The 506,692-nt window shown below is 42.5% G+C and overlaps 27 protein-coding genes and 1 pseudogene across 61 annotated transcripts; 14 read left to right on the forward strand and 14 right to left on the reverse strand.

Moving 5' to 3' along the window:
• Nucleotides 1–9,458: 9,458 nt before the first annotated feature.
• cntf (ciliary neurotrophic factor) lies at nucleotides 9,459–17,643 on the reverse strand. The gene is made up of 3 exons (XM_084566964.1): nucleotides 17,234–17,643; nucleotides 14,052–14,357; nucleotides 9,459–13,956 (listed from the first exon to the last, which is right to left on the reverse strand). The coding sequence occupies exons 1-3, from the start codon at nucleotides 17,351–17,353 to the stop codon at nucleotides 13,789–13,791; spliced, it is 594 nt and encodes a 197-aa protein (XP_084423090.1). The 5' UTR covers nucleotides 17,354–17,643; the 3' UTR covers nucleotides 9,459–13,788.
• Nucleotides 17,644–20,777: 3,134 nt separating this feature from the next.
• Nucleotides 20,778–22,048, forward strand: LOC311498242 (uncharacterized protein; the record flags this gene model as incomplete). The annotated part of the gene is made up of 2 exons (XM_084558756.1): nucleotides 20,778–21,249; nucleotides 21,379–22,048. The coding sequence occupies exons 1-2, from the start codon at nucleotides 21,176–21,178 to the stop codon at nucleotides 22,046–22,048; spliced, it is 744 nt and encodes a 247-aa protein (XP_084414882.1). The 5' UTR covers nucleotides 20,778–21,175.
• Nucleotides 21,404–29,128, reverse strand: zfp91 (ZFP91 zinc finger protein, atypical E3 ubiquitin ligase). The gene is made up of 12 exons (XM_084558689.1): nucleotides 28,025–29,128; nucleotides 27,688–27,725; nucleotides 26,903–27,019; nucleotides 26,602–26,638; nucleotides 26,327–26,437; nucleotides 26,143–26,235; nucleotides 25,840–26,031; nucleotides 25,706–25,756; nucleotides 25,428–25,506; nucleotides 24,550–24,664; nucleotides 24,330–24,429; nucleotides 21,404–24,238 (listed from the first exon to the last, which is right to left on the reverse strand). Exons 1-12 carry the CDS (start codon nucleotides 28,435–28,437, stop codon nucleotides 23,236–23,238), a joined length of 2,349 nt encoding a protein of 782 aa, XP_084414815.1. The 5' UTR covers nucleotides 28,438–29,128; the 3' UTR covers nucleotides 21,404–23,235.
• Nucleotides 29,129–32,231: 3,103 nt separating this feature from the next.
• Nucleotides 32,232–59,041, reverse strand: rbm47 (RNA binding motif protein 47). 6 transcript variants are annotated; one of them, XM_084558705.1, is made up of 8 exons: nucleotides 58,867–59,041; nucleotides 58,160–58,329; nucleotides 37,422–38,289; nucleotides 37,000–37,330; nucleotides 36,582–36,605; nucleotides 35,890–36,099; nucleotides 34,113–34,303; nucleotides 32,232–33,668 (listed from the first exon to the last, which is right to left on the reverse strand). In XM_084558705.1, exons 3-8 carry the CDS (start codon nucleotides 38,256–38,258, stop codon nucleotides 33,417–33,419), a joined length of 1,845 nt encoding a protein of 614 aa, XP_084414831.1. In that variant the 5' UTR covers nucleotides 38,259–38,289; nucleotides 58,160–58,329; nucleotides 58,867–59,041; the 3' UTR covers nucleotides 32,232–33,416. The 6 variants fall into 6 exon arrangements, with proteins under 6 accessions (XP_084414831.1, XP_084414833.1, XP_084414830.1 ...); XM_084558707.1 differs by having other exon boundaries at nucleotides 35,890–36,096; nucleotides 58,860–59,041; XM_084558704.1 differs by having other exon boundaries at nucleotides 58,860–59,041.
• Nucleotides 59,042–67,760: 8,719 nt separating this feature from the next.
• On the forward strand, nucleotides 67,761–85,558 carry LOC311494602 (putative methyltransferase NSUN7; annotated as a pseudogene). Its single transcript has 14 exons — nucleotides 67,761–67,893; nucleotides 68,948–69,076; nucleotides 69,735–69,917; nucleotides 71,649–71,707; nucleotides 74,181–74,317; nucleotides 74,458–74,610; nucleotides 75,033–75,216; nucleotides 75,816–76,029; nucleotides 77,327–77,470; nucleotides 77,789–77,890; nucleotides 78,051–78,168; nucleotides 81,742–81,862; nucleotides 84,714–84,994; nucleotides 85,114–85,558. The product of its transcript is annotated as a putative methyltransferase NSUN7 (transcript).
• A 947-nt stretch (nucleotides 85,559–86,505) lies between these two features.
• apbb2b (amyloid beta (A4) precursor protein-binding, family B, member 2b) lies at nucleotides 86,506–131,722 on the reverse strand. 4 transcript variants are annotated; one of them, XM_084557113.1, is made up of 18 exons: nucleotides 131,631–131,722; nucleotides 115,414–115,520; nucleotides 114,523–114,589; nucleotides 111,232–112,296; nucleotides 104,932–105,179; nucleotides 104,585–104,716; nucleotides 103,488–103,559; nucleotides 102,625–102,675; nucleotides 101,588–101,673; nucleotides 101,156–101,216; nucleotides 98,678–98,824; nucleotides 98,026–98,153; nucleotides 94,526–94,640; nucleotides 93,188–93,275; nucleotides 92,414–92,497; nucleotides 92,178–92,293; nucleotides 91,217–91,396; nucleotides 86,506–89,976 (listed from the first exon to the last, which is right to left on the reverse strand). In XM_084557113.1, exons 3-18 carry the CDS (start codon nucleotides 114,539–114,541, stop codon nucleotides 89,806–89,808), a joined length of 2,763 nt encoding a protein of 920 aa, XP_084413239.1. In that variant the 5' UTR covers nucleotides 114,542–114,589; nucleotides 115,414–115,520; nucleotides 131,631–131,722; the 3' UTR covers nucleotides 86,506–89,805. The 4 variants fall into 4 exon arrangements, with proteins under 4 accessions (XP_084413239.1, XP_084413240.1, XP_084413238.1 ...); XM_084557114.1 differs by having other exon boundaries at nucleotides 92,414–92,494; nucleotides 131,643–131,717; XM_084557112.1 differs by having other exon boundaries at nucleotides 131,643–131,717.
• A 2,617-nt stretch (nucleotides 131,723–134,339) lies between these two features.
• On the forward strand, nucleotides 134,340–146,324 carry haspin (histone H3 associated protein kinase). Its single transcript, XM_084560066.1, has 16 exons — nucleotides 134,340–134,878; nucleotides 136,138–136,266; nucleotides 136,453–136,605; nucleotides 136,918–137,055; nucleotides 137,528–139,208; nucleotides 139,706–139,838; nucleotides 139,975–140,114; nucleotides 140,233–140,421; nucleotides 141,294–141,379; nucleotides 141,555–141,617; nucleotides 141,705–141,796; nucleotides 141,950–142,029; nucleotides 142,410–142,498; nucleotides 143,728–143,870; nucleotides 143,975–144,077; nucleotides 145,505–146,324. Exons 1-16 carry the CDS (start codon nucleotides 134,721–134,723, stop codon nucleotides 145,704–145,706), a joined length of 3,579 nt encoding a protein of 1,192 aa, XP_084416192.1. The 5' UTR covers nucleotides 134,340–134,720; the 3' UTR covers nucleotides 145,707–146,324.
• A 2,472-nt stretch (nucleotides 146,325–148,796) lies between these two features.
• On the reverse strand, nucleotides 148,797–170,659 carry fam184b (family with sequence similarity 184 member B; the record flags this gene model as incomplete). The annotated part of the gene is made up of 18 exons (XM_084567870.1): nucleotides 148,797–148,869; nucleotides 150,622–151,019; nucleotides 151,415–151,522; nucleotides 154,305–154,419; nucleotides 154,525–154,881; nucleotides 156,249–156,364; nucleotides 156,601–156,731; nucleotides 156,963–157,095; nucleotides 157,277–157,396; nucleotides 158,849–158,999; nucleotides 159,592–159,890; nucleotides 159,987–160,094; nucleotides 161,815–162,360; nucleotides 162,479–162,630; nucleotides 162,979–163,114; nucleotides 163,735–164,409; nucleotides 165,117–165,305; nucleotides 170,510–170,659. 18 exons carry the CDS (start codon nucleotides 170,657–170,659, stop codon nucleotides 148,797–148,799), a joined length of 3,957 nt encoding a protein of 1,318 aa, XP_084423996.1.
• A 3,232-nt stretch (nucleotides 170,660–173,891) lies between these two features.
• On the forward strand, nucleotides 173,892–184,782 carry ncapg (non-SMC condensin I complex, subunit G). 2 transcript variants are annotated; one of them, XM_084559925.1, is made up of 22 exons: nucleotides 173,892–173,924; nucleotides 174,232–174,345; nucleotides 175,045–175,293; nucleotides 175,491–175,719; nucleotides 176,005–176,150; nucleotides 176,262–176,346; nucleotides 176,570–176,762; nucleotides 176,848–176,997; nucleotides 177,993–178,133; nucleotides 179,172–179,295; nucleotides 179,424–179,513; nucleotides 180,877–181,065; nucleotides 181,409–181,519; nucleotides 181,701–181,820; nucleotides 181,998–182,234; nucleotides 182,326–182,507; nucleotides 182,621–182,786; nucleotides 183,082–183,249; nucleotides 183,761–183,884; nucleotides 184,102–184,149; nucleotides 184,281–184,350; nucleotides 184,435–184,782. In XM_084559925.1, exons 2-22 carry the CDS (start codon nucleotides 174,238–174,240, stop codon nucleotides 184,565–184,567), a joined length of 3,063 nt encoding a protein of 1,020 aa, XP_084416051.1. In that variant the 5' UTR covers nucleotides 173,892–173,924; nucleotides 174,232–174,237; the 3' UTR covers nucleotides 184,568–184,782. The 2 variants fall into 2 exon arrangements, with proteins under 2 accessions (XP_084416051.1, XP_084416052.1); XM_084559926.1 differs by having other exon boundaries at nucleotides 184,441–184,782.
• A 539-nt stretch (nucleotides 184,783–185,321) lies between these two features.
• lcorl (ligand dependent nuclear receptor corepressor-like) lies at nucleotides 185,322–205,142 on the reverse strand. 2 transcript variants are annotated; one of them, XM_084571287.1, is made up of 8 exons: nucleotides 205,034–205,142; nucleotides 204,055–204,117; nucleotides 201,263–201,342; nucleotides 200,977–201,103; nucleotides 199,482–199,703; nucleotides 199,288–199,375; nucleotides 187,318–192,863; nucleotides 185,322–187,226 (listed from the first exon to the last, which is right to left on the reverse strand). In XM_084571287.1, the coding sequence occupies exons 1-8, from the start codon at nucleotides 205,125–205,127 to the stop codon at nucleotides 187,219–187,221; spliced, it is 6,228 nt and encodes a 2,075-aa protein (XP_084427413.1). In that variant the 5' UTR covers nucleotides 205,128–205,142; the 3' UTR covers nucleotides 185,322–187,218. The 2 variants fall into 2 exon arrangements, with proteins under 2 accessions (XP_084427413.1, XP_084427414.1); XM_084571288.1 differs by lacking the exons at nucleotides 185,322–187,226; nucleotides 187,318–192,863 and adding an exon at nucleotides 193,109–198,362.
• Nucleotides 205,143–207,120: 1,978 nt separating this feature from the next.
• On the forward strand, nucleotides 207,121–210,553 carry LOC311497826 (group XIIB secretory phospholipase A2-like protein). The gene is made up of 3 exons (XM_084558191.1): nucleotides 207,121–208,162; nucleotides 208,998–209,086; nucleotides 209,978–210,553. Exons 1-3 carry the CDS (start codon nucleotides 207,913–207,915, stop codon nucleotides 210,347–210,349), a joined length of 711 nt encoding a protein of 236 aa, XP_084414317.1. The 5' UTR covers nucleotides 207,121–207,912; the 3' UTR covers nucleotides 210,350–210,553.
• Nucleotides 210,554–211,970: 1,417 nt separating this feature from the next.
• Nucleotides 211,971–221,731, reverse strand: LOC311504677 (uncharacterized protein). 6 transcript variants are annotated; one of them, XM_084567909.1, is made up of 7 exons: nucleotides 220,282–220,423; nucleotides 220,085–220,192; nucleotides 215,763–216,207; nucleotides 215,542–215,685; nucleotides 213,276–214,754; nucleotides 213,081–213,177; nucleotides 211,971–212,294 (listed from the first exon to the last, which is right to left on the reverse strand). In XM_084567909.1, exons 2-6 carry the CDS (start codon nucleotides 220,099–220,101, stop codon nucleotides 213,082–213,084), a joined length of 2,181 nt encoding a protein of 726 aa, XP_084424035.1. In that variant the 5' UTR covers nucleotides 220,102–220,192; nucleotides 220,282–220,423; the 3' UTR covers nucleotides 211,971–212,294; nucleotide 213,081. The 6 variants fall into 6 exon arrangements, with proteins under 6 accessions (XP_084424035.1, XP_084424034.1, XP_084424033.1 ...); XM_084567908.1 differs by lacking the exons at nucleotides 220,085–220,192; nucleotides 220,282–220,423 and adding an exon at nucleotides 217,990–218,173 and having other exon boundaries at nucleotides 215,542–215,679; XM_084567907.1 differs by lacking the exons at nucleotides 220,085–220,192; nucleotides 220,282–220,423 and adding an exon at nucleotides 217,990–218,173.
• A 5,649-nt stretch (nucleotides 221,732–227,380) lies between these two features.
• Nucleotides 227,381–259,859, reverse strand: scrn2 (secernin 2). Its single transcript, XM_084569442.1, has 9 exons — nucleotides 258,959–259,859; nucleotides 236,893–237,055; nucleotides 235,063–235,244; nucleotides 234,459–234,658; nucleotides 231,156–231,371; nucleotides 230,827–230,992; nucleotides 230,209–230,389; nucleotides 228,895–229,051; nucleotides 227,381–227,766 (listed from the first exon to the last, which is right to left on the reverse strand). The coding sequence occupies exons 1-8, from the start codon at nucleotides 259,042–259,044 to the stop codon at nucleotides 228,899–228,901; spliced, it is 1,347 nt and encodes a 448-aa protein (XP_084425568.1). The 5' UTR covers nucleotides 259,045–259,859; the 3' UTR covers nucleotides 227,381–227,766; nucleotides 228,895–228,898.
• sp6 (Sp6 transcription factor) lies at nucleotides 247,216–255,332 on the forward strand. Its single transcript, XM_084572890.1, has 2 exons — nucleotides 247,216–247,699; nucleotides 251,877–255,332. The coding sequence occupies exon 2, from the start codon at nucleotides 251,991–251,993 to the stop codon at nucleotides 252,912–252,914; it is 924 nt and encodes a 307-aa protein (XP_084429016.1). The 5' UTR covers nucleotides 247,216–247,699; nucleotides 251,877–251,990; the 3' UTR covers nucleotides 252,915–255,332.
• Nucleotides 259,860–260,073: 214 nt separating the features above from the next.
• On the forward strand, nucleotides 260,074–262,676 carry psmb3 (proteasome 20S subunit beta 3). Its single transcript, XM_084569454.1, has 6 exons — nucleotides 260,074–260,204; nucleotides 260,996–261,180; nucleotides 261,407–261,514; nucleotides 261,630–261,807; nucleotides 262,279–262,373; nucleotides 262,498–262,676. Exons 1-6 carry the CDS (start codon nucleotides 260,202–260,204, stop codon nucleotides 262,544–262,546), a joined length of 618 nt encoding a protein of 205 aa, XP_084425580.1. The 5' UTR covers nucleotides 260,074–260,201; the 3' UTR covers nucleotides 262,547–262,676.
• A 1,508-nt stretch (nucleotides 262,677–264,184) lies between these two features.
• On the reverse strand, nucleotides 264,185–278,396 carry LOC311505694 (phosphatidylinositol 5-phosphate 4-kinase type-2 beta-like). The gene is made up of 10 exons (XM_084569395.1): nucleotides 277,147–278,396; nucleotides 274,673–274,770; nucleotides 272,541–272,637; nucleotides 272,294–272,446; nucleotides 271,277–271,423; nucleotides 270,577–270,615; nucleotides 270,172–270,285; nucleotides 266,464–266,725; nucleotides 266,169–266,272; nucleotides 264,185–265,335 (listed from the first exon to the last, which is right to left on the reverse strand). The coding sequence occupies exons 1-10, from the start codon at nucleotides 277,288–277,290 to the stop codon at nucleotides 265,255–265,257; spliced, it is 1,239 nt and encodes a 412-aa protein (XP_084425521.1). The 5' UTR covers nucleotides 277,291–278,396; the 3' UTR covers nucleotides 264,185–265,254.
• A 4,665-nt stretch (nucleotides 278,397–283,061) lies between these two features.
• On the forward strand, nucleotides 283,062–292,763 carry LOC311498980 (polycomb complex protein BMI-1-like). The gene is made up of 9 exons (XM_084559780.1): nucleotides 283,062–283,333; nucleotides 283,937–284,064; nucleotides 285,642–285,738; nucleotides 285,819–285,874; nucleotides 285,973–286,102; nucleotides 286,323–286,362; nucleotides 286,457–286,555; nucleotides 290,014–290,094; nucleotides 291,551–292,763. Exons 2-9 carry the CDS (start codon nucleotides 283,947–283,949, stop codon nucleotides 291,929–291,931), a joined length of 1,002 nt encoding a protein of 333 aa, XP_084415906.1. The 5' UTR covers nucleotides 283,062–283,333; nucleotides 283,937–283,946; the 3' UTR covers nucleotides 291,932–292,763.
• Nucleotides 292,764–292,912: 149 nt separating this feature from the next.
• On the reverse strand, nucleotides 292,913–297,248 carry LOC311498989 (uncharacterized protein). Of its 2 annotated transcripts, XM_084559793.1 has the most exons (4): nucleotides 295,831–295,871; nucleotides 295,697–295,721; nucleotides 294,844–294,960; nucleotides 292,913–293,837 (listed from the first exon to the last, which is right to left on the reverse strand). In XM_084559793.1, the coding sequence occupies exons 1-4, from the start codon at nucleotides 295,836–295,838 to the stop codon at nucleotides 293,652–293,654; spliced, it is 336 nt and encodes a 111-aa protein (XP_084415919.1). In that variant the 5' UTR covers nucleotides 295,839–295,871; the 3' UTR covers nucleotides 292,913–293,651. The 2 variants fall into 2 exon arrangements, with proteins under 2 accessions (XP_084415919.1, XP_084415918.1); XM_084559792.1 differs by lacking the exons at nucleotides 295,697–295,721; nucleotides 295,831–295,871 and adding an exon at nucleotides 296,868–297,248.
• A 424-nt stretch (nucleotides 297,249–297,672) lies between these two features.
• Nucleotides 297,673–302,062, reverse strand: LOC311501820 (uncharacterized protein). Its single transcript, XM_084563848.1, has 3 exons — nucleotides 301,859–302,062; nucleotides 299,674–299,790; nucleotides 297,673–298,006 (listed from the first exon to the last, which is right to left on the reverse strand). The coding sequence occupies exons 1-3, from the start codon at nucleotides 301,949–301,951 to the stop codon at nucleotides 297,818–297,820; spliced, it is 399 nt and encodes a 132-aa protein (XP_084419974.1). The 5' UTR covers nucleotides 301,952–302,062; the 3' UTR covers nucleotides 297,673–297,817.
• Nucleotides 302,063–304,406: 2,344 nt separating this feature from the next.
• Nucleotides 304,407–327,185, reverse strand: LOC311501806 (protein AF-17-like). Of its 2 annotated transcripts, XM_084563827.1 has the most exons (20): nucleotides 326,851–327,185; nucleotides 324,631–324,710; nucleotides 324,453–324,507; nucleotides 324,247–324,356; nucleotides 318,781–318,884; nucleotides 317,561–317,654; nucleotides 317,114–317,224; nucleotides 316,365–316,454; nucleotides 316,087–316,234; nucleotides 315,203–315,997; nucleotides 314,510–314,709; nucleotides 313,767–313,884; nucleotides 313,467–313,533; nucleotides 313,215–313,363; nucleotides 310,814–311,014; nucleotides 310,512–310,588; nucleotides 309,980–310,350; nucleotides 309,748–309,847; nucleotides 307,326–307,538; nucleotides 304,407–307,241 (listed from the first exon to the last, which is right to left on the reverse strand). In XM_084563827.1, exons 1-20 carry the CDS (start codon nucleotides 326,957–326,959, stop codon nucleotides 307,206–307,208), a joined length of 3,228 nt encoding a protein of 1,075 aa, XP_084419953.1. In that variant the 5' UTR covers nucleotides 326,960–327,185; the 3' UTR covers nucleotides 304,407–307,205. The 2 variants fall into 2 exon arrangements, with proteins under 2 accessions (XP_084419953.1, XP_084419954.1); XM_084563828.1 differs by lacking the exon at nucleotides 317,114–317,224.
• Nucleotides 327,186–329,423: 2,238 nt separating this feature from the next.
• On the reverse strand, nucleotides 329,424–363,558 carry LOC311505101 (zinc finger protein Aiolos-like). 2 transcript variants are annotated; one of them, XM_084568503.1, is made up of 10 exons: nucleotides 363,429–363,558; nucleotides 361,759–361,886; nucleotides 337,947–338,020; nucleotides 337,040–337,101; nucleotides 336,705–336,815; nucleotides 334,537–334,947; nucleotides 333,293–333,460; nucleotides 332,778–332,894; nucleotides 331,811–331,921; nucleotides 329,424–330,553 (listed from the first exon to the last, which is right to left on the reverse strand). In XM_084568503.1, the coding sequence occupies exons 4-10, from the start codon at nucleotides 337,089–337,091 to the stop codon at nucleotides 329,913–329,915; spliced, it is 1,611 nt and encodes a 536-aa protein (XP_084424629.1). In that variant the 5' UTR covers nucleotides 337,092–337,101; nucleotides 337,947–338,020; nucleotides 361,759–361,886; nucleotides 363,429–363,558; the 3' UTR covers nucleotides 329,424–329,912. The 2 variants fall into 2 exon arrangements, with proteins under 2 accessions (XP_084424629.1, XP_084424630.1); XM_084568504.1 differs by lacking the exons at nucleotides 361,759–361,886; nucleotides 363,429–363,558 and having other exon boundaries at nucleotides 337,947–338,792.
• Nucleotides 341,582–357,085, forward strand: LOC311497235 (insulin-like growth factor-binding protein 4). The gene is made up of 4 exons (XM_084557450.1): nucleotides 341,582–342,662; nucleotides 350,643–350,806; nucleotides 352,567–352,692; nucleotides 354,132–357,085. Exons 1-4 carry the CDS (start codon nucleotides 342,305–342,307, stop codon nucleotides 354,267–354,269), a joined length of 786 nt encoding a protein of 261 aa, XP_084413576.1. The 5' UTR covers nucleotides 341,582–342,304; the 3' UTR covers nucleotides 354,270–357,085.
• Nucleotides 362,708–371,419, forward strand: LOC311505119 (SWI/SNF-related matrix-associated actin-dependent regulator of chromatin subfamily E member 1-like; the record flags this gene model as incomplete). Of its 5 annotated transcripts, XM_084568525.1 has the most annotated exons (11): nucleotides 362,708–362,763; nucleotides 363,529–363,579; nucleotides 363,861–363,904; nucleotides 364,213–364,317; nucleotides 365,117–365,197; nucleotides 365,520–365,651; nucleotides 365,876–366,047; nucleotides 367,905–368,077; nucleotides 368,188–368,289; nucleotides 368,778–369,039; nucleotides 369,129–371,419. In XM_084568525.1, the coding sequence occupies 10 exons, from the start codon at nucleotides 363,573–363,575 to the stop codon at nucleotides 369,332–369,334; spliced, it is 1,284 nt and encodes a 427-aa protein (XP_084424651.1). In that variant the 3' UTR covers nucleotides 369,335–371,419. The 5 variants fall into 5 exon arrangements, with proteins under 5 accessions (XP_084424651.1, XP_084424648.1, XP_084424650.1 ...); XM_084568522.1 differs by lacking the exons at nucleotides 362,708–362,763; nucleotides 363,529–363,579 and having other exon boundaries at nucleotides 363,743–363,904; XM_084568524.1 differs by lacking the exons at nucleotides 362,708–362,763; nucleotides 363,529–363,579 and having other exon boundaries at nucleotides 363,743–363,904; nucleotides 365,876–366,005.
• Nucleotides 371,420–372,362: 943 nt separating this feature from the next.
• ccr7 (chemokine (C-C motif) receptor 7) lies at nucleotides 372,363–376,404 on the forward strand. Of its 2 annotated transcripts, none has more exons than XM_084569964.1 (3): nucleotides 372,363–372,435; nucleotides 373,393–373,442; nucleotides 374,395–376,404. In XM_084569964.1, exons 1-3 carry the CDS (start codon nucleotides 372,420–372,422, stop codon nucleotides 375,472–375,474), a joined length of 1,146 nt encoding a protein of 381 aa, XP_084426090.1. In that variant the 5' UTR covers nucleotides 372,363–372,419; the 3' UTR covers nucleotides 375,475–376,404. The 2 variants fall into 2 exon arrangements, with proteins under 2 accessions (XP_084426090.1, XP_084426091.1); XM_084569965.1 differs by lacking the exon at nucleotides 372,363–372,435 and adding an exon at nucleotides 372,649–372,656.
• A 1,066-nt stretch (nucleotides 376,405–377,470) lies between these two features.
• Nucleotides 377,471–387,219, forward strand: LOC311504538 (tensin-4-like). 2 transcript variants are annotated; one of them, XM_084567705.1, is made up of 12 exons: nucleotides 377,471–377,750; nucleotides 378,754–379,024; nucleotides 380,146–380,485; nucleotides 381,072–381,481; nucleotides 381,651–381,782; nucleotides 383,453–383,545; nucleotides 383,910–383,987; nucleotides 384,099–384,158; nucleotides 385,440–385,611; nucleotides 385,720–385,788; nucleotides 385,923–385,952; nucleotides 386,058–387,219. In XM_084567705.1, exons 2-12 carry the CDS (start codon nucleotides 378,772–378,774, stop codon nucleotides 386,188–386,190), a joined length of 1,770 nt encoding a protein of 589 aa, XP_084423831.1. In that variant the 5' UTR covers nucleotides 377,471–377,750; nucleotides 378,754–378,771; the 3' UTR covers nucleotides 386,191–387,219. The 2 variants fall into 2 exon arrangements, with proteins under 2 accessions (XP_084423831.1, XP_084423832.1); XM_084567706.1 differs by having other exon boundaries at nucleotides 377,472–377,750; nucleotides 378,785–379,024.
• Nucleotides 387,220–387,331: 112 nt separating this feature from the next.
• On the reverse strand, nucleotides 387,332–404,714 carry krt222 (keratin 222). Of its 2 annotated transcripts, XM_084567726.1 has the most exons (10): nucleotides 403,985–404,714; nucleotides 403,544–403,747; nucleotides 400,608–400,690; nucleotides 399,573–399,726; nucleotides 397,453–397,737; nucleotides 394,854–394,979; nucleotides 394,422–394,642; nucleotides 391,880–392,100; nucleotides 391,691–391,793; nucleotides 387,332–389,487 (listed from the first exon to the last, which is right to left on the reverse strand). In XM_084567726.1, exons 2-10 carry the CDS (start codon nucleotides 403,739–403,741, stop codon nucleotides 389,274–389,276), a joined length of 1,605 nt encoding a protein of 534 aa, XP_084423852.1. In that variant the 5' UTR covers nucleotides 403,742–403,747; nucleotides 403,985–404,714; the 3' UTR covers nucleotides 387,332–389,273. The 2 variants fall into 2 exon arrangements, with proteins under 2 accessions (XP_084423852.1, XP_084423851.1); XM_084567725.1 differs by lacking the exon at nucleotides 403,985–404,714 and having other exon boundaries at nucleotides 403,544–403,845.
• A 10,012-nt stretch (nucleotides 404,715–414,726) lies between these two features.
• LOC311505941 (keratin, type I cytoskeletal 19-like) lies at nucleotides 414,727–418,218 on the forward strand. Its single transcript, XM_084569770.1, has 8 exons — nucleotides 414,727–415,193; nucleotides 415,730–415,812; nucleotides 416,051–416,207; nucleotides 416,422–416,586; nucleotides 416,695–416,820; nucleotides 417,117–417,337; nucleotides 417,703–417,758; nucleotides 417,852–418,218. Exons 1-8 carry the CDS (start codon nucleotides 414,795–414,797, stop codon nucleotides 417,956–417,958), a joined length of 1,314 nt encoding a protein of 437 aa, XP_084425896.1. The 5' UTR covers nucleotides 414,727–414,794; the 3' UTR covers nucleotides 417,959–418,218.
• An 11,061-nt stretch (nucleotides 418,219–429,279) lies between these two features.
• On the forward strand, nucleotides 429,280–497,767 carry rims1b (regulating synaptic membrane exocytosis 1b; the record flags this gene model as incomplete). 9 transcript variants are annotated; one of them, XM_084567253.1, is made up of 35 exons in its annotated part: nucleotides 429,280–429,446; nucleotides 448,978–449,191; nucleotides 455,632–455,652; nucleotides 463,690–463,982; nucleotides 464,533–465,440; nucleotides 470,973–471,013; nucleotides 471,232–471,342; nucleotides 471,451–471,550; nucleotides 472,157–472,280; nucleotides 472,382–472,438; nucleotides 472,673–472,719; nucleotides 472,908–473,023; nucleotides 473,114–473,244; nucleotides 473,366–473,537; nucleotides 474,610–474,763; nucleotides 474,949–475,005; nucleotides 476,374–476,527; nucleotides 477,338–477,454; nucleotides 477,887–477,949; nucleotides 478,402–478,479; nucleotides 481,677–481,796; nucleotides 482,493–482,582; nucleotides 483,208–483,288; nucleotides 483,780–483,845; nucleotides 484,896–485,009; nucleotides 485,411–485,517; nucleotides 488,215–488,318; nucleotides 488,427–488,587; nucleotides 488,833–488,985; nucleotides 492,548–492,762; nucleotides 495,813–495,954; nucleotides 496,376–496,485; nucleotides 496,865–496,966; nucleotides 497,216–497,355; nucleotides 497,468–497,767. In XM_084567253.1, 35 exons carry the CDS (start codon nucleotides 429,280–429,282, stop codon nucleotides 497,684–497,686), a joined length of 5,049 nt encoding a protein of 1,682 aa, XP_084423379.1. In that variant the 3' UTR covers nucleotides 497,687–497,767. The 9 variants fall into 9 exon arrangements, with proteins under 9 accessions (XP_084423379.1, XP_084423380.1, XP_084423381.1 ...); XM_084567254.1 differs by lacking the exons at nucleotides 472,382–472,438; nucleotides 483,208–483,288; XM_084567255.1 differs by lacking the exons at nucleotides 472,382–472,438; nucleotides 481,677–481,796.
• Between the last annotated feature and the right edge of the window lie 8,925 nt (nucleotides 497,768–506,692).

Genomic DNA, 506,692 nt, shown 5'->3' on the forward strand with positions numbered 1-506,692 from the left:
TTTTATTTATTTTGTTTTTCACATTTTTTTGCAGAGAAAAACATTGCAATTAATGTGCCCTGAAATAGTTTATGGTAACATTACGTTGGGAGGGGGAGGTGGTGTGACACTTAGAAATATTTACCTGTCAAATGAAGACATGTATGTTCAAAAAAGATTTTATGATGACATGTGCATTTTGGCACTTCAAGGGCAAAAAGTGCTTCTCCCCAGTCTGCCACAGTCACTACCTACAGCATACAGTATATTTATTATAGAGTTATACTCTGTGCAATTTACCACACCCCTCATAACAATGCACAAAAAAAAAAAAAAATGCCAGCATTAATTTTAGTTATGCAAGACTATCTCCAGCAACCTGCTTGCTGGGGTTACATGGCATCATCATCACAGACTATGAGTCCTGAAAAGAGGGGTCAAATCATTTCTCCACTATGGCAATAGTTTACATCAACAGGTCATTAAAAATAAAATAACTTGGCATTAATATCTGCATTTGTCAATAATACAGTATGACATTTGGTTATTTTATATCTATTTTGTTTGTAGTGTACTTGTCAGTATCAATAAATAAAACTAACCATAGTTTAGAATTTAAATGCTGTTTGTGTCTAAATAATTTAAAAGATTTTGCTGGACTGACTTGAGCTTTCAGAATGCTGAGAGACCAAGGTGTGTGCAAGACACGGACAGCGCCATACATCGCATTGTGCTCCAGAGGTTTGCCAACAAAATGCTAATCAGTGGGGAAACAGGACTACAATAACACTGATTGGCCACTTCCTTTACATATAATTTACACGTACTTTCTGCTTCAAGGGCTTGATTTCTGGACCATGTTGTAAGGATGAAAAGATGATTATTTACGATGTAGTAGTGTAGCAATACTCTGCCCACAGTGCCAATGAAGAAGGCAGTTTTCTGTTGCACAATAATAGTCAATCATATGATTTGGCAACTGAAGGGAGAATCGTACATTTTAATGACAAAATAACTGAAAACTGAAATCAATTATGACACCATATATTACTTGCTCTGTATAAATAAATTACTATTTGGGGAAAATTAAACGTGGAATAAAAGTATATCTTTTTAAAATAACACTGCATATATGCTGTTCCATCATTCAAATGTTAAATCATAAAGTGACCAAAGGCTTCTAGGCAATATAGAAAATTACCAAGGAACAGCCCAGAGGGTGTATTAGTTAACAAGGTCTTGGCAATTAATTCAGCAGTAATTTTAAATTAAACATCTATATTCCTCTAAAAGCAATCTGTAAGAAACCTAACTAAAAAACTAGGAAATTATGTAACAAGCAATCTCTTATAGAGTAAAAATACTGTGGAAAACATTTCTTGTGTTCTGTTATTATTTTCTGTTAATATTTGTGGTCGGAGAGCACATTTGTTTTCCCACCATAGATTAATAGTGATGGCTCTTTTTGGGGATACAGCAGTAGTGACTTTATAGTGATCGTTCTACTAACGTGGTCTCAACAACAGAGGAAGAGCCACGATGTAGACAAAATAACCTGACGTTTTTACCTCAGTCCCAGCCAGATGCATGTACTTTGTAAACTGTGGCTGTTGATGAGTATAACAGTCAGACTCCTCCATCAATGCCCTGAAAAGCCCATTAATAATGTAAAGGAAAGTAAACTAGAAGGAAACGGAGGACACAACACATAAACATTTTACATATGGAAATCAATATCATAAATCCATGTAATGTCTCATCATTTTCATACACTGTGCATTTTGAGACACAATCATATGAGCTGCTGACTCCCCCCAGATTGGAAATAGGCAAGTTAGAGCTCAGAACTGTACTGGTCCATCAAAATGAGTCAAACAACTGCTATTTATATCTCAGAATTATCTCACAATGAAAAGTTTCCCTTGTCATCCCAGTTTTTTAAGCACTACTACTTCTAGCCTGGACAGTCACGCAGCTACGTTCTACATACAAGCCTGCATTTGGCTAATTTGGTAGTCTTCATTGAAGCTTTTTGTCAGTTTGATATGAAGTCACTATAGATCAAGTCAAGGATATAAGCCTTTGGACTATTTTTACTTGAGGTCACAAGGTCACCAACAATCACCTTGGAGCCATTGATTTGTTTTGACCAGACTGGTGGATGGGCAGAGAGCAAATGGAGAAAGTTACCTTGCAAGGCAGCCGAGGTCGTGTGAGATTGGAAGATCAAAAGATGACATGACAATCCTTCTGTCCAGGCTTCCAGCTTGTGGACAGTGTTTCAACCAATCCGTGCACTAAAAGAAACAACCATCAAATACAGGCGTATGGTAGGAGTAAAAGTTAATTGAATACCCTATTGGTGTGTGCTTTTTAGTGCCAAATTGTCCTTGCAAAGACAACTAGAATCATCCGCCATCATGCTGACTACATACTGACCGCTCACTGACTCACTGATGGCTAGTGAACAAGAAAACAGAATGCTATTAGCTGTTTCTTCAAACACCCAAATGCCATCAACCACTTTTAAAACTAATCACTGTGCACATAACATGTTACACGTGTCACCTGCATGCATTCAGAACTGATTTGAAGGACTGTCCTATTTTTACTGATTGCCAATGACAAATTCCTGGACCCATGTCAGTACAATAATAGGACAGGAGTTGTTTAAGTCTGGGGCATTTCTGGGCTACAGTAAGCAAGCAAAGAGGTTACGGCTGTGTTGTAAGGTTTAACAATATTGTGTATGCGGTCCATGTACTCCAATTGATGACCATTTAGTGCATTTAACTTTTTCTGTACATGGTTTTTGACTACAACCCACAAACGTTCACCATGTCTCCTATTACAAAAAATACATTCTGCATACATGGAATTGATATTTATTGATTTACACTTCACCTTTCAGTCAGCTTAATCATCCTCAGGCTGGTCTCTAAGCAGGTTGATCTGGGACCCACCGCTGTAGGTTTTCTTCCTCTTTCGTCAGGGAGTGCAAACACACTGTCCATGATATTGATTGCAGAGCTGCCGGCGATTCAGTCAAACATCTGGTTACCTGATTTGGTCAGGGGGTTATCCTGTGTTGCCTGGTTGAAGATTTATACCAGTGGACCTATTCTAAATTTATACCATTATGAAGCACAACAAGAATGATTCTGAATGCTTGGGTGTTTTGTAGTACAAAACAAGTTGGCGGTTGACAATTATACTGTTTATTTCACCTCTCCAGTGTTTCAGAAATTAAGCTCTGGCTCATTTTGTGCATAGCCAATGGTAAGTGCCTGGCCATTAGAGACGTTCCAAGTCTGGCTGGACATGAAAACCTTTTCTATAATCAGCACAAAAGATGAACAATTGTGTGAGAAAACACAATTTAAGTCAAAGCTATCAGAAAGAGCACACACAAACCCAAAGAAGCTATCATCAGTTATCATTAACTGGTGAAAACTTTTAGCTTTGTTTTTTTATTCAAAGAAATATAACTTTATAAGAATAATTAAAATCCATGCCCATAACGTAAACCTACGTTAATGTTAATTCATACAGGAACTGCTGATAAAGCACTACAAACTGCCAGAGAAAGAAAAGCAACAGTAAAATAGCAACCTGTTCAGGTTTATTGATGTGCCCCTGAGACAGAGCTAGAGCTGTTTTCACTGCAACAATAAAAAGAATTCTCGACCCAAATCCTAGAGCGGAGGCATGTGTCCTACAAGGGAAAAGCTGAAGTTACAACGTGTGCGCCACAATCAGCACTGTTTCCATGGCTCTAAATTTCAGAAACTGTCTCCAGCTCCACAAGAGCTCTACCCTACTAATCTGCACAAACGAACAAGAACCACATATAAACCTAACAGCTAGTTGAGAAACTCTCTCTGAGGAAATTTATCAGGCGACAATTTTATAATCAGTTGCTTATTTTAAGCTCCTTTCACTTCAGATGTTCGTGTTACTTCTCTTGGATGTCTGAGCATCACTGTGCAGAATGATGCATGTACTAGGGGGTTTACAGGCTAGTTGATTAGTCAGTTTGTCAACTGGTCACTGATCATGTGACAATAACAACATATACCCCAGTGGGTCGTTGCAGCAAAGTGTGGAAATACGACCGAAGTACTACTGCAATGCACACTCTTCTGAAAAGGCATCGGCTAACGGTAGCAGAACGGTCCAAATCCTCTCGACAGTAGTCAATTAATGACTTCAGCAGTTTTATTAGTGAATTTCATGGTCAAAGTTATTATACCTTTAGCTGCAGTTCACCAAGAAGGCTTCAAAGAAATGCCGCTTCTTTCAGCTACACATTCCACCTTACAACTATGAAGTACTATTAAATGCTGTTGACGGTTCTGAGTTGCATCCTGTTTTTGTACAGACTATACATATCTACAGCGCACAGTATGTGGAACACGATATGTCTGTTCTCAGCATATGTATTTAGGTCACAAACATGGATCTCATTGTTACAAAGCATTACTTTCTACTGTGTTTTTATTAGTGACGCCATCAGCGACTAGTCCGTGTCTTTCATCACATCGACTTTAAAAACTATTAAGTCATACAACACCTATTGCATACTGCACACACCCTTACACGTTTATATTACATATGTGGTGTATGTGGTTCACTGGACCCAAGGGTAATACAAGTGTGAGAACTGTAGGTGTAAAGACACAGTGTGTGTGTTCCTTTAGATTTGTAGCAGAGTTTATAGATTGAACAAAATCCCCTCCACCATTTTTGCAAGCAACGCTGTCAAATGTCTCAAGGTTATGGTGCATTCCACTGAACTGGAAATTGGGATTTCTGATTTCCCATCAGGAGATTTGAGCTGGGACACCCCTCATATGTTAGATTTGATTCATCAAACTTCAATGCAGACCTCAAAATAATATACTATATAATATAACATATGAATGCACGTGTTGCTGCCAAATCGTATTGCTATCAATGGCTAACCTAGCTTGTGGACAAAATGTGAACTGTGCTGTATCTGGCTAATCAAATCAGGTGGGATGTCATTATACCAATCACACACACACACGCGCGATTGTGCTACTGCCATCAACAGGAGCCTCCAAATGCCTTCCCTAGCCCCTCACTCTAACCATAACCATCACAACCCAATGCTCAAAGGAATGTTCAGGATTTTGGACGACTACAAACCGGCTGGCAGCAAATTTTCAATATGTCTCGAAACACCCCAGCTTAAAAGTGTACAATAAAGAAGGGGAAAGGTTCAGGACCCCACAAAGTAAGCGGACCACATGACTGGAAATACAAAAACCTGCATCACTGGAAAAACATACTGTATGCACATACAGGTTGCAACATGATTAGATTTCAAGCACTGAGGATGTAATGTAGAGTGTGTGTGGATCCAGGGAGGATAGAAGGAAACAGTGATTTATAATTCAAGAAAAGTACATATGCAATGCACATACAGTAAGCTTTTCATTTGCCATCCGGACTGCCATGAATCTGTGTTCAGTGGGGCTATCATTTCCACAAATGATGATTGGTGTTATCTCAGCATGAGGTTTTTGAACAATGAGCTTGCATCACAACTGGATATTTGGAGTTTGAGAGAAACTTTAGAGGTAGAGGCAAGATGAAGCTGGTATATGGAAATAGTAATCCAACATGATCAAAAACCGTATCTTGTTTCAGGCTAGTTGATTTAGATTTAGAACGTGGCATTTTAATTTGCAGGTAGATTAAACAGTATATTTATTTTTTAAGCTAAATGGAAATGGCCCTTTGCAGAAACCTGCTGCTTTAAATTTGTTAATTTATTGGGCATTTCAGAGGCAGTTGTAGCCTGATTAGCACCCTGGGCGTACTGCGCTAATGCCTTCTATTTCCACATATGTTTATACGTACAATAGCTTGTGTTGGCATAAGGTGGAATTTGTCTTGGTTTAGGTACAAGTACAGCATATAAATACAGATTTTTTTATATTTACAGTAGGAACAATATAACCTCATGGGCTAAAGGAAAATACTTGGACGCCCCCAAAAATGTTCAATATGTCACATAAGATAAAATATGTGTATAATGTTTACATCATAGCTTAATGAACTCAGGACATAATCGATAGCATGGAAAAGAAAATCATGGTGGTGTCACATAAACAATAAATCATAGCATCATACCTTTATCTCGTGCACGTTTTTGTATGGTGTTAATGTATCAGTGGAGAATCACTACATCAGTCAAGAGTCAGGACTAAACCAACTCACATTGATGGTGTCCACGCTGCTTTAGTACTAATTTCATAATTAAACACAAACCAGAAGATTCTATCTGTGAAATGATTATTAACAGTATAATGAATTCATTTGTTTGTTTATTAGACAGCTTTTTATAATGTCATTATATATACACAGTAGTTTACTGTAGGGGTCTGCTATTTGATAAATCCCCTGATAAATGCTGCCCCCGGGGCGGCCGCTAATGTCGTCCATACCTAAATCCGCCTCTGGGACATTTCAAAGACTCTTGAGCTTCTGTTTATCATTTTTCAGTTTGTAAATGTTGTAGTTGCTCTCACTTAATTTATTGCTAACCTTCATCGAGGCTTGCACTGTTTGAATTATTAAGACAACTATGACTTAACATGTCGCCAGTTAGCTCACACTGTTCACTTGTGGCTGTTTATTGAATCATTCCAATCATTCAGTCATTAAGATAAGATTATCCTTTAATTCATCCCTCGGTGTCAAGCTCTGTGACCAGTGAATAGGTGATCATCTCATATGCATTACAGTTTCAGTGTGCAGATTTAGATGGAGACATGTATGGAGTTTCACGCTTACATTTTCCCTTGATCTTCTCATAAATAACACTGATGCTTATATGAAATACTTGTGAGTTAAGCGTCGCAGTCTGGATTTTCATACACGCTAATATTAAAAATGTAATATCCAAAATGAATGCCCTTTGCCTTATTTTTAATTGTGTGTAAGGGTGGATATAAATCCTTCTTTTTGTTGTCCGTTGATGGGACACAAACACTTCTCTTTACGAGTAGAGCTAACTTCATGCAGTCTGCGATGGGCATTATCGCTGCCATGGCTGTCATTTCTCACTGGAACGTCGTGTGTCATGTTACAGTGGCTATCAGGTAAATGTCAGAGTGGGGCGTGTGGCTGAAACACAAGGATCGGTACTGCATAGGAATTCACAGGTCTGAAACAAGTTGCTGTAGTCCTCGATAATTAAAATGTTATTTTATAAACTATTACAAGCTCTTAGCTTCCATGTTTTTACTGTTGCAAGTAAAATCCCATCGCTTAGACAAACATTATTTCATGGGTAATAGTAGATCCTGGCTTCTATGGCACCACTTTGGCAGCCTCCCTAATCAATTGATAAAATCTGATCCCCCACATCCACTTAGAGTATAATACAGTAGATCCAAGCTGGGCGACTGCCTGACTGTGCCGAAGGTGACATCAGACAGACGGCTTTCTTATATATGAAGAAATTAAAAGGTATGCAGGTTCAAACAAACAGGAGAAGGTAAAACATACAGGCCAGCTGTGTCTCCCCTGCACCTGTTAACCTGCACCAAGCCGCCCCGGTCAACACTGCTGAAAAACTGGCCTTTGGCTGAACCTGACTGCAAACCCCTGCTGCAGGCTTGACAAACAGTAAAGAAGGAGAGCTGAGACACACAGGAGGATGCAACAGTCATGATGAAGGCTGAAAATGATGCACAGCCGAGATAAGACGGAAGAAGGATGTGAGGGAAAATGTATGGGGATCTGAGAGCTGCTGAATGAGTTCAGTTTAATTGTAATTCTGCTCTGTTTGTGTGTGCACACTATCATGAACACTTCATCACCCCCACCAATACCCCCAATAACAGTGTGTGTGTGTGTGTGTGTGTGTGTGTGTCTGTGTATCCACATACATACAAACATGCAAATGCACACACACACACACTCACACAGCTACACAATCCTTGCAGGAGACAAACATTCATACGCACATACGAGCTGTGCACATGTAAAGCAACACACAGTCGTACAGTCCTCACAAACTACACACACACACACACTCAGTTCCAATAAAGGACACACACACCCTCTTCCACACAAATACACACACGCTGCATTCATTTCCCTTTCATTCAGCACAGGCACATATTGTGCTGCTGTACCACACACACACACACACACACACACACACATGCGCGCACGCACACACACCACACACACATGCACACACACGTGAACACACACACACACACACACACACACCAGGCTTGCTCCTAGCTCTCCCCGCACACACCCCTCCCCCTCTATCTCTGTCATACACACACAGTCACACAAACACACACAAGTACACACATATTCCCTCCTACGCAGGCGCACTCACGCACACAGCCACATGAACACACACACACACACGCACACACACACATTCCCTCTTTCCTTTCACACAAACACACACATACACACACATCTCTCCTGTACACCCCTCCCCCACTGTCTCTGTCACACACACATACACACACACACGTACATGTCCTCTCACTCACTCACTCACTCACTCACTCACTCACTCACTCACTCACGTAAACACACACACTCCCTCTCTTGTTCTGCTTCTCACACACACACAGACACACAGCAGACACATTCACAGTCATGCACACACAAACACACACCCATACACACACACGTTCTGTCTCCTGCTTGCTCTCTCCCTCCCTCTCTCTGTCTCTCTGTCTGTCTCTCTCTGTCTGTCTGGGTGTCTCTCCCTCTCTCTCTCTCCCTCACATACACACAAGCAAAGACACACACACACACACACACACACATACACACACTCTCGCTCTCTCTCTCTCTTTCCTGCCCTCTCTCCCCTTCTCTTTTTTCATCTCTGCTGTCTCTCTCAGACACACATATACCCACATGCACACAAATGTGCTAGTACACACAGACACATGCGCACAAGCACAGCGACACACACCCATTTTCTCTCTTAGTCTCTTTCCCTCTCTCCCTGTAACACACACACACACACATTTTCTCTCTTACTTGCTGCACTCACACGCACACATTCATGTACACGCACACACATTCATGTCCACACACACACACACACACACACCTCCCCCTCTTCCACAGGCATCCTGGCTGCCACTCCTTCCCTAACAACCACACACACAAACGAAAAGATGCACACGCACACGTACAAAACCACACGCACTCACCCTTTTAAACACACACACTTTAAACGCACATCTTGTCCTTTCTTACAATTACACACACACACTCGCACACAATCTCACTAATAACATTCAAACTCCAACAGACGTTTCTTGTCACACAAATTTCTCTCACACCATAATAACAAATAAAAAAAAAAACATCCTCCAGTCTTCCACACACACTTGTCGTCACCGACATTTGTGATTCAATCTGTTTTTAAGTAACACAGTTACTAGAGACAACTCGAGTTATAGCCAAGATCAATTTATTTCAACCCACTCACACACTCTCAGAAATCCAATCACTGGGAGAAAAAGAAGAAGCTTTAAATCAAACCAAAGTGTCAGAAATTAAAAACATAAAAGACAATACATAGATTTTTTTTTATATATATATATGTTCACAATGCATCAACCAACGCTCTCTCCATCGTCTACAAAAATAACCATTATTGTAAAGAAGTCATTTGGTCCTTAACAAAAACAAAAACAGGTCATCAAATTAGAGTAAAACACACACATTAGAGGGGAGTGTAAAAATGTAAATCAGTTTTATTAGTTAAATACAAACAAACTCACACATGAGCACATTTGGACCAGTGAGCACAAGGCGCTCAGGGAGCCTTGCTAATGGGCAAGTCAGCAGTGGATGTAGAGGGGATCTGAACCAGTGACCCTACAGTCTCGAGTCCACTTATCTAAACAACTAGTCCTCAGCTCCTTGTGCTCTCGTGCTCATGTATGGTTAAGTACTTTTAAGGCCCTTTCAGACATTATGGGAGTTTACCTTGGCTCAAGCCTGAATCTCCTATGGCCACACTTCCACTAGAAAACAAACTCTAGATTACAGTTTTCTTGCATGTAATCATTCTGAGCGTACTTCGCAAACCGATCAGTAGTAGTTTGGAGTGCTTTGAGCAGATTGGACTCATTCGAGGAACATCTCCAAGCTTTTAAAGGTATTTTTGCGGAATCGGCAAGAAATTGGTCCAAAGATGGAATTAGAGAGTATGCCCTCCACACTGATCGCAAGCATCCTGCCAGTAAAGTGTGTCTCACCTCACACAATATCTGCAAACACTGCAGAGCTGAAACAGCTAGTTGAGTAACTATAACTCTCTCTGCAGAAAATTAACTGGCAGAAATTTTATGACAAGTTGCTTATTTAAAGTTCCTTTCACTTCAAATGGCTCTCTTACTTCTCTTGGGTGTCTGAGCATCACTGTGCAGATGTATGATGTATGTCGCTGAATTCTTACACATCTGCCCGAAGTGGAAAGTTCCTCTGAGCTCGGAACAAACTTAGGTTTAAAGTTTCGACCTGCGTGCAGGATATGTGGCATAGGACGTGTTCTTGGCCCAAAAAGAGCGTGACACAAGTGTGATGTGGAAACCTGAAATCTGTATTGTTTACACACTGAGAATGGACTTCAGCTGATGTATCATCTTGTATCCAGTAGCCTAGTTAAATGTTTTTGTCCCTATTCCGCTATTTCACCATTTTCTGAAATTAGACCGAGCCAGCTAAAAAGTTTTGCAATAATTTGTATTGAAAACAGTTGCTGATTAGTCTTCCCACGTTGCATTGCTTTATCCATAATGGATGTTGACAAGAGTTGACATTACATTTCTTCATAATGGAGGCTTGCTATTTGTTTGAAAGGCATCGATCAACACAGCAATGATGAGTTTCAGATTTCACTTACTGCACCATTGAGTGAAGGGCCACAGAGGTTGGGGTGACATAAATTGTGTAGTCTGTGCGAACATCTGTGAACTGTCTGTGTGGCCGTTACGCTACAAGGGCACCAACAGTGTATAAATTATCCAAGAGGACTAAAACAACAACTACCATGAAATATAAAGGCTAACTTATGGTTTCCGGGACTGGGACTGGGACTTTATGTCTCATGGATCCTTGTGGACAAACAGAAATCAAGAAATCAAGAGCTGGTCTTAATTGGGACCTCACATCCATAAGGAGCTTCACTGGAAAAGACGGTTGGATATTTTAAATTCCAAATGAACCTAAAACTCTCTTTTGTGTCCGGTTTCTCTTGTGTTGACATTTTGACCTTAACATGTTTAAATATTGCATAGGTACAGTAAGTAAAGACACACTTGTGGGACAGAGATTGACCATAAATCCAAAGAGAAATGCCAATGACACTGAAATAGTATATCAGTAACAAACAAAAAACAAAAAACACATTTGGTTGATCGTCAAGAATACCTTCGTTATGATAAGACTCTTGTGTTGTCTTCATGATATGACCATTAGAGTTGTTGTGACAACTCTAAAGGCAGTTTCCTGCACTATGATTGCTGCTTATAGTGATGGTAACCTAATCCTCCCTTTGTGCTTTGAGCCATTTGTGTACAGCGCACTGTCTCTACACCAGAGGTCAAAAAAAGACAGCACCTGGTGGTGTAGAAAACTACACTTGCATAGAAGAAAGAATGATATAAGTGTAAATACTCATTAAGGAAAATAAATCAGTCTGTAGCAGGTGTACAAAACATTTTGATTGCCAGGAATTTAACCTCAGTGCTTTCCTGGTTGTCTTTAGTAAAAGGACAGACTAACATAGGCTATATGAGTCCTGTTAATACACGACAGGCAGATGATATGTGCAGGACAAACACAAGAATGAGGTTTATAAAATGAAGCTACTAAAAGCTCAAACTAATACTTTGTGACATGTACTGCATAATGCTACTGTTTTTACTTTCAGTTATCAAGGCAGAGAATACAATAATTGCCACCATAACATCTTTCACAGTAAAAACGATTCCAAGCAGCATTTTAAATAATTCTATTAGTTTCAAACAGCATCTTGTTTTTGTGCATAAGTAGCCTTTAAATGCAAGGATGTGTTACTTAAACCGGACTTGTTCATATTTCATCTTCTTCTGTGGTGTCATAAATTTGTTACATTCAAGCCTTTTTTTAAAAAAAATAAGTTCATACTCATTAAGTTAATCAGCACCAACTAAATGTGTCTCTATTTTGGTAAGAGTTCTTGATTGTTCTTGCACTGGTGTAATCGTAGCAATGCGTTTTAAGTCAAACAGCATTCATCATTTGCCAGAGCTGAAGAGAAGGGCATCCATAGCCATAAATGGATGTAACAGCCTATGGAAGTTATGCATGTAACATGGGTTCTATGAATTCATCCGTCTCTGGTGATCAGGAAGAATTAAGTAGAAAATAGTAGTGACCAAGAAAATAGGTTTGATCCTTCTGATAAAAAATAAATGCTGCATTGAGAGGAAGGATTTATCTCTAAGAGAGAAGTGGACTATAGACAGTAGGTAATACTGTATGTCAACAGAGCTGGTGTAATAACTATCACTACCAAAAGATGGAGACAAAACCTCCACACTGTAGCCTGCAAGGAAAAGAAGTCAGATTGAAGAGCCAAGAGGTCCAGCAGTGCGAGGAAAGAAAATATGCCAGACAATACACAGAACAGCAAAGCCAATACATAATAGATACTGAATTTCCAGTGAACTGCGTTAAAAAGTATTGCAGTCCAGGAAATTACTAGGTGTAAAGAATGAATTTGTACTGTGTGACCTATTTTCATTCTTCACTTATTGGAAGCGTAACAGATGGAGTAAATAAATTTTGGACATGTACAGTAGCTCTTATTTTCTCTGGGGTCACATTACACCTTTGACAATAACGATGATGAATCAGACCATCTGAACAAATCTTCCAGGAACAACACTTCAGTTTTCTAAAGCCTGAAAGTAATTTAGAGCAACCTGCATAACTCAAATATCACACAGGCATGTTTATGCTCCCAGTGCACATACTAACAGTTTTCCAGCCAACAAATAATGAACACATGCTACAAACCATACAGTCACCATACAGTTTTTGATTGCAGACTTTGGCTTTTTGCAATGTACTTCCACTATAGTCCTTGTTTATGAGCCCAGTCGTATTCCCCTGTTGTTGGACAACTAATGCTGTTTGCTGCTACTTGTGACATGATTTTTTTCCCCAACTGCTGTGCTAATAAAGTGCTCTAAAAAAACATTAAAAAAAAAAAAACAATCATAAGAGCACATTCAATTTTGACATAATTACATTTCTGAGGGGAAAAAAAAGAAAGAAAAGAAAGAACGGAATCAAGGTAATAGCACTATGTAAACACTAGAGGGTGCTCTTACATTTTTTCCTTCATGCTTTCATCATCCCCAGGTACTAATCCATTTGGTATCAGTTACTGTGACAGTGATCAAAACTACAGACATGAATTGAAATGCATTTTCTTCAGAATGTGCCCCTTGAACAAGAAAGAAAGAAAGAAAGAAACTGCAATTTAATCTCAAAGCTGAATGTAGATGCTTCCTAGATTTCATCTTGCATAATAAACAATAAATATATACTTAAGATGCATTAGACTCTGTCACACTAAACGGTTTTATCATTCATCTGTTTCTTTCTCTCTCCATAACACCTTGCACCACTCTCATCTTTTCACCCCCTTCTCCCTCTACACCTTCCTTTCCTCTAACCTTCCTTCTCTCTTATTATGCCTCATCACACACATCTCACGTCTCCATCTCATCTCCGAGTGTTTCTCCTGACCCGAGTACTCCTCGCTCGCTCCTTGGCAATGACTGTGGGCAGGTCTCGCAAGGTGGTGATGGCCGTCTTGGTCCAGTAGTCGACCTCTCTGTAGATCTTGTACACCCAGAGTTTCAATTCGAACAGACTGGTCGGACCATTTAGCTGCCAATGACAAGAGCAGAGAATACAGTGCCCGGCCTCAATTTTTCTAAGCGCTAACCTTTGTCGGTAACAGCTCTGATGACATTGACACCTACCTCCAGGCCCTCCAAGCTAGGAGTCAAGACCGTGGTGCCATCAGCAGCTTTGAGGAGTTCTCCCGTGTTGATTAAGAGAAGCGACAGTCTGTTCTTCACTATGTTCCTCCAGTTCTCATACTCACCCTTCTCGCCACCCAGCTCCTCTTCTTCCTTGGTGATGGCTCTCTCCAGCAAGCTGCGGCACTGTAGCAAAGCAGAGTGGAGGCGCCAGAGCTTGTCTCTGGTGTCCAGCTGGGATGAAGGAGGAGGGACGGACACCAAACGACTGTCGGCCACATCTGCAGCGAAGCTCTCCCTCTTTTTCTTGAGGGGGGAAAGAAAGGAAAAAGGAAAACAGGAAAAGGAAATTTCAGAAGTGAGGTTTGAGATTGAAAGAATGAGGGAGGAGGGAAGAGGCAGAGAGAGAGAAATTGAAGTGTATAAGACTGAGGAATGCTTTAAATCACTTTTGACAGTATTTTGGACCAATACTGACGATCATTGTCAACGAGTCAACAGGGATTTTCTCTTAATGCGATAGGAATTTCCTCAGGCTCATTCACAGTACTGTCACAACAAGTTGACACATGAGCATGACGGAGGCAGCAACAAAAGTACTTTTATATGTGCAACACATACAATTACATATGCAATGGCGTATAGGAAAATAAAGCAATATGCTGATTTGCATATCAAAGAAACCAACATTTCCGGAAGTATGTTATACACCGATCAGCCACAACATTAAAATCACTGACAGGAGAAGTAAATAACATTGACCATCTTGTGACAATTCAATGTTCTGCTGGGAAACTTTTGGACCTGGCATTCATGTGTTAGACATGTACCTTGATGACAGCAGCCATCCCCAGCAGGATGCAGCCTGACACAGACACACACACAAAAATGCTGTAGGAACAACTCAGAAAACATGAAGAACAGCACAAGGTGTTGACCTGGCCTCAAAATTCACTAGATCCCAAACTGATCAAGTATCTGTGGGATGCACTGGTACAAGCCTGATCCACAGAGGACCCTCCCCTCAACCCGTAGGACCCAAGGGCTCAAATAAATGGCCCAACATTCTGTTACCGGACACCGCAGGACACCCTCGGGAGACCCATGTCCATTCTCTGATGAGTCACAACTGTTTTGGAGGCACAAGGGAGACCTACACAATATTAGGAAGGTGGTCATAATGTTATGTATGATCAGTGTACATGTTGCTAAGCGGTGTTTAATTTGATACCACCCTCATGTCTACAGAGAAAGTCAGAAAGCTATTAGCCCAGCTTAGCACAAAGAGTGGACACTGAGGAAAACAGCTAGCCTGGCTAACCCCAAACATTATGTTTGAGCATTTTATGTACGAGTTAAACAATGTGAAATGAAAGCAAATAATCCTGCTACACACAATGTCAAACCATTTCCGAAACATAAATATAACCTTAAAAAAATGTTACAACCACTGACTGTTTATAGTGATGGATGGATTTTCTAAAGGTCAGTGTTGGTCGCACCACTCCTTGCCACATTGCTGGTGCTTGGCTCCTTCTAACTCCTGGCTAATTCAAAAATTTGCAATTGTGTGAGTGGAGATAAGGCTGACAGGTGACGCTGGAGCAGACAGCTAGCACCCTGTGAAGACGCCCACCTGTGACTCAAAGCAACCACTCTCTAAATTATGCATAACTTCAGGCCTTGAAACAATTTGGACTGTAATCGGACATGTTTGTTTCTGCTGATAATTTGGTTGTTTTATCATCATGCACGTCTGTGGGGACTGACTCACTTTTGTGGGGTCAGCCTCAAGCGGCTATTCAAGGAATTTTTCAATACAAGGAGGTTTTGGCACTTTCAGAGCTTCCCACTTTGTTCCCCTGTGCTCTTAGAGCCATGACTTGCAAAAAAATCTGACATTGTGATGTGCTGATGCTGATGATGGTGTTGCATCACTTCTCAGGCACGATAGCTTACGTTAGTTTTTGGTACTTGAGTGACTTGTGAATCCCAGGGCCTCCTTGTTACACAATGCTGAGGCGTTAATGTTCAACCCTGTGTGCAAGGTGGTACCAGATTAATGGTGAAGCCAGATGTGACCTGTGTGGCCTGACAGTCAGGGTGTGGGGGGGGGGGAGTCATTGTTTACCACTCAGACTGCAGGGAGAATGTTATTCCGTCAGTTATGGAAACCCTGGGATGTGATTGCGCAGCCAGAAACAATATCTCATGGATCTCTGTGAGTTACGATAACGTGGTAGGCTTTAAAAATGATTTAGGAGGTATGAAAAAGAATGTCGCAAACGAGAAGGAATAGGCGAGGAACAGGCGGCCTGGAAGTGATAATACTTTGCACGAAATGTGCCAAAAACTAGACTAAGTTCTGTTTCTGAGACATCCAATAAGACAAAAACCAGGAATGGAAACAATATTTGTTATAAATGTCAGTATGGTAAGCTGAGGCACATCTAATGTTGAATCTGGAGCTACAACTTTTAGGGATACAGTGCAATTGTGCACACAAATCAAAGGGGAGGCGAAGCAAAGGTCAAAATCCTGAGGGTGAGGTGGATGTGAGGTTGCGTGCCAGGCCGCTCCCTTGCTCCAAGACACATGAAAGGAAGCATGAGGAAGTGAGCTGGCAGGAGATCAGGAACTTTTAATAACCAGTAGCTCTCGCACCTACAGGCAATCAGACACAGGCTGGTGGCGAGAAAACCAAAGGCTTGGTGCCCAGACACTGATGACAGTATGCCAGAAAAAACGCCCACCTCTGTCATTCCAGCCAGCCACCCCCCACTCTGCATTCTCAACCCCCTGCTGTCCTAGACACACGTGCAAACACACATGCACTCTCTTCCTCCTCCTTATCTTGCTTTTACACCCATTCCTTTCATCACTACTTTGTGCTCTCTCTCTCACGCACACACACACACTTTGCCTTCTTATTTCCAACACACACAGCTACACACACATGCACGCAAGTCAAAGCCATGCAGACCATATACTCATAACACACATACACACACAGAAAATCTATTAATTTTCCATTTAACCTTGGCCTATATTTCTCTCTGCTGCCTTTTCCCTTTCTCTCTACACACACACACACACCCACACACACACTCCTCTTCCCTGAATTCACGCTGTGACTTGCTGGCAAGTTGCAGCCAATGGAAAAAGTAAGCTCCTCTACTTACATAAAGTTCCAGTAAGATGGAGCATTCATGGTGGAGCTGCTCGGCTATACCGAGAGCTCGGGCCGCCGTGGTCCTGCTTGGGTCAGATCCGGTCATGCCTCTTGTCCGCCTCGCAGCCATTGGATCTTAAGCCGTCTTCTGCTGGGAAGTGATGATGATACTGCGCACACTAGGAGAAGCAGAGCAACAGGCCAGCCCCTAATATACCCCCGTGTGCGTCTGCCTCATCCCGACAACCCCGGATTCCAGGTCAGGGTTCATTCATTCACCTCCGGATCCTCTTTGCTTAAACCCCTGCGCTGCGTTAATTAGGGCCAGCCTCCTATCTAGGGATTCAGTAAAGCGAGTTTCCCGGTTTGTCCGACCTTGTCCGCTTACTGTTACTTGTGTTACAGAGTTTGTGGCCAACTCTCCGCCCTTTCCCCCGGGAACCTGATGCCAGGCGGCAGGAATTTAAAGGGACGAGCGGGGGCGGAGAGCCAAGGAGGAGGAGGGGAGGGAGGAGCTCATCAATTTATTCATGAGCAGATTATCTGATTTACTGGTACTGAGAAAAAAACAAAAAAAAAACAAAAAAATACAAAGACGGTCTAAATTTAAGTAGGATGCACCCTGAACTATTTCAAACTGCTTCCGTATATGCATGTCCCGCATGTGATAAAAAATGTCCAAATATCTCAGTGGAACCACAAAGTCCTATCACACAGGAACTGACTTGCCAGTAGGCCCTATGGCAACCAGTAATGCCAGTAATAATAATCCACTTATAGACTACCGTGACATCGACAGGGACCAATTTACTAAACTGGTGTCTTATATTACCGGTAAATAGACTGCAAGTACCAGAGAAGGTATTATTGGGATTTTATCTAATATATTCTCTTTAGTGAAAATGCCTCCCTGTGTTATGTGGGACTCTACACAGAATACAAAAATGATGGTTGACAGAAGGACAATACAACAAGGGATAGTGGGTTTAAAACGGAGCATACATAACTAAATATTAGGATCGTTGTTAGTGGTGACCATGTTTTATGAATGTACATAGTGTGGTTTTGTTTCATTTAGAATAAAACAGATTACAGGATTGCAGGTAAACATAAAGTAAAGAAAAAAATAATAAACTACCTACAACAACCGGAAAAGGAGAAGATAATTTACAGACAGCCTTACCAGTAAGGTTGTACCCCGTGTATTTATGGACTCCACATAATACACAAGGAAGGAGACCCACTCAGACCTATTGTCAGCAGCATGAACTCTGTCACAAATAACATCGCCAAGCAGCTGGTAACCATCCTGTCTCCTTTAGTTGGCAGTACTCCTCACCTCTCTGGACTTCATCAACAAGGCCAGGAACGTCAAACTGGGTCAAGCGGAAACCATCGTGTCCTTTGATTTTACCTCACTGTTCATTCCCACCACAGAAGTAAAGAAGGAAAGGATAGTAAAGGATGACACCTTGGCTGACAGAACCAGCCTCACCCTAGACTGCGTGTTACTCGACGTGTGCCTGACTACCACCTATTTCCAATTGAATGGAGGACTCTACAGGCAAAACACGGCTGTGTGATGTAGTCACCAGTGTCACTGATTGTGGCCGGTCTCTATATGGAGGAGGTAGAGATCAGAGCCCTGAACTCCTTCACAGGAACCACCCCCACCCGCTGGTTCAGGTGCGTGGACGATACCTGGGTTAATATTAAAATACAGGAGGTGGAATCTTTCACACAGCACATCAGTGCAGTGGACAGCAACGTCAAGTTCACTTGGGAGGGCATTAGTGGAGATAGTTTGGCCTTCTTGAACTGCTTGGACCTTGGAACACAAACTAGGGGTCATCAGAGCCTAAACTGTACCCACAAGGACGGATGGTAAGGAGAAGGGGTAAAAATACCACAAACAAACAGTCAGGACACGTGGATATCCCAACTGGGCCTTTGTCAAATGCTCAAGAAGGTTTCCCAGAAAGGATAGAGAGGAGGAGAACAACAAGAGGAAGAACATCCCCCATGTGGCTGGCGTATCGGAGAAACTCAGAAAACGTCGCATTTCTGTTTATTTCAATGGAATGTACAGACTTGTACAGTGGAGAAACCAAACAACCCATCCACAAACGCATGTACCAACACAGGAGAGCCAGCTCATCAGGAAATAATTCAGCTGTCCACCTACACCTGCAGGACAAAGGTCACTCCTTTGAAAACAACAAGGTCCAAATTTTAGCCAGAGAAGACAGATTTAAAAGGTTTAAAAGAGGTGTAAAGGAAGCCATCAATGTCAAATTGGAAAACTGATCTGTGAACTGATGAGGTGGCCTGAGATATAATGTGCCTTCAATTTACAATACAGTCTTCTGTGCCCAAGAAGTTTCACCCCCATTCATTCCTTGAGACTGGAGACCCTGATTGATAATAGGTCGTCAGAGCACCACTAATTAGAGTAAGAGGACCAGAACAAGCATCTTCAAAAAACTCCAGTTGATTTTTTTTTTATTTATTTATTTTTTAAACCTTTTTAAACCTTGTTGTTCAGTAAAACCAAGGAGATGGTGGTGACTTATTCCAAGAAGCAGAGGGACCTGACTACAGCAGCCACCACCATCATCCATGGGAAGCCAGTGGAGCTGGTCGAGGAGTTCAGGTATCTGGGCACCATCTTTGGACAACCTGCTGAAATTTTCCTCCAACACCGAAGAGACTCTCAGAAGGTACCAGCAAGTCTCTACCTCCTGAGGAAACTCAGCTCCTTTGGAGTCAGCAAAGACATTCTACGGACTTTTTATTACAGTTTTATTGAGAGCATCATCACCTTCTCAATAACCTGCTGGTTCCACTGCATCAGCCTCCACAACAGAAACCGATTGCAGAGCACTGTTTCGGTCTGCTCTAAGATCATTGGCCTGCCTGTAAGAACTCTTACTCACATTCATGACCAACAGACACTCAACTTGGCAGTAAAAATCACCAAAGACCCCTCACGCGTCCTCCACTCAGCATTCCAGTGGCTCCCCTCTGGACGTCGTCTCTGCTGCCCTGCCTGCAGGACTCAGAGGAGAAAAGCCACCTTCGTCCCCAAAGCCATCCTCCTCCTCAACTCCTCCCCACACACACTCTCTCTCTCTCTGACTCTTCTCCAGCTCACACACAACCATAGTACAGTCAACCTCCCCTTGCCCCACACCCCCACACTCACATACCAGAGGCTCTTGGTTGTTTTTGGTTGTTTTTAATTATTACCCATTCTACCTCGGCTATAACTTGTAAATACATATTCCCTGTAACTACTGTTTACTGTTTATACATTTGCACTTTAGTCACTTTACTTATACTTTGTATTTTGTATTTTGTTCTGTTCCTGTTTTTTTTTTTTTGCACCTTAAATGTCTGTACTTGCACGTTAAGCTGCTCACTGTGCCTTAAATTGCCCCCCAAGGACAAATAAAGTTTTCTGAACCTGAATCTGAATCTTTTTGAATATGGCTGACAGAGCACCTTCACAGACATACAGACTTATAATTTAGAAGTTTTTCAAACATGATAATAACAGCTTCTAATAACCAAAAAAGTATAGTGACAATGTTAATCCCTTATAGCCTAAACACAGAAGATATTCAGCAGTTTTGTCAAATAGAGTTGAGCCTGATATTTTTTTTGCGGATGTAATACCCCTCCTGTCCTGAAGGTGTCCCCGCAGCAACACAACAGGAGTGGTGGCTAATGTCAGGAGCTAACTCTTTGACTGTATATGCTAGAGCTAACATCAGAGAGAGGGGTTTGCTTAAAAGAGGAAGTGGTAATGATTCAATGGTGTTTTTGCATCGGTGCATTATTTTCACAAGTTAATCTCTTTATCGGAACAGTTATCCAGGAATACAGTTATCTTTATATCTGAGAACAAGCTGTTAAGCTAACTAAGCTAGTTAGCTTCGGTGTTAAAGGTATGAACTCTCTGGTTGGCTACGGAGTGTCCTCTGACTCTGACAGTGATGGAGATGTAAACAACGGCAGAGCTGGGTAAGTAGACGCTTTAGAGAACAACTGTTACTGACCACGAGTGGTTAAATGCCAGTAAATTACAATATACTCATTTACTTGGGATATTAACTTATCTTTCTTCTGTTACTCTGTTTGTTTTTATTCTAGCTCTGTTGAGAAGGTGTCTGATGAGACAGCAGCTGTCAGGAAGACACGCAACTTTCTGCTGGAGTCTGGTTCTGCTTCCAGTGATTCAGGCGGCGAATCAGAGCCAGAGGACGAGGATCCAGAGCCTGGAGTATCACCACCAACACACCCACACGCCCCAGCATCGTCTGCAGCCTCTCAGCCCGTCCTACCAGCTCCTACCCTGGGATCTAAGCTACCCTCTCCTCCTCTGAACGCCTCTTCTGACAGCAGTGTCTTTGCCAACCCTTTCAAGGCTCAGGCAGAGCAAAAACTCAGCGCTCTGCAGAAACACGTCCCCCTCACAATGCAGGCCAAACCCTCCCAGATAGGCGGCAAAAGGATGTGCGTGTCATACAGGAAAGACGGGAGGTGTAGGTTTGGGATTAAATGCAAATTTGCTCATGACAGTGACTTGCAGACCCCGGTTGTTCCCGGTTCCTGTCAGCCTCCAGGGAGCGAAGAAACACCGGCGCTAACTAAAGCTGGAGGAGGATCCCAGAACCTCCAGCAAGAGACAAAGGAAGAAGAGTCGGAAGGGCAGCAAATGAAGAAGAGGAGGGTTGGACTGAGTAACACCTTGATTCCTCCTAAAAGAGCTATGAAGCAGTATGCTGTTCAGAGGGACAGAGAGCGGCTCCATATGTCCTGAGGGATGTTTTTTATTAGCTATGATGCTACTACTACAGCTGTACTGTTTAGTAGTGAGGTGAAATATGTTCTCTGAGCATGTGTGTGTAGATTTTTGTACATTATAGAATCAACTATTGACTCACAACTAAATTACATTATATTTGTCAGATGTTGTGGTCCGAGACTACTCAGATTTTTATTTTCCAACCTATATACAGAGAGGACATTGTGGTTCAACATGTGGACAGAAGGAGCCGGGACGACTCTTTACTACTAAACTTGCTTCAAACAGTCAATGAATACACTTAAATGTTAAGACATTTATTTACATCTTATAAATGGACAGTTTGTGTTTCCTCTAGCACACGTGAGACATCAGTGAGTTGTCGACATGTTATTATAAGGTTTCTACATAGCTCTGCTTATCAAATTAAAATACACTTCAAAGATTATTGTAACATCAGTGACTGTGCTTGCTGTTATTTAAGGTGTTCATATGTGATTAGCAGGGTCCCAAGTCACACTTGGACCCGGGACTTTTGTGAGAGTGAAACTACACGAGTTATTATTCCTTCAACTAAAAAAAAAAAAAACCTTTTCCTCAAACTGCTGCACAAACATTATTGAAACAGGTTTAATGTCTCTAAAATACGCACGTTCTGAGACGTTTTATAGGCCAGTGAAACATTTTTTTCCCTCCAGATTTTGAAATATTTAATCATTGTGAGATTAGATCATTTTCTTTTAAACTCCCTCAAATAAAACCTTTTCACAGTACATCTCACCCCACACACACTAAGAAAGTTTAGAGCTTTCTAACGTGTGGTCTGTGTTTAAATCTAACATATAAATTAAACAGATTTATTTCAGTAGGAACTTTGTTTAAACCACACATCAAGTCATTCGATGTGCGGTATATTACTGAGAGGTATGTTATATTATTGCATAATAGCAACAGCTTTGCAACATAACCTCATAATCAATTTACACACTCAGAAACTAGTTACAGGACTGTTATGTACAAAGGCAACAACTTACACATACAAACACATACATATCTTTCCCTGATACACATATTCTAAAAAGCTACCAAATATGACAATGAATGAACAGTACGTAATATATTGGTGATCCTACATTTACCTCAAACAGGTCAAGACAGTACAAACTGCTGCTATTTTCTGTTTTGTGTGCATCGTCCTTGTTTTACAAGAGAGCCTGCTGCACATGTCTCTCAGTGCCATCAGCCAGAATTTCCCCTTGTTCTGTCTGCTCCCAGACCACACCGTCCTCCCCCACAACCTCGGTCTGCTGAAGGGAACCCTCAGGTGGAGAAGAAGAAGAAAGCGCCCGATTGTCCAGAATAAAGCTGCCGCCGTTGGTGGAGGCTGAATGCTGGGGTTGGGACAGGAGTGGAGGGCTTGGGGCTGCTGTCTGCAGGGCCTGAAGCTGCTGAGAGGTTGCGAGAATGGGGATCTGCTGAATGTGGGTCTGAGACTGGCTGACAGGCTGGAAGGTCATCTGAAGGATTTGTGTCTGTCCCTGGCTCTGCTGCTGGGAAGAATATGACTGAAGAGGCTGGAGCTGAGGTTGATGCTGGGTCACCACTGAGCCAGAGTGGAGGGTCAGTTGTTGGATTTGGGTTTGTTGGGGCTGCTGTGACTGCTGAGCAGTTTGCACAAACTGGACGGGCATCTGGAGCTGGAGGTGAGTCTGCTGTTGGTGGTCAGCCGGGGAAGGGGGGTCGATGGGGGACAAGGCAATTGTCACTGGCACCTGCATGGTATGGAGGTTCGGATCTTGTCCCAGTAAAACAACCTGGTGACTCACTTGCTGGGCAACCTGACCCATCTGGGACACCTGAGCCACATGCTGCCCAACCTGGCCATCCTGGCCCAGCTGATCCACCTGGCCATCCGGCCCAACTTGGCTCACATCCAGGCTGGTGACCTCTGCTTGCATGGGGTTTCCCGGCAGCTCCAGCAAAGAAGCAGGAGTGGTGATGAGGGCGCCAGCATTGGCTGCCAGCGCCTCAGCGATAAGCACCTCTGGGTGACTCTTGGCCTTATGTGCCACTACACAGTCCTTCTTCTCAAACTTCTTGCCACAGATGGAGCAGGAGAACTGATAGGTGGCATCAGCGTCATGCTTCTTCATGTGCCAGTTCAGAGATGCCTTCTGGCGACACGTGAAGCCGCAGATCTCACACCTTTTGACAGAGAAGAAAGGGTGAAAACATTTACTGAGAGGAAAGAAATCAGCATTGTGAGGAAACTGAACAAACACTGCTGAGCACTCACTGTAGGGGCTTCTCTCCCGTGTGTATCATGCGGTGCACTGCCAGGTTGTGGGAGCTCTTGAAGGCACGAGCACAGAACTCACAGATGTAGTCCCTCTGGTCTGGAATTACAAAACACTCAAATATACATGTCTTCACTGTTTACGTTCATTATTAATTACAGCTAGAATTGATTAAAGATCGAACCTAATGCATGTTTTATGTATGCACTCTTTGTGTACCTGTGTGGTGCTTTGCATGGCGCAGCAGCTGCTTCTGTAGGCGGAAAAGCCTTCCACAGGAGGGGTGAGGACAAACATACTTCTTCTTGAGTAAGTGCTGATACTTTATATGGTGCTGGTTGGCAAAACAGAGAACAGATTATCAGTGATGGTTGGATGGAACCGTTAAAAGACTGAAAACTGTGGGTTATCTACATGTTTAAGTGTATGTTTTATTCTATTTATGGGTTGACTGCAATAAACTTTGTGAAGATTGAAAAGGTGTTCACAAGTTACCAACCATGATAACATCACGCGTAGTCAAACTGAAGCAGGATTATCATTATTATTTCTTCATATTTCCTTTTTTGAAGAGAGCTTACATTAAGACCGCCCATAGCCTTGTGATTAATATGTGATTTTTGCACGGACAAAGGATCTATTCTGTCATTTGTGGTCTTTGGTTCTTTGTGAAATAACAATGCTCATAATATGACCCAACCCCTAACTGTTCTTGTTAGCAAACTAACTGAAATGTACAGAATGATTTATTAACCAAGTTGAATTCACAAGGATGAAAACAAAAACAAACCAAAGAAACAGTCAGCTAGTTGCCTATAGCCCAAATATTAGTCAGACTGTCTAACTCCTCTGTGGAGGTTGAACTGTTTCCTTATGAATTTAACATTTCATCATAATTTCTTGGTGGAAAAGAGCTTGGATCCATGTAAATTTGACCCAGAACATCAAAAACTAAACTTAAAACAGGAAAGTTAAAGAAGTCACCATGTGATGTTTTTTTTTTTTAAATCAACTGAATCAGGTTTCCACCAACTATGCTTGAAATGAACGGCTCACAGAAGCAAACGACATGCAGTGGGATTTGTGTCGAGACAAACCTGCAGGTAGCGAGGATGAGCCAGCACCGTCCCACATCCTTCCATTTCACAGCGCACATATTGCACTGGGGGCTTCTTCCTGTGCGAGCAAAGACAAATATTAAATATGTCTCCACATCCTTAGTGATATCTCACATGTACAAAATCCACAGTAATACTACAATAATCACTGAGGGCTAAAATATACGTAATTCCTGGAGAAAATGCTGACATAATCATTTATAACATTTTATTATTGACTTGAGATTATAATGACCCAACCAAGACATCTGCTTCACCTTCTCTTTGGTAGCCGTGGCGTTTTGTCATCTTTTTTCCGGCGGCCTCTCCTAACACATAGACGACAAAAAAAAGTTACATAACGACTCCTGCTTAGAACATTTCCTACGTGAAGCACTCGGACGCCACTTACTTCCTAGGTCCATCCGGATCCTCCACTACTTCCTCTTCCAGCTTTACCTCCTCTTGCACACTCTCCAAGCTGTCTGAACCTTCTACTTTTATCTCTGCAACCTCTGCAACCTTGTCTTTCCTGGGTGCCTTCTCTTTTTCCTTCTTCTCCTTCTGTCTAGGAGGAGCTCTTCGCTTTGGTTTAGGGACATCCCTGAGAAAAGAGAGACACACATTGTTCACAAAACTAAACATGAGCTAATGCAAACAGAAGAGCAATGACAATCCCGCTTACACACACACACACACACACACACAAACAAACCTTTCAGCCTTCGGGTCGTAGCTCGTGTCGTTCAAGTCGTCTCTAAAGGGAACGTCTTCATCACTGCTCATCGCTTCTTCCTCCTCTACGCCGCTGAAAGCAACAAATAAGTCAATAAAAATCACTCAAACTGCATTCTATACTTTCTGCACGGGGTCCAGTGATGCGCTCGAGATAATCGTACCTCTGACTCCGTGGCTGGTAGTTGAGGTCACTAGGGTCATCCTGAAGAGAAGGGTCTTCATCATCCAGGGCTGGTTCAGCCGCATCCTCACCATCCTCCTCTTTCTTTTCACTGAGGGATGAGTGTGAAACTCAGCAGTCATCAAAACACAGCACCAAACCCTCATTTAGTCTCACACTTTTACAACAAGTACGTTAAGAAGAAAAAGGCATATGCCTTTAAGATACGATATAATTATCAAAGCCGATTCTTTTTTGAGGAACAAATATACTTACATTTCATACTTCTCCTTATCATTTACCTCTCCTTCCACTGATAGACGAAGAACAGAGAAAAAACAAAACAAAAGCTCTGTTAGCACCTTCATACAACGGATAGGCTATGATTGTTTTATTTTTCCTACAAATAATCTATAATTAGTCACATGTAACCAGAAGTCATTGACAGTTTTCTACTGAATAAATAACAAACAAACTCAACAGCAGTGTTTCTCTTCTTTCGCGTCTGCGTGGTTGATTTGTGAATTACAGACCCACACACTAGACAAGACCAGCTCATTGTCAACAGGTTGCTCACCAGCTGGATTCTCCATTCCAGGTTCGGTCTTACACACCGGCTTGGCAGAGCCTCGGGCGGCCCTGCCAGACGGGGGCTTGGCGCGAGTCTGGGCTGGGGGACGTCTGGAGGGATGAGCTGGAGTGAGGGAGTAAAAGCATGCAATCAAACACACTGTGTGCCTTGAGGTGTGAAACAGGCGTAATGCAAGGACGCACAATATTTCTATTTGAACTACACACGTATATATACACCGATTAGGCATAACATTATGACCACCTTCCTAGTATTGTGTAGGTCTCCCTTGTGCCTCCAAAATAGTTGTGACTCATCAGAGAATGGACATGGGCCTTCTGAGGGTGTCCTGTGGTGTCTGGCAACAGAATGTTGTTAGTGGGGGCCTTTGGGTGCTATGGGTTGAGGGGAGGGGCCTCTGTGGACCAGGCTTCTTCAGTTTGGGTCAACACCTTGCGCTGTTTTTCATGTTTTTTTAGTTGTTCCTAAAGGATTTTGTGCGTGTGTGTCAGGCTGCATCCTGCTGGGGATGACTGCTGTCATCAAGGAGTGTCATTGCTATGGGGTGGGGGTGCCTGGTCCGGACTAGGTGGGTGGTACATGTCTAAGTAACATCCACAGGAATGCCAGGTTCAAAAGTTTCCCAGCAGAACATTGAATTGTCACAAGATGGTCAATGTTATTCAGTTCATCTGTCAGTGGTCATAATGTTATGCCTGATTGGTGTATACTGATTGAGATTTGTCCAAATGGCATACTAATAGTTTTTAATGCAGCATTTCACTCATTACCTTGCACATCAGTTGCAGGTTTCTTGGGATCTTCTGAACTGCAGAAAAAAAGTTTAAAAAAAAGATGTGACTTTTCCTCCAGCTACAGAGCAACACAGCATCATGGCTCATATCTCCACTAAGAACATTTATCAGTAGATGCATGGACAAAACATATGGAGGTATTTACAAGCCAGGTAAGTTTTACTCCACCCTTCCCAAGCAGACAGCAGAAAGGGGACGAGCCACGCTGAAGGCGTGCTTTTGACAGGAACTGACCCCACAGACACACGTTGAATGGCTCATTATAAACAAATGTGGCGGTCTATTAGCGAGGACTGTTCAATTAAAAACTTACTCTGTGCCTTGAAGGCTGTCTCCCGCGACACCTCCTCCGGCTTCAGCCGAACCCGCAGCTTCTGAATTCTTCTTCCGCCGGGAGTTGGAAACTTTCCTCCGCTTGGTCGCTCCGTTATCCGGGCTCGGTTCGTCTTCGTCGTCGTCGCTCTTGCTGTCCTTCAGCCAGGCCGGTACTGCCCTGGTTGACCTGTCTCTCAAAACCCGTCCTGAGGTCTGAGGGCTAGACGCAGCGCCGTTAACGTCCGGTAACGGAGCGGAGACGCCGGACCTAGGGCGGCCTGCTGCCCGCTCTCTGAGCGCCCTCCGCGGTGTACCGGCTGTACTAGCGGCCGGGGTCTGCTCCGCGGCCTTGTCCTCCGTCGCCTCTTCACCTTTATTTACATCCCCGGCTCGGTCGCCGGCCGGTTCCATCACCGTGAGGACACTTCAGCCGACCTCGGATTCCGCTTAAAGTCAAGCAGGTTTACTTGCAAATTGAAAAACTGACCACATCTGCATTAAAGCCGTTTTGATTACAAGCGGCCTTTAACCAACAGTGGTGCATTTTTCACTTGGCTTCGTCGCAAATTAAATGCATGAATTTATTGATTAGAAACTGAAAACTTTTCTTAATTATCTATTCAGCAATAAACCGATATAATTTTAAAGAAGCAGACACTATTTTCTCGTTCTTAAAGCTATAGTAAACCTACTTATTCGCCGGGGCCTTGAGCGCAACCATTTTGTGCGCTTTGTTGCGTCTCCTTTAAGCCAAATATAAACTGAGGCTACGTTCAGGAGCGGCAGCGCCTTTCAGCGGCTCCCACAATCATCTGGATGTACCCCTGTGCCTTGTACAGATGGAGTCTGCCGAGTTGTAGCGTTTATAGATCTGCGAAGGCAGCAGCCGCCGCGCAAAGGCAGCAAGCGCACGCATGACCGTGAGGAATCATGGGAAATGTAGTGAAAATCAGATCAACGCAGTTTGAAAGTAGTTTTGAGGATATTTCTGTTTTTTTTTTTTTTGTTTTTTTGTGGAAGTGCTTTTATACATTAAAAGCAGGAAATAGACACAACGTTTCAGTCAGCATTTTGATTTAATTTTCTGTTATTATTATTATTAATAAAATATAGTGGAATAGTAGAAACTATTCCCATGCATCCATCCTTTTTTTACCAGTAGAAATTACTTTTTTTAGTCTATTTTCTCAATATTACTCCAGTATTTGTGTATACCATGCTAATTATAGTAATAAATTAATGATGGCTCATAATAAATGGTGATATGCTCAATACACTATAGCACATATTCTTCTGCTATTTGCGGAATTAATTTTTCAGCTGAAATATTATACTAAATGTAATTTGCCTTTTGCAATTTTTTTTTTTTTTTTTTTTTTTAATGCAATCCGCGCCAATGACTGTGGAACAACATGGCTGCCACCAAGAACCTGCACTGACTGGTCTGGTCTGAACAGTCAGTGCTGCAGGCTGCCATGATGAGACGCATTGGCCACCAGATGGCAACGTTATAACGCACATAAAGTCCAACCTTCTCCTGTCACCCTTTGTAGATAAAGCAGGCGTTGGTTGTAAAAGAAGTATGTAGGAGATAATATTCCTGGCTGTAATAATAGCTGTAAAGTTTTTATCAGTCATCAAACTGTGATGCCATAGTTTGATTGGAGCATATCAGTCTGGTGATTTTGTGGTGAAACTCACCAGACTGATGCAACTAATGACATTAATCGTGCTCCATAAGCGACCTCTGAAATATCACTACATGATGGCTTAATAATAATCACACTTTTTTTTTCTGTCCTTAATTGTTTTATGAAATTAAAGTAAAATTTTTAACAATAAGTCTGGAGTTTATCACTGTGTACCTGAATGCAGAAGCAGCGAGTGCATTAAGAAATGTCTTTGTGTGGATGTGATCCCACTTTATATGGATACACTGCTAATGACTGAGTGTACCACAGACGGTCTATGCAGAATAATATTAATACATCAGGCATTATTCTACCCACGCCTAAAAGTTAAGATAATTGTTTGTTTTCATTCTAATCTTGGAACAGGTGACTATTTGGTTGAAACATAGCAGACTCTCTCCTCTATGTTGTTCCACATCATTGTACCATATCACTGTTACTAAAATCCACCCCGAACCGCTCGCTGCATGAGGTACAGCATGTTTCTGGAGTAAAGTTGACCTGCCACGGGGAAATTTATGAAACATTGTCCAAACGCCGTGCTCCTTCTCTTCTTTTCTCTCCACCACGACACATTGCTTAATAATAGCTCATGTATGAGGTCAAAGATGGGTTTCCATTGACAGAAGTCAAACTCCTCTGCCTCCGGAGCTGTCTGACCCTCTTAACACTTTCCAGTGTTAAGCAGTTTAATCTGAAACTAAGGCTGACATCTTCTTTCGTCTTTAGTGTGGGACATTGGGAACCATGCAGACAAAATGACTGACAACAGCATTGCGTCCTTTGAGAAAATGCTTTATTTATCTATCACTATAAATATGACAATGCAGGAAAGGGTTTTTTTAAACAAACCTTCAGATAGAAAACAGCCTGCATAGGTTTACAAAGGCATAGCAAAGGGCACATCTTGGCAATAAGGCACACACTAGAAATAGTATAAATGGTAACACCTATATAAAACTAGGCTTACGCTGCTCCACGCCACAGACACAAGGATTCCCTCCTACCGCTGCAGTGTGGAGGAAATGCAGGTGATAGAAAGTAAAGCAGGTGTTCTGAGTGGAAGGCAGAACCAATACGACACTGTTTTCTGCTATTTGGACGCATGCAGTTTGGATGGCACCTAAATCATTACTTTTAATGGCTTAGCCAACAACACTGAGGTGCGGAGTTGCAACACCTCCAGCTCAAAGTGCCACTGGGTTGTAACACCTTACTGGGCCGGTTTTATACTTTGAAACTGAGAAAATGTAGATGAACGTCAAGGTCTTTGTGTTCCCACTCAAAACACCCAAATCCAGTTCATAAAAGCAAATTAAAAGCAAGTAAAACAAATACATTATTAACCATGACTGTTTAAAAACTATTGGACACTTTGGCGAAAGAAAAAAGGAGAGAAAACACTTTTTTCTACTTTTTGTTACTCTGACTTGTGTCCCTAAACAAGATGTAAATACAGAAAAGAAACATGTTTTATAATATATTATACCTTTTCTTCTCACTTCATACACAACACATGTAATGCATATATTAAATATATCCTGACTCAACGTCATCATACAAGATAATTATAAAAGTTTGCCTTTTACGTTCAATCCAGTTCGAGAGGATAAGAAGTTTTAAATGCAGAAGATGGAGTGAGATCAGATTCATACGAACGAGGACCATCAGTCTTCTCATTTAGGGTTTGACTTACTTCAAAATGCAAGTCATCCCCACAGGCAAATGAATGTGTGTGTTATCAGAAATCCGAGAAGACATTAGCAAATAAAATGCCATCAAATTAGGTAAACTGGTTTTCAAATACAGTCCAACTTAAAAATGTTTGGCATGTTTCTGGTATGAGGTTGGCTCTTGTGGAGTGTTACTTCATGACCCGCAGCTGTGTGTTGTAGTGCATAGACTGAATAATAGATTGAACTTGCATATTTCAGTGTGAGGTATTGCTCCAGTTATTCCCAGCCCAAATATTACACTTGTTTTCGACACACTGCAGAGATTTAAAAAGTGCCAGCTGAGCATTCAGACGCGTTATTTTAACCTGCGAAGAAAACCCACACAAACACTGAAGAAGAAAAATAAAAAAAAAAGCCAAACTAGTCCAGTCCACACATGAATTAATGCTCAGCATTGAATATCTCTTCATCTGAAAGTGGCAATCTCTTGCCTTTTTATAAATACGTTTAAGTGCACCTCGGTCAAGCACGGTTTGGAGGACGAGAAATAAAGAGGAGACAGGCACATGGAGTGTTACTGAGAAAAGACTACAGGAGAGAGGTAGCCTTGTCACATCTGGCTGGAGAGGCTGAAACCTACTTGTTCCTCCAGGATACAATAATACCTCATATCTGGCTTAAGGGATATATTAATGTATAACAAAGTGGGCTATGTATTGATGGATTTGGCTATGTCATGAAAGGCACAATGAAAAGCACTGAGTTGCACATAAAATATGCAGATGTAAGGCACTCTAGAGAGTCTTTCTAAAGTTCCCACACTAATGTCTATGTAGTATTGTTTTTGTTTTTTTTGTTTTTTTTTTTGTTTTTTTTTGGTTAGCATTAGCATAATGTAGGAGCTGTTCCAGTGACAGTGCTCCAGTCCATATAGAAAAGATGTCTCTCATTTCTGTCCATATTTGTTCACCTTACAAGAGTCAAACAATTCAAACACAATAATAAAAACATACATAAATGAGAAAAAAAAACAACCTAATATCTATTCAGTCTTAGTCCCCTGTCAGCGCTGTTTCTTAGGATGGGAAACATCTCCATGCACATGATGTTTGCCAGGCTTGTTGGCCACCATTTAAAAAGTGTTCCAGGTTTACTTCTCAATCATTTCTTCCCCGGGGGATTCTGTCACAATTACAATATTTATCTGGCATCATGTCAGCTTAAAGTGGAGACAGGAAAAACACAAGCAAACTAAATACAGGCGAATAAACGCACCTCAGACACCTAAGACACCTAAGACCTTCATTTAAAACGACCAAAAAAACACAATAAAACTAGTTATACCAAAAAAAAGTACCAAACAGGCATGTTCAAAGCATACACTTCAACCAGCATGGACGGACAGCATCACCTACAGCATTTAGCACGGGCTAGAATACTATATTTTAATGAAAAAATAAAAATAAAAATACTAAAACAACATTAGTATATCCACACACACCTGTGCTCAGTGGTATTCTCATTTATCAGTAGTTCCTGTTGTACTTCCTTTCAAATGATTTTTTCTTTCTTTTCTGTTTTTTTACACTCTAGACATAGTGTAAAGGTCTATCTTTCCTGTGTCAGAGAAAATAAAAGGAGAGACCTACGCTGAACAGATCCTTAAATATATATCTTCTCTTCATGAATACTTGAACGTACCTTCGGTGGTCCCGTTGCCATAGCAACAAGGCAGTTGGGGTCAGAGAGTAAAAAAGTGAGAGACTGTGTTATTGTGCTATTGTGAGTCACGGTTATAGTTGTTACAATATTCAATAGAAAACCTAATTATGAACAGAGTGTGGTCACCTTGGCTCCAGATGAGATACGAGCTGGTATCACTTTATCACTGGCTGTGCACTTAATGTTTGCTACAAATTCCTCTAGAGCTTCAAGAGACGTTTCTATATCATGGGACAGACACTGCTGAGATGTCATTTTCAGCCACAGGCATGATAACGTCGCCAGTGTCTGAGCCTCTCAATCAGTATGTCTGGTAGACATCGTGGATGGGCAGCTGGAAGGCTGTGGCGGGGAAGGCCTGTGGCACAGCGTAGCCGGCGTAGCCTCCGTACGCCGCAGCCGCCACGGCCGCGTTTTTCTGCAGAGCCGCCAGAGCTGCCGTGTTGGCCGCGTAGTTTGGGATGGGGACGTACCCGGCTCCATACAGGCCACCGGCTGTTGGGATGCGCTGTACGTTATGAGCCATGGCATAGACGGGAGTGATTGGACGGCCCTGGGAGAAAGTGAAGTTAGACAAAACAGTTAATCTACTAAGTGTACACTGAGCACATTTGTTGAGTCAGAACACTCAGTTGGGATTTGGTTTTACGTCCTTTAAGTCCAACAGCTGTTCTTTCGTAATGTGTCTGGTGTCATATAGAAAGAGTAGACTATAAACTAAACGAAGCCAGACGAAGTAAACCAAATGTGCCAGTTTGAATTTTTGCTATTCAAGTGTAAACTTTCATAATCCCAGAAGGAACCGCTCTGAAAAAGCCCAAATCAGTGCAAAATCACTATTTGTTTAAACTCTACAGAAGGTTTAGTGTAACATTTATTCCACTAATTCTGCATAATACCAAAACCAAACATTATCTTACACACACACACACACACACAAAGAAATAACCATGTGTGGCGCTGGACTTCATTCAAAAAATATTTCTGTAAAACTCACCTGGAAGGGTGGAGGGGTAGAGACAGTAGGCAGGACGGTGCCAGCAGCCGTTGCGGAGGTGTGTTCGGCGTGTTGCATGGCCAGAGGGTTCATGAGATGTTCCACTGTGTGCACCTTCCCCTCCTCCATCAGCTTGGCTGTGGGAGCGGGGCTGAACACTGGGTACTGCCCGCCCAGAGTCGGCAATGCCACTGCACATGGAGAGACGCAAGTATGAAAGCTTGGATAACAGACAGGGCCACAGACGACAGACTACAGCTAGAGGTGAAAGAGTTGAAACGTTGAGCCTACACGGGAAGCGACAAGACGGGAAAACCATGCATTCACCCATGCTCAAACACACACCATTGTACTTAGAAGGTAATCTGTGGAAAGAGCACGCAAAGAGGTGGTAAAGGATTCAATTTAGGCAAGAAGGAAAAAAACAAGTTACACAAATTGGCATTGGGGTGTGATTCGGATTATGATGGTGCTCAACTGTGGATTAACCCCAGTGCTCCAACATGCGCACCCACACACACACACACACACACAGACACACACACACACACACACACACACACAACATCAGTCATTGTTTCAGATGGACAAAAGTCTTTTTAATCTGGTGGTGATCCTGTGATTGCACACAGACTGAGGCCGAGCTCCAGATTGGGGTCAAATTATTCCCGAAGAAATATCAGTAAGTCCACTTTACAAAAGGACTTGACTTTTGCGGCGATAGGTAGTTAAATAGTTGAAAGTTAATGATTACGTTGACAAAACAATTACGTTGAAAGTTAATGATTATGTTGACAAAACAATTACGTTTAGCAAATTTAGTTACAAAGTTCAAGACTGAAGAGTAATGCCAGTGTTTTTCATTTTTATATGCGGCTGTACTTTCCAAAATAGTTTCTGTTTTCTTTTTGCACTTGCATTTCCTTCTACTTACTGCCAAGAAAGACAGTAAAGAAATGGAATTTCTCACCAGGAAATGATCCTTTAAAACCACCCACCTTGTAAGTTTGCTGACACACCCTACTCAGCTCAACAGTCACTGTAGACAGCTACATTAACTCTTCATAACACTGGTATTATCCTTCAAGTGATCAGATTAAAATGAACACATTCATCTTCAGTTTGTGCTCTTGAGTTTGCATTTCATCTCCATTCTTGACTGACATTGCCAAACTATAGCCGCTGCTCCTGCATTGAATCTTGCATGCTGTGGATAGATTAAGTCAGTATTTTGTCAAATACCTATTTTTTTTTTCATTCATAATTTGTCAGCTCTGACTAAGATTAAAAGACGAGGTGCAATCAGCCATCTTTCCAAAGTCAAAGTTGGAGTTGAGCGCACTGTAAAATGCTGTTGTGTAAGTATCTGTAATCACGTTCGGATAGATAACAGCTCTGCATGGGAAAAACACAAGCTACATAATTAATTTTAGTAATTGTGAATAAAACAAGAGACAGAAACCAATGCAGGCCATTGTGTTAATTTTACACAGCACTGTTTTCACTCTGAGCACAATCAGAAAGACAAATTTTGGATGGGAAAGAAGAAGGAAAGTCTGAGGAATAAAATATAGCAGTTACTTTCTGGTCATGTTGGAAAGGGCAAATATTTATTCTTTGCTATAAGTCCTTTTGCACATGACCATCCAGCAACAACTATAACAACTCAGAGAAAGGTCCTCAAACCACACAGGAGAGAGAAATTTGTGGGCCAGAAGGTTTAGTAAAGGCTTTTTTGATGGGCGTGGACATGGATGGATATGTCTATCTCACTGACTTGTGCCAGGTTTGATGCCAACTGGGTTGACGGAAGCAGCAAGCTCCAGACTGTTCATCAGCTCATAGGGCTTTTCGGGCTGCTTGGTCTTGCCCTCGTGGTAGCGGCTGTAGATGCCACGACCGGCAGAGTAACCTCCGAGGTACGACCCCCGTGGTCCAGGGGTACGATTACCTGAAGCAGCACGACCACGACCTCGCACAGTACCTGCTTGAAATACAATATGACGACAGGGGTTGTGGTTTAGGACTTGGGCAGCAAGGGGCAGCTTTTGTAGGGCAACAAGATTTTATGACCTCTTTAAAAGTTCCTCTCAAGATACTTGAACTTGCGTAGAGGACTCATTTAGCTTTAATTTTCGTCAACGTTCTGGTGATAAAGAACAGTGGCTACTGGAAATCTACCCGAAATATTTGCTCAGGATTTTATTTTTAGTTCTTTGGGTCAAGTTTGTCTTCATTCCTGAGCACTGCTCTGACTCTAAGAGTAGAGGCAGTCATGTAAGTTCATTGGACTGTGGAATGGTATTCAGTTTGTAACGTTGTTGTGAGCTCTGTGATATCCCAGCATGAAATGGGAGGTGACAGCACAGCAGGAAAAGGATGGTGTTAGAAAACATATAGTTTGTCACATGACAAGAAAGCTCATTGTTCATTGAAGGAATAAGTAGAAATGAGGATGTGAGAGATTACCATTGTTCTGTATCATTGGGGATCCTTTGGAGAGAAAACCAAAACACAATGATTGAAAGTCAAATAGATTTTCCTGCTATCACCCAAGACCATATTTAATCAATCATTGAAGACAATGGGATTAGCATTCATTGGTCCATCAGCTTGGTTTTTCTTTGCCTTTTAACAATACATCTCTGATTTTAAGCCACAAACCATCATTAAGGCTTTTCAAAACTATTATCAAGTGAAATTCTTGTCATCAGAGATTACGTCATTATTTTCATCGTTGTCAGGAACATATGTAATCATAATTGGCATGACTGAGTGTGTACTGTCTGCTGCAACCAACATTTAACAAAAGTTGTTGGCTTTAAGAGAAACTCTGGCTTTTTAAGCTGATCATTACCAATACGAAAGAAAAAAAAATATTTCTAACCTTTAACGAAGTAGTCCCTGTTGGGTCCAACGAGGGTGCTGTAGGGATAACCATAGTAAGCCAATGTGTAGGGATCACACTGGTAAACGTAGTTCTGTGGAGTCGCCTCTGGAGTGGCGGTAGCTCCTCCCTTTGAGGCCTTCTGGCGTGAGTACTGCTCTTTGTCAACTGGCTTGGCAAGAGTCACCTCGATGCAGGACCCTTCTACCTCTGTGCCGTTGAGGTGGTCCATAGCCAGAACAGCGTCGTCCCGGGAGGTAAAATGGACAAATGCGTAATCACGGATTTTCTTCACACGCTCTACACATCCAGGGTTCCACTGACTGAAAACCTGGTTGACAGAGAAAAAATGTTTTTGTACTCAAACATCATGAATACTGAATCCTGTAAGTTAAACACTCAACCATGCAGTTTCGTCCTACCTGTCTTATTGTCTCCTCGCTGGTCTCCATCATTAGATTCCTGACATAGAGGATCTTCACCGTTTCCATCACATCTTCATCTACATCAATCTCTGGCTCAGCCCAGTCCACCGCGATCTGGTGGCCCCACAGCTGAATGCGTCCAGGCATCAGCTTCCTGCGAGCCATGGCGGCCGCACGATGTGACTCGTACTCTACGAAGGCAAAGCCGCGGTTCTTCATCTTATCTGCAGCACTGGCATAAACTATCACATCTAATACCCCTTCTGTCACCTTGGAGACCTCCTCCAGGATCTCCTCACGCTTCTTGGTCTTGGGAATACCACCAATGAAAAGGCGGCAGTTGTCCACGGAGGAGCATACCCCAAGCAGTCGCCCAGGCCGCACCTCATAATTATTGAGCTCCCGCACGGCCCTCTTGGCCTCGTGTTTCTCTGTGTACATCACAAATGCGTACCCTCGGTTTTTCCCATCAAAGTCCATCATCAGGCGCATCTCATAGATGCGTCCAACGGACTCAAACACTGGCACCAGCTCATCCTCATAAACGTCCCGTGGGATCTTGCCGACAAAGATTTCACAGCCTCGAGGAGGAGAAGCACCGTTCCAACCTGGAGGGGGGCCGTATTTACGCTGACCATTTTCCTGGACCATAGTGTAGCCAGTACGCTCCATCAGGGACACCAGTGCAGCCTCATTGGGAGCACCTGCAACACCCTCAGGCATGTTGATCTGTCCATGGAGAGAGTGGTGGGAGGCACCAGAAGGTTTGCAGGGTTTGGAGGGGGCTGCGTTATTGCTCATGGTCGAGGAGGAAGCAGGATCTTCGGCTGTCATTCTGACAAAACCATCCAATCAGATCTGGGGCCTGAAGATGTGAAAGAGACAAAGGTTTATTAAATTATGCTAAACTATATCAACATTAGCTGCTGTACGAAATAAATAAAGGAAGAAAACAGGATAATGATCGGGCGACACAGTTTAAACAACAGAAGGCCATGAAGTGCTTTTAAAGGGGAGCAAACTGAGTAGCAATGCAGTTACATGCATGCGATATTGTGACCTAACAAACCAACCAAGCCACATTATGTGACACGCACAGTGGAAACACAGCATCAATAAATCCCTAGGGCGTCTTCACCTATCAGTGATTTTACAACCTTGTTTTTTTGAGTCTCTCAGATCCCTTGCTGACCTCTGACCCCTATCAGAGAGAATGAATGGCTGTAAACACTGAATACTGCAGCTCAAAGTTCACTGAGTACAACTGGGTCACATGCTCCATGTGTGTGTGCCTGTGTTGTGCATATGTGTATATGTCAGAAATAAGTTGGAGTTAAGCTCTTTGAGGAATTCTGTATAAAATAAGACCCCATACTGTGACAAAAATCTGTGCGCATTTATTTTTCTTCCACACGAACTTGTTGCACAAACACACATTCAGCACAAGATGGTGTCGGACTTTAAACCTCCTTATCAATATGAATGTTATACAGTGTGTGGGTGCAGCTTTTAGTGTGTGTGTGTGTGTGTGCCTTCTCATTAAGGGGAGCAGGCCTAAAAGAGGAACAGAGAACAATCAGAAATCCGCTTCCCCGGCATAAACCTCTTACTCACTCGTGTTATTTTCGAACACAGCTAGCATTCAGAACGGAAAAATCCATGGCGCTTTAAATCCCCAAATCTCCACACTGCGCACAGCACTTCGGGTCAAACGAAATCTTGTGTGAACAAATAAAAAATAATCAACCTCTCACAAGTCGTTTGAGTGTGTGCTTGTGTTTTTTTGTGTTATGACGCGGCCTGGACTGCAACGGAGACAGGTAAGGCAGCCAACAAAGGTAAAACACTACAAAGCCATGAAACCATGGTAACGTGCACACTCCTTTGACCTGACCCAACATCCCACTCTCCCACACACATACACACAAACACACACCGGTTCACTTGCTAAATCGCCCAAGGCTGGAGGGCTTAGAATGACCGCAAATTAACTCACAGAGGAAGAAAAACTACACAAATATTAGTCGGCATGAGCAGAAAAACACACAAAGACGAATTTAAATGCTAAATCACTGGTTGATTAGCTTAAGGTCAAAACAGGGAGAAAAACAAATGTGAGGAAACACAGGACGCTGTTTCCTCTCCTATCTTTGGCAGGTGGGCCGCTGCATGTTGACACAGGTCAAGATGACATTATAAGGACACAGTTTTTTTTTTTTGTGTAAACATATTAAAAACAACTACTACGCATGCAGAGGCGCGTTCTGATTCAGCTCAGGGAGGATGCCGTTTCCTTGGCTCCACAAAAATACATTTCTCTCTCTGCTTCGGCAGCCTGACGTGCCCTCCCTCTGTTATTTGTGTCGTGTGAAGTGCTAACATGACTCCATCTCTTATCAGCCTTATCTCAGCAGACTGATGACAAAGGGAGGACAGTATACGCTTTGGGAGTTCTGCTGGGTGATAAAATGAAGCCATGCAACGGCGTGAGGTCGGCACTCTGCGTAACGCGCTGAAGTCAGGGTGACACAAAAAAAAGTCCTTTTTCAGGAGATGTTTTTTGTGTGTCTAACCTTCATGTGTAGTGTGGGGGAGCCTGCTTCCTGCTTTTGACCACTTGGAGATATTCCTAACTTCCTCAGTGCTGACGCTGTCAGAAGCGAAGCGAAACTCAGTTGGTCTACAATCTCTCTTCCTTTGCGTATTATCAAAAGTATTCAGTCAGCAAGTATGTGGGATCTTTAGAAAGCAAAATCCATGTCTAAAATATAAAGATAACGACAGGCGACGAAAGGAGCAGAAAGAGCAAACTGAGGAAATATGAAGTGACAAAAAAAACAAAACTTGTGATCTCCAGCTCTTAGAAAGCTCTAATTTCATACGTGCTTGCGATCATGTGTGAGTTAGAGAGAGAGAGAGAGAGAGAGAGGAGGAAACCTGCAGCAGAAACAGGTAGATAATTAACCGTGGTGAACACAAATCACAGCATTTATTCACAAAGAGCATAAAGATTTACAGATAATGTCTCAGCCCCTAAAACAAAAGGTTACAACCACAGAGGTGTGATTCTTATGTTCTTATTCTAACCTCTTTGCTGCAGCGTAGCAGGATCAGTTAACATTGTTCGGTTAAACATGATCTACACAGACAATAAGAGCTCAGGCATGAAGTTCACCTGGTCAAAGGTTACGAACCCAGAAGGAGGCGACCGCAGGTTAAGCAAGTGGAGGAAGAGCAAAGCGTTTGATTGGGTAACCGAGCCAACCTGCTGCGTCGAAGTTTTCCAGTTACTGCTGTCTAGATTGCCCATTACATTATGTTTATGATTGATAGAAGCACCTGATTCCCTGCGTATTAACAGCGTGTTACTGGGGACCGAATGGTTTTTATGAGCGGGGTGAAAAAGCTTTTATGGGCTTCCTCCGGATCAAATCGTAAACACGGATTGCTGCTGGAAAATTCCATGTTTTTGCATGAAAAAGCTAATGAGCCATGCCATTATTTAAGTCTAGTTCCTCACAGGTAGCAAGCGGAAGAACATTTTATCTGTCGTGTCACGCACCTGACATTAAATCAACACTGCTGCTGAGCTTTGTCTTCTCAGGAAAAATGCTCAGCGTTTGTAAGCCGACCAACCTCCCTTTGGCTCCCAATTTATTACAGATTATGGAGCAACAGTAAGGAACAATGCATCTCTCAGTTAGCTGTTCTATCCTGAGTGACAGTGATCCAGAGGACCGCCGAAAAGAGGCCTAAGGGAGCCGCCATCTTAGCTGTTTGCACACACATGGGCACGTGCAAGCAATTGATTCACAGTGTCCGCAGAGCAGCCCCTGACAACGGGGTCGCAAGGCAGAAGAAAAGGATCAGTGATATGCCAACGCTTGAATAAGAAGCTATGCTGCTCTTTTTACACATAACACACACCAACATAGATAACAGCAGGTGGGTCCTACATGAATCAGACATATAAAGACAGGTTTAAAGGAAGTTATACATACGTTTAAGCCTTGATTCAAATCTGACACAGATTCATAGACATGACTACTACAAACAGCAGTTGAAAGAAAGTTGTCATTCAAGGACACAGATTCCCCACATACCCAGAGAGAGCTAGAAAGAGAAGGAAGTGAGACTAACACAGAGGAGAGATCTTAAGAGCAGCTATCCCAGCAGAGGGACGGAAAAGAGAAGAGGAAGCAGAAGCAGAGAGTGGTCAGATAGCAGGATAGCTACCCCTGTTGCTTCACAGCGCTCCGCTGCTTGGCCGCCTGCTCTGGGAGTGTTAGTCCACCTCCATGAGAGACAGGTACAGCAGGGCACTGAGCGCAGAGTCCAGCCTCCTCCACGCACGCACACATACACACACACACACACACACACACACACGCATGCAAACACACACACACTCTGAGCCAATGCTGCAAGCATGAGAGCAGATGAGGGTGGAGCTAAAGCAGGTAGCTGTGTGAGTAGTGCGTGAGGGTGTCTACGTGGATCCCAGTCTTACTTTTTTCTACTAAAAAGTAACAAACATGTAAATTACAATTGTAATAAATGACATTTGTGTTTTTTGTGCTTTGCTTGAGTGTATAGTTTTTTGTAACTAGGCTAACATAGTAGGAGGTGCTGTACTTTAACTGCTTTAATCTGATGGCTGTCAGATTTTTACATATAAAACTGAGATTAGCCTACATATTTGGGGGTTTTCATTGAGTGAAACAAGGAAACACAGAGTCTAGTTTCAGGTGTGCCGTTTGCAGTTTTACTAATTTTAAATAAAATCATCACTGATGATTTAGCACGTGTAGCTTTTGAGGGGCCTGGTCCTTAGTTTGGCAACCATGACACCAAAATACCTTACATTATATATACTTTTTAAAATACCCTGCCTTGCTCTACCTCAGCTGTAAAATAATAATTATAATTTAATATACCTTTGCACAAATAAAAACAAGAAAATGTTTTGTTTATTTTTGAAAAAAATGATGATGTGTATTAATGACTAATTTTCCTTTTACATTAATCCACTGGTCTATTTACCGACATAAACCCCAACGATATACACACACACTATAAAAGTTACTGTTGCTTAAATGTACAAATCTGAACTTTTCACAAAAAAAGATAAGGAAGGTGATGTTTAAAGGCAGAGAGGTGTATGATGGGAAATGCAGTTTAATGATTTTCAAGCATTTTTCTGCTTAGAGTTGCAGAAACGGGGAAAAGGGCAGGAAACGCTCTAACTGGGTTTTGAAAACTTCCTCAGTGAAAAGACATTTGGAAATTCTGACTCGGGGGTTAACCACTAGGGTGATTTATGTCATGTCAGCACAAGACAATGTGTGTAAGTGTGAGTGTATTCGGGCATCCGTGTGTGTTTTTTGTACATAACAACGGCGAACATGTTCCTAGCACAGCTTAACTTGAGCAAACAACACACACCTCCCTGGGCAGTCAAGAGAGCAGATAGGGATACGAGAGAGAGAGAGAGAGAGAGAGAGAGAGTGAGAGAGCACGAGAGAGAAAAGCAGCAGATGCCACTTACTTTTAGAGCGTTTCTGTCTGAAAACCACCCTGTACAATCACAAAAGAGGGAGCGAGGGAAAGCAAGAGTGAGAGAGAAATGAAAGTGAGCACTGAGTTTCAGCTGCTATTGAAACCATCCCCACTCCTTAACGACTGAGTAAACATGCAAGAAGAAAGTCTACTTAGCATAAAGGTCAGAGAATGATGGATAGATGAAAAACAATAGATTAAAGAACAAATGATAGAGAGCCAAACATGGGCTGTGACCCCTTTGATTTGTTTGTAATTATAATGCCAAAGAATTCCCCCGACACTGGGAAGGTGACTGACTGCATCGATAGATTTCACACGTGAAACCGTGCGTGTGTGTGTTAAATCATTTAGCATGAAAGTGAGAAAGAGGGTCAGTGAAATTAAGGGGCTCCTTCTGAATCAAAGATTAACTGTCGGTCATTAGCAGGAGCCAATCAGAGGGCTCAGGTGTTCTGGTGACCGCACAGCAACACCGTCTGCCCACCAGGTCAACGGTTAACCGCTAAACCCTGCAAGAGAGACTCGAGAGATGGACCTGAAGGAAAACATTGACTGTCTCTTGTCCCTTTAATCATTGGACATGTTCACTAATTCATTGCTCAGGCATTGTTCATGTCAGATAAACCTATGCATACAGGTTAAATACATGTGAAAGAAAAAGGGCAGGCAGATCTTATATGTTTTCTGATTGTCAGCAAATCTCATGGAAAGACAAAAAACAAATGTGTTAGTCTTCCTGTTTGTGGCCCTTAACCTGAATTGCTTTTAAATCTTTTAAATCTTTTCCTTTTTAAAAATGCAAGGACATATTTCTAATTTTCATTTAACAATTAGAAAATGTTACTGAAACAGATTAAAAATGGGCTACAGTGCCCACGTTCATCGTAATGAAGTAACATATACACCACCCTACAACAACAGCACAGAGGACTGGAATGACCATTTATCCTTTAAAGCCGCTATAGACGGATAGTATCTGTTATTATGGGTAAATACACGCAATGAATCGGAGACAGGAGTCCTATACATGACACTGTGTCACTGCCGTTGACATTGTGTTCAAGCTGTAACGCAGTTAACTAGAAGAACTGAACCATAAATAATCACAGAGAGTGGAGGGAGTAGATAGCGCTTCTTAGACTTTGTTGGATATCTCTGATAAGCTTCTTGCTTATTAAGGCCAGGGACACACACACACATATATATATATACTGGAATCTGTTACAAAGGCAAAACAATTGATTAACAATGAATAAACTCAGCAATAAAGCAGCGCTGGTAATCAGTATCTCGGCCAGAGAGGCTGTATGACAGATTATTACAAGTTATCCATTTAAGTAAATGAGTAGCGCGTCACAAGACCAGAAGTCCTGCTGTTTATTTCTGCAGAGTGATACGACCTGTAGGAGTACACCACCACCACACTGCTCAGGCCACACTGTGTTTTCCTGGAAGCCGTACCTTCCAGTCAGACACAGAAACTGCTTCAGGAATGTAAGAAAGAAAGAGCTTCCTGTTGTGATTTCTCACATCTCCAGCAGCTTCAGATAACTCAGACAACTTTACTATCTTATGGGGGACTTGGTCACGTTATTTTGAGGATGAAGTAATTTGAGGTGGTGAAGAGACGCAAATGTGACGTCTACTTTGCGCTGGTTGCAGAAAAGAAAAACTTGACGAAAGGGAAGTGAGCCCTGCGGTTGACCTCTCGGGACACATGATGTCCTCGTGTAGCAGTTCATGCAGCTCAACTGTCAGCGTGCTGACAGAATGAAAAAAAAATAAAAATAATAATCTATTCAACACCTAATCTACACAACATTTTCCCAAATCAGTGCCCCCCTCATTTTTGCCCCTGCCTCTGTTCTCTGTTCCCTGCTTCCCTTCGCTTTTCTTCTCCTTTTTCCTCCTCCCATCCATGTACCTGTCACCCTCATTCCTCTGGTTCACCCAAGCTCAAAGACGAGCTGCAGGGAGGGGGAGGAAGGATGTTGAAGGAGAAACAAGCAGTGGGGGAAGAAATCACGAAAAGAGGAGGCAGTGAGTGTGTGAGTGTGTGTGTGCGGTGGTCGTGGTGAGTCTGAAGAGGAAAAGACCAGATGGAGAGGAGTGAGAGAGGCTAACGAAAAGACTGAGGAGGGGGACCAAATGTTCAGGCCTCCCTCAGTGCTAGAAAGCCCTTCAAAGTGAAAATGGCCTGAAGAATTTCAGGTCAGACGGAGTGCGTAAGTGACCTCCTCCAGCCCACACCAACCTCTCCACAGAGGGGTGATTCCAGTTCATTTACTCTAGAGAGCCCCCCTACCTACGGGACCTTCACATTTCTCTCAAATGCCACTCAAAACACCACAATTTGACCAAACACAAGAATATGAAACACCTGTGTCATAACAGTCTATTTTCAGTTCAGATTTTCTTTCAGTGACATTTAACCTTTGCTATTTAGCCTGACAGCAAAGCATGATAGTTCAGGAAGGTCAGCTGCAACCAGACGTTGTCGCTCAGGTCCCCTCATACAGCGACATACTAATCAGAAGAGCCGCTTTAGCTTTAGCGCTAGCTGAAAGGGGCTTTGCTTCCTTAGCTAAACACATTCCTCGGGCTAATCAGCTAGCCTGCTCAAGGCCACGGCAGACATTGTTTCAAACAATTACATCTGACGTTGACAGTGTCACACTCGTGATAAAGGCTTTAGTGGCCCTCCTTCAAAGCTTGTGAATCTGAGGACACATTGACAAGTTTTAAGTGACCTGGGGACGTTTGACAGAGTCTTTCACGTTCACATTTGCCACACAGACGTACAAACGAGACAACCTTCACACACACTTGGGCCCACCCTGTCGACAAACACAGCTAAGCTAAGTCAGACTCCAGCCACTTATGTCAATATGAACACATTTTGCTTAAATGATAACAAAAGGAGGACAGAGTCGTAAATAAACTGCTTATACTGTTACTTATTATTGTATTTGTGGCACCGAATGTGACGTCAATGATCAAATGTACACACAAAAACAAACACTGGGGTAAAAGTCCACGCATTATATGACGAAGAACCCGGAAGTCTTGAGGAAACAATACCAGCTTCTCGGTTTAGTCACTGAAGCATTTTTTTTTAATCCCCCACCCTAAACACACACACACACACACTCACACATACAGTGCCAAGCTACTCCACTGGTTCCTCTGGTTTCAGTGTAAGGACATCTTGATCTTCATTCCAATCACTGATTGGTTTAAGTGCCTTTGTTCTATTTTTTCCAATCAGATTATAAAGTGGTGAAACAGGCAGGTCTGGTAAACTGTAACTCTCACCACATACAGCAATGTGGTGAATTTCCTTAATCACAAGAGGAAAAAAAGATGTAAAGATGTTCACAGAGAGTGCTGAATTCATCTTTCACCTGACAGTTTGAAAAGTTTTGCTGGAAAATTAAACTTTGCTTGACTAACCAGTAGGGATTTATTTTTTTCTTAAATCAATGTGCTGCTGAACATAAAGACAACATATATATATTTTTCAGTAAAAAGATCTTTAGAAAGACAGAAAGCGTTGCCAGTAACACTTTACCTGTATCCCAAACTCAGGAGCGCAGATATCGATGATCGGGAGACGCAGGCGATGTGTTTTGCTTTAGCTGGCAACTTTTCTCACTCACACTTGTCTAAAACTCCCTCCGTCCATTCACACTCCCTCGCCGTTGACAGGCTGCCACAGTAAGACAGTCTCCTTGCCTGTCTGTGTCTGGTTGTTTGAGTGCAGTGGTAAGCAAAGGTGGTTTTAGTGTTTACTCATTCTCAATGGCCAGAAGAGAGAGGTGGGGCCTCTCAGTACAGGTAACCCCCCACCTTCTCCTTCAATCTCTCTCTCCTTCACCAGATAAGGAATCAAGACAAAAGGGAAAAGGTAAAAGGATAAAAGGGCAGAGGGTGTGACGTGCATTGATGATTGACAACAATCTGGGTAAAGCTTGCGTGGGAGCGCAGTTAAACTCATTACTAATTTAAATATAAAGAAAAATCAGTGTTGGCATTATATAAAAAAAACCCACAACAAATTATGATAGAAAAACTTTATTTTTTTCTCCAAATGCCAGCCTGTCTCTCTGAGAGCACAGCATGACCATAAACTATCCACCACATTATCGTCAAAGCGACCGACAAAAGTTTTTAACACAAACTGAGAGCCATGTTATGGCTTTGTGTGTTTACAGTCATCCTACTGAATGCTAATATCTGCATGGTAAGCTCACAATGTTAAAGTGCAGACGTTTAGCAGGTTAATGATTACCGTTTATCATTATTGTTTAACATGTGGTTTAAGTACTTGATGGTTATGGGGTTATGAAATGTTTAGGACTATTTCTTAACTAACGGACAGATTATGGTATATCTCGACAACAGCCATGTCTTTAGAACGGTTAAGAATATTTCCCGGACATTTATATACAAGAGGTTACACTTATTTATGAATGTACGGGAAAACATAGGTGTTAAACCATAAAAAAAAAGGTTATCAAATGTGTATCTGTGACACTGTAAATGAAAAGAGATTACTGACACACTAATCGGTCCTGGCCTAGATTTGGCAGATTTCTTTGATTGGCTGTTCACGATCACGACAAGAGAAGTGATAAAGATCACATCAAAACATTCAAATACACAAATATGTTCACAACTACAAGATCATCTAGAATGAATGAAGTCCAGACCAAGCAGTCAGCGTGATCTGGGAGATTAATGGAGGTGTAGCTCTTCCTAGCTTCCTAGCTATTCAGGTTTTCCCTTTTCAACCGGCTGGTGTGGAGAGTTACTTCCTCTCACGCAGATGCAAAACATACGCTCACTTACCAGTTCATTAGCTACACTAGTGAAAACAAATGTATTGAAATATAACAGTCCTGCACTAAATTCTGTCTTCATGGAGATTATGGTATTAAACATTGGTTTCAAGTAACTGATCAAGAGCTGTTGATTCAACCGCTTTAATTCTAGCGGCAGCGGTTTGTTGTGCTATTCAGTTGTAATGACGCACGTTTCTATTATATTTTTTGTCTGTGGACTATGCGAAATAACAGAAGCATATTTGTGTTTCATTCAATGCAGTTTAACTTTACCACAAACATCCTCCACAAGGACCACAGAGTTGAATGGCCACCTTTCTTTCTCTGTTTCAACATGAACTGAACGTCATTAAAGGGTGATTTAGTGCAGGATTGTTATATTGGGCTAAATTTGTTTCACTTGTGTACTTAATGAACTGGCAGGTGAAATAGCATGTGCTTGTCGGCCTACTGGCTGCAGTTTTTGATCAAGTGCAGTTCGTTGTTGGTAGTTTTCGATGTCACTATGTTGTGTTGGGCCTTAAGGCCTGAGGCATGTTTGAATAAAGTGGCTTTTTCAGTATAGGTTGGAAAGCCAAAGCCAAAAGGAAAGCCATAAATAGATAGATGCATACTCTATTTACCCCAAATTGGGAAATTTCACTGTTGCAGCGGCAATGTACAGACTCTCTCCATAGGACATTAATGGGCGTCTGACAATAAGTACCATGGATTAGTTGGAGCTTAATTTTTTTTCATTTTGTATTAAACTGAAAGTCACTTTGGTGGCGACACACCAAAATACATTAAAGATAAAGTGAATGCAAACCAGAATAAAGCCGACACATTCCAGAAATATATGCCAGAAACACACAGAGGGTCAGAGAGAATAGGAAGGACACCTCATTGAATACGTACCTGTAAAGAGAACGGGGCCTACACTTCAACTCAAGTGTGTGTGTGGGGGTGTGTGTGCTATTGCTATTGTACAAGTGACACATTAACCAATGACTCTGTTAATGAAGGACACGCAATCACTGATTCTCACCTTTTCGGCAGCACACAGTGCGTAACCGGTTCAAAGTTTACCTATCTATTCTTTCTACAGCGGGGTGTAAAAAGGTTGGAGTGAAGGCCACAGGGAGCCATAAACTTATTTTAAAGGATGGAGATAGCTGATGCAAACGCCAAGATGACTTTATGGCTGGCATACTGTATCACACACACACACACACACAAACGCGCCGAGACTAGTTTATTTGTACAGAGAAATCTCACGTACAATGTATGGCCTTCATGAGCTCAGATTATCAGTGCTACTGAACAACTACACACTAGATATAGCAGCTATAAGAGCAGTGGTTATTAATTATTAACAGTTGTGTTTATATGTGCTATAAGATGAGTTGTATTCAGTGATAAATATAACTAAATATGCTTATAACTACTTTATAGTGTGTTATAAACAATTTAATGATTATATAATTCTTGTAAATGCTAAATAAGGGAACTTGTATATTTTGATCAGAGATTTAAAGTAAGATTTCCCTTACTCCTCCCACAGGTGTAGCACAGAGAACCTGTCATCATGAAAAGTAAAGACAATAACGACAAAAAGAAGAATTTTTGAATACAGTATGCGTCCACTGGTCTGTTCTATGGATGTCATTTCTGTATTATTCCAATCATTTTGATCATAATTATAGTTAAAATCCCTGAACTTGCATATTTCCTGTTCAAATACAGGGATCAAGTGGCTCGTGGTTATCTCTGTGTCTGTCACCAATATAATGTTTGTACACATTTTTATCCTATATCCTGACCCTCCATAGGCTATGTATGTCATGTGTGTAGCACACAGTACTCAGTCTTGCTAATCTGACATAATACCGCACTGAAAAAGTGTCTCACGGAGGACAGAGTTCTGTTTTTCTCCGACTGACTCCCAAAAATGCAAGATTGAATATCTAAGGTTAAAAAAATTCTCAAAACTGGACTTTAAGTCGAAACAGGAAGTGGTAAATACAGTACTAGAAGACCTTTAGTTGAACAGTCTGTTGTTTCGACTCGGCTCGCAACATTAAGTGGAGACTCACGACAGAGTTACAGAAATCAGGGTTTATTTCATTAAAAAGAAAAGCAAAAAGGCGGCAGGCCCTTTATTCACGTCTTCTCAGGTGTGGCTGGTAATTAAGCAAGTGAGTATTAATGAGTATGATTTATGGATAATTCACGCTCTCACTCTCTTTCTCGGAGAATCTAGAATCTAAAAACTCAATCCAGCAAAAGAGATAACAATACAGTAAGAAATGGAGTCATGAGGTATGTTTCACGTCAGACGTTAAACGTCATGCAGTGAACACAGCAGAATGCGGGCTGACGATGGTTATCAGCTCAGTGAGGAAGAGACACGGAGGAACCAGCCCTGCAGGTCGGATGTGAACCGTAAGAAGTTGCACACAAACAGCTTTGCAACGGTCACTGTGGACAGACTGTGGGCAGTCTGCTGTGTCTACGTCTGCTGTCTTGTTGCCATTTATACTGGAAGTAACAGATGCACATACTCAACACATTCACTCACATACAGTATCTCAATAGACTGAAGGGCCAGTTGAAGGGAGGTTTACAGATTGTAGCTGCGCTGGCTGGAAGGCATTCAACGTGAGAATACAGAGCCGTAAATTACAGAAATAACTGTTTAATTGGGACCATGTTTTATTTTTATTTGTTTATTTACATTGTTCAGTAATATGATATTTTTTTAAATATCATATTACTAATTTATTAATTTTGAAGTTTTAGTTCACAATTGATGATCTAATGTATAATTCTTCTGTTTCTGTGAAACCTCTGCAGGTCTTTCACAATAGATCCAACCTTCAGTGCGATACCCATGATATATGTATGAGCACCAAGTTTTTAAACATGTGATATCCTACAAGAGTCATTTTTAGTCTCATTGCAGGATCATTGTTTGAAACGATGTCAGCAACAATGGTACTGACCGTACTGCATTTCTCGTAAACTCTAACCTCTGTGCTACCGTTGATGGAAACATAAGCACTACAGAACTGTCCTGACATGTGTGTCACCACCGTTCGCCAGGTGAGACAGCCGGAGGGCCTAAACAGAAATGTTTCTTATGAAAATACCACAAGCAGACAAAAGTCACAGCGTCAGCAGTGGTTCAGTTATGAGCATCTGCAGCAGCAGTCACATTACGTCTGGGACTTCTGGAGTTTAACCACTTTTGTCTCTGTCTATTTGTCAGTATGAGGAAGCCCTTTAATATCCCCAATTATCTCTTTGTCTCCTTCCACTGAACCCATCTAAAGTAGTAGCTCTAAAGATTATTGTCAGAAAACGTCTTTGTTCACTGAAACAAAAAAACAACAGCAAGAAAACGACGAGGAGAACGAGGAGAATCCAACGAAAACCTTTTTGCCTTCCGATGTAACGAAAGATCTTTGTTCAGATCAGCTTCACGTGTTCATGTGTTATCTTTCATGTCTCAGAACATGTCTCATACCCGCACCAAAACTAAAACTGTTACTAAAATGGAAACTAAACCAATCAACCTGAGCAAAACTGGATTTAACAGTTAGATTTAACTAACAAACAAGTTAAAACTAATTAAGAAACACAGACTATAAATGCCCGGCCCCTCAGATTTTGCTTTATTATGTAGATTTTTAGCAGCTACATTATAGGGCCAGTATAAAATAAAAAAATAAAAATTGTGGAGTGCAAGCATGGAAAGAAATGACTCAAAAATGGATCAGAACAGTTTGATTTTCAACCTCAACCTCAGTGTCCCAACCGAGAAGGCAAACCCCACTGAGCGTCACACACCCGTGTGCATGCAAAACCTGTGCAAAGCTGAAATCCTCAGACAGTAAAAATACACTGGAGCCAACAGGGAAATGTCTGGCTGTGTACTGTTGTAGCACTTCCTCATTCAAAGAGTCACCTCACATCCTGCTGCTCTCGTCAACCAATCCCAGCGTCCCTCCTATGATTTACAAAATGATTCAGCACTAAAAGAGAGCCTTTCTGCCCTCTTTGCCACACACACACACACACGCACACGCACACGTACACAGGATCCGAAAGCAAAGTCCTATTTTTTTCTTCCTTCCATTGTGATGAAAGAAGTTTCCCCTTTTGCCTAGAATGTAGTCAGCTGACACTCTAGTCATGTGTCTTGTCGCTAACCAGCGGCGGGGCAGCAGTAGCGTGTGTTTAGGTGCTACAGTCACTGCCAAGGTCAGCGAGGCAAGGGCGAGGAGCGCGAGGGGGAGAGAGTTATGAGGAAAAGATTTGCAGGACCTCAACCATTTGAGGACAGCACAGAGAAAGAAGCAGAGAGTCATGGCTATGACTGTTAACCACACTGCAGTCACTTATTACTTGGCCTATAACCAGTAACCGCTGTAACGTCAGCGTGGATGACTGTCCTCTCTCCCAACACTGAGAAACAACACTAACTATCATGTGATGGGGTGTAAGCAAAGATCTTGCCAAGATCTGAGCACATCTCTGGGCACAATTGTCCGGGCCTCATTTTTTATTTTTTTTTATCTGTTTTGCATTGTTGCATTATTTTTACATCTAATATGCCATCTTCACACACCACATATCCGGTATAGCAACGCTATGTAAGTCCCTTGGAAATGAAAGCAAAAGGGAACACTGATGTTTTACTGTCTTACAGCACAGTGGACGGTTGTAGCAGACCTTTCCGGTTTTATTTGCTCACTTGTCTGATCGTGTGTCCTCCTTTTCCTCCCCTACAGTGGATTTTGAAGTGGCAACTTTGATGATTTTAACATAACAGTGAGCTCGAGACAAATGCATTGCCGTGTTTATGAATTAACATTGTTGTGAATTGACAGTGGAAACATTCCTGGAAGAAACTTTGCATGAAGTCACTGCCGATGTAATCTAATAGATATCCAAATGTGAATGCAGAACGCTAAGTCATCATCAGATAATAGCTGGCAGTTTCTGAGACTGCTGCTAATGCAAATTGAGCATTTCCCACTGTTGCAGCTTCACACAAAAGAACGTGATTGGTGAAACATGAGTTAAGATTATTATTATGAAACAATCACAGCAAATGCAGCGTGGCCTACTGCCACAGTGAGCTGCTAGATGAGGAGCTGCAGGCTGCACACCCCTAACTGCTCACCATGGTAACTCCTTTCGCTACAGGTAACGTTTGAACCTCGTCACACAAGTGAAGAAAGTGTAACACAGTGACGACCATCTGTCCACCTCACTTTTGAGAAGGGCCTTTTCAATACACTTTGCTTTTTGATATTATATTGACTCTGGTCCGAAATCAGCAACAGTCACCGTCTAATTTTGCGACATTTTACAAGAAACCTAAAATCATTTCCTTTTCAGAGGCTGCATTTTATGAATTAACTATTGGAACAAATGGATGCAGTACAGTCACAGCTTTTGACTGATAACTGTCTCTGCTGCATGCTTAACGCAGGATTATTAGTTAGCGTGCAATGCATGTCTTGCTTAGTCACTGTGACAGTCGAAACACCTTCATCAACATCCAGGTATGTCCTCTGTGTATCTGCACGTTTTAGCATCAATTCCTGGAAAGACAAAATGTTCTCTGTTGCTCCTGCACACACACACACACACACACACCACAAATAGGTAAAGTGAGAAGGGAAAGTAAAACAGCCAGATAAGGGCTGAATGAAAAGCTGGTGAAATTCAGCGCTGGACAACTCAAGCTAACGCCCCTAAAGACAGATCCCTAAACACACAATAGCTAAACTGCTAAACAGTGTCACGCACACTGCACCGAAACAGGGGCTTAATGAAAAAAAAAAAAAAAGAATCGTAATGAGAAAATTAAACGGTGTGAAATCAACCTGTTCACCTGCTCCTGTACTGAAACTACTCACAAAACAAAGAAGAGGTAGTGTGGGAACGTAGCAGAGAGGGAAGATGTGGGGAGGACAGAGGAGAGAGAGAGGGATGAACCTGATTGTCCTCACAGGAACGTGTAAGTGTAGCTGCCTTGTGTCAGTTTTGTGAATGGGTTCACAGTCGGACCCGTGGAACATTCCATTCTGGCACAACGTGGGGGTCATTGTGTGTTTGTTTGTATTTTCTCATGTTATGGGGACATTAATCTGCTTACACAGTCCCACTGTGGTGACCCGTCTCCCTTCTGACGCCAAGTCACCAAAACATAAATGATTACAATTAGTACATAGATACGGTTTAAGACGGATAAGAAGCATGGTTTCCAGGACTTGTAAGTTACTATAACGTCCTCTGGAGCGATGGAAACACAACCATATGTGTGTGTGTGTTTCTAATTATGAGATCCAGTGAAGAACAGTGTGTAGTTTCTGTCCCCAAAAACCCACTCGCATACACACACACACACGTACATCTCAACACCATCCACATTTGCCTGCCTACACTGCAAGAATCAAATCAACCTCTACACACACACCGACACACACACACACACACAATCCTTGCCTTTTGGCCTGCCGTCCAGACAACTAGCCCATTGTGCGTGGCAGCAGGTATGCAGAGAAGAGTCTATTCGAGAACAGGCAACAGGATGCTCAGCGGCTACGTGTACGTGTGTGAAAAAGCAAAAGGATACGTTCACTCTTTTCAAGTCTGCAACTTAAAAGTTCAGTCTCTGCAGTTGTTTCGAACTGGCCTTGAAAAAACTGATGCAAAAATGTACGCAAATTAGATTTAATTTCCCACCGCTTATATCAAAATCACATTAGAAAGGAACTCTTCAATGCCAGCGTCCACAAGAGCCACAATTAAGGCGACTGGAGACTGTAATTGTTGTCCTGGGTGTCCTTTAACATGCCTCTGCCCTCCCTCATTTAACCTGAAAGGACGCGAGAGGTGGATTAAGAAACTAGCAGTGAAATGAAGCATGATAACAGCATTAGCGCAGGAGCAGGTTGGAGGACAGAGGAGGGAGGAGAGCTGGATAGGAGGAAGGGATGAAGGAGTTCAGCGGTGTCACCACACTGGGGGGTGAAGAGGTCAGAGGTCGAACAGCAGAAGGCAGGGGACTAAGGAAAATGGGGAGGGGGGGGAGTGTTGATCCAGCCTTCACAGTGAGTGGATGTCACCTGTTTACACACTCAACAGTCCTGCCACGTTCTGAGAAGAAAGACAGTTGCACAATGGCCTCATCTAACACTTTTTCTCAATGAAATCAATCTGCAGTTATGGTTTAATTAGTCCAGTCTCTGATATATCTCTACAATATAATAAACCAGAACGGTGTTTGTACGGTCAAAGGATCAAATGATGTAACAACTGTTTACAAGGAGGTTTGTACAGTCAGATTGTGCTAAATGTACTAACTACTTTCCTAGTATGTTATAACTGGAAACGTTCTGCCTTCTGTAAAGTTTCTCCACTTATGAGTGGGTGGTGGATGAACGCTTTGGAGGATCAGACATCAAAGCTGACATCCTGAGTCCTGCACGTGGTCAGGTTTAGGCAACAGTCGCGCTTCTTGGCAAGTTCCTGGTGTCAGTTAAATGTTGAGCAAACAGACGCATCATTACCCACGCTTCGAATCTCTGCAGACCTCCATCAGTCATGAAATGTCTAATCATGCCTTGGCTGCTGAAAGAGCACGATACTGTAGGTTCGCTAAAGATGCTGTCAGCAGCTAGCAGAAAAGTTTGTCACGCTTGATTCAATTAACTCAGACAGCGTGTTTTTACTGTTGCAGGCCTGTTGTACATAAACACGACCATTTAATGACGCTCTATAGAGGAGGTAAACTATAAACGGACAAATTATAAACTGTAAATCAACTTGGGTTTTACCGGTTGTGTGGTTGGTTAAAGGCAGAAGTGATGTGCTGGTGTGCTGAAGGAGGAGGTTGGGGTTGAGTTTTGGTCAACAAAGCATGCGACTTTGAAATGGCCGCTAAAGGAGATGTGTTCTTGTCTGTTACACAAGCAAAAGACAACTTAATGTGACAATGATAAAGTCACAGATGGACGAGGGCTGGATGGATGGGTCATCAAAACACTGGATTTTAATATGGGCGTTGTATTAAACCAGAAAACTGTGTGTCATCATCTGTAAGCATTGTGACAAAAAGGCCTTATTTTACCAAAATTAAAATAGTTAGCGGACCTGTCTCCCAGACTTAATTCGAAATCAACTTCCTTCTCCAGTGTTTCCACCTTGCTACCTATTTTCAACCCTTATTTTTCATTTTTCTTGAAGTGCTTCATCCAAAGTGTTGTAGGTGCAAACGAAGAATAAAAAAAAATAAAATAAAATCCCAAATATTTTACTGCAGTGTAACTCAACACCGGGCCCCTCCACTTCCACCTGTATGTGCTACCCTAATTTCCACCTGTTTCAACTTCCCTTCCCGTCTCACTGCGGCTCAGTGTTTGGCCCGGTCAGAGGGGAGTTAGAGAGGGAGGCGGGCGGGGGGCTGATAGTGGAAGAATGTGGCCATTGTGTTCTCCAGGTATGTGTGTGTTTGTGACAAACAGAGAGAAAGGGAGAGAGGAGAGTGAGGCTGATCAGATCTTGTTACAGGTGTTTCATAAACAACACAATAGCGCTAACAGGTTCCCCTCTCTCTCTCTCTCTCTCTCTCTCTCCCCTGCTTTGGATTTCTGCTTCACTGTTGGTAGATTAGTCTTATGGCTTTGTCACACACACACACACTAGACACAATCTGTGCTTCCCCATCATGAGCATGAGCTGTTCACGTGACAGTCATGTGACGCGACCACATACTACATGTGTACAGTTCATGCAGCTTACACCGTTTCTCTTCCTTATGTTTGAGGTTTGCTGAATAACAATTTAGCCTCCTGATTTTTTAAAGGCAAAGCAAAGCAAAGGCAAATTTTATTTTTCTTCCTGTTGCCTTTTGTAGTCCCGTCTTCCTGAAACTGGAGAGGGCCCAAACAAGGTCACGCTAGGAGAAAAGTCTAGATACAAGTTCGTGGCTTAGATGACTGTCTGCTCCTTTTTGCAAACATGGAATGTGATACAGAGAGTCGCGAGATAAGTATCGTTCTGAGAAACGGCTGAACTTACTTGCACAATCAGAAATGAAGCTACTGTTCCCGACATACGCACAGAATAACTGCCATACTTTCACTGTTGAACTGGTCTCTATTTTTGCTTTTGCTTTTGCACAAGGCAGGGCAAAGAAACGATGTGTCATCACTTCATCAGGTCCGACCAGCATGTCAACGCTCACACCTTTTACACACCTTTCTTGTGTGTACAGTACCGGCTAAAAAACCTGTCGTCCGCTTAGGTGGAGGACAACCTTAGTGGAACATTAACCGAAACCTAGCCGCAACATTTGATAGCTTACATTATGCACTACATTTGTCCGCAAAAAGGAAGGTAGATTACCACAATGTGTAAACTGATTCATGTCCTCACAACAGGAGTAATACAGGCACACACACTCACGGATGAATATCCTACAGGTGTCAGTGGATGCACCTCCCTGTCCTCCATCGTCACGAGTGGTTGTCAGGAAACAGAAAGTTAGTAAGTGAAACGTTTCGTTTTCACACAAACTGCAGCACAATTAGCTAAATTCAACTTAGCCCGCAGGAAGATTAATTATTATTTCATATCAAGTCATGTTTGTTATGTCCATATTGTCTCAAAACGTATTTTCTCCTTAATTTTAGTTTTTAGTTGAACGTTCCTTTAAACCAGCTATTACCATGAATAACCTGCAGTTTGAGGCCTCAATTAGAGCACACATCTTGTCACTCATAACCATCTAACTTGTAATTTGCAAAACACTGACAGTTGTATTCTAATAATCTCATAAATGGTTCAAGACAAAAAGTTGAGTTGGATGTGAACTCGTGCACATAAGGTGTAAGTGCACACACTCACACACGCTATACGCTCACTAAATCTGGTTTGTACAACAGGACACCCAAGGCTGACTGGCGCCCTGCTCGACCAGTTTCTGAAACACACACACACACACGCGAGACGAGTAGACTAGACACCGAGTGAACACACACACACAGACACACACGTCCCCACACAAATAAACATCCAGTCCTCGTCCCATAACCTTGCAGTGAAGGTTACAGCAGTCAGCTGGGTCAGTGTGAATGCCGGACCAGCTGAAGAAATGTCCTTCCAGATACCCACTGTGTTTGCCTGTGTGTGTGCGTGCTCTCCAAACTTCCAGGTGAGAAAACACGGCATCGTCTACCCACACAGCATAACTGTCACAGACTAACACCGAAGTGAGAAAAACGTACGGAAAGGAAAGAAAAAGAGACAAACGGTGAGATCTGAGCCAACCTGTGGGATGATGGGACGTGTAGTCGTGCTGTCGCTGTAGGTTCTTCTGCCACCATTCAAACGCAACGATCCGGCGTGTCACTTTCTCATCTTCCTTTGCTCTTCCTCTCCACCTTTGTGTTTCTCCTGTCAGTTTCTCTCCGACCTCTTGTTCGCTGTCAAGGCGCCACCTGTCTCCAATGACAGGTCCCCCCCAAAACACAATCAGAAGAGATCTCAGACACCTCTAACAACAACGCCGCACACACACACACACACACACCCACAGTGAGAGAGGACAAGTCAGAGTTTCTCTTCTCCTTTTGGTGTTTTTTGGATTCTGACTCAGATCCTCTCTGTTTGTCCTCTCCTCTGCTCCAGTCACGACAGCGATTGTAGACGTAACAGCAGGAGACAGGATAGGAGGGGGGGAGCGCACAAGGTCTCAAAGTGGAGGAGAGAGGAGAGAGCAGGAGGTGGCGGAGTTGAAGAAACGAGCTAGAGAGAGGGAGAGAGAGAGAGAGAAAGAGGGAGGGAGAGATGGAGGGAGGAAGGGCAGTGGTAATTAGTGAGTCTGTACCTGACTCTCACTGACATAAGCCCCACATTCCTCAGAACCGAGAAGGGGGAGAGAGACGAGGGAAGGAGGGGAGAAAAGTTCTGAGCACACACACCAACGCGCTAATCATCCCAACAGAGGCAAAAAATCTATCTTCCTTACAGCCCACCATAGCTGACGAGGCACTCGGGTCAAGGTAGCATGGTGTCAAGTGGAGGCGCTGCTGCCGATGCTGGATCTCCTCAGTCCGTCACCTAAAGGCTCCAAGCGCTTTTCTCGCAAGTTTTCAGTTTCCTCTAATTTCTCTTTTTATTTGACAGAACCTCCCTCTGTCTCCACCTCACTGTTCGTTTCGCTCTCTCTCTTTCTGTTTCTGTCTCGGTGTGTGTATGGTGTACACAGTGCCTGTGCCTGAAACTCACCAAACCTGAATCCGACTGCCCAAACCCCCAACACACCTCCTCCCTCCTCCCTCCCTCCCTCCCTCCCTCCTTTCTATCATTCCGGATGGGAAATGCTATCCTTCTGTTGCCCTGTCCAATCTGTGTGTGTGTGTGTTGCCCTTGCAAACAGCCAGACCTGAATCAAAGCAGCCAGAGCAACATTCCTCTAAAAGAGTTTCCTGCACACCTAGTCCAGAAAAAATAACAACAATAACCCCTCACACATTACACGATCAGTCGCATCTCCCCGCTTGCTTATTACCGATGATCACATGCACACACCGACCTGAGCTCATTCACAAATATATACAGCCCTGAGGTCACGATGACGTGCTGTCTTTATGCTACACGGTGCTGACTCCTTTGACGTACGAGCTGCAGATCCCTCTGTAATGACAGCTTTAAGTGATAACCACACTCTCAGATTTCCCGAGTTCAACTGTCAGCGTGAGCCTGACTCACTGACAGCTGGGAGGCGAAATCTATAAACAAGAAACTTTACTGCTGTAAAGCTGAACTGAAAGTGGAGATATTTTGAATGATACAGGTTGAACACAGTCCTTCTTTCCCTACCCACCTACACTCTTTATTCTCTTTCCTTTCCGACAATATAGTACTTGTTTGATCATGTAGCTCAGTTTCACCACCCCAGTCCTCCAGTGTTTCACCTCTCATTCAGCTTTGTGTGTGTGTGTGTGTGTGTGCGTGTGTCTGTGTGTGTGTGTGTTTGCTTACCTGAATTCCTTGGAGAGTTTGGCGAGTGGGCGGGACCGAGCACTTCCTGCTTCCTGATCTCAGGTGCGTGGTGAGCACAACGTCTTTGTGACAGCTCGTTGTCATGGAGACAGAGAGAGAGCGAGAGAGAGAGAGAGAGAGCTAGAGAGCGGTCGCCACTGCGATCAGCCAACTACCAGAATGAGGACAGAAGAGAGAAGAGAGGAAGCTGGATTTTCTGTTGAGAGTAACAACACACACACACAAGCATACATTCAGATGAAGTCCACACTCACACACACATGCACACAGTAGGGAACTTGCAAGTGTGTGTGTGTATAGGAAACTGAGATTGAGTCAGACGTGCTCACACAGAGAAATAACGTTTCAACACAGCGCCTGAACTCTGGCAGGGAGGAGGCCGGGCCGTTGGATGTGTTGCTCAATACATTTGACTTTAATGCTTACTTAACAGATCTCACAGGCCTTCAATAAATTGTGCAAACACAGGAGCATATACGACGTCGAGTTGGGTCTTACAGGTAGGCTGCAGAGATCACAGCTGACCTTTAGAAGTTCAAGTACACCACGGAAAAAGTTTCACCGATAAACTTTCCTGCTTTTATCACAAGTGGAAGCAGTAAAGTAGCGCTGGGATTTAATCATCGGTATTTGATATAGAGTAAGAGTAGATAAAGCCTGTCTGTAGTTCAGTGTTGGTTTTTATAGGAAAAAAACAACAGTGTAACAGTGACCAAAGTCTAGGGATTCAAACATAATTAGACAGACACACGTGAAGTTAAACAGAACATCAACATAAGATAATTTTGTGGAAAATTCTTTGCAGGCAGTGACTGTCTGAAGAGTGTGACGCATAGACATGAGCAGACATTATTATTCCCCCCAGGTATTCTTCACCGGCAACTGTAGCTGTCACTTGTTAAGCTCGATTTATGCTTCTCAATAGTCGATGTGCACCTCCCTTGAAATGTAAATACACATTGCAGCAACACAGATCACAACAGCTACAGTTGGTGGGAAAAGAGAGAGCATGTTATCCTCCCTCCTTCTTCTTCCTACACATCACCCACTGATTTCAGTAAAAGTAACTGTTGCTTATCATTTATTGGCTCCAACTCCGACATGAGCCACTCGGTTCTGATCCTTCAGAGCCTGCAGAGGAGCTCAACGCTAGCCGCCAGCTAGCATTTTAGCATTTTGTTTTAACACAACAATGCCGACACTCCAGCGCACAAACATAACAGTGGAGACAGTGTAATACTGTACTACACAATGAAAACAGAGATAAATCAACAGCTCTGTCAGTTATTTTAAACAAATGTTAAATACCATAACCTCCATGAAGCTAAGATTTATTGGCATCCAGCACAACATTATGACCACTGACTGGAGACGTAAATAACATTGAGAATCTTGTGACAATTCGGTGTCTGCTGGGAAACTTTTGGACCTGCCATTCGTGTGGATGTCACTTAGACATGTACCACCCACCTAGACCAGGCCAGACCAGACACCACCACCCCATAGCAATGACACTCCTTGATGGCAGCAGCCATCCCCAGCAGGATGCAGCCTGACGCAGGCACACACACAGAAATGGTTTAAGAACAACTATAAAAAAAATAGGAAAAACAGCCAAGGTGTTGACCTGGCCTCCAAATTCTCTAAATCCCAAACTGATCAAGTATCTGTGGGATGATCCACAGAGGCCCATCCCCTCAACCCATAGGACCCAAAGGCCCCCACTAACCACATTCTGTTTCCAGACACCACAGGACACCCTCAGAAGGTCCATGTCCATTCTGTTTTGGAGGCACAAGGGAGACCTACACAGTATTAGGGAGGTGGTCATAATGTTATGTGTGATTGGTGTATATTACAAAGCATTTGTCTCAATAGTGTACCTAGTGAACTGGCAAGTGAGTGTATTTTTTCAACAGGTCTACTGCCCCAGTAAAACTGTGTATTCATGCTGTTACTTCTATCAGAAGAGAAATGTGTGACTGGCAGCGATAACAAAGGCACTAGGTGAGGTGATAAGATCCAAAGTCCAAATTCTACAGGCTTCTTTTTGTGAACTGTTTCCAAGGTTTAGCAGGGGTTTGTATGTGGTGATGAATCTCTTGAGCTATTGGTCACAAAGCTTTCTCTAAATTGCTGACCAGGAAACATTTGCTTCCCTAAGAGTGTTGACTTGACACTCTGTGCGGTCATAAAGAGGGCTATGCTCATCATGCAAATGATTTTCTAGTCATCCACAAAACTTGTGCTCCTCGGCCCACCGGGTCGTTGGCCATTGTTTCTAGTTTTCCTGTACACGTCTGCGTTGTTCAAAAGTATCCAAGTGTTGATTTTGGCAAAAGAGCAACTGTTGAAACCTCTGTGATGCATTTTAACCTCATTATTATCTGATGGTCATGTGACGGACACTTAAGTTGGGCATGACATCTGTGCTGATAAATCAACACTGGCTATATAATGTTGTTGACCTAACATGAACTGATTGAATCTGCAAAAATGAAAGACATTTTTGTGTTCTGGTAAATATCAGTGATTCAGTTTACAACATTTGCCAGCTATTTAATGTGTTACTTGCATGTATTTCAGTTGGATATAGTAATAATATTGTTTAGTGAGTATGACGTGCCATCAAACGTTTGAGAAAACCTTCTTAAATAACATAAAGGTATTACCATTCAGTGGGACGACTGGAATCGTTCAAAACTTTATGACAGCGATATTTCGTTTGGTTGGCGGACACCAATAAAAAATTTGATAGTTCATCTGGATTTCATCCAGTGCGAATAATTTAAACTGAACATGAACAGTGTTTAAACTAGCTGTTTTACACTCAAGATTGCAATAATGAAGGATCAGGTAATATCTATTTTCTGTCCACTTTCTTGCAGTTGCAGATACACAACAAAACTAAACAGAAAACAGCAGAGCACAGAAAAGTTCAAAATTAGAGAACTTTAAGTTCATTCATTTCAGGAAACTGGAAAATGAGAACATCCAGTGTTGGTTATAAACTCTCATGACACACAGCTATGGTGAAAACAGGTCAAACTCGGTGGTCTATACTTCTGCGTTAAGTTGAGGTAGAGGTATAAACCGACAACGCAGACACCTACGCAGAGCCTTCGCAGAGCCTAGCGGCGTAGCTGGCGCTTACCTCCCCAGAAATGTAACTACACGCCGCGGCGACGCAGAGCACAAGAGCTGTGATTGGTCCGCTTGGTAGTAGCGTGTTTCTGCTTTAGTATTTCCAGCTGCTTCTCCATCTCTGCAATTTTCAAATTGATTGTTTTGGATCAATAAGGAATCGGTAAGGTTAACTGAGGAGGTTCAAAAATGAACCAGACTGGCAAAAAAGTCACTAGCGTCCGGGTGGCGTTGTTACAGAACGAGCCAGACTGACGAGCGCACAAGTATAAATGGCTTGAACCGGCGTAGGCTACATGCGTAGGCTACACGCGTAGGCTACGACGTCTGTGTCCCGCAGAGGTATAAACTCTACTTTACATTGTCCTGAGATCTTCACATGTTAAGATGTATATACTGCTATATATTAAATTGACTTGAGCCAAAATAGTTAAATTGAGTTGAAAAAAATGTACCTTTGGTCTTAATTTTTTCTCTGTTCATTTATTAAATGACAACTCACTAACACTACCACTTTTCAAATAAAATTGTCTTCCATTTGACTACACCGTGCAGTTATTTCCAAGGTCCCATGGAGTCCACCGGAAGGGGTGGAACTTCACATCTCTATATTTGCAGAAATAAAAGCCAAAGCTTACTAAAAACACTAATAAGTGTATTTCCCCTAATGTTGAACAAGTGATGTTCACAAATCGTTCAATCCTTTGATGAGAGCTTAACAAACTTTTGGTTTACACACACACACTGGCACTTTTCACATGGGGTAAACAAAAGCAAACACTCCCCACAATAAGCGGCTCAGACCCTGCCCTCGTTGCTACACAATAGAAAGAGAGACCTGAGACACACAGCGCAGAGATTCCCAGGGAAACACTCTTATAACGCCGACAATGCCGCACAAAGAGATGAGGCGGTGTCGCTATTCACCTGCAACAAGTGGGTCCGATCAAGCCGTCACACACACACACACACACCGCAAACCAAAGAGAAAAAAAGAGGAAATCTCAGATTGTGTTACTATTGTGGGTGACGGTGAACTGGATTTATGACGTGACCATGTGCATACTTAAATCATATGTAAATAATGAACTTACAGTCACATGGTGGACACCTGCCACCTTTTGGACGGTTAAGTTCTTCTAGATGTGATATCATGACTGAATTTAAGATCAGGTTAAAGTTGAAGGCATTAGAGAGAGTTAGTGATGGAAACGTGTGTGTGTTCTGGTTTATAATCATTGTTTGTGGCCTTGATTGAGATCTCCTTGTTTTTAATCCGCTAGACTGTGTCATTTCCCTCCCCTCTTCCTCTCTCTCTGTGTCGCCCTCTCTCACGTTACATAAATAACAAGATCACTTACAAATGTGGCTGTGATGTAGCAGGAGGGTTTCTTTTCAAGTTCTGACCTTGTACTTTACACAAAAGCTTCATTCTCCATGTCGCAAACAAAGTTAAAGCTCAGTGTTACTTAGAGGTGGACGTGCAGTATGTGTGTGTGTGCGTGTGTGTGTATGTGTGTGTCTAATAGTTTCTAATTGGGTCTTGATGAGTGAAAGAGATCAAACTCAACCTGATGAGCTCCACTAAATCTCATTCTCTCGCTCTCTCGCCGACAGCATACTAATGTGCTTGCCCAGTAGGTAGTGTACCTTAGCAGGAAGGGAAGCAGTTATACTGACTATACAGAGGAAATCCACTTGCAAGCATCTCTAAAAATCACAAATAAACACGTTATAGTTGGTGTTTTCGTTTAATTTGTACAAAGTTTTACTGTAAAAATAGTCTCACAGAAGGTTTAGTGTCAAACTATTCATTGGCAGTCATTTCTTGGAGTCTTCTGCTTCACTGCTTGTGAACTTGGACAAGAAATTGTCATGATGTTTAGTAGTGATGCTTTAAACTTTGTTTTTGTGTAGTTAAACGTGCTAATTATAAAATGGTAATTACAAGCTCAGGTGGATGAATATCTGAATTATGGACCAGAGCCAGGCTAATCATTTCCCTGTAGTTGCTAGTCTTAATGCTAGGCTAAGCTGTCTGCATGTGAGTCAGGCCTTATTGTTTTATTGTTTTATTTTGCCTTTATTTAACTAGGTTTGTCCCATTGAGATCAAAGCCCTATTTTATAAGGGAGACCTTGCCAAGAGTGGCAGCAACACAGTTTGAACAGAAATAACATTAAAGCATAACATAAAATCACACAGTTGCGTAACATAGAAAAGCTCAATTAAAACATTTGCACACAGACAAACTGGACTCAAGAGATTAAACCATCTTTTTAAAGTCATTCAGGGATACCACATTTCAATGTTCAAGATTGCACTGTAGGTTGTTCAATGCTGCAGGAGCAGAAAGCCTAAAAGCTGTCTTGCCCAATTTATTTTGTACGTTAGGAACCACAAACTGGAGTATGTCCTTAGGACAGAGACTGTATTTCCCACATGTTAAGCTTAAAACAGAAGATAAATACGCAGGAATCATGTCAAGAATGGATTTGTAAATAAAAACCACTGTATACCAGTTACTAAGGCAGTGTGTACTCAAAGCAGGCAAGTTCACTTTTTGAATATAAGACACAATGTGAGTAAGAGATCCACAGTTTGTGATGAATCTCAGAGCCCCATGATACACGCTATCCAGGCTGTGAAGACAGTAAGCAGAGGCATTCACGTACAACACATCCCCATAATCAACTGCAGGTAAAAAGGTCGACTCAACCAGTTTGTGGCCTTTTTGAGACATAAGATAATTGGTTGTCAATTACATTGCTGATCTTACTGCACTTGAAGTGCTAAAAATCCTAAGTTTTATTCTATCAGTATTTAGTACAAGTTGCAGTTGACAAACTCTGTCAAATGCATGATGAAGATGAGCAAAGCTAGATAGCAGGGGTTGGTGCAAAGCAATAAATAACAGTATCATCAACATAGAAATGGAAAGTTGTGCCTGGATTATTCTGTCTGAGGCAATTAATATATATAAATATCAGTGGAGCCAGAACCGAACCTTGTGGGACCCCTTGCGCATTTTCAGAAAATCCAGAAGTTATAAAATGTTCAATTAGCGTGTTGTGGTCAACCGTATCAAAGGCCTTAGAGGCCTTATCGCCTCGCTGATGGTAATATACAATATGCTGAGAAAACTCTTCTCAGAGGAGTGGTCAAAGTTATAGAAACATATTAGTGACAAAATGAGATGTTCTAAGATGAAGTGTAGGTACAACAATGAGATCTTTGGCCACACAGACACAAGGCTTGATTTTACAAAGTGTAAATCTGAATAAAGTTGAAAGTTGTTCAGGTAAACTGATTAAATGAAGAAGGAAAAACACCATAAAAGAAACTCCTTCTAGCAGTTTACAGCTTCCCGTAAAGATTAGACCTTTATTGAGAAAATTCCAGGTCAGCTTATGGCCGCACAACCCGCCGTCTCCAGCCGGGCCGATTATTGAATTGAGTACCCTCACAAACACACACACACACACACACTCAAAACATACAGAGCAACTGGAGCCCTGTGGTGAGGCGACATTGATGACGCGTGTTGGATGGGATTATCTCTCCAGCTGTACTCTCACCCACAGAGAAGTGGCCTCAGAAAGCTCACTGTGGTTTTTCCATGCACTAATAAACCCTCTCATACTTTTTTTCTGGCAAGTTTTGTGACTTACCAATTTACCGGTATACTACAAACATCCACTGATTCAGATATAAGTTTATTTCTTCTTGTGTGAGTGCTGAGTTTGCGTTCGCTTAGTTTTTTGCTGCAGCAGAAAGAATAATATGACTCTGGGTCATACATTCTTAATACGCAGAGGCCATAAAGTGACTTTGAAATAGGTCAGTCACTGCAGTGCTAACGCTGCACTGTATCTCTGTAACAACCTGGGGATATGTCTCCCTCTGTTGGTCAGAGGCAAATACTGCAGTCATGACAAAAATCACTGTTGGGACTTTTAGGAAGTCTTTTTCAAAAGCTGCTAATGGCTTGATGCTCTAACAATGTGCATCAACAAAGACAATAAAAGTCTCTGAAGGAGTGCTGTGCTGTCGTACGTGGCATCAAGAAGTTGGCAGCATATCTTTTAAGTCCTGGAAGTTGCAGGTTGGGGCCTCAGTGGAAAAGACTTTCATTTTCTTTCTTTCATTTTATGCTTCATGAAAGACGGAGTCCTTACATCTATCTATCTATCTATCTATCTATCTATCTATCTGTCTGTCTATCTATCCATCCATCTATCTAGCTGCACTCCACCACAGTGATCAGTAGGGGGCAGTCCCAATCAGATACCTCTGAGGCCTCCACGTTGTCTCATAAGGAGACAGTGCAGTAGGAATAAAGTCAATAACAGGTCCAACTGGTCAGACCAACATATTTCTAAGTACTGGCACGTATCTCATCCTGTCTCTTTCATTACTCTAACACATGCCGACATTACACTGGTTTACACTCACATAGTTTCTGTGGTGGTCAGTTTGATCTACTTTATATTTTTCTCTTTTTAATCGATCAGTCTGTAAAGGAGGCCTAACAGTGATGATACAACGTGTTGTGTATTTTTTTTTCTCTGCATATCTGTCTCAGATGGATCAGACATCCTTCATTATCATATTGTTGCCATGGCATTTCAAACTCAGGACAGGAACAAACTCCAGCGGGAAGCCATGCATGACAAAGAGGTGATGAGAGGTATGAAGAGCTCTCCGGTTGATTGGGACGATGTACGGCAGCCAGCGCAGAGTTCAGAAAGGACCAGAAAACAGTTTAGAGTCAAATTCTGGACACCAGCTCGGGCCGGACATGTTGGAGGCGATGAGCGAGGTTTCAGTGAGAGGGTTTCTGAATGACAATGGTAAGACCTGCCATGCAATTTTAAACAGCCCATCATTGTGTATGCAGATTACACTAAGCTGCTGTAGTCTGTTCTCCTGTCGCTGCTCCTCTTGAGTGGACTTTCCCTCTGCTTGGAGTGTAGGAAACTGCCTGACACTCATTAAATCACTGCTGTTTGATATTCACTAATTTATTCCATTTGCACTGACACGGCCTTATTGGACTACGCTGCGCATTTCTGGTCAATTCCAACTTTGTGCTTAAACATTGATGAGGGCTGTAAAAGCCGATTACACTCCGCCTGTGTTTCTCTCTATCAGTCCAGTTTAATTAGAGGCTTGTGGTCCCTGCACTTTTGGATGTTAAGCCTTGAGTCAAGTGATCACCGGTTCAGTCCAGGTCCTGCAAACTGGAAAGAATATATATTTATATGTGCGGCTTGTATTACTCTTGTCATGGGGACTTTTCCGTTTCATTCTGACACAAAAAGTTTCTATTATGTGAATCACTTTTAGAGTGAAGACTTGATTTGCTGTGTATAAAGATTAGGAGAATAATTTAAAGGATGTAAGTCAATGCACCTCAACTCTGCATTGACTTACTTTAACGACATGTGTGCATGTGTGTGAGCGAAGCAGCTCCACAGAGGTGAGTTGAGCAGGTCAGTCAGAGGTGGACCTTTGTCCGGGGTTGGACAGCGGCCCATTACTTATTCATGCTGATGTATCTGAACGGCCGCCTAATTGCACCAGGAGGAGCCCAATTACGTACAGCGGCCTGCAGCAGCACAGAAAGTGGACTGCGGATCATGTGTCAGCCGCGACTGATGCCGTGCGTCTTATTTACATTTGCAGAGCTCGGGTTCGGCTCTGTAAGCACACGATGTCTGTTTCTGTTTAGATGCTCTTTGGATGAACAGATGCTGGGATGAAGGGTAAAAGTTTACAGATGTTCTTCACAAGTGTTTGATTTTGTTGCGCTTATCATGGCGGACATAGGTGAGGTCTTTACGCTGGTGTTTTTCTGTATACACAGTATGCATTTGTAGTATCAGTGTCCCCGATCTCTTACAGTGGACTCCAGTCAGGATGACAATACGAGCTCTGCGGAGGAGAAGGTGGTCGTCTCTCATCAGGATCAAACCAAAAAGGAGCTCCTCTCTTCTCTACTCCCTCCTCTTCATTCATCTTCTCTTCCGCCAGGTGAGATGCAAACCCGAATCATTCAGCCCGTAGCCATTTCATCGTAAAGATCCTTCACATTCTGAAAGTTATCAAGCAGATTTAAAAGAACTTTGGCTGCACACTGATCAATCAATCGTGAGCCGCTGAAAGAGGCAGTTAAGCACTGAACAAAGGACAAGTGCTTTTATTGTGAAAAGAAAGGCACCGCTCTCAGATACACTTGTGTGTGTGGCTTCAGGTTGCAGTCAGATAGCTGAGCTGTATGCGTCAAATGAAGCAGAGAGGAAAAACAAAGCAAACTGCAACTTTATCCTGAAGTCAGACTTTCAGTTCTTCGGGGAAGAAAAAAAAACTTTTTTCACAGCCGATGTTTTGACATCCTGAAGTAAAACAGGTGTAAATAATAAATAAATAAATAAATAAATTCCATTCAGCTGCTCTCAGGGTCCTGGCATTGTGCAGGCTGACCTTCTATTGTTCAGGAGAGGGTCTAGTATCAGTGAACAGTATCACTTCTCATGGGATGCACTGAAACATATACAATTTCCTACTTGATTTTTTTCCCCCCATGTCCATCTGACACAGTTGATCGCATCCCCTCTCTCCAAATTGCTCCAAAGATCGACGCTCATTCCCACTGACTTTCATCTTTTCTTCCTTTTCCTTCTTCCCTCAGTCCATCCTCCATCAGATCAGGTCTTCTTGCAGGCTGCGTTTTTTTTCCAGCAGCTGCACAAGGAGAAGCCGGTCACACACCAGCGTCTGCTTTATGGAAAAAAGACGACCACGACGCTGCCCGAAAGTGGAGACAAACCAACGCAGGAACAGGCCTACCAGCTCGCCTTCAACACGCTGAAATGTGAGATGTGTGTGGATTTCCTGAAGCGAACAGTTTAGGATGGCATTAGAATCTGTTGACGAATTTTAGTTCCATAGTTTCAGCTGAACCACTTATCCAGACTGTAAGGAGCAGGGCTGATGGTTAAACATAAAGCCAGGGAGAAATTAATTTGATCTACTCTGCTGCTACCTCTGCAGACCTTATACACTCCTCCTATAAGCAGCCTTATCTGTATAATGAATAGCTGTGGAGCCCCAGAATATGTCAACTCCAATATTCTGAATACACCCTTCAACTGCAGACTGTAGATTAAACAGTATATGGTCATACATTTCATTTCTCCACGTGACTGCAAATTACTTGAGCTGGAAGTGCAGCAGACGTCTGTTTGGGAGGCGATAAGAGGTGCACGCCTCACACAGACATAAAGACACCTTAATGCCACATTTACTCTCTCCTATTGTAGCCAGACACATGGGTTTACATGCAGGATTTGACCTCACGTGCAGGGGTGGCGTTAGCTTTATGTCCAAAACGAAAATTTTGTCAGAAAGCTCAAATAATTTAGTCATGCATCCAGTTCTGATTTTATTTGCCACCACATCTATACGACTGAGTTGAGCTGAATTTATTCAAAGCAATGAAAATGTATTTTAAATTTTTTTGCACTGTTGTGTTATTTTATAAAAACAATTAGTCAAATGACTATTAAAAACTATAAATGAGGATTTATATCAACTCTCCAATTCCTGTCATTTCTCAGGCCAACAGGGGAAACACGAGGAGCGGAGCTGAGACTGGAAAAGTGGCTTATGACATGCTGCGGCATGTCGCGACATACTAGTGACAGGGCCGGGATTGTTGTGACATGCCACGGGGTACTGATGGCACGATATCGGTTGTGTTGTTTCTTGCTTGTTGAATATAGCCTTATAGAACATAACATAAACTGATATCATGCCGTCACTATGCCACGTCACGTCACTCGAATGCAGCGGCATGCCATAAGCCACGTTTTGATCTCAGTGGTGCGCAGTGGTAACGGGAGAAGTTTTCAATGACAGAATATGACTTCCATAAGGGGTCCCCACCAGATTCAACTCTTCGGATTCAATCCTGTTACATTTTATGTGGATGACTCTTTAAAGCATGATAGTCAAAGCAAATTTATAATGAATATAAATTAACCCTATGGAAGTAGAATGAGTCGAGCCTTAACTATGGTGGAGAGACATTTGAATAAAAATAGCTTCCAAGACCATCAAAGAATTTGTTCTTTCTTTGAGAGCTAACATTAGTTTAGTCAGTTAGCTAAGTAGTTTATCCCGTTGTCTATGACCAGGTTTAGTGTGCACGCCAGTTGACTTGTTAGCTTAGCTAGAAAGAAAGTTTTGCCTTGATTCTAGAGACGCCTCTGTTTTTGCCCAGCACCAAAAAGCAGATAGGCTCAGTTTTCAAAGATCTGGTGAAGAAAGCAGCATGTTTAGCAGCTAATGAGCCATTTCTAGACTTGGTGGAGACCAAAAATGGAGCTAAAAATAAGTTAGGTTTGGGCTGGCATATACTGGGTGACCAGAAACATGACTCCCACTGAATGCTAATGTCGCAGCTATAAAAAAAACTGAACCACGAACATCTCGTACCTTGAATACTAATGTGGCTGGATGAAACCCATTCTGATTTCTCATCATGTGCATCGGTGTCTTTGATGAAATTCAGCTGAGTTTGGTTGTTCTCTTCATCCCCTAGATCAAGATTTACTCGAGGACATCATTGCTGACAGCCGCTTCCACATTTCTCAGCAAATTGTGAGTCCCGCAAGACTTCATATCTGGGCGTGAAAACCCCAATCTGATTAAACAAGCTTCACGTCGACTGGGAAACTGCCTTCGACTGAACTTTTGTGTTGCCTCTGACCCGAATGAGCGCGCTCCATCAGAATACGGTGAAATGTTGGTGAGGGAGACGGGGGCGCTGTTAAAGGCCATTTGTATTCAGATCTGTGCGTAGTCTGGGTGGTTATAGATGGCAAGTGATGCATACAGGAGAGAAGCAGGCACACTCTCGACTGGGAGACTGTAAATTACACCATAAAACACTGTGCGCTGACACATACGTGAATACGAAGACACACTTTGCTCGCCCGTGCCAGCGTGTGTGTGTGTGAGTAAATGTTGATTTTATTGAGGGATGTCTGAAACATAGAGAATAGGAGGAGAGGTCGTTAGTCCGTAAGTGTGACTATAAAAGCCACCACACAGCTCTTTATAATTCAGCACACATCTTTACTGCAACACACACACACACACACACATACACACACACACACACACACGTACACGCACACACACCTTGAGAAGGGGAGTGTGTGCGCATGGCTATAAACAAAAGAAAGGGAAGTGTCTGGAAATAGCTTCTCTTGGTGGTGGTGGTGGTTACAATCAATATTATTTTATATTAAGAATGAAACACATGAACGGTGTCACTTGTAATAACGAACCGTATCGGTCAAGTCTGTTTCAGCTTTACGGAGCATTTTAGTTTCTTTCCACTCGTTGGTTTGGCTCTCCGCTTTGACACTTTGCACTATTAGTTCTGTCTCAAGCTCCCTCCAAAGGCAACAAAAGTTTGACTTTGAGGACGGAAGGAAAACGTTTGTATGCTGGAATGAATCAAATAAGAAAAATGTCCTTTTAAATGTTGTTTTAAATGTGTGTGCTCATCTCTTTCCTGGTTATTGAGTTTGATCCTATACTCTGTAACCATGTGTCCATTATTTATCCAGGTTCATACAGCAGGTGGTTATATGTGGATTTGGTGCTGGTTACAGGAGCACACCTGCCAGCAGTGTTGGGCACGTTACTTTTAAAAAGTAATTAGTTATAGTTATTAGTTTCTTCTCCCAAGAAGTAACTGAGTTAGTAACTGAATTACTCCACTGTAAAAGTAACTAGTTACCAGGGAAAGTAACTATTGCGTTACTTTTTTTAAGTTTATTCAGATTTTTTGCAGCTCTTGCTTGTGGCTGGCTGTAGTCTGAGAGCCAAGTCGGATGTCTTCAATAGAGTTTCGGGCATGGGTGCAGATCCCGGGGGGGACGGGGGGACATGTCCCCCCTAATTTCTGAAAAACATGAATTGCCCCCCCACAATAAAAATAACCTAAATTATTCAAAATTGAACAACTGTATTTTCAGACGTCACATTCTTCACATTTTAGATTCACAACTAAAAATAAACGTTTGTTATGGGGCATGGTATTACTTGCATAACGGCAAAAAAAAAAAAAAAACTTTTGTGCCCCCCCCCCATCCTGACATCGGATCTGCACACCTGGCTCCGGGCATCAAGTTACTTTTTTGTTGACACCGCCTTATTGGCAGGAAAACTGAGGAGGTTATGACAGTAACGTAACTACTATAACAAATAACTGTTTAATCTTAATTTCTTTCTCATTGTGAGTAGTTTTAGTGCTGAATGAGCAACACCCCTTGTAATCCACGTTATAAACATTAGCCATTTATGAAACGAATTCTCTTGGACATCCTGTTAAAAACATGCTAAATAAACAAAACATTACATTTGGATTGTGTAGGCCTACCTGATATGAAGTAATCGCTACACAAGGGACATCCGTTTCTTGAGGGATCCCACCGCTCCGTTTTCTCGTTCCTGCTTCTCTCCCGTGTTATTGCAGTAATCCACATCTGCGGTCTTGCAGGATCTTTGGGAATCCTATAAAACGATTTCCTCTTTGCTTGTCCCCGACTATTCTGGCATCCTGGGGCACAACAGCTGTCGGACATTTTTGGATGCAACTGGTACAAGGACAAGTTAGTTAGTTGCGCGCAGGTGTCAACCGAGTAGTAATTAGCAAAGAGCGCTTTCCTGCCAACATGGCGGTGTTGTGATTGGTGGTGCAGGGTGACGTCAGCTACCGGAGCTCTAGTTGCTTCACTTCATACTTTATAACGCACCACATTTAATTGTCGGTAACGGTAACGGCGTTGTAACTATGGAAATAGTAATCAGTTAGATTACCTGTTACTGAAAGGCAAACAACCATTCACATCTATCCATACAGAATGACTAATTAACCTAACAAGCATGTCTTTGCACTGTGGGAGGAAGCAAGTTAGTCATTTTGAAGTTAACCTACTACATAAAGTGTTCTGATTACCTCCAGAAATTATTGCATTGACGATTGCAAAAAAAACAACAAAAAAACCCCAAAACAAAACGATGACTTACCTACTCTGTTAATTATGAACATGTTTTGCAGTCCAGTGACCTGTTGCCGTTGGCGATGGTGATGCTGTTTGACTTCCAGGACAGAAAGTTTTCGTTGCGTGAACGCTCAACGAACGAAGGGCAGGAGGTCATCCAGGACATCAAGGACCTGGAGAAGAGTCTGCAGAGGTGCGTGCGAGTGCAGACGCCAAGCGTTAATGCAGCTCTGTAAAAAGACGCCAGCCACGTGTCAACTGTATTTCAAATCAATTTAGGCTAAAGCTGAAGTCGCGAGGATGGCTGTGACGTGGTGTACGTGTCTATTGCAGGCATAAGACCAAGCTGGCAGCGTCTCTAGCGCGCTGCAGAGTGAAACAGAGTCTGCAGAGTGTCTCCTGTTTTCTGTCCAAGTCTGTCAGGACCAAACAGCACAGAGCAAAGAGTCTGCCAGTTTACGCATGGATCAATACTCTCACAACCAGGTATCTTCTCTCTGCCTTCTGTTTCAGTAAAGGTGGTGCCGCCTCATGCTTCAAGTCAGGGCCTGAGGAAGATTTTTTGTGATCTTAATGCTATTAAAAGCCGGTATTTAAATACTCTTTTGTCCGCTTCATTACATGGTATTCGGGAGCACACAGTAAAAATGTAGCTCTTATTAAACTGAACCTTTCCCAGGGCGAGCTGCAGTGCTAGTTTAATGGTCAGAGAAGTATATGAGACAGAAACCTGCAGCATTCTCACAGCCTGAGGGTAAAATGTGCTCCCGTGGCTGTTGATGTAAAGCAGAAAAACTTTTAACCAGAAAACACTGATGTACTTGTACCACACTGTACTGCATTGGAGGACATGGGGGACCTAGTGATGCGTGTGTGTCCAAAATACGCTTTATCTCCCTTCTCTCTAGCCTCGAGGAGGTGTGTGAGGCGTTACAAAGCGCTGGCTTGCGTGAAGCGGCAAACATGACCGACCTCAAGGAGTCGGCGTTCTGCAGGGACCCTCTCTGCTCAGACACACTCGTCTTCTCCCAGCATCTTCACGCCCTGCTGCAGCACAGCGGCCTGCACAGCGCACACGTACTGAACATACAGGTAGGAATCTGTGTGCAGTCAAGTGTGAGCTAAGAATCGCCCATTAGGAACAAAATGTTCTACAGGAGAAGTACTTTCACATTACTCTTTATGCTTTTTTCTTTTTTATGCAGCGCAAAGAATTGATCTATAAATTTACTGGAGTCAAAGTAAAAGTTAAAGGAGTTAAAAAAGTAAACTTTACTCCATGAGTAGGTGACCGTTGGTGGATATGATGAAGTCTGAAGGGGACAGATTAAAGTACACCAACAATTTATCTCTGCAGGTCAAACGCAATAGTTGAATATATTTACAAAGCATCAACAACATCCTCTATCCTGCATTACCACTTTATTTGAACACATTAGCCAATTACTTTGTTGCTTAATATCTTCTGCATAAATAACACCGAACATCACTGCTGTGAGATAAAGAAAAGGCTTAGCCCTTTACTCCAGCGTGACTTCCTGTTGTGTGTGAAGTAATTTGAGTTCAATCTGATTAGCAGCACAGCAGTCTGTGACGCTGGAGGGAACAGTTTCTTCAAGGAAGCCACGTTTGTGTGAATAACCTGCGCTCGCCCGCGTGTGTGTCGGTGTGACACCGCCTCTCTTTTACAGGACAGGAGTGTGTGTGTCGCTGTGAGCGTGTCACGACCCCTGCTGTTCGACAAAGGCGACGTCCTGGTGGCGGGGTCCTTCTCGGCCTTGACCGTGGCGCACATAGCCGCCGCGGCAGCCGACCGCTCGGGCCGAGTGTTGGTGTGCAGCCCTGATCACACACCTTCACAAGTAGAAGAGATGCAAGAGCTACTCACACGAATGGACATCAAAAGTGAGTCAGAGGGAGATACAGTAAATATGTGTGTCTAATTAGAGTTAAAATTGCGAATCACTTCACTGGTTCTGTCAACACAACACCATTAAACGCACTTCAGAATAAGTCCACACCGTCCACACTGACAGCGTTTACATGCACCAAATATTCAGATTTTCTGCCCTTATTAAAAAAAGACAATATTCCTACAAAGCCTCATATAAATATTCCAGTCATATTCATGTTTATATGCAGCACTGCACACTCAGATTAACACATCCTTTAACTACCTGAGCTGGCATTGAGATTAAAATTAGATGTGCCTCGCTTTCTGACCTTATTGGAGAATGCATGCGACATGCAAGGGGCAGTTTGTCGCAAAACTGCAAAGAGATAAAAAATCAAAAAGTGCCGCTCATACCATAGGTCCAAAGAATGCTCCAGACATGCTCCAAAATGACCTGCTCCAAAAAAACCTAACTGAATACCCACTCAGACTAGACCGCTTTACGTGACTCCTCTTAGATCCGGGGAGCTGTCACATAACCAGAGTAATCAAAATGCTGGTGTACGAATGTCAGTGATAAACAACATGGTCAAGTTTGATACTTCTGTTGCTGATCTAAACAGTAACGTTCAAAAATGAACAAACCTTTTTTTCCTCCTGTTACTTTTAAGAGTTTGATTTTGGTATTGATTGTGCACTGGTGCTTACTACCTTCGGGAAATATCGATATGGTGACACTCCAGTGTGACAGAAGCTTTTGTCTGCCTGGGTTTTATAGTATATGTCATGGGAGTACATTAAATAACTTTAAATAAATTAGAAACTGACTTGTGGATGCAGGTTTTCTCCCAGAACTCCGTGCAGCTGTATGTGCTCTGCTGCTGCTGTTGGGTTGACTTGCTTGGTAGACTGCTTTTAAGTGCATGTTAGTGATTTTGATTTAAATGTCATGGTAAAACATAAATACACCATGAGTTGGTCAGCTCAAAATGAAAATAAGTGTGTTGGTTTCAAAGTTAACAGCTTCTTGTAGCCTACAGCTTAATGTATAACATAGGACGATGAAGCCTGTTGCTTTACTTGCACTTGATACCCGTATATCATGTTGCCATATCCCCCACTCTTGGTGTTGGTGCACAAAGCTCAGCAGTCTATTATTTATGACACAATATAACAGATTGTTAATTGCTTTGTCTTCCTTTTAAAGAAGAAGTGGTGTCATGTGACACTGCTGCTAAAAGCCGCTCGTTTATAGCCTGTATTATTATTTCAGAGGACTTTCTAATGCTCCTCCACATCCCACTGTAGATGTTCGAGTCCTGTCAGAAGCTTTCTGCAGCCTGCACGAGTGGGATGCCACCGTCCAGCGGTTAAAGGTCGTCATAGTCCTGCCCCGGTGTTCTTCCTCTGCCCTGAATGACCCTGTGCCCACCATCTACAGCGAACACGGAGGTATGGAAGTAAGAGATGCTCCCTCTACCAAACCCTACGGCCCTGGATGCCATGCCCGTTTAATAGAGTGTACACTGTACCTAATGTGTCACATTTTTATGCTTTGAATTGTGGGTAATCCCTCCAAAAAAGTGTGCAAAAGGAAAATTGACAAAGAACGCGTAGAGGTGGCAACAGGCCCCTCGAGCTCATTTCACAGATGCAGCTTTCACAGACGTAATGTGAACTAAAGTCTGTGAGAAATTAAAAGGCTGACACTGGAAAAAAAGATGATAAAAGGTGGTAAATGGTGGTAAATGGATTCTGCTCTGTTGACAGACTGGGATCTTCTGCCAGATTTGTCTCACGGTTTTGTTTCCAAGAGCAAAATGCACGATCTGACCACCCAGCAGGCTCGACTGCTAGCGCACGCTCTCACCTGTGAGTACGTATTAAAAAGTGGTCACACTCAGATGCAAAGACTTTTCCAAGAAACCTTTGAAGCCATGAAACGCGATTCACTCTGCATTCTGAGGGCGAGATACCCGCGCTGTAAGAACTCTTTGTACAACGCGCGCTCTCCTTTTCTTCATCTTTTTAGTCCCAAAGGTCCAGACCGTGGTCTACTGCACACGCTCAGCGCATCCCGAGGAAAATGAACAGCTGGTGAAGAGAGTGCTGGAGAAAACACACACTCATCCCAAACTGCTGCCCTTCAGGTACAGTAAACACACACACCTGCTGTGCAGGTGTTAGTCATGTGTCTATTAAGCATTTAATTATCCAGCCAGGCTTTGTGTTTCTTGTCCACAGGCTTAATGTAATGAGAAAACAGAAATTAGTCATGAACAGTTGAATCACTACAGGGCTTATCTAGGTACATTAGAAGGAAACAAGAGCCTGACTGCTTTTAGATCAGCGGCTTTCTGCCCAACTGGCACGTTAAAAATAATTTTAGTTGGATAATTTAGGCTACTTTTGTACCATTTATTGTTTTCTAGCGATAATAAATCTGCCCTTCTTCTCTAACGACTGACATGACTGATAACCGATGGCATCCAAAACTAAATGTCAGTGTTTATCCTGCCTTTTGTGTAATGACAGCTTGGGAAGATTTACCCCAACACCCATAAAGACAGGCAAAAACATTTAACATTTAATGCGACATAAGTCTTCTATTTTATAATACAAATACATAAATTAAGAAATGTTTCATCCATTATATTTATCTTTGCTTTGACCTAAATCTGCACTGTTATAAACAAATAGCTAATTGATGTATTGTATGTACTCTATACTGTACATACAAGTGTGTGTGTGTATGTGTGTGTGTGAGAGGGAGAGTGACAGTGAACCTAAAGTATATGTGCAAAAGAGACAGTGAGAGGTTACTTTCACCAGACTGATGACAGTATAAAGGATCAACTACGGTTGCCGCGGGGACTGAAGATAATCCTGCAGTCGGGGTGAACGGGGTGGAGAGGATTTCAGAGTCAGTTTCACGCCTCCTGCTTCAGGAAAGTCATTCACTACCCCCCATCCTCTTAAAGAAATCCAAATGCTATTTTATTTGGTCGCATAAGCTTTTTTGTTTTTTGTTTTTTTATCAACATGCAAAGACGAGCAGCGGTTTGGCCTCCGGGATTAACAGGATTTGCTCAATGAAAACACTGATGGGTTATTTTTACGAGAGATGGCGCTTACACACTACAGCAGCAACTGATACCAAACACCAAACATATTTATATATAATTATGTATCTGTCCCCCTCAGGAACACTGGGATGTTATTCAGTGCATATGAGCTTTAAACTGGCTGAGCTTTAATCTGTTTTACTGCCTGTATTATATCAGCAGCACCTGACCAGGGGCCACAAGGGCCCTTCTTAAAACCTCAATTCAGTGTATACATAAATAACAGTTGTACATGTAGAATTTAAGAAAATTGGAAAAGCCTTTATTGTCATTGTGTGCGTAATACAACAAAATTGCAAGATACCATCAGAGTGTTGCTTTTAAGAAGAACAACATACAAACATACATAAAAAAATACTCTACAACATGTAGTCATTCAGTCATCCATTCATAGACTGAGTAAGACCAAGAATTTTAAATATTCAGGTGAGTTTTAAGACCTATTGAGGGACTATGGAAACAGTTCAGTAGTCTGGTGGTGGGCCTGTATCGCCTCCCAGAGGGCAGGAGGTCAAACAGGTGGTGGTCGGGGTGAGAAGAGCCCTTCACAATGTGTGAGTGAGGGCAGAGTGCAGCCGATGATCCCCTGGGCTGTGTTGATGATTAGTTGTTGAGTTTTCCGATCAGCTGCTGAGCCTGCGTACCAAGCTGTGACACAGTATGTTAATACGATCTCTATAGCAGATTGGTAGGAGACCACCAGCAGCTTACTACTGCCTGAAGTGGCTAAAATATTTGTAATCTCTTTGTGTCATTTTACAGTAAACTTCCAATGTGCAGACAAAAGAAACTGTTTAAAGCCCCACTTAGCATTAAAGCTACAGTCTCCACATTTGTCTCCCCCTTCTGGCAGTGAGAGTAATTACAAAAAACATTGTGGACACGTGCACAAGACATATGCTAGTGATCTGCCTGAGAGACACGTCTGTTCTCTTTGATTATGCACCAGGTAAATTTTTCTTAATGAATGCAACTTTAAGAGTAAATAAGTATTAGGAGAAGCCAAAAACTTACCTTGTTCTGGGCTTTCCACAATGTTCGTTGTTTATTACTGACACACTTAACCTTGGGTCAGCACAGTGATGTGGTGGTTAGTACTGATGCCTCACAGCAAGAAGGTCCCGGGTTCAAATCCAGGCCGACTGGGGCCTTTCTGTGTGGAGTTAGCATGTTCTTCCTGTGTCTGCGTGGGTTCTCTCCGGGTACTCCAGCTTCCTCCCACCATCCAAAGACAGGCTCATTAGGTTCATTGATGATTCTAAACTGGCAGTAGGTGTGAATGTGAGTGTGAATGGTTGTCTGTCTCTCTGTGTTAGCCCTGTGATAGACTGGAGACCTGTCCAGGGTGTACCCCACCTCTCGCCCGATGACAGCTGGGATAGGCTCCAGCCCCCCCACGACCCTTCACAGGGCAAGCGGTTACAGAAGATGAATGAATGAATAACACTTAGCCCTACTAAACCAGTTGTACGGCAAAGGGAAAAACGTCCCTTCGTCCTATCCCAGTGCTGCGTTGAAGGTTTTGAGGAGTCACCCACTTTCTATCTCACTAAAGTGGATCACCTCTCCTCTTCAGATAGCACTGAAAGATGAGAGGGGTATACATCTATTACATTTACTCTACTTAGACAGCAGATTATTGAACTCTGTCTCTCTTTCTGTATTTTTGTTGCTGAGCAACAGTCTGGGACTTTCCAGACGTTATATATTGGCTGTCGATTGCTAACTTTTGTAGTTTCTTTTTTTGTCTTCAGCTTCACCATAGATATTTATAGTTGTAATCTGTTGCTAAGTGCATTATTATCAGCTCACTAGCCTGGGAATGTCACCACAGGCTCCAGACTTAAAATACACCGTCAAATACACTGACTTAACTTTATCATCACTATGCAAATAGCTTGAATGTAACATACCATCATTTATGTACATGTACAGCGATACAATATAGCTTTAAAGAGCTTTAAAGCTATATTGTATCGCTTGTGTGGTTTAGTTTCTCACCTTGTTGCAGTGGTGCAGAGGTGTGTCAGTACACTGTCACATCTCAGACAGGTGTGGTTACAGGTACAACAAAGCACACGTTTGGACAACCCCCGCTCATGGTGAACCGTGCCCCGTCTCCAAAAATAGCCCTGTGCCGAGACTTTTAATGTGAATGAAGGTCATTTCAGCACATCATTTCCATATTTTAACAATATTTAGACAGTTCCTGGTCTGCTGAGAATATTCATCATCCAACATTTACAGAAATGTCTCATGCTGAGGGCATTCAAGCCAGATGAATGCAGCAGTGGCAGCTGGCAGCGCAGGGGCTCATAAACAAGGTCGTCCCGCTGCTCTAAAACAGGACTGATAATAATGCTGTTAATAAAGTTGGGATAAAAACCTTCTTCTTCTTCTGTTATATCTGTTATATTTCCCATTGATTCAACAGTCTGCAGCTGTCAGAAACACTTTGTACATGTCACAAAAGTTGTAATAAGTAGTAACGTCGGTCAACTACCTGACAAGTCTTGTGTACTCTGATTCGTTCGCATTAACTTCTCCATGAGCTGTAGCTGCTGTGCGGTCTCACCTGCTGCTGCTCTCCTCTCTCAGGGTGAATGGTCCAATTTTCACCGACGACTCTTCGTCAGGTGACGCAGCGGACTCCAAGTTCTTCAGGCTCAGACCGTCTCAGTTCACCAACGGCTGCTTCGTCGCCAGACTGTCTCGGCAGGTGAGAGACGAGGGAAAAGAAAGTGTGAGATGTGGAGGCAGAGGACAAGGTTGCTTTTGGAGACTGAGAGGGAGCGGGGATTTTGTGTTTGTGGCGTGTGTTTGTGCTTCAGTATTTGGTTGTGTTTGTGTGTGTGTGTGTGTGATTGCTTTGCATCAAGACCTCCCAGCAGTGCTGAGGCTGCACTCTTTTACTGCCTGTCTGTGGAGAGGTCAGTCGGCTCTGCTTGTCTGCACACACACACACACAGACACACACAGAGTGACTAAAGCTCCGTGAAAAAAACTGCCGTCTTATTCCAACATACCATAAAAAAACAACAAGTTTAAAGATAAAAAAATGCCCGAGTTACTGAAACATTTTAGTTCTTCAGAGCAAATATGAATGGATATTTCAGTCGTTCTTTCAGACCTCCCTCCTGCTCCTCCAGTCTTGTTGCATCACCTCCATCCTTTCGGCCCCTCCCCTTCCTTTCCTTTCGCCCCACTCATAAAAAGAAGAGAAATACAACAGAAGGTAATGAGATGCTGCTTCTCTGATCCCTGCAGCTCAATAAAATGGTGCAAGGGGGGGGGGGGGGGGGGGGGGGGGGGCTCTGCCAGACTGTGTGTGTATATAATCAAAGTGATTCAACCCTGTAGTGTTTTTATAAATTACATTTGCATGAGCTGAGTAACACAATCAGATGGATAATTCACGCAATATGTGCCGATCCTGCTGTTTAATCGCAAATTGTTGCAAATCTTCTGGGGACGCCTAATGACGGTGACTTTGCTTCAGCTGGATGCAAGATGCTCCGGCTGATTAACTAAAAGACAGAGGTAAAATTATTTCAAAGTATCACTTCAAAATGCATTTGGTTTAAAATAAGATTTCATGTACACGTCGAGCTCCAGGAGACACGGTTGGCAGCGCCACATGCAAGTCTTGAGAACGACCAAAAGTTCCCCAAGAGGAATCCGATGTTCACAGGCGCGAAAAAAAAAAATTCCTTGTTAGTGGCAAGGCCTCGCAGGACGACCTTAAGAAGACAGAAACTAAATGGTCGGTGCAGGCTGTGACTAGAGCGCTGAACAAGCAAGGACTGCATGGCACTGTGCAGCTCTCCATTCATGAGCAAAAGGCACCAAAAAAAAAATAAGTCAAATAACTGTTTTTTCGACCGTCCTTGAGTGGGCATTGCAGCTTTGAATCCTATTGAAAATCTGTGATGTAAGTCAAAGGCATCCATGGCTGCACAGAAAGGCTGTTATTTGAGGAGTTTTGGGGCATGAGGACTAAAAAACTCAACGAGTGGCACGGGAGCTTGTTAGAAATCGAAAAAGCTTTCTGGAGGTTATAAAAGTGCATAATTCATTAAATCTTAAATATTATCTTTGGTGCTATTACTGAGCTCAGTTCCACCAATCTTATTATTTTTTTTTGACTGTTGAATAATGCTTTTGCAGATGTAGTTCATTAACTTATGCACCCATATCTAGAACGTCTTTTTTTTTTTCATTTTTAATTGCAGCTGTATCTTTCCAACAATTACGCTGATGTAGATCTCGCTGTTCTGTCCAGCTCGGTGCAGTGATTATACATCTAACGATAATGTCTAAATGGATCAACACATTCACTCTCGCAGTGACTCAAATCTCATCTGAGCTGTGGCTGTAGATTTTGTTCACAGCCTCCCAGGTACGTGACTGGTCAGGATTTTAAAAAGACATAATGGAGAGACACCGACAGAAGGATTCGATCTTTAAAGAAAGTCACAAGAAGGAATATTTTAGTTCATAGATGGGGCCAGAGAGTCCCAAAAGGTTTATGTTATCACATCTGAGAGGGGCTGCCACACTTTATTTCTCTCTCTCTTGTATCCTGAAGTCTCCCCCATTTCCTCAGACCATGTAGCTTAATTAAAATCATGGGGGTTTGACTTAAGGGGAAAAAAAATGTTATTAAAGTAAGAGAAATAAGAGAAATAAGATCCGTGACAAATCGGCCAGTGTCTGTGACCCCGCGCAAACTTTCATGACAATTAATCCAGCAAGGAGCTAAGTTTCAGTTTGGGCCAAATGACAAGGGGCTAAAAGTGACACTTTCATTATAAGATGATCCATCGGTCTGAAGCATCTGGTCAGTTAAACACGTCTGACAGGCTGCCATCATTCACGCCGCTCCCCGGTACACTGTAGTCTCCTGCATTTTACCTCAAACACTCATTCTGGCAGCAAAGATTAAAGCTCTGAGGCTCTCAAAGCACTTAATGCTGTCAGAGTTAAGAAAAATGTAACGGCAGATAAAACTCTCGAGAGTGAATTAAAAATGCGGTATTTTCGAGCAGCGTGCCGATCATCGTTTAACTTCGCTTTTAAGAGAAGAGGCCGTGTGTGAGGATGCAGACAGGCAGAGGGTGGAGGGTGGGGAGGGTTTAGGTGATTTAATGGGATTTCTTTGCCCTTAAAGACACTCCTTTGCTCCTGTGAATACAATCCACCACAGATTTCTACGCATAGAGAAAGATTAGTGTGGATGTGTGTTTCAGTGTCTTATCTCAGATATCAGGAGCCTGCTAAATGTAGCTACAGTATTATAATGAGTCAAGTTCAAGGCCGAGGCATGGCCTAGCAGACCTAGAACGTACAGTGGCTGTATGTTGCCTCCTAAGTTATATCACACATTTGTTGGGACGTTGGAAAGTAGAGGACATCAAGGGACTTCCCCCTCCCCTACCGTTCCACTTTCCGGCTGTGCTTTATTGTGCTTTCTTATGTGGACCTCGTTGGTGCTATGTTGCCCTGGAGACCTGTAGTTTTAATGTGTTGCATCTTCACATTAAATCTTAAAACTGCCCTTGCTTTTTCAGGCGGATCCCACCAAGGTAGAGACGGTCCAGGATGTGCTGGCAAGGGGCGGTGGCGAAGGGCCTCCTGGGTGGCATCATTTCTGAACAGTCAAAAACAGGCAAAAAGGGCAAAGGCAAGAAGAACCGAGCAGCTTCAGCGGCCAGCAAGCCTTCGTCTCCCTCCAGCGACGAGAGGCGAGAGCGAGATCCGGCAGACGAGGAAAATGGTGAGGGAGACTTCAAAGACAGTGAAGAAGAGGGCGATGATAAAGGAGTGAAGGGAAAAAAGAAGAAGAGAGGGCGTAAACGACATTCAAAACTAGCTAAGAAGACTAATACGGCCTCCAAGGATGAAGCTAAAAAGAAACCAACTAAGAGAAAAACCAACCAGCCACGTCACAAAAAGCATCCGTCAAGAAGTAAACAAGACGAATACCTCGTCTCACACTGACGTTAATGTCCTCTTCCAAACCCCCAGCCACTTGTCTCCAATCACGGCTCTCGCACACAAACTGAGCGTCAATCCAGCCGTTAAAGCGCAGCAGACCCCCCTCAGCTCCCCTCCTCCTCCTGCTGGGAAACATCCCTCACCTGCTCGCCCTGCTCCACCCGCGCCCAGGAGACAAGACTCACAGCATGAACGAGCGGAGAAGACATCGAAGGATGCAGCCAAACCAGGACGAAAGGTGGTCAGACCGGAAAATGCGGTGGCGACGCAGGAAGCCTTGAAGGCGTCAGATTTTGTCCTGCCACCAATTTCGTCCCCGTCTTCTAGTTCGCTACGCAGCAGGAGTGGCAGTTCCTCCAACTTTCACCTCGCCAACATGTCAGCGTCTTCTTCCTTAGTCTCCTTGCCTGGATTATAAAAAATGAAACAAAATGAACGGTGACGGCATTTAAATTGAGAAATTTAAATTTGAGAAATAAATAGATTTTAATTCGTTGAGGAACTGAACATTACTGTTATTTTGTGCATTAGTTACAGATGTTGATTAGGTCGAGAGTAGTAGAAAGCTTTAAATGTTCATTTGTCCCAGATTGATATTTCATTTTACAGTAGTATAACTGGAATGTGGATGTTACTTAGACATGTACCACCCACCTAGACCAGACCAGACACCCCCACCCCATAGCAATGACACTCCTTGATGGCAGCTGCCATCCCCAGCAGGATGCAGCCTGACACAGACGCACAACTCAAAAACGGTTTAGGAACAACTCAAAAAAACGCACTGGAACAAGCCTGATCCACAGAGGTCCCTCCCCTCAACCCATAGAACCCAAAGGCCCCCACTAACAACATTTTGTTCCCAGACACCACAGGACACCCTCAGAAGGCCCATGTCCATTCTCTGATGAGTCACAACTGTTTTGGAGGCACAAGGGAGACCTACACAATATTAGTTATGCCAGATCAGTGTATATTTAACTGGGGATGGGGTGTGAAGTTTTCCTCTGTGGTATACAGCCATTGGCAAAATAAAGGTGAAAAGCAAACAACAGAAATGCTGGACTGTGTTAAATAAAGTCTTAATAAATAAAGACGTCTCCGTAGTCTTTAGGAACATGTGGCTTTGGCATTTAATAGACTTAATCAGTGTTTTATAACTGGAGGCCGGGTCAAGACAGACCAGAGGTCAAAACCTCTGTGGCTGTAGAGAGTCTTAAAAGTCTCAAAACAAATATTCAAATGACATGATTTAACAGGTCAGTCTTGGGGCAAACAGTTTGCACCTGGTGGTTCTGAGTGGACACACACACAAACACAGACAGACACACACAGACACAGGTGGTGTATTTTATAATGCTGTTTATTCTCACAATTGGTTACATTGATAAAGTGTACAAATCAGTGAGCAGCAACGGAAGCCAACACATCCATCTGTGGGAAATGGAGTGTGTGTGTTTGTTGTTGTTGATGTGTGAGCTTAACAGAGACCGTGGGAGTCCACTGCTGTTATCCTCCTCCTCCTCCTCCTCCTCCTCCTCCTCCATCAGCAGTGGACTCCCAGCTATCAGTGTACAGGTACAAGGTGAAGATATATTCCTTTATTGCCTTTTTTTTCCTGCAAAGCGGAGCTTGTTGTAGCGTTGTGAGTCAACCAGGGACTGAGACAATGACACAGAGTCGAGAGACCTTACTAGCCTCAACTAAAAAAAAAAAAAAAAAAAAAAAAATCGGTATATAACTTTATAAAATAGAATAAATAAAATAAAAAATATTTCTGTTCAATACATACAGTCTTTCTTTCAACCGTCCAAGGGCATGCAAGACTTTTCATGACTTTCCATTCCTCCAGATCAACAGAATGCATAGATAATTGCTCAGTTAAATTCAGCATCAACTTAATTGACAACTGTGAAAGTTTCCAATCGCTTCTACTCTTTTCATTATTTGCTCTCGTATTTTTCTTATCTACAACAATGTATAGCATTATTATTTTACACTTTGGCCATTTGGTGAGTTTAAAAAAAAAAAAAAAAAGGCATTTCATTTCGAGAAAAAGACAGAAAACTAAAGACATTCAAAAATGAAAAGATAGCTTATAACAATGATTAATGCCAAATGTTACATTAGATGGGTGTTATGTACAGATTTTGTCTTCTCATTCACATTTCAACATCTTCGTGTCAAAAGAAGGTGACGTGGCTGAACAGAACTAGTTGATTTAATGTGTGTTGGTTCAATGTGGACTTCACAAACTGGGTGCAAGACAAGGAGCAACATGCACCCAGATGTGTGACAGTGTGACCGTTTGCTAAGCCCCAACCTTTGAAACAATGTCTCCGTCGTTTCATAGACACAAAAACAAAAGCAGCTTCTCAGGGTAAAACCAGCAACCGTCAGTTTCAACGGATAAGATCACAAATGTAACAAGCAGGGAGCACGAGTTGGTGGAATACAGTCTTTGGCAACTGATTTATAGCTAATGAACAAACTGTACGTATGAAATGAATAATATCTGATGGTCTTTGATCCGTTTCTTTTGCCCTTCCTTCTCTTGCAAATACTGAAAACAGCTATAAATGAAACGCATCTAGTTTGAAGCATCCGTGTCGTTTCCACATTCTGACTTGAAAACACACAAACACACTACAACACTGACAATGAGACCATGTATCAGTCTGTTTAGCTAACGTACAATTATGTTCCTCAGATTATCAAGACTTTAACTAATGACTGTTCAGTATACGGTATATGTTTTATTTTCAATGCTACAGAAAAGCCCAGAAAGTGTCTTCAACCAATGTTTGGTGACCCTGCTAATGTTACCCTTATCTCTGAAGTAGCAGCATAACACCACTTAGTGTCTTCTTTACAGTGGTAGGTTTCACACAGACAGTGTGCTGCTGAGTACACTGATGCAACGTGTGACAGACTGTGAACAGTCTGGTGGAGGGGTTTAGCAAACGGTCAGTTAGATTCAGGTTCAGTATTAATCTGCAGCCCTACATCCAACGGTAAAACCCAGGGCGGTACAAGTTTATGATTCAAGGCGAAATAAAGGACTTCATTAGTTATTACCATACATCCAATCTTGTCAGATATGTGATAATAAGCAGGGTGGAATAGAGGTGTGTGAAACACAACCGAAAAGCAAGTGACCTGGTGGCACTGATGAAAACAGAGAGGACTCGTTCAAGTGAGCAGAACCCTGGAGACAGAGGAATAGCAGCCCAGTAAAGTCCTGTTAGTTTGAGTCAGCGCGTCTCTCTGTCGGCTTTCCTCTCAGAAACCGCCGTGGCTGAAGATAAAATCACTCTCTTAAACCATCTCGATTCCTCACAGTTCAGTGAGCTGTGGACAGAAATCATTGCGAGCCAGGTATAAAAACACATTCCTCATGTCTTCTCTCTCTTCCTCCAGGCTTCTTTTTATGTCACCAATCCCCTTTTATTACTTGACATGATGACTGATACTGAGGGGGGGGATTTTCAAGGAATAATCAAATTTCCTCCAGCAGGTGTATCAAAGAGCAGCAGCGTGCTGATGTCTCCTGTGTTTGAAGCATGCGTCCAGTACTGGTTACAGAAAGCAGGGGAGCAGAGGAGAGAGGGTCAACACTGTCCACCCCGTCTCTCTTCCTGCGTTATGGCTATCGTCTGTCATTTCCGTGGGATAACAAAGAATTTAAAGAAGGCGCAAACAGGAAGTATGTTTCGGGTGAAAGGTCACCGCTCGTTCTGACCCTTCAGGCCTGATTCCAGCACACTTGACGAGAAACAAAGAACTAAGTAGACAGGCTAAACAACTGATGTGGCTTCTGATTTCTCACCCCTTCTCACGTCTCTGGAAGCAGCAGCAGCAGTGAAGTGATATTGTACAGAACGGTTCACATTTAGATAAAAGTTCATGCAGGATCAGTTGAAGGGAGTAGAGGGTGTAGACTGACAAACAAATCTACCTCTTCAGTCTGTAGCAGCTTCCTTCTTTCTTGTATTCACTACTAACCACAGGAAAACCAGACACACGGGCTTTTATGACTTCTTCCTTTGTTTGATATTACAGTCTACTGGGGGGAACCAGAAAGAGGGCCGGAGAGGGGAAAAGCCACTACAGACTAACAGGACAACCAGGTGAGTGACGGGAAGAGTGATCAGGTGTGGGAGGTCATGCTTGGCAGCACAGGCACAGACACAAATACACTAAGAGCATGGAGAGGTCCGCAGTTTGGCCAGCAGTTAGCTCGCTCATCACACGTGCTGTGCTTGAAGAGCACTTCCTACTTCTTCGTTTTTTTGCTCTCTTCTTCTCCCTCCACTGCGCTGAGGTGGGCGAGAGCTACTTCTATGTACACTTTAACCTTCACCACCATCGTTCAGGTGTTCCTCTTGCCGGTTCCTTCTTGATGTGGGATTAGATCGTCTATTCGTCTCAGTTGGTTTGAGTAAACAGACTTGGATTGCTGCTCGGGAGCTGATAAACTCTCGAGGTGAAATTCCAATTTGCTCCCAAAAGCGAAGGAATCGTGGCAGGTTTCCCAGACCCTGGGGTTTAGCTGTGTTTCCATGGTTACTGGGGTGTGTGGTGGCGATGGGTTTTGGCAGCTATGCGACGAGTTACCATGGTGACTGGGGGCTGTGGTAGAGAGTCGGCAGCGCTTCGCCATGGTTACTGCGGCAACTCCGTGACGGGTCTCTTTTGTTTGAGGGTGTCGATGAGGGACAGGACGCCTCGCTTCACGCTGGTCGAGACCCGGCGGGACACAGAGTCACCGGGGGGGGACGAGCCGCAGGCCTTCTGGGAGGGGGGCCGGGCCACCAAACACTTCTGATACCGCAGCTGAAACAGTGACAGAGGGAGAGAGGGAGAAAGAGAGAGAGAGAGAGAGAGAGAGAGAGAGAGAGAGGAGAGAGAGAGAGAGAGAGACATATTGTAAATAATAGAGAGTTACAGCTGCTGAGGACATGACAGTGGAGGTGTGTGTGTGTGTGAGGGAGACAGTGAGAGAGGGAAGCTGGACTGGTGCAGGCTGCTAGCTGTGATCAATAGTAATGACTGATGACTCCTGTCACCGTGAATCAGTTTTAGTGTGTGTGTGTGTGTGTGTGTGTGTGTGTGTGTGTGTGTGTGTGTGTGTGTGTGTGTGTGTCCATATATAGAAAGTTCTGATGTGTGGTCAATAGCCCAGCAAGCAGCCAACTAATCTTGTAACTCACATGGCGGAGAGAAGCAGAGGAAGGTGAGTAACCTCCACTAATGGGCTGCATTATAGCAGAAACTCCACAGATGGTATTATGGGCTGTTACTACAGACATCATACTAATAAAATATAAACTCTATAAAGGCATAATAGCTTGAAATTATAATAATTAAATGCACACATGAGAATTGGTCTGGAGCGAGTTAGTCATACATGTCGCTCTGATTGGTTGAAAGACTATGCGACAGCGTGCTACAGTATTTTTTTCCCCATAAACAAATCCCAGGCCGAGTACTGAGTCAAGGTCAACTTCCGGGTGACAACTGATGTTTAACACACAGTGTACGCTGCGTTTAGGTGTCTTCTCTTGATTTGAATGCATACTTTATACCAACAGAGCTTTGACAGAGAGTCCCACTGTAACCTGAACCGACCATATGGGTTGGACAGTAAAACACCCTCCTGTCAAGACCGAACAATCAAACCCAAACTAGACTACTGGCAAGGACAATAGAGGCTCTAGATATCTGAGCCTGTCTGTACTTTAAGTGGATGACCTTGGTTTCAGTGAAATTTGTAATATATAAGCATTTTTTTATATTTATACATTAAGTTAGTGATAAACAAACCTATTATTAAGTAATTTTCTATCTTGTGTTTTGACTGTTCTGTGGGGTTTCTGATGCCTGCGTGCTCAGTGAAGCCTTTCTTTTTTTTTTAAAGTTCAGCTGAATGAACGTACATAAAGATTAAACATTTTGCAGTGCTTTTTTTCATCATCCTGTATTATTTATTAACCAAATCGGAGCTGGCTCAGTGTATCTGAGCTGCGTTGTCAGCCGTGCACCAGACTGCTGCAGTGTCCCCTCAGTGACTCACCATACAAGCTGCCTGCACAGCCTCGGACACACTCCCAGCGTTGGGCTCGCACCAGAAGACGTGGCAGTCGAAACGATGGCCGCCAGCGTCCATGATGAAGGCGAACGTGTGTATGTCACGCCCAACGCCCATGAAAGACAGGAAACGAACACGACACTCCACCAGCACTTCTGCTTCATCCTGATCAGAAATATTGGGGTGTGAGATAAGTCAAAAGGTCGTGAACATGTAGAGCACAAGTACAATTCAATTACTTTTCTTAATCTGTTACAAACAGGGAATAAAATACATCAACACAAGACGTTATTGAGGGAGCTGTCCAGTAAAACTGCAGCCTTCTAATAAACAGGTCCAGTGGAGCAGCTGGACTTTAAGTGCCTTGCTCTTACAGCGGACATCACCTGCAAGGTTCATCACTGTTAAGACTTTACATGCAGAGTTAACACGTGTAGGGTTGCAGTCTGTAAGCTGCAGTTCAGTCTCATTACTCAGGTCAGCAGCTTGCTACCTTTATAGCAGTGTCAATTAAAATATGTTTAATGCAGTTTTTCGATTACAGTCCATCCATTATGCTTCCAACGTAATAAAGAAGCACCTATCTGAGGGAAACAAAGATGGAGACACCAATAATTCAGACAACCAAGTGTGTGCACTGACACATTTTGTTGTCCGGGATCTATTTTTCACTCTGTACATGTCTTCACAGTCTGAACAGGATGACAAGGCCTTTGAATTCTCAGTCATCATCAGTTATGTCCCGCTGCCACTGACTGCAAGAATGCAGAGAAATGCTTTAAGAAAAGGTTTGCTTTGACTATGAAGGACGTTGAGTCAACAGGCCACCACTTTTATCTTGTATAGTTTGTTTTCTGGTGTTTTTCATTTTCTACAGGAGTCTCAAAAGAACAGAGCAGACAACGCCAGTGGAAGTTGGAGATAATAGCTTGGATGTGTGTCTGACCTTGTCTTTGCTGATGGTGACTGTAGCATCTGCCACATTGAGGGCCACTGGGGTCCAGTCGTCTTTGTTGGAAGAACCAACTAGGCTGTCTATGGCTCCATTCAGTATATCCATACCTGGAATAATAAATAAATATAAAAATTAAATTATTATAAAGATCAACATTAACAGTGCTCATGTACTATACACCTCCGTACTCTGTGCATGAATGGTGTGTGTTTGTGCGTCATACCAACCTATTGGTCTGGCCACAGGCAGCATCCCAAGGTAGTACACTTGGAATTTCTGAACCAGCTCTGTCTTTGGTGTGGGGAACTCTGCTGAGGAGAATTCAACGCACATTTAACCGCTGCTCAAAGAATACATATTATACTACATTATATGAGGTTATGGCTGCTTCTTGCTTCTATTTAATTCAATAAAAATGTGTTCTAGATGTAGCGTGAAATGTTTTTGACAAAGCTGGTGATGAAACAACGAAAACTGTTAGACCTTATTCGGGTTTGGTTTAGTTTATAGTATTATTATTCAGCCTAAACTTTTAAAGGATCACAGATACCAAGGTGAACAAATCTCAACCAACTTATGACGCAAACGTTTATCGCAAGTAAACATCTTCCCTGACTTCGGTTCCTACCACCATATTCACTGTGTTGAACTTGGATAGACAGAGAGCAGTGGCAGCAGAAGAGCTAGCTGTACTCGTACACTAGTAAATGAAATGTGTTCTGCTTGTTTCACTAGGGCACATTTGAAGCAAGAAACCAGATCTCAGAATGACCAACTGTGAGGTACAAAGCGGTGGGCAAATCACTTAATACGGGGACAAATCTGATATTATGATGACACAGTTACTCCAGTCATGAGTGCTTGAAAGTATCCAGCCGTCCACAGAAGAGATAACTGCACTGCACCTAGTGTTGTGTGTCACGTGTCGCAGTCACTCTCTCAAACATACACTGAGTGGATTCTACAGATACTACTGTGTATGAACGCAGTATGAAGCCTACCTTGTAAAGGGAGATCAAGTCCTGCTTGCATCCTGTCCTGGAGAGAGCCTCCTGCCATGGCTTTGGCATTCTTTCGCTCTGTCATTATCTGGAGGAGTTAAAGAGAAAAGGAGGCACAGAAGTTTGAGGACATAGCGTGAGAAAACAAATCCAGATTGGTATGTTGTTGGCAGAGACGCAGAGGAGGAGAGTGAAGAGACAAAGGCAAAAATGTGTGAAAGTGCAAGAAGATGAGGGAGGGGGGGGGGGGGGGAAGAGATGAAAGCGTCAACACGAAAGAGCTTCAGAGAACCTGGAGAGGCTTCACCCACGATACTGTCATACTGCCTATCCATTTCACCCGGGGAACACAGACACACACTCGCACTCAAACACATACAAATTAACCAGGTCACACTCTTCCTTACGAAGCAGGATAAAAGCTTCTCCTGCAGTGCAGCTCACAGGGAGAAACACATAAGGGGCAAACAGAACCTGACGGACGACAACAGGCGGAATCATTCACCCGTAACTCACACATGCCTAGAAACACAACACTTTAATTATATATGCATGTCTTCAATCAGAGAGTTTGTCGCAACAAATCCGCATCTCAGCAACCCCTGCTGTGACCAGCTATCCTTTTTTATTTATACTTTTTTAGGTGGCAAGTCTGAATTAAACAGACTCTGCGCTCTGTAATGTAGGTTGGCTGTTAAAATGTGGGATGGTTGGTATTAGTGTGAAGGATGTGGACAAGGACAAATGGCTTCCCTCTTAATCTTTTCTCTCTCAAAAATATTTCAGGGACAAATGTGTGCACTTTTTAAAATTTGTATAAATGGAGAAACCACTTAGTCTTTTCAAACACTACGTCAACAATGAGTCCATTAATTCTGTTCACAAAGCAGAAACAATAAAAACAGTGGTTTGAATACTGTTCTTCCTGTTTGAATTCATTAGTATTCATCAAAGAGTGGAGTATAAAGTAAGCTCTCTGATAACTGTGTTTGGGGGACATCATTTTAATTTTATCACTGGACTTTGAGAGGACAGCAGAGACAATTATTAAAATGTGTGCATAGACTGTGAGATAGTAAACACAATAACGCAATCACTCTGAATCTGTGAATGTATTATTTTTCATGCACTACGACTACAGAATGAGAGCGTCGTCTTTGCGGGGTTTTTGAGGGAGTTTGCAAAATTAAACCGTGATAAAGCCCTTCATTTTGCTGCCTTTATCGTTGAGTGGGAGGGGACACATTCTTCCAACGAGCTGGAGCTTCATCTGAGTCTACTTGCCAAATCCAAACATGGCTTCAAGTCAGGAACCCTCCTCATGCCTAAACAACTCACCCGGGAGCAGATCTCATGCAGGCTGGTGGCGATGGCTTTGGCTGGCGTGTCACAGCGGAACACATGACATTTCAGGATCCTGGTGTTTTTATCCCTCGCCACATATGCAAAGTCCCTGAGAAGACAAAAAATAAAAAAAAATTTAAAGATAAGATAAAGACACACAACAGAAGAAAGGACTTGTTGGACTAGTTTTGGAGCAACTTGGAGACAAGAAAGATAAATGACGAAGCACTGATGTGTAGACATGGCGGGTGTATGTGGGTGTCCAGCTTTGACAGGTCTTGGAGACAGATGAGAGATGAGCCGACCTTTATAAGTGTGATGAAGACAGGACAAACACACACTCACTCACACACACACATAAGTCGATGGACCCCAGAGATCAATAGAGCAGCGTGATGCAAGAGGGAGTTGAATAGAGTGACAGCAGGCAACAACTTTCCCCTGGGCCCACTGGAGCTGAAAACAATTTAACCCCGCTGAATAGAAATGAAAAGGAGGAGGAAAGGAGACCGACTGGGAGAGAAATGAAGACAGAGAATACTTGGTGGAAGAAATACAGCTAGTCAAATTAAACCACCGCATTCATAAATTCCCGTAAACCAATATAAATAACTTCCCTCAAGCGGTGTGCTTCAATATGCCATGCAACAGGAAACACAGGCCTGAGGGTTAACAAGATTTTTGAGAACAGAGCCTCAGGGAAGCTCTCCACTACAGAGTCCTATTGGTGTATGTGTGCGTACTTAAAAAATGCTTGTAGACAGACAAGGACACAGGAGGTGAACGAGGTCACCTTCATTTCCTACATTTCGCGAGTGTGTGTGCAGTGTTACAGTACGTCAAGAGACACTTTGAAGACGAGAGAAATGAGACACAGGAAATTAAGCAATAAGATGTAATGATATTGTAGGAGGGTCGTAGAGGAAAGGAAGGAATGTGTTTACCTCTCTCTGAATCCAAGGTAGCAAGGGAGGAAAGGAAGAGAGTTAGTAGAAGAAAAGAATCCATCGTATTAGTCCCCTGCTGTCGGACATACGTCAGAATTTGCACAGCACAGGCACACATACACACAAAATTCAATTCATTTTTCATGCCGTCTCCTTCACTCAAACAGATCTTGTGGAAAAAAAAAAAAGCAACGCTCCTCATTTTTTATGCTTACTTAACCTTGAACTGCTATATGAGTGAAAAAGAAAGTGACAGAAATTCAATAAGTTATGGGAGGAACTGTGGGACGGACAGAGAGAGACTTGTAGTTGGGTGCAATTAGCTTTATTTGGCTGCTGATGGTTTTTGTTTCCTAAAAAAGGAAATAGCCAAGGAGATTCTAAAAGCAACATAAAAAAGAAGTTAGTGAGAAGGGAGTGAGGCGGGCGGGAATATAATGAGACATAAGTGAAATACTGGTAGAGGAAATTGGAAGTGAACTGCAACAGCGTAAAAGATAAGGATAAAAGCGTAGAGACGAGGGCAGGATAAAACACCCAGATGAGGAAGGAAGATAAAAGTCGGAGGAAAGAGAAGAATGGAGAGGGGGCGACAGGGAGTGATATCTCATTTCGAATATAATCTTATCGTCATGCCGACGCCCCTGAAAATGTCAAGGTTGCTGTGGGAATCTGTAATCTCTGTGGCGATAATGAGTTTTGTGGCACACGGAGAGCGGGGGACGCACTGGGGTACCATTCATGCGCTGACACAACCGCTCCGGCATTTTCACTAGGGTGTAAAAAAAAGTGTGTGAATGTGTGTGACAGAGGGAGAGAGCGATAGAGGGAAAATACCTGCTCCAGCCAGGTTTTCATGATACTCATGAATAAATTAATGAATAAAAAAAAAATAAAAAATGGAAAGGGCAAAGGCGTCCAGATAATTGCAGCATATGGCTACTGGTATTTTTGCGTTTCAATGTGACAAACAGTAATTATTTAAAATCTAAGCCGTGTAGGGAATTTTGATAGCACATTACAAACACAGAAGAAAAATGTTTTAATTTAAATTTTTAGCCCTGAACAGCTGCACATTTTATTCATTCATCTTATTTTTTTCGAAGACCAAAAATTCTGATTAACACAACTCCATCAGGTTATCTATTTGTAATTAGCACTACTGTCCTTAAATAACAACCCAGAGGAGGGCAAACAAGCACAAGCATTCATGTGTTTTTTTTTCACCGTCTTTAGTTCTTGATAAATTGTGACATGCACAAAAGAACCATCAACCCACAAACGCTGTGCTCAAAAAACGTCCCTACAGACTGCGGCCTCTAATCCAGGGTTTATCCTCCTTTTCTTGGCACTTTGTAATGAAACAAGAGTGCAGGAGTGAGGGCGCCAAAAGTAAGAAAAAGGTTTATAAATATACTCACAGTGGTTTGTTTTCCTATCTTGGCAGCTAATCCTGTGAGCGTGAGCGTCTTTAAAACACTCACACCATCAATTCCTGGAGATACTGCCTGCGTGCACACTCTCCTCAACCTGTCCGCTCCACACCCAGTGAGCACTAACCATACCTCCCCCTCTGGCAGCTTCATCGCCCTCTCCCTCTCTCCTGCCAAAACCCCCCCTTCTCCTCCCCTCCCTCTGCCCATCTCCTCCCTCCTCCCTTTGCTGCAGCTGAGGTATTCCCACTGTTCAGATTCCCTTGCTATATGTAGATGTGGATGGTAGAAATAAATGTCAGGAGCATGGAGAACATACGATTGTATGTGTGGAAAGGTGATGTACAGTTATTAATACACACTAGCACAAGCCTGAATGATTATGCGAGTGTGTGAATGAAATCCCAGAGGAATCAGAATTCTGCAGTTCTGCATATTCAAAGAGCTCTTGCCTCTTCACGATAGTGGTAGAATGTGTGTGCATGTATGTGCAGGCACGTGCCAGATGCAACTTGTACGGCAACTGCCACCCATCCGAGTCTACATCACCCAGCTGTGCCTCATAACCTACATTAGGCATCTTCTTGTGCATGTAGCAGAAGTGCACATTGCCCTCTACTGGCCTCCAAGCAGCAAGTCTTCAAGCATCCAGGGGGGATGTGTAGCTCATAGCTTTTCTTTCACTTTCTAACTACAGTGACAGTCTGCTGCTGTGTGTGAATAGAAAAGTCAGGAACAGATGTATGGGTCCTATAAGGGGGTTAACACAACTCTTTATCAACCTCTCTTTGGATGAATTACTCTTGCATTAGCATCCTTTCATCATCAATCTTGAAATCCTTTCTTCCTCCTGTCACTACAACACCTGTCAGCTTGCCCTCATTAGTTACCGTGACCTTTTACTATGCGTGTGTGCGAGATAAATCAAGTCATCCATCATTTTAAAAATAAACCTCAACAACAAAAGGATGTTGAGGGTCAGTTCTGACCCAGACGTTTTGTTAATAACGCTCGAATCCCTCAAAAAATGTTACACTTATACATGAATGATTCATTTTGAGGCATAAAGGAGTAAATCTTAGGAAAAAAAGGTTTGGTCACCAAGACGACTGACCTGCCATTGTCCCGGCCAACGCCCCAGACCCGGATACTTGCTATTGGCTGAGAGTGAAGCACACTGCGGTCCATGGGGTCGACCAGGTTCAACATGTTATTCTCCAGCACCAGGTACATGTCCTTCCCCTGGGCACACAGACACACAAACCTTTCAGACCTCATCACAAAACATGCAATCCTTATTTCCTGCAGCTTAAGATATAGTAAAACAAAAAGTCTTTAAAGGTCGCCAGCTTCCTTCACTTACCTACAAGCTACACTTGCATGTACAGTGTATGTGAGTGTGTGTGTGTGTGTGAGTGTGTGTCCATTTTTTTCTTTGGCTTTGAAAGCTTGTAAATAAATAATAAAACCCCATCAAGAGCGGATGGGAGAACTGTTATTGAAAGAAGGATGAAGCTCTCCCTCTCTGTTCTGTCAGTTCACATTAAATACAACCACAGTAGAGAGAGGGGAAAGACTTCATAACATTGCTCCACTTTGCTCTCATCGTTCCTTCCTGTATCTCTTGACATACTTTTCTGACTGTTAACCCTGTAACTTGTGTTGCTCTTCTGGACACTTGTGATTTAGTTCATCATGCTGTCTTTCAACAAGCACTCTTTACATTTAATATACACATAATGGTAACTCTGCACCATCTTCCTCACCTCTCCCCAGATGCCAACAGTGTCTCGAATGTCATTCTTGCAGTAGGACAGTTGTCGGATGCAGTTGTTAACGGCAACGCTGCTCTTTCCAGGAGCCAAGTCCTCCTCAGCCATCTCCACCCAACCCAGAGAGCGCACTGCAAAACACTGAAGACACACAGAACAGATCATGTCACTACTTTTTGCTCATTGATTACTAGATTTTTGATTAAAGTTCACTTTAAATAGCAACAGCATTGTGTTTAAAATGACACATTTAAGGTTTTGAACTGGTAACAGAAGACAGCAAATCATGTCGTTGTATAGAGGCAAAAACCGGAGGGAGACCCATCCATCTACCCTCATTAAGTATTCATTTCAGCAGTCCATTCAGAAAGTACTCAGATTATATAGGTCAGAGAGAGAAAGACAGAAACAAGTGACAGCTTAATTAATTCATTAACAAATGAATCTAAATTAACCAAATGCATTATAGTTTCAGTCACTTTTATAGTTTTTAACAGACATGAGTTAGATCTTAAATGTATTTCTCTCCTTTAATGGCTAGAAAAGAACTATTCCACTAGTGATACTGCGACTGGCTGCCATTAATCTGTGTCACAGTGTGCTACCACACAAGGTGCCATGACTGTAGGACTGAGTTTGTGTCTGGTTTTCATCACAATGTCATCGTTGCTAAGGACTGTGAATTTTCTCCAAGCAAACACGCAGAGGAACACGAGGACACCAGCCACATCAGTGCCATCTCACCAAGCTGAGTGCTGGGTAAAACCGTAATCTGCAATGCTTTAGATGTATTCATCTATTTGTGGAACCACCATCTTGCTGAAATCTGATGAAGGTTGTGACAATAAAATTGTAATGTCGTTACCCATTTTATTTATTACCCATTCTACCTCGGCTATAACTTGCATATATTCCCTGTAACTACTGTTTACTGTTTACATTTGCACTTTAGTCACTTTACTTATACAGTCTGTTTACATTCTCCATGGATATTTTGGACAGTCATAACATTTATGGCATGGTAACTTGTATATACTTTGTATTTTGTATCCTGTTCTGTTTCTGTCTTTTTTGCACCATAAAATGTCTGTACTTGCACGTTAAGCTGCTCATCTGTGCCTTAAATTGCCCCCCGGGGACAAATAAAGTTTTCTGAATCTGAATCTGAATGAAAATATATATTATATTTAAAAAATATAAATTTTAACTTGACAGAAAATCATCATGATATTCAAGGAGTGTCATGTTATACTAGGCCTGACTCATTATTATACATGTTACATGTCTCATTTGAATCTCAGGTTTAGATGTTAAAGGCCCTTTTCACACCTGGCATTAACATACATCTTGAGCGATCAGATCTCTACACCGTTATTAATGCACTGAAGACAAACAAAGATCCAAATACTGAGGCAACATTTAGGCGTGGTCTGGACCACATCTTTAAATGTGTCCTATGCCGTACTGAAAGAACACCTATTCAACTGACATACTCTGAGCAAGCAGAATATATATATTATGAGTGTGATACATTATGACTGTGTTAAACATACTGGGTTATTTAGTTTGTCTGCAACACACTTAAGAAATACACAACATATAACATACACACGAAGAAATGGGCCACACAAAACACAGACATAGAGACATAATTTGTAAATTACATGACGTCCCCAGATAAAACTGATCCCGTTCGAATAGGGTAATTTTTTTCCCACTTTTTTCTGCTTATTCTTCTTCTATAAATCTTCAGCAGACTAGGAACGGAAAGCACATCGCTGCCTTTCATCAGTTATAAACAACAACACAGAGGGTCTTACGAAATGGTTGTGCTTGTTTGCATACAGAGCACGGAAGTGAGATTCACATGAGACACACATGAAGACCCCTTCTAATGCCAGAAGGGGTGATATGCTGAGAGCTGTTAATTTGTGTTTGGAACACCCGCGTCAACACCAGATGTGAACGGGGCCAAAGAGATTACAGTAATTAATGCAGCAACGTGCATCCAGGATCTGTATTTCCCATTTGCATCACTGTGGGGCAGTATTGTTCACTCTTGTTATCTATTCTTTCATGATCAGAAAAAAATAGACACAGCGTCATCAAGACAAGGAGTCACGGGATCTGAGGGTGTTGATTACACTATATGTGTTTAAAGGTCAGATTAGATGAGACATTAATACGAGTGTGGAGTAAGTAACTGTAGATTAAATAACTGGCAGCCACACCAACATATGCACATATAAAGACATACTAGGCTGCAATACAAAAAGCCATTGGTTGAAACATAAAGAAATCTAAAATTAACTTGTAAGCCATGTAAAGGTTTAACTCTTTCTAAATTTTGTTTCAATATATACACTGTAGAAAACAACTTCATACGGCGATGTCTAAGACCACACATTATGAAGGTAAATGTGCATAACGCAGGGTCCTAACTGAAGCCAAGTTTACAAGAATGTCCTTTACCTTTGCTTCCGGGTCACTGTTGACACTGTTGGACTCCTCTTCTTCCACAGCTGGACGGTTCCTAAAAGATGATAAGAAATGTGGCATGTCGCATTAGCTTGTATGAATAACGGTGTGTCATTTTTACCAAAGCAACCAAATGAACTGCTTTGTTGACAGGGTACAGGGATACGGTCATTACACTAATAGAGATAATGGAGCCATTTCCTGAGTAGAAGAACTAACTTCCTGCTTTGTCTGACCTCAATCAACATTAAGTAAATACAAGATCAGAGAAACCAAACAATGATAGCAGAGACAGAGATTCAGATAAAAAGAAAAACGCGTTTGATTATTAACTGCAACTTTGACGGCTTTCAGACATTCATACATAAAGGAAGTTTGAATTTGTGTCAGTCTGTATGTATATCACACAGACAGACAGTATTTCACCTTAGCTTGAGTGATGCGTAGCGAAGCGTGGCACCTTCAAACTCCTTCAGACTAGGATCAGGGTTCACCGTGGCTGCCTGCAGGTCCTGATGTACACAGGTGATATTGTTAGATTGCAAAATGATCCCTAAACAAACCTTAAATCTTTGGTCAAAGAGGTTCCACCTTAAAGGCCCTCTCATACGCATAACCTGTCAGATTATCCTGGTCTGAAGTTTAAATATTGCACAAAACTAAAGGGGTAAAGTGATCAAGATGGATTTTGACACCTTTTATTAATGCAAAAGGAAGATAGGATATACAGCATTATCATATTGTTCATTCTTTAGGTTTAATTTTTCCAATGTTTCCAGATATTTGAATTTCTTCCTGATATTACATAAAAACTAATTTGTCTCTTACAGATTTGTTACTCAGTGCAAAAGAGAGCACCTAAGAACTCTAATGAGAAAGCACATTCTCTCGCCAGGAATGTCTCTCTGCTCCAACCAGAGATGTGCCAGCTGTCCAGAAATATCAACAAAACACTAATATGCAGAAATCATGGGTTACAGACAATGTGAGAGAAGGTCTAAATGAAAACAAAAGCAAAAAGTAAATATTCTGACCCTACACAGTGAAGGCCAGCATGCATCCAAGTGTGGGCAGGATGCCATTACTGGATGAAGAAATGGCATTGGTGTGTTATGTGTAATGGAGCATGCTGCGTCACAAAAAGAAAGTTAACACACAGTATGTTTACTTGAGCGTAAAAACATTCAGATCTGTGCCAATAGGACAGACGGGTGGAAATATTTTACCCATATAAGTGAAGAAAAAAACAACCTGTTAATTGTACTGTTGCAGCCAAATAACAGACATGTTCCTACATATTGTTATCAGGCATGATACGACGCTGTGGTCGGTGCAGTTACATTTATGTTGAAGCATCATGCTTTTGCCCAGGCAGTGATATTTAGCATAAATGCACAAATTCAAATAGAGGGTGAGGTTAGACCAAGAACAAGACTCGCTGAAGCTGAGCGCATTATACTTGCCTTCCACACTTCACTATCAATTTTTCCGCCAAAATCACTCCACACCTGTTTCTACATACAGCGTTACAAAACAAACACACATAGTGGTGGTTCAAGGATAGGGGTCAAAGGGTGGAAGGGGAGCAGGGGAAGAAAGACAGAACAGGGTTGTTAGCTAACTAGCTTACTCCACACTCTACGGTGCTTGTTGCAATAAGGAGCAAACAGCAAAACATTTGTTCAATTAAACCGAAAACCCCAAGAACAGCCAGTCGAGAGCTGAAATGTTTTCTCTGACTCTTTTGCTCCTATTGAACATTCACCTTGCTACTAAGAATCTAATGATTCATGATTAGTAGAACATACAGTACAATCAGAATACAATACAGTACAATCAGAGTCTAAGACAGTGACACTTTTTCTGGTGTTTTTGATCTTTATAGCATGATGGATATGCTGATGGTTAGCAAGTAAGCAAATATATAGATAGTAGAAACCAAATCTGTCTAAGACTATTTATAAAATAGACACTAGTAAGTAAAAATATATTAAATACAGAATGAACTTAAAATGTAACATTTTAAATGTGAAGGTACGGTAATTGTTGTGTTTCATCATAAGTTCCCTTACTGCACTCGTATGCAGGGCGTATAACAAAGCAATTAAACTTCAAAGTCACTTTCTAATGCAAATGTGGTAAAGTTCAGAGCCAAATCACTATCAAATACATACTGACTGCACTGTATGTGATACGAGTATGCATATACAGCAATATACATACACAGACATTTGTAGTAGGAGTTCATTTTCTTATCTTCCCTACACACAAATTTACATAAATTAAAGAGAGAAGAGAAAAGTATGCGAGACTTTAAGTATCCTACCTTGTCCTCATCTTCATGACGCTGAAAGCGACACTCTTGATCCGGCATCCCCTGAAGAGATGTGGAACGAGGCTAACACAGAAAGGGGGAGAGATACAGAGAGAGAGAGAAACATAAGGCATGATTATAACCTCGACAGTGAGAATTAGGAGGACATGTTCCTGCACCGTCTTTGTCTCTCTTCCATTTTGGCTTTTGTATCACTGGCTGACACAGAAGCAGCCTGGAAGTCAGTCGCTACAGATGGATGTGCCTGAATGAGATTCTGGCACATCCATCTGTCAACATCAGTCCATTCTCACTGGATCAATATTTTATCTACAGCATGCTGCTCTCTATCAATCTCTTTTCCTCCCTCCATCATTCTACATGATTGACTGATTTGATTGGCTCCGTATTCTCGTATTGTGCTTCTGGATCGGAGTATTGATGGCCCTCTGTCTCATTTGGTTTAAGGCCAATTTATGGTACATCGTTCACGTCCGTTTGCAGAGCTTTTTGTCTACACAGAGTGAAGGATTGCAGGAATTCAACCAATGTGACGTCTTGGAGAGGGGTTCGCACGCAGTCCTTCAACATGCCAACAGTGTGTCGCCCCTGGGTGATGACATTATGCATACGCTTAATGCAGACTAGTTGAAAAGTTGTCTTGAGCCAGAAAGAGAACGTCCACAGCACAGTTATTCAAACTACTACAAAGTCTTTTTTGTGGAAGTTGAAAAGCCAAGGGATCAGTGACAGCACAAACACAAACAGGAGGAGCCTATATTTTGTATTGTTCTCTATATTTCTGATACTGTCACCAAATAGATACAACAGGTCTGCTACACTATGTGTATCTACACTATGTGTAGCAGATCACCAATGCAGCACCATGCTGGAGCCTTAATCCAGCTGTCTTGTTACATATTTCTACCAAGCCTCCACTAATCTTGTGTCAGGATTAAGCATGTGTCAGGACTACGGAAAAACATAAAAACCCAGACAACTGCATTGTGCTGTCTAGAATTACAAAATACATTTTTAGAAAAGGTGCAAGATACCACAGACAGTGAAGTAAAATTAAAACTGGAAAAGCATTTTTGTGGGTTACTCACAAAGTAGCAGCTGTTAACAAATCCACATGTGGGCAGGATGGTCTCATGAGTGGAGAGAGGCTCTACCGAACTGTCAGAGGTGGTGCTGCCTGACCGAGTAGATGCCCTAAAGAAGACCTCTGCCTGGCATGACTACATGGACACGGACACACAAAAGCACAGTATTAGAAAAGCTGTATTTAATTTTTTTAATGGGTCTTAATGAGTCCCCAAGTTAAATTCCTTAAATGTATAACCTCATGTTTCTCATCCTCACTGAGAAGCATGAGGTTTCTCATTTAAACAAAATGCTAAATTTACATGAGACTTAAAAAATGTGGTTTGCAGTTTGTTGTTCTTTCTCTCACCTCATGGTCAGGAGTGGGTGAGGGGCTGAGTGAACCAAGGGAGTGTTTACGTGGTGTGGAGGCTGTTTGGTCACCCAGGGCCGGGGACTCCGTTGTCTGTCCAGAGGCCTCCGGATGGGCAGCAGGTCGCTCCCACTGGGTGGTGCCTGTAGGAATGTGCCAGTAGTAGATACCGGCCATATCTGTGATCTTCTTCCATCCTGGAGGCAGGTCAGGGTCTGTCTGGAAGGACTGCTCACTCCAGATATCTGATGGGAAAACAACACGTTCAAACGGTAAATTGACTGCAACAGAAATAACTGTGTGTTTGTAGGTTTTATGAATATATGTATACATGTATAGAAGTGACACAGTTGTAAAGGACTTAGAGCATAAGTCACATGGGTCAAAATGCATTCAGCAACAGTTCAGCCTAAATGTCGGTCCCCACGTTCCCTGCCTGTCTGTCACTACTGCACCTATTCAATAAAGGCCAAAACGCCTCAAAAATGAATGCACGTACAAACACATGTCTATGATTGCGCACAAACATAATATTGACTTGACTTGCGTACGATCAAAGGCTTCTGTCAAATTAAGCTAACCCACAGTGAGACATAACACCAACTGACTGGGATCATCTGATGCAGCTGTCTTTGTAACAGGCCGCGTCTCCATGTGCACAGACGGCAACTGAGCAAAACTTATTAAGCACTGTTGTTGCACTAGTGCAACACACCCACACACATTTTTAAATCAAATATATCACACGGGGAACTACTGGAAAACATAAGCACACGCTCTCACATTTCTCTCTCAATTAGGACCATTCTCAGATGCAGTGCCAATGACCACAAATTATTATTGTTGGCTGGCCCTCAGAACCATAGTTCAGACAAATCTGCTGATATATTTCCCTGGATGTATCTGTATCCATTGTGAAATCTTCAATTTATTGTATTTTTTCAAATTATACATGGATGGTTATGTTCCAACTACAAGATTTACGGTTACATAATGGTGTCACAAACAAGATTGTCTCTATTAGAGCCATTTTTGTATATTTGGTTTGATTATTATTATCATTTGAACTGGAGCATAACTGTTTAGATGAAGTTTACAATTTCATTTGACTGTTTTGATTATTCGTAGTTGTGATGCCGCCTCCCAGGAAATGAGGACAAAAGGGGAGAGTGGCACAGGTGTCTCAGATGAGACAGGGGAGAGCAATAATGTTTTTTTGACCGCTCTTCTTTTTGTTTTTGTTCTTGTTTTTTCTTCTTTTTTTATAATGATTGTGGACACTGAGAACCAGACGCAAATAAAACGCTATATATAATTCAAAAGAGGCAGTGATTGTTTTACTTGGAGCGCGTCATGACCACAGCGAACCCCTGAACAAAGAACGGCGTCTAGAAGCGGGTTGCCGGTTAAAACGCCGTCACAGATAAAAATTGTCGCGCTAAAACATAAGTTGTTAGGTCAAATTATAATTGTCTATGACATTACTAACTGAGAAATCAAGGCAAAAAATCAATTTGTTCCACCTCAATTAAACCATTAGGGTTGGAAACTCAATTGACACTGTGTGCTTTAACTTTAACTTTTAGCAGTGTGGGCTGTTCTCTCCTGGAATTTCCATTGACTGTAAACATCATGTGTTAAATATACAGAAGTAACATGATGTGAAATTGAAGAACGTCTACAGATCTATGCACAACCTGATTAAGTGGAAGGTCAAGATTTAATAATCTTAATCCTACGAGCATGTTCTGGTCCAAATGCCCTACAGCACAGAGCGTGAATGTACATATAAGTACATTGTCTGTACCACTTCTTGATGAGTATAGGTATGTGTAAACGTCCCCACCCTAGCAGAGCACCACACCAACATACAGAGCAGATGGCTGCTACTATAATTTATTTGACAGTGGTACATTTAGAGGAACTGCAGCTGTTACCTTGAAAACACACACACACACATGCACACACACACACACACAAGTGGACTCACTCTTGCATGGAAGTTTTGTAGCAGCAAGGCCACCTGAAGCTCACACGCTCACAAATACTCACAGCAAACTATTGATGGCTGAGGCAGTACAGATGATCCCAAACTGCAAAAAAGTGGGTTGTGGCATCTCATAAAGGTGATATAAGCTCAGAGGGAGTGGTCAGCGGGTGTGTATTTGTGCGTATGGTGTTTGTATGTATGTGTGGGGACTGTGAGTTCTTGAATTGCTGACCATGCTGATGAAAGACAGCCCACGGGCCTGTTGCCACGTCAGTAGGCCATATGTCATCATGACGACTGGGTCAGGACAGATTGAGATGGAATTCAATCACACGCACAAACGCAGACGTGCACGCAGACATGTACACACACACACACACACACACACACACACACACACACACACACACACACACACACATAGAGGGGCAAGTTATTAACGGTTTAGTTTATCCAAGATAACAGATATCATGGAAAACATGAGCAAAAACAAGATATCCTTGGGGCTTAAGACTGTGCTTTAGAGCAAGGAGCAGTGAAGCAATGCCTTCTGGGAGTCGGAGTCTTTTCCGAACAAAAATAAAATAGGTCAGAGCATATAGAACTACAACACAGTCTGCTGTGAGCGAGAGGAAAGATGGTGGCTAAATACGGGTGCCAGTATGAAAGGACAACTGGATGTGGACTAAAGCATGTGTGTGTGTGTGCAAGAAGAGACACTGACGGAGGAAGAGAGAGGAAAGCTCTGACTGTTGATGCTGCTGAAGGCATGATTTGAGTCGCTGTGTTATAAGTTATCAGTGTTGTGTGTGTGTGTGGCGAGTAAGGAACTGGTGTGAAAAACTTAACATGCTAGCACTGTTTATAATAAAGTGCTGAAGGAAATATGCCACACACCGTAGCTACGTAGCAGTTACCCTGTGATTGCCTCGGTTAGCATGCAGCTCTGTGCCAGAGTACAGTTGAACAGAGGGGGAGGGGATGACAGCTTCTGGAGCAAAACACACATGTTCTCTGTTGAAATGACACCGCACGTACACACTCCGCCATGGCCAGGACCAGTGCACATATTCACCCACACCTAACACGCAAACACAGCATGCACCGAGTCCTTTAGCAGCATTGCCTAAACTTCATCTCCATGTTGGAAGAGACACGCACACATGCACTTACACAAACATACTCAGGCGGCGTTCAAACTCTAAGCCCAGCGTGTAGTTTCCAGCCGACCGACAAATGCACCTACCCTCGTAATTGACAATCACAATGGCCAGCATGTAGTCTTTCCCCAGCATCATAGCTAGCTGCCTCACATACAGAAAACCCAGTGCTGTAACCAAAGAGACAACCCCAGACGGAGATAGAAAGAGAGAGAGGAAAAGAGAGGAAAGGGGGTGGGGGACACCGCAAGAGAGGGGGTGAGGAGAAAGAGAGAGGACAGAGATGGAAAGAGAGAGAGAGGGACGTGGAGGCACGCTGAGGCAGAGAAAACATGACGTGGAAAGAGAGGCAGAGAAGATGGGGAGAAAGAGAAAATGAAACGAGGAGTGCGAACTCGAAAAGAGAGAGGCACAGAAACAGACCAGACAAATATGAAAAGGGAGAGAGGTTATGTGTCCCCTGCAGTGGAGCTACGTTTGCTGTTGTTGTCTCACCCTCCTCTATCTGGACCATCAACAACATCAACAGCTAGAATGAGCCTGCCCTCCGTTTCCTGTACTAAAACAAACATGCACCGGGGCACATGGAAAGAAATTGGCACAGTCATTGCTTATCACTTTCTCCCTCTTTTCCACTGTCCCTTTAGTCTTTCCTGGTCGTCCTGGCAACGCCAAGTTCATCTTTCATTCAGTATCATATCCAGTGGAGGTGTATGGAGAGGGAGGAAGAGCAGGAGTGGGAGGAGGAAGAGGAGGAGGAGGAGGAGGAGGTGGAGGAGAGAGAGAGAGCGAGGCAGACATATGGTAGGGCTGTTACAGAGCTAAAACAGCAGAGGAGGATATACTGGGAGGTTTTCAGTACGTGAATGTGAAATAAAGAGAAAGATGATTCAACAAATGAACGTGTGGAAAATAATACAGATCACATGTTGCTGTTGTGCACACATCCATATTCAGCTAATGTTCCTTTGTAGTGTTGCAGTGCACATCGTATGTGAAAATGGGAGAGAATTCTTCCACTTTGCATACGTAGCTGTGCCTGCCAGTCTGTGTGTGTGTGTGTGTGTGTGTGTGTGTGTGCGTGTTTTGATTCCTCTGTGTGAAAGCAGTGTAATATTGACCCTCAAGCCCGCAACATCCTCAGAGGAATCTAGCACACACATGGGAAGACAACGCGGCTTTGCCAACGTGAGAGTGAGAGAAAGAGAGAGAAAGAGAAAAGCAGACATCGGCACGACAGTAGTGTATGACACCGTGTTAGAGATCCATAAAATCAACATGAATGATGTCCTTATCATGATTATCGACTCTTTAGCAAACTCTCAGAGGTTAATAAATCTTAAATAGAGGCTACACTGAAGCTAACGTCCATTTGGTGGCCCCTTCCTCAGCTCGTCAATACACAGAGATGGATGAAGTCAAACCGTAAGGCCATGAAACAGAGAGAATTATCACCTTGAAATGATAAAGTAGACAAGTCAGGTTGAGTTTCAACGATAGACAAGGAAGTCGTTGACCAAAAAGCACACGGAATCTAAATCCTGCAATTCAGACAGCACAACATGAAAACGTTCAAGAATGGAAGCTGCTAATCATCGTACTTGTTCAGAAATTACATACGCAGATGCCCAGAGCCTTCAGCTTTACAGGCACAGTGAGTCATCACAGACGAGGACAAGAGCTATGGAGATGTGTTCTGGGAGAAGCACTGAGGCAACAACTCAGAGCATTAAAACTCTCACCCACCGAGAGAGACGGGATGATTTACAGGTGAGATTACGCCAAAGGTCACAGCTGCGGCTCTACAGGAGATGGATGTATTTCATGTGTCTTAACACCCAAAGCACAAGGTAGAGCGTAGTAATGGGCCAATTAAACTCAGATTTTTACATAACACTGACAAAGAAGTACAGTGACCTGGACTGATGCTCTGCAGAAAGGCAACCAGCGAGTTTAAGAAAGCAGGCAAACACAAAAGAGGTGATGACTCACAGGATTTATATAATTTAATTTCCCAAATTCCCGCCGTAACCTACGCAAGTAGCCTACGCTGGTGCACATTTATACTTGCGCACTCATCAGTCTGACTCGCTCTGTAAAAACACTAGTCGGCACTGTGTGTTTTTTGCCAGTCGGATTATTTTTTGTTTCTACTTCCTGCTTACTAAATACTAAAGCAGAAACACGCTAATACCAAGCGGACCAATAACAGATCTGCGGTCTGCAGCACCGCAGCGCGTGGTTACATTTGTGGCACGTTAGCTCCGGCGCTAGGGTCTGTGTATGCTCTGCACTGTCGCTGTAGCTACGGCGTCGCACAAGCCCAAACCGTCTAGTTAGTACTCTGGGTACTGGAAAGTCAATTGGTAGAACAGATAAACTTTACATATAAGTACAAGTCTCATGTAATTGCAATAACAAGAGAAAAAAAAAAACACTGCAGCCTCTCATTAGTGAAGATTTGCTGCATTTCTTTGTTCTATGTGATAACCTACTTTAGACATTGGACTGTCAAACAAATCAAGTCACAACTGGGCTTTGTGAATTTGTGATGGGTATTCTTCCGCTTCAAGTGGATTAAATGTTTAATTAGTTAATTCCACTAATCATAAATACAATCCAATCTATACTAATAAAGGTCTCACGACATTTACAAGTGCATGTGCATACAGCTCAGCTGCAACTGGAGGTCCAGCATCCTCTAGAAGTTTGTATGAATCCAAAGCAGCTCCTCTCTCTCCAGGATCAGAAGGGAAGAGGTAATGTCAACAAGATTTTGTATTAACGCATGACAAGCCTGCAAGGCCTGTCCACAGTTAGAGACAGGACACTGCTAAACACCCACGAGGTTAAAAGGGCACTTCCTGTACCAATGGGATTCTGGGAGATTTACTAGAGTCTGGAGCGTTTGTTTTTCTGTTCCAGCAATGCCTGAGTTTTGTCTACCCGCAGATAGACGCTTGGTCACCCTAAATGGAAACATGTCATCAGTAGAGAGAATGGTAAAACCACTACATAGCACAGAGGAGAAAAAAAATAAACACACCAGAGTAGCTCACATACACTCACATAAAAGCTATGCCAAATGCCAAAAAAAGTAGCCATAAAGTTTGTGTCACTAAACTATTTTTATGTGTATGTGTGTACCTGTTTCCTCTGGGGAGTTGCTCTCCTGGGACAGCGTAGTCCAACTCAACTCTTCGTCACTGGGGTTCAGATTTTGGATACGGTTCAAAGCACAGTCCGTCTTTGCGCCAGTCCTTCTGTCCTTCTTCGTCTCAGGAGAGGAGGAGGAAGAGGAGGGGCAGGAGGCCACAGAGAGCAGGGGAGTGTCCTCTGGGCTGGCTTGGCGGGGTGGAGAAGGAGGAGGAGGGACAGGAGAGTTCTTGCCTGATTTGAGGAGCTTGAGGTTGGAGTGGATGTCAGAGATGATTTCCAGACCTGGAGAAACTTTGTTGTTCTTCACAGGAGGCTCGCTTTTTATCATCAGTAATGGCGTCTTCTCCTCATCTTCCTGCTCCTCCAACACCTCGTCTTCCTCAATCTTCATCTTCGACATGATCTCCTTCTCAGACAAAATGCTGATATCATCAGCCTCCTCTGCCTCTGTGTTTAAGTCAAAATCCAAATCTGATGTGTTGTTGTTCACTTTGAGCTCCACGGTTGTGTTAATGTTACAGTCTATGTCTGATTCTGTTTTCTGCTCGTCCTCTGCATCACTATCTGGGTGAAGTTCAGCATCTGGCTTAAAGACATCTTCCTCTCGGTCGTTGTTGGTGAGAGTGTGACTATCATGTTCCTCTGCTGTGTTAACATTAAGGTCATCTGCTATAGTTTCTGAATTACACTCCAGGTCCATTGGGTCGGGGCCGGTTGTGTTTTTGTTATGGTCCTGACCAGCTTTGCGAAGCTGGTTAACTCCGTTCTTGGCAAGTTTGGGATTGCTGGGGGTTGAGGACTGTGATGGGGACGATGAGGGTGATGATGATGATGATGGGGGCACTGCTTCTCCGAGGCCCATGGCTGCTTGGATACTGGTGAGTGCGTACTTTTTGCGACACTTGGGAGGCGTGGCGGAGCCCTGTTTGATGACATCGCTGCTGAGTAGCTGGTTATGTGAGGAGCGAAGGCTCAGTGAGTTGGGAGGCGTGGCGGCGGGGCCGTTACGATTGGTGACATCTACTGACATCATTGTGGCACAAGACAGATCACCTAAAACGGGTAAAGAACAGGAGGAGAATACATTTTAATCAATACATGTTAACATGAAAAATAATACACTGGTGAGTTACAGTGTCTACACAAACAGCAGAGCCTAAACAGCGAGGGCTCCATCCGTGTGTCTACACAGGAGATTATCTAAGCCCAATATACAATGAATGTAGTTACACATGTAAAAGATAGCAAAATAGATGAGAAGCCTACAGCCAGAGATATACTTGTATAGTTTAGAACATTGAATGTGCACAAGCTTAGAAAGTAAAGCCACACAAGATGCAATATGAACATGAATCATATGAGCGTTGTCAGGGCAGTATGCTGATGTGTACTGCAGAATCTTTTGAAGGCAAGCTTATACACCACACATCTGCGCACAATGTCATTGCTGCAGTACAGTGACAATACTGCTTGTCAAATTAACAAGAAAGATATCACCATATCCAAGAAAGGTTCAAAAAAAGGCAACTGGACTTGTAGAGTTTAAATCACCGCATTCCAGTTTATTTCAAACCTGGAAATACATTTAGGTAAAGACTGGTCCACCCTAAAGACAAAACAACCAGGAAAAAACAGAGTAATGTGGTGTACGCTGTTCAGTGCAGTGAGGAGTGTACAGACTTATACATTGTGGAAACCAAACAACCCATCCATAAACGCATGTACCAACACAGGAGAGCCAGCTCTTCAGGAAACGATTCAGCGGTACACCTACACTTGAAGGACAAAGGACACTCCTTTGAAAATAACAACGTTCAAATCTTAGCCAGAGAAGACCGATGGTTTGAAAGAGGAGTAAAAGAAGCCATCTATGTCAGACTGGAAAAACCTTCTCTGAACAGAGGAGGTGGACTGAGATTTAATCTGCCATCTATTTACAATACAGTTTTAACTTCTGTCCCCAAGAAGTTTCAACTCCATTCACACCTTGACACTGGAGCCTCTGACGGACAAGAGTCGTTAGAGCACCATTCACAGGGAAGAGGACAGGTCAAAAACAGTCCCCCCCTCAACGACAGGTAAGTACCCAGTCGTTAAGGGAAATTAGCTGCACCGGTTTCTGGTTGTTAACACAACAAGCAAGTTTCAGTAGGAGTTCCTATTTAAACCTTCTCACCAGTCCCCTAGAACTGAAGAAGCTACTCGGATGAGTGGTGAAACGTCTTCTCAATAAACTCTACAAGTCCAGTTGCCTTTTTTTGAACCTTTTTTGGATGTACCATGACGTGGATGACTGAGAACATTCACAGACAAAGATATCAGCACCACTTCAGAATTGAATGTGCCAACGTGACAATATGAATGGAAACATGTCTGCGATGTTCAACTTGTGCACGGTGGAAAATTTTGGAAAAATTAGTGTGGGGAAGGAGACGATGGTAGGTTTTTTCCCCCACCAGTCATCAGATACCGGGGCTGAGAATTACCCGTCTCTGGTCCACTGAGAACAGTTTCCAAGAGCATAATATTGTCAGTGTGTAACAGAAAATCTGTACAGTCTGAACTCTCTGGAGTTCCATATAGTGGAATCTTCCAGGTAATACATAAGAAACTATGTGATCAACTGCATCCATGAAGAGGCCGGTTGTTCACATAAATGCATAGCTTTCACCTAATCACATGCTGCAGATGACGGCTACATGCGCATGTGTGCATGTGAGCCGTGCAGACAGCTGTGTTGTTGTTGTATTGTTCTGTCAAATGGACAAAAAATGGTGCAGAACTGACAAAATGTGTTCCATAGCTATACACAACACACATTTTACGTCAGAAACATAATTAATGAAGAACTAGCATTTTTTATATAATCTGCACATGCATCTGCAAAAGCTCATTATTGGAACACCATAATAATAAAATATTTAATTTAATTAATATTTTTAATAATTAAGGAACAAATACACTTGAAGAGGAAAACCCTTCAATTTGAGAAATGTCCAATTTACAGACTGGACATATTTCCATCCAGTGTAAAATAGAACAACCATTGTATAATACTAGACAACAGTGCAATCCCAACGAAAACATTAATGCAGGGTTGGCTTTGCCCTCTTCATGGGATTTGTTGACAGTAACTTAAGTGTACAATGACTCTTGACAGTTATTGCTGTAGAGTTCAGACTTTAAACACTTCTAACAAGAAGAATGAGGTTTTCCTTCTGACTTAACACTGAAGGCAAACACAGCAAGTGAGGAAGTGTGTGTGTGTGTATTTTGTACCTGGCAGGAGGTCAGTCATGGACTGGAGCTGGTCACGGTTCAGAGTTCAGTAGACTCAGCTGTAGATCTGGGCACCACAGAGAGGAAAAAAAACAAACTGTAAAAGAATGATCAGATGAGGAATTCAAAGAATCCTGAGTGCTTCTTGGATGCCCCTTGGAGACCACATTCATCCATGTGGAACCCAACTACAGCTGGTTTCTACGGAGACGACATAACACTGTGAGGCAGTGAGGGTACTTCGAACACCATAGAAATGCAAACAATAGAACAGACAAACAAATGTGGTGGAAGAATCAAAGGAGACCTTAGTGTATTCGCTGCAAAATGTGCATTTTGTCCAACTCATGCACACTGATGTGAGCAGTTACCACATGAGCTATACAGGGATTAGGGACATGTTGCAGGAGACTAAAGTGAGCACCCCACAAACTGACGGTATAATCCCCAAGTCGAATTCCAGCATGCATCTTTTTCTGTACGTCATCCCCTCTTTCACCACATTTATAGGGAACAAGATTAGTTAGCGCACACACTAGTTATTTTAGATATTTTAATTTGAAGTGACGTAGCATGGTTAATCGCAATGAAGCAAAACTGAATCGTATTTACCGTGAAGCATTTACAGATTACTGAGTTATTTTTATGAGGGTTAGCTTAGTGTGTCTCAGCACAGCCAAAGTAAAAATACACTAAATGTTTCTTAACCCTATTCCTATTTTATGTCTGAAGTCGTGGATGACACCAACAGCAAGGCTTGTAAATAACCAAAGCTGAACTCGACCTTTATTTTCATTCATGACAGGAAAACAAATTCCAAAAGCGAGGAGAGTTTACAAGAGTCTATTTTTATGTTAAAAACATACAAGCCCTTTTAGTGTTGCTGCTTACCAGAGAACTAAGGATTGTGGGAAACTCCAGGATGGAGCAGGTCCATACTGGTAGTCAGTGGTTCTTTCTTCATGCAATCACGAGGTCGTCACTGAAGCAGCAGCGTCCTGAGGGAGAGACAAACACAAAACAGGATTAATGAGAGAGACTGAGCGGAGGAGAGAAAGAGTTCTGCAGCACCGGAGCGGCAAATAATAAAGATATCAATTATTCACGACCTCAATCAAACATTAATACACAAGGTGTGTGTGTGTGTGTGTTTGTATGTATATGTGTGTGAACATAAGGCTCATTTTGTGTAGAGCTCATATTGCTTTCATTGGTGCAGTGTTGCCAACCCTTCGCTGACTGGAACCGTCGTAAACTTAATGCCACAGGAGACTTGTAACCTTCCACTACTCTGCTTTCCGACAGCTAAAAAACACAAACACGCATACATTACTGCATAATGCAGTCAAGACTTGTGGACAGCTCTCGCCAACACACAACCTCCATGAGAGGCGGTGGGAAATATAATGAGCATAGTTAGATTGGAACATAAAATCCCACTTATCCCTGGCTGAGGAGCTGGAAACACACCTGGAAGGTTGAGCGGAATAAAACAGCTTAAAACAACTTAAAAAAGAAATATTGTTTTTCACATAAAGGATTCTTTTAACAACATGGTGACCTTAGCAAAGAAATAATCCCAAAACTGGAAATGAATCCATCTCGTTAAAAATAAACACAGTCTCAGTATAACAAACATCATGATAGTGATACTTTTTTAGCCTTAAACAACAATAAACAGAAGTTGCAGCATAATGAGAGACAAAGCAGATATTCAGAAGGCTCTTGTAATGGAATGGCCCATAATGGATGATGTGTAGATATTGAGGTTTGAGTTGCCAAGAACACTTTTTTTATCAATCTTAGCAATCTGACTGCACCATTGCTTTCCTGGCCGTCTGAAAGGGTTTTTTGCTGCTTTAAAAAAAAAATAAGGGAGCAATAATGTTGCTATGCAATTAGCCTACACTGTTTAGTGGAGAGCATTTACTAACAATCTGATCAATCTGTGGCACATTTTGTGATTAAAATGAGAAAATACATTTGCATCATGCCCCAAACTTAAGCATTACTGGAATTCCATCTTTAAAATCCTATCAGAAATTTTAGGAATCACTCTGGAACCATCCTCGCTTGTAGCCATATTTGGTGTTTCACCCACCCCACTTGTCCTCAGCAAGACCCAGGCTAATGTTGTGGCATTTGCCACCCTACTGGCTAGGCGTAGAATCCTACTTCATTGGAAATCACCACAGCCCCCTCTTGTATCTGTCTAGTTGAAAGATGTCATGTTTTTTTTTTAAATTAGAGAAAATCAAATTCACTCTACGTGGGGACACAAGTAGATTTTTTAAGCACTGGTGTCCTTTCATACAATATTTTACAGACTTACAAACACTACCATGATTTGATTTTCTATCCTCCTTCTACATGCTTAGTACTTAGGACATATCTATATCTCAATTATAAAGTAGTTGTGAACTCTTCCAAACCTTCACTTCAGGGCCTCTGACCCCCATGCCATAGCATTAGCACAAGCACACCATACTGTGGTTGTTATGCAACCAACCACCAATGATCTGTCCACCTTTTTTTATTTATTTTTATTATTATTATTATTTTATTTATTTTGTTTTTGTTTTTTGTGTGTGTTTTAGGCTCACGGGAGGGGACTGGGGGGTGGGCTTGGGATTCTGCTCTTTGATTTTCAAATGAATGTTTGTAATGTACAATTTTTGTATTCATGCTTTGAAAATGAATAAAAAAACTGTGACAAAAAAAAAAAAAAAAAAGAGAAAATACAGTAAAAAAGCCATTTTAAATTAAGAGTTGGTTACTGTGAATAATGTTATGGTATCATTGGAACTTTATCTCATATTAACCTTTCAGCATATTATATTTTAAGTGGTCTGGGAGGAAGCTAGATTTCTGTTGCCCTTTTGGCTCCGTTTCCAGGCTTAAGAAAATCCAGCCCAAGAAGGAGGACATTGGCCGGTCACAGGTTTTATTGGCCGATAATGGCTTTCTGAAGATGCACAAGCACGTCCCCTTCAGTGCAAAGTCTTTCAGGCTGTATTTTTTTTTGGCAGGCTTTTTCAAGATCTTTAATTGTCAGTTTTATCAAGCCTAAAGCTGGAAAACAACACATTCCAGCTCCAAGGAATACGGCAATGTCAAGCCTAGAGTTATGAGGTCAAGAAGTGGGCATTTAGAAATGAAATTCAAAGGAACCAAAGAAACACCAAGATCCATCATTTGTGGACACAAAAATGCACACAAGTAACAGTTTTATGCACACTGTTATGAATAACAGATTAATCTGTGAATGTTACTTGACTGAGTGTGAGCAGATCTATACAACATACTCAAGAACACCCACACCAAACTTATACTGAGTCACTGTTGTTTACTGACATAACAGCAGACACACATCTGGTTTATTTGGCAACCCGAGATACTTACACAAACTGTGATAAAAGGGCACACATCTGATTAACACCTGTAAAACTCTTCTGACCAGCTGCACATATACGTTTTTTTATTTCTAATGGCTTAAGGTCGGGCAGGTAAGAGCCAGCTTTATCAGTGGCCATACGAGATATAACATGTCCAGTGTGGGAGTTTGAAAACCTGTAGTCGCAATGAGTCTTTAAGACAGAGTGATGTGAAAAGACAACGTGTTGTGGGTGTAACTGGATGTACGCACATATCTGTCCACAAACAAAAAAGGGATGATGTATAAAAGTGAATCATAAAGTAGCCTAATAACGTTGCATTCAGGGATTAAAATTACAAGACGTGCTTGTATCCTTGAATCCTGCTGCAACAAGTCTGCATACCACAGAATATGTGTGTGAGAAAGTATTTGTATCAAAGGGTAACGACACTAAAAAAAAAATGAGTCAAATACTGGGAGGAGTGTCAGATGGAGAGTAGGCTACAGAGGTCTGGTAAGCACAGCACAAATCCTTTTTCATATTAAAAACAGCAGCCTTCAGCCCCCGGCCTCACTTGACAACATTTACGTCAATTTTTCAGACTTCACACAGCTCCCTCTGCAGTCACGACAGGATGTATACAACTTTTATCACACATGGTATAGTACTCCGTAAGACCTGTAAACACAGTTTCTCTTTAAAGCCACCACTTTAACCACACTGTTTTTTTTCCATTGCAAGCCCAGCGCGCTATAGCAGCAAACACGACAAAAAAGTGTTACTGCTCAAACACTAACTACAGACTTGCACTGAAGATGCCGTATCATTATCCGGTGTAAAACAAAAAAAAAATGTAAAGTTTCCACATTTGGGTGGAGCTACAGTTCAACAGCAACTTTCAATCCCAGCTACATCTGGATATGGGTAGAGAGTGGATGGGACGAGAGTGATTGTAGCGCCTCTCGGGCCTCAGCGCCCATGAAGGGCTCCCTGCAGTCCTCCGCTGTGGATGGGGGTCTAGGCATAATTAAAGGGCCCCACTGAGGGCAGGGCAGCACTGGCACTGACACGCAGAGAGAAAAAACACTCATTCATAAACACCCGCACACATGAATAGTAAACATGAGGGTAAGCCTTCCACATGGACTCACTTGTAAACAGTTAAAAAAATAAAACGAGACGCAGGCAGTATGTTGAAGACTCCCTACTTTAAGAAACACACAGACAAAAACACACATGCAGAAGTGGTAATAAGATCCAGGATGTGTCACAGTATGACACTGACCCTTAACTTCTGACCCACTGGCCAGCCCTCTGAGTGTGTACTGCTTTGTGTGTGTTACGTATGTTGGGGGGGGGGGGGGGGGGGGGGGTCTGGCTCCAACAAGAATGAAGGAAGCAGCTGCAAATCCTCCACCTCTCTCTATGCCTCCGTTTCTTTTTTACGTGCGTACGGTGTGTAACCACCGTCATTTACCAGACTCTGCCCTTAGCCAGGAAGAGGCAGATTGCTATTAAATTCATATGCCAAGTGGATGTCTGCCAACAGTTTGATAGGCCTCTCATCCCTCTTCCCTGCCCTTCCCTCTCAAAGTTCCTTGCCATCTAGTTCCTCTGCTAATCCCACCTGACTATTACCGTTTTCCTCTGTTCCGTCTTCTTGTGCCATTTCCTCTCCTCTCCCAGCCACCACCTCTGTTCTCTACCTCACATCCCCCTCCATCTTTTGTCTAGAGAACTGCTGTCTTTTCTCATTAAAAGTGAAGAAGGTCTGTAAACTCTCATAAAGCTACTCGCTTCTCTCTACAACCCTGATTTACAGCCACAGCTCTTCTCCACCTCTTCTCTTGTCTCCCTCTGCTCATGAGAAACGCCATCTGTTACCGAACGAGACTGACGAGAGAGAGCAAAACTGTCGCAGTTAGAGGTCAGGCCATCAAAAACAAAATGAATATATATATTCAAGTCAACATCAAGTCATGCAGAATAGAAAAAGCAACTGGCTGTTTTTCTAACTTTTGGATTAGGACGTGAAAGTGTAAGCCAGCTGCACAATAGCAGGCAATCTTCCCAGATCTTGCTTGGCTTTGTTTTCATTGGCTGCAGAGTAGGCCAGGCCCTCTACATTCAGCTGCAAACTACTTCCACTGCGAGTTAGCGACACTGCTAACCAGAAGACATACCGCCAGACACACAGCTAGACAGATCTTCACATGCTACTCGACTCCTGACCGAAGCTTAAAAAGGAGGGCGTGTTCAGCTGATATACCCTAGCTGGCTGTATTAATGAGAATTGATTTGAAGCCATTGTTGTCATTGTATATGAAGCTCTAAATGGCATAAATCTGCATTGCAGACTCCGTTGTTGTTTTATGAGCCGGCATGTTCATTCAGATCCAAACTGCAGATTTGTTAAGGAACCAAAACCACAGTGGGACGGAAATCCAGTGAAGCCTTTTTTTAATTATTTCCCCCACGCTATGAAATAAAATTTTAAAAAGAGGAAAGAGAGAAGAATGAAAAGCTCAGAGAGCATTTTACTTTTTTACAAACTTTTCTATTCTAGTTTGCTTGTTGTTTAGTAAGTTTTAAATAATTAACTTATTACATAGCAACTGTGTCTGTTTGTTTTGTCTCTCTAGCTAAATATTTTTAATAACGATAAGCAACCACTTGATGAATGAACTTGGCTGCAGTCAGTGGGGTAACACAAAAAAAAGACATCAATCAGCCCAACACAAAGCTGAAAGACGGATGATGACCATGTGGTGCGTGTGTGTGTGTGTGTGTGTGTGTTTGAGGGGGGGGAGAGAGGCCGAACCAAGGAAGACGCAGAGACGAAAACAAAAGCCATCTACAAAATATTGTTCCAGGGTAACAGCGGAAGTTGAGAGGCCCTGTATGTGTTTGTGTGTATTTGTGTGTATCCTCGTATTGTCAGCGGCGGGAAATAACAGAGACAATGCAACACTGTGGCTGAGACTGCAGCCTAAACAAACCATCTTGTGTACAGACAAACTAACATATACTGTACATGTATACACACTCAGGAATTTCTCGCACAGAGGAACTCTCTGGTCTGAGCGCGCTCCCTTCGCTGTCTGTCGTCCGTCCTTACAGCCGCAGCGTATAGAAGTGTGAAGGACAGACAGAAATAGCTCCACTATAATTTCACTTCTATAGTCGGGGTTTAAAGCACAGCAGCATATTCCTGTTTGTGTGTGTGTGTGTGCATGCGTTTCTGAATGTGTCAGTGTACTGTATACATACAGCTAAAGATATAATTTCCTCCTGGTGTGGTTTACATGGGTGGGACGGTGACAAAGAGTAAAAAAAAAATAAAAATGACCACAAAAGAAAGTAAAGGAGTGAGGAATTTTCAGGGTGTGCCAAAGAATCTCAGGCATGCCTGGGTGGGTGGGTGGGTGGGTGGCTCAGGGCGACTGGGGGCAAAAAGAAAAAACTCTAATGGGTCAACAAAAGGAGCAGACAGAACACACAGGTACACGCCTCAAGAATAAAAGGTTAAGTGATGGACCATTTTGCGACCACATGTGTGCACACGTTCCACTCGCCGACCCTGAGCAAACTCTGATCTGACACAATGAAGGTGTAAATAAAATACAAAGAGAGGTGAGAGTGTGTTGGCCTACACTGGCATAAATGGAAACGAGTCAGCTGTGACAGGAAACGCATATAGAGTTACTCATTCACCTACAGCACTTTCCAGGCTGAGACACACTGAGTATTCCCAGTGAATCAGCTACAACTAACTGAGGGTTAAAGGGTTACGCAACACACAGAATTCCTGTAATGTGGAAAAAAAAAAAAACTCTTTCGAAACAAAGCCAAGAGACGATTTCCTGGATTTGGGAAACTTGGGAACCGACACAGTAACCCCTCCCCCATTCCCTGGTACCCTTCTCCCCTCCTCCCGCTTCACCAAACCTCTCTTTCCTTGTGTGTGAGGAAGGTCGAGGGAAGGGAGAAAACGTACACCGCCGACGACACGACGCACTCAAAGAGGGAGGTCTGTTTCAGCCCTTAAAGCATATGATCTCTCTGTGGAGCACACGAGTCAGTTGTCACTTCATTTTGACGTAATGAGACCACAGCAACTTTTCCGTTAAAGGCAACAAACGGTGCCAGGAGTAGAGCCACGCAAACAAAAAGTAAAGAAACATCTTCAGTATATTTCAGTTTGGGGCTGTGACACCGTTTTTTCCTTTCTGTAAATCAGTGTCTTCACTGATTTGTTTACTTCAACATTTGTTCAATATCCTTCCGAACATTATGAGAAATACTGCATATTATTAAAGCTCCCTGTTCAGCTGCAGCTCAGTTCAGCCCTGCAGAGCAGCCTCTCCAATCTAAGCTCATATAACAGCCTGCATGAGTCTCATGTTTGTCTTAAAAGACTCATGGCCTGATGCTTTGGGCATTTCTCTGACTGTGACTTCCACTCAGAGGAATAACATGTGTGTGCAGCCATAAAATCCAAGCACGCCAGAGACGTTGCAGAGTCTTTCCTGCCACCGACAACACGATTAGCCAAAGACTTAATGACAGCGGGTGGCAGCAGAGGAGACGGCACCAGTGTCAGGTTCAGAACTGGAGCAGGATTTATGGTTGTGAGTCAAATCTAGACCGTAGCCTGGCGTGCACCTCCCTAAAAACATTTAACTACACGTCGCGGCGAAGCAAACCGCACAGTTGTTGATTAGTTCAAAAGGGATTTCCTCGTCAACTTCCTCCTTCTGCCTCCTACACACCGCCTATAGAAATCCTCTCTTTTGTGTGTTGCAGTGATTTCAGTTCAGAGAGAAACTCAATACAGCCGACTATCCACCAACTAGTGTTTTAATTACAAAACTACACAAACACACCAGCACACAGGTATGAATGCCAGGTGTATGCATTCATACGTAAGGTCTGCATAGATCGTTGCAGGAGGATAAACCAAGCATAAGTTTGGTCAACTCTGCAAACATTCAGAACTGGGTTGTCAACACATAGATTAAAAAGTAGCTATGCTGCTCTGCCCCGTGCAGTTTTGTAATAACTTTTCTATAGCGTCAGTAGCAACACAAAATGTCTCGGGACCCTTCACAGAACCCAGACTGAAACCCCCAGAGCAAGCCCTAAGGGGATGGTGGCATGAAATACCAGGTAGTGACAGAAAAAGAGAGGAGGACAAGACAGCAGCATGTCCATTACATTTCCACTAAGGTAGCATGCTAGTCAGGTCATTTTGATGCAGTTGTGCTGCTTATTGAGTTTATAGAACAGCTTTGTCGTATACATAGATACAGAAAGACAGACTTGTGTGATAATCTAAATGAACAAAATTTAAGAAGAACCCTTATTCTCTGGTAAACACTGAGTTTAACCCAATTATTATCACAAATGATGATGAAATAAAAAGATTATTATTATACATAATGACACACTGATTGATTGATTTACGGCTGATGATTCTTGACAATACTGCTGACTAGGGGTTGTACTGACTAGTCGACTGGTCGGTACTGCTGTGCCATGACGCTTTAAGCAGTAAGCCGCCGATCACGTGACAACAACAACAAGGACACCTCAGAGAAGACAAGTGAGGAGCCCAGTGGGTCATTGCTAGCCTGGTCGTCACCATCCTACGTTTCCGCCCGAAATTTGATTTCGGTCTGGCACGTTAGTCTGGCCCAATGTAATAGGAATCTGTCTCCGTAATGGGCGGATGCTTATTTTGAGGTTTAAAATCATTGGAGTTCCCTTAACCAATCAGCAACGTTTGGTAATGACGTATATTGTGCGCCGGAGTTCAGGCTCTTACGCTTACCACTTCCGCTTCCAGTTAAATAAATCAAACTTTTCCCAAAGCCAGTTGGAAGGAGAGCTACGACGTCCTTGCCATTTATAAAATTGACAAGACAAGCCTCTCGTTCTGGTTTTAATTCCGTGATGCTGTCGAGAGTTGAGACAACTTCGCGGATGGCTTCTAGCGTCTCTTCCTCCGTCGCCATGGTTGCTATTCTGTTGAACTACAAGCTTCGCTGGACTACAAGCAACTCGGCATGCGAGTTTCGCGTCATCACTCAACTGTTCGCTGATTGGCCCGGTTACACGCGAACCGTAGAAGGGCAGTTTGGCCAGACACACGTGCAGACCGAAATCAAATTTCGGGCGGAAACGTAGGATGGTGACGACCAGGCTAGGTCATTGCAGCAAACTAGCAGCAATTCATCAAGTGTGTGGAAAAAACTTCACTAAAGATGAAGCCCATACTACCATGACCTGCAGAATATGTAAGTCAGTGCAGAAACACAACAACAGTACTGCTGCGTCTGACAGAGAGAAGGAGGCTGCACATCAACAATTTGTGAAATTCATTGTCTAAAGTTATCAGACCTTTAGCTGCTATACACGGAAAAGGCTTCGGAGATATACAGCATTTTGTTTTGTTTTTTTAAACCTGGCTACATTATATTATCTCACAACGCGCTGTGAAGTATTGCGCTGTGTTTGCGGAAAAGCCTCCGTTGCTTCTTTGTGTGAAGCGCTACAATATGTATTCACCATGGTAAGGTTGAGCTGAGGATTTAAGAAAGTTAAATCAGTTATTGTGAAATAAGACTTGGTCCTCAGAGTTCGTCAAGACGTTGTTAACGAAGCAAAGGCCGTCTGAAAACTGTACTCATGGAAACTATTCATTTCACCACATCCAAATACGTACAGATCATTTCCTGCACAGTGATTCTGCAGGAACTCTGCTCTTTTGTCTTCTTCTTCTTTCAGTAAACATGGAGGCAAGCCATGTGTATTAAAAAGACATTCTCCCTCTTTCAGTGAAAAGACTCAAACGGGCAGAGAGGCACGCACAAAAGGCACGTCAGACCCGAGGCAAAGGCAGAAGGCAGCGGAGAGACTGTGCATCCTATATATAGCTGAGATGTGACAGGACATCCGAGATGACAGGGAAGTCTAGACACAAACGGCACAGCGCTTACTCAGAGAGCGCGTGTGTATGTGAGTGTTCAGCTACAAGATTGTTGTAATATCACGTGTGATCTGATTAGCCTGAGGTTCAGACTTAATTGCCAAACAGTAAAATATTGTAAGAAGACGCAATGGCAGGAAAATGAGAGAGAAGAGCACTAGTATAAGCACAAGAGATGTCAGGAGAGTTAGTGGATGAGAGAGAGAGAGAGTGACTCATCAGAAAAGGAATGTCCCTTCTCTGCCAAAAGAACCACAGACACTACGGCAATGATTGCTCCGTCTCCAATACTTTAAATCACCCCCCTTTCTTGCTCTTGTCATCCCTTCCTCCTACACAATGCCTGCCTCTGTTCTCCTCTCCTTTCCTATCAATGGACATTATCGTTGCTGCTTGCTAACATTAGCAGAGCATTCTTCCCCCGACTGAATGCTGGTTTTTGGACAAGGATGATACAGCTTGCGCTGCGTGGCCACAGTCTGCAGCAGAGACGCACACGAGCCAAGACCGCCTATCGCTTATTTTGCCAAGTCACTGCAAAGCCAAGCAGCAAATTCCAGGAGTGTGGTTCATCAAAGTTACACTGCTGAATTAATTTCGATTATAGCCTAGAGATCTCTAATAAAAGCTCTTTGTGCTATTGCGGTTTTATCAATCACAGTAAAAAAATATCAAGACAAGCCTCGCAGTACATCACGTCCTGACCAACTTATTTTTTCCTCCCACCGCAGGATGTGATGTAAAGAAACTAATCTGGTTAGGAAGCCACATCAACACAATGACTGGGATGATGATTCAACATTCATATGTGCTGACATCCTGTGAATTCACCAAACAGGAATGTGTTTTAAGCAGTTCGCAGACTCTGGCCTTATGCATGACGTTTAATTGCTAAACCAGAAGGAAGAGTGTCTGAATGGTAAGTCTGTAAAAGCTGTAGTGAGCTAGACACGCTTCCAGTGTTTCTAGAGGAGACGGGTCACAGCTTACCCTTACTAACGCAAACAAATGAATACAAGAAATAATGTTTACAGTCAGCTACTAATCAGTATCAATATCATCAATGATCTGATCAGAGATGGGATGCACCAGAATCTGGCTGTCACACTACCACATCCACAGTTATACCTTGTCAAGCAGGAAGTCACACCGATTTATCCAAATGTAATTTAAAGTAGAAATGTCAAAAGATACCAAGGTCGCGAGTAAAAAGTTAAATGCACCAGTGTCAAACATACATGAAGCATTCAGGTCAAGGTGAACAAAATGCACGTGCTCATCACAAAATCTCTCATATTTTTTTTTTCTTACTTGCAGCTTATCGTGGGTATTGAATGTCCTGTCATAAGAGACAAATAAAGCAAAATGAAGACACATTAAAAAGCATTGTGGCCATTTTTAAACTTCAAAGTAACACGAAAATCAGAAGCAAAAATAACGCAGCTTGAATACAAACAACGAGACCGAAGATAATTGTGAGAAAAGCTCATCCAAAGGGCAACGCAATGAGGGTTTATTATGTGTTGGTAGGAATTATAGTCCTTTATTGCTGGAATATAATGTAGAAATATATGCAAATAGCACAACCAGTGGTCTGCAGCAGTTGTTTATTATGAATTAATCAGCACATGAGAGGTCACTATGTCAGTTGCAGCAGTGCAGAATCCATACTGACATCTTAAAATGTCTTGTTTAGTGTGGCAACAAGTCCACAGATCAGTTTACCATAATACTGTAGCTATGCAGAAAACCCTGCCATCTGAGCAGCAGAAACCTGAGAATGAGCACAACTGTTTTACTTTTTGTCCTTGAAAAAATGTCTTCACCAACAACCTTTTAATTGACCTTTGGCTAAGCCCCGCCCCCCTTAGTTACTGTTGCTACGTCCGACATTCTCTTCTGGGCTCGGGTTTTCTGGTTATCTATAAGGCTCTGGTATCAATATCAAGGAGCAACACTGTTCATGCAAAGCTGGGTACGTCTCTATTCACTTCTATAATCGTTATTACGAAGCAAACGGACTAACGTTACACACGTATAACGTTGTATTTCTTCAGCGTGTGCTAGCGTATCAACAACTATGCGACTTAAGCTGTAACGGTGATGTTTTGGTTAGCTCCACGGGGTTTTGCGCGCACATCATTGGGCTTATCCATACCCTGGATGCTGGGTATATACCGACAGTATAGCCTGCTGAGACCGAAAATATGAGACGCCTGCGTTAAAGTCAATGGAGCGCTGTGGAAAAAGTGTCGGACCCCTGTGGGAGCTCTCTTGGCTGTGATTGGTCAATCTACATTCTAGGGCGGGGCTTAGCCAAAGGTCAATTGCGACAGTTCTACTTTCTAAGTATCGGCGTGCTGCAAATATTTAACTTAATACTCTTGTGCTTTAGTTACATGTGGAGAGATTGACACCCGTCAGTCCACTCGAGTGGTCCTTGCAGAGAAGGAAGAAGAGCAGTGAAGAACAGACTTGATTTGAGACAGCACAGCAGAAATCCTTGACTGACTTTGCGAGTCACCCGAGGCTCCGGCCTTTACAGTGTCTTTCATTATATTCTGGCTTTCATAGAATAGGACTATGTGCACTAAAGTCGGGGAGAGAGAGAGAGAGAGAGAGAAGGGGGTGGGGGCAGAAGCCCTTATGCAGCTGAACTGGGAGTGATAGGGGTGTACATGTGAGAATGCAGTGATGTGGAAAAGAAAACATCAGAAACAGAAACATATAAACACAAGAGTTGGTGGGAAAGGGCGCATCGAGGGCAAAGTACAAATCTCTGAGTGCGTCTGGACTTCCCTATAAAAGCACAACTCTTTTCCTAGCCTCGCCGCGTTCCAATGCGTGATTCGAAGGCAGAACAACATGCGTATCGACGACCCAATCACGAGGCGGACTTGACTTGACGGCGAGAAGACAGCGGATCGGTGACGGGCTGCCAGTAGCCGACACGTTACACCGCAGTGCTCGCACACAAAGAAAGAAAACTGGAGGCGCAAAGCAGAAAAGCAAAAAGAAGGCGATGAAGAACGAGAACGAGGTTGAAAAACTGCTAAAAAAAAAAAAAAAAAGGCGAGACAGAGGGAGACAAATAAACAGACCGAGGGACAGATGGAAAGAGAGAGAGAGAGAGAGAGAGAGAGAGAGAGAGAGAGAGAGAGAGAGAGAGAGAGAGAGAGAGAGAGAGAGAGAGAGAGAGAGAGAGAGAGGGGCCCAATCATTCAGTTTCACACCCTACAGGATGAACGGGGCCTCTGTGCTCCTTCCCTGTTCAAACACACCTCACGGCTGTCTGCTCCCTGCAACAACAATGCATACGCACACACACACACACACACACACATACCCTGCAGCCTGCCTGACAGGGGTCACAATAACCCCATTGAGAGGCATCGATGGGGGTGAAGAGAATGAGATGGACAAGAAGATTGACAACACTCACACGCCACCAGTCTCCCAAACCACCGCCGCACATAATTCCACACAAACTAATTGTAGTGCGGTTATCTTGCCAACTTGACAGCCTGGGACGTATCTACTCTGTGCTGCTCTTAATTCACCATTCATCTGTCCAATCTGGTCAGACCAGACTCTGCAAAAGAATAAATAAAAAATAAATGCCTACACACACTTGTTTGGTCAAGGGTGGACCAGCGGTATTGTTTCACAGGGAAAGAAGGGAGGTGATAACAGATCTCCAAGCTCTTTATCTGATTACTCACACACACACACAAGCGTGCACACACATGCTCCCTTTCACCATCCCTTCTCGTCAGCTGTTGTACATGACCTCGACCACACACACAGACTAACAGGTTGGCGCTGCGAGGCAAGAAAGTCCCAACGCCACACGTTTAACCATCTGGCCGGCATAATTATATCCAATCTCCCAAGATCTGTGAGGCAACAACGTATCGAGAGGTATTTTGGAGCGGTTGACGCGCTCACAATGCTTCACAATGTTTGAACTGCGATTGTGTTCCATGTTCATGCGCCTCGTGTGAATGCGTGTGTGTGGTTCTCAGTGATATCGCCCAGCAGAACGGGCGCAGAAACTACCCGTGCAGAGCGGGGGGATCATACTGAAACTGAGGCACTTTCACAATACGAAAACTAAACAAACACGCACGCAGAAACAGTCTGCAGCACTTGGCCCAAAACTAGGCCCATAAATGTCCAAGTCACTTTTTCCATGCTCAGCAACTCTTGATGTCGTATGGAAATGCTACAGAGGGAGGGAGGGAGAGTAAATGACGAGGGAAAGAAGGATGAAGTGAGCGGAGGGGGCAGGAAATAGGGAGAGGGGGAGAATATAAACCAACTTAACAGCACCAAGAGCCCTGAGCAATTAGCAATGACATCATGTCCCTACACACACACACAGACACAGACACACACATCTATATACACACACACACCACTGCAGACCAGGGCCAGGTCCGATGAAGAGCAAAGACAGGAGGCTAAAAGGAAAGAGAGGAGAGGCGAGGCAGAGGATGACAGTGCACCATTTCTACTACGGTGGTTCAGCCAGTGACACGTTCAATTTTGTGGCGTGTACTAATTAAGTCACCAAACCAACGCCGCATCATAAACCAGCGTAAAAAAAAACAACCCCACAACTACAGCCTAAACTGGTTGGTGCTAGCTGCTTACCAACAAAGTGTATCCTGGTTTCAATCATTAGGGTTTTTAGACATGTGTGTTATGATTACGTCTCCTACATGTACACACGAGGAAGTATACGCAATGGTGCAACTGCGATGCAAAAATGAATGCGTGAGAGTCGGTGTAGCCAGGAGAGAGAGGCAAGGAAACGGGGAGGGAAAGAAACCTCAGGAGACTCCAAAAGCAGAAGACAGGTCCTTTGGTAGTTCATGTTATTGTCAACAACTTCAGAGTCTCTTCTGCCGCCACAGAAATACAAATGGTGTGCAACTTGAACAGTCTGACCATGTTTTACCCTCTAGCCATACAACAATAAATCCAGACGTTAACCTGGAGTGAACGGTTTTGAGGCTCTTTTGCACCCAACAGTTCTGGGGTCTTTTTGAGGGTCCCCAAGAACTACAGACCTTCAGTGGCTGTTGGTTTGTTTGCATTCCCACGATAAATAGGAAGTAGCTGGCCGGTCGTCACTTAGCTCAGTGTGACATACACACACCCCGTGGAACTTCATACAAGTGCTGCATGGAAACTAGCCCCTGAAAGTTCCCCCCACCCACAAAACTTCAGCGGGGGAATTTCACCCTGGATCTGCTCCGTTTGAAATTCAATATGCCCCGCGAAGATCTGCCAGGCCAATCAAATCGTTTGGGGGGACCTCATGAGTAGGTCTGGGCCGATCACTGTGTCTCAAAGTTCCTCTTGTGCTAAGAAAGCGCCTATCAAGAAGTAGGAACTAAAAAAAGACTTGCAAGAACTATCATCATTATCAGTTCCTGCATTGCACACAAACATAAAAAGCAGATCATCCATAGTGATTGGACCTGCAGTCTAAAAAGCGCAGAAACCCTCTTCCATGTCTCCAGGTCCTAAAACATGAAAATCACTCCCATCATTCTCTGGATTCTTTAAATCACCAAACATAAACAAGCAAAAGCAAACAAACAGAGCCTGGCAGAATCCACCAGAGACCGGCTGGAAGTGATTAGCTAGCCGTGTCCAGCCGGCACCAAGCACCAATCCAAGCTGCTCGCTCTCAACCCTTAAGGGCCGGGATGGCCTATAGCCCCTAGAGTATATATTAGAGAATACCCTCCTTTATGCCTGTTTGTTTCACAGTAAGCCTTTTTATGACTAGTTAAATCGTAGCCTAACACTGACACGTACGTACATGGGACAAAAACCCAGGGTAAGGTCATGAGTGGGGAGATGGAGCATCTCTGGGTGAGAAGCAAAGGAACAGGAAACAAACGATTAGTCAGCTGATTAGTTAACTTGACAGGACATTAATAAGTGACAAAGCCAGCGGGCTAGCTTCTCATATTAGATGTTTGGGTGATGTTCAGGAGATTAACTGTGAAATCTGATTTGTTACCCACTAAGAGATGAGTGGATTAAAACACCAGTCGATTAGTCACAGGCTTGCACAATGGTAAACCTCAGAAGTCAGAAGTATTACTAGCGTTTAAACTTAAAGTGGACACAGTTTTAGCCAATAGCTTATAAAGCAATAACTGCATATGAATGCGTTTATAGGCGGTTGGTTTAGTTAAGACTAATGGTCGACTGGCGGTGTGTTTGCTAACCACTTACCTGCGCACAGGCCCTTCAGTATGAAGGCAGCACACGTTTAAAGAGTAGATATGTCTTAAATATGTTATGTTAGACGTCCACATTCAGAGCTTTCTCCGTTAAATGGTCGAGTTGAGAAGTAGGAGCTAACGTTAAGGCAAAGTGGCGACCAACGGCTACAACGCTCCGTTAACGGCCGTGGCTGGAACGTTGCAACGACAATAAACTCGGAGCCAGCAGCACACCCCGGCGGGTCCAGTCAACTGCCCCATCTGCCGCCGCCGTCGCCGTCACCGTCGCCGCCGCAGCAGCAGCAGCAGCAGCAGCCTCCCTAGTCTCTTCTCCCCCACCTTTTCCCCCCCGACTTGTTCGCAACACAACGGGGCCCACTCGGATGCCAAAGCAACGCAAGAAGAAGATGGAAAGTTACTCCCGTTTAAGGTGGAGGGCAAACCGTAACGACCACAACGCTCCGTGTTTTCAAGCGAAAATTCTCGACATACCACATCACTCACCTCTTCTCCTGCGGGTTCACGTCCTCCTCGCTGCGCTCCGGTCTGTTTTCTCCTCCCCTCAGTTTTCTCTTGGCTTGTTTCTTTTTTCTTTTTTTTATTCCCTCCTCCCTCCAGATGCAGCTGGTCTCCGGTAGGGGGAGAACCGAGAACCGAGGGACGCTGCTCCGGAAGCACACGCTCCTCCGTGATTTATTTTTTATTTATTACAGTTAACATTATTATTATTACCATTAAGAATATATGAAAATAATAACTAATTAGACATAGCAGTTTCAATAATAATAATAATAGTAGTAGTAGAAATAAAAATAAAAAACGAAATACTAAATAAATTAGCAAAAGAATCAATACTTAATGAATAATAATTGGTAGATACTGATTAATGACGCGTCATTTTTGTCATTTACTTAAAAGATAGGGGTAAATGAGACCATTTAACTTTGTGAATATGATCTTTTCCTAATAAATTAAGAGGTTAATAATAGTGCAGAAGTTCTAACATGTACAGTCAAGATAAGTAGCCAATTGCTTTTTTTTTTTCTTTAATAGTAATCATATAGGTTCTAGTCGTGTAGCTTGATGACAATACTTTAACATTGATGCCAGGTTCAGGGTGAATTAAAGTGAATTGAAATACTAATCTGCAAAGTTGTATCAATGCATAATGAAAATAATAATAATAATAATAATAAGAAGAAGAAGAAGTAATACATATATATATATATATATATGAACAAATTAAGATAAGAAATTCTGTAAATATATGACATATGAATATATATATGAATATATATGACAGAACAGAATGCAATACAAGTTGCAATAAAATCAGTATGGTAACAAACGAAGATGTCAACTAGAAAACTTGGAAACTGGAATAACGTTGCTGTATTTAGTTAGTTAAAATTTTAGCAGAATATGATGAAGGACATAGATTGAAATTATTCACAGGGTGTTCACGTCAACATTATAAAACCAATATTATGATATAAGTAGTACTCAGAATACTGTCATGTAAACTACTATATGTCATTCTTCCAACAAACACTATTATAATTGAGTGCCAGCACCTGGTACCAGTCTCACCAGTTCTTTTAATTGTTTGTTTCTTTACTATTCAGGACACACTCCCTGATGAAGGCCCCTAGCCGAAACGCGTAGGAGCATTTTTTACCTTTCCAAGCCATGTGATTTAATAAAGGCTTTTTAATATTATTTCTAGATGAGTGCCTTGGTATTTTTTCCTTTTGTTAAACACTATTATAATTTTGTAATTATTGTTTTGACCCAATTATCTAGTAATGATGATAATAATAATAAGCTTGTATGTCTGTGAAGGTTCTCAGTCATCCAGGTCATATCCAAAAAAAATAAAAAATTCAAAAAAGGCAACTGGACTTGTAGAGTTTTTTTTTTTCTCTCTCTCTCTACAAGTCCAGTTGCCTTTTTTTGAACCTTTTTTGGATGAATAATAAGCTTGGCTTTAAAAAATAAATAATACAAGATATTTAGCACAATAAACCAAAGAACTGACTGTTTAAAGATAAGAAATGTGAATGGAGCAGTCCACTCTGGGCTCAAAGCTATAAGGCCTGACTAGATGTACATGCAGGTTGGGAAGTTCAGGAAGATGCACACACCATGACCGGGTGCATAAATTATATGCATGTCTTTTTCCATATCTTAATTTTGGATGTAAAACAAATATAAAGTAACTGTGACAACACTGTTCTATGAGCTGCAGTGGCTTGATAAAATGATGACACCTGGTGGTTATACATATTTACTACATTGTGTGTGACTGTTTAGTCACACAGGACACAGGCATTCGCACCATTGTCCAAATAAACAGGTCCCATTTTTTGAAACAGCCTCTCTGCATAAGAGAAATTTAACCAATAATGTAAACATGTAAGAATAAATTTCTTACGCAAAACACTGGCAACTGGTGATGATGGACCACTGCATTTTTGTTATACTAATCAGGGGATCTTACAAATATGAAAGAGCTTTGAACTTGCACTTTAGTTTAAATGCAGATAAATAATAATAATAAAAAATGAATGATTAATCACAAGACATAGTTTTCAAATTAGTTCTATAAAGGGTCAACATATTTAGAGGCAGCCATCTCATCTGTTCTATGTTGTGAATGTTTTTTTTTGTTAGAGCATTTTATTTTAGCTTTGAGTTTTAGTTTTTGGATTACAATTGAAATTAAAGACACAATTTTCCAATGATAGCTGAACATATTTAACACGACATTCATTCATTCATTCATATTCTGAAACTGCTTGTCCTGTGAAGGGACAAGCAGGGGTGCTGGAGCCTATCCCAGCTGTCATGGGGCGAGAGGCGGGGTACACCCTGAACAGTCTATTGCAGGGCTAGCACAGAGAGACAGACAACCATTCCCACTCACACGCACACATTTAACACTATAATAGGTACATTATCAGATGTAATGAGGTCACATTTATTGGGACAAGACTTGGCTTTACTGTAGACCTTTTATTGTCAATCACCACCAGAGCACATTAAAATTAAATTTAGTTACACTGGCTCAGAACAACAACTATGCAGATGCAAAATACGTATGTAATGAAAATATTTAACACTATTTAATTATATTTCATGGATTGACTTGGTTTTAATTGGGGCATCACATATGAATTGTGTGGAAATCCTGTCTCCGAGCTGTAATGACTCCAATCCGCCAGGGGGCGCTGTCATGACATAATCACGGGCTGTTGACCAATCAGCGGAGTCCATCAGTTTGAACAAGAAGCGGGTCCAGAGGATACCGATTCATAGAAGGAAACACCGAGCAATACTCTAAAAGATACAACTAAAACAGTCGATTATGGATTAAAACCTTAATTTAGATCGAGTTTTTAACGAATATAGTAATTTACTGTTGCTAAAGGTTAATTATGCTGATATGGTTTTGTCTGCACGACGTGTAGTTAGCGACAATAGAACTAGCTAGCTAAACTTATCTGGGTTAGCAACGTCAAATGCATTTTTCTGTTTTCAAAAATTTGCTTCATTAGCGCGGTTTTACCTGACATTTCAATCATGGAGCCATTTAAACCGTTGTTTCTGAAGACGTACGGTAAACAGAGGCGAAAGCTGTCTGCCTGGATTTCACCTGGAGACCGTAAGCAGGTCTTTGATAGCACCGCGTCACCAGATGACAACTCCTTGTTTGAACCCCCAGAACCCAAGACCGTCAGGTATGTTCAAGACAAAAAAGAGACCCATTCATCTGACTGTTATCATTTTTATGAATGCGTTGTCTTCCTCACATGTATTTAATGGATGGGTTACAAAAGCAAAGCAAGTTTTTTAATATAGCACAATTTATACACGGGAAATTGAAATAAGCAGATAAAACAGCATGAGAAAGTATGCCTATATATATATATAGCACGCAAACCTTTCAAGTATTTTTGTCTCCCTTCTCTTGCACTATACAACAATTGGGCATAACATTATGACCACTGACAGGAGAAGTAAATATCATTGATCATCTTGTGACAATTCAATGTTCTGCTGGGAAACTTTTGGACCTGGCATTCGTGTGGATGTTACTTAGACATGTACCACCCACCTAGACCAGACCAGGCACCCCCACCCCATAGCAATGACACTCCTTGATGGCAGCAGCCATCCCCAGCAGGATGCAGCCTGACACAGACACACACACAAAAACTGTTTAGGAACAACTAAAAAAAACATGAAAAGCATCACAAGGTGTTGACCTGGCCTCCAAATTCACTAGATCCCAAACTGATCAAGTATCTGTGGGAAGCACTGGAACAAACCTGATCCACAGAGGCCCCTCCCCTCAAAACATAGGACCCAAAGTCCCCCACTAACAACATTTTGTTGCTAGACACCACAGCACACCCTCAGAAGGCCCATGTCCATTCTGTTTTACAGGTACAAGGGAGACCTACACAATATTAGGAAGGTGGTCATAATGTTACGCCTGATCTTTGTTTATCACCGAGCTCACCCAATTAAAACAAAATAGAATAGGTGTTTCTATGTATTACTAATGGTAATTTAGAGTTTGTAATTTAATGTAATATGATGCTGCTGAGGCATTGTGCTCCTGGGGGACTAATTTGATGTCCAATCAAACGCTTATTAGAACTTTTATGTCCCTTCCTCCTGCTCCTGATTAAAAAAATGCAACAAACAGCGCAAATCCTCCTCCCAAGTAGTACAGAGTCTACTGCCTTATCTGAAAACTGTAAAAATGCTTATGGGTCTTGTGTATACATGCACGAGCATAGTACCGCTAGGTAGCACCGACTGATAGGTATAGCTATATAGGTGTATAGATATAGCTACTCTCAGTTTGAACAGTCTAACCAGTCAGAGCATATGGTGGGTTTCTGGAAGGGTGCAACCTTCCTACTTCATTTTCCTCTCTGTCACTTCTTTGTTGAATACTTAAGGACTTCATCTGTTTTTCATTTCACAGGGAGAAGAAAGCTGGCGTTGGCAGTCGTAAATTTGTGCGTCCTGCCAAGACAAGTGCAAAGCAAGGTCTGAATGAGAAAGGTTATGATGAGGGGAATACCAGCAATGAGGAGAACGTCATCATGCCCAGGTCTCTGAATACAAACCTGCCGCTGCACATTGTGATGTTCATACACAATCGTTTCATCAGTAAACATCAGTATTCTTCATTCATCAGTAATAGGAGATAAACTATCTTTTATCTTCTTTGCATCATTTAATTATTTTCATGACCTTTTTCCTCATGCTCCATATCTTTTTCCTTGCTCCTCCTTAGAAGGAAGAGGACAAGTGTTGCCCTTGGTAAAACTGTCCGTTCTGCCAAGAGAAAGGCCATTGAGTGTCTGACAGAGACCAGCAGTGATGAGGAGAACATCGGGAGTCACTTTGTTTTCCCTGCTCGGCTCACTCATCAGAGCAAGAAAACCAGGTTTGTGAACAAACTGACATTAACACAGAGCATGTTGTGGACTTATGCATTCAGACCAAGAAGAAGAATCAGCTAAAAACTAAATGCTATGATGTCGTAGGCTCCTCCTCTGTTAAATAGAGGCACTATAAATAATATCCTGCGGCCTGAAAGCCTCTATATGTTTCTTCTTCCTTTAAACCCACGGAGCCCAGCCAGATTATTATGACTGCATTTATAACTCGTAACCACGAGCTTGTCTGTAATTGCTTGCTTGCTGAAGTCAGTTTGTGTCTTGTTTCTGAAATGATCTCCGTCTCTGTGCGTCATCAGGAAAGGCCGGCTTGTGAGTGTAGCTGGAACTTTGACGAGGCAGAAACGCAAGCAGGTTTCTGACACGAGCCAAAGCGAGGACAAAATGTCTGCACCAAGAAGCCTCAAAAATTCATTTAAAATGAAGACACAGTCTAAGTACGTACTCGGCCATTAAAAAGCTGAATAGTCTGCTGCATACAGTCCATTAAATGAATCAGGGAAACAAAGGATTGTCAATGAATTTCAGAGCAAAATGTGCTAACCAGAATAAGAAGACTAGATTTTGGTTGAAGATCATGGGTTTTAAACACAATTTAGACTCAAAGCACATAAGAATGTTTAAAAGAAAGATTATCCACTGTTTTAAACTGACCAACATTGAGTCCTGCTCTCAGGTCAATTGAAAGTTATGGAGATCTAAAATTTGCCTTTGGAGAAAGGAATTATGTAAATAAACAATGGACAGATGCCAGAAGCATATAGATAGCTGCATGAAAAACATTGTGGCTTCAGTTAATTTCTCTATATATACACAAAAAAAAATAATTTTGCTGACCAGAACTATAATGTTTTTATGAACAGCTGTAACAGTAAGTTTTCTTTTTCCTCCTCCTGTTCTCCTTCTCAGCGTTCATCCTCCATCTGTGGGCCGCTTTGTAACCCGCCGCAGACGTGCAACCGCCATCAAACCCAAACTCGCTAAAGCAAAAGCAATACTGAATAGCTCTTCAGATGAGTTTACTTCTGGAGCCATTCGCAGTAATCTTCAGCCTTCCAGAAAGAGAAGGAACGTCCGTCCAGTATTTGTGGTGTCAAGTGCAGAGAACTCGGTGAATGCCTCTGGGATCTCCAGCTTTGCCACCAACCCCACCAACCCCTTCCGAGAGATATCTCTCAACGAGTTGGCAGATCGCAGCCCCAGGAAACCCATTTTCTGCTCCACGCCTTCAGCAGGCTCCTTCAGCAAACGTGCCCACCACAAACCGTTCCCCATCAGTGATCAGTCCTCCATTCCTCCGTCCTTGTCGTTAATCTCTGTAAGCGCCTTGAGCGCATTTCACGATGGTCGGGATTCACCAGAGCAGCTCGTCTCCCCACCACATTTAGAGAAGCTTCCAGCCACGCATCACTACAAAGAACCTTCTTTTGATTTATATAGTAGCTGCAGTGAAGAAGCCAAAAGCCGTAGTGGAGGCACTACAAAGAATGGTGGAGGATTAGCAAGTATAAATCTGCTCTCTGCAGACAGTGGAAGCAGCAGTCATTTTGTGTCAGCAGCAGGAGAGTTAGTGTGGCTGGTGGAGGCTCTGAAGGAGCAATGTTTGACCCATCACTGCGCAGTGGAGCTGAAGAAGTTAGACTACTTCACTGTGACTCAGCTTTGCAGTCAGGCAGCCTCATCATCCTGTTTGAAACGTTCAAGTTCAGTCTACAGCCAGAAAACTAATCAACCACAGTTTGTAGACAGAGGTCAAACTATTGATTTTTCACAATCACTCAAGCTTTACTTATCTTCGACAAGCAATAAAACCAGTGATGATTTACAGTCTGTAAATAGTTTTGACCAAGCAACTTCAGCAACTGACAGTCACAGCGCTAATTCACCATTAGTCGACTGTAATGAGTCAGATGAACGCTCTAACTCATTCATGGAGCCGTCAGGATCTACCCACCACACAGACGGCAGCTTTGAGGTGATCATGGATACAGAATTACAGTCCAGCAGCGCTGTGCAAACACTGTTCACTGGAGAGGAGGCTTCAGCAGCAAAAAACAAGTCTCTTATAAAAAAATGCTCAGTTCCTGTTAAAAAACTAGCTTTGTCAGAGCTGGCAGTTCAGCGCCCCAAAGGTTTTACACAGGAGCAAGAGGCAGCTTTGGTTTGCAGTGAGAAGTCTGTCAATCGACGCATGTCAAAATGGGCCAGCGATGTCCAGACAGAGACCCACCACACGTCTGAAAGTGACTGCCGTGAAAACACTTCTTCCTTGAAAGTCGGCGTGAAAAATGTAGGCTCGAGTAGTTCGGAGGAAGTGATTTCCTCAGACAGAGAAGTCGCAAAGACCTCTTGCGGCGTTGCCCTCAAGAGAAAAAAAACATTTCCTAAAGAAAGGAGGAGGAGCGCATCCAAAGACCGAGCTGGGACGACACGGAAGGTGTGCGTGAGCGGCAGGAGTGTGAGTCGCTGGAAAAACAAAAGCAACACCAGCACGCACGTGTTCAAAAGCCGGACTGCACAGACGGGCGGTACCGAGGCTGTGGAGTGCAGCATCCACGAACTGATCTCCACACATCACCAGCAGCCAAGAGTGAGAACAGCATTCACAGAAACACAACACGTTGCTGAAACATTATGTCAATTTATGGCTTTCATTTGACAGATAATATATTTGATCACTGCTTTCTGCACCAATGAAACAGTTAATAGTTAAAGTCACAAGGTACAAGGAAGCTACTCCCTCCTCTAGTCTTCCACAAGCAAAACACAGAGGCTTGACCATGTCAGTGCCATTGGAAACTTATCCCACAACGTTTTGGGGGAGGCGGAGGCAATGCCACAGTCGACTTTCCTTGTCGCGAGTTCTTTGATGTTGGTTCACCAAATGCTCCTAGTGCTACAAAATAAATCATCTTTTTGGAAACAAATAATCCCTAAACATAAGGGGGGGAAATATTTTTGAACTTGAAGATTGAAGAAGTTGGTGCATATTTGTTGGAAGTGTGTACTGCTTTTATGTCTGTCAGTCACTGTCAGTGCACTGAAGACTAGTAGGGATTTAAAATGTGTTCTGCATCCTGTGTGCAGGACTTGTTCGGGACGGCCATGAATTTCTCCACCCCACTGAGAACGAGTCGGCTCTCGTCCTTGTTGGCTGACTTTACACCTAACACACACACCTGGAGCAGACTCAAAGCCGCCCTCTCGGTTCATCGCAAGGGTAATGACACACACACTAACTTCTTATCAGCTTATCTGTACTTGGTGACCATTCAGACTTTAGGTGTTCCCATGATGTACAAGTGTCTGCATGACTGAATCAACCTGTCTTCTTTTCCCTCGTTCCCTCTCATTAGTGATGCTCACTCCTCGGAGTGAGGCAGGTACGCTGGGAAGGACGGCGCTAGCGGATGTCAGCCAGGATCTCTTTGCCTCGTCGTTACGGACACCACTCCCCAAGCGTTCCCAGTCGCAGCTGCTGAGAGACTACTCCCTGGTACTGCAACGCACACACCCCTGCAACTGAGAAGTGTTAAAAATACATTACTGACAGGTATATTGTCCGTGAAGGGGTCCAATCTGTGGATGTAACTTCCTCTCTTCTTTTGTTGCAGGTTGTGTGTGACGATGCAGATCTGTCGGATGCAGAGAAGGTGTATGCAGAGTGTGGCCAGCAGCAGCCTCTGCCCTGGGAGGAATGTATTCTCCCCCAGTACATGAAACAGTGTGTGAAGGTGGGAGAAGGGACCTTTGGTGAGGTCTTCTCCATCACCAACGCCTCAGGAGACACCGTTGCACTCAAAGTATGTGTGCAAACATCTGTATTAGTGTTGACTAGAGCTATTGTATTGCCTAAGATCTAACTGATCGTTTGATACTAACCATATTGTACTGTGCACCGATCAGCCACAACATTAAAACCATTGACTAGAGAAGTGAATAACATTGACCATCTTGTTAGAATACAATCTGCTGGCATTTATGTGGATGTTACTTAGACATGTACCACCCACCTAGACCAGACCAGGCACCTCCACCCCATAGCAATGACACTCCTTGATGGCAGCAGTGTGTGTGTCAGACACACACACAAAAACACTTTAGGAACAACTTAAAAAAAAAACATGAAAAACAGCACAAGTTGTTGACCTGGCCTCCAAATTCACTAGATCCCAAACTGATCAAGTATCTGTGGGATGCACTGGAACAAGCCTGATCCACAGAGGCCCCTCCCCTCAACCCATAGGACCCAAAGTGTACTGTTATTGAAAATAAAATTATGTTTAAAGAGGATAAAATCCGTAATGGTCAGAAATGTTTGTGGTAGAATATTCAAAGCTTATGGCTCACTTACTTTATGAGTATTTTTACTTTATTAGATGACATTCTTCAGTGAAAGAAACTTTCTGAACCACTTACCGCCATGCGTCAACAAGATATAGTTGTAGCAAACATGATTATTGGTAGAAGATGACTGTGGATTGTGGTGAAAGAGGCCCACTAATATCTCGCCTGGTTGAGTAGGCGTCTGTGTGTTGTCACCTCTCTTTCTTACCCCATTACATCCAGCAACCAAATACAGGCATTAAAAAGTTAGGAATTTTGACTGAAAATGACACTACAAGAAAACCCACAGATGTTCTACAGTAACCATTTGTTGTTGTTTTGTCTTCAGGTCATTCCAGTGGAGGGCAGTGAGAAGGTGAACGGAGAGGACCAGAAGACCTTTGGAGAGATTCTGCATGAGATTATTATCTCAAAGTAAGTAGTGTGCTGGATTTAAACTAACACTGCATGCCACACTACTTCCCTGTACCAGGATACCACTGCCATAAGGTTGCAATTTAGTGATTTCTAATGATAAATCTTGGAAACCACATCAAAGTAGTCCAGCTGTGCGCTGCTAATGAACAGTGCTGCTGTGTTTCTCTCACAGGGAGCTGAGCAGCCTAAAAGAGAAGCAGCACAACCAGACTCACAGTTTTATTGGACTCAATGAGTAAGTATTCAGTTTGGTCTGTATTTCTACTGTCGGTGTCTAATTAGTTGTGAGTGTTGATGTGAAGTGTCTGTTGTCCCCTCACAGTCTCCACTGCGTCCAAGGCCGCTACCCCCCAGATTTCATGAAGGCTTGGGACAAATTTGACCAACGCAAAGGCTCTGAGAATGACAGACCAGGTCAGGTCACGTGAGACGGTGGACCCATTTACACTACATGTCTCTGAGGTTGCACTAGTGAAGCCCAAAGTTTGATGCTACCAGCAGGACCTCCTAAAACTTTGTGAAAGCGAGGCTGTGTGTTTATTTCTTTCTTTTTATGTCTTCGTCCAGATTTCTTTGAACAGGATCAGTTATTCATCATCCTGGAGTTTGAGTTTGGAGGCGCTGACTTGGAGAACAGCAATGGAACGGTAAGGACATCACATCAGAATGGCACCTGTGCTGCTACATCTCTTTAAAGCATGTGAAACTGTGAAGCTGGTATCCTAACGTAACACTATCTCGAATGGCTTGAAAATAAAAAGCAGAAAAATCTTTAAGCAGTACTATAATAATAATAATCATTTCTGTGTGGTAGTTTGAGCTCTTTAAATATACTCTTTTCTTATTTGACTTTATCTTGTTACATTTTCATACTAACTGCTCAAACAAAATGCGTAAAGTAGTTGAGTAACATCTAAAAGAAATTATTAGCATTAATTCACCAACTAATTATATTTATAGCTTCTTAACTAACAAAGTTTGACAGGTTCAGTACAAACGCTGTAATTCAAGGCTTTTTTGTTTTTAGTTGGCGTCTTTGATGGTGGCGAAGAGCATCCTTCATCAGGTTACTGCTGCCTTAGCCGTCGCAGAGCAGGAGCTACACTTTGAACACAGGTAGGGTACACATACACACATGTTTGTATAGCTATCTTTGTGAGGACATTCATTGACATAATGCATTCCCTAGCCCATTACCCTAACCATGACCTAATTATAACCTTTATCCTAAATCCTAAGTTTTAACCCTCAAACAGCCGGACCAGCCAGAATGTCCTCACTCTGATGGTTTAAAATTGAACCTTGTCCTCAGAAAAGTAGCTGTACAAGAACACAGACACACACACTCACTGGTGAATTACAGTACTTATCAGTTGAGTGCATCACCACCGGTGCACGTTGTGTAGGCAGAAATATGTGTCACTATAAGTTTGAAGTGTTCGGCTTGAATATATCTGCTTTAAATACCTGACTTTAAAATGTTATGTTGTAACTTGAATAATATTTCAATATATTTACTCAGTTTAAAGAGCATGGTGTTGTCTGACCTAAATAACAAGTTGGAGTTTGGGGTTTTTCCCCAACTTTCTTTTCTTACACTTTGTGTTCTTCTGCTCTTTCTGTTATCCCAAGAAACATTGTTAACCCAACAGCAACTAATATTAAAGCTGCGTGGATCCGTAACAACACTCTCTCACACACGTTGGTCTGTGAACCCGTTTTTTCTGGTGAGAAGAAGGAAAACAGAAGTAACGGCATTAAACAAAGCAACGTACTTCAGAGGGAATCTTTATGTAATCTGAACCTTCAAGTACACAAATATTTTCACGACGCAATCATCTGGACTGTTGCTCTTCCTAGCCTCCCGGCTAATGGCAGGTCTTCCAGTTTCCCGAAAGAGTTGTTTCCTTTCACACGGGCACAGAAAGTATGCACTATAGTTTTTGTGGAGTGTTCATGTGCAACTTTTTGGCTCAGATACAGGTGACATGAAACAATAGCATAGTCAGTCTCTTTATGTCTCTTGAAGCCTTCCTCCCTCTTGCTGGTGGGTGCAGGCGAACGTCTGTTTGTAAGACTAAATATCATCTACACAAGACATTAACGGATACCAGTACTAAATGATTCTCTAATAACAAGCACAGCAAAATCTACGCTCTGACTTTCCTTTAAGAGATCAACTTTAACTGCCATAGCAGGTGGGAAACGTGGCGTTCAGTCAAGTGTTAGGCTTGGTGCTGTAAGCCAACACAATGATGCACTTGGTGTTTATGTGTTGTCAGCGTGATGGATGATTTGTTGGTGTCTGGTAACAGCAACTTTGTCTCTTGTGCTGTTGACTGCAGGGACCTCCACTGGGGCAATCTGCTGGTCAAAACAACCAAGCACAAGACTGGGAGCTTCCTTCTGAATGGAACGGCCCACTCTCTAGAAACCAAAGGGGTGCTCGTCCGCATCATTGACTATTCCCTCTCCAGGCTAGAAATCGGTGAGATATTTTCCTACTATTTTTTTTCCTACCTGTTTTTTTATGCAGGAAACACATGGTTGTGTTAAAAACAGTGTGATGAGCAGCTGCTTTGTTCTCTCCAGATGATTTGACGGTGTCCTGTGATATTTCAAATGACGAGGAGCTCTTCATGGGACAGGGAGACTACCAGTTTGATATCTACAGACTGATGAGACAGGAGAATGGGTCAGTCCTTATATATGCACCAGCTTAACTGGAGATTCTCTGCTGTCTTTACCCTTTTCAAATTTCCCTTCTCTTTGGGTCAGGTGGTACCTAGCCACCACATCGTACATTACACTCATGAAACATACATGCTGGCACTGCTCAACCTCAGTGCAGTGGTTTACATCCTATCTCAGAAACAGAACCTTCTCTGTAAAAATGGACAGCAGCTCTTCACCTCCTGCTCCCATCAAATGTGGTATCCCTCAAGGGTTAATTTTAGGGCCTCTTCTTTTTTTCCTTGTATACGTTTCTCCTTGGCTCTGTCTTTAACAAATACTTAATCCAATATCACTGCTATGAGGACGACACACAATTTTACTTTCCGTTTACACCAGACTGCACCAGTAATTACATTTGGCCTTCCCAGCCTCTGTCAGTAATTTAAACATTTTACTGGGGTCTCTGTCTCCTAACCTGCACACAGAAGTTAAAAATCTTGGTATTTTCTTGGATTCCTCTCTGAGTTTTATCAGGCAAGTCAATTGTGTGGTGAAAGGAAGTTTTTCTCAGCTTATAATCATCTCCAAAGTAAAGCCGTTTTTACCTCTGAAGGACCTGGAAGCAGTTATCTATGCTCTTATAACCTCCCGGCTTGACTACTGCAACTCCTTGTATACAGGACTAACCCATTCCACCCTTTCACGGCTGCAGTTAGTTAAAAAAAGCAGTTGTGAGACTGTTAACTGGTACAAAGAAACATAACCACATCACTCCTGTTCTGGCCCAATTGCATTGACTCCCTGTGAAGTACAGAGTCGATTTAAAAAAATCTTACTATTTGTTTTTAAAGCCCTGAATGGTTTAGCTCCACAGTATACCTCCAACATGCTAATTCCGTATTCAGCCCCCAGGTCACTAAGGTCACAACAACTCAACTCAACGACTCTTCTCAGTCCTTAACACTCGTCTTAAATCTAAAGGTGACCGAGATATTTTTCAGCTGCTGCTCCAAAGCTCTGAAATAGTCTTCTGTCCCACATTAAGCCCTGCTCCACTATCGACTGTCTAAAGTGCTTCATTAAATCTTCATTAAAGTGCTGCCTCTTCTCTCTTGCTTTTAGTTTGGTCTGAGGTTGCCCTATGGCTAGTTTTGTCTGGTCCACTCTAAACAGATTTTTATTGTTCTCCTATTACCCACTCGCTTATTGTATTTTTATTATTTTAGTTTTGGTTTGGTGTTTTATTGTTTTGTATTATACTGTGCATTACTGTTCTTTTGTATTATGGAGGCAGATGTTTTATCTGCTCTGACTGGAAAGCCCTTTGGGTTAACTTCTGTTGTTTTTAAATGTGCTGTATAAATAAAGTGACTTGACTTAATCACAGTTAAAGGTGAACATCTACATCTTGCTTCATCCTCTGCTCCCGTGTTCGGCCTCTTTCAGAAACAACTGGAGTGACTACTGTCCCCATACCAACGTGCTGTGGCTCCACTACCTGTGCTCCAAGCTGCTTTCCATGAAGTACCGCGGCACAGGAGGGAGAGGTGCCAAGGACGTGAAAGAGGAGCTCACACGTTTCTATGACAACGTCCTCCAGTACAAATCTGCCACAGAGGCGCTGCAGAACTGCCCCATGTTTCAGTAGCACGTGAGCGCTGAATGATTTTTTTAGTAAGATGAAGGTGCGGTGAATCCGCGTCCTGCAGCAGTCATCCTCGTTGACCTCTCACACGTGCGGACGGTTATCGATCACTTGTAACATACTGGAGACAGAATCAAGGTTAGCTGGCGTGCTGTGTATGTAAAACTGTCAGATGACCAAGGTTATTAAAGTGACCAAGTGAAAATAATGCATTCATGTGTTAGTGGATCTCATTTATCCCAGTTACTGCTGAGACTGCACATTCTTTCATTCATTTCTGTAAGCACAAAAAAAAATAATATTGTTAATAAATTTTGGTTTGAATTAAATGGTAGATATTTGTAGTAGTGGTAGCGTGCTGACTGATCTGTGTTAGTGTTTTAGTCTGTTAGCTGGTTGTCAGAAATGGATCTCAGTTTAACTCATCAAGCAGAAATGTTGAATGTTCTACTTGAAATCAGCTATTTTTTTTTATTTACATAACCTTGTCATCAGTTAATCAAGATCCACATATGTAAGGAGGTTACTTACTTAAAACATACTGTAAAAGTACATTAAGTAACTATAGTCAAATATACAAACAGGATGTTCACTAGTTAATAAATTCTTTTTTCAATTCCATTCAGTTCAAGCACTTTATTTATCCCTTTATCTTTATTTAAAAAGGCACAGAGAGCAACAAAATACACATGACAGACGACAAAAAAAAGTACCAGACAAACAAGATTAAAATGCAAATGAGCATGAGTAGTGTCCACATTAACAACAGCCATTACATCTGCCCTTCGAGAGACAGAGCATCAGTTCGATGTTGAAGCAAGGAGGGGTCAGAGTTCAGGAGCTGGACTGCTGTGGGGACGAAAGTGTCCCTCCTCCTTTGAGTCCTGCAGAGCAGACAGCGCAGTCTGTGGAAGCCACTCGAACACAGGATGTAATATGTGTGAGGGGTCTTGTAGGATCCTGTGAGTGGTTCTGATTGTTTGCTGATCACAAAAAGTGGACAGAACTCTAAACAGGACGTCCAGTGATTTTAGCACAGGCTTTTGTGATGTTATGTAGCTGTGCACTTTCAATAAAAGAATGATAATAGCTCATAAGAATATGTGTGCTCACTTCAAAGGATCTCAGCTTCCTGAGCAGATATTGCGTCTGTTGACATTTTCTAAGGATCTCCTCGATGTTGGGGGAGAACCTCAGACAGCTATCGAAAATGGTTCCCAGATACCTGTATTCTTCTGGTGAGGAGTCTGCCCCTTCTTCCACAGAGTTTCCTTTCAATGAATGTACTGCTTTGTTAAAAGAAAACAAAACTGTAAAGTAAGAAGTCAGCGACAAGATCATTAATTATATCATTAAACTCAAATAGAGTTGGGTCCAGACATGTTTGGACACTGACAGATTTTTTACTAAAACAAGTATTGTTATATAATGAATATGTATTAAAGTGCTGTTCCTTTTGAATTCTTAGACTGCCCACAGCCATCAAGGAATACCGTGTCCTTGGAAAGGTGTGCACGGTCTGAAACGATGCCTCCGTGGATGGTACGTGTCAAAGTAACATCCACGTGGATGGCAGGACGCAAGGTCTCCAAGCAGAACATCGGCCCAAACCATTACACTGCCTCCAAGGCCTCGGCTTGCCTTCTGTTGCCATATGTTTCCGAGCAATACACATGCCATCTACATGATTTAAAAGAAAAAGTGATTCATCAGACCAGGCCGCCTTCTTCTATTGCTCTGTGGTTCAGTTCTGATTCTCATGTGACCATTGTAGGCTCTTCTGGCAGTGGCATGGGTAGAGACTGGTGCCATGACCGGTCTGTGGCCGCCCCATAAAATACAAACTGTGATGCGCTGTGTGTTTAGACACTTCTTTCTATCAGAACCAGCATCAGTGATCTTTTGCTGCCCATAACCCTGTCACCGGTTCACAGGTGTTCCCTCCTTGGACCACTTTAAATATGAACTGAAACGACAACAAAAGAAAAATAACACCCCATAAAGACGGCATATTTTTATCTTGCTCTGGCTCAAAATTTGTCAAAGTTGCCCAAATCCTAACACATCAACTTTGAGGACAAAGCGTTAACTTGCTGCCTAAAATGTCCCACCCACTCATGAGGTAATGATAAGGAAATAATCTGTGTCATCCACTTCGCCTGTCATAAAGTTATGGCTGGTCAATGGCAGTAGTACACAGACTACAAACTAACACCAGCTAATGAGCCTTAGAAACCGCATCAAAGTCGTCAGCGTTGGTGTGTTTTTCTACCAGGCAGCTGAGAAAGAAGCGGCACAGCCAGACTCCCAGCTTTAATGGACTCAGTAGGTCTTCTCCTTCATCTTCTTGTGAGTTTTTGTCTCTGTAGTTTTGTGATTTCTTGTGTCCGTTGTCCGCTCACAGTCCCCGCTGCGTTTAAGGCTGCTGCTGCCTCTGGATTTCCTGGATGCATTTAACAGAAACGTAGCTTTTTTTTCTTCTTTTTTTGCTTTAGATACACAAGTATACGACGACGACGACAACAAAGAAGTGCTTACAAAATCAAAATATTTTATTCAATTTGTTCATTAAGATTATCATACATTTTTGCATTGAAACAAGCTTCATTTTGGTATGGTGAGTCGTAGTGTGTGTCCGTTTTGATGTGGATCTTGATTGGATATGTTGAATGCTCCCATACTCGAAGAGACACTTGGTTGTCGTTGTTTTTCAGAAATATACATTTGCCTGGAACAAGTTGTGTGATGAAATCGGAGCGGAACAGGTGGCGTTAAAAAAAGGAAGACTGCCTTCTTTAAAAAAAACAGATATGGAGACATTCCAGACAATGCAAACAAGATCCGGCAGGCCTATGTTCTGAGAAGAGGTCAGGCATGTGTTTGAGAAGCACTTTTTGGTTGAGCTTTGAGGCAATGTCTGAGATGGCCTTGCTGGTGATGAGCCTGTATGTCTGTCGTCGTCGTTATGTTTGTCTATGTATGTGTTTGTGTGTGTCTGTGTGTGTGAGAAGCTAACTGATGTGTATAAGAAGCGATGAACTGTATATGAGATGTACTTGCAGCTGCTGTGTGTGTGTTAATGTGTATTTGTGCTCAGAAGGAGAAGTATTTGGTGAACCACTCCTGCTTCAGCCCTTCTGTCCCCCTCTGCTCCAGGTACGGGCCCCTGCCAAACACAACAAACAAGAAAACACACAATGACTTGTTTATTCATAACGCATGTCATTTAAAGAACACATAAATTCTAATTTCATTTTCAAATGTTTTTATATCACATATACGCCGCCTCGGCACCAGAATCTGCCCCAGCAATGAGAAATACATAGTTTTAAAGGTTTGGCTATTTTAGAGGGTGTCACTTCCTGGAAAATTGGAAAATTTCTATTAGTCATCCTGCACTTGGGGGCATCTATTACTTTTACATCCAAAACCTTTTCTCAACTCTTCATATCCCTGCTACTCCAGCAGCATTGCTAGCTTCAGCTCCCGACTCTAACATGTATGGATGCTAGGGATGTCCTGACCAGTACCAGGAGATCGGTATCAGGGCAGATCCAGACCTTTTTAAAATAATCAGACAGGTATCGGGCTTATTTAGCTCTGCCATAAACCAAAACCATGTCCCTGCAGCATGAAAACAACTTCTTCTGTTTTAGTGCTGGTTGGTTAGCAGCAAAGCTGTCAAAAACTGAAGACGAGGAACCAGAATCACATCAGTCAACATGTCTGCTGTGTGGAAGTAGTTTACTCTGGAAAATTTAGTCGATCTGAAAGAAATTTGTAAACTGTGTGGATGTTTGGTGGTAGTAGGAGATCAATATTCAATACTACCAACACGATTCAACATGAAAAAACAACAACTATATGCCGAGTCCACTCAGGCAAAGGCCATACTGTGCTGTGTTAAAAATAAGAGAAAAGTTTCCTGGAACCAGTGTCAAGGAGAAAATTATTACGGAGAGAGAGTTACAGAGTTTATGGCGTTGGATGACTATAACATGTCTGGAGTAGAGAACACAGGTTTTCTGGAGCCATGGTACAAGCTACCCTCTCCTAGCTACATTAACTTTGACAGCCCTGTTTACTGGACTTCATAAAGTCGTAGAGTGCACACGTGGCCCAGGAGAATACAAGTAAGATAAGCCTGAAAAAGCCTTAACTGATCTACAAGGGATGAAATTTTGTTTATTTTGTATCGGATCGAGGCTCGTTTCGGCCGATACTGAATATCAAAAAAAAGTTATCGGATCGCGGGGTAAATAAACTTGATAGGGACATCCCTAATGGAGGGTGCTGACAAATTAGAAAAAATCCACCCCTTCTCTAGCTCTGTTTTATTCATTCATTCATCTTCTGTAAACACTTGTCCTCTAGGGTCGCGGCTGGAGCATATCCCAACTGTCATTGGGCGTACACCCTGGACAGGTCTCCAGTCTATCGCAGGGCTAACACAGAGAGACAGACAACTATTCACACTCACACTCACACCTACGGCCAATTTAGAATCACCAATTAACCTAACGAGCATGTCTTTGGACGGTGGGACGAAGCTGGAGTACCCGGAGAGACCCACGCAGACACAGGGAGAACATGCTCCACACAGAAAGGCCCAGTCAGCTTGGATTCGAACAGCTCTGAATTATTCTGTACTTATGCAGAAGCAAATAACTGTTACATCTGAACTTCAATGCAAGTAAAAAACTGAGGACAAGCACATCGATTACACGCAGACAAAATTAAAGAAAGCTGAAAACTACTGATGCATTTATTTCTTCTTAAAGACTGACAATATCACCTGATTGGTAGTATGCTAAGACTGGTGTAATCAACTGGGTGTTAATTCAAGGAAAAGCCTGGAACCACATTCCCGTCCTTTTAAGGCTGTGGCATCTCAGCCAAGATATTCAAATGTTCATACCTGATTGAGTGGGCCTGCAGGTGTGCATGTGGCTCCTGGCAGGAGGGGGACACGTATCGGATGCCCGTCTGAGGTGATGGGCAGACGGGGAGAGGAGCAGTCGGCGCGGGGGTGGGAGGGATGCAGGAGGTCCGGGATCTGGTGGAGCGGGGGATCGAGGGGGAGGAATGTTGGCCGAGGGAGAGGGAGGTGTGCTTGTGCGGAAGAGAGGAGGTGGAGTAGTGCGGGGAGGTCTGAGGGTGGGAGGTGGACTGGTGAGGGAGGGTTGAGGAGGAGTGCTGATGGACGGAGGAGGAGGAGGAAGACGAGGAGGAAGAGTTGGGCAAGAAGATGCTCCTGTCGTAGGTACTGGCGCTGGGGATGCTGGTGACGCGAGGAGGCGACTCCACACGCTTCCTCTGTCACAAGAAATAATTCACATCCACAGATTAGAATCGTTCAAGTGCCCTCGAAGCAATTCAACAAAACAGTTTATATCTTATTACATTTTTTTTTTTTGTTGCAGGAACCACTGTTTTTTATTGTCTGCACACTTCAGCCGTGAGAAAAACCTTCACCCCCGGCTGTTTCTTCACTGGCCAAATGTAAATAGAAGCAGTGTGATGGAGTCATTACACCGAGAGGGCCCGTCGCTATGACAGACCGCTGAGCTGTCGAGTGGGCGAGCTCGTGCATTTTGCTGCCTCGCGTCACAGTAACAGGAGCTGGCTTCGGCCCAGCGAGCCCTTCTGGCTGGATGGAGGCTCGTTTTGATGAGTGCATGACGCGCAACGAGTCGAACGGGCAAACTCACCCTCATGGTTGGCGTGACGCTCCCGGGGCGGGACTTGCTGTCACGGGGCCTGAGGGCACTGTTGTCCCCAGCAACAGGAGGGTGGAGCTGCAGCTGATGCCTCTCTTCCTGGAGGGAAGGAGGACAGGGAAGGACTTTCAGTGGCCTTATTCACAATTGGCGCTCTTGTTGTTGTGTTTGCGTTGTGTCTGGAGGGTGTACGTGTTTGCCAAGTCTGCGTCATGCCGCACAGATGGTAGACACAGCACTTTAAAAAATAAATAAATAAATAAATAAAAAGTGATTTGCTCGTACACATACGACCACTGATGATTAATGAGGACACCGTTCCAGTTGCATTTAGGCTGCATGGTTAAAGTAATAACATTTTGTAAAGAAGATGCCCTTTTATACACAGCTTTTCTGAACTGTTAAACTGTAATATAAACAGTGTACTATGTTTTTATTTATGTAAAAGAAAGATAATCTGGCTTTACTGGATAATGAAACGTTGAGATGCAGACAGGAAATATGAAGGAGAGAGTAGTCCAACCAGGGACGATGCATTTAGATGGTATTTGAACTAACCACTAGGATACTGCAGGACAATAAGGAAGTTTAAATTGCTCTCGTTCCATGGCTGCAAAGCAAACTAAATGCACTAATGAGAACCGTGTGTCATGGTTAAGAGCAGCACTGTGACTCAGTTGACCTTGAGAAGTCAACAATGACCAATCAAACTCAAATAGGACTGAAAGAACCTTTTGAAGTAAATCTTTGTTTCTTAAATATCCTAAGAGTGTTGCCAGAGACGCAGCTGTCTGGACATTCAAAGCATGAATAGAGAGAAACATGGTGTATTTAATGCACTTTGTGAATCTTATGCAGCCTATTAAGAGCAATAATAGATGAGTTATTGATACGTTACCATGTCATGTACCATTTTTTTTTAATATTATGATATTATCAATCAGTCCAGTAACGCCCACCCAAACCAACCATAACCAGGTAACCAAATTACTTCTGATTTCAATCCTCAGTTTAAAAACAAGGTTTTTTCAGAATATTCTTGGAAGCTACTGGGAACCTAACTCGTAAATGGTTACAGATCGACCCGCCTACGGTCACTGATTGGCTAGAAATCATAAAAGAGATTAATGAGATGGAAAGACAGAGAAAAGATTTGTATTGTGCAAGATGGACAAAATGGACAATGTTTCTGTTGAATAAGGAAGATTGCAGGTGATTTATGAGATTTTTCTTACTTAAAATACATTTGAAAGGGTAGTGAAATGTCATTTGTTTCTCCATTACATTTCCATGTGATACAAATTGTACAAACTAAATAGTACTATGCAAAACGCCTATTCTTTGTTGAGGTGGAAAATGACGAGTGCCTGGTCAGGATGCATTACTTGTACTGTGCTGTTGTTGTTCTGTCATAAACATTCAAGTATCAAAAAAAAAAAGTAAACTACTGGGAACCACAGATTTTAGGTAATATTATTTAAACTGGAAAATACTGTATAATATATTTTTATTGGGACTATTTTCAGTCTCGTATTTATGCGTATTTGTAGCAGCAGTGCAGTGTGGGAGATTGACTCAGTTTACACCGATCAGCCGTGACATTCAAACCACTGACAGGTGAATGTCATGGTATTGACTTTTGAACCTTTTCTGCTCCTTCAGGATATTGAACGTTGGACCTTCTCTGTTATCAGGTTTAGCTAGGTGATCTGGGCCGTGCGTGTCCACATTCCTTTGGAAGTGTGAACTACCAAAGCTCGCTCGTTCTTCTGGGGCGGTGGTAGGGACCCATCAGGTCCATCAGTTGTTAAAATATTCTACTGCGCCCCAGGTGATGTCAGGGTTTATTTGCATACAGAGCACAAAACTGAGATCGGATCTGGAGACAGATTTCCTAAAGCTGGTCGCATGCAATCGGATAGCCCAGATCAGATCTTAATGCAAGGTCTGAACAGGCCTTCATTTGGTTCTCATTGTATTTATAGTCCAGCCTCTCCATTTGTCATTTTGTCTGTGTCCTTCCCTGGAAGTTTTCCTTGCCTGTTCCTCTCGTTCTCTGTGTTTTAACTTCTTTTTGTTTTGTGGATTATTTGGATTATTATTACCCTAGTTTGCTCTCTTGTGCTTTTTGTTACCGTTATCCTAAGTGTCATTGAACTGAACTTTATTATTTCATCCAGCTTTGCTTCCTTGCGTGTGTGTCCCTTTCCCTGCCATATCTACGACAGCGAGGTGAATCAATTTGATCATCTTGTTACAATATGATGTAAACTTTGGTCCCGGCATTCATGTGGATGTTACTTAGACATCTACCGCACAACTAAACGTTGTTGCTAACCAGATACTCTCACACCATAGCAATGGTACATACCCAGCACGACGATGCAGCTAGTCACACCATAAAACTGCTCAAGGTGTTGACCCAGCCTACACCCCAGACGCCAAACGGATTAAGTATCTGCAGAATGCAAGCTTGCTCCACAGAGACCCCTCGCCTCAACCCATAGGACCCAAAAGCACCAACTACCAACCCTCAGAAGGTCTGTGTCCATCCCCCAATGAGTCAGTACTGTTTTGGAGGCACAAAGGAGACCTATGTGATCAGGTGAGGCAGGTGGTTTTAATGTTGTGGCTGATTGGTGTAAACTTCAATGCCCTAGTTTATCATAATGAAGGAATATTATCACCCAGGGCAACAGTAGAGCTCTATGCCACAGATAACAATAATCCATATTAGAGCACAAACAAACCTGTTCTGGTCATGACCGGCTTTTCTAGACGTTAAGAATAATGATCTTTAAATGAGCACCTCGTTGTCTAAGCAGAGTTATCACAGCAGCAGTTTGACATGTTTATGTGGTGAGTGTGTGTGTTCTCTCACCACTAATCGTTTAATGAGCTGGTCTCTCTCCGTCAGTCTCTCCTGGAGTCTCCCCAGCTGCAGGTCATCACATCGAGGCTCCCTCCTCCGGCATCGCTCCTCCCGCTCACGCAGCCTGCAGTTAAATCATATACAGAAACACACAACCTTTCTCACATACCTGCTCTGTTCCCCCCCCCCACAAACTCTTTCTGTATTCCCACGTGTGTCCTCTACTCACTCGTTCTCCAAGGCCACGATTCGAGCCTGCAGGTGATTCTGAGCGCTGCTGTACTCCGACACCAAGCTCTGCATCTCCCTCTTGTGCTCCCTCCTGATCTCCTCCACCTCCTCTCTCCTCTTCTCCTCCTCCCGCTCCTTCTTCTTCTCTTCGTCCACCTCCTCTTCTTTCACGTCCTCCTCTTTCTTCTCCTCCCAGTGTTTCTGTGACTCCTCCAGCTTCTCCATCTCCACCCTCAGTTTCTCCACTTCCTCCTTCAGACGTTGTGCTTCTTCTTCCAGCTGGGCGTCTCTCTTCTTCGTCGTGTCTACGCTTTCCTCTTCTTTTACTTCAGTTTCAGAATTCTTGTGCGTCGGCCTGGGAAGGAGTAATATATGAAATAACAGTCATGGCATCTATAATATGATAAGATGCAGTGGACGTTTGGGATCCATCAAAACATTACTTATTAGTGAACTAGACACTTTCTGTGTTGCATCTATTGTAGAGGCCCTAGTTTCTATATAAACCGTAAATAATAATGCTAAAAACATTACAAATATTCACAAAATCAGTGTATACCTGTTGTTACACATTGTGTCACATTCTGTTGTAAATGTAAATTTTAACCTAAATATCTACAACCTCTTTTTTCTAGCGGACCAATTGTCCTCTTCTAAAATAAATGTATGTGCCATTATATGCACCACAAAATTATATAAATATTATGTTGGTCACATTTTTATAAATTATAATTTTCCTTCAAAATGATATAACTACCTCAGCAGGTAATCTTTCTACACTCACCCCCCTTTATTCTTCATAACTGCCTCATGATCCGAGGCATCGATTCAACCAGGTGCTGGAAACATTCCTTCGAGAGTTTGGTCCACAACGACGTGATAGCGTGTGCACTTCAAAGGTCACGAATACCACCAGAGTGTAACATTCATGTGAACCTTAGCAGCAACACTTCTTTTCTTATGCTGTTCTCAAGTATATTGTTGTTTTTTTTGTCTGCTCAGTATCAGGCTATCTACTTCTTTAATCTGTGATAAGCTAACTGGTAATCTGATCATTTAAATGTTCAGCGTGTAAGATTTTGTGGGGTCTATCGACTGAAATGGAATATAATTTGCATTGTCATGTGTTCATTTGTGTGTAATCACCTGAAATAAGAGTTTTTGTGTTGTGTTGCGAGCCCTTCATATCTACAGAGGTAGTGGGTCTTCCATGGAGCCCGCCGTGTTGTCACATTTCTACAGAAGCCCAGAATGGACAAAGCATCTTTTTGAATTCATTCACTCATTTTTTTTTTTTTAGGCTCATCATGGCGCTTGGAAGGGAAAATGAAGGAGGGATATTTAGTTGGTTGCATTCTACAACCTCACCACTAGATGTCACTGAACCGTATAACACTGGAGCTTTAAGTTACTGCTTCCAGTTTTCCAATTTACTATATTTTTGCATATGGTTATTAGTTATTCTTTTGACCTCATAGTTATTCAACACATTTTTAATTAACAGGACATTAAATAGAAAGTTGATGATCACCTGAGATACCTTTCAAAGCAAAAACATTGACCATTTACAAGGATGTATGGACCAGATAGTACCGTACATATCTATTCAGAAAATGTTCCCCGAGACAAAATGAGGGGAGATGAATCATTAACGGTAATGACTGATGGCTGCAGACCTGAACGGTGTCATTAATGATGAAATGTCAGGTTAACTATCCTTACCGTTCCTTTAATTGCTTCTTCAGCGTAGCATTTTCTCTCTGCAGCTCCATCATGGCACAGCGACTCTCGTCCAGCTGTCGCTCAAACACCTGATACTGGTTCTGCTGCTTCAGGTCCTTCACAAACGCACAACAGGAGCACACAATGTCTCCGTCAAGGTCAGAGTTCAGCCTTGTAAATGGTAATAGCTGTTGTACACAGTAACACGCTCTGTGTTGGCTTAATAGGCGAGTTGGAGGCCATAATAAACGGGTAAAGAGACTGAGACCGTATGTGTGAACGCGTACATCTGTTTGTACACAAAGTGGGATTAATATTCGACAGTGTGGTTGGCGCAGTGCGTGGTGGTCACCTGTTGCAGCGCCATCATCTGTGTGTGAGCCTGTAGTTGGGCCTGTAGGTCCTCTATCTGCTGCATGTGTCTCTGGGTCATCTGTCTGCTCCACTCCGTGTGCTGCTGGGTCAACTCTGCACGCTGCTTATCTGATATCACACACACACAAAAACCACATACAGAAAACAAAAATCAATTCGGCCCCCTGTTACAGGTACCCTTCTGCTGTTGCCATGGTGAACTGTATCCATGGCAATAGCAACTTGAATTTATAATCTCAATGTGTATATCGCTGCGTGCGCTCATTTTGTTCATGCAGCTGTGTTGCACACACCGCTACTGCCTGCTAGCACTCGTGTGCGTGTTTATGTGTGTGTTACCTAGCTCCAGGTGGTGCATCGTCTGAAGTCTGTTTCTCTCAGACAGCAGATCTTCTTTAGCCTGTCTCTCTAACGTCTGCAGCGCGATGGTGTGACTCTGCCTCTCCTCAGCTAAAGACTGGGTCTGGGGCTCCTCCAAGACATCAACACACATAGTGCTTAAATGTGTAAATGCATGCACTCATAGAATAACATCATGGTGCCTCTTCTCTGCAGCGCTTTCATCAAGGCTACTAAATTATTCATCACAGGGAAAATCTATAAAATGTGAGTTTAAAAAACGTGTGTGTGCGTGTGTGTGTGTGTGTGTATACCTGCAGCAGTTCCCTCAGTTTCTTGTTTATCTCCTTGGTGTCTTGAACCTCCTTTCTTAACCTCTCAATTTCGGGGTTGCCGTGGCAATCATCTCCCTGGCCCGCCTTCTTTTTGTCCGCCTGCATTGGTGAGGAATCGTGAGGGAAGGGGTTTTAAGACTCCGCGTGCTGTCAGCGTAATCCGCAGATGATGAATTTGCAGCAAGAACTAAATGGAGATGCTGCTTTTGTTTTAGAATCTGCAGACTCAGACGGCTTTTCTTAAAATAAATAAATAAAACGCAGACTTCAGTGTGCTTTCAGCACAGGCTTATGGAACTAATTAAAAGTGTACTCCAGTGATTTAGAATTGCACTACCATGAAGTGATTCTTCTTTTTTAAAGAAATATCCTGACTTTTAGTTTCTTATAAGGATACAGAAATGCTGGCTGCTCCAGTCAGACACAGACTACACTCCTTTTGCCTTCTTGAATCTTTCAAGCACCCCATCCCAGTGCACTCTCCATTATACAATAAACTCAAAGTCAAAGCTGAGACATCTGCAGGGTCACTTTTGCTTGACTTGACAAAGCTCCTCCAGAGATTAGACATAACAAAACTACTTAACATCCTGATGTGTAACATCAGTCTCTGACAATCAGTTCTGCCGTGTTTGATTTAGCCTCATGTCCCAAATGAAATATGACTTGGCTAGCAGCTGAGGTTAGAGAGTCCTCTCTGATCCTCAACATGTCATTTGGAGGACGGATTATAATCAACAATTTGAACGATCAGTTGTTACCAAGGCCCTCTTTCCATTTCTGCCGATCATTTATAATAGCGGTCGTGTTTTTTTTTCTGAATGAATGATTCAAAACTTGCTGACTGTTGAGCAAGCGGCCTTTACTGTGCCTCAGGACGCATTGTGTGGTCACACCACCAAAGGAATGTGGACTAATGTGGACAGTTACGACCCAGACCACCTACAAATATGTCCTCAATCCGTTCACACCTGGCCACTTGTGATGGGATTCCCCAGGACGGATGTTACAGCAAGGTCAGTAGCCTGCAAATTCAATTCTTATCAGAATATAAGTCTGGCAACATGCTATTGGGATTTCATTTATTATGGGATGTGTTTTGATTGGCCCGTCGGATCTTTACAGGGGCATAATCAGTTCTCAATGGAGCAACTCTAGGCCAACAAAAAAAATTGTGGGTGGCGAATGCTGGGCGGACTTCCAGGCTAGTTGTTGCTGTCACAAAAAAACAAAACTAGATATTTGCTACTTTCAGATTCCTCAATGTAGATACATGTTTATTTTCTCCATCATATACAATGGAAATACGTGTGTCTTTCAGTTTGGGGCTGTTAGCTAAAACAATATACTTACTGGCATCATTTATCATTTATTTACAAATTTTGATGTTCAGGGATAAAACAACAACCACTGCAATAGTATGAAGTTACCATAACTGTGCAATAATCTGAAGTGAAAACGATTACATTTCTACAGATGAAGTCAGGATAAATGTAAGCACTGAGACCAAGCATCTCACATGTTTTTTGTTTTTTTTACGACTGGACTCACCTGTGACTGCAGCTCGGTCAGTTGACCCTGCAGCTCGGATATCTCCGCCTGCAGCTCCTGCTCTCGACTCTGCCACCTCTGTTCGCTCTCAGCAACGGCTGCGTTCATCTCTATCCTGAACTCGGCTCTGAGACGATCCTCACACTCTGCCCTGGAGGCACGCATCAGAAACAAGCAGTGGGAGCGGGAGTTAACCTACATTTAAAATCCTTCTCATTTCTTCTTGCTACACTCTACTGTCTGATCGCTGTATGGTGTTATGCTCTTTTTTTTGTGCCTTCACCACACTGACGAGGACTATTTTTAAGTTTCGGATCAGATTATTCTTTATTCCATGAATGTCAGAATCTATTTTTTGTTTAGAGATTAAGAATTCCCTGGTTGCATTTGTGGAGCAGAAACATGAATATAGTTAGCTACGACGTATTGTACGTGTGTTTATGAATGAAAAATACTATTGTTGGATGAATATGTTAACTCTAACCCGAACCCATTTAAAACAAGACATTGGCTACTTAACAGAAAAACACAATCTTGTGTGTACACTGTTTCTCAGTGTAAATAAGCTGGTAAAAACTTTGCTCTGGTAAAAACACACACTGAGATGCTAGAGATTTGATTTGTTTACTCCCAAGCTTCTTCCCCCGGTGATCATTTAAGGGCAGTGAGAGATTACAAGCAGAGTCGAGATCTTGTAACGTAAGCCTAAGCAGACCTGGCAGGTTTGTGTTTTATGCCGCTACCTGATCCGGTCCTCGGTGTGCCGCTGGCCCTGCTCTAGAAGACTCCTCTCCGTGTTCAGTCGGCTCTGTTCCAGGACCTTCTCCTCCAGCCGATGCTTGTCAGCTCTGAGGGAGGTTATCTCTCTCTGCTGTCTGTCGCGCTGCCTGTCTGCCTCCTCTTGAATCCGAGCCAGTCGACTCCGGGCCTGATGAAGCTCTTCCTCCAGGCGAGAGCACTGTGGTCCACACGAGGACGCAGCTTCGGGGCCTGCCTTTTCTTTCTTGTCTTTCTGTTGCATCACTGACTCCAGCCTGCAGATCTGAGGCCACAGATAAGAAGAGTTACAGCTGATATTATAAGTCCTTTTTTTATCTGACAAAAACAAACGTTCAGGTAGTGTAATCTGACTCCTGACCTCATCTGTGGCATCTTTCAGTTTAGTCTTCAGCTCTTCTCTTTCTGTTTCCAGCACGCAGCGTAGCTCCTCACCAATCCTCCTTTCCTCTTCCAAACGCGCACACACCTTCGGAAAACATTAACCCTCATCAAAACCATTATTACATTAGCAATTTATCTTTACAGCACTCGACACCACCATACTGTCATCTTCTTACTCTGAGCCTAATTAATAATTAGTCGTAATGAAGTGCACATTATAAGAAGGCTCAAAGGGCAGGCAATTATGTGATAAAATCCCTTTATATTTCTACACTTACGCTGCGAGCAAAAAAAAAAAAAAAAACCTGATTAATCATTACTTTTGATCTCTTTTAACCCGATCTGAAGGCGAAGACCACCCGAGGGGTCACCAGAGTATTAAGTAGATCAGAGTGAATGCAAGAAGTGATTTTCTTCCCACTGATTTTGTGTAATGTTTGCTTTAACTTCTTACAAATGACGCCAACATCATCTCTTCTTGTCTCCAAAAACACTCAAATGAAATGAGGGAAAATCTTTGCCATAAGTCTGAAAGGGCCAGTGTGAAGGACTTAGTGTCATTTAGCAGTCAGACTGCAATCAGATCAATACCCCTCATCTCAACTTCCTCTTCCAGGCATTCAGGAAAAGCTATGGTCAGTGATAAAAATGTGGAAAATCTCTGCCTAGATGGTTAGATTTGTCCATTCGGGGCTACTGTAGAACACACAGCAGCATGGCGACCTCCTCGTGAGAGGGCCCACTACCTATGTAGAAATGAGAGTCTCATTCGCAATGTTGTAGCTGAGTCAAGCTTTGCCAATTGATCCCTCTAATTCCTACACGATCATCCTTTAAACAATTGTAGCTGCTAGCAAGTGATAAATAATGCTTTGTTTAAAGCATTCACAAGCTCAAAATGTTTTGAATCACAGTGTTAGATTAAGGACATTTCCTTTACTGAACGCTTCACGGTACTACACATGGTTTCTTTAATTAGGTTTGTAGATTAGACAAACCTGATTTTGGACTGAAAAGCCTGATGCCTGTGAATAATTCACTGATGTTTAACGGCTTTTACATTGCGTTCATCACACAGACTCAGAAACGAAGTAGGGGTGTTACTGTCGCAGCTGTGTGAGAGGACGATTTGTTACATTTTGTCCCCGAGTCCTGAATAATTACATCCAAAGTCCTGTCTAAAATAGTAATTAAGTCTGCATTATCCTGCATGCACAGCTAATGAGGAGGTTGTTTTTTAAGTTCTGACACGAGCGTGCATTATGTAGGTGTCCTCCTTTACAACAGAGCTTTCTTCAGATCTCTTTGGGTTTCAGTGTAACATCACCAGTGCTAATACCTGTGTACGGTACACAGTCTGGACTAACAAATGTGGACTAGCTAAACATCCCAGATCACTAAACAACCGTATAAAAAGATATTACAATGAACAGGTTATTGAATGAACGTTAATGCTAATCTGTTTCTAGTCTGGTGTTACTAGAGTCAGTTCTTACCAGAACATGATTCAACACGTAACACGTCATCTGGATTATGAGATTATGGGATGTGTTTCAACCGATACAGAAGACTATGTCACTGTTACTCTTCTGTTACTCTTATACTCTTCTTGAATTTCCCTCGGGATTAATAAAGTACCTATCTATCTATCTATCTATCTATCTATCTATCTATCTATAAAGCTCGTCCAAACTCTCTGACTGGTCTGACAGATTGTCAGTTTCTCCAGATTTTGTGGGCTGGGGACACTTCTGGTCTGTGCCTTAATATTTCTAGCAGTGGGTTCTAGTTAAATGTGCCGTTACCTCTTGGTTGGTCTTCTTCTCTGAGTTCAGAGCTTCTTGGACGCTGTTCAGTTCGGCCGCATGTCTCCTCATCACCTCCTCTATCGCCTTCCGCACCTGCTCCTTCAGCCGCTTCCTGTCCTCCTCGGCCTTCTCCCCCAGTCTCTTCTTCTCCTCCTCCAGCTTCAGCTGCACATTGGCTCTCTCCGCCTCGACCTGTTCAATGTTCTTGTCCAGCTGGGAGCGAACGCGAACCCTCTCGACTTCCAGTTCTTTGCGCAGCCTGTCCACCTCTTCCTCCTTTTCTCTCCTCAGACGCTCCTTGACCTCTTCCGCCTCTTTGTGCAGCACCTCCTTCTCCTCGTCTCTTTCTCTGCGCATTCTGTTCCTGTCCTTCTCGAACTTATCCTTTTCCTGCTCCCTCTCCCTCTGCAGATTTTCTCTTTCTTTCTCTATCTCCTTCTGCAGTTTGTCCCTTTCATCATCTGCATGCTTTTGGATGCGACGCAGCTCCTCTGTCTGGGCTCTCACCATCTCTGAACGCAAGCTAGACAGGGCCTCAGCATGCTGTAAACACACACAACACATTAATTCAGCTGGTGGCGACCGCATCCACGGCATGTCTGCATGTGTGATGCACTTGCATTTTCCTGGGCACTGCGTTTAATCGTCCCGTGTGTGTTACCTGGCGTATCTGCCGGGCGTGGTCACTGTTCCGGCCGCTGCTCTGCAGCTCCAGCTCTCTGTTCCTGCTCTGCAGACGACTCACCTGGCTCCTCAGCTCCTCGATTTCAGCACACACACAAACCTCACAGCCTCCGCGATTCAGCAGCTCCGCTAACACACACACACACACACACAGAAAACAAACAATGTAAGAACCAAAGCACACACATTCAAACATGAACACGCTCATTGGCTGATTATGTATAACAAGAGCTGATACTGATACTAAAAGAGGATGGGCTGAAAACAAAAGTCATTCCTATGCAGTAAATAAATTCAGAGCTTATTTGCTGACTGTGTATGACACTTTGATGAAAGTGTTTGCCTTCGTGGAGGATGAATAAAGTGCGTTTGTTGCATTCTCTGTATAACAGCGTGAGGTGAATGACTAATGAGTGCACTTTTTTTTTTTTTGTGAGCCCACTCCCTCAGACAGGTAAGAAGACAAGAGAAGACCACCTGCTCTGCTCTGCAGCTCGTCTTCCTGCAGCAGCAACCTCTCCTTGGCGACGGCGAGCTCCTCCTCCGCTCGCTTGGCCACGCCCTCAGCCTCCGACACGCGCCTCCGATCCAGCTCCAGCTCCTCCTCCAGGTCCTACAGGGCGGCGTAAACCCCCAGGAGGGCGTTTGAGCAAGAGAGCAAGCACGGACGGCGAAGAGTGCAAGGACATAGGAAAAGGAACAAAGATGGATGAGGAAGAAGAAAAGGCCGTCAGCCAATGTGACGCGGATAAGGAGGAAGGAGAGTCAAACTAACAGGGAGTGAGGTAGAAAAAAAAAAAAAGGTGAGGGATGAAATGTGGTGAGTCAGGGAGCTATCTTGCCCAGCTGTGAGCCTTTAATGGTCTGCTGTGAGCGCTTATGTCAGCTCTGTGCCAGCTCTCGTAGTTCTTCTTAATGCTCATGCGTGAGGTGGTAATGGTGGTGGTGCAGCGAATCTATCCTGCTCAAACTACTCATTAGCAGAGAGTTGGCAGTGGGAATAGCACTCACGGAGGGCAGCCTGTGGTTAGACAAGCAAGATCCCCCTTCTCTCTCTCTCTTTCTCTCTCTCTCTCTCTCTGCTTCTACCTCCCTCCTTTCCCATCAATGCAATCATTAGCTGGGTGCATCGGAGACAGGAAGCTGCAACATTTCAATCTCCTTTCACCTCCTTTTTCCACAACATTCTACTCTGAGGACGAGTGAGACGATTAAATGCCGGCGTGTGCGTACCTGTATTCGCTCTTGCAGCTTGACCGTGCTTCTCTTGCTCTCAGCCAGCCTCTCCAGGTGACCTTCCACCTCTGCTTCAGCCCTCTTCACTCTTTCTCGCAGAGCGCTGTGCATTCCTTTCTTCTCCTCCTCTTCCCTCTCTTCCCACCTCTGTCGCTCCTCCCTCCACTCTGCCTCTATCTTCCTCCTCATTTCCTCTTTCTCCTCATTGAGATCATTCACCTTTCGCTCCCACTGCTCCCGCTCGTCTTTCACAGCCCGCTTCTTCTCCTCCTCTGCTCGGCCCCTCTCCTCCTTCAGCACCTTCAGCTCCTCTAAGAGGGCTTTTACTCTTTCCAGGTCCTCGCGCTGCTCTGTTTGTCTCTCCTCCTCTTCTTTCTTCTTCTCCTCGTCTTCTCTTTGCCGCTCCTCCTCTTTCTCCTTCGTCGCCTCATCCGCGGCTTTCTGTAGCTCCTCGCATTTGGCATCCAGCTCCTGGAGCTGCTCCCCAGCCTTCTCCAGCTCCTTGCTCAATCTCAGGCTCTCCTCCTGGGCAGTGCTGATCTGGGCCTTGGCTTCCTGGAGCTCTCCCTCTGCAACCTGGAGCTTCTCCTCAAACTCTTTTCGCAGCTCCGCTTCCGTTTCGCGCTCCCTTTCTTCTACCTGGATGCGGAAGATCTCAAAGTCCGCCTGCACCTGGAGACACAGGGGATGAGTTAGGGGATATGTTGTGACATTCAAATTGTATTCAGCACCGCTGAAATCAGGCAGGTGAAAAAGTATTCACCGCCTGCAAAAAAGACTTTAATACTCATTAATACACTGTATCTGCCGTAAATGATAAATTCTTCTAAGATGACAGATTTTAAATGATTGTTTTCAACTTTCCATCAATGTTTTTCCATATCTGTTTAGCCTCCACTTACTATATCAGTGCTACCATTAATATTATCAGACTTGGAGTAGACTAGTTTCATGCAATCTGCAGAAACAAAAATTAATAGCAGATGACTGGCAAACCTGACAGTTCAAGAGGGACAATCATTTCAAGATAAAAGTTTAAGATCCATGTGCATTTTTCATGCCTTAAGTTGTAGAAATGCATTTTTCCTCCAAAGATCTCATAAGAAAGTCATGTAGGTATTTATGATTCATGTTGATGTTTTATTGTGGTGCAGAGCATATCAATTATTAAGTCTTACGCTGGGTAACATAACAGGCTATCTGAAATAGACCGCTGCAGGTCATACTAGGGGCGGGTTTGATTTGCTGCCTCTGTTGGAAGTCTACACGTTAAATTGCAGCCATACAACGCGCCCTTGACCGAGGTCGGCTCATCTTGTGATCGGGAGGCTGAGAGTGCACGCTCGGAGACACAAGCAAGGACTCACTCGTGCACACACCTGGGCTCCAACTCTCTGCTGCTCGTCCAGAGACTCCTGCAGTTCGAGGAGGCGTGTTCTCAGCGCTGACCCCTCCCCTTCGTGGCACGTCTCCATCAGGATGCGATGCAGCTCATCGTGGTGCGCGTGGCTCAAGGCCTGAAGGGCCGCCTCCTGCTCCTCGTTCCTCATGTTCAGAGAATAAATCACCTGGGGAGCGTCAAGAGCGACAGACAGGGAAATTTTTAGTTACTGTGTCCTCTTGTTGAGGAGCTGATTGTGTTTTACCAGCTAAACAAGAGCAAATCAGCGCTGACTGGTGTTTTGATGTTTATTGATTATTTTGGTCTCGGTCTTGTCTTGGCTTGACCTGTCATGGCGTAAATCTGCGCACCTGCTATGAGTTTTGAAACTATCTATGTTCTTTTTTTTTTTGAGTTTCAGGGTTTTGCATCCCAAAGGTCGAGTGATTCAGGAAAAGTACTTTGGCATTTCCTGCCTGTTTGAAACTAGCTGCAGAACAATATAAAGCAGAAGCAGCTCGTCTTTGTTGACTTCAAGATGATATTAAAAGATCTGACAGATCTTCCCCTTTTTTTGTTCAGAAAGACTGAAACAGTCTCTTTATTTAAACTGTAAGAACATACTAAGACTAAAACAGTTTATTTCTCATGGGCTATATTATTTTTATTCTGTTGTATTTCCAACCTGGTTACAGTTTACACCCTGGTGGACTCAGACGGTTCTCTTCATGTTTCCTCTCTTTATCCCTTCAACAGAGGCACATCACAACAGCAGCCAATAATAATACCACTCCACAAACAACGGAGCCAATATTTTTAGCTGGCATCTTGACAGTAACAAATATTTAACCGACTCTGATGTGGAAACACAATAGTAGTAGTCGCAGCGCAACACTGACGAACTGTGTGTCCAGCTCTACGCAGAGATGCTTGCCAACCCGTGCGGCATCTAACCATCTCCCTATATAGAGCATGACTAACATGAAATATGGCCTATTTCACCCCACTGTTCACTTTGCCCTCTACCCCATGTCAGCAGTGTCATCATCTGCTCCTCGTGACCCTGACGTCTCACTTACCTACTCGTAGAGGTGTGTGTATATTTGTGTGAGTGTGTGTGTGCATGCATGGGTGTATGTAGGAGACACATGGGGTCATATTTTATCCAGACGCCTCTCTGTCTGCAGCTGGTACCGCACTGCCGGACATTCCCTATGTGTGTGTGTGTGTGTGTATGTGTGTGTCACCACCCCTCTACTGCACTTCCCCTGAGCTAAACATGGTCATTCACTAGTAATATAATATATATTTTTTATAATCCAATCCCAATCCTGATATCAAGGTGAGATTGACGTCTCTCTAAATTAGTCAAAATCTGTGAAACACAGGTACAGTACATCATCCTGGCTAGTCAATCACGTCATGGTGCACGAACTTTGGCTCACAAACTATGACTCATGACTCAGAGGAATGAAGGGGACTCTGAAACGAGGGCAGGCTCTGAGGGGAGTGTGTGTGAGCTGTTCTTGGCTGTCCTCTTTGGTTGATTTGAACGCGAGAGCGAGGAGGGAACTAAAGCAGGAGAGACAAAATGAGGACAATTTCTTGTAAAAACCTGTTAATGGTGTAAACCAGTGGTTCCTCTCCAAGGGCTGGGACACTCGTAGTGGTCGAAATGTAGACTATGTGGCAATAACTATGCAGACACCTGAAGATTACACACGCACAGGAAACAGACTGCACTCTTTTGGGAAGATCCGTCACGAGATTTTGATAACTGGCAGAAGGAAGTTGCTCCCATTCAGCTACAAAAGCATTAGTCCATTAATGCTCCACGATAAAGCCGAACACTTGCGGTGCAATTCACTGCAAAGTTGCTGTACGGTGTAGATGTCAGGGATCTGTGCAGGCCAGTAAAGTCCTTCTTCACCAAACTTGGAAGATCCATGCACAGTGATATTGTCATTTTGGAACACCCTTAACAAGACCGTCGTCTTAAAGTTAGGAAAACATTTTTACTTCCAGTATAACTGTAGCTTTAAGATTCCCCTTAAATTGAACTAAGGCACAAACCATAGCCCCAAGACAAAAAAAAGAAAGAAACACACGCATACAACGCTTGCACACATACTCTAGGCCATTATATCTGAGTGATTACTTCGCAGGCTACAAAATGGAAATCAGAGATATCTAACACAGATTTTCTCTTGTAATGTTGGACAGTTTTTTATCTTTTTGTTTTTTTATTTAAATGAGACATTCCAAGAAGAGAAAATTATTTATACAAGTCCTATTTTTATTTATTTTTTTAGATACACCATAACCTTCACAGACATCCGTCTGGTGGTTTTAAACTGTTCGGTATAAAACCTGAGACGAGTCGTCCCAGCTATTATTACTTTATCATCAAGAGTCACAAGCCAAATTGGAAGGAACCACTGATCTAAATTTCTAGTCTTAACTGTCACATCTTCAGCTAATTTTATAGGATAATAAAAAAATTCAAAGCGTAAATAACAGATCTTTAGTTCAAATTATAAGCAATTTAACAGACTCTTTCAGTCCGTTATACACTATGTGTTGTTACTTGATAATGTATAGTTTGCTGTACCTTCATGGACAAAAGTGACACTGACTAGTTGGAAAGTGAACACAAACACACTGATGTTGAGAAAGCTTAAGATGAAATTATAATATTTAACAGCCCAGTCTCTAAGTTTACACCACGTACTGTCGAGAAAAGGAACCAGATGTTGTTGTAAACGCCTCAGCAATTTATTTATTTATTTGAATAAGCAGTTTATTAGGCTTGTGACACTTTAATTTTGAAATTTCAGAGAGGCTCAAGCTTTGATTCATCTTTTTGGGTGTAAATCTGAAGACCCTTGGCGTGGCAGCTTGATCAGAGACCGCCGAGAGCCTCTTGCTGCCGTAAATCCCGACTTAAGATCCCCGTATTGATCCCGCACCAGTCGATAGTGTTATCCATGTAGCCTCGCGAGCGTGTGCCCGTGCTTATTGACAATAACTTCATAGTCAGCAAAGCATGAAATTAATATTCTGTCTTCGGTGCAAAGGAGGCAGTTGAGACGGGAGTGAGCCATAGACTGACCGGAGGGTGCACGGAGGAGAGGTTAGGCAAAGAGACCAGCAGGCATGCTTTCTGATCTATGCCCTCACACACACACTCATGTCTCTTGCTTTATGAGGACTTTCCATTGCCATCATGCATTTAACAGACCTCTTACTCTAACCCTAAAAATCTCAACTGAGTGCCTAGCCCTAGCTCTAACTGAGTCTTAATAGGGTCTAACTCTCAAAAAGTTGTTGGGACCAAAAAATGGTCCCGAAACTCTTGTATTTCACAAAAAAGTATTTCATGGCAATTGAGATTGGAAGAACAATAACAACACCACACACACAGTTATAAAACAGGGAACTGGGTGTGCTGGATCACAAAGACTTTGAATAAATCCAAAGCCAGAATTAGAACTAAAGTCAGAAGAGTAGGTGTATATGTGCGCCGCACTATGAGTCCACACTTTCATATGCTAGAGCTGATCTCTGTGAGTCACGCTAAGAGTCCACTCTTCTCTCTGTATTCGTGTGGGTGTGTGCATGTCTATTCACCCACAAGCTTACATGAACATTCACAACAGCTGGCCCGACATGGTCAGCTCTCACTTTCTTCCCATTGGCTTGCTCCGCCATGTAAACACACTCCGACGTGCTGCTGGTTTATCTTTAGCAGCACCCATTCAGCCGGGGCAGACCACTCTCCCCCTGACAGAGAGGGAGGGGGTAGGGAGGTGTGTTAGTCAAGCATACAGTAAGCAAGGAAGTGGACGAGTGAGGGAGAAGCAGACGTGAGGAGGTGCGTTATGTGTGGCTGCATGTGTGTGTGCCTCCGTGTCCATGCACGCAGAGTAGGGGTTATTAAATATATGAGGGTGGCACAGATGACCCACTTCCTCTCAATCCACACACTCAAATAAACCATGTGTCACATGCCCAGCATCCCAAAGCTCAGCGGGAATGCTTGCACCAAATATCGGATTTGATGATTCGTATGTTTCAGCGGCGCTCTGGGTTTCAGATTTTTCTACTGTGGTCATCAAAGAGCTAAAGCGGGCCGGCGTGGCGTGCATAAAGTTTCAAGTGAGAGAAGCAAGTCCAGGCTTCTGGGGAAGATTATTAGAATGGAAGGAGCTGGGGAGAGCATCCGAGGTAGAAGGACAAGGCTGGCAAATTCCCCTAACAAGCACAGACACAAGTGCTGACCCCTCATCTGTGTTCATCTTTGTTTGTGCGCTCCCGTGTGCATGAGATGAAGCCCTTTGGAAACCACACACAAATAAAAAATGCAGCATGTAGTGCAACAGCACACATGTAGCCCTGGACACACACACACACACACCTACAAGCTACGCAGAGGTGCACCCTTAAGGGGAGAAGGGAAGTGCACGGTCATCAGTAATTGTCATGGCTCAACAAGCGATGGGTCATGCCCTGCTTCTGTAAGCATTATTGTGAAACGCAGGGAGGGAGAATCCCCACATAGGAAAGCTCACTGTATGAAAAGCCACGGAGATACAGATGGAGCTGCTGCAGCTGTCAAGCATCCCTGCCTGCACACTGATAAGTGAGCGTGCACATGGATGAAAATTAATAGCCTCACATGATCCTCCTAATCCAGAAAAATCCATAATCGTGGTGAAAACGGTTACCTCTCAATTACTGCGTCTATTATATTGACAAATATGAACAATTAGCTGGCTGCTTTAAACAGCTTCAGATCACTGATACCTTGGCATGGATTTTTTATTTTTTTCCTCTCCTGGTCAGACAAAGAAGCACCATTCTGGGCTCTGGTCCAAGGAGATGTGCAGTTATTTTTATTTTTTACATTCACAAACTGGTGCATGGTGCAGGTAATCTCCAAATTAAACGATTATCAGCCTTAATTGTTGCGTTGTTGCTTGACTATCAGACTGCTGGAAGTCTGCAGCCTACACCTAAAGCTCTCAGTGGTCTCATGTCAGATTACTGTCAGTCACGAAGACGAATGAACCTGATCCAAGTTTTCCAATCATTATCCCCAGAGATAACGAGATACCTCTTTAAACACCCATGTCAGGTCTAATTCCTATTTTTTTATTACTGTTCTTGTTGTGCTTCTATTTTAAATCCCAACAGATTAATTTCACATTCCCATAAAGATTTGCATTTTTCTGCTGACATGAACACCGCGTCCCGATAAATCCCGTTTGTCACCGGATGTTTCAGAGCCACGGCAGAGACAGAGGCAGCCATCCGCTCATCCCGTCCGCCTGCCATCAGAGTGACATCCGGCGGCGCGCCTCCTCTCTCGGTGACACCGGCAGGTCTTACCTTGGTGAGCTGAGCGATCTTCTTGCACATCTTGTTGTGCATCTGGTAGTCGTACAGCTCCTGCTCGATGTTGGGGAACTCTGCCGCAGTCCCGTTAACGGCGGAGCCCGGCCCGGAGGGCTGTGCAGCCTTACCGGCGCCTGAAGCCATAATGAAACCCCCCAAGGGAACTTCCCAGACCGGAGGATAGTCAGAAATGATCCCGCCGCCTCTCAGATGAAAATTCCCACCAAAACCGTGTCAACTTTTCTATTCGTGCATCTCATTCCTCTCTCGGTGCACCCTCTCCCGTGAACAGCATCTCGAGCAATTCGCTGCAAAACATTTGGTAGTGGATCGGCGGGGCTCTCCTCGTGCGTTCCGGTTGCTGCCCCCCTCTCCCGCTGTCCGCCCGGTGCTCGCGGAGGTCACACGCTGGAAGTCCATCGGGGACGCGCTCGCGCCAACCGACCACGTCCTGCTGTCAACAGATTTTTTTTTTTTCCTCTTCTTATTCTAACAGGGAGCGCTCGGGGATGGAGGCATATAGTCCAACCACCTGTCTCGCGGCAGGGGCGGAGAGGAGAGGGGCGTGCGTATCCTATGGATCATTACCGGAGACAGCTCGAGAGGCGCACTGCTGCAGTGCTGCCCCGCCCCTACCGGCGCTGCTGTATCAATGCCGATCACCGTGCAGAGGGGAAGGAGGGAGGGGGGGTCTCTGGGGTCTGGTCGTGTGATTTTACTCCATCAGTCAGATAAACACAACACCGAGGGGAGCTGCAGTGTCTCTGGGCTCAAAGCTTCACAGCAACGCAGCTTTAGACGTTTTGTTTTAAATGCAATTTTTACTGGGAAAATACACGGAATGCATTTCCACTGCCAAACAAACCTGTCCCATGTGAAATGTATTACCCCACCTTATTAAAGGTGTAGCACGATTTTTAAGTGTTGGTCCATAATGTGGAATCGGTTGTGACACACAGGTATAATGAGACGAATAGTTTTAAGTGAAAAAGTCTCTTCTGATAAGATAAGATAAGATAACATGACATGTACCTTTATTAAGGGAATATTTAAAACACAGCAGCAAAGGGAGTTATCAACAAACGAAATGGTCAAATACATCAAAAGCCATGTGCAAAAGAAGACACAACTGGATCAACAGAATATGTGGAACAATAGAAACTGTAAATTTGTATGTGTTCATATGTGTTTAATATGCCAAATACAAATATACACAGTAGGTAAATGTCCCCGGAAATTCTGGTTGCCATGTCGGCTAGATCTCTATATTGCATCTCATTGACATGCATCTCTTGAACCACTGCCTCCTCATAAATGCTAATGTGTTTTAAGCTCAAGTCTACCATTAGTGATGCAGGACATCGAAACGTCTACGTGCTGAGATAACCCGAGAGAAGATTGAAGGCTGGTTTACAGTCTGCCGGAAAGTTATGCTGTCCAACTTTGGAAATGTGTTTGTGTCTGATCCATAGTTGTGTCACTTTTAAAGAGAAAGAGTGTAATCCTTGGTTTGCTTATATTTCCACAGGGATAGCAAATCATGACATGATGCTGCTTTGGGAAACTTGGTGGAATAGTCAGACATCTGACACTGGAAATGTTTGAGGTGGAGAGGGTGTTCAAAGCAGTTTGGACAAAGCTGATTTGATCTTTATAGCCTCATTCCTGCATAATGGTCCTGTTCACCCACCAATTGTTTGGGGCTATTTCAGTGTACTCACTCACCTACAAATTCTGTTCAAGCACAATGAGATACAGCAGACATGGCAGTTAAACTACAAGACGATAATAATAATACCTACACAGGCTTTCTGTGTCAGTTAGTCTGGTAAGTTATTTGAACACAACTTGACAAGCACTATCTGTGTGACACAGTTTCAGAAATGTTTTGTTCTTCTACTGCTCTAAAGGTGTTTTTCTTTTATTCCTCACACAAATCTTTCCAACCAAGTGTGACACAATGAATGCCTCTGAGTCTTAAAGCGTGTGTTGTTGGAAGGAGATTAGGCAGAAGGGCGCACTGAGGAGGAGGCTGAAAGGCTTTTTTCCCCATCTTTAGTTGGAGTTTCTTGGAACAGTTCAGTTTTATTTGGATGTGGTATATATATGACAACCCAGTTTGTTCAAAGCATACTGCAGCCTTGAGACATAAACCTGGACAGGCCTCACTGCACTTGGTGAAATCAGATGGTCACAAACCAATTGGCAGGGAACCTGGGGGTCTGCGGTCTCTGAGCAGCTGTTGTGTAATCCAGCCTCGGTCACACGGATATGTATCGTCACACATAGGACTTTAAGGGTGTTAAATGCACTGGAAAGCATTCGGATGTCGAGAGGTGCTCACCTTTTTTTTGCCTATGGTATCATAACTTTTTGATCTGATGGGGAGACATTTAGGCCATATAAACATTTAATATGATAATACACCTCCATGATAATCCCTCGCCCATATGCACGCAGGTCTAAAGCAAACAGCTTGACAGAGTATCATCTATATTGAATTGATTTCCAAAAATAGATGCCATAAAATGAGGAGCCCTGTCTGGCTGTGGAGAGAGCTTGTTCCTCCCTTTCCCATGGGTAAACTGCCTGTTCCACAGCTGTCCGGGCAGCTGTGGCCCTGAACATCACACAATCACAGTGGCTCCACATTGGTACAAATAGCTTTAATGCCATGCATCTATAGTACCTGCCATTAAGTCATATGATTACATGGATTTTTATATGTTTTTAAATTAGAAATGACGAGGAACAAACCCGCTTGTCATCTGGTGTGACTGATGTAAACTAATTGTAAATGTGTGGTCTACAACAACTGGAGTCTGAGAGTCTGAGAACTATTAAACTTGGCATCGTTAATACTGTTTTAGTTATTTTAAATAGAACTGTTCACATATTTTAGGAATATTAACTGATGTCAAAGTAAATACGTTAAAGGGAATGATTTGAACGTTTTAAAATTAGGATTTATTTTTCAAAACGAATTATCATTGATAATTTATTTTGAATGTATTACCTCATTTAATTAAATAAGCAAAATGACGGAAATAATTCAGTGTGTTCAAAAGAGGGTTCTAGTTTACATTAAAAACAGATAAGGACAGAAGACCATCCCCCTTTGGTAATACTGAAATGATTAATTTAAAAGAGAAAAGATTAAAAAAATATATGTATATATGTATGTGGCATATTATTGTATATATTTTTCAAATAAATCAAATTACTACCTCTGTTTTGAATTTTATTGAACGTTGTCGCTCCGCCTGTGAGACTAAACGCAGGGCTCCATACAAAACACGTCATTACGTAGGGAACGAGATCACCCGCCTCTCTTCTCGCGATGACTCACGACAGTTGAATTTGAAAACAGGCGGCATAGCAGTTACACTAGAAGAAGACAGGGGAAAAGGTTAGCGACGTTTATTTCTTATACTTATAAGTGTACGTTATTCAGTACGAAACGATTGTTTCTTTTATAGTTTGATAAATCATTATACACTGTGTCTCGAGGGGACGCCGTCGTTTGCCCTTTAACGGTGTTAACGTTGTTCTGCTGCGTTTGTTTCAGTGGGAGTTGGATCGAGGTGGGGTTTAGTTTGCTCACGAGACACCTACAGGCTAACGGTGCTAGCTAGCAAAGACGTTAGGGTTAGGGGGAAAAACTGCTGCGGTGGCTGTTTTAATATTTGTGTGTATCATTTGTGCTTTTCATGAAGGAAAACATGACTGCAGACAACGAAATAGACATCAAGGAGGCGTTTCAGCGCGCTCAGAAGGGCCACAATAACAAAGCAAAGCTGGTAGCAAGCCTGAAGAGCCGCTACAACAAGGTATGGACTCATCACAAAGTGACATTATTATCCAATCCAGGTCCTAATCATATAAAAGCAGTAAATGAAAGTTCGCTTTTCCTTATTTATATTAACGCCAGGACAACACAGGAGTACAAGTGCTCATCTTTTTAGCAAGATATTCTATAAATCTATTATAGAATATTAAACAACGCTTTAAATGTACTTTAAAATCTGAAAATTATACAATGCAATACAATTTAATAGTCAATTATTTTATTATTCTTGTAAATATTGTGTATATAGGTTTTTATTATTCTATTTTATTGTTTATTTAGTTTTTTGTTATATATTATATATGGTATTATGAGTGTCTGTACATTGCTGCTGCAACTATCCATCTATCTAGCTGTGTAACTAATACATTACAGTGTGTTATAGCACAAGAAGACATGTGAGCCATACATACTAAATAAAATCATGTCTAAACAGACATTTTAAGCCCAATATTAACTGTGACTTTAACGCTGGAGCATATTTGCTACAACAAATAAGCTGCTTCTCTCTAAACAGAAAGCAAACCTGTCCCTGTTGGCCCACGAGATGGTTAATTATTTAGTTGTGGATGAATATTGCTACAAACCCTAGATCTTATTTTACACCTAAATGTTCGTTCCTAATGGTTTGCGTTCCCTGTTGCTTGTTACTGATCACATCCTTCGTCTCCTCCCTCCCCAGCTTGAGGACAAGACGCTGTTCCATGAGGAGTTTGTCCACTACCTGAAGTATGCGATGATTGTCTACAAACGTGAGCCTGTGGTTGAAAATGTCATCGAGTTTGTCGCCAGGTTTGCCACGAGCTTCCAACCACCTGCTAAAACAGAGGAGGAGGAGGAGCAGCAGCAGGAGGAGGAGGAGGAAGAGGAAGAGGAAGAAACCGACGATGATCATCCATTTCTGAGTTTCATCTTCAACTTCCTGTTAGAAGTATGAATATTATTACATTTTTGTGTTCAGAGCAAATATTCTGTTGCTGAGCACAGAAGCTCTGATGTGATATAGAAATCGTTTTTTCTCCTCCTACACTCTACTGTGATATTGAACCCTTTCTTTGTCCTGTATATTTTTAATCTCTCCTTGTAACATCATGTTTGGACCTTGATGTCTTCTGCCTTCTTCTGCAGTCTCATAAAGCCAGTAGCCATGCGGTACGTTTCCGTGTGTGCCAGCTCATCAACAAGTTGCTGGGCAGCATGGCAGAGAATGCCCAGATTGATGATGATCTCTTTGATCGCATCCATCAAGCCATGCTGGTCCGTGTCACAGACAAGTTCCCCAACGTGAGGATTCAGGCAGCTTTGGCCATGACTCGCCTTCAGCAGCCGAGGGATCCTGACTGTCCGACCATCAGTGGTTTGTTTTTTGAGATTAATTTTGAAATACAATAAATTATAGAATTGTAGATTTATTTATTGTAAAATAAATCACTGACATTTTAACATATTGTCTAACTTCCAATCCAAGTGTTCTGCAGTTTTTAACTTCTGCAAAGACGTTTTTTTTTTTTATCTTCTGCTGCATTGGATTCTAAACCTTTTTTAATCACTTGTCTTTGAAGTAGTGTGTTTTGTTTTTATTTGTGTATCTTTGACTTTATCACTGCCCCTATAACTAATGGCTCACTTCACTCCTTTTCAGCGTATATGTTGATTCTGGAAAATGACTCTAATGCTGAGGTGCGACGTGCCGTTTTGTCCTGCATTGCAATGTCACCTCAGACCCTCCCCAAAGTACTGAAGCGCACCCGGGACATCAAGGAGAATGTCCGCAAGCTAGCCTACCAGGTAGCCCGTGCTTACTTTCAAATGTAAAAAAGATGAATGCACACACTCGGTACCAACTGTTTACTTAATTTTGTCAACTGAGCTTGGATCTGTCGTGGTTTGCTCTTTAAGGTTCTGGCTGACAAGGTTCACATTAAAGCTCTGACCATCGCACAGAGAGTTGGCCTGCTGCAACAAGGTCTCCGTGACACCTCAGGTAATACTGATTTCTATCTGATTGTTTATTCAATTGTTTAAACATGTTACACACTGAACAACAGGAAATGTAAAACCTGCAATATTCAAAACAAAAAAACAGCAAATTCTCACACTGCAGAAACTGGTACTCTTCAGTTATTTTGACCTTTTTGCTGCTTACTAATTTACAGTTAATTTTCCTTGGAATCCAATCAATATGTCTGATTGGCTGTGTTTTGTAGAAGCGGTGAAGGAGGTTGTTTGCGCTCGTCTACTGCCAGCCTGGCTGCTTCGGCTAGACGGCAACATCATCGAGCTGCTCCACAGGCTGGACGTAGAGAACTGTGCTGAAACGGCTCTGGATACCCTGAAAGCCATCTTCCAAAGGACACCTACCGAAGAGCTGCTGCAGAACAAAACGCAGCTCGACAACAGGTACACTCAGACACGCCTCTCTCATCATGTAACTGATGAATTAAATGTTCTGCTTTTAGAGATTAAAGACGTGTGCTTTTAACAGGAAGCTGGTTCCGGTGGACTCTCTGACTTGTGAAAACGTGCTTTACTGGAGAGCTCTCTGTGAGTTCATCAAGGCGAAAGGAGATGAAGGTGATGAAATGCTGGATCAGGTGTTACCAGATGCTTCCACTTATGCCAGCTACCTCTGTGGGTAAGAAAACACACTCATTCACTGGATTACATTTATAGTATCACTGCTCTCAGTTGAATGTCATATAAGAAAAATACAGTTGCCATAATGACCATGTTGTAACTCCAGGTATCTGAAGGCAGAGTTCTCAGAGGAAATCCTTCTGTATGTAACTGTGTGCTAACACAAGGCTTAAATAACTTCTTTAATAGTGTGGCTAACTAATGGCTTATGTTGAACTTAACCTGGCTAGTTATTCTTAAAGTGTAACATTTATAGAAACATACTTTATCACTGCCAAACAAGTAAAATAACATTTTCTGATACTCTGTACTCTTGAGCGTTGCTGTGGTTTTCCGTACAAGATCAAAAAAGAAGCTATTCATCAATTTAACATGCCTCAGTGCCTCAAAGATCATGTATTACAACCACTTACAAATTAAAGTTTTAGAAGCTCACACTCGCACACAAAATACCAGACTGCTCTTATTACATAATTTACTTTTTGAAATTTGTTGTAGCTGTGCCGTAATCATCCAGTCTTTTTTTTATTTTATTTTTTTTAAGCTGGTGTTTACTAGATTGTCCTAAATTAGTTGCTCATGAGTTTACACTGCCTTTTAATCTTAAATCCACAATCCTTCACACAAATCCTCTCGACTCAGCTATGACCCTTCCAGTGCTCTGATACAGCGCTATGCTTTTTTTTTATCAACTGTGGCACTCCTAACATTCATCTGCTAATTAATTTGAGAAAGGTGACCAGTTGCCGGTTTGTATGAATCCCTAAGTGGCTAGCTAATTGCTGACATGGCTGTGTGTAGCATTTGCTTGTAGGTAATGGTGGTGCAGTGTTGCATTGAGTATGATTGCATTATATATTATTAGGTGTACAACTGTAATCTGGACACCCTTCCCCCAGCAGTTCAAGTTGTGTCATTTAGTGTGTGGTTGAATGCTCATCACATCTGACTGGACTCTGAAAGCTGTCGTTTGGCTGTTGACTCTGACTGTAGATATCTGAAGGCTGTCCCTGTGCTGTTGGAGGAGCAGAGGGCCGACTTCAAGCAGCTGGAGCTGGCCATGACTAAAGAGTTTATCTCACAACAGCTCATCCATCTTATCGGCTGTCTAGACACCAATGAGGAAGGTGGAAGGTAAGAGATAGTTTGGAGAAGAAAAAAAAAACAAAACAAAGGAGAGATTCAGTGAGAAAATCACCTTAACAACCATGTGGACAGCAGCTGTAAGATATGAGGGAAACACAGATAACGATAAGGAGAACAAGTGCTGCTGGGGAGAGAAGAGTCTTGTTGGAAACTACTGAATGATTCAGTCTTTCTCTTCAAGGCTGGGACAAGATTCACACTTGGACAACATTGTTGGTGCTCATACATTAAAGAAACAAATTACTTTCAATCTTTTTTAGGAGTACCATCATTAATGATTGTGTTGAACCACAATTCAAAAGCAACGTCTGATTGTGATTCATTTTCAGTAAATTTTAGTTAATCATTACTTTTCTTAGTTTCTTTCTTTAGCAGAAGGGTACCAACAGTTTTGTCCACGTCTGTAATTTCTTCCATATGTGTGACAACAATACAGTTATTAGTAAGCTGTTTTTAAATATATGCAGTGCAAGTAGTATTCTTAAATACGTTTCCTTTGTGGTTATGATCTGACCGATGTGAGGCAGCGTGAGTCGATGAGTCTGTCACTTACTTTCTCAATCGACAGAGTTATCAAACATTTTGAAGGAATCTTTACGAAGACATCCTAATCTTCTGTCTTCAGATGTCTCGTTTTGTCCAAACAGCAGTCCATGTCTCAAAGACGGTAACACATGAGACGTTATATGTGACAGAAAACGTCACAATAGTTTTATCTTGAAAATGGCTGATTAACTTTCTGTATTTCCTTGAAATATGATTTAATTCTGATTCTTCACAAAACTCATCTTTGGCAATAAATCAAGAATTAATATGCTAATTATAAAAATGTGCATAAATGTCTAATAAAATATTAAAGAAAACAATGAAGTGAACATATAAATCAATTTAACTTTCTACAATGCCTTAACTAACTCATCTTAAATGTGATGGACAGACATGGATCTAAATAAACTGGCAAGAGGTATACAATCCCAACGTGTTGATTCTAGTTATTTAGACTTATTGTGTCTTGTGTGTTTGCAGGAAGTGTGTGCTGGCTGTTCTGCAGGAGATGTTGACTCTTCCACAGACCCCTTCCTCCCTGGTATTCTTGATCACAGAGAAACTTCTCAGTCTCATCCCTGATGACCAAAGACGCATACAAACCGTAAGTTACACTTAAAATCTGAACTTTCTACTTTTTATTCAGATTTTTTATTTTTTTCCAAACGTCTTTTGTTTGAGTTGTCAGAAAATCATCTGGGACTGATGTTTTAATGAGCTGGCTTTACACAGGTGGCAGAAATCATCTCGGATGTGAGGGAGCCCATCGCAGAGATCAGTCAGCCGCTGGATGAGGCCGCGAGCCGCCGGCAGCAGGTCCAGGTGGGCAACACAGAAAAGCAATGAGATTTTGTAATTCCTTTCAACTGCTGAATGAATGAAAACACAACATATTTGCACAAGTACCACCAAATTTTTATTTTGTTCAGACGTGTTTGGAGTTTGTAGCCTTTTCTCTGCAGTGTGAAAACCTGCATTTCTTTTATGCTCTGTTTACTTTCCCTTCTTGTCTCTACTTGTTCAACCTGCGCTGCCTCCAGCTAGCAGATGGTTAAAGCACATGTTAACTAGTGGGGTGGAAGGTACACTAAACTCATCTCTGCCTAATGTGTCCTGGTCTGTTAGGTCTCTGCTTCTTACCTCATTTAACCTCTTTGTTTTTTTTTTGTATGCCAGCCTGGTTTTGGTTCTCCGTTCTGATTGTTCATCCAGCACTTTCGCCACAGTCTCTAGTTTTTAATAAGCACTGACGTGTATTTTGGAGGCCAGATAACTTCCAAGTAGGTCGGTCCTAGCCCAGGTGTTTAGCTTTTATCTGTCCTGGCTTCACCCATTGCTTATGTTTTCAGTGAGTAAAGGCAAACTAGCCTCTAGAGAGTTGTAACCTGGCCCAGAGCCTCAGTGGTTGTTGTTTTTACAGTTGGGGGATGAGCAGTTGCCCGTCTGGAGACTCAAGGATCCTCTAGAGCAGTGGTTCTCAAATGGGGGTACGCGTACCCCTGGGGGTACGTGAAGGCACTCCAGGGGGTACTTGAGATTTTAAAATATACATATATTTAAAAAGTAGCATCCATGCAAAAATCCTTTAAAATAAAAATTATTTAATAAATATTTCAGGAAAATATAAGTTCGTAAAATGAATTTTATATTTCAGTAGGCTATTCAATTTCATTATCCTAAAAACCCAGAGTCCCCCCCATACCAGGATGGTTCGACCCAACCTGTCACGTACCTGCCATCACCTGTCAATCACTGTTAAAACTCAAACGATGGAGTCGTGGTTGAAGCGTAGCGGCAATTCTTTTGAAAACACGGAGGGACAGTGGCAAAGAAGGCCAAACCACAGCCGGCAAAATTCCGGCTGTATCTTGAAGAGTATGTTTTATTTGGATTTACGTCCACAAGTTGCAACCCACCCAATGCACTGTGTTTTTTCTGTGGGGAGAAATTAGCTAACAGTTGCATGAAGCCAGCACATCTGCAGCGTCATCTTAATACAAAACATGGATGTCACGTCGGTAAGCCACCTGACTTTTTGACACTAAAAATGCTTTTTGCTGGTTAGGGGGTACTTAGCTGAAAAAATATTTCACAGGGGGTACATCACTGAAAAAAGGTTGAGAACCACTGCTTTAGAGTACACTTTAGCTAAGGAATGACTGGGCTGTCTTTTGCTCCCGTCCAGCTTGCAGAGGTGAAGGTGCGTATCTTGGAGGCTAAACAAACTCTGGAGGATTGTATCGCTGCTCATGAGTTTGGCCGGGCAGCAGAACTGAAAGACACCATCACAGAACTGGAGAATCGCAGGAACCAGATCATCCAGGAAGCCGCAGAATGTAATCAGCCGGCTGACAAGGAGGTCCCCACTGAGAAGGTAAAAAAACCACACCAGGAGCTCCATAAACGTTGTTGTTTATATTATACCTGCATACAATATATTATTCCAGTAAATTACTTCTTGTATTTAAATTATTTTATTTTTTTAATAAATCTGTTTTGAGTTTTAGTTCGACCCAAACTGTGCTCCTCTTTTATACTTGCTTTCAAACACATAAACTAGAGGACCCTGTTTTGGGATCCATTAATGTGTGTTGGATTTTGTATTAACTTTTACAACAACATGTAACTGAATATAATTTACCTTTAACAGTAAAAAGAAAAGTTCCTTCTGAACCATTAATTTGTATTTGTGTTTGATTATTTATTTGCCTTTTCAGAATGATCCAGAGACTCTGTTGAGGTGTCTGATCATGTGTGCTGAACTGCTGAAGCAGATAAACATCAAGACAAGGATTGGTCCCACCATAAGTGCCTTAATGTCTTCACTGGTAAAAAGCCACTCCCTTTACACTTATGTACATAACACAATACGGTCTCTAGAAAATGTGTATATCAGAACATCAGCAGCAAACGGACAATAAAAAGTTAACCTTTAAAGTTAATGTACAGTACTGTTTTTTTTATTTCATGAATTTAATTGGATTGTCATGTTTTCTCCGTCTCTGTCAGGTATTGCCCAGCATAGCAAATGCTCACCCGGCTGTCCGCAACATGGCCGTGGTGTGTCTGGGGACATGCACTCTGCACAGTAAGGATCTGGCCAAAACCCACATGGTCCTGCTGCTACAGGTAAATTCATTCAGATTCAGATTCAGATTTAACACCGGTGAGGTAAACGTTGACACTTCAATATAACTGAAGCAGAAACGTGACCTTCAATATAATCCACAGTCCTGAGGTATTTTAGCTAAAAGCCACAGCCATGCCTCGCTGTCCGTCCGTACTAACATTGGTTTGTGTTTCCAGATTGCTCAGCTGGACGAGGTAAAGATCCGTATCAGTGCTCTGCGAGCCATCATTGACCTGCTCCTGCTGTTTGGATTCCAGCTACTCTCAGAAACAGCTGCCACTCAGACGGCTCCTTCCTCCCAGTCACCAGACAAGCAGGAGGAAGACGCAGCAGTGGCTGAGGGGAGGGGAGATGCTCCTGAGGACACTGCACAGAGTGTGCTTGTGATGCTTTCAGAGTTCCTGGACTGTGAGGTGCGATTGAAATATTTACGTGATATATTAAAAAACAAAATGCATCTATGTTTTGAAGAAATGTAAAGTTATCTGTGTCAAACATTCCCAGGTGTCAGACCTGCGGACAGAGACAGCGGAGGGCCTGGCCAAACTTATGTACACGGGTCGTATCTCCAGCGCCAAGATGTTCTCCCGCCTGGTGCTGCTGTGGTACAATCCGGTCACGGAGGACGACACCCGCCTACGCCACTGCCTCGGCGTCTTCTTCCAGCTCTACGCCCGCGAGAGCAGGTCACACATGCACCGAGCTCCGCTGTTAATTTCATTCTTTACAACTGTGTGTTCTTACTATGAGTGGATGACGTGATATAATCTAATATTCAGTTTGTCTTTGTGTACATTAGGGCGCACCAGGAAGTTGTGGAGGAGAGTTTTCTGCCCACTATTCGGACTCTGATGAACGCCCCAGCTACCTCTCCACTAGCTGAGGTGGATATGAACAATGTGGTGGAACTTCTTGTTGAGCTGACCCGCCCAAATGCACTTATTAAACCTTCAACTAACACAGAGGTAAGAAGCATCCACCGAGAACAATGAGAGTGCAGAAACGCCTGAGTAAGCTAGTGTGGATTGTCCCACTAGATCAATTCTCGATAAGTAGTCGTGTGTTTATTAGTTCACTGAGGTTCATCATACGGCCTTCTTCCTAGAAATGTTAATAAAGTCTGCTGCAAACTGCAATTCCAGTAAAAATAAAAACATGTTAAGAGCACATTTGAAATAAAGTACTTGGGGATATTCTAAAAGATTTAAAAATGACAAGGCTCAAACTGAATTGATCTGACTGCTTGTTGTCTGTCCTTAGGAGGTGTATGTCCATGACTACTTGGCAGTACGCATATGTGGTGAGATGCTGAGCGACCCCACAGCCCCTGAGGTGCGTCTCTATGCCAAGACTCTAAGTAACCTGGAGCTAAGCAGAGACGAGACTGTGAGGAAGGACCTGCTGACGCTGCTGCAGCAGCTTGTACAGGTAAACAAGACATGAGTCTGCTGCTATTAAGCGCCTCTGAAGCCTGTCCTCATGTTGACAGGAGGAGGATGTATAAAAGGTTCTCCGTGTCAGTTCAGTGTGTTAGCATTGCTAGCATTTGATAGTTTAACACTAATCACAAAGTGCAGCTGAGGTTTTCATGAACCAAAGTATTAGATAAAGGCAAACCCTACCACCAAAGCAGTCATGAATTTTCTGTAACCGTTTGTCCTTGAGTGGATCACAGGGGGGCTGGAGACTGTCCCAGCCAGTATATCACAGGGAAAACCCAGAAAAAACAAACAACCATTCACACTCACTGACTTTTCAGCAGAGGACGGAGATGATAGAAATCAATAGGGTGTATCCCGTAAAGCCCATATCTGTACAAACTGTCATAGGAATCCATCAGACTGTGATCATTTAGTCTGTACCATGGTGGTGGACCAGCTGTTATAGCTTTACAGTGATTCTGTTCAAAATCCTCATGTCTAATTCTACTTTCCTGCAGTCTGTGAAGGATCGTGTCTGTCTCCGTGCTCTGGAGAAGATGGCTGGAGCGCTGGTGGACTCAACAGAACAGGCTGATCTCCTCCGTGCCAACGCACTGCAGCCTCTGGATGTCAATGCAGATGGTACAAATGCAAACACAGCTCTAAAAAGACAAAGCTACTTTACATCTTTGACTTCTCCATACTCAACTAGATTTACAATGCACATTTGTGAAAACTCATTCAGTTTTTATAATTGATTATATCTCAAATAAGTTGTTAAAATGCCTCAGTCCATCCTGCTCAGTGTTGGTGAAGACAACAATGCAGAAACATGAATGTGACTGCTGTGTTTCCACAGATGCTGCAACAGACGATCCATCAAAATCTACCAGGAGACCCAAAAGAGGTAATGCAGGTTCTGTTTACACATCGAAAAACTGCAATTCTCCACAGTGCCAATGTATTTTTAGAGCTCTCGTCCACCTGAGACAAGATGTGGACTCAGCACTGTCAGGTAACCGGAGTGTTTGTTCACAGGTCAAAGGAAAGTCTGTGCAGCCAAAGGGGGCAGAAAGCAGAGCCGCAGGGCCGAGTCATCAGAGGAGAGGTGACCTCAGAGTTATTATTTTAGACACCATGAAGTTATATATAAACTATAGTGTCACTCATCTCATATATATCTTGTTTTAAGCTACAGCGATGGAGAAAATGTTCCCCAGTCCGTTCCTGCTGTGCGACCGTCACGGAGAGCCAAGACTGCAGCTTTGGAGAAGACTAAACTGGACCTCAATCCCCTCATCAACCAGGAGGCCAATGTGTCGTAAACATCTGGTTACAAACAGTTCACACCGTTCTGTTGCTTTTACTTTCAAGTTCTGTATTAATACATTTTGTCAAAAACAAGTATCTCTTCAAAGTATTATTTTTCCTCAGTAAGTAGGATATTTTGTTTCTGCTATCCCTAACGCTTCTACTTCTGTTTCTATTTCTTTCTATGTCAAGTTTTATAATTTCAATCATTAAAGTGAAATATACAGTACGTCAGAGTTTGTCCTCTTCTTGGTCACGTATTTGGTTCAGTAGCTATGAACAACCTTATGGTACAGATGCAAAATGAGAAAAGCCTTCTGTTCCTCTTCTCGTGCGCTGGTTCTTCAAACTGAATAGCCAATCAGAGACCAGAGTCAACATGCTGAACGGTCTGACTAGTGCCAATGGTTGAAACAACAGGAAAACTAGAACCACAGACATCATGGCCCACAAAAAACTCCATGTTTTGACATAATTTTATAAAAGAAAATAGTTTGCAATTTATATTTGGGTCTAATCCCTCAAACTGACTTTTTTCAGATGCATTCAGGGCTAGCTAGTTGGGAAACGCTGTAGATTTCTTCTTGCAAATATAAGGTACAGAAAAACCAAATGCATCATACTGTTAAAAGTGACCACAATGGGAGGCACACTATTGGCCACGGGACATGGAATAACACAACTAGCCTCCTCTCAATTATCACCATCTCTAGACCACAAGCTAATGAATCATTTATTTCCCAGTTAACAATATATCACACGGCTCACTGGTTATTTCAAAAGAATCTTTATTGTTCTAGTCGCAGACACCCGTTTGTTGCATCTGTGACGAACAGTATAAAAACACAATACAGAAAATATACAACAGATGTTTAGCACCAGGTTCTTCAACAAACAAAGGGCTGATGGGTATTAATCACAAGACGGGCCTATCCGCCGCCGCCCTCGTGTTGACATGGCAACCATAGTGACACACATACAAGGGGTAGTCAGGCACAAAACACACTACAAGGGTTAAGTTTTGACCTACAGCCGGACACCTTGGATCTACCGGCCCTCTGAATAGAAGACAGGGAAACGTGATCCAAGATTAGTGTTTATCGATTGAACTCTCTGGCCTTGTTTATCACACAGCTGAAAAGCAAAAGAGTAGTAGGCCTAGCTGAGCCCCAGTGGAGGTAGGCATCTCTTGCTGCAACTTAGAGAGGAAACTCCAGGAAAACAGCATCACATCTCCCACCTGTGATTAATGCTAGTACGTTTAATGATTAAAAAGAAAAATTTAAAATGTAACACATGTTATTTTTCTGCTTCACTGAGGAGAACGAAGCAGGTGGGAAAAGAGTTTGTATAGCGGTATCCTTTAAGATCACTTTACATGGCTATGGAAACAACTGAAGTAACATCCCAGGCCATTGGTACTTGTGTACATCCATTCGTCTGTCGAGCAATAAAATAATAACTACATATTGATAAATCATCTGGGTTTGTATTGCACCAAACAGATTCTCTAGTTTTACAGTAGGGGTGGGTAGTGGGGGGCATGGGATGTGCAAAATACGGGAGGAATCATCTGTGTAGTGGGATTAATAATCTCAAATGGAACAGTGCAAGAAATAGATCTGACACTGACATATAATATATGTTTCAGGTGAAAACTAGAAATATAAAGATTATAGACTGGAAACGAGACAGATCCCACAAACCAACTAATTAATCTGAATCTACGTTCTATGACTGCATAATGCTATCTTCTGCATCACTTCACATACACCTCTGCATTTGAGGGGGGAGGGGGGGCGATTGGACTGAATGTAAAGCCACGCATAAATGGTAACTTGAAAATATTAAAAATCACAAAATAATATTTGGTTTTAGTACAGACTGACGGTCAATTACTGTGGTTCACGACACATTTTTAAGGTTGGGACAGCAACCGGAGTGAAGGTGGGGTTTAGATGATCCAAAAGATTCCTTCATTAAACGCCTGTTGATGTTTTTTTGTTTTTTTTCTGCTTGCAATACAAAAACAATGACTGAAGCATCAAAACAATATTGCTAAGAAATGATAAAAGAGGCTCGGATTGAGAAAAAGTTTAAAATTGAATTTCAATATTACTTTAACCAAACCTATAATACAGATTATTAAATTAGCAATTTAAAATTTAAATAATGCTCAAGTAAGAGTTGCTATAAATTAAATATGTTGAGGGACTTGAGGGACTTAAGAGCTATGGTATTAAAACCTTTTACTGGTTTCAGGTTCAGCTCTACAGTAATAGGTCATTTTCTGGCAGAGATGTTGTCCTCGATAATGAGGTATGTTTCAGGGGGAGACGGCACCGTCTTAGTCCAGTCCAGATTTGTCTGTCTTTCCAATTTTCTACCAGGGCTCACTGTACAAGCACGTATCCCGTTAAAACTCTCCTTAATGGTATGATTTGTTCTACCATACATGTTCAGAAATACAAAGGCAAGTATGTACATACATACCCATGGATAAAAATAGTGCAACATCAAGCTTTTAAGTTAGACTGCTACATAACTGCTGAGTGTTAAGACTGAACCATAGTGGGATGGTCAGTCCATGTGGTCAGCTTACTGTCCAAAGGCACCACGTTAAACCACAGTCCATTTCCCAGGATGAAGAGTCCTCGTGCTTCATTCAGTTTTCTGTCACAAAAAGAAAGAGGGCACATGTAAACGCAAGCGTCAACACAGTCAAGGTCTTTAGTGAGATTCAATAACAGGAGGAGGTAGTTACCCAACACAAAGTCGCACCATCTCGGACCGGTTAGGCCCTTCATTCGCGATTGTCTCAACATTTTCGCTGGTGGTGGTTGTGGTGGTTCTGAAGACACCATGGGACTTTTGTATTTGCCTTTCCGCCTCCGCCCTGGCATTGCATCTTGCTCCTGGACTGATTTTAGTTCGGGACCTGACACCTCTCTTGAGGCAGTCTTCCTGTTCATGCTCCTTTTCCGTTCAGTTTTCACAGCTTTAACAACCCCTACCAGTTCCTTCTCCCTTCCTGCAAAGAGGTACGCAGAAGGTGACTCGTCATCCAGTGTCACGGTGCAGGAGTCCCCCTCCTCCTCCGCTGATTCGTTGTCTGGAGAGTTGATCTTCCTCAGAAACACCCGGCATTCCTTCAGGCTCTCAGGACTCCAGGCTTTAGAGCAGAGGTTCTGCTCTTTGTGTACATCAACAGGCTCCCGGGTTTGGTCAAGACCACTGGTGGTGGAACTGTTCTCCAAACAGCCAGAGAACTGAGCTTTTGCGGATCTGCGTAATGCTTTGTGTTTTAGTTGTACATGTCCATTTGAGCGACTTGTCGCTATGTTTATGCTTTTCTTATTTCTCTGCCTCTTCAGCCACCTCTCCCGTTCTTTCCGAGTGAGAAACCTTGCCCTGGCTCTGACCAGAATGTCCTGGTATTTACTAGACGCTCTTCTGCTCCACCACTGGACTCGTCGACTGAGCGTGCCCATAACACAGCTGCTAGCAAAAAGTTGTCGCCTAATACTGTGTGTTGACAGACGTGCCTCATTTCTCTTCCTCAACAGTCTTTGATGTTGCAAAGGACTTTTTGGCACAGTTTTGGCAAATTTCTTGATGTGTTTGCGGAGTCGCTCTGCCTGAGGACTGGGGCAAACAGCTTTTTTATTGGCAGAACGAGGGAAGAGTAGAAGTTCGCTAGGACTGCGGGAGCTTGCCTTCTTGACAATTGCGAGAGACTGTGTCTCCGTGGTCTGCATAAACCAGGAGCAGATCTGCTGCATGCTACAGGACCTGGGTTTGTTAGGCGAACAATCAAACAGTGATCGTACCACAGAGGAATGTTTTGACTTCCTGGTAAATGAACCGTTGCCAAGTTTACAATTAAGGTCCATTTCTTTTTCTTGGTTCTCCACGGAGTCTGAGACCCAGGTGTTAGAGATGACTCGTATTCGCCTGGCAAGCTCCTGGTTCATTGACTTTGCCTCAGCTGATGCTGCCCACCACCGTAGCGTCTTTTTTGTTGGAAAGATTGAATCCACAGATACCCCTGCTGCTCTGTTCATGTTTTGAGAGATGCTATTCCTCTCTTGATTACAGAACGGTCTTTCCTCCCTTGACGCTACTACACTACTCTGTTGCTCCTCCTGCTTCCTTTCATTGCTAGCCTTGGTTAGCAGTAGTTGTTTAGAGCGCCGTAGCAAAGCATTGCTGCGTTTGTAGGATCTGTGAGTGGAGGTGGCAACAGCGTGGAGAAAATGGATTGAAGGTTTTCTTACTCTCATTGAATGTCGCACTGCTACAGGCTGATTTTGAATTTCATCTTTACTCTCATCCTTTGCTTCCATTCCCTCCTCCGTCTGACTCTGGTTTGAAAACTGATGACTGATTGTCTTGGGCTCTTTGGCAGATTTGAATTCTGGTAGCACATTCTTATGAATTAGTGTTTCGGCAGAGTGCCCATTATCTTTGTTTATTTGAATTTTACGTTGACGAGGAGAAACTGTAGTTACAGTAACCGAGATTCCAGAGATTTTAACTTTTGCAGGTCGACCTGGCTTCCTTGAGGGTAGAGAATCACCCCGCTTCTGACATTTGATGTTACTGCTAGATTGAGTGGAAGGCTCTTTTGCAGGATGGACAAAATTTAATTCCTCTGAGGCCGCTTTGATACTACTTGAGCGGGTCTTAGAATTGTGCAGTAAAACGCCCAAGTCATTTTGAAGACCCACTGCTTGACAAGCATCACTGAATTCTGTTTGCAGCTGCTCAAAGCCCTCAGACACCAAACGCTTGTTTCTCCTTGAACGACCATACAGCACTGTTATCTTGAGATTCCGGTTTACATTCTCCTCAACATCAGATGCTAAAGGACATTTTCCATTTACCGATTTTGAACCCATTACTAAATCCGCAGACTTCTGCTTACGAGGTCGCCCTATTGGCCTCTTCGCTTTTTGCTCCAGCTGGGGTCCCAGCTTCTTTGGCCGGCCTGGACGCCTTTTTGGAGGAGTGGTTTCAAGGAAACAAGGCGATCCCTGGATTGCAGATCCACCTACACGTTTAGTTGGAGTACCCTCGCCCGATCTTCTAGACCCATTTTTAGGTGATGAGGAAGTTGACCTGGGTGAAGAGGCACACTTAGATGGTGAACAGACTGACTTGGCAGTTGACCTAGGTGTTGAACAAGCAGACTTGGCAGGCGAGGAAGCAGACTTGGCAGGCGAGGAAGCAGACTTGGCAGATGAGGAAGCAGACTTTCCAGGCGAGGAAGCAGATTTGGGGGTTGAGGAAGCAGACTTTGCAGGTGAGGAAGCAGATTTGGGGGTTGAAGAAGCAGACTTTGCAGGCGAGGAAGCAGATTTGGGGGTTGAAGAAGCAGACTTTGCAGGCGAGGAAGCAGATTTGGGGGTTGAGGAAGCAGACTTTGCAGGTGAGGAAGCAGATTTGGGGGTTGAGGAAGCAGACTTTGCAGGCGAGGAAACAGATTTGGGGGTTGAGGAAGCAGACTTTGCAGGCGAGGAAGCAGACTTTGCAGGGGAGGATGCAGATTTGGGTGTTGAGGATGCAGATTTGGGTGTTGAAGATGCAGATTTGGCAGGCGAGGAAGCAGACTTGGCAGGCGAGGAAGCAGACTTGGGTGTTGAGGAAGCAGACTTAGCAGGTGAAGAAGCAGATCGTTCGCGTGAGGTAGCATTTTTTCGTGGCGAAAAAGCAGATTTTACTTGTGATGTTACAGACTCAGTGCTCTGGGTTTTGTGCTTCTGAGGTGTCCCTGACCATGAAGACTCTTCACAGGGGTCAAAAGATTCTCCTCCTTGTGTGCCAGAGGCAGAACCTGCTGACTTCAGACTGTATTTAATTCCTTTCTTATCTTTCACTGGTGAAAAAAACATCAACTTAATTGGACTAGTGTACTGGGTGCTGGGGGGGCTCTCAACACATGCAGCAGACTTGATAGCCATGTTTGTATTTGATGGGTTTTGGGCCATTTTTGAGAGCTTTAGTCTTTTTGGAGATGATCGTAGCCTTCCAGAAAGCATGGCAGCACAGTCATTGACATCTGCCCTGTTGTCAGAGTTGTGTCGTTTTTTAGGACTCTTCTCTTTGGCAGCCAGTGTTTGCTGAAAGACCTGGTGTTGACTTTTTGACTGAGTGTAGGATGGTTCACGTTGCTCATTTTGTGTTGAATCAAAAGCTAGCTTCCCAGTGTGCTCCTCCGAGGACAAACATGCTTCTTTTTCTGATTCAAGCTGGGTGTCTTTTGCATCTGGATCTTTGGATAAGGCATGCAAGGTGCTAGCTGACAAATCTGTGTCCTTCAGTCCTTCAGATAAATGAGCAAAATACCCTGTGACATAGGAGGATAACCTCTGTGGAGGGACTATTGTTCTCCTGGATCTTCTTGCCACCTCAGAGTCATTCGGTTGACATTTCTGTCTCTCTCTACAGGGGAAATCTTTAACTGTTGCGTCAGTGTTCGCGCTTTGACCTGATGAGGCTTCTTCATGGCTACTATCACGTCCAGGACTGTTACACTCACCATTTTCCTCACAAGGCCCACCACATGATTTTTCTGAGGTCACGGTTCCTAGCTCCTGGTTTAGGACACTGTCACTGTTTGTGCCTTGCTCGCCGTGTTTACTCTCTAGGTTAGAAGTGTGTTGTAGAGTTCCTGAGAGAGGGTAACTATTTTCCTCCCTGGTTATTTCCCTTTCTTTCTCTTCTGCTTTAATTATCGGAACTTCTTTTGTTACTATTGCAGTCCGTATCTCTTCTTTTACTACTTTACTACTTTCTCCACCAAGCATGTTCAGTGATCCCTCGCTAATACTATGATTCTCTACACCATCGTCAGTATTTCTTTTAGACACATCTTTAACTAGGTCTGACTTGATGCATGATGTAGTTACAGTAACAATGCCACCTTTCAGTCTCGCCTTCTTTCCTAGTAGCACTTTTCTCTTATTGCAGTACTGATCCAACCTGGCAAGGTCCCGCTTAATTCGGAGGGTATGCCTTCTGGTTGAAGCATCATCAGCGGGCGTTGCTAAAGCAGCACGGACCTCCTTGCGACGGCGGAGGCGGGTATTAGGTGACTTAGGCTCTCCGTTATCATGGCGATCGAACAGCTCACTAAGACTGTAGTCACTAGAACTGCCGGTGTGAAGCACAGTCGTGATGATTTCTGTCAGATGGGCATCAGCATGAAACTGCAGGTTCTGGCTGGTTGAGGGAGAAGGCAGCTGCTCCTTTTCAGAAACATAGATGGTTGTAGAAACCAGAGTTGGGTCCTTGTCCAGGGGTCCGATTCCATCCAGTCTATTACTGAAGCGATTTAAAACATCTTGCAGTAAAGTCCCACTTGAGTTTTGTTCAGCCTGACCACTGTCTGCGGTTTTATAGTGTAGCTCATGTGCTGTATCCACATCTGCTTCCTGGTGGCTTGGACTCACAGGACCACTTTTAACCATTAGTTCAGCTTCTTCCTCTTGTCTGTGATGGAGGAGGGAAGGTGGTTTTTCATCAGTTTTCTTACTGATGTCTGAGGGGATAGGGGATAGAGGGGGTGGAGAGGGGCTCCCCTCTCTTTGGAGGACTGGACAAGGAGGATCCCCATCTCCAACACCGCTTTCCATTGTATTCCTGACTTGTGTCAAACAGGTGTGGTTTGAAAGATTGGGACAAGAGTGGGAGTTGTGTTGGTTACAACAAATTGTTGAGGAAGTACATAAACTAGATGAAGGAGTACAAAGTGAAGGAGAATGAGATAACGGATGACAGGATGCAAATGAACTTGCTATGTTGTTCATACAACCCGTAGCCAGGCATTGGCAGGAAGTGCAGCGTAGGCTCTTGGAGCACAAAACCGTGTATGTTTCCATCCTGCACTTCTGCACACAGCAGTAGCTTGAACCCTGCTGACCTTCCCTGTTACAGTCTTTGTGGTGACAGATGGTACAATTGAACTTTGAGTCTCCAGGATGATACGTGGTGCTTCCATTACTTTGATGATCACAATCAGTTACAGTTGAGCACAAGCTGCGGTTTTGGTCTTTAAATTCACTAAATGTGAAAGAATGAGGGACAATGTTATCCTGTGGCTTAACACCACAGTGACATTCAGTCTGACCAACTGGTCTGTGATTAACAAATGACAGCGTCGTTTTCTGGTGTGCCAGCTTTAGGATCTGGTAGAGTAAGGATCGGTGGGTCAGGCAGAGAGAACTGAGAACAGCAGCGAACGCCGAACTCTCACGAAACCTAGTCCCCCGATGTCCCAGATCTTCTGTCAACGATGGCAGCAAGGAGCTAGAGACAAAAATGCAAACACTGAAGTTAGAAGGTTTTACTCTTAGCTGTTCCCAGTTTCAAATGAGAACTCACACATGATAATAGTCTGATTCCAATAACAATGCAATTACCTATATCCTATCCTGGAATTATACTCCCACTTCATCCTTGTATTAATATTTTCAATGCAGTTATGTGTGTAGTGTGCACTATGAGCTAACAACAGCCCTCCGCATTTAAAATCATTGTTGTAGTAGAAGTATTACTCAACAAAAGATCAAAATGACCACATAAGAGTTAGGTTTGGATGTGAGATCATTGGTCATAGATGGGTATGCTCTGAAAACACACTACTACCTTATAAATCCATGTTTCTAGCCAGTACTGCAATTGCTAAATTTTGTCAAGGAAAAATTTGTCAAACCAGAATGAAAGTGCGGTTCTTGGAAAACAGAACCAATTAAAACAGAATAACGTTCACTGACGGTTAATGACACGCAGAATCATGACGCAAACCATTAAGTCAGTAGAAAGATGACAGGCTACTGATTAGATTCGAGAACTGTTTTATTGACCAGCTGCTGAGGGTAAATGAAAACATTCTGCTAAAAGCAGAAGGAACGATTGCAGAAACGCTCAAACTGAACGGTTTTAAACAGCACTTTTACCAACAAACTAACAGTTACAAGAAAACTGTTTGAATCAGCCAACAGATCCTAGGAGTGATATATTTTATTACAGAATCAAATAACTGATTTAATAACTAAAATATTTTTGTGTTTGATAGTGGATATATATTTTTTTTCAGTCTGCATCCAGACCTTGTTACGGTTCAACCAGGCCTTAAATACGAGCGTTACATTTTGTAGTACTATTGTTGAGTTTGTTATGATAATCAAATAGCTTTTTATCATTTAAATAATTTAACAGTAACATAAGCATTGAACAACCACAATAGCCAGGAGTGTCATTTTTTGGACTAAATAAATAAGCTAACATCTAAAAAGTGTTCATGCAGTTGTAGCAATACACATATCACATTGCATCAAAGTGCCGCATTACAAATCAAGAACTACAACGATCAAACTAGTAAAATCACAGTTTTGAAGCACAACCAATAAATAAGTATGCAGTAACAACACAAAACAGGTTCCTACAATAAAAATGCATCTTGAAAATCATAGTGCAATAAATGATTTATGCATAAATAGCTTCAAATATTTGCCAGCAGTTCAGTTCAACAGACAAAAATATGCTAAAAGCGCAAAGCCCAGGTGTGTTCCCAGAATATACTGCAATTAAGATTATACAGTTACATAATTAACTTTTTCTATTTCTGAAGAGGTGTTTGGGTTTGTTTACAAACTGGCCCTTTGATATAAATAGCAGAAAGCTCCCAGAGTAGAGACAACATGCTGCTCTAAGCTGTAGCCCTGGACATGGCCACCATGGACCGGTATGAGCAGAGACATTCAGGAGACGTCAGTATTTGCAGAGCTGCAAAAGTTACAAAGACTGATATGCCACACAATCTTGTGACAGAAAGCTTAAAAAAATAATATAGCTTCACAATTACCGTTGAAATGACAAACACAACAAAGACAACCACAATACATTGCCAAGATTGTGGCAGATCTCCTGTAAAAGCCACAGAGCACACCTTCAACCATTTTAAACAACTTACAGTCTAAATGGTTGACTACGTAATTAAGTGAAGTTTAAGGACTGTTCAGACCTTGCATTAAGATCCGAACTGGAGCGATCCGATCACGTGCATTGAAATCGCATTTGAGAGATCCGATCTCTGACCACGTTTGGAGGTGGTCTGTGTCCGCATTCCTTTGGTAGTGTGAACGCAATGGGTCCTGAGTCACATTAATGACCTCCTATACTCAACAGGGGTGCTTCTGTGTTTGTAGAGTTTTGCCTCATTCATTCAGAAAAAGGGCCGTGTGTGGTTAAGTATTTACTCATTTACCAGTGTCTTTATTTACCTCTATTACCAGAGATTACAGTGCATATAGAAACTTCCAGGGTTGGAGTTATAATCCGGGTTTTGTGCAAGTCTAAACAACGTCAGGGTTGAGATCAATAAATAATAACTTAACGTATGTGCCAAAGTCGTGACGCACAGGAGCAGCGACAGAGATCCATTAGAGACATCAGCTGTTAAAATATTCTACTGCGCCCCAGATGATTGTGGGGTTTGTTTGCATACAGAGAGCGAAACTAAGATCACATCTGGAGACGCATCTTATGAGCACACGTACCTAAAACCGGTCACTTGCAATTGGATAGCCCAGATCGGATCTTAATGCAAGGTCTGAAAGGCTCTAAGTGTTATTGGTGGCAACAAATTCACACTTAGGTGTTGTTCCTTGAGAGACAAAGAGTTCATAAGTCTTCCTAAGCTAATAAGAGCTCTTACCCCAGCAGATTCGGTCTCCTAACACAGAGGTGCTCGTGTGAAACCTGACACGGGGCTACAGGCAGATAAAGTTCAGAGGTATATGTGGCAACGAGGTTAGAGAGCGCGATGAGAGAAACAGTGAGACACAGGCAGGCTGACATCGCAGCGAAATAAACTGAAGCAGCTTTGTGTGGCTAACCCTGATATGCTGCTTTGGTAGTAGCACTGTTAATGGAAAAGGCCGATCCGAGAGGCAGCGTGAGAGTAGACGTAACATTTTGCATTTCCCCAAACATAGACAAAGAGGCCTGTAAACCTCGTACTGCCGACTTTTCCCTCCAAAACCTCAAACTACTATAACCACCGGTAGCTGACACAAGCAGCAACTACAATCAGCCTTCATTCAGGTTCCATGCGTTACACTGCAAGTCACCTTTGAATCGTGAGTTGAACGAGTTTTTTGTCATGGCGACCCGTCTTTGTGCCAGGAAAACTATTCCGTAAAGTTAAGCAGCAGTCATGTATGAGGTTTACAGTAATACAGCTACAGTAGCAGAATTAGTAAATATCTGAGATACTAAAAAGAACATCTTTCACAAACGGTACACAATAACATACATATCCCAAGCTTATCAGTGCACATTTTAAAACATGCTGCACATTTGCATTCCAACTACACTCATTATAATGTTCAGACTAGCTTGCACAAAAAGAGAGGAAAAAACTATGTGGACACAAAATGGCTTTCTTAAGCTAATCTCTTACACAAAAACTCATAATTAAGATTTAGCCACCACAGCATTACTTTACAATCTCCCTGTTTGTAGAGGTGTCTAACAATAATAATGAGTTTTTAATTTGTTATAATGGCTCTAAGTCACTTGAATACCCTAGGCAAGATACCCAGAGAGAGAGATAGAAAGCTGCAAATGACAATCATCAACGCTCCATCGACAGGAGCTTTAAGAGTTGAATCAAACCTGAAGAACCTAATAATCTAATAGCTAGCAAATATGAGAGTCACACTTTATTTCTTGGGTCTAAGAGATCACGACTGGGTTTCTCACACTTGGTCCTGTGCAATCTTTTGGAAAACAATCAATGTCAGCTTTTTCACCGAAGAGAAACTGAGACTTGTGTAACTAGAAAAGTTAAAAACATCCTGGAGGTCTTAAACGATACGACTGCTATTATTTTATATCATCATTACCAACAGAAACCCAAACGATGCCAAAACCACTAATTTGTCTTTACAAATGAACCTAGAACTAATGATTATTTTCATAAAATATCAAACTACAATTCTCGTAAGTAATCGGGCATTTAAAATGTTTGAAAATTGTGGAAATATCCCACAAATGATGGGATCAAAAGCAAAATAGCCAATTTTTTAAGAAGCTGGAGTGAACATATGCATATATTGTTGCTTTGAAGATGACAAAGTAGTATAGTAATACGAAGTATTTTGATCAAAATAGTGACAGATACAATTTTTGGTGATCGATGTTTTGTTTGACCACTCACTAATGTAGTTAACAATAAACTAACAGCATAACTCAACTGCTCGTCCCAAAGTAATATAAAAACAATACTCTAACGCACACCTGTAAGACCGTGGCACAAGGTAATGACGATTTTAATATATCAGGTTCTGTCCTGACTTTTAAATTTTAAGTTTTGGTCTCTCTATGGGATTTGCTGATAACAGTTAGACAAAATAATGCAATCCATAACCTTCAAGATGAAGCTATGAGGTGTTAAGTTCAGCACCCCCCATAAGCAACGGCTGCACCGAGCACCAAGTCTTCATCAAAATTTTCAGTACTTGGTAGATGCTTTGAATAAAATCCAGGACAAAGCTAAAGAAATACAGCTTAAAGTATGACCATCACATTACAGACACATAGTTAAAAGACCTGAATATTTATATCCGTCTATTTTGTAAAGGCATATGTTGTGTTTTAAACAAGTGTCTCCAGAAAACATGAATCTTGTAAGAGGTCATCTGTTCAAGTGTTGAGGAGTTCTTGAGGCGTTTTGTGGTCTAGAACCTCTTTGCGTCTGCAGCTGAGGCGAGACTCCCTGAGTAAGTGGAACTGGTCACGGTACCAGAGCCAGACGAGTTGGAACCGGATGAACAAAAGTTGGCAGATTTCTTCTTGGGAGGATTCTTCAGTGTTCCTGTGCGCTCTTTGACTTTGTATTCCAGTGTGCTATGGGGCACCCCATAAACCGCTTGGGCCTTGGAAACACTCATGCGACCTCCCATCACCATAGTGATAGCCTCCTCCAGCAGTTCATGGTCGTACTGGCGGTATCTGCCACGTTTTTTTCTTGGTTGCTTGTCTTTATCCCGGCAACCTGCTCCATCTTCTGACTCATCCAGTGAGGATCCACGTGGTCCCAGGCGATGAGGTGACTGGCTGGCACTACTTGGGCAGCCCTGTGCCAAGAATGGAGGTCTGAGTTTGAAGAGAGACGAAGGTCTGGCAGCTGCTGACGATGAACTGGCAGTACCTTCGGCTGATGAGGTACGGTGATGTAGGTTTTCAGCCAAGTTCTCCACCAAGACTGACCTGTTGTTGTCAGACATGGAACGAACCTGAGGAATACGCAGGGGTGCGGGTGGCTCCAGGCTCGGGGTGGGGCTTGATGGAGGCTGGAGAGCATCCCTGAGCTGGGGAAAACAGTGGGGGAGGGTCTTTTGAAGACCACTCGAATGATAAAAGGTGAGAGCAGATGAAGGGAAACTTAAGTCTCCATGCTCCTCTGCTGCTCCTCCAATTTCCGCCCGCTCTGCCCACGCTGCCACCTTCTGCAGGACAAGACGGGCTTCGCCGCCTAACATTGATGACATCACATTGTACGACGTCAATTCATCCCTGAAATCTCCGCTTCCTGGTGTGACTTGATGCAGCACTCCCAGCCTCCCCTCAGCCCAACCGTCCAGACCTTGCCTGAGGACTTGAAGGGGTATTCCATAAAGCAACGCGGCCCGTTGCTCCTGCAGCCTCCCTGAACGTATATCCTTCAAAGCCTTGGACAGCAACCCTTCAGACAGCTCCCAGGTCCTTTCAGCGTACTCCTCCTTCTGCCTGTGCTGCCTCCTAGGGATGGGAGGACCAAACAGCAGGGTCAGGATGGAGATGATGGAGGGGGTTTGAGTTTGGCATAGGGGACAGAGGGGGGTGTAGAACGAGGGGTCCACTCCTTTATGCCTTGTGTTGGTAACATCACTGTGACTTTCATGTCTGTATGATCTCAGACTGTTTCTGGGCCCTCACACACACACAAACACACACACACGCGCTGCTGCGTGTCTCTCACGTGCACACATTTCTTTGTGTGTGGCAAAGCCTCTTCACGTCCAGGTGGGACACTCTGTGAATGGCTGGGGTTACTTTGCTGCTTGCATACAGCCCCTGCAGTTTTGTGATATCCTTCAGTGAGAGTCCTACATGCTTGAAGGTTGGATAATCAAACTCATTATAACTGGATCAGTTACAAAAAAAAAAAAAAAAAAAAAGGAGGTAAAATCATTGAGAGGTACTGCGATGTTCTCATTGTACAATCCTGGACTCAAATGTTATATACGGCTCATATATTGCTGTGACGTTACCGCTCAAGAGATAAAAGAGTCAACCCCAAAGAACCAAAACACCAACTAGCTTATTTTTAGAAAGACTTACAATGAACCAAATGACTGCCAGAAAAAGAGTGTGCATAGCATTTGGGCTGGAGATGTGTCAGTAAATTGGCTATAATCAAACTGAGCTTGTAAATATTTTGAGTTTCACAACACAGTATCAGAGCTGACCTCCCAATACCCATGATATGAACAGCAAATGCGGACTTCTTTTAAGTCATAGTGACTATGGGCTAAAATGCGATGGTTATGTTCACCTATTATTATTTTTATAAACTCCTGGACTAGTAATAACAGGTGTTGCTCACACATTTTCCCACAAGACCAATGTGGGATAAATTAAAGGATTATCTTATCTTACAATATAAGATTTACACAACTCTTACCCTGATGCTTTGTGATTAGACGATGATGAGGAGGAGGTTGCAGAGCAGGCCGTGTTACGGTTGGAGAGATCCAACACGCCATCTGTTACTACACAAGTTAATTTAAGCAGATTAAAGTTCGAGTCAGAGTCCAGGTTCACTGGAAAAACCGTTGGACACATTTAATTATAGGTCACATTCAATGCTTTCCCTACCTGGTCCAGGTTCACTCTCTTTCTCCTCCTGTGTTCGGCTTACTGTGAGGTCCAGAGGAGCATCTGATTTTTCTGACACAGGCGACGAGGTCCTTGTAACACCATTTGTATTGGTGTGGAGTACGCACTTGGAAGCGTACTCCATCGCAAACTGATGTATCATCTTCTTCATCAGCTCCTGGGCAATCAGAGGTATGTTGGAATCACAGCCCAGGGTCACGTCTAACAAAGGAGGAACAATTGCAAATGGAAGGTAAAATTAGTGCTTGTGTGGTTACGGAAGATGAACGAATAAATGAATGAACTTTTACATAACAAGCATCATACAGAACAAGAACTGTTCCTTGGTTTTAGACATCTACATGAATCCAGTACCATAAATATCTCCCCTGGTTCCACCACATCAGCAGTGAATATCTCCAAAATGTTTAAATCATGGCAATTTCAACTTCTTTTAGGTCAAACTGCTCAGTGTTGTAGTTTAGTTTAAGGTATTTCCACAATTTTCAAACATTTTAAAAAACAAAAAAGTGCTGTACAGGCGATGTTGCAAAAACAATAAAAACCACACCATAAATACAAAGATAAAGAGGAAGTAAATTCACTACCACTTTAAAACACACAGACTAACTGTCTCATTAAAGGCATAGTTTGTTATCCTAGGGATCAGGGATGGTCCAGTTATTTTTAAAATTATCTGATCAGTATTCACTGTGCACATGTAATCTAGGAGAACAGAATTAAAATAAGAAAAGCCTTAATGAATCTCAAAGGGAGGAAATTTTGTTTATTTAAGATCTGATCGGGACTCTGAACGGTTGATACTAAATACTGAAAGATGGGTATGGGATCAGGGGTCAGAAATAAAAACTTGATCAGGTCATCCCTATTTTATAACTTAATAATTTCGTAAATGGTTCCTATAAAAATCACCACTAAATCACAACATTTAAGATTTTATCCATAACATAAACTCCATCTCCATCTGTACATGGACGTGTTATATGTGAATATGGACACTGACGCGATCTAAGCTTTGTCTAAATAAAATTTTCCGGGGAGCCCTTGGGGTGACTTCACTAATTCTTTGAGGACCCTCAGACTGACTTCAGGAATTCTTATGCTCACACTCACTTGTACTCAGTTATATGCAAGTCATTGTACTTTGATAAACTCTTAACAACAAGTGCAGCACCATCCAGAGAAACCAGGACTTTACTTGGATCTAATGTCCGAGGTGTTTCTTCAAATAAAACCAAAGTCAGTAGCAACAGCAGAAGGATATCTCAGATCTGTAAGGCAAATACTCTGTGTAAACATGCTATTTGACAAAGCAATCTGGAGCTTTTTCAGGAATACTAATCAGCAGTGCTCTTTTCAACCACAATGAACAAGGACATTGCTGTTGTTGCAAATTCTTATATTTAGATGGTAAAGGAAAAGGGGCTGACATATTTGTGCCGTGACTCACAACCTGCAGATACAGTGGACTCACCCTTCTTGTGAAACACAGCTTGGAGGAACCTGTGAGCCGATTGGCTGCTCTCAGAGGTGATTGGGGCCTGACAAGGAGAGTAATCAGAGGGGGAAGAGAGTGGCGACGTGCCTGCATTTACTTGATCCTACATGGGGGGGGGGGGGGGGGGGAATAGAGAAGTTACTTAATTGATTTTCCATTTTAAGTTCCAGTAATATTGTTACAACGTTCAATTATTCAAAAGAGGTCATCCCAAGGCAAAATAAAACAATTTTTTTAGGAATATTTGGACTATAATTCTTACACTGAGTTTATCCAGGGGAAGGCTGCAGAATGAACAGCTTGCTTCTGGGGACCAGTCATCCACTTCGTTAGGTTCACAGTCTGAAAGACAAAATGACCCATAAATGACCCATGCATTAGCAATTTCCCAGAAAGGATAGGTAGGTCTCAATGCAGGTTTCAAACTGCATCTATGTGCCAATTTCATAATGAGACAACACTTTACTTCATGCTGCTGACCCATTTCTAATCCCTTTACAAACTCTGTGTAATGTAAAATGATAAAAATGTTTCACTGTTTAGCCGCATCATTGTCAGTAGGCACACTACACTATAGACAGGTGCATGCATGCCAAAACTTAGAGAACCAAAAATAAGAGGGCTTTTTGGTTCTTTCACAAATCATACTAATTAACTTCTTAAAAATGTATTTTAGTAGCACAACTAGTACTACACAATAACAGTCAATTTTCTAAATCAGAGAGTAGGAGAGCTTTATGACACAAACGCTACCATCAACAAATACAGAACAACCACACTAAGTAAGCCGTGAGATATATATATTTTTAAATGAACTGATCTGATATAAATAACGTCAGTCAATCACTGAGCAATTTGTCGTGGTTGCATCTAGTTATGCTCCAGTGCAACCTCAGTCATACTGTGAAGGAAGCTGTGGGTTTAGGATTTGGGTGCTTCAATGTGCCAGGCACCAAATAAAGCAGGATACAAACTAGTTAGGACAGTGAAGCTACGTAGAGGACAGATAACTTCAGGGTGTTCTCCTGCGAATGATTAGTTTCTGAATGTATTGTATGTGAAAGTATATCCATAGAGGATATGTTCTGATGTAATTTTTCCACTTGTATTTGTCCTCTGTGTCAAACAGAATGACAAAACAAGCTGTAGCAGGGTAAACTGTAGTAGGGGAAGCTAAAACCTTTAATCTTAAATTAGAGGCAGTTAGAGCGAACCTATAGCCCAGGAACATTGACTTGTGGCCAAGAATCGGGTTTCGTGACATTTATCTTTCTCTGTTCTGATTTCAACACCCAGGAAATACACAAAGCAAAGACTAAAAGTACACAAAAGCTTTTGGTCATACTTTAAGGAAGGATTTGAACTTTTATTTGGAAAAAATAATAAGCTAACCCAACACTGCCACTCACTAGCATTATATATATGTAAAGAAGAAAAGCAAATAAAAAAAAAAAAAAAAAAACAAAGCAAGAGAATTAATGAGTCCCAACAGAAACACGGATAACTCTAGAGCAGGGGTCTTCAATGTTTTCCAGGTCAAGGACCCCTAAACTGATGGTGAGATGGAGTGGGGACCCCCTACTTTTATATATATATATATATATATATATATGTATAAATATATATATAAATATATATATGTTTATTTAAAGACATTTAAATTTATGGAAAAAATTGCAGGGGGGGGGTCTAGAGAAGACGGGGATAGCTTTGAGCTTTGACAGCTCATTGTGCATGTTTATCAACAGACATGTTGCATGAAGCAGCATTGATATTTGCCGTCACGCCTGGCGTGAGGATCCGTGATGACACACAGTGTACATTATTATTGTCAGTGGGTTCAGCCAACACAAAGATATCTGCTGCTCTTAACTGTCTTAAGATCTGAAGCTGTGGGTTTTTTGGGGGTTTTTTTATGACAACGAAGCTGAACGCCAAACAGTGCCACTGTTTGTTTTTCTGCCGCTCACTGGGTGTTACCACAGTGCAAGTTATACCTGACTTGAAAGGTTTCTGTGCAGTTGCCAGTCTATTTTATTAAAATGATTACAGACATAGCATAAAAAACAGAGCAGGTAAACTCTCCTCATAAATAAAATAAGAAACAAAAGGTGTTAAGGCAATAACAGAAAAGATGCAGAAACTTTTTTTTTTTTTTACTGCTATATTTTTAGAATGCCTAACTTGTTAATTGATTCCCTTTAACAAAAACCAAGTAGTTGACAGAGAGCCATCGAAGTAACTCTTAATGCCACCGTTGGCATTGGTTGATCTAGTGTTTGATACGATGTCCCTAAATGAGTAGGAAGGGTATTGGTCTCGCTGGTATATTTCATGACATAATTGCACGTTTTATAAAGCTCCCCTTTTTTTGTTCTTTTGTATCTGACACTTGCATCACACTGTTCAGGGTGAGGGGGCTTGTGTGAAGCTGAAGTTGGTGTGCGACTGCAGGACTTAGCAAGTGAGAAGTGGTCCCACAGAAACACAGAACAGTCAGACAGGACACTGGACAGGGGCAGATATTTATATCAATATTAGATAGCCACTGGTGTGCCCAAAATAAATCGTCAAACTCGCTTATTACTTATTTATGTAAATATTATTATTATCGTTAATCATCTAGTATTCAAAAGTGCTCTGTTTTTTTTTACTCAGGACATATCCACAAGTCAAAAGACGTTATTATTTTTTTACATCTAACTTCACAAATGAACACCTAATGTAATATTCAGGAATACAACACAATAATGAACGCATGTTTGCCCAGTCCCAGAGACTAGATGTGGTTCACTCAATGACTGAAACAACAAATGCCCAAAATACGGTTAAACGGCTTTGTAAGGAGAACAAAAAACTACAAATAACTGTGACATATCTGTAGGATTTACACCGCAACAATAAGTGTACTCAGATCAGAAAAACACTTTTAATTGAAAGGACACTGAGAAACTAAGGCTCTTTGTGAACTCAATAAGCTGAAAATAAACCTACAACCATTTTAAGATATAGAAATGGTCAAGACTTCTTAGAAGCGTACAGTTTATAACCCACCATCAAATAAACTGAGGTCTCGCAGCAGGGGGCCACAGATCCCCTCCAGAATACTTTCAAACCCTGCAAGAGAAGACAAACAGAAACAATGCGTCAGTAAAGATATGGACAAGATGCAGACGAGTGAAGTGCGTGACATCTGGGTGCAGTTTGTGCTCATATAAATTTAGACTAGTTTTACAGCAACACCCAGACAACTGTGCTGCTATGCTGCCAGCTGGAGGAACACAGCTGACACTTTGTTTAACACTCAGTTTTTATAATGACATGACAATCAATGGACCCAATACACAGATTTATAAACTACAACAGTATAAAAACGGCGTTGGCGTGCATTTTGATTTAGATGTTGGACGTTACAAACAATAAGAGATCCAGCTGACTTGGGGCTGAGCTAGCCTTACGGCTCCTGTCGCCTAAAAGCTGCGCTTAAAATAGCAAACAGTACGAGGAAAGCCGTTAACTGAGACCGCCGTGATGAATGCTTCCATCATATCGCACTGACATTAGCTTCCTTAACGTAGCAACAATCCCCTCCCCCAAAAAACATTAACGCCGCTTGTGCTAGCTTAGCATGCCCATTAGCATTGCTAACAAATATGTCAATAAACAAATTTAACAAACGCTGCAACGACAGACGACAAACGTTATGATATGCGCTGATGCATCGTGCATGTCATCTCCTAGGTGACCTAAATGTCTAAAAAAAAAAAGGCGAACAGCAGCGAGCAGCTAGCTAGCTCAGAGGGACAAAGAAAGGGGCCATCTCGAGCGGGTAGCCAGCTGGTAGATATTAGCCGGAGAGCTTAACTTCACTGCTAAAGCTCACCACCTATGGTGCCAGGCTACCAGCTAGCTACTCATTAGCTAGCAATCCCACATAGCACAGGGTAGCGATCCATCTGCTGCCGGGCAAAATCTTTGATGCCCGTCCATAATTTTTTTTTTTACAAAATGTAAAACTGCTTTTGGATCATACCAACGGCATGTATCAGTTTGTGTCTCCAAGAATCAAGTTCCCGCCGAAAACATTTCCTCTCGGCAGTACACTTGATGCACTGCACGGCCGCCATTCTGCCTCCCCCTCTCTCTCTCTCTCTCTCTCTCTCTCTCTCTCTCTCTCTCTCTCTCTCTCTCTCGCCCTCTCCCTCTCTGTATGTCTGAACGACAGGAAGCGGTGGTTGGGCCGAGCGGCGCTATCTGCTTTTGTGTTTTTAAATAAATTGACTCTCATCCATAACACAGCGGTTTGTCGTACAGACAAAAAAAAATGTGTCTGAACACGTTTTTGTGTTTTTTGCAGTGTCAAGTCGATCATAGTTTTGTGAAAACCGAACTTACGTTTCCTAAACCGATCAGGCAAACTGTGGGGAGTACTATGTTTCCAACCAATCAAAACGCGTTCTAGTGTCACCTGGTCAAACAGGAAGTAAACAAATGGACTGGATGAATTGTAGTCATTGACTGTATATAGATTGTAGTTTGAAGTTCGGTAACTAGGAACGCGGTTTTTTCCCCTTGTTGTTCGGTATCCATGGACAGACTTTAGCTTTTTTTCATGTGTGACACTAGATAATTCTGGTTTGGCCGATTTGGCCATATATATCTTCTCACACGCGTATTATTATTTATTATTTATTATTATTTATCACCCTGTTCAGGTAAATCGAGGGATAATTCAACCAGATTGAGTCTCAATCGTCATTAAAAAGATAACCAGCTATGTACGGCTAAAATCGTCCTTTATCATATCTCTATGTCATTCTCGGTGAAGTTAGGTTTAGGTTGGTTATTCGACAGACAATTTTTAGGGACCATCAATAAACTGCAGAATAAATTACACAAAACCGTGTTATATTCAGTACCTTCATGTCTACATTATAAATATGTTCATGAGAATTGTGATATTAATATAAATAAAATATTTACTATTTTGATATGTAGTATTAACTTATTTTAGCTTAATATACGAAAAGAAGATAACTGCATTTACACAGCTTAGCTTCTGGGACTGACACTAGTCCCAAATTGGAGTACTACACTGGACAAAAAGACACACCTCTAGCCTATATATTGGATTCAAGGTCTTCTTCTATTTTATATTAATATTCTTAGGGAAAAACAGTATTTCTTTATTACATTTTCATGATCAACTCTGTAGTTTTCTCAATAGTTCCATGTCATGTGTCTCACTGATTTCAAACGTATGCCGAATTGTACTACTACACTGGACAAAGAAGAGTCGACACCTCTTTGTATTGGATTTAAGGTCGGCTGTTGAGCAGTAGGGGGTGGTAAAGCACGTTAAGTGTAATGACTGTCCCATAGATTATACACAGAAGAGGGTACAAGACATTTTCAAAAAAAAACAAAAAGTACAGACCTGTGGCAAAAAGCTGGAGGTAGATATTTCATCTTCAGGTCTTTCATTTTTCATGGTTTTAGTGAGGTAAATGTTACACCTGAGCAGTGGTCCTCGGTTACATTTGATGTGTTTAAAAGCAAAATGATGTAAAGTGGCTGAAGGTCATTTGGTGTGAAGACAGACGAGGAGTCCCGGCAGAGGTGGTTCAAGCAGGAACTGTTACAAATTTACTTTGTAGTGGAATTTTTAAGTTTAATGCTTCATTATTTATAAAAAACAAAAAAAATAGCTCTGAGACACTGGGAAAGTCTCCCAAACCCATTAGCACCCTCTTCAGGCGATAACACTTAATAACATATTGGACGAAACCAATGCAAAATACAGTAGTCTCTGCATTGTTAGGAATTTACCTACTTTTCATCTGTACACCACAAAAAAAAGGATGCAGATATTACTGCATAGTTTAGTACCATGTAAACTGATATAGTTTCACTGTGGTTGATTTAAGAAAATCAGATTCTAGTTGCATTGTTTGCTTTTAGAAACGTTTGGTACTACTTACTAATATATCTACTCACTGTTAATATTATCGTATTTATTGTGTAATTTAACAATCAATATTATAGTAATTACTTTTGAGATTTACATGTTTGTGTTTAGGAAGAGAAGACAGAGCATTGAGAAAAAAAGATGGAGAGGAAAATGTCAAGGTTAAGGGAAAGCAGGCAGGGACTAATGCTGTGCAACGTGACAGACACAAGAGCAGACTGAGAGACAATGAAGATAAAGACAAGAATGAAGATCTATAGAGGACCTTTCCTGTGAAAACATAAAACAGATACGAAGAGATGAAAAAAAAAAACAGTACACAGGATGATGGAGAAACATATAAGAAACAGCGTTAGTGTTAACATTAGTTTTACCATTGTTATTAGTATTAATGTTATCATTAGCAGAAGCATTAATAATAGCGTTAGTAGTTTGTAGTACATTTTTGGTTGCCTGCGATAATCCAAATTGGGTTTTATGGTGAGAAATAAAAGAAAAAAGAAGAGACCTCACACCAAAGATCAATAAAAAAAAAAAAAAAAAAAAGATGAATAAATATCACAGTATGCAATGTTTATCTGTTTGGAGATGCAGGATCTATTTTCTGATTAATTTACTACAGACACTTCCTCATGAATTTACTGACCCCTATTGCTGTCAAAACAGATCAAGTCTGAAACTAACGTGATTAAAATGTAATCAAATCAACCAGTAAACAAGCACGCTGCCTCTCATTAATCAACATGAATGATAAAAGCTCCGATACTTTGAAGAAGATGAGATAGAAGCCGGACTTTGTTCCTCCACATGTGAGGCCGTCCCTGAGCTTGGCTCAAAGTTCAGGTCACGCAGACAGTTTCACGATTGCCTCTGACTGTATTTGTGATCCTGCCTCAGTCTCTGAACTCTTGACTCTGTTCACACTCGGCCTTCTGAGCTGCAGGATGACCCGTTGGGCCCTTCTCGCTCCACTCCTGCTCCTGCTGGGCCACAGCGCTGTCAGTCAGGAGGCTGGGGACCCAGCAGCAGCACCACCGCCACCAGCCTCTGATGGCGCCCAGGCAGAGGATGAGAACGAGGATTGGGGACTGAACTCCCTTAGAGGTGGCTTTGAGGCCGTCGGCAGCTACTTTGACTCGATGCTGGAGTTCATGGGTGGACGTGATGGAGTGTGCCAATACCGCTGCAGATATGGTGAGTCACTTAAATGCACCCTGGTTTAACATTAAACTGATATTGATTTTGTTCAGCCAGTGAGATCCACCACACATGTCTATATTGCTAAAATAATCTGAACTGTAATTCATCTTCTCCTTAATGTTACTTCATATTTATAGTTACTGACTAAATCATTAAAAAAAAAAAAAAAACATATAAAAAGAAACACTTATAAAACTCCCCCTCCTCCGACTTGCACACGTTCAGACATGAAGCCATATTGTCACACAGGCCACATACACACCATTGGTTTGATATAAACAAAAAACATATATATCCATTCAAGACCTTTTTTAAAAAAATATAAATTGTACCTTTTATTGAATTTGTCATCAGAACAATGTGATTAAATAAATAATTCCGTTTTGATTTAAATTGATTATAATAGTCTAATGTTTTCATATTCATTCACGTTGTACATTTACATTATTTCTATTAAGATACAATTCAGATTTTGATTACAAAGATGTCCAGTCTTTGCACAGATGCTCCTCTGTGGCTCTTTAATTATTGAGGGGGTTAACTGCTGAACCTTACTCTCATACTTCATAGGATTTATTCATTCACTTATCTTTTTTGTTACTATCTGGGTGACGGCCTGGAAATGGACTGTGTCCTCTGGGTGATAGGAAAGATACCATGTGGTGACTGTAGAATATGTCACAAACAAACCCAATGAGAAACCCGTCTTTCTCTATGTGCAAACATGGATCTATTTTAAGGTTATCAGACGGTGACCAGCACATTTCTACTGGCCTGTTGTGAAACATGAACTGCATTTGATATCTCCGTGGTTTTCCCCACCTCTCAGGTAAAGCTCCTCTTCCTCGCCCTGGCTACCAGATGCCTGAACCCAACGGCTGTACCGCCTACTTCTTCGGTCTTCCTATTCCAGAAGGGGTGAGTGTCTTCCGTCTATTCAGAGCAAATTCAGCTGAATTACATTTTAATTATCACATAAAAGTGTTTGAAAAGTTTAGAAACAACAGAATTTTACGTTCAGTTAGATGATTTTTGATGTTGCTGCCAGAATAACCGAGTCAGTTCCAGGAATAGTGACGACAACACTCCATATGTATCCCCCTTTAAATGTTCAGTTATGAAATGTGCTGTTATTTATGTTGAAAATGTAGCTTCTCCTGTCAAGTTAAACACAGAATGAACAGCATCTTACTGAACCCACCTAAACCTCTCAATACAGGAAATAACCACACAAAAGCATGACATCCCATAGTGTCTGTGAAGGTTCTGTCATCCAGGTCATGCTATATCAAAAAAAACAAGCTGAAACAAGGGCAAGTGGACTTGTAGAGTTTCTTATAGACACTTCACCACTTACCTAAGTCCTTTTTTGGATATACCGTTGATGCCTGGATGACTGGGAACCTTCACAGAAAGCTACTTGCTACTTAGAGACACACAGTTTTGGCGGCTGATAAAAATGACTAAAACCAAATTAAATTTAGGTGCCAAAATTAACCACATAAACTTTGGTAATGCATTAATAACCTATTTCTGATCCCACCTCCTCACACCTAGCCTGAAAGCCAGACGATCATCCCACAAATTATTTTTGTCAGAAAGTTGGTCTGGCGTCTCTCCATTGGGAATTTAATATTCTCTGGCAAAAGTGCAGTTGACTTTGTTTACAACAAAATAACTCTGATTGGTTGAAGGACTATCCAATTGTGTTCAGCAAATTCAAAAAGTCATATTGTCCTACACACTTGACTAAGTAATGGAATCAGTATTTAGGCCCTGTCAGTATTAACCCTGTGTGTTGTTTGTCAGGACATGGGCATCCCTGCCATGACCAAGTGCTGCAACCAGCTGGACATGTGCTACGACACCTGCGGCTCCAACAAGTACCGCTGCGACTCCAAGTTCCGCTGGTGCCTCCACAGTATCTGCTCAGACCTCAAGAAGAGTCTCGGCTTTGTGTCGAAGGTTGAAGGTGAGGCACCTTTTACTCGGCTGAATGAATCTAATCCCAGATCGCTTCTTTCGCACAGACTGACAGTCCTGTTTCCTCTTCCGTCCGCAGCATGTGAAACGGTAGCAGACACCTTGTTCAACACAGTGTGGACTCTGGGCTGCAGACCCTACATGAACAGCCAGAGGGCAGCCTGCTACTGCCAAGGAGAGGAGAAAGATGAACTTTAGATGTAAAAACAGGAACAATTGTCCTATTTATGAAACAGCATCAGTACAGGAGCCTCACATCGGGTGACGGCCTTCCGAACTGTAACGTTGCAAAGGCGGTTGCGACTACTTGAGTAATTTATTCATTAGTTCTTGCTCGTTTTGTTCAGAATCATTGTTGTTAAAAGTTCTGCTGCACGCTGTGCTGCAAGCCACTACCGTATTCCTTTGTCTACAGCATCAAAATAAAGGTGGTTTTGTTTCAAATACACAACTGGTTCATTTACTCTACTGTAAGGAAAATTGCATGTATGTGCGAAGTGTTACCATACACCACTTCTGAAAATTTTGCTTTGTGGCAGGGAGCATTACCCTGCTGAAAGAGGTGCCTGATGTCAGGGAACACTGTTTCCATGAATTGCCAATTGTAGGAACTTTCATCAGATCTCAGACCACATTTAGGAGGTAGTCTGTGACACATAAATCCATTCCTTTTGGTAGCGTGAACACACAATGCGTCCTGGGTCACATTAAAGACCACCTGTTCAACATGTGCCTTGACCACCCATGATGCTGTCTCTGGTTCACCTATATTCCTTCCTTGGATCACTCTTGACAGATACAGACCACTGCAGACCATTGTGGAGATACTCTGACCCATGTCAAAGTCTCTCAAATCCTGCTTCCAACATCAACGTTGAGGATAAAATCTTCACATGGTGCCTAATATATGCCACCCACTGACAGGTGCCATGACAACCAGATAATCAGTCATATTCACATAATGTTATGGCTGATTGGTGTACTCAGACCTAGAAAATACAACACTAATACCTACAGATTTCAGAGATAATCGAAATATTCAAGAAATACTGTATGAACTTACAGCTGAGAATGTAGAGTAGAAATAAATATTTAAAAGGAAATGACAGGTCTTCTGTGTCTTAATCTGAGCTTTGTCCTCAATAAATGTCAAAGATCAAATGATATCTGTTGCACGCTGTCAGTTCAGATCAGTGTAGTTGATCAGGTCAGTGTGGCTGTGGTTCAGCTGGCTGAGCTCTACATTATGAGGGGTTGCTTGTTTGGCAGTTTGTGTTTAGTAGTAATTTACATTTTCAGACATTGATGGCCCTAATGCGACTTCGATCTATGCATTTCCTTAAATAATTATTAAATGACAAGACAGGAAGACGAAGTGAAAGGGGCCTACAGAGAACTGTCTCCTGGGCTTTATGAGTGGAAGTTCTTCGTTTATCTCTCAAGTCCACACTATACTGGCATAATGGTTAGTAGGGACACCTCACAGCAAGAAAGTTTTGGGTTCGACCCCACTGGCCAGCTGTCCTCCTACAGTCCAAAGACATGCTTGTTAGGTCAACTGGTGATTCTAGGTTGGCCCTAAGTGTGCATGTGAGAGTGAATGGTTGTCTTTCTGTGTTATTGGCAACCTGTCCATGGTGTACCCTGCCTCTCTCGCAATTAAATAAAGTAAGATAGCTTTTGCCTCAACAAAAATCTTCTATCATGACATTAACAACCAACAATGACGGTAAAGACATTGTTACCCAGTGCGGCAACAATCAGTGCCATGTGACAGTAAAATATCAGGATCTGACCATTTTTTAAGTTCAAAGCTTTATGAAAATACAAACATGTGTAATCAAGAAACTCAGACAGACTCTACAAATATGTTTTGGTTAATTAAACTGATACGAGGAATAAGTGAGAATAGAAACAGAGCTACAAAGTAATGACACTCACTGATGGGCAGAGCTAAAATGAGCAAACACAGTGAAAACTGCAGATTTACATTAGTTTGAAGAAGTTTACTTGTTAAGCTCCAAATGGCTTCATGACACTTTGAACTCCTTGTGAAATCCAATGATGATGATGGTTGAAGGTCTGTGGTGTGACTGAGGTCACAACAAGTTCAGAGAGGACAGTCTCAACGGTCCACAGATCTCTGGAAAAAGAGTGATGATGAGCACACAGTTCAAGAAGAGGTCATTTCAACCAACTGTATGAACGTGCTGAACTGGTCAACAACACTAAGAAACAAGCCCTGATAAGAATATTTATCAAGCCTCCAACACTGCAATGAAGACACATGTTGTAAAACATCAAAATAATATACTATTTCAGGTGTATTTTCATTAATGTGTCTCTGTGGGTCTGTGTGCAAACTCTGTATTGCTTGTGTAGAGATTCAGGGAAACAAGGAATCGCACAAAATACCTTAAAACCGCATAATTGCTAGCACCCTCCAGTTTTTCCCAAACGTGGCAATTTTTTTTATTAGTCAAGACTCAGTTCTTATCAGAATCTCACTCTGGTAACTCTCCATTTGGATTTCATTCTGGGGCAATAGTCCCCAAATCAATCAGAGCCATTATGTTGTAAATGAATTCAGCTCCATGTCGCTCAGATGATGTGTGTGACTACATTACTGTTACTATTCTGTCCATCACCACATAATGCCCGACCAGATGATTTGATTGGCTCGGCAGATCTTTGGTGGAGCATAATCAGTTAATCACATAAAGACTAAATTATAACATGAATTTTAAATATTTCTTAAAAAATAAAACCTTCTGGGGTATCGATACACACACATTCACATTTGTACTCTAAAGTATACGCTGTTCAGTGCAACTCCTCGTTAACACTATACACAAATACACAATAGACACATTAGTGGGAATTACACCAAGATAAAACAGACGGGAAACATCCTTTTAAGTTTACGTACTTCAAACGATCTCAGAGGTCAGAGAGGCGGCTGGTGGCATGACTGTGGTGTGAGGCAGCTGGCTGGTGTGCTTCATTTTCTGGTTAAATGCTTCAAGCTGGTGGTTTAACAAGAAGTGAAGTCTTGAAATAGAGTTAGAGCATCGTGCTCACACAAACACAGAACTCAAAATGACAGAGCCAACACCCAACAAACCTTTTTCCTCAGGTTAGCCTTTATTTCCTCCTCTGTTGGGTCCCGTTTCTCATTTTCTGACTGTTTGGTTCTGGAGTCACCTTCATCATCCTGTGAGGCCACCATCTTCTGTTCAGAATGTTGCTTCACAGGCGTCACTGACATGACGCTGTTTTTCTGTTGCCATTTTTCTCTTTTGTTATTTCTCCGTGAACACCTCTTGTTTGTTCTTTTAGTGCCACCCCTCCTCCAATTCCAGCCTTTTTTCAGCTGCACCATACAGCGCTGGTTGGTCGACTGCACGGTACTGATGACCTTCAGGCAGCGAGAAGCAGAAGTTGATCCAACCTGACCTTCACACTCAGAGAGGTCTGGATTCAAAAATGACAGAACGCCTTCAGGAGGACTGCAAATTATGTTAGATGGAAAATTACGCTGCGAGTTAGGATGTGTCCACTGAGAATCCGCGGCACTGCTGTAGCCGGTGCTGTGGTCAGTGTAATGAGAGTACTCAGACAAACTGTAATCTGGAAACGCAGAAGCAGGATGAAGAAAAGTTTGGTTTTGTGGATACTGATGGTGATAAGCAGGAATTAGTTTTGACTCAATTTCAGCTCCGTCCATGTGCCCCTGTGCCTCTTTGACATCGTTTTGAAGTTCATCTCTTTCTCCTGAATGATCGCCGTCAAACTTTCGCCTCTGATTTGCGTGTCTGCTTGGACTGAGGCTTCGAGCTGTCGACCTGGAAGAGGATGAGGAGGATGAAGAGGAGGAGGCTGGAGAATTCCTGTAGTCTCTGCTGCGAGAGCGCCGTCGACGCGAGGGGCTCGGACTGAGGCTTCTAGCAGTCAACTTTGAGGAGCAGGATGGTGGGGACTTCCTGTTGTCTCTGTGGGAGCACCTCTCCTGACTCTCCTGCTCTGCTGTCCTGCAAGTCCCCTGCCTGCCTTCATGCCTCTTCCCATACAACCTCATTTGAGTGCGGTCTGCAAGTTGACTCAGCTCTTGCATTTCCAGGCTCAAGCCCAGAGTTTTAAGAATGTTCTGTAGCTGTTCATTCTGCTCTCCCACCTGTGGGTTTTCTTCTTCCTCCTCCTTTTTCTTCTTCACTGCCGTAGGAGTCTCTGACCGACTTCTGTCTCTGACTTCCCTTCTGTCATTCTCCTCAGCATCAGGTAAGGAGACTCTCTCAGTTAAGGACTGCTCTCTACTGCGGGAGTCAGTCTTTCTGTCTACACTGTTGGTCCAGCTGTGGCTCTGCAGCGAGTCTCCACTGTTCAGTCCATGGTTCTCACTCGTCATGCAAGGGTGAATGTTCAGGAGCTCCTCACCGAAAGGAAGATCCTCTCTGTCATCGTTGACAATCCTGCTGAGAAACTCAATGTCCACTCCTTTGTTGAGCACGCTGAGGAAGCGCAGGAAACCTTGGTTGGCACTGTTCTCCTCCTTTTCTGGTGGAGTAACACTTTGGCTGGGAGGAGGCAGAGCGACACCAGGGACCTGAGGACAGTCACATATAAAGAGATTTCACTTCTTGTTAAAACATAAATTAAAAGAAGAATAGACAGTACTTCAGTTGTTTTCATTCCCTTCCTTAACAAGCTTTTACCAAATTAGGAACTGAAGAGAGAATTCTGAGGGTGACACCAACTAATGTCTATAATGACGCCCTAAAATGAGGGTTTGCTCAAACCCATAAGTACATCATAGACATGTAGTGTTGCTTGTATATTGACTGATTATTTCACAACTATAATAAAGTTTTTATAAGGGCTGTCAGAGTCAATAAAAGCAAGTTAATGCATGCTCTTTTAAACACCACTAACTGTTTTGATGCGCAATTATTGCACGCATGTTGTGCAACTTGATTGTCGGCCCGACCTGTGTATTTGTGCACTCGCATGTTGATAAGAATATTAAAAGGGATAAAAACATAGATAGAAAGATAAAATTTTTATTTAATATTAAGATCGAGTTGAATATTTTAACCGATGGGCAGCTTTTAAGCATCATCAATCTGTGTTTTTATTGAAACATCATCAAATTATGTAAAACTAAATCAGTTTCAGCGCCCAGGACTGGAAAACGGTGTTCGTTCCAACTTCATTACTACAATATTAATGTTATAAATCTTTGTGTCATTTTGTGTGTTTGTTCAATTCTACTGAACTTGTAATAATGATTGTGATCTATATCTGCACTACCTTCATATACAAATGAAACAAAAGCTACTGTATTCTAACCAGGATTTTTTTCCTACATTGTGTTTTCTTCAGCGATTACAAACCTCACTGTTGGTTGGCAAAACACGGGCGCCACAAGTTCTCTGCTTCATTAGTGCCTTCACTCTGAGCTGCAGGGGATGGTATTCCTGCAGCAAGCCGTCTTTACTCAGGCCGGGTGTGCTTGTTCTCTCTTTTTGTGCCTGGCCCTGAGCATTAGAAGAGAAAGAAATTCATTATACAGGGATATTACCAGGAAAGCAGTAGTCCATCTTGTGCTCCTCACCTTTGAGAGAAAGCTTGGAGAATGGCGTTGCAGCAAAATCATCTTCACCCTGTTTTTAAGAGTAGCTTGCTGCTCGTTACTGGAATCACCCGGTGGTGTTGTCTCCTTCACAAACTTCCCAATCGTTTTCAGAGCAAGTGAAGCTTTCTTGTAAATAATCTGCTCCTCTATCTCTCTGAGCCGTTTCTTCTTTCTCTCCAGCTCAGCATCCTCCTCAAGCATTTCCAACGGCTCTCCGTCTGGGTCCTCGTCCTCTGACTTATTACTGTAAACGCTGTGTGAGGGAGGACTGAACTCCTTCTGTCCCACACTGCTGCTGTGCGCTTCATCAGAATAACTGGAGTAATGGCAGCAGGAGTCCCAGCCACTCTGGTGATTTGGGGGCAGATGTCCCTGCAGTCTTTGAAGAGTATCTGTCCAGTCGTGTGGATTCATTGTCCAGCCCCTAGGCAGTGAAGAGAAATAAATGTGGATAACAGGCACAGATCAACTATTCACTCCATGAATAGAACCCAAAAAAAAAACTCCTCCCACCCAGCGATGCAAGTCTTTCACATACAATAAATTAGCATTAGCGTACAAGCTAACAACTACTGAGGAAAGGCAAAGTCAAACATTTAACAACTTAAACTCGGAATACTATAAAGACGTTTAAATGCGACAATTTATAGGCTGCAAAACTCACCGATTTTAGCTCAACATAGCAGCTAGCAGACTGTTTACCTCCTGTTGGTGCTCAAACGACCCCTTAACAAAACGGGGATTTATTTTTTTTGTTGTTGTTGTTGTTATTGCGTATTACTCAGCCAAACGGATGCTTACATCTAAAGAATGTCATTAAATATGTGCCATCACCGGGGAAGGACAACTAATTGTTAAATATTTGCACTAAACTGAAGAAGTAAAGAGTGGCCATGGCGACCGTCAGCTGTGTCGGTGGTGCTGAAAACTGGATACTGTTAGCAGCGCCCCCTGCTGGACGGAGACCCGGCACTGCAGGGACGCATCAGATCCTGTGTCGGTTCGACCATGTAAAAGGCTTGTTCTCATGTCCTACTCACCTTTCCAGGAAAAGTGTCACGGTGGACATCAAACACTCAGAAGTCGTATGCACTACAACATGTCAGTGTTCATGCTTGAGAAGGGCATCCACCTGCCTTTACTTGGTTTTAAAAATAATTCTTTCAGCAGCTCCAGACAGTAACTGTGCTCACATCTACCTCAGATTTACTACTAAATCCTCTGTTTTAAGCCCATCTCTAAGATGCAGAGAATATAATATATACAGAAATGGTTACATTCGCAGCAATAAGCAAAAATAGTGCCAAGGATATTCACCTTTTTAATACATATTCAAGAAAAACTCGTATAATTAAACAACCCTTCTTCATCTCTTGGAATTACTGTGTTTAATATATTGCAGTGTAATTTTTATTTTATTTTTTACAACAGTTTTCTGCAACATACAGAAAAATTAAGCAAATGCGCCTGGTGAACATAGAGTCTTAAGTGTTTTGTAGTCGGCGATTGGCTGTGGTGGATCAAGGCTCCAACAAAAAGATCTTTGTGTACACAGAGACACAGATCAGCCACAATATTAAAATTACATGCTTATGGGGCACTTTATTACTACTCTCCACTGGTATCTATCAAAATAAAGACAGAAACACACACACAAAACAAAAAAAACACGCCTAATGTTCTTTAACTCCCTTCTCGTGCCACCAAAACGGCTCCAAACCACCAGTTCATGGACACTGGATGTCTGGGAGTGTCCTGTGGAGTATGCTGCTTGGATGTTGGCAGGGAATACTTCAAATCCTGTGGTTTGAGGGTTAGGTCGACAGGAATCGTGGAGAGTTTGAAATCGGCACACTGAGCGCTTTGTTGCGTCACTGGAGCCACTCCTGAGGAGTTTATGCAGTGTGGCAGGAAGCGCTGTCCTGCTGCTGCCGTTGGTAAGAGACTCGTGATTCGTAAGTAAGAGCCACATAAATGCCGAAACCCAGCAGAACTTTACACTGTAATGACTAGTGGCAGTGGTTTTAATGTTGTGGCTGATCAGTGTAATTTAAACTAAAATTATGATGCATCAAATTATTGCGTTTGATTTGAAACAAAAATAAGAATACAATGTTTTTCAAATAAAAAAAAGTTTTCTTCAGCATGACATGGACTGTACATACAGTATACTAGAGGTGTAGTAAGAACAGACTGAGCAACGTACCTAGAGTTTGTCATTAAACCAGAATTCATGGTATTGTTTTCTTAGTCGCTTTTGCTGATGCTGGTCAGGTTGCTTGCAGATGTTTAGTGCTGATGTTCTCTGAAGGGATGTTTATAAAGAGACTACATGAAGGTCCGACTGTTCAATCGATGTCATTCAGTTTTAAAGCCTCATTTTCCTCCACGATATCATCTTCATCCGGACTGTTTGGTATCAATAACCTGCAAATAGCGGGTCCTCGACACGTTTTTTGTTGTTTGCGTTGCGTTAACTGGTTGAACTGGACTTGAATCTGGCAGAGGGAGAAGAGGTGGCCGCCGGTGACTCATTTGTGGAGGGAACAGGTGACTTGTTTGAGGCGGAAAGACGTTGAGAGGTTGGTTGTGAGGCTGAGGGAGGAAGGGAGGCAGAAAATAGCTAGGTCCAAAATATGGCATAACAGGAGGGCAAGGTGGAGGCTGAGCTGTGTACGGCAGCAGTGGAGAGTTGACTGGAGAGTACACTGGCATCACAGGTGCAGAAGGAGGTTGTGATGCGCCATAAGTGGAATTGAAAGAGAATGGTTGTAACGCAGCTGTGCTGTCCTGGGAGTCACTTTCACATTTCTTACTGTCCTGTAAAGAGCTACTGCTTGTCTTCTGGCTGTATTCAACAGACTCATGTACCTGTGGTCGGCCCACCTCTGTTCCATCACTCTGAGCACTGTACGAGTAACAGTCTCGAGGTACTGGGCTAAAACTAGATCTGCTTGTTGATGATGATCTACTGTGACGTTTCAGAGAAGACGCTTGCCTTGTGCCCCCCTCCTTGCTTGCTTTCTGGCCCCAGTCACTGTCCTTCTTTCCATACAGCCGCTCCTGAATTCGATGCGACATTTGGCCAAGCTCTTCAAATCCCAAATCCAGACCGATGGCCTGCAACACATCCCGCATTTGCTTTTGCTTGTGCTCATCTTCGGGTGTCAGTGTCACCTTTTCCATACCTGAGGGGGACTTTGATCTACTGCAGCTTTGCTCGCCGTCACCCCTCTGCAGACACTTTTCATCAGATAGAGGACCCCTCCTCGGACTGAGAGACCTCTGATGAGGCTGTGAAGGAACCGGTCCACTGGATGCCTCGCTCTCGTTCCAGTAGCGGTTGTTTGAGTGACTTCCCCGTTGTCTCTCAGCAGCACTGGGAGACCGCGGGCAATCATCAGAATTCACAAAAGAACTAGGAGAACTGCGTCGATTCTGGGCTTCTGTAGAGGTTTGACCCACTATCTTGGTGAGAACGTCAACATTCACACCCTTGTTGAGAACATCGAGGAAACGCTGGAAACCTTTAGTTGGCCTCTGGTCCGGAACAGCAGCACCCTGCGTGAACTTACTCTCAAAAGACTGAGGGAAACACAAGGAAGGCACAGTTTATGGAACTATTGTCTAAAATTATACTTGTGAGAATGTGTCGCCATTAAAGAAACAAACCTCTCTGTGATCTTAAAATCCAACAGCATTTTTTTCTGACTTTGAATTATGGCCCTCGCTTTATGTATTTGATTTTAAGAAGCTTCTTTGAAAAGAATACAATTTGATTATGATGACTTCCTTTTCAAGCTGCAACGGAAAGGCAGCTCAGTGTCAGTGTGAAGGTGCGTTTCAAGCTTTAAAGGCTGAACTGCACCTCCTTAAACATTCAGCATGGTGGATCATGTGGAGACCACAAGAACAGATCAGCTGTGGCTGCATGCATCTTCCTTTATGTTTGTGTTAGCACTAAACACAAGAAGGAAGCTTTGATTGAGGAAATATCTAAATCGGCAGATAAGATAAGAAGTTTGACTTGATATTTATTTTAATTATATTTAGTTGTCTTTCTACATAAATAAACTCCCACTGCATACTTACACAACGACCCCGCAATGAAGTTAGAAAATATATAATAGAGGTTTTTCACAGCAGGAAAAGCACAGTTTTAATGTTTGCACCAGGTCCAGGATTTTGTGAGTACATGTCGGCCCTGAATCCTGAGCTATTACTCTGACTGTGTTTAACTCTGATGAGGGTGTGAAATGTGAAAAAGGTATGTAGCACCCTGTAAAGTAAACCTAACTCACCTGTCCACTCGTTCCATTCAGTGGAAACCTCGCTCTACCTTGACGATAATCCTCGTGATACGTGGACGTGGAAGGGCTGTCAGTCCTCTCTCTGGGGTTGGCATAGTTCTGTTTGACATGAGTAAATGTTCTATAAAACCACATAAGGAAAAAGAAACCAATCCATGACTAAACTGACATTTTAAATCGTAACTAACCTTTGTAGGGCGATCCTGCAAACGTGTCTTCTCTTGTGAACGGCTCCTCTTATGACCGTCTCTATCTTTGCTACTCTCAGGCAATCGTCTGTAAGTTATATCATCATGCCGCTGTCTGTATGCGAACTCTTCATGCCGATGCCTGTGCCTGGAGTCTGGAGGGGACCTCCTGTATCTGAAGTCCTCGTCCTGTGGTGGCGTATCTTTAAAATCCTTGTGTGCATGTGAACCACTGTCTGTTGACTGTCTGCAAGTTCTCCCGTGAGGTTCACACCTGTACCTGTAATCACTGTCACCATCCTCCGCAAACCTTTGCCTCTTCTGTTCAGAGCCATCCCACGCCGGCGAAGACATGCGTCTCCTCACTGGGCTCTTTCTGCTCCAGGTAGAATCGTTGCTGTACGACCTCTTAGGTGAGTCGCTGAACTCGCTAATCCTGCTCGCCCTCTCTGTGCTACGGCGTCCATCTCTACCGTATTTATTATGGGAATCCTGCGGTGTCTCTCTCTGAGGTTCACGTCTTTCTTCCCGTCTGTCATCGTAGTCATCCCACTGCCTTGAACTTCTGTCACTGTACTGCCGCCGGTGGCTGTACTCAGATTTGTTTGAGTACATCTTCTTACGGCGACTCCACCAGCTGACCGGAAAGAGAAACAGACGTATACATTTAAATAGTGGGTGTAAACTGTCTCGCTTAAAGATTTATAATCAGAACTAGTACTAGTGTGGTAAACTATGAGATGATAAGATCTTCCCAACGGAGCAGGGCCATTAAAACAGTATAGTCAGTCTTAATTGAGGGTCATAAACACATTGGAAATACATTTATGTCATTCTAGGATAAAAGAGTAAAGACTAAAATAAGTCTACTCAAATATTTAAAAAATTGATCTAATTCGACATATGATTGAGATTTGAACAAGATGCTCGGTGCGTTCTTTTAACTTGCTAGCTGAAGTAGCTCTTTGCTAGTAGGTAAACTGCTAACTGGCTAGCAGAGAATGTCTAGCTAATAAGAGGAAAAATATAAAATTTACAAACAATACAGTCGACACGCGGTTAATTCTAGTCAATAGCGAAAGACATGTGCAAACCCACGGAGCCTGGTGTTCAGTTAAATCTGCTAAAGTGCTGTTTTTTGGAGGTTAACCTACTTAGCAAAACACCGCTGGACGAACAACCTACCTTTTCCGTTGGATGAGTCGACCTTCCTTAAATGGAGGGAGGCTCCTTAAATTAAATTAAGTTACGGGTATAGGCTCTGATGGTGTTTGGCAATTTATAAAAGTTCACAGGACAACAAACTGTCGAGCAATATGTGAAACAAATGCGTCCGATCACCGGGATATTTGGGTTTCTACCCCTCCACTTCCCCCTCCGGTCTGGAATAAAATGGTTTAAACCACCGCCACCTGCTGGCTGGGGGATCAAATGACGCCTCATTGAGCGGGTTGGCCCGTTGTTGCGATACGTCAACGTCGCCGCCATATCGGAGGAGGCAGCTCTGTCCCGCGAACCAGTACGAGTCAATGGAGTGAACTTTATTAATCGTCTTTTACAAAGTACTATAAGTTAATGCCTCTCATTTACACATTCATATATATTCAGGAAACCGATAGGAACCAAAAACAACGTCTGTAACATTAATGTAACATTAATGGTTCTTTTTGTTTGTTTGTTTGTTTTTTTTTGTTTTTTTTTGTAAATATGTCTATGCCGTACATACATTTAAAAATATTATTTAAATCATTATTATTTGTGTATATATTATATATCTTATTATAAGTTCAAGTGAATTAAATGTGTATTGTGAATTTAATTTGTATATCTAATAAATAAAATTTCTGAATCTACTCAAAAATTAAAAAAGGTAATTCAGTAAGGCAGTGCTAAAGGTATTTTACAACCACGGTTACTTACTTGTCTGTCTCTCCTTCCAGCAGTTATTTCTGACATTAGATATATAGTCCTCCTCTACGTTTTTCTCATTTTGCTGCAGTGCCGAGCCCTTGAACTCTGACTTGAAATCTCTAGTAACATAGTAGTGAAGTGTCTGACAACGCAACAAGTTTCACCCACATTCCTACTAGGATGTAGAACATATTTCCTGCAAAGAACAAGATTTGCAGATATATATATATATAGTTTTATTTTATTTATTTTTTTATAAATACACCGCTTTACTTACCCCTGCTGGATGTACTTTATATAACAACTATACCTAGTTAATTACACAGTAAAAAATGCATCTGAACTTTTAATATTATTCTTGAACTAAATCAAATTAGATATGTTACATATTAGATATGACATGTTATATATGTTGTATAAGATTTTATTGTCACTGCTGACTATGATAACCCAGCAAAACCTTTAAGAATGCTAATATAACGAGCAAATGTATTCATACAGTACATACAGACCTTCACCTTTTTAGTTTTGTTTAGACTTTAATGATGGTTCAATTAGGTGATCATGGATCAGAGGACTACGCAGTCATTTTTAAAATGCAACTGATGTGCGTTTGGTCACTTATTGAACAAGCTAAAGTGCAGGACAAGATGTGAGCTGATATTTCATTGTTCAATAAGAAAAAGATTTTAGTGCAAAAGCTGATGCTGGTTGTTCAGCGTCTGTGGTGCTGGTGCTATGTACCAGTACAGCGAGATCGTCTGATCTGCCTTTGAAAGGACGCTGTATTACTCTGAAACATTATACATTTTCATAAAAAAGCCACCAAAGAATGCAAGTGAACTGAATGTTTGAAAAAAGATTTTTGTCTTGTGCACAGAGTGTCTTAAAGCTTCTGCCGAAAAAAGTTCTTTTTTTTTTCTTACTAGGACAACTTAGAATCATCTACAGTGCATCACTTGAGCCAGGTCTTGCCTTGGACACTCCGGGACAGTCCCAGAGTCCTTTGCACATTCCTGCAGATGATCTCGAGACAGTCCTGAAACTGCTCATCGCAGTCATGCTTCTCATTGCCGCAGGTGTCATAGCAGCGGCCGTGCTTGTTACAGCATTTGGTCATGGATGGGTTACCTATATCAAACTGGAAATGTCAGCACAGTTACTCTTAGGTTGTAATACAGGTGTTCAGGATTGAAATAAGAAATTTAAATGATGAACATATTTTTCACTGAAGCCAGCTTATATATTGCACTTATGATGTTAAAACTGCCACACAGACATGACATTTTCAAGTACCTAATAACATTATAACAACAATTTAAATGCAAAACACTTAATAAGAGTCGCTGTATTTTTTAAAAAACCCGTGACCATGGTGTGATGAAAGTCCACAGCTGAAAATTAATCATATCTTATTAGTCACTCGTAATGAAACTTCAAACTCTAGATTAATCACAATTTACGCATTTAGTTTGTATTAGTAATTTGGATTATGTATTGTTTGCAGTGCAGAACATAGCAAACGTCTAACACACAGAGTGGCCCAATATATACAGACGTTACTGAACTTATGTCTAATCCATCCAATCCAGTTTGTTAAAATAAAAATAAAAATACCAGCTCCATTGTAAGGTTTTATAAAGCAAACAGGATACATGAGATCACAACGTAATGCCACAGGCAATTCTCTGAATGCTTTCGGAGTTTCGAGATTTCAGTTCTGAACATTTACTGAGGTGACTTTATTCCATTGAAAGAAGCTTTCACATTGTTGCATTGGGTTATTGAGAGACGGTAGGTGGAAATCTAAAGCAAAACCACAAGTACCAAAAGTAAGTATGAAAAATGTTATGTGCATTATGTTGCATAAATGTGCATAAACGTTTTAGATGTGCAGTTTTTAAGTACATTATATTAAGCTTGTGGCTGCGAGTAGCTTCATATAAATTACACTACCCACTACAGTCATCACATAATATAATATACATAATATTAATCTATACAAAAAAGAATAATAAACCAGAGATGCAGACACATACAGAAATATTGTTATTTTGTTGTTTATTTCATTTTAATGACTTTGAATTGAATTTTAATTTAGAATGAGATTAATTTTGAATTTTGGTGTTTAATGCCGAATGGAATTTTGAATGATTTCTAATTGTATTGTTTAATTTGGGGACAATTTAGAGTTTCCAATTAACCTATAGTTTGTGTTTTGGTGCTGCAGGAGAACCGGAGCATCCCGGGGAAAACCCACAAGCACCAAAAACACGGAACTCCGCACAGAAACACAGGTGGAGGTGGTGGTGGTGGTGGAGGTGTTTCTGTGAGACTGCAGTGTCACTGAGCCACGGAGCTCCCGTGAAAGAGGAGACAGGGTAAAGGCAGGAGTGGGGAGAAGGGGGATGTAGGTGAGGAGGTGAGGGAAGATGGAGAAGAAAGGCTGGGGGGTCATTGAGAGGATGTAGAAAGGTGAGTTTGAAGGAGGTGGAGAAAGGGTGGAGAGAAGATGGAGACAGGAGGAAGAGGAAGCTTCTGTTGTCCAGCCTACGGCATCCAAAAAGGTTAAAAAAAACTCAGCTGGACTCGTAGAATTTTTGAGAAGACGTTTCACCACTCATCCGAGTAGCTTCTTCAGTTCTAGGGGACTGGTGGGAAGTCTGAGGTTTAAATAAGAACTCCTACTGAAACTTGCTTGTTGTATTAACAACCAGAAACCAGTGCAGCTAATTTCCATTAACAGTTGGGTACTTACCTGTCGTTGACGGGGGGGGGGGCTTCTCCGTCAGAGGCTTCAGTGTCAAGGTGTGAATGAGGTTGAAACTTCTTGGGGACAGAAGTTAAAACTGTATTGTAAATAGATGGCAGATTACATCTCAGTCCACCTCCTCTGGTCAGAGAAGGTTTTTCCAGTCTGACATAGATGGCTTCCTTTACTCCTCTTTCAAACCATCGGTCTTCTCTGGCTAAGATTTGGACGTTGTTATCTTCAAAGGAGTGTCCTTTGTCCTTCAGGTGTTGGTGAACGGCTGAATCATTTCCTGAAGAGCTGGCTCTCCTGTGTTGGTACATGCGATTATGGATGGGTTGTTTGGTTTCCCCAATGAACAAGTCTGTATACTCCTCACTGCACTGTACACCATACACCACATCACTCTGTCATTGCCTAAGTGTTTTGTCTTTAGGGTGGACCAGTCTTTACCTAAATGTTTTCGCTGGTTCGAAATAAACAGGAATGCGGTGTTTTCTGAAAATTCTCCTGAGTTTTTTCGGATACCCCAGCCACGTAGGGGATGACGATGTTCTTCCTATTGTTGTGCTCCTCCTCTCTGTCTTTTATGGTATATCTTTTTGAGCCACTGACAAAGGCCCATTTGGGATATCCATATGTCTTGGGTGTCCATTTAATGTGTTTCTGTTCCTTCTCCTTCTCCAAGACTGGCAAAGTTATGACACGTGTGGTTTAGGATGTTGAGTCGAAAGAATGATCATTTATTTAATATACAGTAGTATTAGCCAATATAAATATTATATATGGTCATTTAAAAATACAAATCATACTAATAGATTAACAGTTAAATAAATAAATACATTTTGTTTTTATTTTAAAAGTTAATTGATACAGATTTCATTCAAGATTTAATTAACTGCATTTTATAAGAGAATGTGTTCATTGTTAATAAAGCATTTCAAGCTTTAAGTATGACTAACTGCTTTCGTGATCATCCCTTTACTAAAAACACCAGCACAAAATAAAACATACCAATGCTGCGGGTGCAGAATTGAGGTCAGCCTATTGGCACGGCCCTCCAAGATATTTGCGGTTTCTCATGTGGCCCCTTGGGAAAAATAATTACCTGCCCCTGTCATAGATGGTTATTATCCACCTTTGGTAGCTTATCCTACAGGTTGGGAAGAGGTGGAAGTGGTTAATAATGAAGAGTGCGACAAAACTACTGTCATGACTTAAATCTGGGGCACGTTATTTTTATGTTACTGTTCAAACTGTGTATAATGTTACAGTGGCCAACAATATTAAATATACTTGTAAATAAAACCTGCGCCTTGTTTTTAATGAATACTTAGGCCTACTACGCTACTGTATTTTAATTTTGGTCATTATGGTGGTTCTTGGAGAGCCAAGTATTTTCTGAGGTGGTACTTGGTGTAAAAAGTTTGAGAACCACTGACAGATATACTGAGTATAAAAGGAGGATGAACCACTTCTTCTTCATCATCTCCAATGCAGAGGTGCAGTATAAACACAAACTCTATAATCTGTTTCTAAATTTGATTATTTTAAATAAATATTATGATGTACCTTCTTCATTGTTGTCTTACTTAAGAGGCCAGATCTTCCTCTGTGGCCAAATAAGATAATTTCACCTACAATGTGTTTGGTGTATTTAAAACCCAAATTAATCTTTTAAGATTCACATCATTTTTATTGTCACTTCCACAGCATGTTAACGAAAACACACATAGGTATGAAACACAGTCTCACTGTGCTACAAATATGCAGACACACAGATAAAAATCTTTCTGCTCGCAGATAAAATTCTTATTATAGAGTCCCACTCACTCATCTCATCACACTCAATATTTCGGTAAATCTTGTACTTAGTCATCCTGTGAAGTTGTCTATATCAATAACAGTGCCCACTGACGACACAATTAAAGCTTCCACCATAGATTCCATCTAAAATAATAAATAATATCCTGTTTATTATTTTGTATATTCTTCATCATAATATATTGCAGCTGAAGTAGTTAGAGTAGTAAAACAAGTGTGTAATAAAAGTGGAAGTAGTCATTGTACGTGTCATGTCTGCATATACGTATGTTTTTAACACCTCTGTATGTGTCATTACATATTGTGGGTGAGGGCGTTTTTGGTGACAAAAAGGGCAGGTGATCATAATATTATGGCTGATCGATGTAAATTCACAACTGTTTCCTCACACAGTCATCACTCAACTCCACGTTAGCTTCTCAGATCTGCTTGCTCAGAGAAAATCAGTTTTTGTGTGTTTGTTCATGAACAATATTTTATTTTCAGGCTGTCACTTCAACCTTTGTTAATGATGTTTAATGAGTTGTAAAGGCTTTTTATACCTAGTCATCCCTGCCGCCCCTCCATTAGTGTACAAGAGACAAAAAAGCTTCCGACACAACAGGTCAGGCTATGCACATCTTTTATTAGAGCTTTCCCCTACAATCAAACGACCAGCCATTCACGTGCAACGACAAAACAGAAATGTTAAACAAATGCCATACTCACAGTATTTGCGCAACGTCACACAGCTCTACATATGCGCGCGTGTAGTCTACATCATTATACTGACTAATGAGGTGCAGTCATTGCTCCCTGGGTGACACAGATGACAAATATGCTCCAATCACATGTGCAGTTTTAGACTTTTAGTCTGTGTTAATGATGGAATGGGGGTCAGTGATGTGTGCTGCATAAGTAAGGCGGGGGCCAAACAGACGAGAAACACTGCAGGTTTTAACAGTCCCAGGGCCTTCTCCTGCCGCTCTGTGAGCACTAGGGGTGTCCACCTGAGGGCGCTGCAACAGAGCACAACACATGTTAGCATAGCGGCCAGTTCACAATATCACTTTCATACAAAGATATTTCTAGATTCAAGCTCTCATAATAGTTTTAGCCTTTTGAAGTTACTCCCTAACTATGGAAGTGGCAGAGAAAGTTCAACGTTCTACAATTTAAGAAATAATTAATACTCACAACAACAGCAAGTACAGAAACTCACTGCAATGGTCAATCGGCATACGAATTGTGTATGTCGTCAGATTATTTTAAGTGACGAGTTCATAAAAAGCAAAAAAACGTATCAGGAATGTCAAAATAAATAAACAAAATGACAAACAAAAAACGTATTTCCAACACCCACTGATGAGTAGCACATGTCAACAACAAGTGTTTGGTTGGTTACTTACTTAAGCTTGGTACAGGGACTGTAAGTATTTTTTGTACTCTTATCTTATCTTATCTTAATTAGTATTTTATCTAACTTGTATTTTTGCACCGTCTTGCCCTATCCATAACAAGTCATTTTACGCTTGGGAATCAATAAAGTCTTATCTTATCTTAGTCACAAAACTTTGAATAAGAAGCGTGTTCCAACAGGTTAATCACTTTTTAGGTTCCCCTGAAACACTTCTGTCGTCCTCCGTGCTTCTTGCAGTGTGTTCCAGCACTTGCTGGTGTTGTTAGCATTTGCTTATTAAAAGACAGTTGGCTTATTCAAAATATACACGATAAGAGTGCAAAAATCCCATCTCAGCAACCTGTCAGTGAAGGTTCTCCATCACCCAGGTCACGATATATCCAAAGAACAAGCTGAAACAAGGCTAATTGGACGCAGAGTTTTTTGAAAACTACTTGGAAGTCACTCAGTTCTTCAGAACTGAAGACAGTTTCAAGGAACTCTACAAGTCCAGTTTCCCTTGTTTCACCTTGTTTTTTAGAAATCTTTAACAACTTAATTGTCACTTGACCTAGTTCAGGCTATAGGATCATAATCAGATCTGTCACTTCTGTCCGACATTCAGTTAGGTACATTCAGTTCTTTTTAAGATGACGTCAACACACTTTTCTACTACTTTCCAAGCAATGCATTACTATATAATTTTAATAATCTCTTCAGACTAAACACAGCTCCTGAAGTCCCCCACCTCCTCACTGGTAGAACTTAATCTCTGTGTCCACGCAGTCAAAAAACAAGTCCCCGAGTTCATCTCCCGGTATCTCTCCGCTGAGCATGGCTGAAATCTCACTGAGACATTGCGACTCCAGATCCCTCAGGATGTCATGAATGGCTAAACCTTCATCCTGAGACAGAGAGGAAAAGCAGAGACGTCAGAATAGCGACAGAATGTCCACTTCATTTGTTTATTCTCACTAAAGCAGCAGTTATTTGACTCAAATGTAAGATAAAGCAGAGCTCCTGTAAGTTAATTTACTGCACCTGACTATGGAGGAGAGAAGCAGTAAATAATTATGTTTCTATTTTGTCAATGTGGATGACTTCCCTTTTTAATGCTTTGTTGGGGTGATAGGTAGCCTGGAAGCCAGACAACCTTCGCCACCAAAAAATTATTTATCACAAAAAGTTGGTTCGGTGTCAGTCCGTTGGGAACTGATTATGCTTCAGCAAAGATCTGCTAGACCAGTCAAATCGTTTGCACAGGCTTTAGTGGTGATGGACAGGAAAGTAACAACAACGTAGTCATAGACCTCATCTGAGCGCCAATTATGTGCAGAGGTATTTTTAATATGGAGAAATTTAACACCACAGATTTAGGCATGACAGCCAGTGAGCTGAAATGTCAGTAACAGTTACCAATATATTGTGTGATGGGGCTGAAAGCTTAAATGAAGTTTGAGTTTAACAAGCATTTTGTTAAACAGGGTCATAAATGGATTTTATATGTATTAAATCCTTCGTTTTCTTTCATCTTTCTTGCAGTATTTGACCAATGGAGATATCTCAAGTCATACTTTGTTCTAAAACAAAAAAAAATTATTACAATCAAATAACAGAAATACTAAGAAATAAATGACTAAATTGCAAGCTTAACTGCTCAAGTAAAGACATTTTCTCTGTAAATTTTGCAAATTTCAGTCTAAACAGGACAATGGCCTTCCTTCTACTTCCAGCTGTATACATGTAAGTAATCTCAGACAGGACATCAGCTGTGTAAATGGAACAGATTGTTTTTAGGTGCTCTGGTTGCACAGATTGAAACCCTGCTCTTTGGCTGTGATTGTGCACTGGTAGTGTGTTTATGTTTAGTCTACGCTGATGTCGTGTGTGCTATCTCCACAGACTGTGAGGTGTGAGGTCACTGGGAGTGTCAGCCCTCGACCAGATCATCTCCTTAAAAGACAGCTTCTGCGTTATAAGTATGTGGAAGGTAGATAAACGTCCAGCACGGCCAGGATCTGTGCAGGACTATCATTGGCCTAGGTCATCCATCAGTGCCCACCGGGTTGGTCTCCATGGTGTTGAGCGCCACCTGGTGAGCCTTGTACAGGTCATGTCTGCGGTCCACCTGGCTCTGAAAGCGAGGCTGCTTCCTGACGGGGTCTTCTGGGCCGAACTGCGGGGAGACCACCCTCAGTGCTGGGGCGGAGCAGTCCGAGAAGATGAAAGGCTTGAATATAGACCTACCAGGGTGGGAAGGGTCGACAGGGGGAGAAACGGAAGAAAGAGACATAGACGCAGAAATTCCCATTAACCCAAAGCGGATGAAAGAAGAGAAGGGAAAGGACACTGAGGTCTCAACACCTTCAAAAAGAATGCACGCTTTATGCTTTATGTATAACATGATTGTAGTTTAGTTTTAATATTCTTTCCCCAAACAGAAGGTACCACACACCCACTCTGGTGACACACAAATAACAGATGAACAGGGGACAGAGGCCACCAGAGTTTCAAGCTTTGTTTAAGGTGGTTAGACTAATGCTGTGTGTTAGCTTGCTCTGCAGCAAGGTATGAGAGAGAGTTCTGCCTCTCCACATGGATTGTCTACCTGTATGCAACCAAATAGCACTAAGCAATGTTTATAGCCTAAATGAATTTCTTAGTTTAGTTAGAGACAAACCTGGAGGGGTTTGGAGTGGCAGTGAAGAAGTGGATGCAGGGCAGGCTGGTGTCTCTGGGCAGGATGGACACCATGCTGCCTGTGGTGCAGAAACCTCCAGAGTCCATGCAGATACCACTAGGCTTGTCCCTCAGAATTGACATCATCACCTCTGCCGTCACTGAGCCTGAGACCAGAAACAACCCAGGGGAGACAAAGTGAAGGACGGGTTTCTGTAAATCACATTAAGCTCTGCTCATATTCACCACATCTGAGCTTTCAGTCACCATTACAGGGTGAATATTAAAGGTAAAGTCAAAGAATATTCAAAGACATTGTGGGAGCCGTACCATCATGTTGCTGGAGTAGCTCTGTGCCTCCCTTGTAGCGTTGTTTGGCCAGCTCCATCCTGGCAGGCGGGTTCTCAGGGCTAAACACCTGAGAGAAGTTGAACTCTCCTGTACCGTCCCACCAGCCCTGAGCCTGGGCCACGCTCCGCAGCTCTGGGTGCTCCGCGGAGATTTCAGTGCCGATGGTCAGCTGGTTGGAGATGTTCTTCACACCCTCTGAAAGGAGCAAGTGGATGTTAGTATGTTCAGGCAACTTGTGATGCTTTTGATCAAAATATGTACACTATAGTTTATCCTTTAAATGTGTAAACCATGGCTGCACAGATCTTTCTTGGCCCTCAGGGGATGAAACCAAATGACTCTGATCCTTATCTAGCTTTTTGTTTTTTAACCCATCAAACCTGTGGCACTTCCTGTTCCTGCACTGCGTGGTGTTGTTTGCATACGGTCTTTAGTTCCTCTAAAATCACGAAACCTTTCGGTGTCAAGCGGCAAATTCGTATCCACATCTTACTCAACCACTTGTCCTCCACAGTTCCTTGTGAATTTTACACTCAATTTTCACTTAACTAGCTATTTTTGGTCTGTTAGCTTAGCAGTTAGCAAATGGCTTCTATCTCTCCTTAAGCTTCTCCTTCCCTCTGCTGCTCGGTAGTACAGCCCCAGTAATAATACAAGAAATTCCTTTTAATGCTGCTAATGTTTTTTTAACGTGCAATTAATGCTCTGTTAATATGACCTCGGCCCTTATTGCAGTTTGGGAAGTGATCAAAGTAGCAGAAAACGCTGTGGAAAGCAAGCAGAATCTAAAGTGCAGATGGTTATTTGCATTTATTGTTGATGTTAACTGAGTAATGAACTAAGCAGGTAGCTGAGATGTTGATAAGAATAAAAAAAAAAATTGAAAAATATCCCTTCCTGGTACATTTAAAACAGATATAGGAAGGAGATCAATTTGCGTTAATGTTCAATTAACTTCCATTTATTATATTTTGTTGAGATGTAGGACAAAAATACTGTATTTTGAAGGTAGCTTACTCTCAACTATAATTGTTTTTTGCTGTCTGTTGATATGGCACCTCATGTGTCATATGTCTGTCTAGGAAGAGGAACCTTCCTCTGTTGCTCTTCTTGAGGTTTCATACCAGTAAATATACTTCTGGCTATTTCACTTTTGGAATGAGCCTCTAAGGATAGACCGTGTGACATGTGTCACAGACTGTGAAGGCCTCTAAGACAAGGCTGATACTGGGCTTTATAAATAAACCTGAGAGCAAAGAGATAGAGTTACATAGAATGCAGGAACACCAAAAGCAAGATACTGTATCTGGATAAGAACTTATTATTTTTATATTTATAGTATTTAACCTCGAACTCTTTCTGCATAAAACACATAGTGGTGTTCATTTTACAGCTTTCTCTTAGAACCAACTAAAACCAAACAGTGTTCCTAAATACTAAAAGTTTTATGCTAATTCACTTTCTTGTCCTGGACTACTTCTTGGCTGGGTGGGTCCCACAAATATCCTCCAATAAAATCATCAGAGGCGCTGGTATGTGGATTATGTCCAGAGCCAGACCAGCTGTTAATGCTTGGTGCCTGTTTTTAAGGAAAGCTAAGCTAACCATCTGCTGAGTGTGATGAACTTAGCAAGAAATCAAAAAGTCAGAGTTCATGGTGCTCGGACAGAAAATGGTGGATAGTTCCCTCTGCATTGGGGGCGAGTTCCAGTCCCAAGGGAGAGAGTTCAAGTATTTTGGGGTGTTGTTCACGAGTGATAGTAGAATGCTGCGAGAGATGGACAGACAGTTTTGTGTGGCAGCTGCAGTAATGTGTTGGCTGTGTTGTACTGTCATAGTAAAGAGTGAGCTGATCGGTAAGGCAAAGCCTTCTTTGTTCCAGCCTTCACCAATGGTCATGAACTGTGGGTAGTCACTGAGTGAATGGCTTAGCAGTTACAAGAAGCTGAAACTGCTGAGAAGTGGAGCCACTGCTCCTTCAGATAGAAGGAGTTCGGATGTCTCCAAGACACCTCCCTTTGGAGGTTTAAAGGCACGTCCCACCCGGCCTAGGAACACTTCAGGATCCCCCAGGAAGAACTGGAATGTGTTGCAGGGGACAGGAACGTCTGAATTTTCTTGCTTAGCCTGTTGCCACCGTGACCCGATCTCGGCTAAGTGGAAGAAAATGGATGTATGGATGTATGTAAATCAAATTAGCAAGTTTTCCGATCTCTTTAACTGACAAGGCAGCCCTTTCTATGTAGTTTCCATGGATTATTTTGTAGATAAATCTGCCTCAACCATCTCTAATTCCAGTCTGCTCATAGCAAGATGATTCTTGCCGTCAATGTAAAGAACATTTCTGCATAACATTTAGTTTTAAGGCACAGACACACCAACCCATACTGGGTCAGAAAATTGCATCTGAACACACTGCAAGACTACAGCCAATGGCCAACTGGCATATACGTTCTGAGGTATTTTGCAGGAGGGGAAATAAGAGTTCTGGGAAAAAGTACGAACTACTATAAGATGGGAGGCCAGGAAGCTTGGAAATGCTACAAACCATTGTAGAGACCTGGTCTCTCCTGAATTATCCTGATCATTTGGACAACAGTTTATTAATTCTTGTTGTTGTGGAAATATTGGTGGATTGCAGTGTATAGATGAGATGAAGATGAAGAACAAGAGGAGCTTTGTCGATTGGTTTCCTTTTGTAAGTTCAGTTTCAATTCTTGTGCTCTGGTTCTTCAAGAACAGTGATATTCCTGACTGACTTGTTGTGATTACAGCCCGACACCAGAAAAAGGCCGACCATCAGCTGAGGTTGTCACACATAAAACAAGCCCATACTCGCAAGTATTTCCTACCACTGATAGATCGGCACCTTTGCACCAAAATCCAGACTTGTGTACTTGGTATTTTGGACTTGACAAGTTTCTGAACTGACTCTGTAAGGGACTTGGCTGTTCTAAGTCCACACAAGTTACCTTCCAATGCATCCTCGATAAAACAGACGGGGCAACAAACACACATAAATTGAAGCCTGGGAAGATGCTCACAAGAATCCATCTACCTTGCATGTTAAAGAGATAGTGGGGAAATATCTATAATTGTTTTCTTGCTGCAGTCAGCAGATGGTGAACACCAGGTTAAGTCACTAAATATAGTATCCAACCTGACTGGTTCTGCTCTCAGTAGTATGTGCACACATGCAGTTCAGCACCCACAGAGCCAAAATAATTACCACAAACTTCATGTGTATGCTTCACTGTGCACTTCAACATTTTTAAACCTTACCTGAGATTTTCTGCGCCACCCACAGCTTTCCAGCAGTTTCAAGCACCCAGGCCTCGTTACGGTCCACCAGGAGGAAGGTGTTGTGGTAGCTGAAGGTCTCTGGATCCTCCCTGCACTGCCCGCCCTGACCGTGCTGCTCCAGGAGGCCGGTGATCACCGTCAGCGCTGCCCAGGCACTGTCACCTCGCTCCAGCCCAAGTCTGATGATTAAAACACATGCTGGGTTATCTACTTTTTTTCTTGTTTATCTGTTGTTTGATCAGTCGATTCACACACCATTAAGACTGTCTGAGTTTGTTGCCAATGTTGACATACTGCTCCGTCATGTGTATTAGAGGAAATACTGCTCCGTTTGAGTCACCTGGCAGCACTTCATGCTGGCTGAGTATTAATGTACACACTGATCAACAGATCAAACTCATTACTTTACCTGTCATAACAGGCTTGTGGCAATCCACACTCCCTTCTGATCAAAGCCTCAAGGGATGAAGGTAATACTCCAACAGAACTGATTCCAACTGTATTTATTTGGAATCATCTGACTAAATTTCCTTTATTAGGTAAGCTGTTTTTTATCCGTACTATAATGTAAAAGAAAGCTCACCGGACCAGGTCCATGCCCAGCAGAGCCTCTCCGGGGGCGACAGGCTCTCGGGTCCACACCGCTTCATTCCCAATACAGACTCCTTGGTCATTGGCTCCCATTTCAGCCCCCCACATCCAGGCAGGCTTACTGAGGACGACTGCATGGGTCTGTTCTACCTGAGGAATCTGGATGTACGTGCACTGCGCATATAAAACAAGGAGATTATATTAAAATCATGTAGATTTACAAGACAGAGCATGATCTTTATCAGAGTCAATATCATTTGTCGAAATATAATCCAGCTGGGACAGGCTCCAATCTCAACTACTTTGGTCATCAGACTAGACGCTAGTCGAACATCGAACACTGCATGTCACCACAAACACACCATAAGGGTAGCAGCATCATGCTGCGGGGATGTCTCTCAGCAGCCTAAATGAAGTGAGTCAAAACAAAGGGAAATACTGAAAGACCATCTGATTCAGCCTGCAAGAGAACAACAACTTGGGACAATGACTTGAAGAATACAGAGGAAGAAATAAGGACGCAGGTTAAAGACAACAAGGTGAATGGTCAGGTGTGGCCAAGTCAATTATCTTTTACTTTACGTCAGTTTAGCTTGGACTGTCCCAGCTTCATATTTAAAAGATAAACACTAACAGCAATAGAGCAAATAAGCATCATTGCTGATAAAGTGGACTCTGTCATAGGCGGTCTTCTGGAGTCAGTGGAGCAGGTGACTGATAGGAAGATTTTTGCAAAACTCCTCTCACCCCTATATGACACTGTTGGGACCTCAGGTAGCTCCTTTAGTTAAACACTTGCTGCACACACAGTGCAAGAACGGGCACTCCCGGAGGTTCTCTGCAGCAGACTCCTTAATATCAGCATTTGTCAGCACAGCTGCTGAGTTTCATCCGCTCCTAAATGCCTGCTTATTGTACGCCCTCTGGACAAAATACTTGTCTATATCTCAAGAAATGTACCTCTTTATCACATCGTTTTGTGCAATATTTGCTTTTCTCTAGTGCAATACTAATATTGGAGTACAATGTAGTGGTGTCATAGTGTTTAATGAATCTCGGCTTTCTTTCCACAGTTTTTTATCTAACTTGTGTTTTTGCAGTGCCAAACATTTTGCCTGCAAGTCACACAGACTTAACCATACACCAATGTTTTTGTGGCAGAGAGTTGGTACACATCATCTGAGAGCCATAGGGTTGAATTAGCTTAGAACTAAATGTCTCTGATTGGTTGAAAGACTATCCAGTAGTGTTTTTTTCTCTGTATTTTCTCTGTTGAAACACGTCCCATATTGAAATCCAAATGAAGTGTTACCAGACTCATACCCTGATAAGAACTAAGTCTAGCAAAATTACACATCATGTATGTACAGCAAAGTGATCTGTATATGTGGCCGTTATAAGATGAATATAAGGTATAAACTTGCACACACGTTCACACTTTAGTCGTCTGGGTCCTCCCTGCACTACCCTCCCTGACTGTACAGCCCCAGGAGGCAGACTCTAATAGAGGTAATGTATAACCGGATGGCAAAAGTTAATGTGAAGCTCAGTAATTCTCATTTGTGTAACTGAACACCAAGTTCACAAACTTGAGGCAAAGCAGGATAAAGAATTTCACTTCTCCTTAATCATTAACAGGAAAGAGTATGTCTACATAAACACTTACGCCATCCAAGACCAAACTCAAGCCTTCAGTTATTTCAGATGCTTATTTTAAATTCACAGCAGCGGGTCATGTAAGAATACGACATATAAGTGTGTTTTAAATGCATTATTAAGCCTGTAGCAGAGGGGGGAACTAGTGAGTCTTGGGCCGCTTTACCTCCAGTATGGAGCCTGGAGGGTGCGAAGCCGCAGGGTAGTGGGCCACCTCCTGCACCTCGTCCCTGGGACGGTCTGAGTTCTTCCCAAAAATCACATGGTCATCCCGAGAGCCAGGGGGCAAGGAAACAAAACAGTCACATGACATGGGAGCCTCTGCCATCCTGAAACAGAGAAACAACGCAGGTTAGGAAATCTGACCGAGTCTGAAACTACCACATGTGAACAAACTAATCACAAGAGTCTGACAATGTGTTTGACATCCAGCACAAATGTGTGAGCCTACACCCTTTAACTATAATGTACATGTGTGGAGTCCAGAGGAAGAGATCCTTCCAGTCCCCACCCAGCTTTTTCTTTTTTTCTTTTTTGCAGAAAGTCAGAATCAGCCGGTGCACTGCCCATCCCTTTCACACAGGGATTAGGAGGCAGTCTTGTGCAGAGCACTTTATTGACTATAATCTTCGTAAATCCCACACGCCACGTTGCTCCATTATCGCTCTCTTTGCGCATTTGCGACAATTAACCGCTTTCAATACGGAAATAATGTCGCCCCAAAGTGCCGCGATCGCAGAAGCAAGCCGTGTCGGAGCTCGTCTTCGAGATCAGCGTTTATTACAGAGATAAGGCCCACACTGTCGCTCCCCGAGTCTTTCCGGAGCAGCGGCGCGCCTGTCGCTTCGTGTCATTCGTGCCTTTTTCGCGGATCTGGGTGAGAGCTCCACATCTGAGGGATAATAGTCGGCAAAGTAGAGCTAGGCGGCGGATGCAGCTGCAGGAAATGTTTACCTTTTTTTTTTTTTTTTTTTTTTTTTGCAACGCCGAGAGCGGACGGCCGGGCTGAGAGGAGGCAGGTTGTAGATAGAGTCACGTGACCGAGAAATCCAAAGGTCTGTACTTAAAGGTCTCGTCTCGTCTGGCCACAGGCACAGCTCACCGTCTCACGGAGTCTCTCACTCAGCCCAGTCCACACCTGCAGGCCTGGCCGGTGATGCAGCCCTTCATCATGAGTCTGCCTCCCCTTGTCCTGCTGCGAACCCACAGCCTCTTATATTGACGCTAATGTTTATGGGAATAAAATCCTGCAGCAAGAAGTGTCAAATTAAAATGTATTCTGCTTTATTCCTCTAGTAATAAGTCTATAAAAGTAAAGGGTGAGGGTAATAGCTTCTAAAAGCCACTATGTATCAAATAAATAAAAAATAAATAAAAGGAATTCCTCCATGAAAATAAGTGCACCAGAAGTACAAAGGTGTATCATGTAAATTAATTTGTAAAATCACTCTATAGTGAATGATATTTTTTTTTTGTTTGATAAATGAGTGCAAAAGGCAGAATGAAATATGATAAACTAACAGGATTTCAGGCATTTCTGTTTTGTTTTTTGTTTTTTTGTCGTTGTTGTTGTTTTTTGCAGAATGAAACAGTCAGTTTTTGGCAAAGTGACACCAGCACTGCACACTGACGCTCTTTACCAGTGCTCTGGGTCACATGCTGACTGATCTGTGTAATTAAAGTTGGGCAAATTTCTGTGTCGGTAGTTTATCAAGTGGGCGTCTTCCATCATTGGTGTTGCGTCGCAGAAACTCCCTGTCTCAGTCTTTCTGGACACACTCACTGCCCAGCAGCTTCAGCCAACTCTTTGCCATGCACTGACTAGTTTCAAAGGCTTGGAGCATTTTGTAAAGAAAACAATTCCACTGAAAACTCCACGACTTCCAACCAGCGACTTCACTGCAGTTAAATCAATGTTTTATATGTCCACGGCTCCTCCCCATCCAGACTTTGCATTAACACCAGACCTGAGAAATCAGAACGCATCCAGTGTCCAGCTTTAAATAACCGTGGCCACGCCTGACATTGAAATGCATCACCACATCCACCCCCAACCACCAGATGAGATCTGATATCAGTTTTGTGTTCTGTGTTATGTGTCATGGTGTAGGGGCATGATTTATGTTTTGGAACAAGCTGTGAAGTCTATCTCTCTCACTGAAAGCACACATATTCTTATGTACTGATCTACACATCATTAGAGACTTGCACAAAGCTCAAATTTTAACTCGAAGTCTCAGAACTTCCCTATGCACTGTCATAGGTTAAATTAAGACCCTGGTGCACTTTGTAGGGAGAAAAAGTATTTTAGTTGCATCCTCCTTGTGTTGGTACGTTGACAAGAAGTAGAAGTCAAAACATTAAGCTTCTGCAGAAATGCCAAAAATTGCAGTTCCTTGAAAGACCACTTGAGGCTAATTCCAAAGAATGGCCTCCATGTTAAAATGTCAAATAAACATGTTTATTTGACATTTTAACATGGAGTCTGATACAAAAACAATTTTGGCCTCTGTAGCTTATTTCTCCATTCATGACATGTTTACGGGGGAGACATTTTACCTCTTTGATCATTTTTAAATTAGCTGGGTGTCTCGTGGAGTCAGACACTGCCAAGATGGAGAAGACTGGAGATCACCTACCTGGCAGAGTCTTATAATATCCTATTTGGATTTCATTATGGGGTATGTTTCAGCTGATACAGAGAAAAAAATACATGTGCATGCCATTGGACAGTCCTACAACCAATCAGAGTCATTATGATTTAATCAAATTGCAAACTCCATGGCCCTCAGGCAACGTGCATGATTATGTTACTGTTACGCTTCTTGTCCATCACTACATAAAGCCCACCCTAATGATTTGATTGGACCGGCAGAACTTTGCTGGAGCATAATCAGTTCCCAACAAAGTGATTACAGACCACATGGGCTACACGGGATTTCCCGGCCAACTCTCACAACCTTTTGTTGGGACTTTTTTGGGATTGTGGGCGTTACACTGCCCCCAAGTGGCAGAAAATTACACTAACTCAGCTTTAAACGTACTATAGCTACCACAACAAAAGTCTCACCATGGATGTTTATAAATTATATTAGAGGAAACAGAAATTAACGAGTGACTATGACTATTAGACACATTTTAACGCTTGCAAACACTACAAATTTCAAAAGGTCAAAAGCTACTGACGACTAAATGTCACAACAAGTGACTGCTTAAACAGGTAATGCAGCTTCCCATTCACAATATTTTCCACTGACTTAAAGGTGATGAACAACATGGAGTCACACAAATTACTTTCTAAACATAGCCAAAGATGTGGTTGCTTTAACTAACACTGTAAACCTGTCCAGCTGCATTGCAGTGAAGGGAAGTCCTAAAAGGCTGTTGTTGTGGCAATAACTTTTGCTCATCAATATACACACACCACTGACTCCCATTCTTAAAAGTGACTCATGTTTCATTTGTAAAATCTTACTGACGCAATCAGGATAATTGAAGCAGGTTAATAGCAATTCACATACGCAGATGAGCGGCGACTTAGCTGCTCCAAATGTTTTGACTAAAGTTTCCGTTTCAAGATCGAACACCTGGACCTTACCCGTGCCCACTTATGTCACATTTAGAGGAGGTGTTGAGTTATTTTTTAAACAGGATGGTGGTGAGTGGTGTTCCCTCGTGGCTCACGGGGAATGCTGAAGGTAACAGGACTGAACTGTTGAGAAATTTCTGCGAAGACAACCTGTTACCTGAACGGCAGTCGGCTACTTCCACTCCCTCTCCGGCCTTTCATCTCCCGGAGCGTGCTGACAAGCATCGCACATCCTGTCTGCCCTTACACAAAACACCATGAGAAGTAAACACCCACCTGAGCCAAAGGCAGACACACCCAGGCAAAACCTCGCACACGTATACAGTACGCACATGCACGGCTGCAGCGACAAGCACGGACAGAGTGCAGCTAAACAGATGAGTGAAAAACAAACCTTGAAAATACACCCATAAATCAAACTGCTCTGACAGCACACACTTCTGTTGAATGATGAAGTGGCCGAAAATTATTTGGAAACGTTAAAACAGTGTGAATCAGTTTGTCCTTTGGTTCGCTTGAAAAAGCTTCATGTTGCATCAGTTCCAATGAATGACTCAAAAAATAATTACAATCCTGATATGAAATTACATCTGTATGCGTCTGTGCAAATAAGATGGCTTAAACCAAACAAGTACATAGATTTCATCAACTCATCAACACTGTGTCTGGACACTGTGATATATTTGCAGGGAAAGCTCACCTGTGTGAACACATGTAGGCCAAGGATCTCTCCTCGGGCCACGCAGGCGATGTGGCCCAGTTTGTAAGCCCTGCAATGTGAAGTGGAGGGCCGGCCGGAGGAAGATGAGGGGTGTTAAGAGACGGAAACAGCTGGTGAAAAGCCCAAAGGATATTAATCTGAGGGGGGAGACAGGATGGCAGCAGAAGAGGCCGTCTAATAAAGCATGGTATTACTGCGGCAAAGGTGTGTGTGTCTGTCTTCCTGGAGGATTACTGGTGAGCCAGAAAAAAAAAGTCCATCTGGCTACTACAAAATTTTAAAAACTTTCTACATCTTACACTTAATCTTGAGCACGTTTTTCAATGTGCTCAGTTCATGGCTGTTGAGAAATCTGCGATTACCTCTGCTTCATCCGATGAATCCAGTAAGGTAATTTTAAAGTTTTACAAGCCTTCACACACTTAAAGATGGGGGGGTTTTTGAAAATTAGATAAAATAAAGCAATCCAAATTTTCTCTGCGCAATTAAAGTTCCGGTTAAAAGGCAGAAGAGGAGGATGGGCGGGGAAGCTGGGCGGCATCAGTCGCACAGACAGTAATGACGGCGCCACTGCTGTTTAACAATCAAAGATGGGAGGCGGGGGCTCGCGAGGAAGTCTCTCCTCGAAAAATACAGGTGTTTGGTACAATCAAAGCTCAGCTTGCAGAAATGACTGGGTTTGAAGTTGAAAGGGGAGGCGGGAGGAGAGGGGGGGCCTCTGTGGTGAGTGAGTGCCTGAATGAGGGAAAAAAAAAATGACTCAGAGGATGACTGTGGGCCGGTCGCTCCTCCGGGATTGTGAATAATTAACAAGGATAAGGAAGTTGACTACTAGGTGCTTACTGTTTACTTTGTTTGGATATTTTTGTTGCCTGTGGAGGGGAAGTGGGGCTTTAGCCAGCCAAGCTCTCTGGAGGCTGGTGTGTTGGCAGGAGGATTTGTCTGGGACACCGGTGTGGTTCCCGTGGGACTAGATGCAAGTCAATCCAGCCACAGGCCAGTGAACTAGAATCAGAACCTGCTTTATATGGTGGGAATCTGGGTTTACAAAACACACATCCTTTAAGGAAAGTCCCAAGTTGTAAACACAGAAATAAACTCACACACAAACTGTGGGCTTAAGATTTCACACTGCTCTAAACTCCTGTGACCTTAAGGGGAAGAAGGACAGAATCTGCAAAAACTAGTTCCTGACACATTACTGTAATTAAAAATACTATTAACAAGCAATGAAACAGTTTGTTAAGGGCCGTGTAGAATATTTTTGTAGAACTTTTTTTTTGGCAAGACTCACATGGCAATATCAACAGCATCAGGAACCAGTTTGTGACAGCTCCACATCTGTGAGGCCAAACTGAGCCATCGCCGGCTTAAAGTGAGATCTAAAAACAATATATATATATACATATATATATACTGTATATATGTGTGTGTATTTAAAACATCAGTGAGTCAGAGATAGCGTTATGATTTAACCAGCTTAACCAGATCCTACTCTGGCAAATTTGATGCAACAGAAATCGAGTAGAAGCTGAAAAGAAAACACCTCTGCACCCGACAGGCTAGTCCTACAACAAATCAAAGCAAGGATTAAAGTGAAGCGTGCTCCTCGACGAATATCTTAATAGCTGTTAATTTTCTTTTAAAGTAATTTTGCTGTCAACATCAATTACAGCAGATACGGTAGCAGAATCTAAACCTCTCGCTTCTCGGTTTTGTTATAATCTAATTCAACTCCACGGCGCTGAGATGGGGTGTACGACTATGTCGCTGTTATTATTCTATCAATAACCACAGGAAGCACATCCAGACGTTTTGATTGGCCCCTTCAGATCGTCGCCAGGCATAATCAATTCAAACTCAAGGCCGAAACTTTCCCAATAAAAGTTTGTGGATGGGGTTCTTAGCAGGATTGTTGTCTTCTGTGAATGCCACAATGTTCAAAGAATAAAATGGTGACAGGTTGTGCTTTAATAAGAGATGGATCCTGGTCTTGGTATAGGAACCTCCAGGCTGGACATGGTTAAAAAACTAAGATATACCATCAACTGGTAGACAGACATTTGACATAAACACAAAGCCAAATGTCTTCCTTCTATGTATTTCCTAAAATGAAAAACTAAATCTTCAATCTTCTTTTTCATGTTATTCTTTTATGTTTGCGATGTTCCAGTCCTATAATACTGTCACAGGTGTATACACTGCACAAAAAAATTACACAAAATGTAAAAACCACATAGTTTGTGTTTTTCTGTCCATAGTGGGGGGAAAACTATTTTTTCAGTGGTTCAGAAAACCCAAAACTAAAAAACGTAATTTTGGTAAGAACAGGCCCCGCATGATTCTGTCGCAATGCTGAACATTACATCTTCATACTCACATGTGTACACTGCACCTTATTCCTAATATAATCATGGGAAGTAATCCATGTGACCCTGAAAACCCGAACAGTTTTGAGACGTAAGGTTCAAAGGTGCTGCAGTCGCACAGAACGACACTAAAAGTCTCTGAGATTTTGCTGGATGAATAACAAAAGCAAATGCCAGCACATCAGGAGAAGCTTCTTTGCAAGAGTGCTTAAAGAACCACAAATATTTTCAAGCACACAAGTCATGTAAGCAGTGACAGAAATAAAATTCTGTCAAACAAGCTATCTAAACACATTTAAATCATTAGGAGAATTTGTAAGCCCCCACTTGGAATTGCACTGTAATTAAATGTTATTAAGCCGTCTTCTTTTGATTGTGCTGCATTGTATTCATGAGGAAATATGCCTGACTATTTAAACTTGTCTGTAAACACCATTTAAACGTGGTGTGTGGTCCGCAGTTCAGTGGCCTGAGATCTCCTGCATGTGCATCATACTATAATATATGATGCCAATTTTAATTATACTTTGCTGGCAATAAATTAGGTTTAAAACATTGTCTAGGTGATATTATTCAAGCAGTTCTTTCGGAATAAAAGCTTTAATGTGAGCAGATGTGTTGTTACAGCTTTTGGTCAAATAATGAGCTCACTGGAAAAACACTTCCTGATTGGTGCGATCATTATTCACAACTTCAAGGTGAGCGTCAGTCTAACATCTAGCTGTGTGCTGAATCAGGATTTTGTCGATATTTACAAATCGCCCCGTGCTCCCAGTGTTTGACAGTTCAAAGTCAGCGTTTGTAAAGTGCTGCTTCAGAGAAAGAGGAGCAGAGATGGTAGGAAGTCACTTCCCGCCGGCTTGTCTGTGGTCTGTGTTTGTCAGTTCATTTGAAGCCGCTCCACCGACATGCTGCGACAGGAAAGGAATTAACTCAGCGAGGAGACAGAATATAAAAAAAAAAAAAAGAGCCTCAAAGGATAGAGATGATCAAAACTATTAGACGTGTGATGCACAATAAAAGATGCTGCTATCCATTAAACTTTGACATGTTACACAGAATCCAGCATTTATCACGTACTGTGAAACTTTTGTAAGTGTTTGATTGGCGCGTTAAACACGGCTCATACTAACATGAGTCACTTACACTGTTTCTCGCCGTTTCAGAACTGTTGCACACAGGAATTGGCAAGAAAGACGTCCAGATGTGGCTCCTGCGTCCTAACCTTGGACCACCTCTCATGACCGTCTGCACTCACAGGATATCGGCTATCTGATTCAGTCTGCCGTCACTCAGCGGGCCACGTTAATGCAACAGAGCTTTAAAACTGTACGACTTAAGACCTCACTAATCTCCAATACATTAGCCGTATTCATGTCAAGTATTAACCTGTGTGTGGTTTTGAAAGAAATGGTTTCTAAGCATCATGTTTGTTTGTTAATGCTCCATTCCTGCACAGTATAGTTCATTTTTCATAGTTCACCATGTTTCTATTCTAAAATAGTCTCCTCTTTTTACCAGGGTTCTTCTATATTTTTTTTTTTTGTATATTTTGTATCGTTCTTATTTCTTAGACTTATGTTTGTGCTTTTTGCCTCAAATACCGGGACAAATTCCTTGTATTTGTGAGCGTACGTGGCCGTGAACACGATTGTGATTCTAAGAGAGTGTGCAAGCAAAACCCAAATTTGTGAAGAGTGCACTAAAAGCCCTGGAATTTAATTTAATCTTGAGCGATTAAGTAATACAAATGGGAAACAAGGCAGACCAAAGATATGTAACATAAACATGTGACTATTAGATAAATACATATAAAAAAACAACCTGCTTCTTACAGTGCTATAAATATTAAATGAGTGAAGTGTCAAATGTATAGTTTGATTTTGACAGATGATCTTGCCACTCATTTACTATAGAGTTTTTAAATTGTCTAATTAATATTCTAAATTTAGTCTATTTATCTGATTACTTTTTAAGATACTGTTACAGAAATACAGCTTTGGTTATCAAATTAGCTTTAGTGGCCATGTATATGAGTACACACATACAAGTGTAGTTAGTTCTTTGCATTTAACCCAACCAAGTGAACACACTTGGAGCGGTAAGCAGCCATGCAAAGCTCCTAGGGAGCTGTGTTTTAGATGTTTGCTCAGCCATGGACATAGAGGGGATCAAACTGCTCTAACCAGTTGTCATAAAGACACGTCTGTCTGCAATGTCGCTGGGACAATGAGATTTAACTACAAAACACTCAGAGAACTACTGGTGTGGTACTGTAAAGATAAAAAATAAAAAAAAGTCTGTTACAAGAACATTCTCTGTTCTGTACTGAAAATGATGCTGTTAAAGTCACAGTAGTAGACATTAACCCATGTTTTAAATGTGGTGTAAGCTTGTGAATAAACTGTTTAGTCATTAGTTCACAAGAAACATGAGGACCTCAGGTTGTTGCTCACCAGTCTGGAATGGTTGATAAAACCATCTCTAAAGAGTTTTGAATCCACAAATCCACTGTCAGACACACTGTGAACAAATGGAGGAGATTTACATAGATTTAGATAGGGACCCAGAGTAACTTCTAAGCCGCTAAAGCCCTTTCTTACGTTGGTTAACGTTAATGTTCATGACTCCACCATCGGGAAAACTCTGAACAACCATGGTGTGCATGACAGAGTGGAAAGACAAAGACACTGCTCTCCAAAAAGAATATTTCTGCCCGTCTGCAGTTTGCTAAACATCACGTGGACAAGCCAGAAGATTATTAGGAAAAGGTTTTGTTGACAGATGAGACCAATGAGAGGATCATGTTTGGGGACTAAACAACGCTGCATTCCAGCATCAGAACCTCATCGCATCCATGAAACACGTGGGTGGTAACGGCCATCACTGATGGCCGACTGGGGCCTTTCTGAGTTTGCATGTTCTCCCTGTGTCTGCATGAGCTCTCTCTGGGTACTCCGGCTTCCTCCCACTGTCCAAAGACATGCTGGTTAGGTTAATTGGTGATTCTAAATTGACCGTAGGCGTGAGTGTGAATGGTTGTCTGTCTCTCTGCGTTAGCCCTGCGATAGACTGGAGACCCTTCACAGGACAAGCGGTTACAGAAGATAGATGAATGAATGAATTTTAAATTATACCAGTGAAGTCTAAAAGAAAATGTCAGGACATCTGTCTGTGAACTGAATCTTAAGAGAAACTGGGTCATGCAGCAAGACAACGAGCCCAAGCACACAAGTCGTGGTTACAGAAGAAAATTAATGTTTTGCAACGGCCCAGTCAAAGTCCTGACTTTAATCCAATAGAAATGTTGTAGAAGGACTTGAAGCAAGCAGTTCATGTGAGGAAACCCATCAACATCTCAGAACTGAAGTGGTTCTGTACTGAGGAATGGGTTAAACTCCTCCTAGCCGCTGTAGACGACAGATCAGCAGTTATCGGAAACATTTAGTTGCTGTTATTGCTGCACAAGGAGGTCATATACCAAATACTGAAAATAAGGGTTCACTTACCTTTAGCACCTCAAAGGTATGAACAGATGCTTTATTTTCTTGAATAAATAAATAAACAAGCAGAATATTTCTGTTGCATTTGTTTGATTGGGTTCTCTTTATCTACTTTCAGCACTTGTGCGAACATCTGCTTATGTTTTGAGTCATTTTTATGCAGCCTCCCAGCCGCTGTAGAGGACTGATCAGCAGTTACCGGAAACATTTAGTTGCTGTTATACTCAAATTCCTTTGAATAAATAAGTACAAGTATAATATTTCAGTTTCATTTCTTTGATTCAGGTTCTCTTTGCCTACTTTGAGTACTTGTGTAAAAATCTGTTGATGTTCTGAGTGATTTTTATGCAAAAATGTAGAAAAGTCTGAGGGGCGCAAATACTGTGAAGCGGCACTGCATACAGCTTTCTGCTTAAAATTTACTCCACTGTTTCCAACAAACAGTCCCACTTGATCCCCTGTTTTCCCAAAGCAAGTCATTTCCTCACCTCCAGCCAAGGAGGGCGCATCTTCAAAAGGTGGAGAGACGGTGCAGCGGAGGGCGGAGCCTGGAGGAGCTCAAGACGCACAGCCTATCCTGAAGACTGTCACTACTGACAATGCTGCGTACCTGTGCGCCAAGACGCTGATATACCGCCACACCTGGAGCAACTGCGATGGAGAAAATCCACTGAAATACGATGAGGATATTATTTTTAACGTGCTCACTTTTCAAAGAAGAAGCAGAAGCGACAGAGCTGCGTCTATTCCAGAAAGAAAATTAGATAAGCGGCAGCTCCAAACTCAAACAGGTAACTCGGGAATTTTAATTTGCTGCAACTGCGACCTCCTGTAAGCGTTACCATGTCTCCCCATATTATCTCTGTTACCAGAAATTACATAATTAATCGTTAATTAAACTGCAGTTGGGGTTTGTAGACCTCAAGTCTGCTATTGGGAAGTTTAATATATGTATATATTTAAAAAAAAGTTATTTCACGTTCACGTAAAATCTACATAATGTAACAATATAAAAATACTTATTTCATTTAAAGAGAGATTTACAATTCTGTTTAACCTCAAATTTTGAAAATGGTTTAAAACGCTGATGTGTTTAAAAAACATGAACATGAATGGAATAAAAAACTATAACGTCCTGGTTTCCAGGTATGAAACTATCAGAATAAAGGTTTACTGCAGCAAAATATTAAGCAAGTTGATCTGCAGGTGGATCATAGTGTAGTTAGTACTAAAATAAAAACAGTTATAAATATTTTCTTCTCAAAATCGTGGTCATTTTTCAATGAATCAAGTCTGAACATTAATTCTGGTCAATATTGCTCCTCTTTTTCTCCCACTATATATATTGTATATATTACTTATTACTTTTATTTAAAGTATAATGTTTCATGTCCTCCAACACATGCAGTCTAGCCACTGGAGAAAAATTCAACATTTTCTAGAAGGTACGGCAGTAAATCAGTGAGAGAAAGGTGATTTTAAATCAAGATTCGGCAAAACATAGCTATTAATATCCAATGAATGTACCTGCTTTCACATCAATCTGTACCTATTGGTTAGTTTTTATTCATTATCTTCATATAAGAATGGTTTTATTTAAAAATGTTATTTAAAATATATTTCTTTACTTTATGTACCCTTAAAATTCAGAATCAGAATCAGATTTATTGCCACATATGCAAGACAAGGAATTTGTCTTGGTGTTTGGCGCAATCAATATAGTATCCTAAAACACATTAATAAAATAGTAAATAAGAAACATTATAAGATGTCCAAAATATACAGAGAATATATATATATATATATATATATAGTTTTAGAAAATGAACTTTAGAGTGCACAGGTGTGCAAAAAAAGGAAGTATACAAATGTTTACAGTATAAAGTATTAATTAAATAACATCAACTAACACACGTAATATAATATGTTATTTATATAATATGTAAAAGAAACCTGAACTGATGTGGAGCTAATTCTATTACTGAGTTAATTTATTTATGTACTGTTGCATATTTTTATGTATTTTCAAACTGCTATCTTTTGTATGCAAAAGTAAAAAGAGCTATATGAAAGTTGCCTAAAACTGAAGAATCAGCATATACGCAACATATATTCTTTTTTTGAGAATTAAATTTCGGCGAACAAACAGCCGTAAAACAGGGACTGCATTATTTAAAATCTGGAGAAATGAAATCTGAAATACAGCCTGTGTGAATGACAATGTCCTTAATTTCTTTGCGCATTTTAACATAAAACAATAACAACATTAACAAAAAAATGTTTCTGCAGAACAATCAAGCACGACTGTTGCTATAAAGAGGAACAAAACCAATACAGTAGACAATAATGACAACCCTGAAAAGCCGGTAAGTTGGCTGAGAAATAGATTTAAAATTTATGTTTCCATTCAGAAGACATAAAACATTTCTCTTTAAAGAGTCTGTCTCGGCGTCTGTTGCGTAAAATGTACGGAATGCGTGTTAGAGAGTGTGACTCAATGTCGCACAGACGCTCTTAAATCATTCGGGATGTTAGCTGTCATCCATATCTAAACTATCTCTGCACTTAATCATACAGTTAGAGGAACAGATTAGCAGAGATTAGCGCTACATCTCAGCTCTGTGTGAGACTTAATGCTTCTCTCAGGTGTGCAAAAGGCAATAGTCATCGGCCTTTGTTTTTTTTTTTTTTACAAATGCCAATCATTTTCTCCTGCACGTAGCTAATGCTCAAAGTTCAGAAACACATTTGAAGCTCTTGATGACAGCTGACGCGACCCCTGCCACACTGGCGTGCTCCACTCCACCCTTGATGTATTTCAAGCAGGTTAAAACAAACAACTTGCAAATGCCTTTTGACCTAAACTAGACTTTACACACTCAGCACAAAGTTTCTGTTCAAAGTGAGTCATAGTCAAAGTTATATTTCATCTGTAAGTCACTGAATCCCATCTTGACTAAGAGGTTGAGCGTAATTATTGGTTTCTGAAAGTTTGAAAGTGTTAAAAAAATAGGTTACACAATTATTTTTATTTTTTAAATCGGCAGTAGATAGACGAATACTAATAAAACTGTAAATGGAGTTCTTTCTAAACGGGCGCTCCCTCGTCGGGCCTCTTCTCTTTGGCAGACTTGTAAACTGGAGGCCATGTTGGGTCTTGGTCGGACAGGTTTTATGACCACAGCTCTGTCATTGCTCTATACCATCCTCCTCCTCCCAGGTTGTCTCCCCCCTCCATGCCAGCTGTTTCCTTAGGAGCTTGCGGTGTTCCCAGCACTTCGGCGAATGGAGGAGGACGCCGCTGTCTCCATTTGTTTACGGTCATGTCAGCAAGGCAGTCGGCAAGGGGGGATCCCGCCATGCATTCTCAAAAAATTACAGAGCAGTAGTTCTGGCTCCAGGCCGACGTGAAATAAATCAGCTTGACCTTTAACATCCGACCTTTCATTAGGGAATTCCAGACTAATTGCTTTATGATTTCATTAGGACTAGAAAGCAACTCTGAGTGCTTTGACAGAACCTTTGAATACTTGGTGTGGTTTGGCTGTATTTACTAAACCAATTGAGTCAATAGAACCAATAAAGCCCCTCTGCTGAGGGGATCCTTCACTGTCAGTCTGCCTGACACCACCTGTGAGATGAACCTTGTCCACGCTCTCCTGCCTGCAACGGATCTATATAACGGATGCAGGTCTTCCACTGAAGCTTGACCTCTTGTTTCTGGACAACCTTACGCACTTGTCAGATATGATATCACGCCAAGAGATCTCAAGGCCGAGCCTCTAAAGCTCCAGACTACTTTATTGTTTCCTGCTGTAAAGATAATTGTAGATGTTTGAGGCTGGGGTGGGGATGAGTGGAAGTCAACAAGATTGTTTGGGGCTAGGACCTGTTTGGAGCCAAGCGTATGTCTTGAATGCTGGTAGCTTCTTGTCATAAATTTCCACAGACTTTAACAAGCTTTCTGTCACCTGGAAATAGAGCCCCTCCTCCTGCATGGGATGGCTGACTGATGCTGTTGAGGTGTGCACAAGCGTGCATTCCTAAAGTGTGCTGGGGACAGGATGCTTCTAAGCGTGCGCCCATAATTATATACATATAGAATTGTTCTCATGTTATTGTTGTTACTCCCATTCTCATTGAGCTGAATGCCATCAGTCTGCAACTGTTGGGGCTTTCTGCCTGCAGTGTGTAAGGGGCAGGGCAGTTTACGGGCCTCCTTTTGTGACTTGCCTGGAGGGCTGTTGTTGTAAATCATGTGTGATTCATAAAAACTGGTTCTCCTGTCTGCCAGGTTTCATCTACACAAACCTCAGAGACGTACAAATAGACTTTGGCCCGCAGCCATACCTCCCTGGAACTTCTTCCTTTACCAAACTGCTCTCCTGTCAACACTCCCCTTCGCTCTCGTCCCTCCCCCATCTCACCAGCATTATCTCCCCCCTCGCTGCAGCCTCTGCCTGGGTGCAGGGCAGATGATGTTGTTTTCTTTGCGCTTGTCTTTGACTGTCCTCCATGGGAAGTACCTGGCAGCGGATGCATGTGGCAGGCTTCTGTCTGGACACGTCTGTCTCCCCCTCTCTTCTGTCTCCACGGCCACGCAGCGTGAGAACGCCAGTATCCATGGTGATGGAGGAGGTGTGCTTGGGGTTGGATATTTAAATGTTGCAAACAGGAGGATTTAGACCTCTTACGTTCAGAAACATTAGATGAGCAGAAGATGATTAATTTCAAAGAGCGCAGTGAAGGTTCTCGGTCATCTAGGTCTTTGGACAACAACATTTTAGCTAGAGAAGAAAGATGGTTTGAAAGAGGAGTAAAAGAAGCCAGCTATGTCAAACTGGAAAATCCCTCTCTGAACAGGGGAAGAGGACTGAGATATAATCTGTCATCAATTTACAACACGGTCTTAACATCTGGAAATCTCATCTGAAGAGATAACAGTTTGTCTTTGCTTTCTTTCTGCAGGTTTTTAATCCATCCCACCATGTGCTAATCTCCTCAGCGTCACCTAAAAGACACTGAACAACATTCAGAGCGGCTGACATCATCTACAGTCTTGCACCTGCACTACCTGCTCACATGGCCCACCCTTACGAGCCCTGGCTAAGGACAGCACAACCTAGTGGCAGCTCAGAGGACATGAACATCCCATCCTGGTGGGACCTTCACCGGGATGTGCAACCAGGGAGCTGGATAGACCTGCAGACGGGGCAAAGTGTTGGTTTGCCTTCAGTGAGTCCAGGGAGCTCCATGGGGTTGCAGTCATCCTTAGGGCCCTATGGCTCTGACCCTCAGCTGTGTACCCTGCCCCCAGCTCAGCACGCTCCAGCGTCACACTCATCCCACCTCTTCCCCCAGGATGGCTTTAAGATGGAGCCACTGGGCCCTGAAATGCTGCAGCAAGAAACCTTCTCCTTGGAAGAACCTCAGGAGACCTCCGTGTCTGCTCGCCCCAAACCCCAGCGCCGCTCCTCCTCCAGAGGCGCCGGCCAAGCCGCATGCCGCTGCCCCAACTGCGTCCATGCTGAGCAGATGGGCCAGAGTACCGATGACAGCAGGAGGAAGCACATGCACAACTGCCACATCCCTGGCTGTGGCAAAGCATACGCCAAGACCTCCCACCTGAAGGCTCATCTACGATGGCACAGCGGGGACAGGCCGTTTGTCTGCAACTGGCTCTTCTGCGGCAAGAGGTTCACGCGCTCTGATGAACTGCAGCGCCATCTACAGACTCACACTGGCGCCAAGAAGTTTAGCTGTGCGTTATGCCCCAGAGTGTTCATGCGCAATGACCACCTGGCCAAACACATGCGCACACACGAGTCCCCGCCGGGACAGGAGGAGCGGGTAAACGGAGACGGGAGGACGGATAAGGGCTTTGATGCACCTACACCTCCTCAGTCTTCCTCAAATGTGTCTGCATCTGACAGCACAGAGCCTCCGCTGAAGCTGAAATGTGAGACAGACCCGTCAATCTCCAGCGTGACAGGGCAGTCCGGCTAACATTAACCAAAGATAAAAGATATTTTGCAATTACAGATTCATCATCTCTCCCCTCTCTCTCATAGAGGTGTAGTTTTACAATAGAATAGAAAGTAGAAAAAGGTTCGGGCACACTTTTACTGAAGAAAGCTGGATGAAACAAAACGAAAATATACACACCTGTGATCCAGAGAATTTATCAACTGAGTTTACTCACTGATAATTGTGATGTTATAGCACGCAGGAAAACAGGAGTTCGACTGATTCTGTGCATAAGACTCGTCTTTAATGACTAAACATGAAAGGTGGCGAAGGAGGCAACAGAGCTGGAGCTGCTGCTGCTTGTTGCTGGACTTCTATTGCTGCTAAAGCTACAGCTGCCAGGAGATCAAGAGACTGGAATGAGTTCATCAGAGGGTGGCTTGTTAACTTGTTTACAGTGAAAACTATCAAATGTGTTACTGGAGGAAAAAAGTTTAATTTACCAATTACAAGGAGACATTGTGTTTATGTTTAAGGCTGTCACTGTATGTGTGTAGTCTACATAGCCTGGTATAGTACATGCCACTAAGCTATGTGAATATAATATAATATAATATAATATAATATAATATAATCACCACTGTAGGTTGGTGGCCCTTAATAACACATATTAATAACAACAATTACACAATATGAGAATGTGAACAGGTGTTCAATATGTGACACAAAAAAGCAATGAGCCACTACAGTGATGGGAACTCCAAACTAAACTGAAGACTGAGACGATAAGGAGTGATCGGACAAGCCAAGGGCGGAGGATGAGCAGAAGAACTTGGACATGGACGGAAAATAGTGCACTTAAAATATTTTTTTTGGTAATAACAATATATCAAATCCTGTGTGTAATGTGAAAGATGTCACTTGTGGTGATGAGTCCACAGGAGATTTATCACCCAGTCCTGCAGTTCTACTTAGCTGTGTTTTAGCATCTTTCAGCTCATTGTTTTGGTTTTCCTGTCCTGAACTTAACTCTTTGTTTCAGCGTCTGCACTCTCATTAACATATCTCCAGCCGAATCCTAGCCTGGTGTAGCCACATGTATTTTTTTTTATCAGAATATGAGATATACTAAATATCTCTGCATCACCTGGATAGTCCTACAATCAATCAGAACCATTTAGAACAAATTGAACTCAACAGTGTTCAGATGATGTGTACGACTATGCCGCTTTTTCTCTTCAGTCCATCGCCAAATAAAGCCCGCCCACACGATTATTTGATTGGCCTGGCAGATTTTTGCTGGAGAATAATCAGTTCCCAAAGGAGAGACTGAAGACCAGCTGTCCCCAACAATAATTTTGTGGGCGGGGGAAGGTTGGACTGTCTTCCAGGTTAGCCATATCGAGCTAACCTCCTAATAAACCCACTCCTGCCCCTCACCAAAACACCATATCTGTGTAATGAGACCGCCTTTTGTTAACACACTTACCATAAAGGAAAGAATACAGTTAAATAAATATGTAAGTACCATATTTACTCTTTCTTCTACTGCCCTCATGAGTCCAAAATGAATTAATACTCCTCTAATGCTGACTAGAGCAAATTAACAAGGTGGTGGAACAGGTGGTGTTTATCAATCACAACTATGGAAACTTCAGACTTGTGTACTTGTTGGTTCTGATTTGACAAGTTTGGCAGGACAAAGTATAGTCATGGGAATGACAGTATACTTGCCCACGAAATGCATTCTGGGAAATCTGGATACACCAAGTCCACACAAGTTATACATCCTCGATAAAAGAGATGGGGTAAGAACACACTTGGGTATTTGGACTGTACTTGGTCAGATGATTTCACAAGAACACGCTACAGAAAATCTTGGGAGCAGAAGATTGTGTTACTGGCGTTACTATACAGGTTTTACCTCAATAAGTGGCTTTCTCACAGTTCTCCCAGATATTATCAACCCTAAAACCACTAGTGTGCCAGCTGTTTGCCAGCTGTTGGTGCATTCAAGGCTGCAGTTTGTTCATGTTCACTGACTTCATAACTCCTTTACTGGAGAATTATCATGCAGAGAAAGACTCTGTGAGCAGTTAGATAAATTAAATGAAAAGCAATAGAACAACACAAGCAGCATACATTGTTAGGGCTACTTGTTTTGGTTAGTTAACTTACATAATCAATATTGTATGATCTATAGTTCTGTAGTGAGCAATGCGAGCAGCTTTACAGGTTCCATTAGGGTTTATATAAACAATCACACATTAGGCAGATTTCTACATATTAGGGAGATACATTATTGGAGGCTCACAATGGCTGTATTTATGATTAGAAAATAAATAATGGATGATAAGTGCTTAAACAATAGTCAATGATTGTACATTGACTATTATTATTATTATTATTGATCTTATGGACAATTTTTAACTGGTTGCTTTAGTAAATGCCTTAGTTGTGGAGAGTGTAATAAAATACGTATAAAAAAAACTTGTAATAAGTTAAATATCATGGTGTAATAACTTGTATTTAATCTTTCATTGTCCTTTATTAAATAAAAATACATATATGCTGTGTCCATGTCTGACTTTTATTTACGTGTTTGATAACATTTTGTGTAGTTTAATCAGCACTCTCAAAATAATTTAACGGATGTTTGCAGAACCTATAAATGATTTAGATTCAGAATGATATACTGTGGATGTTACTGTGTTATTATTACTCTATTTTCCATTATTATGCTGCGATAGTTGCAGTGGTTGGGAATCACAGAATAACAAAATTATAATTATTATTAATCATCATTAACACTCAATTTATTCTAATTTTATTCATTGCATTTCTTTTCATTAATGCTAATAGCAATTAAGTCGTCTTCTCTGGGGGCTATTTTTAAGGGATTACAAGATAAAAGGTCAACCAAAATCTCTTATAACGTCTCTGCTTAAACTGTAGGAGACGTTGTGTTCAGGGACAAGATGCTGAAATTAGGAGCTGTCAGAAATAATATTACTAAGGAGTCAACGGACAGAAAGCAGCGCGGCAACGTCAGTATTACCTGGAATAATGTGTTACATTAAATGCAATTCACACAACTTATTATTTGCCAATAAAAGTGTAATTGTTGTCGACTAAAACCGATTGACGGCACCTCTGTAACCGATCCGTAATGTCGGAATTTACCATTTATCTGTGAATGCACCACGAGATGAAACCGGAAGTTAAACTATACAAAACAGGAAATACACAAAACGCATCACTCTCACCACTCACTGCCCTCAGTGGCTCCATTTTCTAGCTAGCGTTAAACTTTCGTCGTTCCACCTTTTATCGTTAATTTTTTTTTTCTTTTATTGTTGGGTTTAACAAACGATCGTTTCAAGATGGGAGGCGGCGATCTGGTGAGTATAAACTAAACCTTTCTCGATAGGCGCTATCGCTGAGGCGAGATAACGCTAATGCCGGACTCCATTGCGAAAATTGGACTTTAAAGAGCTTTCATTACTTGTCGCCTTATTTACGGCTTTTCTATACAAATCAAAAGCACTTGGGATTTGTTGAATGCTATAACCTAGTTCATCAATACTCCCTTTAACTTGGGTCTCGTTATTCTCGCATTTATACAGCTATGATTGTTGTCAGGTGCTAGCTTGTTTTAGCAAAACTACCAGATGATTATAGATAGGTGTGATAGTTTAGATATCTTTGATAAGTGTTTTACAATATCATTAATAGTCTCTTTAATAATTCGATTATCAGAGTAGACATTATGACAAAATGTGGCCCTAATAGAGGCTTGAATATTTTTTATCTCCTATTTATTATCATCTGATCTCACTGTTACAGCTTCTGACTGTTTTAACTTGTCTTTTACCAGAACCTGAAAAAGAGCTGGCACCCCCAGACTATGAAAAACATCGAGCGAGTCTGGAAAGCTGAGCAGAAGTATGAGGCTGAACGCAAGAAGATCGAGGAGCTCCAGAAAGAGCTGAAGGATGAACGAGCCCGAGAAGAAATGACAAAATTCGCAGAGGAAACGGGTGCCATCAAGTGAGTTAATGCTCATGACATTAATTATTATGAGGGTGAGGACAGAGCTGTTTTGCCATATCAGATGTGTATTTTATCTGGTGACAGAAAAAAGGACGATCGCCTGGACTGGATGTACCAGGGCCCTGCCGGTCAGGTGTCCAGAGATGAGTATCTGCTGGGGCGCCCCATTGACAAGCAGATCACCGACCAATTCGAGGAGCCAGAGAGCGGGCCGTCGGCCGAGACTGGCCTCCTCCCCGGGTCCATCTTCAGCAGCACCACTGCTGCCTCCAGCCTCGACCTGGCTGCCAAGATCAGGGAGGATCCCTTGTTCCAAATCAGGTTAGTAAGTCAGCCTCTCTCTAATTTGTTCTAATAATACGTTAAAAGTTGCAAATGATCTCATTCGTGTTTCATTTGTTTTCTGCAGGAAGCGTGAAGAAGAGAAGAAAAGAGAAGTCTTGACAAATCCAGTGAAGATGAAGAAAATCAAAGAAATGGTAAAATTATGTTTACATGTGATAACCTTGACATGTTGTATTGATCCCAACACATCAGCCAAAATGTCAGCAGTACATCATGTTATGAATTACTAGCAACTGCTGTTATTCGGTGCTTAACGTTTCAAGCACTGTTTATGGAAACATTAATATTAACAAAAGATTTTTGCCACAGCTTCGCCAAAATCTGGACAAGAAGGACAAGAAAAAGAAGAGGAAGAAGGAAAAGAAGGAGAAGAAAGGAGATAAAGAGAGGAGAAAGGACAAGAAGCATAAGAAGAGAAGTTCAAGTTCAAGTTCAGATGAAGATGAGAAAAAACACAGGTGTGTACTAATACTTTCAATATGGAATTTGTGTACAGATCGCATTGTACACACTGATATCTCATGTTTTCTATTTTTGTCTGTTATACACTGAGAATATTCAGTAACCTAGTTGCTCTGTTTTCAGGTCACATTCACGAGATGAAGCCTTAACGGACACCAAGTCGCGTTCTCATCATATTTCAGGCTACGGCCTACAGGTCAGTGAGCAGCAGTATTTCATTATACCACAGATATTTTGATCACACACACCAGCCATCAGCCATAACAACATGGCCACTGACAAGTGAAGTGAGTAACACTGATTATACGGTTATCATGGCTCCTGTCAACAGGTGGGATATATTAGGCAGCAAGTGAACATTTTGTCCTCAAAGTTGATGTTAGAAGCAGGAAAATGGACATTTAGGTTTTATCTGAAGTTTTGTCAAACCGTATTTTTACTTCTATAATAGAAAAGACTTCTTAGTTTTGCAAATACATGTCTGTTTCATCAGCGCGAACCCATGAGTCCTAAATTTAAAATCTATTCTTTCAGCTCCCTGCTGGCAGACATCAGCATTCCTCAGAGCCTCCCAATCACTCAGGGCGCCGTGAGAGGAGCCGATCCCAATCACCTCACAAAAACCACAGAGACATTCGCTCCTACTCTTCGTCCTCGTACAGAGGAGACAAGAAGGTGGAACCCAGACCTACAAGTCCAAAGAGAGACCGTTACCACCGACAGAGGAACCCCGTGACGAAGTAAGAGTTCACAGATCTCCAGAAAGTACATCTGAAGTAGACTGGAAAGGCCACAACATGTTCCAACAGTGACCACCTTGTAAAAACATCTGTTCATAATTTACACTATGAGTTGAGATAATTATAACATGCTTTTTGAGTGATAAGCCATTGCTTTGCTTTATCTCCAACCACATGTTATCAGCTTCACTGATTTTTCTGTATTGTTCTGCCTGATGTAGGAAGCTATCTGCAGACGAACTTGAGCGAAAGAGACGTGAGATGATGGACCAGGCCAAGCAGAGGGAGGAGGACAGGGAGAATAATGTGAAGAGATACAAGAGGCAAGACGAGCAGGAGAAGCAGAGGGAACAAAATGTCAAGCATGACCGCCATGCTGGCTTTATCCAGTAAGTTCGATCAGAGGATGTGACATTCGTGGTCACATGTATACCTAATAATGGTGTCTTTAAATGCTTAATTTTCAGATTCACTGACACTGACCTTTTTCCTCCTTGCAGTAACATGAAGCTGGAGAGTGCTGCTAGCTCTTCTTTAGAGGACAGAGTGAAGAGGAACATCCACTCCATTCAGAGGACGGCAGCCTCCCTGGACAACTTCATGAAGAGATGAAGACACAGGACAGTCACCCTGGAGTTGATAAACGGACTGAAAACACTTGCAAAGACTGGTCCATGCACCCCTTTATCGGTCTATTCAATGTGTTGCTTCAAAAGGATGGCTGGAAACCCACAGCCCCATCCCAGGACTTTTTATTTTGAAAAGCAGATTCCACAATATAATTGATAATTCACACATGTTAAATTAAGGCTAATCTGTACAACCAACTTTCATTAAAAGCAGATGCGTCCCTTTATAAAGTGGTCATAACTTTGTACGATATATTTTGTTTTTACATAATAAGTTGTGATTTTATCTCAGATGTTTTTGTAGTATACTGTATTATTATTGACTGTATGACTGTGAGTATAGACTGGTATAAAACCTCAATTTCTGCAGCTGCATCATTTTTTTTGTTGTTGTTGTCTTCAAACAAACGTTTTTCCACTGGGGGTGTTTTCAGTAAAATGCACCTTTACCTCACAACACTTCCAGGTTACATAAAATTCATTATCAGCGGCTCTTTGTACAGATACTATTATTATATTCTGTTTATTTCAAGTTTAATCAGGTTGTATGATGGTTTATTTTTTCGGTTTGATGAAAAAAACAACAGGTGGCTTCTGATGTTGGCTAGCTATTTGTGTTGATGCTAAATTACGAGCTCTTATGAGTTTGTAGCTCTTGGTCTAACTCAATTTTCAAGTCTTATTTCAAACGTTTTTTCTTTAGTTGTACAAAAATAAAAATAATAACAATAATGAAAAACAACAACACGCGTTGGTCGCATACCTCACCCATAGACATCAGCCGGTGAGGGCAACCGAAGTCACAAACATCACAGTGACGCTGAATTTTTGAAGGAATAAGGTTGCCCCGTTTTTAATTTCGCTTTAACACTCCTCCACCAAACTATGCACGCACCGTCCGCCGCGTCTCTCATCAACCAATGACAGCAGCACCTTACGCTTACCCAGCCAATCACGGTTGCGCAGATGGTGACGTGAAAATATCACGCTACTGTGATCTCTTGTGTTTCTAAATCGTGTAGTCACTGTGGAAAGCTAACAGTCATACATCCAGGGTTTAGAAGTTTTAGCGGTTAGGATCACACGACACCTTCAACATGGTAAGAAAACCTTATATCAGATCCCATGCGTATTGTTTATTGGATAAAATGCATTAAAACTAGTTAATAATGCTGACTGTTACAAGATCTCGCCTAAGCTAATGCTGGAAGCTAGCATGCTCACTAAATTTAGCTAGCCTTCATGTTATATTTAATTTTAACGAATATTAACGCTAGGATTTGCATGTTATTGTGATTAAACGTTTATGATTTGTTCTAAGAAATGATTCGGCCAACGATAAAAGAAGAATAAAATACGATAGCCGGTAAAAACCGGAAAGCTAAAAGGTTAGCGCATTGGAGCTAACGTTGTATTTTGTGAATTCGCTTTCAGGATGTTTTATTTTTATAACTGAGGGAAACTTTTCTTAATCTGCTGTGTTTACATGAGCTGAAGTCGAACAGACACCATCAGTTTAGTTAGTTGTAGATTAAATGCAGTATTACTCAAAAAGAGTTGGATTTTCTAAAGTTAGAGTCAGCTAGCATCTAAAATATGATCTAACAATAAGGTTTTTAATTGATGCTCCATGTAAGTACATTGATGGTTTGCTTTTACATTTATAATAGTATTGTTATTCTTCTTTACAATTTCATGATAGGGGTTCAACTAAAATTGCTTGTCATTGCAGATTAACATTTTAACAGCTTGTTTTTGCTTAAATTCACACTGTCACTTAAGTGTTGCATACATTTTTTTCCATTGTAATTCTTCTGTAGTTTAACTCATTCATTGATGTATTAAATGGTGGACTTACCTCTCATCTCTTTTTTTTTTTTTTTCCATCCAGTCTATTATGTCCTATAATGGAGGGGCCGTCATGGCCATGCGGGGGAAGAATTGTGTGGCAATCGCAGCAGACCGGCGGTTCGGCATTCAGGCTCAGATGGTCACCACAGATTTCCAGAAGATCTTCCCCATGGGAGACAGGCTGTTCATCGGACTGGCTGGTCTGGCGTCTGATGTTCAGACAGTGTGAGTGTGTCTAACCTCAGTATCCTTCTCTCAAAGTGGCACTGAAACAGTAATTTTTTGACATTTCACAGCTTAACGTTTTTCGTGGTTGCGAACAAGTGCCCATTTAGAGAGGGACTGAAGTGAGAAGTTACAGCCAATGTTATAGGGTGTTAAGGAGCACTGATGAATTAATAGTTTCTTTGATAGCACTAACAGTAAGCGGTTTTCTGTGTCTTGTACTTAGATCCCAGAGGCTTAAATTCAGACTGAATCTGTATGAGCTGAAGGAAGGTCGCCAGATCAAACCTAAAACCTTCATGAGCATGGTGTCCAACCTGCTGTACGAGAGGAGGTTAGTGCAACTTGATGTACCTGCATATTTTCCAATAATCTTATTGAGAACGTGACTAATGTCAAACTGTTAAATGTAACGTATACGTGCTTAATGTGTGTGATTTTCTCATTAGGTTCGGTCCATACTACATTGAGCCGGTGATCGCTGGACTTGATCCCAAAACCTTTGAACCTTTCATCTGCTCCTTGGATCTGATCGGCTGCCCCATGGAGACAGAGGACTTCGTTGTGAGCGGCACCTGCTCGGAGCAGATGTACGGCATGTGTGAATCTTTGTGGGAGCCGGACATGGTCAGTACTGAGTTCACTGTTCACATCAAGTCTGGTTACTGAAGGCTAAAGTGACAGCTAGTTCGAGGTTATTTGTGGGTTAAGAAGGATTCCTTCATTACATGTTTGCATGATCGTCAAAGTTAACCAAAAATCCCTGTGTGTGTCTTAGCATTTTTTTAAAAATAAATAAAGGATGTCCCTTGTTTCATCAAGCAAACTTGGAGGAGTGGGAAAGCACCCATACTGCAATTTAGGTGGTTAGATGCCTTGCTTAACTGTCCCTCTACTTCCCTTCCTCAAGGGATATAAAGGGGGATTCAAACCAGTAACCTTATGGTTCCAAGTCCACTTCTCGAACCGCTTGTCCACAAGCTTCCTTTTGTTGTTAGAGATGTACATAAGATCGTTCTCTCTGGTTTCAGATGTTCTTTATTTAGAAATGTGTTAAAAGTTTGACTGTTAAATTGAGTAATGTTATTGGTCATGCAGGAACCAGAGGACCTGTTTGAGACCATCTCCCAGGCGATGCTGAATGCAGTTGACAGAGATGCGGTCTCTGGTATGGGAGTCGTCGTACATGTCATGTAAGTACGGAAGGTCGGGCTGGGAGGCTACCAGCCGTGTCGACACTGAAAGCGTTTTTAGTTTGTAAGTTGTCTGAATAGCATGTCTGCAGTGATTGACAGCCCTTTCTCTTTTCTCTGACAGCGAGAAAGACAAGATCACCACACGAACCCTGAAGGCCAGAATGGACTAGAGCTTCAGTTTCTCCACACACTTCACTATCACACATGTTTTGTATAAAATAATAAACGATGCCTGTACTCTGTCTTTTCTTATGGATATAGTTCAATAAATGAACATAGGGTTTAAACATTTAATGTGACTCGTGTTATTGTTGGAAAAATTAATTACATTTAATAGCCCTCTCTCATATATACTCCGTTCAGCCACAACATTAAAACCACTGACAGGAGAAGTAAATATCATTGACCATCTTGTGACAATTCAATGTTCTGCTGGGAAACTTTTGGACCTGGCATTTATGTGGATGTTACTTAGACATGTACCACCCCCCCTAGACCAGACCAGGCACCCCCACCCCATAGCAATGACACTCCTTGATGGCAGCAGCCATCCCCAGCAGGGTGCAGTCTGACACAGGCACAAAAATGGTTTAGGAATAACTAAAAAAAACACGAAGAACAGCACAAGGTGTTGACCTGGCCTCTAAATTCACAAGATCCCAAACTGCTCAAGTATCTGTGGGATGCACTGGAACAAGCCTGATCCACAGAGGCCCCTCCCCTCAACCCATAGGACCCAAAGGCCCCCACTAACAACATTCTGTTGCCAGACACCATTCACTCCCGCACAATACTAGGTTGGTCATAATGTTATGCCTGATTAGTGTGTGTGTGTGTGTATACATATGTATCTACATATTTGAATTTAAAATGAAAGGAATGATGGCATGAGCAGCTATAGCACTGACAGTAAAGGTCTGGAAGTATTAACGTTGAAAAACTTGGTGATTAAATATAGAAACTTTCAGCCTTTGTCCTGATGTAATTAGATTATCTAAGATGGAACCTCTTGATGACAATTGTACACTTCTTTACATATTTAGGGAGTTGCTAGATGTGGCAGTGGGGACGGTCTAGTGAACTGCATTGTAGGAAGAGTTTTTGAGCTGGGTATGTTATAACCTTGAAGCTGAGCTGTAGGTTCAAGAAAGGTGGGAGAAAAAGAATTGACAAAATATTTGCTCCTTTGGATGTTTTCCCCTTTGTGTTGCCTTCATAAATGCTGGACACAATCTGTTAAGTAATACTGTTCTCCAGGATTTCCCTTTATTTTAATGCAATAATTTCACACTCTACCTTTATAAGTCGTCCACGACCTGCTGCAGAGAAACATCCCGACTGTGTGATGCCGCTGCCATGCTTTAAAGTGTTGACGTGCATAACATAGCGTGTAGCCTGAGGGACAAAGACCTTGAAGTCTCCTTTGTGCTTTTCAAACTCTAGTTGAGACGAGTTAATTTGTCTTTGCTACTCTCCCATAAAGCTTTGTCAGGTGGAGAACCCGTCCAACAGCTGTATGTAGAGTGTCTTCCATCTCATCTGCTGAAGCATTTAACTCCTAAGAGTAGTCATAGGCGTCCTCCTTGACTAGTTTTACATTATATTTCTTTAATGGACTGACAGTACTTTGTACAAATCTGTGATTCTGTGTTTCACTTCTGGTCAAAAAAGCCAAATGATATTACTTGTAAAAGCAATGAAAGATGAAACCATCCTATAAAAGGTGAACACTTATTTAACTGTAAATGCCTCATCAGCAGAGCACTACATTAGCCTAGCGGTAGAAACAAGTGCAGCCAAACAACAAAGACAAGATAAAACTCCCTTTAATATGCAATGAATCATTTTCAAGTAACCTTTTTTCCTAATGTCTGTTGGTAACAAAACAATACTGTATACAAACACAAAATTGCTACATTAATGTAAACAAGATATAAAAATGATCCTTATGGTAATAAAACAAGTATTTGCTGCAGAATTCCCCTTTTTAATGTGAATAGTTTTTTCTTAGACCGACCTCCACCAAGCTCACGGTTAAAATTTCAAAAATATTCAAAAACAATATGGCAACATAACATTCAAACACCGTTTTTTTTTTCTTCTATTTTTTTTTTTTTTTGCGCTGTTTTCATTGTAACACTCAGATGCTAAGTTCAGTGGTTGGATGTTTCAACTGGTGGAGTCTCATGTACACGTCAGCCATGCATTTTTGATATTGCATTCATTTACTTAATACACCATTATATATTAATGTGTTTATCCCGTCATACCAATTTGTCAGCAGTTATGTTTTAAAATCTTTTTAGTTACTGAGAGTGAAGCCCGATGGCGGCTGTCGAAGAGTTTGTCATGCAACCTGACCACTCTGCATCTGTGTTTACATCTGTGTGTCTAGCAGAAATTATAAGAACGACAACAACAGGAACAGAAGAGACTCTACTAACAGACTGTTAACTGCTGAAGCTGACACACTCGTTCAAGGCATTAGTGAGACAGTTTCCGTGCTGGCGTGAGGAGCAACAAGGTGTCTGAGGAGGACTGAGGAGCAGATACACTTTAAAAAATAAAAAATAAAGAGCAGGGAGATTATCAGGATCCAAATTCAGTGAGCAGTTTCACGAGTTTGAGGAGGAGGTGGCGTGGGGACATTGTAACAGGCTGGATGCATCCTTCCTGCCAGACTTCTGCTGCCTGTGGGAGGACCCTGGAAGGTTTGTTTTGTTGCTTTTAAGCAGGGACAGAGAGAGAGAGGCTGGTGGGAAGTGCACCTACACTCAGGTGAGGGAGAAGAGAAATAAGTGTGTGTTGTTTGTTTTTTTGTTTTGTTTTTTTTGACAGATCTATGACAGGAAGTGAGCGGCTGGACTGGGAGGTGAGTCTATGACAAGATGTTGGACATGAACTCGTAGAATCGTTTGGAGTATTGCTCCGGGTTCACTGTCGAGATCTCGGCCCCCGCCTGAGAAACGGAAAGGGAACATGTGATTTAGAAGAAGCGGCACGTGGGACGTAAAACCACCAGTCTGTGTTACATGTTACAGCCCGATGGAGAGCGTGAGAGCATAAATGAAATACTAATTGTTCATGATAATTTAATTTAAAAACCAGTGCATATGGCACAATTTTCCAACAAGACGTCCATCTGACAGGTTTAGAAAGACAATATTTGTTGTGGAGAAAGAGATTCAGTAGACGTCTCTCGAGGCAAAAGGAGCAGCAAATCAGACCCTTTAATGTCCAGCGTGGAGATTTTAGAGGCATCTAGTGGTGAAGTTTGGTTTGTCCAGTCTGAGCTACTGTAGAAATGCGGCAGAGGAACGTGGTAGAGTGATTATAAACTAAGGAAGTCATTAAAGTCCCCATAAATGCTGCACACGGGACCTTTAAACCAGTAACACGTGTTTAACCTATTCAATGTGGAACTGTATGTCCACGTGTTATGTAATGCAAAACCTTCTTCTTATTAAAAATCACCAAGCGTGCCACCCTGTGACTTCTTGTTTTGTGATTTTAAATACACCAGAGCGCACCCAGCCCAGTCAATAAGCACCTCTGCAAACAGCCGGGCAGGAAGCTGAATCTAACAGATATGAGCTCAAGTGAAGGCTTGTAGATTCTGCTCATCACTCAGTCCAAACTTGACTATTATTTCACTACAGCACAATTAAAAAGGAAGACGTCAGGAGAACACGTTTGACACACGTCACACCTTTCCTGCAAGGACTCAGAAACAGAACGACTTATACACAGACATTGACCTGTTGTGGTAACTTCTAGAGTCTTGACACTTACCCCGTGTTTCACAGTTTTGGCAGCATGTGCAGCTTTTTTCTTAGCGTCATAGTGCGTGAGGATGTCGATGATAGCCATGAAGTATACCTCCTTCTTCACAGCACCTAGAACAAGAACAGCTCAACTGTTTTATTTGCACCTCGAACAAAAATACGATAAAATACTGTGGATGCATTTCTCTCAATCTACGCTCCACTCTTTAGTTTTTAGTGCTCGGAAGCGTTTTCCTTGACATGTGCCTTCATTTAAAATTACAGCTGCTTTCAGTTAGTCACGTGTTAAAGGCGACGCTCACTGTCGTGGCTCTTGATTGCGTAAACGTCCACAGAGGGGTCGAACTCCCCGGGGCCGAAGAATCCTCCACAGTTCAGGGGGTTTCCGGGGCTGTCGGGAGGCGTGCCGAAGGAGCCGGTGAGCACGCCTCCTCCCATCCCGTCGTTCTCGTACTCCTCCTCGTCTCCCGCTCCCTCCACGTCCATCTCCTCCTGCTCTGCCCGCTCCACGTCATGGATGCCCACCAGCAGACTGTAGTCCATGATCTTCAGGGTGGCCAGAAACTGACACACAAAGAAAACACTTAGTTGAATGCTTTTAATAGAACACCTTCACGTTTAGGCTTCAACAGGTCACACAGCTCTGGTCGGTAACTCCAAACCAACATGACGAAAGTCTTTATGTTCTTTTAAATATTTTTTAAAACGTGTCAGAATTATTAGACTCTTCACTCTTACTTGGCCACCGTAACTATAACTGTTAACATGTTCACTGAAACCATTTTTCCAGAGAGGCCTTAGTCAGAGTCAGTGACTAATCTCAAACCAGTTCTTCGTGTTTAAATAGTAGACAGGAGGACTAGTTCAGGAACAACACCAACAGTTTGCCTCCAAACTAGTCCGATCCATCAAGGCCCCATCTTGATTTTGTTCTCAAAGTTGATGTTGTGATGTCTAGATGATTGGGATCATGAATGGCCAAGAATCATTGGGGAGAAGACTGTCCCGTGTGGTCAGATCCAACAGACGAGCTACTGTAGCCCAGGTTGCTGAAGAAGTTAATGGTGGTTCTGACAGAAAGGAGTCAGAACAGACAGTGGATCACAGTTTGTTTTGTTTGGTGAAAGCTGATGAAAGCTCCTACAATGGACTCATGAGCATTAGAACTAAACTACATACAGAGCAATGGAAGAAGGTGGTCTGGCTTGATGAATCATGTTTTCTTTTACAATCTGGGGAACATATGGTACCGGGACACTACTGGGAAGCATTCAAGTCGGCAGAGGCAGTGTGATGCTTTGGGTAAAGTTCTACTGGGAGACCTTGGGTCCTGCCATTCATGTGGATGTTACCACCTACCTAAGCATTGTTGCAGACCATGTACATACTCACATGGAAACCTTGATGGCAGTGGTCTCTTTCAGCATGATAATGCTCCCTGCCACAAAGCAACAATCTTTCAACAATGGTTTGAGAAACACAACACTCAGCTCAAGATGTTGACTTGACCGTCAAATTCTCCACATCTCATTTCTATCCATTAACTGTGGGATGTGCTGGACAAAGAAGTCCAATCCTTTGAAGGCCCTACCTCTCAACTTGTATAACTTAAAGGATCTGCTTCTTAGTGCCAGATACCACAGCATACCTTCAGAAGTCTAGAGGCCCCAGTGGCACAGGGCTGTTCTGGTAATAAAAGGAGGACCAACACAATACTAAGCACTAGATCATAATGTTATGGCTGATCAGTGTACTGAGCCACCGTAGCATCTAGTCTGCCTGATCCAAAGAAGGAAAAGCAGAGCATCAGTATGGACGTGAGATCGAAGCAGCCACGATCAGTGGAGGAGACGTTCACTCAACTCAAGGGCGCTCCAAGAATGAAACTGTTTTTTGAAAAGAAGACCGTGTCCATACAAAACCTTAAAGTTTCTGCAGGATTCCCCAAATTAAATGTGGACACCTTTTTAGTACTTTTTCACAGCCACAGTGGTCAAGGAATGTCAGTCAGGTATTATCAGCCCTTGCTGTTTAACAACAACTCTTCAAAATGTAATGAATCAATTTACACGTCCCGGACTCAAGACTACTGATGGATTAATAAAACCAATAAGAAAATATAAGGATTATGTTGATACCAAACCAGCGAGCTTCCTAGAAACTGTGATGAGGTGTTTTGTGCTGATGACTGAAACAAAGAAAAAAGAGCTGAACAGCCTCTTGAAGCACAATCGATACGATACTTTCTCACAGCAGGCACAAAAATACATTCGACCTTTGTAAGGGACATTTCTATTAGCTTCTCAAGCTGTTCTGAGGTGAGGCTGAAGACACTCTGTACCGGTGCCTATTAAAAACTCTCGTTTTGATACATACAGGACAGGACTTTTATACAGACTTCACAAGAATAAGCAGTGCTGTATATAGAAATAGTGTATTATTTGCACCTCTCAGAATTTTCTACATTTCTGCGTAAATATGACTCACATACGTCCCAACAGTAGACAAAGAGAACCCAATCAAACAAATGAAACAGAAATATTACACTTTGCTATTTGTTTATTCAGGAAAATGAGCCAATATTACATATCTGTGAGGTGCAAAAGTAAGTGCACTTCTATGAGTTCATTTCAAGGCCAAATTAGAGTCCATCTGTTCAGAGGTGCTTCCAACACTGAACAACCATGGTGTCCACGGTAGAGTGAGAACATTTCAGCCCGTGTGCAGTTTGATCAACATCACGTGGACAAGTCAGAAGACTATTGGGAAAATGTTTTATGGATGGATGAAAAAAGTGGAGTATCTGTTTTAAATGTAGGCGTTGTGTCTGGAGATAAAACAACACTGCATTCCAGCATCACAACCTCATTCCTTCCATGAAACATGGGGGTGGTAATGTCCTTGTTTGGACCTGTTTTGCTGCATCAGGCCAGGATGGCTTGTCATTATTGATGGACCAAATAATTCTGAATTACACCAGTGAATTCTCAAAGAAAACATCAGGACATCGGTCCGTGAACTGAAACTTAAGAGAAAACTGGATCATGCAGCAAAACAACGAGCCCAAGCACACAAGTCGTTCTGCAAAGAAATGTTGTGGAGGAGCCTAAAGCAAACATTTCATGTGAGGAACATCTCAAAGCAGAAGTGTTTCTGTACAGAGGAATACACCAAAATCCCTCCAAACTGCTGTAGACAACTGATCAGAAGTTATCAGTTACTGTTACTGCTGCACAAGGAGGTCACACCAGATACTGGGGAAGAATGGCTCACATACCTTTGCACCTTGAAGATATGTGCAAAAAATTTATTTTCTTGAATAAACAGGCAGAAATGCATCAGATTTCTGTTTTGTTTGTTTGATTAGGTTCTCTTAGTGTACTGTCAGGTGTTGTGTGAAAATCCACTGGGAAATGTAGGTGGACAGCAAATACTTTGAAGCGGCGCAGTATATTCTAGCATATTATCTATCTATCTATCTATCTATCTATCTATCTATCTATGAGCCTTGATGTTTGCTACTTGTCTGCAGTCTTGGAAAGTTTTTATGTTTTTTTTGTTTTAACATCCTGATCCCATAATTCCTTATAAACGTTTTGCTTTTTTTTCCAATTAATTTGCAGATTAATGGCATTTATAATGTTTAATTATATATTCCGATATTCTTTTTGGTGCCTCTGGAAATGATTCTGTTTGCAGGGCCTTTCTATATATGCTGTTGTTGTATTTGCTGCGCACGTCTTGTGAAATTGATGAAGATGTTTATTTTTTTTGGCTTGCGGTCGGTCTATTTGTTTGTGTTTTCTCAAGCTGCACTGTATCGAGCTCTCCCTGCCACTGTAATAAACAACCTCACACAGCTACTAGAGGTCAAACTGGCACCGGATCCTTCGCTGGCACGGTCCGCATTCGAAAGTCTCAGTATTTCTGCTATGTGTAGACATCAGAGCCCTGTAAATGAACTACGCTGTAAAGTGCGGAGCAGATGAAAACACGGACATGTGTCTTACTTCCACATCCCGTTTTAGCTTCTCCAAAAAGTACTTCTTGTTGTCGTCGCCTATTTGCAGCTTCTGGCCTTCATTCAGGAAGTCATTGTCTTTAAAAGTGGGGAGTTCTTTAGCCTGGAGAGAGAGAGAGACAGCGTGGTGTTATTAAACACTTTGATTTTACATGTTTTATGTATTTGTATCATGAGCTGTTGCATTCTGGACCCACAACTGCGTCAGTGGTAATACTCATGACGTTAAAATCAGGACCCAGGCCAGTGAACAAGGTACTACTAGAATATATCCGCTTACTTTTAACTACTTAATTTAGCTGTCATTTGACAAGTTTGCTTGCAAGGTGAGCTGAGGTCATTTATTTTTGTCCCTTCATGTCACCAGCCGTCAGCACACAGAAATAAAGCGTACCTTTTCCTTGTCGCTGGCTTCCCTGGAGACCGTAGAACCCTAACAATCGGGAAGAAGAAGAAAAAGAAGAATAAAAATAGAATTAATTGAAAGCAGAGCGACACACATCAGAGGCATCATTAGCATATTTACACTCAGACAAACTGTCAGCGTGTCTGTCTCCAGAGGATACTTGGCAGGAGAACAGGCATGTGATTAAAAAAGTGTGCAGTCAGTGTGTTGTGTTCATGGCTACTGTACTAGTGTAACTATAAAGAGCTGAAGAGTTTAATATTAATCCAAGCTATAGTTATACTTTCATTTTCTAGTTTATTTCTGCTCATTTTATTTACAGATAATACAAGATTTATATACATTTATATACTAATTATAGTGAATGGCCCAATAATACAATCCACTTTTATAAAAAGTAAGAAATATAAGCAAAATATAAATAAACTCGGTATTTATTGCAAGAATCAATCAAGAATAAACACATTACAGTGGTATTGCACATGATGTTCCTAGTTTCTCTTCTCCCTACTGAACGGAGTTTCAAATAAATCCATAATATATTCATGTTTCTCATTTTTAAGGATAATCTTATCTCGTTTTGTGTGTGTTTCTTTTTTGAATAAAGGCTCTTCTATTGAATCTCTCTTGGCTTTGGTCTTCACTTAAAACAGAATTACTGAGTGCAGCGGCCAGCAGCTCGTCCTACCTTCAGGTCGTATTTGCGGTGTACAGTGAGACGATGGCTGAATACATTCCGGGTCACCACCATGTACGTCTCCACCCCGTCCACCGTCAGCCTGTACATGCCCAGGAACTGAGGCAGCAGCGTGTTGCCATGACACTCCACTATGAACTGGAGACAATCAGGGGAGGACAGCACAGAGTTTAACTGGAAGTGTGGGAGTGAGGAATCTGATGAACAGCATGAATACTGATTTAAAGCCAACACAGCACTGCTTTGCATCGTTTATCAGTTCATTAGGTACAATGGTGGAAACCTTCTAATATAACAGGCTTCTAATATAACAGGCTTGCACTAAATCTTATGGTATTCAGCATTAGTTTCAAATAACGCAGAGAGCCGTTGATTCAACTGTGTTATCATTTTGGAAGATGTGGTTTGTTGTGCGATTTAATTGTATTGTGTTGTACCAACACAGGTTCCTATTATTTTGACATTTTAGTCAGTGGGCTTGGCTAAACTCAGAACACTCATCTTATGTCGGTGGCTCCGGCTCGTACCATCTCTTTATGATAGCTTTTTGCTTTTAGATTTAGATTTTAATAAAATATCTCTCTTTTCTTAAGATTTTCAGTCACAGTACCAAAATACTAGCATGGGATCTCGTGTTTTTTCATGGCAGAAAATTGGTCTGGAGTCTGTCCGGTGGGAACTGATTATGCTCCGGCAAAGATCTGCCAGGCCAATCAAATCTTTTGGGCAGGCTTTATTCAGTGATGGAGTAACAGCGATGTAGTCATACTCATCATCTGAGAGCCAAGGAGTTTAATTTGTTCACAACATAATGTCTGATTGGTTGAAGAACTATCCAATAGTGTGCAGAGGTATTTTATTTATTTATTTTTTCCCTCCATATCAGTTGAAAGACATAATCAAATCCCAAATTGAGTGTTCCCAGACTCCTATTGTGATAGGTCTTTCGTTTTTTACCTGGATTTTCTGACATTATTATTCTTTAAAGAGGCAGAGAAGAGTGTCTACCTGATGATATTTCTTTAAGATGTTATGCATCTCTGCAATGTCCTCACTGGACACAGTTTTGATTACAAAGCGGTGGTCGTAGCTGGACAGGAAGCGGTTGCCAAAGCGACCCTGGGAGTCGCTGTTGAGCGGGGCGCTCCTGGTCAGAGAGTTCTGCAAAAGAAGAAACATCCAGATCACTTCTTGGTGACAATTTTAATTTCATCTAATCAGTGTTCGTCCCATGCCTGAGCTTCCAGCGTCTCACCTGGTAGTCCTGGTCGTCAATGCAGAACCTCTCCCTCAGGTTTCTGAACACCATGGGACAGTACTCTTTGAACTTAAAGCGACTAGGCAGGTTTTCTCTGACAGGGAAGAGACAGAGAGTTGCGGTTAGAACGAAACACAAGAGTTCACCGGTTCACTGATGAAAATGAGGAACAACACGTTTCTCTGCTGATGGTTCGGTTTATTTCTCCTCTCTTAGACAGAAAAAACAGGGCTGATATTTATAGAAAAACAAACAAGAACACCTCATTTAAATTCAAATCTACATGTCTCAACAGCATAAGGAATTCCTTTGGACTTAGTGGCAAACAGAATACGCAATTAATTTGGCAATTAACCCCCAAAAAAGAGAAAAGGCTGAAACAAGGCAACTAGGATTGTAGAGTTTCTTGAAGACGTTTGATGGAAGTAGCTTCTTCATTTCTAAGAGACTTGTGGGGAGTTTTCATTAGGAACATCTGTGGGAGTTGCTCAAACTCAGAGGGAACAACAAGATACTTAACTGTGATTGGAGGAATCTATTTCAATGCAGTTTTTCTCAAATTAATTGTACTCTTACGATGCATTAACGTCCAAAAACCCCAGTCTCAAGGTGTAAATCGGGACAAAACAGATGCTCAGACTGTTTTGTAAACTGATGAAAGATTCTATCTCAGTCCACCTCCCCTGTTCAGAGAAGGGTTTTCCAATTTGGCATAGATGGTTTCCTTTACTTCTTTTCCAAGCCATCTGTCTTGTCTGGCTAAAATGTGGTGCAGGTTGACAGTTAAACCCTGGACTGAAAAGCTGGCTCTCCTGTGTTGAGTCATGCCTTTGTGAAAGAGTACTTGGATGAAACATCTTCAAGAAACCCTACAAGTCCAGTTGATCTAGTTTCAGCTTGTGTTTCGGATATACCATGGCCTGGATGACTGAGAACCTTCACAGACGCTAAGCAATTTATTTTCCAGGAGCAAAGAAAGACATCCTCGCCACGATGAACCTATAACAGCAATCAGTCCCTGAAACTATGATTTTGGATGCGAATGGATAAAACCTTACTGATGCTGTTCTTTAATTTGGTTTGAGATCAAAACTAACTTAATATTAGGGGCTGTAAACATCAGCTGTCCAAGATTTAAGAGGAACTGAGCACCAGAGAGACCAGCACCTGAGCTGCAAAGCTCAAAAGAAACAAAACAAAGATTTCATTGGGGGTTGAAAAACACTGCTAAATCCAATACAACATAAGATGAGTCACCTTTAGGGCAGAGCCTGTAGATGGTAAATGGCTTGTTTGGTTTTGTTTGTTCGGCTTTTCTACCTTTTGGTACTCAAAGCACTTTACAGTCACACTGGCGCATTTATCCACTCAAGCACACACACTTTCACAGCTCTGCAACTCTGGGTTCGGCGTTTTGCTCAAGGACACTGGAAAGTGTTTAATGTGATCAAACAACTAACCCCTCCGGTTCGTGGACAACCCGCTCTGCCTACTGAGCCAAAGTCGCCCAAACTGTGGCTCAGTAGGTAGGCCAGGTCAGCATTAGTCTGTAATTACTCTGTAATGGTGACCTGGCTAATTCACTTTGGAGATCAAATTATTTTGTCTACTCCTTGTAGACACTTGTCTGAAAGCAGGAAAGGAGGGACACATTTCCGTTCTGCTGTGTGTCAGTGACCCTATGCTGCTACTTTGCCATGATTTGAAATGCAAAGTTGCTCAGTTAAGTGTTCAGCAGAGCTTGGACAACAACCCCGCAGCCATACACCCACAGTTTCATTACGGATTCATTCTGTATACAGCCTGCTTTTGTTCCTGTAAAGGGAATCGGTACAGCACTATCGCTGTAACCAGTTAAGGCATTTGTTGAAAATGGCGTAACATACTTTGTTGCTCTGACTGATTGGAGGACTATCCCCTGTATCAGTTGAAACAGTCTCTATATAATGAAATCCCAATCGAGTTATACCAGACTCACATTCTGATAAGAACCGAGGCAAGTACCATGCACAATCTTCATCTTATCATGCCATCATCACTGTGACGGCAGGTGTTTTGGACCAGACACTTTTGTTTACACTTAGATAACAGACTGTGCCTTCAGCAGACATAAGCTGTGATGTACCTACTTGTTAAATAGGTGGTTGTCCACTTTGATCTTACTGTAGGCTTTAAAGTCATCTGGCATCAGCATAACTGGTACAGGCACATTACTTAACTCGTTAATCTGAAGGAGAGGAGTGAGAAAGAGAGAGACACACAGATGAGAAAAGCGGAACAGCTGATCTTCACACAAACAAAAAAGATTTGCACAATCATTTGGGGAAAAAAACTGAAGCAGAGAGGAAAGTACAAAGTCTTTTTTGAAAACACACTAAAAACCACAAATATGTAAAAGCGTTTCTTTTCTGCCCATAAAAACTCAAAGTTAATCCACAGAACAAAGTGGTGACGAAGCGTGACGCCGCTCTGCGCTGTCGGTTTTCATGAGACACATTCTGCAAAATCTCTCACAGCGTTAATCAGCTGCAGTGATTAACTCCGGGATCAAAGAACACGCAGGCGGTTTTTCTTGCTGCCACTAAGCCAGACAGTTTGTTTTGTATGGGGCTGTGTAGCCGCAGACCAGTCAGGGTGTCCGTGCTGGCTCATGACAGCTCCCACAATGAACGCATGAGCGTCAGAACCGGACCACGGCCTGATAAATCATATCTGGAAAACATATGGCAACAGGATGCAAGGAACACCCCGTGACAACAGCAAAGGGGTGTTCTGCAGCAATGCAGAGGTGGTGGTAGTTATCAAAGTAACATCCACATGAATGCCAGAAGAACAATACATCATAATCAGATCATCAATGTTGTGTTCACTAAAGGAGCTTTCAGCAAGGGACAGGGATCAGCATGGACACCCTGACTGGTCTGCAGCTACACAGCCCCATACAAAACAATCAGATCATCAAAGCTTCACTGATGGGGCTGATCGGTGTAAACACCAAACAAATGCCTTAATTTCAGACACTGCAAGCATAGTTTTGATCAAGAGTTTCAACAGCTACCAATTCAGTCGGGAAGCTTTGTGTTGCCTGAGGGTGGACATGATCTCACATGACACGATGATGTAAAATTGATCACATCTGGTCAGCAAAAGATCAGGGCAACAAACACGCTGAAGATCAGACAAATCTGAGGACACAATTGTCTCGCTGCCGCCCTACATGAACCTGAGGGACTAACAGCATCAAACAGGTGGCGCAGCGCATCACCTAAACACCCAACGGACACCGCACTGAAGTGAAACCGTCCAACATCCCAGCGGGGTTAACTGCTGAAAAATGCATACAACTTCTGACTGGAAGAAGAGGCCTTTGATGAGAAGTCTCTTTGATGTCTTGAATCGGCGTTCCCGCCCCCACACCTCAAAATTTTCAGGCCTGTGTGTGCGCTGCACCCACACACCCAGTGCCAAAGTTCACCCGCCGAATGCTGCTGATGCTGCAGTGATAACCATATCATTAGCCGCCTCCTTAATTCCTCCACAGGGTGCACTTTATTCCTTCACTTTATTTGTGGCTCTTGCAGGAAAAGTCGGCTGCGGCTGTGATTTATCAGCACCCGCTCTCCGGGTTACTGCCAGTTATTGATGGACTTTGCGTTCAGTTGAGGTGACTTTTCCCGAAAGCAACTCCAGGAGGGAAAAAATAATGCAATAGCGAGCAGACAGTGGTGCTCTTTAACAGAAAGTAAAATTTAAAAGCATCCAGGAGGAAACTGCACATTGCTGCATCAGCACACATCATCAAAAAAAAAAAAAAAAAAAAAAGTTCACTGACAAATCTGAGAGGCCGCTTTCCACAGTTCAATCAAACTGTGCAACATTAGTCCAAACTCCATCCATCACACTGGTGTCCACTTCCCCGAGCTTTTCATAGTCACAGCATGCCTCAGCCAAAAGTGAATATGATAGATTTTCTGCTCTATTAATAGTGAAATGATGCGACGGACTAAACTGCAGCAAGCGGGATCAGGCGCTAAAAGCAAGGAGCCGAGAGCAGGTTTGTTTGAACAAAAGGCACGAGGCTTGCTGCTGCTGTCTGCAGCTGGAAATCTGTGTAACCTGCTGCTCCGGCTGCCTGTCACACCCACTCCACGCCTGCACTACAGCAGCTCACGACTTAGCCACGGTGCACCGTCCACGCTTTGTGAAGGCAGATTGCAACCCCTGTGCTTTCACTGGAACTGCACGGTCTCGTCTTGTGCATGCGTATTTCTGCATATTTTAGAGAACTTCGCCGGGTGCATTTAAAACAAAATCCTGCAAAGCGCTTCGGGCGCAGCGCGGCTAGCTTTCACGGCGACAGCGGCTCTCAGGGAGCTGGACGAAAACGGATGTCACACCCCTCAGACAGACAACCCGAGCACATGACTAAAATATCTGGAGAATATCCACGAAATAAGCAAATTGCATGACCGACTAAGAGCACCGAAGCTTGGCTTGACAGATGAGAGCAGCTGGCTAACAAGCTAGCGTGCTAGCTAAATCAAAACAGCAGCATAAACAAACCGCCCACCGCCCACAATGAGACACTTGATGATTTATTTACCGTATGGTTGACACCCCACATTAAAACGCTGAGAATGGGTTCGCTTGCACGGAATAGTTTCACTTTCTGCCCTATAAAATGCTTCTTTTTCGTCTTGGTTTTGCTGGCGCTGACAGGCGCTGCGCTGGTGCAGTTGGATGACATGTCTCTGGCTGGGGATTCGGGGGACGCAAGACACGGCGCTGGCTGTCGTTCACACAACAACAACAACAACAACAAAAAAATCGCAAAGTTAAGAGGGTTTCAAAAGTCTATAAGTGCATCGTGGTCGTCGTCCAACTCGCAGCGAGTCTCTGGGTAGGATGACTGTCTTGCTGGGAGTCAGCGGTAGAGCATTTTGCGCCGTCACCACCCTTCCTCCTCCCGAACAGGCCGCGGCGGAGTCCAGAGAGCAGCTAGCCGGCCATGGGGCTACAGAGCAGCCTCCCTCGCTTAAAAAAAAAAAAACAGCCTGGAGCGGTGAACTCTCGCCGGTCAGCTCCTCCTCTTTCCCGCTTTAATCCTCCGATCCAAAACTGGAGTTATGCCGTTTTACTTAGAAGTGTGTAATCCCCTCATGATGCGCCGGAGATTGTTGTCAGTCAGTCGCCACCAACCAGCGCTGCGTTCGGGGTCTCCTCAAGATGGCGTCCGTGCTGCGCTTCGCAGTCAACAGCGCCTCCCGCTGGCCACCTGGGGAACTGCGGGGCGTCCCACAACAAACCCCACAGTTCTTGTTTTATTTACTCACGTTTATATTTTATTTTACCAAAATTAAAACTGATGCTTTAAAGTATTCTACACCACACCGGGAACACGTTTCCAGTTTGGGGAGCTGTGCTCCTACGGTGAGAGAAGCAGTGAGGTCACTTGCTCTATGTCCAAGGCTGAGGAGCTTTGAGCACCAAAACCCTCCAACGGTGCTCCAAGAGCCCCTTGCATGAATGCCCACTGCTCCAGATGTGTTCATTTGGATGGTTGGCACATATTTACATAGCAAATATAGCTGATTTGATTGTGAAACCCTGCCTTTAAAGTAAACTGAAATCAAACATTAAATATTGTTTAGAGGAATATTAGATCCTCCACTTTTCTAAAATGCAAAGAGCCCCTGTGTTGTCAATTGCAACTTTGGCTATGACTGTAATAAGTGATGCTTTGAACCTTAAAACTCTGTCATTAAAAAAAAAAAAAAGACTAAAAGACTGAATAAAGGTTGACATAGCATCCTCAAAGACCCATCTCACCCAGGACATTATCTACTTGAACTGCTGTCTGAGCTGCAGACGTTACAGTACTATCTAAACACGAACAAACAGACTAAAAAACTGCTTCACAAAACACTTCTAAATCGTGAACTCTAAGAGGAACGGGTTGTGCAACAATATGGATTTTTGAAATATAGTTTTTTTGATGCTACATTTTCAATTTCACTGTATTTGTATGATGACAATAAAGGCATTGTATTCTATGTGTAAGTATTTAAATTGTACACTATGAGCACAGATAGAAAATATTTAAGTCATCACCAATGTCAAAATAATACATAAAACCCAATAAAGTTCTGTAAAGAAACATAAGGAAATACATGATATCCTGATTTCATTCAGAGGTGTGCTTGCATGAACTGCAGCTACAATTGCATTTAACAGTATATAGCTTAGCTACAAGACCCTCAGATTCAGAAGGACTGGCTTTGGCAAATGCCTGGTTGTTGTAGCCACACCTGTCCGGCTGTATCACTGTATGATGTGGTGCTGTACATCTATTTGTCATAACTGTGTAGGGACCTGTAGAGGTAATGTCAGTAACTGATCTATATTGTGTTTTTCTGCTTGTAGTTTTTGGTTTGTGGCACAGTTTGGAAAAGATGATTTCCCCCAAGGGACAATAAAATCTGACTTACTAACTGACTGAGAAAGAAAGTGAAGAAAGATACCAAGCTCGCAGCTCAATGTTCTGGTTTAACTATGTTGTCACACATCTTTCTGCAGAGTTATGCCTGTTTCAAATGGACAGAGATGATTCTAGAGACACAAGAAAAGCTAGACAGAGTAGCACAGGAATATTTCACTAAGAAGCACTGGGTTAAGCGCATGAGAGCGAGCTCATCAGGTTAGGACTCGACAGCTCAAGGACAATGGACACTATTTAAAAAGAAGAGAAGCTTTATTGTCATTGTACAAGAATACAACGAAATTTCGTTTGGCAGCATCTCTTGTCCTGTGGCAGCTTCAAGCCACAAGCACAGACAAAATAAAGGTAATATAAGTAATAAATATTAAGGTACAGTAAAAATATTATATATAAATAGTCTGTATTAAACTAGTGCAAAGAACAATTGTAAAACGCAGTAGTCTGTTTATTTGGTGTGGGAGGTAGTGTGTGTGCGTGTGTTTGGCTGGTTGGTTGGTTGGGGTTTGGGGGTCATGGTTCCTGCAGCAGTCTTTTCACAGCCATGGGGGAAGAAGCTGCGTTTAAGTCTGTTTGTGCGGGCTCGCATGACTCTGAGTCTACCAGAGGGAAGGCTGGTGAATAGAGAGTGTCCTGGGTGGGCGGGGTCGTCCTGGATCTCTGTGGCCCGTCGGAGGAGACGGCTGGAGTGGATCTCCTCTAGGCATGGGAGTGGAGAGCCAATGATCCACTGAGCAGTCTTGATGACCCGCTGCAGTTGTTTCTTCTCGGATGCCGTGCAGCTGGCATACCACTCTGTACATCCATAGGTCAGGACACTATTGTGCAGTGATGAAAGTTTTTCAGCAGAGGTGGAGGGAGTTTGTTCCTCCTCAGCGATCTCAGGAAAAAGAGACGCTGCTGGGCCGTTTTAATAATGTGGGTGGTGTTCACAGTCCGGCCCAGGTCCTCTGAAATGTACAGTCCAAGTCCATTTTGAGGGAAACAAGGTCTACAGTTTAACGAGAAGAGATGGTTTGAAAGAGGAGTAAAGGAAGCCATCTGTGTCAAATTGGAAAACTATTCTCTGAACAGGATAGGTGGACTGAGACACCACTTATCAGCTTAGCAACACAGCCTGAACATCTTAGGCAGATCATTAGGGGGACCCTTCTTCCTGTTGAAATAATCTTTTTCCTTGCCACAATTGTCTTGGTGCTTGCTTTGGTGATCTCAGACTTAATGTAAAGCGTCTTGAGACAGTTTTTACTAAAAATATATCAAATAGATTTGAATGGAAGTTGATACCCATAAATGAGTAATTAGAGAACCCAGGTTAATCTGAACAACATCCTTTGATTACAGACTCTCTAGTTAGGTGGATTTCAGTCGGGCACCTGCACCCAAAGATGTTCCAAACGAAAATCCTAAACATGCCACCGGTCTTTCAGGACTGAAGACACTACTTGGATGAAACTCCGCTGAAACTCACCAAGCCCAGCTGCCTTTCCTTTAGTTGTATTTTTAGACATGCCATGGTCTGGATGACTGAGAAAGACACATTTAAGTGGAACATTAATAACTTAGAATTAAGCCATAAGGATTATTCCCCTTCAAGGTGAAGGCTAACCACTTAACCCAGAAGCAGAACATAACAAGGTAAGTTTCAGGAATGAACAGAGAGGGTGAATAGAGAGGACTTTGCAATTTCCAGGACATCCAAAACTGTCAGGTAAGCAAAAACAAACAAACAAAAAAACAACAACAAGCAAGATTAGTTATTTCAAGTTACCGAAGAACATGGTAATGTGGAGACTAAGACTACGATCTGGTAAAAGCAGCGGTGCTGATAGAATCATAGCAGCTGGTAAACCACTCCCCACTCCTGACTCCACTCCTGTAATTAAGCTCAAGAAAATAGAAGGGAAAAGAAAAGAGGACATGACATGCTACTCATAATGTGTGGGAACAGCACATAGATACAGCTGCTTCACAGGAACTTTATCACATCTGAGAAAACAAGCCCGAATATCCCCGAAGAAGACACATTTATAGAAGCTTTGCAGTAGGCGTGGAGTTTGAAAGAACAGTACGGAGACCTCATCTTGTCACTGAAATACAGGAGTGGTAATGTCCTTGTTTGGGGCCGTTTTGTTCCACGTAGTCCAGGACAGCTTGTCATCACTGATGGACCAATGAATTCTTAATTATACCAGCCAATTCTAACAGAAAACGTCCCAACATTTGTCTGTGAGCTAAATCGTAAGAGAAACTGGGTCATCCAGCAAGTCAACAACCCAGAGCACACAAACCCAGTATTCAAAAGAACGGTTAACGGTTTTACAGAGTGTTTTCAAGTCAAGGTCCTGACATCAACCCAATAGAAACGTTGTGAAAGGGCTAAAATTCCACAAAGCCGCTGTAGACGACTGATCAGCAGTTACCAGAAATGTTTAATTGCTGTTATTGCTGCACAAGGTGGTCACACCAGATACTGAAAGCGTTCACTTACGATTGTGCCTCGCAGATATGTCTGTGAAGGTTCCCAGTCTTGTCCAGCTGCCTTGTACAGTTGCCAGACATACACGTCCAGTTGCCTTTCTTTTACATTTTTGGATATACCTCACAGATACGAACAAATGATTAATTTTCTTGAATAAATACATACATTTCTGTTTCATTTATTTGATTGGGTTCTCTCTGTTTGTCTACTTTCAGGACTTGTATAAAAATCTGCTGCTGTTTTGAGTAGTTTTTATACATAAATGTAGAAAATTCTGAGGGGCGCATAAACCTTTGAGCAGCAATGTATTTTTTTATGTTCTAAGTCTCACAGACATAGTTTATATGCTCCCTGTATTACCAACACGCTGTCACCATTACAGCCATCAACGGTCTTTGTCAAATCTCTAATGTCATGGAAGAGACTGTCTTTACCCATAAGAAGGTTCACAGAGAATTGTCTCCACACATTCAACCTCCAGTTCATTCAGTACACTGGTGAAAACATTACAATATATCAGTCCTGCACTAAATCTTATCTCCATTAAGGTTCTGGGATTCAGTATTAATTTAAAATAACTGAGAGAGCTGTTGATTCAACTGAGTTTTAATTTCGTAGTACTAATGAATTCCCCGCAACCCTTCACAGGACAAGCGGTTACAGAAGATTAATGAATGAATAAGTACTACTGAATTGTATTGTGTTGTATCAACACCCTCAAAAAATGTACACATATCGATAGTCACAAATATAAAAGTCAGTTTTTCAGCCTGCACAAAGTTTGGAAAGAGAGTTTGGAGGATGTCTGTCCTCCATCATTAGTTTATATTATTAGTTACACATTGGGTGTGTTTGCCTGTTTTATTTTTATTTATTTGTTTTTTTAATGTTGTAGTCTCATCGGTCTGTTTTTAGTTTTTATTGTTAACCGGGTCAATTTTAATAATTGAAAACTATTTAAATGTTAATGAGTTTCTACCTTTCTTTTAAATAAAGAAGACTGAGAAATATGAATTAATTTATATTTGCATTTAATTGGACTGCTGTGAGAGCACATAGCTGAATGTGACAACACTATTATAGACTATTTAGATTTTTAGTCAAACTCCAGCAGTGCACATAAGAATTAAATTCTATTTCACAACAGCAACTTAACACAGATGGAAAAATAATTTTTTTAAAGATACCTGCGTAGAAAAATATGTATATATTGCACTTTATTCCCCCCTTTGACAATGTATTAATATTGATTTTATTGTTTTATTCATTTCTTTTGAAAGTCAACAGGGATCATATGTTTTATTCATTTTTCTTCTTCGTTAAAAAAAATTAAAAATATATTATAAATAAAGAGGCTCAGTTCATGAGGATGTCCAGTTAAATTTCAGGTGTGTTTGAGGGCCAGCCTCAGCCTCGGCCCGCGACTTGAGGCCTGCAGTCAGGGCCTCTCACACATATCCACAGTGGGTGAATTACACGCAGACGAACGGAGGGCGTGGCGGAGCAGACTCCTGAAAAACTCTCTGACAGAAATTAATGAGACGATGTAGAAATAAAGAAAATGTGCGGCGCGCGGTGTGCGCAGGAGAAAATCTGGTGCGCAGAGAGTAAGGAGGCCTGCAGACGCCGTGGATCTACCCCCGTTTGCCCCGTGAACGAGGCGACAAAATAATATCACGTGATCCAAAATGGGCAGTCCTCTGACGGTGCTGAAAAAAGCCATTTTCTGGCGCTGCTGCAAATTCTGTCCAAGTCCAAATAATTTAGCTGGATCGTGGCTGCGAGCAGAGGGCTACTTTGATGTCTGATCAGGTAGGAACGAAGCGTCGCGGGTCGCACTTTATCGGCTCGCCGCGCCGCTGTTTGCGGAGGCTCACACAAAGTGCACGGTGTCACATTTGCGTCTCTCTTGTTCGCCTCCTGATGCAGCCCTGTCAGTGAATTTAAGATGGCTGCTTTTGTGTACCAGTTAGATTTTTTTTTTTTTTTAAGAGGGGCTCTGCAATCCCTGTCGGTGTCGGTGTTTTCTCTGGATGTGTGCGGCCGTGCTGCTTCCACGGAGCTCCGGGGAAATGGAGACGCTCTTTGTTGCTCCGCGGCTCGAGGAGCGGAGCTGATGCACAAGATGAGGCCACGCAGGGGCTATTGAATAGTGGGGCTGCTGTGTCCTTCCACACAGCCTGCATTTAGCTGCACGGCTCCTGCTCCCAGACCGTTATTATTCACGGGCAGCAACGTGTAATTGGAGTTGTTTTCGTTGAGCATCAGCTCCGTTTGTTGTGGTTTCACAGGCTGCTGTCCCAAGGACGAGCTGCAGACATTGTCTCATTCACGTTGTGGGTTATAAGTCCCGGCAGACAGTATGCACATATACGTGTAATAAAAACACCCCGCTGTTGTTTGCTTCCCCTGCAGATCTGTCCAGATGGATAAAATGCAGCCAAACCGGATCAAAATCACAGATCTGAATCCACACCTCACATGCCCACTGTGCGCCGGCTATCTGATCGATGCCACGACCATCGTAGAGTGCCTGCACTCCTGTAAGTTCCTCACGTGAAAGCCCTGCTTAGCATGCATGCATGTATCTTCTATTAAACTCCAATAAATGAGCATAGACCTTACGAATGCATGCACATGAAGCACGCCTCTTGCTCATGTTGTGGTTTCAAGAGGAGAGGAGGAGGAGGAGGAGGAGGTCATGATGTTGAGTCCCATTCTGCAACTGATTTTAAATTAGGAGGAAAGAAGGGACAACATTTCAACTATCTATTAATGTTTTAAGACCATAAGTCCAGGTATCACAGTATACTCACTTTGCCAGATCATTGGGTACACTAGTGAAAATGCGCTATTATAATTTATAACAGCCCTGCACTGTTCAGCATTAAATAACTGAGAGAGCTGTTGGTTCAGCCGTGTTTTCATTGTGGAGGTTGTGGTTGTCTAGAACTGTTGATTTGTATTGTGTTGACACATGTTCCTATTATTTTGAAATCTTAGACAGTGGCTAAATAACAGAAACACTTAAGTGTCTAATACAGTCAAATTTAACAGCACAACAAACTACATCCTCCAAAATGATCATCCAGTTGAATCACCACCTTTCTGATGCTGCTGGATTCTCACATTTTCCTTTAATAAGATAATGTTTTACTGATCCCCAAGGGAGGATTTAGGTAGCAGCAGGGCAAGCAAACACAAGTCAGATCAAGTCAAATGAAGAAAAACAAAACAAAAACTAATGAGGTGAGAATGAAAAAAAGCATAAAATTATAATATATTGAAGATGCAAGAAATATTTACAGTCGCTATACTAAGCTTAAGTAACTAACTACAGTTTGGCGTAGAAAGTAGAGTTAAGGGATAAAACAATGTCCAAGTGATGAATCCAATAAGAGATTGCTCTTAAGAAAACAAATATGGCACCGAAAGACGTGCTCATTAAGTAAAATCTAGACGGGCGCGGATCTGAATGAAACTCAGCAGTCCTGAGACACGCTGATGTTAAAGAGTCGGGCTGCCGTTGGGACAAAAGACACCCAACAGCGCTCCTACGTCCACTGTGGGTATGCTTATTTTGACACCACATTTAAGTCAGTGGTTAAATACCAGAATCAAATTAAGTGTTTAATACAATCCAGTTCAACAGCAACACAAACTACATCCTCCAAAATGATCATCTAACTGAATAACTGCCTTTTCTGACGCTGTTTTAACATCAACTAAACATCACAACAGTCATGTAGAGACATTTCGAGCCGGACGGTTATATTAGAATACATTTCGCAAGTGTACCTAATGAACTGGCAGGTGAATGTAGATGCATGTTGAACAGTTATTAACAAACAGAGATTTTATTTTTCTCTCCTATTTATTCCACTAATTCTTACAGCCAGGATGTTGAATACATTAAGTCAAAAATGCTGCACTTGTTTTACAGGTGTACCTAATAAACTGGCCAGGGCATATAGACTAATCAGCTGGACACAAACGTTATTTCAAATAAATGTTGCTCTGTGTCCGTTGGATGTGTCATTTCCAGCTCATTAGTAATGAATTATTACCACGTTGAATAAAGCGTTTCTGAAGCGCGTTGTGTGTCTGTCTCCTTGTGTAGTTTGTAAAACATGCATCGTTGCCTTCCTCGAGACGAATAAGTTCTGTCCTCGATGTGACGTCCAGGTCCACAAGACGTGTCCACAGCTCAGCATCAGGTGATCAGTGCTCCTTCACGTCGGATATTTCTTTTCAGACACGTCTCTATGCAAATCTAATCTTTAAGTTTCTTCTTCAGAGCGGACAAAACTCTCCAAGATATTGTTTATAAGCTTGTTCCGGGGTTATTCAAAGGTAAGGCCTACGTTTTGTTTTTTTTCTCCGAGCCAGCTCTTGGTCCCGATCTTTTTCTCAGGTTTCTGTTTCACGACGCGTTTCTTTTGTGAACCCAGATGAGATGAAACGGAGGCGGGACTTCTACGCAGAGAACCGCGTCCTGGAACCGGGGGAAGTGGTGGAGACGTTTAACATAGCGGAGGATGAAATCATCAGTCTGTCCATACAGTTCTACGAGAGGAACAAGTGAGTCAGTCATGTTGTTGTTGTTTTTTTGTTTGTTTTTTTTTTAACTGAAAAGAGGAGTGAAAATAGTTGATCTCGGCTCTTTTCGTTGGAAAGTTGCCGCTGAGACAGGTGGAAAAACTGTATGTTGCACATCTCTCTGAATATGATTTTCTGGATGCACGGAAAGAATTGTTCACCGTCTTTTAACAGCCTTTTTATATTTAATATTTGCCCACAGAAATAATGAGAGGCAGCACTCAGAGATGGAAGGAGACAAGGTAAGGCCAGAAGCACAGAAGTCAAACCGACGTGTGTTTTCCAGTCTTTGCCCCTGGATTTTCATCCCATCTCTGTTCTTTTCTTTGTTCTCAGTCCAACGGTAAACGCTTCCTGCAGTGCCCAGCAGCCATGTCCGTCATGCACTTAGCAAAGTTCCTCCGAAGCAAGATGGATATCCCCAACAACTACCGGGTAACTGGACGCACGGCAGCCACACACACTAACGTCTTTTGTACTGATTTTCCGGCAAACCTCAGGATTCAAGGACTCAAAATAATATAAATAAATTGGTAGAGCAAGTGAGGCATTTTCATGCACGCACACACAAATCCAATTAGGTTCGCTCTGGCAATATGTGAGGTTTCACTGCAGCGTCTAACTCAACAGAGAAAAATCTGCTCCAAAATTTGATTTAAAAAAAAAAAAAAAAAAAAATGATTAAAGCTGCACTAATTTTTCATACCAGCAGTGTTTCAAATGACTATGTGTGTATACCACACTCACTAACTGCTGCCCACTGTAGCCGAGCCACTGAGAATTCAGACTAATCCAGTGAGTTTAGTCTGATTGTTGGTTGGTGGTCAGAGTCTGGAAGTCTCCCTTGTGCCCTTATCAGTTGGATGCTAATGGTGATGCTGTTGACTAGCATAGCAATGATGCTTTTAATCTATTAGTTTCTGCTCACATAGTAGGGGTTGAATCTTTGTTGTTTTTTTTTTTAAAGTCGACTAATATGTGGCGAAAGTTGAGTCACATGCGCTTGTCAATACTGTGCGCTGCAGATACAGTGTGTTTAGCCTATATAAATCTGCACCGTCAATACTAGTACTTCACAGCGTGTTGTAGGATAATATAATGTAGCCAGGATAAAAAAAATTCTCCGAAGCCTTTTCCGTGTATAACAACTAAAAGTCTAATAACTTTAGACAATGAAATTCACCAGCAAATTGTTGATGTGCTACGTTCCACAAGACGTTTGGTGAAGTTGTTAATTGACTATTGTCAGAAGGATTAGGACCGTTCCTCTGTTAGCGTTAGCGGATGTCTCTTCAGATGAGTGAGCATTGCAGTAGTACATTTGATGTATTTCAAGACTGACTTGCATATTCTGCATGTCACGGTAGAATGGGCTTCATCTATAGTCAAGTATTTCCACTTGATGAACCGCTGCTAGTTTGCTGCAATGACCTACTGGGCTCCTCACTTGTCTTCTCGGAGGCGTCCGTGTCGTTATTGTAACGTGATCAGTGATTAGTCGACTTCCTGCTTAAAGCGTCATGGCGGAGTAGTAAAGTCGACTAGTCGGTACAACCGACTATCATATAGACCTATAAAACTAAATCAGGTAGATTCCCATTAACATTACGCCCCAAATGGGTGGAAGCAGCCGTTAGCAGTGGATAGGATCACAGCATGAAGGTTCTGGGGTCCTTCTGTTCAGAGTTTTCATGTTCTCCTGTGTCTGCTGTGTTTCTTATGGGGCCATTATTGTATCAAGACTATCTACAAATGTGTATTTCAATCCGTGTGTGTGTGTAACTACATTTGCAAATGTGTAAAAAAAATCTGTGTGTGTGTAACTGGATTTGCAAATCTGTGAAAAAAATCTGTGTCTATAACTAGATTTGCAAATGTGTAAAAAAAAAATAAAAATCCGCGAATGCGTACATCGATCTGTATGCGTAGATAAATCTGTAAATATCTGGCCTCTCCATTGGATGTGTTCTTACACGTGACTTTTGCTACACTTCTGCCGCGGCAGATCCGCAAATGCGCGCAGCGATTTGCAAATGCGTGTGGAGATTTGTCTGTGTGCCTCCGTAGCTATACAGCTACATACCACCAGTGGGCGTTAGGCTAGCACCCAATGATATTAGCTACCGGCTACCTGGGCTGGCTGGTACCACAGACTGTACGGCTGGGACGAACACTGGTCCCGATCCCGATGCAATGGAGGCTGGATGGCGTGCTGTAACTACGTAACAGGGCTCTCACGCATTAAAATAAGTTCATCCTCCTGGGCTTCCACTTCCAGCTCTTCTTTGACGTGTGCACGCATTTACTATTTCACCTGGTGACTAGAAATACTATTTTGTCCCATCGATTTGCTGATCGGTCGCTGATTCAAGCAGAGGAGTCTGCTTTCGCCTCATCCATTCGTAGATTACTCATTTTAAACAGTCTATGTTAATAATGTGCGGCAAATTTTATCACTTCTCAGCGTGGCGTCTGAGCGTGTGAACTTATTGAATGTGTGTGTCTCATTCGAGAGCCCTGTTACGTAGTTACAGCACGCCATCCAGCCTCCATTGCATCGGGATCGGGACCAGTGTTCGTCCCAGCCGTACAGTCTGTGGTACCAGCCAGCCCAGGTAGCCGGTAGCTAATATCATTGGGTGCTAGCCTAGCGCCCACTGGTGGTATGTAGCTGTATAGCAACGGAGGCGCGCACAGACAAATCTCCACACGCATTTGCAAATCGCTGCGTGCATTTGCGGATCTGCCGCGGCAGAAGTGTAGCAAAAGTCACGTGTAAGAACACATCCAATGGAGAGGCCAGATATTTACAGATCACACATTTACAGATTTATCTACGCATACAGATCGATGTACGCATTCACGGATTTTTTTTACACTTTTGCAAATCTAGTTATAGACACAGATGTTTTTTACACATTTGCAAATCCAGTTACACACACGGATTTATTTTTTTACACATTTGCAAATCTGGTTACACGCACAGATTTTTTTCACACATTTGCAAATCCAGTTACACACACACGGATTGAAATACACATTTGTAGATAGTTTTGCTACAATAATGGCAACATACCTTTCACCTTTCAGCAAAATCCATTGAAGTTAAATCATAATCAGCACTATGTATGCTCATTAATGACAGAATATATTAAAAAACAAACAATGAAAGAATCTGAACTTCTGACATCAGATCTGTTCTGGAGCAAAATCAGTTCCCAGCAGAGCCAGACCAACTTTTCGCAACAAACCATTTGTAGTTTTTGGGACAGCTGAAAGTTAAAAATGCTGCTCAACAACAAAACTGTTAAATTTCAGAGTGTTGCCTCAACTATAGCTGATGTGAGACGCCGCTGTTTGCTTCTTTTTACTGGCTTCCCTACACGTGGACAGATAACTGTATAATAGAGCTTTCAGAAAACTGGACGTTGTAATTACAACATGGAAGCGGTTTACAGTGATGGTAAGGTCAGGAAAACCTTGGGTCATTCAGAAGTTTTCAGGCCAAAACAATTACACCACATGATATTAAATCCTTAAACCAGATCATTTCCATGTTCTCGGACTCTGAACTTGAAGGCCTTCATGAATGTTTGTTCCTGCTTGTGACAACAGGCTCTACAGTACGGTATGAATATGGCTGTAGAAGAAGGAAAGGCCAGATATGCAACAATAGCAGCAGCTGTGTTGTCTCATTCAAATGATGACTTACGGCCTTACACAAAAAGAAGAAAGACTTTTATATTTAAAACTGACTCAGGATAAAAGATCATTATCTGACCTGGAAGCTGCGTGTTTGTTGGTTGGAATACATATTGAAGTGAAGCTGAGGGTTTATGAGCATCATAATTAAATGTTGGGACCAGATATTAAATAGTTGTTGACTGTTACAGGTGGAGGTGTTGTATGGGGATGAACCATTGAAGGACTACTACACACTAATGGATATCGCCTACTTCTACGAGTGGAGACGAGTGAGTGATTTCTTTCGTACCTTGTATTAATCATAAAAAGTGTTTCATGTGATTGACGTGATTTATTATTTGGACTGAAAGTGACAACACCCACTACACACACAATATATATGTATAGAAATGTACAATAATAATATAAATGTAATATATTTACTTTCTTTTTCACATCTCTACAAGTTGATTTGCTTCAGAATCTAAAAATAAATAAAAGGAAGGAAAACGAGATGGTCTGAAAGGAACAACAAATCAAACAAAGTCAAATTATTTCTCACAGGTTAACTCCTCTGTATTTTCTGAGGTCGTTTTTAGATTTCAGTTGGGCATTTATCTGTCAAGTCTTTGATTTCATGCTTGAGGTGTTTCCAGGTTGTTGTCCAAACTGATCAAATGTGAGTTTATGTGTAAATAGAGCAGTTGGTGCAAATATCAAACTCCCTCTCTGTGATTTATAGATGTAGGTTAAAGATTATTGACAACGTTTCCGTGGTCATTAACTCTTCTTCAGCCCAATCAATCTTAGTGGTCAACTGAACCGTTTCCATGGATCTGATCAGTTTCATGTGTTTACATGCCGCAAAATATGTGTTCGTATAGAACTTTATTAACTGCTGCGAAGAATCGAATCTGCTCAAAATATAACAGAAGAAGACGTTTGTTTCCAACTTTTTCTTTTTTTCTTTTCTTTTGAAAACAAATTGATTCAGTAGAAGATTATGACCAATATGTTTCCTTGTTTTCAACGTTGCTGCCCACGTGGATTCTGGCTTTGTTCATCCTTTCTTGTTGTCGGTTGTTTGAACAGCTGGTTGTTTTTCTGCCTCCGTGTTTCTGTTCCTCCTGGAAACTCATCGCCTGATGTTTACTCCCACGTGGAGCAAACATGCTCAGAAAGAATGGATTTATTCCAACCAGACAGAAACCATCAGATCAAGTGTTTACGTGGTTATTAGATTGGATTTTCATATTGAACACATTATAAAAGGTTTCCACCACCCTTCTACATCTGATTGAAAACTCCTTCTGATCAGTTTGTTCTGATCGAGGTGGTTACATGAGGCGGTTTTATTCTGATCTGATTTCCAACCTCCTCAGTGTGCCACTGAAGACAGAAATTAAATGATTCACAAACTTTTGTTACGTCTTTAAAGAAAGCTTAAAACAGCGGGGTAGTTTTTAGAAAGAATTACTCACACAGGAGTAAGTGGTGTTTTTTGGGGGACTTGTGGATGAACATGCAGTTGTTCTGAGTACAAGGAAGTGTCTAGTGTCTGTTGATGATACTGAATGAACTGCTCGGTCCAACTGAAGCTCTACGCAGAGAATACAGATTTTGTTTTCCATGAGATTTGTTGACCATAAAGAAAAGTAATTTCCAGACTTGAAGTCCTGCCACATGCTCTTGCATTGTAAAACAACTCATGTCAGGGGTTTTAATATGATCTGTTCCTCTGTGCAGACTGGACCCATCCCTCTGCAGTATCTGGTCAAACCCACCCGGAAACGCCGAAGGCAGTCCCAGTCTGCCGCGCAGGGCCACTCTGACGGCGTCAACACCAGCCCGACGTCGGAGAGCGACTCCCAGAGCGACAAAGTCCACAGTCCCGCGGCAGCCCAGCCGCCCCGAGCCTCCTCTCAGTCCAGCCCCGCGTCCCACAACCTGTCCCCCGCCATCCAAAGCTCCAACGGTACCACTGTGCCCAACAACACTCAGCGACACATCCTCGCCTCCAAACAGGGCGCCAGCGCTCGCAAGGTGACTGTGAACGGCACGGGCTCCGGGGCCGGCAAAGAGGAGGCGAGGGGAGGCGACAAAAGCGGATTGCCTCCGACGACCTAACGCGTGCAGAGGGAAGCGGGGAGGACAGTGTTTGAATTGCTCCCTCATTTCTTTTTATGAAGCAGAAAGAGCTCGAGCCTTCATCCTTGTGGACAGACGGAAGGCAGATGACCGTTTTCTTTCAGCAGGAACGACTGAAGAGTGCAGCCAAATAGACACTTGTATGTATGTGCGTGTGTGTTTGTGTGTGTTAGACTAGAACAGTGCACACATACAAACTGTACAGTATGTATCAAATGTGAGCATGTGTGCATACATATGTATAAACTTATCTTTTATACAAGATATTGTAATCGTTTTGTATTGTATATGCAGTGGGTCCGTTTCATTTCCATACGCGACGATTTGGCTTCCAGAAGGAAAAAAAAAACAAAACGGTGAGAGGCATCGCGGTGCAACTCACTGCCGAAGTTGGATGTAAAGGAAAAAAAAATGATCCTTGCCTTCAAAGCGTCATGTTAATAACCGCTGTGTAGGTGTCCAGTATAAGCAGCTCATCAGGAAACATGTACATTACTGACAACTGTTAAAGATGCACTTTGTTGAGGTCTCATCACACAAACCGACGAGTATTTTCCATCAGGAGAAACGTTTCTATTTTACAGAATTCAAAGCACTACCGCGCTCGCCCGCCCGCCCGTCAGCAGACGCGTTCTGTCTCGGGCGGTGGAAGAAATCAAAAGGGAGTTGAATATTTGGCTGTGTATGTTGTAGTTCCATAATTTTCAACATTCCTTTTGTTTCTTTTAAGCAAACAATGACACTTTTCTTTTTTTTTTTTTTTTAAATCAACCATATGTGCATGTTTTAGGTCAATAAAATGTTCTGTTTACATTGACCTCAGCCTCATGTTTGTGATTCACTGGAACTCTGCAGGTTGAGAAGCGCATAAAAGGCACTGCTCATCATTCAAAATTATCTGACGGTCAAGGTTTATGTAATTAGAGATGCAATAGTCAAGCCCTCCTTTTTAACGACCCTCGACCTTCTGGACGTATGCGTAACGCCGAGTGTTGCCTTTAAGAGGCACAGGAAATTTCAGTGGCTGAACAAAGATCCCGTCTTCTTTGAGAGCTTAAATTACTCTTTCATTTCCAGTTTTGGATGATGGATGACACAAAGGAGTGCCTTCTAGTAGACCAAAAGATCCAGGGCCAGTCTGGTCATGATAATCAAAATGCGTTTCACCCAAATCCCTGCAGCCTTTTCTACAGTACATCTTTGAAATTGTGTAATTGTATAACAAGATCCCTCAATTCCTCATGTAACCACCTCAATCAGAACAGACTGACCTGATCAGAAATAATCAGATTAAGAGGAGTGGTTTAAAACTTTGATAATCTGTTCAATAGGGAAAAATGTGGGGTAAACGTCAGGTGAGAAACATCCAGTTGTTCAAACAAGTGTCTGTGAAGGCTCCCAGTGTTTCAGGTCATAATGTATAAAAAAAAAAAAAACAAGCTGAAACAAGGGCAACTGGACTTGTAGAGTTTCTTGAAGGCGTTTCATCCAAGCAGCTTCTCCAGCACATCCATGGGTGTTACCCATCTAGTGTCTAGTCCCGACAAGCTACTGTTCAAACAACGAAGGCAGAATCCATGCAGGCAGCGGCGTTGAGCAGCAGAAAACCACTTTGTCAGGTTCTGTAGTGACTGTTGTAAACACATTTATCTGATCAGATCATTATATTCAGCATCCATGTGAACAGTTAAGTCCTTACTTAAGAGTCTGTTTGTTCGTGCAGTGGAGCAGATGTGATAAAGTCCTGCTTGTGCGTGCCGTCACAGTACGGTGGGTTGCTGGTGTATTTGCAGCCGCACAGAAAAACGGTGGAGTCTTTCTCTGGGACGAAGCGTAGCGGGGACAGGCCAGGGGCTTTGGTTTTGTGGGCTCCATCACAGAAAGGCTGAAAGATAAAGATGTGAGAATAAATACCTGTGGATGTCCTGAAACCTGTCACCAGGCCAGGACTCTTTCTGGACTCGTGTTTGTAAGACCCCAAACCTCAGTTTCTATATTTTATCTAGTGTTTTCATTGTAAAACATTTCCCTATATTGACTTATATATTATTATATAACTTATTATTATATGACTCTGTGTCCTCCACTGCTTCTCTCTCATGTGGGGTCCCACAGGGCTCTGTGCTTGCCCCTCTTTTATTTTGTCTCTATCTACTCCCACTTGGTTCCATTCTCAGGAAACATGGCATTTCTTTTCACTGCTATGCGGATGACAGCCAGATCTATTTCCCCCTCAAAAAGTCTGATTCATACTCTGTTAACCCGCTGCTAAAGTGCTTACACGACCTTAAAGCTTGGATGGCTTTAAATTTTCTGAATATTAATGAAAAAAAGACAGAAGTCATGGTCTTTGGTGGCACTTCTGGGACCCCTCCCCCTAGTTGATCTGGGTTCTTTGGCTCAGTATCGCATCCCAACTGTAAAAAATCTGGGGGTAAAAGTGGACGCAGATCTTAAATTTGACAGCCAAATTAAAGCTGTGGTGAAGTCCAGCTTTTTTCAGTTAAGGCAGCTGGCAAAAATTAAACCAGTCCTTCAGAGACAACACTTTGAGACAGTAATTCACGCCATTGTGACCACTCGGCTGGATTACTGTAATGCACTTTATTTGGGGGTTAGTGGGTCCTCTATTAGTCGTCTTCAACTGGTACAAAATGCTGCTGCACGTCTTTTAACTGGCAAGTATGAGCACATTTCACCTATTTTAGCTTCACTCCACTGGCTGCCCGTCCATTTTAGGTTCTTATATATTCTTATATTGCCTTATCTATTCTTAAACTACAGTTGGAAGTCACTTAATTGTCATGTTATAACTAAACCCATATCAGTATACGGTGTCAGCAGGTACCCAAATGTAACAACGGGAACCTCGGTCAGATAACCATGTCTACCTGTTTTTTGCTGTGCCCACAGGTGCACCACGCGTAACGCTTTCCACCAACAAGATCCACTTTGAAAGGCTTCTTAGATGGGATGACAGGCTCTGGAGGAAGCGTGGACAGTCTGACCTGCGGACAGTGGCACATCTTTTTGTGATGTGGTTTGCTGCGTTCTTGATTTTACAGTAAATACACACCGTCAAAAAATATCAAACTTATTTCGCTTCTTCATTAATGTTTGTGTTTAAAGCTTCTACGTACACACTGTACACCTTCATGGGTGTTTGCTCTTATTTAACCTCCTTCCCAGGCCTGTTTGTGCTTGACTGACATCTCAGTACTGCTGGACTTGTCAAACTGCATCTTTAGGATTCCTATAGGCCTTTTCACAGCAGATATTTTACAGATTTCATAACAGGAGAAGGAGAGGTGTAAGTCAGTCCCAGGGTCCTGGTAGTGGCTCATCTTTTTCACAGGAGACATTTGAACCCACTCCTATTAACCTGCAATTAAAATGTGCAATGATATTTATCTCCATTTTTAAGTTTTATATATATATATATATATCTATATAGATATATATATATATGTAGATATAGATATAGATATATATTTATTCTATTTTGTATATACCATTCTTGTAAATTGTATATACCGTTTCTGTCAATAATTCCTGCTGTACTCTAAGCCATTGCACCGAAATTTCATTTTGATGAAAATCTAAATGACAAATAAAGTCTGTCTAAGTCTAAGTCTAAGCTTGTCACAGCAGGGGAATAAGTGAGGTCCTGTCTTTCTGCTGGCTGGTTCACTTTCCTGGGATGCTTAATGGAACTGAGCCGTGACTAATACATTTATGTTTTACCTTATATGACAAGTCAGAATGTCTCCTGTGGAAAAAAGTATGAACTTTTAAGATGCAACATCAATGGCATATACGCTGATCAGCCGTAACATTATGACAAGTGAATAAAACCGATTATGTGGTTATCACGGCACCTGTCCATGGGTGGGACATATTAGGCTGCAAGTGAACATTTTGTCCTCAAAGTTGATGTTAGAGGCAGGAAATCTGCAGTGGTCAGCATCTAGGAAAGAAAACCAGGTGAAATGGCTACAGGGTCATGGACAGCTGAGGCTCACTGATGGACTTTGATGGAGCTACTGTAGCTCAAACTCCTTAAAATGTTAATGCCACATACACCCTTTCATGAAAACAGTGTGTCTGGTGGCAGTGGCCTCTAATGCTCACTGCCACAAAGCAACAGCGGTTCAGAAATGGCTTTGAGGAATAAAACAACGAGTTCCAATTCTCCAGATCTAAATCCAATCCAGTGTCCGTGGGATGTTCTGGACAACTTAATGTCATTAACTTAATTAATGTCTTGGTTCCAAATGCCACAGCACACCTTCAGAGAACCAACACAATATTAGTTCATAATGTTATGGCTGATATAACTGAATTTAAATGGCATGTGTTCAACCGGGGCATTAATCCACTCAGCTGTTCATTTCATCGGATTTCTTTTCCGGATGAAAACGGGTTTAGACTTATGGGTTTAGAATATACTGCCCACTAGAGAACCATGTTCCCATGAAAAGCGCAGGTCTAATCCATGTAATCAATCTAATCTAATACCATTTATGTGGTTCGGTTTCAGGTTAAAATATAGTGATTTTCATAACAGTCCAAAAAACAAAACTAACAAACATTAAATGAATGAATGATGTCAATGAAGCCCAGACAGTCCTTAGATCTGATCAGGTTGACTGACAGCTGTCTTGTGAGGACGCACATGAACTTTTCACACTAGGTGGCGCTGTCTTACTGATCTTCTTTTGTGGATGTTACTTTCATGTTTTTATTTTTATCTAAATAATTACAAGTCGGGCACATAATATAGATACACACAATATCATTCAATGAAAACTGTATGCATATTATGTTTTTGTATCACGGAACTGATTAGTTAAAATACAAAGATATATAATCAGTCGTTTTAGGAGTAGAAAGTCATATATGTACAAAGACATACCTTGGAAGCTGATGCAGATGATATCCAAGGTTGTCGCAAGGTTAAACTGATCCATTTATGGTCAAACTTATTCACCAAGGTGTTCATGCTTCCAGTGACCGCTAGCTTTAGCGCAGCCTCGACTAACTGCTGCTACAGTCGCACGAAAATGACGCAACCATAAATTCAGCGAGAAGAGCTGAAAGTTTGAATCCAGAAGAAGTTATTGAAAGTAAATTGAAAAAAAGAAAAGGAAGTCAAACAAAGCAAAGGAAATAAAACAAAAACTCAGATAAATAAAGATTTCACTTCCTGACAGCTGACCGACGTGATTGGAGAGACGAGTCACGTGTTTGCAGCCGAGCCAATCAGGAGGCGGATGTCGGTCTGCAGCAGATTGAAGTGAAGTGATTTGACTTCCAGAAACTTGACAATGATTAGGGTTAGAAAATGAGAAACCCTTAAAATATATACATATATAAACAATAATTAACAATTTAATTACTCCAAAACGAGTTTATTTTTTTGATATACACTATATTGCCAAAAGTATTCACTCACCTATCCAAATAATTGAATTCAGGTGTTCCAATCACTTCCATGGCCACAGGTGTATATAATCAAGCACCTAGGCATGCAGACTGCTTCTACAAACATTTGTGAATGAATGGGTCGCTCTCAGGAGCTCAGTGAATTACAGCATGGTACTGTGATAGGATGCCACCTGTGCAACAAGTCCAGTTGTGAAATTTCCTCGCTACTGACACATAGTGCATTCACACAGTATGTGAGAGAAAATATTTATATTTTATTAAAAGTATTGTATATAGAATGAAACGACATATACTGTATATACAGTATTTACATGTAATATAGCTGCCCGACACAACAATGTTTTTAAAGTATTTTAATACATTTGTGTAAGATTGTGCGTTACAAAACAGTGTTTTACACAGGCAAAAACATTTCATTCATTTAAAGAGGCCTTTTACCGACTTCACCACATCCCGGAAGATGACCTTAACATGCGAGCCGTCACAATACGGGCCGTTTTTGGTATGCTTGCAGGCGCACAGCATCACCCTCCCGTCTTTTTCAGGTGTGAAGCGTAGAGGAGAGATGCTCGGTGCTTTAGTCTTGTGAGCTCCATCGCAGTAAGGCTGTCAAAGAGAAGAAGAATGAGTACATAGATTTATGAAATTTTCTTCTTTACAGACCCGTATCAGCTTTTCATGTCTAACACCAGAATGATGTGGACTTTGTGGCTCTGTGATTAATGCTACTTCTGGTATCAAATTATTCAGAATCACTTTTATTGTCTTAAAATCAGGACTTATTTCGATTGCTCTGATGTGATAAACTCTTCCCATGCATAAAAAAAAAATCTATTCTTACAGTGACTGACAGAGTTTGACGCACAGCAACTTAAGGAAACACACGCAAATGGAAAATATACAAGCAAAGTAAGAATACAGATGAGACCAAAGTAGAATTGTTTGGTTTAAATGAGAGCTGTTGTGCTTGGAGACAAATAAACACTGCATTCCAGCATCAGAACCACATCCCGTCTGTGAAACAGTGGGGTGGTAATGTCCTTGTTTGGGCCTGTCTTATTGCAGCATGTCATTGATGGACCAATGAATTCTGAATTATACCAGCATGTACGTAAGCATGCTTATGTGTATATACACCGATCAGCCACAACATTAAAACCACTGACAGGAGAAGTAAAGAACGTTGACCATCTTGTGACAACACAATGTTCTGCTGGGAAACTTTTGGACCTGGCATTCATGTGGATGTTACTTAGACATGTACCACCCACCTAGACCAGACCAGGCACCCGCACCCCATAGCAATGACACTCCTTGATGGCAGCAGCCTGACACAGGCATGCACACTAAAACGGTTTAGGAACAACTCAAAAAACATGAAGAACAGCACAAGGTGTTGACCTGGCCGCCAAATTCACTAGATCCCAAACTGATCAAGTATCTGTGGGATGATCCACAGAGGCCCCTCCCTTCAACCCATAGGAACCAAAGGTCCCCCACTAACAACATTCTGTTACCAGACACCACAGGACACCCTCAGAAGGCCCATGTCCATTCTCTGAGGAGTCACAACTGTTTTGGATACACAAGGAACACTAATCTGATCTAAATCACTGCATACTAGATACTGACAACAAGGGTTCACTTACTTTTCCACCTCACAGATATGTACACGTACATATGTACAAATGATTAATTTTCTTGAATACATAACTGCACAAGCATAATCTTTCTGTTTCACTTGTTTGATTTGGTTCTCTTTCACTTTCAGGACCTCTGTGAAAATCCGCTGATTTTTGAGTTTTCATGCTGACATGTAGAAAATTCTGAAGGGGCGCAAAAACTTCTTTTTTTTACAGTGGCAGTGTAAATGTCGCCAATCATCAAATGAATCGTGTATTTTTTATTTGAATTATTAGATTATTTGGATTGACAAGCTATTAAAAAGCAAAAGGCTTGTAAGGAATTATTATATAGTGATGTTTTAGGGCATGTACACATGTATATCTGATCGGATCATTTTATTTAGTGTTTGTTAAGTTAGAATCTCTGATCTAACATCTTGATCAGGTGGAAGAATTATTGTAAATGTGGCAAACACATCAATCTGCTACGGTCTCCACCTGGATGCTTCTTCTGAATAAGGGGCTCTTATGCTGGTAGTAATGTCAACAGCAGTAAATGAGCCGAGACTGAGAATGACTAGCATCATGCATTAACTTTTCCTCCAGGTGTCCCTGAAACCTGAGTCCCACCACAACACACATACGCACCTGCTTCTTGCTATGACCACAAGCACACCAGGCGTAGCGTTTTCCAGCAGACACCTTCACTATGTAGGGAACTCGGGCAGCAGGGACAACCCCTGTGGACTGCAGACAGCACTGAACCTGGAGGACAAAATACATCATTACATGAGTGTTGGGCATGTTACTTTTAAAATGTAATTAATTATAGTTATTAGTTACTTTTCCCAAAAAGTAACTGAGTTAGTAACTGAATTACTCCACTATAAAAGTAACTAGTTACCAGGGAAAGTAACTATTGCGTTACTTTTTTAAAAAAATATATGTTTAAATACGTCGAAGAATTAGATTTTTTTTCTGAGCGTAATGTACACTTCACGTGTACATCCTTGTCTTTTACCTCAGTGAGGTTAAAGTAGTGCCAATACTTCCACCTTGAAAACGGCAACTTTACCTCTGAATGCTCCGATCTCACCATTGCTGCAGGTTATCTCTGATCGCTTGTGTGATAGTGCTATGCACGCGTTTGTGTGTAAACAACACCCGCCCAACTGAACACTGCCCACCACATTTCAGTGTTGGTAACGGTAACGGTAACGGCGTTGTAAAGGAGAAAATAGTAATTAATTAGATTACTCGTTACTGAAAAAAATAACGCCGCATGTGATACAAAGCTCTAAATTTCTATTGTATCTTTGTGAGGCACAGAAAAGGATTGCATCTTTTTTGCCCTGTTCAGACCTGGTATTAACATCCACCCGAAAGTTGGATTACATCTGACCAGGTTTAAGTACAGGTGACAGTGAAGTACAGTGAACACACCCAGAAAGCATTGAGGACACATTTGACTGACAGGTCTAGGTCACATTTGTCTGCATTCATGGGTCACATTAAACACTACCTACTCAGCAGGGGTGCTCTGTGTAAGCACAGTTTTGCCTCATTTATTGAGTGCTTTCAAGGAGGGAGTGAGACTTCACAGCTTGTTCCAAAATATAAATCATCTTCCCAAGTCATGATGTAAACACATCAAACTGCTGTTTGCGATTATGATTCTGATCCAGTGATAGGTAGAGATCCATTAGAGACAGCACTCTACGGCGCCCCAAATGATGTCTGTGTTTATTTGCATACAGAGAAACTGAGATCGGATCTCAAGTGCTGATTGGGGATGCATGTGGAGACACGTTTTAATGCCAAGTGTGACCACAGGTAATTAAAGTTGGCCACTTGCGATCTGATCACCCAGGAAGCATGTTCGTATGAGGTCTGAACAGGGCCAATGCTACAGTGCTGATAGTGGAGCCGTTGTTGTGACTTCTTTATTAGTGTTTTGGTCTGACTAGTGTGTAAGCTATTGTTTGAGCACCAGCTCGACAGTCCCTGAACCCCCTCTTTGTAGAGAGAGTCATTGTTATCAACCTCGTATTAGTTGTGGAGTCATGTAGATCAACCTCATTACTGTTGTGTCGTCCCCATTTTTTAAGCTGTCATCAGTATTGTGCGCAGGAACACCATCATAACTGAGTACAGGAGTGGGTCCAGTACACAGTCCTGAGGAACACCAGTGTTAAATGGAGTGGAGGATTTATGTGCAATGTGCGATTCACTGCAATTTCCCCATTGTGGGACTAATAAAGGTTTTTCTTATTCTTCTCTTATGTGTTCACAGTCTGACTGACTGGTTCTGAAAATGCTGCTCAACAGTTTAACAGCCAACTCTGACTGTCTCTTGAAAAAAACAACAAAGAAAATCTCTTACCTAGACTTAGCAATAAAAGTGGATGTAGCTGAAGATGTTATAACACAATACTCCTCAGTAACATGAGTATTGACCATTAAATAAAATCAAATAAAATAAAAACTCTATATCAACCAGTCAGTAATTAACGCATGACATGCTGTATATAAAAATAACAGTTACCGGCGATTATGTTACACTTGATTATATAGACTTCTTGGTGTTCCTGATTTAATTCGTGCCTTCACGTGTCCTGCAGGTAACGCATGTGTGCTATAGGTGAATGAGGGAGGGTGTGTCAGGTATTTTGTTTGAACTAAAACAAAGACAGAAAGGGTGGCAGGATTCACTGTACCTGCCTGATCATGACACAGCACTTTTAAATACACTGAAATGGACCAAGAAGAGCGGTAAAAGAAACACTTACACTGACACAATAAAGGATAGGGAAAGTAAAACTGGCAGACTCACTCGGAGTGAGGAAACAGACAGGAGGAGCGGAGGTCGTCTAAAGGTCTGCGTGCATCCTGTGCGGACTGCGGCTATAAACCCGGCTGCATTCATCCTGCTGCTGAGCTCACCTGGATCAAGTCTGGACGGAGTGTTTTTTTTTTCCTTTTGGCAAGATAACAGCTGCTGCACAAAACTTGAACGAACTCCAGCCTAAGAGTTACAACATGGCTGCGAAGGTGCAGCTGATTGGCGCATCCAGCTCACCGCGCTGAGGTCCCTCCTTTAGGCACACCGCTCCTCCTCTTCCTCCTCACACATTTAGACATTTAAAGGAATAATGCACTGTAAGTGTTGAAGAAATTCTTAATGAATCATGTTATCATAGCTAGACATTTTGGGGAAGAAGATCGATTTTAGGTAAATGATGGTTATCAGCTTATACAAACTAATGTCATACTTTTCAGTATTAATGTTATTATTATTACAATTATAAAACACTGATTAATTTGTTTTAATTAAAAAGGCTGCACCAACTCAACAAACAGATCGCAGAATAATTATTAATGGCTGTAAAACATCTCTAATGTCTCAAAATGTCATGTTAAACATAACAGACGTAACTTGTGGGAACAGACGTAAAGTTTAGGAAGACACAGGAAGTAGCCTTCATCGTTGCCATGGTTGCATGACAACCTGTTTTATTTGTTTACATTTTGAATATTTAACGCAGAATGAGCCGGTGACATTTAACAGTCACGGTCCTGATGCACACCTTCATTCTTGATCGTGGCTATGGAAGAGTTTACTTACAATTATGAGATAATGCACAACGACAACAACAACGACAAAAAAAACTCATAAACAAATATAGAACGAGGCTGGGGCTCGTTATGTGTCCATGGCAACAAGATACTTCCTGTTTCTTTTTAAAGTTTATTGTTATTATGTTTTTAATAATTAATAGCTGGTAAGTCATAATTGTGATAATGTCTTCATTTGTGAATTCAGTTTGTTTCTGTAAATATATATTTAATTACTGCCTTATACCTAATTATATGCTTATCACATATATTTATCATAACTATTCACCATTAAGAAAGCCAGTGTACAGTCTCTGGATGGAGATAAACCTAATATTTGTAATTAACAATGTGATTACCAACAAAAACTATGAGAAGATAGAACTGTACATACTGTGAGACTGAAACTTAAAATACTGTCAGATGAAGATAACACTGTTCAAATATTGAACAGATTTAAAATCAAACTAGAAATGTGACCTATAAAAAGTATTCACACTTTTTGACCTTTTCCCTTTTTATTGCTTTCACAAATTAAATTGTGGTCAATATAATTTGGCTACTTGACAAAAATTAACAAAAAACTCTTTACTGTCAAAGTGAAAACTGATTTCTAGAAAGTAATTTCAATTAAATAAAACTTCCCTTTTAGTCACCAGTATTTAGTTGATGCACCTTTGGACTCAATCACAGACTTGCACATTCGGATGCTGCAAGTTTACTCCTTCCTTCTTTGCAAAACTGTCGAGTTGCACAGACAAAAGGCATAAACTTATCTTTTGAAGTTAAGCCACAGATTCTCTAATGGACTGAGGTCTAGACTTTGACTCAGCCACTCCAGAACATTCACCATGGTCCATAAATCATGTCCGTGTGGATTGTGCTGCTTCAGGTAAGTGTATGTGCCGGAAAATAAATCTTCTCCCAAGCCACAATCGTCTTGCAGAATGAGTCAGATTGTCCAGGATTCATCTTTGCTCCATCTAATTTTACTCTCTACCTTTGCTAGCTGTCTGGAGCCTGCTGCCGAGAAGCATCCCCAGTGTGATGCTGCCATGCTTCACAACTGAGAGGGTTTGTTTGTGGCACTAAATACTCTTCTTTTGCAAATTCTTTTGACCATGATTCCATGTATATAGTAATAACAGGGAAAATCATTTAAGAGTCTGAATAACCTTAATGGACACTGTACTTGATAGTATTTCATTTTCTACAGAAAAGGGCTTTTATAACCAACATTCAGATTTGCAAAATCAAATGGTAAATGGCCTTGCTTTTATATAGCGCTTTTCTACCTATTGGTACTCAAAGCGCTTTACAGTCATAGACACATCTACCCATTCGCTCACACAAGCACACACACATTCACACACCAGTGCCACGCACTGGGAGCAACTGGGGGTTCAGTGTCTTGCTCAAGGACACTTCGGCATGTGGCATTCCGGGGATCGAACCGCTAACCCTCTGGTTCGTGGACAACCCGCTCTACCTACTGAGCCACAGTAGGACACAAAATCAAATTTTCTGAACTTCCAGAACATTTTCTTTTTATTGTGTAAACTAAAATATTTATCACCGGTACTAGCAGCTGTGTTAATTCATATTAGGTGCAAGCTAATAAGTAAAATGTATTCCACTTTACCTGCAGTCAGCTCAGTATTTCAAGTTAATTTCTACAGATTGTACCCTCACGGTTTACAGTTAAGTCCTCGACATCCAAGAGAAAATGTAAAAACAGCTCAGTAAAATACATTTATTGACAAAAGTTGTCTTAATCCTTCTTTTTAATTTTACACACAAAAATACCAAAATACTTTACAGGGCTTTTCATCTGAATATCGTCAAATTTGTTTTGATCGATTACACTGTACAGTGACACCGTGCTTGTCCATTTTTAAAATTCAGTGCTCATTTCATTTCTCTTTTTTTTCTTTCAGGGAACAATGCATTTAAAATTATGCATAGTTATTACTTGGTATAAAGCAAAACATTTGAGAGACTTCACTGCATTTCATGCAATTCATATCCCAATGGTTAACTTGCTCTCCATCAAACCTCATTCAGAGGCAGGTGCTTAAATGTTTCAATACATAAAAAGATACACAGTACGACATTCATAACATGGATTATCTTGTTTACCCAAACTTCAAAGCTTAAAAGAATGAATGTGTTTTTACACAAACATATTAAAGTATACAACTCGTATTCCAACAAAATTGAAAAAAAATTACTAAAAAACGATTTACAATTGGGCCAAAAAGCGCCCCAGTGCAACATGAGGAAGAAACCGCTTCAGAAATCCTTCGCGCCGCTCGTCAGTCAACGTCTCGGACATGATCTGGACTCTGTCTCAGCTGAGAGGTGAATCAGCCCTCCCACTGAGCCACGTTAATGCATTGACTCATGTCTTGATCAACACAATCAACATTCTCCTTCTGTCTTTGCTACAGTATTTATCATCAACTAGTGAGCTGCTCAAAGTTCATTTCTGACGTCTACATGTGCTGCTAACAAAACAAACTAGATATCACATGTTTGGGAGATCCTGTTCAAGATTGCAAACAGAAAAGAGGAAGTATCTGAAGGATTCTGACAGAATATTGTTAAAGAAGTGACTGAGTTTGAGGGGAAAAGGATGAATCAGAGAGGAGGACCTGTCATAGTCTCTACATTGGAAAGTCTTAGTGCGGGGAAGTGGTCACACTTAGACTGGAAGTCAGCCCGACTTCCTCCAAACACAATAATTTTGTGGTGGAGAATAGGTCTGGAGCTGCTCCAGTGGGAACTGATTATGCTCCTGCAAGTTCTGCCGGGCCAATCAAATCGTTTGGGAGGGCTGATGAAGAGCGACGTAGTCGCACATGTCATCTGAATGCTGTGGCGTTGAATTAGTTTAAAACAACATGGCTCCGGTGCAGGACTATCCAATTGCATGCAACTGATTTTTTATTCTCTGCATCAGTTGAAACAATGAAATCCAAATTTAAGCTTAATGAGAGTTTAACTCATATTCTGAGAAGAACTGAGTCTGCCTACACCAGACTAGGTCATGCTATAACTGCAGCACTTGAATAATAGTTCACACCTCTCCTATGACACCACTGTGCAGGCTTCACTGTAACATTTTCTACTCGATCTCTGAAGCACAAACAACTAAAGAACATCTGAACACAAAAATTACAATAGAAAATGCTTTGACACTTTAGTCACCACTATACGGTTATTCACAACTGTTGAAATCCTCAGTCAGCTATCAAAAGTATAAACAGGTTTAGGAAGAGTGCTTTCATTTTAATAACGTACCCCTCCACGTACCCAAGATAAAAAACACTATCAAAGAAATACGACAAAAGAGTAAAGTTGGCCTTTGGGCTCGTGGTTATCTCTGTAAATCTAGCGTCATTAAGGCATTATCTATCCAGTATTGCTAAAAGAATGACTAGTTTGAGGACATGAAAGTAATATTTATATATGGAAGTAACTTAAAAAACTTCAGAGTGCAAAATACTCATAGAAATCAAAAACCTGTTAGTCTCTAGTGGCCTAGAAAGTACCGAGCAACCTTTATAAGGTGCTGTGATGATTTGCTCTGTTAGCAACTAACATGCAAAGTGCACACTTGTTTAGGAAAAAACTATTAATTTCTTACTTAAAATTTCCAAATGTTTGGTTTTGTCTGCTTAATCTCCATAGCAACTCGAAGGATATAAAAGTCTTTACGAACTCTGGTGGTGGTTTTGGTGCTCGCGTGCTGAACTCAGTCTCTGGCGGACGTTTTTTTTTTTTTTTTTTTTACATTTAGTTAATTCCTTAAAGTGAACACCGAGATTTCTGATGGGCATTTATATCCAGTGAAGGCTGTTGTGGTAACATGTCTGCACAAAATGTCAACAATGGAAAATAGTTGGCAGAAAAGTCTGAGGTAATAACTAGCTTAACGTTGAAATGACACTAACCACACATCGAAAATGACAGCATATCTATTCTTTACATGGTAAGTGCCAGTGAGAGGCTGCAATGTATAGAAGATCTGATGAAATCTGGGTGGGGTGAACACAAAGGGAAGACAAAATATCAAGGAAGACAGCTGAGGGTGTATGAAGTGGCAGAAGTTCTCACTGACTGAATGGAAACTGTGAGCTGTGGAGGGAATTCATGAATGGTCAGTGCTTGAAAAGTCAGAGAAGAAAGAGACGCTGGAAACCTCGAGCTCATACTTCGAACCAAAATCCTGCACAGCTCCTGCAGGGATGAGCAGGAAGTCTGGATCTGCCTTCATAAGCAGCCCCATTGGTCTAGCGAACAAATTAGTGCAATTTAAGAAGAGACCACTCTATTCATGCTCTCTGAAAGCTGCCTACACAAAAAAAAAATCTATGAGAAGAACCTCCGATATCAAGAATTTCAAAACACGAAAAACTTTAAGTCCATCCTGTTTTACATTCATAAAGAGGGTGTACGATGAAGATGACAGAGAAGGAAAAAAGTCTTGACCTCACTTCTTCAGGGCAGCAAGTAATGCCTGATATTTTCATCTGAGCTGCTTCTCTGTTAAAACAGATTCATCACCCATTCTTGTCTCCACCCTTCTCTCCTGCAGCCTGAAAACACAATCACAGGACTTGCTTTAATTTTTCAGTACGGGTGCACACAAGCATAATGAGGAATCCCGCAGAGTTACTCACCCCGGGTTTGTGAAGTGCATTGTCCTGCAGACCAAAGAGGCCGCCTCCTTGGCCGCCCTGCAGGGGTGAGGCTGTGGCTGAGGACAGCAGGTTGGGCGACTGGGCTATCATGGGTGAGTTGGGGCTGGAGGTGAGTGCTCCGGTCAGCGTGAGGCGCTGCAGCTCCCTCTGTCTCTGCTGCTGCAGCATCTGGTACACAACCATCTGCTGCTCCTGGAGGAGAAGACAACAGGTTTAATGGACGATCAGGAGACATGTGATCTGAACTGGGACATGCTGTCTGACTGATAGTTGATCTGAGTGGCAACAATGATGTGAAGGTGGAGCGAAAGGGTGATCATCACAGAGAAGTAGGGGCAGGAGACGGTATTCCTCATGGAATCACTTCAATCAGAACAGACTGATCTGAAGGAGTTTTCAATCAGATGTAGCGGGGTGGTGTAAACCTTCGATAATCTGTTCTATAGGAGAATCTGATCTCCTTATAACCATGTAAACATTGATCTGATGGCTTCTCCCTGGATGGAATAAATCCATTCTTTCTGAGCATGTTTGCTCCACGTGGGGTAAAGACCGGGTGATGACTTTCCAGGAAGAACAGAAACATGGAGGTAGCAAAACAACCAGCTGTTCAGTAAGTGTTTGAAAAGATGAACGAAGCCAAAATCCATGTGGACAGAAACGTTGTGGAGACATGTTGGTGATCTTCTTCTAATGAAGTTCAAAAGAAAGTTGCAGAATAACGTCTTCTTCTTGTGTTATATTTCCAGCAGATTCGATGCTCCACAGCACAGAACCACTTTCTCTACAGTGGCTGATGTTTTGGGGCAGGTAAACACATAAATCCGATCAGATTATTTTTTCCCCTTTTGTCCATGTGAACAGTTAAATTGTGATCTCTGCTCAGAATGACTGGTCAGGTTGAAGAAATATTGTCCTTATCGTCAATGTTACTGCTGCACTAGGCGGTACACATGGAAGGTGCCAGAAAAACAGAATAATAAGAAATCTGCTCTCTCCTCTCACTTCCGCACAGCTGGTCAAACGCGTTGCATTTTTATTTTTTTTTAGATAAAAGTCTAATCAGAGACTGTAAATCTTGAGGAGTGTCAGTTCTTACAAAGGTACAGAGATCTACCTGTGATTATGTAAAAGGTTTCTGGTTCTGATTTGCAAACTTCAATATTATTACACTCTATGCTTTCAGAATAGAATATTTAAAACCTTTCTTTGGTCACATATACACCAATCAGCCACAACATTAAAACCACTGACAGGAGAAGTGAATAACACAGACCATCTTGTGACAATTCAGTGTTCTGCCGGGAAACTTTTGGACCTGGCGTTTGTGTGGATGTTACTTAGACATGCACCACCCACCTAGACCAGACCAGGCGCCCTCACCCCATAGCAATGACACTCCTTGATGGCAGCAGCCATCCCCAGCAGGGTGCAGTCTGACACAGGCACACACACAAAAATGGTTTAGGAACAACTCAAAAAACAAGAAGAACAGCACAAGGTGTTGACCTGACTTCCAAATCCACTAGATCCCAAAGTGATCACGTATCTGTGGGATGCACTGGAACAAGCCTGATCCACAGAGGCCCCTCTCATCAAGCTATAGGACCCAAAGGCACTAACAAGATTATGTTGCCAGACACCACAAGACACCCTCAGAAGTCCCATGTCCATTCTCTGATGAGTCACAACTGTTCACAACTGGAGGCACAAGGGAGACCTACACAGTATTAGGAAGGTGGTCATAATGTTATGACTGATCGGTCTATAGTTCCATTTTTACCCATTTAGCAGGCAAAAGTGAAAATGTTCAGTTCCCGCATGTCTCTGTAGCAATGACTAAACTCCACAGCAGCACAGGAAACCAAATGGTTTCTATATTTACGTGGTGTCACAGAGCCTGACTGGTTCCAACCTCACCAGACTGTCATGAGTTTGCAAGTCAAATAAGAGCAGCTGCTTCGCTGCTGCCTGATAAAGCTCTATGTTGTTCCTTTCACTTTTACCTTTACATCCATTAATAAGTTATTAACTAACCGAACATAAAACTTTATTGATCCAATGGTGTATTCACACCAACAGTGAGAGATGATGTCACCAAGTGCTTGAGTGAGAATCCAGCAGCGGCTCGGTGACAATGTCTCATTCGTAGTGTGAAGTGTCCACTGCTGTTAAAGTAGTGTCCTCTGATCACAAGTTCTACTTGTGCGATGGTGTGTCAGTGAGCAAAAGGATTGATCATTAATTGTTTAAAGTGTCACACTGGTTTGTGATTGTCGTGTGACGTCACGTAATTCTGGTTTTACATTTTCTGCCTATAGATGTATCAGTCAGGTGAACAGAAATGTGAAATTAGCTGAAGATAGAGGTGAGAAAGAGATGGGTGGTAAAGTGTCATTACAGGCGTGAAGTTCTGAGAGGTGAGAAACTGCTGGATCTGCTGCTGCTGCTGCTGCTGCTCCAGAAGAAGCTGCTTCTGCTGCTCTGACAGGAGAGAAGACCTGAAACAAATGTTGACACGCGGCCACGTTACAAACCAGACACAGCCTAAACTCAGATGTGTCCCTGAAACCAACTTCAATGCCTTTAAACTCAATCATAGCTTTTTCTTTAAGGACACAGTGCGTACGTACGGGCTCACGCTCTTGGGAAGCTGAAAGCTCTGTGCCAGCGCCTGAGGGTTGAGCGGAGGAGGCTGAGGACGCAGAGCTGGGAGTGTGGGCTGAGGGCCATTCTGTATGGGAGACTGGATCACACCGTTCAAAGTGCCCAGTACGCCGTTCATGGTCAGCTGAGGACTTCCTGCCAGGGACGCCATGAGCCCCCCCACCACTGGAAGAGTGGAGCTGCCAGCCTGACTGATGGTCCCCAAACCGTCGCTCAAACCTCGACTCAAGCCGTTTAGCAGCGGCTGGCCGAAGGAGGCGGGGCTCTGCTGAGGAGGAGGCGTACTCTGGAAGGAGAGCGATGAGCTGCTACGGGACGGACTACCAGAGTGCAGCTCCTGAATGGAAGACAGGGGAGGAGCATCTTAGCTGGATGCACCATTAGTGTCATTATATTCACAACAACACCTACAAATGTTTCTACACAAAGGCTTAAGAAGCACAAACACTGCTGATGTTTTAGTTTACATGATGTGTAACAAAGGATCTAGTGTCTCACCTCGGACGAGGTAACAAAGGAGGATTCATTCAGGAAGCAGCTTTTGGAGAGGGGACTCTTATTGGTGCTCACAGGGTCTAGGGAAAGGAGAGCAACAATCACAAACTACCACTACTGACACTAGACATTTAACATCACTTAATCATTTAGTGTGTTTACTGTAAGTTATAGCACACTAGTGTTTAAATGCTGCATGCAGCTGGGGCTGTGAGGACAGGACAGATGAAAAGGAGATGAAACAAAGGAAGAGCATGTCCCCAGAATTTGGTATGAAAGATGAAAGCAGAGGTGAAGAATCGGACCTTGAGTGGATGACAGGAAGTTGATCTGGGCAGACGTGTGCATGGAGCTCTGGATGGAATGAAAGTGAGGAGGGAAAGGCACGGCCAGCTCCGTGTTCAGCAGCTGCAGCCGCTCCTTCTTGGCCGTCAGGCTGAGGATCTGGTCCTGGAGGCGCTGGTTCTCCTGCTGCAGGGAGTGAAGCGACTGGAGCATCTCCACGACTGGAAGGGCACAGAAACACAATATGAGTGGAGATCGGAATGAAACAGGACACAGGCGTGTGAGGATGAGATGCAGCAATCTATGCAAATCCCACGTTGCTTTACAGTTGATTTCAAAGGATGAAAGGGACTGTTCGTGATTTGTAATCATGAACAATTGAGTAGGTCCTCTGAAACAGTAAAACGTCCATAAAGCAAAGTCTGATTTGAAGGGGGATGAGGGAGAATTTATTATAAAGGTATAGACACATAGACCTGACATCAAAGAACTACCAGTAATAACATGTGACATCTCCTGTGCCTGGACCAAAAAGCTGCATTTGAACACACCGCAAGGACTACAGCCAACAACCAGCTGGCACATACGTTCTGCACATGAGAGGAAATAACTCTTAAGAGAAACAGGAAGTGCTACAATTAGCTGGGAGGCTAGGAAGCTCTGGAGACCTAAAAGTGTGCAGTGTTGGCCTCTCCTGAATGACGAGTTGCTCTACAGTTTATTTATTCAAGACAATCATATAAATGTTTCTGGATTTGAATGTTCGGATGAGATGAAGAAGAAAAACGAGAAGAGTCTTTTGCATCACCTTGCGGATCTTGCTATGACTTTGTTTACTTTCATCACTTCCTGTTTCTCTGCTCGCGGTCTGGTTCTCTAAGCCGATCAGCCAATCGGAGCGATCTATCTAGCCGATTCATTCAGCTGCTGATTCGACATGCTGAGTCAACCAGTGCAGGACACACTGGAAAAACTTGGGTCACAGAAGCTCACCTTGGCTCACCAGGGCCCGATCAAAGAAAAGATTGATGGGGAGGATGGGGAGGAATGAAGAACTTTTTTTTCTGTAAAACATTACTGCATAATTCACACTGTATGCATTAACTTATCGCTTGTATCAGGATGAACTGGTTGAGGTTAAACTATCACTACGGCACAGCGAATATCTGTGACAAGAGTCGACCCAGTAACCTGCACTGAGCTTTTATTTCAGTCCATGCACCCCCACCCAGGTGTTTCCAATTATCCTGGCTGTTTGGGCCCCTGCTTGGGTTGAAGTTGGGCAGAGCAGGAAAATATAAGAGGTCACACAACTAAGGCTGTGTCCTAAACCACTCCACTTTTTTATTATGTTTTCTTAACATCCCACCATGCAATGCTTTGGCTGTGATTGATGTTAAAATGAAACTTTCAAACTAAGTGAATGTTTATTATGTGGGGAATGGTGCTGGGCTTTTTCTCAAATAAAATACTCCTAAACATGATGAGGGAGATTTCAATCAAGCCGCTACTACTGGAGCTCATATTATTCTTTTCCATAATTAAATATTTCTGACATGTTACACAGAATTTAGTACAACTGACTGTTGACAGGTGTAAAACTAAGAAAACAGACTTCTTTAAAGGGCTTAATAATAACAGCTGATTTCTGTGGACTTGTTACACTCGAGCTGGTTCTATATCTGCCTTGGTGCCAGCAGCAGTCTGAGCTTGCAACCCAATCCCACAATCCAATAACTGCTTTTTAACTGATTCACAGAGCGTTGCTGCAAAGTGCTCAGCATCACAGACAACAAACCCTTTCTAACATTTCTCTGCCCTCTGTTTGGACGGGTGTCACATAACAGAAGATGGAAACAAATGCTTTATCTGACTCAGATTCAATTGTTCTTTCTTGTGTTTTGTTTAAGCTCTTTTTCTCTTATCGGTTGCGTTGGGGCAGCTTGGAAATTACTATTTCATTTAAACACTATAATTCAATCCAGTTTAACAGCACCACCAACTACATCCTCCAGTTGAACCACCACCTTTCAGACTCTGTTTCAACATCTTACCTAACAGTCATAAAGGAGGATTTAGTGCAGGGCTGTTGTATTAGAATTAAGGCAACAGATTGAAATATTTAATTGCATGTGTTAACGCAAATTATTCACACTTTTCTACATATGTTTTAAATTCACCTGGAAAGCCCCATGCTCAAATCATATCTCAGTTCTCTTCTTCTTTAGGGATTCTTGTAAGTGTAGAAAATTATTTACTACGGCAGCACTTCAGATTCTGCTTGCTTTCCACGGCGTTACTGCCGCTTTGATTACTTCCCGACTTCCCAAACTGCTGTTTTGGATGAGGTCAGGACTATGACTGTTCTGACTCAGTTTCATATCTGGACCCTTTGGGAGCCAGTGGAATTTTTTTACTCACTGTTGACTCCCATCTCTCCGTTGCCGTGTTTCTCCAACAAAAGCTCGATGTGGGAGCTGGCCGGAGGGACGTTCTCGGGACGGGCTCTGACTCCAGCGCCCAAGCCGTCTCTCTGGTCAAACAGAAGAGGAAGACAGCTCATTGGAGACCTGGATGTGGAGAAGGACCAAACCAACAGGTCATCAGACATTAGTAAGAAGTCACAGCTGCAGCAAAGAAAAAGGCAATAAAGATGAAAAGACCAAGACGTACTGCGATGAAAGACTCTCTCTCGGCGAGTTCCCCTGACACGGGAAGCGGCAATCATCGAGGTCGGACTCTGAGAATGAAGACAAGCAATCACAAACTCAGCTGCGCATCTGATTAATGAAAGGCTTCTTAAAGGTGAGGGGTTTTTTGTGCCACATCGGCAAATCTATAGTCAGATTCTGAGAAAGGGAAGACTAACTGTCAGAGGAGGCTTTCTTGTGGAAGCTTATCTCAAGCAAACATCAGCTTAAACAACAAATGTGAATAAATCATGCTGATCTCTGATCTTTGTTTTCCTCTCACCTGGCAGTGAGGTCTGGGCTTGGCTCAGTAGTGGCGGCAGTGCCGGGGCTGTGGAAAGACAGCTGCCGAAAGGCTGGGAGGAGGACAGGCTGTACGAGACACTGGAACCTGGATGGACCTACGAGACAGAAAACATCAATATCTGGCTGATAAAGAAGGACGGTGGTAGAACAAGGTCCTGCTCTTTGTGAAAAGGAAACATTATCTACTGGTATTACAACCCAGATCTTAACAAGAACAACAGTAACATGAAACATCATCTCTGATTGTCTGAATGATGCTGCAATATTATTTATTTGTCTGACCAGATACTCAGAGATATTAAGTGTTTAATTCAATCCAGTTTAACAGCAACACAAATTACACCCTCCACGATGATCATCCAGTTAAATCACCACCTTTCTGATGCTGTTTCAACTTCAACTGAACATTTAAACAGTCATGAAGGAGGATTTAGTGCAGGACTGTTTTTTTTTTAGACTGATTTAATGTAATGAATATGTATTTGACCATCACTACCATTATTTTGGATGTTAAGAGCCTTAAAAGTAAATTTTACAGGACACAGGAAGTATAATTATTTATTTATTCATAGAGTGTATGTCATTTGCAAAATTGTTGCCTTCCAGCTCTATAATGATATGTTTTCCCACCAAAAAGTCAATGAGTGTTTCACTTTAAAACAATCTGACTTGACCACCTTAAATGTCCTTTTTCTCTCTCTCTCTCTCTCTCTGACGTACCTGTGTGTTTGAGACAGCGTTCATTGACGGAAGAGAGAGCGAGGGGACGTGGGATGAAAGGAGTCCTGAGGAGAGAGGGGTGCTACACATGCCTCCTCCCAGAGACATGGAGGTGCTACACACCCCTCCACTCAGGGAAAGAGGAGTACTGCAGACACCCCCGCCCAGTGTGAGAGGGTCCTTGAGACCGGAGTAGATACCTGAGTGAGAAAGGTGAAAGAATTAAGTTTGGCAAAAGAAGAATTATAAGAAATATTTTCACTGACAAATAGCGAGACAAACACTAGAGGCTTAATCTGTAAATCTTACTCTCAGGTGCAGCTCACATAAAAACACTTTCTGGGATTATGTCTCTGAGGCCTCACTGAGATTCTAATAAATATTATAATATATCCTGCAAAATGTTGTGAATTTTAAAAGCAGCACCGAGATCTCTGTTTGTCCTGCTTTGCTCCAACTTCTAATTGCTTGTTCTATTCTCAGATGTACGGATAGGCTGCTATGTGTAATGGAAACATTTCAACACTTGAGTGAAGCTGCAAACGTACACACACCAAAGTGCAGATAGATAGCGATACAGTTTTTTTCCGCCCCACATACACTTGCTCTAACACACACACACACACACACACACACAGAGACACACACAGGAAGTTAGAGGGCTACCACACACACCCACTCGCTTAGACTCACTGGAGCCGAGAAGCGAGTTGCCACGGCCTGTAGAAAAGCTCCCAGCGGAGGAGGAAGAGAAGGAAGAGGAAGAAGAAGAGGAAGAGGTGGAGGCTGGAGGCAGCGTCGAGGGGAAGGCGGGGTGGGGGGCGGACGACGGGCTTGGGTAGAGTGAGGAGGTTAAGGCTGGAGGAGGTGGCGCTGTGTGGTGGTGGTGATGGTGATGCTCCTCGTCCCTCCTTTCTCGGTTCTTGCTCCCCCGCGGGCGCCCTGGACCATGCCGGCTCTTCTTGTTGCCGCGGTGCCTCCTTTCTCGGGGCAGCGGCGGGGGCGTGGCCTTCTCCTCTAGGTCCGCCTCCTCCAGGATAGGCGGCGTGCTCAGTTGGGAGGGTTTGCAGATAGATTTGGAAGACTTGTAGTCCCCCGAGGAGGAGATCTTACGGATCTTGCTGCTGCTGCCGAGCCCCGATGAGGAGGTGATGCGCATGATGGACCCAAAGGTGGAGATGGTGACCTTGTTCTCAAAGGGGCTGGAGTTTCCCTCTGACCTATCGTGACCTTGTGACCCTGCTAGTGGGCCATCAGCAGGGGTCAATGCTGGTGGCTTGTGGTATTTACAGTCCTCTTCCTCTTCTTCATCTTTGTCTTCCTCCTTTTCATCCTCCTCCTCTTCCTCCTCCTCTTGGACTGCCGGCCTCCGGTGACGCTCCTTGCGCTCCTCTCCGCCGTGGTCGTCACCTCCGCGGTCGTGGTCTCGCTCCAGGCGGGAAGAAGATGAGAACTGATGGAAGTCCTGAGCGGTGGACAGGGAGCCTCCTCCAGGGGAAACACAGAGTTACAGTCAAACACAAATACTGACAGAACCTCCCTGTATCACGTCTGGCAGTCTCTCAGACTTTTGGTACCTGTGTTGAATGGACTGGAGGAGCAGGAGGAAGAGGAGCAGCTCTTGCCAGTGCTTCCTGTCTTCTTGCTGCGGTGACTATGACTGTGTGAGCTCAGCTTCTTGGACTTGCCCTCGCTGTCCTTGCTGCTGTGGTGACTTGAGGAGATCTGTGGAAACATGCACATCATACTGTAACTAGACCAGACTGAGATACTGTGGCATCAGGAGTTGTATGAATTTTAAGTGACCAACACGTCTCTCTGACCAACATGTCTCTAATCACTTTGCTTTTTGTACCTTTTCTATGCTGCTCGTCGTCACAGATGAGCTCAAGCCGTCAGTGGACTTCTTGTGCCGCTCCTTTTGCCGAATCTTGTCTTTGTGACTCTGAAAACACATGGATTAGGTGTGTAAGATAGTCATGATGTGTTGAGATGGTTGAAATTAGATTTGATCTGCCAAACACAGCAGTTCCTCACATTTCCACATGAGACTGGCTACAAAAGTGAGTCAATCCCTGTATAACTCAGTGTTAAAGTGTGCAACTTTACAGAGATAAACAAGTTTACAGTCTGGTACAAAAAACACTTTCAGTCTCTATATCTAATTTCTCCATTCGTGACAAAGTTTTACTCCTGTAAAACGCACTAAGAACTGACTAGCTTTTATCATAGACCTCGTCCCCTGGTCATCAGTGAATCTAACTTATCAGGATATGATTAGAGTTAGTTTAATAACATGTTTCATGACAAAGAAGACAAAGCACCACACGATTTTCACATTGTTAAATCAAGCAGCAACCTCCAGGTCTGGAAACTGAAGCTAACGTATTGAATGTCACAAATTGCAGTTCCTCGAATGTCCACTTGAGGCTGGCTCTGAAAGCGAGTCAATGATTGACCTTCATGTTAAAATGTCTAATTTGCTCCGCCCCTTCAACCACTACTGAATTAACCGAGACACTTCCGAGAGGTCGACAACTACAGACACCACATCTTTACACGGTTACCGATGCCAATATGATGCCATTTAACTTCCGAGCTCACCTTTCTCTGTCTATGGTGGTGGTGTTGCTTTTCTTGCGACGGTGAACTAGCGCGAACCCTGGGGTGACTGAAGGAGCTACTTGTGTTTTCACTCGAGCGCAACTTCTTCTGCTGCAAAAACCAAAAGAAGACAAAGAGTGTTGCCCCAAATTAAAGCTACTTCCATTACACAAAGTTTTAAAGGAACAGTTTGACAAAGACTGCAATCAGTTATCCCCATTTACTTGGCCCTGGTTTGTTGAATTCACAACGAGTAAAAACCACAAGTTGTCTTCTTACAGGAGGTTGTTGTGCCAGGCCAGTTACTGTCAGTGACTTTCTATATTTACGTTGTGTTGGATCCAGGAAGTAAACGTGCTGGGCCAAGAAATAGTCAGACTCAAACCTCCTTCATATATGTAAGAGAGGATTTCTGTAGGAACAATGTACTGAGATTATTTTTTTTACCATTTTGTTGTAGTGATGCTTGCAGTAGCCACAATATTTCACGTTGTCAGCCTCCGGGCCTTCCTCCTCACACAGCAGACCAGCCATCTGAGCACTGAAACAGAGGAGCAAATGTTAAACACAAACACAGGCCCAGACAACGACACTTTGATGTTGCCAGAATAGGATTCAATGTCACATCTCTGCACATCAAAATCTGAGCCTTGTAGCGTTCCAAGATTGACTTTAAATAATGACAGGGCTGGGTGTTGCCTTTGATTTCCTGAAACGCTTCAATTCCTCTTAACAAGGTCCCGATTCAATAACAGTTTCTCGTAGTCATGAAAGAGATGTTAACCAAAGTACTCTGAACAGGTGCATTAACAAAAATACTGGCGTTCACATTGCATTAAATGACCCCAGAGCAGTTACTGTGTCTTTTATTTAATACAAACAAAGCAAATATACAGTACACCCAAGAGCAATCATTCAAGCGTTGCGTAATTTCAGCAGTGAAAGGACACGCTGAATCTCAAGAGAGTCAAGAGAAAACGTCTCTCAAGAGGTAAACAAATCCAGTATGCACGTCGCTACAGTTTCAGTTTTTTAGGGTACACATCTTGGACATCTTTGCTGTTGTATTTGAACAATATTTTACCCTAGTTTCACATCTTGCACGTGACTTCGCTTTCGTCGTCCTACTTTCTACACCCAAAATGTTGCCACACATCAACTTTCAAATCTCTCAGGGCAGGAGCGTCTCTCACGTTTTGGGTCTCGATCTCACCTGAACTACTTCTGTTGCACAGTCTCGCAGCAAGATTTCTACCAATGGGATGAAGAAAATGGCATTTATTTAAAAAAAACATGATCTGAGGATATTATGAACCATTATCTGATCTTTCAAATGAAGACTGATTTGAATCAGACCCAGATTTGAACCCAGGAGGAGCAAGACCTTGTGCAGACAGCAAAAGAAAAGAAAACCTGTTGGCAGCAGCATGAGTGCCTGAGGTCCTATCTGATTGTGTCAGCAAACACGTATAACTACACAATGCATCTACATTCAAACTGCAAAAGTATTTTAGTAACTTTTAAATCATGTGTCAACATGCATCTGTAACCCTACCAGACCTATCGTTGCTACCTTTCTTCTGTGATGATTATGATCTTACCGTACTGTAGATGACACATCTTCAACCACAAGCACAAACACTCACACGCACACTTTAAACACTCACCAGGTGACATGGAAAGCTTGTCTGCAGCCCTGCCTGTTGCAGGTCATGCAGGCTCCGCAGGCCGCCTTGCTCTCCCTGCCGTGGTCCTCACAGATGTAACATGTCTGTGGAGATGATTGAGAGAAGCTGGCATCATTATTAGTATTATTATTATTATTGAGAACAGGTGCTACGTTGCTTTTCCATCTGTGGTGCCAGTGCAACCAGGGCGAACACATATCACTGTGCCACTAAAGTGAATTGTGATTGCAGTGCAGGAAAGATGAAACACTCCTTAATTTGAGTCCAGCTGCAGCCGTACTGTAAATGATTAGGAAGTTTTTCTTGTCAAGACAACAGATGAGGTTTCCAAACAGAGCACGCCGCTTTGTACAGCGAAACTGCTGAGCAGATGTTTGGGGATGTTGTTAAGAAAGTTGTCGTCCGTTGAACCGCACATCGTTGTGTATCTGTTTCCACAAGAGAGATTTTTCTTTGCGAATTTGAATCACCCTCTTGATGAAATTACGGCGGAGATGACGATACCACTTCATTTTGGTCTTTGCCGACACGCAACTGTGTTCACCCGTCCATTAAATACATGTAAGCAAACGCACACACACACACAGCTTTTGTACTTTCTCATTTTTTTCCAGTAAGCTGGGCTGACTGGTCGGGAAGGGGTGGGGGTGCCGAAGAGGCCTAGCAACAGGTGCGGGACAAAGGAACAGCAGGCTCTTTACCTTTTTACTTCAGCCCTCTCTGTTTCGCTTTTTCTCTCCCTTTTTCTGCTACAGTCCACATCCTACCCTGATCTCCGCTTCACTCGCTAATGAAAAGCTCAGAGACATAACTACACCGAGCATGTAAAAGAAGAGTGGCTTCTCAAGTTTTCACTGTCCTTTGTAATGCTGTCTAGGAATGCAGGCAGCAAAATCTGGATGAATGGCTCTGACGGGGGGGAGAAAGCTGCATGCAATTTACTGTAGCTGACACAGTAATATGAAACCAGACTCTCAAACACTCACACATGTACATTTATATGCAGGCACGCACATGGACAAACGGCACGCCGGCATCGCTGGTGGATCAGTCCAAAGAGCCCATCAAGTATTGATTTCTTTGTAACGTGCATTTCTTTAGAAGGCTGGCTCTGGTGCACGCTGGGTACTATCATACGCACACAGAGGTACAAATGGTTACAAGTTAAGAGGCAGATGATGTTTGATAAAACTGAAACTGGGCTGTGGTTAAACTGTTTGTTTTGCAAAGTGAAAAAATAAAGAAAATAATGAGCACAACGTTTCTTGCGAGGTCTGGACGGTATGCCAGGTCCTATTATCTTTCATCAGTCAGCGGTTCAGACTCGGTTATCTGAACGCTTTCTCTGTGATCCGATCACAAGAAACCAGCTGAAAATAGCTGAATGTTCTCACCAAATGTGTCTCAAGATCAAGGCAAATAAAAACCGACATCATCTGGAAGCGCAGTTGAATGTTGTAACAGCTGGTGTCTCTAGTGGATCTCTACCTACTGCTGGATCAGAACCATGAACAGCTGTTTGAGTGTGCGTCATGACTTTGGGACATTATATACATTTTGGAACAAGCATCATAATTTAACTAGGGCTGGGGGCTTTTCGCAGGCGGCCTCGATTGCCTTCGTCCCCCAAAGCGCAGACCTTTTAATTGATGTGCTTTTTTCAGCAGTAAAATAAAAATAAGGGGTAAATTAAGACTGCAGCTTCACTCCCAATATGTTCACAATGATAATTAACCACAAATTCAATAATTTAATTCTTGTTTAGATTTATTATTTAGTTAGTTAACAGCTACAAGGACAGACTATTTTAAAACTCTTTTATTACTAATGAACAGACATCATTTAAGGGGCTTTATTAATTTTCAGGCAATCATTTATAATAGTGGCTCTTGTGTTTGTTTCTGAATTTACGAGTTACATAAGAGCACTCCTGCTGAGTAGGTGGTCTTTAATGTGACCTAGGACTTTACATTCTAGACATAATACTTAGTTATAATACGTGACTGTATGTCTAAACAAAAGCTTAATAAATACTACAGTTTAAAAAAAGTCCCATCAGTTTTCAGGCCTGACAGTGCTCTCAGAGTTGGAGCTCATCATGTTTTGGATCTCCCTCCCTTGCGACGAAATGTTTAAAATATCGATGTGAGGATTTTATGAACCAGTATCAGATCTTTCGTGTCAAGATCGATTTGTATCTGTTTTTTAAATCCAACCCTACAGAGGGATGAGGTCAAATGTGTCCCAGACCACCTCCAAATGTGGTCTGAGATCTGATCAGTCGAATGAGTCCCTGGAACTGTTTCATATATCAACATGTCATTATGGAGCTGACATGAAAACAAGAGCTGCAGATATTTCCCTGTCGCAGCTCAGTAACGACTAATCAATTATTAATGAGTTAAATGTTAAACTGTGAAAATCTCAGTTATTCCAGAGCTTCAGTTTCTACAGATTCAGCAAGTTATCAAAACAAACTCATCAACAAAGGGTATGTTCTTCAAGTGCTTATGGTAAACTTTTGTTGTTCCCTCAACCTGCCTCGTCTTCTTCAGCTGGAAATCTCCCACGTTTCCCAGAAACACTTTGAGCAGCCTCCAGAGAGCAGACGTGACCTTGCCACAGCGCTGGGTGTATACAGGACGTGTAGGTGGAGGGAGCAACGGGATGTGAAGCATAGTTGTTTTCCCGCTAAAGAAGAATCTGGTTTCCCACATTGACGCTGCATTGCATCATGATTTGTTGACACTACTGTTTTTCTGTTTCTTTTTTGCTCTCGGTGGAATAGACACTGAAAGTCCCTGATCTGTTACTTTAAAGGCTTGACACCACAAATGATATTTTAAGTTCTAGTTTCAATTTCCACCAAAAAAAAAAATACAAAATAGAAAATAAATATTACTGGAGTTCTCATCTGAACTAGAAAAAAAGATCTCGAGCCTTTATTTGTTCACATTTTGTAAAATGAATTCACTGTCAGCAGTTAACAGTTGTGTCTACATGATCCTGACCTACTTTTATTCCTAATCCTGATTATGAGTTTTTTTTTTTTTTAATCATAATTACCACAAAATGAACAACAGACTAATGCAGCAGTAATGGGAATAATTCAGAAGATGCCTGAGAATCTTCAGGTTTTTAACATTTCTTCAGTATCACAGTAATTCACTGATAGTTATCAATAAATTCAATAACACACAAAAAAGGAGACTGACGTAATCTGTCATACATCCAAGGCAACATAATACTTCCTGTTTACTTCCTGTAAAAATTTGCATCTGTCCCCTGTCTTAATGATATCTGATATACAATGTCTTGCCACTTCATTCAGTAACACTAGTGAAACACATTATAATAAAAAACAATCTTGCACAAAATCCCCCTTCATGACGGTTATAAGGTTCAGTTTATGGTGAAACAGTGTCAGAAAGGTGGTGATTCAACTGGATGATCATTTTGGAGGATGTAGTTTGCAGAGGTGTATAGTAACGAAGTAGATGTACTTCATTACACTACTTAAGTAGTTTTTTGAGGATCTGTACTTGAGGTTTTTTTTTTAATCAGGACTTTTACTTTTACTCTACTACATTTAAAAATTCAAAAATATACTTTCACTCTGTTACTGTGACGTTTGCCAACTCGCTACTCGTTACAAATTAAAATAGAAAAATAGAAATATAATTAATCATCGAAGGATTATCTGGAATGGGCGTGTCCGAGAGGACGAGAGGAACAACGTACGGTACTCTCACGAGGTTTAGAGGTAAGGGCGGGATGCGCGGGGCGGCGGACATCAACATGGCTACCTCCCCAGTTAACGCTGATGAGGAAGACACGGAAGACGTTACCACACTGACAGCATCTCCTTCGGTAGAAGACGACAGTCACCCGTCACTAGGAGATAGGAGGCACTTTTTTGTGTTCTTAGGCAGACAGACGCTTTATTTTGTTCTCAGGCAGACATGAGACACTTGATTCACTCACTCTACAAGTGTTTTTCTGTTTTTGTTTTATACCACATCTATTTCATTCACCTGAAAGTGAAATAAAGAGAACAGGGGGAGAACCATTTTTGGTTGTTTTGTTTCTTTTTATGCGTACTATAAAAATACTTTGTACTTTACTTGTACTTATGATACTTGAGTATATTATTTCACAAGATACTTTTGATACTTAAGTACATTTAATGTGAGCTACTTTAAGACTTTTACTCAAGTGATTTTCTTATGGGTGACTTTAACTTTCAGTTATGGTATTTGTACTTTCACTTAGTTATTTTTTTCAAGTACTTTATACACCTCTGTTAGTTTGTGGTGCTGTTAAACTGGATTAAACACTAAAGTGTTTTTATTAGTGTTTATCCTAGCAGTGTCAGTACAACACAATAAAAGTCTATAGTACTATAAACCACAGGCTCCAAAATAAAACACAAACACTCTATCCAACTTTAAAACAACTCACCTTTCTGCCACAGTTATTCATGTTAATGGACACTATTGCACCTTATCATCATTCCTATGTATATAATATATATCCTTCCGTCTCTATTTCTTGTACATTTGTTCATATGCTAATTCTGTAAATCTTTGGCTTACACTATTTTTTTTTATTTTATTTTACTAGATTTAACTTGATTTCACTTATATTTTATTTTATTTTAACTACTAAGCTACTGTGACCGAGCAATTTCCCTTGAACGATTAAAGTCTGTCTGAGTCTATTTAAATCAACAGCTCTCTCATTTATTTGAAACTAATGCTGAAATCCATGACCTTAATGAAGATAAGATTTGATGCAGGACTGTTATATTACAATGTTTTCAATAGTGTACCTAATGAACTGACAAGTGAGTGTCTATGGCTCTTGTAATTGTGAGATAGTAGGTTATACTCATTATTATTATTAGATAAGATCTGTATTATTTTTTATGGCTATAAAAAAAAAAATAATAATAATTTCCAAGTTGTCTATAAACAAACGATATGAGAGAAAAAAGAGCTTTAACAAAACATAAGAGAGAAGTAAATCTGAGTGTAACAAGACATTTATTTCGATCTCATGATGTGGGACATCCCTGCAAACAAAACCTGGCAACTTACATGACCAGCGTTATGTAACGACCTGATACTCATCTGTATCTGGAGGAATCTGTTTTGATCCTGTTTGCTTTCCCCAATGAACGGTGCTCTAATGACCCATACGTTGGGCACCACCCACAGATGTTCCTAATAAAAACCTAAACCCTCCACCAGTCATATAGAACTGGATGAATGGAACGTCTTCAAGAAACCATAGAAGTTAAATTGTCCAAGTTTCAACTTTGTTCTTTGGATATGTCAGGCCCTGGATGACTGAGGATCTTCACAGACATTTACTCTGATGAAGTCCGGCAGGCTAACACGTTTTGAGGCATGCTTTCCCCATCAACAGTGTGTGTGTAAGTACCTTGATGTATCTCTCATGTGGGACGTACTGCAGGATGATGGGCTCCATTGTGAGGACGTTGGCAAACTGCACCTCGGGGATGTAGAGCGCACACACGACGTGGGCCCAGCCTGATTGGACAGAGACATTGGCAGTGGATCAATGGTACGATAGCGCTCTTTAGGGATAAAATCCCTCCCGCTCCTGTCTGTGCTGTTAGACATTACCTCCGCTGTCCGTCCTCTTGAGGGCGCCATCTTTGTGGGGACACAGTTCACACCTCTGGGGAAACACAGGAGAGAGCCAAGCTTGTTGAGAGTGCGGCATTACTCACGGCAGGTGAAGCAGGAATGCATAGATGAGTTGTGTCACGCTGTGCGCTTGTGTTGTACTTGGCATACTCACCACTCGTGCTGCCCGCTCCTGTGACTCACACTTCCGACAGAACCACGGGCCGGTGGGCACCTGGACAATGCCGTAGCATGCTGGGACACACAGATCAGGTTACTCAACACGGGCACGAATATAACACATATTAGTATCATTTAATCTAGTATGTCTGTGAAGGTTCTCAGCCTTCCAGGTCATTGTAGCAGACAGCTGAATAGTCCACCATACAACTAGAGGCGCTCAGAAGACGTGTATGACTATGTCCCTGTTATTCTTCTCTCCATCACCACATAAAGCCTGCCCAAACCATTTGATCGGCCTGGAGGATCTTTCCCGGAGCATAATCAGCTCCCAATGGACAGACTCCTGACAACTTTCTGGCACAAAAAAAGATGTGAGTGGGTGAAGTTGGTCTGGCTTCCAAAAACAAAGCCAAAACAAAGAAAACTGGACTTGTTGGGTAACATCCAAGTTTCTTCTGACTAGTGGAGAGTTTAGGTTTTTGCGTGGGTGGTTCCCACATGAAACTCACATGACTAGGGTCTGTAATGACCAGAGTCCTACAATTGGAGGCTTTTGGCCAATTCACAAACACACGGCTCCACACAAGAGTGACAGCTCTTCAGGTCAGGATTCAGCGGTCCACCTACACCTGAAGGACAAAGGACAAGCTTTTGAGGACGACAACATCCACAATTCAGCCGGAGAAGACAGATGGTTTGAAAGAGGAGTAAACCGGAACCCCTCTCCGGTGGACTGAGTTATAAGTCATCATCCTTTTAGAAGACAGTCTTAACATCTGTTCTCAAGAAGTTCCTCCCCTGTTCACAAACCGTTCATTGGGGAAGGGAAACGGGATCAAAACAGATTCCTCCAACTACAGGTAAGTGTCTGGTCATACCGGAGTCATGGGAGTTTCAGGTGAGCAACAGCCAGATGTTCCTATTTCAACCCTAACTCTACACCAGTCTTTCAGTGCTAAAAAAATCTACCTGGAAGAAACATCTTCAAGAAACTCTACAAGTCCAATGTCCTTGTGTCAGTTTTTTTTTTTTTTTTTGGGTATAATCTCTAAATTCTTGTGTCAGTGGTTTTAAGTGTTACCAGCATCTTAATCTGATTATTCCTTAAAGTGTAATCCTTATCCACTTGGGCAGGAAGCTTGACTCAGACTGAGACATCTGAGCTTTCTTTATTCAATTTTAGAGCACTTTCTCTGACGTTTAAGGATTTAAAAAAAACAAAACAAAAAAAAAACATCTGTTCCCAATGGAGCGGTTCCAGAGCATCTTTGTGGAGGTTGGTCTGGCACCCAGGCTCTGTCATGGTATTTAATACCCAAAAAACAAGCTGAAACAAGTGCAGCGGTACTTTTTGATTTTCTTGAAGACGTTTCATCCAAGTAGGTCCTTCGTTTCTAAAAGACTGGTTCATATTTGGGGTTTGAATATGAACATCTGTGAGTGTCCCATCACATGACTTATGGTCTGTAACGACCAGATACTTGCCTGTAGCTGGAGAAATCTGTTTTGATCCTTGTCTCCCTACAGGCTCAGCATCCCTTGTGTCAGCTTCTTATTTGGACTTAAAATGTAACCGCTATCTACCTGGACAGGACGGCTGAGACGTGTGATCCTCCCTTACTACATTTTCGAGCACTTCCTCTGACTTTTGGCGACATTTATTTGAACAGCCTCGCAGATGATGCACAGATGAGCCAACGCACACCCACCTCCAGAGAGGATTTCTACTCAGAAACATGATCCCACACGAGGAGTTATTTGCTCCAATTTCAGGTCGCATTAAAGCAACAAAGCAGGTGGACACAAGGCAACACGGTGTCCAAACCCGGTGGGCCTCACCGGGGCTAGTTTGCCGCAAACGCACACACACATACATACATACACACACACACACCCACAGACACACAAACACGCCTCCTGTAGGAGAGTGTCGCGGACCCACTGGGCCAGACTTTCCACGGACCCGCGGTGCCATCAAGGCGCCATCCGGGCTCAGTGTCAGCCTTTTCTCAGCCCTGTGTGCTCAATCATGTGTGCGGAGAGGAAACAACAAACAGCACGCCTACCTACCAACCCCTCCCACACACACCGAAACACACACACAAACACGCACGTAGACAGCGACCAACCTAAAGCCACACGACCGGACCTTCCAGCGCCTCGAGCCGCCACAGCTGCCCGGTAATCACACGCTAACAGCGGCTAACGTTACCTTGGTGAACGGCGACGCTGCAGCCGTGTCCATCACAGTAGACCAGCGGGTTCTCAGCCCAGCCTCGCTCGTCTGAACACACGCAGCAACCTCCGACCATTTCCCGCATGCTGCTCCCATATGAAGAATTGTATTACCCCTCCCGGCAACGGCTCAGACCTCGGCCAGGCCTGTCAAGTGGTCGACGCCGCTCCGGGCATAGTCGTGGGCCGCGTCCGTCGCGCAGTATTTTTTTTAATTTTTTTTTTTGAGCAGTGGAGAGGCGAAATCTCGGCGTGGGGTTCGTGGTGCTGCTGCTGCTGCTGCTGCTACGTTTTTTTCCGTGATGTCCTCCCCGTCCCCATAGAACCGATGCAGTGCGCATGCTCAGACATGCTCCTGGGTCGGAATAAAAGTCACAGCAAGAGGTAGTAAGTTATCGCAGGTTTTTTGGCTTTTATGGTCGATTTCGTCGCGTGTTTTCAAACTCCCAGTCTAGCCTTAACCCCTTCCCGATGTGCCGTATTCATATTTACACGTCGGCTTCCTTAAAATACGCGTATAAATTAGATTAATAGAACATGTGGATTAACCGGTCAAAACCGCTGGCTGGCACAATTTATCAATTGTGTTTCAACAGCGCCATCTTCAGGATCTAAGCGGAACACTCAGACAGCAATTACAGGCTATTTCACCATCCAGTGTGTCCTGACCTGGCGTTGAAAACATCCTCAGTGTCAGTGCTTATTTTTGGTGTTTCGTTCAAATGTATCCAGCTCTGTTTGGATGAATTTCAAGTTTTAATATATCACCATTACCCTCTTTCTCTGCACGTTACATTCTTCATAGTTGCAACCAAAATAATAAAAAGGAAGTAGATACGAAACTCCTCAATCCAACACGTTTTCTAACTTATACTTCATTGATTACTTGGTTGTTACAGTTTAAACTCACAAGCAGGGATTTTATTTAGATATTTGGCTGTGAGGTAGACTCTTGTAATTCAGTCAGCAGATGTCACCAAAAAGCCTCTCATGATGACTGGACATGCGTCATGGATGCTTTATGACTCTTATGTCGTCTGGCTGAGTAAACTCTGCCCGGCTGAGGCTTGGTTTTATGGTGGAAATGGGACTTGAGACACTCACAAACTGAGACTTGGTGCAGAAGCAGGCATTTCTAGCTGCTATTAATGTTTCCTGACACGTTTCTTTTACATTTTTTTTTTTGTTTTTATCTTCCAACACCATAAATAACCCTGACTACTATTTTAGCCACAATCTTACTCAACGTCCTCAAACTTCTCAGAAGAGAAATGCCTTGAAGTTAACCGTTTCTAATTGGAAAAAGAGAACCAGCGTCGTTGCAGCGTAGAAATGGATGACTGGGCTTTTTAACCTGACATATGGACACAAAGATGTGATGACAGTTTGCCTCACAAGTGTCACTTCTCTTCAGACCCAAAGAAAGAAAAAGGGAACTGGCGCTGATGGAGAGGGGAGATAGCGAGGTGGCAGCTGGAAGAAGCTAACACCCTCTTCTGGTCTGAAGGCAGCAAGGCGTGACCGAGTCCCCGCACCGGCACGTGGGCGAAGCTCATCCACGCTCACATGCTCGCACAGCCATTGACATAATGAGTTAGTAAGTGACTAGTCAGAACCCAATTTGTGTGCTCATCAAAAGATCCCCGATACTCAGAAAAGCCTAATTTAGATGTTAGCGGAGGCTCAAATGGTTTATCACATTGGAAATTCCCACAAATCATTTATTTTTACCTAAACTTCGCTCTCACACAGATAAATTCCCATGTCTGGAGTTTTACTGGCAGACCTAATTTATTACTATCCGTTCTGTGGGTGACATGAGAGTTGAGTGGGAAGAGTGAAAGCTGTTTTGCATATTCTCAAATTCTTTGCTTTTCTAGTTAAATAATCACAGCCTTAAGCTATTGTTCATTCTGCACCCGTTTGAAAGACCCCCAGTGGGTCCTAACATTCACTTTCACACAGCAATTATTCATAAAGAAAACAAGTTCAGTGTCATGCGCACTTCCCCCAGCAGATGGATGCTGGTGTGAAGACACATAGGAGTCACTGACATTCGTTTTCTCAGCGTATGAGGGCGAAATGAATCCCATAACAAAGGCAACTCCCAATTCACCAATACTTAGAAAATGCATGGGAATAGATGTTCAGCATTATAGCTTCAATCTCGATGTGTTCAACCAGACTATACATTTAGTTTAGGCCGACCTTAACCTTTATTTATATCGCTTTTACCGCTTACCTCGTGCACTTTTGGACTTTCCAAATCTCTAGTTTGACAAAACAATAAATTAATTAAACATCTCTGTAAAACTGTGAGAAATTTCTAACCTGTCAGAGCGCTAAATGAGTATAATATTCTGGAGTGAGAAACCAACACATGGTGCAAAGTGAAGTGGTGTCCTTTGAAGCCGCTCTCTCTCAAAACCCACAGACTAAAAAGAGACATGTGACCTTCTAGATAATAGGATTTTTTTTTCTGCAGTCTTGAATTGGCAAGTGTTTTCAGAGGAGGTAAACCTCTCTCGATATGGTGCAGTAGTGCATGCGTGACAAAGGAAGAGTTTTATTTTTACAACTTTACACAGGTAAAAAAAACAAACAAAAAAAACAGCAGATACACAGTAAATGCATTTGTTTTTGCTATTTTGTTTAACACTTGAAAGAATATGCGGCTTTGTGTTATAAACAGCAGCTGCAGCAGAGACAATTAAGTACAAATACATGCATGAAAAGGAAGTACAATTACTCCCGCATAAACACTTTACAGACCATCTTTTCAGATGAGTACGGTATGACTAAGAACACTCTGACGCCTGTCACACTTCTATAACGTCTCTCTCAATCTCATTCTCTTACACAATTAACACACACACTCATGCACACACACAAAAGACAGAGAGAGATGGCTGCTACTTCATGCTTTCATTTCTGACACGACCAGCTACTTATATGAGTGTGTCTTCATACAGTGGTAGCTGCCCGAGCACATTTGTGTGCGTGTGTGTGTGCATAGGCATGAATGTGCAAGAGTGACGTCTACTTCAGTTCTAGGCGGTGCTCGCCGCGGGCTATGTGGGAAGAGAACTCGTAACGGTCTCGACTGCGGTGGCCGCACACGTTGCACTCGAGCGGATCGCGGAAGCCGTGGCAGCCCATGTGGATGGTGAACATGACATAGTCCAGGAAGATCACCCTGCAGTGGCCGCAGGGGTACACCGCCCCGGGCAGCGCTCCGGCCTCGCCGTCAGCACGCATCACCCGCAAAGCCTCAAGAGGGGACAGAGGGATGGGCTGGGAGTGTGGGTGAGGTATGCCGTTCTGGTGATTCAGACCCCCGAGCAGGTGCCCCAAGCTGTACATGACAGGCTGGGACATCTGGGAGCCATCAGAGTGGAAGGAGTCCATGCTGAGGGGTGGCTGGGTGGCGTGAGAGAGGCCCATGAGCGACATGCCCATCTTGTGGCCATTGGTGAGGCCCATGGGGCTCATGTCATTACGGCTTAAAGGGATGGGGTAAGGCCTGTGAGAGGGAGGTGGGTCATTGTCTGGGCCTGTGAGCATGGACTGTTGCTGATGGTGGGTGTCGGGCCCTGGGGAGCCAGGCGGAGGGTCCTTGACATCAGTTCGCTGGATCATCTCCCTGTTAAAGCTCAGGTCCAGGCATACGCCATTGTCGCCTGGACCAGTAACACGACAAGTAAGCACTCAAGACTTAATAGGACGAGGTTTCACACACTTCATCCAACAGTACAACTAGAGAAACGGCACAGGCAGCGAGCAGCATGCAAAACAGTTACTGCTTACAGAGGGTAAAGATCAAACAGAGATCCTTACGAAGCTCTAAGGGGTCCTCACTTTGGTGCTAAGTGGAAGCAGTGAGAAAAGTGTGCATCTCTAGGGCACAACAAGTGAAAAGGCACCAGGTTCACAAGAATAAAGAAGCGCAAAAGCACGAGAGACTCCTGAGGCAGCAGTAGAGATCGGAGGTATGAGAGGACAGAGGGCTGAGAGGAAGCAGACGACGCAGACGAAGGCCTCTGGTGCAGCTGTACCACAGAAGTTTTGACAGAGAGACACCTGCTCACGTTTCTCGCCTCCCGCCTGATCTTTCTCTGCGGTTGCGTTGCATTACTTCTCTTTCCCGCTGTGGTTGTCATATTGAAAGATCTCACTTCATTTGTCAACTTGATAGAGACGTAGGAGGCCTTTTTTTTTTTTTTTTTTTTGCCAATACACCTCGTTTTGCGAGCAGCCTGAGGCTTGATTATGAAACTACAACTCAATGTTAGGCTTAACCGGAAAGATGAGAGCCAACTATTGAAAATCGTTGTATGTGTGTGTGTGCGTACGCCCATAAAGTTTGGGAAACTGCTGTGCAAAGTCAGCCATTTACTGAAACTGATATCTTTTGATCCTTTTGCGCAAAGTCGAATTATTATCTGAGTCTAAATCAAAGAACACAAAGTGAGTAATTAAACTGAGAAGCTTCAAGTGCATTTCTCTCTCTCTGCCTCGCTCTCTTTTTTTAATTTATTTTTTGTTACACATATCCAGTTAATTAACCATGCATGGTTACCAATACCCACCTATGACACGATTCTCACAGAGAATTTAGGGTAGTTGAGACCACTCTGTTGTGTGTGCAGGTATGAGGCAGGTGTTCTGCCCACAATTCCTGTTTGGCAAGAGATGGAGGCCAGCAAAGACAAACAGACAGACGAGTAGCTCAGACAGACAGCTTCAAATAAACAACATAGCACAGATGATGATGTATTGTAAAGAGTAAATGCCCAAAAAGCCAGACAATGTTCACATTTAAAAAGAGCAGCATATAAAAGCTGTAGTCAATACACATATCAGACAATCCAAACAATCAAACTGCTACAGTTAACGCTTCTCTTCTACCAGCTTGAGATCTATGCTGCTGCTCTTACCTGTGAACTTCTGCGGCATTGAACTCTTCCGTTTGGCAACGTTGCTTGCGAGCCTGTCGAGCAGCAGCGCGCGCTCAGTCCCCATCTGAGTCCTGGATGTGTGGCTGTCCTCTGGTTGGCAGCAAGAGAGTGAGAGAGAGCAACAAGGAAATGAAAACCTCTTCTCGGTCGAGCAGTACCATGAGTGAAGGGACTGCACTGAGATGCAGCTGTCCACCTGTCTGAGCCTTTGAGTGTATAAAGTGAAGTGAAAAAAACAAAGACAAGCTGTGGTGTCATGCTCGGGGGGAAGGAGATATTAATTTAAGATCAAAAGTCACTTTGACCTCACTTCCTGGTTCTTCTTTACTTTGCCCGTGCAGGAGAAGAGACCACAGGATGAGGATGTACTTCCTCACCGCTAAGGCACTATCATGCATAAACTTACGACATTTGGTGACCACAGAAACAGAGCATTGTCTGTGTGCTGCAACTTTGCAACTGTCCTGTCAGTATGTAAAGGCTTTTTTATGTGTGTGTATGAGTGTGTGCATGCGTGTATGTGTGTGCGTGTATGTGTGTGTGTTGGGGGGGGACCCTATGTGTGTGTGTGTGTGTGTGTGGTGGTGATGGGGGGGTAATAGATGGCGTACATCTGCTTGTGTGTCTGATGCCTGGGCGGAAACATTTGCCCTACATCTTTGGCTTCCCCTTTGCCAGTGCAGACATGAGAAGCGGTCTTCATTGCGCTGAGCCTTCCTACCACAGCAGCCATAACCTATTTACTTGTAATGATGGGGTACTAGCCATGAGCTCATTAATTTAATGAGGTTATAAAAAAAAGGATCTGTTCGCTTAATTATGTGCATGCTGCACAAAAGTGTTTATGTGACTGTGCTGTGTTCTGATTACATTAACACCTCTATGTGTGAACTGTGTTTCTGTGCGTAAAGACGGCTCTGAGGATGTTTTTGTGAACGCTGCTCACCTCTCTCTGCTAGACCTTTGCTCTGAATGTACACATGGCACCTCTCTCGGTGTTCATCAAGGGAACTTCGCTGCTTGTAGCTGCGACTACAGTGGTTGCACTTGAAGGGCTTCTCCACTGTGAGCAAGAGTTTCAGTTAATCGCTAACACATCGACAAAAGCACAGTATTATTTTGTTAAGCAGTCGGTTTCACACAAAACTGATGATGTGCACGTTAGCGGCTGCGTCTGCAGGTAAAACACGTGAACTGAAATTGAATGAGTAAGTTTCCAGGAGTGTATGAGTAACATGCCATATGTGATGTGTGTCACCATATGAGACTGCATGGTAGTGTGTTACTGGAAAAGCCATGTAGGCTCAGCAGACCTCAAGTGTTGAGATTCAAAAGGAGTGAGAAACCAACTTGAAGGAGTAACAAAACCAATCTGCACAATACTGTACACAGGTGCATACAGTATCAGTGCTTATCGGCGTCGCGTGTGAGTGGATGCGCGTGGATGTGGCTGGCTGGTACCAGAATGGGTGCGCAGGTGCCCGCTCAGAGCGTCACGTCGTCGGCAGGCGTAGCTGCACATCGGGCATTTGAAAGGCTTTTCTCCGGAGTGTAGTTTGATGTGGCGAAGCAGGTTTCCCTTCTGGGTGAAGGAGGCCCCGCACTGAGTACAGTGGAATGGTCTCTCACCTGTGTCAGAAAAAAACACACCATGGAAAAACAAATTCTGCACTTTGGCCTCTGAACTCATTGATCAGAAACTTATTTTTGGATTCCATACAAAAGTTTAAATTATCTTAGCAGGGTACTTTAATTTGTTACTTTTTTTTATCTATACTTTGGTCAGATTCTGCTTCTGGTTCCTTTTATTGCAGTGAATTGCAATCATTCACCATCGCTGAAAGGGGAACAAGGCAACATCCACTTTGATTGTCAGAAACCTAGAAACAATGTTCTCACGACTCAGACCGCACAAATGCCAAGCATATTGTGCACTTGACTTCCCATGTCGAAAACGCGGCCGCGTGTGTTCCAACCGAAGGCGTCACGATTCCACTATTCAGCTTAACTCATTAGTCAAACGAAGCCGCAGAGCGAATGCATGTTTTACAACCTAAACCAACAACATAACGGCCCGTCATCTTGACTTAAGCGTGGCTGAGCTGGTGGAGCCGTGGTTACAGCCATTATGGAAACCCTTGACATGTTCATTCATTAAGCTCTGCTCTACATTCAAAAGAAGCACACAACGTATGTACTTATCTCACAGCTTATGTCAGTTTTTCTGATGTGGCCAATAACAGCTCTATATTTCAGTGGCAAATATTACTTCATGTGGATAGACAGTAAGCTGACCACAACAGAAAATGTGTGCAGGATGAGCATTATTTTCCATACTGTTACTCTGCTCTGAGCAGATTGATCTGAATAGATTGTGAACCATATGAATAAGCGAGTTATTGCAGGATGACTGTAGAAGTACTATGATGTGTTGACTTATCTGTCCCTGCTATCGGATCAGTCAGTTATTGCATGTGCTTTATATATGAACAATAGAAGATATTTCACAACCCGTCGCTGCTGCCGTAGCACTGGTTGGAGCACGCACGTCACGTATGATGCAGATTTGCGTGCTCTTATCGGTGTTACTCGATCTTGCATCCTGACCTACTCGGTATGAGGAGCTCCCAGAGCTATCAACAGTGTGATGATTGCACAACTCTTGTGTTTGAGGTCAGGTGTTTGGGCTGTGTTCCTGCGCTTACCCGTGTGGCTGCGCTTGTGCACCAGCAGTACATTAATGCTGATGCAGGACAGGCCACAGATGTCACAGCTGAGCTTGCCTGTCGGCGGGGTGCGGGGGGCCACGGTTCCAGGAACGTAGGTCCCTTCAGCTGCTGCAGCGGCGTGGGCGTCTGGCAGGGCCGCGCTGTCGTAGCGCGAGTAGTCCACCAGTGAAAGGTCCTGCGGCTCATTCAGGCCATCTCCCTCTTCATCTCCCTCCACATCCCTCTCCTCCTCATTATCCTCCTCTGTCCTCTCCTCATCAAATGCTTCCTCCATCCCGTCCTCACTTCCTCCCTCCACTTCCTCTTTAGGCACAAGCTCTCTCTCTCTTTCAGCCTTGAGACACTGCTCATTATCTTCCATCTCCTTGGTCTCGGTCTTTATCACACCTAAGCAAGGTGGAAGTGAGGGAGAAACAAAGAATATCTTTGGAGAGACATTTGAGGTAAGCACACATGAGGTGACTGAAATTGAAGCAGCTTGCAGAGACAAGACGGACTGATGTACAGAACATTTTCCACTTCCAAATAAGGAGCTAAAAAAGCCTGATTTGACCCTGCTCCAATCAGAATGTGAAACGCTGTCACATCTTCACTTCTACATTTATATTTTAAGTTGATAGTATTAGTACTAGCACATCTCCAAAGCGAGGGTAGCTTAATTTGGGCTGATGCGTAGTGTGACAAAGAGATTCAAAAGATGTGCGCTTGAGATAAGGGGAAGGCATTTCCTCTCAATACACAGAAACTAGAACCAGGGCAGGAGAGAGAGAGAGACACAGAGACGCCTCACACAGACAACACCAATATCTGCTTTTAAAACGCAAAATCAGACTCATTAGCTGCCAGCTCTGTCATAGAGGCTGAAAAACATCTTTACCGTAAGTCCTTCATGATTCCATCTATCAGCCAGTACCAGTTCTAGTAGTTTGCCAAGTTACTTTTTCTTGACCATAGGTCCTTTGCAACTGTACACCAAACTATGACACCATACAGGATTTGTCCAACTGTATGTACATTTCTCAACACCACAACTGTCGACACACAGAGTCCTGAGGCCTGGTTTGCAGGACCTCTCACCCAGCATCTTGCTAAGTGTCAACCAACCCCCCAGCGTATTAGTTCCATCCAGAAACCACACTGTGGTCTTGGCGGTGACTGGTGATGAGCTGAAGAGCTGCGCCTTGTATTGTGGAAAGCGCTCTGAGGTGCTATGGAAACTTTGCACACAGAGCTCCGAGAGGCCCGATATAGAGTCCAGGGTCTCAGAGCAGTGAACCGCAGGCTGTGCATTAGACGCAGAGCAGGGCTTTAGGAAGTGCACCCAGTCGGGTAGATGGGTGGCAGTCAGAAATAAAGAGGAGAGCTGTCTGTAACACCATGTTCTTTTTTTTTCTAAAGTGACAAATAAGAGACTATGGCCACAAAGTAAAAAATATCCCGTGAGAAACAAAGTGGTCACAGTTTGATGTGAGGGTATTGGACGCCGCCACACATCACACATATGTATCGTATGTCACAGTGTTGTCATTTTAGATAATCAAGAAGTTTTATTATACAGTGCATGACTCTGCAGAGATGACTACAATCAGACTTTGCTGACATTGCACTCAAGAAACAGTGAGTGAATCCAAGCCGTGATGAAATCCTCAAATACTGACAATTCTTTGCAAATTGCTTTGGACCGAATGAAACATTATGAAGAGCACGGGTGCAGCTTTTAACCAAATATCATGATAAACAGATCACCTAACCTAAGTTTGATACCTTTCCCATCTCACTTAGTTAAGTGATTAATAATTATTAATAACCATGCATGCAGTCTAACTGCACTAATGTTTGCGTTCAACTAAATTATAAAACCCTTCACCTTGTTTCTTTATGTGGAAAAAGAGTGATTTATGAAAGCCTTAAAACAAACACACAAATGCACAATGACAGGCACAACATAATGACGTTTAAGTTCTATTCTGTCTTCTTCAATTGCGCGTTCAAGGGTTTGTAGTGTAACGTCCACAGAAATAAATGTAACTGTAGCAAGGAAAAGTTTCAAAGAAGCAGGATGAAACGGAAGCGGTAACGGAATGATCTCCGTCATATAAAGTGCATATAAATCTTTATATATGTGAGTGTGTGGGTTCACGTACGTGGATCCATGACACCTTCTGCACCTTGTGTTCCATTCTCACTGAATGAGTTATCCTCCTTCTCTTCCTCCTCCTCCTGCGGCTTCACTTCTGCACCATTGCTGCAAACATCTGAAAAGGACACGTTGTCAGCGTGCAAATCTTCATTCACTAAATATTTCAGACGGACACAGAAAACACTCTGACCCGCCTCCGACTGCCTGCACTAGTGTCTCTAATATACTTTCAATACTCTTGAGTCGTGCGCGCTCCGGCAGTGTTTCAGGCGGGAGCTGTGGAGAAATGTGTGCAGCCTGACCACGTACACTTTCACACTAAAGGAATCGGATACTCACCCATCCCGTCTTCCTCTGGGGACGTAAATTCAGGATGTTTGTCTGTGTTCATGATGAATGTTCTGCGAAAATCAGTTATAATATTGTGTTAATAAAGAGAGAAAAAAAATCACGAATAAGTCTAATCAGATGATGGAGGGATGGAGGATCACGCCTGATTCCTTCTTTAAAAGCAGGTTTGTGCTGAAGAGAGAGAACACGACGCAAAAGGTGGGTTTGTGGCACACATTCGTCATGTCAATTTTAGTTTGACCCTTTGAAACTAACTTTTCAGACGTCCTTGACACTAATAAAAGGCCGAAGACTATTTCTACAACGGCATGTGAAGAAATAGAAGCAACACTTGCACGTCGCTGTTCCTGTTGGTTGGACAGCGTAAAAAGACGTTTATAAAAAAGAAAGTGGGTAAAAGCCCACGGTTGATTGCTCGACCTTGTCTCTACATTTAGCCTTATGAGAAAGAGATGATGTTCATTGCACATGTATTTCCTGCTGGGTTTGTACATAGGAGCGAGTGTAAAACAGCTTTCCACTCCAACAGAGTCAACAGAGAGACTCCACTACTTGTAGACACAGTTTAAAAATTAATAAAATTTCCTACTGTGGTCTTATTGCCCCTGCGCCCCTTATCGGATCCTTTTGTGTTAACAAAAAAAAAAAAAAAAAAAACTTTTAAAATGTTATATTAACCGTCATCAAAATTGAAAACGATATACCTCGTGTAGTTTTGATCATTTAGTTGTCTGTGATGAAAATAGAATAGGAAACTCTCTCACTCAGTCAAAATGAAATTGAGAAGCACCACACATGCTGTCTACAAGTTACAGTTCATCCTAAACTACGTCTTTGGCTTTGTTTCTTACTGGGAGGTTAACGATAAGTTTGAGTAATGATGAAATGATCTTACCTGCTTTTAGCTCAGCACCCAGAGGAGAACTGCCCTCGCAGTAGGAGATTCCACACTCCGCCACTGGACTTTCTCTGAATATGGAATATACGCAGTGTCACTACGGTGAATTTTGGAGACATCCCTTAAAGGAACAGGAACTCATTTTGAACAAGGTGGAGCAACAAAGACCAAAGCATTCACACACGGAAGAGTAACAACAACAACAGTGAGATTTAGAAACACTTCACACTGTCTCCATGTTCAAGATTTAAAGGTTCCTAGACTGAACCTAAAAACGTGTGGTGTTTCTGACACTGCACATTTATGAGTGAAACAAAAACTGATTATGGGTTTGATTACAGTTCAGGCAGTGGCACATGGTCCCTGACTAGTATCCATTTAAGGAGTTATATCTCCATCTTGTGGCCAAGCAAGAAAGCAACTTCTCATTTGAGCTTTCAGAGTGATAAATATATTAGAAAAATAAAAAAAAAGCAGTGGTACCATAGCTCACGACATACACTTTTAGTTTTTGCTGTTTTGTTTTTTAATTTGGGTGAGTTCTATATCAAGAGTGTTTGGTTTGAATCTACCAGGACAATGCAATAGTGTTTAAAGCAGACATTTTAGGGGCATTCAATAAATTGACTAAAACTCTAAACAGCAGAGTAGCACCACATTAACTTAGCTGTAAGTGCTGGATAACGAGACGATCTAGTGGCCTAGAGGTTTAAATGATATGCTTCACATCTGCCTCGACAGACAAGTCATACTTGCTGTGAGGGGATTTTTTCCTAATGCACTTCTGATGTAAGTGATGTGCGACAAAATCTACAATTGTCCCCATTCTGTCGAAAATGCGTTCTAAAGTTCAACCGAAGCTAAAATGATGCCTCAGCAGTCTGAGTAAGTGAAGTTCCTTTGCAGTGTTCATACAGTTCAGCCAGGAAAAAAAAAAAAAAAAAAACTTTCAATGAAATTCACTCGATTTAATCAACTCGACTGCTGGAGCATCATTTTAGCTTCTGTGTAGATCTGTGGATCCCATTTCCTCAACTGGACACACATTAGAGAATTTTCCACTTTTACTTTCCTCCTGTGCAGCTTTAAGGATGTGAAAGTCTACTCGTTCCATCTTTTTATTTAATATACGATGATAAAACTGAGAGAGCAAAATCTTCTCTATGAAGTGCAACACCGATATTGCTGCTCTTAGAAGCGTATTTTTGTACAATACACTTTTAAAGGGGATGTGTTTCAACTAATACAGAGAAAAGACACCTCTGCATGGAAGTGGATAGTCCTACAACCATTTTGTTGTAAACTAATTCAGCTCCACTGCGGTCAGATGACGTCTATGGGAGTACGCAAATTCTGGCCTTGCGTACTTGGTAGTTCAGACTTGACACGTCAGATTTTAAAGTTCAGAGGAATGGAGGAATGGAGGGCGGAAAACGGTCATTCCGAAATTGAAACAGCAGCGTACTTGATGAGAAGCCACTCTAGGATACCTGATTGTACCACGTCCACAGAAGTTACCTCCTGATGCGCCCTCAGCAAAAAGGGGTAATGCAAGAACATGCCCAAGACAGTATTTGGACTGTACTTGGTCAGACATTGAACTGGAACTGTACAGCGACTGATGCCATTTCACAAGTCAACAACAACACAAGTAGACAAGGATGCATTTTGATATATGGCCCATGATTACACCACACGCAGACCCTAGCGCCGCAGACTGACTGTAGTTGCAGCGACACAGATCGCGAGATTAGTCTGTTTGATAGTAGCGTATTTGCGCATTAGTATATTCGGGTGTCTCTCCATCTCTCATCTTGTTTTGGATCAATAAAGATGGAACACATCAAGGAAAGGTTAACTGAGGAGGTTCAAATGTTTGTATGACTTGAAAGTTTTAGTCGCCATAGTTGAAAGTGAAGCAGGAAGTAGAAACAAAAATTAAGCTGACTGGTAAAAAAGACACAGCGCCGACTTGCGTTTGGGTGGCGTTTTCACAGAGCGAGGCACAAGTATGAATGCACCGGCGTAGGCTATGTGCACAGGTTACGGCGTCCATGTCCTGCAGTACCTTAAATGAGCCTTTACTCTTCTGTCAATCACCACGAAAAGCCTGCACAAAAAACAATCAGGCCCAGGGTTAGAGCTATCTTTATCAGACCTTAATTGGTTCCCAATGGAATGATACCAGACAAACTTTCCGCCACAAAAAAAAATTGTCTAGCTCCCAGACTAGCCTGACATGTTTAGTGTGTTTAGAAAATTTGGGATGCAGTATGAAAAGTTTGTTATGAGGTTAACTGACTGCCAGTGGGAAAAGAACGTTTACAGAAAGAGAGCTCTTCCCTTCAGTTTTTTGTTTGGTAAACTTCTCTTAGTTCTGGTCGTCTCCCACCAAGAGTTTGAAATGGAAAGAACTGTCGGTGAAACACAACACACACATCTCATTAGCACAGTCAGCATCTACAAAACAGCATTAGTATGACACTGTTAACCTCCGAGTAACCTCCTGCAACTCAGAACCACCCTAAAACACACACACACACACGTACACACACACACACAGTCTGAGCACCTCGTAAACGACACATAATGAAGACGCTGGCCCTGTAGTGAGCTCCACTAACTACTAACTGCTTTCGTACATTGTTATTACAGTCAGTCATCTAATTGGAGGCATTCACTTAAAAGTGAACAGATGTTTTTTTTTATTGTCTCAATAAAAATAGGTTTAAGCTTTCTTTAGGACCAGACTTGAATCCATGTGTGAAGCGCCACGCCGATATCTCCACGCATGTCTGGTAATTGCCCGTGCGGCGATGCGGGATGAATCCGGGTGCCGTGTAAGCAACGACACACGCTGTAGCACCCACCTGAGTGAGCCCTCTAAGGCTTGGCTGCTGCCCATGGTCCGCCTATGGCAACCAGCCACCAGCCCTTAGAGAAAAGCTGAAAGAACGCACACTCACAAAGGCGTTACAATGCATGCTGGGTTTCCATGGCAAAACGGAGGCAAAGGAACACAGGAAAAAAAAAAAAAAAAAAGAAAAAAGAAAAAAAAGAGACCAATAAAAACCATGATTCAAAGTCTGGGTGGAGGGCATACATGCACACACAGGCACACAAGAGCAAAGAATCACACTGATTTACAGAGGCTTTCATGATTAGAAACACTCACACACACGTATAATAAACTGTGCAGGCCGTGCAGCTTTGTTAAAACATCCCACTGGTGGGAGGCTTTTTTTGGGACCGGTGGGGGTAGGGCAGCAGTGCAGAGGGGGTGTTACACTGTCCATTTGCCTTTTATAGCTGCCCACTCCAGTTAGTAGCAAGAGAGAGTAAAAGAGAAACAGAGATCTGGGAGCTGATATAATTGGAGGGCGAGACCAGACTGACCACTGCACCGAGACCCTGGTAAAGGAGCAGAGAGATTTGTTGCTGTTTCGGCTCCAGAGGCACATGTTTTGGCATTTGGGGGAGATTAAAGATTACTGATGGGTTTTGTTTGTGCTTGTTTTTATTGTTTTTATTGCCCCGAAATGTTTCATTAAAATCTAATTTTGACTGTCACATAAAATGCAGATGTCCGCGAAGAGCCAGTGAAAAGGCGATTCAGCTGTTTTTCTCTCAAGACTGAGGAGGACAAGTGAGGGAGAGTGTATATAAGTTTGTGCGTCTGAGTGAGAGGGAGACAGACGGAGACAGAGGGAGAGAGGTTTAGCCTGGCTTTTCTCCGCTGTGCCTTTCAGCTCCTCTCTCACTGTAGAAAGAGGCGTGTCCATGGACCAGTATAAAGTCCAAGGAGAGCCACTCGTGTTGAGCCATTCTCAGGAGAGAGTCCTTTGCTCTGCACACCAGCAAGAGGAGGAAACTGCAGCTGTTTTTAAAACACTGCCTTTTAATGACCTGCTTTGCATTTGGACACTTGTAGACCAGATTTTTTGGTGTTTCAGCAGAAGGTGGCGAGCCTCTGGACTCAAACTCGAAGACAGAGCAAGGCTCACCTGAACACACTGGTGGATATCCTTCCTGTTTGTTCCACCATAACAGAAACTAGTTCTTATCACCACGACAGTCGCCAGCTGAGCAGATCAAGAGCAGGCTCCAATTTCTGCACTCTGAAATTGAATCAGAGGAACGGAGAGGCAATACAGCAGAGGCATTGTGTCCCTGCAAATGAAACACTAACCAGCTGAAAATATCAAAGACTGTCCTGGACAAAGGGTTCCTCTCAAACCTGCCTCGTTTGTGTAAAATCTGCAATTGAAGCAGAGAGTGATCAAAAGCTGCCCAACACTCAGAGAAGGGGGACCATACACGAGGGCAAAGGATTGTGTGCAGGTGCCGGGGCTGCCATGGTGCGTGGAGGTGGCGTGGCAGTAGCCCCGTCCTGTGGGGGCCTGTGGATGTTTGCCATCCTGTCACTGGTGGCGCTGTGCTCGTCAGACCAGGCCATTCGCTGCCCGGTGTGCTCCGAGGAGAGGCTAGCCAGCTGCCGTCTGCCGGAGGGCTGTGAGGAAACGGTGCGGGAACCTGGCTGCGGATGCTGCCCCACCTGCGCCCTCCCCAAAGGGGCGCACTGTGGCGTTTACTCGCCCCGATGTGGCACGGGCCTCCGCTGCTACCCACCACGTGGCGTGGAGAGGCCACTGCACTCGCTGATGCACGGCCAAGGGGTCTGCACCGATGAGAGAGAAGTGGAGGACAACTCAGGTGAGCGTGAGGGGGGGGGGTCAGAGTCTGTATGTGGCCCGATGATAGTTAGCATTCATTGCAGCGGGGACTTCTTGGTTTTCATTATCACTGTTACACCACATTTTCTATGAAATGTATTTCAAGATGCTCTCTGTGTATGAAGCATCCACAGCTGACCATGTCTGGGTGTCGTTCTCGCTCTGTGGACCCACAGCCGGGCAGACCTGAATAATTTCTGTTTCTTCTCCTCATGTCTTACCTGAGCTGGGCAGAGTCAGAGTTGGGGGGGGTGGTGGTGGCGGTGACAATGCGCTTCTTGTTTACCCTAATCTCGGCTAAGCCCCGAACCAGAGCCATGCACACGCACCAGCTCCTGATGGGAGAGCGCACACAGTCCCTCTGCTGTCTTGTGGCCGCTGGCTGTAAAAGGGGCCCTGCTGTAAGACGCAGAGCAGAGCGTTGTGGTGATAGCTGGGGTGGGCGTGTGTGCGTGCAAAGTGTGTGTGCGAGAGGCTTGCTCTGGACGTGTGCGCTGCCGTGTTTGCGCTCCACGCGAATGCGCCCGCGCCAGTTCGGGTGAAGGACTATCGCACATTCCTCTGATACGGACTGTGACAATAAAACGCGTTACCCCATCCTGCCTTGTTAAACTGAGGTCCTGCAGGTAGCTGTGAAGTGCAGGCAGCGAAATGCACTGTGGCGGTGCTGGAAATGTGAGAGTCTGCGCGTGTGTACGTCCAAGCGAATGTGTGTGTGTGTGTGTTTGTAATGGAGGGAGGTAATAAAAGCCGCTGTATGAAATGACTGTAATGGAGTGCGGCCAGTCTGGGGCTATTAGAGCTCTCTGCAATCAGTAATTCACTTGGTGCTCTTTCATGGACACCCCCATGCCTCCTCCTCCCGATGCTGCTGCTCACATCTAAACCTTCTCCTGCAGATGATGTCTCTATCACTCTCCTCTGAGCCAGCTTCTTATTCTCTTTGTTGCTGCATTCCTCTTGCATGGAAGAAAGTCTGTTTCCACTTTCACACAGCAGGACGTCTGATACGGATGTCTTATCTGCATATCCAGTTCCAGCTCACTGGCCTAACATTAACTTCTCTTCGCTGTTTGTCTTCGTCTGCTCTCTACAAAGGGAGTGGTGTGGATTTCCATTATGGCATATGAGACAATCGTTATAATGTTTCACAGACAAGGTGGTTCTTTCATTTGTTCCAGATTATCTACCGCTCCCACTGAACCCAGGTTCCCAGAAAGTTACTGGTAATGGTAGTAGGCAGTGTGCTAGGGCCAGAACACCAAAGAATTGGATCGGCTTCAGCCAATATAAAACTCCCAGGGCGCTCATCTTCATTGCAGCATCTGTTTCCCCTGGCCCTGGGTGCACCCCACCTCCTTCCATCCCTAACAAGCCTTCGAGCGCATCGCCCACCGCGTCCAGCTCCTTCATGAGGATGAGCTCATCGGCACTCTCGCTGCCAGAGCTGAAATTAGAGCCTTCTGCTCTCTGTGCAGGGCCAGCATAGGTTAGGCCGGCACATAGCGTGACTGAATGGAATCAGAAAGAAGAGGAAAGCTGTTTTGAAGATGATAAAAAATGGAGGGCTGGCTGCGTCCGTCCACATCCGTTTTTTTCTTGCACAACCTTTTCCCCTCAACATCATTGCTGCTCCTTCGGATCCTGGGCATTGTCCGATAAGGTGGCACGGCTAAAGTCCGCCGATCGGAGTCACGGGGGTCTCTTCACCGGGCAGGGTGACAGAAAATTTAACATTTTGTAAAGTTCATAAGCATTGTTTTTCGGTGCTTTGTAATCCGAGTGCTGTTTGCCTCCACACTCCCTCTCACCCCTGGAGTCTGTCATAACAAGGCAGGGAAGCTCTGCCCAATAAATCTCACTGTAAATCAATTCTACTGGGCAGCAGCTCAGATCCGCGGGATAAGAATGTTCAATGTAAACCGTGGCGGTGGGGGGACAATCAGAAAGGCACGGAGGGGAGAGGCGAAGAGCAACTCCAGTCACAGGCAGGAGATTTCCTTTGTGGCGCATTCACCGTACTTCTGCATTATTAAACAAGGGGGTGCATCTCCTGAATTCATGTTCCACACTGCCCCACTCCTAGCAACAGTGAACATGCCAGATAAAAATAGAAGAGGGTTTTTAAAAACCAAGAGAATTCTTAATAAAGGGGACACTGGGATAGAGGCACATCTTAACAACCCACTGAAAGGAATTTAGGGTGTTCATGCTGGTAGTTAGTTACTGCAAGAGAACACTGAAACCCAGTGGTTTGTACTGCGTTGCGTTTATCACTTCATTTTCGAGGCTATCAGTGAAACAGCAGCACTAAACCAAGAATCCTAGACTCAATTTTCTAAGGTTCAAAGCTGCATATTTCTCTTTTCCTGAACAGAATTTCCATAGCAACAACAAGCACTATCCTGCATCAAATGTCAAGGCCTAAGACAGCTTTAGAGCTCTTAATATCCCATTCTTAGAAACCCTCTCTATCTTAATACTTGGAATAAATCATCATGCGCGTGTTGGCTTCTGTTCCAACATTCCTGCCGAGGATGGTGTCGGGTATTCAGATGCTTCCCCCCTCGCAGGGGAAAACGGATATTATTTACAAAGTGATACAGATGTCAGATATGAAAAGTCTTACACCTACAGGCAACGGGGGAGTCGCATGAATGAAGCAGAGTATGCACAGCTATGTCCAATTTGCTGTGACGCACACAAGTCTTTATGAAAGCAGTACGCTAACCTAGATTTTCGACTCTCTTAGGAGGGAGGACTCCTCGGCACGTTCTGAAGTGATTTTAGAACTGGTTAGGATCCAGGGGTGCTGTAAAATGAGGATACTCTCTGACCTCTTTCAGCAGATTCCCCTTAATGTTGTATATTTGCTTTCTTTGCGTTTTGCGGCACATTTGTACAGCTGCGGCTCTTAGGCGGGAGTAAATGTGATTAGCTAATTGCTGTCCTCCATGGGACAGGGACCCCCTTCTGGTGCTGGAGCTGAGAGACACACAAACAATCCAACTTTGTCCTGGTCATGACACATCCTTAATCTGAGGACAATGGGCTGGGATTTCAAATGTGAGCCAATATTCCAGTAATGAAACAATGCAGCGCCATCTCTTGAGAACAAATGTCTGTTTTATTAAAGGATCACTGTCTAAGCTGTGATCATTAATGATGTGGTCACCATCAGGACTCTAGCAGAGTTCCTGATCACACATCACTTCACTGGATATCAGAAATGCTGTGGCATTCATTTCCACTCAAGACCCCGATTCTGTATTAAAAGTAGAATATTCTACTTGAAATGAAGCTAATGGTGTAACCCAGAATAGTTTGACCTAATTCACTGCAGCTGCAGGTTTCCCTCTATTCATAGATCTATTCATCGCATGGAAGTATCATCAGATCCAGGACCATGATTTAAGAATTAACTCTGCAGACACGTAACGAGCAGAAATGGAGCCTGAAAGAGGTGAAAGACGCCTAGACCTCGCTTCGCTTCATGCTGTTGTACAACTGACATTGAGATTGTTTTTATCAAGATGAAAAATAGAATTCCTTCCTGAAAACAGACAAAACTATGACTCTCAGAGGAGGCAGTGAACTCCTGGATTATTTTCATGACAGAACAATACTTTGATCCTCCAGTTTTCCACAGGATAAGGGATCATGTTTATCCTGATGATGATCCATCTGGAAGAGGTTCCCGCTCTATGCTTTACTCATATTTTGCCCCAAACCACACCTGTGTGTGTGTCTGGGTGTGTGTGTGCGTGTGTATGTGTGTTATATCTGGCTTGTAAGAGTTTCAGGCCCGAGGCTGAACTGTTACACAATCCTGAAAGATCTAAGCCAAGGCAAAGGGATTGTTTTCTCTAATGAAAATTAATAAGGCACTAGAAAGCTGCCGTTGCTAGGAGTGATGATGGTTTTGTACTTGGCTTAGTCCTCCAGTGGAATTAATGAGTGACACGTTCACCTAAATGTAATCAGGAATATCAGCAAAATTAAATAGGAGCTGCTGCAATTTAGGTTTCAAAGTGTGCACTTTTCATTTTCAGATTTACTGCTTCTAATTATTTTCTGCTCCCTAAACGGTAAATCAGCACTAAATCTGATCTCTTTGGAATCAAACTGCAAAACACTTGGAAAGTGGCCAGAGGGGAATCAGGCTTCTTGACTTTGTGATTCGTTGTTGATTTAACTTTACCTCTATCTTTCCTTTTGACGGATGACTCTATAAATTGTTTTTATTGGCCTTGTCAGTGGTCCCGAAGAGGCTTCTTACAAGTGCATTACGCTGCGATGATTAACTGAGTCGTTTTTTTTTGCCAGAATCTGTGAAAAAAAAGAAGTAGCCGCCATAAAGAGTCGTTGTTGTGTGAGCTTTTCGATCTAGTGTCATGGGAAAAGCAACAGCCCCACAATCAATGTTTTAGGACCGACAGTTTGTAGTTTGGCTAATCCCAATGTTTAGACATATAGTAACACGGCTGAGTTATGTACACATTATGTACATAAGACTTATAATGTTAACTTTAAGTCCCATCAATACTGATTACGTCATCGCTCTGTTATTTAATTTTCTTTCATTCCTGCGTTCGATTGTTGTTGTTTTTTTAAATCACATGCTGGTTAATTTTCTTCTTGTTCTGGTACATTTGGTGGTAGCGGTTTCTCTGTTTTACTAACAGCTCTCCTTAAAATGTTTCAGCCTGCCGTGACCAACATAATATTTATTTAACCTGATTAAAATCTTTCTGATCAGAGATTCCAAACTTTGATGTTTCCTGTTCAATTCAGACATGAAGAAGCTGCTTAAACAAGTGGTGAAACTGATAATAACCCGCCGTTGTCTTAGCTTTGTTTTAGATATACCATGTCCTGGATGACTGACCGCCCTCCCAGACATGTTTGCATGGAGGCTTAATAAAATGATCTGATAAGATGTATGTACAGTATGTTTACGTGTCCTAAAACATCATTCACAGTGCAATTTTGCTCAAAGAAGTTCTGCCTGCCGCGAATCACCAAATCTGACAGACATTAAAAGGAGAACAACTTTAAAGAATGAACTGATTCAATTTGTTGCTTTCCGCATGGATTCTGGCCTCGTTCATCTTTTTCAACACTTGTTTTAGCAGCTGGTTGTTTTGTTACCTCCGTGTTTCTGTTCCTCCCGGAAACTCATCACCTTCTTTTATCTCACGTGGCGCGAACACGCTCAGAAAGAATGGATTCATGCCAACCAGAGAGAAACCATCAGATCTGGTTGGCATGAATGGATTCATGCCAAAGAGAAACCATCAGATCAAGTGTTTATATGGTTATAGGGAGATCATATTGAACTGATTATCAAAGGTTTACACCACACCTCTCAGTCTGATTTAAAACTACTTCTGATCAGGTCAGCTTGGTCTGACTAAAGTGGTTACATGAGACATTTTTATTGAGATTATTAGTGGACTACTAATGTCTATGTAAATGCGGCAACTGGTGTCTTGGTATACTGACACATCCTGAAGTAGATTTCTACATCACTAAATGAGAAGCTAAAACATTCTATTGACAACAGTCTATATTTGAAAACATGTATTAAATGAGACATTTTAGAGCTGAAAAATAATCTTCAATACAAAGACTATTGGGCGATACATCTGTCAGGATCTATAACTTGTAAGGAAGTTGCTTAGCGGCTCCTTTTAGTGCCTTCAAACTCAAAACCAAACGCCTTTTTTCTGTCTTCCTCACTTTATAAATGGCCCGTAACTACATCTTCAGTGCATCTGTATCAAACAGAGCACAAATGAAGAGACTATTTCTAAATGGGTGCGTCTCATGTTTTCATACAAATGTCTCACATAATGGACTCTCTTCTATGTTAGGTGCAAGATCTAAGTTAGTGGATGTATAAACCACTGGAACATCTCACTGAGCATGACTAAATATTTATTTGGGAGGGATATTTGTCTTTGGGGTTTACAAGCTCAGCCTTAAAAGCCACTAACAGCGGAGTCTGAAATCGGATGACCCCTTCATGTCCCGAGGCCAATACACAGACAGACAGGGGTGTGGGCTGGGGTTGTTATGATGTAGTTTAAAAAGATGTAATTTCTTTTTTTTTCCTCACAGCGAATGATGCATTTCTTGGCCACTGTGACGAACACGTTTGTGGCAGAGCAGCAGCTGATAAGTCAAAGCAAATATTTAAGTAAGAACTAGATTGAGCAAGAAATGCGGTTCACTGCGTAACAGCTAAAACGCCAGCGACTGGAGCTAATCAGATGCCATACGGTCTGTGTACTATGACCTTGATGAAGAGTGTAACTGCTTGCTATCAGACAAGTAATGATCTTTATCTCATCATCTACAACGTACCAAACTACCAAAGAGGACGGGCATAGGCTCATTCTTCTGATTTGGAGGATTAAAACGATTAGATGTTTCCCTTGCCGTGCACCTGTGACTAGCAACGCTCTGCGCTGTATCAGCTCTGGGCTGATAAAGCGCCGTAGGAATTTTAAATGCCAAGCGCTGGCAATCCAAATCAAATGAAACCACACAGAGAAGTGGCGACTTCCTCCATGGAAAACAGCAGTTTTAGCAAACAGGACATGCCACCCCTGACCCACTTCTAAATCACTTCAGCCCGCCCTGAAAAAAAAGTCAGGGGAATCGGAAAAGTGTGAACTGGCAAAAGAGGAGTAAGAACAACTTGGGATGAAGGAAACAGCTGAAACCCTGCTGGCTCTTGTGGAACAAAGTGCTGATGAGCCAGGCTTAAGAGCAATAAGACTAAAAATACAAACAGCCAAGAGACACTTCCCCCTCAGACAGGCCGAGCCAAGTAAGATGACTGTCTATAAAGTTTAGAGAAACTCGGTCACTGTCCAACTCTAACTTATAAATGCTCCTACATCTCTAGAAAATGGCTCAATATCCTAAAAGAATCAGGACCAGAGGTACCATGCGGGAAGTGGTTATGATGTGTACGCTTTTGTGTACTTCAAACCTGAGAAAAAAAGCCTGCACACTTCGTAAGATTAAGGAGGCCACTAAGCCTTCCGTCATTGTCTCCTTGCCAGCAGAGGTTCAGTGGATGCCTTGCAGTGACATTAGATATTAACCAGAGCTCGGATCTGGTTCAGCGATCAGAGCAGGAACGGCTTCAAACTTTAAATTAAAAAGTGCAGTTCAAGTGCTTTGATTTCGGTGCCAGTTTGTAAAAAGCCATGGGTTATGAGCAGAAAGCACGAAACGTTGCCAAGTCTTACAAGCAACAGGTGAAAGGCACGACGCACAAAGAAAGACGAAACATAACTTTCATCCCTCATTTTGCCCCGCAACCGCACACACACACACTCACCCATTTGTGCCTACTTGTGACAGTGCAAATACCCTCTAACAACCTCCATCTGGCACAGACTGAGGTTGTTGTGGACGGGTGGAGAGTAAAGAGGGAGGGGAGCGTTTCCTGAGGAAGCAGCTGGGTGCCTGCAGGGCTACAGGACTGTAGGATTATAGGGATGCAAAGGTGAATGTGGCACAGACCACAATGTACAGAGGGTGGCAGAACAGGGGTGGTACCATTTTAAAAGCCTTCAGAGCCTGTGGCATGTTTGTGGTGCAGTATTTGAAGAGTACCGGGGCATAGAGCTGAGCTCCAGATTACCCCCCAGAGCGGGAACAAGGATCTGTGTCCTTGTGGTTAACCTGGCCTCATTTTTAGCCTACATTTCACCACACTCAGCTGTATGGGCTGTATGTTGAAGGACGAGGTGGAGTAGCAGAACAGGATGGATGGCTGCTACCTGAAATTATGCTCATATCATGAGAATGAGGTATCACTAGGCTGCACTGACAATCAAGAAACAAAAACCCTGAAAATGGTTTCAACAGACTGTTATTGCAGCTGAAATGTAATAGCGTTGACAACTAAGAAACTAAAGCCTTTTCCCTTTCGGTTTAGCAATGGACCGGCAGGAAGAGATCACCCCCGAACACCCAAACAACAGCAACATCCGGTGCAGTCCACAGGACAAGCGCTGTATTCAGAAGACGCTGGCCAGGCACCCTCCCAAATCCACAAATCAGAGAAGCAACAACGCCAGGGAGGACGCCAAGGCGATGCTGGTGAGAGAAACGATCTTGTGACGACTTATCGGTTTCACTGACAACATCATGCATCCTCCGCAGCACATGCTCCAGCCACAGCAGGTGGTTTACATTAAGGTTTTATAGCTCCAAAGCCTCAAGCGGAACAGTCAGGTTATAAATTGTACAAATTAGTTATTTACACACCGTAACATTTAATTGCGGCCTTGTGAAATAAAGTTCAGGTGCGCATTGGCATTAGCAAGCAACAGGCAAGAGGATAATAATTAATGGGGATAATCACATCCTCATTAATCAGTAACAGGCACACATTTCAGTAAATTCATTAAACACAGAAATGCGTTGCAAGAATACACAGTAATGCCACAAACTTACCACATAGACATTTATCTGGGCCACCCACACAGGTAGGTTTACCCCTACCCAAAATCATTTATGTTGCTGTAATTTGATGTTTTCAAGTCATGGCGGTTGGCCTGGTTGTGCAGACTGCTTAAAAAAATAAATTACCTAGAATGATGGCAATCATTAGCTTGGCTTGTAAAGTCAGTGCAGATGATTCACAAAACCCTTACCGCAGATATTTGAACAAATAATGTAAAGGAGCTTATAAATTCACTTCTGTTCCACCGACCTGATCAGTCGTTCTGAGCAGAGACTCCGACTGTTTACATGGACACTAAATAAAATGATGTGATCAGATATATGTGTTCACATCAATCACTATAGAACTTGACAAAGTGGTTCTGATGCCGTGGAGCGTTAAATCTTCTGGAAATATAACAGAAGATGTTTTTTTCCCCAACTTTATCTCCAACACTGAATTGATTCAGTAGAAGAAGAAGGTGACTAAGATGTTTCCACGTTTTCAACATTGCTGTCCACATGGATTCCAGATTCGTTCATCTTTTCGAACACTTGTTTAAACTGGTTGTTTTGCTACCTCCATGTTTCTGTCCCTCCTGGAAACTCTTCATCTGATGTTTATCCTACGTGGAGCAAACATGCTCAGAAAGAATGGATTTATTCCAGCCGGAGAGAAACCATCAGATCAAGTGTTTACATCATTATTAGGAGATCAGATTTTGTTATTAAACAGATTATCAATGGTTTACACCAACCCCTCAGTCGGAATGAAAATACTTTCCGATCGGATCAGATGTGCCTTTTCTGACTGAGGTGGTTACATTAGTGGTTAGTGGAATATTAGTGTTCATGTAAACATAGCAAGTGAATCTAGGTACAATCACTGATTCCGTGTAACAGTATGAGCAATATGCTAAATAGTTTTGAAAATTAAAGACAAAACTTCGGGATTATTTTAATACAGAATGGAGCAAATATCTACATACACGCACTTACCACTTCATTGGGTACTAACAGTCCCACACTAAATCCTACGTCAAAACAGCGTCAGAGAGGTGGCGTTCAATTGGGTGATTATTTTGGAGGGTGTAGTTTGTGGTGCCGTTAAACTGGATAGAATAAACACTAAAGTGTTTGTTATTTAGTCTAGCCCATTGACTAAAATGGGGTTGTCGAACTAATGGAAACATGTGTCAGTACAACACAATACAATTCAGCATTACAACAAACCACAGGCTCCAAAATGAAAACACAGTTGAATCAACAGCTCTCTCGGTGTTCGCGGGAACGTTACATCACAACGCATTGGTTTTCACCAGTGTACCTCGTGAACTGTCAAGTGAGCGGACGTCTATGGCTGGAACTCAGTTGTGTATAACTATATATGAAACCAAAACACATCTCTCCTACAGGCTCCGTGTCGTGCTGAGCTGCAAAGAGCGCTGGACAGATTGGCATCAAATACCCGCACACACGATGATCTCTTCACAATCCCCATACCCAACTGTGACAAGAACGGAGATTTCCACGCTAAACAGGTCTGTGATTCCAAACGCAGACACTCACCATGAGCTCTTCAGAAGCAAAGAGCGGACTACTATGCGGACTGGTCTGCTATTGACTTGTAAATATCTGTGATTAAGCCAATACAAATAAAAATGCCTATCTTTATACTTCAAACCGTTCCTTTTAAACTGCATCAGCAAACTGCAGGCCAAGACACGAAACATGCCTGCAGCTGATGACATATTGTCTTACTAGTTCAAGATCAACACAAAAGTGTCTCCAAGCAGACTGTCATGGTAATGCCAAAACCTTATTTTTCTAAGCTCCCACAAGAGTGATTTACTTTCAGAAATCAAGAGTTTGTGTGTAAAGCAGTTTCCCCCAAACTGTTGGACAATAATCACTTTATTGCTGTGATGGATGCAATTAGTTTTTGGATGCAGTTTCTTTGTTTGTTATTCTGCCTTTTGCAAGATTGGGCAAACGCGCAGATAAGAGCGAGAGAATGAGAGAACGTAAAAACAGAGATAAGGCCGCTGTCAGCTGCATATGCAATCAGAGAGGCAGACGCAGAGTCAGTGATAAAAAGGAACGCTCTGCTAAGGCAACAGTCATCAAAAGTCCGTCGATTGCGTAACGTGGTTAAGTATCTCTGCTCAGATTCACAAGCATCTGTTCACTGTTTAACTAAAACTGCACTGTGATAAAACCTGTTGGGAAGTAAAGCACAGGTCATTAGGGACAACTGGGAGTCATTTCATGGCAGGCTTGCTCCGAGATTGTTAACTGGTCCGCCTTGGAGGCTTTTTGAAACTAAATCATTATGGAAAATAGGAGCAAACGCACGCAATAAATGTTGTATTACAGGAACAGTTAAAAGCCCACAAGAGGAATGTTGGGGGATTTGAACCAGATAATTAAATTACTTCACATACAGTTAGTTTAGGGCCACTTCAGGGAAGAGAGGTGTAATATACCTTAATGTATCATAAGTTTTTAGGTAAGTAAGCCACAACCTGGCGCTAAAATATCATATTTGTCCACTAATTTAGGACAAAGTGCTTTGAAACGTCTTAAAAGGCCTGGTGTGATCATCAGATTATAGCTCTGTAAACAGAGAATGTTGCTTGTTCACACCTCCAGCAGACATTAACATTTACTTAAAGTCCACGCGTTGAATAATGAGTCCCAAATTGTTTTAGCTCCGTCGTTTTTTCTGAGGAAATAGCTGTCTCATCAGCTGCAACAGTGAGCGAGAGCTAAAACATTAAAGTTGCACGCAGTGAAACTGAAACATTCATTTTAAAATTATATGAAGCCAGAGGACGTGCACGGATGGAAGACTATGAACTTCTCCTTCACATTACGCATAATCATTTGCGCACTTGTTAATATATAAAGCAGCTTTAATATTAATCTTCATAGAAGCTGTTGCACAACTAGAACCATTTCTTCATTTTTACCCCTGCAGTGCCATCCTGCACGTGACGGCCAGCGGGGAAAATGCTGGTGCGTGGATCAGAAGACGGGCATGAGGCTGCCGGGGCCGCCGGAGCTGCGAGGGGACCTGGACTGCCACCAGTTAATGACTGCGACCCTGAGGGATTGAGGAGGGAGGAGAGGCAGCAGGGGTGCAGGACCAGCTGAATTCTACTGGTGCTTATTAGTAGAACTACATGACTAAAGGACTTCATCCTAAAGCCTCGCTCTACCTGAGGCCAACGGTACTCGAGCTCGTGCAACAAAAAGGAAACCATTGAATTGAGTTATTTTGCTATTTTGTTTCTGTGTATGTTGAGCACTTGTTGTGTTTTGTTTCTACATACCGATAGTCTTTAGACACATGCGCTTTAAAGTACCAGGTGGCAGAAAAAGAAACGCACATCTACTGATAACAGTTGTAGTTGTGATCTTTGTAAGAATGCGGTGTGTGTTTTTTTTTAACCAATTTCAACGTAGTATTCTTAAAAAGTGACAAGAAAATGCAAGCATTCCACCCAATATTCAGACCTGAGATCAAACAGGAACGGCATCAGATCAGTCCTGACTATCAAAAGATTGCCGTTCAACAATTTTTTTTTGTAACCCCAAATAAGAGATGGGATAAGAATGACGTAGCCAGTGAAAAAATAAACTTGGGTCACAAGGGAATGCAGCAGCCCCCCGTCTTGAGTTACCAAATGTTAAGCTGCAGCTTTTCACAACATGGAGACCAAATTGAAAAGTCAGATTAGTCGGAAAAAGTGCATCTCTGAAAGCCCAGAATAGATTTACTCCATCACTCCGTGGTTCACTCTGCACCCCTCTCTTATAGCCGATGTGCTCCCTCTGGACGGGCGGCGTAGCTGGGCTAGAAAACTCTGCACACTGCTGATAGGGTAATCTTGCTTCACCAGCCGGTGCGTAGATGCCAGTGTGACTCTTGTGTTTCTATGAACATGCTTCGACACACGGGATTTCTTTCCAAACAGACTGCTTGACAGAACTTTGGTGGTGCTACATATTGATTGTGCCAAAATACAAAAAAAAAAAAAAAAAAAAAGGGCTTCTGGACTTTTTGGGGAATCGTTTAGGTAGTGAAGCAATTAGCATCAACATGTGTGAGAATCAGATTTGTCGCGACAAAGGCTTTCTTTGTGTGTCTTGTCAAACTATAACATCCCACATTAGCTTTGCACTATCACCGCAGCTAACTGGCTGAATGTTTCGCCGGTCAGTAGTATGTAAATAGCAGGCGTGATGTGTTTTAAATATAACTTGTACTGATTAAGCTCCTGGCAGCATAGCAACTTCTAGCTAACATGAAGCTTTATATGGAGGACTCTGATGTAGCAGTAAAGAAACATGGAAACCAGAAACTCCTCCGTTTATCTGACATTAATAGTTATCAGTCATCTGTAGGAAAGCACAGTAATATCTGATGTATCACCAGTCCATGTGACATAGCTACTCATCATCACATATTTTAAATACTGTAGGCGAGGCGATAGCATTCTTCAGTATCTATTTGATCGTACTAATGGGGTTCATTAATAGTTCAGGGGAGATTTAATCTAACGCTGGTGCTTGACATTGCCATGTATGGAGAGCCTGTTTTATCTTTTCCATGGAAGACTCTGCTTATTGCTGACTCAGGAAAAGATTTTTGATGTCGGTGCAGTAAGAATGGAGTCATTTCCACAGAACGCAGGATCATAACAAAAGAGATCACCATCAGACACGTCAGAAAAAAAACAGATATTCCCATACATGGGTTCTTTGCCTCCTTTTGTCTCCTCCTGCAGATTTTACCTCGACATAACTTGAGCTTTAAATGTGACTATTTGAAAGAGGTTCACTCAGCATTGAACAGAAATAGCAAAAGTGCCATGATAGCTATTATTATTATTACCAATTTTTGCACACTCTTCCACTGGGAATTTGGTTTAGCTTGTCTAACATTCAGATGTATATGAAAATAAAAAAAATATCTTAATTTGGTGCTTCTCACATTTGTTTACTGTGCAAGGTAGTATAAAAAATATACAACCTTCAAAGGTTAAAAGACATCCCAGCAATCTCAAACCCAGGGCTTGACTCCATTTTCCATAGACTCACACCTTGTAATGTTTAAGTATAATCACTGAAAAGTGATAAAGTCTTTTTTGGGGGGTTTGTGTTGATGTAGTTTTTCCGTCAAATACAATCCTGGGTACTGGTTATTATTTTGTTATCATTATTATTAAAGGAATTCAACCACTCATGGCAACACTCCTTTTGTAACATATAGTTTCAATTAAACTTCAAATGCATCCAAATGCACAGACAGATGGACAGAAGATGTTGTCCTTGCTACAGCTTGAAAATGTAAAAAACCAAATATCCCTTCCAAAGACTACACGCACAGTAAACAAAGACATCAATACTCATTCAGTGAACTGCGCACAAACAGCGCTCTAGCTAAACCCTATCGTGTAATTCATCAACAAATGAAGTGTTACTAAACACCTTCAAAAGCGTTTCTCTGTTCAACAGTCTTAATCTCAGAGAGAGATGGCAAACGGTTTTGGCTTTGATTTTTGTAAAGGCCTCGTGACTACAAAAACGGTGTATTTAAGCTATAGTAAGTTGCTTGATCTCTAACTTTGCTGTACTGAACTGTAATTGTGTTTCACGAGAATAAGGCTGTTCCTGTTTTGCCCTTGATATTATCTGTTAATGAGTGGGAGACATGAAGTAATGATTGCATGCATACAAATGGACAGGGGTGGGAAAACAGCTATGGTCTTGTGTATCTCCAGAACAGGATCATTATACTCAAACACTGAAGTGATCAATAAACTGAAATATAGAGTGTCAGTCGATGAAATAATCAGCCACATTGTAAATGTTTACCCTGATGAAAATGTACACATTGTAATACATCAATTAAAACACTTCAGAAACTACGGGGCAGCAGGTGTTGTTTTTAGTGGCAGTACTGGTATAAGCTGCAGTGATATTTTATTACTAATACATCGGTATGAGAAAACATGCTAAGTAAATATGATATTCACAGTAAACGCTTGTCCAAACCACACATTGTTTAACCAAGTTCACTCTAGTTTTAGAGGCTAAATTTGAGTCTTAACCTCATTAAATATTCTTAAAGTGTTTGTTTGTTGCATTCATAAAATTCCCCTTATATTTTTCAGCTAAATTTGAGATTCTTATTGTAAATGCTGGTTTATATGATTTGCATATGTTTGAAAATATATATTGATATATCTATATTTGTTTTAGTATTAGAGTAATATTTGTATTAGACACATTTTAGCATCAGTGGCTGATATAAATGGTAATTGGGGCAATGTTAAAAAAGAAAAGATACGTGACTATTTCTAAATGCTTACTTGTGACGTGTTAGATACTCTTTGTAAGTGGTATCAACTATGTAGGGCCGTGAAAGTTAATAACGTTATAATAATGTGTTAACGCACATTCCTTATATCGCCACTAAGGTCCCGTTCAGACCTTGCATTTATATCCAACCCAGGCAGTCCAAATCCAAGTTGCCAGCCTTGAGTACCTGCGGTCACACATGCTTTAAAATGCGTCGTCACATGCGCCTCCAGCCAGCACTGAGCTCTGTGTGCAAATAAACACCGACATCACTTGGAGCGCGGCAGAACATTAAAACAGCTGCTGTCTCTGGATCTCTACCTACTGCTGGATCAGAACCATGAACAGCTGCTTGTTGTGTGCGTCATGACATGAAGACTGGGGGACATGATATACAGTGGGTACGGAAAGTATTACGACCCCATTAAATTTGTCACTCTTTGTCATATTGCAGCCATTTGCTAAAAGCATTTAAGATGATTTGTTTTTCGTCATCAGTGCTGAAAACTGAAATATCTCATGGCCATAAGTATTCAGACCCTTTTCAGTGACGCTCATATAATTAACCCAGATGCTGTCCATTTCTTCTGATCATCCTTGAGATGGTTCTACACCTTCATTGGAGTCCAGCTATGTTTAATTAAATTGATTGGACTTGATTGGGAAAGATACACACCTGTCTATACAAGACCTTACAGCTCACAGTGTGTGTCAGAGCAAATGAGAATCACGAGGTCGTAGGAACTGCCCGAAGAGCTCAGAGACAGAATTGTGGAAAGGCACAGATCTTTCCAAGGTTACAGAAAATTTTCTGCTGCACTTAAGGTTCCTAAGGGCGTATTCACACCAGGAAGGTCCGTTAGTTCACTTGCTTTGGTCCGGACCAATTTTTTTTTTCATTTTTTTTTTTTAGTGCGGTTCGCTTTCACACTGTGATTAATTGCAACCGGACCAGAATTTATAAACAAAAACACATGTGCTAAGGTCGTTCAGCCATTGGCTGGTAAACGTATAGGCGGGGTAAAGAAGGAAGCCAAATGTCCCACGTAAATAGGCTACAATGGAGACTTTGCGTACTGTACGTCTACTTGTTATTATGCTAGCAATATGGTTTATAAACTGAGCGCTGGAATCCCCTCTCTCTCATTTGTTTACTAAAAATCTTATATACTTCTGCATTTTTATGTGTTTTCTCCAGCATTTGAGATATCTGGACATCTGCCCAGATATCTAGGAGGCAGCGTGTCTCCTCAGAGCTCCAGGTTAAGCCACGGCTCATCTCTACCTAACCTACCTGCGTTTGTTTGCTTCACGTACCTCTCTCTGTTGTGTGTGTCACTGGGCTATCCTACATTTCCCATAACTAGTGCAGTGCCCGTCGGAAGTATGTATTCCTATAGTGGGAGCTGAAGAAGATTTTTCAGTTGTGACCATTGTCGTGACCCATGTCTCCTCCCCACAAAGACACCTGCCCAGTTTCAAATCAGCGTGCCACAGACAGACAGACAGACACAAACTCACCAAATAAGTTAAAAGAAATTCTTGATTTATAGATAGATGATCAAATCACTCATGTTTTGTCTGTAAACTGTAAAATAACGTTGAGTCTCCGTTGCCATGGTTACCATCTAGCGTTTGAGCCAGCGCAATAATTTAGAACTGTCATCAGGCAACTGGAAATATTAGAGCGGAGAAAATCTATTTTACCGATATATTTTACATTTCTTATCCAAACAACGTCAAACTTAGCAGTGCACATCTTCGTGCCCGTAGCGAGACACCTGCCCAGTTTCAAATCAATCGGGCCAACGGTTCGCGACATATGCGTGCCACAGACAGACAGACACACAGACGCTTCTTGATAGATGCGCGAAAACTACGGGAGCTCGTCAAATCCAAAAAGGTAGATTTTTGCAACTTGGGTCGGATCGAGGTCGGGCTGCTTTCACACCATAAAGGAACCGCACCAGGGTTCGGTAGGAAGCGCTCCGAGACCACCTCCTCAGCTGGGTCTCGGTCCGCTTGTTTGGTCCGCACCAGAGTTCGAGTGATTGTATTCACACCAGTCAAAAAGGTCCGAACCAAGCAAGGAAACGAACTTGAGTTCGTTTTAATCGAACTAAACAAGGCAGGTGTGAATACACCCTAAGAGCACAGTGAGTCCATAATCCTTAAATGGAAGACATTTGGGAAGACCAGAACTCTTCCTAGAGCTGGCTGTCCGGCCAAACTGAGCAATCAGGAGAGAAGAGCCTTGGTGAGAAGGGTAAAGAAGAACCCAAAGATCACTGTGGCTGAGCTCCAGAGATGCAGTGGGGAGATGGGAGAAGTCAACCATCACTGCAGCCCTCCACCAATCGGGGCTTTATGGCAGAGTGGCCCGACGGAAACCTCTCCTGGGTGCAAGACACATGAAAGCCCGCATAGAGTTTGCCAAAAAACACATGAAGTTCTCCCACACTATGAGAAATAAGATTCTCTGGTCTGATGAGACCAAGATTGAACTTTTTGGCCTTAATTCTAAGCGTATGTCGATTTGCCAGTCAATCTTGGTTTCAACTGTCACCTATAGTCATGAACTGTGGGTAGAGACCGAAAGAATGGCATCATGAATACGAGCAGCTGAAATTAGGTTCCTCTGAAGGGTGGCTAGGTTCAGCCTGAGAGAGGGTGAGGAGCTCAGACGTCCAGAGGGAGCTCAGAGTAGAGCCGCTTCTCCTTTCACATAGAAGGGGGCCAACTGAGGTGGTTCGGGCATCTGGTTCGTATGCCTTCAGGAGATCTCCTTTTGAAGGTTTACCGGGCACTTGCTGGAGGTAATATACACCGATCAGCCACAACATTAAAACCACTGACAGGATAAGTAAGTAACACTGACCATCTTGTGACAATGCAATGTTCTGCTGGGAAACTTTTGGACCTCACATTTGTGTGGATGTTACTTAGACATGTACCACCCGCCTAGACCAGACCAGGCACCCCCACCCCATGACACTCAGCAGCAGCCATCCCCAGCAGCATTCAGCCTGACACAGACACACACACAAAAACGGTTTAGGAACAACTCAAAAAACATGAAAAACAACACAGGGTGTTGACCTGGCCTTCAAATTCCCTTGATCCCAAACTGATCAAGCATCTGTGGGATGCACTGGAACAACCCTGATCCACAGAGACCCCTCCCCTCAATCCGTAGGATCCAAAGGCCCCCACTAACAATATTCTGTTGCCAGACACCACAGGACACCCTCAGAAGGCCCATGTCCATTCACTGATGAGTCACAACTGTTTTGGAGGCACAAGGGAGATCAGTCAGAATCAGAATTAGCTTTACTGGCCAAGTATGTGTGCACATACCGGGAATTTGACTCCACTAACTTTGCTCTCTTGTTCAAAAACACACGGAACTTAAATAAGTGAAAAAAATAAATCTCAATCTGTACACATTAAATAGAGGATAAGGGCAGATATATACAACAGGAAGGTGGTCATAATGTTATGCCAGATCCCCCAGGAAGAGCTGGAATGTGTTGGTGGGGAAAGGGATGCCTGGAATTCCTTACTTAGCCTATTGCCACCGCAGTAGGATGGATGGACTTGCAATGGCATTGCCCAGGAGCTGCAAGGTGCAAGGTCTGAACAGACAAAAGTTTTATGACGCGCAATAACAGACACACATTCTGTGATTTGATCATGAGCAAGAATGATTTTTTTATGTCCATCAAATAGTTAAATAAAATATAATGATGGTAGCATTCCACTGAAAGTGACTGATTTGTGGTACACTGGAATTGAATAAGACCGTCTAGTGTTGCCTTCAGACCTTCCTTTTTTTCCACATCCTAATCCAGGTTTGTTTCCCTGAGTTTATTGTGACCGCTAGTTAGACAGACAGGTTAATGATAATACTCAAGGCAGTTGTGTAATGTATACCTCTGGAAAGATACATCAATAAAATCTGACTGCAGCAGCTTCTAAAAATATCTCTACCTCCGCCACCAGAGTAAACTTTCAAGTCTGTTTAGTTCCACTGCCTGAATCCATTTTGGAGAGCTCTGCAGGCTTAAGAAGTGGGTCTGAATATACATTACAAGAACAGCTTTCCTCTGATTGACTCAAAATGTCCACAGGACATTCAGCCCCTGGCCATCTACAATCCCACAGCTGTGCCTGGGAGGCCCTGTATGAGCGTTAAGCCTACACAGTAGTTTACAGGAGGCATGTGACCTCCACCCTACCTCCACATGTTCTCCAGCGCAGGTGTCTAAGGTCCTGCCCGTGCATTGTGTGGAATCCACTCCCCGTCCCATCCATACAGCTTTTCTGGCCACAGTCCGGCGAATGTAAAGAAGGCAAAGCGCCACACCTGGAGATGAGATCACAACAGTGTCTGAACGCATATTGTGCAGGAGGCAGGTCAAGCAGAAATAAAATAAGCTCACAAGTGTGCAGTGTAAACAGACAGAATCGAGGTCACAATGAACACAATCAATTAAGAAATCCCAAACAAGTACTATTCAGGATGCATTCACAGAGATGTAGGCTAATTCCTGTGGGCTTTGGATTGTTATCTCTAGGCAACACACTATTACAACTATTGACCTGGGCGGCTCTCAAACAATGTGAACAAGAATGCAAACTATTTCAGTTCTAACAACAAGGGAGCAGTGGATGGGGCTACCTTGAATTTCTAAAATGCTCACAGCATGTGCAGAGTCCATAATGCAACTCATGGTATGGTGACATAATAGCACGTTTTTAATTTTTATAGTTTAAGACTGCAACCTTTGCTACAAATCATCTGCACTCACATGTCTTTTGTATTCTTGTAAAACAGTGCACGTCAACTTTTTGCAGCCATGCTATTATACAGTAACTAGGCTACATGATTATATATTATGGTGAAACACATGGGCAGCCTCAAATCAAGAGCCGCTGCGTTGTTACACGTTTTCTCACTGTCTGAATATCTATTCATGGAGAGAAATATGTTTCTGCTGCCATACTAGTATGTGAGAGCTGCAGCAATGACAGTTGAGGGCGATGCGAATCGGCATCGAGGCAAAGCACAGCTGTAATAAGGAGAGGGTGGGGGTGCAATTCTGGAAGATTCTACAGGAATCATACGAGTGGACCCCATTTCATTCGTTTATTGTGGGGACTGTTAGTCTGAGCTAGCTGGTTAGCCTTCCCTGTCAAAGCCACAACGTACATACTCAGTGGTGGGGACTAAAGGTTTTAGGGTGAGTTTTCTGGCCATCACTTAAGTATACATGCTCGTTTGTCACCATCAGAATCTATGGGAATGTTTACATCTGTAGACGTGTTGGTTTGACTTGACGCTGCATGCTAATCATTTCTCACAGGTGTCATTTTCTTTTCACTGAAGAAGCTAAGCTGCTAGCTACCTAGCTACCCATAACCCTGCCGTTATTTAAAGCGATACGTGCGACAAAGCCACGCTAATAATATATAATACCTTACGCCCTAACATCGCAGATGTAATTAAAGTCAGTCCACACACGTTGACTTGTTATTGTTGGCTTTTGCTGTCGGTCAGCAAACCTGACAACAAATGATTTTAGCTAGCAGCATCGGCTATCAGCTAGCACAATACAAGCTAACGCCAGCTCGCTAGCTAAGCTACGTTCATTGAATGAACGTTTGATGACCAGTCCATGCTAGCGTCAAGCACCAGAGCGTTTTCATTAATTATTGTCACAACCCACGGGACATTTAATGAGACCATGAGCAAGATTACAGCCACACTGATACCATTTCTTTTGTTAATATGAATTAAACTGTAATATATATTCACCCCACTGTACAGGTTGCCAGGCTTCATAGCCGCATTAAGCTAACGGCGATGCTAGTTAGCGTTAGCTTTGCCTTGTTCTCTGACAATTACCGTTGGCATCTCTTTGTTTCATTCTTTGTATGAACATCCAACACTATCCATGACATCTGTGCGGTAATATTACTCCTACTCTGAAATGTGTTTATTGCAGATCCAATGTCTGGAATAGACTGAAACCTTCACATCGCCTCAACAATGTCAAGTAAGGAACTGGGATTGTTTTTTGTACGATAGGTGTGCTGCAAGTGCTTCGCAGGTGATGATATCAAAATGAATATTCATATATCAGGTAGTGCGTCAGTACATCAGTGTATAACCACAGCACTGCAATATCAAATGTGTCATTTACAGATAATTCCTGTTAAATGGTAAAGTTTATTATTGATGACTTCCTGAATAAAATAAGGTGGACAGGGATATTTAACTTGAAAGAAGCTTTAGGATTGCAAATGCTGTTTCATGTGAATTTTTCTTTCATGACAGAGCGACCATCCTATGCCCCTCCACCTCCCCCTGCCCCTACAACTGTAAGTATTTATAAACTGCCCCGTGTTAAGCTGATGTGCTTGTTTGGAGACTTTTCAGTATAGTTATCTAAGCATATCTTTCATGGAAATCTACATTTTCCTATTAGTCATGCAGACTTTGTGGTAATACACACTGCTTCTGAAAATATTTATGTTCTATTTATAACCCCAGCATGTATGCAAGTTTCTTTATTTTGCATTTTCTCAGCTTCTGACATTGTTTTTTTCTTTTGTCTTGGGCTCCCCCTCCCCTCTCCTTATTTTATGTCATTTCTCATCCGTGTTTCTATCTCATTTGTTTCCATCAGCAAATGCCCAACACTACCGGGTTTGTGGGGTACAACCCATACAGCCATCTGGCCTACAACAACTACAGACTGGGAGGGAGCCAAAGCAGCAACAGTCGGGTAACGGTATGAATATTAACATAGACAACAAGATTACTGGAAACAGAAGGCAAATTAACACCAGCTCACTTCTAGTAGAGTTTCACGTAACTGTCAGCTTGCTTAGTCAAATAAAGACATTGCAGGAGCATGTGCAAGCATTATGTCTTTGCAGCTTTTCACAAGATTGACCGTAGCTATGTTCAGAGCAAATGAGATGAGATGTATTTTTGCATTTGCTGCAGAGTAGTAGTCATTCCATTGCTGATTCTGAATCTGAAACACACATCATTCCCAAACTCCCTCTGCTGCCTCCATCACAGTGCAGACTGGCTAAGGGTCCATCTGTGTCTATTCAGATACCACCTGCCTTTCAAAGTGCATTTCTGACAGCCATGTTAAGTAACCCATGCCATCAGTGTTGCCATGGCATTACAGACTAGCTGCTCGGCATGGCTCTGGCTGCTGAGCAGTAATTTAGTCGCTGCATGCAAGCTGTGGTTGGCTGACTCTGATAATGGCATTATGTTTCGCCGTGGGCAAATCTCAGCTTAAGTGAGATTTTTGTTTTGTTTTTCCACAGTCAGCGCTATTCCATTGTACTGTGTGGGGTTCCTGACTTGTGTATGGCCTCCAACAACCATTACTTTATTCAAGATGACTGAAGTTTGAAGCATCTTATATTTGAGTCTTATTTTGTGATAGTCAAATTACATAACCATGAACTTTCATGTAGTTTCACAAGTCCCTGTTTAGCTTTGTCTAAGTGGTGGTCTGGTAATTCAAGAGCAGCTACGCCTCAACTTGACTTTTTCTTTTTTACCAGAATTCCTCTGGAATAAATATTCCAAAGCCACCCAAGCCACCTGATAAGCCACTGATGCCATATATGAGATATAGTCGAAAGGTAAGTACGCAGTGTGTATTTGCTGCCTTTTGCATCATCATGTGATCTGCTGGAAGACAGGGATTCTTTGATTATAAGATAGTATATAAAATGAGCTAGATTTGTTTGTTTCAGACAGTTGTTTATCGAGGTAGGTGTGAAGCCAAATTAAGCCAAGACTTAGCTAGGACTCCTCACATCACATAGTGGGATTTATCAACTTGGAGATGGAGCTTAAAGCACACGGCCTCCTCTGGTTTGTGACCTCTCTGCTAAGAGATAACCACGTATAGCCCCTCCAATCCAACCCAACCCCACACCCATGTCTGGTTCTCATCACCAGGTTTGGGATCAAGTAAAAGCCTCCAATCCTGATCTGAAGCTATGGGAAATTGGGAAGATAATCGGTGGCATGTGGAGGGACCTCACTGATGAGGAGAAACAGGATTATTTGAATGACTACGAAGCAGAGAAGGTTGGTTGTTTTACAAGGGGTGTTTATGGGGGTTTTCTGATGGGTGACCAGTACATGTGTCCCCAACTGTTGTGGGTCCCTCCAGTCATCATTCCTTCCTGTCTAACAGTCCTGAATAAACCTTTTTCCTTATCTTGTCATAGCTGATACAATCAAAGGTCCACATGTTGTGTCTGCTCGCCTTCTCCGTTTCCTTGTCATTCCTGTCATCTTTTCCACTGTAGATTGAGTATAATGAGAGCATGAAGGCCTATCACAATTCGCCAGCCTACCTGGCCTACGTCAATGCAAAAAGCCGGGCCGAGGCAGCTCTGGAAGAGGAGAGTCGTCAGAGGCAGTCCAGACTGGACAAGGGTGAGCCTTACATGAGTATCCAGCCAGCAGAGGATCCAGATGGTAAGGCCACTCAGCTGAATGCTTTGTCTCCCAAGGTTGAGAGCGCTGTGACAGAGCTGTAATTATTGCTGCACGACCACACAGAGTTGCCAGTCCGCACACCCAGGGAATGTGTTATCTTTTTCCCTCCTCCCACACTGCCACAACCATCCACACTTTTGGTAATGCTACCTTTGAAATGCCACTTCTGCTTTTCAGCTGCAAAGTGGAACAAAATTTGTCTCTGTTTTGCACATGTGTTTACATTTCACAGATATTTTTGGCATTGGTTTTCAGATGTAATTACAAAATTTACATTCAGAAGAAGACGTTTGAGTTACACCCACCTCAAGGAAATTATGCTCGTCTGGGGTCTGGCTGGGCTACGGTAGAAGATAAGGATTTACAGGAAAGCTACAGATAAAACAGCTGCTATTTAGAAACACCCCAGACCATGAAAATGTCAAAGCTGGTATCCCAGTGGGTTATGTTCTCAACAGACTGCACGTACAGCAATGATTAAATAAGATTAAACTCTCCGGGCGGCTTCATATTGTGATTGTGCTTTATTAAATCTTAAAGTAATTCTCCTGTAAGCTGCTGCTTATACCGGTTTCAGCTCACAGAGATAGAAAGTCAGAAGGAAATTATGGATCTGACGTGGTTTATTTTGTTCTGTGTCCTGGTTATTTTCAGCACTACTGCTACACAGCAGACGAAAACAAAGTCTAATATAAAGTGCTGTGGTCTTAAAACTTAAAATCTCGAAAGAAAAATAACACGGAGCAATATTCAGTGTTGAGATACATCCCACGTGCTAGTCTGCTAAATTTGTGAACTTAAAGAGCAGCTTAATTCTCTGAAAACCTTCTGAATCTATTGTTTCCTGTTGTGGTGTTAGAACACCTGTCTGAGCACCTTTGAAACTTTCAACATGGCAGAGGAGATTCATCTCTGCACTGTTGAAAGCGTCAAAGATGCACACGCGGGTGCACGGCAGTGTCAATGCCAAGTGATTACACAGTAAAGTTTTGCCACAACAAAGCCGAAACGTAGCGGTTCAGTGTTTTGTTGAACCTTGCTGCTGAATGGAAAACAACAGGGAAAGCAAATAAAGGTTCAGATAATCTTTTCAAATTAATTGCTGTCAAATCAACTCTCAGTTAATAGTTAACTTGCACATTCTTTGTGACATGTGACATTTATTGTTTTTTTCCCACAGTAAAACCGTGTACACAAACGACTTTTTCCGGGGCTGTCACTTACAGACAATGGTTTGAGTTTTGAATTCTTCTGAAAAGCCTGAGCAAATACAACGTTATCACAAGTTCAAATAGAGCCTCCAAAAAAAACCTGCATTTCTGTATTTTAAAATCTTTAAAAACACTTACTAGAATAAATATTCATGAAATAAAAAGTTCAGATAAAAACCCATCTGGACTTAATCACCACAGTAGTGGAAAAGCGGGTGATTATTGTATCAAGGCTCCGTATTTGGATTTTACCTTACTGCACCATCATCCACTACCGACTACATCTTAAAACATCTGTCCACACACACACCGGGCTATAATTAACTGCTTGTCCCGTTCACGTAACAATAATGACTCTGCTTTGCCTAAGGATGTGTTTTGACATAATGGCATATACTTAACTCCAGCTCTGTATAAATATTGAGCAATAGCCTTCTTATGTTTACAGTGTCATCATGCAGCATTGTTTGGGCGATTTTTGTTGTGTATCACGTCTTCTGTAGTAGTTTGCTGATGCCTCTGAAGACTGTGTAACACATTCCAGCCCTTTGCCTTCTGTATACAAATATATTTCGTACACAAATCGAGTCAGTGTTGATTGATACAATGTTTCTCCTCTCTTCAGATTACGACGACGGGTTTTCTATAAAGCACTCAGCCGCGGCTCGCTTCCAACGCAACCACCGCCTGATCAGCGAGATCCTCAGCGAGAGCGTCGTCCCAGATGTGCGGTCCGTTGTCACCACCGCCCGAATGCAGGTCCTCAAACGCCAGGTCCAGTCTTTGATGGTGCATCAGGTAGGATCAGTCCTCAAATCCGCACATAGCCGTTGCGTGGGACATTGGCAGATTTGTTTTTACTGGCTTATTAGGTAATGACTGTGGTGCCTGTGTGTCTCGTATCACAGAGAAAATTGGAGGCAGAGTTGCTTCAGATTGAAGACCGCCACCAGGACAAGAAAAGAAAATTCATTGAGGCCACAGAGTCGTTCACAAATGAGCTTAAAAGGGTATGGCATCTTTTACGTCAAACTTGGTCATTGCTCACTTGCACGCAAGCTTCATTTTACATGTAGTGTGCAGCTCTGGTTGTGTGCCAGGCTCCGTCTGCCTTTCAGCCACCAGCTGCGGCTAACTCCATCCACATGTTCTGGCAATCATATAGCTGTCATCATTTACAATTTGTAGCCTGCACAATAAGTGTTGTTCTGGGGTGCAGTTGAATGCAGTGACCAGTGTTCACAACAGGCGGCGCCATTTATCCTTCACAGAGCTTCGAAACCCCGTCCATTCACATTCGACGAGCGCTGCAGCATTGTTTTAGTCGACAGAAGTGTTTATTCAGTTCCATTTTTTAGTGGCTTCCGGTGTGGAGGCAGCTCATGCCTGTTCAGCCAACATTTGTAACGGGAAATTAGATCTTGCAAGCACCTGCAGCATGTGTGCAAGAGTGCAGGTGGCCGTTGACACATTAATTCCCCTATTTACTGTTTTACAGCTGTGCTGCATGAAGGTGGAAGTGGACATGGAGAAAATTTCTGCAGAGATCGCTGCGGCAGAAGAGGCTGCCCGCAAACGTCTGGCAGAACGTGAGAAAGATGCAGGAGAGCGAGGTGCAAGAGAGGCCCCCACCTGTGTGTTGGCAGAGGAAGAAAAACACATTTGTGCAACACATGGCAGCAAGTCCCAGCAAACTCCCCTCAGCGAAAGCAGCAGCAAGGAAGGCGAGGACACAGAATCCAGCACCACAGATAAACCAGGTGATTGTCTATGTGTGTCTTTAGTGCTGCCTGGCTCTTGCCTTCGCATCTTGTAACAGCATGTCATTTTGTGTTTTTCTTTCACTTAGGGAAGACAAAGGCCTCAGAGGAACTCGAGGCCCATCCAGGTAGTGAAGAGGGGGCGTCGGAGGACAAGGAGAGCGTCCCAGAGGGAGCCATGGAGGAGGGAACGAGCGACAGCAACACAGGCTCAGAGACCACCTCTGCTCAAACCGAAGATGCCATGACTAGTGAGCCATCAGAGGGACCCAGCAGGACAAGAGCAGCCCACTGAGTCCACCACCAGACTGTCTGTGAACTGCGAGGTTGACATCTGGTCTGCTAACCGCTGATTCGATCCTCTGGTCACAGATATTGCTCAGTATATCATCACATTTTGTCAGTGCATACGAAGAGCTTACAGATGGGCTCAGTGTTTAACCACATTGGGGGGGGAAGATGAGGTTTCAGTAGAGTTTGAACACCGAGGCTCACAGACAGGAGCTGAACACACATAAAAAATCTGCACTTAAAGCCGACTAAGCAATGATCCTGTCCAAAATCAATGGCTGCTAATGCTAATGTGTGCCACAAAAGCCCATGTGAAAGCACTACATTTTCTCCACAGGCCGCAGAGCCGTTTGGAAGAATCCATACAGGCCCTCTTCAGCACATATTGATACATATCTCTAGCACTATGGCAGATCCCAGATTGAAGAAAAAAATAAGTTAAAACAAACATTGCTCAGTGTTATATTTAACTTTGTCCTTTGTATTGTAGTGTCATTGTTGCTTTTATTGTTATTTTTGCATGTTGCAATTTTTTTAAAAACAAGTTTGTGAAGCGTGGAGCTAGGTGACCATCTCCTTGCCAGGAGAATATTTGTTTACTTTCTGTATCAGTATTACAGTGGCGGTATTGTCTCAGGAGTTAGTCATTAGTAGTAGTTATTTTTGTTATTTATTATCAGCATTTTTATTATACTTGTGTATTGGGTGCCCTGGGCCCGTCCCAGTCCATCCGTGGGTACATCATCATCATCAGTGCTGTACAATGCTCGACTACCAGTGTTCTCAAGTTTGCTAGCTGTCAATCAAATCAAAAGCAGTACGCTTAGAACATTTCTGTGTTATGATCAATATAGCCGTTTTCTGCAGGAAACTTTTAAATGTACCGTAATTGTGTACGCAGTGTAACGAGGTTTGCTTAAACATGGATTTTCATGTTGTCGTAAAACAGCTTGAAGAACAGTCATAAACATGCAGTCTTAAACGAATTTCCTTTTGCATATTTATACCAATAAATTTTTCTACCCTAGAAAAAATTTGCACTTTGCGGTGATTTTGGAAAAATCTTTCTTTCAGTTAAAAATAGGACTACGCACTTCCTCATTAGGTACACTAGTGAAAGTGAATGCATGCTAAAACTAATCTGGAAGCCAGGCCAACTTCTCTGTCCATAAATATACATTTTGTGTGTGAAGTCTCTCTGTTGGGAATGTTGTGATGATCTGCAGAAGAGTAACGACAGTGTAGTCGTACACGTCACCTGAGCTCCGTGGCAATGGCAAAATAACTTAAGCGATGAACAACTGATTTTGGCACATGCTTAACTGCTTTGATGGCTATCCAAATGCGTGCAGAGATATTCTTTGTATTGGCTGAAACACGCCTTAATGAAATCTAAATGAGCGTTAACTCTGATAAGAATTAACTCTGTCCATGCCGTACTCTTCTAATGTGACAGTCCTGCACTAAATCCTATCTTCATGGATAAGGTATTCAGCATTTATCTATTATCTATAAAATAATAGAACTGCCGACTTTCACACAGTTGAGTGAACAACGAGGGAACAACACATGTTCCTATTATTTTAACAAACCCCTTACATTTAATCCAGTTTAACAGCACCACTAATGACATCCTTCACAATGATCATCCAGATGAGTCACCACCGTTCTGGTTCAGTTGTTTCAACATCAACCGATGATTAGAACAGGCGTGAAGGAGGATTTATTGCTGTTATATTAGCATGCTTTCGTTTTCTCTGGTGTACCTAGTGAATTGCCAAGTGAGTGCATTTTTACAGTGCAAACGTAGAATTTAAAACACATAGCACTTCCGACATCATATCTGCAGCGTTATTCTTTCATTATGCTGCACAAGTGTGAAGTTTTCTGGTATGAAGCTGCTGGTATCATACATTATTACTGTGGCATGCAGTGTGTGTGTGTGTCTTTGAACGTAGCGTATTTGTCCTTTGCACACTACAGGTAAGGGAAGTGGGTGAGATGAGAGGGAATAGTTCTGATTTCCTGTTTTCAGTGCAGCACAAGTCTTCCTGTTGTGCTTTGTGGCCAAATTCACATTTTCTACCACGAGGAACGACTCCGACCTGACAGGAGGTTTTTATTTGAATCTCCCTGTGTGATGATATTGATGGTTTGAGATCTTGTGAAGATCAGATTTAACAGCGCTTTAGATTAAACGTGTGCCCCTGCGTTGCAGCTCGCCACGTTTTGTACTATGCGGTTAGCGTCACCTCAAGTGAAAGCTACAAACCACAAGCATGACATACAGGTGTGCAGAAGGCAGAGCACATCTCTGTAAAATAGTAGCTCTGCAGAGCATAGTGTGCTGCCCGGTATCGTAAGACGGAAGGACACAGCTCCAACAGAGCGCTGTCACCAACAGTTCACTAGCATGTTACCGAGTAAAATGCACGAGGTGTTGCAGAGCAGTGACAGATCAGAGCCCACTGATTTTGTGGCTTCGAGTATTCATAGAGTCACGATCAAACAGACAAGCAACAGGTTTTCTCTGGAACAGCTCATTTGCATAACATTCACCCACTCATTGTTAACTAATGACTGAAAACATTCTCAGCGTAGATCTATATTCATTTAAAATACTTTAGGTTGTGCACAAGGTTCCACAGTGCAACAGACATTTAGGATTATTATTATTAATAAAAATAATGACAGATAATAAAGGAATTTGTAGTGAACTAAACTAAACAGAACTGAAAGTTATATATATTTGAGTCCATAATATTCTTGGACAATCACAGTTACAATCATAGTTACCATCTAATGGCATTTTGAACTGAATGAATTATTAATGAAACTTAAATGTTTTAAAAACATCACGTACTGCAGTGGCAATAATCAAAAGAGGTGTTTTTTCGTAGGTTTAAGTTGGAATCTGTGGTTTTCTGTGTTTCTCACATGATATTTGAGGTCTCTGTAGAAAAGGTTTCAGTCAGGCAGGTTCTTCTTCTTTTTTTTTTTTTTTCAGCAACGGGAAACCACCATCAAACACACATATCCATCACATCTGTGTTTAGTGGCTTGACTTGCAGAAGACTCCCTCAGTCAACATGACTGCTGTCAGCGGTGAGTACCTGATCAGAGTTTAGCTACCACTGTCAAAAGGATGTTGAGTGTGCCGCGGTGAATGAATTGCAAGTAGGGGAGAGAAAAAAAAAAAAAACAGCTGTAAAATGAATGTGTGTGACAAATGTGACTGAGTAAAAGATTAGAAGTGCTATTGTGATATTGTGTGATTACCTCAGCTGCTGCAACGTGACCGTTACACGCCATGCCGACACAGACATGTGAGCTTGACCTTGTGTGTGTTTAGTTGTAGGCTTTTGTCACGTCATTTTTGAAGTTGCCAAAACCTACCGCTGTCACAGCTAAACAATAATACACTGTTGATGAGTACAGTTAACAGCGGTGGTAGTGCTTTTAAACTGATTTATTTCTGTCAGCAGCTGGTGGCGTTATTTTCTCCCCATACGAAGACAAACGCTACTTAGTGAAATGTAATAAACAGTGTCAGTCAGGGACTGCACAGATTATGAGTAATAACTGCCGCTTGGAATTTTTGCAAAAATAAGGAACTGAGCCTTTTTCCGTGAGCACATTGCAGAGGAGGCCTCTTATTTTTTACAATGAAGTAACACTGAAACATACGGAAACAGAAAACATGATTAATAGGCTAGCCTTTAAAGGGGGAATCCACCAGTCTTTCTCATGAAAGCCAGTTTACTAGTAATAAGGAGTACTCATCAGCCTCGAGCAGTTGTGGGAGTAGCTTTGGATAGTAATCAAGTGTTATAATGTCATTAGATTACCAAAACTTGGGTTTGGAGACTACATATTTTCTGTATAACCAAAAGTCTGGGTCATATTTGTTATTATGAAGTAGATGGATTTAGGTAATCACTTTCATTGTTTACTCTTTTACTATTTAAATATAAACACGTAGTGACTGTCTGCAGGTTTCCGGACTTATTAGTCACACTGTCACTCACGGTCCTCTAAAAATTCTCACCATTTGCTTTCCAGATAACCAAAACCTTCTGCCCGCTGTGCTGATATGGTTAGTTCATTTCAAGGTAAGATATTCACACTCCAGGAAAGTTGCAAATGCAGCTTGAAAGATGTTTAACAATACTTGTGGCAATATGTTATCCGTGCAGACGGATAAACAATTTCGCAGGTATCAAACCACAGCCTCCTCCTGACGAGATTCTGGTGATAAGATAGGTTTCATGAAACAGATGACTCAATATACGTTTTCACAGTAATTCTAATCTGTTATAGCATAAAATTAAAATCTGTATATATATAATTGTATATATATATATATATATATATATATATATATATATATTTCTAATCTAAGAAGGAGAAAAAATGTAATTTTCATGCAGTTAGTATCGTCAGTGAGATCTTTGGATGCCACATCGTATCAGTACGTGTGCGATCTGGGCAAAGATGGGTTGAGTGTTTTTGAGATCGACACACTATCACAAGAGGTTTTTGTTTTTTTTAATATCCCTATTTAAAAACACCATTTCCTCTCAGGAAGTGGTTGATAAAGGTACACCAAACAATAAAATGAGTCAGGTGGCAAGGAAGAGGCAGCGGCTACTGTTTTGATATTTGGTTGCTTTTTTCTAATCTGTCATAGCATAAAATTAAAATCTGTATATATATATATATATATATTTATATAAATATATATATATTTGTAATCTAAGAAGGAGAAAAAATGTAATTTCCATGCAGTTAGTATCGTCAGTGGGATCTTTGGCTGCCACATCGTATCAGTACGTGTGCGATCTGGGCAAAGATGGGTTGAGCGTTTTTGAGCTCGACACACTATCACAAGAGTTTTTTTTTTATATCCCTATTTAAAAACACCATTTCCTCTCAAGAAGTGGTTGATAAAGGTACACCAAACAGTAAAATGCGTCAGGTGGCAAGGAAGAGGCTGCTTTTTTTAATTTCATACTGCCTTTTATTTTATCGTTTAATGTTTTTTTGTTTTGTTTTTTCTTACAGGTTTGCTTGTCTGAAAAAGATGGAGAGAATTCAACCACCATGAGCCAATACTCGGATTATAGCTTCATCCCCAGTATGGATTATGATGACTTTCCTTCAATGTGCATGAAAACGTCCAACCGTGAATTCCGTCTCTGGTTTATTCCTACTTTCTACTCCATCATCTGCTTGCTGGGGCTGGCAGGAAACCTGCTGGTCATCCTTACCTTCTTCTACTTCAAGCGGCTCAAGACCATGACGGATGTGTACCTGCTCAACTTGTCCTTTGCGGACCTGCTCTTTTCTCTGTCACTCCCCTTTTGGGCAGCCAACTCCATGGCAGAGTGGGTGCTGGGTGTGGTGCTCTGCAAGGCCATGCACACAGTTTACAAAGTCAGCTTATACAGCAGCATGTTCCTCCTCTCCTTCATCAGCGTGGACCGCTACTTTGTCATCGCCAAAGCCATCTCTGCTCACCGCCATCGCTCTCAAGCAGTCTTTCTCAGCAAGGTGTCATCGGCCGCCACCTGGGTCATGGCACTGGTCTTCTCCATACCAGAAATGGTGTACACCAATGTCAACAACAACACCTGCACTCCTTTTTCCAGCAACACTGACAGGCTCCGTATCACCATCCAGGCCAGTCAGATTGCTTTGGCTTTTGTCCTTCCACTCCTGATCATGACCTTCTGTTACAGCAGCATTGTTCAGACCCTTTGCCAGGCTCGTAGCTTTGAACGGAACAAGGCTGTCAAGGTGATTCTTGCGGTGGTCACTGTGTTTCTCGTCTGCCAGCTCCCTTATAACGTGGTCCTATTTTGGACCACCGTTGTCACAGGAAAAGGGGGAACAGTAGACTGCAACTATGACAACAATCTCCTCTACGCTACCGATATCACCCAGTGTGTGGCCTTCCTGAGGTGCTGCCTGAACCCCTTCGTCTATGCCTTTATCGGTGTGAAGTTTCGTCACGACCTCCTGAAGCTAATGAAGGTCTTTGGTTGCATGAGCCCGGAGATTTTCTTCAAATATACCAATGGCAAGAGGAGGAGGAGCTCAGCAGCCACCGAAACCGACACCACCACCACGTTCTCTCCCTAGAGCGGTTTCAGTATGGCCAACCGGTCCTAACCTGCACACCACACAGAGGTCCATCTGTACTATATGTCTGTACATAGCAAATGTTATATGAATGAAAATTTGGGTTTTTGCAGTTTGTTGCTCTTTCCGTCTGTTTTTTTTTAATTTTTTTTATTAGTTAAAATCAATCAAAGCTTTGGTTATTTTGATGTATTTACAATGTATTTCGCAAATCCTAATAATAACAAACTACAGTGCTTCCAGCCAAATATTAAAGTGTGCATTAAACTAACTAAACAAACCACAGGTCTACACTGTTTATTACTGAATAATAAACTAATGTGGAGTAAAGAAGTGTGAGTTTAGATCAGATAGCCGGTAACCGAGCTGGTGGTGTTAACTAAGCATGTTATGCATAATAAAATCATATCAAAATCAATCGGAATACTAAATAAGTTTAGAAAAGGTTTGGTCTTGGTAATAGTAACGAAACACATGAAAAAAGTTTTACTGACAAGGGGAAACCTGACAGATGCATAGAGACAGCCGGACTGTGTGAGGCTGGAGGTTATGTTTTTAATTAAATCTTAATGAGTGATGTCAACTGGTACTAAATAATTACTTAGTTCTGTTACGATTTATTACTGTAATTTTGAAAACAAATACCTCTGTCTATGTAAGTCTGTATGTTTTCTTTGGCAGTAAGAGCAAGCCAGGTCAGTAAGGTTTACCGCTTTCTGTTGGGAATCGAGAACCTGCTCCAAATATAAATATATAGCCAGATTCAATTAATTTTATCAATGCAGGCACTGCAAAACAACTGCTGCGTGGATATATGTATTCCACTAATAATCAGAATAAAAATCACTCATGTAACCACCTCAGTCAGAACGGACTCAGCTGATCAGAAGGAGTCTTCATTCAGATGAGGGTTGGTGGAAACCTTTGATAATGTTATGTGTTCAATAAGAAAATCTAATAACCATGTAAACACTTCATCTGATGGTTTCTCTCTGGTTGGAATAAATCCATTCTTTCTGAGCATGTTTGCTCCACGTGGGGAAAACACCAGGTGATGTGTTTCCAGGAGGAACGGAAACACAGAGGTAGAAAAACAACCAGTTGTTCTTCTACTGAAATCTTTCAGTTGTTTCAATCATCTTCTACTGAAATCTTTCAGTACTGTCAACATAGCTGGAAGAATAAACTTCTTCTTCTTCTCTATTTCCAGGAGATTTGTTGCTCCACAGCAGCAGAACCAATTTCTCAATAAGGTTCTGCAGTAATTGATGTTTTGGGGCAGGTAAACACATATATCTGATCATATCATTTTATTTAGCGTAGAACACACGGAAACAGCATGGAAAAAGTTAAGGAGGAATCCCTGATTAGAATGATAGATCATTCTATCATTCATTCATCTTCTGTAATCAATCAGACCAAAAAGCATAGTTGATAACTTTGACTGGTATCCTTCATTCATTCATGGGGGGCTGGAGCCTATCCCAGCTGTCATCGGGCGAGAGGCGGGGTACACCCTGGACAGGTTGCCAGTCTATCGCAGGGCTGACACAGAGAGACAGACAACCATTCACACTCACATTCACACCTATGGCCAATTTAGAATCACCAGTTAACCTAATGAGCATGTCTTTGGATGGTGGGAGGAAGCTGGAGTACCTGAAGAGAACCAACGCAGACACAGGGAGAACATGCAAACTCCACACAGAATGGCCCAGTCGGCCCATGGATTCGAACCCGGGACCTTCTTGCTGTGAAGCACCTCGCCACTGTGCCGCCCCTGACTGGTATCTGTCAAATCTTATTAATATTTATCCCTAGTTTTTGTAAAATCTTAAAGGAAGTATGTCAAGTGGGCTGTAGGGCAACTGTGTGTGAACACTCATGAGTTACTGTACTCGCACAAAAGAAACAGTGATGGAAAATACAGTGGGCTCCGTCCTTTCAGGAGCAGGGCGTGGAAAAAAAAGAAAGCAAGAAGAAACATGTCCATTATACTAATGTGAGAAGTGTTGAAACGACGAGCCATGGTTCAGGTCTGTGCTCTGATCTGATTCAATGTTAAAGACCCATCCCTGCAGCCACACACTTTACACTACACATATGACATCATTAATGGAGAGCAGGGATTGGAGAGCGTCACTGCTGATAGGCTCTCCAGGAAAAGGGTTGGGATTTCACTGATAAAAGCATGCAACATATGAGATGTGAGGCACTTAAGAGTCTGAAAGTAACGCAGTGATAAAGCAGAAGAATCACGACCAAAGGAAAATAAGGTAAGATGACTTTTCTCTACTGTTAAATATGTTAAATATATAAATATAAATGATTTGTCGACATAGTGAGAGGACTTCATCTTTATTGGACTGCATGTTGTTAGTGCTGCATGTTTCATTAATGACACATTACAGTTTATTTTATCAGTGTTATTGCAGCAAGTCAGAGCAGGGGAGCACAAAGCTACATTAAAGCAAATAATGACAATATTTATGTGGTCATTTTCTGAGCTGAAAAATGAAAAAACAAACACAGCAACTGCATTTCATGCGCTCTCATTTACTGTAAGTTTGTGAGTGCTTTTCGCTATCAGAAAATGTTGTTAATAGTCAGAGTTCTCCAAAAAAACGACAAAAAAAATAAAATAAATCAATGCTGGTTTTAGTCTGTAGTCAACCCTCCAAAACATTACATGCACTCTCAAGTTTTTGTCTGTTGTAGGAAAACACTAGAGTAGTCAAGGTAACGGCCAGTCAGCTGGGTGACTCACTGAGCACCACGCCTTGTCTGAATGGCTGAAGACACAATCATGCTGATATCAGCACGGAAATACACCTTTTACTCAGCCTGTGTCATTATTCAATCGGTGGTTTAATGGATTGGGAAACACGTCTGAAGCCTCGGGCTACAAGTTATTATTTGTGCCTTCTAGGAACTGTTTCAATTCTAACTGAAGTTAATTGCGAGGAACATGGCATCAGGCTTTGCAGCAAACAACCAATTTTATTCCAGACTATACTCCTCTCTCCATAAAATTTTACTTCAGCTGTTATTAAAATTTGATAGCTGTCAATGCAAGGTGTTGTTTGCAAATAGTCACCAAAAGACAACAATGAAAAACTCAGTGTACAGTAGGTGTACATGTGTGGTGTACTGAATAACGCTAGATTATAATATAATACTAGATTCCTGGGAAAATGAGCTTATGATGGATCTGTTTTGCAAAGAGGACAAAGGCGATGGTGTGTAACTGATCTCTCTCCATTCTACTCCTGTCTGTAGACTGTGAGCTTTTCTAACATGATTTCTACAGCCAAAGGCATGTCCCACATGATACCCAATCATGTCCTGAGAGTGGGTCAAACTATCCACATGGACCCGGCGCAGGGGACACCCAGCCAACACCCAAGCCTCACGGATTCCAGCAGTCACCATGAGGACGCCGAGCTCGACATCTCCCTGGATAATCTCAACCAGCTCATCCTGGAACTGGATCCGACGTTTGAACCCATCACGGGCAACAAAAGTCCTCCATGCATCAGCCCGCCTACAGGTATGACAGCGTGACAGGAAAGCCACTTTACACTGAAGCCTTCTTTTGTTTCAACACTATTCAAACAGATAACTCTTAAAGGCCAACGCGCACGGACAATAAAGCACAACAAAGGTCGGCTTTCAAACAATAGAAGTGTGACACAGAATATAATAAACCTGTAATCTCTCTAGTAAAGTGCACACAGTGCACGTAGCCCGGGGCTCTGGAAATGTACTCACCCTTTTCGAGATAGTCTTAATATTCTTAATTGCACCACTTCAGCTGTTCTGGGACTACTGCCCAGACTAGTACCACACCCTTCACATGTTGGGCTACAGTCACAGCTCACTGGTTAGTGGTGCGTGTAGGTGGTGTAGTGGTGTCTTCGCTCACACCTACTTTCTTCAAAAAGTGAGTACAAGAGTCGAGAAGTCTACAAACCGTATAAATGGATTTCCTGTTGCTCATCTTTGAAAAAAATTTCCTTCTGTTTTTATGAAACTGGCTGCGTAGAGATGAAAAAGCAGCGAAGGAAATCAAGTGACTGTGATACGAAATGAGACTACTCAACTGTCAATATGATCAGAGGGCAAGACAGCAGAGAAAAATCATGCACTGTGCTCGTGACTACTCCTTTCCTGTACCTACAACGCTCACCACAGCTCCTGCCCACATTCAGCATTCGACCGATTTTTCTATTTGTGTGTGAATATTAGTCAGTGTAGTTGTCACGGTGTAAACTACACGTTATGTAACTTCGGCTGCCATCCGTCTGGTTCAATCACTGACCACAGGCTGCGGTGCATTCCTGTCAGCATGTGCTCACTCACTTCCCACAAGCACAGACATCCCCAAGCACACAATAACAAGCTGAAACTCCTCTAAGTGATCTGGTATGAGCAGCCAAAATGCATTATACAAATGATATATTTGGATAATATGACCTGCCCTGTGCAAGCAGGTACCTGCATGAGAAATATGAATGTCTTCGACATTTCGTTTTTCTGTGCAAAGGCCAAACCCATTTCACAAACTGAAAACCAAAAGGAAGAGAACTTCGAACTGGGGTTTTTTCCACCAGTTGCACAACCTACATGTACTTACTGAAATATTTTTAACACTTTCCTCTCTACCCTCAGATGCCTTTTGCTCAAACGAAGATATCTCCAACTGTGTGCTGGTTTCCAGAGGAATCTCCTCCAGCTCATCGCCCACAGTGCTGCCATCCATGTCACCCAGTATACCCATCCCTACACAGAGCAGTCTCAGCTGCAGTCCCCAGGGTTCGCTGGTGTTCTCCTCCTCCCCTACATCCTCCCTGCCTCCACTGCCGTGTGGAAGTGTACCCAGAAATCTCTCCCCGAGGCCCGACTTTGCCTTTCCCCAAGGATCCTTGCGCTTGTCGCACTCCAACAGAAACAGCGCCACCTCGATCCTCTCCACGTCAACATGCTCAGACACCAGCTACATCCTTGGCAGGTAAAACTTACAATTAAAGCAACGCCTGCCGTTAATGCAGCCTTTTGTAATTATGCTCCAAATCTTTCCCTGTATTCTGAGCTGACCAAAGACAATTCACTGAGTGACTTACTGAACTGATTTTGCCATGCAACAAAAGCTTAAAGGCAGTAATAACAGTTCCACATGGGAACTTTTGACCATGTTCGCTGAAGCTGTGGATTAGTGGTTTGTGAAGCAGCTCTGAGACTGAAGGGTCACAGATTTGCATCCCTTTGTGTCAATGACCGAGGTATCTGGAGCCAGCACCTAACTCCCAAACTACACCCTTGGGGCTGCACAAGTGGCAGCCCATTGCTGCGAGTGTACACACTACTCTGTGATCAAATGGATAAGTCAAATGCAAAGAATTTCCCCATAAGGGAACAATACAGTAAATTATTAAACAATACGGTGCCGCTTTTCCTACTTTTTTCATTTGTTTCTTATGTTACATATTGAAGGACTGGAGAAACTGTTCAGTAGAGCTAAAGTTTACTGATACAAATTAAAGAATTTACAGCAATGATGCATACATTCTTAACATTTGGTTTTCCTCTGTGCGTAGTAACCTGTCCTTGGCCAGTGAAGACATTGACTCTCCAGAGTCCATGCCGAGTTGCACGCCTGGTTCCTTCAGTGAGGCATACAGAATGAGGGAAAGCCCAGACAAACCCTCAATGACAAAGCGTGGACATCTGCAGGAACACCACAGCAAGGAAGCACATAGCAGTCCTACTTCGCTCTCCAGGTCACTGACCGATATTCCCGTACTGCTCATCAACGGTGCACCACAGCCAGATGTGTGCAGTCAGCTCCCTGGACCAGGAATTGACTCGAATCAGCTCATTCCTGTGTCCAGCCCGAAGCCCCGTTGTTCAGATTTCCAAGCTTCTTTTAGTGTTAGCCAGCCATCATTGAAATTTGTCATGGACACTTCAAAGTTTTGGTTCCGTCCACATATCAGCAGAGCAGAAGGTGAGTCTCTCAAAACACCTCTCTAATCATGTACTTTCTAGTGTTTATTCTGCAGGCATCTAGCCTGCTTAGCTACAGCGGTGAAGATCCAGACAAACTCTGCAGACTAGATAGAGAACTGAAACACATATTCAACTTTCACTTCTCTGTGATGTTTTATTCATTCAAGCTGAGGCCCTGTTGATGGACAAAGACGCAGGAACGTTTGTGGTGAGAGACAGCACCTCCTACAAAGGCAATTTCGGTTTGGCTATGAAGGTGGATCAATCCCCCACCAGCGTCACTGCTTCCCCCTACCCAGGTAAACATGTGAGAGCAGATGCTTGCCCTTGTGACTCTTGTGGTATGCTATTTTAAAAAGACACACTGGTGTTTGGTCAGATACAGGAAACAAAAGTCCTTAAAATATACCACAAACACAGACAAGCTTCAGAGCAGCTTCAACAAAATGCAGCACAATGCTGCTGTTGTCCTTTGTCTATAGCAAGCACCAGAAAGGCTCAGGGCATAACTTACTCAACTGCTCATGTGAAAGGCCACTGGTGAAAACATCTAGCAATCTGTGGTGAGGCAGGAGACAGTGCTGTTATTTTTTCCACCCGAAGTTTACCTTGAGTAAACACAAAAGAAAACCATCTGTTTATGGCAGCGTAGCCAATCAAAGAAAAAAAAAAGAAAAAATGGATCTCACTCCCAACAAACAATTCTGAGGCTTACATTTTTTTCAGATTGGTATTAATTCAACCCTTTTAGAAAATCAGGATATCAAAGACACGTGAGCACCGTCTCAGACACTGAGAGCATTTCTCCATGCAATGTGAGACATTCAAATAAAGACGATTACAGAATACAGTAATTGTTGGTGAGGGTTTGCCTTACATTATTTTCTGGAACAATTTCGTGGTGGTATTTTGCTTGGTAGAAACTGGTAAACATTTGTAAACTTGACTCTGCGGCATCTGTAAACTTTACCGCAAGGAATCAGTAAACTCTTCTCCGTGGCATCTGTAAACTTTACTATGTGGCATATGTAAACTTTACATCACAACATCAAACTTTACATTGCAGTATCAGTAAACTTTACATTGTGGCAAACTTTATTTTATAGCATGTGTAAACTTTACAGCAAGGAACCAGTAAACTTTACTGTGTGGTATCTGTAAACTTTACTCCATGACATCTGTAAACTTTGCGCCGCAACATCAGCAAACTTTACATTGCAGCATCAGTAAACTTTACATTGTGGCAAACTTTATTCTATAGCATCTGTAAACTTTACTGCAAGGAATCTGTAAATTTTACTGTGTATCATTTGTAAACTTCACATTGTGGCATCAGTAAACCATACCGCCGTGTGGCATTAGTAAACTTTATCCCATGAAATGAGTAAACATGTGGAATCATGGTGTCTTTGAAATAGTTATTATGATGAAGAATACAATATGATGGCGTCTCTCTAATCCATTCATTCGTCATTAATATCATACACAGATGCTCTTATGTGCTTATTACAAACTATATTACCTCACCTCATAATTCATTCTTGGCAGATTTGGTAGACAAGTTTTAGTGATCTTGCTGATCAGCAGGAATTTTATTTCACAATCATTCAATACCCCATGCACAGCAACTGACATGAGTTGGTATCTGAAAACAATCAGTTGAAGGATTCTTTTTTATTCTGTCTGTCTGGAAGCCAAATGTTGAGTTGGCTTTTTAATGACGTTTGGTTTGGCAAGATTTTTAGAAAGAAAATGGTGGCTGGAACAGAGTACCTTTTATTCTTCATTATCATTTCATCTTGATCTTTACTGTTGTCTAGTGTCTTTTAAGCCCACATGCATGTTGGGAACCATATATCCTAACTTTCAGTGTTTGTTTATGGTTTCGCATTTATTTTATTACCATCATCTATCACTCAGTAATTGTGTGTAAATCTTTTTTCTGATATTTGTCATTTTATTAAAACAGGAGTGACAACTTCAGATGTGATCAGGCACTTCCTGATTGAATCATCACCCAAGGGCGTCCGCATTAAAGGCTCTTCTCAGGAACCGTACTTTGGTAAGATTCGTTTTCCATCTAACTCAATTAAAATTCACTCATTCTATATGCACACCTTGGTCTTGCTCATTGGAACTGATTGAGTCATATCAGGCGTCTTGAGGTGTGGGTGTGCTCCAGTCAGTGGATCATTTATTTGCATTCATTGTTCTCAGCCTCACCGAGCCATTTGTTTTGGGCCCCCTCATTCTTATCTGACATATGTGGGTGTGAAGGATGAGATAAACTGATGTAGAATCATGCCACAAAAATGTCTTTTGGGCCTATTGGACCTTTTACAACCTGTCATCTTCCAGAGTAAAACAAAGAGACACATTCTTAATTGTGCTTAACAAAGCTGCAATGTTTATTTATGTCTTTGCAGGTAGTCTCTCTGCCTTGGTCTACCAGCACACTATTTCTGCTTACGCTTTACCCTGCAGATTACTGCTCCCCTCTCAAGGTAAATTAGAAAAGCTTCTTTTTTTTTCTGTGTGTGTGTGGGTGTGAGTGTGGGTGTCAGAGAGAGAAAAGTAGAAAAATGAAAATACTGTTTCTTATATTTCTTCCACAGGTATGGGCCCAGCAGAAGAGAGGGCAAAAGAAAAAACTGCATCAGAGGAGATTAAAACAGGTCAGTCAAAGGTTATACCACCCACTTTATATATATATTGACGTCACCCATGTTTCCTGTGTGGGATCTCTGGATGTCGCTATCTTGGCAGAGCCTAGCTCCTGACTAATTAAAGATTGGTCAAGGAGGTGGAGCTGAGGTGGGTGGGCGATGCTAAGGCAACACCTACCTGTCACTCAACGTAGACAAGTCCATAATTATGCATAAGTTTAAGCTGTGATGTTATTTAAACAGGTGACTTTTCCCCTGTACAGCACAGACTCCCAGTCAGAGTCAGCCTCAAGTGCACATTAGCGGAACTGCAGTTTTTGTCACCTCATTGTTGGCTCATTGTTTTATACATTACATGTACTTGTACATTTTTAAGATGTGACTAACACATTTACTTTAATCAACAAAAGTGAGTTTATTTCTTCATACATATGTATTTACCTTTGCTGTTCAGTGCCCATAGGAAATGCTAACAACATGTTTTTTAATTAGTACTGAAAACTAGTTTTAAAGTCTTTGGATGATTTCATTTTATTTTCTATTGCCATTTTTTTTTTTTTTTCAAAACAATAAATTCCAAGACTCAGATGACATCATTAGCTTTAGCCTTAGCTGCAATTTGTCCAATTAACATATTAGCATAGATTTTGTTCGGGGCGCTAACCGTTTTCTTTTTCTAAAATTTAATTGACCTATAGTGTTTGGAAAAGTAAGTAAGCAAAAGTAAGTCAAAGAACACTCAGCATTGTTTTTAACAACTGGAAGCGGGCCCAGCTCTCCCGCCCGAAGCAATTAAGGCATTTGTCGAGAATACTTTAATCCCTTACTGTCACATACTTTGATTTGTCATCTGTCATCTGATTTGTTGTAAGACTATGAAATTGCGTGCAAGGATTTGTTTTCTTTCTGTAGCGGTTGCAACACATGTTTTAGCCTTGCAAGACAAAACCACATGATTACACTGAGGTGTGAGGGCAAAATTTGGATTGATAGTTTGCAAAATTGTGGCGGGAGCAGGGCAATATATTCAAAACGTGGCTTTTTCGAATGAAAGGAGAAATAAAAGGTTAAAAATAACAAACCTGTTGCCAGTGCAGAGAGCATACTTCAACTTGTGTGTAGTTGCATATTTTGGTGAAACCTGTGAAGTGGAGCCGCTCTGTTAAAAGACAGCTGCATGTAGCATAAACGCTGAAGCTAAATTGGGCTTTCATTCGTTTTAATGTCATGTGCACAAGGATTCAGCTTCTAATTCTAAGCACAATTTCTCAATGTTTATGTCTTCTGCAGCTTGCAACTTTGTCTACCTGAATGCTGTCCCCACTGAGATGCTGACGGGCCCTTGGGCAGTGCAGAAGGCGGTGTCCGCAACAATTGAGAAAGCGCCAGGGTCCTTTACACCCACGATAGTGAACATGAAGGTGTCTCTGAAGGGCGTTACACTGACAGACATCAACAGGAAGTAAGAAAGACAAATTTGCTGCCGAGATTTGACTTGGTACATTACAGACAGTGGTGCAAGGTGTGGTTTGTGTGCAACACTTAGTAAGGACTGATCGTTTCTTCTCAGGCTTTTCTTCAGACGCCATTACCCCGCTCACCTGCTTAGCTACAGTGGTGAAGATCCAGACAATCGAGTGTGAGTGTACGACATATTCACGAGAGTCATTTTGAGAAGACACAAACTCAGTGCAGAAAACATTGGTCTTATTTTAGTGGCTGAGGGATATGAAAGCAAGTATAATCTCCAACTTCATATTTTCTCTCTTACAGGTGGACGAGAGGTTCAAGTTTTGGTGCAAGGTAAACTGCATTTTGGGTCTATTTACTTAAATGTGGCATCTTGTGGCATCTTGCGGTATTTTAGTACAAGTCAATCTAATTTCTTGATTTTCTTTGTCCCAACAGGATATTTGGCTTTGTAGCAAAAGGCATCGAGGCTGGCATGGAGAACATGTGCCATGTCTTTGCAGAGTATGACCCCCTGCAGCCCTGCAGCCAAGTCCTCCAGGTTATTCAGGCCGCCGTAGTCAAACCATAGACACAGGGGCCGTGTGACAACGTGATACTTACACTGTAAATTAAGTTACCTTTCCAATATGGTGTCATTGCTGCTGATAAAACTGGACAAGCCACGTTTGCTTATGGAAGCAGAGAGCACAGAAAATGGGCAATTCAAGAAAATGTCCTTAATGTTAAAATATTATTAATGCAGCATATCTGCAAATGAATTGTTGTCAGGTTATTTGTACTGACAAGATAATGGAAAACATAAGCCTTGTGTGGCATCATGTGATCAGGATGTTAAAAGACAAAAAACAAACAAACACAAAACTTGCATTTCAGCTCATTTCCAACTTCACTGATGAGTAGCAAATGCCAACAACTTAATCACTTTCTGGGGTCCTGTAGAAACATTTCAAAATATATTGCAGGTGTTGAGGAAGTTGTTTTACTTTGCTTGTCTCTATTGTCTTTCTGCATGCGTTTCCTTGGGCGGTCCATTGAGCTCTCTCAGCCACCACATCTGCAGGATTTACACTCGTAAAACAGCCAGATGATGAGTTATATTAAAAGACGGGCGAGAATATGGCATAGATGGAGATGTACAAAACTGAAAACAAGAGCGCAACAGACGGGGGAAGCAGCAGCATGTGATTGTAATTAAATTGCACACTGCAGTTAAAAAGTTAAGCAGCTGTAATGGTACACCTAACTCAACCATACTGATGTAATACTGATATATAAGACTGACATTAACTGGTCAGAAACCAGCAGCTTACCTTTAACTGGGGGAAATAGTAAACCAGTTGATTTGTCTTTACGTCAATAGATTTCTATGTAAACAGATGATCTGAAAATCTGCACTAAAAGTTGATGTAAAATAAGTTGATGGGGGAATTTGAAGCGTCTGAAAGTGAACAGAAATACTAATACCTCCTTTTATTTCACTAGCCCATCTGTTTCATTCTTAATGTATTTATTATTATACTGCACTGTAAAAACTTTCTTTTCTGTATATTCCAGATTTTTTATGTTCAATTATTAAGAAAAATAAACAGGTTGAACCGCTGAACTTGTGAATGTTTATGTCTGAGACAGCTGACATGACATGAAAGTGTTAAAAGACAGACTTTTACCTTTGCCTCACCACCAAAGCTGTCATGGAAACACACTGTGGTTGACTAGCTTGTTTGTGTCTTCTAAAATAGTAAATAGTTTTGGACGGTAAGCATTTGACAGGAAACACATCATTGTGGACATATTTCTTTTTTGTTTTATTTTAAATGATCTTTTTTTTTTTCTTTTTAGATAAAAGCATAACGCTTCATTCGGAAGATACAGAGCTCTCAAAATGAAGACTGTGCTCCATGAGGCAAAGCAAAATCAAGCACAGAACTGCATAGATAATATATTTAAATATTCTCAACATGTTTTGAGGGACCCAAATGCAATGCACAAGGGTCCATTTGTCATTTTCTTTGGTGCCAACTCAAAACTAAGCATAAAAACCCTGCTTCTACGGTGTAACCGGTAGCATGTGTTACACAACCCGAGTCGAGCGTCAGATACACTGCGGTGTTAACTATTTACAAATGCTGCCCTCCTCTGGTTAAGACAGGGAATCCAAATTCTCTGAGACACACACGGTGAGTGTTAAAAGCCTCACTGCTGTTTAGGTCACAGTGAGCACTGTCAGATGAAGCCTACATTATCAGTTATCAGAGTCGCAGGATATCTTTTGTTTTCTCCACACAGAGAATTAACTGCAGTGACAAAAGACCCTCAAAGTGCCCAAACTCTGGATATCTTTCAGTGCTGATGATGTTCTTCTAAGTGCGGTACGTGTGTGCAGTGCAAAGCATTTAGGGACTGTATGAAAATCACTGGGAAGAGGGGGTAAACATTTTGCTTGCCTTTTTTAAAAACACGTTTTTAGACCGTTCTCACAATAAATAATATAATGCAGCAGTGGTAAAATGGTAAAAATAATTTTTGCCTTTAACCCGTTAAGATTTTTTATTATTATTATTTGCATTGGAAAATATACTTTAATTCAGCTAACAACCGCTGCAAAACTGTGACAACTAAATAATCAACCTGGGGCTCTGTGGAGAAGAGACAAACAAGTCTCAAAATCTTTGTCACCTGGCTGGAGTGTTATCTGCAGCAAACTTTCCCCGCTTTACTTCCACTTCCGTGAAATATGTAAATGACAAAAATGTAAACTAATAATTCTATGACACAGATGCTACTGAACTTGTTGAACCTAAAAATACTCGACCGCAACTAATTTTATGCCACAGAAATTAGGCAAAACAAATGCAACATCCCTTTTATTCCCTGTAGCACCAGGCGGCCTCCTCTTCATCAAATGAATCACGCTCTGCACCCTCCCTTGGAACTTTAAGGCTGTGCCTTCCAGTTGAATCCATTATATATTATATTATAATAATAAATATTGTTATTTATACTGAAATGTTTTATATATCTTCTGGACAAGAGTATTCTCACTTTGCCTGCAAGTCACACCTACACTATTGCTGCTATTGGATAGTGATAACTGGAAAGATATTGTTGAATTATTACAGAAAAGAATCCTAATCATTTTCATACAGCCCCTTCCAGAAAACCTACCAAAATAAAATCCACTCTTAGATAGTTCACAGCACCTTATGTTTATCTGCTCTGCATGTATCTGTGCACTCCTGCCTCAAGTGTTAATCAGATTTATTATAACCTCTCTCATCCAAGTCTTACTGGGATAATCACACCTTTTTCTTCATCTAGACTGATAACGCAGAAATGTGATTTATATACTAAATTATTATCCTCTGTAATGTCATGAACGTAAGTCTTTCTGACACTAGAAAAATGGCCACCACAAAAGCCTGATGGGTGAAGCTCATCCTGCCAGAGTCGAGATACGAGAAATCTCCGTTCCAGTCGTCAGCTCTGGTGCAAAGTTCAGTTAATGCGGCATTTGAAATTCATACTAAGCAAGATGGAAATGGACAGTTATATCCTTCGATGTCAGTGAGATTGGGGTTACGTCTGAATCAGCAGTGTTACCACAAATAGCTGCGAACCGGCGTCAACTCGGGCCAAACGACCGCAGAGCCATTACTGTGTGATGGACGGGATGCTGCGAGACCTCTTCATGATGAGACGCACCTCCACGTCGGGAAGGCTGTCCTGTTTGGTCTGGGCACACCCCTCGTCTGCCGCGGCCATGTGCAGGTCGAAACGCAGAGACACGGACTTCTTCCGCAGCTTGGGATTCCCTCTGAAGAAGGAGCCCTCCCACTGCTTTATCACCTTGTCAATCTTCTCCGTCCTGGTGAGACAGGTTGGACGTAGCAGCAATAGAAAGTGATAATGTAATCTTGTACAGGAACTATTTTGACAATAGAAGAATCCAACAAATGGGTCATGGGTCTCTGTTCTGCTATTCTGTACATAAATCATTTCTTACGTTGAGCAATGATTTGGTCAACCCCGAGTATCCCTCCAGGGGTTCCGCCACAACTGAAGATCATCTTTCACCCTTCATCCCTTCACTATCCTTACGTTCTATCCTTTCGCACCCCTCACCCTATCCCATCAACCCTCCTCATCCCATCCCAATGACACCTCCACCCTATCACTTCGATCCTCATTCCATCCCTTAGACCCTTTTCATCCCATCTCTCCAACCTTCTTCATCCCATTCATTCGACCCCTCTCATCGTATCTCTTGGCCCCATTCATCTCATCCCTTGAACTTCTCATTCCATCCTTTTGCACCCCTCACCCTAAACCTTCAACCCATGCCTTCTACCCTCTCAATCTATCTCTGCGATCCTTGACACCTGGTCCTCTCAACTGCTTTCATCTTATCTTTCCCATCCCTCTTCCCTATCCCTTCAACCCTTCTCATCCCATCCCTTAGACCTTTTTTGTCCCATCTCTTCAACCCTTTTCATCCCATTCGATGCCTCATTCTATCCCTTCAACCCCTCTCGTCCTGTACCTTGACCCCACTCATCACATTGCTTCAATTCTTTTCATCCCATCCCTATCACCTTCCAATCCTATCCCCTTGACCACCTCACTGACCAACTCCCCTTTCATCCCTCCACTGGCCTCTGTAAATTAATAAATTTCCTTGGGTTAATTAAGGAGGTGCCTAAACTTGTTCATGCTGCTGGGAGCTTCAGTATGTTAACTGGAGACTTAAAGTATAACTGCAGTATCAGTGTCTTACAGCCAAGAGTGTTGTGCGTGTGTTGCCTGTGCGTGTGTTGCCTGTATCGGTGCTGGCTTCCTAACTCCTCCCCTGATCCTCCTCTCACCTTCACCCATTCGTCTGGTGTCAGAGTGTCATCCACCCACACTGGATGGTGTCCTAATAATCATGTCACCTTGGTGTCACTAAAAGTCAGACTGTCCCTAGTGTTTAATAGCTGTATCTGGATCAGAAAGGGGGTGCTACTCCCTCCTGTTTTTTTGTTATGCTCATTTTTAAGAGAGTGTAGGTGGGGAACCTTGTGTCAGTTTTAGCTTAAAGAGCGGAAAAAAAACCTCTTAAACTTTGGTGAACTTCTCCTTTAGTTTACAGCATATTTATCTTGAGTATCATCCATCGCCTGATATCACTCCTCTTTTGTTGCTTGCATTAATCTGCTCTCATTAAAGAATTATCGAGTATTATAGATGACAAATGATTTTAGTGACCTGGCTACGGGAGTTGCTTTAAAAGATACAAAAGAAAGTATTCTGCTCCTTCGTGTCTGAACTCATTGTGCTTATAGAGGGAACTATCCTAAGGCCTGGTCTGACTACAAAAGAGACGCTTCCAAACATACCTCATCATCACACCACAACTAATGTGAAATGGCATCAGTATTCATATTTGTGAAATTTTAGAAAACTGTCTTTCTTAGTGGAACAACGACACACAGGCAGAACGATGAACGTGACTGTGCAACTGAGGACATTATACAAGCGAGTGTGGCTTTTGTGGCTGAGGCTGGTAAAACCTGATCACTGTGGAACAAAGAATTCCACCCATGTCTCTTCAAATAATAACAAGGTGCCACACCCTGTAGACCGCACACAAGGCGGGTTCCTCTACATCAAACACAGACCATTAGAGGAGGAAAATTCCCATGCATGAATTACTCATGGGAACCTGCAAGGCCATCTCGATGTGTGACTCCTTGTAACTTGTTGGATGCATAAAGATAATTGAGGGTACGGCTTGTCTGCTGAACCAGACGTCGCCTGGGAGGGGAGGACACAGTGTTGTATTGTTGTGAACCAATGAGTCAATATAAACTCAAGCAGTTGTAGCTGAAAAGTACTACATCTTGAGGAGACTTAGCAAACAAGAAACTATGTTATTTTGTAGTCCCCAACAGTGTTTATCTGGGTAATGTAAAACGGTGTGCTCTGAAGTGATGCAATTAGTGCTTGCTACAAGAAAATGCCAACATTTCAGACAGAAGCAGAGGTGCTGACTGCAGGTCAGAGGGGGGCTCAAAAAAATCAATACTTACTCGATAGTGCCGTGACCCTCTGCACTTTCGCGTACAACGTTGCCCTGAAGAATCTCCTGAGTCTTCACAGTGGAGATTGGCAAGTCTTTATCTTGCTCTGGCTCTGCGAGAAGACATTATTGACAAATTATTTCACAAGAGATGACTGTAATAAGACTGTAATGTGCACGCAGGTGTGTGTCACAGTACCTGTGAGTATCACAAGACTTTGCTGCCTGTACAGTATACTCTTCTTTATCCCATTGTCTGCAGGGAGGAGTGGGGGTATTTCGGGCAGGGGCTCTGACTTGGGTTCATCCGGCGTCACAGCAGTTTCACTGAAGCCGTTCTCCAGCCCGTTTTCCTTCGGCTCCTCCATGGAAGACCTCCAGGGCCGCAGACCCAAGTGCTGCACATTACGACCCATGTACCTGCACGCCGTACAGAATAGTAAATGTGTAATGCTCCTGATTTATGAGTGCCTACAGGAGTACATGATGACTCTCTGGTGAACATTGTAAAGACAATCCCATTTACAGGTTTATGACCAAATACCTGCGCAACTAATGACGTCTCCAGCCTCATCCGTCCTATGTTTAATGTTAATTAGTAAGTGTAAGCGTGCTGACACACCATTGCTACCTTCAAACAGAACCTGTAATTTCATGGTTACGACTTGGAAAGTCAAGTACACAAAGTTCTTTGAGAGAACACCGCTCCGGGGCAACTGTTTTTGTCTAGAAACAACCAAAGCTAACAGTTTACCAAGCTAACAACCAGGTAGGGAAATGTAAAGGCATAGTTAAAGGATGAGGCTACTGGGCTTATCGACATTTGTCATGCACATGTTATAAAATGAAAAGTCTATACGACTAAACTGTAGTACATTTATGCTGCTTTCAAATGAGGTCATATTTACCATGTTCACAAGAAGAGTTCATGTGAACAGCGACGTCTTGTGGTTGTTTTTGATAAGGCCCAAGTTCTCAAGTTGTGTATATGATTTATGGTAAATGGTAAATGGCCTTGCTTTTATATAGCGCTTTTCTACCTATTGGTACTCAAAGCGCTTTACAGTCATAGACACATCTACCCATTCGCTCAAACAAGCACACACACATTCACACACCAGTGCCACGCACTGGGAGCAACTGGGGGTTCAGTGTCTTGCTCAAGGACACTTCGGCATGTGGCACATTCCGGGGATCGAACCGCTAACCCTCTGGTTTGTGGACAACCCGCGGGACAACCCGCTCTACTGAGCCACATTGTGGTTATAATGTTGTAACCACAAAGCCAGTAGTACCTTTTAACCATTCTACGGCCACCAACTTTGGTGGCGGCACCACTTTGAAGGTGGTGCTGCTCATATACATTATGTTATTATGTCTGTAAAGATTCTTAGTCATCCAGGTCGTGGTTTATCCAAGAAATCCAGTTGCCTTGGTTTTAGCTTAGTTTCCTGCTATATATCCATGTGGACTGTTCTTGTGTACACGATAAACACAACCTCATTTGATGGCAATGTAAAGTAACATATCGTGTTCACATGTCACTATGAGCATGTTAGCATGCTGGAGTTAGCATTTATCTCAAATGAACCTCTAGAAATGCCATAACTTCAGAGTCTTCTTTACAATGAAGACTCTGCCAACCACAAATACAGTATATATGAATATTCCATTCCCATCCTGAACACGACTTTGAAGGTTTAAAAGATGACATAAAACACATTTGCAAGGTGTCTTCCAAATAATCGTTTGTGTCTAATACCTAGATTTAGCCCTCTCAGAATCCTTTATGGTATCCTGATACAACTCCATGGTGCCAAGACGACGTGTATGACTACGTCACTGTTACTCTCCTGTCCGTCACCACATAACACCCGCCAAAACGTTTTCATTGGCCTGGCAGATCTTTGTCGGAGCATTATCAGTTCCCAACTGAGCGCCCCAGAGCAGCTTCCTGCCACAAAAAATTGTAGGCTGGGGAGTTAGTCTGGCTTGCAGGATACCTTTACAGTTTTATGTGAGGATGCTCTGTCCTCTTTTTCTTCTACTCCTTCAGCTGCCACTCTTGTCAAATATGAATAAACCATGCACATTCCAGATCCCATCTCTCCTTCCTTTAGTGACATCAGTCAATCTAAAGAAATGAGTGAAATCAAAGCCAGCACTTCAGCCATAACCTCATCAAGAGCCATTAAAACCAGATTCCATTCTTGAAGCTATAAAATTATACTTATATGGCTGATGCACCAAATGTCTTAGACGGCGCCATAACACCTGAAGGGTTAAATAGTGGAATATTCCCTAATAAAAGATCCTGGTAGAAATAAAGAGACCAGACAACTGATGTCTGGTTTCTGTCATCTCATCTAATTATCGTGGATTTTCATATTCTATTCAGAAAGAGTTTACATAATCCATAGTATAATGGATGGCTTTGACAAAACTGAAAATACCAGTTATATAAAACAAGCTGTTTGACAGCCAGTGTTCAGAGAAACATCGATTAAGAAATCCTGTTTAAGTGCTGAGGATTGGGTTTGAGTCCTGTCAGTCAAGCATGTATAAAATATAATGATTTATTTATTTTTTATAATGATTAGACTTTTCAGACGTTTCATTTTATCATTTGTTTAACGAATCGTTTTACAATTAAGTAGAAAACTTGCAAACCAGGAAGAACAAGAAAACCACAAAATTCCCTATGAATGATTACATCCTGGTTCCTCTAAGGTTGCCCTCACCTTCCCTCTTCCCGCTCCAGCAGGCGGCGGTACGTGGCGATCTCTCGCTCCAGCCTCATCTTGGTGTTGAGCAGCTGGCTGTGACGCTGACGCTGCGTGACCAGTCCGCTCCTCACCTGATCCAGCTCGCCCTCCAGCCCGGCGATCACCTGGGACAGATCCTGCAGCTGGCTGGAGTACAGCCGCTGGGTGTGCTGCAGGGAGGTCTCCAGGCCTTTCTCCTGGACACCGGGAGGCAAGGGTTAGGGCTGCACAGTTCTTTTCACGTTTCTTTTAGTAATTCCACACTAACAGTGTGAAAATCATGAATATTGTCCTTTATTGGCCTACCATCAACAAAGTCAGTTGGATTGGTTAGCTTGGTCTGGTCAGCCTGTTTTGTCCAAAGAAGGACCTCTGCTGGCGAAATTAATCCTACATGTGTTTTCTTACCAAGGCATGTAGAGTCTCGATCTCCACCTGCAGGGAGTGCCACTGCTTCCTGGCCTCAGCTAGCTCAGCCCGTGCCTCCCTTAGGGCAGCGCCGCCGAGGCTCACCTGTGCCCACGCTGCCTCCTCCTGCATGAAGAGAGGGGCACCGGATATTGAAAGAGACCCCAAAACCACCACGACTACCTCCATCTCAGCATAAAAAAACACAATCACTCTCCCGTGAACAAACACTCCTCTCCAGTCTTATGTGACAATGTTTTTACATCACATGTAAATGTGTACCACCTGTGTTTATTTGAATTCGTGTCTGAACTGTGAAAACAAAACAGAAAGGAATGTACAACCGTCTCTTTTACTACCACACACCTTTAAGTAAGTGTTTTTTTCCCCCATTGGCACATAGTCAGACATTCAGGAGGAGCAGACACTTGTGGTGCTGTTGGTCGTGTTCGCTTCACTTTAGGCAAACAGACAGCGGAACAGACACACAGGCCTGCTTGTATGTACAGCTGTACAAGCTACACCGACACACTGCACAGCTGTCAGGCGTCTCACACCCTCAAATGCGCTGAAGCAGTGAAGTTGTCTCAGCACAGTTATGACAACATTTTGACAGTAAAAACAAAAGAAAACTCAAGTTATGCAAGCTATTTTCATGTCCAACGGCTCATGTATCCGTTCAAATGTTCTTAACTGATAAGAACATTCGGGCCTGCATCCACAAGTGTGTAATTATATGACTACCGAAGAAGATTACCATTCCATGTGTTATCTCAGCCAGAGGAAGTATTTGGATTCATTTCTTCAGTATAAGTTAAAGCTCAGCAATCACAATTTATGGAGATATAAATGTACAAAAGGATTAGTAAAGTTGGCGTCAGTTAGAAAATTGCTGGATTTGGACGTAGGTGTTTTAATCTTGTGGTTTGTTGTTGTTGTAGCTTTATAGACTAATATTTATTCATTTATTCAGTCAGTCCTGTGAAGGGTCGCGGGGGAGCTGGAACCTATCCCAGCTATCATCGGGCGAGAGGAGGGGTACACCCTGGACAGGTCGCCAGTGTATCACAGGGCTAACACAGAGAGACAGACAACCATTCACACTCACATGCACACCACAACGGCCAATTTAGAATCGCTAATGAACCTAATGGGCATGTCTTTGAACAGTGGGAGGAAGCCGGAGAAAACCCACGCAGACACAGGGAGAACATGCAAACTCCACACAGAAAGGCCCAGTTGGCCTGGATTTGAACCCACTGTGAGGCATCAGTGCTAACCACTGCACCACTGGGTCACCCAGACTAATATTTAATTTATCTCAATGGATGATACCTTTCTCAGTGATTATAAAACCTTTATCTGCAATGGAACAAGTAAATTTAGTTGGTAGGTAGATTCTGTTTAGTAAAAACTATTAGCATCAAATGGAAATGCTCAGTTGTACATAAGTGCATTCTAACAATTTGTACCTGCTGCACATTGTTACCGATTTATAGTTTCTTCTCTGAAAGAGGACAGAGGTGAAATTGTGGCACGTGTTACTGGCTATAGCCATGTAGCAAAGTGCAACAAAAGGCAGGCGTCCTCAAGCTTGCAAACATTATCGACACTCCCGGTTTTCCAGCTTTGAGGCATCGAAATACATTCAGTACAACTCATTCAACTCACAAAAACTCCAAATGCAAGCTTTGTTTGTTTACAACGACACATGACGTCTTTAATCCTAAAAAGGCTTTAATGTCACAGAAAGGGACGATGTATGTCTTGTACTTTACTGTAATCTGCCCTCCAGCTTTGTCACTTCATGACGTGAGCAATGCAACCTCATCCCACGAGGCGCATGATTTCCCTCTGTGATATTCTGACGTGATGACATCCAGCTGACTGCGTGCTAATATTCCACATGCAACACATGGGACATGAGAGCACTATTTTAATGTCATCTCTCATTATTATGGACATCCTTCATGCTTATGACTGCAGCATTTAGCGAGACAGAGAGAAACAACAGCATTTCCCGAAACCTGCTGTGATTAATCACGTTGGTGGCTTACAGCTCTCGTCAGCTGGACTTTATTGTCGCTGTCAGACCAAAGTCATTATTCTGAGGCGCAGCGGAATAAAAAAAAAATGCATCCAGACTGCGTTTTTTTTTTCCTCATCACACCAAAAGGAAGGAGGACAAAACTACAGAAGGAACTTAAAAATAGAGCAACACTGCTGTTATTAGATAAAGGATGAGAATGCTTAGGCTGTAATTTGGCTCATAGATGCTTAATGAAAATGAGGGTCATTCATCATGTATACAGTGCTGTAATAGAACAGACCGCAGCAGTTTTTAGATGAAGAGAGTGACACACAAATGAACACACAAACTACAAGAAGGCATGTACACATATACACATAGAGAGAGGGGAGGGACACAGTGCATCTGCAGCTGTCCACTGAACAAAGACCATACCAACCATTTAACTACAGTCAGAAAGCAAACATCTGGAACAGTCTGGAGTTGATCTTGAGGGTGTGTCTGGCTGGCACAGAGCCAGGATGACACTCACTGAAATAAAAACATGAGCATGCAGGAGTGGATGCGTACCTCACTGAGAGCTCCTCTGTGTGCCCTGGATGCTGCTGCTCCAGCTCCAGAGTGGCTAGGCCCGGCTGAGCCGGGGGGTGGATTTGAGACGGCGCCCAGGCCGAGGTGTCTCTCGTCCGGACCTGGAAGTCTGCTCTGGTCGCACTGCGCTCTGATTCTGTCGAGGAGCTGGGTGAGCTCCATCCCTGTGCCATCCTCCTCCTCCCCTCCTGCTGCTGCTGCTGTGGCCGTCTTTAACAGAGCATCGCAGGAGCTGGCCCGCTGCAGCTGCAGAGCCCGGGCTGCCTGCAAACAGCCAACCAGAGGGAGCACGAAGGGGAGGGAGGGAGAGAGAGATAGATAGAGAGAGAGAGGGAGAGGGAGGAAGAGGGGGAGAGAGAGAGAGAGCGAGAGAGAGGGAGGAAGAGGGAGAGAGGGAGAGAGAGGGTACAAAGGGAGTGAAGGACAGCAAGAAATACAAGAGAACAACAAGACAAGAGAGAGATAAGAGTGGGCCTAAAACAATCTTTGATGGTATAGGTGAATAAACGCAAAGGAGAAACATAGGAGACAAGTGTGTGTGTGTGTGTGTGTGTGATGGGGGGGGGGAGTGAGTCCACGCAATGCAGTAGCAAGAAGAATCACAAATCAGTTATTTCGTCAAACTCGAGCACGTGTCTGTACATGAGCATGTGTGTGTGAGGGTGCAGGAAAATCTTGATATTAGTCAGCAAAATGACAAACCAACGAGATGTAGGCGAGAAAGGAAGGGACTCAGAAGATGCTGGGAAGACTCCTCTCACATATAGACATACAAGACACACACATACACGCCCAGTCATTACGGGATTATTGCTTTGCGGTTTGAACACTCATGACTCCCATCCTACAATAACTGTGATAACAGACATTCCCACAATTACGCATCTAAAAGAGGAATATTATACCCAATTGTTCTGTTCGTTTTTTTCTAAAACCACTTAAAACCGGGTCAGAACTGGGTCAGACGTGTGACTAGAAGAACATGTTTTCAACATGTTTTCAACATAGCCAACCATACATTAGAAGAACACACACTGCAAACAGCTGTGTGAAGTTGAACTGTACCTATACTACTTACTGTATGTGCCAGCACGCTAACATTTAATAATTGTCTGAACAGAAATACAGCTTAGGGCAATGGAAATACTGTACGGTCTGTGAAGTATTGGCTCTTAATTTAGTCCTGGAACCGTTAATTTCTTTACTGAATCCAGGTGCTAAAAAAAAGTACAAATCTTTTTAGCAGTTTTTTTAATAGATGATAAGATATTTCAGTCTGGACTTAAGTGGTGGACAGAATATTATTAACCAAGAAGCCATAGAGCTAGCATGGCTAGTAAACTGTTCCGCTTCGCTGTATCATCCAAACAATTTCTCTTTTCATCACAACTGTAAGAAAAATACTTTTTACAAAAGGGTATAAAGATATATGTTCATATAAACTCCTTGAAATTTGTGCTTGTTTGGAAATCAAACAGCTCTACACTTTCATATTCATACAGAGAGACCACACATCTAAATCGTTGTCTCTTTGTGAGGCCTGACGCGTCAGCCTGGAAGCCTCCCACAACAGTTTTATGGCAGAGAGTTGGTCTGGATTCCCTTGGTTGGAAAGTGATTGTGCTTTTGGCAAAGATCTACTGTGCCAATCAAAATATTTGCATGAGCTTAATGTGGTGATGGACAGGAGAGTAACAGCAACACAGCCATACACGCCATCTGAGCGCCAGGATGTCTGTTGAAACACGCCCCGTAGTGAAATCCAAAATGACGTGTTACCAGACTAATATGCTGATAAAAGAGAGGCCAACTCTAACAGGAGTCTCGTTGTGGAAACAATGATTAAGTGAGTCTAATAATGTTAGCCTCTCCTGCCTCCCCTTCTACTTTGTTTTACAGTTATTGGGTTATCAGGTGCCCGAAATGTTCCTGCTGCTGTTTTTAAACTTATAACAGGGACTAAATTTTTATGCCTGTACCAAGGAATGGTTTACAAATGGGGCTCAATTTTACCGTGGGGCAGTGCGTGTACGATTAGAAAGGCAGACAGAAAAGGAAGCCTCAGTAAAAATGTGGAAAAAAAGGGGTCAGTGAGTAACCTCAAACTCCTCGTGCATCTCCTGCAGCTCTGTCATGGAGCGGTGGAAGTCTGTCTGCAGGGACATGCTGCTCTGGTCTGCCTTCCTCTTTAACTCCCTGAGCTGAGCCACTTGTTGCTCGAGACGCTTAGTGTTCTTCTCCTCCGCCTTGCACCTAGGATGGGATGTCAACACATGAATAAAATGCATTAATCACGGACAAATGTCACATAAATAAAGAGTCAGTACAGGATCATACAGAAAAAAAAACATGTGTTCAAGTCACATGAAACAAAAAATTTTATTGAAGCACTGACATGTTCCTCAGGCTTTAACATGATGATGTAAACAGGGATTACAACAACAGGTGGGAAGTATCTAATACTCATGTTCCAGCATCATTACAAGGGAATTTGTTGCAGATATCTTAACAAAAAGAGAACAGGGCATTAAAGACCTTGACATCACGCTAAGTGTGTCAGAAACAGACACATTTTGCTGGTCAGGACACACGTCTGTGGATCTATTTAAGGAACAGGTACGTATTTCAGCCTCCACTGTCCTTCAGGGGTTAATGGCTGACAGCAGAGGGAAGTGTGTGTGTGTTTGTGTATGTGCATGTGGGTGGGGATCGGTGGTGTTTGGCGGGGGGGGGGGGGGGGGGGGTTGGTGTCACTCTGCATCTATACAAAGTGCCGACGCGGCAACAGAGCCCGGCCTGGATTTGTATGCAGGTTGGCTCACAGGAGCGGGAACTGACCTGAGTTAGATAACAGCTGACTGGAAATGCATTGCAGCAGGATGACAACAGGAAGTCTTTCAAGCTCACTCTACGGCTCATCGTATGGAGATATTTTAGTAGTAATCCAGCATTTGTGTAATGTTGAGAGTATCAACAATGCAACTGAGCAAATATGTGTGCAGCCACATGCAGTGGATCAAAGGGTTTAATACGTTCAAGAGACGTGATCTTACGGCTAATATACTAATCTGTAAAGCCTGGACTGTATCGGATGAGGAAGGGGATCAGGAAAACCACAGCCGAATACAGCTGACCTGGCCTGGATGGCAGCAGCTCTGGACTTCACGCTGTCAGACTGTAATGCCAGGTGGGCATTTTCCATCAGGAGTTTACCAACCTGACAAAAAACAACAACAACAACAACAACAAAAAAATTAGTAAAAGAAGTCTGCTATAACGTAGAAGTCTTCATTCATTTTGGATATTAAATGTTATTAGCACCAGCTGACATCCTGTTAACGTCTGTTCTAATGAGAGGGTTTGTACATTCTTCCTGTATTACTGTATCATGCTTGATTCATTAGGAAAAGCACCAGTGTTGTAATAGTAACTGTCAGACACTGCTGTCCTCTCTAAGCGTTGGCCATGACACACTCAGCATGACGTCACCCCAGTTCTTGGATCTCTTCACTGGCTTCCAGTAAAATTTTGGGTCACGTTCAATATATTAAAGGCAAACAAACTACCTTGCCCCCACTTATACCTCTAGGCTTTAATCCCATACTCTATCACTCGGCCTTCTTTCCATTTCCCGCACAAATTCCAACTAAAGGTGACTGTACGTTTGCTGTGTTGGTCCCTAATATGTGGAATCGATTTTAGCCTGATGTAGCCAGACTCAGTTCTTATCTGAATATGACTCTGGTAACACAACTTTTTCAACCAATACCGAAAAAAAAAAAGACTTCTGGTGCAATTGAATAGTCCTACAACTAATCAGAGCAATGGCGTATGTGACATTAAGCAATTAAAGCATTTCTCTCTTTTGACTGATCCTTTAAAGTTATTTCATGTCGATATCTTTTACAACAGACTTGATACGGGATTCTAAACAGCTACAAATTGAACTCCATGGTGCTCAGATGACGTGCATGACTACCTTGCCGTTATTCTTCTGTCCATCACCACATAGAGTCTGCCTAAACAATTTAATTGTGTTAATTCTTGTTGCATAAAATTTTTTTGCATAAATAAAATAAAATAAAGTTTACGGCCAGAGATTTGAATCAGCCCAAGTCCTGTATGAGGATCAATCTTTTAAATCCCACAACTGGTTTTGCAAGACTCTTTGTTGTTAGTACTGCATTAGAAAGTAAAAGTCAATATTTGCCTGTGAGTTGTAAGACACAAAATGTCCTGGTACAGTAAATTCGTTCCACATGAAGGTCTCTCTGTAAACAAGCTACACACATTGAGCCAAACTCGTTCAGTCTTCATCCATTATTTTTCACTTCTCGTGGTGGACCGAAGTCATCAACTCACACGAAACCAACTTTGTATAAAAAGCACGCTACGGTTTTTTTGAAAAGAAGTTATGGTTGGCTGAAGAACCCGTGGTTAGAGGAGCAGATCTGGGTCTGGATGAAGCTGATTAAACAATATTAGAACATATAACCATTTTAATGCAAATAAACAACATTAACTTGTAATAAAAAAACATTAAAACCTTTAACTAGTTCGCTTTAAACGTTATTTGTCATATTACAGAGGTGCTTTTCCCAGGGAATCTCTTTCCTCTAGGCTCAAAAAGCCAATCAGTGCTTAAGCCTGTATGCAGTGTTTACATACACGCAACAGTTCAAGAAGCCAACAGAGTGCAAAGATTTGTGTAAAAAATTACCACAATTTCATTACAGTGCCTTCCAGCTGCGGTTCATTCTCACTGTTTAAGGCTTAAAAGCTGTGTGAATAACGCAAAGCCCAACATATTCACGAATTCCAGTGTAGGATTCTAAGTATGAAAAGGTGGCTCAAGTATTTTATCACACACGAAATCGTTAACACACCCCTGTTTCCCTTTGTTTCTTATGAGTGCAACTCGAGACACACCCATTTTGAAGAAAAGCCAAAGACAACATGGAATATTCCACAACATTTACACCACACGCACCATTAGACAGTCATTGTGTGGACGTCACATTACAACTCTTTGAGTCTGTGTGAGGCGAGTGTGTCGGGGACTTGAACTCTGAGATCTCCTGTCGTAGAGACCGATTATCCATCATTTCGAGGTATTATAAAGCAAAGCTCCCTTCACAACAGAATACAAGGACGCTGTTGTGAGTACGTAAACGTGCCAACTTTCGACTGAGATGGCATGCAAAGATAAACAAGAATATAATTAAAATGTCTGTCACTGCTAACTACTGATGCGCTTCATACAGAAAGTGACACTTAATCTAGGGAGTAGTTGAAAACCATCAAGTCAAGTCATGTGAGAGCCCCGTAATAAAGATTTCCGCATTCTTTCCGTGTGTGACATTCGTCATTCTTCTCTGTGACTCAACCACAGACGCAATGACACCTATAACTTTGCAATCCTCAGCAACACGCTCCTTAGATGTGGAGTTCCCTTCTGTTTCTGTTCTGAGGTGGGTTTTATATTTCAAGTAGAGTCTGCGGCCCCAAACCAGCAAAAGTTATTAGATTAGATTAGATTAGATTCAACTTTATTGTCATTACACATGTACATGTACAGAGCAACGAAATGCAGTTTAGCATATAACCAGAAGTGCAATAGGCAGTAAGTGCACGTGGCATAAATATTATGGTAAATAAGTATGGTTTTTACAGCATATGGACAATATTTACAGATCAGAACCTATGTACAGGTGATTAATTAACAACTGAAATTTACAAGTTTTATATCGTCCAGCCTCCATGCATTCTCAGTCTTTATATTCAGTGTTAAACCAGGATTATAGCACTGCAGTTAAGACACGTACCCTGGCTTTTAATTCAAGATGTTATTCAGGCAGTACGCACCATGTTGCAGCTGTCATCAACACTAAACTACACAATAGGTTGTGTTTGATTATACACTTCTCCACTCTGGCAGCCAAAATGGCCTTGGGCTGATGTAATGGATCATGTGCTGAGCATAATCATAAAGCGACGTGAAAATAATACTTCATCACCATTAAATCAAACAGCTGTGCAATGTGCGTCACCTGATTGTTGGAAATCTGACCTGGGCACGGAGCTCCTTGACAGTCTGTTCCTGCTGGGACCACTCCTGGGAGCGAGAGCTGCTCCTGGCGCCCCAGTCGGCTATCTGAGCTTCCAGCCGGTAGTTGGCCTCCTGCAGCCTGCTCACCTGCTCCAAGAAGCCCCTCAAGCGGGCGTTCAGATCCCCCATTGTGTGACTGGAATCCTGCAGCAAGTCCATGGAGACCTGAAAGAGCGCACAACCAAATGTTGACAGTCACATGAACATATCGTGCCCGTGAAATTTCCTTACAGTCAAATGGCACAGCTGCTGGTGCTGAAATATTCAGCTGGTACACCACTGACAGACCACATTGACAAAAAAACATGAGGTTACAATCGCCACCGCAGACTCTGCCTCCCATTCGGGATCACATGCTGCCAAAGGCGTTTACAAGGTAAATGTTTACCCAGTGATACTCACCTGAGTCTACGTGGCTGCCACGAATGAGCCAGAGTAAATGTAGTCAGTCAGTCAGTCTGTTCTCCTGGTCACAGCGAGCCGATCCACCACTCCCCACAGCTTAGCCACATTCCTCTACACAGAGCTGGTCAACACTTTCTCCTTCCCACTGTGTGACCGGGTCATCAGAAGCGGCCCATGAGGCAAAGCAGACGGGCTGCTGGAATCACAATTTGTGAGTCAGTGTGCAGTCTTCAGGATCATCCACAACAGGGATGTTCCTCCCTGTCCCACCTCACCCCCCAGACAGCATGTGGGAGAGGGGAGAGCAGTGGGGTAAGCACTGGACACAGTGCTTACATCACCAGCACTCTGGGGCCTTTTGTACTCTCTGATCCAGGATTACTGAGCTGCTTTCAAACAGGCAGCAACACAAGCTGTGGAGGGAATGTTCAGGGAGACACAGTGACAGGACAGTGTTTGAGTGCGTGGACGTTTAATGAGAGGTTACATGTACTGTAATTAATCGGTGTCTGCACACACTCTGCTCTGACATTACTTTGTGCAGAGTCACTCTTGCTCAATGGCAGTCTTGGCTGTTTGAGAGAGTGTTTGTGTCTGACTGTCTGGACCAAAGGTTTCGTTTTCAAAATATTTTAACGTGGTTTTACTGTCTCCTTGGATACAGAGATGGCATAACAGCTACAGAGCTGCGCATGTAGAATTTCCATATATTTTCATAGCTACCTTTTACAGCCTTGCTGGCAGACCGTGCAGAATAATTGTAGACTTCAATAATATAATGAAAATATTCAAGTTGTTATCATAAGGTGTGTTTGGTTATAGGTGTGGTACAAAGATTGTCCTGAATATATAAAGACACAAACTCTGATCCACGTGGAAACAGATGGGTGAGCCACTATTACAAAAAAAAAAAAATAAATAAAAAAAATAAATAAATAAAAATAATTGTGGTAACCTGGTATGGCCCCCCAGCTACAGAAAACAACACCATGCATCAACTACTAGTCCATGCATCTAGAGTCTGCAATGTGATGAACAGTGACCCCTGTGGTCAAATGAGGGAATCACAAGCTACATGCTAAAAGATAGCTTCGGTCAAAACACAAAGTGGTTAAAACACTTTATCATTGCTGGAAGATTGCTGGTGTGATGACTTCCCAGGGCAAGCTAATAAATCATCTGAACACTAATGTGATAGGCAGCTGGTGAAATAATAGTCATTCAGAATAGTTCCCCAGGCTACAAATTTTCTTAAATGTCTTAAGGCGAATAATCAGGTAAGAAAAATGTATTGTCCAATAAAAGCTGTAAAAGCTTCATCCATTCCTGATTTTGTATTTTGCCAGCGACCTTGACTCTTATCGTTATCGTTCATCAAAACAAACAACAAAATTCCCCCATGCCGAAATCCAGATGGAGTGTTACGTGAACTTGTGGTTACAACGTGGGAAGTTGTGCACATAGAAAGTCGTGAACTCCTGCTGCCTTCAAACGAGGTCGTGTTCGTCATAGTTCATGAGCTGTGACGTTTCTAGAAATGATGAAAAGTAGACGTTAAGTAAATATACCATTTATATCATTTTCTTTGAAATTTCATAATACGTCAGAGGTAAATGTTGATATTCCCAACAACCTCTAATTATGTCTGATTACTGTTAACCTATGTGGTTTCTAGACACCAACAGTTGCCTGGCAACAGTGTTCTCACAACTTGCGGCTGATCTTACCACTTGAATACCAAACACTTTGTGTACACAACTACTCATGTTGTCACAACGAGCTCAGGAGTTTCATTCGAAGGCAGCTTCAGACATTTCTGACAACGTCGACATAAAAGGGTGTGAATACCATTGACATGGTAACACCCCATTTAATGGCAGCATAGCATCTTTGACTTTGCTAACATTAGCTAACATTATAATAAGCAGTGCTAATCCTCTTCTATTTAGTTTGATTACAAAAGTTTAGATAAAAAATAAAGATTGCTCATGTATGTGTGAGTTATACAGCTGGATGTGAAGCTAATTCGATGGAGACTTTGGCTTTGTCTTTACCTGCTGTATTTCTGAGTGCCTTCCTCAGCTTCAAAGAGCCGCTTTTGTTCATTTGCATATACTTTATCTGAGTATTTGTTAGATCAACAAGCATACTTTGCTGGAGGCAGAATGTGGGGCTTATTAATACAGATAACTGCACTTCTTTCAGCTATGACTGTTGTGCAAATATTGTCTCTGTCTAGACTTTTACTCTTTCCGTGAGGAAGCAGCCAGCCGACTTTCTGAACTGCTTGACAGCTTGTGCTCATCATTCATCATTACGGCCAGAAAAGAGAGGGATGGTTGTTGTGTAGAGATAAAGAAACAGGGGGAGAATAGCGAACATGCGCACAACATGCGGACCAACCAGGACACACTCCTACACCTTCTCAGCAAGGCGGCCTCCTTGATGGTGGTGGCCTTTAACAGTCAGTTAAAAATCCTGGAAAATGGTGTGGGAGGCAACTCTGTTGTAAGAATCTGGTACGGATTATTTCTGCTAATCGGCAACAGGGAATGCCACCGAGCCTGTTTCTGAATGTCATGTTGCTCCATCGAAGATCCAAGAAGAGGCTGTCTCACGACATTTACAGCAATGCTTGAACGGAATCTTGGACGTGAGTAATAAAGCAGGTGTTCACTTGTTTGTCAGATTAGGCAAATAAGAGAAGAGGTGGAGACATCAGTGGTCGACTGTGCCAGAAAGAGAAGAAACAACAAAACAAGCGGTAGCCTAAGATTATGGGTTTGACACTGAACAGTCTCAGGAACCTGACCTCTGTGACTTGACATTCCTCCGCCTCTGTTCCCTTTCGAGGGTGGGTGCTGAGGAACTCTTTGATCCCTCCTCATGTGACCCCTCATTTTCTGTGCAAGGGGCCTTTTTACCAGCTGTCAAAAAGAGAAGAAACATCTGCTATAAAAACACACAATAGCTTTGATCCACTCCTTAACAATTATCAAACAAGCTTCATGCCAGCAGGTTTTTGCCCTTACATGATATCCTTATACAAGTCCCTTTAAACCTGGGTTGGAAGCTATTGTGGCCTAAATCCAAAACCACACAGGGATTGTTCAGATAAGCTCTCTGCCAGACTCTGCTGTAGGGGTTATGTTCAGCTAAAGCAGGTCTCATGTGTTTTTACATGCCGTGTAAATGTACAGTAAGAGTCCCCATTCAGTCTAAGACGCTCTGGACTTGTTTATACCTGACAAGTTCTCATTGTGAACGCTTCTACTGAAAATAATCATTATAATAGGTGCACTAATAGTTTTGCATTCACAATGGGCCAAATGTAATGAGAAACAGAAAGTCTGCCAACTCTACAGTTCACTTTTTCTAGTTTTTCTAGTTCTAATGTTTGGGTTATGCTGAGCTTCAGTGTTCAGGCTCTGTTTTTTGCTAGTTCAGTGTTACATTCAGTGAAAATTCTTCAGTCTAGATGTTGCTACATTTGTAAGACCATTACTTTTTACCAAGAAGATAAAGATACTGACACAGCTTAAGTTTATTAATGGGTATGATATTGAAGCTGCTTTCTTGTCATCTATAAATTCATTTAAATGTTCATGGCATTTCAGCAGCACAGCAGGGGGCCCAGAACGATACGATACGATACGATGACAAAACTTAGCTTTTATTTTCATTGTATAGTCACATATACAGCAAAATGGATATCTCCTCCCACAGTCAAAAGACATGCACGTTAGGTTCATTGGTTAATTCAAAACTGACCGTAGGTGTGATTGTGAGTGTGAATGGTTGACTGTCTCTCTGTGTTAACCCTGCGATAGACTGGCGACCTGTCCAGGGTGTACCCCGCCTCTCGCTCAATGACTGCTGAATGAAGAAAAGGTAAGAAGAAAAATTATTTTTTAGTCTGTTTGTTCTGGTTTTGATGCCCTTCTGTCTCCTTTCAGAGGGCAGCAGGCTGAGCAGGTGGCGTATGAGATGGAGGTGGTCACAGATGATATTCTTGGTCCCAGAGAGGCAACGAGAGAGGGCGATGTCATCCAGGGACGATGAAGGAGAGCCAGTATTTTTTAGCTGGGCTTATGACCCTCTGCAGATTTTATTGTCAGCCGCTGTGCAGCCATCGTACTACACAGAAATGAAGTACAGGTAAGCCTGCACATTCTCTATGGTGGAAGGTTTGCAGCAGCAACTCCAGTCAACAAACCGCTCCACCAGTTTGTTCCTTCTGAGTATCCTCAGGAAGTGGAGTCGCTGCTGAGCCTTCCTCACTGCTGCTGTGGTGTTGGCCGAGCAGGAGCAGGAGGACTCAGGGGTCTAAAGGCAGAGGAATTTGAAAGTGGGAGCCCTCTCCACACTGAAGCCAGCAGGTTAGGTTTGCTTATTCCTCCATCCAAGAGTCAGAGACAATACACTCTGGTCCTGGAAACTCTTCAGGAAAAGAGTCTACTTTTCACTGATGAGTGTAATTTCTGCCAGTGCAGACAATACTTACAATAAGGAAAGTCTTGGCATGCAGACGATGCAGAGTGGGCAGGAACATTTCAACAGCCTGCACCAGGGTGGAGGACTTTTCACTCAGCGGTATAGAGCATCTGACAAGATCAGGGACTGAGACTGTCTTTCAGGATTTAAACACGCTGCTCATCTTCTGGTCTGGTCCGGTTCGGTTAAAACCATGGCACCATAAGTATAAAAGGAGAAAATAAGGGTCAGATTCATTGTTTTGTCTCTTTAAACAGATACAGTATCTTCATGTGAATCTGTAAGTAAAGAACAAGGGTTTAAGTGAAGTTTAGTTGCATGCAGGTATACAGTCTGGAAATTCCTGCCATACCCTGTAGGCAAGCAAGTTAACACATTGGATTTGCCAAACAAATAACTTACACAAAGCTGTTGCAGTGGATGTTGCCTCTCAAATCCAGCTACATTTTTTTGCATCTCAAGTTCTTAGTCAGACTGTGAACAATCGTCAACACATGGAACAGGAAGTATCTGACTGACTGCACTTGAAGCCCCAAAAAATTGCCCCTGGAGGCTAAATCATCAGACAAAAGCCGCTGGGATCCTAGATTGGGAGTTTTGTGACTCTTCAATTAGACTTTTGATCAAACACATCTCTTTTGTTTGTGCTTGTTTGAGCTTTTATACAGTACGTTCTAAAGAAAACATTCCCAGGATTATGGCTGACAGAAACATTTCTACAAGGCCTTTAGAACAGAGGATGAAAGGAGGAGTTCCTGTCTTTGAGAGAGGTCTGGTGTAGAGGCAGTGTCATATTTACTCTCACAGATTTTTTTTATATATATATATTTTTTTAGGGCTCAGTGCAAGTTACTACCACTCCAGTCTATTTTGCAGTAGAAGATAAGTAACAACCACTCAGGCACACACTAACATATTATGTGTACACTTCAGGGACTAGTTCACAGGCGCAAAGAAAAGAGTTTTTAACATCATATTCAAGCAACAGAAGCCTGACCTCCTCTTTACAATGCAATGAAGAAGTAACACATCCAAATAAACTGAAATAAACACATTGTGTTGATCACTAAGCAAATTTAATTTTGAGGACAATTAATTGGAGTTTGCATGTTCTCCCTGTGTCTTTCGTTGCCAGTGCCCTTTTCTACACTGTGGTGTGCCGGGGAGGCAGCACTAAGAAGAAGGGCACCTCGCGGCTGGACAGACTGATACAGAAGGTGGGCTCTGTGGTCCGGGCAGAGCTGGAGTCCCTGACATCGGTGGCAGAGGCAAGGACCTTGAACAAACTCCGGTCCATCATGAACAATGTCCACCACCCTCTACACGACACCATAGTCAGGCAGAGAAGCTCGTTCAGTGACAGGCTGCTGTCTCTGTCCTGCGCCACGGACAGGTTGTGGAGCATCCCTGTGAGGAAACAACTGGACTTTGGTCATTGCTGTCAATACTGTGTATTTTTTACACAGTATTAAATATTCATATTATTATATAACTTAAATATCTTTATATCTGTGCAATGAAGCTACTGGACACCGAATTTCCCACTGGATAAATAAAGTAATCTAATCTAATGATTGTTAACTGGTTGACTGGTGATTCTAAATTGGCTGTAGGTGTGAGTGTGAATGGTTGTCTGTCTCTTTCTGTTAGCCCTGTGATAGACTGGCAACCTGTCCAGGGTGTACCCCACCTCTCACCCGATGACAGCTGGGATAGCCTGCAGCCCCCCCCCCCCCCTCACATGTCATTACTTGTTACTTGTTACAGTCCCCACCAGTCGATATTGAAAATTATTATATTTCAATATTTTCTAAAAAAGAAGGGCTTTTTACATAAACCTTTGGACGAACAAATGTCGGTTTCTCTCGACACACCTATTCCCTTAAAGGCAGTCTTGTGATATGTAGGTGTATGTTATTTTGGTCTAGGGCTCTTTATTTCCAGTTAAGGGGAAAGCAAATTCTGTGGCATACAATAATATTTTAGATAATTGTTCTGCCAAACTTTGCTGCAAGAATTATTCCTGTTTGAACATGCCCCTTTGCACAAAGTGAAAGAGATGGGTTTCCCGGTATGATGTGAAAGAACTTGACTCAGACACCTTTGGGTTGAATCCAACACATCTTGGCCAGTTAGGTTTGAGACTATCCCTGCTGGGATTGGGCGAGAGGTTGGGTGCACCCTGGACAGGTCACCAGTCCATGAGACAAAAAAAATTATCTAAATTCTATCCAATTTAGAATCACCAGATAACCCAGCATGCAGGTATTTGGACTGTGGGAGACCTTGCAGTCTTGACACACAGAAACTCTCAGTGGAAAGGTTCCTGCACTAAAATGACCTAAAAAAAACAACAACAGTCATTTGTACCTGAGCTGCACAATTACTTTACTTTACTGCCAGGGTGATCTCAGTTCAGACAGTACCAGAACCAGAATGAGCACATTTCAACTGCACCTTTAGAATCTGTCAATCAACCACCACACGCCTTAGAATTTAATTCTGATCATACCAGTGGGGGGAGATAGTTATGCCTAAGACTATTAGACACACATTCCACGCGTATCACAGCTTGCAAAGTGGAAGACAAACCATAAACATGGCATAAACACCCTCTTAGGGATCTTTACACCCATATAGAGAAAGTAGTCAGATAGGACACAGCTAAAATGTTTCGTCACTCATGCATGAAACTGGCAGGGCGGCTCCTCATGAGTGTCTGGGAAAGTAGGTAGAAAATGATTAGGTATCTGTGTATCATCAGCTTCCATTGTAAAAGCTGTTTTATGCCATTCCACTTGCCATTAATAATAATTGACCACAGTACTAAGAATCAACAGAAAAACGAAGCAGCTGCGTGAGCAAAGACATGAAAAGATAAATTAGGCAGAAAGATTTACAACCTAAAGGGCAACAGTCCCTGAAAAACTATTATCCTCCTCGTAATCTGTTTGACGTTTTGCAAAGCACTTCAGGGTTATGCCGTACTTGTTTCTGACAAAACAATTACACTAGGAGTGTCACGCTTAGCTGTCATTCAAAATAAGGTTGGGCAAATAATTCAAACGGCCCAACAAGTCAGAGCTGTGTACAGGTTGACAGAGACCGTTTGCGCAGGCCGCAGACAGAGTGCACAGTAAGTCTTCTGGGGGCATGAGTTAACCTCACCGAAGTTCATCTTTTTCCCACCACGGCAAGTTTAACTTTTCTACAGTGAATACTTTGAGTGGAAGCTCTGTCTGTTCCAATCTCTCATGTAACATGCACCACCTCTAAGTATCATGGGCTCTTGTTTGTATCATGTTTGTATGCTGCATGTAAAGTTTATCCAGAGGCCGTTCAAAATAACTAAACAGAGGAGTAACCACATGAGCCAGCACACACAGGACCGTGGGACCTGGTGTCTCCCCTCTAACCCTGTACATGCCAAACTAAACTCTAATAAACCGAAAAAGAAGACTACCGAACCCATGAAATCCAAAGTCACAGCATTAGAACGGCTTCTGCTGCTGTGGCAGGGAGGAGGATGTATGAGAGATGAGACCAAACTAGAATTGTTTGGTTTAAATGAGAGGCGTCATGTCTGGAGACTAAACAAGGCTGTATTCCAGCATCAGAACCACATCCTGTCCGTGACACATGGGGGTGGTAATGTCCTTGTTTGGGCCTTTTTTTTGCTGCATCTGCTGTTTTGCTTGCCATCGCTGATGGACTCATGAACTGAGAAATCCCAAGCACACAAATTGTTCTACAAAAGACTGGTGAATGAACAACAAAATGAATGAAGTCCTGACCTTAATACAAGAAATGTTGTGGAAGGACTTGAAGCAAACAGTTTAATGTGAGGAAACCCACCAACATCTCAGTACTGAAGCGGCTCTGTACTGAAGAATGGGCTAAAATCCCTCCGAGCTGCTGTAGACGACTGATCAGAAGTTACCTTAAAGACTCAAGTTTATTAAACTAGGGTCTGTTAGTGATAAATGTTGTCTTGCTATATTTTCTTTTATAATATTTGTCTAATTCTAGAGCTAGTCAGTGTTATCATGCATTCACTCAAAAAGGCGTGTTTGCTAGATAGGGAGCTATTTAAGTATTTTATCAGATTGTTCTTTTTGTGATTGAGGACATTCACTTCTTTTACTCAGGTAAAACCTGAAAATTCACTTCCTGAATCTACTCTATGCAAATGTGAAAGGTTACAAAAAGGCAAACAAATTAAGAACATCTGATTAAAGGGCAGAGCGTGCCCATCCCTCCATTAACTGGAGTATTAACTGCCAATTACCTCTGCTTGAACCATTTCACAGGATCCACACTTGTAATGACACATCAAGTAAATGATATATGGACATGTCTGTCGAAATGTCAGCAGTTATGACAGTGTGTCATGGGAACTGGAGCCTGTTCACCTTTAGAGCCACCGTCTTAGACTGCAGTAGACAACCATCGCTGCCAAGATAGAAGCCTACTGATGCTGAGGCTTTGTCGTGCAACAGCTGGTAGCAAACACCAGAACCCAGATGCAGTCAATCATCCTGGGTGGCAACACACGGGCTTGTTCAGCCGTTTGCAAGTAGATTAAAACTCGCTAACAGACTGGGTGACCATGTCCTGTGTGGATTTAATGAAGCCATAATGTGGAGCATGGAATGATCAAGGTGTAGAGGGTAGCCTCAAGCCTCTGTGTTTCCGTATAAGTCTGTGGTAGATTGAATAAGCATTTAAACATGTGTCATATTAGATTTTATTGGGATGCATGCCAATTTCTTTTATTATTGGTTTCCTCTAATGTGGGCTTTTAATAATTTTATGAGAGCACAAATAAGAATGACTGTACATGAAAAAAGAAACAGATTTCTTTTTATTAAGACAATAAATGGCATCCTTTTCTTCTGTTAGCTGCTCTGGGAGCCATCCCACGGTATCAAGTGGGAAGGGAACAATATAATCTTCAAGCATCTAATGATTTTTAATCATCTCCTTCAGAGGTTATGAGAATTTGCCGGAAATTGAAAAAAGTCACTCGTCCAACATTTGACGCCAAACTGGAAAGATTTCTAGCGCATACACACCGGCAAGTGCCTTTGTAACAGAAGAACCCCGAGGCGGCGAAGCACTGAAACAAAGTGTGTTCTGAGTATTAACTGTCTGATCTCCGTGCCAACAACTGAAAATGATCATGTCATTTCATTTAAATGTAATGCCAAAAACCAAATTATATAATTAGAGGCTCAAGGGTCATGTTGTGTAAACTATATGTGTATGTCTTAACTTGTGAGCAGTGAATTGATGTGTGAATTTCAGTAAAGTAATAGGCCCATGTATATGCAAATGAGCTGCCCTGTGGCTTGTTTACTCATCACTTTACTTAGCCAAACTAGAGCTGTAGCCACAGGGATGGAGATGCAGGTTGGTCAGTCAGTCCTCCACGTATGACTCAAGACATATGTCGAAATGTTCAGGGTTATAAAATGAATACCATGTTTAAAATTTAAAGACAAATATTAGGTACGTTTTGATTTTACCTTTATTGATCTCCCGTAATAGAAATTCAGGGAGAGAAAGCAGCATTAACAAGACAAGACAAGACCAGATAAGGTGCAACTTTTTTTAAAAAATAAAAAAAGTAGAATAAGTTAAAAAATATATTTTAATTATATGAATTATATTTATAATAAATTTACAAGTAGTATCTGTACCAAGTTTGAGTAACTTAATAACAGCTTAAAAAAAAAAAATAAAAAAAAAAAATCATGAATATAAAAATATGTGCGAGAGAAAACAGTACTGATTTAAATAATTCTGATGTACACCTGCTGTATTCATATACGGTCTATATGAACACATGCAAGCACAGCAATACGATACATGGGAAAATATAATAAAAAGAGCACTGCATTCATTTTTAATAGGCTTTTCTTCCGTTAATTACAATAACTCCTAAACCTACACGTTAAAACTACTGCAGTGACTCATTAAATGCGCAGTTAAAGTAAATTTGCCTGTAAAGGGAAAATGAACTCTCCATTTCCGGATTAAATGCGCTAATTAAACATGACAGTCAGAAGGAGCAACGCCTCACACGCCCAGTGTCCTTTATCTGGAAATTTCATGCGAGTGCTAAATCTACCACGCCCAGGGGGGTCACACCTGTGATAGTGGCGAGCAGCATCTTTCCACCTACCTGTCCCAGCCCCTCCCGCCTCCAGGTAGGCTGCTATAAAAGCTCATCTCCCGGGCTGCCTCAACACCAGCTCCTCTACGCCTCTCTCTGAGTTTCAGTGAAAGCTTCACCTGACAGCAAGTCACCATGACCTCGTACCGCTCCGGACAATCCGCCATGTCTCTGTACTCCATGCCCTCACTCTCCTGCGCTCGGCGCGGGACTAGCGTCTACGGCGGCGCTGGCGGCAGAAACGTCCGGGTGTCCTACGCCTCCAGCGGCCTGGGCTCCGGCTTTGACCTGTCTGCTGCGCTCGGAGGTGGAGCTGGCGGCGGCAGCAGCAGCAACTTGGTGCTGTCGGGCGGCGAGAAGGCGACCATGCAGAATCTCAACGACCGTCTGGCCACCTACCTGGAGAAGGTGCGCTCTCTGGAGTCAGCCAATGCGCAGCTGGAGCGCCAAATCCGGGAGTGGTACGAAAAGAGGACCCCCGAAACCAAAGACTACAGCAAGTACGAGGTTATCATCGATGAGCTGCGCAGAAAGGTAAGCATCTCATACACATCATAACCTCTGTTTAAGTCAAAAATAACGCTCCCTTCCAGTACTCATACTTTGAAAAATGTCACTTCCAGTCGTTCTTATAAATCTTCTTTATGCTTTCATTTTATTAACTAAGGACAGAGATTGTTGTCCGTGGATTAGATCGCAGCTCATTTTATTTTCTATTATATTCTTATTTATTCTCTTTTGTATTGGGTCTCCTTCATGTGATACACTGCAGGTTGACAGACTACTTAAAGTCTATCAGCATCATCACTCAGTCACATGCCCTCAGGAGAAAACCTCATTAAATGTCAGGCACTGCTTATTTTGGCATGTGTGAGTTATCTGCGAACCCTGCTGAGAGTAGTGCTGGTGGTATATCTGACGCCGATCAGAGTCACAGCAGTTGCAGTGGAATCCAGTCAGGCGTTAAGAAAACAACTGGAAGGAATACCCTGCCAGCTCACATTCTGAACAATGAATCACTAACACACCTTCGTAATGATATTTAACAACGGACTCTTTACTTTTCCTAGATCTGCACTGCCACACAGGACAACGCTAGGCTGATGCTGCAGATTGACAACGCCAGACTCGCAGCAGAGGACTTCAGAATCAAGTGAGCTCACAGTTCATAATCCCCGTCCTAATTCGTAGAAGTGTGTTTTATGATGCGGACTTGGAGAGATCATTTGTATTGTTCCAAAATGACATGTTCGCTCGGTTGTTTCAGGCCTTGTGGGCACATAATCACAAGGCTGTAACGGTCCGAGCGGTAAAACTGGCCTGACTGGTTTCTGTCGGAGCGTCTGTTTGTTGTTGGTTTTAATATTAATTGCTTTCTTTCTGCTTGACAGGTTCGAGAATGAGCAGGGAGTGCGCCTTTCGGTTGAGGCAGACATCGCCGGGCTGCGTAGAGTCCTGGATGAGCTGACCATGGCCCGGTCTGACCTGGAGATGCAATTGGAGGGCTTGAAGGAGGAGCTGGTCTACCTGAAGAAGAACCATGCAGAGGTGAGAGGCCTGCTCTTCTGATCACAGCATCTCATTTCTTAGTCTAACGGCTGCAGTTTTGCTATCACGGACCTCAGATTCTGTATTTCTTTATTACGAGGTCTTTGAAATTTCTAGCTCTTTTCCAAGGTCTCAGGGGATAATTTATTATTTTGTTCCTCTTCTGGGTTTGTTTTTGGCCTTATCTAACCTTTGTCTGCTATCCTACTTGTAGGAAATAGCGGCCATGCGTAACCAAGTTTCCTCCGGCTCCGTGAACGTGGAGGTGGACGCCAAGCCTCAGGAAGACCTGAACAAGATCCTGGATGAGGTCAGATGTCAGTACGAGGCTATCGCCGCAAAGAACCGCAAAGAGATGGAGGCCTGGTACAAGGTCAAGGTGAGGGGAGCGTGAAGCCGTACTTTGAACCTCATCGCTTTAAGAAAGACCCTGAAAGATCCACAACAGCGCTGTGACCATCTCCATGTCCAATCTTTTGTCTTCCAGTTTGACGAACTGAACCAACAAGTGGAGTCCTGCACGGAGACTCTCAATACTTCCCGAAGTGAGATCACCGAGCTGAAGAGGACCCTGCAGGGGCTTCAGATCGAACTGCAGTCCCAGCTCAGCCTGGTAATGACAGATCTGCACAGATACACATGTCAATACTGAAGGAAACACTTTCTGTGTTTATGCATTTATGTATCATTACAGTGCGTTTATCTGTGTGACCTGTTGCACTGCACAACATATTTTTACAAGATGTTTCAAAGAAGAAAATCTCAAAGGTGACTGACAGTCCTCAAACCTGTCAGTCACCTTTTGTAATTGCTCCCTCACTTTTCTGTACCTTAGGTGACATAACCTGAAAGAGATGTTGAAAAACAAGCAATTAGCACCCAGTGAACGCTCATGTGTTTCTTCTTCAGAAATCCGCCTTGGAGGGCCAGCTGGCGGAGACAGAGTCCCGCTACAGCCAGCAGCTCGCCCAGCGCCAGGCCCAAGTCGACGCCCTGGAGAACGAGCTCTGCCAGATGAGGGCGGACATCGAGAGGCAGTCTTCAGAATACAAGCTACTGCTTGACATCAAGACCAGGCTGGAGATGGAGATCGCTGAGTACAGGAGACTGCTGGACGGAGAGTGCGGAAGGTAAGTAAAATGTTTGTCACACAAAGTCCAACCTAACGCTCTGGAATAAGGCCGGCAGGTATAATGTTAAAAAGGGACGTTCACCATTCACGTGTAGATTCAGATTCTAGAGTCAAAACAGAACAAGGCTCAGTTTAGCATAAAGACTAGAAACAGATCTGCCTCTGTCCTACAGCAACAAAACACATACTCCTTAATTATCACTTGACAAACAAATTGTTGATTTGTGCCTTTAGAGGTGCATTTGTCACAAGCAGAGTGCACATAAGTGTGTTTTTAAAACTGTTGATCAACTCCTTTAACATCTGCATTATGCGTTTCTCAAGTGGTGAGAATGAAAAACTAACTTCTTGCTTATCTTCTAGGCAAACTGTCCAACAAACTGTCCAACAAACTGTCCAACAAGTCCCACAGGAAAAACGTGAGTTTACACCATTGCTGCATTTTCCCGCTCTTTTGCTGTTGATTAATGTAATATGAATATATATTTATTTTTTTCTGATTTTCTCTGCAGATAAACCCGTCATCACCCAGAGGACAAAGGTGGTGATTGAGGAGCTCATTGATGGGAAAGTAGTGTCTCGCACAGAGGATGTGGACACAGAGGTCATCAGGAAGTAGACCAATGGGTTCCCAACAGAGCTGGGGCTATTGCATGGATAAAAACAACTAAAAATAAAACTACTAAACGCAACCAAGAAGAAGAGCATTGTAAGAAAATACTACTAAATTCTTAATCTGACTTACTGTAAAATGTTTTCTTTCTTAGATTTTGTAACACCAGAAGCATTGTGAAACAGATTGAAGAAAAGAAAAGCACTTACGCCAAATTAAGACGTTTATATTGAAAGAAATATTAAAAAGAAATATAATATCCCCGACCAATTGTGTTTTTTTTATGCTGTTGTCACTGAGAAAGGTCATAGAAAAATGAATTTTATTGTAATGATGTGTACGTTTCTACAAACACCAAGACTCAGCTGTAGTCAAGTTACATGTCACCATAGTGCAAATCCCATCAACAAATGAGATTGTCGTCAAGATATCTGACCGTCTCTGTGATCGCAGTATTTCTCTTAGTTGAGACCACACCTCCCATGCGTTTTATCTTCTGTTAATTGTTTGAGCAGGATAAACATCCTCCTTTCGTCTTCTTCTGAAGCCATAAAGAAAGCTCTACGTTACTGTGTGCACATCAGTTTGGTGTGTCTTTCTTAATAATAGGCTGCTAAAAGCAATGACACATACCACAGCTCAGTTTCAGTGTTCAGGTTTTTAGTCAGGTGAGATTTTTTCTCACAAGGGTACTTCATTTTTCTATTTGCTGAATCAATATTGTTCTTAAAAGACACAAACAGACAAATGTTTAAGCCTATTACTTGTTCTGCAGTGAGTGTTTATTCACTAGCTCTTAGTTCAAATGTTAAGAGAAACAAGAATGCTTCGCAAACAGGGTGCACCTCTTCATATTTGCACCACAACTTTGGCAATTGCCGAGGGCATTATATGAAGTGCCAAGTAAACGTAATAGTCCTGTTTGTCAGCCCATTGCATTCAGTGAAGAAAGGATAATCTTGTTTTGTAATTGTGAGAACATATTAATGTGTAATCTACTGTCAAGTGAGTCAAACTACTTGAATGGATGTTTTACCTTTTGGAAAATAATTAACCAGTAACAGTTCACAGCTCTGACTATGAACTCCCAGTGCGCAGTCCCATCCTTGATCTTGATTATGAGATGGTTTTCCTGCTTCATTTTCAAAAATGTTAACGAACATAAAATATGGCCAGTGTTGTCATGTATTCGAGCCAACGTTATTGTTAAATCACAAGTCAGACTCCAAAAAACACCCCCATGCCGCACTGAAGCATTTAACCTGTGAGTAAAATTAATGTTTTAAAAACTTACTTCAGTTTATTTGGTTTGATGGTGTGTATCAGTTGCTGACCTCTTTATCCTAATTTGGATTGCTGTATTACGTGAAGTTTTGAGAGACAACTGATGAATTAGCGACATGAGTTGTCAGCTTCACCTTTAATTTCCCATCTGAGATGCTAACTTTTGAGTTGCTTCAGATTATGTTTAACTCGTCTGTGTGTATTTTTATGTTTTATTCAGAAAAAAGTCATCCAATCATCCACCTGGTCTTCCCACACACCCACCACTATCCCCCTTCAGCTGTTCATAAACAAACAGTTGGAGTTGCTCATTGTTTGAATGTTCACACCACCCTAGGAGCTATATGGAAACCTAGCAACGCCCTAAACACAGGGTTTCCAATTCTACTTCCTGTTACTTGTATGATACAACAGACAGAAAGTGGAAACAAAGGCAAACTGGACTTAGAATTAGGGTTTCTTGACGTTTCATCCAAGTAGCTTCTTCAGTTCTAAAAGACTGGTTGCGATGATGCCCATCAGTTACTGGTTTTTAGCTTGTTTTTTGGAGATACCATGACCTGGATGACTCACAGACATTAGATTAGATTAGATTCACAGGACAAGCGGTTACAGAAGATGAATGAATGAATGAATATATGATGCTTTGCAAAAAATATACAGTACTGGCAGCAATGACCGATGTTTAGTTGTTTCCTCACAGGGAGGAGTTGTATAGTCTTATGGCCTGAGGGACATACGACCTCCTCAACCTGTCTGTGGTGCAGGACAGAGACAGCAGCCTGTCACTGAAAGAGTTTCCTGACTATGGTGTCATGTAGATTGTGGTGGACATTGTTCATGATGGAACAGAGTTTGTTCAAGGTCCTTGCCTCTGCCACCGATGTCAGGGACTCCAGCTCTGCCCCTACCACAGAGCCCACCTTCTGTATCAGTCTGCCCGGCCGCGAGGTGTCCTTCTTGTTAGTGCTGTGTCCCCGGCACACCACAGCGTAGAAAAGGCCACTGGCAACGATAGTCCAGTAGAACATGTCCAGCAGCTTCTGGCAGATATTAAACGTCCTTAACCTCCTAAGGAAATAGAGATGGCGCTGACCTTTTTTGAGTCTATCTTAGCCAACCAGTCCAGTTTGTGATCCAGCTGTAGACTCAGGTACTTATAGGTCTGAACCACCTCTACACACTCCCTGTTGATGGTTATAGTCCACAGATGTCCATCCCAGATACATCACACAACTGAAGTAATCTGAGGACTTCTGCATGTGACATGACTCTGTGTTGTAACTGAAGTCTGTGAATGTGACATGCTCTCCCTGAATGAAATCTGGATTAAGGTGAGAAATTAGGATCATTTAGAGGGAAAGATACAAAACAAGATTAAGATGTGAAGTTCAGCTTTTGATACATGTCAGCAGGATATTTACAAGTGTACAGACATCAGGGTTCTTCTTCACGTTTGCTGCTGGTGTACTTATTTATTTGGACTGTGTGGATGTGGATTGATGAGTCAACGAGCCCAACACTTTCCCTTTAAGTGACAAACACAACGTCATACGTGTTGAAGGTTTCTCTAGTCGCTCCCTGCCATGCAGTGTCTTCAGGTGTCCACTAGATGTCAGTATGTTCACAATGACCGATGTGCACCCACTTGCCAGATCATTAGGTACACTACTAAATACAAATGTATTCTAATATAACAGTCCTACTATAAATCTCACCTTCATGAAGGTTCTGGTATTCAGCATTAGTTTCAAATAACCGAGGGAGCTTTTGATTCAGCTGTGTTTTACTTTGGACTCTGTAGTCCTATTGAATTGCATTGTGTTGCATGTTTATATTATTTTGACATCACAATTTAGTCAGTGGGCGAGGTGAAATAACAGGAACACTTTAGTGTTTAATTCATTCAAGTTTAACAGTACCACAAACTCCATCCTCCAAAATGTTGTTGTGTTTAGACATAAACTGAACAGTCACGAAGGAGATTTAGTGCAGGACTGTTATATTATACACATACATATATATATATATATATATATTTCACAAGGTTCGAATTATCCTCTGCTGCTCTGTGGGCCTACAAGCCAGCAGCATTTACTTAGTTCATTTAGATTATAGGTTAAGCTATCCAGCAGCATTTGGTTAGCTTATATTTCAGAAGGTTTGAGTTAGGTTTGAGCTGAACGAGCCATACAAGCCAGCAGCATTTACTTAGTTCATTTAGATTGGTTAAGCGTCATATCACATGACTATAGGTTTATTAGGGTTTCTCAGTTGGACGGGGCCTCTAAATGTGTTTTGCCTGGGATTTTGAGGCGCCCTACTTCGATCCGGAGTGCTCTCTGTGTGAATTTAAATTAGATCCCCATACATACACTGTCACATAGTTATTTGCTTTGGTAAAAAATGACCGAATAAAAAAATAAAGTATGAAAAAAAAATAGATATTTAACATTACATGTGTGTGGCCCAAACACCATTTTTGTTAAAATATATCAAAATGTGACCAAAAAAATAAATAAAAAAACAGTGTCATTCCTAAATCTAATTAAGTATTCATATTTACCACATCATGTTCACCATCCATATGTACAGCCCCAAGTTTAGCTGGCTGTTGACGCTCTTTACTGACTCAGCTTCATAACAACACTTAACAGCACACAGTGTATAGAAATTATGTCCAAATCAACAGTCAGAAACTCAAAAGAGCAGTGTAAAAACTGGTCAAACTCCCTGAAAAAAAACAAACAAACAAACAAAAAAAAACAATACGAGGGTTTGGACAGTATTGTCCAATGGCAGAGCTGCACACAGCAGGTTTACATGTGATAAAACAGAAAAAAAGTTCTGCAAGTGTAAATAGCTAGTTTGGTGAAGCTAAAGATGCGTGTGGAGGTATGTACATATTTTGCAGATCAAAACAAGGTTGGAAAATATGCTGCGTTAGTAATAGTTATCTGTTAATAATATAGGCTAAATATATATGACACACTCAAAAGAAGCTACTCTGCATGACTAACAAATTTGATACTTTCACACTTTTCAGTGGGGGGATTGTACGTTTGGGGGGGGGGGGGTCGTTTTATTTGCTCTCATGTCAGGGCCAGGCGGCAACATCCGGGTCTGAAATTTGAAGCCAATGCGGAAGTGCAAAAAAAAAATAATAATAATAATTCCAGAATCCAATGGGTGACGTCACGATGGGTCGACATCAAAGGAAACGCTTTTTCTTTGACATCAAAGGAAAATGTTTTTTGGCTTTGATGTGATGACGTCACATTCAAAACCATGTATAGTCAGCTCAGCGCAGAAGCTTCTCAACAATTAGCTACGATCAGCGACGATCAACGCACACAGACTACCGTCAACCGACTCACGTCCGTCAGACACCGTCAGATACTCCGAACAACCGTTCACACACATCCGGCATCGTTAGCCACTGACAACGAGCGCCACCCCCAGGACTAACTGTCAACTACAGTTTCCTACAACTGATAAATCCTGATCAGAAATGAACACACATCAAGCATCGAGATCACAGACTCCAGCCCACCAGGATAACTTTCAACGTGCAGGAGTGCCCCCCAACTTGGATATGCACTCAAATCAAGCATCGCGTATAGCGCAGGCTCACGCCCCCCGGCAACCTGCAGGAGTGCCCCCCAGCTCGGATATGCACTCACATCACGCATCGCGCAGAGCACAGTCGCGTGCCCTCGCCCAGCATCGCCAGCACCAGCATAGAATGCAACCTGCAGGAGTGCCCCCCAGCTCGTATATGGACTTGCATCAGGTTTCGCAAAGAGCACAGACTCACACCCCCCAGCATCCCAGGTCATGGCATGACATACAACCTAGAGAGTTGTATCAAAGCTCTGATGTGCCCATAGTCAGAGAAGAGCTTCATTCTGCAGAGAAGAAAATTCAGGGGATGACCTCTGCAATGAACACCATGTCAAGTCTTGCAGCTGAACAGGAGCGCACAAACGTCCAGCTGGAAATCAACAATCGCTGTTTACAGGGCAAGCTAGGCAGAAAGGTGTATATAGCCAACCAGAAGATCAGCGGGTTGGAAAATGCTTTAAATGCCGCAAGGATAGACGAGGAGCAGAACATGATGAGAGAAGAACAAATCCGCTCACTCCGTGCTGAACTAGAGGCAACAGAGAAAAGCAAAATGTTCTGGATGAACACCATTGACCAACAGAAGGCTACCTATGAGAACGAGCTGACAAAGCTCAAATCAACATACGACGCCCAGCGCAGCGCTGACCTGCAGCAAATGGAAACCGAATGTCAGGAGAAGGTGAACCAGCTTCAGGAGCAGGTCACCGAGAAAGACAACCTGATCGACACCGTCAAGAACGAGCTATCAGCCATTTCATCTGAGCTCGGCCTCAAACATGCTGAACTGGACCACAGCATCAACGAGTGCCAAGCTCTGGAGGAGAAGTTCAACGAGGAGCTGGCTGAGGAGCACAAGAGAAGAGAAGAAATTATTCTGGAGAAAGACCAGGAAATCTCCTCTCTTCAAGAAACTCTTCATGCTCAGAAGACGGAGACAGAAACAGTCACAGATTCATTGATGAAAACCTGTGACCAGATGAAGACTGACTTTGAGAATGAGCTGACAAAGCTCAGATCAACATACGACACCCAGTGCATCTCTGACCTGCAGCAAATGGAAACCGAATGTCAGAAGAAGGTGAACCAGCTGCAGGAACAGATCACTGAGAAAGACAACCTGATCGACACTGTAAGAAGTGACCATTTGACCATTTCATCTGAGCTCAGCCTCAAACAAGCTGAACTAGACCAGAGCATCAACAAGTGCCAGGCTCTGGAGGAGAAGTTCAAGGAGGAGCTGGCTGAGAGAGAGGAGAGCTCAGAGACGAGACTTAAAGAGATGGAGAAGCTGTGGCTGGAGAAAGAAGAAGCCCTGAAGGAGAAGGCCAGCAAAGCTGAAGAAGAACTGAAGCTTGTGATCGCCGAAAACATCCGCCTTCAAGAGCTTGCCCTTCAGAACAAGCAGAAAACAAAGAAAACTAAGAGGGGCTCGACACGTGAAAACCAGCAAAACAGCAGCACTGAAGAGGATGAGGCCGCAGTCTCTCCACCTCAGGACGAGAAACGAGGCAAGAAACACAGCTTCTGGAGAAAACAACCAAAGACCAGCGATGATGAAGCTGTTGTATCTCCATCTCAGGATGAACAGGAAGACGGCAGAAAGACGAAACATCATGGCTTCTGGTGCAGATTTCGCAAGATGATGAGCTGCCGCCGTCACACTGACGCTAGACCAGACTAGACACCTCAGCACCTACCCCCTCTAACCCTTAACCCCCCCCCCCCCCCCCCCCCCCCCGCCCCCGCCACCCCCTGCCCCTGCCCCGGCCACCCCCCATCCCTCATAGATCATGGGTTTTATCCAAAAAACCAGTCCAGTTGGTTTTGTTCATACACCATGATCTGGGTGACTGACAGACCCCCGCCCCAGCCCAGCCCACCCACCCCCCACGTCACGTCACCCCACCCCGTCACGTCACCCCACCCCAGCCCACACGCCCCCCACGTCACGTCACCCCACCCTAGCCCACATGCCCCCCACGCCACCCCAGCCCACACGCCCCCCACGCCCCCCACGTCACCCCGCCCCACTCCACCCCAGCCCACCCGCCCCCCACCCATCCAAAAAAAAATTTAAAAAAAATAAAACTACAAAAACATACATAAACATACAAAAAGCATTTATCTGTCTTAATCATAATTTTACAATGTGAACTGAGACAATGTCAAGTTGAAGTTTTATAGAAATGATTCAGGTTTAAATATTTATTTACAGGATATTAAGGTTTATGTGTTTCACTCTGTGTTTTCTTTATTTTTTATTAAGGTTTAAAATTCTGCATAATTAAGGGCGTTCACCTTATAAGTTAGCTAACATTCTTGTAGTGTTAATCTTGAACTTGCTTTTGGCATTATAACGTTAACAGGTAACAGAACGTTAATGCCAGAATAGCTTAAAATCATTAAAAAGTGGTGACCTATGTGCAATTACAATATCTATCTATCTATCTATCTATCTATCTATATATATATATATATATATATATATATATATATATATAATGCATTCATTTTCACTAGTACTTAGTATGGATCATATATCATAGGGACAATTGTTGTTTTGAATGTTAATCCTTAGCATATAATTAGGATGTCTGGGCTCCATCTCATTGTCCCTTTTTGTCCCTTTGAACGTAATACTCAGCTATTTTTAAACTGGATGTTTTTAAAACAAGCCAAATCACAGTACATTTGACGTGTTTCCTTTTCTTGGCAGTTTAGTGTGTTGTCTTTGACGTTCAAATTAAGGACTAAAAGCCTGACAGCTTGAAGCTAATTCGGTCAGCTTCTCTCTGCAGAGTTTTCTCAGCGTCATCATCAGAGTCAGCTCCTGATAAAATGTATGTTTGTGCCAAATACATAAATCTACAAATCCAGATATAAATATAAGTAAATTAAAATAAAAACTGCACTTTTTGGAGTCTAATTGGCTTTTTGCTGTGTTTTTTTGGATATACAACGATGTGGGGAGATGGGGTCCCTGGTTAAATCCCCTCTATGTCCTTGAGCAAGAGCCTTAAACGGCTGCCCACTGCTCCAAGTGTGGAGATAGGTAAAATGCAGAGAATAAATTCCTTGTGTGTATGTATTGTAGACACATGACAAATAACCCTGAATGACTGAGAATCGACAGAATCGTCACAACAAAAAGCTACATTTGTATTTCAGCAGTAGCCACCTGCAGATATGAGCTGTTTCCATGTGGAAAGTTTTTAAAATATCCAGTGCTGCTTCCTGTAGTTCCAACCAGCTCAGATGCATTAAAACAAACTAAGACCTGACTTTAAGAGCTAACTCCTCTCATGCTTCTGGCGTGAATAAACTGTGCATGCATGTGACCATATTGACTGTATGTCCCGAGATCAGGGCTGACACGGCTGAAATCAAAAGCGGGGACGTCCGCGTCTCCCTGCAGCGAACGTCTGCTGCAGCTGTGTGTGTCACTCAGAGCTGGTGGTCCCCAGTCACGACCTAAATGATGACAAAATCCTGCACCACGGGAAGCTGACGTCACCGCGGCACAGTCACCTCCTCAGTGACGTCACTGGACGGAGGCTTGGTGGCGGCGGCGGCGTCAGCTTCAGCCGAGCCGGGGGTTAATGCCATCTGCTGGACGGACTCAGCCGTTCACCAAGTATTATGTCATCGGAGAGAAACCGGTGCCAGCATCGAATCGGTGAAGCCTCAGAGTCTGGATCTGAATGCAAAACGAGGAGGAAGGGAGAGGGAGGGAGGGAGGGCTGCCCTGTAGTAACTCCGACTGAGACTATTATTGGACCGGGGCTGGAGCTTTGGCCTTTCACAGATTAGCTGACAATATTAACAATTAATATCTTCATCATATGTCTGTGAAGGTTCTCAGTCATCCAGGTCATGACCATTAACGGGACGTTAGAGTACCATTCACTGAAGGAAGAATCAAAATAGATTCCTCCAATTGCAGGTGAGCATCTTGCAGTTGCAGAGTAGATCCAGAAAATGTTTTTTCTGTCTGAATAGCAGAAAGAAGTGCATGCCCCTGATGACAAAAAGAACAATCTGATGATATGCTAAGAAATCTACCAGATAAATTTCTTTTTTACACGCACACGTTGGCTGGTTTGAATAAATACTAGCACTGGAATCAAACAGACATTAAACATGGAAGATCTTTGCATTTCATTCTTCACGACAACCCACCAAGTCCAGTTGCCTTTGTTTCAGCTTTGTAGTTTTGGTTCTTCATTACATGTTTGCATTTCACTTTGGGGAAAAATATAACATGACATATAATATTTTCTGCAGCATTAAAACACTAGCAATAGGAAATGGAAGGTGTTTGACTTAAAATAGCCAAGTAAGTCAAAATCATAATAATGAAATGATAAGATCCACAGTAGGTGTAGATTTTAAGATTTTATTATACTATACTTTTCTGCTTAAGGATTTTTATATTAAAAGTGTTTCATCCAGGTCTCCAGTTAGGTCTTTATGAGGTGGGCTCTTTCATTCTATCAGGTGTAAATCCCGTCCCTTGTACAATGAAGCCAGTAACTGTAAATGGACCACCTGCTGTCCATGGTGCTGAAATGAGCCATAAAACGAGATGCTGTATTAATAAAACTGGCTTTAACTTGAGAATTGTATTTAAATTACAAAAGAATATATATATATCAAGTATCAAAGCATCAAAACCTATGAAGGGCCACATATGGAATTATGTTGTAAACACAAAAGCGTTTAACAAAATGGGAAGCGTTTTATACTTTAAATTGTGCAAAGCAGCCATCTTTTGATTTTATGACAGCTTTGCACACTCCTGACATTTTCTACATCATCTTCATGAGACAGAGACCTGGAATGGTTTACTATTAACAGGTGTGCCTGGTCAAGGATGAATTTGTGGGCTTTCTTGATGTGTTTGACACTGTCAGTTGTGTTTTGTAGAGGCAGGATTGGTGCACAGTTCTCTACACTGACTAGCCCAATTCCACTGCTGTTTCAATCCATATTATGTCAAGAACCACTCAAGTAAAGAGAAATGGCAGTCCATCATTACATAAGGAATGGACATTTGACCAGTGGAAATGGTGTTGGTGTCTGGTTCCACCTTCCATGTCTTTGTGACACTCAGAAAAGGTGAGCGGGTGGTTTCTACATGTGTGGTTCAACCATGATGCACAGAGGACGAGGTGTGTGTTTGCTTTGCTGCTGACATTGTTGGTGAATTATTCAAAATTCAAAACACATTTAACCAGCACAGTTACCACATCACTCTTGACAGGTCTGAATACATACCAATATACACCAATCTGGCGTAACATTATGACCACCTTCCTAATATTGTGTAGGTCTCCCTTGTGCCTCTAAAACAGTTGTGACTCATCAGAGAATGGACATGGTCCTTCTGAGGGTGTCCTGAGGTGTCTGGCAACAGGGGGGCTTTGGGTCCTATGGTTTGAGGGGAGGGTATTTGATACTTGATCAGTTTGGGATCTAGTGAATTTGGAGGCCAGGTCAACACCTTGCGCTGTTTTTCATGTTTTTTGAGTTGTTCCTAAACCGTTTTTGTGTGTGTGTGTCTGTGTCAGGCTGCATTCCGCTGGGGATGGCTGCTGCCATCAAGGAGTGTCATTGCTATGGGGTGGGGGTGCCTGGTCTGGTCTAGGTGGGTGGTACATGTCTGAGTAACATCCACATGAATGAATACCAGGTCCAAAGGTTCCCAGCAGAATATTGTATTGTCACAAGATGGTCGATGGTATTTACTAATCCTGTTAGTGGGCATAATATTGTGTCCGATCGGTGTATGTGTGCTTTGTCAACTTTGTGTGTGTGAGGTGGATAAAGCATTAGGATGTGTAGAATGTGACGATGGGGAGGACTTCATTCTTACGCGAGTATGAGAGAGAGAGAGAGAGAGAGAGAGAGAGAGAGAGAGAGAGAGAGAAGGGAGAGCGAGAGAGCGAGAGAGAGAGCACGGGCTCCGCCTTTACCTCCCCAACATCCAGATCCAGTCCGACGACGGAGGAGGCATCAGAGACCGGCCGAGTGAACCAGGGCCGCCCCCCCTCAGCTCGACTCAACTACCGGCGTGATAAAAAGGACATGGGTTCGCCGTGAAATCCGGGCGGTGGAGGGGAGAGGAGGGCAACGACAGGGGGGGTGGGGGGGAACGACGACGAGAGAGTGCTGGGAGAAACACCCAGAGAGAGGACAAACAAAAGCACAACCGGGGGTGCCTGCAACCATGAGCGGCTTGCACTGTTCGCTGCGGCTGCCGCTGCCGCTCTGCCCGCGGACCATGTCGTGAGGTGTGGCTCGGGAACGCTCCGGGGAACCTGTCAGCCGAAACGACACGCCGAGGAGAGGGGGGAGGAGGGGGAGGAGGAGGAGGAGGAGGTGGTGGTGGTGGTGGGGCGGTGGTGGTCGAAAAGATGTCCGCCTCGGTGGGGCCCCAGGGCGGCCCTCGCCCACCCACCGTGCCGCCAGCCATGCCGGATCTGCCGGACCTCAGCCACCTCACGGAGGAGGAGAGGAAGATCATCATGGCAGTGATGGCTCGGCAAAAGGAGGAAGAGGAGAAAGAACAAGCCATGCTAAAGTAAGGGCTGCATTTCCTTTTTTTTTTTTTTTTCTCTCGCGGAAGTTAGGAGACATTCAAGGTAGAAAGATGCGTCCTGTAGCTGCTCGTTAGAGCCCAGTGATACCGCCACACACCCATCACACCCAGTAACCACCATCTGCTCTGCTCCGCCGTCATCCTTCACTTGTAGATTCGTCTTAAAGAGGTGCCGTGTGTTCCCAAACATGTACCTATCGATATAAAGGCGCACTGGAGCAGTTAGAGCTCAGTTTTCCAAAAGAAGCCCCCTTCATCTTCACGACTACAACAGCCGGCAGCCTCAGAAAAATCCAAACTGTTTCAATCAATAAATTAATAGAAGACGTGAGCGGGGGTGACCCGAAACAGGGTCAAACGTGTTACAGGTGTAGATGGGGCTGTGAGGATGGGGTGTGACAGAGCTGGAGGGAGGAGGGGGGAGGAGGAGGAGGAGGAGGAGGACGGGGGTGGGGGGGGGGGGGGGGGTGCTTGGGATGAATCATAGCTTCATCCATCCTTCACCCACTCGTTTTCATCAATGGGGACTGCACCCCATCCCTCAGTTTACACATCAGTACTGCTTTCCTTTTTACGCACGCACGCACGCTGGAGGGGGCTTCATCCCCGAAGGCTCTCTGTAAGGTCGGAGTGTGCGGGGTTGTGTGTTTGTGTGTGAAAGAGAGAAAGAGAGATCGCTTTAGCATTAATGGGAACAACAATGACATTATAGCTCATGGGCCCTGGAGCGACCCAAACCGTTTTATAAGCCCCGACCGAGGGACGGCGGCGAGGCGGCGTCTTCGTCTCCATCGGCGGAGAGCAGAAGATGGGGTGTGGTTGGCAAGCTAGGCAGGCCTTACCCGGACACGATACAGATACAGACGATAGAAATGTCTTGAAGCCGGCACGTCTCTATACGCCTCTGTGTCGCCAAATAATCCGAGTTGAGCATGAGAATGAGGATGTTACATTCGGGAGAAAAGCTGTATACCAGTAAATGAGCGTTATGAGGGGCTGACAGGAGGAAGCTATAGGTCACTTAGAGAGACATTACTGAGGGTTTATCAGCTGCCTCTGACAAAGGCTTGCTTTGCAGTTTGATGCCTTGTGGGGGTTTCCAGCACAAGCAATCAGAACCACCAGCACTCAACGCTAACCTGCTCCATCCACACTGAAGCCTGTGAGGGCCCCCTGGCTGCTGCTTCTGGCTTCCTAATAAGGGATGTTGCCGTTGCAGGCGTGCAGCATCATGTAGCCTCGTAACACTCTGGCTTGCTCTCATTCTAATGGCTGTTTCCATTTCCTGACTGCAGCCTGAAGGGAGGCTGGGCGAGGGGGGCCGGCGTCGGGCCCCTGGAGAGGAAGTGATGTATTTAATGTTCCATGAGGCACAGGCAGCAGGTTCAGTCAATAATGGCTTCATCATCTGGCTAATCATTACTGGGACCAGAGCAGCGTGGACAAAGGACAAATGTGATTTTGGAGAAATGTGCAGATAGTAAGGCACACGGTGCATTTTTAGATTGTTACCCACAAGGATAGGAGGAGCCTTGACATGATTTACACGACAGATGGATAAATAGCAGTGAAGTGCTCTTTGTTACGGAAGGGAAGGCTTCTAAATTCATCTCTGTGTGTGTGTGTGTAAATATATTATAGGTAAGATCAGCAAGATGTAACATCTCTCGGGCAGCAGAATGCAAATAATTATACCCTCCTTTTTTAAAGTATTTTAGCCATTTAGCTGATGCTGCCATCCAGAATTAGTTCCACCAGTAAAATTGGCCTTACCTCCCATAAGCACACAAAGCAGCTTGAGCATGCTACAGACAAATATAGATAGAACAGCAGCAGAGTCATTTGTCCGGCGTTGATGTATGTGGGTCGGAGTAAACGAGACAGAGAAAATGAGGAAAAATGAAGGAAAGAAAAGCGTATAGTTTTAAAGCACGCTCATGGAAAGAGAAAACAAGCGGAAACAAGGGCAGCTTCTTGGAGATGATTCATCCGTGTATCTTCTTCAATTTAAAATGACTGATGGGAAGTCGGGGTTTAACAGACCCTAGTTTCTTACTGGCATCTCCCACAGATGTTCCTATTTCAACCCCAACTCCTCACCAGTCTTTTAGAACTGCAGAAGCTGCCTGGATGAAATGTTTTCGAGAAACCACAGAAGCCCAGTTGTTCTTGTCTCATCTTATTTTTTTGGATAATACAAGAAACAGGAAGTGTAATGTTGCCATGGATGTTCAACAACACAGACGTTATTTTATACTTGATGACTTCTTTGCAAATTGAGTATCCTGAATGTACAGTGTATGTACTGTCAGAGTTGACTTGTAGAGTTTCTTGAAGAGATTTCATCTAAGTAGCCTCTTCAGCTTTAAAAGACTGGTAAGGATCTGTTGACAACCAATTACCTGTAGTGACACCCCTTGGATATACCATGACCTGGATGACTGAGAACCTTCACACACATAAACTTGTAAAGCCTTATCATATGTTATGTGTCATTTGTGGCCCCATCACTAGCGTTGTCACCTCAGTTCAGTTTTGTCATGAGCAACTAACCACACAAAGCCTGGCTTGTAGCATTAAAAAACGCGAGCAGGCTCAAGCCTACATGGCCACAAATGGGGTCTAGTAATTTACGCGTGTTTGCAGACGAATTAGAATACAGGATTATCTCAGTAATTCAGTGCAGACTGTTAGTAAATGGTGATTTCTCATTTAGAGGAGAAGCTGTGTTGATATCAGGATATCCACCCATCACTTATCTATAATCCTGTGGAGGGTCACAGGGGACCCGAGTGTAGCAGCTAGCATTGGGCAGAGAGGCGGGGTGCAGCTTGGACCGATCACTAATATTAGGATATGCAGCGAATGTGCAAATAAAACTGGTCGTGGGCAAATTGTGTGTTTGGATTCCCCTAACGGAAACAGTTAATGGCCCCAATTGATGATAAAACCGATCTCCTAGATATGTACAGTAACCTACATGTATAGGGAAAAGGGAGAGCTCAGCGCATGGCAACTTCAGTAAACTGGGAATACATCCTCAGCAAGTTGACAACCTATGCACTGCAACACCATCAAATACGGAAATATGCTCCAAGCAGCACAAATGACAAATGTCGCCAATCTGCAAATGAATTGTGTCGTCAGATTATTTAAATTGCTGATAAAAAGCAAAAGAATTACAAGGCCTTACATCAGGTTCATCGCTTTTTGTGATCCACTGGAAACATTTCCTTTGTCATTTGCATTTCTTGCGGTGCCTTTCTGTATTTGCTAGCATTGTGAGAACTTCCAGGGAATGTGTTGTCACTTTGATGAAAGCCCTCATTTTTCACTTTGCTTATGTTTAGTTCTCTTGTGTTGCAGTGCGTCGAACTCTCGGCCACCGTAGAACGGAGCCAGCCAGCGGTTAGTTGGCGTACATGTCTCCGCTACTTGACGATGAACTTCTAAATTGGCCTAAAATTCTAACAGCTACTAGAAGCCAATGTAAACACAGTCTGCATAAATATGTGGCACTTAACCCTGATCATAAGGCTACTAAACAACAAAGAGACGGCTAAAAATACCAGAAGTGTAATCTCTGCTTCACTTTTAATTTTATTTATTTGGCCTTTACGCATGATATCTTAATGGAGTTCTATATGTGTTAAAACCCCATTTTAGAATCTCTTGAAAGGAAACACTGTCTATAAGAAGAATGAATTTATCTTCACTGCAAGATAAAAAACAGCCAAAGACACGTTACGTTCCACCAGCAGTGGCAGTTCACATCCAAAAAAGAACATTCAGTACCCAATAGTACGCCAAGACTGTTCCACCTGCTCAGCGCTGTCCAATCGGGTTGCAGCGCTGCCTGAGACCTGAGCAGCTGGCAGTGATAAGGTTATGCTGCTGTCTGTCATGAATTTAACCTCCAGCATGAAAGAACCGAAAGTGTCCCAATAAGTTGAGTCAGAACACCTGCTCCCGGGCTAAAAGGTGTTGGGAAGTCAGCACCTGGGCTTTCCTGCTCTGATTCAGAGCCCCAACGGACGCCTTGTCCTCGTCTAATACACTACAGACTTCAGAGACTCCCTCCATTGACTCGCTAAACCTCCATTGACTTCCTAATCCAGAGGATGTTAGCGGAGGGGAGCTGTCACGCTGTGGACAGCGAGTGAAAGGCTGAACACTACAGTGACCGACATCTCAGATATAGTGAAATTTAAAAAAAAAACAGGAAATCTTTTCACAGCAGCTCAGCGCTACTTCAGGTTCCCGAACTCCCATGGGAGCTTTTGAGGTTTCCAAAACGTAAATATAGAAATAACTTGTAAAATATTTATGCGCTCAGCAGAGAGACTGTAGACGTTTCAGCCCGGGGTGGATGCACACAGGGCCGAGGGTTAGAATGGTGGAGGACTTTAATGGCTGAGAAGCACTAGTAAGCACTATTAGTAGTAGCACTCATTTAATCCACTGGAGCACGTTCCTGACCTTGGCTTTGTTCTTTAGTAACATTTATTTCTTCTTTGACTCTTTTCTGATCGCCGGTTCAGATTGTTGCTGCAGATTGTTTCTTGCACCAGATGGACAGAAGAAGAAATCAGGACTTGGGGCACAGACGGAGGGAGCGGAGGGAGGATTTAGAGGTTTTTACGGATTAGAGCGGTGGAGGGAGAGAGAGAAAAGGGGGAGACTGAAAGAATGGGAAGAGCTTCTGTAAGGGGTCCCACACACACACACACACACACACACACACACACACACACACACACTCCTAATCTCTCTTTACCAGGGCTGCAGGCTGCAGGGTGCATCGAGGGGGCAGTGAAGCCCTCCTTGCTGTCCGCTGTCTGATATGGCTGCTACTGTCCAAGAGGTCAAATGTAGTTGGGAGACAAGGTCAGGAGCAGGCTGGGATGTTTCAGGGGACGTAGCTTGTCTTCTTTTCTAATGTGTTGCTTCTGGATTTGATTTTATTTACTTAATGCTGCACTAATCAATACTTACATACTAACAGTGGATCAGATGACTGGGCGGAAAGTGAGAGCTGTTGCCTCCCAGAGAGCTATTTCTAGCCATGTTTACATGGACAGTATTACATCAGCTTAATCTATCATTCTGATCAGAGACTTAAATAAAGTTAAATGAAATGATCTGATCAGATATATGTGTTTACATCAATTTCTATAGAACTTTATTGACAAAGTGGTTCTCATGCTGTGGAAATATAACAGGAGAAGAAGAAGGTTTTCCCTCAACTAACCTTTCCAACACTGAATTCCTTCAGTAGAAGAAGATGACCAAGATGTTTCCATATTTCCAACGTTGCTGTTGACATGGATTTCAGCTTTGTTCATCTTCTCTACACTTGTTTATTGGCTGTTTTGCTTCCTCCATGTTTCCGTCCTTCCTGGAATCTCTTTACCTGATGTTTGGAGCAAACATCATCAGTAAGAATGAATTTATTCCAACCAGAGAGAAACCATCAGATCAAGCGTTTACATGGTTATTAGGAGATCAGATTTCCATATTTTACACCACCCTCTTAATCCGATTGGAAATGCCTTCTTTCTTCTCATTATTCTTCTTTTTGGGAGTTGCCAAACTGCTTTTGCAGGTGCATTACTGCCTCCTACAGGACTGGAATGTGTATCAGAAGATTTACAGCAAGTTGTTAGCCTTATCATATTCTGATAAGAATTGAGTCTGTAACACTTCATTTGTATTTCATCATAAGAATAAGAAAAACCTTTATTTGTCCCACAATGGGGAAATTGCAGTTTGCGACAGCATACAGAAATGGCAGAGATTGCACAGATTGAATAGTCAGATATTGCACAGACTGGTGTAGCTGGGTTATAAAGTTATTACACCTTATGGTGTAATAATATTGCACATATTAGGAGTGCTCGTTTTGAAGCCTAACAGAAGCAGGAAGGAAAGACCTTCTGTATCTTTCCTTCACACATTGAGGGTGAAGCAGTCTGCTGCTCCTCAGTCCTGTCAGGTCACCATGCAGGGGGTGGGACTATAATAATAATATGATAATAATAATAATAATAATACATTTTATTTATAACGCACTTTACATCAAAGCAATGACCTCAAAGTGCTACAATGCACATAAAACAACATAAAGACTTTAAAACTAGCATAAAAGACTCATTGTCCAGCATGAAGGACAGTTTAGCCATAACTCTCCTGTCACCCACCTCCCTCACTGAGTCCAAGGGGCAGCCTAGGACAGAGCTGGACTTCCTGATGATCTTATCCAGCTTCTTCCTCTCCCTCTCTGTGATGCCACTGTTCCACCAGACCACTCTGTACAGGATGGCTGATGCCACTACAGAGTCATAGACGCTCCAAAAGGCCTGAGTGCGTCAGTGTGGTGAGTCCAGTCCAGTTTGGTGTTAAGGTGAACACCCAGGTACTTATAAGAGTCCACTTGCTCGATGTCCATTCCCTGGATGTTCAGTGGTGAGGGGAGGGCAGAACGGCGTCTGCGAAAGTTCACCACCATCTCCTTGGTTTTCCTTGCATTGATAAGAAGGTGGTTTCACTGACACCAGTCCACAAAGTTCCCCGTCAGTCCTCTGTACTCTGCGTCGTCATCATCTCTGATGAGGCCGACAATCGCAGAGTCGTCAGAGAACTTCAGCAGTACACAGCTGTCGGTGTTGTGTCTGAAGTCTGCTGTGTAGAGGGTGAAAAGAAAGGGGGCCAGGACAGTCCCCTGGGGGGCACCCATTTTATATATTAGTCTGCATCAACTTCACAGACTTTTGTGTTGGAAACAGCTGCAGCTCTTATTCTCAAGTTATCACATTAAGTCTCTGGAGTAAAAAAGAAATCGAAGATGAATCGAAGAGAAACATTTTCAGAGCATACATAAGAGTTCCCAGGTTTCTGGGAGAAAAATGCTAATGTTGAATTATGGATCATGTCTGAAAATAGCACGCACTTGGAAGCAGTTCGTGAAATATTTAAGTATTCAGTTCAGTGGCTGCTGTTGATGCTCTGTTGAACTGTTTTTCTGTTGTTAACCTGTTTCAGTTTTAGCTCAGAGTTGAATTTGACTAATTGCAGTGTGTACTGTTTTTTTTTGCTTGGTGTGCAGTCATACTGTGTGCACAGTGAGCGGAGGTATTTTAATGTACATTAGGAAACATGTGTGTACATTAGGAAACGTGTGCATGCTCCTTATTATTTTATGCAAATAAATGCCCCCATCTCAAATACCCACCTCCATATGCACAGCGCTTGCACTGGCAACTGCAGCCTTCATGACAAGTGAAACACAAACTCCACCACAGACCCGGATGGTGTGGCTGTTTCTTCAGCTGGTTGATGCTTGCAGAAGGAAAGGACACTCTTTGATAGATTGTGTTCCTGCACAGTTGGTCCTGTTGCTTTGTAGCCAGCCTCGACTCGGTTTCCTGACAGCTGGAGACAGTGTGAATCCAAGCGCTTCATATGTGTACGAGTTTGCCGCAATAGATCTTCCCACTTTGCTCTTAATTAAAAGAACTCCAAGGCAGTCGGGTGTGTCTGCAACACCTGGAGGAATAGAAGTCGGTGTGTGTGTGCGTCGTGGGAACATGATTTGTGCCTGTGTTTGTGCAGTGCTGGTGTGCGTGCATCTTTATGTCTGATGGAGCAGCTATGTTTGTTTCTCTAGGTTTTTCACAAAACTCACTACTTTATGCTCAATACATTATTATACCTCTTCATGCATGTGTGCACTAAATGTGTGCCAAGGCAGACTGAATTAAATATGAATTGAATTAATTATGGATGATTTTATTTGTATTAATCATACTGTAATGCTGTGGTCATCTTATGCCGTAGAACAGATTCGTAGTCAGTCAGTGGGCAGCCTTCTCCACATATTGTGGAGTACTTCCGCTTCGTAGCCTGAAAGCCAGACCAGCCTTCGTGCCTACAATTTGTTTTGTGTCATGTTTGGTCTGGAACCTATCCATTTGGAACCGATTACGCTCTGGCAAATATCTGCCGAGCCAATCGAATGGTTTGGACAAGCTTTATTTGGTTATAGAGAGAAGAGTAACAGTGATGTAGCCATACACGTCATCTGAGCACTGTGGGGTAGAATTTATTCACCACAAAACGGGTTCCATCTGAGAAGCGAGCTGTTTAGATTCCGCTCTCGTGTTTGTTGTGAAAGATATTGACAGCTGAATAACTTTAAAGGACAAACAATTAATAGCAATTAAGATATTTGTGAAGAATTAGTTGGTTGTGGGACTATCCAGTTGTGTGCAGAGATATTTTTTTCTCTGTATCTTTTGCAGCGTGTCCTGTAATCAAATCCAAATGCCGTGTTACCAGACTCATACTCAGATAAGAATTGAGTCTGGCAATGACGCCAGGCTTTCTGGTTTGGGCTAAGGTCTGGCTTTAGTGCAAATCCTATGTTGAGTCACACAAGTCATAGAAGGGGCCTCTGTAGATCAGGCTTGTTTCAGTGCATCGTGCAGATACTTGATCAGTTTGGGATCCAGTGAATTTGGAGGCCAGGTCAACACCTTGTGCTGTTTTTAATGTTTTTTGAGTTGTTCCTAAACCGTTTGTGTGTGTGCCTGTGTGAGGCTGCATCCTGCTAGGGATGGCTGCTGCCATCCAGGAGTGTTATTACTGTGGGGTGGAGGTCTGGTCTCGGTGGGTGGTACATGTCTACATATTATCCACATGAATGCCAGGTCCGAAAGTTTCCCAGCAGAACATTGTACTGTCATAAGATGTTCAATGTTTACTTCTCCTCTCAGTAGTTTTAATGTTATGATGGTAGATCAGTGTATATTCCTATGATTCTGGGCTATTTCTAAACCTCTCCTGCTTATGACCCTTTTAACTTTCTCCTGGTGTGTGGATGTTGGTATCTACCATTTTTTTTTTTTACATATAAAAGAAGTTGCTTATTAACCAGAACTGAGGTCTGACGCTAACAAATGCAGTGAACAAAAATGTAAGCTAGAATTATACCACTTCTTTTTTTATCATGACCGAATGCCACCAAGTGTACAAATAAACCTGAGCACTCTTACATATCTACATGAAATCTGAATCGTTCAGTGTCCTAAATCATCACGGAGAGAATTAAATTAAGTGTTTTATACTTATAAATTTAAACCTAGTTAATTTTTCAAGTAAAGTAATTGACCGTTGCTCTAATTCACAATTCATTGGCTCAGTGATGGTTCCAGTTTGGTGTAGAAGAACTTGACTGATGGGAATAAATCACTGTCCTTCCCCTCACGAAGCCAGGCCTTATTAATGTGCCATCTAACACTAGAGCAAACCCTTCCAACTTCTGATGGGAATCCTACCTAGAAAAGGGAGGATTATCACAGAATCAGTATATACACCCATCTTATTCACTTCCTTATTCATATTCCTTTCAATTTCCCTCTGGTAAACAGGGCCAGGGCTATCTTGTGTAGCTTGGGAAACCGCCTTGTGTTGATACAGCTGCACTGACTTGAGATCTGGTTGATCATTAGCTACATTCGCGGTGACAGAGGGAACAAAGTGGGACAGGTATGTCATTTCACGCTCAAAGAGGAAGAGATGCTGGCTGGGCGGGACTCTTGAGTGAGTGTGTTGAGAGTGAGAGACCTGAGTGAGGAGCCTCTTTAGTGCTCCCAGACCTCCCCAACATTAAAGTTTAATGAGAATGCATTCTGCTTGGGCTGACCAGGCTCTCCACATCTCTCTCCCTCCATCTCGGTGTGTGTATGCGTTCGGAGGAAGTGATGGGATCGTGTCATGGACGGCCACGCACAAAGCTGTGTGAGATCAGCCACCGCGCAAAAAGCATCTCTGCATGCCTGCTTAAATAACGAACTAAACAACAGGGACACACCTGTGACTGATCATCTAACGTCATAATGTGGCGTGACCAAAACAGTGTCTTAAATATAGACAGTATGATGGACAAAGCCAAAAGTCTAAAAATGGAGTCAAATTCTTCCATGAAATACTATGTCAGTCCAGCCTAATGTTGCCAGACTCAGCTTGGATTTCATTATGGCAGTGTTTCAACCTCTACACACTATTGGCTAGTCCTCCAACAAATCAGAGCCATTATGTTGTAAACAAATTCATCTCCATGATGCTGAGATGACGTATATAACAACATCGCTGTTACTCATCTGTCCATCAACACACGAAGCCCACCCAAACGATTTGATTGGCCCAACGGATCTTTGCAGTAGCATAATCGTTTCCCAACGGATAGACTCTGGATGTAGTTTGGCTTCCAGCCTATATTATGTCATTAGCTAGATTCTTCTTCTTCTCCTCCTGCTTTTCCGCTTAGGTTTTCATCCTTTTTCAGTGTCAAAACTACAGTTGAGATCCATATTTCTTGACCTTGCTCGTTTTTTTAAAGGCTGGTGAAACGCCCTAACAAAAAACGACTGCAAATGATATGTAGAGGAAATACAGACACATGTCATATTATTTGTGTAGAGCGCTGAGGTAGGACCCAAACACAGGACACAAAGGGAGACAGGAAGAGAGGAAACATCAACGGCAGAACTTCACAGATGACTTGACATGGACAGAGGAAAAGGCAGGGTTATATATATACACACACACACGCACACACATAAGGGTTGATGGAATGACGAGACACAGGTGAAGCCAGCGTGGGGAGGAGCATGCAGACAAAAGACATGAGGAGAAACCGATTATACAACCAGAGGGAAAACACAGACAGGAAGTGTCTAAAGTGAGTAACCATAACAATTTCATATTACATTATTCCACTAATGCAGCCAGCCTCTTTGAAAATGTAATACCAGTTTCTAGCTGTTTCCACCAAATAATTTCTGGCTCCATTAGACTCAAAAATCGTCAGCTTGTCAACTGAAAACTCAAATCAGTACAGTCATTTGTCTTGATGTCATTCCCTTCTTCTGTGCGCTGGTGGTCTTCTTGAAAGTAATTCCTAATCTGGTGTAGTCAGACTCAGCTCTTTTCAGAATATGAGTCTGGTAACGCGTCATTTTGGACTTTGTTATGCATTTCAACTGAAATAAATACCTCTGTATATTACCGAATAGTCATACAACCAATCAGAACTGTTTAGTTGTAAAGAAATTCAGCTATAATTGAATTTAAATGTACTCATAATAAGGTATTATACCTATTAAGCGTTGATCCGTAACAAACCCCCAAGACAGATTAAGAGCTCCATAGATTCTCTTATCTTATATTTTATCACCTGTTTATATATTAGCGGTTATCCCAACAGTCAACTTGAACAAAAAAGGATGTAAGTACACTTCTCTTTGTTTCCTTTAGGTGGCCATAATATAGTCCATGTAGTCCTGTACTGAAAAATAAAGGATTGTTATGGAAAACAAAGGAAAGAAATGTCTTGAACTGGCGTTTTCTTATAAAGGAACACTGAGATTTATAATTTCCTTACATACGTACTTCATTAAAGTGGAGGTAGGCAGTTATCCACCCTCAAGTACCAGGTCACAGCATGCAGTGAAAAGTAAAGAACTGTCATTTGTAGCTTGATGTGAACACAAATGATGACGCGAGTAATGGAGCGGCTGCTGGGATATAGTGAGGGGATTAGAGGTCGCCCATGATTACTCTACAACTACTCCACCAGCTAGACTCATGGCTTATACATCGCCCGGCAGGCTGTGTGAGGTCAGAGGTCGTTTACGCTACATGTGATTTCTTTACGTGTGCCTCAGTTTTTCAGAGAGAAGGCAATGAGAGCAAAGTGAACTGTATATGTATTTATAGCCCAACAGAACAGACAGTGAATTGTGAGAGGAAAAGAAGTAAAGGATGAAAAGGAAATGGAGGGACAGTTGGCGGGATATAAATGGAAGAGACAGAAAATATAAATGCAGAAGTTGGAGAGAGAAAGAGTGATGGACACTCAAACGCTGAGGAGTCCATGCCAAAAAAACACTCTGCTCTATGAATATGGCTAAAACACTCACAACATCAATAAAAGACTTATCAACATCAATGCGTGGGAGGGGCTGCTGCAGTCTGATGCTACAGGCCGAAGACAACATCACGTCTGTTCGTTTAACCTCTCCAGACGCACAGGACCAGCAGTGATACCTCAGTACACGTGCATGTTGAGTGGCTGTTTTATTTGAGATTCCAGTCTACATACAAGAATATTTTATTCACCTTTGGTTTCACACCCGACAGTAAAGAAGCTCTGAAGGTTTGTGGCAAGACAGGGACCACAGGGCACTCTTTCCCATTCAGGACCATCACACATCTCCACTTGACCTCTGTTTGGAGATGATTGCAGGCGATTCAACAAGTTAAAGATTCCACAGATGTCTTTGAGGATTGTCTGCCCCAAACTGTACGCCATCATCTTAAACCAATATCACGTGTCAGCTCTCTACGACTGCAGGCTTTTAACCTCACGTCTGTGGACGTTAGCAGAGGAGGTGAACAGACAATACGCTGGCTACTTTTTCATCCAAACGTGTTGTGATGCAAGTTAAAGGGAAGTCAGTGAATATGTGAAAAAGAAAATTCAAATGAATGACATTTTCATTCTTTATAATTAGACTAATATTAATTGTTTTTTCATTTAAACATTATAGAAGGAGAGGAGTACAACAAGACGATGCTGTCTAAAGAGCTCCATTCAAACATGATGAGTAACGTGAACAGAAGCTTCAGTGGACGTTGAAGTCACCCGCTTCATGCTTTTTTGTTGCATCTAGTTGACACTTTAACGACAAACCTCATCATGCATCATTTTCTGACTTTTCAAACTCTCATTTGTGCAAATTGTAGATGGTTTGTGGTTATTGTTATGGGGATACATCCAAGAAAACAAGGGCAACTTGACTTGTAAAGTTTCTTGGAGATGTTCCGCCACCGATCCAAGGGTGTCCACCTCTGTGTGTAGCCCATCTGAAACTTACATGACGAGGGTTAACAGACCCTCGTCATGTAAGATTTAGGTGGGCAATGTTTCTATTTAAACTTGAAACAGCAGAGAAACATCTTCAAGAAACCCAACAAGTTGAGTAGCCCTTGTTTCACCATTTTTTTTTTTTTTGGATATAGCAAGAACAAGATGACTGAGTCTCACAGACATTTTGGGGATGCGCATTTGTTAGTTTGATTGCATGGTAAAAATATGAAGATTCATAAAGCCAAACTTTGACCTTCATCACTGTTGCCCTCAAGCTGAGTACTAAAGCATCTAAAGGTTTATGTGACTCCAGCAGTCTGAAGAGACGTTGGAGCCTGGAAAGAATGACAGGCGGGAATCAGGGGAGGCTTGACCAGATTGTTTGAGAAATCGCTGCCCTATAGTTAGACACACACTGGCCATCTGGGTGCTTTATTTCTGCTAGCATTATGACGTTAGCGCCGTTTTATAGCCTCTTGACAATGGAGGGAGCCAAATATGAAAAAGTCGTCATGGAGAACATCATGCCAGGCAAACAAGAAAACAAAGAAGGTGTTTGCATTTGGTTAAGAGCCCATCTGTTGCTCTCCTCTTTCCTTTCTTTCTTTCTTTCTTGCTTCTTTTTGGCACTTTGGATATCTTTTTAGGATTTGGTTCTTACATGTAACTACATTTTTAATTTCCAGAAAGATACTGTTTTTTTAAACTGACTTTTCCTGAGAGGACCTGTCTGTTTTTTTTTTTTTTCCTCCTTCTCATCTTCCTCCCCATCGTCTTTCCATCGCTCTGTCTCCATCCTCTTTCCATCATCCACCCCTCTTCTCAAGTGGTATTTATAGAGTGGCTCCGGATGCATCGGCTTCTCTCCTCCGCTGGTCTCTGGCCCACGCTTGTTTCCGTCTTGGCTCCTTTTGTACATCCTTTCCTTTTTCACTTGTTCTCCTTCCACCTCCTCGTCCTCCTCCCCGTAGACGGCAGTTTGTCGATCCATCTCTTTCTAAGATGAAGACTTCGGGGACTCTGTGTTTTATACACTGCTCACTCGCTCTTTTTCTGCTTCTTCCTGTCTTCTTTTTTTTACCCTGCTGTCTCCTCTCCCAGTCTGCTCTCTTTCATTTCCATCTACTGATCACTCCACCTCCATCCCCTCGCCCTGTTTCCTCGCAGCATGTGTCAACACGTCTGCTGTCTTCCGTGGTCTCTAGCTTCATCAAAAGGAGACATCTTTTTTTCAACACCTTTTGTTGTGTCTCATGCAATGTTTGGATTTGAATTGTACCAGAGCACTTGTTTTATTCTTAAGACTAAAATCTTCATAAATTGCCAGTTTGCGGTCCTGTATATTGTATATTAGGAGTTTTACACATTTCGTAACAGTACAATATTTTTAGTAATTCTGAGACACAAACTATAAAGACCCCCACGAAACTATAAGGAACTCTATAAGACGATAAGGGTTTTTACTTTTTAACCTGTTTACATTATATCAAGTTATGTATAATTAAGTGTGTGGCTACTTTCAGTGACAGGTGGGTGTTAGCTGTCTCCGTCAGCTCCACTCATACTGCACCTATTACACCATTTTTGAATTAGTTAGTAGGTAGATGGGGTCAGGCACTGCCAAGATGGAGATGGCCAGAGACACCACACTGAGCTTCAAACCTGCTCTTCAGGAAACATATGCATGACATCAGGCGGGGTTCTTTCATGTTTACAGCCTGGTGCAAAAAAATAAATTATTTGGTCTCTATTAATTCTGTTAATTAAAACTAATTTCTCCAGTTGTGACAGCTGTACAGAGGAGAACATTTAGATTAAAATGATATCAAGATTTAAGGTATGTATAATTGAATGCATGGCCTCTTTGAGTGACAAGTGGGTGTCCTCACAGGTTGCTAGGTGACTAACTTGGCATCACCCTCCCACCTCAGCTCCACTCACACTCCACGCCTTTAACTATCTGTGGGATGAGACACGTGTCAAACACTGACACAGGCGGTGGCCAGAGCTTGAAAATTTCAATAAACAACCCTTGAAAACCTCCTTTTTATTTATCTTTTTGTATTTTATAAATTCCTTCCTCCGACTGAGAGTCTTCTGCAAAGCGTCACAGGGAATCAGCTGATGAGACAGAAATAGTACTGCCACACACACACAGACACACACACAAACACACGCACAGCTTTCCCCTCCCCATCCTTGAGCAATGTATTCATAGTGGTGCTAATTAACAACTCAACACCAATGACTGGTGAGAGAGTGGAGACACACGAGGGAGAGATGGAGAGAACACAGGAGAAAGTGAAGAAAGCGAGGGAGAGTGAGGGGGAGGCCTTAGACTTGCTGAGCTGAATACTGTATGCAAGGCCGGAGGCAAAGGCAAACCCGTACATGTGTATCTGTGCGTCTATGTCTGTGTCATTGTTTATATTTGCATGCCTGTGTGTCTGCACTCACACTTGTTTTGACAAGGCCACAGCTGGGCTAACCCACATCTGGCTCCCTGTCCCTGCTGGGCTGTGGTGCTGACCTAGAGAGAGGAGACAGCTCAGTCTGTTCACACCACTCGGACCCTCCAGGGGACCGTCTGCTGCGCCACATGCTAACGCTAGGGCTGGTTCGACCGAGTCGACTCCGAACAGAAGGTCTCAATTTGATTCGATTTGGTTTCAGAGATTTGTATTTCCTCAATATTTCACATCTGCTTCTCACATCTTGCACATCTCTTTGCTTCTGTCTAGATCTCCCCAGTCCGCATACTTTTTAAATCCAAAATGCTGCCGCACATCAGCTTTCAGGTGTGACGGCGCTCTCAGAGTTGAATCTTCTGTCATGTTTTAGATCTACCTCCCACGCTGACTAATCCCTTTGCGTGATCTCACGGGACTAGTCATGCGAAAGCAGTCTTGCATGACTTCAGCGTCGTTTCTAACGAGAGGATGCAGGAAATGGCGTGTATTTAAACAATCGATCCAAGGACTTTATGAGTCAATATCGGATCTTTCAAATTAGATCAATTTGCATCGGAAAATCTTTTTTTTTAACCCGGCTGTGACTAACACTGTTAGATAGTAACACACAAGGTTATTTTTTACTGTAATGAATAGCATAGTGGCTCACCATTTCAGATACTAGCCATTAGCATCTGCTCTAGATTGTTTGTTTAGTTCTTGTGTGAATCACAGTAGACAAGAGCGCCAGGCTTCTTGCACATCTTCTCTGTTGACATGCTTGTGCAAGTGTGCATTTTATTGGCTCCCTATTAAAATAATTCCCACACTTCTAACGATCAGGTTCAGGCTTCATCTGTCATTTTCAGCATTCCTGCCATCAGGAATCAGCATAACGAGGGAAGAACGTCGCACAAATTGATGTGTTTATGTAGCGTCCCTGCAACCCTAGTCCGCTTGCCAGTATTAATTGTTCACGAGAAGAGTCCATATGAATGGTCCCTTTTGTGGTATTCAGGTTGTTATGCGCTTGCTGACGCTTTCAGAAATGGTGGATGTGGATGTTAAGTTACTCTTTTAAAATGTCTGAGGAAAATGTTGATTTTTGTAAACCTTTTTCAGTAGTATTTCCCTACGTAAGTCCTTTCTAAGGCACGTGTATCTGAAGACCTCCCAAAAATACCTTAGCACTTCTTCACCATTTGTGATCCCAGGCTTGCTGGCTGACCCCCGGGGAGTCAGCAGGCTTAGACATGTAACCTTTGAACACAAAGTACATGTCCTTACTTGAGAGGACATGTAGCACAATTTCTTGTGAGAGACTATGCAGTGTGATTATGTTTTTATCATGTGGTCGGGGCCTCTCACCAATCTCCAGGTGAGTTAAGCTAAATCAAATGACTATATATTATATCTTTTAGATTTTTATTTTCATAATGACTGTAACACTTCCAAGTTTGCTGCACAAGTGTAAAAAAAAGTATTTATGTTATTGGTTGAAAGTAAATGAATGTGGAACACAGTATAAATTTAAGATTTCATTTCCTTTGAACAAAATTGTACACTTTTAGTCTTAATGTCTTTCTGGGCCGATGCAGTCGAGGCCAGAACCTTAAGGACTGGACCGCCTTCTGGCAACAGAATGATGTTAGTGGGGGCCTTTGGGTCCTATGGGTTGAGGGGAGGGGCCTCTGTGGATCAGGCTTGTTCCAGTGCATCCCACAGATACTTGATCAGTTTGGGATCTAGTGAATTTGGAGGCCAGGTCAACACCTTGTGCTGTTCTTCATCTTTTTTGAGTTGTTCCTAAACCATTTTTGTTTGTGTGTGTCAAGCTGCATCCTGCTGGGGATGGCGGATGCCATTAAGGAGTGTTATTGCTATGGGGTGGGGGTGTCTGCTCTGGTCCAGGTGGGTGGTACATGTCTAAGTAACATCTACACGAATGCCAGGTCCAGAAGTTTCCCAGCAGAACATTGAATTGTCACAAGATGGTCAATTCACTTCTCCTCTCAGTGGTTTTAATGTTGTGGCTGATATACTGTAGATCATTTTGACTTGGTCACTGTAAAAGTAGCTTGCAAGCCAAAAAAACGTGTGCACCCCTGATTTAGGCTGACAACGGACATTTATTTTTATATGAGGTACAGCTTTAACAGTGTGTGCTGAATTTGTTAAAAACGGTAGAAAAGACTTATGAAACGGTGGCTCTAAGAACAGGAACAGCTGGTGCACTGACACCCGCTGACACTTAGTGCTTGACGCCACCACGTTACCGTGACAACCGGCGGTGCACCCTCTGTTTCTGACAGCTGTTCCCATGGTGCCTGGACTCAGCTCAGCCCCTGGACTCCCATTGGCAGGATAGATAGCTTCTCGGGGTCAGAGGTCACGTTTATGACGTTGATGCCGTGGCGACGTCATGTTGTTTTTCCATCTGAAATATGGTTAAGGTTTGTCCTGTGTCCATTTATCATCATTGTCTTGAAAGTTAAATCAAAGCCTGCTTGAAGCATTTACTAGCAAAAACATAGTTGAAAGTGCACACACTGATATCTGTGATCCAATTGGATACTTTATCGCAGTAGCTACAAGATAATACCTCTTCAAAGCTTCGCCCAGTCAAGCACAGCCATGGATAAAGAGCCCAGGATGGATGTAATGGTATGAAATCATGCTATTATGGTAGAGCGATGATCTTTATTATGTTTACCTATATGACTGAACTTTAAAGTGCCCTGGTTCTGCATTATAGATGGCACGGAGGCTTTGATGCGAAGTCCAGAGGACATAATGGCTTGTTGATGCTGAATACAAAGCTTGTATCTGAACTGTAACCTTGACATCTATGTGAAGCTATTCCTCACGATTGCATTTTTCTACGTCACCAAGTCGCTGTCCCGTTTCCAGCCATTCTCTGTGCCAGCCGATTGGCCAAGACATGTCCCAAAGCGCCAGTCACCTCCCTGTTCCAACTGTGCATGGAGGCAGTCTGCTGCTGCAGCACAATGAGCCACAGAGAGCTAGGAAGGCTCCAGTGAAGAGAGCTTGGAAAGTTTCTATTTGACTGTATGCTTTTTGAGAATTGCTTAATGTTTTATTTGGACGGCTTGCTTGTCAAAAAAGACAGACGAAGACAGACCTTTTTTTAAAAAAACAGTCCAGAACAACGCTGTTGCGGCACGGTTCCTGGACTTCGGATGGGTCATGGTGGAGGACCGTTATCTGTTTGATCATTTGTACCAGAAAAAGCTGCTGACAAACGATCAGGTGTTATGTTTTGGACCGGTTTCCGACCGAGCAGCTGAACAATACGCACAGGAGGACATGTCTGCCTTCAACAGACCCAGGTAATCGTGTAAATTGAATACGTTTGGGTTCTGAGCCATTTTGACCAACTATTAAGCAAGAGCACTGTTCCCTGATAACCAGTAGGGTTTCCAACTGTCTTTTCAGTGTTCAAAGACTTGGAATGAGTTCGTCATTTTAAGTATGCAGAAGTGAACTGTGAATTCCATGCAATTTACACAGACGCAACTGGAAAGTCAGTGTGCTGTCGGAGTCTTTACTAGAGTTTGTCTTCTTGCACAAACTGGCAAATTGGCTGCAATCTGTGAATGAAGCCATCTCCTTCCTGTCAACCTCTCTCTCAAGGAGCGGTAATTAAAGTTCCTGTCTGGGTTGCCATCATAGGGTTGCCATATATGCAAGCAATGCAATGCTAATGCAGTAGTCCTTTGACAGTTCTGTTGAGACAACATTGTGGGTGTTTTCACATGGCCTGATTTGCAGTTCACACTTATTTCCAACTCAAGGGAGGGGATAGGCTGTGAGCCAGAGAGTGCAAAACTGAGCTGGAGTTTCATTTAATTGCTTGTATGATTTATTTATTTTTTGACAGGGACCATTCCAGTGGTTCTCTAATTACCAGATAGTTTGTTCCACCTGAAACGTCTTTTCCATGGACATGCATTACAAGGCTTTTTGTTTCTAAAAGATTTAAAAATATTCCGTTTTTCAGATGTTCCTCCACGTCTTCTTCTGGTGCACTGAAGCGTGAAGTTTATCAAAGTACAAAAAGTCTTCATGATGTACCTTTAATGGGCTATCTTCAACTTCTGTCTCTCCCCAGAACACTGCACCAGCAGTTTGAGAGCTACAAACAGGAGGTGCGTCGCATCGGGGCCGAGACGCGGCGCCAGCAGACCCAGCAGAAGGACGACGCGCCCACCTGCGGTATCTGCCGCAAGACCAAGTTTGCCGACGGCTGCGGACACCTCTGCTCCTACTGCCAGACCAAATTCTGCGCTCGCTGTGGAGGGCGGGTCTCTTTGCGTTCCAACAATGTGAGAAACTGACCTCCCTCGCTTCTTTCCTCCTCCCTCTCACGCTCACCTCATTCCCACTGTAGATAACGTACACTTGGTCCTTCTGCTTCTGTGTCCTCGTCACCATCTGCTTTTGGGTTTGTTTGTTATTTTTTGCTTTTCTGGTCACACTTTGGGGAGACCAAAGTGTATTGGAAGAATGGCTTGGCACCAGTCATCAGCCCTTCAAGGCTCGTTGTATGTCTCAGGCTGTAGTGTGGTGGAATGATGATAAGCTGAAGCACCTTAGCTCACCTGAACATGAAATACAGCAGTTAGAGCATCTGTGTTGTCATTTGTCTCTTGTTACAGTACTGCAGCCATCAATAAGCATGTCAGCCAGTGATAGAGCTGCTCCTCACAAGCAACATGTCCAGGAAAGAAAGAAAAAAGGGCAACAAGGGCAACAACAATGTTCAGATGGGACCTTAAACTAAACGTATTACTCTGCAGAGAAGGATCTTAACCGTTCAAAGAAACTTCGTTCTTGTAGGATCCATCTGTTTACTGTCTACGTTCAGTTTTTATCCAAACACTTCCAAACTAACAAGAAATACTTGTTGCAAAGAAATTGGTTTAATTGCTTAAACTGGTTCCACCTGACAACATCGTACCTCAAGAAAGTTTAAAGGAAAGCAGTGTATCTAACCATATTATATGAGACGATGAGTCTTGGCACACATGGAAGTTTAGGGATGTAGTCAAGCAAATGAGAACTCTTCAACCAATCGAGTGATCTGCGTCAAAAAAAAAAAGTCTAGATCAGTAAAATTGGACACCTACCCATATTCATATTATTTAGGAAAAACGATATTGTTAGGTGATTCCAGCTCAAGAGCTATTGAAAGATTTAAATCATCTTTAAATCTCTGCAGCCAAACCTTTTTTGACGCATTGTTGGTTGTTGAGTCGCATTACTAAGCTCTTTTAACGACCAGATACTTACCTGTGGTTAAAGGAATCTGTTTTGATCATGTTTCCTGACACATTAATGTCCAGAGTCTGCAGTCAGAAGGTGGGAACGGGGCTGGAAGTGCTTGGGGACCGTTGTTAAAACCATCATCAGACTTTAGAAGCGAAAGTGCAACTTGGATGAGGGGCAAAACCTCTAAAGAAAGTCAAGCTTGTTTTTTGGGATAGCAAACTATAATTAAACGTTCGGCAGATGTTGGCTGCACATTGTCTGAGCACTGAGAATTCGGTTGGAGAAGAAGATATCAACCAACAAATTGACCAGTAGAGCTGGAGGTTACAGCCCTATAGAAGACAGGGGCAGTGGGGCCGTCATTCAAGGCACATTTCCTGACACCGTTACTTGCTGTTTTCCATTGCCATTAAGCTGTCATTTTGTTCTGGGGCGCTTTGAGCTAAATGCTAATATTACCATACTAACAGGTTCACAATAAAACTGCTAAAATGCTAATGAATATAATTACAGGGTTAAACATCCAAGTTTAACTTGTTGGCATTTGTAATTAGCACACATAAGTATCTACAGCATAGCTACGTATAGCTGCGTCTGATGGGAATGTTAGTTAGTTATGTAGTTAAGTACTGGACATAATGGTGGAAAATTAAAGTAAACACATCAACAAAACATTTTTAACTTAAACCAACGATGCACCAAAACACTGATGGGAGCTAACACGAACCTACCAGCTCAAGAAGCCTCGCTAATATAAAACCATGATATAACTATTAATGTGATCCAGGTTGTGTCTTCTAAACCAAATATGTTTGCGCTATTTTAAGACCCGGCCCTCTTCCAACCAAGCATCGTCTGGGCTCCACTCCAGCCCATGAAAGAGGCCCTCCTTCTGGTTACCTTACCTGACTATGGACCCTCCACCCTCAGCCTGCTGGTCCCCAATCTGCTCAGTATCCGCCCATCCCAGCTGGGGCCAGGCTCACACGGGCGCTGCATGCTTGCAGAACTGAAAGACCCGTCAGAACAAGGGATAAAGATAGTATACCTGCTGGTAAAGTCATTAATATAACTTTAACAGCAGGCAGGCAGCTACCTGGAAACAAAGAGAGGAGACTAACAGGATCTATAAATGAGACACATCAAACAAGGAACTTATGCGAAAGGAAATTATGCTTAAAATAGCATCAGTCAATCAGGCTTTTTTGAATAATTAATGTTTTAATATGGAATTTAATGCCATGAGATGTGATATGACTCCATTTAAAAGAGACATTTCAAAAGAACTCAAAGGCATTAGTACACAGACACTGTTCATAGCTTCAGTAGGAGTAGTTCACATTATTAGTGGGGTGCGTTGATGTGAGAGTGTTTTTTGTGTCTGCGTCACTTTGACACAACGGATCAATGAATGAATGAGTTTGAATTAACTGGGATTAGAAGACATCAGCCTCAAAATCTATTTAATACATGCTTTATTTGCAGATCATAACGCGGCTGTTCTCCACTTGCGTGAGGAATTATACTTGCATTGATTATTATAACTCTGTAGTTTTTATCCTTTCAAATCAAATGACAGATGATTGATATTGCACAGCTGTACAACTAAATTTAGTACAACTATGCAGTGTTACAAAACAATAAAAATGCAGTATAAACGATTAAAAAAAGAAAAATTAAATAAATCAGCAAGCAGCACTGGAATCCTGGATTCAGATCTTTGCTTTTATTATACAGTGTAGCATTTAACCAAAACAGATCCTGGAGATCCTGGAAGCCAGACCAACATAGCCTGCTGGCAGAAAGTTGGTCTGGAGTCAAATTGGACAGAAGAGTAAAGGCTCATTTAAAATACTGTGGGACATAGACGCTGTAACCTGTGCACGTAGCCTACACCCGTGCGAGCCATTTATACTTATGCGCTCGTCAGTCTGGCTCACTCTGTAACAACACCACCCAAACACTAGTCTGCACTGTGTCTGTTTTGCCAGTCAACAATAGCGACTCAAACTGTTGCTGAAATTTCGCCGAAGACGAGTCGTACAAATGTTTATATCTCCGAAGCTCCTCAGTTAACCTTTCCTCGATGTGTTCCATCTTTATTGATCCAAAACAATCAATTTCGAAAATTGCGGAGATGGGGAAACAGCCAGAAATACTAAAGGAGAAACACGACTACTACCAAGGCGACCAATCACAGCTCTTGCTGTCTGCGTCGCCGCGGCACGTAGTTACATTTCTGGTGAGGTGCACATCAGCTACGGTGTTAGGGTCTGTGTGGAGTCTGCGCTGTTGCCTTAGCTATGCTGTCAAATTGACGCAGAAGCCTAAACTGCCTATAACAGTGACGTAGTCGTACACGTGATCTGAGCTCAGTTTAATTTAATTACAGCAAAATGGCTCTGATTGGTTGTAGAACTATCCAATTATTTGCAGAGGTATTTCTTTGCAGCGGTTTAAATATTAAAACCCAAGTACCATGTTAAGTGGCTACACCAGGCTACATTTTAATTGATGAAAATTTTCGATGAACAAGAGAGCAGAATATGTCATTTGTGCCGCGTTTCCTTCCTGTCTGTACGTTTGTGACCGGTCATGTGTGTGAAGTGTGGGAGTGATATGGTAGAAGTGACGCTCCTCCGGATTCAGCAGCGCTGGCCTTTGTTCCAAGTTGTTTTTCCAGCCAAGTAGAATAACAGTGTTAAGAAAGCTTTGTTCTATTACATAAAAAGTCTCTTCTGGCTACAGTGTGCTCATTTACTCCACATCAGCAGCACTCTGCATTTCCCTCCTGTTGGCGGTTAGTCTTCCAGACAAACAGCACATTTACATTAGAATATAAACATACTGCAACTGCTTGTTTCATCAGATTTATTGTAATGAATGGACTACAGTGACTGGGTAAACAGGGAAGCCAGATTTTAAAGCTGCACATTAGAATACATTAGAAAAGGGTCAGTTCATCTGAATTACCAAAAGCCATGAAACATATTTTACCTTTTATGTGATTTGGATTTGTTCAGCCATATCCTGAGATATGACATTAGGCAGTGGTAACACATTAACACAAAGAACCACAATAACATGTGATAGTCCTACAACCAATCAGTGCCATTTCTTTCTAAACAAATTCAACTCCGCTGTGCTCAGATGACGTGTATGACTACATCACTGTTGCTCTTCTGTCCATTGTTACATAAAGCCTGTCCAAACAATTTGATCTTTGCCAGAGCATAATTAATTCCCAACAAAGTGACTCCACACAAACTTCTGTGGTCAGGGAAAATTTCGGGCTGGCTTCCAGGCTATGAAAGGACCACAGAAGTGCCAGATTATATGTTTAAAAAGTGCCGCATCACAAATACCAGTACTAAATCTACACATCAGCCATGCCATTATGACCATCTTCCTCATATTGTGGTTCTCCCACTTTTGCCACTCAGACAACCCTGGCCCATTGAGTCATGGAATTCACTAGAACTCTGAAGATGTGCTGTGGTAATTGACACCAAGACGTCAGCACCAGATCCTTCAAGTTGGACTTATTTGTCCAACATATCCCACATCTGTATATATATATATATATATATATATATATATATATATATATATATATATATATATATATATATACATATTTACAGTATATATAAAAAAAAATCTTTCTATCAGAACTGGCATGAACGATTTCAGCTATTTTGAGCTGCAGTTGCTCGTCTGTTTGGCTGGGCCACACGGATCAACCTTCTCTCCAGTGAGCCGTCACCGCCCATAACCCTGTCTCTGGGTTCACTTATTTTCCTTTCTTGGGCAACTTTTGATAAATACGGACCACTGCAGACCAGGAACACCCCACAAGAGCTGCAGTTTTGGGGACACTCTGACCGAGTCATCTAGACATGACAGTCTGGTCCTTATCAAAGTCCTTCCTGCTTCTAACATCAACTTTGAGGACAAAATATTCACTTGCTGCCTAATGTATCCCACCCACTAACAGGTGCCATGGCAATCAGATAATCAATGTTATTTACTTCACTTTTCAGTGATCATAATGTTATGGCTGATCAATGTAATTTCAAAACTCAACCATAAAAAGTACCTAAAACAGAAATACAAGACCACACAATGTAATATTTAAACAGTACGTATTGAGTTTACTTAACCACAGCCTTGTTTCTGAGCAAGCTCAGATGTCTTATTGCCTCTGAGTTGTGTTTTAAAAATACTTTAATGACAGTTTTCAGTTCTCAGATTACATCTTCCATGACGGAGGGCCTCTGTAAAACTGTGAATCAGCAAACGAAACCTCCGTTCCTTCTAAGCAGCTTACAGGAATAATTCGTCACTTCCTATTGACAGAGCTGTGTAGTGCTGGCCCGTCTCCTGCAGAAGGCATCACAGCAGCATGATGACGATTCAGACTCCATCCAGACACTCATTACTCACAAGCCACATGGTTTAACCGCCATGTGATGATATAATAGAGATATTAATATGTCTCACACACACACATCAGATATAATAGTTAATTGAAATGATCGTTTAACCCTGTCATTACTATGTGTAGTACGTTTATGAGAGTATAAGACAGGAACACGGTGCTTCAGATGTGAATATTTGGAAGCTTTTAAAAGACACGTGTTATGGGTCTATTAATGTAGAAATAGGATTTAGAAAGGGGAAACATCGTGGAAGGATGTGCTCCATGTTGCTTGCAGGTCATGCCGAGATCATGCATGTCGCTGCAGTCTAGCATGTCAGTGGTCACATACATTTGTCGTCCTCACCGCCCTCAGACTTTGTCACTGAATATGAAGTGTGTGTAACAATCCTGCAGAATGTAATTAACAAATATTTGCACCACATCCTCTTTCCCCTCTTTCTTCCTTTTCACCCCTTCTTTTCCCCCCAAATCTACCTGCTTTCACAAATTCACACTCTCTGCATCTGTTCCTGTCTTTTATTTCTCTCCTTCTCTACCTTGCTCCACCTCCTCCTTCACTTTTCCCCACTGCTACCTGGACTGCATGCCACAAAGGAGGACAAAGTGGTTAGCATCTTTTTTTTTTTTTATGTTCTCTCTGTCCTGTGAATGTGATGTTCGTGCCACCTGAAGGTCTAAAAAATGCTGGCTGCGTTCACATCTGTTCCGATCTCTCGTCTGTTTACATGTAGATTCTGTCCTGGGATGGTGATGTCAGATGTTTCTATGTTTATAATTTCCCGGCTGAAAGAAAACTGTTTGAAAACAACACGAGATGTAAGAGAGCGAGTAATATCGGATTGGAACGTAGCCAGTGTTTGCACAAATCCACTTATGGATTACTGACTTAACTGAACCGAGGGAGTCCCTGATAGTTCATGCAGTTTTTCTCCGAGAATTTACTGCTATCTGGGCTGGAGACACCTGGAGCTGTTGCATCCTCAGCGGTTTTTCTCCCATGTAAACCCTGACTAACTCTGTGTCCATTGTCTGTCTCCTCCCCCTGCAAAGTGTCTCATAGTGAAGGACAGGGTAAGACTTCCTGGGTGATGGATTTTGCTGCATGGGTCACTACTATTGTCCCCTCCCTCCACACTCGGGTCTGTGCTCATTCACAGTACCAGAACAGGAATTCAGACCCACCATCAGTTTTCGCCTCACTGATCAATGTGGATCAATATTTCTGAGAATGAATGCAGACCCTGAAAATCAGCTGGCGGACAGAACGAGCATGAACCATAAGGCTGTCTGCAGGGGTGTCTGGCCCTTCTGACCCACCCTGACCCCTCTTCCTGTGGCTGTAGGCATGGCTGTGCTGGGAGTGGGGGATGAATATATTGTGATGAAAACAAAAAGGGGGTCTATGAGATTGGCATTTCAGCGGACATGTTTATAAGAAAGCACTTCAGCCTATAGACCTTTTATCTGAATGCATAATGAATGCACACTCATGCCTGTGCATGCTTTCCCTGCCTGTGTGTTTGAGACCAGACCAGCCTTGCCATGGGGAGACGGGACAGGCCCAGGTATATATGTTCCACTTGTCCACTTCCCCTCAATGCTTGGTCACTGCAAAATGTTGCGCAAAAGTGTTGTGGCTGCTGTAAATGTCAGAAATGGTGAAGATAAGTTTTTGTCATGCTGCCCTTGACGATTCAGGAAGAGGATTTATTGTTACTGTGCATATGCATCAAAGGTCAAAGGTCAAGTTCAGCCATATATAGCAGGTGCATTGCACAGTGAGGCTAATCAGCAGTCACAATCGCTGACTATAATGACTAATCAATATATGAAAGTAGAAGAACCCTGCGTGACGGTACACATGTGTTTCCCTAAGAGTAGTTTTGGCAGTGCCCGAGTCCACTTAACTCCTAGCTGATTCAAAAATGGTCAAAGAGGTGGAGCGTGTGGAGACCTGAGGTGTCGATGCCAAGATAGACAGCTAGCAGCTCCCACCTGTCACTGAAAGCAGCCATGCCCTTAACTCTGTACAACTTTAAGATTTAATATCATTTAAACAGGTGGGTTGTATCTAAACGCTAAACTCTCTAAACTTGACTAGTGCCCAATCTAGGAACTGCAGTTGTTTTGCCACTGCAGAGATTTCTTCTTTGTTATGATAGAAAGGTAAAAACTTGACCCATGTCAGTTGTTCCATTTTAGCTGAGGAATTTTCAGGAATGTCAAGCTGTAGTTTAGTTAGTTAAGTGTGCATGTTGTAACTGTAGGAACTAGCTTACTAGTTAAATGTGACTTCAAAGACTAGTTTAATAGTAACCACATTCATCCGTGGTGTTAACCGTCACCAAAAATAAAAACTTCGACTACAATCAGATCCAATGTGTAGTTTATTCTCCATTTTACAGAATGATCCAGGTGCTTTAAGAGTTAATGATGCTGGAATATGTTTGACTACAATAGCTTTTGGTTTAAAAAGAATAGTTTTAACTGTGCGAACTTTGCTTCCCTCTTGGTCAGGTCACCTTTTCAACTGGATTTTTCACCTGGTTGAATAAAATACAAATAATTCAAATTTTTAACAGCTTTAACCTGCATTTATTGCAACAGCGTCCTTACTCTAAAGGCTATTCTCTTCTAAAGTTAAGTCATGAGATGTATGTGTCCATCACATGCATATTTATTATGCTTTTGACAAGGTTCTCTTTTAAAAATCTGTCAAAAAAAGTACAACTGACTGGACTCGCATTCATGTAATCGGAGATGGAAAATCAACTCAAAAACTGGTTCAGTACACAGATGATAAGTCAAGGAAGAAAACAACTCACAAAAGGAGAAAGCAAGAACATAATAAATAAAAAACAGGCAAGGTCAAACAGTAGAGATTCACTATAAGATTAATGCTGTAACATTGGAGGAAAGATGATGTGGCAGAGTAGGTGAAGAGAAGACAAAGACTGTATAACACAAGGGGGCAAGGAGACGCACAGGTGCAGGTAGGGGAGGGGGCAGGTATTCAACAGCAGCTGGAGACACAGGAGGGGTGAGGGGCAGTCAAGACACCTGAAACGAAAGGAGAGGTGAGAATTCAAAATAAAACATGAAGTGGGAAAAAAATGTAGCGCTAAATTTAGAACTAAAACATAACTTAAGGCGCAGTTGACAGTGTTACAAAATCAGAATTAAATAAGATCAGCTAACAAAGAGATGGTTAGCTTAAACTAATAAAATTTACTAGGTGCAATTCAACTTCAAATCTTGATGGTTAGAACTTTTTTGATCCACAAGGGAAATTGCTTGGTCACAGTAGCTCAGTTGCACATAAAAAAAAGAAAGAAAAAATAAAGAAAATCTTAAAAACCACTAGTAAAAAGATGGTGTATGGTGTAGACGGGTAAAATAAAATAAAATAAAATAATGAAATAAATAAAATAAATGGTGAAATAAATATGATAAATGAATAATGAAATAAATAAAATAAATGGTGAAATAAATAATATAAACAAATAAATAATGAAATCAATAAAATACAATAGTATAAGGAAAAAAATACAAGATTTGCATATGTACAAATCTACAAGAAATAGAAGTAAATATACACTATACACATAACGATATATTTCAAAAATTACAGTCTAACTGTGACTATCTGTGGCATCGCTGCGTTACGAGGTGCACACTATGGTAGGAAGGAAGGATACTTATTTTCCAGGTTGTGGCAAAATAGGTCTTGAGGAGAAGCTGATGTAAATTGTCTAGCGGTTTCTGTCAAAACATTTTTTGCTGCTGTTATAACTTGGAGTATTCGTTTATGTGTGTTTAATAGTAGCTCCAGATAGCTCCCAGAAACTGAACAAACCGCTAACAATCTGTCTCCTTTGTAGAGGGGCACTGCCTCCCAGTGGAGAACAGACAGGTGCTGGGTCCTAACATTCACACATTACCTTCTCCAGTGCCGATGTAAAGGGTATTCTAAACCAAATGAAGGCTTTCGTATTGTATGCACGTGCAGCTGCGTGGTGTCCTTATTTGTGTTATTTGTATTGGTGTCCCTGTTTTACGGCCTACACCATCTGACATTAACACACTCAGATTCACACTGATATTGCTCCACAAAACCTTTCTCGGTTAGTGCGTCAAGCTGACGCTGCACTTTTTGCGGGAAGGGAGGATGCACTGCATAATCTCAATCATGTTCCTCAGCACTAAGATGACTAACCCGCTGCTCTCTCCTCACACGCCTCTCCTCTCTGCTGGTACATCATTGTATCTGTAGCAGAGTCCGTAGCACTCTCTCTCTTTGTTCTCCGATTCTGTCCATTTCCATTTCACTCTGTGTTCCCTTCTTTTGCTGTGTGTTCTTATTTCTGTCTTTACTCTCTACCTCTGTGTCTACTCACACATCAAGACGCCATTGCATTAATCTATTTGTATATAAAACAGGGTGTTTATGATTCTGGCAAATGTGATGGGGGAACTTGGACTTTGAAGCCGACAGTAGCTCTGATAATAGGACCTCAGTGACTGGAAGATTTAAGTATCAGCTAAAGTTATAAGAGGACAATCTTTGGACAAACTGCTTGTTGCTTGTCCGTGAAGGTTCACAGCCATCTAGTTGATGGCATATGCAAAAAACAAGCAGAGACAAAGATGACTGGACTTGTAGGGTTTCTTGAAAACGTTTTGTCACTCCAAATAGTTTCTCTAGGTCTAAAAGAAGAACGATTGTTCCTATTTGTACCTCAACCTCCCACCAATCGTTTAGAGCTGACGAAGCTATTTGAACGAAACGTCTTCAAGAAACCACAGAAGTCCAGTTGCCTCAGCTTGTTTTTGGGAAGTGTGTCGTTGTGCGGCTTTAACATCGCACACACCAATGTGATTGCTGAGATTGAGGATCGAAGTTGCACAGGTGAAATCGACAGGAGCAGTCAGACAGATTTTACATGAACCTCCAAATTAAAAATGTTGGAAAACAATGTGACTTACAACGCTGATTGGTTGTAGGACCGTTCAGTTGCTTACAGAAGTAATATTTTCCTTTGTATCAGTTGAAACAAACCCCATAATGAGTGTTAGTGTTTCCAGACTCATATTTTGATAAGAACTGAGTCTGGCTACGCCAAAAATGACAGAACTGTCGGTTAATAAACATGCGTCATGGCTCCACTTTCAGGTATAGGTTTGAGGTACTATACTTCATGTAGTCACCTGTGCAGGCTGTTTTCCTGTAACCAACATTTCAGGCATGCTCACTTTTATCAGTTACATTAGCTAGATAAATTGTTAGCTTGCGTGCAGGTTTGACTGCTGCTAGTGTGTGTTGTCATGGACATGAGCACTATAAAACCATAAAAATGCACACTATAAAAATGTGACCACATCTGTAAGAAGCATTTTTAATTTGGGCATGAAATAAGACGGACAGACGCTGATGGTGAAAGCCAGTAGATAAATCTGTTATTTTAGGGACACACTGGTTTCGACCATGATCCCACAGGGTCCCCGGTTTGCACTCAGTTGGGAAAGTTTAGTACATGCCACTCATCATCACTGTCTCCTCTCATGTCCTGCCATTTATATGCTGTCATCTATTCTGTGAGGCATGCAACACAAAAAAGGAGCTCTTACTTCTCAGTGCACACAAGACACCAAAGAAGGACAGAATACAGTAGACATTTTTACTAAACTTCTCGCACAGCTTTGATCATGCTATCACGATTATGTGAGCTTCACAAACCGCCTCAGAAATAAAAAAAGAAAATAGTGAGGATTTACAGCCACAACAGCTCGGCTTCCCTTTCAGCCTTTCCCCACCACTGACTGGCCTGCTTGTAGAGTTGATCTACCACCTTATTAGGGGAAATGGAGCATTATGTCTTTTGCGGTCGTGTTTCTTCCTACCATTCAGGATTTATCATGCCATGTGAAGGATAGCAGTTTACACCCAGCGCTGCCTCATATGTCATCCTGTCGAGGTGTGTGTGTGTGTGTGTTGAGGGTGGGGTCGCTGCGCGCTAAAAGCCAATCACTCCCTCCCCACTGATTCAAAACCCCCCCAAGGCTTCCATATATTCTTCCCATTTAAGGAAAAAGCTGATGTTCACACAATTCAGGACGCGAGCCGATGTTGAGCGCTGCTGCCGTTGGCATGGCTGCGGCAGCAACAAACCCGTTCGCTGCTCTGTCAGCAGATGGACGGAGCCGCCCCGAGGGGGTGAAGGGGCGGAGGGGTGGCGGGGTAGAGAGGCGTGAGTGACAGGTGTGCAGGGCCTTCATTTGTCAAGTCAGCCAGGTGTGTCAGCTGAGCACAAAGGTGAGGAGAGATGAGAGGAAATTAGAAAGGAAATAGAAGACTGGAGCAAAGCCAAGGAAGGGGATAGAGCGGAAATGAAATAAACTGAAAGGAAAGAAAATGAGAGAAAGTAAGGAGAGAAACGTATTAAGGAGAAAGGAAAAAAAAGAAAATTAGAGCAGAAAAGGTGCTGATGATTCAAAGGAAAGAAATGGAAAAGGAAGTCAATGCCATGAAAGAAAGGAAAGGAAATGACAAAAGAAAGCAAAGCAAAGGAGATAAGAGGGAACATGAAAGAAAGGTAGAAAAGGATAGAAGAAAATTAAAATTGAAATCAATGTGAAGTGAAATCCATGTCAGTTCTGTGGCATTTGTGCAAATATTTTTAATTTTTTGGATTGGACACACAAACACACACATGCAATCACACACACACAGTGCTTTGTACTCCTTTCTCTCCCTGGCTCTTCTCTGTGATTCAGTTACCATGGAGAAGCACATTTTTAGGCAGAAGGAGGTTGACATTATTACATGACAGAAACGGCACTGCCTATTCTCTACACACACACACACGCACACATCTCGTCTACAGGCGCTCGCCTACGCCACACTCTTCTAGGCAAGAAGGTTTCAGAAATGTCCTACATTTCCATACTGTAACACACATCATGCGTGCAGATGCAGACACACACACAAACACACATCCTCATTCTGCGGCATGAAGCAGCGAGATGAACTTGAGGTGACACCGGAGTGAGATGCCTCTGGACGGAGGGAGCTGATTGGACGGTCTCACATCGTATCTGTGTATCTTGTGCACATAAACACAATGGCACACGCATGCACACACTCAGGCGCACACTTAATTCCTCCTATAATATCTTTTAGGCTGTCCAGGAACACAGAGTGCAGTCACTCCAGTGGGGGATTATATGCATTATACATACATTATACATGTATTTTATGTGCGTGTCAGTATGTGTGCTGTAACATCTGTTTATTTGATTGTTTTCTGCAGTGTAGAAACATGCAGGCGTGCTATATAGGTTGTGAGAGCTTTTTATAATGTCTTTCTTTGGTTAGAGCACACACTGGCACAGTCGATGTGCGTTCCTGCAATATGGTGATCTCATTCGAGGATTACGCTTGTGGACGAGAGCATTTTATTCCTCTTCAGTGACGAGCAAAGCCGCCTATAGATACTCACAAGGGCCAGTGTAAAAGTGAAGCTATAATCCTTCAGCAAATGGAAATGAATAAATTACCAAAAAACAAAAAAATCTTAAATATAAATCAAATATAAATAAATTTCATAGCATTAATTTCCATTTTTGGTTTTAGTTTTTTAATAATGACATGTTGTGGAGTTGATTAGTAACAACATGTCAGTGATGTGAGTTATTCCTTGAACTGGTTTTCCTCGCATGCTAATCAGGATATGATATTGTATGTTTTGTTTTCCAGAAACTCACCAAATTTTCTAAATTATAACGTTTAAGGATAGTTTTAAGTTTTAAAGTTCTGAAATGACATACTGACAACTTTGAAAACAGTGAATGCCTAAAATGTCAAAAAGGATTTTATGGTATTATGGTAGGAAAAATTGTGCTCTGGGAATGAAGGCGGTCGGGGCACGAGTTTAATCTCTAACCTGCTCCGCCTGTGTGAGATGATGGGGGGAGGGGCCTATAGGTTAGAAGTTATGGATTCTAAGCCAGTATTGTCAGCTGATGATGAGTTGAATAATAGTGAAGAGCTGAAAGGATTACTGGCCACTGATAATCTGTGGCCCCTCCGCTGAGGTGGACAAAGACACAGAGAGAAAGAGAGTGTAGTGCGTGGCTGTCCGACAGCTGTGGGCCGTGCGGACAGCTGATTTACTTTAGATTAGTCTGGACATGCGCCAACTGGGATTCAATCAGGCCATGATGAATGCGCTTTGGCGCGCTGAGAGCTAACTGCTAAACTGACTGCTAGCAGTGCTTCCCCCTGGCTGTCAAGGAGTAACATTTTGGGGTGTCCAAGGGTCTCGGGGGTGTTCCGTGTTCACTTTGTGCCAAGGTTTTGCAGCGGAATACAGGGGACGACCGTGTTTTATTTCTGCTTTGGATTTATTCGCTGCAAAATAAACCGGTGGGATTATAAATATACAGAGGGAGAGATAAATCCTGTTTTTGTGCTGTCGAAGTGAGGTGATAGTCAGTAGCCATGGCTACATGTGAGTATTTGATGTTGTCTTTGGGTTTATTTATAGAGTGAACAATCAAATATGATCACTAATTTTCTGTAATCATCCGTCTTACTTTCTGAGGGTGTACTGTATATATTTATAGAGTCTTGATTGTAGAAATAATTCCCTGCTTGTGCAAAGATGGTGAAAATAATATACACAACAATGTCATTTAGATTTCACTGTTCCTTTCTTCTTTACATCAGCCTTATTACAGGATCATATGTAGCCTTATGCATTCTGTAACAGATAGCTGTCATCTATAATTATAACATATTCTATGTATTCTAGGTGCATTGCAATCAGAGTAATACAATTTAGGACAAGTAAAACATAGCCTCCTGAGGTGATTCTGTATATTTTTAAACAGCAATACAGAACTTACCACAACCTAACCACAGATCTCTCTAGAAGAAACTTAACTGCCCCCATAACGTTAACCATGCTACATTTGTTTTGGTGCAAGGCTACATGCTCAATAGGAGTAATGGTATTGATTGATATGACTGCATATTTTGTGTCACAGACATGCCTAACCAACCTAAACCGAGCATGCCAAACACTTTTGTCCTTTCAACCCCTCCAGGTAATGTGGGTATGCAACCTATGCCGTAAGCAACAGGAGATTCTCACCAAATCAGGAGAATGGTTTTCGGGGTCAGGGGTGCGGCCTGGGAGCCTGGGCACCTCCTTGAACGACCCAGCCACAAGAGGTGAGGCCCAACGGGACAGGAAGCTACTCCGCTCCAGGTCCCAAGCGCCGTCCAGCGCCAACACAGGGCTGCCGGACGGGACACAGCCGCCCCCTGGTGTCACTGCTGCCAAGGGCGCTGACACTATGCCTGGCTCTCGCTCACAAAGTGAACCACCTAAAGAAAAGTAAGAGTCACACACGGAGCACAACATCTCTGAAACAGTGCCTGTCTGTGTTGCGTTTGCACCCTGTACCTCTTTTCATTTACTTTATTATACTGATGAAATGTAAAATTGGAAAATGGGAAGACGTATTTGGCACAAAGAAACCTAGAAAGGCTATAAGACAAAGCTTTGGACCCATGGTGTACATTTGCTGAAGCTCTTGTTTTGTTTTTCCAAATCGTCAGGGTAAAAAAAAAGAAAAAGGGTATTTCTGTGTCTACTCCAACTTAACCAGTGGGTCACAGGTTTTAGCCTTGAGAGATTTTTGATTCAATCCCTTAGTTTTGTCAGCATCTCATCTTGGCTAGTAGAATTTTTAATCTATTCACGTTTGTTCATTATTGAACTAAGGAGATTTTGTAAAAAGTATATATAGAAAAAGCACAGGATCATCCAGTCCATAACACCTTTTCAGTAAAATCACAACTTTGCCTGTTTGAATGAAACTGGTGCACCTGTGTGTTAGTGTTTCTAGATTATATGACCTAAAATGAATCCCCTTCTGCTCCAGGAAAAGGCCAGTTTCCTTACATGAACAAAATGGTAAGGGAGGCATGGGACGTGGCCGGAGACCTGCTGGCAAGTTGCAGTCTCAGTCATCCCTGGATGAGCGAGTGGGCCCTGGAGACAGAGGAGAGAGAAGGTTAGGAGAGGGCCGGCGGCTGGAGAAGATCCATTCTCAGGACTATGAGGATGGAAATGAAAACCTGGGTCGTCAAGAGACACACCGGAGGCGTCCTGACGAGGAGGAGCAGAGGGAGCGCCAGCGACGTGAGGAGGAGTTTCAGAATCGTTATCGTAGTGACCCCAACCTGGCAAGATACCCAGTGAAACCACAGAAGGAGGAGCAGGAGATGCGTATGCACGCTAAGGTATCAAAGGTACGACATGAACGACGACACAGTGATCTCGCGATCAATGAGGTTGGACTGGGGCCTGGAGAAGGAGGGGGTGGAGGAGGTGGAGGAGGCCGCTCAGGGGAGGTACCTGAAAACCGTTTGGCAAGGAGGGGTGGAGGTGGGGAGGGAGACTGCAAGACCCACTTGGAGAACCACCGAGCGTACTCTGTGGATAGGACCGTGGGGGTCGGAGGGGGTGCACCACCTGCTGGAGGTGGAGTGAGATCAGGGCCCCAACCTGGGGGACAGGTGCCTCCAGACTGGGGCCCGAACAATGGCCGCCTGGAACCCGGTACAACACGGACACCAAGGGACAAAGGTGGGGATAACCTGCTGAGGAAGGACTCTCAGAGCTCGGACCAGTCGGAGTCTTTGCGGCCGCCCCCTCCACGTTCATACAAGAGCAAGCGCGGAGTCAACAAGAGGCAGATGTCCATCAGCAGCTCAGAGGAGGAGGGCGGCTCCACGCCCGAGTACACCAGCTGTGAGGACGTGGACATGGAAAGCGTCAGCGAGAAAGGTCAGTCAGACAGATGTGCACACTCCACTCCACTAGTTTACTTAGCTAAACCCATGATAACTGATAGCCCTGTTTGTCATCATTCATTTCTATACATTAGACACATGTTCATCATTTGTTGAGGCTACCTTTTCCTCCCACCAGAACGTGTTAATGAGGTGCGAGTCTTACCTTGCTCACATGATCATCCATAATTTCTACATGTGACCCTGATAATGCTGAATCATGAAGGACCATAGTTTGATCTTTGCGTGTGCTATATTCTCATCATTGTCAAGATTACTTTCATGACCTATCCGACTGCTGAGTGTACTGTGGGCAGGATTAAAATCACAGCAGTAATAGGTCTGATGGCTAATTGTAACCTGACCTGCAGCTAATGCTCTGAGAGATAGTCAGATCCCAACTGAGTGACCAGACAAATGAGCCGACACATTTTTAACCTGGAACTGAATTGCTGTTCAGATGAAAGATGGTTGTGGAGGCTTGGTGGATTTCTTAAACTGCCTTAGCATCTAAAATAGCCTTGTTGTAAAAGAAGACATAGTTTGCCTTCTCAGACTATTTCAATAAAATTTGGGAGTGTAAAACTATAGGAAGAGTGATACGATGAAGCCCCTACCTAGCACACACTGCAATACTATCACTGCGTATCATCTACACCTCTGTGCTGTGGCTAAACCCTGCTGCTCTCAGGACAGCTCTCATTTATTTTCGAGAGTCCCCGTGATTTAGGCCAGCAGATTTGTGGAATTAGGTCAGTGGCGCGCTGGCTACATAATGCCTCGCAAACAGCCATCAGGCAACCACTAACCATGGACCACCAGCTAAAAATCAAGCCTGGTTGTGGTTGCGTGCTGTGTGGTTGCTAGCCCTCTGGTACCTATGTATTTTCCCGCTTTCTGCTATAACATGCTAGGCTGGGCTAAAATGTGTGTTTGAGCTTGAGAGAGAGTAGGTACAGTTAGCTCTGCTGGATGTTTCCGGATGTTTTAATCCAGAACAGGAACTGGTAATGGATAGATGGTGTGGATTGGGATTATTAGCTGTTTTAGCTAGCTCAGTCTCCTTTTGCTCTCATCTGTGGCATGCATTCAAGTTTTACAGGATAATGTGCAGTATGTATCCCTAAATAGATACTGTACATCAAGTTAAGGGAGATGGCGACACAAGGTCAAGTTATCTTTTTTTTTCTGCTTACAGAAACTTTTAAGATAAGATGATGAAAATCATGTTTGGAATAAAGAGAACCGCACTTTACATTACATTTTCAGCAATCGTTTTATTTGTTTAAGGTTTGACTGGTGCTCTTTTAATAATATCATCTCTTTTTAATGACACCCACATGGACTGACCATAGTAGCAGATAATGAGCATTAGTCACATTTAATTTCAAAGAGATTGCAAAAAATGTGTATGGGAACTTGTAGTATGGTCAACTTCTGAATTAATGCAGTACATTTCTTTGCAAGTAAAGAGCAACAGTTGAAGTTATGCTTTAGGCAAACCTAGCTAAAAAGCTCTGGCTTTTAGCACCGTTTTTGGTCTCCACCTTCTCCTGAGTGAACTTTCCGTTTTATTAGCCAACAAACATTTTCCAAGTTGACTGTCTGGTGTTTGATGTTGCGCAGGTAGTTTTCAGTGGGTACGTTTTTCTTTTTCTTTTATTTAAAAAAGCTGTGGGCCAGTTCAGCTCTACTGTTTAGCAGACATTGTTTAGCTCCTTTACAACCATCTCCTTTCACAATTCGATTGTTTTTACAGTCACATTTAAAAAAATATATTATATAAAAAAAAGATCTTTATCTAATGTTCTAGATGATATCAATATTGAGTCAAGGGTTTCTCATAAACATTCAAGAACAAAGAAAAGACTGCAGATTACACTATAGGCTTCCTGCGTTTTTATTGGTATGTTTCATTCTTTGCATGATTGTCACAATGGAGCACATTGAAGTACATTGGTAAACAGCGAATACAGGAAACAGTACACTATGATGGATACAGTATTAAATGGTTGTAAGGTCGTATGTTTTTTAAGATGTTGGATCTGTTGATTATTTGTAGGCGTAGCATAGACTGTTGACACATTTGACTGTGATATAGTCACTGATGATTTGTCTTTAGTTAACGAAATACTTCCTAATATCTTTAAGTTACTGAGCTTTATGTTGGTCTAAAAACCGTATTTGACCGTATTCCGTATTTGTAAATTTTTTACAGTTGGATTAAATGGAAAATACAAACACTGAAGCTATCCATTCACACTCCTTCATTTACGAGCTTAAACACCCATCTCAAAAAAATGCATGATACTGTATGAAGATGTTATGTCATTTTCAGAAATGTTTGATTGTATGTTCCATGAATTCTCAGATTACTTTCAACAATGTTAACACAGATGGACATGTCGCAAATTATATCCCACCGGATGCACAAAGTACTGTATGTATCCTGGTCTGAGGCTTTAGTGACACGGCAACTTTGACTCAGTGAAGTTAAATGGAAGCAGGCAGTGATTCAGAGTAATCGCGTTACTCCCTTGGTGTGAAAAAGAACAGCGAGGTGATAATGGTGCTGAGTAAATGGAAGAGGAAGTATGCAATTGGGATGACACTGGGTCCCATGGTGATGCACCTCAGTCGCGTGTACTGTTACTGTGTGTATGTGTGTGTGTCCTACACTTATCAGGATTACGTTAACATTCCCCAGAGAATGGGTGTGAACGTGTTTCACTGAACTGTACGTGTAGGTGTCCGTACACAGAGCCAACGCAGTGATGTGGAAAGAGATATACTTTTAACAGTCAGTGTTCAGTCATTATAGTTGGTCTGGGGTCAATCCATCGAGAAATGATTAGGCTCCTGATATTAAGGCAGCTTGTTGGGTTTAGAGTTAAAACGATCTGGCTGTGAGAGATTTTGTCAAGCTTGCTCAATTTTGTGACTGAAATTGGTGAAACAGGAGGAGTAGCAGTAGAAATAGACGAATGAAACACACACAATGCTTCCCCAGAACAATATTATCTGACACTAAGACTAATAAATAATAACACTGGCCTCCAAAACACAGAAAGTCAACTCAGCAGTTTAAACTGTGTAGTGGGCATTTTTCCACTGAAACATGTTTAATGGATTTTCAGATATCAGATTAGCAGCAGCGGAGTCTTACATGCTTTGTCTCTGATTTATACTCCCTCCATCATCCATGATCCTGTGGGTTAGCCTGTCATTTTCCACTTGGTGGCCACTAAATATGTGTTCCTTAGTTTTTTTCCACACAAACTTTAAGCCGTATCGTTTCCCTTCCTGTTGTCTTTTGCCAGAAACCTCAACTGAATCATTCTCTTTGCTCTCTTACATTAAAACTGAACTTCCACAAGAGCTTTTAAACTCCCAGTCTGATGCTATCTTGCTGTTGTTTTAGTCCTGCTGTGAAATAGTTGCCATGAATCTCTCAGACTCCTCTGGTCTGATGCTGGGCCAGTTAGCCGCTCTGCTCGGGCCGACCATCTGTCAGTGCTAATGAGTGCCGGGATGCACTGACAGCCGCTGGTGTCTCTGTCCTTGGCCAGGCTCTGGAACGAGTCTTAGACAGGCCATCTCAGAGCGTATTGTGAATTAGGTTGATTGTGAACGGCGTTTTTAGCCCTGGCTCTTGAATGACAGTTTAATGGTTTTTCCCAAGACATGGGCCCTGTTATGTAACTTCCAAGTCTTTATGCCTCTTATTACTTAAGTTCAATATGCATTTTTGAGAAGAGTACTTTCCACTTTGCACTCATTCACTGTATGTTTTATTTTACATTACTTCAATGTATTATTGAAGTATAATGATTTTCTATACACTCCATATTTGACTCGTTTTAATCTTTTTATTGGTTTAAAGTTTCAACTAACAATGTTGGATGTTGTCCAAGAGTAAAAAATGGGGAAAGGAAAAGGTCAAATTAACAAAAATAATTTAATTTACACTGATGAATCTTTAAGTTAAATAGAAACATTTATGTAAGTAAGAAATACCTGAGGTACCTGTTCATATCTAAGCAGTTCATAAAAAAAAAAAAACCTTTATAGGACGCTCATTGAAATACTTGTAAATTATAAATTTCAACCCCAGAGTGTTGTTGTAGGGCATAAGAAGACTTTTTCCCCTTTTGCAACATTTTTAAAAATTTTTCATTTTCATGTAGGAAATCAAGATCAATGAAATTACCATATATGGTTCATTGTCCTTAAGTGATGAACAAATGTAAACACGTATTTAGACCATTAGAACATAAGTGCTGATTCAGACACTTGTCAGCATACACATTATCACATTAGACAACATTAGGCCACTTCTTCGTGTTACCTAATAAAGCAGTTACACTCAGCGTTCATGCAGAGGTGGACCTTGGAGACCACATGTGACCCTGATTTGACCCAAGGATGTTGCCTTGATCTTCTCTAAGTGGCTCGGTGAAAACCACATGCTTCTAAACCTCAATGAGAGGCGTGGGGGCGCAATTTAAAATGTGTGTGGAAGTGGTGGTTCCTCGCCCTCGCCCAGCACTTCTTCTGTGCTGGGCGAGGGATATGTAAATTGTGTGTCAGGCAATCCCATATTGTGTCTGTGACGGCTGTGCAGTCATTGCAGAGTATTTGGGCCCCTTCTCTTTTTGAGCACATTCTGTCTGGACTTCTGCGGGCCCCTGAAGGACAATTAGAAACTCATCTTGAAGCCACTCCAGTGTTGTCTGTTTGCTTTGGGGCATTGAGGACAATTATCCCAGTTTCAAATCTCTAAACTCACAGTGCTGCTGAAATGGTTAGTTTTGGTTTTTGTTCACCTCTTTAACCAAAGGTTCTTCTTGTTCAGTTACCTGGTTTGTTTATGAAGAGTCTGCGTGATTCAAAAACACTTTATTTTACAGTGATTGAGGCCACTGTGCTCTTAGAAACACTCAAAATGGTAAATGGTTTTATAACCATTTGCCTTGATATACTTTATTTATCACTTCATGTTCACACAGTGTGAATCTAATCTCCAGTCATTCTGTACACATTACTCAAATAACTAAAGCAAACTGCTAAATGCTACTGGTCACACCAAAGGACCTGAAATCTGTATTATATTTTTTAAAAATTATGTTATTATAAAGTGTAATTCAATCTACAGTACAATAAACAGGGGTATAAAAGGGGAGGGATCTACAGCTAAACCCATTTGGTGTTTTGTGAGGTGATATACACCGATTAGCCATGACATTATGACCGGCTGCCTAATATTGTGTGGGTCCTGCTATGGGGTGGGGGTGAATGGTCTGGTCCAGGTGGGTGGTACATGTCTAAGTAACATCCACATGAATGCCAGGTCCAAAAATTTCCCAGCACATTGTCACAAGATGGTCTAAGTTTTTTACACCTCCTGTCAGTGGTTAATTTTGTGGCTGATTGGTGTATAATAAAATTTTTAAGCTTACTTTCTGGATATGTTTGCTGTCGATATATTGTGTCTGAAGACCTAATTTCCTGTTCTTTCTCCATGCAGGTGACTGGGACTGTCATCCTCTAGATCCTGCAGTGTGGCATGTAAGTTTCAGCAGAAAGTATTGTCAATCTCTGCCGTGACAACTTTTACACATATACACCTACGTGCACTTCTCATCTTCAAACAGACCCGATTAACACAAGTGGGACCGCCACATTTAGATTCATATAAATTATATATCAATCAGGGATATTTTCACTTTATGACTCCCTTCATAACTGTCTTTGTCTCCCGTCATCTTAATCATCTGTACCTGTAGCATCCAGTTACGTGGCAGCCGTCCAAAGAAGGGGACCACCTGATTGGACGCATCACGCTAAGCAAGAGGTCGGCCATGCCTCGCGAGGCTGGCTCCCTCCTGGGTCTGAAAGTAAGCATGGAATCCTCTACATCAATGCTTTAAACAAAGAAATCAAACAGGAATTTCCCAAACTGGAAAAGGTGATGCTCCTCTTCATTCTCCTCTCTGTGTGTGTAGGTTGTTGGAGGGAAGATGACAGAGACGGGGAGACTAGGGGCCTTCATCACTAAAGTCAAAAAAGGCAGCCTGGCGGATGTTGTTGGACACCTACGCGCAGGTGCAAATCTTTTGAACACTGTACTACGGCATTTATTTGTAGCACAAATGTTGAACTGAATGTAAAATGATGTTTTTGCAAAAACGTGTTGTGGCCTACAGTGTAACAACGTTGGTAATGGTAATTTTATTGGCATCATGTCTGCGTGGGCCATGTAGCCAAATAAGTAACTGGAAGATAACCACCCCCACCTCTCATGCATCCACACCGTCACACCTGACAACCCAGGCAGCAGAAGAGTACTGATTGCAGCCATCCTGAGTTGTCAGATGACACGAACGCTAGCAAGGTGTACAAACGAGAATCGTCCGTTACTTTCCCTCTGACATGATGTGAATGCGGTCAGTCACATCTGTAACCTGAGCATTAGATGTCATGATTCCAATAATCAGAGTGATGTATGGAGTGCCAAGGTCAATTTTGACAGCCAGGTCACTTAATATCAGCACATCTGGACCCATCAGAGAGGGACAGCTGATGCCATGCAGCAGCTGCCAATGATGGAGATGAAATGTGTCTGGTGGTACACTGGCAGCCTAACTAGCCTCCACTCTTCAGGTGTGGTTATTCGTTCTCATCTTGTGTGTCATGACATCCTGTTCCCAGGTGATGAGGTGTTGCAGTGGAATGGGAAGTCGTTGCCGGGAGCAACCAAGAAAGAAGTGTACAACATCATTCTTGAATCCAAGGCTGAGCCTCAAGTGGAGATTGTTGTTTCAAGACCTATAGGGTAAGATTAGTGCTGTTCATAGGTAATGATTATCATCCAAATACTTGAATAAAGAATCTTTTTCTGACACTTTTGATATGTTTCCTTCCTTTATCTGAAAGCTCTATCCACAGAATTATATCAAAAAACTTCTTGAGAAAAGTGTATAGAGTCTGTCAGTAAGTAGAGTTGATCTAATGGATGGAGTCCTTTCCCCTACATCTTCCCTGAAATCCTTCAGATCCAAGAGAAAAATCCCTCTTTTCCTGCTGTTGTTTTCTCCTCTATACTTCCCCCCAAGCTGTGTGGTTGATTGACTGCTTCCTCCACCATGAAACTGTTGCTCCTTCAGTTAAGACAGGAACATGTAGTAGATCTGAATGTACTCAGTGACTCTCTTTTACTTTTTGCAGAGACATCCCAAGAATCCCAGAGTCGTCCCACCCTCCTCTAGAATCTAGTAAGTGTTTATATGGAGGGGTTTAGTGATTATATTTGTTTGTGCAGCGGTTCATTACACATATCAGTAGCCTCTGTGGAGAAATAGGCTCTTTACACATCACGGTATGCTTTCATTTCAAATGTTGGGGTTGACTGCGCTTTACTTTTCTGTGGTTTATTAAAAGATCTGTTGTTATCATCACTCAGCAGGCTCCAGTTCCTTCGAATCGCAGAAAATGGAGCGTCCCTCTATATCGGTGATGTCGCCTACCAGCCCTGGCACCCTTCGGGACCTTCCTTTGGTACTGCCTGGACAGCTCTCTGTAAGTACCTGGAAGAGGAGAACTTTGGTTCATGTGAATGGGTATAGCTTATTTTGTACTGAAGCTAACTGTCTTCCTGTATCATTTCAGGTGAAGCTGTCGTACGACAAAGTAGGCCATCAGTTGATTGTCAACGTCCTTCAAGCCATAGACCTGCCAACCCGACCAGATGGAAGACCTCGGAACCCCTATGTCAAGATGTACTTCCTGCCTGACAGGAGGTTAGCTCTTTGTGTTCATTATCAATTATTTTGTAGGTGCGTTTCACCTGGTTGTTGAGGAAGGGCTGGCATACACACAAACATGTGATCTAAACTGTGCGTGCTTACATTTCCGTTGCAGTGATAAGAGTAAACGACGGACTAAAACAGTGAAGAAGAGCGCTGAGCCCAAGTGGAACCAGACCTTCATTTATTCCCATGTTCACCGACGGGACTTTAGAGAGCGCATGCTGGAGATCACAGTCTGGGACCAGCCCAGAGTCCAGGAGGAGGAGAGTGAATTCCTGGGCGAGGTGGGTGACATACCAGTGTACATACACTGCTGTTGTACAGCTCTAGTTTATAAACCAAGTGATTTTACATGTTGGATGTTGAATTAACATCAACAACTCAAGGCTAAAAAATTTTGAACCATTAACTCAGTCTCAGGTCTTGGATTCTAGACCAGGTTTTCTTCAAGCACCTCTCTGCATTTGCATGGATCCTTCCCTTCCCTCATAACCAACTGGTGTCCCTGTCCCAGCTGCTGACAAACAGTCTTATAAGCATGATGCTGCCACCGCCATGCTTCACTGTATGGATTCTATTAGCTGGTGATGAGGAGAACTTGCTGTTTAAACAGCATAGCCCTGCCCTCAGAATTCAGTTTTGGCTTGTTAGACCACAAATATTTCCTTTCCTTGAGACCTTTAACGTTCGACAAACGTCACAAAGGATGTCATGTGCCATTTACTCAGAGTGGGTTCCATCTAGCTGCTCTACCATAAATACCTGATCAATTCTGAACCACACAGTGCTCCTGGGAACACTCAGTGCATCGGAAATCATTGTATGTCCTTATCCTGATCTATGCATCACCGTGGCTTTATCACAGATCCTTGGACTTCATGGCTTGTCTTTGTCCTGGATTTCTGTGTGTAGACCTTATGGCCAATCACTTCAACTCTAGTTCAGGTTCTAGACACGTATCAAGGATAATTAAAACAAACAAGATGCACTTGACCTCATTCAGTCTCCACAGCAAAAAGAGGCAATACTTAGTAGTAGGCAGTACTGCTCATCAGAAACCTTGGCATTTTGACTATGATTTAAAATAAAGCCAGATGGGTTTAAAGATTTTTTTCCAGTTAAAACAGTGGTTCACAGTCTGCTTTAAGTGGTGACAGGGTGAATCTGAATGCTAGTGATATGATTACAAAAAACTTCCCATTTTGTTAAGGTTGTCTTGTAACTGCTAGCAATATTTCAGGCAACAGTTGAACAGCATGAGTGAAAGTCACTGAACTTTGTGACCATTGCGGCTGGTTATCATCAGAAACCCTCTCATCTGATTCTTCCAACATTTCCCTCTTTGTCTTCTGTCAGATCCTGATAGAGTTGGAGACGGCCTTGCTAGACGACACTCCGCACTGGTATAAACTCCAGACACACGACGTGTCCTCTATACCTCTGCCCCAGCCGTCTCCGTACCTCCCACGCAGACACGTCCACGGAGACAGCCCCAGCAAGAAACTACAGAGTATGTCTGTCTGTGCATTTTTACAGGATATGTGTCATTTTACCTACAGTTCGTTTGAGCGTGTGGTTGCTAACCTTTCTTTTTCTGAGCTTTCTCTTTTGTGTCTCTCAGTGTGGGAGACTGACAAACAGAACCTCTCAACCCTGTCTGTTTGTGTGTGTTGTGTGCGTGCGTGTCCTGTGCAGGGTCTCATCGCATCATTGATTCAGAGTTTGATGATGGTTTGTTAGTAGTGAATAAAGGTGGGTGGGGGACACGATTACTGAGCATTTCCTCGTAGTAGTCTGTAGGTGCCCAGCACTGGGTGAGAGAGCAAATTGTTGTATCCTCCCTCCATCCTTCTAACCTACTTCTGGCTCTACGTATTATTTAACACAAATTGCACCCAAATTTAAAAAAGCAATGCTGTATCAGCAAAGACTTTTGTAATTCATACATGCTCCTCTTCTCCTCTTCTGCTGGGCCATAGAAACACTGAAGAACTGAGTGCATGTTCAGCTGTAGAGCTCACCGCCATTCCTCTAAGCCTCCTGCCATTGTCCTGCATGCTTCCAGCCCTTCCTTATGTTTGCTTACTTCACTGAAACGACACAGAACATGTACAGTGGTAGAGGAATTCTTATTATTCTGGCCAGCAGAATTACTACAACCGCTTCGCTGTTTGCCTGTTTCTGCCGTGACTTCAGATCCTGTCAGTCAGTAGTGGACCTGACGAAAAAAATATGTTTTATTTTGGCATTTTCAAATGCTGGATTGGTATGGTTTGTGACTGAAAAGTGTATATGATCAGAAAATGATTTAACAGATTGATACTATCATCATTACTGTTCATTATTACAGCTATTTATCAGGAAAAATATATGAATCTCTATTTATACAATACTAAGCCGCCTCAGTTAAGAAACATGTTTGATACAATACCATATTTGCTCAGTGTATTCACAACTGACTCAAAATCCAAAAGTGAATTCAGCCTCAGACAGTGTTCCCTTAGCTTGTGCCTCTCACCAAACAGCATCAGAGGAGTCTTACCTAGGTCAACACAGGCTTGTACGCCTCATCAGTTAAAAAATGATCTATGCAGAAAATGAATGAGACTTGTGGAACTCTGAATTCATAAAAAATATAACATTTCACTTCTACCTTCTATCAACAACTACATGCTTAATTTGGGCTAACACAGGTTTCGTAAATCTCATGCATTTGTTGTATTTATATTGTCCTGTACCATGTGACTCATATGCAAGACGTGCTTTGAGGCCTTATAGCTGCAAACGTCAGATATGTCTTCTCTCCTGGGACTCTTCAGGTCTGGCAGAGACATTGCAGAAACAGTTTGCTAGCACACATGACCAGCTAACTTGTTTGCTAGCTGGTCATTTGCCTGTAAAACGCGCTGAGGTGATGTTTTACAGTCTGCAAGAGAATGACATCTGTCATGGTAGTTCGTAGCACAACACTCACAACTGGTGCGTCCTCATCAAAGGACATTCAGTCAATGCTCGGGTGTGCGTTTGTGTGCTTGTGTTGAATCCTTAGGAAACCTGAGACATGTTTTATGAATGTTTGTGAACTGGATATCCGTTCTGGATCTCTCTGTTCATGTGTAGGTGCAGAGCGCAACTCCAGGGAGAGGGAGCGGGGCAGTACGCTGGCCGTGCCGGAGCAGCAGCGGCCCGTCCAGCACCGCTCCCGCTCAGTGTCTCCTCACAGAGAGGACTCCTGCAGGGCTCGGTCTCGACCTGCGCACGTGCCCATACAAAGGTCAGCATCACCTGCCGGCATTATGCAGCGAAAACATGATTTATCCTACAACTACAGCTATTAGTCTTGTTTACACAGAATAAAAGTTAATATTCACATATAATGCCTGAAAGATTGCATGGTTTCAGCTTTTAAAAACTTTCTGATTATAATGATAAATATTGTTTTCTATAAAACATAATATAAACACAGAGGAGTGTGTGAAAGCTTGGCCTGTTCTATAAAATACAGTTACCTCTTAGATATCACAAACAGTTGTGATTGCATTTGTCTTTTAATCAGTGTGAGAGTCAATAATCCAATATCCCCCTGACTGTTCGGCATATGTATCCTGTTATTAATCCAGCTTGTTAACATGTTTTAGAGGCTTTTAATCACATGACCTTATGGCCAAATCAGAGTAATACACATCATTGCTAGTCATGAACTCCTTTGACACATGGAGGCTGCCAAAAATGTTAACGTCCGAACTACCAAGTATGCGAGTCGGCAATTCGCGTACTTGGTATAAACTGCCACTGACGCAAAAATTCTGCTACAAACCAAAGGGGATTGCTGCAAAGCATTATACTGTACCTGATACTTGACACTTCCTGCATGTCTTTCAAAATAAAAGACTCAAGTCTCATCTCTTCTTTGCTTCCATATCTGTTGTCAGATCCAGTTAAAAGAAGCATAAACTTAATGACTCAAGATCATCGTCAAGATCCAAACTCCATAAAACAAGAACATGCACATATTTATGTTACCTGCTTTTCTTCCTGCATCTGTACGGTACAGATATTCATTAGATATCTTTTATTTCATCAGGAGTTTGGATGAGATCCACCAGAACCGCCACCCCACTCACTCTCCTTCCCGCTACAGCGAGTCTCACCTGGAGCACCAACGCTCCGGCGACTCGGATTACGAATACTCTGAGGACAGGTAAGTTGGATCTCTGAGATTTTTGAGGGACAGGGTTATGAGGATTTGTTATATATGTATAAACTACATGCTAAAAACAAGATGCACACATAATAGGATGAGTGGATCAGTGGCTTTGGCAGCAACTCTGGTCTACGTCGTCCATGAATGAAGTGCTTAATGTGCTAATATTTACTGATATTACACAAAGATTTAATCTTGTTTTGCTTAATCAGTTTTTGCAAACTAAATTCTACTAATACTACTAACAGTGAATCAACATACTGACTTAGTTGTATGATTTTCTGCTGTTTAATGCAGACTTGAAATCTCAGAATTATGATTTCCTGGTTTCTGTCATTCATAAATTCACTTTGCCTGTTGCCATCCTCTTCTGTTGTGTTTTCTTGCGTTGTTTTTTCATTGGTTCACCCATCGTCATGGCAATGACAGTGAGGTCCTGGAGATACACAGGTCTATCCGGGGCGGGAGTGCCGAGTGCCTGCACACAAACAGGTAAAAAAAAAAAAAAAAAAAAAAAGACAACCATCTTCCACTTTATTTTAAAATATCATCATTGCCATCCTCACTATGCTTTAACAAGTCCATCTTAACACATCCAAAGTAAATTTTGTAAATGAAAATTGAATCAACTGATATCTTTAAATGATAAATATATTTCTGCTCGTCTGCACCTGCATGTGCCAAAACTGTCACATTAGCAGTAGTAGTACACTCATAAGTTCATGTCCAGTTCTTGTCTATCACCACAACACTCTCATAAAAACGCAGCCAACACAGTGATCACAGTATGAGGGGATTAAAGACCTGACCTCAAAGAAGGCAAAGCTCTTTTGATTCATTTATTTCATTTTTTTTTTTTTTTGCATTGGTCGCATTCTCTCACAGCAGTTACATATCGTTTTCTTGTCTTCCTTTACGCGCATGATGTCCATTCATACAACCAGGGGCATAGGTAGATACAGCAACACACTCCCCCCCAAAATGCCCCTCTTAGTAAATGGTATCCATAAAGACATTTACAGGTAAGCGTTTAGTGTGGAAGGCAGTCTTGCGTGCCCTTCTCTGTGACTGTCCAGCTCTCCCAGACTCATTTGTGGAGTTGGTGGGCCATTTAGTTGCGGTAATGCTCTCTCAACGCAATAAATGCCCATATGTCTCCCAGACCGCTGTGCTGCTTGTGCTTGCTTTGGTTAGAGTGTCTGCCAAGTTGCTTTGTCATGGTGCCGCTTTAGCTGGATAACAGTGTGTGTTGCTTTCCCTTCAGTGTTAGGACAATACTGCTAATATTCCATGTTGTAGCCCTTCAACTACAAATCACAAACAGTTCTTAACATTTCCCTACATGGGTGCAGTAAAGGGATGTTGTATGTACTGTATGTTATGCTGTCAGGTAAACCAACAGGTGAAACAACATAGGAAAAAATAAATAAAGTAATACTGAGTGATACAAAGTTGCTCTGGAGTCACTCCGTTGGGAACTCATTATGCTCTGGCAAAGATCTGCAAGGCCAGTCAAACAGCAACGTAGTCATACATGTCATCTGTGCAACAAAATGGCTGATTGGTTGTAGGACTGTCCGGTTTTGTGCACAAGTGTTTGTTTCTCTGTATCGGGTGAAACATAATTAAATCCCAAATCCCGACGGAGTGTTACCAGACTCATTTCTGATAGGGATTGAGTCGGGCTAGAGAAATGTAGAAATGCAGAATATCATGTCTAGAGAATCAAGCATCATAGAATCCAGCATCAAGGGGAAAAAAATTAAATGACAAAAAGCATTCAGCAGTTTACCAGCCGACTCTGGGTCAGTTGAGACACACCGAACTCACTGAAATATATAAACAATGAAATGAATTGTTGTTAAATTTGGCATTAGTGGTCCCTTAGTGAATCGTAACGACTGTGGTCTTGAGTAAAATGCTGACGAGCTATTGGATGGATTAAATTTGGCACAGATTTACATTCCCCTCTGAATCAGTTGTAAGCTGTCGTGTTTTCTCCCTCTAACATGACAATCAGATATAAATTTTAACTCGTCAAACTCGATTTTATGACCAATATATGTGCAGAACAACTGTCATTCCTGGCCACTTCAGAAGTACTTTGCCTCCCATCCTAGTTGGAGTGCTAGCATGCTCGTTACGTGGTTAGCGTTGACATGTTGAGTTTAGCTTAGCGTAGCAGAGCTGTTCACACTAAAAAGGAACTACCTGCAAGTAATTTTTAATGAATGCCACTGATACGTAGCTTCAAATTGACAGTCGGTGGTTGCCGCTATTTGAAGGCCGTGACAAGTATGAAATCACTTGTCAAGCTAGGCTTGACCAATCATGAGTTAGTTTAAACTGATGACAATCAGAGGTGAGTCTCGAGCAGTGGTGGGCAAACTACGGCCTATTTAATCTGGCCCATCGAGCGTTTACAAAATTGTCCTAACGGCCGCATTCATTTTGTCTTTATCCTGCAATATGTGGTGCGTTTTAGTTGATTGCACTAGATGACCCGCTCCAAAAACTTACGACCTTTGCTAAAGCCGCGTCTATCGTCTCTACTTGCAAGTAATTTATATTAATTCACCCTCAGTCTGATGCTGGCCCTGACCATCTGTCAAACCTTAAAACCCAGTGGGGCCCTTGAGTCAAAAAGTTTGCCCATCACTGTTCTAGCGTCTATTGAGGTCTGATGCAAACATTTCCGCACCAGACTTGGTAAGTGACAGAGCTGGACATATTGCTCTGCTAGCTAAGTTAGCCAAGGTAACTCTCAAAGAAAGAACAAATGAAATAATGTGACGTTAGTGGAATTCATTAAAATGTCTCTCCCCCGTTAAGGAAAGACTAACAGCATTCAGGTAGCAATTTAGTGTTATTTTTTATTATTTATTATTTATTTTATCTTCTTCTTTCTTTTCTTTTTTTGTACCCCCAGAGGGATAACTTCTTTTCATTCTGAATTGGGCACTGTCATTCTTAAAGACTCATGCACACGACAAGTAACAGTAACAGGGACTGAGGGTGCACAGTTGTATCAGGTGGAGGCTAAGGGAGGCCTCTCATACTGTCACTGAAAACTGTAGTTTAAAGGCCCAAGCAGTTGTCTGCCGTGCCCGTTGGCAGAAGCTGCCCCTCTGATGATAATATACTACTGACGAGCCCTCAAGAAACACTTCAGCGACTCCACGGCAACGTAGCTTGAAAACACGTTATTAGTTGTATTTAGAGGGGCCCTCCACATCCATGTCAAAGTCAGTCAGCTCATAAAACGGTTATATTTTTATTATAATGTTTAAAACTAAATTTCTGAAATGTTTTAGTAAATAACCCTGGACGATGATCTTATCTTGCTTTAAGGCTAGCTTTTATAGCAGAAAGCCTGGGTTACAATTTCAACAGATCTTTCCCTGAATTTTGTGGACATACAATACGAAGTTGCTGAAGCACCCTGTGTTAATGGCTAAATGGAAAAAAAGTCTAAACTGTAAGAAACGGTTTGCAAATTATTGGACGTGACGTTGAGACTATGTGAGTTGCAGTGTATGGGCTATAACATACAGCTATTGTCCTTTAATGGATTTATCCGGTGTTGATCCTGGCGTCGTCATGTGCACCAGAACAGAACACACTGATATGCAGCTTTCTCTTAATCTCTCTTTTTCTCTCTGCTACCTCTGAACGAGCATCACAAAGACATAATCATCAGTCATATTTACTCTAATGCCTCATTCCTGGCCACATAGCCACCAGACCTCCTGTACAATCCATTTCCTCCATTTCTCTCGGTTATGCTAATCCTTAATGATGCTCCTATACATTTTATAGATCTCTCCTCGCCACGTGCCGCCTCTTTAGATCGTCTAGATTGTCTTATGTAATCAACATCACACATAATCTCCCTGTGCACTATATGTGTGCAGGCCCTATCTCTATACTGTTACGTAATGAACTCCTCACTCTGAAGTCGCAGGCAGGATGCAGTTCAACTCATGTGTCCATTTTCTCCGTGTGGTGTTTCTGGGGAACACCAGTGGCACATTTTTAATTTAAAGGCCGTTCAAGCTTATATTCGATGTTGTGATTTGGATGTTGTGTTTCCTCCCCCCTTCACTCATTTTGCCGCTGCTTAATTTCTGTCGGTTGCATGTGTCATTTTTGTTTTCCTTTACCTTCCTTTGCGCATGGCTCTTTGCCCGCCTGCCGTGGGTGGGGTCTCTGCGTACAGCTCCACCCTCCCCGCATGCCTAAAGAACAAGCCGCCCCACAGGCAGGAAGGGGGCAGCACCTTGCCCCGTAGCATCCTTACACACCGTGTGCTCAGGTTCACTGATGAGGTCACGGTTAGGTAAGAACACCTCACACATCTCCTCTCTCGTCCTCTCACCCGCCCAGAACCTTTGCTTTTTTTTCTTTTTTTTTTTTCCCTTGAGCATGTACTGGTAAGGGCAGAGCATTAAACAAACCCCTAAGCTCTTGGTTGGCGTCCGTGTGAGGGCTGACAAACGCTGTGTGGCGATGTCATGCGACGGCACAGAGCCAACCATCTGTTAAATGTATCTGTTGTCACAAAGCAGCATGACGTGACACAGGGCTCACATGCAGCCGCGGCCGCTCACTGCTCTGCTCTCCTCGTTCCCCTTGCTCACTCCCTCACGCACACACACACTCTTACAAACCTCTCCCACTTAGACCTGGTTCCCATGGCAACCCACCAACCTCCCATCTCAGTGGTCTCAGTGTATGGCCGTGAGGAATGACTGGCTATGATAAATGGAGATTGAGCATCAGAGCCATTACATGTTACTGCTCTGTCTGATGGCCTCATTTTTTCTCTCTTTGTCTCCTTCCCTCTCTCTCTCTCTCCCTTCCTTTATTTTACCTATTCCTTTCTTGACTTTCTTTTTTTGTATCTTCTCGCCACCCACCACCCTTTTTGTTCTCAATATCTCCGTGCATACTCTGTGCTCTGCACCTCGTCTCCATCTCTGTTTCTCCCTCTGCCTTTTATTTGCCTGTCTACCGCCGTGTTGTCGCGGCGCAGCGACCTGCAGCCGTCGTTGGACAGAGTGAGGAGTGCCAGCACCACCTGTCTGAGACCAGACACCAACTTTCACTGCACTAACAGAGACAGGTATCGAAAAAGAAAATCTACTCAGTGAATGAACGCAGTGAATTTAATTGGCGGCAGATTCTGATTCTGACTTTCTTTTAAAATAGATTTCAGAAACAGTGACTCCGCTGAAGCTTCAGATATGTTATTCATTGTGGAAAGACACTTACGCATTTCTTTTTCAGTGTTATGATTCCGACCTGTAGTTGGTTACCTCACACTAGCGTACCGCAGAAACCAAAAAACGGGGGGAAACTTTGGGTTTCGTATGGATTAAGCCGTTTAAAAAAAAAGCTGAAAATGGGTCTAGTTTCGTCCTTTTGCAGCCTAAATGCTAAGATAAGCTAAGCTAACCATTACTTGCCTGTGTCTTCACATTACTTCACATAGACATCAGCGTTGAAGGAAGTCGATTAGCTTAACTCAATAAATGCAACAAACAACACCGTGTTAGTTTGTGCACATGTCTCTCACAGCTTTCCCACATTCCTTAAAATGTTTTAAAGTTCTCCAGATCTTTGTGACGTTACTCCAACAAGTTCAAAGAAAATTCACAGATTCTCTGTCGTCACTGTCACTCACTAACAACCTCTCCTGGTGTGCCCACTCTGGGATGCTGCTCCTCCCTCCCTCCCGCCCCGTCTAGGTGCTCCAACTCTTTGCCCCGCAAGACTCCCCCAAGCCCCCGGATCTTAGTAGAACATGTGGCCCCTGAAGAAGAAGACAGGTATACCGGGCCTGCCCCCCCTCTACTACGCTGCAGCTCTGCTTGCCTGCTCACACCTTCCTGACCCCACTCACCTGGAGGACTATCCTGCAGCTTAGAGCTCATCCTGTAGATGTTATACAGCATATCACAGATCTTGTGACCGGCACAGTTTCTTTCCCCTTCACTGTAGATATTTGTGGTCCCTCATTCTGCTGCACCTGCTTCTCTGCTCAGCACCCGCTCTGAATCCCCCACTTCTCTGGCTTGAAAGCACTTCCTTTGCTGTAATGTTCTTACTGGTGGAAAATCTTAAAGATCTTATAGCAGCTACAAACCTTTTTTTAAAACACACAAAAGCCAAGCTGCCATATGCATTATTTCCAACCTATGAGCAAGTATTCAATTTTTCCATTTATTTATTTTATTTTTTTCTGTGGGTCGCCATTTTCCACATCGTGTTTGTTTTTTTTCTTCCTCTCTCTCTCTGTGGCTGCTGTTTGCCGAAGCAGGCAATGTAGCAATTCATCAAGTCCAAACTGTCAGAGGGGCAGCAAAAAAAGCCTGGAGGGGGACAGGTAAGATCATTCATTCATTCAATCACTCATTCATTCTCATTATTATTATTATTCATCTCCTCTCACGACTGTCATCCCTTCTATTGTCTCTTAAAAGGATCATGTCTGAACTTTTTTGTCTAATCTTTTGTTCTTTTTAGTTGTTGCTCGTGTGTCCTGTATGTAGCGTCGCCATAACGTCATGTGGGCAAACTTGCTTACTTTAGGTACACTGGTGGAAATGAATGTGTCCCGCACTAAATCTTCCTTCACGACTGTTCTAAAGTATAGCTGATGTTGAGAGAGCGTCAGAAAGGGGGTGATTCAACTGGATGATCATTTAGGAGGATGTGGTTTGTGGTGCTGTTAAACTGGATTGAACTGGACAAAATTCAAAATAACATTAGCATGTGTTAGTACAAAACAGTAAAATTCAATAATACTACAAATTACAGCCTCCAAAATTAAAACATAGTTGAATCAACAGCTCTCTCAGTTGTTTGAAACTAATGCTGAATAACAGAACCCTCATGAAGATAAGATTCAGAGCAGGACTTATATTAGAATGCATTTGTTTTCACCAGTGTACCTAATGAACTGACAAATGAGTGTACGCAGAGCTTTAAACACATTATAGCACTCAATTTTAAGTTGTTATTTTATTTTAGTCCTTATTTTACTCGTGTTAGGATTATAAGCAGCTGAACTGACTCAGTTAAACATCCTAGCTTTGTGCAGAGCTCCCCAGTCTTTATGCTAAACTAACTCGCTGTGTGCATCTAACTCAACAAATAAGCGTAATGTGTACTAACAAATACAGCCGAGTTCTGTGGAAGGATAATACTAATGTTTGTGAAATAACTATTTTGCACAGTTCACGGTGAAGAAGTTATGTTTGTTTGTTGATAGACCGTAGCAGCTGTGGTTGGTAGCTGGCTGTGTGGCTAAATGCAGTGTGTGCTGTTAAGCGTCGCCTACGGAGCTGAGAAAAGAGCTGGACATCTTGTAGAGATCATTTTACTGTCTTTATACAATTTTAAGTTTTAATTTCTTTTTATTTGCTAATGGCAGTCGTATCCAGCCCACCTCTATCCTGAGGGGCAGTAGAGGGAGAGGGGGCCCCCTGAGGCCCTTTGGCCAGACAGTCCTGTCAGGGTCCTGTCCTAACTCACCACGACTGGACAGGTGCATGCTATTCCCAGTCCTACAGTACACCTCTGCTCCCTGTGTGCTGAGTTCCTCTCTCCTCTGCTGAGTGTGTGGTGATTGCACATGTGTGTGTGTGCTATATCCCAAAATGATCCTCATGAAGCGCTGTCCAGCACGGATGTGTGATATTTTTGTAAAGGATAAAAATATTTAAATTCATGTGTAATTTTGGGATACGTAGAAGAGCCACTTCCTTTTCCTTCTCTGATGATTGTGATCCACTCCTGCGTCAACTTGACCTTTGACCTTTACTGGCCACCAGTGGTTATTACGCTGTGGTTTATTGTTTGGACTGAGTGATGAATTGTTTCATATTAATAAGTTATTAAACCAAATTCACCCCCCCCTGCCTGTGTGTTTGTGTTGCTGCCTCACAGAGCACACCCTCATGGCAGCCCCTCTCCTCCATCGGGGACTCCCTCATCAGGTCGCAGGGGCAGGCAGCTGCCGCAGCTCCCTGCAAAGAGCAGCAGCATCGAGCAAGGTATGACATCCACTTACAGAGACCTCAGATAAGGCTGTTACTCTACAAATGCAAAACGGGAGAGTCAATATGAATACTGCATGCGAAGACTTTTAAAACCGAATTAAAGCCTTATATAAAAAAAAAAAAATCCACTCTTGTCTCCAGCACACATTAGTTTTGTTCCTTTCGGTTGGAATAAAATAAACTAGACACCGCCAGACTCAGTCATTATCACAATATGAGTCTGGTTACATGCCGTCATAATGGAGAAGGAAAAATAATACCTCTGCACAAACAAATTCAACTCCACGGTGCTCAGATGACAGATGTCACTGTTGCACTTCTGTTCATCGCCACATAAAGCCCACCCAAACCAACTGATTGGTCCGGCTAATCTTTGCCGTATCATTATCAGTTCCCAGCGGACCAACTCCAGACTGACTTTATGCCACGAAATTCTGATTTTAATATTATACTGAAATACCTAAAGCGGAATTATGCACGTTGAACCCTGTCAGACCATGTCCGGTTTTAGAAAACACCCGACAGTTCAGTTAGTAACAACTCCACAACCGTGAAGCCACTGTGGATCAGAGACACCAAGTAGAATCTAGAAATAAGAATGTCTCTGTCTCTCTGTCACAAAAATGACATCTGAAAAAAATAAAAATACAGCATGGTACATTAGAGAACAAATAACGGCCTTGTAACAATGAGACAGTGACACTGCAAGTTCTAAAAACTGTCAATCAACAGCTCAACAGTAGTGGCAGACAGCCTGTGCCACCGTAGCCTTGAAAGTGGTGAAGGCTTAGTTTTAAAAGCAGAGCATCATCATAGTCTGGTCCCAGAACAGGGACCCCCAGGCTGTATAAATGGTTAATGATTTCTTTTTCCAAAGATGCTCAATAGTGCCTTGTTAAAGTTTCCCCACAAGGACGTGTTCAGTCCCAGCAAGCCTTATAAATTAGATGGATCCTGTAGAAACTTTAAGACACAAAATCCAGGACAGAATAAAGTCCATCTAGGGCTTGCAGCAACACAAAGAGCTGTGAGCGCACAGTCACATTTAAATCTGACCTAAATCAGCGCATCAATGTTTTTTTTAAACTCAGATTTGATCAAAAAAGAGGGCCTCGTTAACCATTTCCACTCCAGATCCCAGATGCCCCTGAGCCAAGGCCATTCTGTGTATGTTACTAAAATGCAACTTGCCGCCATCTTTAGAAAGTTCAACAACGAAGCTGCCTGGTTTTACCACGACTAAAGTGGATGAATTTTCAAACAGGATCGATACCATCAGTGTCGTTGATGTGTTTACTCATAATTTTTGAGTTATTTACTTTATAATTTACAGATCTGATCAGGTAGAAAAAAAAAAATTCCTGATGTCATTCTGGCCAGCTGATAGAGACACAGACTTCTTTTTATTTCAAAACTCTCAGGAATGTTTTTGGCTCATCTAGCCTGAAGTCGTTCAATTTTGCCTCACATTGTGGAGCTTTGACCTGAGTGAATTTAGGGATAATTTGTAGGTGGAAATTTCTAAATTTCATGTAAAGAGGTTAAGAGAGTTTTTTGTATCTCAGTTTTGCAACTTTAAAAGGAGGGAGTTATTTGTGTGAACATTAAATAAACAGAGTTTTTTTTCCCCATTCTTTTAGAAATTCTCTGTTTCTGCAGGTAGATAATAAAGCAAAGGAATAAAAGAACCAGAACCACAGAAGTATTGTTACTGTATTTCTTAAACCACCATTCCAGCAGTCCTGGGTCAGAACGCATTTTAAAACAAGCCTCACTGAGAAGGCGCCTTAATGTTGAGATGACAGGAGTTTTCAAGTGTAACATCTTTTCTAAGTCAGATATGAACACTGTTTGTCCGCACGCAGACTGTGAGCCTTCTGGCCCTCTCAGTTCTCCATAATAACACTGGCACATGATGTTGTAGCAGTGCACATGTTGCTCCACCTAGTGTCAGGAAGCAGATCCTGCATCCTCAGGGAGTCTACCACCAAACGATTAAACACATTTCCAGAAACTGTGGCTACATTTCTTTAAACACAAAAGAGGTAACTACATTTTCAAATTCTCTTGCAAAATGAAAAAAAAAAAAGAGCACAAAAAAAACACACAATTCCTTCCACCAAAATAACACACACACAGCTATCACATCATATCGGGTATGCCTTACTTTACAGAACACTAAATAAACACTGATGTGATATCCAAAAAGGTATGTTTTTGGTTTCATGAAGCCATATTACATATTCAAATGCACACGAGTGCGTGGAAATAAGTTTTATTTGTCTCAAAATTGCATTTAGGAAAGAAAGAATGAAAAAAATATTGTGCAAAAGAGTGCAAAGTGTTGAGCTGAACTGAGACATGAGTCACATGTTCTATCAGTTGAGTTTGCACTGGTGCAAATAAGTCGGACTGATCGGTGTCTCTAGGTGAACAGAAAGCGCTGAATGATGCAATTTGTGTTCAGAGATTTACTCAACAGTGATTTAGAATGATATTTCAGAGAGACCAATGCAGTCGTCCTGAGCAGTTTGGAGCCATACTGTTAAATCATGAGCTTCAAGTTATCAGAACTATGTTCATACTTCCAACGTTTGTGTGTGCGTGAACTGGGAAAACTGTAAAGCAAACACTGTATTCTTCCGACAGGTTTTTCCTTCCTTCATGTTTTTGTCTTGTTGTCTCCCTCAGCCCTTGCTGTGGAGGAGCGAGCCCGACACCTGCCGATGAAAGTACATTCCTACCGACCTTCAGCCTCCCACGACCCAGAGACGGACCTCAAGATCAAACGGGAGGTCGGCATCTGTGTTCTTTGAATGTCTCTTCCCCCTCTGAGATTAGAAATGTCTATTATTTAGTTTGCAGTTTGAGCTAAATAATGAACCATGCCCTCCACCTTGTAGTTGTATGCAGAACAGAGGCGTAGCAGCGACAACATGTCGGCCAGATCTTCAGACAGCGACAGGAGCGATGCGTCAGCCCTCTCCCGTGCCAGCAGTGCCTCCCGCCTCAGTAGCACCAGCTACATGTCTATCCAATCAGAACGACCCGGGGGGCGACTCAGGTCAGTCCTCAATGTCCTGTTCTTACTGTATGTTCACTGTCTAGGGTGCTATCACCAGTTGTCTTCAATCAAGCCTAAATCATATGTTTGTCAGATGCCTGATAATCGCTGTGTGTCTTTTTTCCTGCACGCCACTCGTTGCATGTTTCTGTCCTTCTGCATGCTCTGTCTGCTCTATCCACAACACACTCACACACACAAACATATGAACGCACAACAAATGGTGGAAAACCAACTGAACTCAGATCCAAGTCATTAGAGGAGGAGAAGAAGGACAGGAGGATCTCGTGGGGGGTGAACGGAGAGGAGGAGAGGAGGAGGGCGGCAGGAAAGAGGCGCTTCTCTGAGGAGTTGAAGCGCAGGAGACACACTGTAACAGGAGACACAAGGGAGTCCAGGTAAAGAGCAACGCTGACGATGGCAGACGATCCATCTTCTCACTGTACAACCAGCTCCTCAAAGTGTCCCTGAATCCCAAATCGTTCAAGAAAACAGTGCACAACTGTAACTCTTAATGGCAGCAATTATAGACAGGGTTTTATTGATCTCTGCGGGGAGGTTTTCTTTCTGCCTGCACTGTCCACAGGGAGGTTAGAGGTCACATCGTACATACTGTAGCTGTTCACTAATACCTGGTTAAACTTCAGTTCTAGTTGGAGGGAAAGGTTCAGTTTGGTTTTCCATAGGGAATATCTGGTTGAATTATATTTAGTCACTCGTGCTCATTCACAAAGATTCATCTACGTTTCATAATGGGAAACCGCGGCAACTACACTAACAGCAAAATTTCAAATAACGAAGCCGAACCGAAATGTTCAAACTTAACAAATCGCTACAGAGCAGATAAAAGGAAATCACATCTCTTCACGTGGATCCACACAAACACTCGCACACTTTCCCAGCTGACCAGTCGCTGTGTCTTGACAGGGACAAATGACCCTATTCCAGTGGTCCTCAGTGGGCCAGGTGGTGATGTAGTGCAGCTTATTAGCTGGTTAATGTATCGAGGTCTGGGGAGAAAAGGAAAAAAAGGGGTGCGTTCTTTAAGGCCTCACCGTAGATCAATCCAAACAGAGCGTTAGAGAAGCCCCACGGCCTTTGACACAGTTTGTGGAGACTAAGGTGAGGGGGCTTGTGCGCTGGAAAGAGTCGCTTTTCTTTGTTTGGGTCATCAGCAGTGAAAACACACCACAGGGCCAAAAGTATCTGGACACCTATTTGAACATTCATTACCCAGCATTAGTGTTCCTCTATGACGTCCCGGGAAGACTTTTCCTAAGACTATTGAAATATTAACCTAAAAAAAATTCCCAAAATTCAGTCAGTAACAGCTCCACAGCTAAAATGAGCTTAATGGTTTAGAAGCGAAATGCTGAAATATAATAAGTTTCTGTGTCTCCATCTCCAGGAGAGTAGATATCTGTAAATAAATATGCGATACTAATGTTATTTAACCTGCTCTAAAAGTTCTGCAACTTTACGATAAAAACACACAATTCTGTTTTAATGGTACTGAGTGGCTGCCGCACTGGATGAGCTGTTAACTTCGGTGATTGTATTTCCATAACAGCCTGATCGCGTTACAGGGACCTCCAGGATGGAGTCCACATACTGTTTGCCATGCGTATATCCAAAAAACAAGCTAAAACAAGTCCAGGCAACTGGACTTTTAGGGTTTCCTGAAGACGTTTCATCCAAGTAGCTCCTTCAGTTCTAAAAAACTTGGAGAAGACGGGCGGAAAAACAGTTTCGATCCTGTTTCCCTAGTTTCCTCCAGTGACCGGTAAATATGTGCTCATTAACAGACTCTAGTTATTTTACTTTCTGATGGGCAACACCCACAGATGTTCCAATTCAAACTCCCCACCAGTGTTAAGAAGCTATTTAGATGAAACATCTGCAAGAAACCCTACAGGTCCAACGGCCCTTGTTTCAGCTTGTTTATTGGCTATACCATGACCTGGGTGAACCTTCACAGACACGTTTGCCATGGGGTGTACATTCAAGCTGACACAACTACAAAAAGAGAAAACATATACAAAGCAAAAGCAATCAATTTGATGAGATGAGACACTGTTCCCCCATGTTTTAGGGAGGGATGAATTAGTAATCCAGTGATGTCAGAAAAGCTGCGGGTCAGTTTTCACTTAGAGCGGGATATGATTATCTGTACTGAGTGGCTACTCTCCTAGCTGCTCCAGGACAGTTTGATGATAGGTTATGGTGCACTCAGACGAGATGAAACAGAGGTAGTGTGAGGTTGTACCGACACATCAGACCCTCCTCACATCTTCTTTTAATCTTCAAATTTTCCTCCTCCTTAATAGGCCTGTACTTCTTAGATACTGCTCCTCTTAATTTCTAATAATTCATTGGATGCTGCTCGTGTTACACGTAAAGTAATTTTTTTCTGCAGAGATTTTGCACAGTGCTGAAATATTCGACAGCTTAAAGAAAGTTTTCAGCCCAAAATAACATCTAGGATTAGACTGATTTTTTTTTTTCTTGCACTTGTTTTCTGGGCCTGTGTTGGTGTATATGTGTGTGTTTTGGCATATGTGTGTATATTTATCTTTGTGCAATCGTCACTGCATGTCCCAGATCCCTTCTTGCATGCATCCTGTGCTGTGACTGCCCGGACACCCTCCATCGCTCAGACCTGGATCCTCCCCTTCCGTCCTACCCCAGTTCTGCGCGGCCTTCCTTAACTCCCCTGCAGGGGGCAGTGGAGAGGCCTCAGTCCACCCTCCCACTTCCTGGTTGTTCCCCGGCTCCATTGGGCCACTGGAGCATAGCTTTTAGGGGCACGCAGGGAGTGGAGAACATGGGTGATAGAGGCAGTGTGGCCGGACTGTCCTGCAGCACGCTGGCCCCCTTTGAGGGGTTGGACATGCGGCGGCTCCTGCGAAACCCCAGGAGGCAGCATCGGTCACTATGCTCATGTGTAGTGGCTTGTTTAAGAAGAATGAACTGTAATACATAATATGAGCAGCTTTGGACTGCAAAACATTTTCTCTTTATTTTATTTGATCCCTAAAAATGAGGGCTACTGGCCTTGTTGGGTTTCTCGAAGATGGTTCATAACTCAACCAAGTGACTGGTGGGGAGCAGATGTTCCTAATAAAACCTCAACTCACCACCAGTCTTTTAGAACTGAAGACGCTACTTGGATGAAACACCTTCAAGATACCCTACAAGTCCAAGTTTTGTTTGTTTTAGCTTTATTTTTTAGATAAACAATGACCTGGATGACTGAGAACCTTCACAGACTTCTTATTTGATCTAGATAGAATAAATTCTCATCATAAAATGAGTCTGGTAACGTTTGGATTTCATTAAGAGACATGTTTCAATGATACAGAGAAAAAAATACCGAGGCACGCAACTGGATCGTCCTACAACCAATCAGAGCAACATAGTATGTGACATAAATTAACTGTGATTAAGGCATTCTCAACAAATGCCTTTTTTAAGCTATTTTGCCGTCACTATTCTTTTACAACAGATGCTATAGCAGCCTCTAAACAGCTTGCTACTCTGACTGCAGCCACTATGTTGTAAACTAATTCAACTCCATGACACTGAGATGATTTGTAGGTGATTGGACCTCTTTGCCAGAGCATAATCAGTTCCCAGTGGAGTGACTCCAGACCAACTTTCCCTTCCAGGCTAGCGATACACCACAGAAAACTGACATTTTAGTTTCAGTTTCTCAGAAGAATATATCACCAGTCTGTCATCATTTCAGTTCTTTAAGACCACAGATGTTTCTTCATCTGCTGTTTGGCTCACACGATGCCAGTCAGATATGTTAATGATCTCTCACCTCTAGTCAACCATGTTGTTTGTGTGTGTTCAACCATAGTAGAGGTACAGTACAATGTAAGTAACAGAGAGCTCAGTAACACCCTCGATCCAGCGCGCCAGGTCCCAGAGTCACTCAGTGTCTTCTCCCTCCAGTCGGCAGATGCAATCGATGGGCCGCCGCATGCTGAAGAGCTCCAGCGTCAGCGGGGAGATCTACACCCAGGAGCGCACCGACGGCAGCCAATCGGACACGGCGCTGGGCACGGTGGGCGGCGGCAGCAAGAAGAGGCGCTCCAGCCTCAGCGCACGAGTGGTGGCCATCGTTGGCAACCGTCGCAGCCGCAGCACTTCACAGATCGGCGGCCCTGGTGAGTTGCCATAGCAACCCCTCAAATTTAAACCGGTGACTGTCATATCCAGATGGTTCTGTGTGGCATGAATGTGCAACTTTTATTCCAAAAATGTGATCTGGTGTGTGTTATCATTATCATCATATCCTTCCTTAAAATGAGTTGTTCCATCGTGGTGATATTTAAGAATGATCCAAGTTCCTGCTATAACATGGCTAAAGCTGAAGGTGCAGCATAACTGAGCTCATAGCCTACCCGAAAAATCTTAAAGTAACTCCCTCACTGCAGTGATGGAAAGTGGATCAAGTGTTTTTTATCATTATTAGGAGATCAGATTTTCCCTTTGAACAGATTATCAAAGGTTTACACCCGTCCTCTACATCTGATTGAAAACTCCTTCTGATCAGGTCGGTCTGTTCTGATTGTGGTGGTTATATGAGGTAGTTTTATTCTGAATATTAGAGGAATACTGGTCTCCAAGTAAATGTAAATGTAGAAACTGATACGATGACCTAAACACACCTCCATGTCAGTGGGTGGTCAAAGACACAACAGACCAGGGAGAGCCATAAAACATTTCTTTTCACACTGACATTAACTCACTTGTAAAAGTGTCTCAGCCTGTCACATTGGTGCTTGCTGATGGCTACTGTAGGTGATCATATGCTTCTAAACGACAGGCCAGAGCTAGTTAATGTTGGTCGAGCTTATGCACTGAGTTTACTACGAAGGAGTGCATAACGGACGGCACAGGCGGGTAGTGTTTAGTGCTGACGCCTCGAGTCTTAACCCGCTGGCCGGCTGGGCCCTTTCTGTGTGGAGTTTGCATGCTCTCCCTGTGCTTGCGTGGGTTCCCTCCGGGTGCTCCGGCTGTCCAGGGTGTACCCCTTTCACCCAGTGACAGCTGGGATAGGTCCAACCCCTTTCACCGCCCTCTAGTGTTTAAGCGGTTACAATGAATGAATGAGTTTGCGTACCTTTTTGGGATGTCATGGTGTCAGGATAAAAAATAGGCAGCGGTTTAACAATATGAACCATAAGGAGTGATGGGGATGACTGTACCTAACTTGCCTACATTTTGCCATTTATAATGTTGCCTTTAAAGGAGCATACAGCTTTAAGCGACAGAAAGATAAACCTCACTTATCCTGAGCAGGTTTTCAGCAGGTGGTAGTAGTTGAACCTCGGCTGGAGTTGAGTGAGATCTCCACGACGCAGCCGCTACTTTAAACTGCACCTGCGCCTTTAACATGCTCATGTGACTTTGGCCTTGTCATTTATCTTAAACCAGAGAAAAGCTGATGACAAACATGCACACGCAGAGACAGGGACTTCCCAGGGGATTAAACTGTACCACAGGCATCACAAATTGTAAGCATTCTTTTGTTCAGTAAAAGACAAACCAGCCGAGTGCTGGTTACAAAGACAAACAACGAATCACATGTTTCAGAGAGTTCAGAACATCCAGACTGAGAGCCCCTCGCAGCTCAGCCCCCAGTCACCCAGCACAGTCTATGTCCAGATCCTCTTTTACCACAGGGGCGTGTACGATGAAAGCCAAATCCTGTACTTCCCTTCTTTGTAGTGGACTTTAAAAGCTTTTACAGAACATTAGGCCTAGAGGGGTCTCTCCCCCTGCCCCTGACGCAGAGAGGAGTGAGAGGAAGTAGAGGCAGCACAGAGATCAAATTTAGTCAGAAAAAGCTTTCCTGGTCATGATGGATGACAGCAAACACAGGTAAGGGAGGCTCATGGTTTTTTTTTAACCTTAGGATTTAGGATTTAATTCTGATAATAAATTAATGTAAGTAACATTTCATAGTAGGTTGTGTAACTGCTCAGGTATGACGTGACCTCATATACGCTGCTGCATTTCCCAGGGTTATGACTCTGAAGATGGACCCAGTCAGTGTCGTTTGGGTGTTTCTTCTACCCAACGATTTCCTGTTTACTAGTGAACACTGCATTCAGGCGGACATGGGTGTGACCTTCGGACAGAGAGTCTTGAGCTGAATGAATGTAATCTGGAGTTTGGCTTCTCTGTTTCCGAATCTGTTAACAAAGACATATTGACGAAACGTGCTGTGGTACCATTAAGACTCAGTTCAATTCAATTCAGTTCAAATTTATTTATATAGCGTCAGTTACAATACAAATTGTCTCAAGACATTAGAAAAAAACCCTCCCTTTTAACGGGAGAGAGACTTGAGCAGAACCCAGCTCATATGCTTGAGACAGAAAGAGAGAGAGAGGAGCGAGGAGCAGGAGGAACAAGACTAAAGACCAAAGCATACATGTCGAATCTCATCGTGACACAAGAACAAGATATAGCTGATTATGCAATGAATATAAAACAGAGCACAGTGGCATAAAACTGTGACAATAGCAGTTCTATTACAGGTGGGCTAGCTAGTATAATGAGGTTGGAGAATGATGTATTCAGGTAGGAGTGGATAACTGCAGGCTATGATGACTGGGCATTTAAATCACTACTCACATGAGAAGTACTACTCAGAATATACTCAGAATTATCCTTTTAAACATACAGTACCTTTCAGAAACAGGTTGCAAGGGGAATCATAATATAATAATAATAATACATTTAAAATAATACTTATATAAAATAATAAAAGTTGTCATAACACAAGAGGTAATACTGAACATACTAAAGTATCTATACTTTAAACTCTACCTCGTTTCATGGATCGCATTAAGTTAATCTATTAAATCAATCAGTTAAACACACATGATGACGCAACAGTTGGCTTAGCTTGGCATAAAAAACTGAATCATTAATCAGCTTTTATGCTAAGCTAAGCTAAGGTAAGCTAAGCTAACTGCAGCTTCATGAAGTTGTGAGTTGTTCCAATCATCTCATCTCACCCTGCGGGCTGGAATACAAAGAGCTTGTAAGACAATGGAGTATAATGCTGTCAGATCACTGAACAAGCTTGTGGCAAAAACAACTGCTGCTGGGGTTCACTCGTCTCTGCAGCATCTGCAATCTGACTCAGGAACACAGGTTTCTTGTCAGGTGTCTGACTTCCCCGCTCTCTTCTTTCACTCAGATGGGAAAAGTAAGAAGGAGAAGGGTGTTCCCATCCAGAGGAGCACAGAGACGGGCATGGCTGTGGGGATGACCAGGAACATGAGCCGGCAGCCCAGCAGAGAGTCCAACAACGGCAGTGTGAACAGCAACTCTGAGGGAAAGTCAGTAAACCACATCCATTCTGTTTTCTGTTTTCTGCTCTCTACGTCACATGTTGAAGAAAATGATGTGGCAGTGAAAGTTGTGTTACATAATCCTCTGGGGTACTATATACAGACAGAGACGTCCATTTCTGCCTGTATGAGTCACGTGGTTCAACTTAGACTAAGTGCGGTGATGAGGAGTTTCTGTCACTTGGGCTGTTATGGCTAGCTTTTAAGTCGATGATTAAAAGTGGCGGCAAATGTTTCCCCCGGGGGCAGCAGAATGAAGACCCAGAGTATGTAGAGGGGGCGCAGACCAAAGCAGGAAAGAGAAACCACTGATAATATTTTGATGGGTTGATACGCGGGTGATTAACTGTATGTTGGTGATACTGGTAGTTTTCCACAAAGTAATTCATGTTTGTGTTTTCTATTTTAGTCTTTTCCCAGGAGTGAATCTGGGAGCCAGCAGTCAGTTCAGCGACTTCCTGGATGGACTGGGACCAGCTCAGTTAGTGGGCAGACAAACACTGGCTACTCCTGCCATAGGTATGAGACCAGCGATACTGCGCCCTTATCACTGCTCTGTTTCTTTTATTTTTATTTTTTATATATATTATATTATTAATATATTTTATATATTTATTTGTATTCAGAATTTTTTTTAAATAATTTTCATTATATTTTTATTTTAATAGGTGCATATATTTTATTTCTTCCTTTTTTATTTTTTAATCATATTTTATTTTCTGTTCTTTTTATTATTTGTAATAATCTCCACATATTTGCTTTCCTTCATTATTTTTTATTTCCAAGCCTTAAAAATAGCACAAGCCCATTGTGCCCGTTGTCTCAGTAGCATACAGAGTCATTGATCTCTTCCTGTTGTGTTAAACCAATCATCTTTTCTCTGTGCTGTGTTCCCTAGGCGACATCCAGATCGGAATGATGGAGAAAAAGGGTCAGCTGGAGGTGGAGGTTATCAGAGCTCGAGGACTTGTACAAAAGCCAGGATCCAAATCTCTCCCCGGTAAGGTCCCGATGTACCTCGAGATACCAAACAGCTACTAATCCCCGCAGCTCTTCGGAAACATCAGTCACACATTCGGCGCATTATGATTTGATAAGCGGCGCACATCCATTATAATCCAGGACAAGCTTTCTCTGCTCTTTCTCTTTCTATAAAGCTATAACCAGCTGTAATCTGATCTCCATTATAATGACGAGGTGATGTGTTCCCCGCTAATGGCTTTTTTTATTGTTTTGCATTTGCCTTCAGCTCCATATGTCAAAGTCTACCTGCTGAATAATGGAGCATACGTAGCCAAAAAGAAAACCAAGATTGCACGGAAAACACTTGACCCACTGTACCAGCAAGCACTGCTATTTGAGGAAAGCCCGCAGGGTAAAGTCTTACAGGTGAGCAGGAGATTTATGTTTCTTCATTATAAAGTTAAAGGCTTTCTTTTTTCCAAATCTGTACATATGGAAGTAGAACTGTGCAACTTCACAGGACGTTATTTTCCTTCAGGTGATTGTATGGGGAGACTATGGAAGAATGGACCATAAAAGCTTCATGGGAGTTGCACAGATCCTACTAGAGGAACTGGACCTATCAAGCACAGTCATTGGTTGGTACAAGTTGTTCCCACCGTCCTCCTTGGTGGATCCAACGCTTGCCTCCATAACGCGACGGGCTTCTCAGTCATCTCTTGACAGCTCGTCCGGACCGCCCGGAGTCCGATCCTAGTGGACCAACAGCTCTGCACCACTCGGCGAGAACATAAACTTGAGAAACGTACTACAGAGACAACTCAGACAAAAACAACAACAATCAGAAATGATCACAATGAGAAAGCTTTGTTGGAATCTGACAATCACTCCTGCCGCGGTTACTTTTGTTGTTGTAGGGAGCGTCACATTTCAGTGTTTCATATATATTCAAAGAAAAATAGCATAGTTTTTCTCTGTGTATGCTGAAGAAGCGGACCTGTCGACAGGCAGCAGCTCCCCAGACGGCAGACGTGTCAGAGAATCAAAACGAAGCAGGGTGGTTTTTAACTGAATCAACAATAGCAAAGAAATGTATGTAAGCATTGGAATGTATGGACTCGAGACAAGAGGTAATCACCCTCCACGCCTGCAGGTGGCACAGTCTGCTTTGCAGTGGCCTCCTCCAGAACCACAACAGACTGCCGGCACTCCTGTCCCCAGGCAGGGTGCTCCCATGTGGGTATTCAGTCTGGAAGCACAGGGCCTTCTTCTGGTGCCTAGACCTTGGAGCCGCATCACTGGTCCCTCTCTGTCGGAAAATCCTCTTTTCAATATGTTTACCATGGCTGCTCTGAGGCCACACTGTTTTAGCGTGTTTGCTTTGTCGTTCATTTCTTTCCCTTTGTTACTACTGGCACAAAAATGTTTTTACAGTGTGTGAAGTGCTCATGATAATGTTGTCAGTCTGGTGTGTGCATGGAGAGAAAAAACAAAACACAACAGATAAAAAAAAAAAGGATAAAAACTATTAAATGTCTGCAAGTGTAATGCAGGGGGACTGGTGATGACGACACAGCTTAGATTTTTACACTTGACAATGAGATTAGCGTTGTTTTCCTCGTTCCACCGCTGACAGAAACATCCAGGCCAGTCGTCTTTGTATAGATGTACATTAGACCTCCCAGGAGGTTGACCAATAAATAAAAATTTATGTCGACAAATCACACGGATTAACCGCCACTTTAAAAAAACGGAAAAAAGAAAATCTTTGTTCACCTGCGTGAGAACAAAATAGGACCATGCCATTTTTTCACATTCTTTGAGGAGCGCGTCTCCTCACCACAGCACGTTTAAGGTTTTTATCCGACCCTTAGGTTAACTTTTATTTTTTTAAATTAACCACAAGCACAAGAGCTTGATTTTTTACAACAAAAAGTTTAACTTTTTGAAGAAAAAAAAACGCGTAGTTAAAAAAAAAAGGAAAAAAAAGCAACAATCTCTGGTTCCGTTCATTTCTTTGGGTATTAGTCAAACAGAAAAGACGAATCACTGACAGTTTCCCTTGTGCATCTCTGTGAATGTGAACGTAACCAATCAGACTGACCTGTCGGGACACCAACACCAATGCTCATCTTCCGTTTTGGCCTGCAGACTCCTCCCACCAGGAAAGAGACGGGGCCAGCATGACTTTGGAACCTGTTCCAAGCTGCATGCACATTTTTGTAAAACGAAACTGATACAGAAAAAAAGATACTGAACTAGATACGTGTGTTAGTTCCACATACTGTAGGGCCGCTTGTATGTTGCATGCAGTTGTACAGTTTGCTCGTACTTGAATATTAAAGAGATTAAACCAAGAAACCGAAGCCATTCCCATTACGCAAAGAACTCAACTACAGTCCGTCCCACGTTCCTCAGTCCGGTGCTGAATGTCCTCAAACTGAATCCCAAGATTACTCTGATGTCTTTCCTCAACCCTCTGGAAGATGTACTGTACTGCACAGTAGTACTGAGCAGACCTCACAGCCCCTCTTACTGTTACTCCACATCATAGTATACCTCCAAGGGGCTGAGGTGATGTATGAATAAATATGTACAAATCAGATCTACTTATATGGAAATATGAATTATGTTTCAACATAATGATTTCAGATATGCTAACACGTGAGCTGAGAAGTTATAATAAGAATAAAAGCAGATGCACAGACAGTCATACACTGTAAATACTCAACAGCCATTCACTGGGTTATCAGTGGGTTGAGTGATTAATACAAAAAGGGGCCAAGTCATACAGCGAGGAGCGATACATGTTGTACGCCATTAGGGGCCACGTAGTGGGGCGTCAGGGCGACGGACTTGGTCTCAAACACACGGTGTACCACTCCCGTAAGAGTCGTCGTCTGAACACTTCTTTGTGCTTCAAACTCAACGTCTGAACCCGAGTCACGTTCAGCCCCATTTCAGAAGACCTTTTTTTTTTTTTTCTTTTCATTGTCCGGTGACGCTGGTTTTTCTTTTTATTCCTTTCTTTTCTTTTTCTTTTCTTTTTCTTTTTTTTTTGGTCAGTATTAACGGGAAAAAAAATATTTGCTGATTGTTTACAACTTCTGTGTTCCACTGAAACAAGAAAATTAGAAAAGATTAAAGCATTCACTGCAACATTTCTTGTTTGTATAACAGATGTGGCTCAAATGATGTGTATGTTTTATATATAAAAAAAGTTCATTTTTATTATTTACAAATAAAAAAAAGAATGTGTGGAAAAAAATTCAGTTTTTTCTTTTTATTATTCGCTCTGTACCGAGGCCGGAGTACGTAAAAAAAAAAAAAAAACCTGTTTGTGGGAAGGCATATATGTTTCTTAGTCCCATAAATGTCAGGTCAAACCGAGGGGACAAAGTCAAAGTTTCACTGGAGAAAAACACATTTTAATATCTGATCCATGAATAAACCTACATCACAATCTCTGCTTTGTATATTGAGACAAGTCACTTCTACAAACATTTAAATAAGCTGTCAATCTACAATTTATAACCAAAAAAATTTGCTCGCCAGAGAACTATTCTGAAGACTTGCGTTACATTAAAACATTGTGCAACAGCCGTGGTATATAACCAGTTAAAGAAAGTGAAAGAAAAGGGAAGGAGGACAGCATCAAGGAAGAATTTTTCATTGCACGCCATATAGTCGCATGGTACCCTCCCTGCAGAAGAATGTGTCAGATATTCATAGTTTCAGTTTCACATTTACAGCTACACAAAAATAATCACTGAAGACAATAGAAGAAAGATAAAACACAGCACAGTCAGTAAGTCAAATGTTACCATGAAACTAAAGGTAGACTGAGCCTTGAGCTATGCCAGCAGCTCTTTGAGGTTTTGCTGCTAGCTTTATCACACTAGCATGCTCACAACATTTAAGGGAGGGACGTTTGGTCTTCTGGCCCATGCATCTCTATTCCAGCCTTGCAAACTGTTAGCATAGCTGGGCAGGTGTGCTGCAAACTGCAGTAAAATCCTGATTTGAGATGCATATGCTGATGTGCTGTATGCATGTTCACAGAGGTGATTCTAGAGTCTGCTGGGGTCCCTGGGCAAACATTCGAAGGCTCTTGATGTCAGGAATTCAAGTCTTCATCAGTGTTCAGCTAACTAAGAAAGAAAGAAAGTCTTTGACAGTCAGCACTTCTTGATCCACTTTGGTCTTCGAGTTCTTCTTCTTCGAGGTGTTTTTGGAGTCACTAACTTGCTGATACCAAAGAGAGAGTGGGGAAATGTGCTGAGATCATCTTCCTTTAGCTATATTTCTTTTTCTAGAGAGTGTGTGAAAGTGTGTTATGGGTGCGTACTTAACACTTGGCTTGGGCAGGATGCAGACTAGGGGTTGACTTCACAGCTGTGAAACGACGCTTTAAACATGATGTTCACTAGTCATGTGACAATAACAACATGGACTGAATTGTCAATTCAATAGTCAAAGGTATTAGTCAGTGAGTGCACCATGTGAGAGACAGATGTTATGCGAGTGTTGAGAGTTTGCAAAGTGAGAACCGCGTATTAGAATCATCATACGACTGGCCCAATATTTTTCATGCAGGAGGTTCAACCGGCTACGGCCGACAGTTGCCCGTGTTCAAGATTCAATAAACTTGCAGAAAACCCTCAGTAGCTTATTTTGTGTGAGACTCTACAATATGCATTCAGGTCAAGAATGTAGGTTTCATTTCAAAACATTACTTACTTCTGCGTTTATATTAGTGACGTCATCGGCTAATCGATGTTGACTCGACTTTCATCACATATTAGTTGAAAATCTGAAATCGTTCAAGCCCTAATGCAGACACACTGTCTTTTGTGTGACACAGTACTGTTTCGCAATGACAAAACAAACATTATCAGCTGATGTGGGCCTTGGGACAGTTCATTATTCTGCTGGGACCTGGACCTGGCATTCGAGGGTATGTTCCTTAGACATGTACCACCCACCTAGACCAGACCAGGCACCCCCACCCCATAGCAATGACACTCCTTGAGGGCAGCAGCAATCCCCAGCAGGATGCAGCCTGACACAGACACACACACAAAAACAGTTTAGGAACAACTCTAGAAAAACATGAAAAACAACTCAAGGTGTTGACCTGGCCTCCAAATTCACTAGATGTGAAACTGATAGAAACCCATAGAAGTATCTGTGGGATGATCCACAGAGGCCCCTCCCCTCAACCCACAGGACCTGTTTGGAAGGTGAACATAATGTTATGCCTAATCAGTGTAACATTCAGTCATCCAACAAACAAGCTCAAACAAGAGTAACTGGACTCGTGAAGTTTCTTGAAGACATGTTACCACTCCTCCAAGTTTCGAAACCCTCTGTGCAGGGGAGTTGGACTGAGATATAACCTGCCATAACACAGGCTTCACTTCCGTCCCCGTTTCATCTGCGTTCACCCCTTAAGACTGGATTCTCTGGACATTAATGGGTCATGTGTTGAAGAACAGGGCCATTCACTGGAAAAGGAAAACAGGATCAAAATAGATTCCTCCAATTACAAGTACATTAACAGACTCTAGACATGCAAATTTCAGATAGACTTGTACGCCCACAGACCCGTCAGATTTACATTTTATAGTATCGTTACGCGTTGGTGTTGTGCTTTATGCGGCTGCACGTCTTTTAACTGGCACAAGCAAGTATGAGCACATTTCACCTATTTTAGCTTCACTCCACTGGCTGCCCGTCCATTTTAGGATCCATTTTAAAATGATTTGATTCGCTTTTAAAGCCTTGAATGGCCTTGCCCCACCTTACCTCTCTGAGCTGCTGCACCCCTACACCCCTAGCCGATCTCTCAGGTCAGCTGACCCGCTGCTCCTGACGGTGCCTAAAACTAGGCTTAAGCTCAGAGGGGATCGAGCGTTTGCTGTTGCAGCTCCAAAACTTTGGAACAAATTGCCGCTCCACATTAGACAAGCCTCCTCTCTGTCTCATTTTAAAACCCTTCTTAAAACCCACCTCTTTTCTTTGGCTTTTAACACCATGTAGAGTGTTGATTTTATGTGTATAGATGCATATTTTTACTACTTCATCTTTTATTATGTTTCTATCGTGTTATCTATTTATTGTGTTTTATCTTGTAAAGCACTTTGGAAACCTTGTGTTTGTTAACATTGTGCTATATAAATAAAGTGGATTGGATTGGATTGGATTTATTTCTCACTAGTAAAAGAAGCTAATGACTAAACTGAGCTCTTTGCAAACATGAACCAGTGATAAGCTTACAGACTTAAAACTGCACAGACATGGTGTTGTCTCTATTTATACTCTAACTCCCCAACCACTTAATTGGAACTGAAGAAGCTGCTTGGATTGTGGATCTTCAAGAAACCCTACAAGTCCAGTTGCCGAACATTTATGAATGTTTGTTTCCTGTCACTGTGCAGTCACTTGTTCTTGAATTTGCCCTTGAGGTTGACAGCATTAGTTTTATCTGTTCTACTCATCACTTCCTGCCCTTTCAAAGTGACAGATCCTGTCTGCATACAGTGAGCGGTTGCACACGTATATAAGAACCTTCAAGGAAGTGCCTTTCTCAGGCACTCGTTCTGCTTGTTCTCTTAATACTTTCTATTTGTTTTAAAACAGCTTGCATAATTTCCACTGTCTTCTCTCTATGTGTGGGTTCTGCAGAGGAAACGTCTGAAGAAAAAGAGAATATTTTGAGGCCGAGCGAAACTTGTATAATGTAGTATTTGTTTCTAGAAGCCCCTGACAGCTGTGCACTGCTGCACTATAACATCATAACTCTGTGGCTCCGGTGCTGCTACAGAACCTCGAACCAAAGAGGAAGTTGAACCGCCGTGGCCTTGTGTGTGACCTCGCATATGATACAGTGCAACAGAGGTCTTGGGAGATTTATGTTCCACATCCTCTAGTTAAATAAGCTGAGGGGCCCCCCGAAACAACATCTGCAGGCAATCTTGACTAAAACCCTCCCACCACCCTCACCATACCAGCCTGGCCCCCGTGGGCCCCTGGTTCCCTTCAATGCAGCTTCAGGGATCACGACCTCGTTGTACAAAGCGCAGATACGGACCATCGTGGAAAAGAGGAGAGCAGATCATACAAGTCATAGGCCACAAAAAAATTTCCATGCTGCTCCCAGGAAAAAGATTAATCTATCTAATCGTGTCAAAAGTCATCATTGATGGAAAGACAAACCGTGTCTGGAAGTGAAATACAAACATTAAAAAAGCAAACTTTGAATGATTTTCCCAAAGAAACTATTAAACACACGGAAGCATTGGAGGAGAGAAAGAACATTGGAAAAACATGTTGGGACTGTATTTTTCATGCTCACTGTGAAAGATGCATGACAGAGAGATGCAGGAAATGATCCTCATGCGCAAAGATGACACGATGGCCATGTAGTTTGAAGGCTGTAAGCTTATTCCTGCTTTGAAGAGGAACACTTCATCACGTTTGCCAAGAGTACAGTAAGCAAGCTTTAGAAATTTTAGAATCTAACGTGAGGTCTCTCCCTCTCTTTTCCTTGGGTCAGTCACATATGACTCCCACCACTGTAAAAACGTGTTTTTCATGTGTTTTGCTCTTGTGCTCATCCGGAACTTCTAAGATTATCTGGTACAAGGCGTGGAGTGGCGACACATTGCCTTAGTTGAGATGGAGAAAGTGGGATCAAGGGAGGCCCAGTGTGAAGGCAACATATAAACCATATATGCTGTGCTCTGAACACTCTTTCAGTTTTATTTTTCAGATATTTTAAGTATGGAACAGGCATAACGTTTCACCTTGCTCCAGCAGTTTCACGTTTTTCCAGTTCTTCATCAAGTGTGTCATGTGAAATCATCGTTGGCAACAGAGGAGAAGGTGGCAAGATAAAACAACTCCCTTTTAACAGGAAGAAACCTTGATGAGAACCCAGCTCATATGGGGGGGACGCATCACTTGAGAGACACAAAGAAAGAGGGAGGTAAGACAGAAAGGAGGAGAGAAGCTGAAAAAAATCATGCATCTTTATATATATATATATACATATATGTGTGTGTGTGTGTGTGTGTGTGTGTATATATATATATATATATATATATATATATATATATATGTGTGTGTGTGTGTGTGTGTGTGTGTGTGTGTGTGTGTGTGTGTGTATATATATATCTGTAGATACATACAAACAAGAGTGCATGATACTTATAGACGATGCATGCAAGATTGATGGTTGATTAAAAGGGATGAATAGAGCTAGCAATCAAAGTATTAATCATAGTACAACTTCGTGGGTGTATAGCCTAAATGAGCTCTGGATAATGAGGGTGCCAGAATAATGCTCGATCGAAATCAAAGATGGGGTGTTTACATAAAACCAGAAAAGCTGCATGTCGCTAGAGCCAACAGCAGATGGCGCAGTTTTTTGCACAAAGCAAGAAGAGGAGGTTGAGCTCCGTGGCAAGAATTTCTGCAGGTTGCAACAGCTCATGCAGACTCCCGGTTTCTATGGAATAAAAATACGAGGACACATACGTCTGTGCTCGCTGGCACTGCGTTGTCTGCGGATTTGTGGCAGGACGCTAGGACCTGCCGCCAGGCACGTAGAAATCAAATGTTTCATCAAAATGTCAAATGTTTCATCAGAGATTTTATTTTTTGAAATTTTATTGACAAAATAAGAGCATTCGGATAGGCAAAGATAAAATATGCAAGTAAGGATGGGTAAAATGGAATGGGTAAAAGACAATTAAGTAATTTTAGAATTTTAGAGTAATGGTTTCCTTCCAGAGGATTTGCACATATGGATGAAAAATGTTCCATTTAAAATTTAAAATGAAGAAATCCAATCGTTTCATTTTAATTTTATTTATTTATATTTAAAAGCATATGGACTTATTCCCACAAAACGCATCATAACGGATGCATTTCAACATAAGCTGTGACGAGTTAAAGCCTATGTCATAGTGATCTGTGTGAAGAGGAAGTTCACGCATGAGGTTCAACTGACACACGGTTTTCACTTCTGGTCGGCTGCTGCTTTAAGTTGAGTTCAGAACATACAGGGAGATTGGTCACACACCAGACTGTGCACCAGAATCAGTTTTGAGTTAATAATATTTGATCACAGCAGCACTTCCAACGACAGAAGGCGTAACAGGTTCAAAATGAACTTCTTCACAGACGTGAGGGGTCTTCTGATGACGCCCCGTTGTTGCAGTGGCAGCAGATGACAGAGCAGCCGTGTAAGGATGACCTTCCGGGGCTTTACTTTTGCAGATTTAATCAGATCAAACCTTAACACCCTTCCATAAATTCACGTAACACGTATGACTCCGAGCCACCGAATCCAAAGTCATTTGGGTTACACCATAATATTTTCTGCAGATGTTCTGTGCCGTCCTGTGCGCTCTCTTTTCCAGCCCACCAAGTGGAAAAATCATCAGATCCCATGTTACCTGATAGGCTTTTTTTTTTTTTTTTTTTTTTTTTTTCTAAAACGTGGTGTGATTTGGAACTTTTTTTTGTGGTAATTTAATAACACGAGGAGCGCCGGTTGCTCATTTGCATCACCACTGGCTTGGCGCACAGCGCCTCCTAAAACAAAACAACTCAAAAGAAAAACTGGAAACCTCATTCTCAAAATGCTGCGAAGTTAAGATGAAGCCAAACTGCGATAAAGAGAGAATCGCCGGCCGCGGACAGCATTGATGCGCATCTACTGTGGACGCGCGGTTTCAAGCAACAGGCAGCAGTG

The sequence above is a fragment of the Chelon labrosus genome (assembly GCF_963514085.1).
Source record: "Chelon labrosus genome assembly, chromosome: 2".
NCBI classification, from domain to species: Eukaryota; Metazoa; Chordata; class Actinopteri; order Mugiliformes; family Mugilidae; genus Chelon; species Chelon labrosus.

Coding starts and splice junctions, on each gene's coding strand:
- cntf (XM_084566964.1), bottom strand. CDS start 17,353: ATGGCTGCGAGGCGGACAAGAGGCATGACCGGATCTGACCCAAGCAGG. Junction 14,358..17,233: donor CCATCTTACTGGAACTTTAT/GTAAGTAGAGGA, acceptor TCCCCCCTCAAG/AAAAAGAGGGAGAGCTTCGC. Junction 13,957..14,051: donor CTAGCTTGGAGGGCCTGGAG/GTAGGTGTCAAT, acceptor TGTCATTGGCAG/CTAAATGGTCCGACCAGTCT.
- zfp91 (XM_084558689.1), bottom strand. CDS start 28,437: ATGGAACCGGCCGGCGACCGAGCCGGGGATGTAAATAAAGGTGAAGAG. Junction 26,639..26,902: donor TGGAATGGAGAATCCAGCTG/GTGAGCAACCTG, acceptor TTCGTCTATCAG/TGGAAGGAGAGGTAAATGAT. Junction 25,507..25,705: donor CCACGGCTACCAAAGAGAAG/GTGAAGCAGATG, acceptor TTGCTCGCACAG/GAAGAAGCCCCCAGTGCAAT.
- rbm47 (XM_084558705.1), bottom strand. CDS start 38,258: ATGACAGCCGAAGATCCTGCTTCCTCCTCGACCATGAGCAATAACGCA. Junction 36,100..36,581: donor CCCAATGATACAGAACAATG/GTAATCTCTCAC, acceptor TTGTATTTCAAG/CAGGTACTGTGCGAGGTCGT. Junction 33,669..34,112: donor CTACCCCTCCACCCTTCCAG/GTGAGTTTTACA, acceptor ACTTTCTCCCAG/GGCCGTCCAATCACTCCCGT.
- apbb2b (XM_084557113.1), bottom strand. Junction 104,717..104,931: donor CACCCACTCCTGACCATGAG/GTGAGAGAAAGA, acceptor GTGTCCATGTAG/TCATGCCAGGCAGAGGTCTT. Junction 98,154..98,677: donor CTGTTGGCATCTGGGGAGAG/GTGAGGAAGATG, acceptor CTGTGTGCCCAG/GGGAAGGACATGTACCTGGT.
- haspin (XM_084560066.1), top strand. CDS start 134,721: ATGGAGCCATTTAAACCGTTGTTTCTGAAGACGTACGGTAAACAGAGG. Junction 134,879..136,137: donor CCAGAACCCAAGACCGTCAG/GTATGTTCAAGA, acceptor TTCATTTCACAG/GGAGAAGAAAGCTGGCGTTG. Junction 141,380..141,554: donor CATGAGATTATTATCTCAAA/GTAAGTAGTGTG, acceptor TTTCTCTCACAG/GGAGCTGAGCAGCCTAAAAG.
- ncapg (XM_084559925.1), top strand. CDS start 174,238: ATGACTGCAGACAACGAAATAGACATCAAGGAGGCGTTTCAGCGCGCT. Junction 174,346..175,044: donor TGAAGAGCCGCTACAACAAG/GTATGGACTCAT, acceptor CTCCCTCCCCAG/CTTGAGGACAAGACGCTGTT. Junction 175,294..175,490: donor TCTTCAACTTCCTGTTAGAA/GTATGAATATTA, acceptor CTTCTTCTGCAG/TCTCATAAAGCCAGTAGCCA.
- lcorl (XM_084571287.1), bottom strand. CDS start 205,127: ATGGCGGCCGTGCAGTGCATCAAGTGTACTGCCGAGAGGAAATGTTTT. Junction 201,343..204,054: donor AGACCTCAGTTTATTTGATG/GTGGGTTATAAA, acceptor TTTGTCTTTCAG/ACTGTGAACCTAACGAAGTG. Junction 199,704..200,976: donor AGCTGTGTTTCACAAGAAGG/GTGAGTCCACTG, acceptor CTCCTTTGTTAG/ACGTGACCCTGGGCTGTGAT.
- LOC311497826 (XM_084558191.1), top strand. CDS start 207,913: ATGACCCGTTGGGCCCTTCTCGCTCCACTCCTGCTCCTGCTGGGCCAC. Junction 208,163..208,997: donor CCAATACCGCTGCAGATATG/GTGAGTCACTTA, acceptor CCCACCTCTCAG/GTAAAGCTCCTCTTCCTCGC. Junction 209,087..209,977: donor GTCTTCCTATTCCAGAAGGG/GTGAGTGTCTTC, acceptor GTTGTTTGTCAG/GACATGGGCATCCCTGCCAT.
- LOC311504677 (XM_084567907.1), bottom strand. CDS start 218,018: ATGAATTCTGGTTTAATGACAAACTCTAG. Junction 215,686..215,762: donor CTCCAAGCTTTCTCTCAAAG/GTGAGGAGCACA, acceptor TCTAATGCTCAG/GGCCAGGCACAAAAAGAGAG. Junction 214,755..215,541: donor TTTTGCCAACCAACAGTGAG/GTTTGTAATCGC, acceptor GACTGTCCTCAG/GTCCCTGGTGTCGCTCTGCC.
- sp6 (XM_084572890.1), top strand. CDS start 251,991: ATGGCCCACCCTTACGAGCCCTGGCTAAGGACAGCACAACCTAGTGGC.
- scrn2 (XM_084569442.1), bottom strand. CDS start 259,044: ATGGAGTGGATGTTCCTCTTCACTCTGTCCTCTAAAGAAGAGCTAGCA. Junction 230,993..231,155: donor GCTACTCCAGCAACATGATG/GTACGGCTCCCA, acceptor TTCTGGTCTCAG/GCTCAGTGACGGCAGAGGTG. Junction 230,390..230,826: donor GCCACTCCAAACCCCTCCAG/GTTTGTCTCTAA, acceptor CCACCCTGGTAG/GTCTATATTCAAGCCTTTCA.
- psmb3 (XM_084569454.1), top strand. Junction 261,515..261,629: donor AACCTGCTGTACGAGAGGAG/GTTAGTGCAACT, acceptor TTTTCTCATTAG/GTTCGGTCCATACTACATTG. Junction 261,808..262,278: donor CTTTGTGGGAGCCGGACATG/GTCAGTACTGAG, acceptor TTGGTCATGCAG/GAACCAGAGGACCTGTTTGA.
- LOC311505694 (XM_084569395.1), bottom strand. CDS start 277,290: ATGTCATCCAACTGCACCAGCGCAGCGCCTGTCAGCGCCAGCAAAACC. Junction 272,638..274,672: donor GACAACCACCTATTTAACAA/GTAGGTACATCA, acceptor CTTCCCTGTCAG/AGAAAACCTGCCTAGTCGCT. Junction 265,336..266,168: donor CCAAAACTGTGAAACACGGG/GTAAGTGTCAAG, acceptor TCCGTTTCTCAG/GCGGGGGCCGAGATCTCGAC.
- LOC311498980 (XM_084559780.1), top strand. CDS start 283,947: ATGGATAAAATGCAGCCAAACCGGATCAAAATCACAGATCTGAATCCA. Junction 284,065..285,641: donor CGTAGAGTGCCTGCACTCCT/GTAAGTTCCTCA, acceptor CTCCTTGTGTAG/TTTGTAAAACATGCATCGTT. Junction 286,363..286,456: donor CAGAGATGGAAGGAGACAAG/GTAAGGCCAGAA, acceptor CTTTGTTCTCAG/TCCAACGGTAAACGCTTCCT.
- LOC311498989 (XM_084559792.1), bottom strand. CDS start 296,954: ATGAACACCTTGGTGAATAAGTTTGACCATAAATGGATCAGTTTAACC. Junction 294,961..296,867: donor CATCTGCATCAGCTTCCAAG/GTATGTCTTTGT, acceptor CACTGTCCGCAG/GTCAGACTGTCCACGCTTCC. Junction 293,838..294,843: donor GTGGGCACAGCAAAAAACAG/GTAGACATGGTT, acceptor TTTATCTTTCAG/CCTTTCTGTGATGGAGCCCA.
- LOC311501820 (XM_084563848.1), bottom strand. CDS start 301,951: ATGAATGCAGCCGGGTTTATAGCCGCAGTCCGCACAGGATGCACGCAG. Junction 299,791..301,858: donor TGTCTGTTTCCTCACTCCGA/GTGAGTCTGCCA, acceptor TTTGTCCTCCAG/GTTCAGTGCTGTCTGCAGTC. Junction 298,007..299,673: donor GTGGTCATAGCAAGAAGCAG/GTGCGTATGTGT, acceptor TCTCTTTGACAG/CCTTACTGCGATGGAGCTCA.
- LOC311501806 (XM_084563827.1), bottom strand. CDS start 326,959: ATGCGGGAAATGGTCGGAGGTTGCTGCGTGTGTTCAGACGAGCGAGGC. Junction 316,455..317,113: donor ACCACCATAGACAGAGAAAG/GTGAGCTCGGAA, acceptor ATGTGTTTTCAG/AGTCACAAAGACAAGATTCG. Junction 313,885..314,509: donor ACGCTGTCTCAAACACACAG/GTACGTCAGAGA, acceptor TCTGTCTCGTAG/GTCCATCCAGGTTCCAGTGT.
- LOC311505101 (XM_084568503.1), bottom strand. CDS start 337,091: ATGAACACAGACAAACATCCTGAATTTACGTCCCCAGAGGAAGACGGG. Junction 334,948..336,704: donor AGAAGGTGTCATGGATCCAC/GTACGTGAACCC, acceptor CACCTTGCTTAG/GTGTGATAAAGACCGAGACC. Junction 330,554..331,810: donor AATGCCGCAGAAGTTCACAG/GTAAGAGCAGCA, acceptor TTACTGGTCCAG/GCGACAATGGCGTATGCCTG.
- LOC311497235 (XM_084557450.1), top strand. CDS start 342,305: ATGGTGCGTGGAGGTGGCGTGGCAGTAGCCCCGTCCTGTGGGGGCCTG. Junction 342,663..350,642: donor AGAAGTGGAGGACAACTCAG/GTGAGCGTGAGG, acceptor CTTTCGGTTTAG/CAATGGACCGGCAGGAAGAG. Junction 350,807..352,566: donor AGGACGCCAAGGCGATGCTG/GTGAGAGAAACG, acceptor TCTCTCCTACAG/GCTCCGTGTCGTGCTGAGCT.
- ccr7 (XM_084569964.1), top strand. Junction 373,443..374,394: donor TATGGTTAGTTCATTTCAAG/GTAAGATATTCA, acceptor TTTTTCTTACAG/GTTTGCTTGTCTGAAAAAGA.
- LOC311504538 (XM_084567705.1), top strand. CDS start 378,772: ATGATTTCTACAGCCAAAGGCATGTCCCACATGATACCCAATCATGTC. Junction 383,988..384,098: donor ATTACTGCTCCCCTCTCAAG/GTAAATTAGAAA, acceptor TTTCTTCCACAG/GTATGGGCCCAGCAGAAGAG. Junction 385,953..386,057: donor GGTTCAAGTTTTGGTGCAAG/GTAAACTGCATT, acceptor TTGTCCCAACAG/GATATTTGGCTTTGTAGCAA.
- krt222 (XM_084567726.1), bottom strand. CDS start 403,741: ATGGACTTGCTGCAGGATTCCAGTCACACAATGGGGGATCTGAACGCC. Junction 399,727..400,607: donor GCTGCTGCCATCCAGGCCAG/GTCAGCTGTATT, acceptor ATCCCATCCTAG/GTGCAAGGCGGAGGAGAAGA. Junction 391,794..391,879: donor AAGTCTTGTGATACTCACAG/GTACTGTGACAC, acceptor GTCTTCTCGCAG/AGCCAGAGCAAGATAAAGAC.
- LOC311505941 (XM_084569770.1), top strand. CDS start 414,795: ATGACCTCGTACCGCTCCGGACAATCCGCCATGTCTCTGTACTCCATG. Junction 415,813..416,050: donor GCAGAGGACTTCAGAATCAA/GTGAGCTCACAG, acceptor TCTGCTTGACAG/GTTCGAGAATGAGCAGGGAG. Junction 417,759..417,851: donor ACAAGTCCCACAGGAAAAAC/GTGAGTTTACAC, acceptor TTTTCTCTGCAG/ATAAACCCGTCATCACCCAG.